General features: G+C 35.1%; 6 protein-coding genes and 1 non-coding gene across 14 annotated transcripts in view; 3 read left to right on the plus strand and 4 right to left on the minus strand.

The window, feature by feature from the left end:
• The window catches only part of LOC148954336 (chymotrypsinogen A-like), a 186,158-nt gene extending 133,786 nt beyond the window's left edge, over positions 1–52,372 (plus strand). Inside the window, exons 5-7 of the mRNA XM_089086266.1 lie at positions 1,894–2,189; positions 22,080–22,231; positions 48,730–52,372. Coding sequence (XP_088942392.1) covers positions 1,894–2,189; positions 22,080–22,231; positions 48,730–48,909 — 628 coding nt within the window. The 3' untranslated portion in view covers positions 48,910–52,372. The remainder of the gene's footprint in view (positions 1–1,893; positions 2,190–22,079; positions 22,232–48,729) is intronic.
• A 12,300-nt stretch (positions 52,373–64,672) lies between these two features.
• LOC148954337 (uncharacterized) lies at positions 64,673–128,751 on the plus strand. 7 transcript variants are annotated; one of them, XM_089087038.1, is made up of 8 exons: positions 64,673–64,755; positions 70,001–70,146; positions 103,299–103,524; positions 105,385–105,582; positions 108,459–108,682; positions 117,011–117,723; positions 124,964–125,052; positions 128,100–128,751. In XM_089087038.1, the coding sequence occupies exons 3-8, from the start codon at positions 103,343–103,345 to the stop codon at positions 128,413–128,415; spliced, it is 1,722 nt and encodes a 573-aa protein (XP_088943164.1). In that variant the 5' UTR covers positions 64,673–64,755; positions 70,001–70,146; positions 103,299–103,342; the 3' UTR covers positions 128,416–128,751. The 7 variants fall into 7 exon arrangements, with proteins under 7 accessions (XP_088943164.1, XP_088943168.1, XP_088943166.1 ...); XM_089087042.1 differs by lacking the exon at positions 70,001–70,146 and having other exon boundaries at positions 64,736–64,755; XM_089087040.1 differs by lacking the exons at positions 64,673–64,755; positions 70,001–70,146 and adding an exon at positions 82,303–82,387.
• A 14,611-nt stretch (positions 128,752–143,362) lies between these two features.
• LOC148954338 (uncharacterized) lies at positions 143,363–152,205 on the minus strand. The gene is made up of 2 exons (XM_089086241.1): positions 151,909–152,205; positions 143,363–143,455 (listed from the first exon to the last, which is right to left on the minus strand). The coding sequence occupies exons 1-2, from the start codon at positions 152,203–152,205 to the stop codon at positions 143,363–143,365; spliced, it is 390 nt and encodes a 129-aa protein (XP_088942367.1).
• Positions 152,206–241,023: 88,818 nt separating this feature from the next.
• On the minus strand, positions 241,024–400,607 carry LOC148954339 (uncharacterized). 2 transcript variants are annotated; one of them, XM_089086270.1, is made up of 14 exons: positions 400,527–400,607; positions 386,729–386,837; positions 376,573–376,736; positions 363,803–364,008; positions 336,466–336,633; positions 328,165–328,256; positions 322,140–322,325; positions 261,543–261,658; positions 259,789–259,915; positions 256,402–256,602; positions 252,670–252,844; positions 248,061–248,341; positions 244,110–244,337; positions 241,024–241,204 (listed from the first exon to the last, which is right to left on the minus strand). In XM_089086270.1, exons 2-14 carry the CDS (start codon positions 386,824–386,826, stop codon positions 241,072–241,074), a joined length of 2,175 nt encoding a protein of 724 aa, XP_088942396.1. In that variant the 5' UTR covers positions 386,827–386,837; positions 400,527–400,607; the 3' UTR covers positions 241,024–241,071. The 2 variants fall into 2 exon arrangements, with proteins under 2 accessions (XP_088942396.1, XP_088942397.1); XM_089086271.1 differs by lacking the exon at positions 400,527–400,607 and adding an exon at positions 393,463–393,577.
• TRNAM-CAU (transfer RNA methionine (anticodon CAU)) lies at positions 337,235–337,306 on the minus strand. Its single transcript has one exon. It is a non-coding gene; the product is annotated as a tRNA-Met (tRNA).
• A 60-nt stretch (positions 400,608–400,667) lies between the features above and the next one.
• LOC148954341 (uncharacterized) lies at positions 400,668–486,181 on the plus strand. Its single transcript, XM_089087046.1, has 4 exons — positions 400,668–400,806; positions 411,614–411,676; positions 481,888–482,051; positions 485,990–486,181. The coding sequence occupies exons 2-4, from the start codon at positions 411,646–411,648 to the stop codon at positions 486,122–486,124; spliced, it is 330 nt and encodes a 109-aa protein (XP_088943172.1). The 5' UTR covers positions 400,668–400,806; positions 411,614–411,645; the 3' UTR covers positions 486,125–486,181.
• A 13,314-nt stretch (positions 486,182–499,495) lies between these two features.
• Positions 499,496–542,668, minus strand: LOC148954342 (uncharacterized). The gene is made up of 16 exons (XM_089087047.1): positions 542,602–542,668; positions 538,964–539,124; positions 529,559–529,709; positions 525,889–526,068; positions 524,844–524,984; positions 523,645–523,766; positions 520,759–521,178; positions 517,961–518,128; positions 515,176–515,277; positions 514,716–514,790; positions 511,135–511,344; positions 509,070–509,293; positions 505,859–506,127; positions 504,350–504,687; positions 500,286–500,539; positions 499,496–499,528 (listed from the first exon to the last, which is right to left on the minus strand). The coding sequence occupies exons 1-16, from the start codon at positions 542,666–542,668 to the stop codon at positions 499,516–499,518; spliced, it is 2,895 nt and encodes a 964-aa protein (XP_088943173.1). The 3' UTR covers positions 499,496–499,515.
• Positions 542,669–576,716: the final 34,048 nt, after the last annotated feature.

A 576,716-nucleotide genomic window follows, 5' to 3' on the forward strand; every position in this document is an offset into this window, starting at 1 on the left:
GCTACTGGGCAGGAGGAGGGCAACTGCACCCAGAACCTATCTTACCCTCCCACTCGGACTTCAGACTGCCCCTAGCTGAAATTTATTTTCTTCAGAAATGTTGTCAAAACTGAGATAAGCCTGCATAATTCAAGCATCAACAGAAACTTGTCAGTTTTCTTTGGTATATCTTTGCCTTGATGGTGCTATATATTTCAGTCTTCACTATCAATTTCACTTGATTTGGGGAAATTTGCTCCTACTTTGCCCCCCTCCCCCGGGATTTTGACGAAATTACGCCACTGGTGAAAAATGACATCACTTCCATAATTAACCTGCTAAATGCAGAAGCTTTTGGATCCTCTGCTCCCTCCCCTCCCGTGGCCTCCTTTTTACTTATAATAGTAATATAGTAATAGTGTAATATAGTATAATATAATAGTAACTGAAACCAACACAAAACAGCTATTACAGATTTAATACAGTGATCAGGGTTTATGAGCCTCTCTTGCACCCGGGACAAAATCTTGATTAGTACCCCCCCCCCCTCTTGTCTCCCACAAAATTTCCAGGCCAGATTTTAACAAATTTTCTTTTATTAACAAAATCATTTTCAGTGTATTAATTAACCAATAATTTTATTGTTTTATACCTTTTTAATTTATTATTTAAAGGGCTTAATTATTATTAAATATGTTCAATTAGTTATTTTTATTTTGTTATTTTTTATTTATTTTAGTTCATTTTTACAAATAATCTGAATATGCATCGTTTGGAATTGCACATGATGTTTTTGAAACTTCCCAAGATTCCATTGACTTAGCTCATAATCTTCTGCGTCTGTCATACGATTTGCCTATTTCGTGTCCCCCCCCCAGCCAAAAACTTCCTGGGTAGGTTGTGCCAGAACCATAGCCATTGAAAATTAGATGTGTGTATTTTAATAACGCACCCATTATTCATAGCAATCGGGCATTAATTATAGTGCCTAGATTTGATGTTTTATCCCTAACATATTTTAAGCTAGAACGATTTTTGGAAATTGCCATGATCGATCAACCGTTGAATTTTGATTACGAACATTTGAAGATTTTGCTTTAATGAATTTCTTCAGTTTTCGATTATGTCTGCAATCTAAATGTGCATTCCCCAGGAAAAATAATTTAATAGCCAACGGTTTTAGATTGTTAACCTGAAAAAATCCTTTGATACCCAGTGTTTTAAACCGTTCTCCGTAAAAATCAACTGATACTCTCTACCCTTTATCGAGGGCTAGATCCATGCCCTCCCCACTTTATATATAGTAAATTAAAAAAAGAAATAATATAACTCAGTAAGTAAGTAATTGATTCTATTTATCACTACGCTGTTATTCTGTTGCGAGAAAAAGTAAAACCCCGTTTTGTTGTTTAATTGCGAAATGGATTTTCCTGATGTTGCTTTGTTTTGAAGGCTATCAGAAAGAACATACTCGTGCGGATCGTAGATCGTGACTGACCCTTAAAAAGCATATGGTAATTGGTAATATCTTGAGTTCTTAAAAAGGGGAAAAACGTAACAAATATGGCTTTAAAGATTTGAGTTAAGAGTAACCTTGCGTTCTAACTTGACTAACTTAGAAATGAGGATCTTGTAATGAACTTCTGTTTCTGAACATCCATGCTGAAATTTTCGATGAAGAACACAATTTTAGATACCTTAACAAAAAAACTAATAGTCTCATTTTGTTTAAGTTCTAGCCTACCTTGGACAGCAAGCATATTCAATGTAATGAGCTTCTGAACATTCATGCTGAAGTTTTCGCTTAACAATATAATTTACTATAATGAACTTCTGAATATTCATACTGAAATTTTCCGTTAAGAATACAATTTTAGATACCTTATAAAAACTAATAGTCTCCTTTTGTTTAAGTTCTAGCCTATCTGGGACAACAAACATAACTGATGTTCTCAAAGTTCGTCTTGGTGAATATGACGTAAGCACTACTTCAGAACCACTTCGACACGAAGAATTTGACGTTTCACACATCATTGTCAACCCACTCTTCAATAACTTAACTCTAGCAAATGACATTGCTCTTGTGAGGTTAGCCAAGCGAGCCAGACGTAGGCCTAATATTGATGTTGCTTGTATTCCAGCAAGAGGTGAAGTTGTTGAAAGAGAAGGTACTAAGTGCTATATCACTGGATGGGGAAGAAAATCTGAAGGTAATTAAATATAATTAAATTATAAAATATAATTTAAAATCTGATTTAATACAATTAAAAAATATATTTTTTTTTTTAATATAAAACATATAAAAAAATGATTTAACAAAAATAAAATTAGAAAATTTTTGATATAACAGAAAATCTGAAGGTAAATAAAATATGAATCTGATATATTTCACGACGTCGTAAAACTCACCTAATGTACTGTTTGGGTACTAGAATCTAACTCGGTACTCGTGCATTAAACAGTCACTTCTGTAAAGTCAAGTTAATGCTAATTAAATAAAATAAAATAGGATGAATATAATTATAATAGTTTATAAACAAATTTGGGCTATATATTTGCACATTAGGGGGGCGGGGAGTAAAGCATAGCATATATTAAATACGTAACCTAATTTAACCTAGGTACCTCCCCCCCCTCTAAACCCCAAAAACCAACAGTTTAAATGGAGGCGAATGGAGTTCGTTCGGACTGATGCAGACCTTGTCTGGTGACCCCGTGCCTCTGGATATGGGGTAATCCCCTAACTAAACACTCTGATTAGGGTGGCTGCACCCTCATGTGGTGGGTGGAGTCCATCCCGGGAATCTCAGCATCTAGGTTAAACCTAGCTCTAATCAGATTCGAGGCCTAGGGTCGGTTGGGCTAGCGACCCTCCACCTGAAAATCAAGTGCTACGCAAAGTGACTACATAGCCTCGGATCCGGACCTCCTTTTAAGATCTCGACCTACGCGCGTCAATGGACATGCTGACGACGTCAGAAAGACTGACAGACTGAACCTTCTAGATCAAAGGGGGCTTCGAATAGCTACCTGGAATGTTTTGACCCTGAATGCACCTGCATCAAAGAACCTACTTTCTCAAGAACTTCGTAAGAATAAAGTGGCGATTGCAGGTCTCACAGAAACCTGTCTTACTGGAAGTGGAGAAGAGCAAATAGGCGATAATCACTCGTTAGTCTGGTCTGGAGGGAGCATGAGAAGAAATGGTGTTGGCCTCGCGCTAAACGGCCTTGCACGAAAGGCCTTACTCTTGCACGAAGCTGTATCGGACAGAATAGTGAAGACCCGCTTTGGGCACAAGCATGGCAAGATGACAATTTTTGTATGCTATGCCCCGACCAACGATTTCGACGACGTAACCAAGGAAGAGTTCTACTCTGCTCTGTCGAGATGTCTGTCAACAGTTTCCCCCCATGATGTCCCTGTTCTTCTTAGTGACTTCAATGCTACAGTGAGAGATGATATCGGTATTTGGCGTGGCACAATTGGACCTGTATCCCCCGCCCCACTGAACGACAACGGCCTTCTCCTACTCGAACTGTGCCGATCCCATGAACTTGTGATCGCAAACACCTACTTTCAACGTAAGACTATCCACCAGTACACGTGGTATAGTAACGACGGTCACACAAAGAAGATGATTGACTACGTCATTATTTCTAAACGCTGGAGATCATCGCTGAAGAACTGCAGAACTTACAGATCAGCAGAGCTCGGAAATGCAGATCACAGGCTTGTATGTGCTGATGTCCAGCTTCGCCTCCATGCACAGCGATCGGAAAGAAAACCAGTAGCAGCGGATATTGGGAAACTAAAGGAGCCATATACTCGCCAGAAGTATAGTGTTGAGATATCAAATCGATTTGAGCTCCTGGGCACACTCAACAACAGCGAAGACGCCTGGAAGTATTTTAAATCACAGACCAGCGAAGCAGCACAGCTGGTGCTTGGCAAGCGGAGTTTCCCGAAGAAATCGTGGCTAACTGACGAAACACTGCAGGTCATCGAGCAAAGGTGGAGGGCAAGACTTCTTGGGGACATGGCCACCTATCGAAGGCTCAATGGAGTGCGGAACAGACTTATTCACCGAAACCGAACTCAGTTTGTTGCAAGGAAAGCCGATGAAATCGAACTAACAGCAAAAAAGAAAGACATGGGTAGCCTGTTCAAGCACCTCCGCGATCTCACATAAAATAAAACCCCAGCATTGGGACCCATCCTATCCAGGGATGGGACACTTCTCTCTGATGAGGGTTCTTGTCTCGAGCGGTGGAAGGACCACTTCTGCTCACTCCTGAACAACACTAGCCCGTCTATGCCTCCTACTGATAGTCCCAGCCAACATGGCAGTCCTAGATCCGAAACAGATGCTCCTCCAGGCGAGCCTTCCAGCCCCTCAGAAATTGGAAATGCAGTAAAAAGGCTCAAGAACAATAAAGCTGCCGGCATCTGTGGCCTGAGTGCAGAGCTGCTTAAATATGCAGGTCCTGTTATGCTCCTGTTTCTCCACACCCTGTTCTCTACAATCTGGCAAACCGAGATAATTCCCGAAGATTGGCTGAAGGGTGTCATTATCCCTTTATGGAAGAGGAAAGGTTCTAGAAGCGACTGCTTGAACTACCTTGGAATAACCCTACTGTCTGTCCCAGGAAAACTTTTCTCAATGGTCCTGCTAGATCGATGTCGAAATATCATTCGTAAAATCCGGCGACCGGAGCAAGCTGGTTTCATGTCGGACCGTTCAACCATCGAGCAGATTTTTACGATCCGACAAATCATAGAAAAAGCCACGGAGTTCCGACAAAAAGCTTTTTTTACCTTCGTCGACTTCCGTGCTGCGTTCGACTCAGTGGACCGAGAAGCTCTTTGGCGGATTCTAGAATCGACAGACCTCCCTAAGAAATACTGCAGACTCTTCAAGGCTCTACACCATGGGACGGAGAGCTGTGTTCAAGTGAACGGCCGCCGCAGCCCGTTCTTCCAAATCACGACAGGAGTGCGCCAAGGATGTGCAGTTGCCCCAGAGCTCTTCAATGTCATCATAGACTATGTTATGACTAGGACTACTTCACGTCTCAGCTTTGGACTCAAGTTTGGAGATCGTGTCATTACAGATGCGTATTTTGCCGATGATTTGGCCATTCTGGCGGACTCCATGGAGCAGTTGCTGGAAGCGCTTCGAATCCTACGAGAAGAGGCTGCAAAAGTAGGACTGCAGATAAACTGGACTAAAACGAAAATTATGGCTATAGACCCCTCCTCTCCTGCTGCCAATCTTTCAGTTAGCCTGGATAGCCCCACTAGAATCGAAGTTGTCCAAAGGTTCACCTACCTGGACTCCATAATTTCTTCAGATGGCTCGCTTCTTTCTGAACTACAAGCGAGAATATCCAAAGCGTCTTCTGCCATGGGCAGACTGAACCATTACCTCTGGCGAAAACCAAACATCAGTCGCACAACAAAGCTGCGGATTTTCAACGCCCTCGTCGGCTCTGTGATGCTCTATGGAGCTGAGACGTGGCAAGTTTCAGCCGCAACCCTCAAGACAATTGATGTCTTTCAGTCGAAGAGCCTGAGGAGGATCAAAGGTCTACGATGGTTCAACTTTGTCAGCAATGAGAAGCTGCTGCAACTCACCAAGCAGTCTCGGTTTTCGACCCAAGCAGCCGAGCGAACACTACGATGGTTCGGACACCTACTTCGAATGCCTCCGCACATACCTGCGAAAACGATCCATGACTTCGACCCTGTCAAAGCCGGTTGGAAGCGACCTCGCGGCCGACCGAAGAAACGATGGTCTGACAGCCTGTCCAAGTTCCTGGCGATGACAAATATCAGGTTGAGCGATGTGCAAACGCTTGCCATGGACCGAAGTGGATGGAGGAGGCAGACGTCACTCTCTACGCCGAGCAGCGTCCGGCAGGAGACATAAGTCAATAAGTCAAATGAAAACTACTCTTTACATTCCATTTCTGAATAGCGGTCTCTTGAAAAAAAAAGTCTGGCAGGTTTCGTCTCTCATTAGTATATAAAAGTGTCCGTTTAATGCACCAGTACCATCTAACTCTCACCTGCGATCACCCTATACCTCCAAAGGACTATGGCGCATCTAAGAACAGTTCATAACCGTAGTTCATACCCCAAAAATTAATCTCTGCCATTATAGGTGATGACTTTATTTTTTAACTGTCTCAATTCATGGCATATGTTTCAACAGCAGTGATGATTTTGCCGCGGAGCCAAAGAGTATGGGTAACCAATAAGTGGGGAAACTGGCATTAGTGTCGAAAAATCCCACCACTACCATCTCGCGTTTCTTGGCATTTTTTTCAAAATGTGTAATTGTGCTTTTTTTTAGATACTGACATCAGATACTTATTACTACACTGATTTTACCAATCATTCTAATCCTGTCTTATTATTACAATGAACAAAATATCAAGAAACATAAAACATTAGATGGGGTCAGCGATTTTTGACACTGGTGCTAGGCTTCATTCTTGTAATTTATCCATGCTCTTTGACTAAGACTGTGACCAAGTTCTAAATACCATTAGACATTTATGTTCATAGTAACACTTGGTCAAGTTTTGACGTATTGAACTGTATGCTCGGACAAAACTATTGTTTGTATCTTTTACGTTCGGGTTGGTAGCCGTGGCTTCCAGTTCCTTAGCATCTTGACCAGGACATATTACTGTGCCTACCACAGTGACCAGCTATAAATGTCATGAATCGAAGTATAGCCTTTGAGGAAGGAGATTCCTTGTGCTAATAAAATATGGAATGAGCCCTGGATTAAACCTATTTGTGCTGGATTATTTGGAGGCAAAAATTTAATACACAATTAAAAGAAATTATTTTATGCACAAAATCAAATTAATCCTAAAGAAAATTTAGGAACTTCATGCCTTTTCTATTATTCATCACTGTATATAAATAATATACAGTAAAATCATTCCCTATCTCAATCATAGGCAGAGCAATCGCGCTGCCAAGTAAAGAACGATGTTGGCACAATGTATTTTTTTTCCATACCACGGCACTTCGTATTGAAGGAGTTGTCGTAGAAACTTCGATAAGGGCTCATTCGATTGGAAATTGCGATGGCGAGTGCCCTTTTTAATAGTCGAAAGTAATTGGAAGGCAACTAGCACCCCTTCCACGCCCACCATTTTCCCAAACACATCCAATCAAAATTTTTAGATAGCCATTTTGTTCAGCGTAGTTGATTTTCAGATAGAAATTATGTTTTTGAGGAGGAAACTACCCCACAGCCCTGAGGGCAAGGGTTGTAAGTTATGCCCTGGGGACATATAAGATTTTTATAGAAAGCGTTGTCGTAGAAACTTCAAGAAGGGCTCATTTGATTGGAAATTGAAATGGCTAATGCCCTTTTAAATAGTCGAAAGTGATAGGAAGGCAGCTAACACCCCTTCCACGCCCACCATTTATCCAGACACAACCAATCGAAATTTTGAGATAGCCATTTTGTTCAAAGTAGTTGAAAGGTCCGGAAATTATATTTTGAGGATGACAAAATCCCCACAGCCCTCAGGGTAAGGGTTGTAAGTTATGCTCTGGGGGCATATAAGGTTTTTATTGAAAGGTTTGTCGTAGAAACTTGACAAAGGGCTCATTCGATTGGAAATTCAAAAGGGCTAGTGCCCTTTTTAATAGTCGAAAGTGATTGGAGTGGAGGGCAACTAACCCCCCTCTCACGCCGACCTTTTCCCCAAACACACCCAATCAAAATTTTGAGATAGCCATTTTGTTCAACGTAGTTAAAAGTCTTAGAAATCTGGTCTTTGAGGATGATAACCTCCTCAGAGCCTTGTGCCCTGAGGGGTATATAAGGGGCATATAAGTTGTACCCTGGGGGCATATAAGGTTTTATAGATAGCGATGTTGTAGAAACTTCAAATAGGGCTCATTCGACTGAAAATTAGAAGGGCTTGTGCCCTTTTTAATAGTCGAAAGTGATTGGGGGATAACTAACACCCCTCTCACACCCACCATTTCACCAAAAAGATCCAAGTTTTGAGATAATCATTTTGTTTGAAGTAGTTAAAAAGTCCAGAAACTATGTTTTTGAGGATGACACTTCCCCCACAGCCCTCAGGGCAAGGGTTATGAGTTATGCCCTGGGGGCATGTAAGTTTTTTTTTATAGAAAGTGTTGTCGTAGAAACTTCAAAAAGGGTTCATTCGATTTGAAATTGAAAGGGCTAGTGCCCTTTTTAGTAATCGAAAGTGATGGGACAGCAAGTAACCCCACCCCTCACGCCCAGCTTTTCCCCAAACACATCCAATCAAAATTTGGAGATATCCATTTTGTTCAACGTAGTTGAAAGGTCCGGGAATTATGTATTTGAGAATGACACTCCCCCCACAGCCCTTAGGGCAAGGGTTGTAAGTTTTGCCCTGGAGGCATATCAGGTTTTTATAGAAAGCGATGTCGTAGAAACTTCAAAAAGGGCTCATTTAGTTGGAAATAAAACACACCCAATCAAAATTTTAAGATAGCCATTTTGTTCAACGTAGTTGAAAGTTCTGGAAATTAGGTCTTTGATGTTGACTACCCCCTCACATCCGTCATGGCAATGGTTGTAAGCTATGCCATTGGGGCATATAAGGTTTTTATAGCGTTTTTATAGCGTTATAGAAAGCGCTGTCGTAGAAACTTCAAAAAGGGCTCATTTAGTTGGAAATAAAACACACCCAATCAAAATTTTAAGATAGCCATTTTGTTCAACGTAGTTGAAAGTTCTGGAAATTAGGTCTTTGATGTTGACTACCCCCTCACATCCGTCATGGCAATGGTTGTAAGCTATGCCATTGGGGCATATAAGGTTTTTATAGAAAGCGTTGTCGTAGAAACTTCAAAAAGGGCTCATTCGATTGGAAACTGAAAGGGCTAGTGCCCTTTTTAATAGTCGGAAGTGATTGGAGGGCATCTAACCAACCTCACACACCCACCATTTCCCCAAACACATCCAATCAAAATTTTGAGATAGCAATTTTGTTCAGCGTAGTTGAAAGTTCTGGAAATTAGGTCTTTGAGGATGACAACCCCTCCCCCCTAGCCCTCAGGGCAAGGGCTGTAAGCTATGCCCTGGGAGCATATAAGGTTTGTATAGAAAGTATTGTCGTAGAAACTTCAAAAGGGCTCGTTCGACTAGAAATCGGAAGGGCTAGTGCCTTTTTTAATAGTTGAAAGTGATTGGGGAGCAACTAACGCCCCCTCTCACGCCCACCATTTCCCGGAACACATTCAATCAAAATTTTGAGATAGCGATTTTTTTTAGTTGAAAGTTCTGGAAATTATGTCTTTGAGGATGACAACCCCCTCACAGCCCTCAGGGCAAGGGTTGTAATTTATGCCCTGGGGGCATATAAGGTGTTTATAGAAAGTTTTGACGTAGAAATTCAAAAAGGGATCATTCGATTGGAAATTGGAAGGGCTAGTGCCCTTTTTAATTGTCGAAAGTGATTGGAAGGCTTGACATTTTTATAGTAAAGAGCGATATAGGTACAATGTTTTTTTGTTGTTGTTTTTTTAGACCAGGGCACTTCGTATCGAAGGAGTTGTCGTAGAAACTTCGAAAAGGGCTCATTAGGTTGAAATAGAAAGGGCTAGTGCCCTTTTTAATAGTTGAAAGTGATTGGAGGGAAACTAATCCCCCTCCCACGCCCACCCACCCATTTGCCCATTATGTTTAAAAACTAAATGTTTCCGAAAGATTAAATAAAATTACACTGTCTTAATGCCAATTCCCAATAAGGCATTTCAGCAGTATCCCAAGAACGACGACTAAAGGTATTATGTTCAAAATTTCGGGGCTACTTCTGCTCTTAAAATTTAACCAAATCAAAATAGCGTGAGTGTATCCAAGCTATCAAAGAAGGTAAACAGATTTTTTTGCGATTTGTATCAAGTTTTCTATTTCAGGTCAAGGAGGTATGAAACTAAATTAAACACTACTATTTGTGTCCAGATTTTTAAAAGGGTGTATGTTGTTAAAAATTGCTTAAAAATTTTCTCCTGCATACAAATAGCAGGCCAAACTAAAGTCTTAAAAAACGAAAGATTTAAACGTTATTTCTTTTCCCTGAAAGATATGTAATATAAAACGAATAGAAATTGATTAAAAAAAACTTTTTCCAAAACAAGTTTTTCAAAGAAAAGAAAAGAACTCCATTAAACCAAAAATGAGCAAAAATCAAATCAAATAATCTAACGTGAAACTACCGCAAATCAGCATCGATAAATAAACGAAACCCAAAACGAAAGAAATTACAATAAGTAACGGTCAAACTCAAAACGAGCAGAAATTAACATGGTGGGCTCATACCTTCCATGGCCAGAACATATGACTACTGAAAGATACAAATGAATGTGCATTGTCAGTTTAATATACATATACTGATAGTTATTGATCATAATGTTAGTATTATTTTATTTATTAAAGTTATAAAAGTAAAAACATTTATGTATTTTTCATTAAAGTGCAAATTATGTTCCGGCCTGGGGAAGGCATAGGGGTTTTGCACCCAACTTATGTTAATTTCTGCTCGTTTTGAGTTTGACTCGGTTACTTATTGTAATTTCTGTTCGTTTTGGGTGTCATTTATTTCTCAATGCTGATTTGTGGTAGTTTCACGCTTGGTGGGTTATTTGATTTAATTTTTGCTCATTTTTGGTTTAATGGAGTCCTTTGCTTCTCTTCGAAAAAATTTTTTTGTGAAATGAGTGTTTTAATTAATTTTTGTTCGTTTTATTTTGACATAGTCTTTTCAGGGAAAAAGAAAATAATTTTATAAATCTTTTCGTTTTTTAACAATTTACAGTTTGTCCTGCTATTTGTATGCCGGAGAAAAAGTTTCAGCAATTTTTAACAGCATACAACATTTTAAAAATCTAGACACAAATAGTACTGTTTAATTTAGATTCATAACTCCTCTAGTTGACCTGTAATGGAAAAATTAATACCATTCGCAAAAAAATCTGTTTACCTTCTTTGATAGCTTGGATACACTTACGCTATTTGGATTTGGTTAAATTTTAAGAGCAGAAGTAGCCCCGAACGTTTGAACATAATACCCTCAGTCGTTCTTGGGATACTGCTGAGATGTTTTATTATCAATTAGCATTATCACAGTGCATTTTGATTTAATCTTAAGTCAACATTTAGTTTTTAAACATATAAAAATTGGATTTGAGGAAGACTAAAATCTATTCTGTATATCATATGCAACAACTTTCTATATAAACCTTATATGCCCCCAGGGCATAACTTACAACCCTTGTACTGGGACTCTGAGGGGGTTATCATCCTAAAAGACCTAATTTCCAGAACTTTCGACTACGTTGAACAAAATGGATATCTCAAAATTTTGATTGGATGTGTTTGGAAAAATGGTGGGCATGAGATTGATCGCTATCCAATCACTTTCAATTATTAAAAAAGGCACTAGCCCTTTCAGTTTCCAATTGAATGAGCCCTTTTGAAGTTTCTACGTCAACGCTTTCAATAAAAACTTTATATGCCCCCAGGGCAAAAATTACAACCCCTGCCCTGAGGGCTGTGGGGCAGGTGTTGTCATCCTTAAAGACCTAATTTCAAAAACTTCTAACTACGTTGAATAAAATGGCTATCTGAAAATTTTGATTGGATGTGTTTTGGGAAAAGCTGGGCGAGAGAGGGGGGTTAGTTGCCCTCAAATCACTTTTGACAATTAAAAATGGTACTAGTCCTTTGAATTTCAAATCGAATGAGCCCTTTTTCAAGATTCTATGACAAAGATTTCAATAAAAACCTTATATGCCCCCGGGGCATAACTTATAATCCTTGCCCTGAGGGTTGTGGGTGAGTGTCCTCCTAAAAAAAATGTTTTCTATCTGGAAATCAACTACCCTGAAAAAAATGGCTTTCTCAAAATTTTTATCGGATGTGTTTAGGGGAATGATGGGTATGGGGGAGGCTAGTTGCCCTCCAATCACTTTCGACTATTAAAAAGGGCACTAGTCCTTTGAATTTCCAGTCGAATGAGCTTTTATTGAAGTTTCTACGACAACGCCCTCTTTAAAAGCCTTATATACCCCCTGGGCATAACTTAAAACCCTTGTCCTGAGGGATATGGGAGAGTTTCCTCCTCAAAAATATATTTTCTATGTGGAAATCAACTACGCTGGACAATATGGCTGTCTCAAAATTGTGATTGGATGTGTTTGGGGGAATGAGGGGCGTGAGGGGGGGGGGGCTAGTTGCACTCAAATCACTTTGGATTATTAAAAAAGGTACTAGCCCTTTGAATTTCCAATCGAATGAGCCTGTTTTGAAGTTTCTACGACAACGCCTTCGGTAAAAACCTTATATGCCCCCAAGGCATAACTTAAAACCCTTGCCCTGAGGGTTGTGGGAGAGTGTCCTCCTCAAAAATAAATTTTCTATGTGGAAATCAATTACGCTGAAGAAAATGGCTATCTCAAAATTTTGATTGGATGTGTTTTGGGGAATATTGGGCGTGGGGAGGGGGCTAGTTGCCCTCCAATCACTTTCGACTATTAAAAAGGGTACTAGCGCTTTGAATTTCCAATCGAATGAGCCTGTTTTGAAGTTTCTACGACAACGATATCTGCCCTCAGGGCATAACTAAAAACCCGTGCCCTGTCGGTTGTGGGGGAGTGTCCTCCTCAAAAAGATATTTTTTATTTGGAAATCAACTGCGCTGAACAAAATGGCTATATCAAAATTTTGATTGGGCGTATTTGGGGCAATGATGGGCGTTGGGGGGGGGGGGGGCTTATTGCCCTCAAATCACTTTCGACTATTAAAAAGGGCACTAGCCACTCCAATTTCCACAAACTTTCAATAAAACAAAGATTTCAATAAAAACCTTAACAAAGATTTCAATGTAAACCTTATATGCCCCCAGGGTATAACTTACAACCCTTGTACTGAGGGCTCTAATGGGGTTATTATCCTAAAAGACCTAATTTCCAAAACTTTCGACTGCGTTGAACAAAATCGATATCTCAAAATATTGATTGGATGTGTTTGGGAAAATGGTGGGCATGAGAGGGGTGTTAGTCGCTATCCAATCACTTTCAACTATTAAAAAAGGCACTAGCCCTTTTAGTTTCCAATTGAATGAGCCCTTTTGAAGTTTCTACGACAACGCTTTCAATAAAAACTTTATATTCCCCCAGGGCATAATTTACAACCCCTGCCCTGAGGGCTGTGGGGCAGGGGTTGTCATCCTTAAAGACCTAATTTCAAAAACTTTTAACTACTTTGAATAAAATGGTTATCTGAAAATTTTGATTGGATGTGTTTTGGGAAAAAGTGGGCGTGAGAAGGGGGTTAGTTACCCTCAAATCACTTTTGAATATTAAAAAGAGTACTAGCCCATCGATTGTTAAATCGGATGAGCCTTTCTTCAAGTTTCTACGACGAAGATTTCAATAAAAAACATTATATGTCCCCAGGGAATAATTTATAACCCTTGTCCTGAGGATGGAGGGTGAGTTTCCCCCCTGCAAATATTTTTTTTTATCTGGAAATCAACTATCCTGAACAAAATGGCTATCTAAAAATTTTTATTGGATGTTTTTGGGGGACTGATGGGTTGGCTAATTGCCCTCCAATCACTTTCGACTATTAAAAAGGGCACTAGTCGTTTGAATTTCCAGTCGAATGAGCTTTTATTGAAGTTTCTACGACAACGCCTTCTTTAAAAACCTTATATACCCCCAGGGCATAACTTAAAACCCTTGCCCTGAGGGATGTGGGGGAGTGTCCTCATCAAAAACATATTTTCTATCTGGAAATCAACTACGCTGAACCAAATGTCTATCTCAAAATTTTGATTGGATGTGTTTGGGGGAATGAAGGGCGTGAGAAGGGAGGGGGGGCTAGTTGCACTCAAATCACTTTTGATTATTAAAAAAGGTACTAGCCCTTTGAATTTCCAATCGAATGAGCCTGTTTTGAAGTTTCTACGACAACGCCTTCGGTAAAAACCTTATATGCCCCCACGGCATAACTTAAAACCCTAGCCCTGAGGGTTGTGGGAGAGTGTCCTCCTCAAAAACACATTTTCTATCTGTAAATCAACTACGTTGAACAAAATGGTTATCCCACAATTCTGATTGGATGTGTTTGGGGAAATAATGGGCGTTGAGAAGGGGGCTAGTTGCCCTCCAATCACTTTCGACTATTAAAAAGGGTACTAGCGCTTTGATTTTTCAATCGAATGAGCCTGTTTTGAAGTTTCTACGAAAACGCCTTCTATAAAAACCTTATATGCCCTCAGGCATAACTTAAATCCCTTGCCCCGTGGGTTGTGGGGGAGTGTCCTCCTCAAAAAGATATTTTCTATCAAGAAATCAACTACGCTGAACAAAATGGCTATCTCAAAATTTTGATTGGGCGTATTTGGGGGAATGTTGGGCGTGGGGGGGGGCTAGTGGCCTTCCAATCACTTTCGACTATTAAAAAGGGCCCTAGCCACTCCAATTTCCACAAACTTTTAATAAAACAAAGATTTCAATAAAAACCTTAACAAATATCTCAATAAAAACCTTATATGCCCCCAGGGCATAACTTAAAACCCTTGCCCTGAGGGTTGTGGGGGAGTCTCCTCCTCAAAAACATATAACTATGCTAAACGAAATGGCTATCTAAAAATTTTGATTGGATGTGTTTGGGGGAATGATGGGCGTGGGGGAGGGGGCGCTAGTTGCCCTCCAATCACTTTCGACTATTAAAAAGGGTACTAGCGCTTTGAATTTCCAATCGAATGAGCCTGTTTTGAAGTTTCTACGACAACGCCTTCTATAAAAACCTTATATGCCCCCAGGGCATAACTTAAAACCCTTGCCCCGTGGGTTGTGGGGGAGTGTCCTCCTCAAAAAAATATTTTCTATGGGGAAATCAACTACGCTGAACAAAATGGCTATCTCAAAATTTTGATTGGGCGTATTTGGGGGAATGATGGGCGTGGGGGGGCTAGTTGCCCTCCAATCTCTATCGACCATCAAAAAGGGCACCAGCCATTCCAGTTTTCAATCTAATGAGCCCTTTTCGAAGTTTTTGCGACAATTTCTTTGATACAAAGTGCCCGGGTGTGGAGAAAAAAAAAAACACATTGTGCCCTCATATTTCTTTTCTTAGGCAGCGATAGCGCGCTGCCCATGAAAAAAAGCTTTAGCGAATGAGCGAGTTGTTGCGGAGAGGCGACCCCCCTTATATACGTAATATTTTCTATTCGTTTTAAGTGTTAATGTTGCTTCTTACTTTTAGTTGAACGAAACTTGTTTTTTTTAAATTTAATTCCTGATTGTTTTTTTTTCAACAATGCAGGGAAATCCAGCGCCCCCTTCATGGAAATTCTCTTTCTCTGCGGAAAAATTGTCCTACGTAATACCCTCCCTCTGAAGCCCCCCCCCACCATAAAAAGTCCCCCTTAAAATGTATGCATACTTCCCAATAACCAATAATATATGTAAACAATGAGCAAAGTTCATAACTTTGTTAAGGGATTAAGTCGTCCTCAAAGACATAGTTGTTAGATTTTGTGGCTATGCTGAACAAAATGAGTATCTTCAAAATTTTGATCTGGTGACTTCGAGAAAAAATGAGCATGAGATGGGGCCTATTTGCCGTCGAATGAGCCCTCTCGTGACATTCTAGGACTACTGTGTTGATACGATCATCCCTCGAAAAAAAAAAAAAAACAAACAAAAAAACAAATAAACACGCATCTGTGATCTTTCTTCTGGCAAAAAATACAAACTTCCAAATTTTTGCAGATAGGAGCTTGAAACCTCTACAGTAGGGTTATCTGATACGCTTAATCTGATGGTATGGTTTTCAATAAGATTCTTAGACTTTTAGAGGGTGTTTCCCCCTTTTTTCGAAAATCAGGCAAATTTTCTCAGGCTCGTAACTTTTGATGGGTAAGATTAAACTTAATGAAAATATATATATATATATATATATATATATATATATATATATATATATATATATATATATATATATATATATATATATATATATATATATATATATATATATATATATATATATATCAAACAGTTCGTAGTAACGAACTGTAAGTAAGGAGCGACTCGGCTCAATGGTAACCGAAACTCTAAAAAACGGAATTTTGATACCATAGATAAATCAAAAGTATCAAATTTTAATTCTGATTTCAAATATACAAGTTTCATCAAGTTTAATCTTACCTATTACAAGTTACGCGCCTGAGAAAATTTGGCTGATTTTCGAAAAAGGGGGAAAGACCCCCTAAAAAATATAGAACTTAAATGAAAATCATACCATCATGTTCAGCATATCAGAGAACCCTATTTTAGAGGTTTTAATCTCCTATCTACAAAAATATGGAATTTTGCATTTTTTGTCAGGCGAAAGATCACGAATGCGTGGGTATTCGTTTTTTTTTTGTTGTTTTTTTCCAGTGGTAATCGTATTTAACCAGTGGTCCTAGAATATGATGAGAGGGCTCATTAGAACGGAAATAAAAAGTTCTAGTGCCCTTTTTAATTGACCAAAAAATGGAGGGCAATTAGGCCCCCTCCCACGCTCATTTTTTTCCCAAAGTCATCCGATCAACATTTTGAGATAGCCATTTTGTTCAGCATGGTCGAAAATATTATAACTATGTCTTTTAGGAAGACTTAATCCCTCGAAGCCCCCAGGAGGAGGGCTGAAAGTTATGAACTTTACCCAATGTTAACATATAGTATTGGGACCCGGCTCAATGGTAACCGAAACTCTAGAAAACGGTATTTTGATACAAATAGATACATCAAAAGAATAGGATTTTAATGCTGATTTCAAATATATAAGTTTCGTCAAGTTTAGTCCTACCCATCAAAAGTTACGCGCCTGAGAAAATTTGGCTGATTTTCGAAAAAAGGGGAAAATACCCCCTAAAAGTTATAGAACCTTAATGAAAATCACACCATCATATTCCGCGCATCAGAGAACCCTACTGTAGAGGTTTCAAGCTCCTATCTACAAAAATGTGGAATTTTGCATTTTTTGCCCGAAGAAAGATCACGGGTGCATGTTTATTTTTATTTTTTTTTTCCCAGGGGTGATCGTATCGACCCAGTGGTCCAAGGATATCGTGGGAGGGCTCATTGGAATGGAAATTAAAATTTCTAGTGCTCTTTTTAAGTAACCAAAAAAAATGGAGGGCAACTAGGCCCCCGCCCACGCTCATTGTTTTCCCAAAGTCACCTGATCAAAATTTTGAGATAGCCATTTTGTTCAGCATGTTCGAAAATATTATAAGTATGTCTTTTAGGATGACTTAATCCCCCGAAGTTCCCGGGAGGAGGGCTGAAAGTTATGAACTTTACCCAATGTTATCATATAGTATTGGTTATTGGGAAGTATACAGTACAGACGTTTTCAGGGGAGAATTTTTCCTGGTAGTAAGGGGGGGGGGGTCGGGAAGGGACGTACGCAGGGAGGGGGGCCTCCGGGTCCTGGCCCCCCGAAATCTCACGATTTTTTTCATTTTCCCATAATTTTCTGATTTTTCTCACAGAATTATGGGTTTGAAGGATTTGACCCCCCCCCCTCCGAAACAAATTCCTGCGTACGTGCCTGGGGTCAGGGGTTATGTAGGAGGATCTTTCCATGAAGGAAGTTTTCTTGGGGGAAGAGACATTGCTATGAAGGGGACGCCGGACTTCCCAGCATTATTTAAAAAAAGATCAGAAATTAAATATAAAAGAACAAGTTTTTCAACTGCAACAGCAGCAACATCAAAACCGTAAACGAACAGAAAGTATTAAATAGATGATTGGGCTCACCCCCTAGTCAATGCCTCACTCTTTAAGCCAAAGATTTTTTAGTACTTTAATAAGAGCTATTTATTCTAATTAACGGCCTTCGTGATTAAGCGGTTATTTTTAAAGAATTGGAAAAAAAATCGAACTTTTACTGAAAGAGCAAGGTCTTGACTGGGGGGCGAACCTCCTAATATACGTATTAAAAATATATGAATATAGAAGTTCGTTACGTAAGTTAATTCGTAAGTTACGTATATTTATTACTAATAAAAACGTTCGTAAATAAAATGAAACAAGTTTCAAGAAAGCCGTTTAACCAAATAGAAGTAAATTAATATGAAAATTTTGTTTTAATTATTCATGTACTGTGAGCCAAGATCAAAACCTGCATTTACTCAAAAACCTTCAAAATTAAATAAAAAAAAGTTTTTTCAACTGAAAGTAAGGAGCGACATTAAAACTTAAAACGAACAGAAATTATTCCGTATATGAAAGGGGCTGTCCCCTCCTCAACGCCTTGCTCTTTGCGCTAAAGTTTGACTTTCTCACAGCTCTATTTTTTTAAACAATAAAAAACTTTAGCGTAAAGAGCGATGCGTTGAGGAGGGGACAGCCCCTTTCATATACGGAATAATTTCTGTTCGTTTTAAGTTTTAATGTCGCTCCTTACTTTCAGTTTAAAAAACTTGTTTTTTTTATTTAATATATATATATAATAAGCATAAAAATACAATTCTTTTGATGTATGTATTGGCATGAAAATTCCGTTTTTTAGAGTTGTGGTTACTATTGATCCAGGTCGCTCCTTACTTACAGTTCGTTAGCACGAACTGATTGATTATTTATATACAGTGCTGTTCATATACAAGAACTGTTTTCATATACATAAATTTAATATACAAAAACTGTTCTTGTTGCCTTTAGCAAAGTGAACAAGAGTAAATATATTTTTGCCATAGATTTATGAATCTGCAGATTCGATATTCATTCTTTTATCCTTTGAAAAGTCTGTACCTTTTCACACAAGGTATGATATCAACACACATTCAGAAGGTACTATCCCGCACCCTAAATTTTGAAAAAAACCTTTTTTGATACTTGCATTCAAAAAATAAAAAAAAACAACTTGGTGCATGAATTGCACCAAGTTGTACCATTTCACGAATTGGTGCAACTGCTTTGGATCCGCCCCCCCCAACCTATCAAATTTCTAGATTTTTTCATTTTATCAATATTTGTCATATAATTCGTTATTTATCATTTTCATATATCCTCCCCCCCCCCATAAGGAAAAATAGTTTGTTCCCCTGGAGTATTTCCTGCCAATATTCATTGTGAAAACAAGCAAAAAAACCCGCCCACTACATCTTTAAAAATACTCATTTTCACAGTTTCAAACTGTGACGACGGCTGTAAAGGAGTTCCCAACTTTGTCTACATACTGTCTTCACCCAAGTAAACATTAAGTCCCCAAAATCATCCAAGATGCTGCAAATTGACATTCACCACTTTTGGTTGACGCAAAAATTAAATTTGGATTTTGACACTTTAAACTGGATATTTTGGAATAAAAATATTGTTTTATGTCCTCTTCATATTCGATAAAAATAAAAGGCAAAATTATAAATCAGAGCGATAACTTTAGAAGGGTTTGAGATTAGTTTTAGTTTAGCCTGCCCTGCTCTGAACTAAACAATATATCAACTAAACTTTTACTTCATTAGATTGAGAAATTTTTATTTATTTGATTATTTAAAGTCGCTTTCACTTTAACTGCATTTTTTCAACCCCCTCCCCTTACTGCTTTGACAAAACCCTAGGCCACATTCAGGAGCTTGACGATATTTTTTGGTTAAATTGGTATTATTTGGTATTATGAAAAATAACTATTAATACTAACACTATTACCAACAACTCACTGCAGTACCGAATTGCCTGAGCCAACACAGCTGCGCACTCTTCTGCTGCACCCCATTCCATTCATACTTCACTCTTTACCCACTCCAATGAAGTTATAATTTCCTTTACATTCTTCCTAATAACCTCTTTCCACTCCCTCAACCTTTCTTTCGTTATAGCCCTAAAAAGTGGGATGGAGCCATATATTTTGTTGTTTGACATACCGCCAGTCAAACGGGTACCTAAAACTATCCGTAGGGAACTCCTCTTGAACACACTTAACAAATTTTCCTCTGCCTTTTGAAGCACCCACATTTTAGGCAGGGGTTTAATTTTCAATAGGGTAGGGGACAACTACCTTACCCTAAGACCCTCTTTGTCCCCCCCCCCCCAGCTGAAATTTAGGGTCTTCAAAAATCTTGTCAAAACTAAGATAGACCTTCATAATTCAAGTATCCACAGAAACTGATCAGATTTCTTTAGTATACCTTTACCTTCACGGTACTATTTGGCTCATTTTACAATTTTTAACTTGGTTATATTCACTTGACTTGAGAAAATTTTCTCCAACTTTACCCCCACCCTCCCCACGATTTTGACAAAATTACGCCACTGATCTTGGGGCAATACTTGATAACTGTCGTTACTGTAGCTTCCAATATTCTAGTCTTGATTCGTAGAATTATCTTCCTATTCTTGCAAGCTTTTTTTTTTCAACAGGTAAAAACACCCTGGGCCTTGGCTATTCTACTCTTTACATCTTTAAGGCATTCCCCTTAAGATGCTATGCAGATAAGTGAAGCTATCTTCTCACTATAATCCATGTTCAGGAGAGTCTTACCTCACTATGACAAATAAATACAAAAAAATAATACAAATCATTAAAACCACAAAAAGCTTTAAACGTTAAACTTGCTGTAACAGTATTACTTGCATAAGTACTTTTACATTTGAATGTCTGTAAATTCGCGGGAGTAATTTTTTCTTCAAATTATTTGTGAAAAATAAAATTAAGGCGTTTTCACATTGTTAAATTACGCCTCTCACATTGCCTTGAAGATAACTGCCTATTGTGTCATAAGGGTAAACGGAATATTGAATCTTTTTTCACAAAAGGTATGAAATTTAAAAACAGACTTGAACGCTATTTTACGCTTCACTGTGGTTTAATGTAATTAGTTTCGCTTTGGAATCTGAGAATAATTACAGTAATCCAGGATTAGCCAAGTTGTCTTCAATGCAATTTTAGATACAAATTTTCGATTTCGCCAAGCGCTGCCTTTCTACCTATGATAAGGGAAACACATTTGGCATAATTATTCAGTCATTCATTAAAAATGTGTATTTCATTTACAGATAAATTATTATAAAGGCAATCTGACAAGAACTTTGCAAAGTTACTTGTCTTCTTTCTATAAACATGATGAACGGCATTGCTAATACTGAGGATATTCATGCTTTTGAAAATTACGATTCACTGTGTTATTGTGCGCAGTCTCTGATATGTAATTAAAATAATGAAAATAGAGTTTTTGAACATTAAAACAACATACATTATAAATATTAAACTTTAAAAATAAATGTCGTTGAAATACTTAGATAACTAAAACAAACCTTTTCGCATGATGGCCAATGTTCTGCATTGCGCATGTACAACCGATTTCCTGATTCACTGCCTTAGGCCAGGAGCGTAATGCGTGGTTGCTGGCAAATCTTTCGAAGCTTCTCGTGTTTTTCGCCAAGATTTCTCCAGGTAGTCATTGAGAGCTGGGTTGGCTCTGGCTGAGCTTACAAAGTCACACCATTGACCCTCGTTACAAACCAAATAACCAGCGACACCAGGACTCGAAGGATTTCAAGCCTAGCGTGCTATGTTATATCTTGCTAAGTATATCTTATCAAAATCTGATTTTTATAACTTGAGAATTCTACGCGGTTCTTCAGCAGCCTCATCAAGATAGCGGGAGTTGCGGAGGTACGGGTACACGAGTTTGGTACATGGTATCGATGGGTACACGATGTCAGGAAACTCTCTTATGTGGAAGCTCTATTCCTAATATCTTATTCGACGTTTACACCTCTTATAATATTATTCCTTTCGTATTTTCAAAAAAATTGTAGAATGATATAGAATGTCTGGAAAGTCTCTCGGAGACTATAAGAAATACGTTTATCCATGGGGAGAATCCCATCAGACTATTGTAGGCCGCTTTGCGCTATACTATATCGACCGCAAGGATCTGTGTCAAAAAAGCTAAAACGGAGTCCAAAGTACTATTAATGAGATAATATGAGAATAATTACTATTTCTAGTGCCTTGGGTAAAACTGTCGACAAAAACATAACTGCAATTTTATTATTTTTAGAATCTCCTCATTCAGTGATTCTTAAAGAAGTTCCAGTGCCTTTGTGGGATAATGCAAAGTGTCAGGCGACACTGAGAACACAATTTGGACCCAGTTTCGTATTACCAGAAACGTCCATCTGTGCCGGAGCTGAAGGAAGAGATTCCTGCGATGTAAGTTTCCTTTTTGTGTCTCCTTTTTCTATTCCGTAACAAAAAGAAGAAAAAAAATTCATATATAAAACACGAGAATCCAGTCACGCAAATCTTCATCCTGAATTTGTACAAATAATCTGATTTTTCTTTTTGTTTTGCTAGCGCCCATAGCTTTTGTCATGATTTCTTTCTCCTTTTTTAGGGTGGTGAGCTGACCCTAAGTCCATCTGTAGCACCTGTGGACTAGTTATATCAGTCCCCTATTTACTCTCCATTATCAATGGTTGCAAAAGTTAAGAATCAGTTTATTACCTTTCACGAAAACAAATGACAAGAAATTTAGTTTCTGCCAAAGAAACAAAGGCAAAAAGCCACCTTTTAAAGTTTATAAGAAAATTTACTTTGGCCATATAAATTCATAATAAAAAGTGTCCAACCAGTGACGGTTGTAAGGAGAGGATGCAAATAAAATAGGGTTGCTCACTCTCCGCCACCTTCCTCACATTTCTTCAGGCTTATTTTAAACATGAGTGGGAAGAGGAGATGGGTTTTAAGAAATCAGATGGGAAATGTCTGTTTACAAGTATGAGTGCATCTGCATAAACATGTGACTTAAACCAGAACTTTTTTCTGGAGGTTGGGGGTCAACGCACAAAAAGGAGATTTTTCTTGGTCATAGCAAAATAATTTAGGTTAGATGCACAGTAACCTGACCTCTAAAAATACTTTAATGAGTCAACCAAAAGCCGAGCGATCTTTCTATTTGATTTTCAAAGAAAAAAAAAACAGAAAGAAAAAAACAACGATAGTAGTGCAGATTTCTGCTTTTCTGAACTGCCACAACACAGGTAAATTACATTTTGATTAAATGGATATAAATTAGTTAATATAATGTAAATCTAATATAATCTAATATAAATCGGGCCGCTAAAGGTAAAAAAAAGCTTGACTTGTGTACCGGTATGTTGAAAACAGTTTCGTATATGCTAGATATAAGAAAATGTTTATTCACCGGAAGAATTTTTGAAGGCCTAGTTGCCATTGACAACACAATTTTTTTTGTAATTTACGTAAATCCTTATTACAGTTTTCTTAGTCCCATCGCATGCGCTACTCCTGAATTTGTTGGTCTGAATCATCATTATCTAGCGTTGAACATCGAACTAGAACAAACCCTCCAAAAAATTTTTATTCCACCAGTTATTTGTGGGTCAAACAGTTCATCGTTACAAACTGTAAGTAAGAAGCGACTCGGCCCAGTAGTAACCGAAAATCTAAAAAAACAGAATTTTAATAATAATTGATACATCAAAAGAATTGGATTCAGTTTTTGTGCTAAGTCCAAATATATAAAACTCACTAAGTTTAATGTTACCCATCAAAAGCTACGAGCCTGAGAAAATATATCTGCTTTCCAAAAAGGGGGAAATACCCCAAAGAGGTTAAGCGATCTTAATGAAAATCACACCATTTTGTTTGTTTTTCTAAGGGGTGATCGTATCGAACTACTGGTCCAAGAAGATCAGGAAAGGGTTCATTCAAACGAAAATCAAAAGTTCTGGTGCCTTTTTTCGCTAATCAAAAAATTAGAGGGCAACTAGCCGCCCTCCCACGCCTGTTTTTTCCCCACAGACGTCTGATCAGAATTTTGAGATAGCCACTTGATTCAGTATAGATTAAGGTTCAAATAACTCTGCCTTTGGGGATGACATGCCCACCATATTCCCTGGGAAAAGGACTGGATGCTAAGCTATTTGCCAATACACACGTACAGTGTTCGCGAAATATACGGAACATTTTTAGGGGGAAATTCTCAGTGGGAGGGATCTTCCATCGGGGGAATTAACCATAGACAGAATTTTGTTTTTGATGTGAGTAAAAACCAACATTAAAACTTAAAACTAATAGAAATTGTTCCATATATGAGGGGTTCTGCCCCTTCCTCAACCCTCACTCCTTACGCTATGATACGCTTGATTTTCTGTTACAATTCTTTAAGATCAACTCCTAAAACGCAAGGACCATTAAATTTGAGTGAGATATTTTTTAAGGAACTTTAAGACTTCAGCGTAAGGAGCGAGGGTCGAGGAAGGGACAGCTCCCCTGATAAATGGAACAATTTTTGCTTGTTTTAAGTTTTAATGTTGCTTCTGACTTTAAGGTGAAAAGATTGTTTTTTCTTTTATGTAATTCCTTCAAAAGCTTAGCAGATGCATTATAAAACTAATAAATGACAAAGAGTAGGTTGGCTTAGAAATATATGCAAAAAAAGTCCAAAGGTGCGCCTCCAGAGACAAATCAGTCTGAGCTACCATTTACTACAAGTGCCTAGGCCACATTTCAGTCATATTTCTCGATAAAACCAAAATTATGCATAACTACATCAACAATTATGTATCCCGTTTGTAGTTTCCCGAGTTGAACTGTGTTCAACTTTTAAGGATAAATCTTATGATCGACATATCAAACAGTTCGTGGTAACGAACTGTAAGTAAGGAGCGACCCGGCTCAATGGTAACCGAAACTCTAGAAAACAGTATTTTGATACAAATAGATACATCAAAAGAATCAGATTTTAATGCTGATTTCAATTATATTAGTTTCATCAAGTTTAATCCTACCTATCAAAAGTTACGCGCCTGAAAAAATTTGGCTGATTTTCGAAAAAAGGGGGATATACCCCCAAAAAGCTATAGAACCTTAATGAAAATCACACCATCATATTCCGCGTATCAGAGAACCCTACTCTAGAGGTTTCAAGCTCCTATCTACAAAAATGTGGAATTTTGCATTTTTTGAGAGAAGAAAGATAACGGGTGCGTGTTAATTTTTTGTTTTTTTCCCAGGGGTGATCGTATTGACCCAGTGGTCCTAGAATATCCTAGGAGGGCTCATTTGAATGGAAATTAAAAGTTCAAGTACCCTTTTTAAATGACCACAAAAATTGGAGGGCAACTAGGCCCCCTCCCAAGCTAATTTTTTTTCCAAAATCACCGGATCAAAATTTTGAGACAGCCATTTTGTTCAGCATGTTCGAAAATATTCTAAGTATGCCTTTTAGGATGACTTAATACACCGAGGTTCCCGGGGGAGGGCTGAAAGTTTTGAACTTTACCCAATGTTAACATATAGTATTGGTTATTGGGAAGTATACATACGTTTTCAGGGGAGATTTTTTCTGGTAGTGGGGGAGGGGGTGGGTGGGTCGGGGGTTATATGGGAGGATCTTTCCATGAGGAAAGTTTTCATGGGGGAAAGGACATTGCTATGAAGGGGGCGCCGGACTTCCCAGCATTATTTAAAAAAGATCAGAAATTAAATATAAAAAAACAAGTTTTTCAACTGCAACAGCAGCAACATCAAAACTTTAAACGAACAGAGAATATTACATATATGATTGGGTTCACCTCTAGTCCATACCTCGCTCTTTAAGCAAAAGATTTTTTAGTACTTTCATAAGAGCTATTTATTCTAATTAACGGCCTTTGTTATTAAGCGGTCATTTTTAAAGAATTGGAACAAAATTCGAACTTTCGCTCAAAGAGCAAGGTATTGACAAGGGGTGTACCCCCTAATATACGTATTAAAAATATATGAATATAGAAGTTCGTTACGTAAGTTAATTCGTAAGCTACGTATATTTATTACTAATAAAAACGTTCGTAAATAAAATTAAACAACTTTCGAGAAAGCCATTTAACCAAATAAAAGTAGAATTAATATGAAAATTTTGTTTTAATTATTCATGTACTGTGAGCCAAGATCAAAACCTGCATTTATTCAAAAACGTTCAAAAAATAAATACAAAAAACAAGTTTTTTTAACTGAAAGTAAGGAGCGACATTAAAAATTAAAAACAACAGAAATTAATCTGTATATGAAAGGGGCTGTCCCCTCCTCAACGCCTCGCTCTTTACGCTAAAGTTTGACTGTCTCACAAATCTATTTTTTTTAAACAATGAAAAACTTTAGCGTAAAGAGCGAGGCGTTGAGAAGGGGACAACCCCTTTCATATACGGAATAATTTCTGTTCGTTTTAAGTTTTATTGTCGCTCCTTACTTTTAGTTAAAAAAAAACTTATTTTTTTTATTTAATTAGACTTAAGATTTAAGTCAGAACTTTTGAAAATGGAAAAGAAGAAAGTTTGGAATATTACCTTTCTATCTGTAAAATGATCGAAAGGCATTAGTAGAAAATAGTGGAAAAAAATTGTTTTGACACAAGCTTTTGTAATCGTTATTATGCCGTTCTAATTTTCGCTTCTGGTCTACAGTTATGGCGTTAGAAACATGAAAAAAACATTTTCATTTGCAGATATTCTGTTTTATCGACTACATATGACTAGGATACGGCTATGGCATAACATGAATGGATCCTATAGCTTAGCTATCTAAAATATTGTTAACATAAGGCAACAGGGGAAAAAAGGCCTAGATATGATAGGTATTACAAAACATGATGCTAGGACTTCAGCAGTGCTCGACTTGCATAGTTTTATTAGTTTGTGGGACCTTTGCTTCTTCTTTGCTCTACAGAATCGAATGGATCATGGAAGAGACTGCTCTAGAATGTAGTCAGATTTTAGAGCTTATCTTTACGACTATACCACTTAAAAATCAAATTTGTACAACTGTTGTGACTTTTTGTTCAAGATAATCGTATAATGTAAGTAAAACATTATGTGTCCGAATGGAAACTACACCTTCACTAGCAGGAAGGGCTGACTGCCCTCAGGATCTAGTACAGTTCACAGTCTATGGGGATTATAGTTCCAGATTCACTAGGTTTTGGCAATGGGGGCTACAATTACATAGAGACAGCCTTTTACCCTTATCTGATGATCCCCTAGAAATGCCTAAATGTGACCACCCATAGGTACCCCGTTCTCTGAACTTCTCATCAATCATCAAGTGTCCTAACTGCCGAGACTCTCCTATTCTTTAGAAGTATTTTCTTGGATGACGACGCCGCCCCCCCCCCTCTCCATTTTAATAACGATGTTCCATTTTAATAACGATGTTGACCTGATGTGAATCCACATTGCATTGTTTCTTCGGTGGAGGCAGAAGAAACGTATTAGACACCAGAAATGTTGACACCTTTTTGGGAGTTTTTGATTAGACACCTTTTTGGGACTTCCTTTGCCGGTCGATTTTTTTACCTTCTTTTATGTATTTAACATTAATCAGCTCTAAATTAACCTAATATCGAATAAAGGAGTTACAACATTACCTTGGTTTTGAGCCTGAATCTCAGGTTTTTCTTTTTCGGAAAAGATAAGATTGAATTACCTGTCCTTAAACATTTTGACAAGGTTAACTGGGTGAGCTGAATTTTAGTTTTTTGGCTACCCGTCGCGTGATTTTTTTATGTTTACAGCCAAAAATATTAAATGGTGTCAAAGGAAAGGTCAAATGTATGTAATGAATCTTAAAATATTTCATCATTTATAAATTACATAAACAATTTGTTTGTTTGTGACAAATATTAGACAATACAAATAGCGTATTTGACAATACTAAAGAACATGTTTTCTGCGAGTAGACATTTGAAAAAAGACTAATGTATTCCTGACCACAAATAAATTATTTATTAGATAAACTGTTGTCAATGCTGGGCTATACTTTAGGCTCTAGTCTAGGTCTTAAGAGTTTAAGTGTAGACATGCCATTAAGGAGAGGATCCACTACGCTTGGCAGTGGCGTATGACCAAAAAAAAATGTTTCGTGGGACAAGGCTTTTGAAGCAAAAATAAGTTTATCTATTCCTGACAGCAAATAAAATTTTGATGGACCAATTCTTGGCAGTGCTGGATGATGATTTAGGCTATAGTCTATGTGTTTTCAGACACCGGGTTTGAAGCGTGTTTTGAGCGGGTTCGACAATTTTTTTTTCAATTTTTCTGTGTTTAACCCGGCCAATCTTTTAGCTTAAAAGTTCCAAGCGTGTTGGACACGGATTCTTCAAAATTGTAACTTGCCAGAATAAGGGGGTTGAGCACAGGTTCTGAACAGCATACAAACCCGTGTTGAACACAACACTTAAAACGATAATCTGCACAGCCCGTATCGAACTCCATGTTGGATGTGGGTGGTCTGAAAACGGGGCTATTAAGTTTAAAAGTAATGTTGGAAACGTAAATATTTGACAAAAGTAACATGTTTTTTCAACATATAAATGTTGCAGTGCAACATATAAATGTTGCAGACGACGGTTTAGGGAGGCTATAGTCTAGGTCTTATAAGTTTAAAGGCTGGAATGTCATTCTGATAAGATTTCATAGGCTCAAGAATTACACACTATGTGTCAAAAAGTGAAATTTTCTTTAAATGGGGCGAAAGTAATGTTGGAAAGGTAAATATTTGACGAAAATTACATGTTATATGCAAGTAAACATTTGAAGAGAAAATTTGCTTATGAATATATGGCCGCAAATGAATTATTTATCAGACAAATTCTTCACAGAGCTGGACTCTGCTTTGGGATGTAATCTAGGCCTTCAGAACTTGAGGGTAGGGCATCCATTAAGGTAGGACCCCTTAGGCTCAGATTGGTAAAGCAAACACTGTTTTTTGCATGTACAAATTTGAATAAAAAATAGCTTACGTACCCCTGACCGTAAATGAACTATCTGTCAGATTTTTCAGAGGGCTCTGCTAAGCTATGGGCTATAATCTAGACCTTAAGAGCTTCAGGTAGGGATTCCATTGAGGAGAAGATTCCCTAGGCTCAGAGGTGACATATTTGACAAAAAAGAAAACAGTTTTGAATAAGTAATCATGTGAAATAAAATTTGTTTATGTGTCCCTGTCAGCATATAAATTGTTGATCAGATCAATTCTTAGGATAGATGGAACATAATTTAGGCTATAATTTAGGCCAAGGACATACGCAGGAGAGGAGGTTTCAAGGCTCCCGTCATTCAAAAACTTTTCCCACATTTTTGCTGTTTCTTGCTGAAATTATCAAATAAAATTGATTTTTTATTATTTAACCCTACCTTGAAAACATCCATGTGTGCATGCCTAATCTAGGCCTTCAAAGTTTAAGAATAGGGGAGCCATCAAAGAAAAGCTCCCCTATTCTCAGCATTTGAAATGTGGGTTTAAAAGACAACGATTTTTTCTAAAAGGGTGAAAACCTTAGATTGCCAGCACACTTAATATGATACGATATGATATGATTTATTAACACTAAAAGCCCTACTGGGCGATGGTTAATACACAATACACTTCAAAATAATAATTGAAAACACCCTTATTATAAACAAAACAAAAGTAAAATAAAAAATAAATATAAAGAAAATGATCTCTATGCTCCTTACCCAGTTAAAATTTTTTATCCCCAAAAATTTCTATCTCTTAATATATTACCCACCCATTCCTCCTTTTCGAATCACCCCGGAAAAATTTCCTCTCTCAAACCTCTTAAATCCTTACATAAACATAAAAAAGGAATTAAATCATCCTTTTCATCCCCACATATCGGACAAAAATGGGAACCAGCCTTCGACCTAAACTTCCCCAAATATTGATGGCAGTAAAACCGAACATGAGAAATGAGCTTGTCAGGACATCTATATACACTTCATAGAAACTTGACGGAATTCGGGCCCTTCTCAATTTATGTAAAAAAAAAAGTGTGTCAAAAAGTGAAATTTTCCTGAAATGGGACAAAATTAAGGTTCCGTTGCATGACTTTTCTGGTTCTTCCCCCGATAAAAAGTGAATTGATGTGTTCGTTCGATTGATCAGCCACAACATCCTCAAAAAATAATTTTAAGGAGAGGAAAAAAAACTTACTTTTTAAAAAGAAAAGCAGAGTCTGGAAATCTTGCTGCAAGCAGCGCCTTAATTGGCGCTGTGTCCCTTTGTCCCTTAATTGGGACAAAGCTATTATGGAGGAAATTGTCTGAACCTCCTGGAGGTTCGTATTACCTGACGGACAGATAACAGGTATGGATCTAGGATTAGGGGAAGGGGATAATTCTTTCCTCTCAAGAAAACTATTACCAATTGCATCTTGTTTTTCCAATATAGCTTTTTCATGAACAAATTTGTCAAAAATCTGGATCCTCCATTAAAAAGAAACGCCATTACCAAAAAAAGTAGACTCTGGATCCGTCCCTTCCATTCAACATTTCCCGTAATTTTCGTTTAGTTCTTCGGCTCTTTTTAAAGGAATTTCTCAGCGAGGGAGCTTGCAGCATCTATAAACAAATTTAACGATAATTTATGGTTGAATATAATCATTTAGAAGAAAATTGAAAGAGAGAAATCTTTTATCTGTTGGTGAATGTGTTTTCGTGTCCACTCGATTACCCAATTACTTGTGGTAACTTATTTTAGGATAAAGACGCTTGCTTGTGACAGGTTACTGTTATTTATTAAATAAAAAAAAACAAGTTTTTCAACTGAAAGTAAGGAGCAGCATTGAAATACTAAACGAACAGAAATTATTCCATATATGAGGGGGTTACCCTTTCGTCAATACCTTGCTCTTTACGCTAAAGTTTGAATTCTGTTCCAATTTTTTAAGAATGACCCTTGAATCACAAAGGCCGTTTAATTAGAATTAATAGGTCTTTTGAAAGTACTAAAAAAACTTTAGTGTAAAGAGCGAAATAATGAAGAGGGGGCAAACCCCCTCATATACGTAATAATTTCTGTTTGTCTTAAGTTTTAATGTTGTTCCTTACTTTCAGTTGAAAAAACTTGTTTTATTTTATTTAATTTCTGATCGTTTTTTAAATAATGCAGGGGAATCCGGCGCCCCCGTTGTAGACAATTCCCTTCCCCCATAAATATTCCTCCATGGAAAGATCCTACCACGTAACCCCCTCCCCAGACCCCCCCCCCCTCCCACAGAAAAACAGGAAATGTCTATATATTTCCAAATAACCAATACTGTATGTAAACAATGGGCAAAGCGCATAACTCGCAGCCCTTCCCCTGGGGACTGTGGGAGATTAAGTCATCCTCAAAGACGTAGTTACTAGATTTTTTTACTATGCTGAACAAAATGGCTATCTTAAAATTTCGATCAGGTGACTTTGGGAAAAATGAGCGTGGGAGGGGCTTAGTTGCCCTCCAGTTTTTTTGTAACTTATAAAGGGAACTAGAACTTTTAATTTTCATTCGAATGAGCCCTCTTGCAATATTTTAGGACCACTGGGTCGATACGATCACCCATGGAAAAAAAAAAACAAATAAAGACGCATCCGTGATCTTTCTTCTGGCAAAAAGTATAAAATTCCACATTTTTGCAGATAGGAGCTTGAAACCTCTACAGTAGGGTTCTCTGATATGCTGAATTTTATGGTGTGATTTTTTTTAACATCCTATGACTTTTAGGGGGTGTTTTTCCCTTTTTTCAAAATAATGCAAATTTTTTCAGGCTCGTAACTTTGGATAAGTAAGATTAAACTAAATAAAGCTTATATATTTGAAATCAGCATAAAAATCCGATTCTTTTGATGTAATTATTGGTATCAAAATTCTTAGAGCTTCATTTTAGAGTAAACCGTTTTTTAGAGTTGCGGTTATTATTGAGCCGGGTCGCTACTTACTTACAGTTGTTACCACGAACTGTTTGATGTCTTTCTGTCCTTTTGTCCGCAAGGACAGGGGTTCGAGTCCTGGTATTGCTGATTATTTGGGCTGGAACGGGGGTCAGTGGAGTAACTCTGTTAGCTCAGTCAGAATCAACCCACCTCTAAATGGGTACCTGTAGAAATTTGGGAAAGGTAAACAGGAAGAGTGTGCGAAAGCACATGATGGCCGGCCCCCAACTCCCTATTGTGCTTTCTGGCTGAAGGGCCGTGGAACGGAAATCAGCACCGCCAGTTCGGACTTTACAGTCTTGTGCCGCATCCTTTTTCCCTTTTTAATCAAACATGTGCAATGCTTTAAATGACATTGAGTGAAACCGAAAAAAGTTCCACCATTGTATTACAAATCTTGTCATTAATGTTTCTTTTATAGCTGTACCTAAATAGTATTTAAAAATTAACTTTCAACGCAATTTTTTGGGCTGGAGAAAAAACACAAGTCTTGGTCTGAAACAGAAACAAATCAAATATCAAGACATTTTCTTATGGGTTGAAATTAATGTTCGGCTGCTGAAGGGAAATTAGTTAACACATTTAACAATTCTGGTACGTAGTGTGATAAAGAAGTTTTTGTGGAACGACGACAATTTGAAAAATGTTAAAGCTAGGTTCTAACAGGTTTCGGGTTTTGCTTTGGCAGCCAGATTTTCCGTCGCTCAATTAAACAAATTTATTTCTCTGTACAAATATTCGCTTCACTTTTTTTTTTCCAAAAATACTTTAAAAAATTCGGTTTTTGAACCGACAAAACTTCGCTAAAAATAGATAAAAGCTGTCTATTCGAAGGATTTAATATTGAATGTGCAATGTCAATATAATGCATTATTCAAGTTCTATCATACTTATTCACAAGAACTTATGTTTTCTAGAAAATTCTAGGAGCACTTTTGAGACTTGCTATTAATCGTACTCACCAGCCTAAATCCAAGTACCGACCTCGCTTGGTCGTTTTTGCTTGGTAGAAATTGTCGTCGTCTTTCTATCGTCAATTTTCCTTGAGAATTTTGTCCTCCTCCTCCCTAGGTTTCAAAATATATCTTTTTTGGTATTTTCATTAAAAAAAAAAGAAAAAGAAAATAAAAATTGCTCCCCTAGTTTTTGAAATATATATTTTTCCAATCCGTATTTTGCATGAATTCACGTCCCTGTGAAAGCTAAACCTCGTTAAGGGAGAGGGGGAGGAAATACTGATATTGCCTTTGGAAGCTGAAAAGATTAACTGCCTCATGTTTGCTCGTGTTTTCCGTCTACATTTTCTCAAAATACGCAATTAATCCAAAATCTACTACTACTACTGCTACTAGTAACGACTCACTGCAACACCAAGCCACCTGGGGCCAACACAACTACACGCGCTCCTCCTCCATTCTAAAGCCGGTTAAGGTAAAACTTTCTGACTAGAAGAATAAAACAAGTCACATTGACTTGTAGTAACAGGAAAACTTCGAAATAAGCTGGTTAAAAAAAAACTGAGGAAAAACTTCATGATTTTTCACTAGCTCAGGATTTTAGATATTTAACCCTTGTAGTCGAAGTGGATTTCTGGGAAGAGAGGGATTTAAACTTTATCTTTTCTGCCCCCTCTAGTAAAACAGTCTTGAGGACAGAACCAGTTGGAAATTAGCCACCTCCTTGAAGTGACTTCTCCCTCTTAAAAATTTCTATGAGTTTAAAAAAAATGCCCAAAATCAAAGTTATAGAAAATTTTGCAAAAACCCTCTCTACTCTGCAAACCATTAAAATACTCTGTATATTTGCATATTTGATAGACAATCGTTAAAAGAGCGAGAGCGAGAGTTTAACTGACCTTACTAAACATCAAACAAACAAAAGTAACCAAACATACTATAGTAACATCTGCTATGATATAAACCGCTGTTTATTACCTCAAAAGATACAAATGAAGGATTTTATTTTTCATGAATTAACGACTTTTAAGTTTCAAAACTTCATGACAGTGATGATGAAACATTAAATGAATTATTATTATCTATTTACAAGCTAAGAATTGGATACTCCCTATTATTGTACAAGATGTAACATTCAGTACATGAATGAACGTTACCTTCCTTTATTCCCCTCTTCTAAAAAATGTAACAAAATAATTATTGAACGGAACCTTTGGACAGGAAACTGATTTCGTTCTTTTTATTATTCCTCCATTCAAGCCTTTCTCGGAGTGGTGTCCATTGGAGGGGGGGGGGAGGGAGAAATAAATTGGGTGCGTTTCCCCTGGATTTATTTTGTCTCCCTCTTGGTTTTGAACAATATTGTTTTAGAGGGTATTTTCATTTTAAAAATGCCTTTTTTATGTTTTTATTGAAAAAATTGAAGAAAACTAAAAATTTGCCACCTTTCTAGGTTAAAAAACAACATTTTATCCCCCTAAGTTTTCGTAAATTGACGCCACTGCTTTCTCATCTTATAATTTTAGCTTCATAAATGGATCTCATGTGACATTCTTTCTGAAAATTTAAATGTTTTTTTTTTAATCAGTTGTTATTCAATGTTGTAATTCAGTGTAAAGTGTAAGCTGTAAAATGGTGTTTCCACATGGTAGTCTCATTTTTGGGTTTTTCCCCTGATCAAAACGTTTCCGCAAATTTTTTATAAACATTTTTGTACTTGGCAATTCTGGTTTTTAGAAGTTAATAGGAAATTGTTAGAAAAATTCTAAAATGAACCTTCAAATGGAAATGACGGTTTATAATAGCATTTAAAACTTTAGAACAGGTTTTAAATGAAATTTAAAAGTATAAGGCACGAAAATCGCTCACGAATGTCTATTAAATAAAGAAATTTCTTATTTTCAAAATTATATATATATATATATATATATATATATATATATATATATATATATATATATATATATATATATATATATATATATATATATATATATATATATATATATATATATATATATATATATATATATATATATATATATATATATATATATATATATATATATATATATATATATATATATATATATTATATATATTATTATATATCTACGACATATATATATCTATATATGTCTACGACGGGGGTGCCGGATTTCCCAGCATTATTTAAAAAACGATCAGGAAATAAAGAAAAAAACAAGTTTTTCAACTGAAAGTAAGGAGCAATATTAAAACTTAAGACGAACAGAAATTATTACGCATATGAGGGGCTTTGCCCCCTCTTCATTATCTCGCTTTTTACACTAAAGTTTTTCATTACTTTCAAAAGATCTATTTATTCTAACTAAACGGCCTTTGTGATTCAAGGGCCATTCTTAAGAAATTGGAACAGAATTCAAACTTTAGCGTAAAGAGCAAGGTATTGACGAAAGGGTAACCCCCTCATATATGGAATAATTTCTGTTCGTTTTAAATTTTAATGTTGCTCCTTACTTTCAGTTGAACAACTTGTTTTTTTTTATTTAATAAATAACAGTAACCTGTCACAAGCAAGCGTCTTTATCCTAAAATAAGTTACCACAAGTAATTGGGTAATCGAGTGGACACGAAAATACATTCACCAACAGATAAAAGATTTCTCTCTTTCAATTTTCTTCTAAACGATTATATTCAACCATAAATTATCCTTAAATTTGTTTGTAGATGCAAGCTCCCTCGCAGAGAAATTCCTTTAAAAAGAGCCGAAGAATTAAACGAAAATTATGGGAAATGTTGAATGGAAGGGACGGATCCAGAGTATACTTTTTTTGGTGATGGCGTTTCTTTTTAATGGAGGATCCAGGTTTTTGACAGATTTTTTCATGAAAAAGCTATATTGGAAAAACAAGATGCATATGGTAATAGTTTTATTGAGAGGAAAGAATTGTCCCCTTCCCCTAATCCTAGATCCATACCTGTTATCTGTAGGTTCAGGCAATTCGAACCTCCAGGAGGTTCAGACAATTTCCTCCATAATAGCTATGTCCCAATTAAGGGCACACATTAAGCGCCACACACAGCGCCAATTAAAGCGCTGCTTGCAATAGATTTCCAGACTGCTTTTCTTTTTAAAAGTAAACATTTCCCAGATTGAGTTATAATATAATTTTTTCCTCTCCTTAAAATTATTTTTTGAGGGTGTTATGACTGATCTATCCAACAAACACATCAATACACTTTTTATCAAGGGAAGACCCAGAAACCAGAAAAGCCATGCATCGGAACCTTAATTTCGCGCCCTTTTCAGGAAAATTTACTTTTTGACACACTTTTTTTTTACACAAATTGAGAAGGGCCCGAATGAGTTTGTAGGAGCACTTACCCGCTCTGTGTACTAAGTCGCACAGTAGCTTTCCGTCAAGCTTCTATAAAGTGTATATAGATGTCCTGACAAGCTCATTTCTCATGTTTGGTTTTACTGCCATCAATATTTGGGGAAGTTTAGGTCGACGGCTGGTTCCTATTTTTGTCCGATATGTGGGGATGAAAAGGATGATTTAATTCATTTTTTATGTTTATGTAAGGAGTTAAGAGGTTTGAGAGAGGAATTTTTTTCGGGGTGGTTCGAAAGGGAGGAAGGAATGGGTGGGTAACATATTAAGAGATAAAAATTTTTGGGGATAAAGAATTTGGGAAGGTTTATTCGACTGGGTAAGGAGCATAGAGATCATTTTCTTTAGATTTATTTTTATTTTATTTTTGTTTTGTTTATAATAAGGGTGTTTTCAATTATTATTTTGAAGTGTATTGTGCATTAACCATGGCCTAGTAGGGCTTTTAGTGTTAATGAATCATATCATATCGTATCATATTAAGTGTGCTGGCAATCATGTGAGCAGAAATTAATTTCATAGAGAGGTGGTAAATTTGTCAAAACAGGCAAAATGTATTAAGAGTATAAAAATATACGCACAAGTTATGACATTTTAGAGGGAGAGTCAGGGTTGGGGCTATATTTCTGATATTGAGATCTGTTTGTCACTATACTTTATTCAACATCCGTAAAATTTATATCTAAGTGTTTTATGGGAGACACATAAGAAAACACTTCAATTCAGTTCCTATTGGGAGGAGTGTCAGAAAAGCCATGCAGGAGAACCAAGGTTTTCACCCCTTAAAAAAAATCGTTGTCTTTTTAACCCACATTTCAAATGCTGAAAATAGGGGAGCTTTTCTTTGATGGATCGCCTATCCTTAAACTTTGAAGGCCTAGATTAGGCATGCACACATGGATGTTTTCAAGGTAGGGTTAAATAACAAAAAATCAATTTTATTTGATAATTTCAGCGAGAAATAGCAAAAGTGTGGGAAAAGTTTTTGAATGACGGGAGCCTTGAAACCTCCTCTCCTGCGTATGTCCTTGGCCTAAATTATAGCCTAAATTATGTTCCATCTATGCTAAGAATTGATCTGATCAAAAATTTATATGCTGACAGGGACACATAAACAAATTTTATTTCACATGATTACTTATTCAAAACTGTTTTCTTTTTTTATCAAATATGTCACCTCTGAGCCTAGGGAATCCTCTCCTCAATGGAATCCCTACCCTGAAGCTCTTAAGGTCTAGATTATAGCCCATAGCTTAGCAGAGCCCTCTGAAAAATCTGACAGATAATTCATTTACGGCCAGGGGTACGTAAGCTATTTTTTATTCAAATTTGTACATGCACAAAAACAGTGTTTCCTTTATCAACCTAAGCCTAAGGGGTCCTACCTTAATGGATGCCCTACCCTCAAGTTCTGAAGGACTAGATGACATCCCAAAGCAGAGTCCAGCTCTGTGAAGAATTTGTCTGATAAATAATTCATTTGCGGCCATATATTCATAAGCAAATTTTCTCTTCAAATGTTTACTTGCATATAACATGTAATTTTCGTCAAATATTTACCTTTCCAACATTACTTTCGCCCCATTTAAAGAAAATTTCACTTTTTGACACGTAGTGTGTAATTCTTGAGCCTATGAAATCTTATCAGAATGACATTCCAGCCTTTAAACTTATAAGACCTAGACTATAGCCTCCCTAAACTGTCGTGTGCAACATTTATATGTTGCAACATTTATATGTTGCACTGCAACATTTATATGTTGAAAAAACATGTTACTTTTGTCAAATATTTACGTTTCCAACATTACTTTTAAACTTAATAGCCCCGTTTTCAGACCACCCACATCCAACATGGAGTTCGATACGGGCTGTGCAGATTATCGTTTTAAGTGTTGTGTTCAACACGGGTTTGTATGCTGTTCAGAACCTGTGCTCAACCCCGTTATTCTGGCAAGTTACAATTTTGAAGAATCCGTGTCCAACACGCTTGGAACTTTTAAGCTAAAAGATTGGCCGGGTTAAACACAGAAAAATTGAAAAAAAAATTTCGAACCCGCTAAAAACACGCTTCAAACCCGGTGTCTGAAAACACCTAGACTATAGCCTAAATCATCGTCCAGTACTGCCAAGAATTGGTCCATCAAAATTTTATTTGCTGTCAGGAATAGATAAACTTATTTTTGCTTCAAAAGCCTTGTCCCACAAAACATTTTTTTTTTTTGGAACATACGCCACTGCCAAGCGTAGTGGATCCTCTCCTTAATGGCATGTCTACACTTAAACTCTTAAGACCTAGATTATAGCCTAAAGTATAGCCCAGCATTGACAACAGTTTATCTAATAAATAATTTATTTGTGGTCAGGAATACATTAGTCTTTTCTAAAATGTCTACTCGCAGAAAACATGTTCTTTAGTATTGTCAAATACGCTATTTGTATTGTCTAATATTTGTCACAAAAAAACAAATTGTTTATGTAATTTATAAATGATGAAATATTTTAAGATTCATTACATACATTTGACCTTTCCTTTGACACCCTTTAATATATTTGGCTGTAAACATAAAAAAAATTAAGCGACGGGTAGCCAAAAAACTAAAATTCAGCTCACCCAGTTAACCTTGTCAAAATGTTTAAGGACAGGTAATTCAATCTTATATTTTCCGAAAAAGAAAAACCTGAGATTCAGGCTCAAAACCAAGGTAATGTTGTAACTCCTTTATTCGAGATTAGGGTAATTTAGAGCTGATTTATGTTACATACAGAAAAAAAGGGAAAAAATCGATCGGCAAAGGAAGTCCCAAAAAGGTGTTGATTCATTAATGTAAAAATTTCATTATTTTCCATTAAGGTTCAAAAATTCATTGTAAAAAATTCACTATTTTCTATCCCTTTGTCGTGGAGCCTCTACTCTATGAACCCATTATTTTTGTAATATTATTCAATGCTTCTTTTTTTTACCTCGCCCTGGCACGAGGTTTTCAACTTTTCTACGACCAACCTTTTGAGTGAAAAAAGACAATATATTTTTTTGCAAAAAAAATCACTCACAAAAGTTATCTCTTAATAAAAATTCTGTTATTCACTTTCTTATTACATAATCACAAATTTCAAAATAATTATATAAAAGAACATGAAATTAAAAAAAAATTGTATTTATCTAAAGCTTTGCTAAATGAAGCGAACTTCATTTCCACTTATTTTGTCCTTGTTTTAAAGGATGATGTTGTTTTTCATTATATGACGATTTCAAATAAATGCTGTCCTGAGGCAGTATTGCCGGAGTTAAAAACACTGTGGTAAAAGAAAATATGCGAGTTACATTTTTTTTTTGATCAGGCAAAATTTTTCTACCCTAGATCGCAATCCACTCTTTGGGAGACCCTACATTAGCCTAAAATCCCTCAACACTTGTTGATTGCAGGGGACACGTTTTGATCTTCTATCGTCGAGTATTATAGGCATAACAGTTAACTATTAAACTCTAGTCCATCCATGTTAAAAAAAATAGCTTTTTAATTGAAATTTCTTTTGCTGCACATTTCAGGTCCCTTTACTGTCCACTGACCTTTACATAAGTTAAATGGCCAATTATGCCCAGAAGTGCAACATGGGAAAAAGAATTTTTTTAGTGTATTATTTGGCCGTGATTTTGTGTGACCTTTGGGTCCATTTGAAAGGTCTTGGGAGATTTCCTCCTTCTATTTTCCAGTTTTTGGGTATTAATTTCACCTTTTTCAAACTTTGAATAAACTCTTGCATTTGATTGGATGTGGTCCTTCGTCATTTTTAAGACCGATGAGGCTTTTCGTGGGTACATTTTTCCGGGGGAGGGGGGCAATATTTCACTGGTCTATGATCGTCCAGGTACAATCTTCCCAGTTTTAAACTTTCGTGGCTTTCCTCTCGTGTATAATCCTCCATCTAGGGGCAATAAAAAAATTAGGCCCTGTTTGGGCTACAATTCGCCCAACACATTTTTTTCACTTTGGGTTATTTTTGGTCCAGGGCTTATGGCTTTAAGCTTCCAACTAATCAAGAACAACAATTTTTCGACCTGTTTCCGAGCCTTCTTGCACCCTTAAGCATCCCAACAAAATGTGTAGCCCCTTTAACCCAAAAGCGATCCATAAAGGTTTCAAGGCTATTGGAAAAAGAAGCTTGTTGTTTTTTGGGACTCTTCCAGAGAAGGCCATGTTCCCAGACTAAAATTTTTTTTGTACATTAGGACCCACTTAGTCCGCTGACTTATAGTTTTAAATTTTAGTAACCGTGACTGAGCCATTCAAGGTGCAGCAAATTCCAAACTGTGTCAAATGTAATTGTTTATTTTGACTTTGTCAGGCCTATTGTTATCTGATTCTAACTTTGGCAGTCTAACATGGTTAGCCAGTAGTAAATTTTGAAGTAAAGGATTAAAAAAACGACAAGTAGGAAGTTGAGATGGCAGGTATGGTCTCCTTGACATATATTTTTTTTTTTTTTTTTGTATACAGATATTCCTACTTTTAAACAAGTCGGAAGAAGACTGCATGCAATTGTGGATCACGCTATTTAAAGATTTTTGTTGTTTTGCATCAAGAACTTTGAATTGAAACGGTGAATCATCCGTGGTAAGCCTGTCAACTCGTCACATTAAGTGAATGACCGATTTTTTAAACAATAAGAAAAGGAAATGAATAATAAATACGATGTGAATGTTGTTCATCCAAGCGTGCTTCATTTAGGCTTTGTTCACACGAATCTTAGAAAAAGGTCACTGGTGACCTTTTTTATAGTGGTAAAACTATAAAAAAGGTCACCTTTAAAACTTTTTATAGTGGTAAAACAAAGGCTAGCTGTAGATTTACATACCTGCGTAAAAACGGCTTTGTTGCGTTTTCTCTCAGATAACGCCTGTTTTTTCTGAATATGCAGGCGCCACTGTTCAATCGCCGCTTGAAACCTTTTAACTGAGCCACAGAAAAACGCATGTGCTAGAACCCAAGGTTCAAGCATGAAAAGCAGACGCTATCAAAATTATAGTTCCTTTAATGTGCCACTCATGATAAGTGGCGATGACATTACCACTTTTTCAAAACCAGCCACATTGCCACAATTTCTCTTTTTTGTGTATTTACTAGCTATTTAATTCCACTTTATGTTCAATTTAAAACTTATTACATAATATGGAAGTCTTGTGTAGTATTTTGATAACTATCAACTAAATTTTGCCTTTCTAGAAAATGACCCATGACTCGTACAGTGACGTCATTTCAATCTTTCTTTGGGGGAAGGGGGGCAAGAACAAGATGTTAAATCAATTATAAAACTAGCAAAAAATACTTGGAATGTTTCCTTAACCAAGCACCTCAAGTACTACGTCAGAATCATAAAAAAAAATTGGTGAATCATCGAAAGAATATAGGAATATTCGCAAAAAGAAACCTGGAATCTTAGGAGGTACACGGGCCCAAAAGCTTACACTTGCGCACATGCCTTATCATCAGTTCATCACTCCTTTTCTATGAGAACCCGTATATATTTTAGAAGGACACCATTTCTAGACATAGCATTAGGCTACTTATACTTTCTGTCGTGACTGTCTCATTTGTAGTTCCTAGGTCTTACGATGCACCCTAACTTTAGCATTTTTGTGCTTCGCAAATGAGCTTCACTTATTCTCTTATCAACGCTATTCTGCAGAAGTAGTCGGCCTATACTTAATTTAGAATAATTTTAGATTTTCTTGATTTTGTTTAATAAATATATGTATTTAATAATACGCTAATTTACATTAAGTTTTTTAAAGTAATTTGATAAAACTTAATCGTTACATGTAAAATTCACCGCTTTGATCCCACTTTTCCTTGTTCTATTCAAAATTCACCAGCATAAATTATTTTATTATTCTTTTTAGAAGAGGCCAGAAATTAATTATTCTTCGCCGGGGATATCAATTAAAATTTTGTTTCTAATCTCACCAACTTAAGAAATCTCCACAACTTTTGCACATAATTTACGAACATCCAAAAAGCTAGGGAGATATAGCACCTTTTTTCTACAGTTGTCTTGATCGTTCGAATTTTCAATTGTTTTTCCTCGAGATTGCACTATTCTAAAAATGGGATTTTTTTGCAAAAGGCTTAGGGGCTAGGGGGCAGTAGCCCTCTAATATATTGGATAATACATTATATTATATGTTTAAACCTTGCTGTTATCTTCCATATAAAAAAATAATTTCTATTTATTTGACTTGTGGCCATTTTACATTTTGTTAAGCTGACCCAAATATAATACCCAACTCTCTATGCTAGAGTATTTGTTGCATTGCAATGGTTTCAAGAATGAAAACTGCCCTGATAAATATGCGCCTTTTAATTGTTCTTGGAGTCTCTTTTGGAAGGAGGGGGATCTCAAATGCCTAACCTGATTTCTCGGGTTATGATACCTATGGTTTTCACGGTGGTGCTCTTTAGACAAAATTTTCTGTTAAGGAATAATCTCAACCCCCATCTGCCTTCATAGAGGTAAACATTTGAGTTTGCAATTTGAAGGCCTGATTTATCACCCCCTCAGTGTCCATATTTGACTCTTAACATCAATATTCTTTCAAATGAATGGAGCTTAATGGATAAACCATCCCCCAGCCCCAATTTATTCCCACAAAAAATTGGAAAAATGGGGCTTAAAAATTCATGTTTTGAGGTTTTAGCAAACCCTTCCCCCTTAAAAAGAATGATCCAAGTGAATTCCACCTGTAGTTGGTAAGCAAATGCGGTGCTTCATAACCGTTAGCAATACTTCGAAAACATTCTATATAACATACCTTCGGTTTGTGTGGACTCTATTTACGTTTGGGAATGTTTAGCCACCGTGTGGCAGTATCGACTAAGAAGGTTTGAGGCTTTGTAAATAGCTTTGCGATAGTACTAAACCATTTGAAACATCAGAATTCTTGCTTGATATTAGACCAGTGTCGAAATTTTGTGGCCCAAATGGCAGACATCAGCACTTTGCTATATCACGCTCTCTCTTTTATTGCTTCAATAGAGCCCTAATACATTGGAGCTTGTTCGAATGATCGAATGATGGTTTTCTTTTCACCAATATCATTCCCTCCCCCCTTTTTTGAGGATCTTTACTATCTTTTTCATTAATAACACACATTGTTTTGTTCTAATGGGGTTTAGTGGTCACAATCAGGATTAATGAATTTGGTGCATTTCAAGTCAGGATTAAAATCGAATCCTTTGATGTCTATATTGTAATCAAATTTCCGTTCTATAGAGTTTCGGGTTCTATTGGCAGAGGTTGCTCCTTGTATTCTATAAGTGGCCATGAGCGGTTTCATCAGCAAAATCAAGCTTCTCAATTGATCCAATTTAGTTACTTAACTTTGAAAGCCTATATATCAAACATCCACGTACCCGTAAACTTAATTTGGATGGGTCTGGTGTTTTGAAGGGGACTTATAATTGAAAAAAGCAAAAAGAGACAAATCATAGGCAGCGCGACAGCGCTGCCCAAGTAAAAAACGATGTGGGCATAATATATTATTCATTTTTTCTTCTTCTTTCTCCATACCCGGGCACTTCGTATCGAAGGAGTTGTCGTAGAAACTTCGAAAAGGGCTCATTCGATTGGAAATTTGTAGTGGATAGTGCCCTTTTTAATATTCGAAAGTGATTTGAGGGCAACTAGCCCCCCCTCCTCCACGCCCATCATTCCCCCAAACACATCCAATCAAAATTTTTGAAAGTTCCGGATATTTTCTATCTGGAAATATCTCAAAATTTTGAGGGCTCATTCGATTGAAAATTCAAAGGGCTAGTGCCTTTTTTAATAGTTGAAAGTTTTTTGAGGGCAACTAACCCTCTCACGCCCACCTTTTCCCCAAACACATCCAATCAAAATTTTCAGATGGCCATTTTATTCAACGTAGTTGAAATTTTTGGAAATTAGGTCTTTAAGGATGGCAAACCATCCCCCCCTACAGCCCTCAGGGCAAGGGTTGTAAGTTTCTATGTGGAAATCAACTACGCTGAACAAAATGCCTATCTCAAAATTTTTATTGGATATGTTTGGGGGAATTATGGGTGTGGTGGGGGCTAGTTGCCCTCCAGTCACTTTCGACTATTAAAGAGAGCACTAGCCCTTTGAATTTCCAATCGAATGACCCTTTTTTGAAGTTTCTGCGACAACACCTTCTATAATAACCTTATATACCCCCAGGGCATAACTTACAACCCTTGCCCTGAAGGCTGTGGGGGAGTCTCTTCCTCAAAAGCATATTTTCTATCTGGAAATCAAATACGCTGAACAAAATGACTATCTCCAAAATTTTGCTTGGATGTATTTCGGGAAATGGTGGGCGTGCAAGGGGTGTTAGTTGGCCTCCAAAGGGCTCATTCAATTTCCAATTGAATGAGCCCTTTTCGAAGTTTCTACGACAACTTCTTCGATACGAAGTGCCCTGCTCTAAAGGGAAAAAAATATAAATGATACATTGTGCCAACATAGTTCTAATATGCCCCTAGGGCATAACTTAAAACCCTTTCCCTAAGGGTTGTGGGGGAATGTCTTCATCAAAAAGATATTTTCCATCTGTAAGCCAGCTACGCTGAACAAAATGACTATCTACAATTTTGATTAGATGGGTTTGGGGGAATGATGGGCGTCGGGGGCAAAATGTCCTCCAATCACTTTCGACTATTAAAAAGCGCACTAGCCCTTTTGAATTTCCAATCGAATGAGCCTTTTTTGAAGTTTCTACGACAATGCCTTCTATAAATACCTTATATGCCCCCAGGGCATAACTTAAAACCCTTGCCCTGAGGGGTGTGGGGGATTGTCCTCCTCAAAAAGATATTTTCTATCTGGAAATCAACAACGCTGAACAAAATGGCTATCTCAAATTTTTGCTTGGATGTGTTGGGGGGAATGATGGGCGTGGGGGGGGGCTAGTTGCCCTCCAATCACTTTCGACCATGAAAAAGGGTACTAGCCCATTGAAATTCCAATGGAATGAGCCTTTTTTGAAGTTTCTACGGCACCTTCTTCTCTAAAAACCTTGTATGCCCCCAGGGTCCCGAGGGTTGTGGGGGAGTGTCCTCCTCAAAAACATATTTTCTATCCGGAAATATCTCAAAATTTTGAGGGATCATTCGATTGGAAATTCAAAGGGCTAGTGCCCTATTTAATAGTTGAAAGTGATTTGAGGGCAACTAACCCCCCTCTCACGCCCACCTTTTCCCCAAACTCATCCAATCAAAATTATTAGATAGCCATTTTATTCAACGTAGTTGAAAGTTTTGGAAATTAGGTCTTTAAGGATCACAATCCACCCCCCCCCCCCACAACCCTCAGGGAGAGGGTTGAAAGTTATGCCCTGGGAGCATGTAAGGTTTTTAAAGAAAGCAATGTTATAAAAACATCAAAAAGGGCTCATTCAACTGAAAATTGAAAGGACTAGTGCCCTTTTAATAGTCAAAAGTGATTGAAGGGCAACTAACCCTATCTCACGCCCACCATTTCCCCAAACAATTCCAATCAAAATGAACAAAATATCCGTTTGGTTTAACATAATCAGTAATTCGGAAAATTAGGTCTTCTAGGAGCATAACTCAATCAAACCCCTCATCGAAAGGGTTGTAAGTTATGCCCTGGGGTTATATAAGATTCATATAGAAAGTTGTTGTAGAAATTTCAAAAGGGGCTCATTTAATTGGAAATTTAAATTGCCCTTTTTAATTGTCGAAAGTGAGTGGAGAGTAATTAACCCCCCTCTAACGCCCACCATTTCCCCAAACACATTCAATCAAAGCTTAGATATATCCATTTTGTTCAACGTAGTTGAAAGTTCTGGAAATTATGGATTTAAGGATGACAAACCCCCGAGAGTCCCCAGGGCAAAGGTTGTAAGTTATGTCTTGGGGGCATATAAGGTTTTTAATGATAGAGTTTTCTTAAAAACTTCAAAAGGGGCTCATTCAATTGGAAATTCAAAGGTCTAGTGCCCTTTTTAATAGTTGAAAGTGATTTGAGGGCAACTAGCCCCCCTCTCTCGCCCACCTTTTCCCCAAACACATCCACTCAAAATTTTTAGATAGTTATTTTGTTCAGTGTTGTGGATTTCCAGATAAAAATTATGTTTTTGAGGAGGACACTCCCCCACAGCCCTCAGGGCAAAGGCTATAAGTTATGCCCTGGGGGCATATAAGGTTTTTATAGAACGCGTCGTCGTAGAAACTTCAAAAACGGCTCATTCGATTGGAAATTGAAAGGGCTAGTGCTTTTTTAATAGTTGAAAGTGATTGGAGAAAGACTAACGCCCCTCTTACGCCCACCATTTTCCCAGACACATCCAATCAAAATTTTGAGATAGCCATTTTGTTCAACGTAGTAAAAAGTTCTGGACATTAGATCTTTGAGGATAACATCCCCCCAGCCCTCAGGGCGAGGTTTGTAAGTTATGCCCTGGGGGCATATAAGGTTTTTATTGAAAGAGCTGTCGTAGAAACTTCAAAAGGGCTCATTCTATTGGAAAGTGAAAGGGCTAGTGCCTTTTTTAATGGTTGAAAGGGATTGGAGAAAGACTAATGCCCCTCTCACGCCCATCATTTTCCTAGACACATCCAATCAAAATTTTGAGATAGCCATTTTCTTTAACGTAGTTGATAGTTCTGGAAATGAGGTCTTAGAGGCTGACAGCCACCCTCACAGCCCTTAGGGTAAGGGTTGTAATTTATGCCCTGGGGGCATATAAGGTGTTTATAGGAAGTGTTGTCGTAGAAGCTCAAAAAGGGCTCATTCGATTGGAAATCGAAAGGTTTAGTGCCCTTTTTAATAGTCAAAAGTGATTGGAAGGCTTGACATTTTTATAGTAAAGATCTATGTGGGTATAATGTATTATTTTGTCGTTGTTGTTTAGACCAGGGCACTTTGTATCGAAGGAGTTGTCGTAGGAACTTCGAAAAGGGCTCATTCGATTGAAAATAGAAAGGGCTGATGCCCTTATTAATAGTCGAAAGTGATTGGAGGGAAACTAATCCCCCTCCCACGCCAACCCTCCCATTTGACTTTACGTTTAAAAACTAAATGTTGCCATAAGATTAAATCAAAATGCACTGTGTTAATGCTAATTCCCAATAAGGCATCTCAGTAGTATCCCAAGAACGACTGAGGGTATTATGTTCAAACTTTCGGTGCTGCTTCTGCTCTTAAAATTTAACCAAATCAAAATAGCATAAGTTTATCCAAGCTATCAAAGAAAGCGAACAGATTTTTTTGCGAATGGTATCAAGTTTTCTATTTCAGGTCAACTAGAGGAGATATGAAACTAAATTAAACTCTACTATTTGTGTTCAGATTTTAAAGAAAGTTTATGTTGTTAAAAATTGCTGAAAATTTTTCTCCGGCGTACAAATAGCAGGCCAAACTATAAATTCTTTAAAAAATCGAAAAGATTTAAAGTATTATTTTCTTTTTCCCTGAAAAGACTATGTCAATATGAAACGAACAGAAATTATTAAAAAAAAATTCCACAAAATAAGTTTTTCAAATAAAAGTAAAGAGCACCATTAAACAAAAAATGAGCAAAAATAAAATCAAATAGTCTACCAAGCGCGAAACTACCACAAATCAGCTTTGATAATTAAGTGAAACCCAACACGAACAGAAATTACAATAAATAACCGAGTCAAACTCAAAACGAGCAGAAATTAACATAAATGGGGCTCAAAACCCCTATGCCTTCCAATGGCCAGAACATAATTTGCACTTTACTGAAAAAAATACAAATGAATGTGCATTTTCAGTTTAATATACATATACTGATATTTAGGAATCAAAATGTTAATATTATTTGATTTATTAAAGTTATAAAAGTAAAAACATTTTCAGTAAAGTGCAAATTATGTTCTGGCCTTGGGAAGGTATTGGGGTTTTGAGCCCAACTCATGTTACTTTCTGCTCGTTTTAAGTTTGACTCGGTCATTTATTGTAATTTCTGTTCGTTTTGGGTTTCATTTTTGCTCATTTTTTGTTTAATGGAGTTCTTTACTTTTCTTTGAAAAACTTATTTTGTGGGAAAAGTTTTTTAAATTAATTATTATGAAAGATACTATGAATAAAAAAGTAGAATCGTAAAAATTTTTCAAATTTTGATTGAAGGATACGGATACAAATACCCCCAGCTTGCACCAGCTCACCTTCTTAAAGACTAGTCAACTTAAATACTTTATTAACTCTTTATTGACAAGTTATCGAACCTCGGCTAAGAAAAGAAAAACCTTGTAGTGATATTTTTTTTCAAAACTCGAAACCCTGTCTATGGTTACTAACTCGAAAGAAAATAGAGAAGTATAAAGAAATATGTGGGTTACCCATGTGTTTCTATGTTTTTTTCTAATAATCCCTTCTTGTACGAGCCACTGCTGTCTTATTTTGGTTTTAGACCTCTCGAAATTATAACTTTAAGGGAAATGGAAACTTCCTGGATGGGTGTAACGAGAGAGGATTTAAATAGATTGGGATGGAGGAGAAGCATGCGCTGCTGTGTTGGCCTCACGTGGCTTGGTTCTGCGGTGAGTTATTAGTAGTAGTAGTAGTAAATTATAACTAATCTCTATATTTTTTAGGGCGATGGTGGTGGACCACTGGTTTGTGAAAAAGAAGGACAATGGTACCAAGTAGGTGTTGTTAGTTTCGGCATTGGATGTGGCAGAAATGGCCTACCTGGCGTTTATACTCGTGTGGCCATGTTTGATCGTTGGGTTCGTGAAACGATTAAAGCTTTTAGAAAGTTGCCGAAGTCTTAGAAAGTCGTAAAAAAAAAACGCAATGAATTAATGTGAGCGACATTAAGAACAAAAACCATGTTATGATTTATTACGGAAATCCTCAATGTATTGTCAGAAAATGAGGCTTTGTTAATATCGTATTTTTGGCCTGAATTTACAATTAAGTCTGTGAAATTGAGTGAGCTGTTTTAAACGACTACTAAAGGACAAAGAGTTTAATGCTGTTACAGAAGGAGGATATATTGTTTAAGGTTACTGTTGCTTAAGTCACTTATTGTTTAAGTTATTTTGACTTATTCTTTAAACTACTGGCCTAAGTTTACTCTTTCTACAGTCTGTTACGAAATTAAGTGAACCATTTCATGCAGAGGTGAAGTCATAGCCTGAAACTTAGAGTTTAAGATTGTGAAGCTTTAAGACAGTACTGCTTAACCTCGCAGTTGTTTCAGTTAAGTTAGCAAATTCCTTAAGTATGTCTAAGCTTACTGTTTATACTATTTGTTCAAAAATCGAGCGATCTATTTTAGATGGTCACTAATGGTTCAAGAATTTAAGACCGAAAAACTTAGACAGTTATAATGCACAAGTTTACCTTTCTTAAGTTAATTAATCGAATTTATGCTTACATTGTTTGTTGTGAGGTTTAGAAAACTGTATTGCTTTCAAATATCTTGGAACGTCATATTTTGTTACTGCATTTTACTCCTATCCCTGTGACAGAGTCCAAATTCATTCCTATCCCTGTGAAAATATCCCGATGATTTGACCTAGTTTGCTGTATCTAGAAGAAAATTGTCTAGAATTGAGTTTTCACTAATATTAATAGCAGCCTTTAAGAAGAATATATTCTTATATCTTTTTAGTATTGCCATCTCTATCCCTGAAAAAAACATTAATTCTCATCACGTTTAATTAGCTTAATAAGAATGAAGTTTTAAGCGGGTATTCTACAATAGCACTCAGCAGCAATTTACAAAAATATAGTGGTGCCAAGAGATTTTTTCGATTATTTTAATAACGACGCAAAAAATGGAATTTTTCAACACAGACTCTTTTTTTATTGAAAATACCGTGGTATTTTTTAAAATCTTTAGTAAATTTCCCCTTTTATGTAATTCGCCCCTCAGTTTGGTTTGGTTTTTCTTTTTTCCTTTACATTCATTCTTGATATTGCCAAGTTTTAGCCTCTTTTATATATTTTTAATCTGCTAAATGGATGCCCAGTACTACCCAGACATTTGCAATTTACAATTTTCATCTCTTACATTGCTCAAAAAAATTATTACGTCATCAGCTATATCACTACTTTGTATTTAAATTGATCAAATGTTGAATTGGATTTTACTAAAAAGTGTTTATGTGCTTAGGACAAAGATTTTTTCTTTCGTTTTTTTAGTGAGGCTTAGTAACTTGTTTTTTTTTCAATCACCCAAAAGTGGGTAGTCACATTTTGAAAATATATTACAAAACAAGCGACAAAATAGAGCCGAATCAAAGTGAAACATTTGATAAAAGTAGGCAACTCTCTAGCCACGTTGCTTCCCGAAGTCACAGAGCCCGGGGCAACAGTGGCGTAATTTTTTCAAAATCCTGGAGGGGGAGGGGCAAAGTTGGGGCCAATTTTCCCAAATCAAGTGAAAATGACTGTTAAAACTAAAAAATAAGCCATTTAGTACAATAGAAAAAAGATATACTATAGAAAACACACCTTTTTCTCTGTATACTTGAAATATGCAGACTTATCTTAATTTTAACAGTTTTTTTTGCAGAAACTAAATTTCAACTGGGGGGGGGGGAACTTAGGTCTGGAGGGGACAAACTTGGGTCAGTTGGTGACAGTTTTATCATTTGCCTGATCAACCCTCGCCCAACAGAGCTTTTTATTATTGATTGCAATAAATTGCAATAACTTGTTGACTAAGTGTAATTATTGTGCTTAGCTGAACGCAGTTTGAACTTCAATATGAATTTCTTAAGCAAATAAAAGTCTTGCAAACCCTTTGAACCTTTACAACTAACCAAAAGTTTTGTTAGCTCATGCTGATAAATAAGTATTTCAAGAATTTTCTATCTGTAAAGGACGAATTGCAGCTTATTGAGCTATGAAGCAAAATAAGCACATTAATTACAATACGTTCAAACAAGTGCCTTTTAAGGCATATCATTATTGCAACTGACTATTGAACAAAAAAAAAAAAATTAAAATCGATTACAATAAGCTTATTGAACGGGGGACACATCAAAAATCATCAGCCATAATGTATTTCAGTGAAATGCAAAGTCGGCTGTGAGGATCGTCCACTCTTACTGTTTCATTGCATATTTCATCAATGTTTTATTGTGTTTTATCAAATGTTAGGTGATGACTCTTCTCTAGAAAAATGAAAACTTTACATCAAAAAGAAATTCATGCAGGGGGGAGGGAACTCTGAGCACATGTCCTTTGCAATACCTTGAATTGTTTTCAGCTTTGCTTGTAATCTCTTATAATTTTCATGTAATTCGCATGTTTTTGGCGTCTTTCAAGTTCGTCCCTCCCCAATAACGTCCCTGTAAATTTGTCTACTTGGAAGATCGGGACATTCACTCCTTTATCTTATTCAAACTTCTGTGAATTCGTAGGAAAATTTTCCATTTAGCAATTTTTAGGAAACAGAAGCTTCTTTTCCTGGAAAGGATTCTGCCCTTCTTTGGTTTAACATCTTCGGGGCTCAAAAGCCTGTGCAGAATTTTTTTTTTTTCATTAAAAAGATAAGCGAATCATTATTCTAGCATTATCTTGTTTATAATATATAATTTAATAACCTCAATTCATTATGTTGTAGGACATGCCCAAGTTATGGTTAGTGTTTTGATGTTTCACATTTTTCCTAAAGCATTGATATAGTTATACCTTGTGTAAATATGAGGGTTCTTTTTTATAGTTGATAATGTTGAAAATTATGGTAATGTTTTTGCTATATGACATTTTTTGTACCGTATGTAGATATAATGGTATTTATTATTATTTTGTCTGTATGTCATTTACGTTTCAAAACCTGTTCGTATATTTATGTAAAAAAAAGTTTGTTTTATAATATTCTTTGCTTAGCCTTTTTAATTCATGTAAGTAAAAAATTGATGGATAATGCCTACTTCATGCTAAAATAGAATGTTAATTTAAAAAATTATAGTACGTTTGTTTCCACTTTCACTCCCCCCCACTCCTCGAAATAAAAAAAATCAAAATACTACACAACAAATCGACTAAAAATCTTGAAAAGCAGAGGAATTTTCCAAAAAAGTGGAGGGGGCTCTAGGCATCATTTTAGTTTTTTTTTGGGGGGGGGGTACCTTTTAGACGAGAATTTTAGTGGAATTATCCATCTCTTCTCTCTGTCTCAGTAAAAATGCATTTTAATGTTGATAGTATAAGCAGATTGATTGATAAGTGTATTCAAAGTAAAAGAGTCAAAATGCAAAAAAAAAAACGAAAACAAAATTAAACATCAACGGAATACAGGTGTAAAAGTGCTAAGTTGATTTTTGTCGTTGAATCAAGACATTATCAACAGATGCTCGTATTTTTTTTTTTTTTGTTTAATTACATGAGAATCCATAGAATTCCAATATGTCCGGGAAAAGCACAATTATATTGTCTAACAAGAAATCGCCTTAAAGGTGTCCTGTCTATAGAAGAGAGAATAGACATCCAAATCTTGAAACTACCCCGACAGGTAAAAAAACACTTCTTAGTTCTATTTAGTAAGTCACACTGGCAAAGCGGTGTTAAGGATTTCAAAAAAGAGAGAGAGCAAACAATTCATCCAAATAGGTTCTTGTTTTTTTCTTTACTATAATACTGAATCTCTTTTTCACTGCATCTGCTTTTGTCATCAGATTAAAAAAATATGTTGTTTCATATCAAAGAAAAACCGATGTCCAAACTTCAAATGACCGAAGACTATATTAAATTTGAGGAGGCAAACACCCCCTCTCTTTATGTTACTATTTTTCTTAGCATTACTGAAACCTCATTTGAATGCTATTTGGCAGATAAAATAAATGAATTAGACACACAACTGTGAGAATAGTTGGTAGCAGGAATATGTTTAGCTACAGTTTAAACTACCCTTTTTGTTTTCCTAAATTTGTTATGTTTTCCCGGTGAAGTTTCAATGTGATAATTAGAGCAGGTATTGTGTCTTTTTTATGTGTTTATAAGCCATCTTTGGATTTATTTTGGTTCGCTATTAAAAACATTTTTTAAATATTAGTTTCTTTTACTTTCCACAGCTTAGAACATACTTGGCTTTTGTCTAGCATAGTGTAAGCAGTTACTTTTGGAAATAGCTTCCTTTAATATTTTAAAGACAGCCGTTTGATGGATAGCTTGATTAGTAAGACTTCCAGAGGTTTTCAGGAATTATAATCTAAGCTAATTTGCTAAAATTGAATTCACCTGATTTTGCATCTGTCTTTAAAATATGTAAGAAATAGAAATATGAAATATGTAAAATGAAACACGTAAAATATTTAAGGTTTACGCTCTCTTCCGAGTCTTTTGAAACGGGCATAACAACTAGGCACACTGCATAGGTTTTCAAGGGGTCAAGAGTTGCCCAAAACCCTGTCTCTAGCCTTTTTGCATAGAATTTCTTGATTTGCTGAAAATAATCTGAGGATATATATATCTTGTAGAGACGAGACATATCTCCTCTAAATAGTGTCCCTAAGTGAGAAGGACAAGTCATATAGAGTAGTTTTATAGCTGTTCTCTAAAGTTATTTCCTACAATTTAACTTACTTCAAATCGTATAGGTTTTTTTCATCTTCAGCTATCGCATACTGATTTCTTTCCATCCTTGAGAAATAAGACGATCATGGCTTGTTTTTTACATTTAGATAGAATAATCTCAGTACTCTATATCTTTGACAGTAGTTTAAAAGGTGATTTTTTGATAGCCTTTCCGCCGTACTTAAGGAGTTCAGGTGGGATTTCATTGTGGACAGCTGCTTGTCTGTTCTTTAAGCACTTAAGAGCAACGTCAACTTCATCATAAAGAATTGGACCTGAATATATATACTGAATAGAATTCAAGTTAAAAATTGCTTTCACAGCATGGTTGTCGATCTTGAATTTCGCGTCGAAAATGGTAATAGTAACGAAAATATATCGTAACGAAAAGTGTTGTCATCACTGATGTTCACGTCAGGTGAATTTGAACTACACGTCAACCATAATTCATTTTACGTTAAAATAAAAGTTCAAAATAGGCATAAATCCTTTTTAATAGACAGTGTATAGAAATTCACAAAAAATACCAGATATTTCGGTCACATATACGGTGATGACGTATATGTGATCAGTTTTACTACTGATAACTGATATAGTATCAGTTTTACTACTGATGACGGTCACTGTATATGTGACCGAAATATCTGGTAATTTTTGTGAATTTCTATACACTGTCTATTAAAAAGGATTTTATCCCTATTTTGAACTTTTATTTTATTGTCATGGAAAGGCAGTGTGGTCTCCGAAATTATCTAATTCATTTTAGAAAATATATAAATAGAATAAGTCAAAACTTAGTTAAAAAAAGAAAAACAACAAAAAATGGAAAAAACAACATAGAATTAATGACTAGTTTTCTTGGTTATTATGCAATTCAACATAACTCGGAACAAAACTCTTGCGACATCTTTCATCCTTAGCAGGGACAGGCGTCAATTTGAAGACATTTTGGGACTTTATACGGGATGGTCTTTTCTGGGTGGGAAGGTGGTGTTCGGGGATGATGGAACGTAATCGAGGAACAGACCAGGGTCTTGGTACCGAAACGGAGGCACAGGAGATTCCTTGTTGCGACCAACGTGGTGAGTTCAAACCTACCTAGTAGATAATGACACGGAGCCTTCCCATCGCCATTTATGATCCTAAGTGCTCGTTTTTGGACGTCTTCTGTCTTATAAATATGCTCTGAAAAAAGACCGAAATGCTACACTAGTTAAGCATACTTTAGTATTGGCCGGCTGAAAAATAAAAGGCCCGTTTTTTTAGCACTAAGATCTTACATCTAAGATCTTACATCTTTCTGCAAAGATTATCGTTTTTTAACTCATCTTTGTTCTAAGATCTTACAGCTCACTGATGTTAGCAAAAAGTGTGAAGACCGCCACTGTTTTGCAATGTAGAACAATGATGAGAGAACTTTGATGATCTACTCATCATAGTTGTCAGACCGCTGATCAGAGCAGAATGATGAAAGACGTTTGCACAAAAACGACCAAAGATGTAAGATCTTTGTTCAAAGATTTCACTTTTAAGCGTTTTCTGACAAAAGATGTAAGATCTTAGCAGATTGACGAGTGAAAAACGGCCCTAAAGTTGGAAAAGATCCTTAAGGGGGCAAGAAAATTTCATCAGAAATTTTTACAGGAAAACTGAAGGGGGAGCTTGTTTGAGGATGTTTTGTACACGGGTATCCCACTTTATGTTACCAGTAATTGTCACCCCAAGTAGTTTAATGTGTGTGACAGAGATTTCGGGAGGAAGGGGCTTATGAAAGAAGGGGGTGATTGTAAAAAATTAACTGTCATAACTGACGATTTAATAGCCTTAGCTTCATCTTCGACAAAGAAGCTTCCTGTGTGAAATCGTCGAGTAATGTCATAATTGAGCTTTTAACGCTTCGTCAACAAACCTCAAGCGCAGACAGGTCATTCAAATACTTCCATAAACCTGTGAGATCAGTCATGAGGCTATTAATCATTATAAGGTATAAAATGGGACCCCAAAAAAGATGGGAAGGGGGTCAGATAAATATTTTTATATTTATACACTTGAAAAGGATTTGTTAAAAAGAGGCAACAATTTTAACTAAAAAAAGACTCACTTGAAAATCAGCAGTTTGTCTACAAGGATATTGTGGTCAATTAGCTCGGTTTTCAAGGTTTTTAAGAATGAAGTCAAGAAGACTAACAAGGTAATGTGAGATAGATGTCTCCCTCAGGTTTCAAAACCTGAATGAGTGTTCAGGTTTCAAACTAAACTTGAGATTAAAGTGGAGTGTATCTGGGATGTCAAGGGGTTCTTGCAGGATGTTTTGGCTGAAAATACCAGCAAAGTATTGTCCCCACCGTTCCGTCACTTCTTTTTGACTGGTCAGAAGCTGACCATTTATGTCTTTCACAAACGGTCAGCCTTCTGTTCGGGTGCCTGCTATCTTATTGGTTAACATAAATACAGTTCTACTGTCTTCATGACCTGCAGCTCGTTTGGTTTCTGTGGCTAGGTTCTCAGTATATACTATTTTGCCCCCCCCTTGCAGACTAATTTATCCACTCTTTTATATTGTTCTTTCAAAACATAGTGATTATGGTTATTGCAGAGATAACTAAACGATTGTTTTTCAACAAGCACTTTAATATCCATTTTTTTCTGTAAAAACTTCCAAGTGGATCACTAGTTTACTTTTCTTTTATACATATCTTATATCCAGCCACTTCGATAGCAACATCTTTAATATGCTGCGTCACTCCCAAAGTCCCTAACTTCTCTGTCCATTGTAATCTTCAAGTTCCAGATCGGCAGATTTATTTTCCAGTGCAAGATCATAATTCCCTCCAGAGCCATGTTATGTAGCTTTTAAGCTTTAAACTTTTAAACATAAACTAAGTTTTCGTCTCAAACTTCAGCTTCACAAGCTAATGGTCTGAGAAGCAGTTTATGCTGTTCTGGGTCTTGCCATTAGGAGAATTCCAAGTATATTTATGAACCGTATCGTTCGGGAACCAAGTACTTCCAACAATAAATTAGTTAAATTGACTGTTTAATTTTAATTAATAATAGTTAATTTAATTTTTATTTTAATTTTAATAATTAATTAATTGGGTAAATAATGGATATCACAAAAGTGAGTGAGACACACACCATTTACGCTTTGGTCGCCAAGTCCATGTGCGCCAATCACTATGGGTGTGTATTGGACATCACTTCCAACCTTTGCGTTTAAGTCCCCACAAATCACCAGAATATTGTGTCAGTGGACTTTATGACCAACGTCGTCAAACAGCTGTCAAAAAGAATTTTTTCTGATTCATTTGCATCGTTAGAAGAGGCATACACCGCAGTGATAGTCATCTTGCTACAATAGTAAAAAAGCGTGCTCACATGATGCGGTCACTAACAGGCTCCCAGTCTAAGAGAAATTTCCTAGCTCTCTTAGCGATCATAACTGCCACTACAACAATTTTCACCCCTTCTTTTTCAGAAAACAACAGATGGTAATTTTTGCATTCAACAGTTCAAATTTTGGTATGCGTGTCTCTGATATGACAGCGATGTCATTATGGTGGTTTTCAAGGGTCTCTATGACGCTATTCATGCTGCCATGCTGTGTTTCCTGGTTCAAAAGTCTCAGGTTCCAGAATTTGATTCGGAAAATTCTGTCATAGTCAGAAATTGGGTCTGAGGAAGTGCAGTATTCGTCATCATTGGGTCAGTCCAATTTCAAAGGCAATTCATTACTGATTCCACAATGGCCAGGTTTTTATGGTGACAGGTTATTAACCTGTGGACCAACCAACATGGACTTGGGACCGTCAGTTACGACCCAAAAAAGTCACCAGAGAACTCATGGTAATCTCCCTGGCATACATAAATTGGGTTTGTTCTTTAAAATTGTGAAAATAATAGGGTCTGAACTGATACGAATTTTCTCATTCAGACTCCCGCAGCCCCAAATAATGCAATATCCTTCCTCAAAATCAATGCTCAAAATATTAGACAATATTCTGGAAGTACAAATAAATCGTCCATATAAACATTAAAGAGCTCAGGAAAAAGATCAAAAGAAGAGTATAGCATTTTTATTCGATGGTAAAACAACTGAAAGCTCCCGTATTGACTTTGTCCCGGGAGTAAATGCTTCAAATTTGTCCATAAGATCAAGTGTTATATAAAATTTCATTCTTAGATATAATAATGCTGCAGAATGTTAATATTGATGTTCAAATAAGAGAACTAACGCTGTAAGAGTTTAAATCGACCTTTTCAGAAATTTAGTTGCACATGATGCAAAAGAACCCAGCACCCTCACTAGGTTGAAGCTCTGGAAGCTTTTTATACAGCATTTTCCTCAGATGTCATTAGAAGTTGTTTCGGCACGGAAGATACTATCCATAGTAGGTATCAACGTGATAGAATAGAGGATATTTATCTGCACTGGACCAGCCAAACGATCGATTATTGCACCAAACAGGGTGAACAAATTTATTTTTAGCTCTGATACTTATGAGCTTGTCAAGGCCTTTAATGAATACCACTTTTACATTAAACCAAACTTTCAATCTTTTTTTTAAATATTTATTTCTTGGTTTTTCAGTAAAAATACCATTCGGATGAATAACTGAAGTAGATTTTTCCATGGCATTTATATTAGTGATATTTTATTGACTGATATCAACAGTATGTCAAAATTATCACTAAGATAGCTTGTGAGACATTTTTCAGTGCGAATAGGCTCAACACAATTTAAGTAAAATCCGAAGATGCGTACCGAGAAAATTTTGGCGTGCTGCCGAATACATTTCGGTTGTACAATGCCAAAGTTTTACAAGGGGCACTTTACAGAGTGCGCAATCGGTGCTCAAAATTGTCAACATAACCACGAAATTCTTTTCTGGCGTGGCTTTTGGCAGTACCTGCCCCTTCCCTTGGGAAGAGGTGGCACCCTTACCTCTCAACAAAATGGGAAGTTTAATGACAGGCAAACTAATGACAAGTTGAAAAGTATAAAATTTTAATAGCATATTTACAGTCAATCTTCATCATGTAAAAGACCCAAAGGGATAATCTTTAATCAGAATTAACTGATTAAATTTTTCCACTTGGCATAATAAGATTACATTTTAAGATTTTATTGATGGCTGCAAACACTGAGATACTAGAGCTTTTTTTTTAGCACTAAGATCTTACATCTAAGATCTTGCATCTTTCTCCAAATAATATCGTTTTTAACTCATCTTTGTTCTAAGATCTTACAGTTCACTACTGTTAGCAAAAAGTGTGAAGAACGCCACTGTTCCGCCATATAGAACAATGAGGAGAGAACTTTGATGATATACTCATCATTGTGCTCAGACCACTGATCAGAGCAGAATGATGAAAGACATTTGCATAAAAATGATAAAAGATGCAAGATCTTAAGGGCTAGGCATACGTAGCTGATTTCGGGAACCGATTTCAGCATCAGTGGACAAACGGTAACAGTAAGAAAAATTTGTTGAAATAAAAATTTATGGCGCAAAATTTTCAAAACAAAAAATCATGGACACAAATAGTCAACTGGAGTTTATTAATAATTGCTTGATTGATCTCAGCTTAATTCTCAGTTTAGATCCCATCTCAGTAGTGGGGTCTTTTACCACATATACTTCTGACTAACTATTTATTTGTATCCCCATTTTTTGGTGATGATCATGATGAAATTCAGTGCTAATTCTATAAATCGGCGCCGAAAACTAGAAAATTTTTCAAGCTCAAATCAACGCCAATTTCTTTTAAAATAGGCGCTGATTTGGAAATCGGCTACATGTGCCCAGCCCTTTAGTTCAAAGATTTCACTTTTAAGCGTTTTCTGACAAAATATGTCAGTTAAGGGCAAGACACACGTAGCTGATTTCGGGAACCGATTTCAGCATCAGTGAACGCTTCAAATTTATTGTGCAAAATTTTCAAAACAAAAAATCATGGACTCAAATGGTCAATTGGAGTTTACTAATAGTTGCTTGATTGATCTCAGCTTAGTTCTCAGTTTAGTTCCCAGCTCAGTAGTGGGGTCTTTCACCACAGATACCTTTGGCTGACTATTTGTTTGTATCCCCTTTTTTGTGATGATCATGATGAAAATCAGCGCTGATTTTGTAAATCGGTGCTGAAAACTAGAAAATTTTTCAAGCTCAAATCGACGCCGATTTCTTTTAAAATCGGCACTGATTTGGAAATCAGTTCCCGGAATGAACTACGTGTGCCAAGCCCTTAAGATCATAGTACATTGTTGAGTGAAAAAACGGCCCTACTCCCTACTAACGCTTTTTATTCGAAGAAGAAATAGAAGGAAGTTGCAAAAACAGCTTACTGCAAAGCCTATTATTACCTAAGCCTATTCAGTGTCAGAAGTGTTTCAAACTGGGACACACAACAAACAAATGCAATGAAATTCTCCAAGAGTGTAGTAATTGTAAATCTTTCCATCCTAAAGAGCTGACAACTTGCAACAACACTCAGCCTACATGCATCAATTGCAAAGGCCCACATAAATCTACAAATAAATCATTATGCCCTGCATACAAGAAAAGAGTTCTAACACTCCAAATATCAACAGAGAAGGCCATCCCATACCCCTTTGCAGCAATGGAAGCAAATGCTGCCCAACAATACCAAATACAGCCTGTAATGAAACCAACCAGAACCCCAAAGGCAAATGCTCCCAATGCATCAAGCACCCCATATAAAACACCATCTTCTAAGCCCCCTAGCTCAACTCTCTATCAGAAGGAATCACCAAGCCAACAAGCCTCCTTGTCCGGTAAGATGAGGTCAGCCTGGCCCTCCCTCCCAAGAAGAAACAAACCAGAAACACTACCAGGAATCAATCCCTTAACCAACAAACAGGATGCACTACCAAAAATGCAATCCCCAAATATATGCTTATTCATTCTAAACTCTAATGCAGTTCAGGCCATGAACATGCATCAACTACAGAAAACAAAAATTATTGCAGAATTGGCAAAAATCTACATCCCAGATGATATGCTCATTCAAGCAAAAAAAGATCTTGCTTTACTCTTAACAAAGCTGAACATTGATACACAGTCATATGAAGAATAAATCAATAACACAACATTTATCAATACTCCAATGGAATGTAAGATCACTCACAGAAAATAAGCTAAATGAACTAATATCATTTATGAATAATAATTCAATTAATATTGCCTGCCTCCAGGAAACTCATTTAACCCAAAATCAACAAATTAAGTCTCTGGGATATACTATCCTGAGAAAGGATAGATCTTCAGAGAGAAAAGGAGGTGGTGTAGCGTTATTAGTTAATAATAATATAAAATTTTGTGGCATCAATTTTCCAGATTTTGAAAATGATGTTGATGTAATTGGTATAAGTGTTTGGCTGAATAATTTAAAAACCTACATAATAAGCTTTTATAACCCTAATGGCCAAACTAAAGATGCCAAGGATTTCTTTAATTATATAAATAATTCTAATATGTTAAAAAATATCATTATTTGTGGTGATTTCAATGCCCACAGCCTTTTGTGGGGGAATAAACCAGCAAATAAAGCTGGTAAATTTATTGAGCATATGACTTCAAATAATAATGAATTAGTTGTTGCTACCCCTCCAAACCTGAATACTTATTTCAACCCCAAAAGTGGCAATTTCTCCACAATTGACCTACAAATTGTGTCTTTAAATTTTTTTAACAAAATTTACATAAATAAAATTGATACTCTATGTACAGACCACTTTGCTATAGTTTGCTCCCTAAATGAACCTGCTGAAACTTTATCTCATACATCCAAATATATCAACACTAAAGCAAATTGGTCTATTTTCCAAAATAAGCTAAATGATGAAATTACAAGTTTCACCCAAAGTTCATGCATTTCTAACACAACAGTTGACACACATGCTGAAGCGTTGACATCTTTACTAATAAATACAGCTAATCATGCTATCCCCAGGACAACACCTAAGAAAACATTTCCTAAACAAATTCCTAAAGCATGGTGGACAAATGAGTGCCTAAATAAATGGAGGATAAAAAAGGCAGCTAGGACAGAATTCATAAAAAAACCAACACCTACTACATATTTAAAAACATTACAAGCAGAATCTAATCTAAAAAGGACGATAATAGATGCTAAATATAAATACTGGAATAATTTTGCAAATAATCTCTCCAGAGAAATAAATGAGCCAATTATACATAAAATCATAAGCCACATATGTGGGAAAAAGACTTCTCCCAACCCACTCCTGTATGAGCTTATACATAATAATACCCATTATGACAATGATATTGAAACGGCTAACCTATTTGCAACTCTTTTTGTTAATAAGCTAACATCAAATAATCAAAGCAAACTGTCCACAATTCCTATGAACCCTAGTTACCAACCACGCCCAGGATCCGAGTACATAACTAATCCATTTTCAATCCAGGAATTGAATAATGCAATACATCATATTAGGTCCAAAACTAACAGTAGCTATGACAATATACACCCTACATGGATAAAGAATCTCACACCTTCATACAAACAAGAACTGCTAAATTGTTATAATCACGCTTGGGCATCTTCTAGGTTCCCCAATATATGGAAATGTTCGTCCCTCCTACCAATCCTAAAGAAAAATAAACCAAAATATAACCCTGAGTCTTATAGGCCCATAATGATTACACCTGTGATGGGGAAAATAATGGAGAAAATGATTTATCACAGACTCCTCTGGTTTGTTGAGAAAAATAACATGATCCCACACACTCAAACTGGATTCAGGAAATACCACTCCTCAACAGATGCTTTCATTTTGCTAACAAATGCAATAAATGAATCTTTCTCAAAAAATAATATCCTAGTGGCAGCTTTCCTAGATTTTGAAGGAGCTTATGACAATGTGAACCACCAAATCCTTTTAAATAAACTTGCAAACCTTGGAGTACCTCCTAAGCTAGTATCCTTTATTAAATCCTTCATAGAAGTGCGAAGTTTCATTGTTTGTGTTGGTTCAGCCTCTTCACCCCAAAATACAATATCCAAAGGCCTACCTCAGGGAGCAGTCCTCAGTTGCCTCCTTTTTGCCCTATATCTCTGGGACATGAACCTACCCCACACGAATCTACAATATGCTGATGATCTGGTGCTATGGTCATCTGGCAACACCTTTCAGATAGCACAGTCAAATCTGCAAAAGTCACTTTTACAGTTTGAAAAATTTTCTCAACATTCAGATTTACCCATTGCACCCACCAAGTCAAAAATAATCCAATTTCACTGGAAGCGAAACCATGTTAATGCAAAACTAACTCTAAATAAAACAACTATTCCAGAAGATAATAATAATAATTACCTAGGTCTCAAGCTTGACCAAAAACTCAATTACCACCTCCACATTTCAAACACAATAAAAAAATGCTATAGAAAAGCAAATATACTAAAAAGACTTCTTTCCACACCCTGGGGTTGTAAGGAGAAAACCTTACTCCAGTTTTATAAATCACATATAAGACCCCATATTGACTATGGGCTATTTGTCTATGCTGAATGTGCAAAGACACAGTTGAAAAAAATTGAAACAAAACAAAATGATATAATAAGTCTCATATTTGGTCTTAGGAAACCCACAATCACAAAGTTTCTGCTTATGGAGAGTTGATTAACAACAATAAGGGAGAGACGTAGCTTTCTCTTGATAAAACATCTTACAAAAATTGAATCAAATAGCTCACACACATTACATAATTGGTTAAGAAATCCAGCCATGTATAGAGGTATTGCAGATGAGTATGCCAATATTCAAAAGAAGGTCCATGTACCAGCAAAGTCTATTGCATTTACTTTCTCTCAATCTCCTCCATGGAATTGGTCATTTCCCATAATAAATACAGAGTTTTTAAATCGGAATAAAGATTTAACCCCCTTTGCTTTCCTCCAGAAAGAATTTGCAGAACTTAATACAATTACCTATAAAAATCACTTCCAAATATTTGTTGATGGGTCAAAAATGGATGAGAAGGTTGCAAGGGGTGTTTTCCTTCCTCACCTGAAAATTGCAATGGGAGAGAGATTATTTAATAATTTATCTATAATGTCTGCTGAGTTAAATGCCATAATCATGGCATTAGAACACCTTAAGCAAAACCAACCTTTGATTGAAAATTCGAATAATATTATCATCTATTCCGACTCTTTATCAAGCCTTGAGTGGCTGGCCTCAGCTCCTCAATATAAGTTGGACATTGACACTTATCATTGTCTCAGTATTATTGATAATCTTGCTTCAAGTGGCATAAAAACTTACTTTCAGCACATTCCTAGCCACTCTGGCATAAGTGGTAATCATCAGGTTGATGAAATAGCAAAAAATGCTAGAAATATTGACCAGCCAAGTGGGAGACCAATCCCAATTAGAGATATTTACCGATGGAGGCTATCAGATATTAATTTTAATAAGATTAATCCTATCCTTTTCCCCCTTTCCCAATAAGTATCTTTCTAAAATTTATCATAGAATTCGTTCTGGAACAAATGGACTAAATTTCCTTGCATTCTCATATAAGCTTTCTAATTCAAGTGGTTCAATTCCCCTGTCCCCTCTTTGCAGGCATTGTAATATGAATAATGAAACAATTGACCATTGCCTATTTGAATGTAATATGCTGACGTCTGCACAACATACCTTGCTTTCTAAACTGTTAAAATACTTCAAACACCACAAAATCCCACTATCAGTCAAGAGCCTACCCAACTATACCTGCACACAGAGTATAGAAATAGACATCTATCATCTTATATTTGAACTCCTAGAGTCGAAAGATCTGCTTAAAGATATCTGAATATATCTAATAAATATGAGGCAATCAAGCCAGTAGCTCTGTAGCCCACAGAGTGAAGCAGAAGGAAAAGGGCTAAATAGTTTTACTGAAAAGCCCGCCTGCTGTTAAATAGAAGAAGAAGAACTGAATAGCCCGCCTGCTGTGAATCAAAACAAATTGCCGAAGAAGAAAAGAAGAAAAATATTAAAAATAATTGTGTTAGAGAATTCGAAAATTTTGTGAAAACAGGACTATCAAGTGAAGTTTTCTTGATTATTTTCATTTATATAAAGTGGGGAATTTATCTCAACCATGATCCCAATGAAATTACCCCCTGAGAAGGGAGATACTAATTACCAAATGCTAGGCACCATCTCCCCATTACAAAGTGACCTCTCTGAGGACTCAGACTCCAACGAAACCATGATCACTGTCCACTCTGAGGACTCAAATCGCCATGATGATGGCTTCAAAACGGTCACTCCTAAAAGATCTAAGAGAAAACGGTACACCAGTTTCTCCCCATTAAAGACAGTTTCTACAACACCCCCATCTTTTTTGGAAGAAGAGCACTTCATCCACATTCTGCCTACCTCTCCTGAAACCATGTTCCAAATAAAAAACATCCAAACAATTAGACTTTAGCTCTTCAAATTCCTGAAAATTAATTTCAACTTCAATATCAACAGAGATGGTTCAATCTTAATATCTATTCAAGCAGGCTTTGAAAATGCCAAAACAACTCTTTTGTCACTTAACTCTTTTGGAGGCATTAAGGTCCATTCAAAGCAATGGATTCGCCCTCCCCCTGCCCAAACAAAAATTGTCATATACAATATCCCTAATGGTATTCCTGAAACTGACTTAAAGGATGGCCTTATGAACTGCAAAGGACAAAAAATATCAGTATCAAAAGTCACCAGACTTGGAAAACCCAACAATGATGGCATATACACATATAAATCCTACCTTTTCACCCTGGACTCCACCCTAGAGAACTTCAGTGAACCTATATCCCTATTTGGCCAGATAAAGCCCTACAAAGAGTACAAGGCTAAGCCAATACAGTGTGAAATATGTCTGATAATGGGTCAAACAAAACAATACTAGAAAACAAACCTGAAAAGGTGCAACCTATGCCAACAAATCCATCCTACAAACACAGCAAACTGTGCAAACAAGAAATTATCATGCAGTAATTGCAAAGGTCCCTATTCTTCTCACAACAGATCTGTATGCTCAAAATACAAGGCAAGATCAATGGCTCTTAGGTTGTCTGAAAAAGAAAATATCCCATTTCAGTTTGCAAAAATTAAACTCATGGTGCACAATGCAGATACACCTGAATTCTCTGAACCAAACACACAACCTAATCAAAAATCTACAGTAAAAAGCTACAAGGACCAAACCACAAAAAACATTCCCTGGAATCAAGACCTTAGACTTTCCCCCCTTCCAGCCAGAGACCAAGACCCTGAATCTTTTATAAGTAAACCTGCAAAATCAACCTCATCAAAAGCGCAAAATGAAATATCAGAAGAAAATCCAACTCTACTTACACACTTATGCATCTACATGTTCAACTACAACTCACTCTCCAGAACATCACTCACAAAATAGCAAAAATCTTCAATTCTAGAAGAGATGTCTCATACCTACTCCCCTAAAAATCTTAAGGACACAGCCAACACAAATTTCAGAACTATACTCAATAAACTAAATCTATTGGCTAACCCTCAGTTACCTCTATCCTCCTCAATTTTGCAATGGAATGTGAGATCATTAAATGACTATAAAATCACTGACCTGCTTAAGTATACTTCTTCACACAACATAGACATACTATGCCTCCAAGAAACCCATTTAAACTCATCAGTTAATCTAAAAATTCCTGGTTATGATGTCCTAAGAAAAGACAGATCTTCCAATAGAATTGGTGGTGGAGTTGCCATCCTTGTACGATCTCACCTCAAATTCTGTGGTATAAGCCTCCCTGATTTCGGTCATGACATTGATGCAATTGGTGTAAAGTTGTGGCTGGCAAACATGGAGGTCACTGTTATTAATTTATATAATCCAAATGGCAATAACAATGGACATGATTTTTTCAATTTTATTTCTAATAATTTCTCAAATTCAAATCTAGTGGTTGTTGGGGACTTCAATGCCCATAGTTCTATCTGGGGTTATTCACCTCAAAATAATGCTGGAAAATACATAGAGGAATTCTTCACCAATTTTACCAATATAGTACTAGCGAATCCTAGACACCTAAATACCTACTTCAGCAAAAGAAGTGGGAGTTATTCAACTATTGATCTTCAATTAGTTTCATCAAGTTTAATAAATAAAACTACTGTCAACAGAATAGACAACCTCCTAAGTGACCATTTTGCCATATGCACAAAAATTGGGGACCCAGCCATCATTGATAATTTCATTTCCCACTATGTGTGGCAAAAAGCAGACTGGCCAAACTTCTCCCACATTCTCTCAAACCTTGACTACTCTTCACTCTCCACTGACCCAAACTAACTCTCCAAAAATCTCACATCACTACTTTTTGATGCTGCAAAACTTACCATACCCCAGTCCCAACGCCCTAAAACACTGAAGAATAACAAACCCCCTAAGCCATGGTGGACATCCTCTTGCCAAGAGGCTTGGCACAATAAGAGGAATGCCATCAGATCCTTCAAGAGAAATCCATCCACTGGAAAATATATTGCAAAGCTACAAGCAGAGGCAAAACTTCAGAGAACAATTAAACTTGCAAAAGAAGAGGCTTGCAAAAACTTTCTCTTATCTGTGTCCCACAAAAAGCAAGAGTCAAAGATTCATAAATTCCTAGACAAGATGTGTGGCAAATTCTCCACACAGAACCCCTTCCATTACCAGCTAACTCTAAATGGTCAGCAGCTGGAAACCAACAAAGAAAAAGCTAAATTTTTAGCTGATTTTTTTGAGAAGAAATTCAAAAACACCCCTCATAATCCACCTCAGATCAGCCTAACCCCCCATTTTGACTTGCCTGGGTCCCAGTATCTACTCCAAGATTTTACAATGATTGAGCTGAATAAAGCAATCAATTCAATCAAACCCAAAACAACTTGCAGCCACGACCAGATCCATACATCTTTACTCCAACACCTTCCAATAGAGTTTAAAAAAGTACTCTTATCTCTCTTCAACAATGCCTGGAGCAACTCCTTCTTCCCATCTGCTTGGAAAACATCACTCATCATCCCCATATTAAAACAAAATAAACCCAAAGAGGACCCCAACTCCTTCAGACCCATTATGATTACCCCAGTTCTGGGAAAATTATATGAGAAGATAATCCACTCCCGATTGTATTGGTCTGCTGAGTCTAACCACCTCATCCCACATACCCAAACAGCATTTAGGAAATATTATTCTTCCATTGATGCATTTGTTCGCCTAACCAACGCCATATCTGAGTGTCTGTAAGATAACCAAATCCTAGTTGCAGCCTTCTTGGACTTCCAAAATGCATATGATAATATCCAACATCCACTGATACTGCTAAAATTATCAAAAATGGGTTTTCCAATGCCTGTAGTGAATTTCCTTAAAAGTTACCTATCTGAATGCTCTTTTGTTCCCCAATTAAATTCCTTCATCTCTTCTAAAAAGTCTGTCTCCAAAGGCCTTCCCCAAGGGGCTGTCCTCAGCTGTCTCCTGTTTTCACTATATTTATGGGATCTCAACCTACCCCAAACAAATATTCAGTTTGCAGATGATATAGTCCTATGGTCTACCTCAAATGATTTTGAACTGGCCCAATCCAAGTTACAAAAGTCGCTTTATGCCTTTGAATGTTTCTCCAACAATTCATGCATACCCACCACCCCATCAAAATCAGCTATAGTACAGTTTCATAACAGGAGAAATCCCCAATCTGCCCTACTAACCCTAAATGATGTTGTCATCCAAGAGCAACAACACACCAAATATCTTGGCCTCACTCTAGACCAAAAACTAACCTTCAGGCTCCACATTGAAAATGTGAGAATAAAATGCCTCAGGAAAATGCGTGTCTTACAAAGGCTACTCAATACGCCTTGGGGTTGCCATGAAAAAACCCTAATAAATTTCTATAAGACTTATATTAGATCTCAGATTGATTATGGACTATTTGTATATGGCTCATGCTCAAATACCCTACTATGCTGTCTGGAGACTGTCCAGAATACTATGATCCGTGCTGTACTTGGCCTCGGGAATCACACCGAAACCAACTTCCTCCTCAGTGAAAGTGGTCTCACCTCTATTGCCATGCGTAGAGACATCCTACTTGCCCGCTACTTTACAAAAATTGATGGTAACAGTTCCCATAGATTACATGACTGGTCAAGAAACCCTGGAGCTTTTAGGGGCCTTGCACGGGAATTTGCAACCACCCAAATGACCTACCCCATACCTTCATCTTCTTTATTTCAAATTTACCCCCGGATACCTTCCTGGGCTAACCTCTACCCAGAAGTGAACCTTTTGTTTGCGCCAGCTATTAAAATAGACCTTTCCCTTGCCTATATAAAATCATTATTTCATGAATTTGAGTCTCAGAGATATATCCACCACCTCCCAATTTTTGTGGATGGCTCAAAAACAGATTCCAGGACTGCTTGTGGAGTCCACTTCCCATCTTTAGGTATAGCAGCTACTGAAAGGCTCCAAAATGATGTGAGTATCATGACAGCTGAAATAGCTGCCATCAACATTGCATTGGAAACCATTATAAAGATGCCAAACCCCCCAAGAAACACCCCGCTTATAATTTATTCAGACTCAAAATCAGCCCTTGCCACAATATCACCAGAACATTCAGACTACCCAGACAATGATACCTCCACCACTCTTGTAATATTTAACCAACTACTTAAACAAGGTATATCCACAAAATTCCAGTACATCCGAAGTCACATGGGTATAAAAGGGAACCACAAGGCAGATGAAATAGCTAAATCTGCCCTTCAGCTTGAAATAATTTCTGGAAGACCTACCCCAGTAAGAGATGTAAACCATTGGCGCCTAAAAATTTATCTAGCAAACCAATGTCCACCAAACCTTTCTCCATTTACATCCCGGAAAGACTCATAGATGTACCACAGAATACGATCAAATGCTACTGGCCTTAACAGCCAAACTTATCTCTATCAAAACACAACCATTTCAACAGTAATGAGCCCTCTTTGCCGCCTATGTCAAACCTATGATGAGACCATCAACCATGTTCTTTTTGGTTGCCCTGTGGCAACTCTCAACCATAAAAAAGAATGGCTAACTTTATCTGCTATATTCAAGCGCCTCAAGCTAACCCCTAATATTGACCAACTAACACAAAGGAGACACTCTTCAACTGATGATACTGAATTGTTCAAAGCTGTCTTTAACTGCCTAAATATAGGTGGTTTCATCAATGATGTATAAAGTCTATTATTGAATAATAATAGTCTAATCTCTATATTTGATTTCCCAGGACACCCCTGACATAATCATACAATACGAAAAAGGTTAAATGGATTCATCCCAAGTCTATAATTGAAGAAGAAGAAGAAGAAGAAGAATTAGAAGAAGAAGGAAGCTTAGTTGTCATAGCATATTTTTATCTTAGAAAGCTCTGAGGTAGGCAAGCCAAACTTTCAGCTATTCTTGCGTAGGCTATAGGCCTAGGAGAGAAGTCATATCTTAAATCACACTTGCCAGTAATAGAATAATCCTGTAGTCATGGTCAGTAGCCTAAAGATGGTATGCCAACTGATCAGTTGGGTAAATTTGTAGTCCATAAAATAATTTGGTAAAATTCTACTTAAGTTACTTTTGGATATCTTGGAAATTGGTTAGGTTAGGAAAATAGCCTAGGTAAAATTCTTCTTTAGTTACTTTTGACTAGCCTATCTTGGAAAGGGGTTTGGTCAGGAAAATAGGCTGGTAAAGTTCTACGAAATCATATTATTGAGTTAGGACTAAAGTGAATACACCATTTGATGCCTTTTTTGGTCAATATATACCAAATCATATTATTGACTTACGCATAAATTGAATATACCACTCGATGCCCTTTTTTATGCTGATTATGATTATAATAATCATTCCTATCGGAAATTCAAATTTAAACCATTTTTGAGCTCTTGAAAATGACAAAAAAATGTAAAATTAATAGGGTGTAAAAAGGCTTAAAACATTTGTTTTAAACTTACTGTTTCATAATAAATCCTTATTTTAATCCACAAGCACTGACTTTCCACGAGTAACTTGGATAATCAAAAGTATATAAGTTCGAAGAATCTTCTTCTTCTTCTATTTAACAGCAGGCGGGCTTTTCAGTAAAACTATTTAGCCCTTTTCCTTTTGCTTCACTCTGTGGGCTACAGAGCTACTGGCTTGATTGCCTCATATTTAGGGTAAGACACCCAGTAGTCGGACACTTTAATCACTTTGAAAACTTTTTGACATTTAAACTACTCTAATTACTGTATTATACCACCTAGAAACTTAATTTTTGTATCAAAAAATTTCTGAACAAGTAGGTTACTAATTCAAATAGTTTCAGTTGTACAGCGCCTCCTATTTTTTAATTTACTAACAAGTGACAATTCTGCCTAAACTCGGACATACAAACGGCTCATTGTAAATAGTGATTAAAATAGTATAAAAGATTATGTCCAAGAATAGGCAGGTGGCTGACTACTGGGTGTCTTACCCTATTAGATATATTCAGATATCTTTCAGCAGATCTTTCGACTCTAGGAGTTCAAATATAAGATGATAGATGTTGATTTCTATGCTCTGTGTGCAGGTATAGTTGGATAGGCTCTTGGCTGATAGTGAGATTTTGTGGTGTTTGAAGCATTTTAACAGTTTACAAAGCAAGGTATGTTGTGCAGACGTCAGCATATTACATTCAAATAGGCAATGGTCAATTGTTTCATTATTCATATTACAATGCCTGCAAAGAGGGGACAGGGGAATTGAACCACTTGAATTAGAAAGCTTATATGAGAATGTGAGGAAATTTAGTCCATTTGTTCCAGAACGAATTCTATGATAAATTTTAGAAAGATACTTATTGGGAAAGGGGGAAAGGATAAGATTAATCTTATTAAAATTAATATCTGATAGCCTCCATCGGTAAATATCTCTAATTGGGATTGGTCTCCCACTTGGCTGGTCAATATTTATAGCATTTTTTGCTATTTCATGAACCTGGTGATTACCACTTATGCCAGAGTGGCTAGGAATGTACTGAAAATAAGTTTTTATGCCACTTGAAGCAATATTATCAATGATACTGAGACAATGATAAGTGTCAATGTCCAACTTATATTGAGGAGCTGAGGCCAGCAACTCAAGGCTTGATAAAGAGTCAGAATAGAATATAATATTATTCGAATTTTCAATCAAAGGTTGGTTTTGCTTAAGGTGTTCTAATGCCTTGATTATGGCATTTAACTCAGCAGACATTATAGATAAATTATTAAATAATCTCTCACCCATTGCAATTTTCAGGTGAGGAAGGAAAACACCACTTGCAACCTTCTCTTTCATTTTTGACCCATCAACAAATATTTGGAAGTGATTTTTATAGGTAATTGTATTAAGTTCTGTTATTGTATTAAGCAATGGGGTTAAATCTTTATTCCATTTTGAAAATTCAGTATTTATTATGGGAAATGACCAATTCCATGGAGGGGATTGGGGGAAAGTAGGTGCAATTGACTTTGCTGGTACAGGGAACTTCTTTTTAATATTGGCATACTCATCTGCAATACCTCTATACTTGGCTGGATTTCTTAACCAATTATGTAATGTGTGTGAGCTATTTGATTCAATTTTTGTAAGATGTTTTATGAAGAAAAAGCTACGTCTCTCCCTTATTGTTGTTAATCCACTCTCCATAAGCAGAAACTTGGTGCTTGTGGGTTTCCTAAGACCATGAGATGTATTATATCATTTTGTGTTGTTTCAATTTTTTGCATCTGGGTCTTTGCACATGCACCATAGACGATGAGCCCATAGTCAATATGGGGTCTTATATGTGATTTATAAAACTGGAGTAAGGTTTTCTCTTTACAACCCCAGGGTGTGGAAAGAAGTCTTTTTAGTATATTTGCTTTTCTATAGCATTTTTTTATTGTGTTTGAAATGTAGAGGTGGAAATTAAGTTTTTGGTCAAGCATGAGACCTAGGTAATTAATATAATTATCTTCTGGAATAGTTGTTTTATTTAGAGTTAGTTTTGCATTAACATGGTTTCGCTTCCGGTGAAATTGGATTATTTTTGACTTGGTGGGTGCAATGGGTAAATCTGAATGTTGAGAGAATTTTTCAAACTGGAAAAGTGACTTTTGCAGATTTGACTGTGCTATCTGAAAGGTGTTGCCAGCTGACCATAGCACCAGATCATCAGCATATTGTAGATTTGTGTGGGGTAGGTTCATGTCCCAGAGATATAGGGCAAATAGGAGGCAACTGAGGACTGCTCCCTGAGGTAGGCCTTTGGATATTGTCTTTTGGGGTGAAGAGGCTGAACCAACACAAACAATGAAAATTTGCACTTCTATGAAGGATTTAATAAAAGATACTAGCTGATACTAGCTTAGGGGGTACTCCAAGGTTTGCAAGTTTATTTAAAAGGATTTGGTGGTTCACATTGTCATATGCCCCTTCAAAATCTAGGAAAGCTGCCACTAGGATATTATTTTTTGAGAAAGATTCATTTATTGCATTTGTTAGCAAAATAAAAGCATCTGTTGAGAAGTGGTATTTCCTGAATCCAGTTTGAGTGTGTCGGATCATATTATTGTTCTCAACAAACCAGAGGAGTCTGTGATAAATCATTTTCTCCATTATTTTCCCCATCACAGGTGTAATCATTATGGGCCTATAAGACTCAGGGTTATCTTTTGGTTTATTTTTCTTTAGGATTGGTAAGAGGGACGAACATTTCCATATATTGGGGAACCTAAAAGATGCCCAAGCATGATTATAACAATTTAGCAGTTCTTGTTTGTCTAAAGGTGTGAGATTCTTTATCCATATAGGGTGTATAATGTCATAGCTGCTGCTAGTTTCGGTCCTAATATGATGTATTGCATTATTCAATTCCTGGATTGAAAATGGATTGGTTATGTACTCGGATCCTGGGAGTGGTTGGTAACTTGGGTTCATAGGAATTGTGGACAGTTTGCTTTGATTATTTGATGTTAGCTTATTAACAAAAAGTGTTGCAAATAGGTTAGCTTTACCATTATCATTGTCATAATGGGTATTATTATGTATAAGCTCATACAGGAGTGGGTTGGGGGAAGTCTTTTTCCCACAGATGTGGCTTATGACTTTATGTATAATTGGCTCATGCGTTTCTCTGGAGAGATTATTTGCAAAATTATTCCAGTATTTATATTTAGCATCTATTATAGTCCTTTTTAGTTTAGATTCTGCTTGTAATTTTTTAAAATATGTAGTAGGTGATGTTTTTCTTATGAATTCTGTCCTGGCTGCCTTTTTTACCCTCCATTTATTTAGGCACTCATTTGTCCACCATGCTTTAGGAATTTGTTTAGGGAATGTTTTCTTAGGTGTTGTCTTGGGGATAGCATGATTAGCTGTATTTATTAGTAAAGATGTCAATGCTTCAGCATGTGTGTCAACTGTTGTCTTAGAAATGCATGAACTTTGGGTGAAACTTGTAATTTCATCATTTAGCTTATTTTGGAGCATAGACCAATTTGCTTTAGTGTTCATATATTTGGAGGCATGAGATAAAGTTTCAGCAGGTTCATTTAGGGAGCAAACTATAGCAAAGTGGTCAGTACATAGACTATCAATTTTTTTTATGTAAATTTTGTTCAAAAAATTTTATGACACAATTTGTAGGTCAATTGTGGAGAATCTGCCGTTTTTGGGGTTGAAATATGTAGTCAGGTTGTGAGGGGTAGTAACAGCTAATTCATTATTATCTGAAGTCAGATGTTCAATGAATTTACCAGCTTTATTTACTGGTTTATTCCCCCACAAAAGGTTGTGGGCATTGAAATAACCACAAATAATGACATTTTTTAACATATTAGAATTATTTATATAATTAAAGAAATCCTTGGCATCTGTAGTTTGGCCATTAGGGTTATAAAAGCTTATTATGTGGGTTTTTAAATTATTCAGCCAAACACTGATACCATTTACATCAACATCATTTTCAAAATCTGGAGAATTGATCCCACAAAATTTTATATTATTATTAACTAATAAAGCTACACCACCTTCTTTTCTCTCCGAAGATCTATCCTTTCTCAGGATAGAATATCCCGGACACTTAATTTGTCGATTTTGGGTTAAATGAGTTTCCTGGAGGCAAGCAATACTAATGGAATTATTATTCATAAATGATATTAGTTCATTTAGCTTATTTTCTTTGAGTGATCTTATATTCCATTGGAGTATTGATATATGTTGTGTTGTTGATTTATTCTTCATATGACTGTATCAATGTTCAGCTTTGTAAAAAGTAAAGCAAGATCTTTTTTTGCTTGAATGAGCATATCATCTGGGATGTAGATTTTTGCCAATTCTGCAAAAATTTTTGTTTTCTGTAGTTGATGTATGTTCATGGCCTGAACTGCATTACAGTTTAGAATGAATAAGCATATATTTGGGGATTACATTTTTGGTTGTGCATCCTGTTTGTTGGTTAAGAGATTGATTCCTGGTAGTATTTCTGGTTTGTTTCTTCTTGGGAGGGGGGGGGGGCAGGCTGACCTCATCTCACCAGACAAGGAGGGTTGTTGGCTTGGTGATTCATTCTGATAAGGATTTGAGCTAGGGGGCTTAGAATATGGTGTTTTATATGGGGTGCTTGATGCATTGGGGGCATTTGACTTGGGGGTTTTGGTTGGTTTCATTACAGGCTTTATTTGGTATTGTTGGGCAGCATTTGCTTCCATTGCTGCAAAGGGGTATGGGATGGCATTCTCTGTTGATATTTGGAGTGTTAGAGCTCTTTTCTTGTATGCAGGGCATAATGATTTATTTTTAGATTCATGTGGGCCTTTGCAATTGATGCATGTAGGCTCGGTGTTGTTGCAAGTTGTCAGCTCTTTAGGATGGAAAGATTTACAAGTACTACACTCTTGGAGAATTTCATTGCATTTGTTTGTCGTGTGTCCCAGTTTGAAACACTTCTGACACTGAATAGGCTTAGGTTTGTATTCCTTGTGTGGTTTGATTTGCCCATATAGGAATAATTTTTCTGGGATATCAATTTTATCCTTCAGTGTGAATAAGAAGGATCTACTAGTTTTTAGGCCATTAGAGTTAGGTTTTCCAAGTTGGGTAACTTCCTCAACTGGGATTGTGTTTCCAGCCCTATCTGAGAGCCCTTCTTTTAACTCCTGAGTAGATACCTCTGGGGGAACATTATAAACTACTATTTTTGTTGGTGATTGTTTTGGGTTCCAATTAGATGCAATAATTGGGGTATTCAGAAGAGATTTTAGGTTAATTATTGTATCTGCTGATTTCTGATCTTCTACAGCTATTAGCCGAGATCCAGCACGGTTAATGTTTAGAGAGAACATTGATTTTAGCAATTTAAAAATTGCAACTCTTATTGCAGTGATTATTTTTATTTCAAAGGGGGTAGTGGGAGTAATTTTAAGGTCAATTCCTAAGTTTTTGGAGGGAGGATCTTGGGCAGGGAGAGGGGAAATGCTTTTAATTGGGGAGATTTTTTTCCTTTTTTTAGAGCTTCTAGAGAGGACCTCTTGAAACCCATTATCATCATTTATGGTTGCATTAGGACCTACAGTTATCATTGTCCTATTCTCCGAATTGGAGCTATCATTAGAACTTTCAGATAATGTGCTTGACCAGCAGGATGGGTATTTCACTATGGAATTTGATTTGGGATCTGGGGGGACGTTTTTTTTTGGAGGACTTATTAAGATTGCCTATTTGAAAAATCTTTAAACACAAAAATAAAAATAAAGCAATATGGTAAAATATATGATATAAAACGTCGGCACAAAAAAAGGGGGAGGATAAACACCACAGTATAGCCCTGAGGATGAATTGAGCAGGATAGGTTTGGTACGACTGCTGATTAGAAGCGATAATAATCACAAGAAAATATATTTCGAGTTTCTTATAAGGTTGAAGGTTGAAGAAGAAAAATACGTAATATTTGCAAAATGAATTCTTCAGCAACAGCAACAGCAACCTTATAAGAAAATCGAAATATATTTTCTTGTGTTTATTATCGCTTTTAATCAGCAGTTGTACCAAACCAATCCTGCTCAACTCTTCCTCAGGGCTATACTGTGATGTTTATCCTCCCCGTAGCATAGTGCAGACGGTTTGATATCATTCTATTTTCCCTTCTTGTTTTAGTTTTATTTTTGTGTTTAAAGCTTTTTCCAATAGGCAATGATTAGAAGTCCTCCAAAAAAAAGTCCCCCCAGATCCCAAATCAAATTCCAGTGAAAGTGTCATAGTGAAAGATACCCACCCTGGCTGGTCAAGCACACTATCTCAAAGTTCTAATGATAGCTCCAATGCGGAGAATAGGACAATGATAAGTGTAGGGGCTAATGTAACCATAAATGATGATAATGGGTTTCAAGAGGTCCTCTCTAGAAGCTCTAAAAAAAGGAAAAAAATCTCTCCAATTAAAAGTATTTCCCCTCTCCCTGCCCAAGATCCTCCCTCCAAAAACTTAGGAATTTACCTTAAAATTACTCCCACTACCCCTTTTGAAATAAAATGATCACTGCAACAAGAGTTGCAATTTTTAAATTGCTAAAATCAACGTTCTCTCTTAACATTAACTGTGATGGATCTCTGCTAATAGCTGTAGAAGATCAGAAATCAGCAGATACAATAACTAACCTTAAATCCCTTCTGAATACCCCAATTATTGCATCTAATTGGAACCCAAAACAATCACCAACAAAACTAGTAGTTTATAATGTTCCCCCAGAGATATCTACTCAGGAGTTAAAAGAAGGCCTCTCAGATAGGGCTGGAAACACAATCCCAGTTGAGGATGTTACCCAACTTGGAAAACCTAACTCTAATGGCCTAAAAACTAGTAGATCCTTCTTATTCACACTGAAGGATAAAACTGATATCCCAGAAAAATTATTCCTATTTGGGCAAATCAAACCACACAAGGAATACAAACCTAAGCCTATCCAGTGTCAGAAGTGTTTCAAACTGGGACACACGACAAACAAATGCAATGAAATTCTCCAAGAGTGTATTAATAATAAATCTTTCCATCCTAAAGAGCTGACAACTTGCAACAACACTCAGCCTACATGCATCAATTGCAAAGGCCCACATGAATCTACAAATAAATCATTATGCCCTGCATACAAGAAAAGAGCTCTAACACTCCAAATATCAACAGAGAAAGCCATCCCATATCCCTTTGCAGCAATGGAAGCAAATGCTGCCCAACAATACCAAATAAAGCCTGTAATGAAACCAACCAAAGCCCCCAAGTCAAATGCCCCTAATGCATCAAGCACCCCATATAAAACACCATCTTCTAAGCCCCCTAGCTCAAATCCCTATCGGAAGGAATCACTAAGCCAACAAGCCTCCTTGTCCAGTGAGATGAGGTCAGCCTGGCCCCCCCTCCCAAGAAGAAACAAACCAGAAACACTACCAGGAATCAATCCCTTAACCAACAAACAGGATGCACAACCAAAAATGCAATCCCCAAATATATGCTTATTCATTCTAAACTGTAATGCAGTTCAGGCCATGAACATACATCAACTATAGAAAACAAAAATTATTGCAGAATTGGAAAAATCTACATCCCAGATGATATGCTCATTCAAGCAAAAAAAGATCTTGCTTTACTTTTAACAAAGCTGAACATTGATACACAGTCATATGAAGAATAAATCAACAACACAACATATATCAATACCCCAATGGAATATAAGATCACTCACAGAAAATAAGCTAAATGAACTAATATCATTTATGAATAATAATTCCATTAATATTGCTTGCCTCCAGGAAACTCATTTAACCCAAAATCAACAAATGAAGTCTCCGGGATATACTATCCTGAGAAAGGATAGATCTTCAGAGAGAAAAGGAGGTGGGGTAGCTTTATTAGTTAATAATAATATAAAAGTTTGTGGCATCAATTTTCCAGATTTTGCAAATGATGTTGATGTAATTGATATCAGTGTTTGGCTGAACAATTTAAAAACCTACATAATAAGCTTTTATAACCCTAATGGCCAAACTACAGATACCAAGGATTTCTTTAATTATATAAATAATTCTAATATGTTAAAAAATATCATTATTTGTGGTGATTTCAATGCCCACAGCCTTTTGTGGGGAATAAACCAGCAAATAAAGCTGGTAAATTCATTGAGCATATGACTTCAAATAATAATGAATTAGCTGTTGCTACCCCTCCAAACCTGAACACATATTTCAACCCCAAAAGTGGCAGATTCTCCACAATTGACCTACAAATTGTGCCATTAAATTTTTTGAACAAAATTTACATAAAAAAAAATTGATAGTCTATGTACTGACCACTTTGCTATAGTTTGCTCCCTAAATGAACCTGCTGAAACTTTATCTCATGCCTCCAAATATATGAACACTAAAGCAAATTGGTCTATGCTCCAAAATAAGCTAAATGATGAAATTACAAGTTTCACCCAAAGTTCATGCATTTCTAAGACAACAGTTGACACACATGCTGAAGCATTGACATCTTTACTAATAAATACAGCTAATCATGCTATCCCCAAGACAATACCTAAGAAAACATTCCCTAAACAAATTCCTAAAGCATGGTGGACAAATGAGTGCCTAAATAAATGGAGGGTAAAAAAGGCAGCCAGGACAGAATTCATAAAAAAACCATCACCTACTACATATTTAAAAAAATTACAAGCAGAATCTAAACTAAAAAGGACTATAATAGATGCTAAATATAAATACTGGAATAATTTTGCAAATAATCTCTCCAGAGAAACGCATGAGCAAATTATACATAAAGTCATAAGCCACATCTGTGGGAAAAAGACTTCCCCCAACCCACTCCTGTATGAGCATATACATAATAATACCCATTATGACAATGATAATGGTAAAGCTAACCTATTTGCAACACTTTTTGTTAATAAGCTAACATCAAATAATCAAAGCAAACTGTCCAAAAATCCTATGAACCCAAGTTACGAACGACTCCCAGGATCCGAGTACATAACCAATCCATTTTCAATCCAGGAATTGAATAATGCAATACATCATATTATGACCAAAACTAGCAGCAGCTATGACAATATACACCCTACATGGATAAAGAATATCACACCTTCATACAAAAAAGAACTGCTAAATTGTTATAATCACGCTTGGGAATCTTCTAGGTTCCCCAATATATGGAATTCTTCGTCCCTTATACCAATCCTAAAGAAAAATAAACCAAAAGATAACCCTGAGTCTTATAGGCCCATAATGATTACACCTGTGATGGGGAAAATAATGGAGAAAATGATCTATCAAAGACTCCTGGTTTGTTGAAAAAAATAATATGATCCCACACACTCAAACTGGATTCAGGAAACACCACTCCTCAACAGATGCTTTCATTTTGGTAACAAATGCAATAAATGAATCTTTCTCAAAAAATAATGTCCTAGTGGCTGCTTTCCTAGATTTTGAAGGGGCATATGATAATGTGAACCACCAAATCCTTTTAAATAAACTTGCAAACCTTGGAGTGCCCCCTAAGCTAGTATTCTTTATTAAATCCTTCATAGAAGTGCGAAGTTTCATCGTTTGTGTTGGTTCAGCCTCTTCACCCCAAAAGACAATAACCAAAGGCCTACCTCAGGGAGCAGTCCTCAGTTGCCTCCTCTTTGCCCTATATCTGTGGGACATGAACCTATCCCACACGAATCTACAATATGCTGATGATCTGGTGCTATGGTCATCTGGTAACACCTTTCAGATAACACAGTCAAATCTGCAAAAGTCACTTTTCCAGTTTGAAAAATTCTCTCAACATTCAGATTTACCCATTGCACCTACCAAGTCAAAAATAATCCAATTTCACCGGAAGCGAAACCATGTTAAAGCAAAACTAACTCTAAATAAAACAACTATTCCAGAAGATAGTCATATTAATTACCTAGGTCTAATGCTTGACCAAAAACTTAATTTCCACCTCCACATTTCAAATACAATAAAAAAATGCTATAGAAAAGCAAATATACTAAAAAGACTTCTTTCCACACCCTGAGGTTGTAAGGAGAAAACCTTACTCCAGTTTAATAAATCACATATAAGACCCCATATTGACTATGGGCTCATCGTCTATGGTCCATGTTCAAAGACCCAGATGCAAAAAATTGAAACAACACAAAATGATATAATACGTCTCATATTTGGTCTTAGGAAACCCACAAGCACCAAGTTTCTGCTTATGGAGAGGGGATTAACAACAATAAGGGAGAGACGTAGGTTTCTCTTGACAAAACATCTTACAAAAATTGAATCAAATAGCTCACATACATTACATAATTGGTTAAGAAATCCAGCCATGTATAGAGATATTGCAGATGAGTATGCCAATATTCAAAAGAAGTTCCCTGTACCAGCAAATTCTATTGCACCTACTTTCCCCCAATCCCCTCCATGGAATTGGTCATCTCCCATAATAAATACTGAATTTTCAAAATGGAATAAAGATTTAACCCCCATTTCTTTTGTCCAGAAAAAATTTGCATAACTTAATACAATCACCTATAAAAATCACTTCCAAATATTTGTTGATGGGTCGAAAATTAATGAGAAGGTTGCAAGTGGTGTTTTCTTTCCTCACCTGAAAATTGCAATGGGCGAGAGATTATTTAATAATTTATCTATAAAGTCTGCTGAGTTAAATGCCATAATAATGGCATTAGAACACCTTAAGCGAAACCAACCTTTGATTGAAAATTCGAATAATATTATCATCTATTCCGACTCTTTATCAAGCCTTGAGTTGCTGGCCTCAGCTCCTCAATATAAGTTGGACATTGACACTTATCATTGTCTCAGTATTATTGATAATCTTGCTTCAAGTGGCATAAAAACTTATTTTCAGTATATTCCTAGCCACTCTGGCATAAGTGGTAATCATCAGTTTGATGAAATAGCTAAAAATGCTATAAATATTGACCAGCCAAGTGGGAGACCAATCCCAATTAGATATATTTTTCGATGGAGGCTATCAGATATTAATTTTAACAAGATTAATCCTATCCTTTCCCCCTTTCCCAATAAGTATCTTTCTAAAATTTATCATAGAATTTGTTCTGGAACAAATGGACTAAATTTCCTTGCATTCTCATATAAGCTTTCTAATTCAAGTGGTTCAATTCCCCTGTCCCCTCTTTGTAGGCATTTTAATATGAATAATGAAAAAATTGAACATTTCCTATTTGAATTTAATATGATGACGTCTGCACAACATACCTTGCTTTGTAAACAGTTAAAATACTTCAAACACCACAAAATCTCACTATCAGCAAAGAGCCTAGCCAACTATATCTGCACACAGAGCACAGAAATCGATATCTATCATCTTAAATTCGAACTCCTTGAGTCAAAAGATCTACTGAAAGATATCTGAGAATATCTAATAAATAAGAGACAACCAAGACAGTAGCTCTGTAGCCCACAGAGTGAAGCAAAAAGAAGAGGGCTAAATAGTACCAACTTAAAAGCCTGCCTGCAGTTAAATAGAAGAAGATTCTTTGAACTTATATCGTGATTATCCAAGTTACTCATGGAAAGTCAGTGCTTGTGGATTAAAATAAGGATTTATTATGAAACAGTAAGTTTAAAACAAAGGTTTTAAGCCTTTTTACACCCTATATTAGCTTTTTTACACCCTATTTTTTGTCATTTTCAAGAGCTCAAAAATGGCTTAAATTTGAATTTCCGATAGGAATGATTATTATATTCGTAATCAGCATAAAAAAGGGCATCGAATGGTGTATTGACTTTAGTCCTAACTCAATAATATGATTTGGTATATATTGACCCCTTTTTTTTATGCTGATTACAAATATAATAAGCACTTCCATCGGAACTGAATTTCAGCCCCCCACCCTATATATACCAATTCAGGGTTAGGATAGGTATAGCCTATATAGGGGAGGGGCTGAAATTCATTTCTGATAGAAATGCTTATTATATTCATAATCAGCACAAAAAAAGGCATCAAATGGTGTATTCACTTTAGTCCTAACTCAATAATATGATTTTGTAGAACTTTACCACTCATTCTCCCTTTAGAGGATGAAGGAAGTGTGCCATTAATTGGCATACTTCTTGAAAAGTTTTTTTTTTATCATATGATAAAAAAAAACTTTTCAAGAAGTGTGCCAATGCATGGCACACTTCCTTCACCCTCTAGAGAGAGAAGGAGTGGAGGAAGGCCTGTAGACCTATCCCTCAAAGTTTTAGGCTTGCCAATTTTCCTAACCAAACCCCTTTCCAAGATAGGCTAGCCAAAAGTAACTAAAGAAGAATTTTATCTATTTTCCTAACCTAACCAATTTCCAAGATATCCAAAAGTAACTTTAGTAGAATTTTACCAAATTATTTTGTGAACTACAAATTTACCCAACTGATCAGTTGGCATACCATCTTTAGGCTACTGACCATGACTACAGGATCATTCTACAAAATCTTTCTGGCAAGTGTGGCAATGTATAGAATTTTATTACAATTTTGTTTCCAGAACTGAAGAAAGTTGCCCTCACTGTTGCCTTTCATTTCTTCCCACGTTTTTAAAAGGGAAAAATAATTTTCACTTCATTCCTGATATTATCCATCTTGTCTTGAACCCCTTCTCCTTTTTTGACTGCCTCTTTGCCTCTTTACCCATCTTTTATTTGGCAATGCTTCTTCAGCCTAGAAAAATGTCAAAGGAAATCATCACTTGAAAAATAAAAATTAGGAGCCTAAGCATCATCAGCAAGAGCATGTCCAAATTCAGCTGTTCTTCAGAAACTGGAATGAGCTCCACAGTTTTACAACATTGAGTTTGGATTAGTATTCTTGCAACATTTTATGTGCAATTAATACCACAAGAAATCACACAAAACATGTGGCAAGGATGCCACATTTTATGCACAATTTTCAGGAAAAAGGAAAGGGTCTGTTTTCAATTGATCCCATGTGAAAACATGTAAATACCTGTGAAGTTGTAATGTCTGTCTGTGGACATGCTAACTCAAGAATGGCAAAAGATATTTTCATGAAACTTGGTATATAGATTTTTTGGGTAAGTAGTAAGGCCTAGTTCATATATGGGCCATATTGCTCAGAAACCAAGAGGGGGGAGAGGGGCAGAATTTTCAAAGGTGGCAATCAAGCAAATTACACTGGCTGAGGATTGTTTATATTATTTTTGTTTGCTAAGCCCAAATATAACATTCATTTTGATACTGGATACATTAATGACTCAGAATTGGGCCAGAATAATGTGAGAAGGAACAAAATTTTTTTTAAAATGAAACTCAATATGTAGATTTTTTGGTTCAAGGTTGAATCATGAATCAGAATGTAAAATTCAATTTTATATTCCTTGGCTTACATTCCCAGTAATGAAGGGCACTTATAAAAAACAAAAACAAAAAACAATTCCCTTAAAAGAAAATTCTTCAGAACCACATGGGATCCCTTTGATTGCTGTGCCTTGTTTTGAAAGCAGTAAAAACAAAAGTGGTTGGTAAATCTAAACTGATGATTTTTTTATGCTAATACTTTAGGATTGGGAAAAAAGAACTTCAATATTGGCAAAACTAACCTTTGAATCAGTTGTAGTCGTCTCAGCAGCTTCCATGTCCATATCAGCATGTGATTTCTCTTCTGTCAGAGTTATACAGAAACTAGAGGTCTCCAGTTCACAGTCTTCATTGCTGTTTGCTTGCTTTTGCATGAAAACTAAAGAATCCTCTTTATTGACATGAAGCTGGATAAGCTTGACCAAAAATTCTCCTGGTTTCCCATCTGTGTAAACTTCTTTTTCCAGTTACTGAGTAATAGCTGTCAACTAAAATTTTTCACAGTCAAATAATGCAGCACCAATCATGTAATTATCAATAGGACACCTGAAGTTTAGCTTCTCTTTGAGGTTTTGCTTAAGGATCTTGATCCCTTGCCAGTTCTGGTCCTCTATATCTCAGTGCACTTGTAATCTGATGGCATCTTGAGATCAAATAATCAATCTCCTGTACATTTGGAAAGCCATCAACCATCAGCAGGTTGTGTAAACCATGGTCCAAACAGTCCCTAGAAGAAACTCTTTCAAGTTGGCAAGCTTTCTTCACATTTGCTCCTTTGTCTTGGACCACCTCAATGGTCTTGCTGGAGAGATTGAATGCCTTTACTATTTACTTGTATTCTTCCCTGATATTTTCAGCTGTATGCCTGTCAGTTCCAATTCATCTAGTTGAAAGAGTGTAAGCTTTCATCTCAAACTCAGGTGTCAAAAACAGTAGTCTATGTCCTTGATATCAAATGCTAGATTACCATGCCTCCCCATGCTGTTTTTTACATCCTCAAGGACAACACAATGTGATGAAGTGTACACATCATTGATACCACCCTTGGCAACATTTTTAGAATTAGCAAGGTCTTTTCTGTCAGCAACCATGTCATACTTGACTGCAAAGTCCCCAAAACCTAGTCCTTTTACAAAAAAAATGACAGACAGTCTCTGGCACACAAAAAGGCTACGTCTCTGAAAAAGCAATGTTTATTCTTGTGGCTAAGAGAGATATTTCCTCTTTCAGCTGCTGAAGTGGAGAAAAAGCTTGCAACCAACTGCTCTGACTGGATCCTTTGCAAGAATAGAGACTTGACCTCATCATTCCCAGCATGATATGTAGTCAAATGTATCCTCAGGTTTGTTGTGCTAGAAGACAAGTACTTTCTATATTGAAGAAAACACACAGCTGAGTTTTTTTTTCTGTCCAGTGTTGCAAAGCAGAGCTTGCAGTACTTATTTTCTGTGTCAAGTGCTAATGATCCTTTTGATATGGTACCAAAAAACTTCTGAACTGTACTTGACTGTTCAGCTTCAATTGTTGTTTGGTGTCCATGGCTAGCTCTTGGCACAGAGTATCACCATAGGTCTTCAAGAACAACATGATTCAAGTAGTCTGGAGGTGCAAAATAGATAAACAGACACAGCCAATTTCTCCCTAAGGAGCTATCTAGAATAAGCACAGAGAAAAGGAATACCTTAACTGCTGAACATATTCCTGAATAAAGGCATGATTACTCTATACTTTAATTTACATACTTTGCTCCCAGAGTAAAAAATTTTAGGGTAGTTTGCTGCTAGAATAGAAGACAGAGGTTTTATAAATGAAACAAAATATAATAAACATAAATACACAAGAATTGTTGGTTTTGGCTAACTTTCTCTACTCATTGACAGTATGGTTTCATAGGATACTTAACCTAGTAGTTACTGGTAGCCACCAAACTGTCATGTTCTTGTAAAAGTCTCTCACCTCCCTTCACACTCCCTTTTGTATTTTTTAAAGCTACCATATAATGTTCTATAAGATCTGTCTCTGCTTAAAATAAAAAAAATAAATAACTTTTTGGCATCCCTGCTTTTAATAAAAAAAATCAAGATATTATCATGTAAATATAATAATTCCCTACCACCCCCCCCCTCTGGATACCACCTTGATAGGATACTGTATCTGCTTTAAATAAAAAAAAATAATTAACTTACTGGCATCCCTACTTTCAAAAAAAATTGAGGTATTATCATTTAAATATGATAGCTCCCTACCCCCCCCCTCCTTCTGGATACCACCTTGATAGGATGCCATCTCTGCTTTAAATTAAAATAATTAACTTTTTGGCATCCCTGCTTTCAATAAAAAAATTTTGAGATATTATCATTTAAATGTAATACCTCCCTACCCCTCCCTCTGGATACCACCTTGATAAGATACCATCTCAGCTTTACATTAGAAAAATAATTTACTTAATAATTAACTAGGTTACTATATGGTTCAAACAAACACGCAAAATAACGTTACACAGCTTAGTGTTCCTTGAAAAAAAAAATGAGGTTATGAGTAAAGGGGTACAAAGACAACCACAAAAATGTCAAAATTATTCAGATATACCTCAAACTATTGGAAAACTGGGTTATAGATTCGCCGTGTCATTCAATAAGATCCAAAGAATCTAATTAAATGTGAGCACACACAACCGCAAAATTAGGCCAGGATCCTATGAGACACTGCAAAGGACCCAAGACAATGAACAAGTCCCAATGGGGGGTCCTGGGTCTATTAAAGTATTTCCATGGTTTCCCAGGGAATTTGATATTATTTTCTTCCATCTCTGCTTTAAATGAAAAAAATGAATATCTTTTTGGCATCCCTGCTTTCAATAAAAAAAGAGGTATTATCATTTGAAAATGATAGCCCCCTATCCCCCCCCCCGATAGGCAATTATTTATAATTTTTTTATGAATCATATTTTTGGAGTAACTTCCATTTCAATCTTTAATTCCTCAACCTTGTACATTGCTTAGTCTATAGCTAAATTTTGTCTCAATAGAAGTTTTTTTTTTTGGGGGGGGGGTTAAGAAATTTTTATACAGAAGATTGTGTTTTCTTTGATCTATCAAGCTTTCAATAATAGAGCATTCAACATTAAGAAAATCTTATCTAAAAACAGCATTGAAAAAAAAAAATTCTCCAAACTTACAATTCAGCTGTAGAAACAATCTTTCTGCTATCAATTTCAAAATCCAACTGTAGTGAATGCATTCTATAATTCTATTCAACTTGAAAATAAAGTTCTTAACTACAAATGATGTAAGGAATTGCAATTGGGAAACTGGATTCGAAATGGTTTAAACTTGTGTTATAAAGACAATACTTTTTTTTGTCAACATATGAAGAACTGTGTACATTGCAATATTTGCAATGCAGTTGCATATCACATCTGTCTGGTTTTTATGCAAAGTAACAAAGGAGACAAAAATTAGTGAACCAGAGAGTAGTGAAGAATTATGGTATGCAAAGTAATATTTGACAGGGAAAGCCACTGGTGATAAATTGCTAGGGGTGGCACCGTGACTGCGTGATTTTCGGGGACTCAGGGAACCATTTTTTTTGGGGGGGGGGGTGACGCATAGATTTTCGGGGAAATACCCGAAAATTTGGGAGTAGTGCAAACCCTGTTTGATTTCTAATCAAACAGGAAAAATCGAAATACTAAACCACACGAGAAGGAAAAGCTCCGACTTTGCAGTTGACACAATAAGGAATTGCTGCAAAATTCATTTAAAGCTGACCAAATGCCGCCGCCTTTGTCGGCGGCGGCGCGCCGGCGGCGTTGTGACACTTTGGCGGCGATCGACTGGGCCTCTTGTCAGCAGCACTGGTCAATCCGCTGGGGTCTACCTCTGATGCATTAGTTTTACACATTTAAACTGATTCTATAGTTTATTGGTCTGATTTATTTATTGGGTTGGGGATGCAAATTTGGTACCAAATCCTAGTTTAGGTTAAACTAACCTTTAAAAGCTTGGAAACAACTGAGAGAGAACAATGATGTTCTCTTTATTGAGTCTGATTATCCTTTGCAGCAGCAATCTGAGCATGCAAATTAAATTTTAACCTCTTGTGAACTAATAGCATGGGTACCCATAAGCTGAATTTTTGGGGGTGAGGGGGGGAGGGGCTACCTGGTATAATCAGCATTTCTAATGCTGTATATTAGAAATCACAAAACAAAAATATTATTGGCAGCTCAATAGCGCTGCCTAAGTAAAGAGCGATGTGGGCACAATGTATTATTTATTTATTTTTTTTTTACCAGGGCACTTCTTATAGAAAGAAATTATTTGAAAAAAACTACGTTTTCTAAAGAGTTAAAGAGGCTGAGTTACAAGGTCGAACCTTAAAACGTACAGGGATTAGGAGGCACAGTTGGAGGGCTACCGCCCCCCAAACCCCCCGCTTTCGCAGCCTTTAAATATAATAAAAATTCTTTAAACTGAAAGTAAGGAGCGACATTAAAACTTAAAACGAACAGACATTATTCCGTATATGAAAGAGGCTGTGCCCTCCTCAACGCCTCGCTCTTTACGCTAAAGTTTGACTTTCTCACAACTCTTTTTTTAAACAATAAAAACTTTAGCGTAAAGAGCGAGGCGTTGAGGAGGGTACAGCCTCTTTCATATTCGGAATAATTTCTGTTCGTTTTAAGTTTTAATGTCGCTCCTTACTTTCAGTTTAAAGAATTTTTATTATATTTAAAGGCTGCGAAAGCGGGGGTTTGGGGGCGGTAGCCCCCAACTGTGCCTCCTAATCCCTGTACGTTTTAAGGTTCGACCTTGTAACTCAGCCTCTTTAACTCTTTAGAAAACGTAGTTTTTTTCAAATAATTTCTGCACGTTTTTGTACATTTTATTACTTATTATTTCTTGACTAACTGTTAGCGGATCGTGTCAGGAGTTAAAGTTGGGGGGCGGCCGCCCCCAAAACCCCCCGCTCTTGAACATTCTTGTGTTAAGGCTTTTAATTCCTGAATACTCAAATCACGTCGTACAGGGTACCTCCTAATCCCTGTACGTTTTAAGGTTCGAACTTGTGACTCAGCCTCTTTAACAGCCCCCCAACTGTGCCTCCTAATCCCTGTACGTTTTAAGGGTCGACCTTGTAACTCAGCCTCTTTAACTCTTTAGAAAACTTAATTTTTTTTAAATAATTTAAAAAAAAAACTGAGTTTCTTTTCAAAGTCTAAATTCAGTATATAAAAATTCGCTCTGATGGTGAATCGAACCCGACTTTTCCGCCTGAAAGTCTGAAGTATCAACCGCTGGGCTATACAAATACAATGGTAATTTTTTTTTAGTAAATCGAAGCTATTTTCGACGCAAGCAAATTCCCAAAAAACTTGATATTTGGTTTTTTGAAAACAGGGAAGGAGTGATCAGATTGAGCTGAAAGTTTGAGGATAAGCTCCCAGGCCCCAGGAAAGCTTATCCTCTATATTTCAGCCCGATCAGACAACGTTAAAGGGGGGTTGTGGTGGGAAAAATTAACATGGGCTAATATAGGAAAACGAGGTTTTTCGTAAATGTAAATTCGGGGGATAATTTTTTCGGTCTGAAAATATCAAAAGGTTCTAACAGGTCGAATTCTGCTTTGAATGAGTCCTCATTCAACCGGATCCGGTGCCAACTGTGGCCTGTAGGCGTGGCTAAGAAAAAAAAAAGAGATGATGATGAATTTAAGTGGCTATATTTTTATTTTTTAAACCAGGTAAGGATGGATAATTTTGCGATTATTTTGCGAATTTAAGCCCCCGAGCCAGCGTAAAGACAACCATATAATTTTCAGCCCAATCGGACAACGTTAACGGGGAGCTTTGGTGGGAGGGTCGAAACTTCCGGCCCAGTTTACCCCATGAAGATAAAGTCGGAGGAGGATGAAATTTTGCAAGTTTCTTAGTTTGAGCTTGGGCTACAAAATGCGATTACCGCCGTCTCTCTGCGACCTCTAGGACCTGAAATCGCTTAACATTGTGGTGGGTCGCCTCTTTATAGAGGCACAAGTGTGCCTCCTTGATATTGTAGAAACTTCAAAAAGAGCTCATTTGATTAGAAATTGAGAGGGCTAGTGCGCTTTTTAGCTGTCAAAAGCAATTGTTGACCAACCAGAGCCAATCTTCCACACCAATCATTTTCCTAAACACACAAGGGCACCGGCAGAAAATTTTCTAGGGAGGGAGGGCCAGATGCCAAAATAGCAGTGGTGGTTGGGTGACACTTTAGGTGGTTTAGGGCACCAAACTATGACTTTACCCCAAAGAGGACTGATTTGCAATCAATTTAAAATCCTGAGAAGCTAATAGATTGAAAAGTATCAATAACTATATTATAGGCTTCCCAGTTGCAAAAGAAGAAATGCTACATGGTGGTAGTACTTGATTCAACCAAGTTGATATGCTTTATTCGTAATTAAATAATGCTATGTTTGGTGATCTGTGATTGCATATCAGCTATAATGAGGGAGTGTGAGTAATTGTTTTGGTGGGGGTAGGGTAGATTCCTACAGAAGTACATTTTAACGGACAAACATGAGGCTTCAGATAAATGTTGAAAGAGGAAGGCAGAGAAGGAATTAATTAGAATGTTTCTCTATACAGCTTATATGTTACATTCCCATATCTACCAGCACAGAGGCGGAAAAGACAAGGCAGGTCATCATCAGCCCCATCATGAAACTTCTTTGGGGTGACAAGTACTGCTAGGAACTTAGTTTTCAGCAATTTTCAGTGGTAATACTTTTTTTTCTATTTATATGAAGTACTTCAATGTATTTAAAAAAAAAATATGTAATTTATTTATCAATAAGAAAATTCTTTTGTAGAGGTCGTGATGACTTCAGTTATGTAGAAGATGAAAAGTCTCACAGAATTTCCATCCATACAAACAATAATACTCCTTTTCATCCAACCAATTCTTTAGTAGTAATATTAATAAGGAGTTTTCACTAAAATTAGGCTACTATTCATCACCAATATTTTAAGTATATTCAAATTTTATCCAAATTTAAAGTGCAAATTTAAATGTAGAATGATACTAATCAATGTACAATTGTTGATTTACCCATTTTAAAAACAATTGGACAGGGATTTAAGGGACCGGTACCTCAAATTATATCTTGGTTAGGCCTGGGTATGATTTGGAAAACAATCAGAAACTATAAAAAAAAGAGCTTTTCAACCGAAAGCAAGGAACAGATTTGAAACTTGCTCCTTACTTTAGTTGAAAAACCTTTTCTATTTGTTTTATTACATTTCATGAAACTGTAAAGTTTTATGAATGCTATACTTTGATAATACTGCTTAGATTTTATGGGTAATTAAATAAAAAAAACAAGTTTTTTAAACTGAAAGTAAGGAGCGACAATAAAACTTAAAACGAACAGAAATTATTCCGTATATGAAAAGGGCTGTCCCCTCCTCAATGCCTTGCTCTTTATGCTAAGGTTTTTTTATTGTTCTAAAAAATAAAGTTGTGAGACAGAGGCAAACTTTAGCGTAAAAAGCGAGGCGTTGAGGAGGGGACCGCCCCTTTCATACACGGAAAAATTTCTATTTGTTATTAAGTATTATTGTCGCTCCTTACTTTCAGTTTAAAAAACTTGTTTGTTTTATTTAATTTTTGAACGTTTTCGAATAAATGCAGGTTTTGATCTTGGCTCACCGTACATGAATAATTAAAACAACATTTTCATATTAATTTACTTTTATTTAGTTAAATGGCTTTCTTGAAACTTGTTTAATTATATTTACGAACGTTTTTATTAGTAATAAATATACGTAACTTACGAATTAACTTACGTAACGAACTTCTATATTCATATATTTTTAATTTGTTTATTAGGGGGTTCGCCCCTAGTCAATACCTTGCTCTTTAAGCGAAAGTTCGAATTTTGTTCCAATTCTTTAAAAATGACCGCTTAATCACAAAGGCCGTTAATTAGAATAAATAGCTCTTATGAAAGTAATAAAAAATCTTTGGCTTAAAGAGCGAGGTATTGACTACGGGGTGAACCCACTCATATGTGATATTTTCTGTTCGTTTGAAGTTTCAGTGTTGCTGCTATTGCAGTTGAAATAGTTGTTTTTTTATATTAAATTTCTGATCGTGCTTTAAATAATGGTGGGAAGTCCGGCTTCCCTTTCATAGCAATGTCCCTTCCCCCATGAAAACTTCATGGAACGCTCCTCCCCCATAACCCCCGAACCACCCCCCCCCACTACCAGGAAAAATCTCCCCTGAAAACGTCTGTATACTTCCAAATAACCAATACTATATGTTAACATTGGGTAAAGTTCATAACTTTCAGCCCTCCCCCGGGAATTTCGGGGGATTAAGTCATCCTAAAAGACATACTTATTATGTTTTCGAACATGCTGAACAAAATGGCTATCTCAAAATTTTGATCAGGTGACTTTGGGAAAACAATGAGCGTGGGAGGGGGCCCAGTTGCCCTCCAATTTTTTTGGTCACTTAAAAAGGGCATTAGAACTTTTAATTTCCATTCCAATGAGCCCTTCCACGATATTATAGGACCACTGGGTCAATACGATCACCCCTGGGAAAAAAAAACAAACAAACAAACAAATAAACACGCACCCGTGATCTTTCTTCTGGCGAAAAATGCAAAATTCCACATTTTTGTAGATAGGAGCTTGAAACCTCTACAGTAGGGTTCTCTGATACGCTGAATATGATGGTGTGATTTTCATTAAGGTTCTATAACTTTTAGGGGGCATTTCCTCCTTTTTTCAAAAATCAGCCAAATTTTCTCAGGCGTCTAACTTTTGATGGGTACAATTAAACTTAATGAAACTTATATATATTTAAAATCAGCATTAAAATCTGATTCTTTTGATGTATCTATTTGTATCAAAATACCGTTTTCTAGAGTTTCGGTTACCATTGAGCCGGGTCGCTCCTTACTTACAGTTCGTTACCACGAACTGTTTGATCAAACACTTTGTGGTAATGGACTGTAACTTACTTACAGCAACCTGGCTCAATAGTAACCAAAACTCTATCAAAAGAATTGGCTGATTATGCTGATTCCCAATATATTAGTTTAATTAAGTTTAGTAATAGCCTACCCATCAAAATCTACAAGCCTGAGAAAATTTAACTGATTTTCGGAGAAGGGGGAGCAACCCCCTTGAAGTCATATAATTTTAATGAAAATCACACCATCAGATTCAGTGGATCAAAGAACCATACTGTAGATGTTTCAAGCTCATGTCTGCAAAAATTTGGAATTTTGTAATTTTTACCAGAAGAAAAATCCGGATGTTTATTTGTTTTTCTATTATTATTTTTTTCCCCAGGGGTGATTGTATTGACCCAGTGGGCCTAGAACGTGGAGATAGGGCTCATTCTAATGGAAATGAAAAGTTCTTGGGCCTTTTTTAAGTGACCAAAAAATTTGAGGGCAACTAGGCCCCCTCCCACGTCACTTTTTTTCCAAAATCGTCCAGTCAAAATTTTGAGATAGGTTTTTTCTTCAGCATAGTTGAAAGGCCCAATAACTATGTCTTTGGAGACTAAATGACTTGCTACAGCCAAGGGGAACAGGTTTTAAAGTTATAAAAATCGTCGTTTGTTTTATCGGTTATTAGGAAGTATGCATACATTTTCTGGGTGGGGAGGGAAGGATGAATTTTCTGCTGCAAAAATTTTCAATGGAGAGGATGGTTTCCAGGGGGTGAAACTTTAAGAAGAAATTCTAGACTGGGTGAATTTGCGAGAATTTATATATTAAATTTCTTAATATGTCTTGCTTTCTCTTTACTGATTCGATTTTACGTGTTGACATGTTAAGGGTAATTGTCCAGGTAAATTTTTGCCAGGATTGAATTGTCCAGAGGATATTTCTATGGGAGGGCAATTTTTCTGTGGAGGTGGAGCCAGGTATCCTGGTGTTATTTAAAGAACAATCAGAAAAAAAGTTTTTTCAACTGAAAGTAAGGAGCGACATCAAAACTTAAACTGAACAGAAATTATTATGCATATGAGGGGGTTGCCCCCTCTTCACCATCTCGCTCTTTGCGCTAAAGTTTAAATTTTGTCCCAATTCGTTAAAAATGATTACTGAAACACAAGGGTTGTTTAATTAGAACAATAATTAACTTTTTCTAAAGTGCCAAAAAACTGTAGCTTGAAAAGCGAGATTTTGAGAAGGGGAACACCCCGTATATGTAGTAATTTGTGTTCGATATAAGTTTTAATGTTGCTCCTTACCTTCAGTTGAAGAAACTTATTTTATTTTCTTTATTTAATGAAGCTTAGAGACAAACAATTTTATAAAGGCAGCAGAAAAGGTATGTCAGTTAGAGTAAAAGTATTTAAAAATGAAAAAAGTAAGTATGTACATAAAAGACACAAAACAATAGCCTACTTACAAAAACTAAGATATAAGCTCCTAGCATTAAGTTCTATTGAGCAATGCCAAATTGTTGGACGTATATTTTTTAACAATATTGACAGTTTTGAGCTTGGTTATCAAACACAGAAATAATTAATGCCTTTAGACAAAGGGCTTATAAAAAGTAATACATTATCAAAGTAGTTTTTTCAAAGTAAAACATCAAACCTAAGATTAAGAAAATCAAACAAAAATTTTTAATTTAATATTTTTAATTAAATTTTGAATGCCTAAACCCAGTATGTTTGACATCTTTATACTTCATAGCTGTAAAAAATTAAATCTTTTTCAAAGTGACAAATATATAAATACAATCACTCCTATAAACAAAAAAAGGTTATAATAAAACACAAAAAAAACGTATCCATTCGGGGGGAAAATACAGAAATTCTTAGCATTCCGTTCAGGGGAAACAATTCTGATTATAGTGACTTCATATATCAGCTCATGGGTACTCTTGCAACGCAAGCAATAGTTGGGGGAGGGGAATGACCCCCTGCCCCCCCCTTGCACGGTGCCCATGCAAACACATCCAAACAAGATTTGGAGACAACCATTTTGTTCAGTGTAGTTTCAAGGTCCAGAAATTATGACTATCAGGGTGAACCCCCCCCCCAACCTTCAGGGCAAGGGTTGTAAGTTATGCCCTGGGCGGATATAAGGTTTTTATAAAAAGGGGTAGTCATATAGACCTTGGAGGGGGCTCATTGGATTGGTCATCAAAATTTCTAGTGGCCTTTTTAACAGTCAAAATTAATAGGAGGTCAACCAGCCCCCCTTCTATTCCAATCATTTCTCCAAACACATCCAATCAAAATTTTTTGATAAAACATTTTGTTTAGCATATTTGAAAGGTCCAGAAATTATGTCTTTGAGTATGAAATCCCCCCCCCCCCCATAGCCCTCAGGGCAAGGGTTTTAATTTACACCTTGGGTATATAAGATTTTTATAGAAAGGGTGGTTGTATAAACTTCGGAGAGGACTCAGTGGATTGGTATTCAGAAGTTATAGTGCTCTTTTTAAGAGTCAAAGTGATCAGAGGGCAGATATCCCTCCCCACACATGTTGTATTATCCCAAAATGCATCTGATAGAAATTTTAAGATGGTCAAGGTTTAAGAAATTTTAAGATGGTTTTGTTGTAATAGAAACTTCAAAAAGGGCTCATTTGTTTGGAAGTTGAAAGAGCTAGGGCTCTTTTTAATAGGCTAGTCAAAAGTAATTGGAGGGCAACCAGTCCCCCCACACCCATCATTTCCCAAAACACTTCCAATCAAACTTTTGAGGTAGTTATGTTGTTTGATGTAGTTTAAAAGTCCAGAAAGTATGTCTTTGAGGATGAGACTACCCTCCCCCCCCCCAGAGCAAGGCTTACAAGTTATGCCCCAAGGGAATATAATGTTCTTGTGGAAAGTGTGGTTATATAAACTTTGAAGGGCTCATTGGATTGGAAATCGGAAGTTTAAGTGCCCTTTTAAGAGTCAAATGTATCGGAAGGCAGCTATACCCCCACATCATATTTTCCCCAAAAACATCCAATGGAAATTTTGAGATATCCATTTGTTCAAAAATAGTCCAAAGATCACATAAAAGAGGCCTTTGGGGTTGAAACAACACACCATAATCTGGGGGGTAAGGATTGTAAGTTATACCTGGGGGCATGTAAAGTTTTTATAAAACGGATGGTCTTCTGAGGTTTAGATTAGACTCATTTGATTGAAAATATATAGTTCTAGTTTCATTTTAAGAGTCAAACGTGATGGAGGTAAAATTGCCCCCCCTCCCTGACATCCTCTTTTTCCCAAACACATTCAATCGAAATTGAAAGACAGACATTTTGTAACCAATAATCAAAAGAGCGTATAAAAACGTCTTCAGTTAGTAAATATAAGGAATATTTAGGCAGATGTTGACTAAATCAAAACAAACTATGACCATGTGGACTTTTGAAAAGGTGACAAAGTAATATCTGAAGAACAACTTATCTTATTAAGTTGGACCTTAAGAGTAAGTTGTGGGAGATTTTGAACTAGTCAGAAGGCACTATGTGTATACTTTTTATACCAGCACTACAGTCACTGTAACTAATGATGCTAAGAATATTAAGGTGAAACTTTTAGGAAGCATTCAGGGGGAGTTCCAATTAAACAAAAAACTATATGCATGCAGGTTTTCAAGAGGGCATATAAGCAATATGATAGGCAGCATCACTCTATAATACTTACTTATTTACTTAGGTCTCCTGCCAGGTGCTACTTGGGGTAGAGAGTGATGTCTGCCTCCTCTATCCACATCAGTCCATTGCAAGGGTTTGCGCTTCACTTGGTCTGATATTTGCCATTGCTAGGAACTTGGATATGCTGCTTCCAACCAGCTTTGACAGTGTCAAAGATCATCTCTGGAGGTGAATATGGGGGCATTCGAAGTAGATGTCCAAACCACTGTAAGGTATGCTCGGCTGCTTTGGTACAAAAACAGGACTGCTTGGTGAGATGCAGCAGCTTCTTGTTACTCATAAAGTCGACCCACTGTAGACCTTCTATCCTTCTCAGACTCTTTGACTTGAATCTATAAGTAGCCATTAGGGTTGGGACAGATGCTTGCCAAGTCATCGATTTTATCGATGGACTGCACATTCACCGAACACGTGGAGAAGGTTCTTAAGGCTGGCAATGCATCACTTCAGACCCTAGTCCTGATGTGCAGGTTTGGCTGCGACACTCAAAGCCTAAAAAATGCCTATATTACGTATGTGAGACCTCTACTCGACGATATCTTCAGCAACGATCTCTAGCATTTAGACATGATGACGTAGTCGATCATCTTCTTTGTGCAACCATCATTACTATGCCACATGTACTGGTGTATGGTTTTGCGTTGAAATTAAGTGAATGCGATGACTAGGTTATGGGATCAGCATAGTTCAAATAGGCAAAGGCCATTGTTGTTATAAGACATCTGGTCAGAACAGAGTGGAACTCTTCCTTGATTGTGTTGTCAGAATCGTTGGTCAGGGCATAGCATACGACAATAGTCATTCTACCATGTTTGTGTCCAAAGCAAGCCTTCATTAGTCTGTCTGATTTAGCTTCATGCAAGAGTAATGCCTTTCTTGTGAGACTATTTAGCGCAAGGCCAACACCCTTCCTTCTCGTGCTCCCTCAAGACCAGAGCAACGAGTGACTGTCGTCTATTTTCTCTTCTCTGCTTCCAATAAGACGGGTTTCTGTGAGACCAGCAATCGCCGCTTCATTCTTATGGAGCTCTACAGAGAGTAGGTTCTTTGATGAAGGTGCATTGAGAGTCAAAACATTCCAGGTGGCTATCAAAAACCCCCTTTGGTCCAGGAGATTTAGTCTTTTAGTCTTTCTGACGTCGTGAGCATGTCTGTTGGCGTGCAATGGTTGAGATCTTAAAAGGAAGTCCAGATCCGAGGCTATTTTGTCACTTTTCATAGCAATTTATTTCAGGTAGAGGGTTGCTAGCCCAACCAGACCTAGGCCTGGAATCTGATTAGGGCTAGGTTAAACCTAGACACTAAGATTCCTGGGGTGGGGTCCACCCGCCACAAGAGGTTGTGGCCACCCTGTTCAGAGTGTTTAGTTAGGGGAAACCCCATATCCAGAGTCACGTGGTCAGAAGACAGAGTTGGCATCATTCTGGACGAATATAATGAAACATTTAAAGGAGCTAATTTGAATCAAAATTAAAAGTTCTAGTGTCCTTTTTAAGAATAAAAAGAGATTGGAGGACAATTAGTCCAGTAAATATGTCTTTAACTACTATGTCTATATTGGGCATGTCAACCACCACCCCCTAATTATGCATTTGGCCCATTATGCTATAAAACTAAATGCTACTTGAAAACTAAATCAAAAATCATTATGTTTGCAGTTGCCAATAAGGTTGTCAAAGAGCATAGATAGAATCTTTTCGGAATGATATTAAGTTTTATTTTTCAGGTCAACTTGAGGCGGTATAAAATTAAATTAAAATACTTTTTGTGTCAGGATTAAAATTTTTAAAAACAGTTTCTCCAAACATACAAATAGCAAGCCAAATTATGGATTCTTATAGAAAAAAACTGAAAAGAAATAAATAATGTGAGAAAATTAACATTAGTAGGGCTGATAACCCCCATGCCTTCTAAAGAGCAGAACACAATTTGTGCTTTACTGAAAGCAAAATTGTTTTAAATTTTTTTATTTTTTTACTTAAATAAATAAAAAATTCAAGACTTTAAGGAATAAATATCAGTATATGTATATTAAACTGACAATCCACGGTCATTTTTTTCAGCAAAGCCTAAATTATGTTCTCGTCTCGAGAAAGCATTGGGGTTGCAAGCCCTACTGATGTTAATTTTTGCTTCTTCTGTGTTTGACTTGGCTATTTATTCTAATTTCTCTTTGTTTTGAGTTTCATTTATTTAATGATAGTGATTTGGGGTAGTTTTACACTTTGAAGATTATTGACTTTCTTTCTGCCCATTTTTGGCTTAATGGAGCTCTTTACTTTTCTTTGAAAAATTTATTTTATAGAAAAAGCTTTAAAATTTAATTCGAATATAAGGCAGCGTCATTCAGCCAGGGGGGGCTAGAGCCTCCTCATGTCCCCTCCCCGTATGGGCGCCCATGGACCAAGGTCTCATTTGGCATGACTACTGACAATAGGTTGCCTTGTTCTGTCCACAAAATTCATTGAGTATTGGTGTCTTGGTTGTTTTTTTTTTGTTTTTTTTTACTGAAGTGGATTACTTTCCATTTCTGGACATTGAACTCCAGCTTCCAAGTCTTTGCCCAGCAAGTAAAGAGTTTTATGTCTGCTTTAATAGTTTTTTATCCAGAGTTTTGACTGAAGCAATTACTTTTGAATTATCTGCATAATAGCTTCTTTTATTTGTTATATGAGGAGAGACATCATAAGGAAGATATCAAATAAAGTCAGGTCCGTGACTGTGCCTTGGGGCGTTCCACTTCTCACCTCCACAACATTTGAAATAAATGCTTTCCTGTTTTCCCTAATCACTATTACTACTTGCTTTCTATTACTCAAGAAAATCATCACCCAGTCAATAGTCTCTGAATTAATTCCGATAGCTTCCGGCTTAATATGCTTTCTCTTGTGACACACCACCTTATTGAATGCTTTTGTTAGGTCCAGTAAAATCATGCCTACTGTAAAACTCTTGTCTGTAAATTTGGTGACATGAATCAATAAGGTTGGTCTCATCTGATCAAGCAGAATGAAAGCCATGCTAGCAGTGGGAAAATAGCTTACCTTGAGTCACATGATGAATGACATTAGAGTTGGCCATGATTTCAGGTATTTTCCCAACAGCTGAAGTGATAGGCTACTGATTGGTTGGTAGCTGACTGCCTCATCTCTGTTGCTACCTTTATACACTAGGGTAATATATGCTATCTTCCTGTCCACAGGTATACACTTCAGATCTAGGGACTTCTGAAAAAGCTGGGTAAATGGAAGAGACGGTTCAGCATGTGGCTCTTAATAAAGTTGAGAGTGTATTCGATTTTGACCAACCAACTTATTTTGGTTCAGATTTGTAAGATGGGTTTCCGGGTTTACTCTACTGGCAGTAATAGGTGACAATTCAATTAGGATATCATTCTTGGGGGGTTTGGGAGTGGAGCATTGTCAACAGGGGCGAAAAAAGAGCCAAATTGATCACTAAGAGAATTTGCTATTGCTTGGGAATCATCAAATTTTATCCATTCTGAACTGGCTGGGTAACTGAATATCTGCGAGGCTTTTTGTCAGATACATAATTCCAAAAAATAATTTAGGATCAACTTTAGCTGATAGAGGTATTGCTGCCTCATACTGCTCAAAAATCTTTCTAGAGATATTTCTCACCTAGTTACATGCTTGCTTGTACCTTTGGTAATGAACTGCATGATATAAGCTCTGTGGATGCCACCTCCAAAACTGTTTCTTTCTGTTTCTGGCCTTTCTTAATTCATTGGTTATAAATGGGAGTGTTTTGGGCTTGCATGTCCACCTTGTAGATGAATATCTATCAACAATATCAAGCAATAATTTTTTTGTGGCACACAATGAAATTTGTATTACTTTAAATTACAGCTTGGAGCAATATAAGGATTTTAATCATTATCATGCTCTGCAATGACATTTTTAGGAGTGATTTTCTTGTTCAGCTGCTTATTAGGCTTACTTCCTGGTTGATGATTCTGGTACTTCCCAGTTGAACAGAAACTTTTGATGTAGCCACTTTTTGTCAATTTTGTCCTTAGTTGTTTGAATTGATTCAGTAGATACTGTGTCTTTTGAAAGCTGGCTCCATAGTTTGGCAACTCTGGCTGATGAAGTGGCTTCTTTCTCTAATGTAACCATGTTGCTTTGAAAGTTTCTTTGAATGCCCTCCTGTCATTTAATGTAAGGGATAGGCAAAGAGACCAGGAAGGTTATTATAGATATAAGTTTATGAGCAAGAATTGTATCTCCTTGTTTTCTTCTATGTGTAAGTTTTGGGAGCTTAAGACGGTGCAGACATTTTTGATAAGGTATTTGTGCAGTCCACTGATCATCTTAGTTCCTCTGTGGTGTATTTTTTCCAGGACTTGTTTGTCTTTTTTGAAAAAAGAGGATTCCAAAGATATTCCAGCCTCAAGCTGTGGTTGAACCAGTGCCTTATAAAATTTCATGAACATTCTTGACATGAGATTCTCCTTTTGATTTTGGCAAGGGATTGAAAGGCAGATGATGATACAGTCTTGGTATGGGTGGTGAAATTCAGTCTGACATCAACAATGACTTCAAGATCTCTTTCTTCAGAGACTGGTGAAAGAAGATTTACTTGGAGGAAATAATGCGTTTACTAAAATGGAGTACATGTCACTTATCAATATTGAAGGAAAGGAGCCATACATCAGCCCAATTTCCAAGACTGTCAAGATCAATCTGGATAAGTTGTAAATCAGAAGCTCTAGCAGCTTTCCCACTAATTTCAAATAATCTTCATAAAGAGTCTGGAGGTTTGATAGAAGATTGTGTGCATCCTTTATATAGAAGTTGAAGAGACTTGCTTCAAGAATAGTACCCTGAGGAATACCACATAAGACTATTGTAGGGAAGGAAAAATTAGGAGCACCACCAGAACAAAAAATTTGGACAACTATGGTTCTATCTGATCGAAAGCACTATTAGATTTCTTATTTTATGTTCTTTCAAAATACCATGTTTTGCATCTTACAATATTCCCCCCTTCCTTTTGGTTCCTGATATAGCCCTAGGAATATATACAACACTGAAACAATGAAATCTTTACTTTTTAGTACACAGCATGTTTCTTTTGATCATATTATATTTTCTTTTATTGCCATCACAATTTTTAAATCATTTGTAAATAAAATTTATATCCAATAATTCCATTACAATGACTTAAGCTGAATGCATTTCATGGGCCAAAAATGCAAGAAAACTGTTAACAAAGAAATAAAAATTGTCAAGAGATAAAAAAAACAATGAATAAATGTTCTAATTAAGTTCTACATCTGGGACCATCACAGAGTGGGGTGGTTTTGGGTTTATTTTTTGAAGAAAGCACACTTTCTATTTATACTACTTAATATCCTTGCAAATTCGTCCAGCCTGCGCCCCTCCCCTCGATTTTAACAGGGTGGATGTAACCATTGGCTTATTGTAAAATTTTCTGATTTTTTTTCAAATTTGCTTTAATTGATCATTTGAACCCTTTTTTATGTAAAATAAGCACAAGGAGTAATGCAAACCCACAAAATCAGCAATTTCTTTATGTGATCAGGGGCTATGTTCAGCCCCATTATGGGGATGGGATGTATTTGTAAGGGTAGCAATTAGTATATTTGAAAAAATTGTTTACCACTCAGGTGTACTGAGTTGTATGCCGCGCTGTGGAGTGTTATAAATTATAACAGACTCCAGATATTTTCAATGCACCAATTCTTTATACGACAATTAATATATAATAATTTATATAAATATGAATATTATATATATATATATATATATAATAATTTATTATAAATTTCTATTCAACAATATATAAAAATTGTGATTCTTCAATTGAAATTAGTTACAACGAGCTACATGTAGTGCAAGGGTCATGCTTCTGGAATGCCGTAGAAAAATTTAACCAAGAAAAATATGGTAAAATCTGCAAAGACTTCTCAACATTGTTGAAAAACAATTTCATCTTCCATGGGTGATGAAGGTTCTGTGGCCTTATTGTTCCTTGATTTTCCTGCTTGCAGAATTAATTCTCCCCTTAACAAAGTGTGTTTCTGGAGTTTAAGAGTACCATGGCTCGCAGATGCATAGGCAGACTTTATTGAGGCTTCAAAGTTCAATGGGGTAGTGCACACTATTGTTTTTTTCATTTGTCAAATAGTAGACTATGCTTTTGCTTGTTATTTATTTTACAAAGGCTGCACGTATTTTGCACCCATGGATTTTTTTGTGTAATTGCATTTCCTCAAGCAGACTGTCCTATCTAGGCTGTCTTTTGGAATTTCGTTTTGTATTATTTCTTTTTCTATTAAATTATAGTAATTGAGGCATTGGAGAGGATAACTGATTTAGGCTCTGTGAAGAGGTATGGCAGGGGGATGGAGGAGGCCTTTGAATAACCCTTGGTAGTGTCTTGTGGATATTTAAAGCTAGACTAATAGTCCAGTCTCTTTTGATTGTTTTTTTTCCTAGGGCATGTTAGTTACAGCTGTCTTTTGAAGTCTTTATTGATTAGTATGCAGTTTTTACCTTTGGAAATGAAGCCAAATGTAACTCATGAAAGGCTGACAACAATGTGCGAAGAAGATTATGACAAGCGCAGTGACATCTTGAACAGTTTCTCCCCTCTTCAGCGCTCAGCTGTGTATGAAAGGGACACACTCAGAGAGAAGGAATTTGAAAGTTCTTCAAACCACCTGTATGTTATGTACAATTTGATCTCTCTGATGAATTATGTTGATAAAATTCAGGCAATTACTTAATTGTATTCTCTGATTCATTATCTCTGTCTTTAATTTTTGACTTGGGTTTTCTGTTGAAGCCTATTTGTTGCTATATTTGAACATTTTTTTTATGTCTATGTACATTTTAGCTTGCTCATAAAACAAAAACAACTAAGGTGAATTCAAACTCCTATCCAGACTGTCGGAAAAGATTTGAAGATTCGTAGTAGGACTGAAAAATAAGTAAGTCTAATCATTATCCGTACTTAAACCAGATTTTCCCTCTAGAGAAACGGTCCGGAGTAAAATTAAGACAGATGAAATTCGGTAACAGAATTCAAATTTAATTCATTAAAATTTAAATATCTCACTTCATTGGAGTATTTTTTTGTTAGTCTAGATCAGTGGTTCTCAAACTTATTTAGACGCTGTACCCCATTTTTACCCACAAAACATTTTAGGTACCCCTTTTCAGTTGCCGGTACTAAGTAAAGTATAGCTGAAATATAAATAAAATTGCCAGTTTTAGAGTTAAAGGGTTGGTTTGTTTGTTGGCTGGCCGCGTACCCCCTAAAAATTTTCGTGTACCCCCAAGGAGGCCTAGTAACACAGTTTGAGAACCACTCGTCTAGATAGTCAGTGGAATAACGATTTTTGGATGTCAGTTTATAATCCAGATTGCCACTCAGAAGCACATCAATTGGAATCAACACAATAACATTGACTTAGAAAAAAGCAAAATGTCCCGTGTATTGTTTTTTTTCGAGCTGCTTTATATGGAAGACGTAGTTGAAAAACTTCAGAGAGAAATTTTTAATTACAAATAAAAACTATAGCACCTTTTTAAACGCTGAAAGTGCTAGGAGGGAAGTATCCCCTTTGCCATTTTCTTACCCTTGTCGTCAGTGAGCATGAATCTGATTAAAAACATTTTTTTTTTACCAATCAGCATGATAATCATGTTCTAAAATTTTTGGTTTAAGGAGACTCCAAAAGTCAAGTAAAAAATAAAAATAAAGTAATATAGGTTCGCCATAAAATTGGGCCCAAAAAAGTGCTAAAAATATTTTTGAATAGCTTGAACCTTATATCTGTAAATTTCAGAGGACCATTTTGTACAAAGAGTAATTATTTGACCATGTTAAAGGACCATATTGCACAATAATTAGTTTGAGGGCAGGTTCCTTTCCCCCAAAACGTCAGGCCCAAAAACTTTTATACAGCTTGAAACTTGCATCATCCAGTAAAAAAATAGTTGATAATTCGTTTATATTTGTTGATATGCTTAGGAATCGACAAAGTGCTAAAGTACGTTTTAGGGTAGTCTTGGTTAAATTGGCTTCTAGGAAATTATTTAGTGTTGGACAACAGAACACATTTTTGCACGTGTGCTTTCGCACGCCCTTCCTGTTAACCTTCCCCAGATTTCTCCAGGTACTCTTTTAAAGCTGGTTTTACTCTGGTTAAGCTTACAGAATCACGCTACTGGCCCCCAACCAAATAATCATCAATATCAGGACTCGAACCCCTGTCCTCACGAACAAAGGATTTTAAGTCTAGCGTGCTAACCACTTAGCTAGGACGGATCTTTATTCCTAAGATAGGTAATAATAATAATGTAAGATAGGCAGTCGTATGACCTATCTTATTCATATGGCCAATTAATATCAACATTTCTAAGGTTAAACTTGGTAGGCAGTTTTGGATAGGCTAGAATGTATTTTAAGTGATTTGCTGTATAATGCTTGATCATTGCTTATTTCAGTTTGTATAACTTTGGAAATGATGGACTTTTTGAAACTACCATGTTTTACAGTTGAAATTTCGTTTTACAGACAATTTGATGAAAATCCTCTGCGCTATTTTGATCTGTGGAAAACGGACAGCTTCACTGATGTCGAATTAGTGTGTCGAGATGGTCGCAGAGTTAAATCACACAAAGTATATTTGTCAGCCGTCAGCAAGATTTTAGGATCCGTTCTCCTTGAACACAAAGACGAGGGATTAGCTTTAATATACCTACCTGACTATGAGTAAGTCCTTTTTTTGGGGGGGGGGGCTATGATGCTCCCTATGATGCTCCCATGATGCCCCCTAGGATGCTCCCATGATGCTATCTGGGAAAACCATGGAATTATTATTTAATTTATTATTGCAATAACTCTCTATCTCTTTCTTTTTCTCCTCTTTCCATCTATCTGAATTTTAAAAAGAAAATTCTGCTCCGTTTGATCGAAAAAAACAAAATTTACGCTTTCTAATGATATAAGTTTCTCTAAAAACTAAATACATATCTATATCCAACAGAAAAGAAGAGCAGTTACAATGTTTTCTAAGATTTTAGGGAAAGTAGGTGTCTGCTTTTAGTCTCAACGTCAATAAGAAGGGTCTTTATGGACACACGCGCTCTTATAAACTTTGTTAGAGAGGAAAAAGATCTTTGGTTGCAAGGGAGATACATTGATGAGAACTAGGTTAGCAAGACCGCTTGCAGTGAAGCAGTCACTTTAACGCTAAGGCACAGGGGATAGCGGCGATAGCCTCTGTTTTAATGAACAGGCCAACTCGTTTGAAGGTCTCCTGGAAGTTTTGCGGGCACTTCTAACAAAAATCAAGTACTCATCACTCTTGCGACGGAAGTTTCAAGCTCATCTTTAGGCATGAAGTGTTCTTGTAAAAACAAAATGTCAATATTAGACAATTTCTGGTTCATACAAATCAATACAATGGTCCTAATCCTTCGTCCCGTTCATTTTGAACAAGCAAATAGAAAATTTGATTTTAACAGTCATTTTCTTGGCTGACCAGAGCATTTAGCCGCAACATCATGAAAGATTTGGCATTTTCGAGAAAATGACACATGATTGCCATGACAATAGTATATTTGGGTGAAGCGTGTTACGAGGAATCGCACGACTATTGCAAGTGGGTTATCACAAGTGGCCTTCAGATGATTGGGCGATTGGAAGATATGATAGTACCTAGATGACTATCACGTAGTATATTATCTTGATAATACCTAGTGTATTATTTTGAAAATACGCTAGCCAAGCTTTAGTGTATCAAGAGGAACTGTGTTTTCTTAACAAATACCTTAATAGCGAGAAAATCTTCTATTCGTTTTGTACCATTAATACAGCCCCAACCAATTAGCATGCGTACATCAAAATTCTTTGGTAAACCTTTCACAATACCGACATACGCTTTTTTTTTTTTTTTTTTTTTAATTAGACAGCTGAGTTCCACATTGTAAAGGGGACGATATCGCAAATATCTTTAGCAGCAGTCCCGATCAATTCGAAGCACCAACTTACCGCCTAACGGTCTTATGCTATGAATACATTCATCCTCAAGTATACGGTGAATCACATTGCGACATTCTGCAGGATTATCCAGCTGGGAAGGAAATTTTGAAATGACACTAGTGGCATGATTATCAATGGGTGGTTTAGGAATGAGAGAGAATTTCAGACCATAAGACAGAATTTTTCTCATGTATTTGCTGAGTTTCAGAGTCAATGCTTAGAGGCCTTGAATATGCAACCGCTGGAATGACAGGAATCTTGGTGGGCAAAATGATCATATACGTCGGCAGAACAAAACTATTTGCCCCCTACTTCTGAAAGGTCTCAATTATATCCTTTATGTGACTATGATTTGCTAGATCGCCTTTCCGTCTAGGCATACGTTCGCCCACGAACGCTTGAGACCAGAGGTCATTTTTAGCTATCCTAATAGATTTTTCCTTAAAATAAGCGAGCTGAATGTTGGGCGATAATTTCATTATCCACCCCTTCATTAATATTTGACTGCGCAAAGTTTAACACCACAGAAGTTTCATCGTAATTGTAATTCCAGTAGAGACAAATCAGATCTCGAAGTCCAAAATTCAGATTCATAAAGAAGCAAATAGTCGGAACATCGAAGACTTTATTCCCATACTATTGTCTGTCCACACTCCTTGAACGCCATTATACTAAGTAATGTTCTTCTTATGTAGGTCAGTAAAGATAGATACGATCATAGGTCATTATAATCCTGAGCCAATTACTGCGAAAAGATAGATTGTTTCACTTAAAAAGCTTGCTTATTTAATAATGTTTTTAAAATACCCGATTTATAACAGGTGCGTATTTTGAACTCGTAAATCAACTGAACTCTGAACAAACTGTTTCCATATCAATAAAATTAAGTTTACCTCTAATTGCTCCATTGAGTTTTTTGAGATTTTGACCTTTTTTCTTCGTACGAAAGTGACAAAGAGAGAGTTGAGTCTCAGGAAGTGATAGTCTAGATGAAGGCAGAAAGATACTTTCTTCTAGAGCAATAGTCCAGCTCAGCTCAGCTCATTGACCAATCAGAAATTTCCTAATGCTTAGAGTCTGGTTACAGACTGACAATGCCACTTATCTTACCCAGTCTCAATGAGGACTAACTATGTAATATTTTTCAACGTGCATTATTTTTTATGTTTTATATTGGGAACTTAAATTAAAATGCTGACATCCCCATATTAAAAGGTACTACCAAGAGTTCCACATACCGTAACAGCTTAGGAAGTAATTGCTGCTACTACTGAAAACTTACCGCAGCACCAAGCCATCTTAGGCCAACACAGCTAGGCATGCTCCTCCTCTATCCCGATCTATTCAAAGCCTCCCTCTTTACACCCTCCCAGAAAGTTCCCATTTTCCTTAAATCTTTCGTTACGGTGTCCTTTCACCCCTACTGAGGAGGACCTGCTTTTCGTTTTGCCTTTAAACGGCTGGCCGAAAAGGACAATTTTTGACAATCTGTCATCCTTCATCCGCAGATTGTGCCCAAACCCTGTCAACCTATCAGATAATGTGTTTATTCCATATTAAAATAGTTGTTAGGTTTTGGTTTAGTGTTGTTTATTTTGTTATAGGTACGAAGACCTTGTAAATATGATGCTGCTCATATATTCTGGAGTGATTTACAATGAAAGAGCATCAATAGAATGTCTGCAACGTTTATTGAACGAGCTTGAGATTACCATTGGAACAACTGCTGTTGATGATAAAATCCAAATATTTGACGCTACTGGTTCAAAGATAGAACATAAACAGAAAGAAAATTTAAAAGTCTCTTCTGCCATTTTTGAGACAAAAGGTATACACTTCTTTGTTTCTTCATCTCTTTTTTATTTTTGCATTGTTTCCATTTTAGTTACACTTTCCTTATAAAGTAAAGAAGTCAAAGATATCATAAGGTCTCAGATGTTTTTTATCTTGCATATGCTGACTATTTACTCCTGGTGAGTCGTACTAGGACTTGCCTCTCCAAAATGGTATCCTCTGTTTCTAATGTTTTTTTTCGGGATTGGCCTTTCGTTAAACGTAGAGGAGTGTGAGTTTCTTTCGCTTCAACTTTTTTTTCTCCCCTCAGTTGTGATACTTTCTCTATTCCTTCTTTTGATTTTCTGCGGTGGTTGGGCATAACCATTACTAATAATCTTTTCAGTTTTCGTCTGCACACTGTTTCATATATCTCTAAAAGAATACAATTCGGATATGCAAAAATTGTTCTCATTTGAGGGAAATATAATATACGGATGCTGGCGAAATTCTACTCTACCTATTGTGACCATTCAGTCCTTTAAACGCCATAAATTTATCCCATCCAGAGGAAAATTGATTAAAAAAGAATCCGGAGTAGTTATTCAAGGTATTGTAAGTTTCTTCTCTTCATTCATCCTTAGACAAGTAACCAGATTCTAATTGATAAATATAAGATAATTTACATAACATTAAAGTCTGAAAAACTGCACAGGAAGCTCTCGATTCCTGCTCTTGATCGACTTTCTCCTCACAATCGTCTTGTTTAATTTTTTCTGTAGTTAATATTCCTAGTTTTTTGTATGTTTTGTATTTTTGTGTATATTTAATTTCTTTTACTCCACATTCTAATGCTTATTGTACAAAGAAAATTATCCAAGGGAGAGCAGAGCTCATTCTGTTAGCTTAATAAATATGTAACGGAAGAGACACACAATGTAACACAAATTTCTGTATCAAGTGACACAAATATGAACCATTAGATCGTGGTTGCTCCATTGACACATCTTATGTTGCAACATGCAAGCTATTCAAGAGAATTATAAAATAAACACTTTCCTATCACTTCTAGTGGATCATAGATTAAAAATTAGTTCCATGCATGGGTGACTATCTTTAATGCAGATTTAGCCCAAGATCTGCTTGTCTTCCATTTGAATGTCTTACATCGCAAACTCATTCGCCAAATAAGCTGTTGAAATTAAGTGTGTAACTTCAGTTTTGTGTTTTCTGACACTCTGCTGCTACTGCAATAAAAACTCACAGTAGCACCAAGCCGCCTGAGGCAAACACAGCTAAGCATGCTCCTCCTTCATTCCAGTCTATTCAAAGTTTCCCTCTTTACGCCCTCCCAGGAATTTCCCATTTCCCTTAAATCTTTTCTTACGACATCCACCCACCCCAACAGAAGACGACCTGTTTTTCGTTCGACCGCAGACTGTTGGCCAAAAAGGACTATCTTTGACAATCTGTCATCCTTTATCCACAGAATGTGACCTAGCCATCTCAACCTTTCTCTGCTGTTTGAGATACGCTCAGTCAGTTTGAGATACGGACACTCGTCTAGACACCCAAATTAAAATTAATGTAATAATGGTAAAGTGCCTACGTTTGGTGCCTTTTGGGAAAGAATAAGACATGTTATTCAATATTATTATATATATATAGGTGTAACCAACCGTAATTTAAACCTGGAGAAAGTATTTCTCAGTATATCTAATTTGAAATCATCAAAATCCTCTCTACCAGAAACCACCTAACCTCAGAGGTTCATATATCCAGAAATGTATAAAGAGAATTGTGATAAAGTTTAGAATGTGTAGAGATAAACTCACGTTTATTGATGGCTTCACAGTATTAAAGCAACTTGTAGTATTAAAGCAACGCCGTAGAGGCAGACCCAGAAATATGATTCACCGAACGTACCACACGGATCTGCGAACCATAAACACATCAATTCAGTCTCAGAAAGAAGATGTACTGGCAACAGCGAAATTGTGTGAAGATTGAGGGCTCCATTTTGATGTCCTGTGTGCCTCTGGAGGCACAGGCGGACCTAAGGTCTAAGGTAAGGTAAATTAACAAAATGAATAAACTGTCTACAAGGATAAGAAAAGATTTGGGTAAAGGGATTTAGCCACCACCTTGATTAAAGGACCCGATTAGCTTTTGTGAAATTAACCTGATAGCACTGTGAACCTGGGTTGGTTTTATTCCAGCATAGTTTTATTTTGTTAAAAAATTGACTGATCATCATCCAGCACTCTCCCGTAAGGCAGCTCTTCAATGGTCCACGACACCACAAATCAACTAAAGAAATAAAAAGTAACAGAAATTATCACCCCCTGCCACAGTCACGTTTCCTTAGTTCTTTCTTGCTGTATTTCTTCTTGACGTCTTCCTAACTTGCGTCATCAAGGCTGCTGTACGTGGGTCTTTGCCTGTTCGAGGAAAACCTGTCTTGGAAAGTGGTTTCAATATTGTAGCTGTTGGAGTTTGTCTCTAATTTTTCATTTGAGTGTTACGAAGGAATAGGACTCCGCTGCATAAGACGGCAACAGGCATCCTGAGTGATTGACTTAAGTGGCCCATTAACATCCATCGATGGAAGGAACTCAAAGTCAATAAATTAAAATTGGTCTTGGCAGCATATTTTACAAATAATGATGGCAACCAGTACAAGTGCTACAAATGACTGGGATAAAGAGGTACGGGATGCAATTTTTTTTTTTTGGAGGGGGGCATAAATTAGTTATTGATGGATACCAAGCCAAGGGGCAGATAAATAGAGAGTCGTTGCATATACTGAGGGTGAGAAAAAAGTAAAGGGCCACGTGACATAGGTACGAGGAAAATATTAATTAACGGTTGATATTGTAGGGAATACTCAAGGGGTTGTAGTTGGAGAAGGTAATGCCTTGGTAAAATAAGTCACGATTGTTCCTTAAAAGACTTAATCGGATGCTGGTTGTTGGGCTTGACTCATATCTCTAGGCTCCAAGAGAAACACATCGTGGCCACCATCCGAGGTCAAACTCCCCGGTAAGTCTTCATGTCAGATTTCCACCCCTCTCCCATTCCTATCTACCTAAACCCCATCATTAACACGACCCAACTCCTCAAATATCCGTGTGATCCTTCCTAGTCCACCTCAAGGTTATCATTGTGCTCTGGTAAAAGAATAAGCTCCCACTGACGGGCTTACAAAATGAACCGCGAAAAATGAGCCTTTTCAAGGTCCCGTCTGTGAAAATGTGCGGTCTTTCTGTGCAAACTAAATTTCTTAACTTGTGAATCTCTTTTTTACCTCATTTCACTTTCTTATACTTCCTTACTTTGTTGTAAGAACAAATGAATCATGTCCAAGTGGAAGTTGCACCTGCACCTTAGGTGTCATGCCCTTTAAACCTAAGGGCTGGTTCCTCTCAATCTCTCGAACCTTCGGAGGGAAAGAGTGGACTCCAAAATCATTTCCACTCAGTAAGCTAAGCGGCTTTTTTTTGAAAACCTAGGTTTTGCTGCCTCTGATGATGCAGAAGAAGATGTAAAGGAAACCCACGAATTACCATATAGAATAAATTGCATGCTCGATTAGACTGCAAGGGACTTCATTTTAGAATTTGGGGACTTCTACCTTTCAAAGTTCTTTAAATATTGTGTATAGAGCAAAAAAGCCTTACCTTAGATCTTAGTTCCTTTGGAGTCATTAGGGGTACATAGGGCCTCGATGAAGCCTCTTCACTGGTCCCGAAGCGATGCTGCAGCGGTGACATCTTCTCACTCAGTTAGAAACGAAGAATCAACCGTCCTCAAATCTCAGTCAAATAATCGCTGCAAAGTGTTCTTTGGACGACCTCGTCTTCTTCTACCGCCTGGTTTCCAGTCATAGGCTGCCCGAGGAAGGCGGCCTGATTTCATGTGGAGTACATGTCCTAAATATATCCACCTTTTCTTCCTTTTAACAGCAGTAATGAGAGGCTGGTCGGTTCTATTACGAATTTCAGCGTTACTGACTCTCTTGCCGCCAGCTTATATTTAATATTCTCCTTACGCACATATTTTCGAATGTTAGAATCCTCTTTTAGAGCTCTGGATTTATTTTCCAAAGCTCACTAGCGTAGAGGAGTATTGAGAGCACATTTCTACTGAAGAGACGTTACTTCACTCTCAAAGAACATTTGCTGCTTCTGCTAATGGGCTTTAGTCTATTGAAAGCTCCGGTGGACTGACCAATTCTGCGCTTAATTTTGGCCATTATATAGAGCACTCTAAAAATCTTCTTTCAATGGTCTCAACTATCTCTCTATATAAACCCTAAATGAAACCTGTTTTGCAGCACCCCCCTTTGTTCTATGGCTCCCGAAACTCATTTGGCACCTTTCCAGAGGCACAATAGGGCCAGAAGGGTAGAACAGGACAAAAACTTTTAATGAAGTGGTCATCTTTATAACAGTAGAAACTACTAAGCCACCCATGGGCCAATCAAATGTGCCGCGCTGTTATCTTGAATTTATTCTTATAATGAATCTAGTGAGACCGTTGATGAACTCTGTCTGGCGGGATTTTTTTTTTTTTAACTTGTCTCACATTTTTCATCTTGATTGGGTCCTATCAGAAAGATGAGTAATTTTTTTTCGCTCCTAAAGTCTTGATGCCATTGCTCCACTAAGAGACAAGCTGGAAGCAAATGCGACATCTAGTCGAAGCTATATCTCTGTTTGTATGTTGGTTATTGATATGGTAACGGTATCGTAATTAATGTGTCAATATTTGTACAAATGAATCGGTCATTTAAGAATACCAATTTTGTAAGTACATTTTTCTATAAGAAAAAAAATATTTGTTGCGCGTAGAAAATTCCTAAAACAAAGAATATTCATAGAAGAAAACCATTAGTGATGAGAAGAATGCAATTTTGTTTAAAAAAGCGAGACTTTAAGTTACGTTGGATCAAGTTCGTACCCAGGGTTAGGGTACCCGTCTCTCCCCTTGTCCTAAATTGAAACTGTAAGTTACATTAAGATGCGCAATTTTTTCCTTTTGTTTTGTCTAAAAATTGCATTTAACTAAGTGAAACCAGGGTAGAGACGATGTCAAAACATAAAGAAGCTCATTTATACAAACTAGTTATTTCTTCTCGTGAGAGGGGAGGGGGGCTTATTAGATTAATTAGAACCAGGATCAGTCAATCAAAATGAATGTTATAGACGCATAAAAAACTGCATTAAGTGGCACTTGTTATAAACAATTGTAAAAAAAAAAAAAAAACGAACAGAAGAAATGCTGAGTTCCCAAACAAAACTGGCTTTAGTTTCAGTAACGAAAGTGTCAGTAACAGAAACGTTTCAACAACTGGCTTCAGTGTGTGGCATGCAACTGCCTTTGACAGAAATCAGCACTCACGGAGACTTAATGAATTTCGTGATTTTAGAGCCAAGTTCTAGTCAGCATATTTTTCCGCGAGAATAACCCTTAGAACTCGTTTCTGGATTCCCTCCAAATCATCGCTCAGGTCCTCGACATTTCTATCTTCCAGGCCCCATAAAGAACACGAAAATTGTAGTAGGGGTTGAATACATGTAGATTATGCCGTTTTTAGTGGATTCACCGGAAAACCTAAGCAGTGCTTTGCTACCCACGTCCCTAAAGCACAATTTTCCTTTTTCACCTGCCTTTGAACATGTTGATCTGAAATGAACTAGCCTATTGTTATTAATATTTTAGTTATGGTCATATTGATATCACGAGGTATTATTATTTTTGCACTGAATATGTGTTAAAGAAACTACAGATATATCTGCATGAAATAGAAAAAGCTTACTATTTTCAAACTAAGCAAGATGCATAAATGAAAAATGGGGAAAAAAAACAACTTAACTTAAAAGCTAAAATCCTTCCTATCTCCGCACAGGGTGGGAGGGGTAAAATAAAATGCAGGCATAGTCGAAGGTTTGCCCAAGGTTTACGAATTTATACTTATTTTTACAAAATATTTCTAGGAATCAGGACAATAGGGCATTACATCAATTACCCCCTTCCTTTCCCGTGTGAGTATAATGGAATGAGTATAAGGTGAGGGTGAGTATCCCGTCAAAATAATTTGAGGAAAGCTCTGACACCCACCCCCCTCCCCCGCCCCAATAAAAAAATGATAAGCAAAAAGCTATTTGAGTTACAAATTCAAATTCATTTTTTAATTCAAAAACAGGACATAGCTCTCGTGGGCAAAGCCCAAATATGATGTCTCTTAGTCATAATTAGCAAAATAAAGTTGTTTGATTAAAATTCGTCAGGATAAAATAAACTAAAGGATAAAAACACTAGAGATTGAGAATAAAATTATCTGATAAAACTTCGTCAGGATAAAATAAACTAAACAGTAAAAACACTAGAGATCATTGTAATATTTGACAAAGCTTGGCACAAAGCTTTTACTGTAGCGCATGGTGTTACAGTGGACTGGGGTTAGTTTCGGAACTTTCTCAGCTACTTCCCTGGGGGGACGAGATCTTATAGGGACAAAAGGTGGGGGAAGGAATCAATTCTTCCTGGGTAAGGGCAAAGTGCCAAAACGGACAAGCATATTCAACTAAGGGGCGGATGAAAGTCTGAAATATTAGTTTCAGCTTGTCCTTAGGAACTCAAATTTTTTTCAGTGTTTTTAGCATTTGGATTGCGCTGTTAGCTTTTTTTACAATTGTTTTTGTATTCTCCCGCCATGAGAGGTCAGAAGAAATCACCACACCAAGTAAAGTTATTTTATGGCTTATTAGTTCGGAAGCAATAGGAGGTTCGAAAGACGGTTGAGTATTCTGAAGAAAAGAAAATGTCGTGACCGAGCATTTGTCTTTGTTAACGACCATGTTTAGTTCAGCCGCCTCTGAGGTAATTTGGTCGATGAAACCAGCAGCATTGCTCTTGGAGGAAGAAGCTGGGCTTCCTCATGAGGAGGAAGCCCAGCGGCTCGATCACAGTTCCTTGTGGAATTCCACAAAAAACTGGCAGAGAAGTGGAAAATTGGTCTTTATACTTCACAGTTTGCTCTCTATTTGTTAAGAAGTGCTTGATGATTTTAATAATAAAGCTGGGTATATTTTTTTCAGCCATTTTTTCTAAAAGGATTTTGTGATCAACAAGGTCAAATGCTTTTCTGAAATCAATTGCAATTAAATTTATCCATTTTCCAGGTTCATCCAGGTGTTTTAAAATAAAATCAATTAAATTAACGAGGTAATGAACTGTCGAACACTTAGGGATGTTACCAAATTGCTTTCGATCGGTTGCTTTCAAAAGATATTTTTTCAGCCATGTGGCAACAAAGCTTTCGTATATTCTGCTAAAAATTGACGTAACTGTGATCGGCCGGACACCAGAGAAATCATTAGCTGCTTCTTTCTTTGGAATGGGAGTAATAAACCCTTTCTTCTATTTCTTTGGAAAATATCCTGTTTTTGTTATATTATTGAAAATTATCTGAAGGGCAAATGATAATTCTTTAGCAAATGCTTTAATGAGAGCAACTATAATGTCAAAAGGGGCAACGGAAGTTCTTTTTAACGAAGAGAGTTTACGGATTATAATTGCCAATGAAATATCAGCAATTAAATTATCATCTGAAGGAGTAGTTAAACTTACTGGAGGATCCTCGGGTGGAAGAGGGGGGTAAGACTGCACAATTGAAGCAAAATGGGCATTTCAATCATTCGCGGTTTTCTCTGGAGGCTCCTCCTTCATGAAGTCAACTGGTTGAGACCTTTTGCCAGTCACACTTTACTTTACTGAAAAACTGCGACGGTTTGGACTCCAAAAGATGGTCAACTTCATTTTCATAGTAATTTGCTTGTGCCTTTTTGATTTTCCATTTTATTTGGTTTGCCAACTGTTTTGCTTGGTTCACTTGACCTTTTCGTATTAGGCGCAATTTATATTTTATCAGTTGCTTTATTTTTGAGTTTACATATGGTTTATCACTAGAACAGAATTCAGTCTTACGTTCAGGAAAGCACTCGAGAAATTTTGAATTTAACTTATTATGGAATTCCTCTACTTGGATGCAAATTGCCAGCTTAATTCTTTTCGTGTATCATATTTTTAGACTCTTTATTTGACAGTTACTCATCATTGCTTTTTATATTTGCACCCAAGGAAATATACGAACTTTAACATTCATGATATTTCACCTATAAAATAGAGCTTAACATTTTTTCGAATTTTTGGAATAAAAAACTATTGAAGAAATTTATGAAGATGAAAAAATTCTGATGTTCCTTCTTAATTCAGTTCCTTCCAAAGGTTGTATTCAAAGCATAACAAAAATTTCACGGACAAAAAAGGTGTTCGTTAGCTTCTTGATAAACTCTATTTTTTTTTCTTATTTTTTTAGTACTACCTGCGAAAAGGGAGCTGAGAACACGAATTGTGAGGAAAGACATGCCAGTTTTATTACCCCACCTGAAAGCAAGGAAAAGGGGTGCTCAGCAACTAAAAACAAAAGCTAAAAAGACCAAGCCAGTTCAATATATATGCCGGCATTGCCCTTCTATATTTTTCTCTGAAGAAGGTCTGAATGATCACGAAGCTTCGAATAGTTGTTTAAGCGAAGAAGAATTAACTGTCAAACCTGAGCCTTTTATAGATGATGAAAGTATGGAAGCTAAAAAGTCTAAAACTCCAAAGTCTAAACCAGTTCAATACATTAAAAAGCCCAAGTCAGCTCAGTATCTATGCCAAAATTGTCTTTGTGATTTCTTCTCTGAAGAAGATCTTAATAATCATCTTGCTTCGAATAGCTGCTTAAAAGATGATGAATGTGAAATTCCAGTTCAAGTTAAGTGTATTTGGCCCAAAAACCCCAAGCCCAAAGCAGCTCAGTTTTTGTGTTGGAACTGCCCAACTGTTTTTTTCTCTGATAAAGATCTAACCAATCATCAATTAAAGTGTTTAAAAGACAAAGAAAATGAATTTCCTGTTAAAGTTGAGTGTTTGATTGGCGATGAAAGTGAAACATATCTAGAGAACGGAGTTGGATTTGTGAATGATCAGTCTCAAATTATCAATTGGCCTCTGAATGAAAGCGTTTGTGATGTTGACAAAATGGTAAGATTTGAAAAAAAAAAAATTAAATCAGCTTTATAAGGTTTCAGGTTTTACGTTTTGTTGTGAAGATGAGACACATCAGAATATGTAAAATACTGAATAAATTTAGAATAGATTCAGAATATATAAAATACTGAATAAAGCTTAGCTTTTTTCTACTGTCCTGCCATCTAGAAAGCCATCCCCCCTCTCTCTGAGCGTCATACCCACTATGTCGTAATTCAGACTAATAAGCTTTTCATAATACTAAAGAATAGGTAAAAGATTTTTTTCTTAAGTCCAAAAGTGGTTATACTAGCTAAATATAATCATAGGCAGCGCTCGCGCGCTGCCTAAGTAAAGAACGATGTGGGCACAATGTGTTGTTTTTTTTCTCCATACCCGGGCACTTCGTATCGAAGGAGTTGTCGTAGAAACTTCGAAAAGGGCTCATTCGATTGGAAGTTGGGGTGGCTAGAGCCCATTTTAATAGTCAAAAGTGATCGAAGGGCAACTAGCCCCCCCACGCCCATTATTCCCTCCAACACCTCCAAGCAAAATTTTGTGATAGCCATTTTGTTCAGCCTACTTGATTTCCAGATAGAAAATGTTTTGAGGAGGACACTCCCCCACAACCCTCAGGGCAAGAGTTTTAAGCTATGCCCTGGGGGCATATAAGGCTTTTATAGAAGGTGTTGTCGTAAAAACTTCAAAAGAGGCTCATTCGATTGGAAATTCAAAGAGCTAGTACCCTTTTTAATATTCAAAAGTGATTGGAGGGCAACTAGCCTCCCCCCCACACACATCATTCCCCCAAACACATCTAATCAAAATTTTGAGATAGCCATTTTGTTCAGCATAGTTGATTTCCAGATAGACAATATATTTTTGAGGAGGACACTCCCCCACAACCCTCAGGGCAAGGGTTTTAAGCTATGCCCTGGGGGCATATAATATTCTTATAGAAGGCGTTGTCGTAGAAACTTCAAAACAGGCTCATTCGATTGGAAATTCAAAGAGCTAGTACCCTTTTTTAATAGTCGAAAGTGATTGGAGGGCAACTAGCCACCCCCCCCCACACCCATCAGTTCCCCAAACACAACCAAACAAAAGTTTGTGATATCCATTACGGTCAGCGTAGTTTATTGCCAGATTGACAATGTATTTTTGAGGTGGTAAATCCCCCACAATCCTCAGGGCCAGAGTTTTAAGTTCTGCCCTGGGGGCATATAACGTATTTTATAGAAGGCATTGTCATAGAAACTTCAAAAAAGCTCATTCGATTGGAAATTCAAAGGGCTAGTGCCCTTTTTAGTTGTCAAAAGTGATTGGAGGGCAACTAGCCCCCTCCCCCCCCCCCCCACACACACACCCATTATTCCCCTAAACACATCCAATTAAAATTTTGAGATTGACATTTTGTTCATATTAGTTGATTTACATATAGAAAACATACTTTTGAGGAGGACACTCCCCCACAAACCGCACGGCAAGGATTATAAGTTATACCCTGGAGGCATATAAGGTTTTTATTGAAATCTTTGTCGTAGAAACTTGATAAAGGGTTCATTCGATTTGAAATTCAAAGGGCTAGTACTCTTTTTAATAGTCAAAAGTGATTTGAGGGCAACTAACCCCCCTAACCTAACATGAACCAGACACGACACACACACAGAGACGACACACACATAGAGAGGACACACACACAGAGACGACAAACACACAGAGACGACACACACACACAGACGACAAACACACAGAGACGACACACACAGAGACAACACACACACACACACAGACTTCACACACACAGAAACGACAAACACATAAAGATGACACACACACAGAGACGACAAACACACAGAGACGACACACACACAGAGACGACAAACATACAGAGACGACACACACATAGAGATAATACACATAGATACACATAGAGATAAGGTTTTTACTGAAATCTTCGTCGTAGAAACTTGAAAAAGGGCTCATTCGATTTGAAATTCAAAGGGCTAGTACCATTTTTAATAGTCGAAAGTGATTTGAGGGTACTTTAACCCCCCTCTCACGCCCACCTTTTCCTCAGACACTCCCTATAACCCTCAGTGCAAGGATTATAAGTTATGCCCTTGGGGCATATAAGGTTTTTATTGAAATCTTTGTCGTAGAAACTTGAAAAAAGGGCACATTCGATTTGAAATTCAAAGGGCTAGCACCCTTTTTAATAGTCGAAAGTGATTTGAGGGCAACTACCACCCCCCCCCCCCTCTCACGCCCACCTTTTCTCCAAACATATCCGATCAAAATGTTTAGATAACCATTTTATTCAACGTAGTTGAAAGTTTTGGAAATTTGGTCTTTAAGGATGAAAACTCTTCCCCCCACAGCCCTCAGGGCAAGGGTCGTAAGTTATGCCCTGGGGGGCATATAATGTTTTTATTGAAATTTTTATCGTAGAACCTTCAAAAGGGCTCATTCAATTGAAAATTGATAGTGCTAGTGCCGTTTCTAATAGTTAAAAGTAATTAGAGAGTGATGAACCCCCCTCTCATGCCCAATATTGTACTAAACACATCCAATCAAAATTTTGAGATATGCGGTTTGTTCAATATAGCTGAAAGTTCTGGAAATTAGGTCTTTTAGGATGATAACCCTATCAGAGCCCTCAGTGCAAGGGTTGTAAGTTATGCCCTTGGGGCATTAAAGTTTATATCAAAAAAAGTTATAGAAATTTCAAAAAGGGCTCATTTGTTTGGAAATAGAAATTGCCCTTTTTAATAGTCAAAAGTGATTGGAAGGCTTGACATTTTTATAGTAAAGATCGATGCAGGTATAATGTATTATTTTTTGTTGTTGTTGTTGTTTAGACCAGGGCAGTTCGTATCGAAGGAGTTGTCGTGGGAATTTTGGAAAGGGCTCATTTGATTGAAAATAGAAAGGGCTAATGCCCTTTTAAATCGTCAAAAGTCATTGGAGGGTAACTAGTCCTCCTTCCACTCCCACCCTCCCATTTTGTTTAAAAAATAAATGTTGCCTTAAGATTAAATCAAAATGCACTGTGATAATCCTAATTCCCAATAAAGCATCTCAGCAGTATCCCAAGAACGACTAAAGGTATTATGTTCAAACTTTCGGGGCTACTTCTGCTCTTAAAATTTAACCAAATCAAAATAGCGCAAGTTTATCTAAGCAATCAAAGAAAGTAAACAGTTTTTTTTGCGAATGGAATCAAATTGTCCATTTCAGGTGAACTAGAGGAGGTATGACACTAAATTAAAGAGTAGTATCTGCGTCAAGATTTTTAAAAGGGTGTATGTTGTTAAAAATTGCTGAAAATTTTTCTCCAGCATACAAATAGCAGGCCAAACTATAAAGTCTTAAAAAACGAAAAAATATAGTACTTCCCAATAGCAAGTACTATAGCCGACGTAAACAATGGGTAAATTCCAAAACTTAAAAGAACTCTCCCCAGGGGCTGTGTCATGTTTACTCCAACTATGCTGAACAATATGACTATCTCAAAATTTTGATCGAAAGCCTTTGGTGAAAAAAGGGGTATGGGAGGGAGTTAGATGGCCTCCAAAGGGTCACTTAAAAAGGGCACTAGAACTTTTAATTTCCGTTCAAATGAGCCTTTTCCAGATATTCTTGGACAATTGGTTCGATATTATTACTCCTGAAAAAGCCCTAGTTCAGGCTGTTTGATGTACCCTTCAGAAATTTGTCTTCGCTTTGCCTAGGAAATTTCATGAATTAGTGGAATCTTTTTCTCAAAGTTGTCCCAAGGAATTTCCTTTGCATTGCTACGAGTTAGAATATTCAAGTTCCCTTGATAATCGGCAATTTGAAGTACCAAAGAAGAGATCATTACCTGAAAAAGTGTATAAAGTGTGTAACTTTTGCTGACTTTTATCTAAGTTCTATTAGCACTTGAGTGTACAAAGGGTAGATGAAAGATGTTTTATCTATTTACTATTAAATAAAACACAAGATTTTTTAAGTGAAAGTAAGGAGTGACATTAAAACTTAAAGCGAATAGAAATTATTCCGTAAATGAAAAGGGCTGTCCCCTCCTCACCGCCCGCTCTTTATACTAAAGTTTTTTATTGTTTTAACAAAGAGGGTTGTGAGAAAGAGCAAAACTTTAGTGTAAAGAGCGTGGTGGTGAGGAGCGGACCGTCACTTTAATATGTGTAATAATTTCTGTACTTTTTAAGTTTTAATATCTCTCTTTAATTTCATTTAAAAAAAAAACTTGTTTTTTTATTCAATTTCTGAACGTTTTTGAATTAATACAGGTATTGATTTTGGCTCACCGAAAATGAATAATTGCTGCGAAATTTGAATATTAATTTTACGTTTTTTGGCTAAATAGCTTTTTCGAAATTTTGATCGGACGATTTTGAGAAAAAAGGGGTGGAGGAGGGGCCTAATTGTCCTCAATTTTTCGGCTACTCAAAAAGGGCACTAGTACTTCTAATTTTATTTACGAACGTTTTTATTAGTAATAAATATACGTAACTTAGGAATTAACTTACGTAACGAACTTCAATATTCGTATATTTTCATTACTTATATTAGCGGGTTCGCCCCCTAGTCAATACCTCACTCTTTACGCTGAAGTTCGAATTTGTTACCATGTCTTTGAGAATGACCCCCTGAATCCCACAGGCCTTTTAATTAAAATTGATAGCTCTTTTTAAAGGACAAAAAAATTTTAGCGTAAAGAGCGAGGTATTGACTAGGGGACGAACCACCTCGTTTACGAAATAATTTCTGTTCGTTTTAAGTTTTGATGTTGCTCCCTACTTTCAGTTGAAAAAATAGTTTTTTTTTATTTAATTACTTATCGTTTTTCAAATAATGCTGGAAAATCTGGTGTTTCCTTCATAGCAATGTCCCTTCCCCCATGAAAAATTCCTTCTGAAATTCCTCCATGAAAAATTCCATCAGGAAAGATCCTGATGGAAAGAATTTGATGGTGTGGCTTTCATTAAGGCTCTATGACTTTTAGGGGGCTTGTCCCCCCTTTTTAAATAAGGGGAATGTTCTCAGGCACGTAAATTTTGATGGGATTTCCTATATTGTCCCTCCAGTGTGATAGGAATTCAGTGTTCCAAAAACCCTCTTCTCTCCAAGACAATTCAGTTGTTAGCCCTCCCAAAATATGTCAGTTTTGTACATTTGTTTATACCTGAAGTGCTAACCTTCAGGGGGCGGGGGGGGTGATTTTACATGCATAGACGCTAAAGGGATAGGGGAGGGGGAGAAATTTCAGTTAGTTATCTAATGTTGAGCAGGGGCTACACTAGAGTGTAGCATCTGTTGGGGCGTGTTGGGGACATACTATGTGTTGCATAAAACATAGACCCACTGACATTGCTGCCACGGAATGGGGGCAAAAAACTGATGTTGCCCTTAGGCGCTGAAGAATCTGTCTATGGCTCTTGGGGCTTTGGGTGCAGATCCATCTGAAGCCCCTTAATTTTTTTTTAGAATATCCCATAATATCTTATAATTTTCACATAGTATGCCTGTTTTATATCCCCATCCATTTGGATGAATCCTTGTGGTTTACATCTTTTTCTATATTTAATTTCGGAAACATGACTAAGATTATTTTGAGAGATGAGGAGAATTTCCCCATGAACTGTCCAATCCCCCTTGATTGATTAAGGTAAAAAGAAGACTATCATATACAAAAGTCTATTGTGATAGACTAAACACATGCAAGAGGTCCTTATGCACAAAATCAGGACTAATTTTTCTAGAATTCATTAGAGAAAAGTTTAGACGATTTTTTTTTGTTTTTCAAGATAGTGGGGGGGGGGGGCCAGAACATTCACTAAGGGTGCACTTTTCATTTCGGTCTGATTCGCGGAAATTTGTTTTCACAATAAGCTTATAATCTTAATAGAAGCTTATAATGATAACATTATCATTACTTATAATGATAATGTTAATGGATAATTGGTATTATAGTATTATCTCATTTGCAGGTGATTAATCACCTGCAAATGAGACATTTTTTGCATTTGACAGTTTTTTTTCAAAGCTTGTTTTTCAACTTTTGGTTACTGTGGGCAATGTTTGTTCTTTTCTAGGTTGCAGCTATTGGTGCAATCATGATTCACAGTGCGTGTAGCCTATGATAATACTATAATACCAATTCTTTTTTAGACTCACAAATTTTAGTTTGCTCATGAAATATATCATAAGAACCCAAATACGTGGAGAATATATTTTTGTAACTGTCATGGATGGGATAATGGGCATGATGAAATTGAAACTAAAAATATTAATATAAAAAGTAATTTTAAAGTAAAATAATTACTGTATTTAAAGTAGCCTTTTAAAAGAATGTTAAAATATCCCAATGGAAAAAAATAGCAGTCCAAGAATAATATATCGACAAAATTTCCGGCGCAAACTGCTAGGAGATTTTGAATTGAGCGTGAATTTCGCTCCCAAAACGGTGTAGGAAGGATAATAGAGCAAGTGCTTCCTTTTTTTGCTCAGAAGTTTCTCTCCGAAAAACTGAATGAGAAACAGCTATGGTTATAGTAGGAGCATGTACAGTATAAAGAATCTGACCATTTCACTTAAGAATATAAATAGTCATTTCCTGTAATTAAGAGTGCTTGATATTGTAATGCTATAAGCTTGAAACCATTCACAAGATAGCTATCATAATCATTCCTGGACCTTGTTGTTCTACTTATGAAGAAGTACAAAAAAAGAAGAAAGAAAAAATAAAGAGAAAAAAAAGAAATGGAAAGGAAATATTGGAAGAAATTCTGACTGATCTAATTTTTGAATGTTTTTTTTTCATTTGTGTTTTATTTTTAGACACCTTGTTTGGTTTCCTTAAGGTTTCTTCCAAGGGTAAGTCTTTTATTTTTTAGCTTTTCTGTAGAAAACGATGTACATTTTCTATAAACATAAACATCATAAACTAACAGAATACTTAGGACTAAAATGTCTCGGCTCCAAATTCCATCGACGGCTATGTTTAAATTATTTTTTTTCCAATTGTTAAAAATTATCTTCTATTTTGTATTATCTTATGACTTTTTATTTATTTTACCTTATTTATCTATTATATTTATATATTATAATTATTATTATATTTATTGTTTATTCATTTTATTTTATCTTCTTATTCTTATTCTTAGTCTTATTATTTGTTTATGTTGTTGCTTTTGTTTATTTATACTATTATTTTATTTTATTATTTATCGTTCAGAACTTTGTATTTTAGATTCAAAATCCTAACGTGCTGGCCAAGAGTGACGAGATGCTACATTCTGAAAGTGATATAAGGGTTAATCCAAAAATACATAAAACCAAGTAAGGATTTTATAGACTTTTCTTATCTGCGCTTCAATTAGGCTAGCAAGGCACTGCAATTTGAAGTTGGGGACAATTAAACCCTAGATTCCCTCCTTCTCCATTCTAGATTTTTAGAAATACATTTTTTCCAAATGATTTGTGTTCTTTTATTTAAATAATTATCGTAGCACTCAAAAATTAGTGTTAAACTATGTTACTTTAATAATAAAAAAAACGAACCAAACACACACCCAGAAGGGCTAATGTAAAAAAAAAATATGTTTTACCATAATTGAACCAAATCCAACTCATAAATTATGATGACTTTTTCAGTGTGCAGTGGAATTTGATCACTTTTCAAAGGACTACTCCGATATTTTGGGATCTTTAACCCTAGGAGAATATCACCTCATGTCTAAAACAAGTATGCGGAATTTAATTATGATTTTGTTTCTTACTTCAGTGATCTAATTAGTAAATTTTCAAGCAATAACAATGGGGTTTCCCTTTGTAGTGGGAAATAGAGCTCACTGAAATTAGTGAGGTCTAGGATGTTAGAACTTTGATTGAGCAAAAACTAAATCTGAGAGAATGATATGAGATCAGGGAAGTAAGATGCTAGCTGATAGATTTGTAAAAAACGCGTCATGCATTTTTGTGGCTTCACATACCAAAACATTTGTAGTTGCAAAGATGGCTAGTTTGCTTCTAACTTTTCATGATTTTGTTTTTTGAATAAATAAACGTTTGTTTTGAAACACCCTTTTAAAGCACCAAAGGCAGTGAAAATGAGCTAAAAAATGAGTGAAAATTTTCACCATTCGGTATATTTTTCATCATTATAATTCACATTCAAAATTCATCATTGTATATTTCCAATTTCACCGTATTTTCAGCATTATAAAATTCACCATTATATATTTCACCATTTGGTAGGGGCCTATATTTTTCACGATCAAAATTCACCATTCGGTATATTTTTCACCATTAAACAATTAACCCTTTCACTTTATTTTCACCATTAAAATTCACATTTTTACCTTAATTTCGCCATTCAGTATATTTTTCACAAGTCAAAATAATATTTTTAGGTACGAAGGACAGTGGAAGCAAAATCTGATTATTTGAATTGGTTAAGTGGGAATTAACACAACAATATAAATACAAAAGGAAAATGGGGAAATCAATTTTGAATTAAAAAAATTGATTTCCACGTGCAGTTATGCAGTTTTTGGTAGTAGTGGGTACCAAATCATTAAAAAAAATGAAAAGTGGATGGGAAATCAGAAACAAAATAAGACAACAACTTATGAAACCAAACAACTTAAGAAGATATAGTTTCGCATATAGAGCAGTATAGGATATAACGAAAAAAAAAAAAAAAAAAAAAAAAAAAAAAAAAAAAAAACTTCTGTGGAGAACAACAGTAATAATAGACATAATAAATAACTTTTCTTTTGGCCAAACAATCACGACAATAATGTATTAATTAAAGAAAATTGAGAGACAACCCACTTTATTATTTCTTGGCCGTTTCAGAAATCTATCATATTGCTGATCTACTCTCATAATTGTATCAGGTCTATCCCATATTTCCGGTCAGTAGGCTATACACGTTTCTGAACCAGAATGGAGTTTTGAGAAAGTAACCTAAGGTCATTACTAGAACGTTGATGAAAATTTCCTGACCATAATTTTAATTGAATGACTCTAGGAATAAATATTATATGCCACAAGGAATTCTGTCTTTAAAGGTTAAATCTCGAATCCTGTCTTCTGCAGATGTAGCATGTGGTAAAAATGTCTTTCTGATAATAAGCTACTAATACTACCATTACCCCTCTGCAGCGCCAAGCTGCCTGAGGCCAACACAGCTGGATAAGGTACTCCCCTATCCCTATTTATACAAAGCATCACTCTTTATCTCCTCCCAAAAAGTTCCAACTTACTTTAAATTCTTCCCTATGACCACTTTCCACCTCATTCGTGGACGACCTGCTTTTCGTTTGGTCACCCAGGTGGGTGGCCAAAAAGTGCAGTCTTTGGCAACCTGTCATCCTTTATCCTTCATCCATAAGACTTACCCAAGGCATCTCAACTTTTCTTTCATTATAGCCCTAGAAATTTGAACAGAACCACATTTTTCGCATTGCATATTAATTGACATAGGTTAGTCAAACGGGTATCTGAAGCTATCCATAGACCATTCCTATGGAAATATTTTACAAATCTTTCTCTGCCTTTCGAAGGGCCCATGTTCTTGAACCGTACTTAACCAATGTTATTACCATAGCTTCTACATTCTGATCTTGGTTCGCAGACTTATCTTCCTATTCTTCAAAACTTTTTTCAATTGTGAAAAATATTCTGGGCCTTGGCTATTTCACTTTTTGCAACCTGACTGCATCCGCCATCTTTTTCTAATAATCCTACCCATGCAAGTGCAGTTATCTACTTGATCGATTTCCAAACTCCAATCTGGCCTCTTCACCTTTATTCATCCCTAGCCTAAACGAATTAGTCTTCTTAGCATTGTTTCTCAAACCTATTCTTGGACCTTGAATCCTCAAAACCCCCAAAAGTGCATTCATTTTGCTAATATTTTTATCAAGGACCCAAAAATCATCTGCATAATCCAAGACAAGGAGAGTATTACATTCCCATTTGATTTCATGCTCTCCCATAGCCTTTGCCGTGTTTCTTAGGACAAAATCCATGGAAATAAGTAAATACTTTCTGAACTGTTTTATACCCGTTAGATCATGTCCTCAAAAACAAACAGTGGAAAAATTCAGCAACTTGTAAGCTTTATTAAACCGCCTCCATGTCCCTACTGGGGACAAATTTCAAATAACTCAGAATTGGTAATTTTATAATTCATTTCAGAAAAATTAAAAATAATTATTAAACACAGGTTTGAGATAAGTCCGTTTGTTTTTCAGAGGGTGACATTTATATTATAGACATTGATATTTGGCGCTCAGGGGGGGGGGGTCTAGTTAATATTTTGCCCGGGCGCAAGAGGGGTCAGAACCGTCACTGATTGATTTTTTTTTTATTTTCAGGAAGATGAAGTTAGTAAAAAATAAATGCATCGTGCCGTCCTGTATTTATCACTGTAGCGGCGAAACTCCGAATTATATAAAATCACACCGCGTTCCGAAGGAGATGGAAAAAGTCAACGTGTGGCTAAGTGCATTGAATCTAACTGAAGATGCATTGAAAAAGTGCAAGTCAGATTCTATGCTGAAACACCCCATTGTCTGCTCTCTTCATTTTCCAGATAATTGTTATATGAACCCACTGGATAGGACTTCAAGGTTGCGACATGACGCTGTTCCCTCTCTCCATCCTAATGATGTATACTCAAAAGAGACTTAATTCATGGTTCTCACTGCTAATTTTTGGTTGCATTTTAGTGATTTGCTCGCTTATTGTGCGTTATGCATTATACGGTTATGCGTTACTATGGATCAGTTATATCGATAATTGTCTCTATAGTGATATTGATTCAATATAGTGATTCGATAGTGATATTGAATCAGTGGTTTATAACGTTTTTTTTATAGGCCAATGTTTCGGATTCAGTAATCCATAAGGTGTCGTCTGATATTGATAATAAAATTCCAAGAACCACACCATTCGATGACCAATGTTTCGCATATGATAATTCAAAAGACGTTTTGTGATATTGTTAATAAAATTTGATGAACCATCCCATTTGATAACCAATGTTTCGGATACGATAAACTCAAAAGCGGTCGTGTGATATTGTCAGTAAAATTCGATGATCAATGTTTCGGATTCGGTAATTCAAAAGGTTTCGTGTTATATTGTCTATAAAATCCGACGATCCGCCCCATTCGGTGACCAGTGTTTCGGGTACAGCAATTTAAAAGGTGTCGTGTGATATTGTTAATAAAATTTGGCGAACCATACAATTCGATGACCAATGTTTCGAATACGATAATTCAGAAGACGTCGTGTGATATTGTCAATAAAATTCGATGACCAATTTTTTGAATTCGGTAATTCAATAGGTATTGTATGATATTGTTTATACGATTCGATGAAACACCCCATTTGATGACCAATGCATCGGATACGATAACTCAAAAGGTGTCGTGTGATATTGTCTATAAACTCTGATGGACCATCCCATTTGATGACCAATGTTTCGGATACGGTAATTCAAAAGGTGTCGTGTGATATTGTCTATAAGATTCGATGAACCATCCCATTCGATGACCAATGTTTCTACTAACAACTCACCGCAGCACCAGGCTACGTGAGGGCAACACAGCTACGCACGCTCCTCCTCCATCCCAATCTATTCAAAGCCTCACTTTTTACACCCTCCCAGGAAGTTCCTATTTCCTTTAAATCTTTCTTAATGACGTCCTCCCACTCCATACGAGAACGACCTACTTTCCGTTTAGCCCTAGACGGTTGGCCGAAAAGGACGATCTTCGGCAATCTGTCATCCTTTATCCAGACAACGTACCCTAGCATCCTCAACCTTTCTTTCATTATAGCCCTAAAAAGCGGGATTGAACCACATTTTTCGTACAGCCTACTGTTTGAAATACGGTCAGTCAGCCGGGCACCCAGAACAATCCGTAAGCAAGTTCTCTGGAAAACATCTAGCAAGTCTTCATCCGCTTTTTGGAGCGCCCATGCTTCAGAGCCATATTTGACCACTGTAGCTTCTAATATTCTAATCTTTATTTGCAGACTTATCTTCCTATTCCTTCAACCATTTTTTGAACTTTGAGAAGACACCGTGAGCCTTGGCTATTCTACTTTTAACATCTTCACTGCTCCCACCGTTTTTAATAATAATACTACCAAGGTAAGTGGAGCCGCCCACCTTATCAATCCTTTCGTTACCAAACGTCATCTTTTCATCTTCAGTTATTCCTAGCCTTAGTGACTTAGTCTTCTTAGCATCAATTTTCAAACCTATTTTAGCACCGTGAACTCGCAAATCCTTTAAAAGTTCATTCGTTTTGCTGACACTTTCATCTAGAATGCTTAAATCATCAGCATAATCTAAGTCCAGGAGATTTTTCCTCCCCATTTAATTCTGTGATCTCCCATTGCCTTTCCTCTGCTCCTTATGACAAAATCCATCAAGATGATCCCTATGAAGGGGGATAGAACAAAACCTTGCTTAACTCATGATTGAATACAAAACCAGCTGCTAACCTCATTTACTACCTTATCCGCCGCAATGTTACTCTCGTATATAGCCCTAGCCGCTTCAATGTATTTGTCTGGTATACCATGCAAGGATAAGACCTTTGCTAATGCTCTTCTATCAACAGAATCGAACGCTTGCTCATAATCTGTAAAACTGACGACCAAAGGTGATTGACAACTCAGGCACTTTTCAATTTATAAGCTAAGAGTGAAAATATGGTCGACACATCCTCTACCTTTTCTAAAACCCCACTGTTCTTCTCTTAAAACTTCGTCTACAGCATCTCTCAGTCTAAAAAGTATCATATTACTAAGTAATTTGCTACCTACATATACCAGACTAATGCCTCGATAATTACCACACTCACTCTTTTCATCTTTCTTATACAGTGGTTTAATTAAGGTTTTCCTAGAATCGTTAGGTAATTCCCTTTTTTCAAAAATCATATTCATAATCTTCAGTAACTTATTTCTAACTTTAGAGCCACCTAGAGCCATATTAAAAAAAATCATTTACAGCACTTTCAGCACCTAGAGCCTTATTATTTTTTAATCCTTTTAGTACTGTCGCTAATTCTCCATTATAAAACAAATTTTCCTTCACATCCAAGGTGTCACGAACTTTTTCATTTTCCTCTATATCATTTCCTGCCACTCTGCATCACTAATTGTGGCCCCGTTCCTATCTTTATATGGGACAAGTCCTGATTGACTACTCCCTCTCAATTTATTAACATGTCAGTAAAATATTTTACTTTTGTGCCGTTTAGATGCATCCTCCAGATCCTCAGAATTTTTATCCATGGCCTCCACTTCACACCTCCTTAGTTTATATTATAATGCTTTCTCCACTTCCTTTACATTCCTTTTGTTTTCATGTGATCTATCACTCAGATAATTCTGCTGTAGACGCTGTAGATGCTGTCCCATTTAAAGATAGGAACGGGGCCACAATTAGTGATACAGAGTGGCAGGAAATGATATAGAGGAAAATGAAAAAGTTCGTGAAACCTTGGATGTGAAGGAAAATTTGTTTTATAATGGAGAATTAGCAACAGTACTAAAAGGATTAAAAAATAATAAGGCTCTAGGTGCTGAAAGTGCTGTAAATGATTTTTTTAAATATGGCTCTAGGTGGCTCTGAAGTTAGAAATAAGTTACTGAAGATTATGAATATGATTTTTGAAAAAAGGGAAGTACCTAACGATTCTAGAAAAACCTTAATTAAACCACTGTATAAGAAAGATGAAAAGAGTGAGTGTGGTAATTATCGAGGCATTAGTCTGGTATATGTAGGTAGCAAATTACTTAGTAATATGATACTTTTTAGACTGAGAGATGCTGTAGACGAAGTTTTAAGAGAAGAACAGTGGGGTTTTAGAAAAGGTAGAGGATGTGTCGACCATATTTTCACTCTTAGCTTAATAATTGAGAAGTGCCTGAGCTTTCAATCACCTTTAGTCCTCAGTTTTACAGATTATCAGCAATCAAGTGACTCTGTTGATAGAAGAGCATTAGCAAAGGTCTTATCCTTGTATGGTATACCAGACAAATACATTAAAGTGATTAGTGCTATGTACGAGAGTAACACTGCGGCGGATAAGGTAGTAAATGAGGTTAGCAGCTGGTTTTGTATTCAATCATGAGTTAAGCAAGGTTTTGTTCTATCCCCCTTCACAGGGATCATCTTGATGGATGTTGTCGTAAGGAGCAGAGGAAAGGCAATGGAGACCACAGAATCAAATGGGGAGGAAAAGCTCTGCTGGACTTAGATTATGCTGATGATTTAAGCATCCTAGATGAAAGTGTCCTCAAAATGAATGAACTTTTAAAGGATTTGCGAGTTCACGGTGCTAAAATAGGTTTGAAAATTGATGTTAAGAAGACTAAGACACTAAGGCTAGGAATAACTGAAGATGATAAGATGACGTTTGGTAGCGAAAGGATAGATACGGTGGGCGACTCCACTTACCTTGGTAGTATTATTAATAAAAACGGTGGGAGCAGTGAATGTGCCAAGACCATAGCCAGATATTGATGAATAACCTTTGTACTAGTCTATTCCATTGACCAGTTGTATTAGACTAAGAGTATTAACATAGCAGTCAATATCAGGACAAATAAATACCACTTTTCTATTAGACATCTCGTTTGTTTTGAACACTGACAACGATGGGTTAAAAATGGCATGTAACCACAGCCAAACCTTTTTATATTGCTAGGGGATAACCTAATTCAGTTCTTAATGTTAACTGGCAGAGTTCCAAATAAGAAGTGTTTTCGGGGATATACTGAAGATGCTTTATATTGTAATGATGAATATGTTCTTGATTGGTTTTTCCTTCAAGAACTCGTAGGAGGGGAAAAATGCTAATGCCAACTCTGGATGTTTCGACAAATGAAGCATAGAGAAATATACAAGTGTCCAAGGCGAAACCAGGTCGATAATCAGCAAAAATAACATGATCTATCCCGTTAACAGTTGCAGCATTTCTACCACTGATCATATTCTGTTTAAAGCCAAGAACATCTCTCAGATTATCATTGAGATGAATAATTTCAGTGTCAACAGATGAGGTAATGTAAATCCTATCGTATTCCATTGAATAATTAAAATAGAATGAACCATTCCTACGATATGATATTTTTCTATTGATTTTTGCACACAAATCTGTCACATTACCATATTCTTTATATTTCAATGTGACATGAGGATATTAACTAGATTTAAATGCTTCAACTCATTCATACTTTCGCTCTGAACTACCTCTGGCTAGAAAATATATTGTACCGGCTGTGACAGATTTTGCATCCTCTACACTATACGATTGGGGCTCTGGCAAGGATTTTAAAAAAAGTACTTCGGAAAATCTTAGGTCCAGTGCGCGAACCCTTGGCGAACAATCGAAATCTTAGCAAAATTGAAAAGGTTTAAAAAGTTCGAGAAATAGTGCCCCACTCATCAGTCTCTCCTAATGTCAGAACTAAATAGCATCACCCCTGTCAAAGAAAAGAAGTAAAAATACAATACGAATAGTAAGCAATAGAAGAAGTAGCCCTAGGAAGAAAATTGTTAAGTGCAAACTGTATTTCTTTTCCTAGATGGCATATCTACCGCATAAGAATTCACAACGTTTAATCACTTCATCTTTAAATCTATTCAATGCAGACAATGTTGATGTGAGTGTAAAACATGGATACTATGAACAATTTTATCCACAACAACCCCTCTCCGATGATATTCACTTTTAAATTTATTGCAATGAAGACTACTTTATGGACTTGTCTTCGACTTGCTGATGGAATATCCTATGAAAATTGTATATTAAATAATTAATTTCATAAAATTAGTGTCTACATAAATGGCATTTTGGTGAGCACAAGCAACAATCCCTCGAATTATACAAGCTATGTGTAATTCATGTTGATGACACCCAAGTCATATAAGGAATTGAGAGGCACTTTCAACGGATATGAATATATTACTGATACTAATAGTACAGATGCACTTAAAAATGCTACAACTAGTGAATCCAAGAAAATTCAAGAAATCCGATTCAAGAACACCCCCTCCCCGAAAAATGGCTGAACACATCCCAATAACAAATACTATACGTAAACAATGGGCGAATTTCATAACTTACAGGCCTCTCCCCACCTACTGTGGGGGCTCATTTTAAACCTAAAGACATTATAATTTGATCTTTCAATTATACAGGAAAAAATGAATGTCTCAGAATTTTAGTCAGATAATTTTGGGAAAAGTGGACGTGGGAGGGGAGTAGGAACCCATCAGAAGGTACTGACGGAAGTCCATATATGGGTATTGAAGAGATTTAATGTCCTTGGTAAAAGCCTGAACGAGACTTGATGTCCTTGGTAAAAACTTGAGGCGAGATTTAATGTCCTTTGTTAAAGTGTTATTTCTAGACGACCCAGACATTAATAATCCAGGGGTAAACAATACGACGTCACTTTATGCATCTGCTGAGTGGCTGCGTTATTTTATTGTTATATGGTTTAACGGTTTTTCATAGTTTCGTTCTGTTTGCTGATGGTTATATGGTTTGATGTTTCAGTGCCTATTGAATACAGATAGGAGTTTACATCATTGTCAGATAAGAGCGTCTATGGTTATGCGGTTTGATGTTGTTTCTTAGTTCTGTTCTGTTTGTTGATGGTTCTATGGTTTGATGTTTCATAGATGTTTCTAAGCCTAATGCATACAGACAGAAGTTTACATCATTGCCAGATAAGAGTGTAACCAAAACAAGATCACGTTTCCCTTTCTAGGCCAATCAGAGGAGTCGGAAGCACTAACGGAACAAGATCGCAGTGAATATAAGGAAGAATTGTTGCTATAGTTGCTATTAGTGTGTGAATAGAATTCAAGGAGTGAGAACAGTTTGAATTTATTCATTGAGATATATTTGCAATAATAAGTGAAATGTTTACCCTATTAGAAGTCTGTAGTGGAGCTGGTAGCAGTAGCAATGATAAAAGAGCGCCAAATAAATCGGTAGAAGTCACGAGAGCATCACTGCTTTGTCTTGAAGGGGATGAAGTATATGCCAGATACGCGTTATCTTTGAGCAAATTTAAAATGGAGGATCAATTATGCTTCGCTGCAAAATTTGATACAGCACATGTGAATAGACTTCAAAGTGCTTTAAATGCAATGGTGAAGCATATAGAGGACAATAAGTTATATCGATAATTGTACATGTGTAATATATATTATTGTTGTAATTATACAAGCTCAATAAAATTGTTTCGAAATCGAAAATATCACCTTTTTCTTTATGTTAGAATTTTTTGGGGGGTTATCGAAAATTCTTCAAGTAGAACAAATCATGGTTATTCTAGAGAGAGCAGTGAGAGTGATAGTATTGAAAAATGAATAAATTTGAGAAAGACAGAATTAGGTCGAATCTTTTGATTATGGAAAAACATTTGATTCTGGATGACGATTTTCTCGAGTTATCCTTACAACGGAAGATATTCTCCCAGGGAACAATGATATTCCCAGGGAAAAGATATTCTCCCAGGGTTTCTACGTCATCGTTGTGACGACACTGCCTATTATGACTATAAACCAAGTGATTTTTATTTGGCAGTTACCGAATGTGATTCACCATTTGAAAACACTGTATGTGATATTGCTTCAAATAGACAGATTGAAACACGTGAATTTCACAATATGAATGCAAATAGTATCATTGACTATACAAAGAGATACGACAAGAGTGAAGTTACATTGTACTGTAGAAAAATGTGACCCTGACTTTGCAGCCAATCAAGATCAATATATAGTGAATTCAAATTATCTACAGGCATTAGTGGTTCTCAACAGTTGCCTATACACCGAAGAAAAAATCTAAAGTGAAGAATAAAAACATTGTTATATACATTTTTCTTTATTAAAAAACAAATTCACATACATTTTTTAAGTACTTTACTTGTAGGGCACTAAAATCAATATTATACAGGTCTGAGAGGATATTTTTCACCATAAAGTCGTTCAGACGTGGATTATCTACATAAATGTTGAGAAACTGCTTGTAAGTATAGCCGCGACATCTGAACACGAAATATAGTAGCGCATGGAAACCACAGCTTTTAGTCGTCGGATCCTGCACTCTCTTCCAATTTTGAATAATAGTTTTCCCACTGCTTTCAATATAGTTGCTGATGTGTGGAGGGTAGAATGTATATGGTAGGGCGAGAGGATAAAAAAATTCAGTCGTCTTCATTGTTTGAAAGATGCACAACCAATGACCAGTATTCACAGTCGACGGACTGCTATTAACAATGATTAGGGATTGTCGACACTTTGAATTTTTCCAAGGAAGTCCGAGAGTAGACAATAGGATATGTATTTGGACATGTAGGGGTCCATTTTTGATACATTGATTATTTGACTGGTGTTCATGGTACAAGGTTTAGTAGAACACTGCCTCTGGGAGGTATTTTCCTACTGGTTTCAAATTGATTTAACAATGTTAGTGTAGTGCCCTCTACCATCGGGTCAAGAAATGTACACTCTAAATGCACACTTTCTATGCATACTATAACCATATCTTAAGTGCCAGACAGATATACTGCAATGACACCAGGTATCATAGCGAGTATTTCAATGATTATATCATGTTCAAATAGTTGTGAAATTATGATCCAACGTTTGCATGGTCAACTCATACAAAGTCCTATAGGATTTATCAAAAGATAGATTGTAGAGGGGGATTCCATTTACTTTGCAGACAAGAGATGAAAGCCCAAACATCTCAAATTTATGTGGGCACCCAGTCCAAGATCCTATTGCATTAGCGCTTTTTACAAATGCCAATGCTAATTTAGACGGAATTTTGCTATTGATAAAGGATGAGTGAAGGTGCGTGAGCCTGCGGCAATATGACGTCGATTGGTGATTGTATGAGGAACAAGTAGTTTAATATTATTTCCACTAGCTCTCAGTTTTTCCACTGCCAAAGCAACAGATCGCATCACCTGCTGCTTTCGTACATGTAGTATTGCCGAGGTGAAGGAGAGAGTTACATCAGGATTGGCAGGAAGTTCCTTTCGTAAAATGAAATTGGATGGAGCAAGCGTCAATTTTATATCCACTTTAATATTTGGTGGTAGCCATTGGGGTATATTAAATATTTCATGATATATTTTTCCAACTAGATGTAATTCACTAGTTGTAGCATTTTTAAGTGCATCTGTACTATCAGTATTAGAAATATATTCATATCCATTGGAGGTGCCTCTCAATTCCTTGTATGACTTGGGTGTCATCAGCATGAATTACATATAGCTTGTATAATTCGAGAGATTTTTGCTTGTGCTCACCAAAGTGCCATTTATGTAGACACTAATTTTATGAAATTAATTATGTAATATACAATTTTCATGGGATATTCCATCAGCAAGTCGAAGACAAGTCCATAAAGTAGTCTTCATTGGAATAAATTTAAAAGTGAATATCATCGGAGAGGGGTTGTTGTGGATAAAATTGTTCATAGCATCCATATTTTACACTCAAATCAACATTTTCTGCATTGAATCGATTTAAAGATGAAGTGATTGAAGGTAGTAAATCCTTATACTGTATATATACCATCTAGGAAGATAAATACAGTTTCGATTTAACAATTTTCTTCCTAGGGCTTCTTCTTCTGTTGCTTACTCTACGTGTAGTATTTTTCCTTCTTTTCTTTGACAAGCCTGATTTTATTCATTTCTGACATTAGGACAGACTGATGAGTGGGGCATTTTTTCTCGACCTTTTTAAACCTTTTCTATTTTGATTAGATCTCAATTGATCGCCAAGGGTTCGCTCACTGGACCTAAGATTTTCCGAAGCACTTTTTTAAAGCCTTGCCAGAGCCCCAATCGTATAGTGTAGAGGATGCAAAATCTGTCACAGCCGGTACAATATATTTTCTAGCCGGTGGTAGTGCAGAGCGACAGTATGAATGGGTTGAAGCCCTTAAATCTAGTTAATATCCTCATGTCGCATTGAAATATAAAGAATATGGTAATGTGACAGATTTGTGTGCAAAAATCAATAGAAAAATCTCATCGTAGGAATGGTTCATTTTATTTTAATTATTCAATGGAATACGATAGGATTTACATCACTTCACCTGTTGACACTGAAATTATTCATCTCAATGATAATCTGAGAGATGTTCTTGGCTTTAAATAGAATATGATCAGTGGTAGAAATGCTGGAACTGTTAACGGGATAGATCATGTTATTATTACTGATTATCGACCTGGTTTCGCCTTGGACACTTGTATATTTCTCTATGCTTCATTTGTTGAAACATCCAGAGTTGGCAATAGCAATTTTCCCCTCCTACGAGTTCTTGAACGAAAAACCAATCAAGAACATTTTCATCATTACAATATAAAGCATCTTCAGTATATCCCTGTAAACACTTCTTATTCGGAACTCTGCCAGTTAACACTAAGAACTGAATTAGGTTATCCCATAGCAATATAAAAAGGTTTGGCTGTGGTTATATGCCATTTTCGACCCGTCGTTGTCAGTGCTCAAAAAAACGAACAAGATGTCTAATAGAAAAGTGGTATTCATTTGTCCTGATATTGACTGCTATGTTAATACTCTTGGCCCAAGACAACTGGTCAATGGAATGGACTATTACAAAGGTCGCTCATCAATGTCTGGCTATGGTCTTGGCACATTCACTGCTCCCACCGTTTTTATTAATAATACTACCAAGGTAAGTGGAGTCGCCCACCTTATCAATCCTTTCGCTACCAAACGTCATCTTATCATCTTCAGTTATTCCTAGCCTTAGTGTCTTAGTATCATATAAATAGTATCATTAAAAGTATCATATTACTAATTAATTTGCTACCTACATATACCAGACTAATGCCTCGATAATTACCACACTCACTCTTTTCATCTTTCTTATACAGTGGTTTAATTAAGGTTTTCCTAAAATCGCTAGGTAATTCCCCTTTTTCAAAAATTAAATTCATAATCTTCAGTAACTTATTTCTAACTTTAGAGCCACCTAGAGCCATATTTAAGAAAATTATTTACCGTACTTTCAGCACCTAGAGCCTTATTATTTTTTAATCCTTTTAGTACTGTTGCTAATTCTCCATTATAAAACAAATTTTCCTTTACATCCAAGGTGTCACGAACTTTTTCATTTTCCTCTATATCATTTCCTGCCACTCTGCATCACTAATTGTGGCCCCGTTCCTATCTTTATATGGGACAAGTCCTGATTGACTACTCCCTCTCAATTTATTAACATGTCAGTTAAATATTTTACTTTTGTGCCGTCTAGATGCATCCTCCAGATCCTAGGAATTTTTATCCATAGCCTCCACTTCACACCTCCTCAGTTCATATTTTAATGCTTTCTCCACTTCCTTTACATTCCTTTTGCTTTCATGTGATATAAATGTCACCCTCTGAAAAACAAACGGACTTATCTCAAACCTGTGTTTAATAATTATTTTTAATATTTCTGAAATGAATTATAAAATTACCAATTCTGAGTTATTTGAAATTTGTCCCCAGTAGGGACATGGAGGCGGTTTAATAAAGCTAACAAGTTGCTGAATTTTTCCACTGTTTGTTTTTGAGGACACGATCAAACGGGCATAAAACAGTTCAGATAGTATTTACTTATTTCCATGGATTTTGTCCTAAGAAACACGGCAAAGGCTATGGGAGAGCATGAAATCATATGGGAATGTAATACTCTCCTTGTCTTGGATTATGCAGATGATTTTTGTGTCCTTGATAAAAATATTAGCAAAATGAATGCATTTTTGGGGGTTTTGAGAATTCAAGGTCCAAGAATAGGTTTGAGAAACAATGCTAAGAAGACTAATTCGTTTAGGCTAGGGATGAATAAAGGTGAAGAGGCCAGATTGGAGTTTGGAAATCGATCAAGTAGATAACTGCACTTGCATGGGTAGGATTATTAGAAAAAGATGGCGGATGCAGTCAGGTTGCAAAAAGTGGAATAGCCAAGGCCCAGGATGATTTATCACAATTGAAAAAAGTTTTGAAGAATAGGAAGGTAAGTCTGCGAACCAAGATCAGAATGTAGAAGCTATGGTAATAACATTGGTTAAGTACGGTTCAAGAACATGGGCCCTTCGAAAGGCAGAGAAAGATTTGTAAAATATTTCCATAGGAATGGTCTATGGAAGGCTTCAGATACCCGTTTGACTAACCTATGTCAATTAATATGCAATGCGAAAAATGTGGTTCTGTTCAAATTTCTAGGGCTATAATGAAAGAAAAGTTGAGATGCCTTGGGTAAGTCTTATGGATGAAGGATAAAGGATGACAGGTTGCCAAAGACTGCACTTTTTGGCCACCCACCTGGGTGACCAAACGAAAAGCAGGTCGTCCACGAATGAGGTGGAAAGTGGTCATAGGGAAGAATTTAAAGTAAGTTGGAACTTTTTGGGAGGAGATAAAGAGTGATGCTTTGTATAAATAGGGATAGGGGAGTACCTTATCCAGCTGTGTTGGCCTCAGGCAGCTTGGCGCTGCAGAGGGGTAATGGTAGTATTAGTAGCTTATTATCAGAAAGACATTTTTACCACATGCTACATCTGCAGAAGACAGGATTCGAGATTTAACCTTTAAAGACAGAATTCCTTGTGGCATGTAATATTTATTCCTAGAGTCATTCAATTAAAATTATGGTCAGGAAATTTTCATCAACGTTCTAGTAATGACCTTAGGTTACTTTTCAGTTAAAACAATTGAAGCTAGCGAGTGTGTGTATTTTCAGATGTAATTGGCCTGCCACTCAGGGTGAAAGGTCCTTTTGATAAGCAAACATTTGGTAAACTTTACAATACAATATTCGCGCCTTATGTATTCTTTATCGTTCAATGTCTGAATATATGAACTAACAGGGAAAGAAAGAATATCCGGGTATTCCAATTTTGTAAAAAAATTTCTCAAAACTCCATTCTGGTTCAGAAACGTGTATAGCCTACTGACCGGAAATATGGGATATACCTGATACAATTATGAGAGTAGATCAGCAATATGATAGATTTCTGAAACGGCTAAGAAATAATAAAGTGGGTTGTCTCTCAATTTTCTTTAATTAATACATTATTGTCGTGATTGTTTGGCCAAAAGAAAAGTTATTTATTATGTCTATTATTACTGTTGTTCTCCACAGAAGTTTTTTTTTTTTTTTTTTTTTTTTTTTCGTTATATCCTATACTGCTCTATATACATTTATGTGTTTATAGAGGGCATAAAAATAATTATTATTATTGTTACTTATATTGACAATTATCATCGGAAAGAATTATTATAGTTTCAAAACATTATTGAAAATATTCTTGGATTTTAAGCTTAAAGCACTAAGAGCATCAAATTAAAAACATTTTGACACCCCCCCCCCAGTCCATCTTAGGACCATTCTTACCTAAAAACCGCAACTTTCGAAAAAAAAAATTGGTTGTTTCAAAATCATGAAGTGTTTAGGGCAGTATAGCATTTTTACCAGTGCTGCCAAGTTAAACCGTAAAAAATAAGCAAAATTGAGTAGATAAATTGACAATGCTTTTCGTCTAAAAACATTGAAACATTAAAAATATGTTGATTGTCAATAAAAACTACACCGTCAAAGCGAAACTATAACTTCTTAAGTTGTTTGGTTTAATAAGTTTTTGGCTTATTTTGTTTCTGATTTCCCATCCACTTTTCATTTTTTTTTTTTATAACTTGGTACCCACTACTACCAAAAACTGCATAACTGCACGTGGAAATCAATTTTTTTAATTCAAAATTGATTTCCCCATTTTCCTTTTGTATTTATATTGTTGTGTTAATTTCCACTTAACCAATTCAAATAATCACATTTTTCTTCCACTGTCCTTCGTACCTTAAAATATTATTTTGACTTGTGAAAAATATACTGAATGGCGAAATTAAGGTAAAAATGTGAATTTTAATGGTGAAAATAAAGTGAAATGGTTAATTGTTTAATGGTGAAAAATATACCGAATGGTGAATTTTGATCGTGAAAAATATAGGCCCCTACCAAATGGTGAAATATATAATGGTGAATTTTATAATGCTGAAAATACGGTGAAATTGGAAATATACAATGATGAATTTTGAATGTGAATTATAATGATGAAAAATATACCGAATGGTGAAAATTTTCACTCATTTTTTAGCTCATTTTCACTGCCTTTGGTGCTTTAAAAGGGTGTTTCAAAACAAACGTTTGTTTATTCAAAAAACAAAATCATGAAAAGTTAGAAGCAAACTAGCCATCTTTGCAACTACAAATGTTTTGGTAAGTGAAGCCACAAAAATGCATGACGCGTTTTTTACAAATCTATCAGCTAGCATCTTACTTCCCTGATCTCATATCATTCTCTCAGATTTAGTTTTTGCTCAATCAAAGTTCTAACATCCTAGACCTCACTAATTTCAGTGAGCTCTATTTCCCACTACAAAGGGAAACCCCATTGTTATTGCTTGAAAATTTACTAATTAGATCACTGAAGTAAGAAACAAAAGCATAATTAAATTCCGCATTCTTGTTTTAGACATGAGGTGATATTCTCCTAGGGTTAAAGATCCCAAAATATCGGAGTAGTCCTTTGAAAAGTGATCAAATTCCACTGCACACTGAAAAAGTCATCATAATTTAGGAGTTGGATTTTGTTCAATTATGGTAAAACATATTTTTTTTTTACATTAGAGTCTAGGAATCAACTCTCATTTCCCTAATGGTTACAAATATCCCTACGGCAATAATACGAGGAGGAGTCTTTTGGTCCTGAAAGCCCGCCCCTTAATTTTGCTTTAAGTAGAATTTGAACTCCGTGTAATGCTTGTTCGTTTTTTGTTTTGTTTTTTATTAACAGGTTTCTAGCTAGTATCAGGGACATCAAATCACGAAAATATAGAGAGCGGGGGGGGGGGGGGGCAAAATTTACGTTTTGAAATCTAGAGGGAACAGTATACCTATATCAGGCCTATCCTCTAGTGTTGGGGCTTTGGTCCCGTTTGGAGTTCAAAGACTCAGAACACTGCTTATTCGTTGTCGGAAATAGAAGATGTTCAAAAACATGGGAATAAAATAATATTGGAGCCCCGTTATAGCAATTACAAAGGTGCCCTTGACTTCTTAAACTTGCCCATTCGTTCGATGGAAGGTATAGTCAAATAATGAAATTTAGAAAAGCCATATTAGTGAACGAAAAACACTGATCTATTCTTCCACCTTCCACCCCAATCAGTAGACTTATCAGACATCAGACCAAGTGCCGCCAAGCGCCATGCGAAAAGATTTGCAAACTCCTTCGTGCTCTATTTCGTTAGCACATTTAATAAGTAGCCCTTCTGGGTGTGTGTTTGGTTCGTTTTTTTTTATTATTAAAGTAACATAGTTTAACACTAATTTTTGAGTGCTACGATAATTATTTAAATAAAAGAACACAAATCATTTGGAAAAAATGTATTTCTAAAAATCTAGAATGGAGAAGGAGGGAATCTAGGGTTTAATTGTCCCCAACTTCAAATTGCAGTGCCTTGCTAGCCTAATTGAAGCGGAGATAAGAAAAGTCTATAAAATCCTTACTTGGTTTTATGTATTTTTGGATTAACCCTTATATCACTTTCAGAATGTAGCATCTCGTCACTCTTGGCCAGCACGTTAGGATTTTGAATCTAAAATACAAAGTTCTGAACGATAAATAATAAAATAAAATAATAGTATAAATAAACAAAAGCAACAACATAAACAAATAATAAGACTAAGAATAAGAATAAGAAGATAAAATAAAATGAATAAACAATAAATATAATAATAATTATAATAAATAAATATAATAGATAAATAAGGTAAAATAAATAAAAAGTCATAAGATAATACAAAATAGAAGATAATTTTTAACAATTGGAAAAAAAATAATTTAAACATAGCCGTCGATGGAATTTGGAGCCGAGACATTTTAGTCCTAAGTATTCTGTTAGTTTATGATGTTTATGTTTATAGAAAATGTACATCGTTTTCTACAGAAAAGCTAAAAAATAAAAGACTTACCCTTGGAAGAAACCTTAAGGAAACCAAAAAAGGTGTCTAAAAATAAAACACAAATGAAAAAAAAACATTAAAAAATTAGATCAGTCAGAATTTTTTCCAATATTTCCTTTCCATTTCTTTTTTTTCTCTTTATTTTTTCTTTCTTCTTTTTTTGTACTTCTTCATAAGTAGAACAACAAGGTCCAGGAATGATTATGATAGCTATCTTGTGAATGGTTTCAAGCTTATAGCATTACAATATCAAGCACTCTTAATTACAGTAAATGACTATTTATATTCCTAAGTGAAATGGTCAGATTCTTTATACTGTAAATGCTCTTACTATAACCATAGCTGTTTCTCATTCAGTTTTTCGGAGAGAAACTTCTGAGCAAAAAAAGGAAGCACTTGCTCTATTATCCTTCCTACACCGTTTTGGGAGCGAAATTCACGTTCAATTCAAAATCTCCTAGCAGTTTGCGCCGGAAATTTTGTCGATATATTATTCTTGGACTGCTATTTTTTTCCATTGGGATATTTTAACATTCTTTTAAAAGGCCACTTTAAATACAGTTATGATTTTACTTTAAAATTACTTTTTATATTAATATTTTTAGTTTCAATTTCATCATGCCCATTATCCCATCCATGACAGTTACAAAAATATATTCTCCACGTATTTGGGTTCTTATGATATATTTCATGAGCAAACTAAAATTTGTGAGTCTAAGAAAGAATTGGTATTATAGTATTATCATGGGCTACACGCACTGTGAATCATGATTGCAGCAATAGCTGCAACCTAGTAAAGAACAAACATTGCCCACAGTAACCAAAAGTTGAAAAACAAGCTTTGAAAAAAAAACTGTCAAATGCAAAAAATGTCTCATTTGCAGGTGATTAATCACCTGCAAATGAGATAATACTATAATACCTATTATCCACTAACATTATCATTATAAGTAATGATAATGTTATCATTATAAGTTTCTATTAAGATTATAAGCTTATTGTGAAAACAAATTTCCACGAATCAGACCGAAATGAAAAGTGCACCCTTAGTGAATGTTCTGACCCTCCCCCCCACTATCTTGAAAAACAAAAAAAATCGTCTAAACTTTTCTCTAATGAATTCTAGAAAAATTAGTCCTGATTTTGTGCATAAGGACCTCTTGCATGTGTTTAGTCTATCACAATAGACTTTTGTATATGATAGTCTTCTTTTTACCTTAATCAATCAAGGGGGATTGGACAGTTCATGGGGAAATTCTCCTCATCTCTCAAAATAATCTTAGTCATGTTTCCGAAATTAAATATAGAAAAAGATGTAAACCACAAGGATTCATCCAGATGGATGGGGATATAAAACAGGCATACTATGTGAAAATTATAAGATATTATGGGATATTCTAAAAAAAATTAAGGGGCTTCAGATGGATCTGCACCCAAAGCCCCAAGAGCCATAGACAGATTCTTCAGCGCCTAAGGGCAACATCAGTTTTTTGCCCCCATTCCGTGGCAGCAATGTCAGTGGGTCTATGTTTTATGCAACACATAGTTTGTCCCCAACACGCCCCAACAGATGCTACACTCTAGTGTAGCCCCTGCTCCACATTAGATAACTAACTGAAACTTCTCCCCCTTCCCTATCCCTTTAGCGTACATGCTTGTAAAATCACCCCCCCCCCCCCGCCCCCTGAAGGTTAGCACTTCAGGTATAAACAAATGTACAAAACTGACATATTTTGGGAGGGCTAACAACTGAATTGTCTTGGAGAGAAGAGGGTTTTTGGAACACTGAATTCCTATCACACTGGAGGGACAATATAGGAAATCCCATCAAAAGTTACGTGCCTGAGAACATTCCCCTTATTTAAAAAAAGGGGGGACAAGCCCCCTAAAAGTCATAGAGCCTTAATGAAAGCCACACCATCAAATTCTTTCCATCAGGATCTTTCCATGGAGGAAGTTTTCATGGGGGAAGGGACATTGCTATGAAGGAAATACCAGATTTCCCAGCATTATTTGAAAAACGATAAGTAATTAAATAAAAAAAAAACTATTTTTTTCAACTGAAAGTAGGGAGCAACATCAAAACTTAAAACGAACAGAAATTATTTCGTAAACGAGGTGGTTCGTCCCCTAGTCAATACCTCGCTCTTTACGCTGAAGTTTTTTTAGTACTTTCATAAGAGCTATTTATTCTAATTAAACGGCCTTTGTGATTCTGTGGGTCATTCTCAAAGAATTGTAACAAAATTCTAACTTCAGCGTAAAGTGTGAGGTATTGACTAGGGGGCGAACCCGCTAATATAAGTAATGAAAATATACGAATATTGAAGTTCGTTACGTAAGTTAATTCCTAAGTTACGTATATTTATTACTAATAAAAACGTTCGTAAATAAAATTAGAAGTAGCCTACTAGTGCCCTTTTTGAGTAGCCGAAAAATTGAGGACAATTAGGCCCCTCCTCCACCCCTTTTTTCTCAAAATCGTCCGATCAAAATTTTGAGAAAGCTATTTAGCCAAAAAACGTAAAATTAATATTTAAATTTCGTTGCAATTATTCATTTTCGGTGAGCCAAAATCAGTACCTGCATTAATTCAAAAACGTTCAGAAATTGAACAAAAAAAACAAGTTTTTTTTACTGAAAGTAAGGGGTGACATTAAAACTTAAAACAAACAGAAATTATTCCGCATATAAAAGGGACTGTCCCCTCCTCAACGCCTCGCTCTATACGCTAAAGTTTGGCTCTTTCTCACAACCCTATTTGTTAAAACAATAAAAAACTTTAGTATAAAGAGCGGGCGTTGAGGAGGGGACAGCCCTTTTCATTTACGGAATAATTTCTATTCGCTTTAAGTTTTAATGTCACTCCTTACTTTCACTTAAAAAATCTTGTGTTTTATTTAATAGTAAATAGATAAAACATCTTTCATCTACCCTTTGTACACTCAAGTGCTAATAGAACTTAGATAAAAGTCAGCAAAAGTTACACACTTTATACACTTTTTCAGGTAATGATCTCTTCTTTGGTACTTAAAATTGCAGATTATCAAGGGAACTTGAATATTCTAACTCGTAGCAATGCAAAGGAAATTCCTTGGGACAACTTTGAGAAAAAGATTCCACTAATTCATGAAATTTCCTAGGCAAAGCGAAGACAAATTTCTGAAAGGTACATCAAACAGCCTGAACTAGGGCTTTTTCAGGAGTAATCATATCGAACCAATTGTCCAAGAATATCTGGAAAAGGCTCATTTGAACGGAAATTAAAAGTTCTAGTGCCCTTTTTAAGTGACCATTTGGAGGCCATCTAACTCCCTCCCATACCCCTTTTTTCACCAAAGTCTTTCGATCAAAATTTTGAGATAGTCATATTGTTCAGCATAGTTGGAGTAAACATGACACAGCCCCTGGGGAGAGTTCTTTTAAGTTATGGAATTTACCCATTGTTTACGTCGGCTATAGTACTTGCTATTGGGAAGTATGCATACATTTTTCGGTTGGTGGAGGGGAGGCTGAATTTTCTGCTGGGAGGATTTTCCATAGGGTGAATTTTCCATAGTGAGGGAACTTCCAGGGTGAACTTTTCAAGAGAAAATTTTACACTGAGGGAATTTGCCAGAATTCCTATACAAAATTCTTTTTATTTGTCTTACTTTCTCTTTGCTGACTCAGTTTAACATGTGGATGTGTTAATGGTAATTCTTTATGGTAAATTTTAACAAGGATTAAACTGTCTAGAGGATCTTTTTGTGGAGGGGAGCCGGATTTCCCGCCATTATCTAAAAAACGATCAGAAACTACAAAAGGAAAGTTTTTGCAACTGGAAGTAAGCAACAACATTAAAACATAAAGCGAACAAAATTATTACGTATAGGAGGGCTTTCCCCCTTCTTAATACCTCGCTCTGCACGCTAAGTTTGACTTTTTGTTCCAATTCTTTGATAGCAACTCCTAAAACACAAGGGTCGTTTAATTAGAACAATAAGAAGTTTTTTCAAAAGTACTAAAAAACTTTAGTGTGAAGAACGAGGTAGTAAGAAGGAGGTAAACCCCCTTCATATACGCAATAACTTCTATTCGTTTTAAGTTTTAATGTTACTCCTTATTTTCAGTTGAAAAAGCTTGTTTTTTTATTTAATATCTACAAATTATGGATATCTTCTAACTACAAAACCATGCTGACAGAAAAACACAAGATGCGACCCTCCTCATTCACTATTCTGGAATGATTAAAGTAGGAAAGGCGAGGAAGTAGAATTGCATATGTAGATCTTTTCTTCAAAATTAATTAAAAAAAAAATTCTACCAGATAAGTTTTTCAAAGAAAAGTAAAGAATAATTAAACAAAAAAAAGAGCAAAAATAAAATAAAATAATCTACCAAGCGTGAAACTACCACAAATCAGCATCGATAAATAAATGAAACACAAAACGAACAGAAATTACAATGAATAACCGAGTCAAACTCAAAACGAGCAGAAATTAACATAAGTTGGGCACAAAACCCCTATGCCTTCCTAAGGCCAGAACATAATTTGGACTTTAAAGAAAAAATATAAATGTTTTTACTTTTATAACTTTAATGAATAAAATAATATTAACATTTTGATTACTAAATATCAGTATATGTATACTAAACAGACAATGCACATTCATTTGTATTTTTTCAGTAAAGTGCAAATTTTGTTCTGTCCTTGGGAAGGCATAGGGTTTTTGCGCCCAAACTTATGATAATTTCTGCTCGCTTTGAGTTTGACTCTGTTATTTATTGTAATTTCTGTTCGTTTTGGGTTTCATTTATTTATCGATGCTAATTTGTGGTAGATTCACGCTTGGTAGATTATTTGATTTTATTTTTGCTCTTTTTTTTGTTTAATTGAGTTTTTTACTTTTCATTCAAAAACTTATCTTGCAGAAAGTTTTTATTAATTAATGTCTGTTCCTTTTATATTGACATAGTCTTTTCAGGGAAAAAGAAAATGATACTTTAAATTTTTTGATTTTTAAGACTTTATAGTTTGGCCTGCTATTTGTATGCTGGAGAAAAATTTTCAGCAATTATTAACAACATAAAACCTTTTAAAAATCTGGACACAAATAGTACTGTTTAATTTAGTTTCACACCTCCTCAAGTTGACCTGAAATGGAAAACTTGATACCATTTGCAAAAAAAATCTGTTTACTTTCTTTGATAGCTTGGATACACTTGCGCTATTTTGATTTTGTTAAATTTTAAGAGCAGAAGTAGTCCCGAAAGTTTCAACATAATATCTTCATTCGTTCTTGGGATACTGCTGAGATGCGTTACTGGGAATTAGGCTTATCACAGTGCATTCTGATTGAATCTTAAGGAAAAATTTATTTTTTAAAGAAATTAGGTGGGTGGGAGTGGAAAGGGGATTAGTTGCCTTCCAATCACTTTTCAAAATTAAAAACTGTACTAGCCATTTCTATTTTCAATCAAGTTAGCCCTTTTCGAAGTTCCCACGATAACTCCTTCAATACGAAGTGTCCTGGTCTAAACAACAACAACAACAAAAAATAATACATTATACCTGCATCGATCTTTACTATAAAAATGTCAAGCCTTCCAATCACTTTTGACTATTAAAAAGGGCAATTTCAATTTCCAAACAAATGAGCCCTTTTTGAAATTTCTATAACTTTTTTTGATATAAACTTTAATGCCCCAAGGGCATAACTTACAACCCTCGCTATAAGGGTCCTAAGGGGGTTATCATTCTCAGAGACATACTGTCCAAAAGTTTTAACTACGTTGAAACTAGTGGATATCTAAAAATTTTGATTTCATGTGTTTAGGAACATGGTCGGCATAAGAGGGGGGTTAGTCGTTCTCCAATTACTTTCAACTACTAAAAAAGGCACTAATCCTTTCAATTTCAAATTGAAGGAGCCCTGTTGAAATTTCTACGACAACGCTTTCAATAAAAACTTTATATGCCCCCAGGGCATAAATTACGACCCTTGCCCTGAGGGCTTTGGGGGGAGGAGTTTTCATCCTTAAAGACCTAATTTCCAAAACTTTCAACTACGTTGAATAAAATGGTTATCTAAACATTTTGAACGGATATTTGGAGAAAAGGTGGGCGTGAGAGGGGGGGGGGGGTGGTAGTGGCCCTTAAATCACTGTCGACTAATAAAAAAGATACTAGTCCCTTGAATTTCAAATCGGATAACAACTTTTTCACGTTTCTACGACAAAGATTTCAATAAAAACCTTATATGCCCCAAGGGTATAACTTATAATACTTGCACTGAGGGTTATAGGGAGTGTCTGAGGAAAAGGTGGGCGTGAGAGGGGGGTTAAAGTGCCCTCAAATCACTTTCGACTATTAAAAAGGGTACTAGCCCTTTGAATTTCAAATCGAATGAGCCCTTTTTCAAGTTTCTACGAGGGAGATTTCAGTAAAAACCTTATCTCTATGTGTATCTATGTGTATTGTCTCTATGAGTGTATCGACTGTGTATGTTTCTCGTCTCTCTGTCCTTCTAATCTCTCTGTGATTTTCGTCTCTGTGTTTGTGTCGTCTTTGTGTGTTTGTCGTCTCTGTGTGTGTGTCGTCTCTGTTTTTGTTGAGTCTGTGTGTGTGTGTCTTCTCTGTGCGTGTGTCGTCTCTGTGTGTTTGTCGTCTGTGTGTGTGTCGTCTCTGTGTGTTGTTCGTGTCTGTGTGTGTGTCCTCTCTATGTATGTCGTCTCTGTGTGTGTGTCGTGTCTGGTTTATGTTAGGTTAGGGGGGTTAGTTGCCCTCAAGTCACTTTCGACTATTAAAAAGGATACTAGCACTTTGAATTTCAAATTGAATGAACCGTTTATCAAGTTTATACGACAAAGCTTTCAGTTAAAAATTTATATGCGCCAAAAAACTAGATCATTACTCCTATCCTGATGGTTGTGGGGAGTATCCTCCTCAAAAATATGTTTTTTATCTAGAAATTTACCATCCTGAACAAAATAGCTATCTCCAAATTTTTATTGGATGTGTTTGGGGGAAGGATGGATGTGGGGGGGCGGGGGCTAGTTGCCCTGCAATCACTTTCGACTACTAAAAAGCGCACTAGCCTTTTGAATTTCCAATCGAATGAGCTTTTTTGAAGTTTCTATGACAACGCCTTCTATAAAAAACTTTTTATGCCCCCAGGGCATAACTTAAATCCCTTGCCCTGAGGGTTGTGGGGGAGTGTCCTCCTCAAAAATATATTTTCTATCTGAAAATCAACTATGCTGAACAAAATGGCTATCTCAAAATTTTGATTGGATGTGTTTGGGGGAATGAGGGGTGTGGGGGGGGGTGGCTAGTTGCCCTCAAATCACTTTCGACTATTAAAAAGGGTACTAGCCCTTTGAATTTCCAATCGAATGAGCCTCTTTTGAAGTTTTTACGACAACGCCTTCTATAAAAACCTTATATGCCCCCGGGCATAGCTTAAAACTCTTGCCCTGAGGGTTGTGGGGGAGTGTCCTCCTCAAAACATTTTCTATCTGGAAATCAACTAGACTGGACAACATGGCAAACTCAAACTTTTGATGTCCTAGGTGTTATGGAAGAATTGGCTTGGAAGGGGGGGCTAGTTGCCCTCCAATCACTTTTGAGAATTAAAGAGGGCTCTATTCATTCTGATTATCATTTTAGTGAGCTTTGTTCGAAGTTTCTGCAAAGACTCTATCAATAAAAAGTTCCTGGGTATGAAGAACCAAAAAAAAAAACATTGTGCCCACATCGTTCTTTACTTAGGCAGCGCTAGCGCGCTGCCTATGATTATATTTAGCTAGTATAACCACTTTTGGACTTAACAAAAAAAACTTTTTACCTATTCTTTAGTATTATGAAAAGCTTATTAGTCTGAATTACGACATAGTGGGTATGACGCTCAGAGAGAGGGGGGATGGCTTTCTAGATGGCAGGACAGTAGAAAAAAAGCCAAGCTTTATTCAGTATTTTACATATTCTGAATCTAGTCTAAATTTATTCAGTATTTTACATATCCTGACGTGTCTCATCTTCACAACAAAACGTAAAACCTGAAACCTTATAAAGCTGATTTAATTTTTTTTTTTCAAATCTTACCATTTTGTCAACATCACAAACGCTTTCATTCAGAGGCCAATTGATAATTTGAGACTGATCATTCACAAATCCAACTCCGTTCTCTAGATATGTTTCACTTTCATCGCCAATCAAACACTCAACTTTAACAGGAAATTCATTTTCTTTGTCTTTTAAACCCTTTAATTGATGATTGGTTAGATCTTTATCAGAGAAAAAAAAAAGTTGGGCAGTTCCAACACAAAAACTGAGCTGCTTTGGGCTTGGGGTTTTTGGGCCAAATACACTTAACTTGAACCGGAATTTCACATTCATCATCTTTTAAGCAGCTATTCGAAGCAAGATGATTATTAAGATCTTCTTCAGAGAAGAAATCACAAAGACAATTTTGGCATAGATACTGAGCTGACTTGGGCTTTTTAATCAATTGAACTGGTTTAGACTTTGGAGTTTCAGACTTTTTAGCTTCCATACTTTCATCATCTATAAAAGGCTCAGGTTTGACAGTTAATTCTTCTTCGCTTAAAGAGCTATTCGAAGCTTCGTAATCATTTAGACCTTCTTCAGAGAAAAATATAGAAGGGCAATGCCGGCATATATATTGAACTGGCTTGGTCTTTTTAGCTTTTGTTTTTAGTTACTGAGCACCCCTTTCCCTTGCTTTCAGGTGGGGTAGTAAAACTGGAATTTCTTTCCACACAATTCGTGTTCTCAGCTCCCTTTTCGCAGGTAGTACTAAAAAAATAAGAAAAAAATAGAGTTTATCAAGAAGCTAATGAACACCTTTTTTGTCCGTGAAATTTTCGTTATGCTTTGAATACAACCTTTGGAAGGAACTTAATTAAGAAGGAACATCAGAATTTTTTTATCTTCATAAATTTCGTCAATAGTTTTTTATTCCAAAAATTCGATAAAATGTTAAGCTCTATTTTATAGGTGAAATATCATGAATGTTAAAGTTCGTATATTTCCTTGGGTGCAAATATAAAAAGCAATGATGAATAACTGTCAAATAAAGAGTCTAAAAATATGATAAACGAAAAGAATTAAGCTGGCAATTTGTATCCAAGTAGAGGAATTCCATAATAAGTTAAATTCAAAATTTCTCGAGTGCTTTCCTGAACGTAAGACTGAATTCTGTTCTAGTGATAAACCATATGTAAACTCAAAAATAAAGCAACTGATAAAACATAAATTGTACCTAATACGAAAACGTCAAGTGAACCAAGCAAAACTGTTGGCAAACCAAATAAAATGGAAAATCAAAAAGGCACAAGCAAATTACTATGAAAATGAAGTTGACCATCTTTTGGAGTCCAAACCGTCGCAGTTTTTCAGTAAAGTAAAAAGTCTGACTGGTAAAAGGTCTCAACCAGTTGACTTCATGAAGGAGGAGCCTCCAGAGAAAACCGCGAATGATTTAAATGCCCATTTTGCTTCAATTGTGCAGTCTTACCCCCCTCTTCCACCCGAGGATCCTCCAGTAATTTTAACTACTCCTTCAGATGATAATTTAATTGCTGATATTTCATTGGCAATTATAATCCGTAAACTCTCTTCGTTAAAAAGAACTTCCGTTGTCCCTTTTGACATTCCAGTTGCTCTCATTAAAGCATTTGCAAAGGAATTGTCATTTCCCCTTCAGATAATTTTCAGTAATATAACAAAAACAGAATATTTTCCAAAGAAATGGAAGAAAGGGTTTATTACCCCAATTCCAAAGAAAGGAGCAGCTAATGATTTCTCTGGTGTCTGGCCGATCACAGTTACGTCAGTTTTTATCAGAATATACGAAAGCTTTGTTGCCACATGGCTGAAAAAATATCTTTTGAAAGCAACCGATCGAAAGCAATTTGGTAACATCCCTAAGTGTTCGACAGTTCATTACCTCGTTAATTTAATTGATTTTATTTTAAAACACCTGGATGAACCTGGAAAATGGATAAATTTAATTACAATTGATTTTAGAAAAGTATTTGACCTTGTTGATCACAAAATCCTTTTAGAAAAAATGGCAGAAAAAAATATACCCAGCTTTATTATTAAAATCATCAAGAACTTCTTAACAAATAGAGAGCAAACTGTGAAGTATAAAGACCAATTTTCCACTCCTCTGCCAGTTTTTTATGGAATTCCACAAGGAACTGTGATCGATCCACTGGGCTTCCTCCTCATGATAAATGAAATTGCTGCTTCAAATCAGCAATTCGGTCAGAGCTTTCCTCAAATTATTTTGACGGGATACTCACCCTCACCTTATACTCATTCCATTATACTCACACGGGAAAGGAAGGGGGTAATTGATGTAATGCCCTATTGTCCTGATTCCTAGAAATATTTTGTAAAAATAAGTATAAATTTGTATACCTTGGGCAAACCTTTGACTATGCCTGCATTTTATTTTACCCCTCCCACCCTGTGCGGAGATAGGAAGGATTTTAGCTTTTAAGTTAAGTTTTTTTTCCCCATTTTTCATTTATGCATCTTGCTAAGTTTGAAAATAGTAAGCTTTTTCTATTTCATACAGATATATCTGTTGTTTCTTTAACACATATTCAGTGCAAAAATAATAATACCTCGTGATATCAATATGACCATAACTAAAATATTAATAACAATAGGCTAGTTCATTTTTTGATCAACATGTTCAAGAGCAGGTGAAAAAGGAAAATTGTGCTTTAGGGACGTGGGTAGCAAAGCACTGCTTAGGTTTTCCGGTGAATCCACTAAAAACGGCATAATCTACATGTATTCAACCCCTACTACAATTTTCATGTTCTTTATGGGGCCTGGAAGATAGAAATGTCGAGGACCTGAGCGATGATTTGGAGGGAATCCAGAAACGAGTTCTAAGGGTTATTCTCGTGGAAAAATATGCTGACTAGAACTTGGCTCTAAAATCACGAAATTCATTAAGTCTCCGTGAGTGCTGATTTCTGTCAAAGGCAGTTGCATGCCACACACTGAAGCCAGTTGTTGAAACGTTTCTGTTACTGACACTTTCGTTACTGAAACTAAAGCCAGTTTTGTTTGGGAACTCAGCATTTCTTCTGTTCGTTTTTTTTTTTTTTTTACAAGTGTTTATAACAAGTGCCACTTAATGCAGTTTTTTATGAGTCTATAACAACCATTTTGATTGACTGATTCTGGTTCTAATTAATCTAATAAGCCCCCCTCCCCTCTCACGAGAAGAAATAACTAGTTTGTATAAATGAGCTTCTTTATGTTTTGACATCGTCTCTACCCTGGTTTCACTTAGTTAAATGCAATTTTTAGACAAAACAAAAGGAAAAAATTGCGCATCTTAATGTAACTTCCAGTTTCAATTTAGGACACGGGGAGAGAAAAATATTTTTGCTTTGTGAAATTCTGCGGTACTCTTCGGTAACCAGCTTCTAGAAAATTGCTTATAGTCCATTAGATAGAAATTTTTTTTACCTTTTCGATGGTATACATTTTGTTCGGTTCTTCGGCCATCTAGTGGCTGTTCTATTTTTTTTTCGTAAATTCGTACTGTTAGTGTACTCTGGGACGCGTGTTCCGGGGTACACTGGGACAGGTAGTAAATAAGGTTGATCACCGATGTGGATCAACATCTACTTGTAGAAAGATCTATGAGGGGTGGGTATGTTTTTCATGGAGATCGCGTTCTAACAACGTATACAACTGGACAAGAAACCCGTGTAAAGTCAAATGGAGTTTTTCTTGACATGAAATCATTGTACCCCTCAGCGATTTCTAACAACTGTTTACTTTGTGGCAATTATAAATGGCCTTAAAATCATCTTAACATCCCCGAAATTCACACTGTCGAGGAAAATCGTCCACAAGTATGGTTCTTTGAAATTGACGGACACATACCAATGGAATTTCACGATACAGTAAAAGATTTTGTATTTCCGTGCGTGAATAGACCTGTGACCAAGGACTCATTGAGCCCATACAATCGGTCTTTGGTCGAGGATATGGGCATAAATTTGACCCCCTCCAAGCAGAAATTAGTTGCAGATCTGGACCCGAAACAGAGTATTGTTGTTCACCATGTGCTTTTGAAATTTTTATTTTCAGAAATTTTTCAATAAAAATTGGAAATTTTTATTTTCAGAAGAGACCTTGAACTTTTCTTCACTTCTTTGAGAAAACCCAGAATTTAAAGTGGAACTTTTTATCTTCATGGCAAATATTCAAAATCATAGTATAATTTTTTCTATCTTTAATAATAAACTTGGAACAGAACTTAAATTTTTTTTTACGTCTGGAAAAAATCAGAACTGAAGTGGAGTCTTTTTATTTTCTCTGAAAAAAAAAAATACAATTGATCTGTAACTTATTTTGTTTTCATTGAGAAAATTCAGAAGAGAACTGGAACTTTTCTTCACTTTGTTGAGAAAACTTAGAATGAAAGTAGAACTTTTTATCTTCGTGGCGAATATTCACAGTCAAAGTGCAACTTTTTTCTGTCTTCTATGGAAAAATTTAGAACAGAACTTTAAATCTTTTATATCTTTGAGAAAATTAAGAGTTGAAACGGAACCTTTTTTTCTTTGGGAAAAATTAGAATTGAACTGTAAAGTTTTTCTTTAAATGAGAAATCTTAGAATTAAAGTGGAACTCTTTATCTTCTTCGCGAATATTCGCAATATTTTACGAGAAATTTAGAGCTGAACCTTAAATTTTTTTCAGCTCTTTGAGAAAAATCAGAACTGAAGTGGAAAATTTTTATTTTCATCGAAAAAAATCAGAATTGATATGTATTTTTTTTGGAGAAAATTCAAAAATGAAAAGAGGAACCTTTTTATTTTTATAAAAAATTAGAAATTAAACCCAATTTTGTCAAAAAAAATCAAATATTATTAATAAAATCACATGTATTTTAAACGAGGTTGTTCATATTTTTGAAAACTAAAACCCAAATTTATGAAAAAAATCAAATATTATTAATAAAATCAGATGTATTTTAAACAGGGATGTTCGTATTTCTGAAACTTAAAACCCAACTTTATTAAAAACAATCAAATCAGCTGTATTTTAAATATGGTTGTTCTTATTTCTGAAAATTAAAATCCTGCTTTAAAAGAAAATCAAATATTATTAATGAAACCAGATATATTTTAAACGTAGACGTTCATATTTCTGAAACTAAAACCCAACTTTATTAAAAAAAATCAAAGATTATTAATAAAATCGCATTTATTTAAACATTGGTGCTCTTATTTCCGAAAACTAAAACCCAACTTTATTAATATTAAATATTATTAATAATAACATTTGTATTTTAAACTTGTATTTTCTTATTTCTTGAAACTAGAACCCAACTTTATTAAAAAAATCAAATGTTATTAATAAAATCACATGTATTTTAAACTGGGACGTTCTAATTTTAAAAACTACGGCTCAAGTTTATTCAAAAATATGCAAAAATGTGCCCAATGAGGCCTTGGATCACTCCCCACCTCCCAAAAAAAATATTAAAGTTAATCATTGGGTTTCTTAAAACATACACATACGAACAACTATGAAACCAAGCTCAGAAAAGTGCTAAATAGTGAACCAAGCATCCCAAATCATAGGTTTCATACAACATACACCTTCGAAAGGCTAGGAAATCTAGCTCAGAAAATTCCAAACTAGCACACTAGACGTCATAAATCATAGATTTGAGACAACACACACCTACGACAGGCTAAGAAACCTAAGTCAGAAAAGTGCGAAATAGTAAACCAAGCCCCCCAAATCATTGGTTTCAGACAACACACACATCTACAAACGTTAAGAAATCTAGCTTAAATGTGAGTTTCTTATGCTTTAAGTAGGTTTTATGTCATTTTAAGACATGTAGAAAAAGTTGAAATAAAATTATCATGTTAAAAAAATAAACTACAAAAAGTATAAAAACATGGGGGGATGGGCCCAAAAAGTTAGAGAAAGGGGGGGAGAGGGGACCTTGGAGGTTGAGGTCCTTGGTGGCTAGGGTCATTGGTGGTTACGGTCCTTGATTGGCAAAGAGTGACCAATCAAATGGTATAATTTTTATCTCATATTTGCGATCCTTTCTCAGGATATCGTATGTATTTTTGAGAATACAGTCGACAAGAGCCACTTCATACTTTCCGTCATCGAATTTTATAGTGGGAGAGAGTTTCGTCCAAAAATTACTTGTTCTATTCAAACTATTGTAGAGAGGATCGGAAACATTGGAAATGAATGTCACACAGAAATCATTTGGCATTGTTAATGTCTTCAACTGCAACACAATAATCAAAATCAGAGTTGTATCCTAGCCAACGAACAAGCAACTGTCTCTTGCCTCTGCAAGTACGGCTCTTTAATATCTTTTCTATTTGATACATTTAACTACTGTTTCTAACTTTTTGTAGTTCATATTCATAAAAACCCCCGAGGATCTCATCATCTTTGGTGTCTCGAAGCCGATATGTCATGGGTGTAGTGTCTAGGATTTGGGACACTTTAAAAAGTTCAGTGCTCCATAAATAATTCCCTTTTTCAAAAACATTGAATTTTTTCTTCACATTTTTTGTTGTTGCCGTTTTTTCACTGGAATATTGCTTTGGAAAAGCATCAAATGTATTTTCACTGCAATGAACTTCCCGAGGGCTAGCACCGGACAGGGATCGATGTGGTCGTTGGTTATATATTTGCAAGATTTTATCTAAATCAAGAATAAAAGCAGCAGTATTTTTCAGCGTACAATATCTTGAAATTAATAAACGAATCGTTCTTATCAATCGTTCAGCCAATGCAGCCTTTATCGGACTGTGACAATGATATAGCTTTGTATTATATTTCAATAGAACCTTTTTCACATGAAGATTAACAGATTCGCTACCGCGATCCGATCGAATTTTTCTGTAGCAATCTTGTTCGAGAATACTTTCTAAAGCCTGAGCAACTTCAACACCTCTCTTTGATCGCAATGGAATCACATATGCATAGCGACTAAAGACACTGATTTCCACTAGAATATATTTGTAGGGTGTATTGTGACGTCTTTGAATCGCGGCTAAAATTAAAAGATCAGTTTGCATTATATGCAAAGGGAAAAGGCCTTAGTTTGTCGTTATTGTATGCTACGAAGCCTGCGATTACGATGCAGAGTGTAGCTCGGTTAATTTTCTAGATACTCTTTTGCATTTTTTAATTTGCTGCCACCTATGTCAGAGGCAACTTTAGAAAGTGTTGTGGGGGAACTTACACTTCCCACTTAACAGATATTTTCATAGACTTGTTTTAAAACTTCATCCATTTTGAACGCGAACACGTAGTGTAATGTCCACTCCCGTTTTGCACACTGGAGGGTGGTGCTTGGGACGGTGGATTGATATCGATACGTCTTCGGTTTCGTCCAGCCGACACTGGTGTTATCAAATCATTGCTTCTGCTGCTACTAGGAGTGCTAGTATTTTCCAAGATTGAATTAAAATCTTCTTCTTCTTTTTTAAATGCTTTTGGCGTTGTTAGAGGGCTGGCACTTCTACTATATTCTCTTAATTTTTTTAGAATTTACTTATTGCCAATTAGACATTTGGGACAGTTTTGTGTATTTACAATGGTGTATAAATCATTGTTAAATGATAAAAGTCCTTTACGATTCGTAACCATATTACAAATTAAATTGAGTAGATTATAATTTTTTCTCTGAATTACAATTCTTTTCCTAGTGCTATCGATTTGAACTTGATGATAATCATCACCGCCACCACCACCACTTTCCAACATGAGATATGCTAATAATCTTTTACTATGTTCTCGATAGGTCACTGGCAATAGGTTTCCAATTGATGTCACTATGGAATTCAATTCCTTCTCCTTTGGTTGCACTGCTGCAGAATCTTGAGGAGATGTTTCCTGTTTAGGGGTATATGTGACGGCGACGGGTCTCTCACAATAAGGTCTATGTTTGTTTTCACGACGCAATGCATTTTGAAGTAAAACTAGCTTTTTATCATCAGCAATATTTTTTCATTAATGAATTTGCTTAGATTGTCTTCAAAGTGTTCCACGGGTGAGAGTACAAGCTCTATTGGAGTCAATTTATAGGGTTTGGCCTTCTAGATAAAACTGTTTACAAGTCCTTCGATTATTGGCAGTAAAAGTGTAAAAAGCCACCACCCGCCTGAAGGAGACGTTTTCTTTCAAAATGTTTTCCTTTGTTTTTGCAAGCCAAGGCACGTACAGTAGAACGATATTGCTTCGTCTGTTATCTAACACCTTCTGACAAGTGTACATTGCCCTCAGTTAAATTTAAACAAAGATCAGATATTAGATTAATAAATTCTTTGTCAACACCATGTTTGAGTATGGCTTGCCTGAGTGGAGGTTCTGAAGTGCCTAGAGCCGAAAATAAATGTCTATTTTCGTGTAGATTCTTCAATGTCATGATGGCAACTAATAGCCTTTTCTACTATTCACCAGAAGATATACAGTAATTTCTTCGAAAATATCTGTGACTACACGTAGATCCTCGGGTTTATTCTGATTAAGATCTAGCAAAATGTACCCATAGGGCTTATTGGTTGCCTTACTGTACACTGAAAGTAGAAATTTGGAAGCATCAAAATATATTTGTTTATTGAGAGTTATTACAGAACTAGAGTCCCGAACAACTCGGTAGATAATATAGATGGTGCAATTCAAAGCAAGGGTTCTCATAAATTTACTGTGATGAAACAGATTGTGTAGAACTAGGGTTATGGAAATGTGTTCATGATGAGAGCGAACAGTAAATTGTAGCATTTCCTGTGAGAACTGTTCAATCGATTCAGCCAGATCATCAATAATCAGCCATGATTTTGGTTCAATACTTCAAGTCCCCGTAAGAATTGCATTGGCATGGACGTGGCAGTGGCAATAGCTTTTATTTTGTCGTAGGACTCCTGCCAAATACTATAGCAATAGTAAATTTTCTTTGGTTTTTCCAAAAACATTTTATTACAATTTTTAATTATTTTAGCTAAAAGTATCGTTTTTCCTAACATTGACGGGCCACAAAGAAACAATCTGAATGGTGTTTTAAATTGATACATACTGCTGCTGCTGTTAACAACAGTTGGAATACAACTAATTGTAAACCATACTTGTCTAATGAATAAATAATAGTTTTCTCTTAGATCTACCAAGTACTTCATTCAATAGCAACAAGAACAACAAAAACAATATTTTTCCTTTATTAACATCAATATTTTTTGAACAGCAATAATAACACTATTTTTTATTCATTGACAAAAACAACTTAAAATTCAGCATGAACACAATATCAATAGCAGGACAGTTGAACAAACGTCTAGACTAAGTATTTGAAAGATTAGATCCCCCCAAGGCTCCCACCCCTCTGGGGCCGCGGGCCAAAGGCCGTCTGTGGGTGGGACCCCCCCCCACCATCCCCAGGGGTCACTCTGGATGGGACCCCCCACCCCTGGGGTCGAAGGCTGACGGGACAACAAACTCTATGTACAATAGCCGCTGCTGCAAAATGGCAATGAAAATGAGAAGAAATTGATGTTGTCCCCCCAAACACCAAGTACTATTTGAGTTTAAGTTATCTTATCCAGACCGAGTTGGTTTCGATAGTCTACACATTCAGCTCGATCTGGAATTCGATAGTGGCCGTGGGGGAGTACTTTCACACCATTCTCGAGCACATAGACTTTGTCGGATATACAAGACATGGCATTTTTTTCAAATCTAGTTTCCAGTACTGTAGAGAGTGAATTGCTAGCACTTTTGCTCTTGGCACTAAACAACTGTCTACACAGTTTCTGTAGACACTCATGTCGAAATTACTTTTTATAAAGTAAGTAGGCACCCCTTTGCACGCCTGTTTGATATCCTTTCCGTGTGTTTCCGCACAGTAAAACTTAGGACCGGGTAACACTCCATTGGATATTAAATCACGATTTTAACATTAATAGTTGATTGGGGGCCTGACGTTTCACCAACTCGGGGTAGAGGGACTCATTCAAGTTAGTGCAGTCCATCTGCGAGCGGATGTGCACCCCATTTTCAAAATCATTTAATAAATCCCCAATTTTAACTTTTAACAACAGAGAATCTGTGTCTCCATAGTAAACTTGAACCTCCCCCTCCCTTGGTCATTGTACCTTGCACACATTGTAAAAGAACGATAACATAAGTTTTTTGGAAATTTCAAGTACTGAACTACCTCCCGCTATATTCTTATTCAGAACAACATTTCTCTTTTTTCTGTGTAGAAGAACCATATTCGGCTCTTTATACGTGAATGTTGTAAAATTGGGGTCGGCAATAATTCGTACACATTCTTGGGGGCCTGTTACGACGTCACAACATGATTTGTTTCGTATGCTTTCACAAATTTTTCCAAAAGCTGAAGTTAAAATAAATTTGTAAAATACTTCTTCAATTTAACTTTTTGCCATTAAGGGTTTACTGGTAAAGGTGCTAATAGACGTTTTCAAGAAGGATTTCTGACTGTATTACAGAGCCCTGTATATTTTTGTGACCTTGAAAAAATTTCTCGCCATCTAATGTAATAGAACATGAGGAACATCTATATTGTCTTTAGGGTTCAGATCGGCAATTAGTTTTTGTTTGGAGGGGGGTCAAATGCCTGCCCATATCCTTGACCAAAGACCGATTGTATGGGCTCAATGAGTCCTTGGTCACAGGTCTATTCACGCACGGAAATACAAAATAATTGACAGAACCATGAAGTTCCATTTTTACGTGTCCCTCAATGTCAAAGAACCTTACATGTGGGCCATTGTCCTCTATAATGTGAATGTGGGGGATGTCAAGAGGATTTTCAAGCCATTTGTAATTGCCACATAGTAAACAGTAGTGAGACATTGCTGAGGGGTACAATGAGTTCATGTCAAGAAAAACTCCATTTGACTTTACACGGGTTTCTTGTTGTATCCGTTGTTAGGACGCGATCCCCATGAAAAGCATACCCACCCCTCATAGATCTTTCTACAAGTAGATGTTGATGCACATCGGTGATGAACCTTATATCCTCCCTGTCCCAGTGTACCCCGGAACACGCGTCCCAGAGTACACTAACAGTACGAATTTACGAAAAAAAAGAACAGCCACTAGATGGCAGAAGAACCGAACAAAATGTATACCATCGAAAAGCTCAAAAAATTTTCTATCTAATGGACTATAAGCAATTTTCTATAAGCTGGTTACCGAAGAGTAGGCCCTACCGCAGAATTTCGCAAAGCAAAAATATTTTTCAAAGCCGGATAAAAAATTCTTACCTAAATTTTGTGATAGAAAGTTGCAGATGCGACCACTATACTACATCCACAAATGATCCAAGAGATTGTGTTTGAGGAGTGAGTAGCGGCAGATTTTTAGCTTGAAGTTTTCTGTCAAAAGTACACGTGTCTCAACGGACCCGCGTCCCAACGTACTATATTTTGATAAGGAATTACAACAATTAAAAAAACTTAAAAAAAACAAAAGTCTGAAGCTTAGTAGAAATAGTTGTTTTCCGAAAAATTGTCATCCTGGCATATTCTGGCCTAAAAAACGATTCTGGCCTAAAAAGGTCAAAACTTTGAGAAAATTCGTTAAGAGCCTTTTTTTCAGGATAAAAATATTTGTGAGTGACCTCATTTTTATATAACTCAGTATTGTAATGACGTTCTCAATCTTGTCACACTTATGAGGAAAAATTAAAAATTTTCAAATATAGAGAGGTACATTAAATTGCTTAAAGAGCAAAAACTGGTAATTGCAAAAATATTTTTATATATTTTGACAAGGAATTACTACAATTTCAACATGCTGAATCTGAAGATGTAATTTTCATGGAGATTCTTTGACTTTTTTAGGTTACCTTGCACTAGGTTGAGTGGCGTGCCACTTAACCAAGTGCAAGTTAACCTAAAAAAGTCAAAGAAACTCCATAAAAATTAAATCTTAAGAGAGCCCTTTGGTATGATGTTTCAATCTATGCCACTCATGGTGACCTAACCTAAATGAATCGAACTTAAAAGCCGTTAACTTAATGTAACCTCCACTTAACCTTGTGCAAATTAACCTTAAAAAAAGTAAAAGAATCACCATGAAAATTACATCTTCAGATTCAGCAAGTTGGAGTACCCTATGGTATGATGTTTCAATCTATGTCATCCATGGTAACCTAACCTAGATGAATCTAAATTAAAAGCCGTTAACTTAATGTAACATCGCCTAATGATACAATCATTGAATAAATGAAACCTAAAATGAACAAAAATTAAAAACAATAATTATAATAGGCTTTGAAATAACCTTTATTTCTCTGGATGAAAGGGTGAAGCCTAAAACAAACAGAAATTACTATCATTAAATAAATGGAACATAAAAGGAACAAATTTCTTCACCCATTGTTTGGAAAAAATAAAAAGTTTGGAACAAATTTCAAACTTGGAACTTTTCTTCACTTCGTTGAAAAAACTCCGGATTGAAGTAGAACTTTTTATCTTCATGGAGAATATTCACAAGCAAAGTATAACTTTTTTTCTATCTACTACCGAAAATTTTAGAACAGAAATTTGTTCCTTTTATGTTCCATTTATTCAATGATAGTAATTTCTGTTTGTTTTAGGCTTCACCCATTCATCCATAGAAAAAAAAGGTTATTTGAAAGCCTAATATAATTATTTTTGAATTTTTGTTCATTTTAGGTTTCATTTATTCAATGATTGTATCATATCATCACTAGGTTAGGTTACATTAAGTTAACTGCTTTTAAGTTAGATTAATTTAGGTTAAGGTCACCATGGATGACATAGATTGAAACATCATACCATAGGGCTCTCCAACATGCTGGATTTGAAGATATAATTTTCATGGAGATTCTTTGACTCTTTTAGGTTAACTTGCACTAGGTTAAGTGGAAAACTCAGAATTAAAGTGGAACTTTTTATCATCACGGAAAATATTCACAATCAAAGTATGACTTTTTTCTATCTTCCACAGAAAAATTTAGAATAGAAATTAAAAATTTTTAATGTCTTTGAGAAAATTAAAAACTGAAATTCAACTATTTTTTATTTTATTTAGTCTAAATTAGAATTGAACTGTATTTTCTTTCCTTTCATTTTTAAAATTCAAAAGAGAGCTTGGATCTTTTCTTCACTTCGTTGAAAAAACTCAGAATTAAAGTGGAACCTTTTATCTTCGTGGAGAATACTCACAATCACAGTCTAACTTTTTTCTATCGTCTACTGAAAATTTAGAACAGAACTTTCTTCCTTTTATGTTCCATTTATTCAATGATAGTAATTTCTATATTTTTTAGGCTTCGTCCATTCATCCACAGAAATAAAGGTTATTTCAAAGCCTATTATAATTATTTTTTTAATTTTTGTTCATTTTAGGTTTCATTTATTCAATGATTGTATCATATCATCACTCGGTTTTGTTACATTAAGTTAACGGCTTTTAAGTTAGATTCATTTAGGTTAGGTTACCATGGATGAAATAGATTGCAACATCATACCATAGGGTTCTCTAAGATGCTGAATCTGAAGATGTAATTTTCATGGTGATTCTTTGACTTTTTTAGGTTAACTTGCACTAGGTTAAGTGGAGGTTACATTAAGTTAACGGCTTTTAAGTTAGATTCATTTAGGTTAGGTCACGATGGGTGGCATAGATTGAAACATCATACCGTTTTCTGTTTTTGCTTAGATTTTAACTAGATTTGTTTCTAGTTAGATTTTAACTAGATTTTGCTCCTTCGACCAGTACCGGACCCTTATTTCGAGCTCATGATCTTCAAGACCCATATTATTTCTGCCTTTGAATCCGCATTTCTCTTTCTGAATAACTCAAGCTTCTTCTCTGGTAGAGCACTATGAATCGTGTTTGAGCCGTCAGTTTCAATAGTTCAAACCTCGTTCAGTGTTCCATTTGGAGCATTGTATACACCCATAAATAAGCATAAAAACTGAAGCTCCAAGTAAGCCAAAAAAAAACAGACCTTGTATTACATATATTGTTATCTTGTTACTCTCCAATGCGAGTCTTAATTGTTCGCCACATGGAAACTTGTAGGCCTTTTGCCCGATTTGACAGCCATCGGGATTTTTATCATACAGATTTTCACTGTCATCTTCAGCCTCAACCTTATTTTCTTTTTCAATTTTTTCCTTTCTTTTTCTTTCCTCATTTATTTCTTTTGACAAGATGGTTGTCTTAAAACAACAGGAATTCGGTATATCTTTTAGTTTATAGTTAGGATTTAAAATGTAGAAGTCGAGACGTGCTGCAACTTGATGAGAATTCATACCACAGCATTCTAACGTGGTATGCAGGTCGTCAACCACCGAACTATCATTTTTTTCAATATTTTTTCTATAGCTTTGTAAAATTGTGTCTTCCAATACTGATGTGCCAAATAAAAGATTCGTATTCCACACAATAAATGCCAGATATACAACGCTCATTATTATACACAAATATTTTACATTGCATTCCTTAGCAAAATAAATTGCAAGTATCATGATAATAGACGAAAAACCAAGAAAAACAAACTGAAGCCCTCCTTTGAAATTCAACATGGTTCCTACAGATACCCCAGCTTTCCATTGAAGAACTGGTGCAATAATTGCTGCCGAAACCAAAACTATCAGTGCTATATTTAACATAAAATATGCAACATTTTCAATATTAATCTTTTCATTAGACTTCATTTTATATAGTTAACTCGACCAATATTTTATATAATGAAATCCCGTGTCGAGTCGCCAAAATCTAGCAAAAAACAAAACTAATTTTTAAATTTTCAGTTGTTTCTCTAGTTTGAATTAAAAAAAGAGTATTATTGGTTAGACACCATAAATATTTTTGCAGTTTACATTATAACTTCAGCGATTTTGAACTGAAAACTTAAGTAATAAAAAAATCGAATTTTTTTCTCTTTGGAAATATAGAACAACATTATAGAGATATGTACTTTATGCGTTAAGCCCAAAAAAAAAAGTTTGGTTCCAGGAGAGAAAAAAAAAACTAATTTTTAAATTTTCAGGTATTTTTCTTGTTTGAATTAAAAATTAGTATTATTGAATAGACACCATAAATAATTTTGCAGTTTACATAATAACTTTAGCGAATCTGAATATACGAGACCCTCACCCCAAACATGCTACTCTGAAGACGACTAACAGCGCTGACGTCTGGTTTCTTCTACGCTGACGACGCTACCAAGCAAGAGCTTTATGTCACGTAAGTCAAAGTCAAGAATATGAACTGAAAACTAAAATATAAAAAATGATTTTTTTTTCTTTGGAAATATAGAAAAACGCTACAAAGATACGTACTTTATGGGCTAACCCCAAAAAACTTTGGTTCCAGGAAACAAAAACAAAATTAATTTTAAAATTATTAGGTATTTTTCTAGTTTGAATTAAAACATTAGTATTATTGGTTAGACACCATAAATGTTTTTTTAGTTTAGATAAAAACCTTAGCGATTCTGAACTGAAAAGTAAAATAAAAAGAAATTGTTTTTTTTATTTGGTAATATAGAACAACAATATAGAAATACACACTTTATGGGTTAAGACAAAAACGGTTTGGTTCCAGGATATAAATTTCGATGATCGTCTTTTAATGTAAAATCATTGATCAATATTGTATATAAAAAATTAATATATTTATATATATATATATATATATATATATATATATATATATATATATATATATATATATATATATATATATATATATATATATATATATATATATATATATATATATATATATATACAGGTTCAATTCCCATGCGTGCGGGGGAGCTTTTTTTCTATGAGAGGGATTAGGGTTGTATGGAAGAAACAGGCCCAATCCCTGGTTTATGAAAACAGATTATGGGGGTCATTCCTATTTTCATTTCTGTCATCTTCTCCATATAAGGTACTTATTTTAGGTTCTCTGCTGTATGTGCTAATCATTTATTTCCATAGCTTAGCAAGAGCACAATACTGAAGATTTTGGGGTGGATTATTCCTGGAAATATTTGAAAGACAAATTTCTATCTATACATTGAAAATGTATTGTATTATTTATGCTACACAAACAGGCAACAAGTAGAATTTAACTACCCGGTTGGAGAGTTAGCAGCTCACTTTCTTCTTCCTGCCTCTTAGCAGGGGTTGTCCCTTGATCTTCAGTAACAATGAAGCGCTATTTATTAGCTTCTGCTAAAGAGTAAGGGCCAATAGGCCTAAATTCAGGTCGAAACTGGACTTGATATTATCAATTCTTACTCTGAGAGAAGGAATATCCTCCTTTAGAATGCAAAGCCAATGTTCTACCTAAACTATTATCCTTATACAGCGGACTCGTAGAGCTAGTATCTACTTAATTCATCTAAGGGCACCTTCTTTTCATTCATAAAGCACTCTAATGATAAGAACAAAAGAAAAGAACATAACTAGATAGATTCTTATAGGTGAAACATTCAAAAACACTACGGGTAGGAGAAGGGTAATATCTACATGAAAAATAAGAAAAACTAGGGTAATTACGAAGAATCGAATGGAAAAGGGAGTGCGAGAAGAATTTAGGGGGTCAAAGCCACATTCGAAGGGAGAACTTTTTTCACGATAAAGAGAGGTTTTTTTATTTACCAACACCCTTAGGGCTAATATAACAAAAACAAGGATTAAAATTCTTAATTAAACGAAAAGAATCATCTTTCTCTACCAAGTTCTCTTGATTGGATGTCAAGTATAATATCTATACTAGAAAGATTTTATTTCCCCCATCAGTAAACAGAGAGATAAGGAAATAATCAGACTACGTTCACAAATTGCCAGTATCTAGCCGCAGCTTCAAACCCGAAGTGATATTGAGGGGAAAAGTAGCACTTAGCGTGACGAATCACAAATCACGCTTGAAGAAAGATAGCACCAATAAGTATATGAAAGCTATGAAAACCTATTGCTAGAAAAAACGTAGATCCATAAATTATATCTGCGACAGTGAAAGAGGCTTCTATATATTCTAATCCTTGTAGAAACGAGAGGTACACCCCTAGAAGAGAAGTAAACAAAAGCCTTTGGAGACATTAACCAACAAATAGAAAAATCTAAAAAAAAAAAAAAACAAACGAGACTGTGGCCAGTGGAGAGAAAATAAAACAACAAATACAAAACAACGCGGATATTTCGCCTGTATACAAACAAGGCGTATTCAGCACGAAAGAAACACAAGAAGAACAGGATAAAAAAAACAAGATAAAACTAAAAACCAATGAAACCACCAGAAAAAAAAAAAATTACAGTAAAGAATGATCTCTCTCCCATAGTAACTGATATGTTACATTAAAAGATGATAATTGGAATAAAAAGTTATATTAAAGAACGATCTGTTGCCTATAGTAATCAAACAATTCGTGGTAATGAACTGCCTCCGGGTTGCAGCGGTAGGTAGCAACCTAGTAAGAGACGATCACGTCCAATGTTAAGAAATATAAAAATCCATAGCTTCTAAAAAAAGAGTCAGATCAAAAGAAAAAGTACACCATTAGAACCGCCTTGTCCAAAACCCCTATATAGGAAATTTTCTGTCCCTTGGTTTGAACAACAAGGGAAATATATTGGCTTGATCCGGGTTGCAGCGGTATCTAGCAACCTAGTAAGAGACGATCACGTCCAATGTTAAGAAATATAAAAACCCATAGTTCCTAACAAAGTAGTCAGATCAGAACAAAAAGTACACCATTAGAACCGCCTTGTCCGAAACCCTGTATAGTAAACTTTCTGTCCCTTGGCTTGAACAGCAAGGGAAATATATTGGCTTGAAAATCAAGAAAATTGACTTTAACCACGTTATTCTCCCAAAACGGGATATTTTTTTTTCTTTCTTTTCCACAGATAGCTTGGCACTGGAACATCGTAGAGGGTTGTTCAATAGCTCATTTTAAAGGAAATTATTTGGGTTAAAAATCTATAGTAACTAAAATAAATTATTTCTAAAAGAAAATGAATTTTTCTACCAAAAACTGCATTTTTGATGTCTTTTCACACTGCAGTATTTCAAACATATCGTATACCAGCGGTAAGATTTGTACCCACGCCTCTGAAGAGACTGGTGGCTAACACCAGTGTCTTGGACCACTCGGCCAGGCTGCCTCTCATAATTTGGGTTGTTATAATATAGAACGACCTCTTTTGCCTATACTAAATTTTTTACGCCACTTAATTATAGTATAGGTTAGTAATTCAACAGATAGCTAGGCACTGGAACATCGTAGAGAGTTGTTAAATGGCTCATTTTAAAGGAAACTAATGGGGTTAAAAACCTTTTGTAATTAAAACAAATTATTTGTATTACATTAAGAAATTTTAATTATATTCCTTAAGAAATCATCATAAGTAAAAATTTCCCATACGGAAATTGAACTCAAGCCAACTGGGTGAGAGCTATCCCAACCTCTATACAATATAGGATATATTAAAATATCCGATTAATGAAGTTTATGTTAAATGTTTTATCCGGGTTTCACCGGTAGCTATCAAACTAGTGAGACACGATCACGTCCAATGTTAAGAAATATAAAAACCCATAGTTCTTAAAAAAAGAGTCATATCAAAACAAAAAGTACACCATTAGAACCGCCTTGTCCGAAACCCCTGTAAAGGAAACTTTCTGTCCCTTGGCTTGAACAGCAAGGGAAGTATATTGGTTTGAAAATCAAGAAAAAAGCCCCCCCGCACGCATGGGAATTGAACCTGTATATATATATATACATATATATATATATATATATATATATATATATATATATATATATATATATATATATATATATATATATATATATATATATATATATATATATATATATATATATATATATATATATATATATATATATATATATACATATATATATATATATATATATATATATATATATATATATATATATATATATATATATATATATATATATATATATATATATATATATATATATATATATATATATATATATATATATATATATATATATATATATATATATTTGTTACCCCTTGTGATCCACAAATGGGCCTTGTTTATGTTTTACTCCTTGTTTCTAATTGTCAGAATTCTCGAGTAGAATCTCTCCCCCCCCTGCTTACCCCCGCCCCCTCGCTCTCTTTGTTTATTTTTCTTCTCTATTTGTGAGTTAGCGCCAAATTCTCTCGAATCTTTGGGGTTTTTGTTTAGAATTACCCCCCCCCTCATCCCCCTTTCTCTCGCTCGCTTTCTTTCTCTTCCTGTATGTTTTTGAGCTAGCGTCATGTACAATTATTTTGCATTCAGTTTACGTAAAATCCTATCTTTCACATTCTCTAAAAAAGTATAAAACAAAATAGAGAGTTTTCGTGTAGATAATTATAAAATTTTAGAAAGTACAGGAAGAATTCAAAAACCAAGAACTACTTCCTTTATTGATACCACAATAAATATGCACTTGATTGAGAGATTAACCTTACCCAGTAGTATATAAGAATTATTAGCCACTTAAAAAGCCTACTCTCATCACAACTTACCAGCTCTCATCAAACTACCCTCATCTCGTCTACTATCATGAAAGAACCCTGAGCCGTATGATCCCTAGATTTTTCTTTCATTGCTGCTGTCATCATTTCTATCATTGGGGATTATTTTTGTCGGCCCTTTACTGAAATCCTTACTGCATTACAAACAAGAAAAATCTATTTCTTAATTGGAATAGTAAGAGACGACTTGGCTACCACCTACTATTATGATCTTATTTTAGTTACTATGGGCTGGAAGTTTGTTCTTTACTGTACAAGTTCCTAACTAATTCCAATGTATACAATGGTTTGATATTCCAATGATTGTGTTTTAATGTAAAGATTCGGTTAAAAGTTTGTTCTTTACTATAATGTTTCGATCTGACTCCTTTTTTAGAAACTATGGGTTTTCATATTTCTTAACATTGGACGTGATCGTCTCTTACTAGGTTGCTAGCTACCGCTGGAACCTGGATGATTTATTAAGGAATATAATTAAAATAGCAATGAATATAAGGACTCCTTTTATTACTTCAGTTACTAGGGGCTACAGTTCGTTCCTTAATGAAATGCCGTTAGTGGAAAATAACGTGGTTAAAGTAAATTTTCTTGATTTTCAAGCCAATATATTTCCCTTGCTGTTAAAGCCAAATGACAGAAAATTTCCTATACAGGGGTTTCGGACAAGGCGGTTCTAATGGTGTACTTTTTGTTTTGATCTGACTCCTTTTTTAGGAGCTATGGGTTTTTATATTTCTTAACATTGGACGTGATCGTCTCTTACTAGGTTGCTAGCTTTTCTTAGGGTTTTCGAACAAGGCGGTTCTAATGGTGTACTTTTTGTTTTGATTTGACTCCTTTTTTAGGAGCTATGGGTTTTTATATTTCTTAACATTGGACGTGATCGTCTCTTACTAGGTTGCTAGCTACCGCTGCAACCCGGATAACCAATGTATGGAATGGTTTGTTATTTCAGTGATCGTCTTTTAATGTAATTGATTTTCAAGCCAATATATTTCCCTTGCTGTTCAAGCCAAGGGACAGAAAGTTTACTACACAGGGGTTTCGAACAAGGCGGTTCTAATGGTGTACTTTTGAATTGGATCTAAATCCTTTTTTAGGAATTATGGGTTTTTATATTTCTTAACATTGGACGTAATCGTCTCTTACTAGGTTGCTAGCTACCGCTGCAACCCGGATTGTTATTCAAGCCAAAGGACAGTAAGTTTCCTTTATAGGGGTTTCACACAAGGTGGTTCTAATGGTGTACTTTTTGTTTTGATCTGACTCTTTTTTAGGAGTTAGGGGTTTTTATATTTCTTATCATTGGATGTGATCGTCTCTTACTGGGTTGCTAGCTACCGCTGCAACCCAGATTACTTGGTAGCTAGCTATCGCTGCAACCCGGATTTGATGTGACCTTTTTTTAGGAGTTATGGATTTTTATGCTTCTTAACATTGGACGTGCTCGTCTCTTACTAGGTTGCTAACTACCACTGCAACCCGGAAAATTTATTTTTTATTATTGAGCTTGATCGTCTCTTACTAGATTGCTTGCTACCGATACAACCCAGACTACCACTACATCCAGATACTGTGAAATTACAAACAGGAAAAATCTTAATTGAATAGTAAGAGACAATCTGGGTAATACCTATGATAATGACGTCATTGATCAATCTTGATCATGAAATTATATCTGATGAAACTTACATATTCTGCATTTACGATGAACCATATCGATCCTTTTATGTACTTGTAGCTACCCCTGGAGCCACCGTTTATCAGTTACTATTGGTGAGAGATCGTTCTTTACTTTAACTCTTACTAAGGTTGCTAGCTGCCGCTGCAGCCCGGATGTAGCTACCCCTGGAGCCACCGTATATCAGTTACTATTGGCGAGAGATCATTCTTTACTGTAACGTCTCTTACTAGGTTGCTAGCTACCGCCGCAACCCGGACTACCGCTGCAACCCGGATTTAATGTATTATGAAAAACAGGAAAAAGCCTACCACTTTTTCTTCTTTGGAATAGTAAGAGACGAACCTTAAAGAATCAGGCAGCTAAATAAGTCCAATATAAGCAATGGTTTTTTCTTCTAATGATTATCTTTTAATTTGGAATTTCTTACTAGGTTGCTAGCTACCACTGCAACCCGGATTATGTAATTAATAGGTTGCTAGCTACCGCTGGAACCTAGATATTCGTATTTCTGTTACTAAGGGCTAAGGTTCGTTCTTTACTGTAAAACTATTGAGATGATTCGCTCTTACTATACAGTTCGTTACTACAAACTGTTTGATTTTAATATATTGACTTGAAATATAACTTTACTAGCTTATACTATAGTTAAGTTGCCTATAAAATTTAGTATAGGGAAGAGGTCGTTCTTTATTATAACTTTTAATGTAACCAAGCTTAATCTGTGGAAAAGAAAAAAAAGAGAAAGAAAAAAATTTGCCGTTTAGGCAGAATGTTGTATTAACCGCCGCTTTTCTTGATTTTCAAGCCACTATATTCGCCTTGCTGTTAAAGTCAAATAACAGAAAGTTTAGTATACAGGGGTTTCGGACAAGGCGGTTCTAATGGTGTACTTTTTGTTTTGATCAGAATCATTTTTTAGGAGCTATGGGTTTTTATATTTCTTAACATTGGACGTGATCGTCTCTTACTAGGTTGCTAGCTACCGCTTCAACCCAGATTACAATGAACCAAGTCGATCCTTTATGTAATACCATACCGTTCCTTGATCTTTTGTTTGGCTGTCTCAATTTTTGCATGTCTATAATCTTCATCATTGTGATAACACATCTTGCTGTTTTGATTTGCTCTCTCAATTATCACTTCTCGATACGCCTGGTCGGTTGAATACCTTTGCTTTTTTCTTTTCGAGATACTATCTCTGTTGTTTGTGTAGTACTGTTTTTTTAACTTGCGTATAGCTTGCTTTGATCTGACCATTATCTAATTATGAATGAGAACATTTACAGTTTTGACTCTTCTTATATAGTAATTATGACGTAGATAAGATAAGATATTTATTTCAAAAAAAATCGCTATCACAAGCCCACAAAGGGCTGAATCCGGACTTTGGAGTCGACAACAAATAAATCGTTACACTAAAAATGCAAAGAATAACAACGAAATAGAGAAAACCATACCGAACATAATTTAAAATTCAATAATTAAAACTGTAAAAACTAAATGAAAAAATTAAAAAAAAACAAAAATTGGTCAAAATAAACTTAGAGCGAGACATAAATGCATTAAAAACTGGTCAAACTAAACTTAGAATGAGACATAAATGCATTTAAATTAAAAGGGATACTAAGAAAGTGTCAGCAATTAAACTACAGTAAATCAATAAAAGAGTTAAAAACAATAAAAACTGGTCAAGAAAGGGGGGGGGGGCAAGCAAAAGAGTGCAATAAACTGGACAGTACCATAAGCTAATGAACACAAAAGAGGGGAAAAAAAAAGAAACTATTGAGGCATTTTATTCATTTTCTCTGTAATGAAGGGGATAAAAGTTCTTTCGTATCTGGAAGTAACGCAGCGAATGGGGGACAAAGCAGGGATGGGCTCAGAAACAGCTCGAGGTGGCCGTATTCTGGATGGGGAGTGACGTTTGGGGAAAATACCTGCCGTCCGAGGGTTTGTTATGGCATTTTTTGCAAAATAGAGGCACAACAAAACCCTCCTTTTCTCAGGTGTTTTAAGACTATCTTTTTTTAGAAGCAGAGAGTACAGCACTTTGTCTTCTTTGAAAATTATTTGAAAGGCCCTTTCTTAAATTTATTCGAATTGTCACAATTCTTTGCAACAGTTACCAGTGTGACCAATTTGACAGGCATATTCTAGATGCGGGCGGACAAAAGACGTGTAAATTCTTAAGGAGTGGGACGGGGGGACGCTGAATTTATTTAGGAGCTTAAGGAGGGCGATAGACACATTAGCTCTATGGATGATGTCATTAACGTGGATATCCCACTTTAAATTTAAGAAATTGTGACGCCAAGTAGTTTAAATGAGGACACAAAAATTTCCGGAGGAATAGGATTAAGAAAATAGGGTGAGGATTTGAGGAAACAAATGGGCATTATCATGGGCTTAGAGGGGTTTACTGTCATGTCTAAGTCCAAGGCCTCGTCTCCAATTTCATTGAGGATACTTATAGGGTCGCTTATAAAATTTCTGAAGCCAGTTTCAACAACCGTTATGTCATCAACAAACTTCCATCGGTCAGGAAATTCCTTTGCGAGGCTGTTAATCATTACTGAAAAAAGGAGGGGACCTAGGAGAGTACCTTGGGGTATGCCGTTGTGGACAGGGAGAGGATTTGAATAATGATTTTGGTATTTGACATCTTGCGATCTATTTGTTAAGAAGGAGGCAACTAATTTCACCAGTAAGGGATTAATATTGAACTCGTTGACAAGTTTCTCAATTAAAATATTGTGGTTAACAATATTGTGTTCGAATGCTTTCTGAAGGTCGATGGAAATTAAATTTAGCCAGGAATTAGGCTTTTCAAAGATTTTCCCGATGTGATCAATAAGAGAAACGAGGTAATGGGAAGTAGAGGTGGATTTTAGGTTCCCAAATTGTTTCAAATCAGTAAGAGGTAAGATTTTTTCCTTTAGCCAATCTGCAAGTAAACCTTCATAAAGTTTCGAGAAAATAGGAGCAAGAGTAATAGGCCGGACGCCTTCAAAACCAGGCTTTCCGTTTTTCTTTTTCAAAGGGGTTATGAAACCCTGTTTCCAAATTGTAGGAATTTGCCCAGACTCGGTAATCTTGTTAAACAGGAAAGACAAGGGCTTAGACAAGAAATCACCGAAGGCACTGATAAGAGGAAAGGGGATATCCAAAGGACAAATACTTGTCTTTCTTAGTTTTTGAATTCTTCTTTCTATATCAGACGGAGAAACAGTGGGCAAAGAAGGGGAAAGGGCTACTGATGGTAATTGGTCGGACAGTGGTGGAAGACTCTGGACAATGGAAGCGAGGAATTTATTGAGATTATTGGCAGTAATATCAGGAGACTCGGGTAGATTGAAGTTAAGCTGTTCAAGCTTCCTGCCGCACAGCTTTTTAACCTCAGAATACCAGTTTTTTGGTTTATTAGTAAACAATACTTTGACCTTATTTTGTAGTACGATTGTGCCAATTTGCGAATTTTTCTTTTAATTGATTTTCTTAGTTTATTGGCTTCATCTGTTTTACCATTTTTGAAAAGCTTCAATTTGGTTCTAATTAGTGTTTTTATAGTTTGGTTAATAAAGGGTTTGTCACTGGAGCAATTTTTATTTTTTTTTTCCGGGAAGTAAATTTGATATTTGTCAATTAGCTTTTTGTGGAACAAAGTCTTTTTCTCATCAGTATTTTTTAAACTATAAACATCGGACCAATCTTCAGTATTCAGCCACATACCAAAAGAAAGAAGACCAGAATTTTGAAGAGGGCGATAACTACCATAAGTTATTGAGAAAGAATGATTAAAATTTGAGGAGGGGGATAAAAGAATCGAAAGATGATAACTCCCCCCTAATGGAGGCAGAGGTGAGGGAGGATTGTAAAAATTATACATATTAGTTAAAATAACATCAAGAGAGGTATTTCCTCGAGTCGTTGGTATTTTAACAATCTGCTTAACTTTAAATGAGGAGCAAAATGAATCCAATTTAAGGTCGTTTGCATCGCCAACTAAGAAAATAACAGCATTGGGGTATTTAGAAATAACAAAATCAGCACTTGTCTGCAATTGCTGGATGAATTTACGTTTTGACTCGATATTTTGATTTGGGGAGTAATAGAAAACGGCTATTGCAATAATATTAAATGGACGAGGGAGAACTTTTGGTCTAATACTTAGCCAGAGGATTTCATCATACTCGGATAAACTAGGGACTCGAGTAACCTTTGGGTAAAGGTTACTCTTAGTAAAGAACAAAACACCGCCACCTTTTTTTCCAAGTGGGTGATCTAAACGACGGAGTTTGATAAACTCTGAATAATTTAGCAGGCACAGAGACCCTGGTTCGTGGGACTGTACTTCCTTAATAGCTATAATATCGATTAGATTCGATTCTGAAAGCACCTCGAGGTCAGTAAGCTTTTCAAAATTAAGACTTTCGGCATTAGTAACTAAAACTTTGGGAAAAACAATCCGATTGGGGAATTTCGACAGGGATACTTGGTGTGTTTGAGAATTTCCTGGGTGGGGTTTCAATTTAATATTATGATGCTGCGGAGAAGTAGGGTAAGAGAAGGATTTACCTTGGGGATTTGGAGGTGGAGGGGAGGGCGAGGATACAGCCGAAGCATGATGAGGAAGGTGCGGCTTGTTTTCAGTTGTCGGGAAGTGCGAACAATTAGGATTTAATACAAGACAATTATTAAATGCAAAAGGTCTCAGACCTGAGTCACCCTGGTAGGTTGGGCACGAGGGATTAAACGCATGGGTCGGAGGCGGCAAAATAAGGGAGGGAAATAAGATGGTTGTATTTTCAGGGGGTTCAACTTGGGAGGGGTTAACTGGAGTGTTAAGAGGGAAGGGATTTTGCTGGGAATATGGAGTTTTTTTTCTGGGTGGTAAAGGTGGAAGTTTTTTGAGTGAGCAGGGTGGATTTGGGATAAAAAAGGAAGAGTATGCGCTGATGAGCTAATTTTATTAATTGAATGAAGGGGGCTCCGCTTTTGGGTTGATTGAGAACTTGTAACTATTTTACTATTACAAATTTTACTACGCCTGACTATAGCACGAGAATCCCTGTTTTTCAAATGTAATAACATGCACTTAGTTTCGAACCAAAGGCCACTTTGAAATTTATAGCAAGGTTTGGAATGGGAAAGGGAGCAATAATTGTCGTTACAGTTACCAGCAGTTAAAAAAGACATACAGGGGTGAACAAAGGTACAATCACTCTTTCTTATACACTTGTTGGCCAAGTGAAAACGGCAGGCAATAGAATTCTTCCCTGATTTGGCTTCTGGAACCAATTTACTAATAATACTCAAGTTGTCACTGACCCCTGGAACTGGAATATTGGCTGAGTTCACACTTAAATTGTCACTGACCTCTGGATCTGGATGTAGGAACAGGCAGTGAATACCAAATTTACATGCTCCTTCTTCGACAAATTTGCACACCCCTTTGGACTTGGGCTGTTCAGGGCAAGGTCGAACATTATTTTTGTTTATCGGAGTCACTTTATTTTCATGAGGAAATTTACAACTAGCTCCCCTCTTGCAAAAACCAATCCGATAGAACCATCACTCTCTTTTATATTGTGGCTTGATTATTTTCTCAAAAATAATATATAAGTCCTCTTCCTGTAACTTGTCAATCGGAATCACATTATTCTCATCACTTGCGGCTATGTCAGTATTATTATTCACCGCACTTTGAAAGGGCATATCTGATTTAACTGACGCCGCACTTATAGCATTCATTTCCCGTTGATTATTTTGGGCGGCTGGCTGGGTACTAAGTTCATGGCCGCTTTGGATTTGATCCAGTGGAAATCGGTTTTGAAGCTGATTAATCTGCATCTTTAGAGAATCGATTGTTTTTTTTTTTTCGTAGACTAAAATGTCTAACTTACGGCGTTCTTTCATACCAATCGCAAGCTTTTCAGAAACAGACCTGACTTCATTGTCAAGCTTATCGATAACAGAATCACGGGCTGAAAGTTCATTCTAGCTAAAATAATGAAGATAATATGAATGAACCACAGTGTTCAGTTTCTTTGGACTTGAGTTCGTTTTTTAACTATAAATACAAACAGGAAAAAGCCTACGGCTTTTTCTTCTTTTAAATAGTAAGAGACAAAACTCAAAAAATCAAGTAGCTAACTAAGTCCAATGTATGGAATGGTTTGTTATTTCAGTGATCGTCTTTTACTGTAAAAATATAAATACTGTAATCTTAACTATTGTGAAGTTGCGTATGCAAGTTAGTATAGGGAAGAGTTTGATCTTTATTATAGTAACCGATTAATTTCCTTTAAAATGAGCTATTGAACAACTCTCTACGATGTTCCAGTGCCAAGCTATCTGTGGAAAAGAAAGAAAAAAAAGAGAAAGAAAACAAATATGCCGTTTGTGGAGAATAACGTGGTTAAAGTCAATTTTCTTGATTTTCAAGCCAATATATTTCCCTTGCTGTTTAAGCCAAATGACAGAAAGTTTCCCATACAGGATTTTCGGACAAGGCGGTTCTAGTGGTGTACTTTTTGTTTTGGTCTGACTACTTTTTTAGGAGCTAGGGGTTTTTATATTTCTTAACATTGGACGTGATCGTCTCTTACTAGGTTGCTAGCTACCGCTGCAACCCGGATATGAAACCTTCAAAGGTATGATCTGGCAATTGTGGAACAGTTTACAGATCTAATGGAAAATATTAGACATCACTGTGAATATTTGGAGGCATAATTGCCCTTTACTTAGTTTCAGCTTTATTCGATGATGAACTATTTTTATAATGAGCTAAAAAATAATTTTTTTTATTATAATTTTTATAATGAAATATTTCGATCCTTTATTTATTAGTATAGGCCAGAGTTCGTTCTTTATTATAATAAAACGAACCTCAAACAGTTAAGTAGCTAAGTAATTCCAATGTATGCAATTGTTTGTTATTCCAATGATTGTCTTTTAATGCAACTATACTATAATTAAGTGGCGTATAAAATTTAGTCTAGGCAAGAGTTCGTTCTTTATTGTAATGTATGCAATGGGTTTTTATTCCAATGATCGTCTTTTAATGGAAAATTTGAATATATTGACCTTAAATATAACTTTACTTGCCTATACTATAGTTCAGTGGCCTATAAAATATAAAAAAACTGATTACAAACAGGAAAAAGCCTACGGCTTTTTCCTCTTTGAAATAGTAAGAGACGAACCTCAAACAATCAAGTAGCTAACTAATTCCAATGCATACAATTGTTCGTTATTCCAATACTCGTCTTTTAATGTAATAATTAAGTGGCGTATAAAATTTAGCATAGTAAAACCGCTGCAACCCTGATAGTGAAATGTTATTCCAATGATCGTATTTTACTTTATAATCAAATGTAACCTTTTATGACGTCATATATACCACAGACCTCTTTTCTTTTTCCCATTGCATTGGTTACTATGAGATAGACTTCGGTCCTTACTGTAATAATTAATTTTGGACAGTTTGTGATTTTGGACAGTTTGCTTTGGACAGTTTTGATGATAAACAATACCAGTAATGATACCCAGCCTGTGAGTGCCTGTGATATCAAGAAAATTGATGAAAAAATTCGCAATTCAAAAGAAAAGACGATTCTAGTGATGAAAATCATTAAAAAAAGGTTAAAAAGCAATAGCCCCTACAATATAGATAAACCATCTCTACAGCCATGATGCTGTTGGAAATTACATAATCCCTATTTATGTTTCAGATAACATTGGCTAGGTGTCGTTCTTTATTGTAAATTTATTTACTTTCTAGCTAAAATAATGAAGATAATATGAATGAACCACAGTGTTCAGTTTCTTTGGACTTGAGTTCGTTTTTTAACTATAAATACAAACGGGAAAAAGCCTACGGCTTTTTCTTATTTTAAATAGTAAGAGACGAAACTCAAACAATCAAGTAGCTAACTAAGTCCAATGTACGGAATGGTTTGTTATTTCAGTGATCGTCTTTTAATGTAAACTAACTAAGTCCAATGTATGCAATAACTTTTTATTCCAATGATCGTCTTTTAATGTAACATATCAGTTACTATGGGAGAGAGATCGTTCTTTACTGTAATTTTAATGTGACTACCATTGCAACCCGGAATATATTAAAGATTTGAGTTAGTATAAGCGAGGGTTCGTTCTTTATTATAACTAACTAAGTCCAATGTATGCAATGGTTTGTTATTGTAATGATCTTCTTTTAATGTAATTTCGCAAGAAAAATGATTCTATTTAAAAATAATTTGTTTTATAACTACAAAAAGTTTTTAACCCCATTAATTTGCTTTAAAATAAGCCATTAAACAACTCTCTACGATGTTCCAGTGCCAAGCTATCTGTGGAATTACTAACCTATACTATAATTAAGTGGCGTATAAAATTTAGTATAGGCAAGAGGTCGTTCTTTATTATAATAATTTCGTAAGAAAAATGATTCTATTTAAAAATAGTTTGTTTTATAACTACAAAAAGTTTTTAACCCCATTAATTTGCTTTAAAATGAGCCATTAAACAACTCTCTACGATGTTCCAGTGCCAAGCTATCTGTGGAATTACTAACCTATACTATAATTAAGTGGCGTATAAAATTTAGTATAGGCAAGAGGTCGTTCTTTATTATAAAAATTATAATAGGCAGCCTGGCCGAGTGGTCCAAGACACTGGTGTTAGCCACCAGTCTCTTCGGAGGTGTGGGTTCAAATCTTACCGCTGGTATATTATGTTTGAAAGACTGCAGTGTGAAAATACATCAAAAATGCAGTTTTTGGTGGAAAAATTTATTCTCTTTTTGAAATAATTTATTTTAGTTACTATAGATTTTTAACCCAATTAATTTCCTTTAAAATGAGCTATTGAACAACCCTCTACGATGTTCCAGTGCCAAGCTATCTGTGGAAAAGAAAAAAGAAAAGAGAAAAAAATACCCCGTTTGGGGAGAATAACGTGGTTAAAGTCAATTTTCTTGATTTTCAAGCCAATATATTTCCCTTGCTGTTCAAGCCAAGGGACAGAAAGTTTCCTATACAGGGGTTTCGGACAAGGCGGTTCTAATGGTTTACTTTTTGTTTTGATCTGACTCCTTTGTTAGGAACTATGGGTTTTTATATTTCTTAACATTGGACGTGATCGTCTCTTACTAGGTTGCTAGCTACCGCTGCAACCCGGATTTCCAACCTGTACAATGAATTAGCTGTTATCTGTCATCTTTGGGTATGTCCTGTTGTAGGTGTTCTAAAATCGTGGCCATCATTACATCAAAACCTTTCTTATTTGAAAGGGACCTTAGAATCTTCAATTGGTATTTTGTCTTTATCTGCTCGCAACTGTCACAATGCATTGTGGAGTATACATCCCTGATGTTAGCTACCTTATCAAGGGTCTTACCAAATAATTTTATTATTGTATTTTCATCCACACAAACTCTAATATTGCTGTCACCGTAGATGAAGTCTTGACTATTATTACGACAGAGTCTACTTGACACTTCTTCTATATAATGACTTAGTTCCTTGTACGAGCCCTTGACTTTTAGTAGATTAATATGTTGTATAATCTTAGATTTTGATACTGCCTTATATGCGCTATTATTGAAACAGGTTAAGACAGGAAAATGTGGAGCTAGTGCCCTTAGAGAACGCAAATAGCTCTTACACCCCTCATTTGGGCTACAGTACAACGAATGCCCATGCTTTCTTGTGTCTCTGGAATCGATTTCACAGTAATCCAAGCCGTCAAGGTAGAAATCCACCACTTTGTCAGTTGAAAATTTTAATGCTATATTATTTTCAAGGATATCAAAAAGAATTTGACATAATTCAATATCAGTCGAATAGAGCTTGCAGATATCAGGGTGACATTGCCAAGTAACCTGCTGCCAAATTTTTGGTTTTGAATGTTTACTCAGATTTTTAAAGGTGACTTCAGCCATCATAATTTCCTTGTCAGATCTAGATTCAGAGCATTTTTCAATAGTTGTCTCGTACTTCTCAGGACAGTTTGTTCTACTACACAGAGAATTTTTTGCCAAATATTCAGTAGAACTAAAAGAACTGTTTAAAACACAGTTAGAAATGCTTTTTTCTTGAGTCGGTGTTCATGGAATTTTTTCTAAATCATTAGTCTTACAAACACATATACTAATAACCCTAACAGGCTCGTTTTCGCCATAATTGAAAAACATTGCTTTTCCTTCGCTGTTGATAGGTATGCTTGTATATATATTTTTATTGCTGCTACATAAACTGCAATTGCTCCTTCCAAAATTAATATACGAATTTTCTAAGAAGTACGCCTCCGTATATTCACTGTGTTGTCGAACATTTTCCATTGCATCTATAAACTGTTCCGCAGTTGCCAATCCATACCTTGGAAGCTTTTCATTAAACTGACAACCTTTATTTTGGATATTACTATGAAGCTTTGCAAAAGCATTTCTAGCTGACTTTTCAACAGCATCCGCTCTTTCAAAGAGAATTTTAATCTGTAATTTTGAATACTTTTCGTGATCCTGGTAAAACATACGTAAAATGTTTCTCAATTTACGAAGATCAGCCTGCATTTTTGACATCTTCTTGTATTTCTGAATGTAATTTTTCCCTTTGTCCTTATGCGTTCTTCGGTACAACCTCGCAGAGAATTTAAGTTTTTCATTATAGATTTTGTCACCCCAGTATCTACCCATTATTCTGGTAGCAACTTTTTTCTTATATATTTTTCGGTAATCTTCATCATTGTGATAACGCTCCTTGATCTTTTGTCTAGCCTGCTCAATTGTTGCTTCTCTATAAAGTTTATCCCTGTGATAACGCTCCTTGATCTTTTGTCTAGCCTGCTCAATTGTTGCTTCTCTGTAATCTTCATCATTGTGATAACGCTCCTTGCTCTTTTGTCTAGCCTGCTCAATTGTTGCTTCTCTGTAATCTTCATCATTACCATACCGTTCCTTGATCTTTTGTTTGATTGTCTCAATTTTCGCATGTCTATAATCTTCATCATTGTGATAACACATCTTGCTGTTTTGTTTTGCTCTCTCAATTATTACTTCTCGATACGCCTGGTTGGTTGAATACCTTTGCTTTTTTCTTTTGGAGATACTATCTCTGTTGTTTGTGTATTACTGTTTTTTTTAACTTGCGTATAGCTTGCTTGGATCTAACCATTATCTAATTATGAATGAGAACATTTACAGTTTTGACGTTTCTTATATAGTAATTATGACGTCATGGCGTAATGATTTTATTTCATGACGTCATGGCGCAATGGTATTATTTCATGACGTCTTCAGAAACAACAATATAATTTCGTGTATTTCTATTCACGTCATAGCTCTAATTTATCTAGTATGGTTTCAGACAAGGTAGTTCTAATGATGTACTTTTGTTTTGATCTGACTGTATTTTTAGGAGTTTTTGTTTTTTATATTTCTTAGCATTGGACTGATCGTCTCTTGGTAGGTTGCTAGCTACTGCTGCAACCCAGATTCACATATATATTATTTATGAGAGGCAGCCTGACCGAGTGGTCCAAGGCACTGGAGTTAGCCACCAGTCTCTTTGGAGGCGTGGGTTCAAATCTTACCGCTGGTATACGATTATGTTTGAAAGACTGCAGTGTGAAAAAACATCAAAAATGCAGTTTTTGGTGTAAAAATTTATTCTCTTTTTGAAATAATTTATTTTAGTTGCTATAGATTTTCAACCCAATTAATTTCATTTAAAATGAGCTATTGAACAACTCTCTACGATGTTCCAGTGCCATGCTATCTCTGGATACAAAAGAAAAAAAAGAAAAAAAATATCCCGTTTAGGCAGAATGTTGTAGAAGCTGCCACTTTTCTTGATTTTCAAGCCAATATATTTCCCTTACTATTCAAGCCAAGGGACAGAAATTTTACTATACAGGGGTTTCGGACAAGGCGGTTCTACTGGTGTACTTTTTGTTTTGATCTGACTCCTTTTTTAGGAACTATGGGTTTTTATATTTCTTAACATTGGACGTGATCGTCTCTTACTAGATTGCTAGCTACCGCTGCAACCCGGATTAAGTTACTATGGGTTCAGTTCGTTCCTTATTGTAACTTAGCATTGGACTGATCGTCTCTTGCTAGGTTGCTAGCTAGTGCTGCAACCCAGATTCACTTATATATTATTTATGACAGGCAGCCTGGCCGAGTGGTCCAAGGCACTGGTGTTAGCCACCAGTCTCTTCGGAGGCGTGGTTTCAAATCTTACCGCTGGTATACGATAATGTTTGAAAGACTGCAGTGTGAAAAGACATCAAAAATGCAGTTTTTGGTGGAAAAATTTATTCTCTTTTAGAAATAATTTATTTTAGTTGCTATAGATTTTTAACCCAATTAATTTCCTTTAAAATGAGCCATTGAACAACTCTCTACGATGTTCCAGTGCCAAGATATCTCTTGATAAAAGAAAAAAAAAATATCCCGTTTAGGCAGAATGTTGTAGTAGCTGCCACTTTTCTTGATTTTCAAGCCAATATATTTCCCTTGCTGTTCAAGCCAAGGGACTGAAAGTTTACTATACAGGGTTTCGGACAAGGCGGTTCTAATGGTGTACTTTTGAATTTGATCTGACTTCTTTCTTAGGAACTATGGGTTTTTATATTTCTTAACATTGGACGTGATCGTCTCTAACTAGGTTGCTAGCTACCGCTGCAACCCGGATAAGCCACTCGTTACCTCCAATCCAGACGGTCTTGAGCTAGCATGATAGCTTTGTCTGGGGTGATACCGATCAATGTCAGGAAGTGAGCAAGGCTATTCTTCTATCTAGAAACAGGTCTTCCATGAGTACGCCTCCTACCGTGCGTAAAGGGATTGAAAATAATGGCAAGTCTGGCTGGCAATGTTTCCGGCAAACGAGCTGAAGTGGGTTGGGTGTCTGTCTGCTAGGTGACAGTAGTTGGGTGTTGGAGAAGAAGTCATACCAGTTAATCCCTTCGATTCGTCTGAGAACCTCGGCCACAGCCATGTCTATGGCGTTACGGAAAAAATGGCAGCAGGCCAGGTCTCATCACAGAAGAGAAGAACTTGGTTTACAGTGGTGTTTTAGATACACATCTTACTTCTGCGGATAATGCCGGGATTGACCAGACGGAGTGAGAGAGTCGGGCCATGATTGAGGTGGCTTTCGCGATACCGGACTGAGTTTCAGCTTTGATAGATCCGCTGTCCGTGATGACGAGGCCAAGATACGTGAAAAATTTCACAGCTTCAACGGTATGTCCTAATATGCTGAATGCAAGTGAGTTCGAGGTTGCATCTGCCAGGTCAATGATCATTATCTTAGTCTCTTGTCAGCTTTTTTTCAGACCCACTTTAGATGCATCTTCTGACAGTGTGGTAATGGTTTCTTTGAGCTTAGCTGCTGACGTGCATACCAAAGCGATATCGACCACAAAGTCAAAATCAATTAGGACTTGGTCACCAAACTGCATTCCAAAATGGAGATGGTTTGTGGTTATAACGTAATCGATGACGGCTTTGAAAAATTCAGAGCGGCAGCACCTCCTTGCCTCACATCGGTATTAATCTCGAATACTGGGATGTGACAACCGTTTATTTGGACGAAATATCTTAATATCAGTGTAGAGGGCCTTGAAAAGAACTCTATATTTGTCAGGAAGTCCTGCTGGTTCAAGTATCAGCCAGAGAGAATTACGGTCAACTGAATCAAAGGCTGCTTTGAAATCGCCAAATGCATTATATGTTGCACACTGAGACTCGTGGGCCTTTTCTACAACGTTACGGATGGAGAAGATCTGCTCGGTCGTGTACCTATTAGGCATGAAACCCGCTTCCTGATTCCAGCGGTGCTTACGGAGGAATTAGGTGCTTCTATTAAGTAGAGTCATGGTAAAAAATTTACCGGGGACTGATAGAAGGGTGATTCATCTGTAATTGAAGCAATAGCTTCTGCTGCCTTTTCGATTCTACAGAGAAAGGATTTGTCCTTCTTTCCATAGCCAACAACACCACAGCACATATCAGTTCCATAGCGTAATTCTTTAAAACGCAACGTGAATTGGTGGTACAAAAAAATGAAATGAAACCTTAACTGACACTTGGTGGGCGGTAAGAGTCAATCCATTCCTGGCAACAAACTGTAAATAAATAGTGGCCAATGGAAATGATAATCAGACCTCTAAAAAACTAAATTAAGGTAACAGTACATTCATCAAAGCGATTTGAATTTTGGATGTCTATTACTCGCGACGTCTTGTGTTACCAATAAGAAGTTGCTAGTATAAAAATTTGCATTCTTTTACAAAAAAGACAAAACAGCTTAGAAGTGGAATGATCCCAAAGAAAATTGCATAATAAAATTCAGCGTATTGGAGAATCTTGTAGCAATGGTTTAAAGTTCTTTTTTGAAGAACTACAAAATTCCTTATTTTTCTTAAAAAGATAGGTCATGGATGTGCTTTTTTTGTCTATTTAATTGCTTTATTTTTGTTTTCCCCCAGAAGACGACCGTATCAAATCACCGGTCATAGAATATCAGGACTCCTTTTGACAGAACATTGAAATTTCATATAACATTTTACAGCAACAAAAGAGATTGTGCCATAGCAAAGGGTAGATCCCTTCCCCTGAGAAGTATTTTAAGGAGTTTACTTGTGCGTAGATAATTATATTTCTAGGGCTATTGTCACACAAAGATTAAACTTTAAGTTAGACAATGAGGCTGAGGAGGGTTAACCTCAATTAGATTTAAAAAAAGCCTAGGATAAAACACTCCATGACAAGAAACTTTAACTAAAGAGTAATCCTTGTCAATAGAAACCAAACTGTAAAAAACAAAATGTTGGCTAGAATACATGCATCGGCAGAATTTAATTTTTGTACTGCTTCTAAATATACCAAAATCATTAATATAAATTTGACTCATCAAAAGCTATTAAACAGAAGAAAATTTGCATAATTCTAAAAGGAGGGGCTAAACACCGACAAAAACGGACAAAAATTTAAACAAGTTATATAATGAAATTCAACTTGTCTGAGAATATTAAAGGCACTGCGCACGAAAATACAAAATTTAGTATTTTCCCTGAGAAGGATTGTCATTGATATATGTTCCTCTCCTAGAGGTGATGATGCAGCAGAAAACCGAGAGGCCGTATATTATCTAATAAGGGCTGATTTGAGCAAAAATTTGAATTTTTATAGCCCTTGTTAATCAAAGGCAGCGTAATAGTGCTGCCTAAGTAAAAAGTGATGTGGTCACAATGTATTTTTTTTTCTGTTTTTTAGACCAGGGCACTTAGTATCGAAGGAGTTGTTGCAAAAACTTTGAAAAGGGCTCATTCGATTGGAAATAGGAAGGGAAATTAAGATAGCCATTTTGCTCAACATAGTTCAAAGATCTGTAAATTATGTCTTTAAAGATGACACTCCCCTCACCACCCTAAGGCACGGGTTGTAAATTATACCCTGGGGGCATATGAGGTTCTTATAAGCAATGTCGTAGAAACTTCAAACAGGGCTCATTCGATTGGAAATTGAAAGGGCTAGAGCCATTTTTAACAGTCAAAAGAGATTGAAGGGCAACTATCCCCCCTTTCATGCTCATCATTTCCCCATACAGTTCCAATTAAAACTTTGAGATAGGCATTTTCTTCAACCTAGTTGAAAGGTCTGAAAATTATGTCTCTTTGGATGACACCCCCCACAGCCATCAGGGCAAAGGTTGTAAGTTATGCCCTGGGGGGAATATAAGGTTTTTAAAGAAAGTGTTGACGTAGAAACTTCAAAAATGGCACATTCGATCGGAAATTGAAAGGGCTAGTGTCTAGTAGGGCTAGTACAATTTTGATTGCACTGTAAAAAATAAAACAAAATTAATTTGAAATTGTCTTTTTGTTTGAAATTTTCCAATTTTATTTCAAATAACACAGTTTTATAGAGATGCAAACCTTGCAAGTTAAGCCAAACATTTCTTGTTCCAGGAGAAAATTATAATTTTGAACTGGCAGATGAAATAACACTTCAGGTAGTTACAACCTAACAAAAAAAAACTAATTTTAAAATTTTCATGTATTTTCCTAGTTTGAATCAAAAAATTAAAATTATTGCTCGGATATCATAAATATTTTTGCAGTTTGCAGTTAAATAAAATTATTTTATTCAACATTTCCAGGAATTATTCTAGTTTCAGTTGCCAAATCAAATTTTTGTTAGTAACCCCCAAAATTACTGTATTTTAAATAATTAGACCTACATCAACATGTTTTTTTTTATAATAGTAAAAATCCTGTTTTTAATTTTCGTATGCAAGATGATAATAATAAAACTTTTACTACAGAGCTATGGAAAAATGCAGTTTTTGTAAGAAAAATGATTTTGTTCTTAAAAATTATTTTTGTTACTTATGAAAGGCTTCTAAATACATCAATTTCCTTTCAAATGAGTCATTAAACAGCTCGCTATGATTTTCTAGTGCCCCACCAGGTGCATCGAAAAAACAACGGAAAAAACAAACCTGTTGTCGATGCAGAATATCGTGGTTGGAGTCATTTTTTTTTTCAAACCAATATATTTGCTTTGTTTTTTAAGCCAGTTAGTTTCCTATATAGGGGTCTTGGACAGTGCGGTTCTAATAATATATTTTATTTTCGATTTGATCATAATTTTAGGAGTTTTGGGCTCTTTATTTTTAATATATATATTTTTTACTTTACGGCGTGATCGTCTCTTACTAGGTGTCCAGCTACATCTGACAACCGGATTCTTTAATAACCTGAACCGTTAACCATTAATAATTACCAGATTACAAACAGGAAAAATCCTACAGCTTTTTCTTCTTTGAAATTAGTAAGAGACGAACCGAAAACAACCAAGTAGCTAACTAAGTCCAATGTATGCAATGGTTTGTTATTCCAATGATCGTCTTTTAATGTAACATTGAATATGATCGTCTCTTACTAAGTTGCTAGCTACTGCTGTATCCTGGATATTAACCTGATTATAAACAGGAGAAGCCCACGGCTTTTTCTTCTTTGAAATGGTAAGACAAACCTAAAACAATCAAGAAGCTAACTAACTCCAATGTATGCAAGGGTTTATTATTCCAAGGATTGACTTTTAACGTAATTTTGCCAAATATTCAGTAGAACTAAAAGAACTGTTTAAAACAGTTAGAAATGCTTTTTTCTTGAGTCGGTGTTCCAGGAATTTGTTCTAAATCATTAGTCTTACAAATATATATACTAATAACCCTAAGAGGCTCGTTTTCGCCATAATTGAAAAACATTGATTTTCCTTCGCTGTTGATAGGTATGCTTGTATATATATTTTTATTGCTGCTACATAAACTGCAATTGCTAATTCCAAAATTAATATGCGAATTTTCTAAGAAGTACGGCTCCGTATATTCACTGTGTTGTCGAACATTTTCCATTACATCTATAAACTGTTCCGCAGTTGCCAGTTCATACCTTGGAAGCTTTTCATTGAACTGACAACATTTCTTTTGGATATTACTATGAAGCTTTGCCAAAGCATTTCTAGCCAACTGTTCAACAGCATCCGCTCTTTCAAAGAGAATTTTAATCTGTAATTTTGAATACTTTTCGTGATCCTGGTAAGACATGCGTAAAATGTTTCTCAATTTACGAAGATCAGCCTGCATTTTTGCCATCTTCTTGTATTTCTGAATGTAATTTTTCCCTTTGTCCTTATGCGTTCTTCGGTACAACCTCGCAGAGAATTTAATTTTTTCATTACAGCTTTTTTCACCCCAGTATCTACCCATTATTCTGGTAGCAACTTTTTTCTTATGTTTGTTTCGGTAATCTTTATCGTTATTATCATACCGTTCCTTGCTCTTTTGTTTGGCTGTCTCAATTTTCGCATTTCTATAATCTCCATCATTGTGATAACACATCATGCTGTTTTGTTTTGCTCTCTCAATTATTACTTCTCGATACGCCTTTTCAGTTGAATACCTTTGCTGTTTTCTTTCCAAGATGTTGTCTTTGTTTTTTGTATAGTTCTGTTTTTTTTTAATTTACGTATAATAACTCGCTTAGAAGGCATCTTATTACAAAAAAAAGAAATAATATTTTCATCTAATTAACACTTCTTATAACTCGTATCAGGTATCCATAACCTAACAAAAAAAAACTAATTTTTAAACTTTCAGGTATTTTGTTAGTTTGAATGAAAAGATTAAAATTATTGCTCAGATATCATAAATATTTTTGCAGTTTACATAATAACTTTAGCGATTCTAAACTGAAAAATAAAATATATATTAAAAAATGGAATTTTTTGGTCTGAAAATACATAGTCAATCCCACATCGGGTGGTTAGAACCTAACCAAAAATAAAACTAATTTTAACATTTTAAGGTATTTTTCCAGCTTTTATTGAAATATTCAAACTATTGCTCGGATACCATGGATATTTGTGCAGTTTACACAAGCTGCAAAGAACGTAAAGGCTGATCTTTGTAAATTGAGAAAAATTTTACGAATGTTTTACCGGGATTACGAAAAATATTCAAAATTAAAGATTAAAATTATCTCTGAAAGAATAGATTTTGTTGAAAAGTCAGCTAGAGATGCTTTCGCAAAACTTCATAGTAATATCCAAAAGAAATGTTGCATGTTTAGTGAAAAGCTTCCAAGGTATGGACCGGCAACTGTGGAACAGTTTACAGATGTAATGGGAAATCTTATACATCACTGTAAATATATGGAGGCATAATTGTCCTTTACTTAGTTTCAGCTTAAATTCGATGATCGAGCCTTTATGTACTACATCCAACGACTCTGACGTCATTGATCAATATTGTATATAAAAAATAAAGTTTTTCGTGAAAAATAATTAATAAAAAAAATTAAGTGCAAAAGGCGCTAGATCTAGAGATTTCCTTTAAAATGAGCCATTGAACAACTCTCTACGATTTTCCAGTGCCAAGCTATCTCTGGAAACAAAAGAAAGAAAGAAAAAAATATCCCGTTTGTGCAGAATAACGTGGTTAAAGTCAATTTTCTTTATTTTTCAAGCCAATATATTTTCTTTGTTATTCAAGCCAAAGGGCGGTAAGTTTCCTTTATAGGGGTTTTGGACAAGGCGGTTCTAATGGTGTACTTTTTGTATTGATCTGACTATTTTTCTAGGAGTTAGGAGTTTTTATATTTCTTAACATTGGACGTGATCGTCTCTTACTAGGTTGCTAGCTACCACTGCAACCCGGATACAAACAGGAAAAAGCCTATGGCTTTTTCTTCTTTGAAATAGTAAGAGACGAACCTCAAACAATCAAGCAGCTAACTAAGTCCAAAGTCTGCAATGGTTTGTTATTGCAATGATCGTCCCTTAATGTAATACTTTATTTTCTTTTTTTCCTTTCGACTTCCTGCTCGTATTATTACGTCTCTTATATTAGCCAATACATCTGCTGTTTTACGGTTTTCTAGTTCTCCTCTTTGGTTTACACTTAGTATGGATGGTAGCACCTTTTTTAGACGGTTTGCTAATACTTCAGACATAATTCTGTAATTGCAATCTATGATATTAACTGGCCTCCAGTTGTTGAGGTCTTCATGGCTACCTTTTTTTGGTATTAATTTCATCATCCCTAAGCACTGTATCTTGATATCATCGTTATTTAGTAATTCATTAAAAATATCTGTCAGATGTTTCGCGATTTCTTCGACGTGTGTCTTATAAAATTCGTAAGGTATTCCATCAAGTTCTGGTATTTTATTGTTATCCGTTTCCCTTATATTTTTGTATTTCTTCTTTTGTTAATTTCGCCGTTAGTATATTATTTTCTTTCTCTGTCACTTGATTATATTCTATCTTCCGAAAGAATTCGTCCACTCTCTCCTTTTCTTCTTCTGTCTCTCTTGTTAATACATTCTTGAAGTAGGATTTCACTTCTTCCATGATTTCTTCCATTTTTCAGTTGTTTCCCCATTTTTCTTTTTAACTCTTTTAAGAGCTTCTTCTGCTTGTTTTTTCTCCTTGCAAATAAGTGTTGTTGTTAGTTGTTCATTCCTTATGTAGTCCTCGCATTTTGCTCTCATCCTATAGGCTTCTGCCTTCTTTTGTTCTATTTCTCTTATTTCTAATAGAGACTCGAAGTATTCCTTATTTGAATTTCTCCCTTCATATATCTCTCTTTTTAGTAAAATTTTTAAATTCAGTCTAGTTACTTTTATTTTCGAGGAATGGTGGTGAAGATATGGGAAAAAAGAAAACTTCGGATTTAATTTGCTTATTCTTACTGCTAACTACGCTCTACTTTATTTCAATAAATGTAAAATTTCAAAAATTAAAAAATGCTGATAACTGTTAGATTATTTATTTGAAATTTTGCGCCCCTAAAATTTCTGCGCCCGGTGCAAGTACCCCCTCTGCCCCTCCCTACAACTGCATGTGCAGTCAGTCAATAGATCCTCCTGTAGTCGATCTGTATTCAGCATCAGTTTAATCCGTATTCAGTAGTTTTGTTTGTCCCCCAGTGTTACAAGGGTTCCAGGAATGCCATTTTTCAGTAGTTTATAACTCAAAGCCCAAAACCTTTCGCCTTCGTTTGTATTCATATTCAAGTTTATCATGAATGAAGATGCTGAAGAGCTAGGAATAAGTGAAGATGAAAAAGGTAATGTTGGATAAGGAAAAGATTGATCAGGTGAAAAGCTTCAGTTACCTTGGTAGTATTATTAGTAAAGATGGTGGGAGCAGTGAAGATGTTAAAAGTAGAATAGACAAAGCTCAATGAGTTTTTTCACAGTTAAAAAAAAGTTTGGAAGAATAGGAAGATGAGTCTGCAAACCAAAATTAGAATATTGGAAGATACAGTGATCAAATATGCTTCGGAAGCCTGGGCACTCCTAAAAGTGGATGAAGATTTGCTATTGCTAGATGTTTCTCAAAGAAATTACCTAAGGATTGTTCTTGTTATCCAACTGACTGACCGTATTTCAAACTGTGTGCTGTACGAAAAGTGTGGTTCAACCCCGCTTTCTAGGGCTATAATGAGAGAAAGGTATAGATGACTAGGGTGCTGTAACGTATTGTCTTGTCAGACTTCAGGTTTACTTTCGTTGATTCAATCGAACAAAAAAAAAACTAAATATAAAGTTTTCAGGTATTTTTGTAGTTTGAAGTAAAATTTTAATATTATTGTTCAGACATCATAAATATTTTTATAGTTTGCATAATGACATTAGCGATTCTGTACTGATGTAATTACAGCTAACATTGTAATATCGTATTTATTTTATTATATGGTTACAGCCTCAGATTATGACTTCATTGTACATGATCTTAATTGTAACTTAACATTGGACGTTATCGTCTCTTACTAGGTTGCTAGCTATCGCTGCAACCCGGATTGTTCTTCTAATGATCGTCTTTTAATATAACTATAATATAAAATATATGCTAGAGTTCTTTCTTTATTGTACCTTAGTGTATTACAACCAGGAAATAGCCTATGGCTTTTTCTTAATTGGAATAGTAAGAGCGACCTGGCTACAACCTACGATTATGATATCATTGATCAATATTTAATATTAATTATAATCTTACTTTAGTTACTATGGGCTGGAAGTTTGTTCTTTACTGTAATTTTAAAAGACTGCAGTATGAAATGACATCAAAAATGCAGTTTTAATTGAAAAATTTATTCTATCTTAGAAATAATTTATTTTAGTTACAAACAATTTTTAATCCAATTAATTTCCTTTAAAATGACCCTATGAACAACTTTCTACGATGTTCTAGTGCCAAGCTATCTCTGGAAAACAAGAAAGAAAAAATAAAACAAAATTATCCCGTTTAGGCAGAATGTTGTAGTAGCTGCCACTTTTCTTGATTTTCAAGCCAATATATTTCCCTTGCTGTTCAAGCCGAGGGACGTTTTCTATATAGGGGTTTCGAACAAGGCGGTTCTAATGGTGTACTTTTTGTTTTGATCTGACTCCTTTTTTAGGAACTATGGGTTTTATATTTCTTAACATTGGAGGTGATCGTCTCTTACTAGGCTGCTAGCTACCACTGCAATCTGGTTAGAGAAGGTGGTTCTAATAGTGTACTTCTTGTTTTGATCTGAATCTTTTTTTTAGGAGTTATGGGTTTCTATATTTCTTAACATTGGACGTGATCATCTCTTACTAAGTTGGTAGCTACCGCTGCAATCCAGTTATGTTTCAGTTACAAAAAGTTTTTAACTTAATTAATTTTCTTTAAAATGAGCCATTGAACAGCTCTCTACGATTTTTCTGTGCTAAGCTATCTGTGGAAAAGAAAAAAAGAATAAAAGGTGCCGTTTAGGCAGAATGCTGTAGTAGCTGCCACTTTTCTTGACATTCAAGCCAATATATTTCCCTTGCTGCTCAAGCCAAGGAACAGAGAGTTTCCTATACTGATATTTTGGACAAGACAGTTCCAATGGTGTATATTTTAATCTGCTCTGACTCTTTTTCTAGGATTTAAGGGTTTTTATATTTGTTGACATTGGATGTGATTGTCTTTTACTAGGTTGCTAGCTACCGCTGGAACCCGGATCAAACAATCAAGTCGATAACTAAATCAAATATATACAGTGATTTGTTATTCCAATGATCGTCTTTTAATGTAAATACTTACAAAATTCCTATTTATAGTATCGAGCCTTTTGTAAACTTCTAAGGATCGTATTTTACCATAAATTTGATCTAAGCTATTTACTGGAGTTTTTAGCTATTACATAACTTAGTATTGTACGTTATCGTCTCTTGCTAACTTGCTAGCTACTGCTGCAATCTGGATATGCTAGGTTGCTACCTATCACTGCAACTTGGAGAACCATGACTACGAGACGTTCTTATCTCTTACTAGTTTGCAGCAACCCTTAGAAATATCATATATAAATTACTATGGGCTAGAGTTCGTTCTTTACTGTTAATTTCGTCCTTATGCGTTCTTTGCATCTTCTGTAAACTGCAAAAATAACCATGGTATCCGAGCAATAGCTTTACTCCTTCAATTCAAGCTAGAAAAATACCTTAGAATTACTACCCTATACTATAATTAAGTGGCGTCTAAAATTTAGTATAGGCAAGAGGTAGTTCTTTATTATACATGACTTTTCAGGACAGTTTGTTCTACTACACAGAGAATTTTTTGCCAAATATTCAGTAGAACTAAAAGAACTGTTTAAAACACAGTTAGAAATGCTTTTTTCTTGAGTCGGTGTTCCAGGAATTTGTTCTAAATCATTAGTCTTACAAACACTTATACTAATAACCCTAACAGGCTCGTTTTCACCATAATTGAAAAACATTGCTTTTCCTTCGCTGTTGATAGGTATGCTTGTATATATATTTTATTGCTGCTACATAAACTGCAATTGCTCCTTCCAAAATTAATATACGAATTTTCTAAGAAGTACGCCTCCGTATATTCACTGTGTTGTCGAACATTTTCCATTGCATCTATAAACTGTTCCGCAGTTGCCAATCCATACCTTGGAAGCTTTTCATTAAACTGACAACATTTCTTTTGGATATTACTATGAAGCTTTGCCAAAGCATTTCTAGCCGACTTTTCAACAGCATCTGCTCTTTGAAAGAGAATTTTAATCTGTAATTTTGAATACTTTTCGTGATCCTGGTAAAACATGCGTAAAAAGTTTCTCAATTTACGAAGATCAGCCTGCATTTTTGCCATCTTCTTGTATTTCTGAATGTAATTTTTCCCATTGTGCTTATGCGTTCTTCGGTACAACCTCGCAGATAATTTAATTTTTTTATTATAGCTTTTGTCACCCCAGTATCTACCCATTATTCTGGTAGCAACTTTTTTCTTATATATTTTTCGGTAATCTTCATCATTGTGATAACGCTCCTTGATCTTTTTTCTAGCCGGCTCAATTCTTGTTTCTCTGTAATCTTTATCATTTTCATACCGTTCCTTGCTCTTTTGTCTAGCCTGCTCAATTGTTGCTTCTCTATAAAGTTTATCATTTTGATAACGCTCCTTGATCTTTTGTTTGGCTGTCTCAATTTTCACTTCTCGATACACCTGGACGGTTGAATACCTTTGCTTTTCTTTTTTCTTATATTAGATTCGGTAATCTTCATCATTGTGATAACGCTCCTTGATCTTTTGTTTGGCTCTCTCAATTTTTACTTCTTGATACGCCTGGTCGGTTGAATACCTTTGCTTTTCTCTTTTCAAGATACTATCTCTGTTGTCTGTGTAGTACTGTTTTTTTAACTTGCGTGCAGCTTGCTTTGATCTAACCATTATGTAATTCACGAATGAGACCATTTTCATCTTTGTAGTTCTTAAGTAGTAATTATGACGTCACGGCGTAATGATTTTATTTCATGATGACGTCATGGCGCAATGATATTATTTCATGACGTATTCAGAAACCACAACATAATTTCGTGTTTTTCTATTCACGTCATAGCTCTAATATAAAGCTATGACGACATTCAATATTTATCTAGTAGGGTTTCAGACAAGGTAGTTCTAATGATGTAGTTTTGTTTTGATCTTACTCTATTTTTAGGAGTTTTGGGTTTTTATATTTCTTAGCATGGGACTGATCGTCTCTTACTAGGTTGCTAGCTACTGCTGCAATCCAAATTATAAGAAGCAGCCTGGCCGAGTGGTCCAAGACACTGGTGTTAGCCACCAGTCTCTTCGGAGGCGTGGGTTCAAATCTTACCGCTGGTCTACGATTATGTTTGAAAGACTGCAGTGTGAAAAGACATCAAAAATGCAGTTTTTGGTGGAAAAATTTATTCTCTTTTAGAAATAATTTATTTTAGTTACTATAGATGTTTAACCCATTTAATTTCCTTTAAAATGAGCTATTGAACAACTCTCTACAATGTTCCAGTGCCAAGCTATCTGTGGAAAAGAAAAAAGAAAAAAAAATATCCCGTTTAGGCAGAATGTTGTAGTAGCTGCCACTTTTCTTGATTTTCAAGCCAATATATTTCCCTTGCTGTTGAAGCCAAGGGACAGAAAGTTTCCTATACAGGGGTTTCGGACAAGGCGGTTCTAATGGTGTAGTTTTGAATTTGATCTGACTCCTTTGTTAGGAACTATGGGTTTTTATATTTCTTAACATTGGACGTGATCGTCTCTTACTAGGTTGCTAGCTACCGCTGCAACCCGGATAACAACCTATCAAGTAGCTAACTAAATTAAATGTATGTAATGGATTTTTATTTTAGTATAGGCAAGAGGTCGTTCTTTATTATAAATCACCTCTACAGTTATGCCGAAGAAACTTACATAATCCCTATTTATTATTAATAATCACTATGGGCTTGAGTTCGTTTTTACTATATTCTTGATTTTCAAACCAATATATTTTCTTTGTTATTCAAGCCAAAGGACGGTAAGTTTGCTATATAGAAGTTTTTGGACAAGGCTGTTCTAATAGTGTACTATTTGGTTTGATCTGAATCTTTTCTCAGGAGTTATGGGTTACTTTAGATTTTAGTATGGGGCGTGATCGTCTCTTACTAGGTTGCTTGCTGCCGCTGCAACCCGGATAACCTTTGAAAAAGTAAGGGACGAACCTCAAACTATCAAGTAGCTAACTAAGTCCAATGTATACAATGTTTTGCTATACCAATGATCACCTTTTAATGTAAAAACAAAACTAAGTTTAAAATTTTCAAGTAATATTGTAGCTTTAATTGAAAATTAAAAATTATTGCACAGATATCATAAATATTTTTGCAGTTTACATATTAGCTTTAGCGATCCTGAATTGAAAATCAAAATAAAAAATTATTTTTTTAATGGAAATACATATTGAATGACACGTCGCGTAGTTAGAACCACTTTGCTAGCTACGCTGCAGCCCTGATTTTCACTATATCTCCATAGAAAAGAAATTCAATCTTTTATTTTATCTTAGTTTTCATTTCATTATGTAAATTGCAAAAATATTTATAGTGTCCAAGCAATAATTTTTAGTTCTTATTCCAAACTAGAAAAATCCCTGAAAATTTTAAAATTAGATTTGTTTATTGTTAGGTTCTTGCTACTCGATTCGTGACTTTATCTCTTCATTTTAGAACAATACATAAATAATATTCAAGATGGGGAAATTTTCGCTTAATAAAATATGGCAAAGGCAGTGTTTGAGGTGTGTAAAATGCAATAAAGTGCTAAATCCTGGAAGCCATGCTCAAATATAAGGAATGCCTTACTGTCTTCCTTGTTATTGGAAACTACTAAGACACTCTGGTCGCTCGGAGCGTCTGATCTGATCTGTTCTTTGTTTGATGTGAAATTACAAACAGGAAAAAGCCTATGGCTTTTTATTAATTGGAATAGTAAGAGACGACCTGGCGAACACCTAGGATAATGACGTAATTGATCAATCTTTCACAAGTCTTTTTGATTGAAAAAGGAACTAGAACTTTTAATTTTCGTTTAAATGAGCCCTCTCGAGACAATATAGGTTCCACTCTGTCGATATGATTACCCCTGGTAGCAAAAATAGGCAAATAAACACGCATCCGTGATACTTCTTCTGGCAAAAAATACCAAATTCCAAATTTTTGCAGATAAGAGCTTGAAACTTCTAGAATAAGGTTCTCTGATAAGCTGAAGCTGATGGTGTTATCATAGAATCTTCATTAAGATTCTGCGACTTTTAAGGGGTGTTTTCCCCTTTCTTTGAAAACAGGACAATTTTTCCCAGGCTCCTAACTTTTGATGCGTACAAGTAAGCTTGATGAAACTTATATATTTAAAATAAGTATAAAAATCCAATTCTTTTGATGTATCTGTTGGTATTAAAATTCTTTTTTTTAGAGTTTCAGTTACTATTGAGACGAGTCTCTCTTATGTAAATTTTACTAATCTATACGATAGTTAAGTCGCCTATAAGGTTTAGTATAGGCAAGAGGTCCTTCTTTATTTAATTTTACATAAAATAATTTCATAGCATACATCACTAAAGTTATTATGTAAACTGCATAAATATTTATGGTGTCCGAGAAATAATTTTAATCTTTTAATCAAAACTAGAAAAATACCTGAAATTTTTTAAATTAGTTTTTATTTTTGATAGGTTTTTACTACTCGACACGAAGCAGTACAAATTAGAAGCAGTACAAGTTGAGAAAGAACAACAGAGAGAATTGTTAAATGAAATTAAATAAATATATTGATCATACTTTATTAAAACCGGATGCCAAAGCCACTGATATTGAAAAGCTGTGTTTTGAAGCAAAACAATATGAATTTGCATCGGTTTGTGTTAACCCAACATATGTGTCATTAGCTCATGAATTATTGCAAGATACTGATGTTAATGTTTGTGTTGTTGTTGGGTTTCCATTAGGGGCAAATATGACAGAAACCAAAATAATAGAAATATCGAATGCTTTGCATGATGGAGCAAGTGAAATTGACATGGTGATGAATATTAGTCAGTTTAAGTCAAACAATTATGATTTAGTAGCAGCTGAAATGACGGCATGCAAGAAAGTGGCAGGAGCAGCTGTTGTTAAGGTTATTATAGAAACATGCTTGTTATCTGACACAGAAATTGTTAAAGCATGTCAATTAGCTGAACAAGCTGGAATTGATTTTGTTAAAACGTCAACTGGATTAAAAGCAGGAGCAACAGTGGAGAATGTTAAATTAATGAAAGAAACAGTTGGTAAACGGTTACAAGTTAAAGCGGCTGGAGGCGTTCGTAGTAAAGCCAATGTCTTAGCAATGATTGAAGCTGGAGCGACCCGAATCGGAACTAGTGGGGGAGTAGCTATTATGCAAGATTGCTCTAGACTTCTAAAGTAAACCTCTTTATGCATGAAAGTTTTTAGTTTTTTAAATTTTTCACATAACTTTGACCAAACATTTACCATAAAGATATTGCCTTTATATATATCTAATTACAAACAGGAAGAAAGTCTATAGCTTTTTCTTTTTTGGAATAGTAAGAGACGAACCTAAAAAAATCAGACAGCTTGCTATGTTCAATGTATGCAGTGGTTTTTTATTCTAATGATCGTTTTTTAATATCAATGTTCTTTAACATAAAATTCATTTATAAGATATTTTAATATATCTTACATGGTCCAGTAGTTTGGATAAATGGCTCTCGTCCAGTTGGCTTGAGTTTGATTCCCGGTATGGGAAATTTTTACTTCTGATGATTTCTTAAGGAATATAATTAAAATAACCGTCTTTATAATTATTCCTTTTATTACTTCAGTTACTATGGGCCACAATTCGTTCCTCAATGTAAACCACAAACTATTTGTTTCAGTTTACAAATAAATTTATAGTTTCAGTTAAAAAATAATTTGTTGTTAACCTCCCCCCCCCCAAATACTGTATTTTGCAAAATAATGGATAATAATATTAAAAGAAACCTAATTGACAAATAACATTTATGATGAATTATATCGGTCCTTTATTTAATCTTTTATAAATAATTTATTTTAGTTACAAAATATTTTTAACCCAATTAATTTTCTTTAAAATGAGCCATTGAACAACTCTCTACGATGTTCCAGTGCCAAGCTATCTGTGTAAAAGAAAAAAAAAGAAAAATTATATCCCGTTTAGGCAGAATGTTGTAGTAGCTGCCACTTTTCTTGATTTTCAAGCCAATATATTTCCCTTGCTGTTCAAGCCACGGGACAGAAAGTTTCCTATATAGGGGTTTCGAACAAGTTGCTAGCTACCGCTGCAACCTGGACTAACTAATTCCATTATATGCAATACTTTGGTATTTTAATGATCGTCTTTTAATATATTTCTGTAATCTTCATCATTATCATATCGTTCCTTGCTCTTTTGTTTGGCTGTCTCAATTTTTATATGTCTATAAACTAGATCATTATAATAACGCTGTTTGTCACTATCAGTTTTTACTTCTCGATACGCCTGGTCGGTTGAATACCTTTGCTTTTCTCTTTTCAAGATGCTATCTCTGTTTTTTGTGAAGCACTGTTTTTTTAACTTGCGTGTAGCTTGCTTTGAATTGACCATTATGTAACCATAAATGAGACCATTTACCTCTTTGTCGCCTTTTACACAGTAATCATGACGTCATGACGTAATGATTTTATTTCATGACGTCATTGCGTAATGATATTTTTTCATGACGTCTTCAGAAATAGCAACATAATGCCGTGTTTTTTTATTCAGGTCATAGCTCTAATAAAACTATGACGAAATTCATTATTTATCTAGTAGGGTTTCAGACAATGATGATAATGATGTACTTTTGTTTTGATGCAACCCAGATTCAGTTAACATGGGCAAGGTGTCGTTCTTTATTGTACATACAGCTGCCGTTGTAACCTGGATACCACTACAATCTGGATAGCTTGTAGCTATCCCTAGAACCACCATATATCACTTACTATGGGCGAGAGATCATTCTTTACTGTAACTCTTGCAATCCGGATTCACATATATAGTTATGAGAGGCAGCGTAGCCGAGTGGTCCGAGGCGCTGGTGTTGGCCACCAGTCTCTTCAGACACGTGGGCTCAAATCTTACCGCTGGTATACGATTATGATTTATGTACAAAAATCAAATATCTTGACTCTTTTTTTAGGAGTTAGGGGTTTTTATATTTCTTCATTGGACGTGATCGTCTCTTACTAAGTTGCTAGATACTGCTGCAACCCGGACTATATAGATAAACCTAATTGACAAATGCCATTTATGATGAGCTATATCGGTCCCTTATGTATTTTACGTAAGACTACCGCTGCAACCCAGACATGCATGATTACAAACAGGAAAAAGCCTACGGCTTTTTCTTCTTTGAAATAGTAAGAGACGAACCTCAAACAATCAAGTAGCTAACTAAGTTCAACGTTTTCAATGATTTTAATTCCAATGATCGTCTTTTAATGTAACTTTTATTACTTCCGTTAATATGGGGTAAATTTTGTTTCTTAGTCTAAATGCCCAGCTAGCTGAGAAGACAAAAAAACGGAAAGAAATAAAGATGCCGTATGTGGAGAATATCGTGGTTAAAGTCAATTTATTTTGATTTTAACTGCAACTCGGATATAAGGGAGAGTTCCTCTTTTCTATTATAATACGGTGCAACCTGGATCTTCAGTTACTACGGGCTACAGATTGGTCTTTACTGTAATTTTCTTATTTGGAATAGTAAGAGACGAGTCAGGCAGCTAAATAAGTCTAATTATTAAGTATAGTTAAGTTGCCTATACATGTTAATATAGGCAAGAGTTCGTACTTTATTATACTATGGGTTACAGTTCGTTCCTTATTGTAAATGTCTTTCCATACTGCTGTCTTTTTAAAGACATTTATTTTTACTATGGGTTACAGTTCGTTCCTTATTGTATTCTTTCTTTTTTTCCACTCGCGTGAGACCATATTTTTTCAAGATTTAAAATTATTAAGCACACAAAATCCCGTGTCGAGTATCTAAAACCTAGCATAAAACAAAACTAATTTTAAAATTTTCAGGTATTTATCTTGTTTGAATTACAAAATTAGTATTATTGGTTAGACACCATAAATATTTTTGCAGTTTAAATAATAAGTTTAGTGATTCTGGACTGAAAACTAAAATAATTGCAATTATGAGACAATAATATGGAGATATGTACTTTACGGGTTACAGGATACAATAATAAATTTGAACTGAGATGAAAAAAAAATTTCTTCCAGGAGACAAAAAGCAAAACTAATTTTAGAATTTTCATGTATTTTTGTTGTTTAAATTAAAAAATTACTATTACTGATTAGGCATCATAAATATTTTTGCAGTTTACATAATAATTTTAGCGATTAAGCCAAAAAAGAAAATTTTGGTTCCAGGAGTTTCGGTTACTATTGAGACAAGTAGCTATTATTACTATAGAGTTCATTACATGGACTGTTTTATTGCTTCAAAATTCAAATATCTTTGAAAAGACTGCAGTATGAAAATACATCAAAAATGCAATTTTTTTGACAAAATTGATTCTACTTTAAAAAGTATTTTATTTTTAAATACAAAAGTGACTAGATGTTGCAATTTCCTTTAAAATGAGCTATTATACAGCTCTCTATGATTTTCCAGTGCCCAGCTAGCTGAGCAGAAAGAAAAAGCGGAAAGAAAAAAATATCCCGTTTGTGGAGAATAACGTGGTAAAAGTCAATTTTCTTGATTTTCAAGCCAATATATTTTCTTTGTTATTCAAGCCAAAGGGAGGTAAGTTTCCTTTATAGAGGATTCGGACAAGGCGGTTCTAATGGTGTACTTTTTGTTTTGATCTGACTCTTTTTTTAGGAGTTGGGGGGTTTTATATTTCTTGACATTGGAGGTGATCGTCTCTTACTAGGTTGCTAGCTACCGCTGCAACCCGGATCACATATATATTATTTATGAGAGGCAGCCTGGCCGAGTGGTCCAAGGCACTGGTGTTAGCCACCAGTCTCTTCGGAGGCGTGGGTTCAAATCTTACCGCTGGTATACGATTATGTTTGAAAGACTGCAGTGTGAAAAGCCATCAAAAATGCAGTTTTTGGTGGAAAAATTTATTCTCTTTTAAAAATAATTTATTTTAGTTACTATAGATTTTTAACCCAATTAATTTCCTTTAAAATGAGCCATTGAACAACTCTCTACAATGTTTCAGTGCCAAGCTATCTCTGGAAACAAAAGAAAGAAAGAAAAAAAATATCCCGTTTGTGGAGAATAACGTGGTTTAAGTCAATTTTCTTGATTTTCAAGCCAATATATTTTCTTTGTTATTCAAGCCAAAGAGCGGTAAGTTTCCTTTATAGGGGTTTCGGACAAGGCGGTTCTAATGGTGTACTTTTTGTTTTGATCTGACTTTTATTTTAGGAGTTAGGGGTTTTTATATTTCTTAACATTGGACGTGATCGTCTCTTACTAGGTTGCTAGCTACCGCTGCAACCCGGATACAAACAGGAAAATGCCTACGGCTATTTCTTCTTTGAAATAGTAAGAGACGAACCTCAAACAATGAAGTAGCTAACTAAGTCCAAAGTCTGCAATGGTTTGTTATTGCAATAATCGTCTCATAATATAATAACAACCAATCAAGTAGCTAACTAAATCAAATGTATGTAATGGATTTTTATTTTAGTATAGGCAACAGGTCGTTCTTTATTATAATTCACATTTATATTATTTATGAGAGGCAGCCTGGCCGAGTGGTCAAAGGCACTGGTGCTAGCCACCAGTCTCTTCGGAGGCGTGGGTTCAAATCTTACCGCTGGTACACGATTATGTTTGAAAGACTGCAGTGTGAAAAGACATTAAAAATGCAGTTTTTGGTGGAAAATTTTATTCTCTTTTAGAAATAATTTATTTTAGTTACAATAGATTTTTAACCCAGTTAATTTCCTTTAAAATGAGCCATTGAACAGCTATCTACGATGTTCCAGTGCCAAGCTATCTCTGGATACAAAAGAAAAAAAATATCCTGTTTAGGCAGAATGTTGTAGTAGCTGCCACTTTTCTTGATTTTCAAACCAATATATTTCCCTTGCTGTTCAAGCCAAGGGACAGACATTTTACTATACAGGGGTTATGAACAAGGCGGTTCTAATGGTGTACTTTTTGTTGTGATCTGACTCCTTTGTTAGGAACTATGGGTTTTTATATTTCTTAACATTGGACGTGATCGTCTCTTAATAGGTTGGTAGTTACCTCTGCAACCCGGATAATCAAATATCTTTGAAAAGATATAGCATAAAAAGACATTAAATTGCGTAAAGAGCAAAAACTTGTAATTGCACAAATACTTGTATATATTTTGATAAAGAATTACAACAATTCAAAAACCTTAAAAAAAACAAAAGTTTGAAGCTTAGTATAAATAGTTGTTTTCGGAAAAATTGACATCCTGACATATTCTGGCCTTAAAAAACGATTTAGATAGGTCAGAACTTTGATAAAATTCGTTAAGAGCCTTTTTTTTCAGGATAAAATATTTATGTGAGTGACATCATTTTTATATAACTCAGAATTGTAATGACGTTGTCAAACTTCTCACACTTATGAGGAATAATTGAAAATTTTCAAATATGGAGAGGTACATTAAATTGCTTAAAGAGCAAAAAACTGGTAATTGCAAAAATATTTATCTATATTTTGACAAGGAATTACAACAATTTCAACATGCTGAATCTGAAGATGTAATTTTCATGGAGATTCTTTGACTTTTTTAGGTCAACTTACACTAGGTTAAGTGGTGTGCCACTTAACCTAGTGCAAGTCAACCTAAAAAAGTAAAAAAAAAACTCCATAAAACTTACATCTTGAGAGAACCCTATGGTATGATGTTTCAATCTATGCTAAATTAATCTAACTTAAAAGCCGTTCACTTAATGTAACCTCCACTTAACCTAGTGCAAGTTAACCCAAAAAAGTCAAAGAATCCCCATGAAAATTACATCTTCAGATTCAGGATGTTGGACAACCTTATGGTATGATGTTTCGATCTATGTCATCCATGGTAACCTAACCTAAATGAATCTAACTTAAAAGCCGTTATGTTATGTTACATCACATAACCTAGTGGTGATATGAGACAATTATTGAATAAATGAAACCTAAAATGAACAAAAATAAAAAACTAATTATAAAAGGCTTTGAAATAACCTTTATTTCTATGGATGAATGGGTGAAGCTTAAAAAAACAGAAATTTACTATCCTTGAATAAATGGAACATAAAAGGAACAAAGTTCTGTTCTAAATTTTCAGTAAAAGATAGAAAAAATTTTATACTTTGATTGTGAATATTCTCCATGAAGATAAAAGGTTCCAATTTAGTTCTGGGTTTTATTCAACGAAGTGAAGAAAAGTTCCAAGTCTGAAATTTGTTCCAAACTTTGTATTTTTTCCAAACAATGGGTGAAGATATTTGCTTCTTTTATGTTCCATTTATTCAATGATAGTAATTTCTGTTTGTTTTAAGCTTCACCCATTCATCCATAGAAATAAAGGTTATTTCAGAGCCTATTATAATTATTTTTTTTAATTTTGTTCATTTTAGGTTTAATTTATTTAATAATTGTATCATATCACCACTAGGTTATGTTACATTAAGTTAAAGGCGTTTCAGTTAGATTCATTTAGTTTAGGTTACCATGGATGACATAGATTGAAACATCATACCATAGGGTTCTCCAACATGCTGAATCTTAAGATGTAATTTTCATGGAGATTCTTTGACTTTTTTAGGTTAACTTGCACAAGGTTAAGTGGAGGTTACATTAAGATAACGGCTTTTAAGTTCGATTCATTTAGGTTAGAACACCATAGGTGGCATAGATTGAAACTTCATACCATAGGGCTCTCTTAAGATGTAATTTTTATGGAGTTTCTTTGACTTTTTTAGGTTAACTTGCACTAGGTTAAGTGTCACGCCACTTAAGCTAGTGCATGTTAACCTACAAAAGTCAAAGAATCTTCATTAAAATTATATCTTCAGATTCAGTATGTTGAAATTGTTGTAATTCCTTGTCAAAATATATGAAAATATTTTTGCAATGACCAGTTTTTTGCTCTTCAAGCAATTTAATGTACCTCTGTATATTTGAAAATTTTCAATTTTTCCTCATAAGTGTGACAAGTTTGACAGTAAAAACATGATAAGAGGCATCGCTGTCATATTTCAAAATGATATATTTACATCAGAAACAGAAAATTTGGAAAATCTGTTTCCTTTGCGTCACATGAACTCCTCATGTTCTGAGCTAAAGAATACCCTGAAAGCGATAGGATTTGAAGTTATAATTTGCAAAAAAATTTTCTAAAAAGGAAATAGACAATAAACTAAGGATGATTTTCAAAAACACAACTTTGAACACAATTGACGCGGTAATTATTGCTGTAATGACCAGAAAACAAAAGGAAAATTTATGTACCTATGACGAGACTTACGACATTAATTTCTTAACAGAAAATTTTATGGCCTATAACTGCCCAGGAATGGTTGGCAAGCCAAAAATATTGCTGATTGACGGCATGGGAGATGAACCATTCCAATCACCGAACCTACTTCCTTCCAGCTCTAGTTCTTCCCAAGTCACTTCCTTTGACCATTCAAGAACTGGTTGAACACCATTCAAGAACTGGACCATTCAAGAACAAAAATTTTGCTTTAAACCCCGATCCATTCTCGAACAAAATAAAATGTCACAAATTCTTCGAGACATTTTCGAACAAAATAAAATGGTCTGGAAAATTGAATATATGTTCTGAAAGGGCCTAAGTAAAATCTTCAGACTTGGAATACTGCTTTAAAGTCGAAGAAATATAATCTTTATGCTGTAATAATCTCATTTCCAAACTCTCGTTAGTACGTCTCACATTTGAGCTTCCGCAAGTACATGGGATCTGATAAACCCCACTCTGTTGCCCCAATGAAGTTAGATCCTTCCCAATATTTAGAAAGCTATCCAAAGTGTTACTACTCCTTAAATCTACCCTTAGACCGTTACTCTGTAAAATTCTTTTAAGTTTTTCACTTAGCCCGGGTACACATGGTAAGGAACAAAAACATCCTTCTCCCGAGTTGTCTCCAAGACTTCCTTAGAAATCTCTAAAAACCTTTTTCTTCTTTTTGAAAAAGTCTGGTTAATTAACCACTCTGGATACATGTTGCGTATTAGCATTTTCCTTAGAAAAGACAACTCCTAAAAAAAATTTGTAGAGCAAATACTAAAGATCTGGTCAGTTAAAGAAATGATCAAACCAATTTTTACTTGGCGAGCGTGATCGGAACTATAAGACAAAAATCTATTGTTATTTGTCAGTTTTCTGTAAATTGTAAAATCCAGACTATTTTCATTTTTCCTAAGAAGAACATCAAGGAAAGGAAGTTTCCAATTATCTTCTAATTCAGCAGTAAACTCTAAATCCCACCCCCAAACAATTAAGATGTTCCAACAATCCTTTTGATTCCTCCTCCCCATAATCCCATACTGAAATTATGTCATCCATATACCGGCCCCAAAAAATATGTTTAAAAAATCTGAATCCAACACAATTGTTTCAAATATTCTCCACAAAAATATTAGCTAATAAAGGGGACAAAGAGACCCCCATATGTTCGAAATATTCCCCTCTGAATTGAAAAAAAATAAGAGAACTGATTGCACAACCGTACTAAATACATAATTACAGAAACCTCCAAATCTGTTTTGCCACTAATCAAATCCAAAGTTCTTTACAGCTTTCTTTCTAGAAGAGTTTCGGCTGCTTCTACATCAATATTTATGTACATTGATATAATGTTGAAGCTTGAAAGCAAAGAACTTGAAGAAATTTCTACTTTTTTCAGTTTTTCAACCAAATTCAAAGAATTCTTAATGTACGAAATTTGTGTAGACAAAAGTGGTTTACAGATTGACACTAACCACTTGCTCAAAACACTTGTTGGTGACCTTGTACTTGACATAATTGGTCGTAATAGTAGGTTAGGCTTATGAATTTTGGGAAGTCCATATAATTTAGGGCGCAAGGAACTGCGTGGCAGGAATTTTTAATAAAATTGAGGTGCTATTTTTCCATCATCCTTTAAACACTTAAATTCGTTCTTAAATTTATTTGTAAAAGATTCTGTTGGATTATACGATAGCTTCTTGCATGTTTTTTCATCATTTAGTAACCTTCTTAATTTTGATTCGAAGTCCTCAGTATGAATGACAACTAAAGTGTTACTCTTATCTGCTTTCGTAATGGTAATTGAACCATCCCTTTTCAAGTTTTTAAGAATTCCTATGTCTTTGATGATCGTACTAGGAAATTCCGGTTTCAATACAAAATTAGATAGTGTTTTTACGGTAGAAGCTATTATTACTCTTTAAAGCTACCCTTAGACCATTGCTCTGTAAAATTATTTTATGTTTTTCGCTTAGCCCGGGTAGATATGTAAGGAACGAAAAACATCCTTCTCCCGAGTTGTATCCAATACTTTCTTAGAAATCTCTAGAAACCTTTTTCTTCTTTTTGAAAAAGTCTGGTTAATTAAGACTCTGGATACATGTTGCTTATTTGTATTTTCCTTAGAAAAAACACCTCCTCTTCAAAGAATTTGTAGATCAAATACTAAAGATCCGGTCAGTTAAAGAAATGATCAAACCAATTCTTACATGGCGAGCCCAATCAGTCAATCGTGCAGTCAGTTCTTTTAAGTTTTTCTCTTAGCCCAGGTACATATGGTAAAGCAAGTCCAATTTCTAGCAACAATTTCTACTAAGATTCGACTTTTTCTCTTCCCTCAATTAAATGTCTTTTCATACTGAATATATTCAAAAATATTTGATTTTAACAGCAAGTCTGATTTCTCACAACGATTTCTACTAAGCTTCAAACTTTTGGTTTTATTTATAATGGTTTTTGAATTGCTGTAATTTCTTGTTAAAATATATACAAATATTTTTGCAATTACCAGTTTTTTATTCTTTTTGGCAATTTAATGTCTTTTCATACGGAATCTATTCAAAAATATTTTATTTTTACATAAAGTCCGATTTCTAACAGCGATTTCTACTAAGCTTCATACTTTTGGTTTTCTATTTTAAGTTTTTGAAAGTGTTGTAATCCCTTGTCAAAATATATAAAAATATTTTTGCAATTACCAGTTTTTGGCTCTTTAAGCAATTTAATGTACCTCTCCATATTTAAAATTTTCAATTTTTCCTCATAAGTGTGACAAGTTTGACAACGTCATTACAATACTGAGTTATATGAAAATGATGTCACTCACATAAATATTTTTATCCTGAAAAAAGGCTCTTAACAAATTTTCTCCAAGTTCTGACCTATCTAAATAGAAATGGCAAAAACCCTAAAAAGTTTGGGTTTCTCTATTTTTCGTCAACGGAATGGTGAACTTTTTAGAAATCTAACCCTATACCAAATAAGAAAGACAATAGATGAATCTGTCAGTAAAGACTTTATTGAATTTGATTGTTCACTAGTCTACGTGACCACTCACGGAAATTACCCCGACAGACTTGCAGCCTTTGACATGATGTATGACAGCGAATCAGTTATAGAGCCTTTTTATGCCGCAGACCAATTTCTGGGGAAACCAAAAATTTTCATCTTTGATGCGTGCGGTGGGCCTAAAAAAGATAAGGATAAAATTGTAAGATAGGACCCATAAGAAAATAATCTTAGTCTGAAACTAAAGATTGATAAACAAAACGAAGAAGACAATTATTTTAATAATTGTCTGCAACCTCAAGAAATGCAGAAACTCTTGTTATATCATTTAAGATCGATCGTTACCGCAGCGTGATTTGAACTCAAATCCTTCTTAGCTGAAAGACAAGTCCATCTCCACAGGACCGTGGTAACTTCTAATGTAAACATACCATTCAGTGTATACTGTCTAAGATGTAATAAAAACGTGTGAAAATTATCCCATACGATTTCCGAATACTCCAGCCAATAGTAACCGATTTCAAAACAAATTTAAAAAGTAATTGCCAACTGAAGAAGAATCATAATTTGAAGCTGATTTATGAATGGTGAGTGTTATTTCAACTAATTTTATGGGTAAAAATGTATTGTAAAAATTCTTGATGGAAAAATCCATAGAATGAATGTTCAACATTATGCTGGCCTTATTAACACTGCAAAGGTTTGCAGTCATAAATCATGCTAATGATAGGAGTTAGCATCGTTTTAAGTCAACTTTTACCCAAGAAAAATTTCACTTAAATATGCTCTACTACTACTAATACTACTAACAACTCATTGCAGCACCAAGCCGCCTGAGGCCAACACAGCTACGCACGCTCCTCCTCCACCCCAATCTATTCAAAGCCTCCCTTTTTACCCCCTTCCACGAAGTTCCCATTTCCTTTAAATCTTTCTTTATGACGTCCTCCCTACCCAGACGAGGACGACCTGCTTTCCGTTTAGCCCTAGATGGTTGGCCGAAAAGAACAATCTTCAGTAATCTGTCATCCTTCATCCGCACAACATGCCCTAACCACCTCAACCTTTCTTTCATTATCGACCTAGAAAGCGGCATTGAACCACATTTTTCGTATAGCCTATTGTTTGAAATACGGTCAGTTAGCCGGGTACCCAGAACAATTTTTAAGCAATATCTTTGGAAAACATCTAGCAAATCTTCATCCCACTTTCGGAGCGTCCATGCTTCCGAGCCATATTTGACTGTAGCTTCTAATATTCTAATCTTGGTTTGCAGACTTATCTTCCTATTCTTCCAGACTTTTTTTTAACTGTGAAAACAAAACCTGAGCCACTTCTCTGTAAAGTGACACTTCTTCTCTTTGGAGTCTTATGGTAGCGTTGGCCTATTATCTGGGTTCTACCGGTGGAGGATGTCTAGAGCCTCTAACCATCACACAGTTTATGTTTAGAGTATAAAATGTTTGTTTGTACATATAATACAATGAATGTACACATGGCGAGGACAGATACAGAATTAGAACTGACTCAAATAATCTAAATTGGTAACTTATATTCAGCACAATATGCAGATACACATCCGGGCATTTGACAGAACTGTTCCACCTTAATCTCTCAAGTTCCTAAAATTACATCAAATATTCAGAATGAATTTGGTTGTCTGTGAAATGGGATTTTAACTTATAAACGAACCTTTCCACATATACTTAGGATTTCAGATATTGGTTATCACCCAGAAAAACCTCTTTCCAAAGATTACAGACTTTCCCCAGGGTTTCAAAAATCTTTTTTTTTTCAAAAAAAACAATTTTCTATCCTTAAACAATGGTACACTTAACAAGAACATAAAATAAAATACTGACACTAAAACTGAATCAACAAGACACAAGAAAATATTTTCCCAATTGGCACTTTCATTTCACTTTATATTGTCATGCTAAGTTCGCATAAAATTTACATAGCTACACCTAATATAAAAATTTGCACGTCGTCAGAATATCTTTTAAAAGAACTTAAATTTGAACAGAATACTTAAACAAAAATGATAATCTTCAACTGAAACACAATGAAATTTTCCTTTACTTTCCTTTTACCCAAAGCTTTAATTCTTTCTTTTTCCAAATTATTCGGTTCTTTAACTATTTATAAGATATCAAAAAGAAGTAAATACATCATTTGGTTGGTCAGGTTGGTCAAACATCTTTCGCTTGTCATTCTTATCTTTCTATTTTTCCTATTTCAAAGGAAGCATTTCTCCTGTCCAGTTAATCAGCATAAAACCTAGTTACATCCTCATTTTGACTCGACATCAATTCCCAACACCGTTTATGCTGCAATAACATACTAATCTTTATAATCACCTTACTCTACTTATCTCTATAATTGTTTCAATACTTTATAATAACCTGGAGGTTTATTACTTGTTTTCTTATTATGAGCCAGTTTTATTGTCGAATCCACTAGGACACTTGGCAAGACTATTTTAGCTGTTCTAGGGTACCCTTTGTCCTTGCCAACGCCTCCTAGCAGATAACAGTAAAGAAAACCTTCTTTTAGAAACAGGCCGTAAAAAAATTTCCAACAGCCAAGACACAAAATCGTTATCTGTCACTCCCCCTGGCACGGAACTCTTTTTGCCCTGTCGACTTCTGGCACTGAACTCTTTTCCGCCCTGTCGACTATTTTTCTCTCTGGCACGGAACTCTTTTTCGCCCTGTCGACTTCTGGCAAGGAACTCTTTTCCGCCCTGTCAACTATTTTTCTCTCTGGCATGGAACTCTTTTCCGCCCTGTCGACTTCTGGCACGCTCTTTTCCGCCCTGTCGACTATTTTCCATGGTACGAAACCTGCAGGGTGTTTGAGGTTCGGTGCTCCACCACCTACATCTCTCTTCACCCATGGGAGCTCAGACCTTCCTTTCCCAGGATCCTCTGAACTGTTAACCGCTGGTCCGTCGGTTGAGTCGACCGTGGTCCGCCCCTTCACCAGGCCTCTCTCGAAACAACGTCTCATTACCTTGGCTCCTAATAAATTCTCAGTTATCTGGTCCCTTGGTCAACCCTAGTTTGCCCCTTCACCAGCCTCATCCCTCTCGACACAATGCCTCATTACGTCGGTTACTAATAATAAATTTTTCGTCCCTCTTGATAATACACCTTTCTAGATTAGTGCTTTATAATTTTTTTTTGTCCTAAAATTTCTGCTTAAATTCCTAATATGACCCCTACATCCTGCACTAAAAAAATCTACCTATCCCCCTGGTCATGTTTTACGTCCGGCCAGTTCTGACGGAGTCCTTTCTTCTGTCCTGTCCAACAAAACTCAGTATCTACGGTTGCTGAAAAAATTCCTGCTTTTCTTCACCAATTGCGTTTTCAATAGTTTTAAAACGCTACGCTTCATAATCAGAATCATGATCATTATGGTATTCAAATACATATCTCTTAATATTTAGTCTCCAGCCTTCAATAAAACAATCCAAGCCTATACTATCAGAAAAACCTACTACTTCACCATACACAGATCGATATGATTTTGTGGCAAGCTCCACCCTCTTATAGAACTGACACACTGTTTCATTGGATGATTGTATCAATTCAGCTAAATCTTTAAATTTCTTTCCAGCTGTCTTTCCTGGTAAATATGCCTGCATCATTTCTTTTTCAAGTTCCTTTAAATTTATAACATTGGAGGAATCTCTATCCTCCAAAAAATTAAGTAATGGCCCTGTTACTCAAAGCGGTGCTGCACCTATCACCTGCGAGTCTGACCAGCCTAGCAATGTTTTTACCCTTCTCAATTGGCTAAAAAAAAAGGTTTTATAAATTTTACATTTTCAAGAACTGGAATATTTCCCAGGGGATCCATTACTGACCCAATTACTCTTTGATTCGAATTCTCCTTGTTACTTTTACCCTCAATAGGTGTATCTGTTATATCATCCTCAGAATTATCCCCCATATTTACACTACTTCTTACAGTGGCATTTTCTTTGGCCATTAGATTACCCAAACTAGTCAAACTTTAAAGATTGAAGTGAGATTATAATCCCGACTTGAAGAATCAAAATTCAAAAGGATATTTAAACCTTTACTTCTTATTTCTTTGAAAAAGGATGAAGCAATATCTTTGTAAAATTCAGGATCTGAAGGACCTAAAATTGGAATTGCGCTCATTTTAAACGAGAAAAAAAAATATTAGTAAAACAAATTAATTAAGCCAACGCTGTAAAAACAAGGAAAAATCGTTATTCAACACTCCTAACAGATTTCCTACTCGCGTGCGACCTTAAAATGCATGACTTACTTTCGTAAATTGTCCTTCGACGTTCTTCTCTTTTTTTTTCAAAAACTAGAATCTGGAGCGGGAACCTTAAATTGAAGCGGAAACCTGGAACCTGGAACTGAACTGGAACCTGGAACTGAAGCTTGAACTGAACTGGAACCTGGAACTGAACTGGAACCTGGAACTGAACTGGAACCTGGAACTGAAGCTTGAACTGAACTGGAACTGAACTAGACCTGAACTGGAACGTGGAACTGAAGCTGTAACGACGACACTGTAGGTGACGGGCCTCAAAAGAATATGTTAACTGCAATCCTCTCCGGCGAAAACTGCTGCACCACTTTGTAAACTTTCTGTGTTCATCTCTCTGTGAATTGTCTACTACTCTGTACAGTGTGACTCCTTCTCTTTGGAGTCTTATGGTAGCGTTGGCCTATTATCTGAGTTCTACCGGTGGAGGATGTCTAGAATCTCTAACCATCACATAGTTTATGTTTAGAGTATAAAATGTTTATTTATACATATAATACAGTGAATGTACATATGGCGAGGACAGATACAGAATTAGAACTGACTCAAATAATCTAAATTGGTAACTTATATTCAGCACAATATGCAGATACACATCCGGACATTTGACAGAACTCCTCCACCTTAATCTGTCAACTTCCAGGAATTACAGCACATATTCAGAATTAATTTAGCTATCAAGGAAATGGGATTTTAACTAGGAAATGAACCTTTTGACATATACTTAGAATTTTAATTATTGGTTTTAACCAAAAAAAAATATTTCCAAAGTTTACACTTTCTTCACTTCTTTGAGAAAACTCAGAATTAAATCCGAGCCTTTTTTTATTCATGGAGAATAGAATCGAAGTATAATTTTTTTCAATCTTCTAAGAAAAATTTAGAACAGAACTTTAAAATTTTCACGTCTTTGAGAAAATTCAGAACTGAACTTGAGCTTTTTATTTTTCTTTGGAAGAAATTAAAATTGATTTTTAACTTTTTTTTTGAGAAAACTCAGAAGAGAATTTGAACTTTTATTCACTTCATTGAGAAAAAACTTACAATTAAAGTGGAACTTAATATCATCACGAAGAATATTCACAATCAAAGCAAGAATTTTTTCTATCTTCTACGGAAAAATTTAGAACAGAACTTGAATTTTTTTTTATATCTTTAAGAAAATTAAGACCTGAAGTGGAAACTTTTATGTTATTTTCTTTAGTGTGAATTAGAATTGAACTGTAACTTTTTTCTTCTCCTTGAGAAAATTCAGAAGAGAACTTGGAACTTTTCTTCACTTATTTGAGAAAACTCAGAAGTAAAGTAGAACTTTTCTATCCTTGTGGAAAAATTCAGAATCGTAGTACAACTTTTTTCTATTTTCTACGGAAAAAATTTATTTTTTCATTTGTTTGAGAAAATTCAGAAGAGAACTTGAACTTTTTTTCACTTTGGTGAGAAAACTCAGAATTAAAGTAAACCCTTTTTTTCTATTCATGGAGAATATTCAAAATCGAAGTATAACTCTTTTTCATCTTCTACAAAAAAATTAGAAAAGAACTTTATATTTTTCACGTCTTTGATAAAATTCAGAACTAAAGTTAAACTTTTATATTTTTCATGGCAAAAAATTAGAATTAATATGTAATTTTTTTTCTTTGAGAAAATTCAGAAAAAAGCTTGAAATTTCATTCACTTCGTTGATAAAGCTCCGAGTTAAAGTGGAAATTTTTATCATCATGGAGAATATTCATAATCAAAGTATGACTTTTTTCTATCTTTTATGGAAAAATTTAGAATAGAACTTTAAATTTTGTTATGTTTTTGAGAGTACTAAGAACTAAAGAAGAACCTTTTTTTTATTTTCCTTAGTGTAAATTAGAACTGAACTGTAACTTTTTTTCTTTTCATTGAGAAAATTAGAAAGAGAACTTGGAACTTTTCTTCACTTCGTTGAAAAAAATCAGAATTAAAGTAGAACTTTTTATCTTCATGGAGAATATTCACAATAAAAACTTTTTTCTATCTTCTACTGAAAATTTTAGAACAGAAATTTTTTCCTTTTATGTTCCATTTATTCAATGATAGTAATTTCTGTTTGTTTTAGGCTTCACCCATTCATCCATAGAAATGAAGGTTATTTCAAAGTCTAGTATAATTATTTTTTAAATTTTTGTTCATTTTAGATTTCATTTATTCAATGATTGTATCACATCCTCACTAGGCTACGTTACATTAAGTTAACGGCTTTTAAGTTAAATTCATTTAGGTTGGATGACAGATTGAAACATCATACCATAGGGTTCTTCAACATGCTGAATCTGAAGATGTAATTTTCATGGTGATTCTTTGACTTTCATAGGTTAACTTGCACTAGGTTAGTTCGAGGTTACATTAAGTTAGCGGCTTTTAAGTTAGATTCATTTAGGTTAGGCCACCATGGGTGGCATAGATTGAAACATCATACCATAGGGTTCTCTCAAGATGTAATTTTTATGGAGTTTCTTTGACTTTTTTAAGCTAACTTGCACCAGGTTAAGTGGCAAGCCACTTAACCTACTGCAAGGTAACCTAAGAAAGTCAAAGAATATCCATGAAAATTACATCTTCAGATTCAGCATGTTGAAATTGTTGTAATTCCCTGTCAAAATATATAAAAATATTTTTGCAATTACCAGTTTTTTGCTCTTCAAGCAATTTAAATTACCTCTCTATATTTGAAAATTTTCAATTTTTCCTCATAAGTGTGACAAGTTTGACAACGTCATTACAATACTGAGTTATATAAAAATGATGTCACTCACATATCCTGAAATGTCATATCCTGATGTCACTTATCCTGAAAAAAGACTCTTAAAGAATTTTCTCAAAGATCTTACCTATCTAAATCATTTTTTTAGGCCAGAATATGCCAGGATGACAATTTTTCCGAAAACAACTATTTCTACTAAACTTTCAAACTTTTGTTTTTTTTAAGGTTTTTGAATTGTTGTAATTTCTTATCAAAATATATACAAATATTTGTGCAACTACCAATTTTCGCTCTTTACGCAATTTAATATATTTTCATACTATATCTTTTCAAAGATATTTGATTATTTTACATTAACAGACGATCATTGAAATTTGTATCCTAGAACCAAACCCTTTTTGTCTTAACCCATAAAGTACGTATTTCTATATTGTTGTTCTATATTACCAAATAAATAAAAATCAATTTCTTTTTATTTTAGTTTTCAATTCAGAATCGCTAAGTTTATTATGTAAACTGCAAAAACATTAATGGTTTCTAACCAATAATAATAATGTTTTAATTCAAACTACAGAAATACCTGAGAATTTTTAAATTAATTTTGTTTTAGTCTCCTGGAACCAAAGTTTTTTTTTGGCTTAACCCATAAAGTACGTATCTTTGTAGCGTTTTCCTATATTTCCAAAGAAAAAAAATCAATTTTTTATATTTTAGTTTTCAGTTCAGATTCTTGACTTTGACTTACTTGACATAAAGCTCTTGCTCGGCAGCGCTGTCAGCGTAGAAGGAACCAGACGTCAGCGCCGTTAGTTGTCTTCAGAGTGGCCTGTTTGGGGTAACTGCGAAAATATTTATGGTGTCTAACTAATAATACTCTTTTTTTAATTCAAACTAGAGAAGCACTTGAAAATTTAAAAATCAACTTTTTTCGCTAGATTTTAGCTACTCGACACTTGATATCGTTATATAAAAGATGGTTCCACAGATTCAGTATCATTTGCCCTTTCCTTTTCTTCGGAACGAGCTTTTAGTGCTGCTTCCAGCATAGATTGACCCAGAACATTGTTCAAAAAGTCCTTCTTTTCTATTGCTTTCTTCAGACGTTCTCCTGGTTCTTTCTGAACACTATCACCATTTTCTTTCTTCTCTTTAGCCATCTCTTTTTTTCGTAACATGTCTGACTCTAGCTCAGCTATTCTCTGCTTCTTCTGGACCAGTTACTGGACTGCCAAAGCAGCCTCTGTTTTAAGACATAGCTTATCAAGGAACTCGTATGATGTGTTTATCCCTTGACAGTTCATGTTGTAGACTTTCATTTCTCTCATATTCTTCCAATCACACTCTCACACAAAAAGTATACCGGGAATCCAAACATCCAACATTCTCACTTACATCATAGTCTTGATGCAGAACACCATCTATCAATCCACACACATCCAGTGGGCCCCTTTCGAGTTCTGTCAGCTTACTGGTTAAATTCACCATTATCAAAAATCAAATATGGACAAGAGAAAATCAAAGGAGGAGTAGGGAACCATATCTCCCCCAAATAACTTCTACATCTTACAACATCCGAGGACGTATTAACTTTATAGTAAAGTAAACATAAGAAACAAAAAATAAACAAAATAAATAAACAAACCGGTCGATATGTATATGCATATCAACTCCCAGAAATTATTAGAAAATTATTAGAAATCGTTGTTAGAAATCTTAGACACCATAAACTGAATGTTATATTTATATTAGAATTTACCACGGTCCTGTGGAGATGGACTTGTCTTTCAGCTAAGAGGGATATGAGTTCAAATCACACCGTGATAACGGTTGATCTTAAATGATATAACAAGTTTCTGCATTTCTTGAGGTTTGTAGACAATTATTAATAATTATATTCTTCGTTTTGTCTTATTAATCTTTAGTTTCAGACTAAGATTATTTTCATACGGGTCCAATCTTACAATTTTACCCTTATCTTTTTTAGGCCCTCTGCACGCATCAAAGATGAAAATTTTTGGTTTCCCCAAAAATTTGCCGGCAGCATAAAAAGGCTCTAACTGATTCGCTGTCATGCTTCATGTGGAGGGCTGCAAGTCCGTCGGGGTAGTTTCCGTGAGTGGTCACGTAGACTACTGAACAATCAAATTTAGTAAATTCTTTGCTGACAAATTCATCTATTGTCTTTCTAATTTGGTCTAGGGTTAAATTTCTAAATAGTTGACCATTCCGTTGACGAAATAATATGAAAACCCAAACTTTTTTGGGTTTTTGCCATTTCTTCGGCTTCTCTAGCTACTGAGTCTAGCTTTATCATTGTATCATCACGAAAAATATTCACAATCAAAGTATGACTTTTTCTGACTTTTTCTACCTTCTAAAGATAACTTTAGAATATAACTTTAAATTTTTTTTATGTCTTTGAGAAAATTAAGAACTGAAATGGAACCTTTTTTTATTTTCTTTGGTGTAAATTAGAATTGAACTGTAACTTTTTGCCTTTCATTGAGAAAATTCAGAAGAGGACTTGGAACTTCTCTTCACTTCGTTGAAAAAACTCAGAATTAAAGTGGAACTTTTTATCTTCATGGAGAATATTCACAATCAAAGTATAACTTTTTTCTATCTTCTACTGAAAATTTTAGAACAGAACTTTGTTCCTTTTATGTTCCATTTATTCAATTATAGTAATTTCTGTTTATTTTAGGCTTCACCCATTCATCCATAGAAACAAAGGTTATTTCAAAGCCTATTATAATTATTTTTTTAATTTGTGTTCATTTTAGGTTTCATTGATTCAATGATTGTATCATATCATCACTAGGTTACGTTACATTAAGTTAACGGCTTTTAAGTTAAATTCATTTAGGATGGATGACATAGATTGAAACATCATACAGTAGGGTTCTCCAACATGCTGAATCTGAAGACGTAATTTTCATGGTGATTCTTTGAATTTTTTAGGTTAATTTGCACTAGGTTAATTCGAGGTTACATTAAGTTAACGGCTTTTAAGTTAGATTCATTTAGGTTAGGTCACCATGGGTGGCATAGATTGAAAAATCATACCATAGGGATCTCTCAAGATATAATTTTTATGGAGTTTCTTAGACTTTTTTAGGTTAACTGGCACTAGGTTAAGCGGAACGCCACTTACCCTAGTGCAAGGTAACCTAAAAAAGTCAAAGAATATCCATGAAAATCATATCTTCAGATTCAGCATGTTGAAATTGTTGTAATTCCTTGTCAAAATATATAAAAATATTTTTGCAATTACCAATTTTTTGCTCTTCCGACAATTTAAATTACCTCTCTATATTCGAAAATTTTAAATTTTTCCTCATAAGTGTGACAAGTTTGACAACGTCATTACAATACTAAGTTATATAAAAATGATGTCACTCAAATAAATATTTTTATCCTGAAAAAAGGCTCTTAACAAATTTTCTCAATGTTCTGACCTATCTAAATCGTTTTCTTAGGCCAGAATATGCCAGGATGACAATTTTTCCGCAAACAACTATTTCTACTAAACTTCAAACTTTTGTTTTTTTTAAGAGTTTTTGAATTGTTGTAATTCCTTATCAAAATATATACAAATATTTGTGCAACTACCAATTTTTGCTCTTTACGCAATTTAATGTCTTTTCATACTATATCTTTTCAAAGATATTTGATTATTTTACATTAAAAGACGATCATTGAAATTTGTATCCTGGAACCAAACCCTTTTTGTCTTAACCCATAAAGTACGTAATTCTCTATTGTTGTTCTATATTACCAAATAAATAAAAATCAATTTCTTTTTATTTTAGTTTTCAGTTCAGAATCGCTAAGGTTATTATGTAAACTGCAAAACATTTATGGTTTCTAGCCAATAATACTAATGTTTTAGTTCAAACTAGAAAAATACCAGTGAATTTTAAAATAAATATTGTTTTTGTCTCCTGGAACCAAAGTTTTTTTTTGGCTTGGCCCATAAAGTACGTATCTTTGTAGCGTTTCCTATATTTCCAAAGAAAAAAAATCAATTTTTTATATTTTAGTTTACTTTATGCGCTAAGCCAAAAAAAAGTTTTGTTCCAGGAAACAAAAAACAAAACTAATTTATAGATTTTTAGGTATTTTTCTGGTTTGAATTAAAAAATTAGTATTATTGAATAGACACCATAAATATTTTTGCAGTTTACAATGATTCAATGATTGTATCATATCATCACAGGTTATGTTACATTAAGTTAACGGCTTTTAAGTTAGATTCTTTTAGGTTATTTTATCATGGATGACATAGATTGAAACATCATACCATAGGGTTCTCCAACTTGCTGAATCTGAAGATGTAATTTTCATGGTGATTCTTTGACTTTTTTAGGTTAACTTGCACAAGGTTAAGTGGAGGTTACATCAAGTTAACGGCTTTTAAATTCGATTCATTTAGGTTAGGTCACCATGGGTGGCATAGATTGAAACTTCATACCATAGGGCTCTCTTAAGATATAATTTTTATGGAGTTTCTTTGAATTTTTAGGTTAACTTGCACTAGGTTAAGTGGCACACCACTTAACCTAGTGCAAGGTAACCTACAAAAGTCAAAGAATCTCCATGAAAATTACATCTTCAGATTCAGCATGTTGAAATTGTTGTAATTCCTTGTCAAAATATATAAAAATATTCTTGCAATTATCAGTTTTTTGCTCTTAAAGCAATTTATTGTACCTCTCTATATTTGAAAATTTTCAATTTTTCCTCATAAGTGTGTCAAGTTTGACAACGTCATTACCATTCTTTCATAGGAAGCGCAAGAATCCCTTTTTGATGTTTTTACAACATCGCTTTCTATAAAAACCTTACCTGCCCCCAGGGCATAACTTACAACCCTTGCCCTGACAGTTGGGGGGGGGAGGGGTTGTCATCCTTAAAGACCTAATTTCCAAAACTTTCAACTACATTGAATAAAATGACTATCTAAAAATTTGGTTGGATGTGTATTGGAAAAAGGTGGGCGTTAGAGGGGGTTAGTTGCACTCAAATCCCTTTCGACTATTAAAAAGGGCACTAGTCCTTTGAATTTCCAATCGAAAGAGCTCTTTTTCAAGTTTCTACGACAAAGATTTAAATAAAAACTTATATGCCCCCTGGACAAAACTTATAACCCTTGCCCTGAAGACTGCGGGGTGAGTGTCCTGCTCAAAGGTATAATATCCTGAACTTTAAACTACGTGAAACAAAATAGCGATGAAAAAATTTTGATTGGATGTGTTTTGGGAAAAGGTAGGCGTGAGAGGGGGGTTAGTTACCCTTAAATCATTTTCGACTATTAAAAAGGGCCCTAGCCCTTTCAATTTCCAATCAAATGAGCCCTTTTTCTAGTTTCTACGACAAAGATTTCAATAAAAACCTTATATGCTCCCAGGGCAAAACTTATAACCCTTTCCCTGATGCCTGTAGGGGGAGTGACCTGCTCAAAGGAATAATTTCCTGAACTTTAAACTGCGTGGAATGAAATGGCTATCTAAAAATTTTGATTGGATGTGTTTGGGGAAATGGTGGGCGTGGAAGGGGTGTTAGTTGTCTTCCAATCACTTTCGACAATTAAAAAGGGCACTAGCCATTACAATTTCCAATTGAATGAGCTCTTTATGAAGTCTCTACGATAATGCGTTCTATAAGAACCTTATATGCCCCCAAGGCAAAACTCACAACCCTTGCCCTGAGGGCTGTGGGGGAGTATCCTCCTCAAAAACCTAATTTCTATCTGGAAATCAACTACGCTGAACAAACCGGTTATCTAAAAATTTTGATTGGATTTGTTTGGGGAAAAGATGGACGTGAGAGGAGGGTTAGTTGCCCTTAAATCATTTTCGACTTTTAAAAAGAGCACTAGATTTTTGAATTTTCCAATCGAATGAGCCCTTTTTGAAGTTTCTCCGACAAAGATTTCAATAAAAACTTATATGCCCCCAGGGCATAACTTATACCCCTTGCCCTGAAGACTGTGGGGGGAGTGTCCTGCTGAAATGTATAATTTCCTGAACTTTAAACTCCGCGAAACAAAATGGATATCTCAAAATTTTTATTGGATGTGTTCGGAGAAATGGTGGGCGTGGAAGGGGTGTTAGTTGCCTTCCAATTACTTTCGACTACTAAAAAGGGCACTAGCCATTTCAATTTCCAATCAAATGACCCCTTTCTGAAGTTTCTATTTAGATAGGTTCTAAATTTTTGATGGTTCTACGACAATGCGTTCTATAAAAACCTAATATGCCCCCAGGGCATAACTTACAACCCTTGCCCTGAGGGCTGTGGGGGGATTGGCATCCTCAAAAACCTAATTTCCAGAATTTAAAACTACGTTGAATAAAGTGGCTATCTCAAAATTTTGATTGGATGTGTTTGGGGAAAAGGTGAGCGTGAGAGAGGGGGTTAGTTGCCCTCCAATCACTTTCGACTAATAAAAAGGCACGAGTCCCTTGAATTACCAATCGAATGAGCCTTTTTTGAAGTTTTTAAAACAACACCTTCTATAAAAACCTTATATGCCCCCAGGGTATAACTTACAACCCTTGCCCTGTTGGCTGTGGGGGAGTGTCCTCCTCAAAAACATAATTTCCATCTGGAATTCAACTACACTTAAAAAAATGGCTATTTCACGACTCTGGTTGGATATGTTTCGGGACATGGTGGGCTCGCAAGGGGTGTTAGTTGCCTTCTAATCACTTTTGACTATAAAAAGGGCAAAAGCCACTCCAATTTCAAATTGAATGAGCCCTTTTTGAAGTTTCTACGACAATTTCTTCGATACGAAGTTCCCTGCTCTAAAGGAAAAAAATAATAATTAATACATTGTGCCAACATCGTTCTTGTATGCCCTCAGGGCATAACTTAATACCCTTGCCCTGAGGGTTGTGGGGGGGGGTCTCCTCCTCAAAAACATATTTTCGATCTGGAAAGCAACTACACTGAACAAAATGGCTATCTCAAACTTTTGATTGGATGTGTTTTGGGGAATGATGGGCATGGGTGGGCTATTTGCCCTCCGATCACTTTCGACTATTAAAAAGGGCACTAGCCACCCCAATTTCCAATCGAATGAGCCTTTTTCGAAATTTCTACGACAACACCTTTGATACGAAGTGCCCTGGTATGAAAAAAGAACCACAAAAAATTAATAATACATTGTGCTAACATCGTTCTTTACTTAGGCAGCGCGATTGCGCTGCCTATGAAAAAATATAAAATAAAAGTATCTTGTCGGAAGATGAACGTGTATGAATAATGCATTCACTTAGTACGTCACATATGGTTATCTCTTAATCTATGAAGAAATTAATTGGCTGATTTGACAAGACATAAGTTACTTAGGGCAAGAGTTCGTTCCTTACTATAATAAACTTATAGTATTTTCAAACTATTTTAACTATTTTATTTTCAAGCCAATATATTTCCCTTGCTGTTCAAGCCAAGGGACAGAAAGTTTCCTATAAAGGGGTTTGGACAAAGCGGTTCTAATGAAGTACTTTTTGTTTTGATCTGACTCGTTTTTGTCGTTTGGGCAGAATGCTGTAGTAGCTGTTACTTTTCTTAATTTTCAAGCCAATATATTTCCATTGCTGTTAAAGTCAAATGACAGAAAGTTTCATATATAGGGGTTTTGGACAAGGCAGTTCTAATAGGAGTTACGAGTTTTTATATTTCTTAACATTGGACGTGATCGTCTCTTGGATTGCTAGCTACCGCTACAACCCGGATAAAATAAAATAAAGATTTTTTTTTCAATTTTTACGTAACGTCAGTCATTACGTCATATATGGTTATTAGTTCACAATTGGTGTTAGATATTACTTCAAGTCACTTATTACGTCATATATGGTTAATAGTAGACAATCGGTAATACTATAAGAGGACATAAAACAATTAATTAGCTTTTAATACATATACCATTTAATCTAGCGGTTTAGGATAATTAGCTTTCAACCGACTGGCTCGGGTTCAAATCTCGGCTTGGAAATTATTTTTAAAACATAATCTTAAGAAATTGATTACCTAATTTGATATAAAATGGATTACTAAGGGCAAGAGTTCGGTCCTTACAATAACTTGAAGGAAAATATATTTTAACTAATCTATAGGGACATCTTTGTGCTTAAGGCGTTAAATTCGACTTATACTTAGCATAACTTAGCACATACTGTCGTTTGAATAGTAAAGTGAGAAACCAAAGTAGAGCATATCTAATTTGTCTTGGGTAAAAGTTGATTCAAAACGATGCTAACTCCTATCGTTAGCATGATTTATGACTGCAAACCTTTGCAGTGTTAACAAGGCCAACAGGATGTTGAACATTCATTCTTCAATATTTTTCCATCAAGAATTTTTACAATAAATATTTACCAATAAAATTAGTTGAAGTAACACTCACTATTCCTAAATCAGCTTCAAATTATGATTCTTCCTCAGTTGGCAGTTACTTTTTAGATTTGTTTTTAAATCGGTTACTATTGGCTGGAGTATTCCAAAATCGTATGGGATAATTTTCACACGTTTTTATTACAACTTAGACACCATAAACTGAATGGTATATTTATATACCACGGAGTTACCACGGTCCTGTCGAGATGGACTTGTTTTTCAGCTAAGAAGGAATTGAGTTCAAATCACGCTGTGGTAACGATCGATCTTGAATGATACAACAAGAGTTTCTGCATTTCTTGAGGTTTGCAGACAATTATTATGATAATTGTCCTCGTTTTGTTTATTATTCTTTAGTTTCAGACTAAGATTATTTTTATGTGGGTCCAATCTTACAATTCTACCTTTATCTTTTTTAAACCCTCTGCACGCATCAAAGATGAAAATTTTTGGTTTCCCCAAAAATTGGTCGGTGGCATAAAAAGGCTTTATAACTGATTCGCTGTCATACATCATGTCGAAGGCTGCAAGTCTGTCGGGGTAGGTTCCGCGAGTGGTCACGTAGACCAGTGAACTTTCTAATTCAGTAAAGTCATTGCTGACAAATTCATCTATCGTCTCTCTAATTTGGTCTAGGGTTAGATTTCTAAATAGTTGACCATTCCGTTGACGAAAAATAGAGAAACTTGAACTTTTTAGGGTTTTTGCCATTTCTATTTAGATAGGTCAGAACTTTGAGAAAATTCGTTAAGAGCCTTTATTTCAGGATAAAAATATTTATGTGAGTGTTGTAATGACATTGTCAAACTTGTCACACTTATGAGGAAAAATTGAAAATTTTCAAATATGGAGAAGTACATTAAATCGCTTAAAGAGCAAAAAACTGATAATTACAAAAATTTTTTATATATTTTGACAAGGGATTACAACAATTTCAAAACCTTAAAATAGAAAACCAAAAGTATGAAGCTTAGTAGAAATCGTTGTTAGAAATCTTAGACACCATAAACTGAATGGTATATTCTCCACAAGACCATGGTCCTGTGGAGATGGACTTGTCTTTCAGCTATGAGGGCTTTGAGTTCAAATCACGCTGTGGTAACGATCGATTTTAAATGATATAAAAAGATTTTCAGCATTTCTTGGGGTTTGTAGACAATTATTAATAATTGTCTTCTTCGTTTTGTTTACTAATCTTTAGTTTCATACTAAGACTATTTTCATATGGGTCCAATCTTACAATTTTACCCTTATCTTCTTTAGGCCCTCTGCACGCATCAAAGATGAAAATTTTTGGTTTCCCCAAAAATTTGTCGGTGGCATAAAAAGGCTCTATAACTGATTCGCTGTCATGCATCATGTCGAGGGCTGCAAGTCTGTCGGGGTAGTTTCCATGAGTGGTCACGTAGACTAGTGAACAATCAAATTTAGTAAAGTCTTTGCTGACAAATTCATCTATTCATCTGACAAATTTGTCTTTCTAATTTGGTCTAGGGTTAGATTTCTAAACAGTTCAACATTCTGTTGACGAAATAATAGAAAAACCCAAACTTTTTGGGTTTTTGCCATTTCTTCGGCTTCTCTAGCTGCTGAGTCTAGCTTTGTCATCGTTATACTCGGATGAAACTGATCATTTATGAGGATTAGGGCTCTGCCTTTTCTTAGAAAGAGTGATTCCAGAGGCTTTGGAAGATCTTATATTTCTGGATTTTCTTCTTTTTCGCAAAAACAACACCTGTCTAGTAAGAGAAGAGAAAAAGACAGGTGTTTGCACTACAGTTTTGTTAAATGATATCACTTCGCGAGCTAATAACGTTAGCATATCCAAAAGGCTGAACGTTTTATAATACTTTTTCAAGACTGCACAGAGAGTCTGAAACAAAATCGATCCAGTTCTTATACCATAGGATCTGAACCCCTTGTCAGATCCCATGTATAATAGAAAATCTGCAGTCTCCTGTATTCTTCTTATGTCTCCTGAATTTTCTGGACTCCATTTATATAGAGTTCTGAACACTGTGTGACCAGTTCTTGAATGGTCAGGAGAAGAGACTTTGGGAAGAACTAAAGCGGGAAGGAAGTAGGTTTGGCGATTTGAATGGTTCATCTCCCATACCGTCAATCAACAATATTTTTGGCTTGCCAACCATTTCTGGGCAGTTATAGGCCACAAAATTTTCTGTTAAGAAATTAATGTCGTGAGTCTCGTCATAGGCACATAAATTTTCCTTTTGTTTTCTGGTCATTACAGCAATAATTACCGCGTCAATTGTGTTCAAAGTTGTGTTTTTGGAAATTATCCTTAGTTTATTGTCTATTCCCTTTTTAGAAAAAATTTGCAAATTGTAACTTCAAATCCTATCGCTTTCAGGGTATTCTTTAGCTCAGAACATGAGGAGTTCATGTGACGCAAAGGAAACAGATTTTCCAAATTCTCTCTGTCTGATGTAAATATATCATTTCGAAATATGACAGCGATGCCTCTTATCTTGTTTTTACTGCTATATCTGCAACTTCCAACTGGAATGTTTATTTTGAGTTGTTTTTACTGTTCCATCTTTGAAACATCATCTAACAAAATGTTCCATCATCTAATAAAGATGTTGATAATTTCGGAGATCACACTACCTTTCCGTGACATAAAATAAAAGTTCAAAATAGGGATAAAATCCTTTTTAATAGACAGTGTATAGAAATTCACAAAAAATACCAGATATTTTGGTCACATATACAGTGACCGTCATCAGTAGTAAAACTAAACTAAAACAATTTAAAACAAAAGTTTAGGCAATATACGAAATCAAATAAAACTAGGCAACATATTGTTTAAATCTCTAATTCTTTACAAAGCAAAGGCGGAAGCTAGCTTCTTTGACCTTCTTGGATTCAGTTCATTAGCTTTCAATGATATAACATTTGGACAAAGGTCAACTACATTGGGTGAATTGAAATACAAAATTAGACAGGGTTTTTACGGTAAGGCTATTATTTCTCTTTAAAGCTACCTTTAGACTATTACTCTGTAAAATTCTTTTAAGTTTTTCACTTAGCCCGGGTACATATGGTAAGGAACAAAAACACTGCATAAAAACGAAAATCTAATAAAAAGATGTTTGCTTAGTAAGAGCTTCTACCGTGAAAACCTTGTCTAATTTTGTATTGAAGCCGGAATTTCCTAGTACGACCATCAAAGACATAAGAATTCTTAAAAACTTGAAAAAGGATGGTTCAATTACCATTACAAAAGCAGATAAGAGCAACACTTTAGTTGTCATGAATACTGAGGACTGCGAATCTGAATTAAGAATGTTACTAAATAATAAAAAAAACATACAAGAAGCTATCTTATAATCCAACAGACTCTTTTACAAATAAGTTTAAGAACGAATTAAAGTGTTTAAAGGATGATGGAAAAACAACACCTCAACTTTATTAAAAATGCCTGCCACGTAGTTCCTTTTGCCCTAAATTATATGGACTTCCCAAAATTCATAAGCCTAACCTACCATTACGACCAATTGTGTCAAGTACAAGGTCACCAACAAGTGTCTTGAGCAAGTGGCTAGTGTCAATCTGTAAACCACTTTTGTCTACACAAATTTCGTACATTAAGAATTCTTTGAATTTGGTTTAAAAACTGAATAAAGCAGAAATTTCTTCAAGCTCTTTGCTTTCAAGATTCAACATTATATCAATGTACACAAATATTGATGTAGAAGCAGCCGAAACTCTTCTAGAAAGAAAGCTGTTAAGAAATTTAGATTTGATTAGTGGCAAAACAGATTTGGAAGTTTCTTTAATTATGTATTTAGTAAGGTTGTGCAATAAGTTCTCTTATTTTTTTTTTAATTCAGAGGGGAGTATTTCGAACAAATAAATGGTCTACCTATGGGGGTCTCTTTACCCCCTTTAGTAGCTAATATTTTTGTGGAGAATATTTAAAACAATTGCGTTAGATTCATATTTTTTAAAACATATTTCTTGGCGCCGGTATATAGATGACATAATTTCAGTATGGGATTATGGGGAGAAGGAATTAAAAGGATTTTTGGAAAATCTTAATTGTTTGGTGGGGGGGGGGGGATTTAAAGTTTACTGTTGAATTGGAAACTTCCTTTTCTTGATGTTTTTCTTTTGAAAATGAAAATAGTCTGGATTTTTAAATTTATAGAAAACTGACAAATAACAATAGATTTTTATCTTATAGTTCCGATCACGCTCGCCAAGTAAAAATTGGTTTGATCCTTTCTTTAACTGACGAGATCTTTAGTATTTGCTCTACAAAATTTTTTGAGGAGCAGTTGTCTTTTCTAAGGAAAATACTAATAAGCAACATGTATCCAGAGTGGTTAATTAACCAGACTTTTTCAAAAAGAAGAAAAATGTTTCTAGAGATTTCTAAGGAAGTCTTGGAGACAACTCGGGAGAAGGGTATTTTTTGTTCCTTACTGTATTTACCCAGGCTAAGTGAAAAACTTAAAATAATTTTACAGAGTAATGGTCTAAGGGTAGCTTTAAAGAGTAATAATACTTTGGGTAGTTTTCTAAATCTGGGAAGGATCTAACTTCATCGGGACAACAAAGTGGGGTTTATCAGATCCCATGTACTTGCGGAAGCTCATATGTGGGATGCACTAACCAGAGTTTGGAAATGAGATTATTACAACACAAAGATTCTATTTCTTCGGCTTTCTTTTAGAACATATTTTCAATTTTCCAGACCATTTTATTCTGTTCGATAATGTCTCTTTGATTTCTAGGGACCGGGGTTTAAAGCAAAATTTTCGTGAAACTCTTGAAATAAAGAAAATCTTATTCAAGAATATAGCTATGAATCGTGACACAGGTGAATTTGAGCTGAACTCTATCCACGGTAATTTATTATAATCTGAAAGAGTTCAATTCACCCAATGTAGTTGACCTATGTCCAAGTGTTATATCATTGAAAGCTAATGAACCAAATCCAAGAAGGTCAAAGAGGCTAGCTTCTGCCTTTGCTTTGAAAAGAATTAGAGAATTAAACAATGTGTAGTTTTATTTGATTTCGTATATAAACTTTTGTTTTAAATTGTTTTCGTTTAGTTTTACTACTGATGACGGTCACTGTATATGTGACCGAAATATCTGGTATTTTTTGTAGATTTCTATACACTGTCCATTAAAAAGGATTTTATCCCTATTTTGAACTTTTATTTTATAGTAAAGATGTTCCATCATCTAACAAAAAATAAAACTCATTTTAAAATGTTCAGGCATAATTCCAGTTTTAAATTACAAAATTAAAATTATTGCTCATATTGTACCTTGAGTAAAATGTGATATATTTAAATACAAAAAATAAAATTCCCTTTTTCTAAAGATAATTCCGACATAAATTAAACGTCCCCTAATTGAGTTCAAATACCGTTCCCAAGAGTCTGAATTCTTAATCAGCATAAAGAATAACTGCCTTTTAGTTCCAGCCAAAACTCGGCGCTAATCACAGGAGATGGTTTTGAATTTCACCGAGAAGATTGGTAATAAAAAAAACTACTAAATACAATGTTTCGCAAAAAGTCTAAGTGATAAGAGAGTGTGAACGTTAGAATCATCGAAATATTTAAAACAAAATGATTGGATAAATAGTCCGTATAATATAGTGAGTTTGCGAACATAATTACAAAATAGCGGCCCCCTCCACAGGACTTGGGCCAATCGTGAAGAAAGCTTGTAATGCGCAGGAGTTCTATTTGTGTGCAATATAGTGAAAAAAACTATTTTTTGTTTCAATTACGGATTGTGTCTATTGCCGTCAACGTTATCTTTGAGAGCCAATTTATCCTTGCCTTTGTCGTTGTCATTTGAAGTGAAGCAATGCTGTACACCTAAGTATGTAAGTCATAATAAAACTATTGCTTTTCTACTTGTGTTTATTTTATATGTCTGTATCTGGTCGCACGACAGGTAATTAGTTCGTATGTCTCCAAGGCAAGTTCCCAGGGATCTGATTTCTACATAACATTAGAGGTAATTTATCTCCAGATAACTCAAAGAAAGGAGTTAAATTTATATAGTTACACATTTCATTTTCTCTCAAGAATTGAGGGTGGCGCGGTCATAAGTTTACTTCACTCCCCATTACTGTGGCGCGATCATAAACTTAATTTTCTCATTATTTTTAAAGCTTACCTAGCCTATTAATTAGCTTAAGAAGAATCACCCCGGAAGAACTGGAGCAATCGGTACACCACTTTAAATAATAATATTACATATGGCACAGCCCTTAGCACCGTAAGTGGCGCTATCGGAGAACTTATAAGGTGTAAGTTCACAGCCTTAAAGCATAACATTACATTGACACGGTCAATCTTTATTACCACAATTAAGGCCAAAACCAAAGACAATTCAATTTATTTACTTTTTGGTCGTGATTTTAGAATCCCCTATGATGAGATTATTGAATCTCGGCAGGATTACAATAGCTCGGAGGATTACAAACAAGAATTATTAAATAGGATGAGGAAAACTTATAAGATAGTTAAGCAAGAGTTGGAAAAATGTAAAATAAACCAAGAAATAAGAAACCAACCCAAAGTCAAGGGGAGCATTGACTTCAAGATAGGAGATTGCGTCTACCTAAAGAATGAGGTAAAAATGGAAGACAAAAAACTTCGCAACAAACATTCTGGACTGTACAGAATAGTCAAAAGGTACGATAACAATTATACTTTTAAAATGGAGAGCCCCGATAGTGGAAGAACTTACAAAGCACATGTTAGCCGAATAAAAAGAGCAAACTTTCCAGAGAGATGGGTATCACGTCCCTCCTCCATTGCTTCGTCAGATGGAGAAAATGAGCCCCCTAAATCAAGACTGGCAGAACTATAACTCTTTAATTTTAAACAAGAGTGTTTCGAGGATGAGAGTTACGAGGAAAACTTTGAAGAATTTTTAGCTATGAAAAATTTAGTTATTCCTAAAGGAAAATTCCTACTATCAGAGAGAATAAAAACGCCAAAAGATCAAAAAAGTTCATCATCAGAGAGCGCGTGAGAATTAGATTATATAATACTTCCAAAAACCCAATTTTTTCCTGATAGAATTTCGACCCCTTGTCCCCCCAAAAGATTTCCAGACGATATGGTTTCCCCACAAGAAACAGAAGAAAACGTAACGGCACAGTCAGCTAGAACGGTTAAGAAACCGGACAGATTAAAATACCCATAAAAATACAAAAAAAAGATTTTTATGCGTAGGCATCATAATGGAATAATAATTTAAAAACTTTTTATTTACGAGTAAAAACCATACAATTATAAAAATGCTGTAGAAAAATTTTATTCAATATATATCAGTTCCCAAAAACAAATTTTAATTAAAAGGCAACATTGCGTATAATTAATTCAAATAGTTTCCTTCAATACAAGAAACCTACACGTACCATTCCAGTACGATGTATCCAGTACAACTGAAAGAAGCCGTGTTAGGAAGTACTAAGCGAGAAATATTCATACACCTTAGAAATGATCTTTGGTTATTTTCTGTTCCAAAAGAAACTGTTGGAACTTTGTCTTGTTATAATAATACAGAAAGAATAAATCCAAGTTACAGGACGGCATTACTGTTACAAGATGTGGGTACGATACGATAACCATAAAACAAGGATGTCGACTTGTAACTAAAGAGTCAACTGTTCGAACGCCGTTAATTACCACGAGCGCGAATATAATAAGTCCTAAAATAATCAATTTTAAGGCAATTAACCTGTCGTACACTATTCCCAATATAGAGAGTGAGGAAATGAAAACCTCGATATTGTCCAAAATAGAAAAGAATAAAGGGACATTAACGCTTACAAACATAAGAGAAGCATTAGACTCCCAGATTCCCCTATTTACAAACGAGGACCAGAGATTAAAGTATGTGGATAATAGATACGGATTATTCTCAACCAATTGCTGGTGGAACATACTACTGACCGTATGTTTCGTGTTCACGATTTCCCTGACCATGCGATTCTTACTGACTTTTAATTATGGAAAAATCCTGAGACTAAGAAGGCAAAACCCAAGGGAAGAACACGGGGAAACGGCTGAAATGCAGAAGTTAAACCCGGAACCCCATGAGAACGTCTAAGCCAAGGAAAAGGGAAGACATTAGAAAAAGAGTGAGTATAGAGGTCTCCACTCGTCCTTGCTATGTCTTGTTCCCTCATTGTAGTATCGTTTACGTAAAACCGTCTGGCTATGACGCTGCAACATGCGTTTCTTGAATAGCACGGACGTGCATGAACAGTGAAGGCATGAAAAATGTTGTAAACTGAGACCTGAGATTTAATAATGTAGCGTAATTTATATTTAAATGGTTATTTTAAATCTAATACAGAATTAAATGATTGCTGAGAAAGATTAAGTTAAATTGTGTGAAAAAAAGTATGCCGAGGAAAATAATAAGGGAGATTACTTAAAGTTAAGAGAAGTAATCTCTTATATAAGAGAAATAACAATGCCAGTTTGTTAAAAACAATATATGCATATTAACATTGGCATATGCTTGATATTACCTTGTAGTAGAACGTTAACCATTTATTGTAACTAATCGTATTGTTTATTATATATTATGACTATTTGTTTTAAAGAACGTAGTCCAGTGCAGATACAGGCTAGTAGCATCTATTTTCATCATACCTCAACCAACGAAGAGTACTCACCATACATTCCTGGCAATTTTCATCCAAGCTTCGTCTACGATAATAATAGTTACCCTTGATTGTTGTTTCCTCGACCACGAACCATATTACGTATCATGTAAAATTATCTTTGAATCTCAGCATCCAGTGCATTATCGAACTATATAATCATATAAATCCTAAGATCCCCATCGAACAGTACAAGACATAAGTACCTAAATATCATCCATGATAATCCTTATGGACCCATGTACCATAGGACTATGTATAGTCATGATACTTGATGATCCCAAAAATTATTTATGTGACGCAGATTCAAGAGTCAAATCCCTTCGACCATCTCTCGGAATTCACCCTAGCCCCTCTATGTGAAAAGTTCATATTTCTGTTATCCTATAAATGTTAAGAGATAATTTCTGACAAATGGACCTGGAAACCAGCCACTGAATTACGGAAACCAAAATTAACGCCAGTGATTAACCCCTTAGTGACAATATACTCCTCCCGCAAGTTAAAGACAATATGTTGAAAGAGCCATTAAAGTTTGATGTCGACCCATTCCCAATCCAAACTTCAATTCCTCCGTGATTAACCTAGGAATCACCGCAAAGGTTAATAGACGCAAGCCATGCACTAACAATTTTATAAGTGAACTGTGATCCCTAAGTGCACAAATGAAGAATTTTATACGAGAAATAAATTCTATATGTGCCTTAAATTATCCCAAAAATGATATTCTGGGAATAAAATGAACGCACTCCCTGTGTTAAACCCCTTAATGATAAGACACCCTATGAACTATCAGAAATCAGGTGAGAATGAACTCTGATAGCATATTCCCACACCTGTAGTTGGAAGCATCATTTCCCAGTTGACAATTAGAGAAAGGTTGTCGTGTGAACACAATCCAGCTCGAAATGTTCCATGAAAAAACTATATTGTAAGTGCTTTAAAAATTTTGCCAAGACGAAAGGACTGAAGGACCATAATTCACAACAGAAGGATTGAGTATGCTAAAGAGACTCGAAGGTGATGAAATAGGTGTGAATTTACATCTTAATAACTTTGATAACTCAAAAATTCCAATATTCTATCATTAATGTTACGTAGCAAACATCCCCAGTGAAAGTGTGCTAATGCTACCAGTGAACGTGGTAAACCCAATATAGTGTGTTTTAAATCATTGTTATATGTAGTGTTTAGATGTTTAGATAGAGTTAGGTGTAGCGTTGTCGTACTATTCATTTAATGTAGTGTAGATAGGAAGCAGTGTGCCCTATAGTCAGCAAAATCAAAAAACTTGTAAAAGGTGAATCCTCAAAAAAAGTCTTATGTAAAGGTAGAATAGCCCCAACCTTGTTGGAAATGTAAAAGTCATCAGTGTTAGATGTAGAATTTTTTTTTTAGTATAGTAGCTAGGCTAGGACCATAAATAATCTTAGTCCAGTAGATGAACTTTAGAAAGGGATGTATAATAAAATAAGAAAAGTAATAGAGAAAATTTTTAGCACTCCTGATTAAGCTTTTATAAAAGTATAAAATAATACAATGTCAATTAAAATTACGTAGGACCAATAGTAAATAAATCGCGAATATTTGAAAAACCCAAGGGCAAGCAAATCCTAATTACGAGACGTCATTAAATATTGGGAAGGGTAATATGTACCTTGAGTTAAATGTGATATATTTAAATACAAAAAATAAAATTCCCTTTTTCTAAAGATAATTCCGACATAAATTAAACGTCCCCTAATTGAGTTCAAATACCGTTTCCAAGAGTCTAAATTCTTAATCAGCATAAAGAATAACTGCCTTTTAGTTCCAGCCAAAACTCGGCGCTAATCACGGAAGAGGGTTTTGAATTTCGCCGAGAAGATAGGTAATAAAAAAAACTACTAAATACAATGTTTCGCAAGAAGTCTAAGTTATAAGAGAGTGTGAACGTTAGAATCATCGAAATAATTAGAACAAAATTAGTGGATAAAAAGTCCGCATAATTTAGTGAGTTTGCGAACATAATTACAAAGTAGCGGCCCCCTCCACAGAACTTGGGCCAATCGTGAAAAAAGCTAGTAATGCGCAGGAGTTTCATTTGTGTGTGATATAGTGAAAAAAAAACAGTTTTTCGTTTTAATTATGGATTGTCTCTATTGCCATCAACATTATCTTTGAGAGCCAATTTATCCTTGCCTTTGTCGTTGTCATTTAAACTGAACCACTGCTGTACACCTAAATATGTAAGTCATAATAAAACTATTGCTTTTCTACTTGTGTTTATTTTATATGTCTGTATCTAGAAGCACGACAGGTAATTAGTACGTATGTCTCCAAGGTACGTTCCCAGGGATCTGATTTCTACATTACATTAGAGGTAATTTATCTCCAGGTAACTCAAGGAAAAGGAGTTAAATTTATATAGTTACACATTTTATTTTCTCTCAAAAATTGAGGGTGGCGCGGTCATAAATTTACTTCACTCCCCATTGCTGTGGCGTGATCATAAACTTAATTTTCTCATTATTTTTATAGCTTGCCTAGCCTATTAATTAGCTTAAGAAAAATCACCCCGGAAGAACTGGAGCAATCGATACACCACTTTAAATCATAATATTATATATGGCACAGCCCTTAGCGCTATAAGTGGCACTATCGGATAACTTATAAGGTGTAAGTTCACAGCCTTAAAGCATAATATTACATATGACGCAGTCAATCTTTATTACCACAATTAAGGCCAATCTATTTTTTTATCGCTACAATATTTCAAAAATATTTTTCCAGTTTATAACTTTATCGATTCTGAGCTAAAACTAAAATAAAATAAAAATTGATTTTTTTCAATTTTAACGTAATCACTTATTACAGCATATATGGTTATTACATATTTAAAATCATTCTAAAAGTGTAAAAGTTCCGTTTTCTAGAGTTTCGGTTACTATTGAGATGAGTCGCTCTTACTATACGGTTCTTTACCACGAACTTTTTGATAATAACCCTAATTACAAACAGAAAAAAATCCTACGGCTTTTTCTAATTTGGATTAGTATGAAACGAACCTCAAAGAATCAGGCAGCTAACTAAGTCCAATACATGCAATAGCTCGGTGTTCTAATGATCGTCTTTTAATATAATAATTATAGGTTTGATAACGTATCTGGACATTCCTCACGCAGTCATATCGGCAGGTTTTCTAAATTTAGTACACAAAATCATACTCAATGCTTTTTTGGGGATGAAAAGTACATAGAAGTGTATTGGTCAACTTCCGAGGTGAACCACAATCCATATTAAAATTCCGTTTCTTAGAGTTTCGGTTACTATTGAGACGAGTCGCTCTTACCATATAGTTCGTTACCACGAACTCTTTGAAAACAGGAAAAAGCCTATGGTTATTTTTAATGTAATGACTCTAACTGTTACTGGTGTGATTTGATCTGTTCTTGGTCTGATCAGATCTGTTATTTGTTTAATGTGAAGACACAAACAAGAAAAAGGTTTTTCTCAATGGCTTTTTAGCTTTTTCCTATGGCTTTTTCTTAATTGGAATATTGTTCTTTAGTGCATCAATTTTTCCAGGAGGGTTCATAAAGAATAAATCCAAAACCATGTCATTGTAAATAAATTTAAAGATAAGTTAAAGATAATTTCAAAACTTTATTATATGTCAGCAATTTCGGATGAAAATTACATACTTTCCATTTATAATGAACTGATTCGATCCTTTATGTACTAGTATAGACAGAGTTCGTTCTTCATTATATAAACATTTCAAAAATAATTCATACACTTTATACATTCCGGTGTACCGTCAATATGAAGGTTATTTAGTACTGATCGGACATTCTCCTGACTTTTCAACATTTTCCCAGCATAGTAATCACAGACAGAGAATGAATGTATGACATCCTCTTTCTAACCTGTGCAATCAATCAGCTGCTCTCTGTCATCTTCGGGTATGTCCTGTTGGAGATGTTCTAAAATCGCGGCCAACATTACATCAAAACCTTTCCTATTTGAAAGGAATTTTGAAAAGGGATTTTAGAGTCTTCAATTGGCATTTTGTTTTTATCTGCTCGCAACTGTCAAAATGCATTGTGGGGTATACAGTCTCACCGCGTTCCCAAGGAGATTGAAAAAGTGCAAGTCAGATTCTATGTTTAAACACCCCATTGTATGCTCTCTTCATTTTCTAGAAAACTGCTATATGAACCCACTGGATAGGACTTCAAGGTTGCGACATGATGCCGTTCCCTCTCTCCATCATAATGATGTATACTCAAAAAAGACTTAATACATGGTTCTCACAGCCAATTTTTGGCTGCATTTTAGTGATTTGCTCCCTTATTGTGCGTTATGCATTATACGGTTATGCGTTACTATGGTTCTGTAATTTCAATAATTATCACTATAGTGATATTGATTCGATATAGCGATTCGAAAGTGATATCCAATCAGTGATTTATAACATTTTTTATAGGCCAATATTTCGGATTCGGTAATTCAAAACTGTTGTATGATATTATCAATAAAATTCGATGAGCCCACCCCATTCGATGGCCCATGTTTCGAATACGTAATTCAAAAGGTGTACTGCGATATTGTTAATAAAATTCAATGAAGCACCTCATCGAGTGACCAGTGTTTCGGATACGATAGTTCAAAAGGTGTAGTGCGATATTGTTGATAAAATTCGATGAAGCAACTCATCGAGTGACCAGTGCTTTGTATACGATAATTCAAAAGATGTAGTTTGATATTGTTAAGAGTATTCGATGAACCACCCTATTCAATTACCAATGTTTCGGATACAGTAATTCAAAAATTTGAATTACCGTATCCGAAACACTGGTCATCGAATGAGGTGATTCATCGAATTTTATTAACAGCATCATTCAATACATTTAGAATTATCGTATCCGAAACATCGGTCATCGAATGGGGTGGTTCATCGAATTTTACTAATCGTATCATACAATACATTTAGAACTATCGTATCCAAAACATCGGTCATCGAATGGGGTGGTTCATTGAATTTTATTAACAATATCGCACGGTACCCTGAGTTCGAACCCAGCTGTAGCAGCACACCGCAGGGGTGATGCAAGAACTTTAGTAATCAAGAAGCATCGTCACGCATACAATCAGTTTCATCGGTAAAGTCGTGATGGATACGAAACAGTAACAAGAAAACTATACAAAAAATGAAAAAGAAAAAGGGAACTGCAAAAAACACTTAAGAAGTAATATTCCAAAATTTATACACGATTTATATTATTATGCACCACCTATTAGCTTCAAATATTTTGCAATGACTACTCTAGACTCCTTAGAGTCTCACAAGAACCCATTGGGTCATTTTGCAGAGGTTTGTTCAAGGTTGATATATTATCTTCAAAGTTGAGAGAAGTTTCCAATTCGGGGTTCGTGGTGTTAGTTACTAAGATATTTAGCTTCAAGCAATTTAGCTAATATGCTACTTGATTGCTTGGGCAAACTAATTTTCTTTGTCAAGTGTCCAAATGCTGTATGTTTAAATTTTTGCCAAAAATATGCTACCTTCTCAGAAGCATCTAGTTTACTGTTTACAAATGTAAGCTTTTAAAGCACTGTATGATAACACTTGGTCTATATAACACTTGGTCTATCCAGCCCTCAAAAGGAGCTTCTTAGCTCCTTTTGCAATAGCCAGAGATACTCAAGATGAGGGTTCTCAAGACACCTCCAATTTGATGGCATAAATTTGATCAAGATTGCAAGCCCTTTTGGGGCAAAGTCCTTTTTATATAATTTGCAGATACGAGTTATCCGCGCTACAAAGTGTCTCACCTTGAAATGGATACAGGAAAAAGACTAACATTTTTATTGTATACCACAGTTCCAAAAACAAATATACCTAGTGCTTTTTGGGTTTCTTCAAGCCACACACAGTAAGTAAAGCGTCAGGATTAAAGTCACGGCCTCTGAACTGACGGAAAAGCTCATTTGAATCTTGCATCCCAGAATTGGCTAAGAATGTATTTCTCAATCTAAAAAAATAAAAAAAGACAAGACATTTATGAAAATGTGGTATAAAACTTCACTGCATAATATGAGGATAAAAAACCCTATACTTGCGTTTCAGCAGGATGCATACAGGTGCGACCCGCATGGAGGTGGAAAGATCTGAGCCTTCTTCCTGAGAAGGGAGATCAAAATTAGCCAGCAGTGAGTTTTTAAGCCACTATTTTCTAATTTTTCCAGGGCTCTTAAGATTGATCTTAGATGAGGGATAATCCTCCTCACCCATGGGAAGATTGCCCATGAGGCAGATTATAGAAAAGCGTGAGAGATAAAAGGTGTTAGTCGTTTTTTATTATAATGCCCTCAACTGAATATAATGCCCTCAATGCCCTCCTCACCCATGGGAAAATCGCCCATGAGGCAGATTATAGAGAAGCGTGAGAGATAAAAGGTGTTAGTCGTTTTTTATTATAATGCCCTCAATTGAATATAATGCCCTCAATGCCCTCCTCACCCATGGGAAGATTGCCCATGAGGCAGATTATAGAGAAGCGTGAGAGATAAAAGGTCTTAGTCGTTTTTTATTATAATGCCCTAATCATCAATTGAAAAAACAAACAAACAGAATTCATGGTTTATTTTAGATTCTAAACCAAGAACTTCGTTTTTTTTCTAAACTTGTCTAAAGTTAAGACGCTAAGACCCTTTAAAATCATTTATTTACCCTGAAAAATCGCAGGGCCATCGAGATAGGTGTTGGGGGAAGGTGGGGATAACAAGGACCAGAGTTCCGTTGGGCCAAGAGCTAATAATGGTTCAGAATTTTTGGTTTATTTTGTCTTGACAGATCTCCAGGTTAAAATTTTGAAGATTTTTTTATGACTTTATGATAGATGATTAAGAATTTAAATGAGCTCAACTGAAATGAAGACGTTTTGATAGGCGATTAAAATACAAATGAAAACTGCATATAACTAAACTGCACCCAACCTAAAGTTTGTTTGCCTTCGTGAATCAGCCATGGGATCTAAAAAATTAAGAAAGCGTAAGTCTAATCTTATTTTTTTCTTTTAAAAAGTATAAAACTTTTTACGTTCTTAACGTTTAGTTCTTTACTTCTAGTGCTGTACTGACACTTAATATTAATATCATATAGCACATGTCTGATGTTGCACTGATCGCCTATTTTTACCAAAACAGGACAGGAAACATTTCGCCTCTTTTGCGTTTCCGATGAAACATTCACTTTTTGAGCAAAATATATAAAAGAGATAATATGGGAGGGAGAGGTAGAGAGGTAAAATATCATCAAGAAGACTTGGGTTAGTTTTCATTCCAAAATAATTTTGCGTGACAAATGAATAAACTCTAGCTTTAGGCTTTAAACATTTTCAGGAAATTGGAAATAATTAATGAAGTATTTTTGTTGATTCAAATGTGTTTTTTAGTTTGAGGACACTGTGCAAGAGAAAGGGGGAACGGGCTGGTCATAACTCTCATCGACCTTGAAAATCATTAAAGTAAATTTAAAAATCAGTAAAAGTAAGCACTAAACCGACTATACAAAACAATGAAATGAATCGTTTAAAAAGTTAATAATGAATTCGGTTCTAAAAAAAAAATATATATATATATTAGCATTATTGACCAGACGACATATCAAAATTCAAAATTAAATAATTTATAAAAAATATACTAAAAATTTAACTGAAACAATAATTACAATAAATTATGGCAGTTCAAAATCTTGTAAAACAAAACATACGTCCAAATAACATCTTTCATAGCTTCGAATTTCAATAAATAAAGAAATAACGCCAAAAATTGTAAATGACAAACTACAATAAAACTGAAACTTATAAGAAGCTGCCAATAGTATATCATCCTCTTTCTCAGTTGAATAATTGGAAGATAAAGGTTTAGTCATAAAAATGGTTTTTGCCACACACCTTAGATGTCTAAAAAAAATCTTCCTTGTAGAAATACTTACTACTATTACTAACAACTCACTGCAGCACCTAACCTTCTGAGGCCAACACAGCTACGCCCACTCACTCTCAACCCCAATATATTTATAGCTTCCCTCTTTAAACCCTCCCAAGAAGTTCCCACTTTCCTTAAATATTTCCTTACAACATCCTTCCCTACCCCATTTGGGGATGAACTTGAGCTTGGCCTTATATGGTTGGTCAATAAGAACTATCTTTGGCAATAAGTCATCCGCAGAACGTGTCCTAGCCATATTAACCTTTCTCTCATTATAGCTCTAAAAGCGGGATTGAACCATATCTTTCGTACAGCAACAACTTTTTAAGACGTGGCATCTCGATTTGGAATGGTCTCTTTTTGAGAGAGGCTATTCCTGAAAACCCATTAAATCTGATCTTTCATTTCAATTCAACCGACACAGTTCCAGGGAAGAAACCTAGGTACACTAGTGGCAGAAAGTATTGGCACATCAGGCACTTAATATTTAGTGGCCTGGCACCATGAATTATGTCATAAAAGTAATATTTTCTTACTTACTGCAGCTAATGAGCCGTAGTTAGTTTCTGGAATCCAGTAAGTATTTTCTTCTCTGGCTACATATATTTAAGCGCCGTTTATGCAAGCAGATACACCACTTCCTAGCCGGAGGGCCATGAAACGGATGTCACACTGCCGATTCCAACTATATTGATATCTAGTAACGATAACTATATCCAGAGTGAAGATGGCAGTAATGTATTTCTTATACTCAGGCTATATAATTTAAAACGGCACATTTACTGTACCTGCCGCTTAATATCCTGCATTGTGATGATCTGAAGAGGAAAAGATAGAGAGATAACAGAGCAGGAGATGGAGAAAGAGAGAAAGCTTGTAGTTTCCAATCTTTATATGGTGCATGACACTCATTATAAATTGTAACAAATTTAAAAAAATATATACCTTTGACCAACGTCTTTAAATTGTGCTGAATTATTCAAACCGGCCTCTTGAAAAGAAGCAAAGATATCTGCACCGATCATACGAGCCCACAGATGACAATAGTAAGCAGCGGCCCAATTTTCAGAAAATATGTCAACAAACGAAGAGGGATGGTTGTCTTCACCGTCTAGCGGGAATGACATATACTCGGGCCAGAGTTTCTTGGTTACGTCAAGCCAGTACGTTTTCCTAAAAAAAAACAAAAATATTTAAAGAGTTTTGACGGAAGGTCCATAACAACGATGTTTTTAAAGAGAAAAAAAAGAAAAAAATACCAAATACAAATATAACAACCTAAGCTGACCAACGCAGTTTCCCCAATTTTTATTTATTTATTCATTTATTATTATTATTATTACTTATTTGCAAACGACATACAAAAGTAGGAAGACAGAGCATAAGCAAAAGAGAAAAAGAAAAAAAAATTCCACAATAAATACAAGAAAAAACAATTAACAAACACAACAAGCACTTTAGTAAGTGAAGTACTTGTCATTTATTATCCTGAAGACCAAGGATAGTTCAGCTTAGATAGACTTCAGCTAATATGTTCATTTATCATCCTTTCATAATTAATTACTATTTTTGTAATTTGTTTATTGCTTACTTATTTATTCATTTTATTCAATTATCTACGTAATTTACTTGTTCTTTCATTTTTGGATTTTATTTGCTATTTGAATAGCTACTGACTTGTGTTTTTTTTCTATAGCCTTTAAAAGTAAAGATTAATGCCCTAATATGAGCACAATTCAACTATTAAAATGAAACTAGGTAAATGAAAATATAAAAAAAACTAAATAATTATTCAATTGAATATTAAAATGAATAAAAAATATTGAAGTGAGTTATTAAAACAATTGTTTTTTTTTATGTCCGTTAGGCCAAAACCACACTTAAGACACATTTTCGAGACCACATTACTCACGAACGATTCCACAGAAGCGTGCGTGAAACCACTTCTGGTTGGTGTACCAAGGACAGTGAAAATGAAATGGGTTTGAATATGCCTTTGTGTTTACAATATGTTTGTGCTCTGTGTTACCACTGTGAATGTGCTTAATTACCAAGGGCAGTGTAAGCACGATTGTTCGAATCTGAATATTTGTGTCTGATGTGTTTGTGCTCTTTGTTGTCACTGTGTTTGCGCTTAACTGCCAAGGACAGTGAAAATGAAACCTGATTATTTGACTTAACCAAGTGGAAACTTACAAAATCATGTAAATATTTAGAAATTAGGAAAAACCAATAGTCGAATTGTTAATGAAAAAAGACTTGAGTGGTCTGTGTTAGTAGTGGGTATTAAATTAAAAAAATCTTAGGTAGAAAATCCGCAATAAAAGCTAAAAGCATATACAGGGTCATATCCAAAATTTTCGTTCGGGGGGGGGGGGTATTTTTTTGGAGAGGGGAGGTGTTTTTTCGTTGGGGGGGGGGGCAAACACAAAACAAAACGCATAAAAAATGTATTTTGATGCATTATTATTAAGTTTTTACGAGTCGGACAAACATTTCAGGGGAGGGGGTTCAAACCCCATCAGCTGAATACGGCCTTGAACATATGGCACCAGATAGCTTTTAAAGCTTTAGTGGTACTTGTATGACATACCCCCTGCAGCTCAAGTTAGTCATGTATTGACGCACTGTAAACCGGTTTCTTCCGCTAGTTTCTTTCAACTTAGCGTGAAAAAAAGACAAAGAGAAGTGACAGAATAGATGGGAAATATATAATTTGGGCTATATATTTCCACATTATGGGTGGTGGTGGGGGGGTAAAGGATTTGGACAGTGTGAAGTCAGGGAAGAATTCTTACTTCATAATATCAGAATAATTGTAGCTAACACATTTCGCATGCAGACCCGCTGTACTTTACCCCCCCCCCCCCCTAATGTGCAAATATATAGCCCAAATTTGTTTCCAAAATATTATATTTTATAATATTTAGGTATATTTTATTAGGATTAACCTAACTTCGCTTGTTGGGCTGCAGGGGGTATATCATACAAGTACCGTTTTAGTTTTCCTTTGAGTTGTCTTTGAGAATCAACAGATTATTAATTGTTGAATCTTAGGGATAACAGGCATTGTCAAATGCAACTAATTAGTTTAGCTTATTTATAACGCAGTTTAGTGCGGCAGCACGGATGAAATTGTTATACTGTTCAAAATCTTCATAATTTTGAAACAACGAGAATAGAAATCTTAGAAAATTCCGGTTTTCAGTTGTGAATAGACCAAAGACGGGTCCAATAGGCAAAAAAAAAGTCTTTTAGTTTGATGTTCTTGATACTTTAAGATCCGACAATAAATTATGTTAAATGTGATTTGATTGCTGTGACAATAAATATACGTCTTTTCATTGTTATTATTCCAGACCGTACTTCTTCAAGAATTAAGTACAGTGAAAGTACCAAGGGCAGTGAAAATAAAATTGAATTGCTTGAACTGTTTGAATGGAAATCTTAAATACCTAAAACTTTAAACTAAATACCTAAAACAATGTTACACACCTAACAACAACCTCAAACACCTAAACAACCTTAAATATCAAACAGCCTTAAAAACTTAAACAATCTTAAATACCCAAACAACCTTAAATACAAGAACAACCTTAGATACCCAAACAGCCTTAACTATCTAAACAGCCTTAGGTACCCAAACAACCTTAAATACCCAAGCAACCTTTAATAACTAAAACAATCAAGAATTCAAGTTTTGACAAAAAAAAGGCTGCATATGAAGTTTTCGCATTTTTGGGTGCCAAATTAAAATAAAAGAATATAGGTGAAGAATTTTCTCAAAAACATGTACCACCAAATAGCTTCCTAAAGGGAAAAATAAATACATTCTTAGACCACACTGGCTATACATGACAAATGAAACTCAGAGAGGAAAGAAAATAACAAAATGAAAAATAAATAAAAAAAAGGTGAAAAAACGAGCATTTTCAGCCAGTGGCGAACCATGAAAAAGAAGAAATAAGCAAATATTTCGACAAGGACCTCCGCCGAGTCCTCCTCAGTGCTAAACACAAAAGAAAGAAAAGAAAAAGAAACCAACGAAAATCGAACCTTTCGAAGTTTACTTGTCAACGACAGAACAGAAACTAAATAAAAACCAGGTTGGAATCAATGAAAAAGAAAACTACCAAGATGATTTGGAAATAATCCTTTGTTTTGCTACTGCTATGACTGGCCTACAAATTCGTTCATCATTTGATGTCCAAATAGGTTCTTTCAAGTTATACCGGATGAAAATATTGATTGAGTCCTTCAAAATTAAACTGTCGTAAATGGGGCTTAATGAAATATCTCCAGTATCTCTATTTATTGCTAAATTTTGGTTCATGTATTTTTTATCTCAATTACCTCTTTAAAAGTTTGTGGTAGGCCATTTACAGTAGATATTTAGGTTGCCTCGTCAAAAAGAACAATATAAATATCCCAAAAAGGCGTTTTTCAAAATCAGTGGGAGGGGGGGGGGGGAGAGGCCCCCTCCCAAGGGCAGATCCAGGATTTTTTTCGGGGTTTTTACTAATTTTTGACATTTTTATGGGGGGGGTTACTAATTTTTGACTCAGTTTTTGACTAATTTTACTGATTTTTACCTAGGTTTTACTAATTTTCGACTTATTGTCGACTCGGTCAAAAATTTCGGGGGGGTTCAAACTGGGTAACCCCCCCCCTGGGTACGGCCTTGCCCCCTCCATTGATGATATTGATGACGACTATGAGAATCAGCAAGATGTTCAGAAAATGATTTTCTCAAAACAACCAATTTCTATTTTGTACTAGGAAACACTGCTCGTGCAAGTTGTGAAAGGAAACATATCTCTATTTCTACTTCTTTGTTTATCACCAACGGTCGACTTTTTATATTAAACACTTTTCAAATTTTCAACTAATACTTACGAAGAGTAACATTCTAAATCAAAATGTGCCAAATACATTTCATTGCACAGGTCAAACGCCGACATATGTCTTTGGGAGTTCACCAACTTGTTAACTATGTCAGTTGGAATAGAATATCCACTCTCAAAATGACTGGAGATTCTCTCAATGATGGTAGCATCCATGGAAAGTAGTTGGAAAAATTCTCCTGGTGCTTCTATTGCCTCCCAGGGGGCATTATTAATAGGGTTGATCTCATGATAGGGTGATTTAGTCAAAAGAAGTTGCATTACAAAACCAACCTGAAAATAAAAACGTCTTAACTGAGGCAATTATAATATGAGTTCAAACTAGGAATTCAAGTTTTTTTTTACATACTTCAAGGCTACAACGAGAAGGTTTTTCTTCGTGAAAGAAAAGTAAGAACATCTAAATTGCTACAAGTGTTTCCTGTTTTAAGTAAAATTTCTATACAAGGATAATATGTTTCTTGTAATTAGAATGTTTGATGGTTTGTATATATATATATATATACACATATATATATATATATATATATATATATATATATATATATATATATATATATATATATATATATATATATATATATATATATATATATAACACATACACATACACATATATATATATATATATATATATATATATATATACATATATATATATATATATATATATATACACACACACACACACACACATATATATATATATATATATGTATATATATATATATATATATATATATATATATATATATATATATATATATATATATATATATATATATATATATATATATATATATATATATATATATATATATATATATATATATATATATATATATATATATATATATGGTTGATGGTTTGGGTATACTGTTTGGTCCTAGGTAGTTGGATGGATGTGTAAGGTGAGAGCCTCGTTCAAGTGCACATTTGTCTCAATTGCTGGATTAGGACGACAGTTTTTTTTTTTTTTTTTTTTTTTTTTTTTTTTTTTTTTTTTTGCCAAGTAATTACCTCTTAAACATAATATATATATATATATATATATATATATATATATATATATATATATATATATATATATATATATATATATACAAACCATCAAACATTCTAACATTATATATATATATATATATAATTTAAAATTGACGGCTCTGTCTTTCTGGATGAATGTCGACGGAGCGACCCATCAAAACGTACTAGCTAAACTCAGGACCATATCCAAGGATGTGTGCTACCATGTTTGCCCCCCCCCCTCCCCGCCCCCGAACCATTTCAGTGACTCGTAAATTGGTCTTGAAATTGCAGGGAAAAGAATATTTCCCCTAAAAAAAATAAAAAACATAAATAAATAAAAAGACTTCTCTGATTCATAAAATGGTCTTATAAATGCAGGTAAAAACACTTAACCCCTCCCCAGAAAAAATATTCTTTTGTACCCCCTCCCCCCCCCCAAAAAAAGGAGAAAAATCTGGATACGGCCCAACCTACACTCTTTTCTTGTATATTCGTATTTATAGAATCCATTTTAGTATTTTTCACTGCTACTACTAATTTATCATATCATACTAATTCCAAAGCAATTACTCATTCCTTTCAAAATAATTCTGTAATTGTTTCTGTGAAAAATATCCCAATTTTTCTTCTACCATGTACATGGTTTGAAAACTAGCGAGCTTTAAGCCGATGATTATAGCCTAGTCTTTTATAAATCAAAAGAAACCAAAATACATGAATAAAAAAACAAACTTTTAATTGAGATAGTGACACTATATATAATATTAACGCTCGAATATTTTGGCTTTACGTCCAGGAAGGCTTGATCAACAAAAACAAAGGAAAAAACTAGATTAAACATCTTAAATAAACAAGAAAATAACATAGATTGATGAAAACAAAGGACAAAAGGAAGGAAAAAAGGCAAGAACTCCCATATAAAAAAAATAAATTACCGTCTTGTGAAAGTTCTAAACCAACTCCAATATGGTGAGAAAACTCTTCAAAACCAAGAACAATCTATTTAGAGCCTACAAAGTTGGTCACAGAGACAAAGAGAGCTTACATGTAAACAATTTTGCGACTCAAAAATTTTGTGTTCTTTTTACTAGATTACAAAATTTCCAATCAGGTTATAAGATTCGTCATAAAGAGTATGGCAACTTATAAGAGTGGGAACTGGTGACAGTGTCACCGAAAAAAAACTATCAACGCCAGCTATCGTTTGCCGACACTTGGCATTTTCTCAAGAGCAATAATAAAAATAATTAATTTAATTAGTGTCATTGGTAAAATTAGGATAGTAATAAATGTCTGGCCTCAGTTCTTGATATAAAAACGATTATAAAACTTGAAAGATGTATCACCATCTATATCGCCAGACGCTACATGGCGTTGAGTTTTTTTTTCCTGTCTACGCTAGCGCAAAGTGTCTACTATTAAAAGTAACCCATACTCTTTGAAGCATCGTGGGAAGCAGTTCACTTGATGCAAGGTCCTGCCTTAAAAATATTAAAACGGTTTGACAACCTTTCAGGAGTAATTTATATTTCCAGAAAAAAGGAATAGTGAAATTGCCTCACGAAAGTACCTCATAACAATAATTCAAAGCAATTAACGCAAACAAGCAATTAATAAGAGAATAAGCATTTCTTCGTTTATGTAAAGAAGAAGATTGTCGATAAATAAACACAAAAGTAGAAATATATAAAAGAATCAAACAATTATGTTAGAAGTGTTACTTTTCGCGGAGCAAGTACTACTTAAGCAAAAGCTGATAAAGCATAAAAGCTGCATCTACTTATTTAAATTTTATTAACTTGAGGCATGTTTTTGCCTCATTCACGTTGGGACAGACTTGCTATATTAAATACGTAGTTGTGGTGCTAGGTATCCCTGTGCTAATTACGTAGGGTGTGCCCTCCTTCGTGTGCATTTTTGCAGTGGATTAACGTCTGCAGGAATAGTTGCAACCTAATAAAGAGAAAACTGAAGCCCATAGTAACCCAAAATTAAAAACCGGTTTATTAAATGGGTAAATGTCTAGTGTCAAATATTTCCCAATTGCCATCAGATTGGAAATAGTATATTACATTTAATTGAAAAGGGATTTTTAATTATGATGTTATTTATTTTGAAAAAACCAGAAACACATATTACACGACATTAAATCGAGATGAAAATTGCACGATAGAAATCGCCATTGTCAAAAATCTTTGACTGGAGGCATATTCAAAACCAAGAAAAATCACGTTTTTGCGTCGGTAGCAGCAATGTGTCCTTTTCCTGCTTTCTGTTAAATAGGGTCGATCGTGCCAGTGCCATATTGAAATATGAAACCGTAGAATATTGAAGAGAATATTGAAAGACGACTCATTTGAACAGAACCTGAAATACCTAGTGCTGTTTTTTAGTGACAAAACAATTTACATTACAATAAAGCTCCATTTTCTGCCCCAAAACACAAATTTTGACCAAAAAAGGACCAAAAAAATGAATATTATATTCTGAGATAGCCAATCTATGTTTAATGGTTGAAAATCCTCAACTGGAGGTTTATGGTCTACCATCTTCAAAACCAATGAAAACACATTTTAGCAGGCATGACACGATTATTTTGTTTGCCTTTTTTCTTCTTTTGTTCCTCAGAGGCAAAGGTGTCGAACCGGAAGTAGTAATAATCACAACAGGAGCGGCACAGCGAAACGTAATTTCCTGCCACAAGGCAACAATTTTGGCAAAAAGGGTCAAAATACCAGTGAGGGAAAATTCTGATATAGCAAATAAATCAAAAGCTATTGAAAAACATAATAAAACATTCAGCCTTACCCTAAACGCCCCCCCCCCAAACAAAAAAAGTTTTATAACGTTTTCTTCCTTTAATCCATTTTTAAGCCGTCTCAACAGAACTTTTTAGTTAACAATTCTACAAAAAATTTCGGTTTCTCGAGGTAACACAAAAACAAATCCAGCATTATTACAAAATTTATCTAGAAAACTGAATCGTGGTTTTTGAAAATTATAGCAATATTAAAAAACTGGTTATGCAACTAAGCAGAATGACTTGTTTCTATGCTATAAAGAGTGATAAAGAAGCCACGACAGCTATTATCAAGAATCATAACAACTGGGCTTGGAAACAAGAGTGGAAAAAATTGACCTCTCTTCTTATCATTTAGTGTCTGATAATATATTGTCAAAAATCAAAGAAGCTTGCCACCTATTGCAGGTCACCTCCTCAGCTATAATATTTTTTTTTTGCTATCTTACAGGTATCTTCAGCTTAGATAACTATGCTAAGGAAAAATTTCCCGAGCTTAAATTTTGTTATTGCCATTTCGCAGATTTTTTTTTCGTCCGATATTAATTTTTGAGAATGCAATTTTTTTTTTTTTTTTTTTTTTTTTTTTTTAGCATAAATTTTATTTCCTAGGGTTCACTGCAGAGGTACATAACATATAAACTCTTTTTGACTAATCAATCTCCTAAGATTTTGTGTCTTTTGCTAAAAGAAAACTTTTTAAGGAAGCCTATCTTTTCCCTGAAAGTAGAAATCAAAGACAAACTAGAAAAAAAATGAAAAAAAGGATTCTTACATTTTTGAAAATGGCTTGTACTTCTTCAAACGTCAACAGAGAGGGTAGTCCATGGAGGGGAGGAGGAAAGTTGAAAACCAGTGTCGCCGAGGGCTTCATACCATTCAGGGCAGAAAAGGGTCGCTCTGGTATCACCCAGCCCTTTTGACTTCTTGAAAGCAATTTTGCTCCGGGCCTGCAAAATTTTATAAAACTAAAAATTACAAAATATATATTCACTTCTGTAAATACAATTCGAGATGCGTCATTCAAATATATATTATATGAGCCAGTAAAAGAGGCAGTTGGACGATAGACATAAAATAGAAAAACAACGCGGTGTACTTTTTTTTACGAGATCTAAAGTAAAATGTTTTGCCCTTTTTCGTCCCAAAACAAAATTCAAAGTCCCTTTACCCCCTCCCCCAATAAAAATACCTCAACCAAAAGTTTCAGCTCGATCTGACCGCCAAAATAATCAATTATTTTCAATCTTCACTTTTTACTGTGAAACTGGTTGCCTGTTTCTTATCAAACAGATCACAAGTAGCCAAATATCTGAATCATTATTCAAATCCCCTCCGTATCCATAATGAAACACCACGAGGTACTCTCAACGGTTCAGTCTTTCAAGTTTTTTAATTAAGAATAATTGTACCACTAAGGAATTTCTCAATAGATGAAAATTTGGCGATGAACGATTGGCCGTAGAAACCGGCCACAAAACTTAATGAGCATCCATCCCTACGTTGTTGAGCAGCGTCATCAATAATTTACATAATGCTTTACATTAAGAGATCCGAGTCAAACCTCCTAAATCTATGACAGGACCAATAAGTTCCCCTTTAATTGAACTTGAACTAATTCCTCGTCTCTTTTTCTTAACCCTGTCCCACCTGAAACTTCTCCTTCCTCCTCGAATCTACTCAGCGTTCCAATTTCATTTAATTTAAAGTGGGATATCCCTATTAAAAGCTTCAATCAGGTCAAACGACGGTTTTATTTAATGTTCAATGAATTGACTGTTCATTCTGCGTTGTTAATAGTTAATGAATTCTTTAGTCCTTTTTATAAACTTTTGGTTTAAACCCTTTTATGTTTTTGATGTCAGATTGTTTCTCTCTTCTTTTCAATTTAATACCCTGTTTTTATGAGTTTAGTTTTAACTTGGTTCTTAATTGCGAATTGAGTCGATTTGGGCATGTGATAGACAACTTTCTGAAATAAATATCTTATTTGGCAATGGAGCTCAGGAACAGATTTATGTACTTTATGTGATGTTTCTGTTTACATAGTGCGAATTAGTGTAGAACTGATTTTTTAATTTTTTAGTGTCATGGCCACAGGGCCTTTAAAGCAATACACCTATTATTACTATAGTATTCCATGTGTATATGTCATCATATTTATGATAAAATTAAAATAAAATCTCGTAGTCTCAAGCGAAATTATGATTTTATTGTCTTATTATCTATACCCTGATGAATGCCTTGACGAGGATAGGCTGGGTATAAAAGGTTGGAGCTCTTCCAGTGCTGTAAGATGGTTTGGGATCTCCGCTCCGTCATAGGTTCCTTCCTTCGTCCCTACCACCGACGTTGAAATCCTCGCTTGCATGGCCTCATAGTGGCATCAGGGTGGACATTTTGCTAAAACTGTGACTGCTAACAGCGTTTCAGGTGACCTTAATGAGTGGTGTCTCTCGAGGAAATTATAGCCTAGTAGATAACACAGTATATATACTAGAAAATTGGGATGGAGGATGAGCATGCGTGGCTGTGTTGGCCTCAAGCGGTTTGGTGCTGCAGTTCTGTAGTAGTAGTAGTAGTAGTAGTAGTAATATTATCTTATCAACTCAATATCTTTTTGTATTATTGCCTGAGGTAAAAAAAATCCAAGAAAACCAGAGAAAAATGGTTTAACCTGCTACAAAAATCAGACACCTAGAATATAAAGGGGGATCAAGAAGTTTGGGCACAAACGAGCAACTCCGTGGATTGCATTCATGAAGCAGCTGGCAAAAAGCCATTGAACATCCACAATACTCCCAGAAATCCACAATACCGAGTGAGGTGGAAACACCTGATTCCCAGCATAACTACAAGCGAGTATAAGAGGACCTTTTGCTAAATTCGAAAATCACAATAAGAACTTTTACATAATCTGCAATTTTTGCACACTAATTGTGCAAAATGGGATGTTTTTGTAGTGCTTTCGAATTTCCCCCCCCCCTTTCCAAAACAAGGGCTTTTGCTTTACAAAGAGTAATTTTGTTGATTTGGAAAGTATTCTAGTGCTTTCTACGCTAGGAAAGTCTTTCTACACTGAATTCCATACTGTAATTGCAGTATTTTTAGCAGCAAAAGTTGATGAGCAAAGAGTTTTGAAATTTTTTTTCGTTTCTTCCAAAACGACAAATATTCCCAATTTTTTTCTTAGAAAATGTCGCGTAAAACATTACAGGAGATGCAAAAACTTCGATCCGATTTTCAGGTTCAGCGTAAACACTGCGAATTCCTATGTATGCTATCTAATTGCTATGTATAACTCTTTTTTTCATCTTCTTTCTCATGTTCATTTCTCTTTTTTAATCACCACATAAAGAGTTACGAAAAACAATCTCGTAATCAACATTCATGTTAACTAGTTGAAAAAATTAATAACTAATGCCCAGTAGTCAGGGGCGTCCCAGGGGGGGGGGGGGGTCGGGGAGGCCCCCCCCTAACTTTTTGGAATTCGGTAAAAGTGTCGCCGAAGGCGAAAATTTTGGCAGAAACTATGCGAAATCGGCAGAAATTTGGAAAAATTCTTGATTTCTGCAGAAAATTTGGCATAAGTCAGGTAGCAATTCAGTAAAATGTTGCAAAATCCGCCAAAATTTAGCAAAATTCTTGATTTCTGCAGAAAATGCGGCATAAATCTGGTAGCAATTCGGCAAAATTTACGAAGATCCAATAAAATGAGCCCCAGGACGCCCCGACCAGTAGTTATGTATCGGCAGTGGAGAAACAATGCACAAATAAAAACCTAGCGACAATATTAAAAGGTAAAAGAGGGTAAACGATACGGCGTTGGCGGTGCTGATCTCCTTTTCAAGACCCTTCAGCCGAAAGTGTAATGGCGAATGGGTGCCAGCCATCATCTGCTTACGCACACCATATCCTGTTTACCTTCCCCAGATTTCTCCAGGTACCCATTTAGTACTGGGTTGGCTCTGGTTGAGCTTACAGAGTGAACCCAGCCAAATCACCAGACCGCAGGACTTGAACCCCTGTCCTCATGGACAATGAATTTCAAGTCTAGGGTGCTAACCACTTAGCAACGGCTTTTCTGTGTTAACTTTATTTTAGTTGACTATTATGAGTGACACTAAATGATTAAAATCATAATTTACTAAAATTCAAATTAATCTTTCAAAAAAGTATTATGAACCAGCTGTTGATGAGAAAGAGGCACAGAAAAGAATGAAAACCAAATCAATAAACTTAGTTTTTACCCTAAAACTCTATCAGGCATTCAATACTCTAGGCATTAGGGGATGCAAAGGGCTTGCATTCATTGCAATGGTATCGAGCATCATAATCGGAAACAGTGTTCAATGACGAATTGAATAGCACATTTATCTTTCACCAAGGGAATTAACTAAATCTCCAAAAGTTTTACCAAATTCATATGTTTTTTTTTGCCAAATTCAGCCATTCTCCTTCACTGGTAATAAAATGCTGGTAATAACTCTAGAGAAAAACTTATTACCTTAAATATGGATCAAGATAAAAGTGTCCAAGATCTTCACCATTTTCATCACGAACTTTGTAAAGCTTCACATCAGAATGCCAAGAAGATACGTTTTTATCTTCATGAACAGTAATTCCAAACATTTCTTCGGTTAATGAAAGAACTCCTTGAATAACTTTAGGAAGAGGAAAGTATTCTCGAACCTCTCCTTCGTCACAACTGCAATTAAATATATCATTGGAGCCACATAAACTGATAGACAAACATAGTAAGCAACACACACGTAGAAAAATAGAAAGAAGGGGAGGAGAGAGAGAGGGAGAGAGAGAGAGAGAGAGAGAGAGAGAGAGAGAGAGAGAGAGAGAGAGAGAGAGAGAGAGAGAGAGAAGGAGATGAGGAGCAAATACAACGTCCTGGTGTTTATATTTAGATCGGTTAATTTTTTAAATACTAGCTTCTTTTGTTGTTTACTTATTTTAACTTATCTATATTTACTTATTTTTATATTATATTAATTTATTAATTAATATAATATAATATAATTAATACTGTATAATTAATATTAATTAAAAAGCATATATTAATTAATATTATAATAATAGATACTAATATTATATTCACTTACTTTAATACTACTCATTTTAATTAAGCTATATTCATTCCTCTTTTTTCTTTACAGTCAATTCTTTTTTATGAGGAAATACGTAAATGTCCAGCTTTCCACAAATGACGCTTCAGTGAAGGGGGTAGGGGTTAAATAGCCTTCTAGTAGCATATTTTATTAAATATTTTTGTCTACGAGTTCCCAGGTAAACGTAGTCAGCGTGACAGAAATTGCCATCGCTTATTCTTGTCACCTAAACTAAAAATTTTAACATATATCATACCAAATAGTCTCCCCAGAAGAGGGGAGGGGTGTTGCATATGTTTCGCAACATCAATATGGTTACCCAGTCAAACCGTACTTCAAACCAATCATATGACTATAAGACAGCATACCTCAGAGACCAGGCTAAATTACACCTTATCTTATTTCAAGTTTTGCTGATTAGCGCAAATGACACATGCAACAACCTTCTGAAAATTATTTTAGGAAATGCTTCAGAGAATATAAAAGGAATACCAACTACGAACTACAATTACCATCCAACAAAAACCCAAAGAAAACACTCGAAAAAGTTTCTATTGATAGAATATAACCCTAGTGGCAGGTTCGTGAATTTGGCATGCTGTTGCAGATATCTAGCGTGAGGAAAAATGAGGCGTAGTATACTAAACACGTAATCGATCCAATCAAAATAATCTCTCCTTCTGCGGCTCTCCAGAAGGAGACATGCTAGAATATAAAGAGAGACATTCTTACATTGCTATTCTTATGCTCATTTTATAGTTTTATTCCATTGTAGACTGTAGCGTCTTCTTTTTCCAAATATGTAACACATTTGATACCGCGCGTACTGACCCTGGGAATATACGTCAGAACCTTAGTTCAGTTGCTACTCGGCATTCAATCAGGTTTTTCCATAGGCTTCTCGTGATGTGTACATCGGAATCGCGCATGCAAGAAGGCGGAGTATGAATCTTGTGTGGTTTTAAGTGCGTTTCACTTTTTTTTAATGGAGAGTATAGCCTTTGTCGATACTGTATTATATTCTCTCTACTGTGGTTTTATTCGTACTTTGACAACTCATCCCCAGCCGCCCTCCCTATATTGCCCTGGGCCACAGAGACCATAAAATAAATACTGTACCATTAGATGCTTTATCTTATGCTCTTTTTCAAAATAATAGTCGTTACCTGATAATACATCCCCCCCCCCGTCCCAATGGACACATATACCCCTAATAGTATAATTGCTTTTCTTCCTACTGACTGACCTTTCTAAAACCGGTTACTCTGTTTGGACTCGAAAACATTTAGTTTAACCTGAATGCGATTGCTGAATATTGAATAAACAATAAATAAAAATGCTACGTTAAATAAGTTAAAATTTAAATAATATAAAAGGAAACATAATAATCTGATTAATGTAAATATGCTGCATTTCATAAATTAAGAAATTCATTGGTTTTTACGTTAGTTTTTTATGTATCTTAGGGCTATATAAGGCCCTTGGGGGGGGGGGGGGGTACGGATGAATTGTCGAAAAGAGAAAAAATAACACAAAAATTAGCATAAAATGAGCAATCTAAAAATATTTCTCTTTTTATTCTAGCATGTCGGCTTCCGGAGAGCCACTATTCTTAACTTCTACAAAAAAAAAAAAAAATTACATTATAAAGAAAACAGCTCTTAGGGTCATGGATGTTTGAAGGCCATTTTCATTGTGCTATATGCCTGATACTTGGCTAAGATGCCACCTTATATTGGATATTTAAAGCATCAAGGGTAATGAAATTTGATTCTTTGAACTGGGTGGGAACTTACACGATCATAAATACTGCATTTCTAAAAGTTAGTTAAAATCGTGATTTTATGTTTACTGAATAAGACGTCATATGTTGTTTGGCTAGTAGCAGCCACAAAGCTGAAAAAAAAAGAAAAAAAGTAAACTGGGTGAGAAATCCCCCAAAAATACGTTAAAAATTTATGGCATCAAACAACTTTAGAATATATACCTTTGAAGGTCTAGACGTCTTTGAAATCAACTGATTATTAATGTTTGAATTTTTACACTAAAAACGATTTGGCTAGATAATTTTGTTTATTTTCACAGTTCAACGAGGCAAAATTGACAAAAATATGGTACTGCCTAATAAGATTAATAGTTTCGAAGCAACCAAAACAAAATCACAGTTCTCGTGGATAAATTGACCTATGACGGGTCCAAGGGGGCGGGGGATTCGGCACTTGCCCTTGGCGCAGAAATTTTAGGGGTACTAAATGTGAAATAAATAATGTAACGATTATAATCAGTTTGTAATTTTAAATTGTATTTTTATTAAAATAAAGTAGAGGGCGCAGTTGGCAGTAGGCTAAGTATAAGCAAATTCAATTCGAAATTTTCATTTTTTCCATATCTTCGTCACCATCGCTTGCAAATAAATTTAAGCACGCCGAGTTTAATTAATTTTAATGTTATTTGTGATATTTTGCATTCAAGTTTTGTTAATAAATGAAAATTAAAATCTGACTTAAAAATGTTTTTGGAGGCGCGGGGGAGGGGAGGCACTAATCAAGATTTTGCCCCGAGCGCAAGAGGGGCGAGAGCGGCCACTGAACCCTGGGTAAAGCTACATTTGTCCATTTTACCCCAGTGGGGAAAAAATCATCCTCCTTGCCACAAACCAATCCCAGGGCTGTCATACAAAGCGAATTGAACACTTATAAAGATTAAATTGACATAGCAAAACTAATTAGACTATATCATTTTTTCAGAAAGAACGTAAGAGTATAAATAGAAACCTGTATTGCGCCCTCTTTTTAAGCCTCCTCCAATAAGGAATATCCCATAGTTGAAGCTGCTCACTTTGCCCCTTTTCTGCAGCAAAATTCTGTAATTCCTCGATTTCCTTGTCCATTGCTGGCTTAGCTAAAAAATAAAACGTAAGGTTCAAAAGGTCTATAAAATAAGACAAACATTCCTAATAAAATGTATTGATTAAAAATATGCGTAGACAGAATTTAAAAAGTGCCATATTTGAAAAAACATCTAAAAATGCACAAATACGAAATGTCCTAGTAACCGAAAACTTTCTTCAAACATACGAATATTAATACGTAGACAGTGCTAGAAATTAAAAGCGAGAAGGGAGGAATATGAAATTCCCAAGAAATTTCTCAATTTTTCAGGTGGCGAGAAGGTACTTCATACCTGTTTCACTGTCGTGATCACACAAAATCACAAAAAAATCATTCATGTCGTGAAATCACAAAAAAGAAACGCTGTTCAGCGGAGGGGAGGGACATGTTAAGAGCCTTAAATATAGATTGTGAGGGAAATAGCTTCCTAGGGCCCACACTTTCCATCCTTGAATAGTCTGGAATTGTTTCCAAGCTCAAAAAAGCCTTAGCAGATATATTTGGTTTAGAGAAAAATAAACCCTGCTAAACTAGGGTTGTGTACACATCACCATGTAGGTGATTCTTGCTAAGTGTGATTGAAAAAATCCCCTTCTCCACAAGATTGGTGGCACTTAAATCTTCACTAACAGAGTTCACACTTAAGCCAAGTTTACACTTAAAAAAAAGAAACAATGCAAAAAACAGACTTTAACCCAGAACAAAAATCAACAGAATTATGAGTTATAATAATAATAATAATAATTTGTTTCTTACCCGTCAATTTAATAAGAGTCGAAGGGGAATAACGGAGCAGGTGAGAAAGAGAAAAACTTAAATAGCTGACAGAAAACACTTCACTTCACTGATACTTGAACAATCCGATTTATAAATGAGCACTTTAAGAATCAGTTTTTTGCGAATCTGAAGTTTTTTGGACATTCCGCATCAAATATCCTCTACGTCCACAGTTGGAACATTTAACGGGAGCTTTGCGCGGATTCTGTCTATCACTACCTACCAATAGGCCCACCATAATGTGCACAATTGTCACTTTTTTCACGGGTCTAACTTATGTGTCCCAGACCTTGATACTTATAATATCGTAAAGGGACATAATTACATAAGTTGATAAATGTATAATGTACAAATATATAAAAATTACGAGCCTACAAGTCAAAATGTTTAAATATATTCTAAAACCAAACTGGATATATATGACGTATGCCAAACAAGAAGAATAAAATTAAACAGTCGAAAAACGAGAATAATCTCAGCCAGTGGACAGAGAAGAGGCGGAAATGATAAAAGAAGATAGAACCAGAAAAAGTTTTAACATTTTTAGCTATGTTCTAGTTTACTTCAAAAGGTTACTTTTTCTTTCTTTTTTTTGAGCACTGAAGACGGCTTGGCAGAGGTCCTTGCCATTATATCTTCTTTTGTCATTTCAGCTTCTTTTCACACCACTGGCTGAAATTACCCTCGTTTTTTCGGCTGTTTTATTTTATTTTATTTGTTTTTGTTTGTAATACAATACGATTAAATTTCGCTTTATGGTAAAAGAATAAGTAAAGGAGATACCTAGTAGGTTTGATCTTATCAAATTTTTAATTTAATTATACTCAACTATCAGTTCAATTGTTTTGAAGAACACATACCTTTCTCATTAATCATTTTAAACCTTGATAAAATTGAATCAATAGATTCGGCCATTTTAGAATCTAGAGACATCTCTACGAAGTTTTGGAACCCAAGATGTTTAGCTTGGTCCAACCTGAAAGTGTACAATTAAGTAAATAATTTACAAAATCAAATTAAATAACTTATATAATTAATTAATTTACATACTTATTAAATAAAAATTAAATAACTTACTACATTAAATAAATTAGTAAATAAGTTAAAATTAGGGAAGAAGACAAAAAAAGGTATAAAAAAGAGAATAAAAAAGAAGACTTGCACAGTTTTCAAATCAACTAGCCCATTAAAGAAATATAGAGAAGAGCAGCAAAAAAAAAAAAAAAAAAAAAAAAAAAAAAAAAAAAAAAAAAAAAAATACTGTTCTGATGATACCGTATTTATTTTTCCCTGTGAGCACAAAATTTGCATATTTATTTTTTGTCAGCTTATGCTTCAGAATAGAATAAAGTTTGTTCACTAAAAAAAATCCACTAAGTCAGCATAAGTATGTCCCAAAACACAACACATATCGGAATAGAATGGATGAAAACACATTTTCATTAATATTAAAAATAACCATAAATTGACGGGTAAAAATGTACTAAAATATCTGTGTAACATATTTTAAAAATGGTTAAAAAAAATAAACGAAATCAGTAACTATTAAAAAGTAAAAAAGAGCTTTTGCACCTCATGGTCGATGTAACTATGTAGGACTATGGTTCGAGTCTCAGAGTCCTTTACGTCCAAGGTCAAGAGTTAGGACAGTTTGTAAATACATTTGATATGAGGAAAACTTCAAAATGTATTTAAGTAGGGAGTTCATTCAATCGGTGGGGAGCTGGTAAAACTCACAATGAAATAGGGCACAAAAGAGTTTTTGCACCCCATTCTCGACATAATTGTGGAAGAGTATGATTCAAATCTCCCCGTGTTTTACGTCTTAAATCATGTATTAGGTTATTATGGTTGAGAACATGCTTAATATTACGAACATTTTAATTATATTCAAGGAGGCTAAATCGGTAGGGAGCCATTAAAATTTGCACTCAAATAAGGTTCAACAGAGTTTTTGCACATCATCATCGACGTAAGTATGCAGGACTATGCTTCGAATATCCCAGTTCTCTCCAAGTTTATATGTTTCTTTTATGTTTTCGAATCTCCCAGGTTTATATGTTTTTAGCAAGGACGTGGCTTGACTTGTTTCTAGGTTATCCCAAAATGCACAAATTTGATCCCTATTTTGCGGTAACCCCTTCTAGTCTGGAGGAAGAGGTATTAGCAGGCATGTGAATTGACTCTGTTGTCTCCGATCAGTTTGAAACTTGTAGCCATAAGCCTTCAGACCAAGAAAGACCTTATATAGCAAAAGTTAGTAAAGGGCTGGGAAATGGCCAACTCCTTGTATTGACTGAGTAAGAAAGTATATCCTATAGTTTTTGGCCAATAGGACTATAATGGACAAGAAGAAATACTACTACTACTACTACTGCTAATGCTACTACTACTACTACTAACAAGAATTCACTGCAACACCAGGCCACCTGATGCAAAAAACAGCTGCGCAAGTTCGTCCTTCATCCCAGTCTACTCAAAGATTCCATCTTTACACCTTCCCAGAAAGTTCTAATTTTATTGAAATTCCTTCTCGCGACCTCTCCCTACCCCATTCGGGGACGGTCAGCTTTCCGTTTGGCACTAAATGAGTGGTCCAAAAAGACAGTCTTGAGCAATCAGTCTTCCTTCATCCGCATAATGTGCCCCAACCAGCTCAACCTTTCCCTCATTATAGCCCTATAAATCGGGATGTAATCACATTTTTCAAATGGCTTACTGTTTGAAATAGGGTCAGTCTATAGGACTGGAACTTCTTACACACTTGGAATATTATTAACAAGCAACGTAAATGAGCTTAATGATTTCTATGTCTAACTCGTTAATGATTTGATATAACTATGGAAACGTTGAGAGAAAAAACCTCCATTAATTTTCTGTCGGATATGTTCAAGTTAGGATATGACTCTAATGAGAAGAAACTAGAAAAGCCAGTCAATCACGAGACCGTTCATAATAGAATTTTACAATCGAATTCAGCAGGAGTGTCTCTCTAGGGAGAGGCACGTTTCTCCCAGGGCTTCTCTCTATTTGTTCCTGTAGCTGTAAGTAAAATTCATCTGATTCACAACTATCTCCATAAGTCGGCTCTACAGGGACATATACTACAATGACTGATACCTTGCATTTTTTAGTCGTAAAATGAGCGACTAGAAATCTATTATCAATACCTTCATGATCTAAACAAGATTTAGCAGCTTCCTTTTTATCGAGATCCCTACTCTCAGCCTTTGCATCCCGTCCTTCCTGCCTGAGTAAATGAAGTCTATATCACTTAACTTCACTTTTCCTACCCCTGGGATATGAGTTTATGAAAATTTTAAAAATTCCAGTTCAAAACGTCTCATTTCCTCAGTCAAAATGTGCATACGATAATTTTAACATTCCAAGTTAAAATTTTCATATTATTTAAATCATTGAAATTATTATGACCTCAGGAAAAGCAAGGGCCTCAGTATAGCGGTAGCATTCATTCTGCAAACACCTCTGTGCACGCTGAACGAGTTACCTCTGATAAACTGGTTTCTGGTTATAGTGACTGTATTTGATGGGATTATCTTATTTCGAAGGACTATTTTAGTGTAAAATTGGCAGTTTTAGGGCCTGTGCGTTAACGTGCACTGTTCAGTACCTTGCAGGTGGGCTGACTTCACACAGATTGGATTTGGAATCCATTCGGATGCATTAGTGAGGCTCGGCCCTCACTTAAAGAAAAGTCTTTTTGTCTAATTTATCGACTCCCTCTAATCAGATTTTAATAATTATGCAGCGTTTCGAGCAGTTTGATATTGCGCTGGCTAAATTTAAGAACTATCCCCTTTAGCCGGTAAGAGTTATTCAGCCTGGAAAGGACTCAAAAGAGAAGCCTACATACCTCGTTTTTTCTACGTAAGTCAAGATGAATTCTGGGTTATTGATGCGAATCTTCAAAAATACGACCCTAAAACGACTGGTTCATCCATACCTGCTGTTAAAAAAGCATTTGCCGAGCTTGCAAATACTCCTGAAATTTATCAGACTCTTTCAAAGACAATTTTAGCCTTGAAAGATAGAGGTAAAGTAGGATCCACCTACTTTACCTTGGTAAAGTAGGAAGAAACCTAATTGTTTTCTTCCAGCGTTGCTCCAATTTATGAGCAATTAGTTGCAATTGAAACCCAGCTAGAGAAGACGGAATGTGATTTGCTTGGAAATATACTTCAGAAAGTGACTAAAAAATTTAATGATGCAAGGTCAATGAAAGAGCCTGCTGAACTAATAATCAGCCAGGTTTATGATGCAATCACAGTCGAGTTTAATCACACGTTTTCGAAAATTGAACAGGCTTTAAAGGGACTGAGAACTCAAATTGAGAAACTCGAGGACAGAATCACTCGAATTGAAACAAAGCTGGATGATTTTGATCAGGAGTCCCTACTTGACAGCCTTGTATTTCATGGGGCCAAACAGTTACCCAATGTGGAAAGTCGCAAGGCAATACTTCAAATTCTGAACAGCAAAATGTCTCTGACTGAACTCTCGCCTTCTAATCTGACCAATGAGTACCGTCTCCACCTGAATAATCAGACCCCGCAGATCAAAGAAAGTTCTACTAGAGTTGCTCCGATCATTGTAAAATTTTCTAGCAAAGATGTAGCCCGAAAAGTGTTTAAAGCAAAAGCTAGACTTGTATCTACTGGTATCTTTATATCGGAGTCCCTAACAAAGCGTCGCCGGAACATTTTGAATGTGGCTAAAGACAAGTACGGTCAGCGTAATGCGTCGTCAGATCAGGGTCAGATATTGGCAAAGCCTAGTGTAGGGTCAGCATCAACAAAATAAGGTCTATTGCTGATTGCATTTAGTATTAGAACTTATGATTTTTTTTTTATATATATAATTCTTCTGTCTCTATTTAATTTTCATTTTTTGTCCCTTTGTATTTTTGGTTTTTGTTTGTTTTTGGTAAGGAATGACTGAGTTTGAAGTCGGGAAATTTAACCTCGAGGATTATCTATCTAGAGGAGTTGCTCATGATGATGATTTCCCGGTAAGGCAGTTAAAGCCGAAAAGAAATAGTATTTATCTGCGTACGCCTTATGATTTGTCGTCACTTCAGGAAACCAAATGTCTACGTTTATGCTAGTGGAATGTCCATGTTACATCAAGCTACTTAGATATTCTTCAGTTATTAGATGATTTTTCTTCCCATTTTGATGTTGTAGGGCTATCTGAAACGTTTTTGTGTGAAAACCAGTCTCTTTCGCTTTGTGCATTTCCAGGGTACAACAGTAGTAGTAACCGTCTATGGAATTCTGGGACTTGTATACACCTTTTCAAAGAGAGTGAGTATCCTCTCACATGGCCTTATACTTCTGCGACTTTATATTCCTTTCTGTGTTACTCTGGACCTTGTATACACCTTTTCAAAGATATTCAGAGCTCCCTCACATGGCCTTCTGGATTTGCTCGGAGGTATAGCAATTTCAACATTATTCTGGGACTTGTATACACCTTTTCAAAGAGAGCGAGTATAACTTGATTGGTGATTGGGATTCGAATGAAAGCAATAGTTTTATTTACAATTCATATTAGTAAGAGAATTGAATTCAAAGAGAATAGTTTATTTGAGAGGATATTAGTAGAGGAAAAAATGAGTGCTGCATTTACATTATTCGAGAATAATCATGGAGCTGACAACAGCAGCAATGATACAGGAGTACCCAATCTAGCTGTGGAAATAACTGCTGGTTGTAGACTATGTCTTGAATGGGACACTATGTATGCCAGATACGTGATATCATTAAGCAAATTTAAGCAGGAGGAGCAGCTATGTTTTGCTGGAAAAGTGAATTTTCTCGACATAAATACACTTCGGTCAGCATTAGATGTCCTATCGAAATATATTGATGAGAACAAAATGCATCAGTGATTATTATTATCGTAATTATGTTCAATAAAATTGTTTCTAAATCAATGCTATTTTTTTTTCTTTCTATAGTAGGCTAGGGTATATTTTTTAGAGTAGAAAAAAATTCTGGTTAGTCTGAAGTTGGTTGTTAGAGAGTTAGGACTCCAGGAAAAAAAATAAAAAAAATATCCATAAGAAATGGATAGATTCGAGAAAGAGCGAAGCATGAGGAATCTAGTTCTTATGGAAAAACATTTGATTCTAGATGACAATTTTCTAGAGTTGTCTATTCAAAGGAAGATATTTTCTCGGGAAATGCTTGTCGATAGAATGAAAACTGATTCTCCATCATTAGACTATTGCATGAAGCTTCTACATCGTGGTCCAAATGCTTTTACACAATTTATTGATATATAGATCACGACACGGCAAAATGATATTGTGGATATGCTTTTAAACATTAGTTTAGAAATTTAGGACATTTTTTCATGAGAAAGATGGTGCTCAAGGATGATTTACTCCTCTCTCTCTCTAGCTCTCAGACAAATTTTGATGTTGCTAGCTCAGTTTCATTGTGGCAGTGAGAGCGTCAACACATGACAAAATGCTCCATACATTTCCACTATGTATGTACTCACTTGGCAGCTGGTCATCATATGCGAATTGCACAATGATTGATGAGTATGATGAAAAGTGTAGATTATGCAACCCGTGTAAATTGCATGGAGGATATGCTGTACAAATTAAAGGCTGTAATTCCTGTCTTTAAGAGGCTTGTGACTCTCATCCTAGAGGTCACCTATGCTCCAATTGTCATTAGGATAAATGTAAGCAGTGGGAGAGTACATATCCCTGTATGATTAGAAAGAATCCTATGGGTGATTTTAGTTTAGTGCTACGAGATTGGTATTGTCATAGATTTAGATTTTTCTGGGAGGAGTAACCGGGTCAGCGATTCAACTGTTTGAACAACAAGAGAACATTGTTTATGCGTCAGTGTTTTGAAGACCTTGGCTGTTTTTATTATAGGCCCACTCATTTTTATTTTGCCGTGACGGAATGTGATTCAAAACCTGAGGACACTGTTTATGAAATTGCTTAAAATGCACAAATTGAAACATATGAATTCTATAGAAAGAATGAGAATAGTGTCATTCACTATACAAAGATATATGACAAGAGTGAAATCACACTCTACTGTAGAAAATGTGACCCTGACATTGCAGTACAGCAGGATCAGTACACTGTGAATTCAGATAATCTACCTGCACTAGTTGTTGTCGACAAATACCTAGTACTGGATGAAATCTAAAGAGTAAAAAAGTCGTTTTATCATGTATATAATTTTTTTTTTTAATAAACAATTTCACATACATTTTTAGAACATTTTATTCTTAGGGCACTAAAATCAATATTAAAGACACTTGTAAGTATATTCTCCACTAGAAAGTCGTTCAATCGAGATAATTCAAGGTAGATGTTGAGAAACTGCTTGTAGGTATAGCCACGACATCTGAACATGAAGAAGAGTAGTGCATGAAAGCCACATGTCTTAGTCGTTAAATCCTGTACTCTTCGTTGATTTTGAATAATGGTTTTCCCACTGCTTTCAATAAAGTTGCTGATGTACGGAGTGTAGAATTTATACGATAGGCCAAGAGGATCAAAAAATTCAATATTCTTCGCTGTTTGAAAGATGCATAGCCAATGACCGGTCTTCAAAGTCGATGGACTGCTATTAACAATGATTAGGCTATTGTTAACACTTGGAATTTTTTTCAATGAAGTCCGAAGGTATGCAATAGGACATGTAATGGGACAGGTATGGATCCAGACTAAATACATTAATGATTTGATTTGTGTTCATGGTGCCAGTTCTAGTAGAACACTGCCATCGGGTGTAATTTCCCAATAGTTTTCAAATTGGCTCAGTGATATTAGTGTGATACTCTCAGTCAGAGCATTGGCAAATGTTCACTCTAAGCGTACATTCCCAGTTCGTACTATACTCATATCCTGTGTGCCTGACAAGTCCAAAACAATAACCCCATGATTTTTTGAAAACATTGAATCTGGTATTCCATTTTCAAGTAGTTGAGAGTCATTATCTAGGGATTTCATGGTCAACTCGTTCAGAGTTCTATGGGTTTTTTTGTCAAATGATAGAGTGTACAGAGGAATACAATTCACTTTGCAAACAAGGCTAGATCGACCGAAAAAGTTAAAATCATGGCGGTACTCAGTCCAGGATCCAACGGCACTGCCACTCTTCACAAAGGCCAAATCGAGTTTTGATGGGATTTCTCCATTGATAAATGTTGAATCGCTATAGCTACGAGACAGGTGGCAATGTTGATTGGTGATTGTATGGGGGAAAAAGTTTAATGTTGTTACCATTGGATCTTAGCTTTTCCACTGCAAATGCAACAGAGCTCATAACCTGTTGTTTTCGGACATGGAGAATTGCCGATGTGATAATGACATTTGCATCAGGGGCTGCAGGAAGTGTTTTTCTCAAAATGAAATTCCATGGTGCCATCTGTAACTTCATGTCAATCTTGACATTGGGGGATAGCCATTGGGATATATTGAATATCTCATGATTTAATTTTCCAACTAGATGATACTCCTGGGTCACTGCAGTAGTCAACTCACCGTCAGTATCAACACCTGATCGATATTCATAGCCCAATCATTGTCCTCTCATCTCCTTGTACGCCTTTGGCGTCATCATCATAAATTGTATGTAGCTTGCATAGTTTGATAAATTATTGCTAGTGCTCACCAATGTACCATTAATAAATACATTAATTTGTTTGAATAGGTTGTGTAGAATACATTTTTCATAGGAGAGAACATCGCCGGCATTTGGAGTTGTATTATCTGACTTTTTCTTCACAAAAACATTTAAATCAATAAATGTTGACGACAAATCAATTAAAAAGTATTCATTGGAAAATATTTCAAAGTGTATATTTTACGAGAGGGGTTGTTGGGGATGAAATTGTTCATAGTAGCCATACTTGACACTGACATCAACATTTTCAGCATTGAATAAATTCAATGAGGAACTGATTGAGGGATATGATTCCTTGTGGGGGAGATCAGTCATCTTAAGAGAAGAAATCCTTCTTTGATCTAAAAATCTTTTTCTTTTTCTTCTTATTGGCCTTCGTTGTTTTATTCCTCAAAGTCCTTGTTGATGTCCTTTGCTTCCTGCCTGGGAGGAGACTGATAGGTGAATGACGCGAACGCATCCTTTTCAATCCCTCCCCATTTTGCCGAGATTTTAATTGCTCACCAACGGCTCTTGCTGAAGATCTAATATTTTCCTTAACACTCTCCTTGAAATTCTTGCCCGACCCCCAGTCCTGTAGTGTGGAGGCAGCAAAATTTGAAGCAGCAGGTACAAGATATTTTCTGGCAAGGGGTAGTGCAGAACGAAATAGCCTAGCAAACCAGCTACCAAGACCATAGCCAGACATTGTAGTGCGACCCTTGTAGTAGTCCAATCCATTGCCTATTTGACGTGGACTCAAAGCACCAACATAACAATCAATATTGGGGCAGACAAATGGAATTCTTCTATTGTTCATTTTAGGTGATTGTACCGTCGTCGTTGACAATGGGTCGAAAATGATGTGTAATCACTGCTAAGCCTTTAGTTATTGCCAGAGTATCACCCATTTCACTTTTTAGTGTTAACTGGCAGAGATCCAAATCCGAAGCGTTTACAGGAACATACTGAAGATGCTTTATATTATAGTGATGAACAAGTTCATGAGTTGTTTTTCGTTCAAGAACACGTAGGAGGGGGGACATTTGAATTACCGAGTCTCGACGTTTCCACAAAGGATGCATAGAGAAATATGCAAGAGTCCGAGGCAAAACCAGGTGGATAATCAGCAAAAATAACTTGATCCATCCCGTAAACAGTGCCAGCATTTTTCCCATGGATCATATTCCGTTTAAAGCCAAGAACATCTCTCAGATTATCATTGAGAATAATTGTTTCAGTGTCAACAGGTGAGCTAATGTAAATCCTATCATACTCCACTGAATAATTAAAATAGAATGTACCAATCCTAAGATATGAAGCTTTTCTATTGATTGTATGCCACAAATCTCTCATATTATCACATTCAATATATTTCAGTGTAGCATGTGAATAGTCGCTAGGTTTAAATTCTTCAACCCATTCATAGTCGACAGAGCCCAACCCATTGATAGTCCAATCGAATGCTATAACTTTTATATCATACACTCGATCCTTTCTCAGGATGTCATAGGTATTTTTGAGAATACAGTCGACAAAAGCCACTTCATATGCACCGTCAAATTTGATGGCAGGGGAGAGTTTTGTCCAAAAATCACTTGTCGTATTCAAGTCATTGTAGAGAGGATCGGAAACGTTGGACATGAATGTTACATAGAAATTATTGGGCATTGTCAATATCTTCAACACCGATCCAAGAATCAAAATCAGAGTTGTATCCTAGTCACCGAACAAGTAACTGTTTCTTACCGCCGCGAGTACGTGTCTTTAATATCTTTTCAATTTGGTAGATTTCATTAGCATTTTTAACTTTTTGCAGTTCATACTCATAAAAACCAACGATGATATCTTTATCTTTGGTATCACGCAGGCGATAAGTTATGGGCTTAGTGTCTAGGATTTTTGCCACTTTAAAAAGTTCAGTGGACCAAAAGTAATTCCGCTTTTCAAAAACATTAGTTGTTCTATTAATTCGAAAAGTATCACCAACATTGAATTTATTTTTCTTCTTCTTGACATTTGATTCATTGGAATATTGTTTAAGAAAGGTGTCAATTGTATCATGATCCGAATGATGAACTTCCGTTGCTGTAGAGTTGGACAATGATCGATGAGGTCGTTGATTATAAATCAACATGATTTTATCTAGATCATGAACAAAAGTCGATGTATTTTTCAATGTACAATATCTTGAAATTAAAAGTCGAATAGTTCTTATCAATCGTTCGGCCAATGCTGCCTTTATAGGACTGTGACTATGATAGAGCAGTGTACTATATTTCTCTAGTACTTTTGCAACATGAGGATTAACAAATTCACTACCGCGATCCGTTTAAATTTTTTTATATGAATCCCGTTCAAGAATAATTTCAATGGACTGAGCAACTTCAACACATTTTTTTGATCGCACTAGAATTGCATGTGCAGAGTGACTAAAACACTGAAGTCGACTCGATCGTATTTGTAAGGCATATTATGATGCCGTTAAAGTTCGTCTAGAGTCAAGAGATCCGTTTGCATTATATGCAATGGGTAAAAGGCTTTAGTTTTTCGATATTGATTGGCACGAAGTCTAAGATTTCTATGCAGAGTGTAACTTGATTTATTTTGTAGATAGTCTTGTACACTTTTTGTGTGAACACCAGTGACTTTGGAAAGAGGGGTAGGGGAAATTAAATTCCTCCCTTTGCCAAAATTTTCAAAAACACCTTTCAGAACTTCAGCCATTTTGAACGTAAACACGTTGTGTAATGTCCGCTACCCTTTTGTATACTGGCTGTTGGTGGTGGTGGTGGTGGTGACGTTGACTTGATACGTATTCGCTTTTGTCTAGCTACCAGTGGTGTGCTGGTATTTTCCAAAATCTGTTTGAAATCTTCTTCTTCTTAATCTTTTAATGGTGATGTTGATGCATGTTCATTTAATTTTTTTAGTATTTATCAATTGTCAAGAACTTTTGGGGAAGTTTATTGTATATAAAAATTTTCATATACGATGTTAAATTGAAAAAAATAATTTAAAATTTTTTAAACTTTCAAGCATTACATCAAATTTATTATGTCTCTAAACCTGAGTTAGAATATTTTCCCCCGTGCTCTAAACTTGAATATGGCCATTTTCCAAGCCTGAAGTTAAGAGTCGTTTTATTTTTTAACGAAATTATTGGGGCATTATATTTACAATTTTCAATACAATTGAATCCAATTCCTCCTTCTTTAATTGTGTTCCAGCAGCAGCAGACTCTAGAGAAGATGATTCTTTTTTGGGATCAGCAGCAACAGTGGGCTTCGATCGATAGGACTTGTGTTTGTCCACTCGGCGAAGCGCATCTTGAAGTAAAATCAATTTTTTATCATCCTCAATAGTTTCATTGTCAAGGAATTTACTCAGATTGTCCTCAAAGTGTTCCACGGGTGAGAGAGCAAGTTCTATTGGAGTCAATTTATAGGGTTGCAAGTCCTGCAATTATTGGCAGTAAAAGTGTGAAAAAGCTACCGCCTGCCTGAAGAAGTCGTTTCCTTTTAAAATTCTTTCCATTCTTCTTAGAGGCCAATGTACGTACAATGGAACGATGTTGCTTTGCCTGTTGCTTAACAACTTCTGGCAATTGAACATTACCCTCGGTCAAATTTAAACAAAGTTCAGATATTAGATTAATAAAATCATTGTCAATACCATATTTGAATATTGCTTTTCTAAGCTGAGGTTTTGAAGTGCTTAGAACTGAAAACAAATGTCTATTTTCAATTAGATTCTTCAGCGTTATGATAGCAACTAATCGATTTTTGTAGGGTTCACGGGGAGACATACTGTAATTTTATTGTCGATAATATCTGTGATTACACGCAGTTCCTCGGATGTATTTTGATTAAGATCCAATAGGATATAACCGTGGGGTTTATTAGTTGCCTGATTGTTTGCTGAGAGCAGAAATTTGGGGGCATCTGGATCGATTTGTTTATTGAGGGTTATTAGCGAGCTAGAATCACGAACAACTCTGTAGATGATATAGTAGGTGCAGTTCAAAGCAAGTGTTCGCATACATTTGCTCTGATGAAAGAGACTGTGTAGAACCAGAGTAACGGAAATCTGTTCATGATGAGAGTGAACAGTGAACAATTGTAGCATTTGCTGGGACCATTGTTCAATAGATTCAGCAAGATCGTCAATGATCAGCCAAGAGTTTGGTTCAATAATGTTGAAAACATCAAGTCCCTGTATGAACTGTATCTGCACCAATCCCAAGGTGGCAGCAATTGCTTTTATTTTATCGTATGACTCCTGCCAAATACTGTAACAATAGTATATTTTTTTCGGCTTTTCCACAAACATTTTATCGCAATTTTTAATTATTTTAGTTAAGAGTGTTGTTTTGCCCGACATTGAGGGCCCACACAGAAACGATCTGAATGGGGTTTTTAATTGATACATGTTCCCTTCAACAGTTCACCTGGACATCTAACTGTAGACCCTAATTGTCTAATGACAAAATAATTTCCTTACTACTACTATGTTCTTCAAGAAGACGAATAAAGAATCATATTTTTCTTTTATTATATGCACATAAAAAAGTAACAATACCTTAAAAAAAGCACATTAAACATGAAAAAAAAACTTTTTTAAATTTATTTATAATAAAAAAATACAACATTTACATAGGCACACAGAGAGAAAAAACACCTTTTTTTTGTTTATTTATAGAGAAAAAAAATACAACATTAAATTAGAGAGCACTTGAAAAAAATATCACTTTTTTTTGAATGAAACATTTACAAAAAAAATCTGCTCTAAGTCAAAAAGATAACTTTGATATTTTGGCGGTGCGCCCCCCGCTGGCGGCGGCCCCCCCCACGGGCCACGAGGCCCCCCCAAAGGTTTTTAGGAAATAATTTACAGGACTTTATTTAAACCGAGACTTTCCCTATGGGCAATACATTCGGCCCGGTCTGAAGTTAAATGGTGTCCAAGGGGGAGGGTGGTCACACCATCTTGACATAGACCTTGTCGGAAATGGTACTCATGGCAATTTTTTCTACATTTACAGTAAAGTTCTTGTATTTGAGAGAACGAATTGCCAGCAATTTGGCTCGTGGAATTGTATTTTCAGTAATACAATTCCTATAAATGTCCATGTCGAAATTCTTATCCGCATAGCGCGTGGGTACTCCTTTGCAACGTTTCTTGATTTCCTCGTCGTGTGTCTGTATAAAATACGCCTTCGGACCTACAAACCTACCACGGAAAATCAACTCACTTCCTGGTTCTGATTTAAAAAAATAAAAGCTTATATGGGGATCCAAGGTTTACAAGTTCTGGGTAAATAACACTCCCATTTGTGTAGTCCCTTAGTGAGCTGCTAATTTCCACGTGCGCCAAATCATCAATTAGATTTGAGGTTTTTACTTTTAACAGTAGAGAATCCTTGTCCCCATAGCAGACCTCTACTTGCCCCTTTTCCGGCCACTGTACCCTAGCCACATTGTAGTAGAATTCCAACATTAGCTTTTTAGAGATCTCCAAGATCGCACTGCCTGCAGCAATATTTTTATTCAAGACAATGCGTCTTTTTTTCCTATTCAAAAGTACCATGTCCGGGCCAATGATTGTAAAGGAAGTGTAATTTGGATCGGCAAGAATTCGAGCACATTGCCGGGATCGGTCACGACGTCACAACGATTCCTATTGCGAACACTCTCACACATTTTACCGAAAGCTGAATTCAAAGTGAGTTTATAAATTTCTTTTTCGGCTTTTGTCTGCGCATCAGAACGTTTTTTGACAAAAGTGTCAATAAATATTTTTAGATATAGTTTTTGACGAAACTCGAGCGCTCTGTGAACCTTTGTGACTTTGAAACCGTTGTTGCACATCCATTTTAAAGCTACATGATGTGCAACTATGTTTTTTATCGGCAGAAGGTCAGCAATAAGTTTTTGTTTTGAAGGTGTCCAATGAAATCCATACATCTCGACTAAACACCAATTATGGGGGCTAAAAGAGTCTTTTGCCACAGGTCTATTAATGCATGGGAAGACAAAATCCTTTACTGGACCGTGAAGTTCGACTGGTATCTCTCCATCAGTTTCAAAAAACCATCCAACTGATCCATTCACCTCAGCACTGTTAATGTTAGAGACATGGGGAGCTTGAGGGTCATTGAACCAGTTATAATCGCCGCACGGTAGTGCATAATGGGACATGGCCGAGGGGTAGAGAGAATTCATATCAAGGAAAACTGCATCCGATTTTGTCCCCGTCTTTTCTCCTGTTGGATCAGTTTCCAAGATACGGCCCCCGTGAAAAACAAACCCCCCCCTCATTGATCTTTCTATGAACAGATACTGATCAATGTCTGTAATTAGCCCAATTTTTTCCCCACTAATTTTTAGGATAAGGTCCATCACTAGATGAGGCGAAGAAAAATAATAGCCCAAATCAAGATTAAACTCCTCACAGATTTTATCCGTATTTTTACATATAATGTCTAACAGGGTTAACACGTCACTCGACAAAGCTTGCAGTAGTCAAACCTATTTTTACACCCTCCCTCTGCCCAAACGTTTTGAGAAAAACTGTATTCCTTGAGGGTGCAACTACGATCGTGAAAAATGTCATAAAACGACTCAATTGGAGGAATAGTTTCCTTGGCAAATCTCGACATGGAACAATTATGTTCATAAGGATATATTCCCTTGACCTCTAAGAAATTATATAAACCATTTGGAAGTTCCTGCTTGAGAAGGGGGAAAACGTTGCAGCCGTCATTGTTTTTCTGCACTTGAAATAATTTACTCAAAGATTTAGGGAAAAAACTGTATGAATCTAAAAAGCAAATTTTATTCTTGTACTTAACACCGGCTTCAAAAAATTTCCACATAAATTCCAAAAAAAGCAACTTTTCCGATGATTTAGGTATGATTTTGAAGGTATAGCTATTTATCACCCATGCATCATCTATTGTTCCATTTTTTTAAAGATGCGCCAATGCTGGTACTAGCACATACTTTAGATCGTAGTTAGCATTAAGTATTAAAACAGGAAGAAAAAGTTGCTGCTCAATTTTTAAATTACAGGAATTGTGAGCCCACCCTCGAAAGTTACTTTTTCACATTGAGTTGGGGTCAATAAGGTGGTCGTGGTCCTGGACCGCGTCTTTTGGGGCAAGGGCATCCCTACATACCCAGCAAATTGTCACATTTTTCAGCGCCAGTTGCTCTTTAGGTGACAATGTCATCGGAAAGTCGTTGAGACGTTATCGAGAAACTGCGCTGTTTGCTGTTTTTATTAAGGAAACCAATAACTTTTCCATGCTGCCCTCCTCATCCATAGTTAAAAAAAAACTCTTCCAATTGCATTTTATTGTTGGAATCGCGACGGGCGTGTGCGTAGGAACACGCAACTAGTTTGTGTTCCTTGACTATATTTGGCCTTGATGGGTCCGATACGTCAACCAGTCTTGTTTCACAGTCTAAAGACACTTTATCAGCTTGTAGCAGGGAATTTTGGAAATTTTTAAATTGTAAAGTGTCTTTGCCTTCTGACGGCATTTCTATTCTTTGAGTTCCGTGAATTTGGCAATGTCCCATGTGGTCCGAAAGTGTCCGCTCAGATTTAAATGGGGAAATGCACATGGGGCACTAGAGACATTCTACTTTCTTCGTGCTTTGAGATAGGAGTAGACTTATTGCCGTAACGGGGAAAAAATGGCCATAGGAATTTACATCTTTGGGAGATTCGTAAATAACCCATACCAAATTTTTATCAATATCTACCGACGGTGTCCTCACTGAATACAAAACCTTTTTTATATTGGGTTTTTTTCCCCCTCTACGAATTCAGTGTCGTACTGAAGAACATCCACCCCCCCCCCCACAAGTTAAATTTTTTTCTCACATATTCGTATTTATTGAAATGACACCGGATAAATACCTACTAAAAAAACAAAATTTAATTTAGGGAAATTTTTTCCACCGTTGCGAGCAAGTTCGTCGAGATTTTTCATTGATGAAACATCTTTTAATGTTTTATGGGCTGCCATTAAAAATGCATACTTAAAACATTGCAGCCCCGTGTCAAATCTGAAACCCTGAACTCCTTTGGTAGCCGACAAATCTGGGTGGCATTTTATTTTTAGATTACCCGCTCCCCTTAAAATAAATTTTTTTTTAAATCTACTGAGATTCAGATCCATGTGTTCAATGTATAAAATTGTGGACCCACTACCCCTCTCATGAAACGTGTCCAAAGTCGAAATTAGTTTATTCACCCAGTTGAAAAAGTTGTCTTTGAATTCGTTTAGACCTGGGTAAAAAGTCTGGTTGCCAGTTGAAAAATGAAAATAAAAAATTTCCCCGGATGTTCCATTTAGTGAATACATTTTTTGATTCACCGATGCTTTAATTCCCCCCTGACCCCTCCAATTCTGAATCTGAATCTCAATTTTTACTCGAATTCTGTCGATATAGTTATGGAGAACTTTCACGGGGTCAGTTAAAATAATGCCCGCGTTTTCCTCGGGGGAGCTAAAATCTACCCTATATGTTTGCAAATGACTTAGAGCAGATTCTAACAAATAAAATTCACATAATTCCGGGGACATAGCACTATTTTCATGTCCTGTACCTATTTATACAGGATCTAATTCACTAATAGTAAAGTTATCGTTAAAAGTGTCCCCGGAAAAATTAGGTCCAACAATTTGCATTGTTGTATCATTAAGCGGAATGGTAGAGGGTGACTCAGAATTGTCAATACTCCTAGTCTGTTCAACTGCAATGGTTGGAGGTGGCATGAGATCTCCTAGTACATATTCCAAGGTGTTTGGAGACAATTGATCAAGCCAGCCTCTATTGTCTTGCGATGTAATTTCTTTACGAGGACCCGGTTCAGTTACATCACCTAAATGTTCATGCATAAATCCATCTAGCCAGTCCGGATCCTCTATCATATCAATATCACAATTTAAGTCGTCTAGGCTAGCTATGTCCCCAAAAAAATCGTTAAAACTACCTTGCCATTCCATATTATCTACAACTAAAGTAGGTTCGTTTCTAAATTCCATTGGCGGTGATAAAATTGATTCTGTAAATTCCGATGTTTCATCATCCAACGGCAGTGGTATTTCATTAATCTGTAGAAAAACTGTTTTATTTTCCGTGTGAAATAACCATTATTTTTTATAAAGTTAATAAACTATGTTAATTTTTTCTTAGTCATTGTGCCACCACCTGAACAATTAAAAGAAGAAAAAAAAAGTTAAATTGTTCTATGTCTTTCATAATGACAATTGAACATGTTAAAAAATATATATCGTTTTAGTCAGGAAAATGAAGTCTTATTCTTAGAGGATAAGTTAGAACAAGAGAATGATATATAAAACTAATGGTTTTATTACAAAAAAAATTTTCAGAATAAAAATGCAAAATAGGGATCCAGCTCTAGTGCTTGTCCCTCTTGATTATAATTCTCGATAAAATTCGACCACCGTTCAACCGATGCAGTATGTTCTATGAAGCATTGTTCTTCAGCTTCGGTTAATGGCCACGAAGCCCATACATCGGTTGCTGGTGTTGGTGTAACTTTCTCGATAATCCGAATTTTCCTATGTCCTTTGCCAAGGGTCTTATTTGATGTGCTAGATGTTGTTAGCTTGGACTAAATAAATCTTTGTGAGAGATAAGAACTTTTTTTTCTCCTTCCACATAAACAATTAAATTGAAAGTAAAATGCTGTATGGTCCTGTTTAGAGCCCCCGGGAAGGACCTTAAAGAACCGGGAGCTTCCTTCGGGGTAGGAGGATTGAAGCCCTTTCGAGTTGGGATATCGGACTTCACAAATTCTGTTTTGAAAACACCTTACAAAATGCCCCTGTTTCGTCATAATAATTTCTCGGAATAACCAAAAACGGGTTCGCTCACTTACTGATTTCTCACATCACTGTGATAAGATATTTGTAAATTATTAAAAAAACCTTTTTTCCTGTGTTAATTGCTTATCGAAAATAGACATCCTGTTAGTTAAAGCCCACTTTGCAAGGACCACTTAAAATTCGTATTATACATGTCGGGGGATTAAAAATTTAGGTGTACTGATGGGAAATTTTGATAAAAGGCGGATACGTGCAAAAGGTTAGTGCAAAAACATATACCAATTTAAGAATGGTTGTTCAAATGCCAACTGTGAAATAGTGAATTGTTTTTTTTATATGGTTAGTTTGTTTAAATAAATAATGGATTATTGCATTAGAAAACATCTTTGCTAAAAGATAAACTAGATGTGAGATTCTTTAGTAATGTATGATAAGCTATATGCTATTTCAGTGTTATAAACTTTGTTTTATATACTAATAATTTGGCTAAGGAAAGAAAATGAAATAATATTGTTTTAGAATAGTTTAGAAACAAATTTAAGTTTTATTCATCAAAATTATGCGCTTGAGAAAATTTACCTTATTTTTGAAAATACGGAAAGAAAAAAATTATATATATATACTTACAAATTCTGACTGGGCTTCTACACCTGAGGTCCCTGGCAAAGCATGAAGGGGGTCAATCTCACAATATTGAGAAGATTGGGCATATACATTATGAGAAGTACCCCACTCTCTTTTCAACTTCCTCCCGGCGTATGTAGAGGTTTGTTCATAGGTTCCGGGTATTAACGGTTGCTAAGCCTTTGATTGTTCTAAAGCAGTTATAATTGGACCAGTATATTTGATGATAGAGGGCCTTGCAGTTTGCATTGATGTGATATCATCCCATCTTGGTCTCTTTTCGGAGGGAGGGCAAGAATCCAGCTCAACATCCTTAAAAAAAGAAGACAAAATTTAGTAATGAAATAATAAGCTCTCTAAAGTTTATTCTGATGTTTGTAGCACTTTAGAAATATTTAAAAAGCTTTTAAAATAAAATTTTTGAAAATTTTAGAGTTTGGAGGGAAGGAGGGAGGGGTGATTTCAAAAACATCTCCCCATAATATAATTTGACCTATAAAGTCAATTCTGATGTTTGTAGTGCTCTATGTCTTAAAGCTTTACAAATATTTAAAAAAAGCTTTTAAAATATAATTTTTTTTGAAAATTTTGAGTTTTGGAGGGAAGGGGGATTTTAAAACCCTCTTCCCGTTATATAATTTGACCTATAAAGTCGATTCTGAAACTTGTAGTGCTCAATCTATTAGTGTCTTTAGAACGCCTGCTACTTTTTTAGAAATCAATATTTTTTCTGCTCAAATGTTCCTTCGCGTACATACAAATATCATAGTACTAAACCCCCAAAATTTGAAATAAAAAAAAATGACAAAATTTAATTAGCTAGCTAAATTCTTACTTATTGAGAATATCAACGGAGGGCATTGGACTCTCAATTCCATAGTATCAAACACAAAAAAAGTTGACAATTATATGCAAAGTATTTTACAAGTTATATACCTAAATTACGAAATACTTAAAACCACAGAAAAAAAAGGAAGAAAAGGATTCCTGGACATAGCCTAAACTGAAAAAAATTTATTAAGTATATAAGGAATTCACCCTCTAGCCTATATCTCACCCTATACGCTTATTTTTTTATTTATTTTTTTTGGAAATAAAGAATGAAATTGTACTCACATTGAAAATTGACGAATCCATTGTTTTCAAAGTTAATAATATGTAGTGTACTATAATCAATGTCTTAAAACATAATGAAGATTGGAATGTAGTGTGTGAACATCTTATAGGGTTTTTGCTTGAGTACATTATACCTTGCCAAGTTTAAAAAAAAACCCTACTAATCAAGTTACTGTATGAGGAGTAACCCCATGCAAATACTGGTTTTAGAAAAAACTGGAATAGTGACCTGAATCTCTTTGAAAAGGTCAAGGAACGTAAAGGCCCCAAATAATACAGGAAGGAACATAAAGTAGTAGAAGAATGATGCCATGTGAGAGGATACTCACTCTCTTTGAAAAGGTGTATACAAGTCCCAGAATTCCATAGACGGTTACTACTCACAACCTACATGTGAAGAATCGTGCTTCGTTGGGCCGTGGTGGCATTGCGCTCTTGGTGAAGGATGGGATGAGGAGTGGTATAAGGGATGATCTTAGTATATGGAGAGAAGGTAAGGTGGAAATTTTTTCAGTAGAACTAGAATTGAACAATAAAAAAATATAATTAAGCCGCCCAGCGCGCACTTGTGTGAGTTCACAGATGCATTTAACGAGCTCCAAGAAAAAGTTCCAAACAGTGTTAGTAATATGGTGATGGATGATTTCAACTTTAACTTATTGGATCTTTCTAGCCAAAATATAAACTCTGGTCCTGCATCTGGGATTCTTGCCGAGTTGATAAGGACTAAGTTTCTGATGAATGTGTCCTCTACCTGATTTTAGCATTCTTTTTGTGTTTTTAATGCAATGCTTTTTTTTTCGTGTAAATGTTTTGATGGCTCGGCTCTGATACTTGTCTCGGTTTTACTCCCGGTTAGCTTGCTCTCTTGACGCCATTATATAGCGTTACAAACTTTAAATGTTAAGCAACCAGCATTAACAACACATCAAATTTGTCTTCAAATTAGCTACTATTCCTGAGCTAGCTTCTAATTGCAATTTTTCTAACTTGAAAGTTTTTTTCGAAAAATGTTTTTAATTTTTGGTTACTATGGGCAGCAGTTCAGCCTAGTCCCGGTTTATTTTAAGATAATAATTAAGGAATAACACTTGTTCTACATTAATTTTTTTTTTAATTAAGGCTCTAAACGATTTTTTTTTCAAATTCACGACCAATTTAGATCATTTTTTCAGGCCATAAAATATCAGTGTGCCAATTAAACAAAAAATTGTTGCCATTTTCGAGAAAAAACACATAAATAAATACATAAAAAATTGCTCGCTTAAAGAGAGAAGACAGAATTGACGCCACTGCTCTTAATATGACATCGTATCTCCATATTTTTGTTGCATTTTTATATTTTCTGATTCTTACAGTAAGCTACCTATAAGCTCCACTTATACATATTTTTGTTTATGCATTGCTATTATATATAATTACACACAGCAGGAACTAGTAAAGAAGACCTACGTTGTCACTGCTGTTACCCAAGACGCCCTTTGAAGTATATTAACGCTAGTTTAAGTAAAATTTTTTGCTCTTACTTATTGTGAAGTGCCAGTAATGTGTATTACACAAAGTAAAGTATTAGACCAGTGAAGAACGAACTACCTTGTCATTGTTACCCAGGGGACCCTTTGAAGTATGCCGTTATTCATCATCTTATGTACAAATTAAATTAAAAAACAACTTTTTTTAACTGAAAGTAAGGAGCGACATTAAAACTTAAAACGAGCAGAAATTATTCCGTATTTGAAAGGGACTGTCCCCTCCTCGACGCCTCGATCTTTACTCTAAAGTTTGGCTCTGTCTTATAACTTTATTTTTATAACAATAAAAGTCTTTAGCGTAAAGAGCGAGGCTTTGAGGAGGGGACATCCCCTTTCAAATACGGAATTATTTATGTTCGTTTTAAGTTTTAATGTCGCTCCTTACTTTCAGTAAAAAAAACTTGTTTTTTCGTATTTAATTTCTGAAAGTTTTTGAGTTAATGCAGGTTTTAATTTTGGTTCACCGTACATGAATAATTAAAACGAAATTTACATATTAATTTTACTTTTTTTCGGCTAAATGGCTTTCTCGAAAGTTGTTCAATTTTATTTACGAACTTTTTTTATTAGTAATAAATATACGTAACTTACTAAATAACTTACGTAACGAACTTCTATATTCATATGTTTTTATAAAGTACATTAGGGGGTTCGGCCCCTAGTCAATACCTCGCTCTTTACGCTACAGTTCGAATTTTGTTCCAACTCTTTCAGAATGACACCTTTATCACAAAGTCCGTTAATTAGAATAAATAGCTCTTATGAAATGACTAAAAAAAATTTAGCGTAAAGACCGAGGTATTGACTAGAGGGCGAACCCAATAATGTACGTAATGATTTCTGTTCCTTTTAAGTTTTGATGTTGCTCCTTACTTCCACTTGAAAAACTTTTTTTTATATTTAATTTTTGATCGTTTGTTTAAATAATGCTGGGATATTTGGTGCCCCCTTCATAGCAATGTCCCTTCCACCATGAAAACTTACTCAATGGAAAGATCCTCCAACGTAACCCCCGATCCACCCCCCCCCCCGCCATTACTAGAAAAAATACCCTCAGAAAAGGTCTGTATACTTCCAAATAATCAATACTATATGTAAACATTGGGCAAAGTTCATAACTTGCAGCCCTTCCCCTGGGGACTCTGGAGGATTAAATCATCCTCAAAAACATAGTTACTATATTTTCGACCATGCTGAGAAAAATGGCTATCTCAAAATTTTGATCGAATGACTTTGGGGAAAAATGAGTGTGAGGGTAATATTGAGGGTAAGCAATTGTTTCATAATTCAAGTATTTCTCACTTTCAGCATTCAATATGACAATAACTTTCTCATGTGCACAGATTTTCTTGGAATATTTCATCTTTATTAAAGAAAAAAAGATTTAGATGTTTATCCTTCCAATTTACAAGAGATACTGATCGAAAAATTATAATAAACTATATATACTCGATGACCAGCCATATATTACAACTGTAAGTAAGGTAAGTATGACGGCACTAGACCCTTAAGGTCCAAACCGGCGGTGCTGATCTCTGTTTCGTGGCCCTTCAGCCAGGATATTACAACTGAGGCAGCCACAAAACAAAATATTGGAATTAACGGAACTTGGAGAGGAATTGGTGGAATCAGGGGCAGAAGTGGAAGCTCTGTAGTGACACAACCGGAGCCAGATTTGAATTTGGGGGGTCGGAGGGGTATAAACGGAGCTGGAGTCGATTGTATCAGGGGGAAGGGCCAGAAGAATTGGAGATGGAAGCAATATAACCGGGACTAGAAGCAAGGTTACCACCCTATTAAAAAAACATAAATATGCTTAAATGCCTTAGGAATGATGATGAGATGTAAGAGGGTTCCGCAAAGGACTAATAGTCTCACACAGTTTGGGAATCCTTGGAAAATAATAGCAGTAGAAAATATATCCCTTGAGGGTGTTCAAACGCTAGAAAACGCTTAAAATGTTGATGAGGGGTGTCGCAAGGTGTCGGTCGAAGGGCAGTAAGAGTGTGGTAGTGTAGTGTGAATTGCTTGGAGTATCACATTCTAGTAGTGAAATGGCGAGGTCCGCTCTTCAATGCCACGTGGATGGTAGGGGGCAGGCGGAAAATTTCACGGTGGCGGGGTGTCCTTTGTAGGTTATTATGAAAGTCCAGGCTCGCAAAAAAACTCGAATCAATGGATTGAATGCAATTTTTACCTGGAAAAAACCCTTAAAAATGTCTTAGGAGTGCTGAGGGAAGCCAGAGGATGTCGTATGCCATCCATAGTTTGCTACGATGGCGTGAATAGCCAGGGCAGGAGCGTAAAGCTGTGATAGCGTGGAGTGTTTTGTGGAACATCATGATAGGATTGGCTTGCAAAACACTTGAATCACCAGATTGAAGCATAATTTTTTAACAAGAAATGTCCAAAAAAAGTGTTGGAGGTGATGATAGGATGTCAGGGAGGGCGGGGGGAGTCAAGTAATGTCACTTTAGTGTGAATTTCTTGGGGTATCATGTTCTACAGATTAAAAGTTAGGGTGGAGGCATTAAAGAATTTTTACCGTGAGGGGGGGGGGCGAGAATCTAACTTGCACTGAAAGAAACACTGTATTTTCGTTAAAAGCTCTCAGAAATATCTCAACAATGCCTAAAAAGTTGCAATCTAATATCAATCCTGCTCTTTGGAAATGATTGCTAGGGAGGTGGGGGACAGTCGTAAAACTTAAAATTCAGAGGCCATCTTTAAAGGTTCTTCTAACTTCACAGTCTTCAGGGGAAGGGTTATAAGTTTTGCCCTGGAGGCATATAAGACTTTTATTGAAATATTTTTCGTAGAAACCTGGAAAGGGTGTCATTCGATTGGAAATTGAAAGGGCTAGTGCCCTTTTTAATAGTCGAAAGTGATTTGAGGGCAACTAACCCCCCTCTCACGCATATCTTTTCTCCAAACACATCCAATTAGTGTTGGGCGATAATTTGATCAAAAGATACATCTAAATATCGATATTTTTACTTTCGATATTCGATAATCGATAAATCAAATTCGATATTTCTGATCCGTTTTTATTCAGATTAACTCTTGGTTTTGCAAAGTTAAAAAAAAAATTGGGTACTTATCTGTTAGCCACTAGGCCTACACACTCGGGAATCTGAATCTATAAAATCATACAACAACCGGTTTATTGCTGTTTGTATACGGAGACAATTAGCTTCGATTCAGTGGAAAACTACATTGTAGCTATATTTTAATAAATATTTAGTTGGTATTTTGGTTTATTTAGGTTAGGTTACTTATTGCATGCAGCCCTGCTATACTTAACCCCCACCCCACCATCCCCCTAGTGTGCAAATATACAGCCAAAATTATATATATATGATTGATGATTTTATATGATGATTTTTTTTACATATTAAAAAAGATGATTGATATCGAATCTACACGGGCCAAAATTAATCCTTCTCTCCTTTGGCGTTTTCTGTCCTCTAAAAGCGATGAGTCTTTATCCGCATCTGCTATCCCTGATTCTGAATGGTACGCATATTATAGATTCAATATATATTATTATATTATTATTATTATTATATCTTATCTATTTCCTAAGCATAGCGGTTGTTTCTACCCCGTACCTGTAGATCCAAATTCTCGAATGTGTACTGGCTGATAGAAAAGTACCAACAATTATAATAAAAGTGCATTTTGCACAATTTTTTTAAACTTTGAATAATAGAAAATCAAGCAATAAAAACAAACTTCGATTACAAGAGTGAATATCATAGAAATCTAGACTTGAAATTACTCGGGCTCAGGGTAAAGAAAGATGACCTACTGAATACTTTTGGCTATTCAAACTCAGCAACATGTCAATGTTTTTTCCCTGAGCATTTGTTCTACCTTTCAATGATTAAATAAAAAAAAAGAAAACAGGTTTTTTCAACTGAAAGTAAGGTTCAGCATTAAAACTTAAAACAAACAGAAATTATTCCGTATATGAGAGGGGTGCCCTTCATATATGTTTTTTCTAGTATTTTAAAAACAAGCTTCTTATTCTAATTAAATAGCCCTTGTGTTTCAGGAGTTGTTTTTAAATAATTGGAACTTTTTAAAGGAGGGGTAACTCCCCTCGCATACGGTAGGATTTCTTTTTGTTTCAAGTTTCAATATGTCTCCCTAGTTTCCGTTGAAAAAAAAATTGTTTTTTATTTAATTTTTGGTTGTTTTCATTTAATACCAGGAAACCATCATTACAAATCCATCCCTGCTGAAAATTCCACCCAGATATTTTCTTGTGGACAATTTTGCCTAGAAATTTCTCTTACGCCTATTTTCATTTGAAAAAAAAAGACTTGTCTTTCATTTTAATTTTTGATCTTTTTCAAATCATGCCGGAAAACTCATTCAACAGGAAATTTTTCATTGAAACCCCATCCTCCGAATGGAAAGTTTCTTCCACGGAAAATCCTCTGATGAAGAATTTCTCCCGCGAAAAATTTCCATATGGGGAATATCTCCTGCGAAAAATTCCGCCACGAAGAATTGCTCCCACTGAAAACTTTCCCATGGAAAATTTCCCCCGTGGGAACTCCCTCCCTCCCACAAAAAAATCTCCCAGGCAATTTTAACCTCTCTGAAAATTTACCCCGGATAATATCCCCAAAACATCTCTAGATGTTCAATTGAATCGGTAAAGAGAAAGTAAAATAAATTTGATATAAGAGTTCTGGCAGATTCTCCCGTGTAATATTTCTCCTTGTAAGTTCATCTTCGGAAACTTCCCTGCCCATGAAAAATTCTCCCCGTGGAAAATCCCCTTGCGGAAAATTTCCCTCCCTAAAAACGTCTGTTTACTTCCAAATAGCCTAACAGAAACTATATGTAAACAACAGACAAAATTCATAACTCATAGCCCTTCCCCCGGGCACCATGGGGGGATCATGACAATTTCCTCGGAACATCTCTACATCAAAAATTGAATCGGCAGAGAAACATTATGACGAATTTCGTATAGGAGTTATGACAAGTTCTCCGGTGTAAAATTCCCCCTTGTTAGTTCAGCACCGGAAACTTCCCTGCCCATGGGAAATTCTACCTGTGGAAAATCCCCCCACAGAAAATTTCCCCTCCCCTAAAAAGGCCTGTTTACTTACAAATACAAAATACTATACGTAAACAATAGGCAAATTCATAACTTAAAGCCCTTTCCTCAGGTTGCGGGGAGTCAGGTTATCTCCGGAGGAACATTTTTTCGATCTTTCAACTGTGGTGAACAAAATGAATATCTCAAAATTGGGATCGGGTGTTTTCAGGGAAAAAGGGCGTGGGAGGGGGGCTATTGGCTCTCCAATATCTCGGGTCACTTTAAAAGGGAACTAAAACTGTTATTTTCTTTCGAACGAGCTCTTTCCTAACATTCTTGGGCCTTTGAATTGATGCAATCACACTGGCGAAAGAAAGAGGAATAAATAAACATGCATCCGTGATTTTTATTCTGACAAAAAATACAAAATTCTACATTTACGCTGACGGGAGGTTAGAATCTTTACAAGTAGGGTTCCATGATATGCTGAATCTGATGGTACGCTTTTCTTTAAGATTCTTTGACTTTTTGGGGGGTTTCTCCCCTTTCCCAAAAATCACGCAAATTTTCTCAGGCTCGTATCTTTTGATGGGAACACTAAACTGAATGAATTCTATATATTTGGATTCAGCACAGAAAGCCAATTCTCTTTTATATGAGCAAGACCTATCAGCTTAGAAGGTATTAATACAGCCAAGGCTTTTTGGAGGTTCTCAGCAACATTTGGAAGTCCTCCTGACTAAACATATTTTTAGTTTGAGAACAGGCTATACCAACTAATGGATACAGGTAAGTATGCTGTGTATCAGCATGTATGAGTCAATGGATTAAATAAATCATTGTTCTTCTTTTCGCCCATTTCCCAAACAATTTTCTATGTTGGATCTTTTCTGCAGGACGTTTACCAGTAATAGCCAAAAATAGTCAAATATGTTCAAATATCGTTTTCGATATCGATATTTTTGTTTCGATATTCGATATCGATATTTGCTCTGATATATCGATATATCAATATCGATATTGAATATCGCCCAACACCACCACATCCACTCAATATTTTAGAGAGCCATTTTATTCAACGTAGTTGCAACTTTGGGAAATTAGGTCTTTTAGTATGACAACCCCTCCTCCATAGCCCTCAGGGCAAGGGGTATAAGCTATGCCGTGAGGGTGTATAAGGTTTTTTATTGAAAGCGTAAAAACTTAAAAAGGGCTCAATAAAAATGAATGTGCATTGTCAGTTTAATATACATCTCCTGATATTTAGTAATCAAAATGTTAACGTTATTTGATTTATTAAAGTTATAAAAGTAAAAACATTTATATTTTTTCAGTAAAGTGAAAATTTTCTTCTGACCTTGGGAAGGCATAGGGGTTTTGCGCCCAACTTATGTTAATTTCTGCTTGTTTTGAGTTTGACTCGGTTAATTATTATAATTTCTGTTCGTTTTGGGTTTCATTTATTTATCGATGCTGATTTGTGGTAGTTTCACACTTGGTAGATTATTTGATTTTATCTTTGCTCATTTTTTTTTAATGGAGTTCTTTACTTTTCTTTGAAAAACTTATTTTGTGGAAAAAGTTTCTTAAATTAATTCAAACAAACAATCACATCCATACCAGTCATAAAAGCCCCTCATCCAACAATCATATCCAAACCAGTCATAAAAGCCACTCATGTCCAAACCAACAATCATATCCAAATAAGTCATAAAAGCCGATCATATCCAAACCAAGATTCATATCCAAACCAACAATCACATCAAAACCAGTCATAAAAGCCACTCATCGAACACTCATATCCAAACCAGTTATAAAAGCCACTCATATCCACACCAAAAATCATAACCACACCAACAATCACATCCAAAACAGTCATAAAAACCACTCATCCAACAATCATATCCAAACCAGTCATAAAAACCACTCATATCCATACCAACAATCAAATTCAAACCACCAATCACATCCAAACCAGTAATAAAAGCCACTCATCCAACAATCATATCCAAACCAGTCATAAAATCCACTCATATCCAAACCAACAATCATATCCAAAACCACAATCCCATCCAAACCAGTCATAAAAGCCACGCATCCAACAATCATATATCCAAACCAGTGATAAAACCACTAATATCCCAACCAGTCATAAAAGCCACTCATATCCAAACCAACAATCATATCCAAACCAGCAACTACGTCCAAACCAGTCATAAAAAGCTACTCATCCAATAATCATATCCAAACCAGTCATAAAAGCCACTCATATCCAAACCAAGAATCACATCCAAACCAGTCATAAAAGCCACTCATCCAACAATGATATCCGAACCAGTCATAAAAGCCATTCATATCCAAACCAACATTCATATTCAAACCAGTTACTAAAGACACTCATATCCAAACCAACAATCATATCCAAACAAGTCATAAAAGCCACTCATCCAACAATTATATTAAAACCAGTCATAAAAGCCACTCATATCCAAACCAACAATCATATCCAAACCAAAAATCACATCCAAACCAGACATAAAAGCCACTCATCCAACAATCATATCAAAACCAGTCATAAAAGCCACTCATATCCGAACCAACAATCATATCCAAATCATGAATCACATCCAAACCAGTCATAAAAGCCACTCATCCAACAATGATATCCGAACCAGTTATAAAAGGCACTCATATCCAAAGCAACATTCATATTCAAACCAGTTACGAAAGACACTCATATCCAAACCAACAATCATATCCAAACAAGTCATAAAAGCCACTCATCCAACAATCATTTCGAACCAGTCATAAAAGCCATTCATATCCAAAGCAACAATCATATCCAAACCAGTTACGAAAGACACTCATATCCAAACCAACAATCATATCCAAACCAGTCATAAAAGCCACTCATCCAACAATTATATTCAAACCAGTCATAAAAGCCACTCATATCCAAACCAACAATCATATCCAAACCAAAAATAACATCCAAACCAGTCATAAAAGCCACTCATCCAACAATCATATCCAAACCATTTATAAAAGGCACTCATATCCAAACCAACAACCATATCCAAACCAACAATAACATCCAAACCAGTCATAAAGGCCTCTCATCTAACAATCATATCCAAACCAGCAATCATATCCAAACCAACAATCACATCCAAACCAATCATTAAAGCCACTCATCCAAACCAGTCACAAAAGCCACTCATATTCAAACCAACAATCATATCCAAACCAACAATCACATCCAAACCAGTCATAAAATCCACTCATCCAACAATCATATCTGACCATTTAAAGGCGAGGATGTGTTACCTTTTAATAGAACACCTGGAACCCCTATTATTAGTACTTGTGTATTATCCCGACCACACTGCAATTAATCATACTGAAACAAATGGGAAGTTTCATGGGAAGTCTGCCAGCTGGAAACAGGGCTCTCATAGGAATTTTGCCAGGTTTGTTGTGATTTCATAGGGCTCCGTTTAAAATCCTGTGGAAAAAGGGATAGGGATTACTTAAAAACCCCATTTTAATTTCCTAGCGATGACTTTAAATCCTATGTTATTTTCCTAGAGATGTCATGGAATCAAAAAATGGGATACTAGTGTTTACCCCCTGGAAAATACCATCCCACAGAAAATACCCCCCCCCGTAAAATACCCCCTGCGGAAAAAAACCGTGGAAAACACCCATCCCCCTCCCGTGGGAAACACCCCTCCCCCCGCAGAAAACATACCCCGAGTAACCCCCCCCCCCGTGGAGAATAAGGCTTTCCAAATTTGAGAATTGTTATTTGAGTTTTATTTATTTTTTATTTCCGTAGGGGGAAGGAATTTTGGTACTTATGTATTATGCGCCACTTACTCAAGTTTACGCAGTGTAAAATTCGAGAACACACCAGTTTTTCGTTAGTTTCTATGTTACTTTAGAAATAAATTTGGGCTATAGAAATAAAACACTACATTAACCTAATAATAGTACTTATTACATGGAAAAATGGTCATTGAAAGAAAAAACACTTGGAAAAAAACATTTAAATGAAACATAGTTTTTTAAGTTAACAAAATTTCCAGATACCTCGCTATTCTTGAGTAATTTTTAATCTTTTAGTGGCCATACCTCGAAGGCAATGTTTTCTTACTTCAAACTGTCCAAATACTTTACCAACCCCCCCCCCCCACCTTATATGCAAATATATAGCCCAAATTATACATTTCCCATATATTCTATCATTTATATGTATCTTGTCTCACGCTTAGCTGAAAAAAACTAACGAAGAAACCAGTTTGTTCTCGAGTTTTACACAGCGTAAACTTCAGTAAGTTTCCCATAATACACAAGTACCAAAACTCCTTTCCCCTACGGAAATAAAATAAATAAAAAAAAAACTCAAATAGAATCCTCAAATTTGAAAAGCCTTCTTTTCCATGGGAGGGGGGGATTTACCGGGGGAGTAAAGTATTTGGACAGTTTGAAGTCAGGAAATAATTCTTTCTATGTATATAGCCCCACGCCATTTCAAGACCAGAAAATAATTTGCGCTTTACTATTAATTAAATAAAAAAAACAAGTTTTTTAAACTGAAAGTAAGGAGCGACATTAAAACTTAAAACGAACAGAAATTATTCCGTATATGAAAGGGGTTGTCCCCTCCTCAACGCCACGCGCTTTAAGCGAAATTTTTTTGTTGTTTTAAAAAATAAAGTTGTGAGAAAGAGTCAAACTTTAGCGTAAAGAGCGAGGCGTTGAGGAGGGGACAGCCCCTTTCATATACGGAATAATTTCTGTTCGTTTTAAGTTTTAATGTCGCTCCTTACTTTCAGTTTAAAAAACTTGTTTTTTTTATTTAATTTCTGATCGTTTTTTAGTTAATGCAGCTTTTATTTGCATAAAAATTTTACTTTTCTTTTGCTAAATGGATGTCTTTACCAGGCTCGTAGCCTTTGATGAGAGTAGTAAGGCCATATAAGATTGAAAACTTACACGCAAACTTACGCCTGAGGCATGGATATGTGTGTAAGTTTTCAACGAATTGGGGTTACCAGGGTCATTTGCAAAGAGGTATCATTTCTATAGAAGCTATAGTAATTTGAAATATCATATGGAATTTGCTTGAAGCTATATACTTTGCGTACGCCCCCGGACCAAACAGGTTGGGTATAATCTGTTTTGGTTCAAGTTTTTTCTGACACAATTAACTGAATTTCTATTTCATGATATACAAGTTTTTTTTTAGGTTAAATCCGTGTCGGAAAAACCGGTGTGTCTTTTAGTTTTCTTTACAATTCATATTAGTAAGAGAATTGAATTCAAAGAGAATAGTTTTTATTTGAGAGGATATTAGTGGAGAAAAAAATGAGTGGTGCATTAATTAACAGAATTTCTATTTCATGATATACAAGTTTGTTTTTTTTAGGTTAAATCCGTGTCGGAAAAACCGGTGTGTCTTTTAGTTTTCTTTACAATTCATATTAGTAAGAGAATTGAATTCAAAGAGAATAGTTTTTATTTGAGAGGATCTTAGTGGAGAAAAAAATGAGTGGTGCATTTACACTATTGGAGATTAATGATGGAGCCGATTTTTTGATAACTTGATAGGTGATTTGAATAAAATGAATTCAAATATTTTTTCTATGAAATAGAAGCTAACTCAATTTGTGAAAGAAACGTTTGATTAACATTTGCAAAAAAAAAGGGTAATGGTATTTTTTGATAACTTGATAGGTGATTTGAATAAAAGGAATTCAAATATTTTGTCTATGAAATAGAGGCTAACTCAATTTGCGAAAGAAAATGTTTGATTAACATTTGCAAAAAAAGGGGTAATGGTATTTTTTGATAACTTGATAAGTGATTTGAATAAAAGGAATTCAAATATTTTATCTATGAAATAGAAGCTAACTCAATTTGCGAAAGAAAAAATTGATTAAAATTTTCAAAAAAAAAAGGGGTAATGGTATTTTTTTATAACTTGATAGGTGATTTGAATAAAAGGAATTCAAATATTTTGTCTATGAAATAGAAGCTAACTCAATTTGCGAAAGAAAATGTTTGATTAACATTTGCAAAAAAGGGGTAATAGTATTTTTTGATAACTTGATAAGTGATTTGAATAAAAGGAATTCAAATATTTTGTCTATGAAATAGAAGCTAACTCAATTTGCGAAAGAAACGTTTGATTAACATTTGGAAAAAAGGGGTAATGGTATTTTTTGATAACTTGATAGGTGATTTGAATAAAAGGAATTCAAATATTTTGTCTATGAAATAGAAGCTAACTCAATTTGCGAAAGAAAATGTTTTATTAAAGTTTTAAAAAAAAAGGGGTAATGTTATTTTTCTATAACTTTATAAGTGATTTGAATAAAAGAAATTCAAATATTTTGTCTATGAAATAGAAGCTAACTCAATTTGCGAAAGAAAAGTTTGATTAAAATTTTGAAAAATGGGGTAATGGTATTTTTTGATAACTTGATAAGTGATTTGAATAAAAGGAATTCAAATATTTTGTCTATGAAATAGAAGCTAACTCAATTTGCGAAAGAAAATGTTTGATTAACATTTGCAAAAAATGGGTAATTGTATTTTTTGATAACTTGATAGGTGATTTTAATAAAAGTAATACAAATATTTTGCATATGAAAATGAACCTAACTCAATTTGCGAATTAAAAGTTTGATTAACATTTGCAAAAAAGTGGTAAATGTATATTTTGTTAAATTGAGTATTGATTTTATTAATATTAATTAAATGATTTCTTATATTAAACAGAATCTAACTCAATATTCAAAATAAAACGATTTCTTAACATTTGAAAAAAATTGGACACTGTTATTTTTAGATAAATTGATAGGTGATTTGAATTCAAGAAATTCAAATCTTTTGTCTATGAAATAGAAGCTAACTCAATTTGCGAAAGAAACGTTTGATTAACATTTGCAAAAAAAAGGGGTAATGGTATTTTTTGATAATTTGATAGGTGATTTGAATAAAAGAAATTAAAATATTTTGTCTATGAAATAGAAGCTAACTCAATTTGCGAAAGAAAACGTTTGATTAACGTTTGCAAAAAAGGGGTAATGGTATTTTTCGATAACTTGATAGCTGATTTGAATAAAAGGAATTCAAATATTTTGTCTATGCGATGGACATGAACTCGATTGGGAACCCATTGTGAAAATGGAAAAAACAAAAACAAAATATATTGTTGGTATGTGTGTAGAGCATGGCATGGTTACCGGTAGGGCAACAGTCTAACCGTTGACGGTTTTAGGTATCCGTGAATAAGTTCTAAGGCGAGAGTGGAAGTTGGGAAAATTTTTTGGAAGTGCCCGCCTCACCTGCCCAGAGTCTCAGGCAAGTGACTCTAAATTTAAAAAAGTGGAAATTGGCTCAGATTTTCCTGAGCTGAGACAATGAATAGATACTATTGGGAAAGTGATTGGAGACTCTGGACATCCGTGAACAAGTGCTAAATTGAGAGAGGAGTTTGGGACAATATTTGGGGCGCCCACCCACCCAGAGTCTCCGGTAGGTGACCCAAAAATTTAAAAAAAACACACAGAGACGACAGACACAAAGAGACGAATCGCACACAGAAAGGACAAACACACAGAAACGACAAATAGAGACGGCACATGCACAGAGACGATACACACACACAGAGTCAACACACACACACACACACAGATACGAAACACACATACAGACGACACACACATAGAGACAACATGCCCACACAGAGACAACATCCACACAGAGACGACACACACACACAGAGACGACACACTCAAAGTGACGACTTACACATAGAGACGATACACACACAGAGACGACAAACACACAGACACGACACACATAGACAGACGACACACTCAAAATGATGACTTACACAGAGAGACAACACACACACACACAGAGAAGACAACACACACAGAGACGACACACAGAGAGACGATACGAACAAAGAACTGACAAACACACAGATATAACACGCACAAATATACGAAACAAAAAAAAAGACTACACACAAACAGAGAAGAAAAACACACATAAACGACACAAACACACAGAGATGACACACACATAGAGACAACACAGACATAGAGATGACAGACACGCAGATATGAAACACCCACAGAGACGACACATGCACAGAGACGACACACCCTCACACACAGAGAGGACAAACACACAGAAACGACACACACACACAGAGACGACACACACAGAGAGACACCACAGACATATAGAAGACAGACACACATATACCAAACACCCACAGAGACAACACAATCACAGAGACGACACAAATACACACAGAGTCAACACACACGCACAGAGGAAAAGTACACAGAGACCACAGACACAAATAGACGACTCACACACGGAGAGTAAAAACACACATACACGACACATAGAGACGATACATGTACAGAGACTATACACACACACACGGCGTCAACACACACACACAGAGACTAGACACACACACAGAAATGACAACACACATAGAGATGAAACACACTAAGAGACGTCACACACGCACGGATCCGAAACAATCATAGAGACGACACACACTTAGAGACAACACACACACACACATAGAGAAACGGCACACACACACAGAGACGACACACACAAAGAGACAACACAGACATAGAGATGACAGACACACAGATACGAAACACCCACAGAGACGACACATGCACAGAGACGAAACACACACACAGAGTCCACTCACACACAGAGAGGACAGACACACATAGACGACAAACACAAAGAGACTAATCACACACAGAGACGAAAAACACACATAAACGACACATAGAGACGATACATGTACAGAGACTATACACACACACACTGAGTCAACACACACACAGAGAGACGAGACACACACACACACACACAGAAATCACAAACACACATGGAGACGAAACACACAAAGAGACGTCACACGCACACAGATACGAAACAAACATAGAGACGACACACACATAGAGACAACACACACACACATAGAGACAACAACACATAGAGAGACGACACGCACACAGAGACAACAAACACACAGAGACAATACACACACACACACACAGATATGAAACACCCACAGAGTCGTCACATGCACAGAGACGACACACACACACAGAGTCCACTCACACACAACAACACATAGAGAGACGACACGCACACAGAGACGACAAACACACAGAGACAATACACACACACACAGATATGAAACACCCACAGAGTCGTCACATGCACAGAGACGACACACAAACACAGAGTCAACTCACACACAGAGAGTACAAACACAAAGACACGACAGACAAAAAGATACTAATCACGCACAAAGAGGACAAACACACAGAAACGACATATAGAGACGACACATGCACAGAGACGATACACACACACACAGAGTCAACACACACACGCACACCCAGAGAGACGACACACACACACACACTCACAAAGAAATGACAAACACAAATAGAGACGACACACACAAAGAGACTTCACACACACACACAGATACGAAACACAAATAGAGACAAAATCCACACAGAGCCGACACACACACACACACACACACACAGAAACGACACACATACAGAGACGACAAACTCAAAGTGACTACTTACACATAGAGATGACACACACACAGAGACGACAAACACACAGAGACGACACGCACACAGTTCACTAGCTCAGAATTGGAGTCATAGTCCACCAGCCTGAATCGTGGAAATTCACTAGCTCAGAATTTGAGTCTTAGTCCACCAGCCTGAATGATTGAAATTCACTAGCTCAGAATTGGGGTCTTAGTCAGTGTTCAGATTGGAGCGTTGGGGCTGCGACTATCTGGGCTTTATTTGTCAAGACCTGAGACGACAAACACACACACACACAAAGAGACGACACACACACATAGACACACACACACAGATACGAAACACAAAAAGAGACGACACTTGCATAGAGAAAACACACACACACAGAACCAGCTCGCGCAGAGAGAGGACAAACATACAGAGATGACAGACACAAAGAGATGACTCACACAGATAGAGGACAAAAACACAGAGACGACACATACACAGACACGACACACACAGAAACGACATAGAGAGACGACACATACACAGAGACGATACACACACACACAGAGTCCACACACACAGAGAGACGACACACAAACACGCACACAAAAATGACAAACACACATAGAGACGACACACACAAAGAGACGTCACACACACACACAGAGACGACACATACATAGAGACAAAATCCACACAGAGCCGACACACACACACACACAGACACGACACACATACAGAGACGACAAACTCAAAGTGACGACTTACACATAGAGATGACACACACACACAGAGACGACAAACACACAGAGACGACACGCACACAGTTCACTAGCTCAGAATTGGAGTCATAGTTCAACCAGCCTGAATCGTGGAAATTCACTAGCTCAGAATTGGAGTCTTAGTCCACCAGCCTGAATGATAGAAATTCACTAGCTCAGAATTGGGGTCTTAGTCAGTGTTCAGATTGGAGCGTTGGGGCTGCGACTATCTGGGCTTTATTTGTCAAGACCTGAGACGACAAACACACAGAGACAACACACACACACACACAAAGAGACGACACACACACATAGACACACACACACAGATACGAAACACACAAAGAGACGACACCTGCATAGAGACAACACACACACAGAACCAGCTCGCGCAGAGAGAGGACAAACATACAGAGATGACAGACACAAAGAGACGACTCACACACAGAGAGGACAAACACACAGAAACGACACACACGGAGACGACACATACACAGACACGACACACACAGAAACGACATATAGAGACGACACATGCACAGAGACGATACACACACACACAGAGTCAACACACACAGAGAGACGACACACACACACTCACACAAAAATGACAAACACACATAGAGAAGACACACACAAAGAGACGTCACACACACACACACAGATATGAAACACACATAGAGACAAAATCCACACAGAGACGACACACACACACACACACACACAGAAACGACACACATACAGAGACGACAAACTCAAAGTGACGACTTACACATAGAGATGACACACACACACACACAGAGACGACAAACACACAGAGACGACACGCACACAGTTCACTAGCTCAGAATTGAGGTCATAGTCCACCAGCCTGAATCGTGGAAATTCACTAGCTCAGAATTGGAGTCTTAGTCTACCAGCCTGAATGATTGAAATTCACTAGCTCAGAATTGGGGTCTTAGTCAGTGTTCAGATTGGAGCGTTGGGGCTGCGACTATCTGGGCTTTATTTGTCAAGACCTGAGACGACAAACACACAGAGACAACACACACACACACACAAAGAGACGACACACACACATAGACACACACACACAGATACGAAACACACAAAGAGACGACACCCGCATAGAGACAACACACACACACACACACAGAACCAACTCGCGCAGAGAGAGGACAAACATACAGAGATGACAGACACAAAGAGACGAAAACACACAGAAACGACACACACAGAGACGACACATACACAGACACGACACACAAACAGAGTCATAGTGAGAGAAATATCCAAAAAGTTGGGTTGATCTAGGTTCACTTAGAGTGGCGCGCCACTCTAAGTGAACCTAGATCAACCCAACTTTTTTGGATATTTTGGATTTTTTGGACAACTTTTTTTGGAACACTGACTAAGACCCCAATTCTGAGCTAGTGAATTTCAATCATTCAGGCTGGTGGACTAAGACTCCAATTCTGAGCTAGTGAATTTCCACGATTCAGGCTGGTGGACTATGACTCCAATTCTGAGCTAGTGAACTGTGTGCGTGTCGTCTCTGTGTGTTTGTCGTCTCTCTGTGTGTGTCATCTCCATGTGTAAGTCGTCACTTTGAGTTTTTCGTCTCTGTATGTGTGTCGTTTCTGTGTGTGTGTGTGTGTGTGTGTCGTCTCTGTGTGGATTTTGTCTCTATGTGTGTTTCATATCTGTGTGTGTGTGTGACGTCTCTTTGTGTGTGTCGTCTCTATGTGTGTTTGTCATTTCTGTGTGCGTGTGTGTGTGTGTGTCGTCTCTCTGTGTGTGTTGACTCTGTGTGTGTGTGTCTCGTCTCTGTGCATGTGTCGTCTCTATCTGTCGTTTCTGTGTGTTTGTCCTCTTTGTGCGTGATTCGTCTCTTTTTGTTTGTCGTTTCTTTATGTTTGTCCACTCTGTGTGTGAGTGGACTCTGTGTGTGTGTGTCGTCTCTGTGCATGTGACGACTCTGTGGGTGTTTCATATCTGTGTGTGTGTGTGTGTGTATTGTCTCTGTGTGTTTGTCGTCTCTGTGTGCGTGTCTTCTCTCTATGTGTTGTTGTGTGTGAGTGGACTCTGTGTGTGTGTGTCGTCTCTGTGCATGTGACGACTCTGTGGGTGTTTCATATCTGTGTGTGTGTGTGTGTATTGTCTCTGTGTGTTTGTTGTCTCTGTGTGCGTGTCGTCTCTCTCTGTGTTGTTGTCTCTCTGTGTGTGTGTGTTGTTTCTATGTGTGTGTCGTCTCTATGTTTGTTTCATATCTGTGTGCGTGTGACGTCTCTGTGTGTGTTTCGTCTCCCTTTGTGTTTGTTATTTCTGTGTGTGTGTGTGTGTGTCTCTGTCTCTCTGGGTGTGTGTTGACTCCGTGTGTGTGTGTACAGTCTCTGTACTTGTATCGTCTCTATGTGTCGTTTATGTGTGTTTTTACACTCTGTGTGAGATTACTCTCTTTGTGTCTGTCGTATATGTGTGTTTTTCCTATCTTTGTGTGAGTTGAATCTGTGTGTGTGTTTCGTCTCTGTGCATGTGTCGTCTCTGTGGGTGTTTCGTATCTATGTGTCTGTCATCTCTCTGTCTGTGTTGTCTCTTTGTGTTTGTCGTCTCTGTGTGTTTGTGCCGTTTCTCTATGTGTGTGTGTGTTGTCTCTCAGTGTTTGTCGTCTCTCTGTTTGTTTAGTATCTGTGTGCGTGTGACGTCTCTTAGTGTGTGTCGTCTCTATGTGTGTTGTTATTTCTGTGTGTGTGTGTCTCGTCTCTCTGTGTGTGTGTTGACTCCGTGTGTGTGTATCGTCTCTGTGCATGTATCGTCTCTATGTGTCGTTTCTGTGTGTTTGTCCTCTCTGTGTGTGATTCGTCTCTTTGTGTCTGTCGTCTCTGTGTGTGTGTCCTCTCTGTGTGTGAGTGGACTATGTGTGTGTGTGCCGTCTCTGTGCATGTGTCGTCTCTGTGGGTGTTTCGTATCTGTGTGTCTGTCATCTCTATGTCTGTGTTGTCTCTATGTGTGTGTCATCTCTGTGTGTGTATGTCGTTTCTGTGTGTTTGTCCTCTCTGTGTGTGAGTGGACTCTGTGTGTGTGTGTGTGTCGTCTCTGTGCATGTGTCGTCTCTGTGGGTGTTTCATATCTGTGTGTCTGTCATCTCTATGTCTATGTCTGTCGTTTCTGTGTGTTTGTCCTCTCTGTTTGTGTGTCGTCTATTTTTGTGTTTAGTATCTGTGTGCGTGTTATCTCGGTGTGTTTGTATTTTATTTGTGAGTGTCGTCTATATTTGTGTGTCGTCTCTGTGCGTTTTGTCGTCTCTGTGTGTGTGTGTGTTGTCTCTATGTGTAAGTCGTTACTTTGAGTGTGTCGTCTCTCTATGTGTGTCGTGTCTGTGTGTTTGTCGTCTCTGTGTGTGTATCGTCTCTATGTGTAAGTCGTCACTTTGAGTGTGTCGTCTCTGTGTGTGTGTGTCGTCTCTGTGTGGATGTTGTCTCTGTGTGGGCATGTTGTCTCTATGTGTGTGTCGTCTGTATGTGTGTTTCGTATCTGTGTGTGTGTGTGTGTTGACTCTGTGTGTGTGTATCGTCTCTGTACATGTGCCGTCTCTATGTGTCGTTTCTGTGTGTTTGTCCTCTCTGTGTGCGATTCGTCTCTTTGTGTCTGTCGTCTCTGTGTGTTTTTTTTTAATTTTTGGGTCACCTACCGGAGACTCTGGGTGGGTGGGCGCCCCAAATATTGTCCCAAATTCCTCTCTCAATTTAGCACTTGTTCAAGGATGTCCAGCGTCTCCAATCACTTTCCCAATAGTATCTATTCATTGTCTCAGCTCAGGAAAATCTGAGCCAATTTCCACTTTTTTAAATTTAGAGTCACTTGCCTGAGACTCTGGGCAGGTGAGGCGGGCACTTCCAAAAATTTGTCCCAACTTCCACTCTCGCCTTAGAACTTATTCACGGATACCTAAAACCGTCAACGGTTAGACTGTTGCCCTACCGGTAACCATGCCATGCTCTACACACATACCAACAATATATTTTGTTTTTTGTTTTTTCCATTTTCACAATGGGTTCCCAATCGAGTTCATGTCCATCGCATAGACAAAATATTTGAATTCCTTTTATTCAAATCACCTATCAAGTTATCGAAAAATACCATTACCCCTTTTTTTTTGCAAACGTTAATCAAACGTTTTCTTTCGCAAATTGAGTTAGCTTCTATTTCATAGACAAAATATTTGAATTCCTTTTATTCAAATCACCTATCAAGTTATAAAAAAATACCATTACCCCTTTTTTTTGCAAATGTTAATCAAACGTTTCTTTCGCAAATTGAGTTAGCTTCTATTTCATAGACAAAAGATTTGAATTCCTTTTATTCAAATCACCTATCAAGTTATCAAAAAATATCATTACCCCTTTTTTGCAAATGTTAATCAAACTTTTTCTTTCGCAAATTGAGTTAGCTTCTATTTCATAGACAAAATATTTGAATTCCTTTTATTCAAATCACTTATCAAGTTATCAAAAAATACCATTACCCCTTTTTTGCAAATGTTAATCAAACGTTTCTTTAGCAAATTGAGTTAGCTTCTATTTCATAGAAAAAATATTTGAATTCCTTTTATTCAAATCACCTATCAAGTTATCAAAAAATACAATTACCCCTTTTTTGCAAATGTTAATCAAACATTTTCTTTCGCAAATTGAGTTAGCTTCTATTTCATAGACAAAATATTTGAATTCCTTTTATTCTAATCACCTATCAAGTTATCTAAAAATACCATTACCCCTTTTTTTGCAAATGTTAATCAAACGTTTCTTTCGCAAATTGAGTTAGCTTCTATTTCATAGTCAAAATATTTGAATTCCTTTTATTCAAATCACCTATGAAGTTATCAAAAAATATAATTACCCCTTTTTTGCAAATTTTAATCAAACATTTTCTTTCGCAAATTGAGTTAGCTTCTATTTCATAGACAAAATATTTGAATTCCTTTTATTCAAATCACCTATCAAGTTATCAAAAAAAACCATTACCCCTTTTTTCCAAATGTTAATCAAACGTTTCTTGCGCAAATTGAGTTAGCTTCTATTTCATAGACAAAATATTTGAATTCCTTTTATTCAAATCACTTATCAAGTTATCAAAAAATACCATTACCCCTTTTTTGCAAATGTTAATCAAACATTTTATTTCGCACATTGAGTTCGATTATATTTCATAGACAAAAAATTTGAATTCTTTTTATTCAAATCACCTATCAAGTTATAAAAAAATACCATTAACCCCTTTTTTTTTTGCAAATGTTAATCAAACGTTTCTTTCGCAAATTGATTTAGCTTCTATTTCATAGACAAAATATTTGAATTCCTTTTATTCAAATCACTTATCAAGTTATCAAAAAATACCATTACCCCTTTTTTTGCAAATGTTAATCAAACATTTTCTTTAGCAAATTGAGTTAGCCTCTATTTCATAGACAAAATATTTGAATTCCTTTTATTCAAATCACCTATCAATTTATCAAAAAATACAATTACCCCTTTTTTTTTTGCAAATGTTAATCAAAATTTTATTTCACAAATTGAGTTAGCTTATATTTCATAGAAAAAATATTTTAATTCATTTTATTCAAATCACATATCAAGTTATCAAAAAATCGGCTCCATCATTAATCTCCAATAGTGTAAATGCACCACTCATTTTTTTCTCCACTAATATCCTCTCAAATAAAAACTATTCTCTTTGAATTCAATTCTCTTACTAATATGAATTGTAAAGAAAACTAAAAGACACACCGGTTTTTCCGACACGGATTTAACCTAAAAAAAAACTTGTATATCATGAAATAGAAATTCAGTTAATTAATGCACCACTCATTTTTTTCTCCACTAATATCCTCTCAAATAAAAACTATTCTCTTTGAATTCAATTCTCTTACTAATATGAATTGTAAAGAAAACTATTCAATTGGCAACTAAAAAGACACACCGGTTTTTCCGACACGGATTTAACATAAAAAAAAAACTTGTGTATCATGAAATAGAGATTCAGTTAATTGTGTCAGAAAAAGCTTGAATCAAAACAGATTATACCCAACCTGTTTGGTACGGGCGCGTACGCAAATTATATAGCTTCAAGCACATTCCATATGATATTTCAAATTACTATAGCTTCTATAGAAATGATACCTCTTTGCAAATGACCCTGGTAACCCCAATTCGTTGAAAACTTACACACATATCCATGCCTCAGGCGTAAGTTTGCGTGTAAGTTTTCAATCTTATATGGCCTTACTACTGATGAGTAATACTAAACTTAATAAAATTTATATATTTAGGATCAGCATTATAAACACATTCTTTTGATACATTTATTGACATCAAAATTTCGTTTTTAAAAGTTTCGATTACTATTGAGCCGTATCGCTTGTTTTTTATTGTTTTTTTTATTACGTATATGTTATTACGTATATGAAGGGGTTCTCCCCTAAGTCAATACCACGCTCTTTACGTTAAAAGTTAAAAACAATTTTGATTAACGAACCCCTGAATCACAAAGGTCGTTTAATTAGAATAGATAGCTCTTTTGAACGCAGTAAAAAAAAAAAAACTGTAGCGTAAAGAGCGAGGTCTTGACTTGGGGGAGAACCCCCTCACATACGTTATAATTTCTGTTGGTTTTAAGTTCTAATATTCCTTCTTACATTTCAGTTGAAAAAACTTGTTTTTTTTATTTAATTTCTGATCGTTTCTTAAATAAGGCTTGGAAATCCGGCGCCCCCTTCATAGAAATGTCCCTTACCCCAAAGAAACATCCTCCACGGAAATATTCTCCAGAGTGACCCCCTCCTCTAGCCCCCCCCCTCCAGAAAAAATCCTTCCTGAAAATGGTTGTATACTTTCCAATAACCAATAAATAATGCTGACAAGTCCGGCGCCCCCTTCATGGCAATTTCCCTTCCCCCATGATAACTTCCTTCATGAACAGATCCTCCAACATAACCCCCGACCCACCCATACCTCCCACAACCAGAAAAAAAACCTCCGGAAAAATTCTGTATACTTACCAATAACCAATACTATATGTTAAAATTGGGTAAAGTTCATAACTTTTAGCCCTCCCTCTGGGAACTTCGGGGATTAAGTCATCCTAAAAGACATATTTATCATATTTTCGACCATGCTGAACAAAATGGCTATCTCAAAATTTTGATCGGGCGACTTGGGGAAAAAAATAAGCGTGGGAGGGGGCAAAGTTGCCCTCCATATTTTTGGGTCAATTAAAAAGATCACTAGAAATTTTAATGTGAATTCCTATGAGCTCTTCCACGCTCTTATAGGTCCACTGGGTCAATACGATCCCCCCTGGAAAAAAAAAACAAACAAATAAACACATACACAAATAAACAAACACGCATCCGTGATCTTTCTTCTGGCAAAAAATGCAAAATTCCACAGTTTTGTAGATAGAAGCTTGAAACCTCCACAGTAGGGTTTTCAGATACGCTAAATACTGAATACAGATACTGATGGTGTGATTTTCATTAGGGTTCTACAGCTTTTAAGAGGTCTTTCCCTCTTTTTTTTTAAATCAGCCAAAGTTTCTCAGGCGCATGAATTTTGATGGGTAGCACTAAACTTGATGAAAATTATATATTTGAAATCAGCATTGAAATCTGATTCTTTTGATATAACAATTGGTATCAAAAACGCGTTTTCTAGAGTTTCGGTTACCATTGAGCCGGGTCGCTCCTTACTTACAGTTCGTTACCACGAACCGTTTGAAAAGAAAACAAATAACAGTGGATTGTCAGTTTAATATATATATATATATATATATATATATATATATATATATATATATATATATATATATATATATATATATATATATATATATATGTATATATATATATATATATATATATATATATATATATATATATATATATATATATATATATATATATATATATATATATATATATATATATATATATATATATATATATATATATATATATATATATATATATATATATATATATATATATTCTTTAAAGTTTTGTTCTCTGATTGTTTTATACGGGAGAGAAGGGAGGGAGAGAAGGGTTTATCTCAAAGGGTGCATTTTAATGCCAAAATATCCCAGCTCCCATTAAGTCCTCAGATAAAAAAATACCAGTAGGCTATAAAGTAAATGTAATGTTTCATTAAGTGTTCTTTCCAAGTGTTCAGTGTTATTTTTTTTTTATTTTTTTTTTTAAAGACCGCTTTTCCAAGTATTAAGTACTATTATTAGGTTAATGTAGTGTTTCATTTAAGTGCTTTATGATGATTACTGAGCAATGTTTATGTTATTTGTGGCTTTCATTTATGTTATTTTACTATGTTCATGGCCGTATATTTCGCTTTAAAATACACTTCTCTATCTAACTAGCTAATATGCAGAATACTTGTACCAAACACTTTATGCATGCATATTCACTATACTTTACCCCCCCCCCCAATATGCAAATCTATGGCCCAAATTTATTTCTAAAGAAACGAAGAAACAAACGAAAAAACTGGTGAGTTCTCGAATTTGAGTACTTATTGTTTCATAACATTTTCTCAGGTCAGTTTTCTTCTTCATATTTAATGTTTTTTTCTATCTATTATCTATCAGTTCTAAAAGAGAATTCACTGGAAGACATTCTTATCTATAAGTTCCAAAAGAGATTCCAATGGAGTCATTGGAAAAACAGAAGGTAGGTATACAAAAATTTCATAATAAGATTTGTAATATAACTAGATAGGTCAAATTGATTATAATTTGATGATCGAAGTAAGCCGAAAGTAAGGGGGCAGGGACGTCGTATAGGGGGTGGGGGGCAGCTGCCCCCCCCCGATAATTTGGAGAAAACAACTATTATATAGCACAAGCCCCTTGACTATCCGGAAATGAAACCCTCTTGCCCCCAATTAAAATGCTGGAGCTACTCCCCGTATGGGGGTGGGGTATTTCCTCTGGGAATTGTGTAATGGTTTTAGTTTTTACTTCTAATATCTAATTGATACTCTAATAATTCTCCAAATTCTCTTGTCTGTAATTGAAATATGCCTAATAAGCGCGAATAACTTCCTGTTCTATAGAGGTTTCATGCCCTTATCTGCAATTAAATAAAAAAAACAAGTTTTTTCAACTGAAAGTAAGGAGCGACATTAAAACTTAAAACAAACAGAAATTATTCCATACATAAATGTTGTGATGCGTTATTTTATGGTATTTGGGGTTTATAGTCGTAGATGCCTTTATTCTCCCTTTATAGGGGAGATAAACTCTGGCCCTAAGGTAATTAAACTTTGGTAGCGTGAACCCCCTAAGGAATCTAAAATCGAATCAATTCTTGATAACTTCATCACGTCTTTAACAGTGACGGCATTTAGTGATCCAAAGTCTATACAAAGTCTCCAGGTGTCATCTTTTTTCTGACTATTACAAATGGAAAGCACCAATCGCTAATACTTTCTTTAATTATTCCCTGATCTTCTATATCTTTTATTTGGTTTTCTAGCCATGGTTTTAAATGATAAGGTGTTTTATACGGTGACTTTTTGATTGGAGGGTCCTCTGTTGATATCTTGTGCGTGATTAAGTGATTTAGTCCGTAATCTGCTTTGTGTCTTGCAAAAGTCCATTTAAAATCCCAAAGAATATTTTCCACCCTGGTTTTTACGTTTTCCGGTAAATGTTTTAAATCAAATTGTTACAAAAAATCCGTTTTCGCCATTCCATACTCTTCTTGTGGTTCCGGCTTTAATGAGGATAAATGTTCGTGGCTAATCAAGTTTGCGATTAATTCTGGACTGTTTAGAGATTTTATTTCCGAATTTTAAATCTTTTCTACTGATCCAAGTTCTACCTGGTTCAGTTTTATTTTATTATTACTTAGATTTGATAGTTTTAAGTACGTTATACCATTTTCAATTTTTATAACTTGATTTTCCACGAAAATCATTGGGTATTCTTTTATAGTGTGTCCCCCTAACACGGCATCCATTGTTTTAACCTTTCCTTCTTTTTCATTTGTAGCTAGAACTGAGCTGTCGTTCCCCCTTCTATTGTGATTTTTCCGCTTATTTTTAGGTTATAATTCGAATCTTCACTTTCGTTATTTGTTGTTACGCATATTTGCCTATTATTTTCATTTGCCTGGTTTATTGTTATTGCATTGGATATGGGTTCCCATACAATCCCATATTTTCTGATGGCATCTACTCCTAGAATACAAGGAAATGGTAGCTGCTTGCATATTATTACTGTTACTGTTATTTCTTTATCCCCTGCACTAAATTTTAGTGGACATTCTCCAAAAATTGTCAGCTTGTGCCCTGTCACTGATGTTAGGGTATTTTGGCATCTGCTTACTCGATTTTTGACACTAGGTGGAAACCTATTAAAAACTTCCTCTCGAATTAATGATTTAGATGCGCCTCTATCTAGTAAACATTGTAAATTTTGAAAACACTCAATTTTGAAACAACGCAGAATCGGTAGATTATTATTATTTGCATTTGTATCACAACATTCTAAACTCCATAGGGGTCTTTGTAAGGAAACAGCTGTGTCGACCCTTACAGGCTAGTTTCTCCGTTTAAATGCCCACTGTTTGGCTAAAAATTTCTGGGATTGTTCCAGTTTTATTCATTACTGCGAATTTGATCCGGGGTAGTGTTTACCATTGGCCTCCTAGGCTTACATTCAGGAATAATATTAGATGTTTGTCAAGCATTATTTATTCCCTGTCTTTCTAAATTTATGTCTTCCTGTGTTCCGAATTGGTGTTTTGTTTAGTACGTCTGGCCTTTTTTGGGTATTGTATGCCAGCAATCTGCTGCATAGTGATTTGGTTTGCCAGAATTATAGCAATTGAATCTTTTCTTATATTGCTTGGTAATTTGCCCTTCCTCGTGGGGTCTATATCTATTTCTATATATTCTTGACCTGCCACCATTTGCTCTATAATTTTCCTCAGGAGGAGGTGGGTGTCCATAATACTTGGTATTCCAAGTGATTAAGGATCTAATACCATGGGATTGGTCGTCAAATGGGGAGGAGTCAGTCCGTGGTGGGAAGGATTGGCCTTCCTCGTGCCTTTTTGGTTCACGGTTCGGCTCCTCAAAGTTCATCCTCTTCTGTCCCCTTTCATATTTTTTTCTTTCTTGGGCTCCTGTGTTATTTATTTACATCTGATCAAACCTTTTCATAGCCTCGTCAATTTTTACCTCTGTTTCAACTAGTATTATAGCCTGCTCTAAATTTTCATGTTTTCGAGATAATATTAGTCTTAATAACTTTTTCGGTAACCCTTGTGTGAAAGTATATAGTTGTACTTTCTGTACTGTCTCGTCATTTCCTCCCTTCTCTAATTGTAAACACACGGAACTACAAATTTTGTCTGCATATTCCCTGATACTAGTTGAGGTATCGAATGTGACTACCTCTGTTCTTAGCCTCTCGGAGATGCTTGTCTCTATGAATCTTGTTCTAAAAGATTCAATTAGAGTACTGATGTCCTTGGGCTCTTTTTCCTTAATTGCCTCAAAATGTTTAAGGGCGCTTCCCTTGCTCTTTGACCTTATCCTCAAACGATTCAGTTACTTCGTCGTAAATTTTTAATTTTTCGATAAACTCATCTACATCTGAATTTCCCGCGTATTCTGGTATAATTTTTGCAATTTCAAGTACTGTTGATAGGGAAGTCATTTTCTCCTCTGGTAAAGCCATTTTATTTCAATCTACTATTTTTATCTAGCCTTCTCGACCCAGTTTTTCTAGCGACCACCAGTTGTTGTGATGCGTTATTTTATGGTATTTGAGGGTTGTAGTCGTAGATGCCTTTATTCTCCCTTTATAGGGGAGATAAACTATGGCCCTAAGGTAATTAAACTTTGGTAGCGTGCCTTAGGCTATGACCAAAATAATGAGGTGTACTGACTTGGTATGTTCGAAGGCTAACGGTAGATCGTAAAGAGGTTGTCTAAAATACAATACTTTTATTCAATTTACGCATAGTAATTACAGATATAGATATGCTACTGGGACTGGCTGTCCCAAGTAGATCACAAGTCTCAAAAACTACAATAATATATAATAAGATACAGACACTTACAATGATCTGACAAAATCCCAAGGTATTTCTAAAGAGAGAATAAACAGGCCGAGGTTCACCTGGCATGTCAAAAAGTCTGCCTTCAGTCTCAAAAATTGGGGTATATATATGAAAAACTAACAACGTCATTCCAGTACATTGACGCATTTAGCCAGGAAATTGGTTATTGAGCAAGTTCTCTCGAAGCCCACATATTCCAGGAGTTATATTCTTATCTTAAAAAGTGGTATTTTGAAACTTGTTTTTTGTGTCTTAATATATTTTTACTCAATTAATAATTAACTAAATTAGAAAGCTTTACCACATAAATAGGGTTGTCCCCTCCTCAATGCCTCACTCGTTACGCTCAAGTTTGACTCTTTGTCACGACTCTACTTTTTAAGACAATTAAAACAATAATTTCTGTTCGTTTTAAGTTTTCATGTCGCTCCTTACTTTCAGTTAAAAAAAACTTGTATTTTTTAGATAATTTCAGAACGTTTTTCAACTAATGCAGGTTCGAATTTGGCTCACCGTACAAGAAAACTAAAGCAAAATTTGTGTATTAATTTTGACAAGATTTATTCCACATATGAAGGGGTGCTCCCCTCCTCAATACCTTGCTCTTTACGCTAAATCTATTAGCACATTTAAAAAAGCTTCCTATTGTGATTGAATTGTCCTCGTGTTTAAGTAGACGCTAATAAAAACTGGGACAAACAGTCAAACTTTAGCGTAAAGAGCGACGTATTGAGGTGGGCAACCCTTCATATATGGAATAATTTATGTTCGTTTTTCAAATAATGTTGGTAAATCTGGCTCACCCTCTATGAAATACACCCCTCTCCTCACAGAAAACTCCTCCGTGGAAATTTTATCCATCGTTAAGTGCACCCACTTCGTCAAACTCCCTCCAGACAGTTTCATCCTCGCTGAGAATCCCCCCTCCTTGTAAAATTGTTTGCGAACGATTCAACCTGAAAAATTATCCTTAGCATTCTTTCATTTGAATAAGATTTCAATCTCTAATCAGTTTCTCGATCACTCCAGAAACGCCCTCTTTCGTTGAAACTATTTCCCGGAAATCCAAACATGCGGAAAAAAGCACCTGGATAATTCCCCCGGAATATCTCCACATGAAAAATTTGACAAAGAGAATGTTAGACAATTAAAAAGGATTTCATATTGCAATTCTATCAAATCCCCCCAGTGTAACCTTTCCCCTGGAATATTCAACCCCAGAAATTTCCCTCCCCAAGAAAGATTAACCCTAAAGGAATCCAACCCAAGAACACCCCCTCTCCCCAAAAAATGTCTGTATACTTCCCAATAACCAATACTGTACGTAAACAATAGGCAAATTTCACAACTTACAGGCCTCTCCCCAAGGACTGCGGGGGCTCATTTTAAACCTAAAGACATTTCAACTATATTTTCAACTATACTGAACAAAATGCCTGTCTCAGAATTTTAATCGGATAATTTTGGGAAAAGTGGGCATGGGAGGGGGCCCAGTTGCCCTTCAATCTTTTTGGTCACTTAAATAGGGCACTAGAAATTTTTATTTCTGTTCGAATGCACCCTATCCCGATCTTCTAGGACCATTATTTCGATACAAATACCCCGGAAAAGAAAACAACAAATAAACACGCATCCGTGATCTGTCTTCTGGCAAAAATAGCAAAATTCATATTTTTGAAGATAGGAGCTTGAAACTTCAGTAGGGTGTATAATATGTTCTGGCCTTGAGAAGGCATAGGGATTGTGAGCCCTAATCATGTTAATTTCTGATCGTTTTGAGTTTGACTCGGTTATTTGTTGTAATTTCTGTTCGTTTTGGGGTTTAACTTATTTATTGATGCTGATTTGTGGTAGTTTCGCGCTTGGTAGATTATTTGATTGCAACGGAAATGCTTATCAAAATTTGTGAAGGCTGGACAAATCTTTTCCATCAAAATATAAAAAAAGGTCATTTTCCAAATTGTCGCTGGTGTCCAGTAATTACACTAGCCGAACTAAAAAAAAAATATAAAATAGTTCCCATATTTGTTGGAGGAAAAATCGGGGTTTTGAATGGACAAGGAAAATAATTTAAAAGTAAAAGTAAATTTTTCAAGTAGATCGCCCACAACCGATTTTCACTGATCGGGGGATAAACCCAGGATATCAAATCAGGAAAATACAGGGAGGAAGCAAGGATTTTGTTCTATTCTTTGCTATTCTCGGCATTTTTCACAATTTTAAGGATAATTTTCGCTTGAGAAAAAACAAAACACCAATTCAAAGGTATTTTTCCACATCTAGGGGGGGGGGGGGGTAATTTTACACCCTTCCTATATGTGCACCTGTATCATTACGCTGATAAATAGTATTATAATTCTAGTGATTTATTTGTTGATTTAGTAATTTTCTTCAATAATCTAGTAACTTATGTGTTGACTAAATGATTTTTTTCAAGAACCTAGTGATTTTTTTCCCTAGGCAGCAACCCCGAAAGAGCCATCTAGGAGATGGTTCTAGGCGTTTACCCCACCCCCAAGAGAATAACCCCCTTGGAAAATGGTATGTTCAAAATTTGAGAATTTATTTGAGTTATGTTTTTTTTAGTTTAGTTGAGAAGTGCTAAGGAAACTGAAAAAGAAAAAATTACGCGCCATTAGTAATCAAAATTTAGAGAAAAAAACACAATTCAATTTTTGTTGTAAAGATTTTCATATGAAGTTCTGCAATTGGCAGTAGCGGGCGGCAAATAAAAAAAAGAAGAAAAATTAATATAGGCGAAAAATCCTCAAAATTAAACTAAAAACATACGGCATTAAGAAGTTTTAAAAGGTTTAGCTTTCCTTTGGAAGCATAGTTGGCTTTGGAAACTAACAAATTCGTTTTGTTTAAGTTCTTGCGGACAAAAGCGTTGTCAAATTCTATGACCTAGTTTTTCTCATCTCCCAAGTGTAAAACTACTATAAATTACCATTAATAAATAAATGAAAACCAAACATAACAGAAATTATTATATATAAACAAGTCAAACTCAAAACGAACAACAATTAACAGGAGTAGGGCTGACAGCCCCCATGCCATATTAAGACAAGAACATGATTTGCTCTTTACTAAAGAAAAAAAAACGAATCCATAGATATATATATATATATATATATATATATATATATATATATATATATATATATATATATATATATATATATATATATATATATATATATATATATATATATATATATATATATATATATATATATATATATATATATATATATATATATATATATATATATATATATATATATATATATATATATATATATATATATATATATATATATATATATATATATATATATATATATATATATATATATATATATATATATACTGATATTTATTCCTTTAAGTTTTAACAATTCTTTATAAAAAAAAGGCGTTTAAACTTCTACAATGGGGTTCTCTGATTGTTTTGTAGTTAGGGAGAGAAGGGTTTATCTCAAAGGGTGCATTTTAATGTCAAAATTTCCCAGCTCTCATTGAGTCCTGAGATAAATGCAGAATTAGTTCTAAGGGAGAGACGAGGGAAGGGTAAAGTTCAAATTCATATACAATCCAAAAGACCTTAACCAGGATTTTTGTTTGGAGGAAGGTGTTTTTTCAGGGGGGGGGGAGCACAAAAGGAACTTTAAAAAACGCATCAAAAATGTGGCTTTGATATCTACTCCCTTATGATTTCTTGGAATATCTATGGTCTGCGCTGTTATAATGAAAGTAAAAAGTAACATTAAGCCCCAGACTGAGCAGAATTTTTTCTGCATAGGAGGGGGACTCCTCCCTTGATGGGGGACTCCATTCCCCTTCCTCGCCCACCCATGTCATGGTCGCAGAAACTTCGGATTGCGCTCATTAGATCAGAAATTGAGAGTTCCAGTCTTTTTTTTTTAGGTCCAAAGTAATTGGAGACCTACCAGCCACGTACGGGTGGTATTTTCAAGGGGGTTATTTTCCACGGTGTAGGGGGGTGGGGGACCAGGGGGTATTTTCCGGTTGGCCAATAACTATAACTCACCATAAATAGAAAAAAAAACGATTATGTTTGCATGAAAAAAAAATTTGTTCACATAACATGATTTGCATGATTACCATTATGTTGGAAACACATTTCAATATCTCTTGATGTATCACTTTAATATCTCTCAATATCTCATCTCCTGCTCTTGATGAACATAAATGAGCAAACAAATGATCTGCTGAAAAAAAATAAGCATCTGTTCTATTTATGGTGACTTTTGATTCCCTCTCAAATTTTACTCACGGGGGGATTAGTCATCAAGGATATGATGGTCAAAATAAATAAAATATTAACTTTATATGTCAGTTTTAGTGCATTCAAATGTAGTAGGGTCACACTGCTATTAACACCGACGTCAACGGTGCATGAAAGGTATGTTTTATTTGGTTTAAAAAATTGTATCCCTGACGCCTGATATTTTTCAGGTTAGTATGGGAGATAGCAATAATGAAGAATCCAACTCTGGTGTTTCACCCTCCTCAGATTACACAACTCCTCCAAAGAAAAATAAGATGAAATGTGAACCTTCACAAAGTTCTACCACTCAGATTCAATACTCCCAAAAGTTCGTTAATTCACGGATGAGTCTACCAAAATATAAGGGATGGTAAAAAAAACTTAAATCTTGCATATTGTGGAATATGCGATACTGCTCTCAAGCTAGGAAAAAGCGGAAAATCAGAACTTATAAAGCACTCCGACATAAAGAAGCATATGAAGAAGCAAGGGGGATTCACTAAACAGAGAAAGGTTCTTGAGGCAAGAATCTGGAGTTTTCTGGCTGAAAATGACTTGGCTATTTCTAAGGTCGAGCCTTTCGTAACTTAAAAAAAAAATTACCTTCAAAGGAAGTAGTGGATAATGTGCAGCTTAAGAAACAGAAAGCTACCAATGTTATACGAAGAGGACAAAGCGGTTTTTATGAAGATCGTTTGATTAAAGTCTTACGAAATCGCTGCTTCTCTGTTATTATGGATGAGTCCAATGATGTATCTTTTAAAAAGCTTCTAGCAGCTGGAGTAACATTTCGTAATAATGACCTCTCAGTTGATGTTTATGTACTCGACGTTATCGAGTGTCCTAACTCTTCAGCCAGGGCGATATTTGAGGAGCTAAAGAAGTGCATAATAGAAACTCACAAGCTTCCCCCTGCTAATTTCATAGGGTTTTGCTCTGACACTACAAATTCTACGATGGGAGCTAACCAAAGCGTTTCTTCCATGATCAAACAAGTGTTCCCGTGAGTAGTCATAGTGAATTGCTCTTGCCACATGGCTCATCTTGTTGCTTCGTATGCATGCAAGATATTACCAAAACCCAAGGAGGACATCTGTCGCTCGATATTTAGTCACTTCAAACATAGTCACAAGAAGCAAAATGCTTTCCTTGACTTTCAAAAGTTCCAGCAAAAGCTGTACCAGCTAGACGATTCCCAATATTCGTCTATGAGTTTGCTCTTAATTTCCACATATCAATTCAGGAACTTTGTCGTTGTTCGAACAGAGAATGGGTTTATTAGATTCTGCTTCGGAAGAAAATTTCTTTCATTTAATATTTTAGTAAAAATGTATTCTAATTATTTCGAACAAGCTATCTTCTTCACAAGAAGTTGGAATAAAAATAATCACTAGGTCCCTGAGAATCGTTATTGAGCCGTCAGTTCAAATAGTTCAAACCTCGTTCAGTGTCCCATTTAGAGCATTGTATACACCCATAATAAACATAAAAACTGAGGCTCCAAGTAAGCCTTGTAGAAACAGAATTTGGGTTGTTGTTATTATATTACTTTTACTCTCCAATGCGAGTCTTAATTGTTCAACACGCGGAAATTTGTAGGCCTTTTGCCCGTAAATTTGATAGCCATCTGGCTTTTTATCATAAAGATAATTTGTTTCACTCTCATCTTCAGCCTCAGCTTTATTTTCTTTTTTAATTTTTTTCCTTTCTTTTTATTTCTTCATGTTTTCATTTGACAAGATGGTTGGCTTAAAACAACAGGATGGTGGTACATCTTTTGGTTTAAAGTTAGGATTTACAATGTAGAAGTAGAGACGTGCTACAACTTGATGAGAATTCATACCACAGCATCCTAGCGTGATGTGCACGTCGTCAGCCATGGAACTATCAATGTTTTCAATATTTTTTTTATATTGGTTTAAAATTGTGTCGTCAAGGACTGATGTGCCAAATAAAAGATTTGTACTCCACACAATCAATGCCGGATATACAACGTTCATTATTATACACAAATATTTTACCCTGGATTCCATTTTAGCAAAATAAATTGCAGGTATCATGATAATAGAAGAAAAAAAGAAAAACAAACTAATTTCCTCGTTTGAAAAGCCACATGGTGCTAACAGATAGCCCAGCTTTCCATTGAAGAACTGGTGCAATAATTGCTGCCGAAACTAACAATATCAGTGCTATATTTAACATATAATATGCAAAATTTTCAATATTAATCTTTTCATTAAATTTCATTTTATATAATTAACTAGATCAATCTCTTATATAATGACTAACATTGGGCGTGATCGTCTCTTACTAGGTTGCTAGCTACCACTGCAACCCGGGAAAACACCTGGAAGCAGACAAAGAAAGCTTCGCCAAGATTGCAGATAAAAAAAGGTGGGATTACTAAGGGACGTGATCGTCTCTTAGTAGGTTGCTAGCTACCGCTGCAACCCGGATAACTGCCGCTGCAACCCTGATACTGTTAAATTACAAAGAGGTTTGGCTTTTTCTTAGTTGGGATAGTAAGATACGATCCTCAGTATGGCACTATATCCCAAACAAGTAACTTTTCAAAAGATAATTGTATTATCTTAACTTTTAGATACCATCTGCCGTGGTATGTTCTTTACTAGTTTTCAGCTATATCCGATGAAATGAGGTGAGGACAGGTCTTTTTTTGGGCCTCCTATGCATGGTGACCCCACCTGCTGGTTTATCAGGAAGACGGTAACATTTAGTCACACGAACACTATCAGCTGCTGGGCCTAGTGTTTTTTTTAAAAAGATTTTCAACATCAGACTTGGCGTTTTGACCTGGGCGTTTGGATGGTAAACCATGAATAATTACATTTAACAGTCTATCTTTAACCTCAAAGTCCAATAGATTTTTTTCAAGTTCATCATAGCGAGCCTTTTGAAGATTAAAATCCTTCTCGAGGGACGCGATTTTACTAGCGTGCGAAGAAGAGAGGGTTTTCTTCTCCATGGTCTCAGCGTTCATACACTCAAGCTTCTTTGAAAGTTTAGACAGGGACCGGAGGATTGAGCCCAGTTTTAAATTCAGACTTTCTGTAAAGTTATCAAAGCTTGTTTCTGTCACAAATGACATCATTCGCTACGATAAATAATTGCCCTGATCCGCCTTCATTAAATTATAGCTCCGTTTGGCTCATCTTCTCTTAGTCAATTAAAAAAGCGCTATCTATTAGAACTTAATTTTCTTTGCAGCAAATGGCGCTAAAAAGGAAAATTGCAAGATTTCTGCTTTAACCAAGGAAACTGACGCAAAAAAGCAGTGTCAAATTTCTGCACAGTCTATTGAAAATTTTCAAAAATCTAGGTACCTTCTTTCTATCACCCACAACTTATTTCTGGCACATTCAAAATCATAAAGATTTTCGATATTTAGAAGTATTCACAGATAGATAGATGGCGATACACGTAACATTAGCAACATTTTTGATTATATTTTACTTCCGTCGATTACAGAGAGTACTGAAAAAGAATCGAACCGATACGGTTTTAAATCTCGTGTTGAATGTCAACAAGCCCACAGTGTCATGGTTTCGTTGCTCCATGATGTACAATCTCTTGGGCTTGAATTACACACTTTTGCGTTGGAATCGCTCAGAGCGTTTGATAATATTTGTCATGCCTACAGGGGTTGGCCGCAATGATGCTACCGCAAAAAGTGACTTTAGTTATTTCACAACTAAAAAGAAGTGACAAAAAGTGACTACTAAGAAGCAATCAGAGCACAGGCAGATGAACTATACAAGTCCCAGTTACTGCCTTATGATATTCATCACCCTCTAAAAGCCCGTTAGGTTACGAAAAATGAAGACTGGAATTCTTATTTTATGTTAGATTAATTTATTTGCTCACACGAAAAGAGAACTTTAATGAAAGAACAACTTCGATTAAGCTATAAGGAACAAACAACCTTAGTAAAGCAGAACTTTTGAATGTTTACGAACAGGAATAAACCGTGCGATTGGCGTCCATGAGTAAGTGTAACAAATCACTGGTAGAATTACACCTAACATAGCTACCATCATCACTTCTGAGGTTTTTTTGAAAGGCGATCGATAATTTCTGATTTCCTCTTCAAAACAAGTACTTCCACAGATTAAGCATCATTTTCCCTTTGTTTTTATTCGGAACAAGCTTTTAATGCTGCGTCCAGCATGCTTTAAGCCAGACCAATGTTCAAAAAGTTTTTCCCTTCTACTGCTTTCTTCAGACGTTCTCCTGCTTCTTTCAGAAGACTATCACCGTTTTAGTTCTTCTATTTAGCCATCTCTTTGTTTCGTAAAATGTCTGACTCTAGTTCCGCTATTTTCTGCTTCTTCTGAGCCAGTTCCTGGACTGCCAATTCAGCATCTTTCTTTTCAGCTTCAAGCTTTTCTTTTTCCGATTCATCCTGTTCTCGCCCAATAAGGTGAAGTTCATAGCTAGCTCTAGCTGATCTGGCCAAAAACAGAAGCTTCTTTGTGATCGGCACAAGCTTGGGTTTGTTCTGATAGTCGCGCAGAGCAGCAGCAACAAAAGCTTTAGCGTTTAGGGTCTACTCCTCTGTACGGGCCTTCGTGCTAGTCATCAACTGAGCTGAACGAGAAAATCCTCTTTCCACGTCTGCGTTTCCATGGCAGAACGAAAGAGCTGCTCTGACGACTCGACCCAAGGCCTGATATTTCACATCACCAGCTGGTGTCTTCAGTTCTAGGATCGTTTGCCAATAGCTATAAATTCGTGTACTGTTCGTGGGTGAGGGGTGACACAGGATCCGACTGTACTAATAACCATTCTCCCTGAACTTCTCTATGTTCGTCTCAAAAGGAAGTTCTCTTGTGATGTAGCAACCCCTCGGCTGGGAATCTGGCTTGGGAAGGTTGAAGCAGCTAAGGCTTCGGAAAAACTCGCTGTTCACTGGGCATTTTGCCAACAAATACCGTACAGCAGCTTTGACGTACTTCCTAACTCCTAAGAAAAATGTTTTCTATCTTTCTGAATTTCTTTTGAAGAAGCAAGAGCTGCCAGGATCCGCCCATTACACGAAGGTTGCTTTAGATATACTTCTGCAGCACTGTCTATGCTTTCAAACCCACGGCGAGGCAATGGTTGACATAATTGGCACGTACGATCTGTCCGAGAGAACTGTGCATAAGCAACGGAACTCAAAATTCAACACATGAATCAACGGCTCTTGTCGTCGAAACACTAGTGAATACAGTGAGGGTATTTACAGAACTCACCACAAACTTGATTTCAGCTTTCATTGTTGGCTTTCTTAGCCAACTGACAATTTTCAGATACTTCGGATTTGAAACAATGTGCTTTGAGCTGTTTTTCTTTGGCACGAATTCCAGAAAATATTCAATCAGAGCAGGCCATAGCTCGATCAAGTGGTTTGCAGTTTCTCCTATGGTAAGCCACGTAGTGAGGACGTTCTTTTCAAACTTCTATCACGGAGCCTTAAATTTCAGCTGACACTGGCTAGAATCGTCACAATGAGCAGACCATCTGCTGAAGAAATGGTAAACAGCAATTATCAAACCAGAACATTCCTCCCCGAGTTCCTGTAGTCCTTTTTGGAACGTATTATGCACTGCGTGGATGTTGTAGGTACCAATATTTAAGACCTTTTGAATACCGCTTTTCTTTTCCAAGTCAACAATTGACCAAATTACTGACAGCTGGACCATCGCTCGCAAGCATCAACAGTCTCTCAAGTGGAAGTCCTTCATCTTCCGTACACCAGAGAAGCTTCTTGCTCAGACCCTCACTACCATGTCCCAAATAATATTTTCTAACATGCCGATTAATGACTAGATTTTGCTCCTTCAACCGGTACTGGACCCTTATTTGGAGCTCATGATCTTCAAGACCCATATTGTTTCTGCCTTTGAAGCCGCATGTCTCTTCCTGAATATCTTAAGCTTCTTCTCTGGTAAAGCATTTCCAGCATGTGACTTGTTTTTGGTTGAAGTTGATCCAGCGAGTCTGAGTTAACATGGGCTTAGCACAGTCGGCGCGACGCATTCATCCTGTGTTCCTTTTTGGCAGCATGTTTAAGAAGAGCTTGAAACCCTTTTTGACAGTTGCACTATGCAAGTCGCTTGAAACTCTTGCACTATGCGCCCAGTCCCGTCTTCCCTACCAATCCAGTTTTCCGAAAATTTCATCTTACCCATCACTCAAAGCGACTTGAAAAAAGAACAGGGGCTAGAATGGATTTAGAAAACCTTCTCACCACATCAAATATTAATGCAAACAGGTATAAACTCATAAAGCCAATGAAAGACACTTATTCCTTCTTACGTTTTGACGTCCCCTACACTTATGGGTCTTAATTTGTTCCCTCTACAGGCAACAGCCAAACACAAAAAGGAAAGCAAATACTGGAAACATAACTTAAGAATCTGGGAAAAATGTCCATCTTTTAAGCAGCCAGTTTGGGTGAACACTCAGTGAATGGAGGCCAATGAGCAGCTATGGGAGGTTATTTATCAAGAGTGAACTTACTTTTCTAGGAACTTGAATGTCCAACCTTCTGTTAGTTCACTAAATGGCTGAAAAAAAAGCTCAAAACATGAACAAAAAAAGTGACTTTAGTGACAAATTCAGTGAAAAAGTGAAAAAAAGTGACATATCCTAAAAAAAGGTGACAAAAGTGAGAAAAGCTACTAAGAATGACCATTTTTGTGCCACCCATTCTTTTTAGTTTTATGAAAATTTTGGCGGGGGTCTACCCCTCCCCCCTCCACACACACACACCCTGGATAGGGCCTTTCCCTCCCATCGCCCTTAATATATTCTTCTTAAATCGTCTGTTAAATAAAATTAGAGACCCAACAACTGGAAAAAAATATCAAAATGAAGGCTACCAATTGGACAAGGGTGAGTGAATATCAATCATGTCATTACTTTTCTTAAACGTTCCGGCCTTAGTTGATTTTTCGCTGTATTTGTATCAAATTTGTATGCAGCCACTGTCTAAGTAATTAACCACCTTGTAGGTCAATCGAACCTTGCAGGTTGGCAAAACAGGTCAATTAAACTAAGAGAACGGCTTAGCAAGATATTAAACTTAAAATATGGCCTAGATTTTTACTATTGTAAGTTTCTTTTCTTTGTATAATTCAGGGGCACCAATTCACGAGTTGACTAGACAAACAAAGAATGTCAATACAACAAAATCTAGAAAAAATACACAAAGAGGTTTTTCTTGTGTGAATCAGGGTATGGGTGTGTATTTTCACTGGTAGAATTATATGCGGGGGGGGGGTGTCACCGAACACAGTTTGTATTTAAGAAATTTAGTTCACAGAGCGAAGCTTGGTCCCCTGGTACTCTTAATATTAAGTAAAGATGTGACACAACGTGGTAAATCTAGGCGAGCACCAAACGTCTAGGCGACACCGCTACGCAAATTGTAGCTAGTATGTCTGACAGGAAGAATGATCCCTGTAGTGTTTCAAAAAGCAACTCGAAATAAAGAAAGCCCTTTGCATACCTAAAAAAGGAACACCAATGGGACACTTTTAGTGGCAAGCTTGAATTATTGTTAAAGCCTATTTATTTATAAGCCTTTATACTCAATTTCACTTGGGAGAAAACCAAATATTCAACTCTGATCCGAAAGAGAGAAATGAAATAAATTATTCATCGCCATAACATCCTTTTTTCATCTGGCGGCGTAAAATTTGGCCGCTAAGCGAAATTAAAATTTTAGCCAAACCTAGCTTTGATGTTTTAAAGAGAAATACCTTCTAGCTCGAATGTTTCCTACTTCAGCATTGTTATTACCCTGTTGAACAGATCCTGATGATGCTCTTGAGCGATTGGCTAACCAGGCGTTCCATCTCTGTTCTCTATCTGGGCAGTATTCCAAAAATCTGGGTAGGATATGCCCTTCCAGAGTTACACACCATGGTCCTTGACTAGGCTTGTTCCTTAGAAAAAAAAATGTCAAATTTCGTCTTTGAATCAGTCGACTAAAAATTAAATATTTTTAAATGATTGGTTTTTGCTGATTTTAGCGTTATGCAAATTGCAACAAAATTGGACAACTGTAATGGCAAGGACTTGATTTTAAAAGTGTAGGCATGATTAATTTTCGTCAAATTTTTCTACTATTAGTATCTTTCCGTATTTTATTAGGTTCAACACAGACGGGGAAACAACGATTCCAAGCTTTTGGGTTTTCTCATTTTCAAGAATCTGCCTTATATTATCGCCCTGATCGGTCAATAACAGAAACTACGTTTCAAACTTGAACACAGGGATACTCACCGAATAACACACGAGATAAACTACCAAGGCCTTAACCATGCTTAAATTTGTCATTGTCGACAGATGTGGCTACATGTGTGGTTCAGATATTAGGAAAGGTTGGAACTGAACCTTGCATCATCTGATACCTTGAAAAGGGTTACAAAGAATTGTATGATCAGATTACTTTAAGAAAACTCAAGTCCAACAGGAATTTTCTACATCTTATCTTAGCAGATACAGAGTTATGGATCTTAGCTTTCTGTATACTGTATAGTTACAGTTTTATAGTTATATGTTTATTTTTACTGTATAGCAACGTATGGTACTGTATAGAAATATAGTTAGCTATGTTTTTTTTTTACTGTATAGTTTTTTACTGTTTAGTTATATTTGTTTTTGCAGTATAGAAATGTATAGTACTGTATCGTAACATAGTTAGTTATGTTTTTTTTACTGTATAGTTTTTTAGTGTATAGTTATGTTTATTTTTACTGTATAGTGTTGTATAGTACTATATAGTAATATAGTTGGTTATGTTTTTTTTTTACTGTATAGTAATGTATGGTACTGTATAGTAATGTAGTTAGTTATGTTTTTTTTTTACTTTATAGTTATTTTTACAGTATGTTTATGTTTGTTTTTACTGTATAGTAATGTATACGCTAGTACTGTATAGTAATATAGTTAGTTATTTTTTTTTACTGTATAGTTATAGTTATACGGCCTTTTTTTTACTGCATAGGATATACAGTTTAAGAGAGATCAACAGCTAACACGTTCAATATCTAAAAAATTTGATGAAAGTCTTAAAATATTTTTGTTGGCTTTTAATGAACTTTATATATTAGCAAAGATGGAATATGTGGTTATTTCTTTTCTTTTTAATTTTGCCTTTATTATTCATTGTAATTTCTGTTCATTTTTTGGTTCCGTTTGGGTTCCTTAGGGGCTCAGGCCCAAAGACCCAACTATTTGGTCTCGGAACATACAGACCAAAGTTCCCTATATGATTACAATTGTATGATAGCGTGTCAAACTTTCTACTAAAATGTATCTATGGAGCTTCTGTTTTAAACGGACTGTTTCCATAATGAGGTTCTATTACATTTGAACCTACACGAATCATAATCCCCCCAGAGGTATTTTCTAGATTTTTTTATTCATATATTTGTATTAGCAATCTTAAAATCTTGATCAAATGCAATGGTAGGGACAAGGTCAACAGATGGCGTCAATTCATGAGAATTTTAGGGGAGGGGGAGGGATCAAATTGGAGGGTTTTTTCCAATTTTTTTAACGAAAATATCAAAAAGGGCAATTCTGAATGAAAAATATCCTCCAAAAAGGTGTTTTTCAAAATCTAGGGGGGAGTACAAGCCCCCTTGCCCCTTCGCCTAATTGACACAACTGAGGCCAACTAAGGACACAAAGTTAGGTGCCCTCTGAAGAGTTTTGTCACTTAAAAATGCTTTAGATTCTAGAATTCGTGATCAAAACGACCCTTCTAAAACTTTATAAGGTCATCTGTTCTGCATAATGAGGCAATGATGAATGGCAGACACATTATTTTTTACTTAGTTGTGGATAATGCATAGACTAGGATTTATCTTAAACAATATTTTTCCCCATTATCTGTTTTGAAAGGCTTTCGACAATTAAAACACTTATCGTATGCTTCCGTATCAAATAATAAGCTATAATTAGCTTTATAAGTGGTTATAAGAAATCAATTAGTGGTTTAGTTTTGTCACGTATTTTTGTGAGCCAATCCCACGGCTCCTTAAGCGTTTGTCGAAAATGGAAACTGTATATCCCCACCTTGTTTTACCCATTGTCATACTTGCCCGCTTTTGCTATGTCAAATCTTGAGCCAGTAGAAATAACACACAAAACTGATTGAGGGGTTGCCAACCCCTGCGATTTATTGGTATTGTGATTTTTTATATTGCCTAAACAAAAAATAACTAAATTTGCGAATAAATCACTAGATTATTGAAGAAAATCCTTAAATCAGCCAGAAAATCACTAAAATCTAGGGATTTTTCGTTACCGGGTGGCAACCCTAACTGAATGGTACTTTTGTATAAGATTTTAAGTCAGTGAAATGAAAGGACTTTTCTTCTTTTTTCTTTTACAAATATCCTCTGTTTCTCTACGATTAAACTTTATAGAAAAGAGAGCGGAAGTAGTGGGGTTACACACATCATTTATTTATAGAATCTTTCTTCTTCATTTTAAGCTTTAGGGTCACTCTTTACTTTCATTTGATAGAAACTTTTATTTTTGAGAAAAAGAAATCGAATATATTTTAATCCTACATTTCTAAATCTTTTTGTGAAAAATCTACTATTTCTTTTGTTTTTATCGTTTTTTAGCGTTTCGGCAAAAATATAAGATTTATTATCTTGCAGTTTAGGATTTTAAACATTCGATTTTATTAATAAATGACAGATCTGAGCGAACAATTGAAAGAGTTCAAAAACATTTAAAGGATGTTCGTGGGCAATTTTTTTATTTTCAAACAATAAGCTTTTGATCGTTTACAAAAAGAAAAGTAGAACGACATTTTTCCAAGGGTTAAACCAACTGCTCCTTTAGAAATATAATTGGGGTTGCCAACGCTTTAATACTCTTTTATGTTCGGCAAAATAACTTTCAAGCTCAAATTCCGCTCAAAATATAGAGAATTTTAACTTCTTTTGTTGTGTTGAAAAAAAATTGCCAATTATAAATTGCTGTTATTTGCAATGTTTAAATTCTTAAAGTTTCTTTGGTTATTTTGGGAAGATGGGTTTGGTTAAAAGGAATATTAAGGAATAAATAGGCTACATAGGTTAAAAGGAATGTGGTTTCAAATAGAAAATGAGTACAAATAGCAGATCTAGTGGAGGTGGGCGATACTTGGTATCGATACTTTTGATATACACAGAATAAAAAAATTGACATTTGCTAAAGTTGATATCAGGAACATACGATATCGAAGGTCTCAGGGTCAGGTCCCTACCCAGAATCTTAAGTCTTTACAGATTTCTGGAATTTTTTTGTAGAAATTTTCAAATAATATATTTTGTATTTTTACTTCTTCCTCCCTTAAAAAAAAAACAAACTAAACTTTACGCACAAGCCTGGTTAGGAGTGTCACAAACACGATGATATACAAAACTTTTGTTCACATTAAAATTTGAAGATATGTAAATCTTGTCGGTTACAACTGCTATCTTGATGTTACCTTACAGCTTAGAGGTATCGATGCTCCTAAGAAGCACCGTATTTTGCTTCGATACCCGAAACTTTTTAGGTATCGCTCAGCTCCTATATTCTAGTGAATTGAACCCTCCGCTCCCCCCAAAAGAAAACAAATATTTGATACCAAGGTAACTGACCAATTCAGAGTTGAAATTGAAATTTCTTTGACGAATTATAAAGGGTTGTGTGAAAATAAATCGACTTAAATATGTTAAAATGGAAATAAAAAAAATCGTATCTATTTGTAAAGCTTATTTTAACAAAAAATGATGGACAGAAAGGTCTTTCATTAGGTGGATCCACCGTATTTGTAATTAAATTGAGAGGAAGGGAATTTAGGTTAAACAGAGGTGTTTTAGAGCAAATGAAGTTTTGGTTGATTTTTTGAAATTTTGGTTCCACCATAGAAGGAGTGCCCTATGACAGAAGGACACCCAGTAAAACGGCCGGGTTAATATTTGATATAAATAATAGGCAACTGACAAGGTCTGAATATGAGAAATATACCCTAAACCAAAAATTCCCCAAAGAAATATCTAGTAAAGCGAAATATTCCGCCCTTAAGCTTTAGCAAACATCAGCAAAAAATTGAAAAGCTCCTTTGAAAAGCTTTTTTGAATTGAAAATCTAAACCTTATTTACTTTTCCTGACTGTGAGCAGCTTTGAACTACTTAATTAGTGATATATTTTATGTTCCATTTGTAACATCTTTTTCTAGTACTTGCTTATCCGTCGTGGATTACTGCGACATTAAAAAGGAAACTTAAAGAAAATTCCTACCTGAATATTCCCCCTTGCGATTGCAAAAACTCTCCCTAAAAGGAAATATATATATATATATATATATATATATATATATATATATATATATATATATATATATATATATATATATATATATATATATATATATATATATATATATATATATATATATATATATATATATATATTTCTACTTACTTTTAATTTCTCTCAGCAGGCTCCTTTTTACTCGATAAAAATTTTCAAACTGAGGAGATTCACCTAATCACCTTGGGTGGTTGGCTTTTGTTTTGCTTCCGATAGATTTCCAATCATCAAAAATCCAAGCGTTACTAAATATTTGGTACACAGAAAGCTTATTTTGTCGACCTTTAGACGCCGGAAGTGAAGTGTTTTCATGTGAAATTAGGTGACTGCTTGTTTGTCTCTGAAACAGGCAAGCAAATATGTAAATCATAAAATAAACAAGCAAAAATTGTAAATTGTCATATTTTTACAACAATTTTTTTCCCTGAATTCATGTAATATAAAAAAAAAGTTTTGTTTGATATAAATCATGATCTCTTACAATTTTTTACTAGATTTCGGGAAATTTACTAGATCCTCTAAATTTACTAGATTTTTTTTTACTAGAAATAGTAAAATCCTACTGATGGTGGCAACCCTGCCCATACCCCCTTCTCAGCGAAAAGTTCCTCTCACGTACTAATAGCGATCACATTTTTGAATTTAAAAGTATTTGAAAATTTCCCCAAGAAAGTTTACTCCACGGACGATTCTCCTTCCGGAAAATCCCCCCCCCTATTCTGCCCCGGGAAAATTTCTATTTCTCGCTGAAATCTCACCCTCGTCCCGCCGTAGTGGAAGTTTTTGATAGTTTCCTTTTCCATAATTAGTTTACATGCCATTTTATAAGCGGCATTAAAAAAATATGCAGAATTTCTGTTAAAAAGGTAATGGCAACCGTTTTCTAGAACTCTTAAGGAGATGTATTGCACAAGAAGGTTGAATCCGCTAAATCATTCTGCCTCAATTCTTCCATTATGCAGAATTTAGAGCAGAATCAGCTAAAAAGCCTTATAAAAGCTCATTATCGGAATCCTCTTTTCATGACAGCACCCCGGCGTAAGTCCTCATGCGTTACAAAATAAACGACTTAAGAGAATTTTGGTGGGAATTCTGCAACATCCATCTTTCCCATCTGACCATTTTTCATTGCCAAAACTTAAAAAACAGTTAAAAATTGAAAATGTTGAAAAGTTATTACAGAAAATTATAAAAAAAAATCCGCATATTTTTTAAAAAGCCCCTTGTGTTTGTGATACAAATTCACTTATGTCTCATCTTTTCGCTTTCGTCGTTTTTTAAGTAAACTCTTGTGATGCTCAGAAAATCGACAGCAATCCCTTTTGATATGTTTTTAACAAATACTTTCATATCTCCTATTCTTCGTCACAAATTTGCGTCATAATAAAGACAAAGCTGAATATACGTATCCTACTTACTTATCTAACGCCATTGCTCTCAATAGGTCAGATGGAAAATCTTTCATCATTTCTTTATCACCGATGAGATGCTGAAACTTTTCAGTTGCAACCTAGATTTAGAAAAAATTAAGATTATTAAATGAGTATTGCTATGATATGACGCATTCGAGATATGATATGACGACATTGCTCTCAGTAGGTCAGATGGAAATCTTTGATCATTTCATTATCACTGATGAGAGGCTTGAACTTTTCAGTTGCAACCTAGATTTAGAAAAACTAAAGATTATTAAATGATTATTCCTATGATATGACGCCAGTGTTCTGATATGATACGACACTATGATATGATATAGCTATGATATTACTCCATTGAAGTATGATATGACGCCAATTCTCTCAGGAAGTCATATGGAAAATCTTTCATCATTTCTTTATCATTGACGATATGCTGAAACTTTTCAGTTGCAACCTAGATTTAGAAAAACTAAAGATTAGTAAATGATTATTGCTATGATATGACGCCAGTGTTCTGATATGATACGACACTATGATATGATATAGCTATGATATTACTCCATTGAAGTATGATATGACGCCAATCCTCTCAGTAAGTCATATGGAAAATCTTTAATCATTTCTTTATCATTGATGATATGCTGAAACTTTTCAGTTGCAACCTAGATTTAGAAAAACTAAAGATAATTAAATGATTATTGCTATGATATGACGCCAGGGCTCTCAGTAAGTCAGATGGAAAATCTTTTATAATTTTTTTTTATTACCGATGAGATGCTGAAACTTTTCTGTTGCAACCTAGATTTAGAAAAACTAAAGATTAGTAAATGATTATTGCTATGATATGGCGCCACTGAGATATGACATGATGGACTTGCTCTCAGAAAGTCCGATGAAAAATATTTCATCATTTCTTTATCACCGATGAGATGCTGAAACTTTTCAGTAGCAAACTAGACTTAGAAAAACTAAATATTATTTCTAAACACATTGATTTCCAATTTTTCAGACATAACAGAATGATATAAATATAATATAAACTCTATGCTACCTTGATAAGATATAAACGGAAATTCAATTTTAAAAAAGCAGAAAACCGAAGACTTTGGGGTCGCAGTTTCACCTAGTGGTAATTCCATAAGCATTATTTCACTTTTTATCGAAATATTCTAACTCTTATACTAAGTACGCTAGATTTTTCACTCAATCTATTTTCAAGTACCTCACTCAATTTTAAAGATTCCTGATGTATATATTTAAAAAAGCCGAAAAGTAGTAAAAACAAAATTAGTTGCATCAGAGTGTAAAATAAGCTTCCTTGTCCAGCCACTTCCCTAAGCATACCCAAAATACGCTATTTCTCATTATTCTGGTCTTATTTTTTATATTTTATTCTGATCATAATATCAATTCATATTTCCTCTGACCCTTCTAATACTACTTCAGCCAAAAGTAGATTCTGATAAAAGAAAAAATTTCTTGTCGAGATTCTATTAATACAAGTGAAAAGGAGGAGTGCGAAACAGAATCGGCTTTACATAACATAGATATTAAATTGATCAAAATTATAAATTCATCAATGAAAAAAGTCGGCAAACTGAGAAAAATACAGTTAAAATAAATCAAGTTTCATAAAGCAAAAGACATTTTGCGCCACAATGCTTTCTATTCAATTCTATACATAGATTACCGAGAAAAGTTATTTATACCTTTTATTCCATTTTGAAATTGAATTTAAAAATATGCATAAATTTATTATTTTCGACTTTTTAGTCTTCTTTAAAACTAAAAAAGCCTTTAGTAATCCCTAGGAAAAATGTTTTCTTAGCTAAGATTCGAATCTAAGCTACCACGACCACAGGCGTGAATTCTAACCGCTACGCTATCAAGTCTTACATACTTTTGTTATATACTTCTGTTATATACTTACATACTGTTTGTTATATACTCTGCTGTGCACAATTTATGGTTAATGACCAGACCAGGAAGGTGGGAGGGGAGCATACAAGAGGGAAGAATTTCGATGTTGCATTATTGCATTGTCATCGGAAGTGCATGTACTGATAAAACTTGGAAGTGATCGACAAGCAGTTGATTTATGAAAAGCATTAAGGTGGCTGGAAGGGAGAGTATACAAGAGGGAGAAATTTTAACGTTGCATTATTGCACTTTCGTCGGAAGTGCATACACTGATAACATTTGGAAGTAATCCAAATAAAATCTGGAAATTTCGGAAGCAGTCGAAAAACGGCTCACATATTTAATAAGCTTTTGTGACAAATTAACAAAAACAAAAAAGTCAGTGAGTCATGGAAACTGAGTTTAAAAAAAAACGGGGAGCAACCATTATATTCAAGGAGGGTAGTAGGCCTACAAAAAAAAAATACAGGCGGCGACAGTTGGAATCAGCTTTGCTTGGACAAGTGTCAAATTCCTTGTCCAAACAAAACTTCAGAAATTCATGTTATAAAGTTCATTTATAATTTCATGAAGCATTCCTTCAGAAATAATAAACGTAGAATTTTTTTCCGTGATTGTCTTCCATTGGGAAGAGAAAATCAGCTTTCCCTGATTTAGATAAGCTAAACGCGTGAAACAACCAATGATTTTTCATGTTTCAGTGAAAAGTAGGTACACAGATAATTTCACAAACAACATTAGAATGCCATAACAAAAACAAAATTAAAGAAATGAAGATCGGGAAAAGGTTTTTGGGGCAACAAAAACACTGGATTAAACTTTTTCTTGCTTTATGTAACATAATAAACAAAAAAGTAAACAGTCACAAATATAAATCATTACGCTAGGGAAAAAAGAATGTTCTGGGAGGACAACCGCCTCCCTTCTTCAGCGCGATGAGGTAAAGTTAGAGGGAAACTCGTTCATATTTGAAGCTAATAATAATAATAACAATAATAATAATAATAATTAAAAAAACAAAAGAAACCAAAAGAAAAACGAATAAAAACCAAAAGTACAAGGTTAAAAAAAACTAAAAACCACACAACGCGGAGATCCAACAGGAATAACAAACAAATAAAATACAATTAGCAGAATTAAAAATTTAAAAGCCAAAAAATCACCATGCCAACAATTAGCAAATCGTGTTCATCCAATATCTTATTTGGCCTTATTCTCCATCTTCATTTCTTCAATTTTGTTTCAGCACCTGCTCAGGGTGAGTACCCTTCTGCCAAGGTTTAGGATATGTCGTGGGTGTCAAGCGGAAACCACATATCTGGTCAAATTTGTGATTTTCACTTTTTAACGCAGTTCTATTCGCCGGAAAAACTCTGCGTCGAATGGTGTATATCTCGATTGCCTCCGACCAATAAATTCGGAGATACAGACATGGTGGAAACGACGTATCTCGGATTACCATAGAAGGGTGTCAGGCGGAAACCACATATCTCGCAACTTCCTCATTGCGGCAACTCTGAAGATTTACCTGAAGTACACTACGATTTACATGAAGGTAGAGTTTCGAGTGGCAAAGGTACCTGTAATGAAGCCTTTGAGTCAAAGAACAAGGAAGTAGACACAACTGGTCCAGAGATGAAACCTCAGACGAGGAAGAAGCTCCTCGTCCAGATCACGTGTTTCAATCTGCTTCAGAAATTGAGGAATGTCTTCCACTTAAAAAACCGTGCGAAATAAAACAAAGAAGGAAAAAATCTTGATAGAGTTAGGAAAAGAGTATGAAAGAGAACGGAAGGAAAGGTGGAGTAGAACTAAAGCAAGCAAAATCATGCTAAACCCTTGTCTTTCGGAAAAATGAAGGTGTAAGTTTTGCAAAAGCTTCTCAGAGGAACAGGGGAAAGGGATCTTTTCTTGCTGTTTGGGGCTCGGCAATAAAATACAACAAAAAGATTAGTTGTGTGCTCAGTCTCAATCTGAACCTGTTTGAAAGCAAACTCTGAAAGCAGAACCAATAAGAAAGGACACTATAAGATATTATACGCCGTATAATGATGGAAACAAGAAGAAAGTTCGTCTAAAACTTTTCAGGGCAACCCTAGATCTTGGAGAGTTTGCTGCAAGAAATGTAGCTAAGAACAATGATTGGGGATTTTCTTGGAGAACGGATAAAATATCAATCCCTACGAATAAGATACAAAGGAATGTCTATAAGCATACAAGAAAGTTGATGACTTACCTGCTGTGGGATTCTATTACCGCCGTTCGTCTACAACGAAGAACTATCTGCCTTAAAATTTCAAAAAAAAAGTTGAACCTATTCAGGCTATTTCTAACGCGGTCATTAACATAGCTTTAAATTCACTAGCAAAGCTACATGTAAGCATCAAAAAGCAATGTTCAACCTTTTTGGAGCATCTACCAAAAACAGATTATGTCCCTGATGTCGAGGAATACACCCTTGCAATGGGAAATGTCAGGGAACATTTTGTGCATAACGAAGCATATCATTACGAGTCCGTGTATAATATCTTTGGTGTCAACCATTGCTTGAAATGTGGTCACAGTGGTGACCTTTACGCTGCAATTCTGATTGACGAGGAAGGACAAGCCTTATTTTTTTAGAAAGGTAATAATCAAGCTGTAGAAGTTGGTAATAGATGTTTGTGTGTGAGGACAACACAAAGCCAGAAGATAGTAAAACTGGGCACAGCTTTCCTGATTTTGTACCTTCTTTTCTCAAAAGGTTAGTAGAAGAATCAGAAACGCAATCTTCTACCAAATTTGGCGATGAAGAATGGATTACTAAGATAAAAAATATAATCCTTAGAGATATTTGTCAAAAATATATGATAAAAGATTTGAATGAAAATACTTTAGAGTAAGACAACCAAAATAAATTCTACCATAAAAAGCCGGTTGGCTGACAAAAATCACCCTATTAAATGGAAATATCACTAACATCTCTGAAAATATGAGCCTATTGACATTCAAATGTGTCAGATACTCTTTTACACAATTTCCGAGATGAACAAAGAAGATTCGTCAATGGATTCCCTTGTAGAATTGTATTTGGATAAATTCAATTATTGCACAAACCAGTCAATTCAGCTTGACAAAACGGGACATTCAATTTATTGTCATCCACGCAATGGATGTTACAGCCTTTTTCGTGCTCTATGAGCATTGGCGACACATTTTCCTGTTCTAACAAACTTTGTTAGAAGCTTATACAAGGCAGCAGAATCATTATAGATGTAAAAAGAATTAGAAGCAAAGGTAGTATTTCACAATTAAGATCCATTGTAGAAGCTACAATTTCGAATCTGAGGATGAAAAACTTTACAAGCTTTCTGGAGCCTAAGGGTCCTCGGGTATCTACTGAAGAGTCGGAAATTACGAAAATCTTTGGGAATAATCTAACAAAAGTAACTGAGATAAGAGACGAATACCCACGAGTTCCTTGCGATTCTTGCGAGCAGTTAAAACATTCAAATGATGTAAAACCTCTTGGCTCTTTTTCAAGGTGATATTATATTAAAAGAAGATCATTAGACGAACAAACCAATGCATATATTGGATTGAGTTAGCTGCTTGATTCTTTGATGTTCCTCTCTTATTTAATAAAAAAAAAAAACAGGATCTAACCTCGTTACCCACCTTAACCGCAACAGTGTTATTCTTGTACATAGCACTAATGGCTTCAATGTATTTGTCTGCTATACCATACAAGGATACCTTGGCTAAAACTTTTCTATAAACAGAATCGAAGGCTTACTCATAATCTATAAAACTGAGGACTGAAGGTGTTTGATAATTCCGGCACTTCTCAATTATTAATATAGGAATCACAATTTGTTCGACGCATCTTCCACCCTTCCTAAAACCGCACTGTTCTTCTCTTATAACTTTGTCTACAGTATCTTTCAGTCTAAAAAGTATCAAGTTACCAAGTAATTTGCTACCTACAGAGCCCAGACCAATGCCTCCATAATTACCAAACTCACTCTTATTACCTATCTCATACAATGGCTTAATTGGGATATTTCTAAACTCGTTAGATATTAGGCAATACCTCAAGGTATTGCCTTCTCTGCAAGCTTTTCCACCGCATCAATTGGTTTTTGGCCTAAGAATTGCCATCACGCCATCAGAATCGCACAATTTAGAATATATTACCCCTAAAGTAGAGATATTTTTTTATAATAATTCAGTAAAATAAAAAATTAAATAAACAGGTATGGTTTCTCACCTGTGTGCACTCTTTGGTGGACATTCAAATGGCTTGATTGAGAAAAGGTTTTCTTGCACAGATCACACTTATATGGCTTCTCACCTGTATGTACTCTTTGGTGCTTAATTAAAGAGCTTGAGTCACGAAAACTCTTTTTACATGAATCACATTTATATGGTTTCTTACCTGTATGAACTCTTTGATGGGTAATCAAAGTGCTTGATTGAGAAAAAGTTTTCTTGCACACACCACATTTATAGGGTTTCTCACCAGTATGAACTCTTTTATGGGTAATCAAAGTGCTTGATTGAGAAAAACTCTTTTGACATACATTACATTTATATAGCTTCTCACCAGTATGTAGTCTTTGATGCCCAATCAAATGGCTTGATTGAGAAAAGGTTTTCTTGCACACACCACACGTATATGGCTTCTCACCTGTATGTAATCTTTGGTGCTTAATCAAAGAGATTGAGTCACGAAAACTCTTTTTACATGAATCGCATTTATATGGTTTCTCACCTGTATGAACTCTTAGATGGATAATCAAAGTGCTTGATTGAGAAAAGGTTTTCTTGCACACATCACATTTATAGGGTTTCTCACCAGTATGAACTCTTTGATGGGTAATCAAAGTGCTTGATTGAGAAAATCTCTTTTGACATACACTACATTGATATGGTTTCTCACCAGTATGTAGTCTCTGATGCGTAATCAAATTTCCTGATTTAGAAAAAATCTTTTGACATACATTACATTTAAATGAGTTTCCCCTGTGCATTCTTTGGTGGCTTTCCAATTTTGAATGGAAGTCAAATCTTTTGTCGCATATTTTACACTCATAATCTTTTCTGGGGTTTTTAAAATGCAAACTACTAATCAAATGTGTTTTCTGATTGTTTGAGTCTATTGTTTCAAAGTGTTTTGCATCAAACACGTTTGGTGAAAAGTGACCTTGCAAAATTAAATGTTGCCCAATATCATCAATGAATTCTCGCAAGCAAATAGGACATCGTCTCGTCTCTCCTATTTTGTGTTCCATAAAGTGAGCAACATATTTCTTGTAATCACGAAATGCAGCAAAACAGATATCGCACTCTATTATAGGAAGTTCTTCACAGCCAGTATCTGTATGAAGATTCAGCATCAATAATGATTTCTCTGCTTTTCCACAGGAGCCACAACACCAGATCCCAGCTTTTGCTTCTTCTATCACCTTCTCTGAAATTTTGTTAACCACAACGATCGGTTTTGGGCCAGAGAATGCTTTATATCGTTGAGAATGTGTAGTATAAGGGGGCAACATATTTGTAACATTTGGAACGTCATTTTCTTTGTAAACAGCCTTGCATGCATCCAACATTATGCTATTTCTACCAGGAGACTCGAAGAGATTTTCTGTACCTATGTTTAATATTTCACTAGGAGTACAAACTGCTTCGTATCCCGGAGAATGTACAGTAGACGTAGGTAACAATACAACTTCACCCGTAGGAGCGCCAATGTCTTTGTCAATAGCCTCAAATACATTCATCCTTTGATATTTTTCCAGCCACGTTTCATCATGTTTTCTTAAACTATCATCAGCATATATGGAGTAGAACATTTTAAATCTCATCAGCTTTTTTTTCTCTCTCAAACATCTGTCCTAATCTTACATTAAACAATATGTCATTTATAATACCATAAAAATAATCTGATATTATTTATTATCTGCTACAAATAACAGATGAGCAGGCAGGTAATCAGCTTTTAAAATTTAAAGAAGATACTTTTGCACCAAATAGAAATTGGAAAATTGAAGAAATGATCATTGTTTCTCGTTGTGCAAATTATTTCCTACTAACTATGACGTCAGTAATCTAAACTTAGTCATGTTAAAAGACGATCAAATCATTGCATATATTGGACTTAGTTAGCTGCCTGGTTCTTTGAATTTCTTCTTTAGGGGCGGAAGGCGGGAGGGGCAGTATACCCAATGTTGCAAGATTCATTCACGTGCCTCAAAAACTTTTTGATTAAGCGACTGTATTCTACTAAAATTCCAGAAATAGCAAGAACAACAAGCCTGGGAATAAAAGCGCCCTGGTAGACGATCTATACCGACTTAGAATACCTTAGTGAATCTGCAAAATACGAATTCTGCGTACCTTAACTCGATTTCTATATGCAGATTTGGCCTCCTCCAACTTTGCCATGTTTTGTTTGACAACTGATAGTCCTTTTTCTGATAATTCTAAACCGTTCATTTTTCCTTCTCGAATATATTTCTTCAACAATGCCTTCTCAGTGGGAGCTAAGTCTTCGTTCAACAGACTCTAAAAATAAAAACTTTAATCAAGATTTATAAATATCCACATAACCTATTACAAAAAATAAAATAAATAAAAATCATGGATAGTGTAAGAGGAAAGTATGCTGATTAACTATAATTAATTAGCGATTCTAATTTGCTATCACAACTAAAAAATTAAGACACGATATAAGAACATTCAATTTCATTACAGACAAATAGGCCAATATGGAAAAGATGAAACATATATTAAAGCATATGAGATATACACAATTATGACATCTAAGGAGGGTTTGGAACCAGAGACCTGATGTTTGATTAATCGTGTCAATAGAAGGGGGTATTCCCCCCCCTCTATATTTGAAAAGTAATTCTTTTTGGTATTTACATTAATAAAGGTTTTTTGTGGTATATCCACAAACTGAAAAAAAAACTGTTGTCAATTTCCCTTTATAAAAGCAAGTTACGTATTATGGTACCCTAAACGAATGGGCATGTCTAACATTTCCATATTTCTAACAGTATTACAGAGCATTTATGCTTTTAAAAATGGAGTAAACTTTCCGCTCAAGATTTCAACAACCTACAAAATTTATTCTCTGGAATTCTCTCCGCAAGACTAAAAATAGCAGCTAGTGGTTTCGATCCACCGACCTCTGGGTTATGGGCCCAGCGCGCTCCCGCTGCGCCAAGCTGCTCTTAAATTAAAACTGGAACCAAGAGAGATATGCTGAATTAATTGGTTCGACCATGGATTTGAACACGAACTACAAACATACAGACTCATAATGATCTTTTTTTTAGAGATAGAGGCAGTGGCGTAAATTTTTCAAATCCTGGGGGGGGGGGAGTTGGAGCCAATTTTCCAAAACCAAGTGAAAATGAGTTAAAATTCTACTTTAGCTACTTTTGGCTATCTTGGAAAGGGGTTAGGTTAGGAAAATGAAACTTTGGTACTTGTGCATTATCTGGTACACATCGCTGTATACTGTACAAGGAACTACTAATGGAAACTCGTCAAACGGGCATTTGCAAGAGATAAATGGATGGCAAAGCGTAATTGCTAATTGCGTTTACAATATTTAAACTGTTGTTTTTTGGGGTTTTTGGGGGGGGGGAGGTACCTAGGTTACGTTAGGTTATGTATTTAATATATGCTATGCTTTACCCCTCCCCCCCCCCCCTTAATGTGCAAATATATAGCCCAAATTTGTTTCTGAAATTTTTTATATTCATCATATTTTATTATATTTCACTAGCATTAAGCAAACTTGACTTCTTTCGTGTGTACCATATAATGCACAAGTAACAGAACTTTTAGGGATGGGTCTAGAGGCTAATGTCCATATTTTGTAGCCATATTTTAGCCATTTGTATGTAGCCATATTTTCAAAATATACCAAAGATCATATAACAAAAACTCCAGGGATAGCACAGCCCCCAGAACCCGGAACCAAGTATTGTAAATTTTGCCCCAGGGGCCAATAAGGTTTTGTGGAAAGGATGGTCGAGTAAACTTCGGAGAAGACTCCCTCGATTGTAAATCGGTGCTTCTAGTGCCCTTTTTAAGTGTAAAAAGTGATCGGAGGGTAACTGGGAAGGTATTTTGAAGTACCTACCTCCACTCCTTCTCCCTCTAGAGAGTCCTGAAATTTGCCTATATGACATTTTGACATTTGACTATACCTATTGAAATTTTGACAAAACAACATTTGGTACTTATGCATTATACGGGCCCACCGCTATATACCGTATTAGGAAACCAGACATGGAGACCCGTCAAACGGGTATTTGTTATCTAAATTGATTGCAAAGCGTGGTTTCTTATCGAGTTTACAATATTTAAACGATTGTTTTTTGGGTTTTAGGAGGGGGGGGGAAGGTACTCCCCTGTTGAAGGCTATCCCATCAACAACCTGAAGCCTACCCTAGAATCCCTTGATCTCCCCAAAAAGACTTAAATTATAGAATCTAGGGGATGTATAGAATTCTAGCAGTGGTGAATGTTCTAAACTTTTGAAAAGAATTTCTGCACGAAATGATTATTATATTTGGATACAGCATTGAATTCTGAATCGACTGGGGTGTTTACCACTTAGTTATCCTAGCCTATTTCATTATGGTCCTGTATCCCAATTTATCCATAAAATATCTGCTTGGCTGTGCCCTTTTAACCAATACCCATGGCAACTAATAAGGGAACTTTCATCAACTTACTGATGGTCGAATTAAATAAAAGGGTTCTATCCCATTATTTGGGCCTCTCGGCTTAACCATTATAGACTAGGCAATGATTAAAACCCGTTTTGTGACGTCTTAACTGTTATAGAGCAGGCAATGATAGCAAGGTTTTCATTGCGTATACGATATTAAAATGTGTTTTTTTGGACTTTAGGGGGGGAGAGGGAAAGGTACCTAGGTTAGGTTACGTATTTAATATATGCTCTGCTTTACCCCCCCCCCCTAATGTGCAAATATATAGCCCAAATTTATTTCTAAACTATTACATGTTCATACTATTTTATTTCATTAGTATTAACCAAACTTGACTTCTTTCGTCGGCCTGTATAATGCATAAGTACCCATCATGTTACCTTAATTTTCAGTTATCATTTTCTTTGTCTCTAGCTCTAGCCTCTGAAAATGCAATTCCTGTTATTTGAGTAGAATTTTAATCCATATCAATGTTCTTTTTCAAAATTTAGGAAATGTATTTGCATATCTTTAAAACCTTATAAATTGGAATTGAGCAAAGTTGGGAAGCTGATCTATTTCGCCAGGTTTCACTTTTATAATACACAGATTGTTAAAGGTCATCAAAGGTCAGGACCCCCTAGAGAGAGAAGCAGTGGAGGTAGGTACTTCAAAATACCTTTCTGGGATGTGCTTTAGCTTGTAAACCCATCCCTGAAGGTTTCATTTTCCTAACCTAGCCCATTTCCACAAGGGAGCCCACAGGGGGGCGGCGTCAGGGGGCCATTCCCCCCCCCCCCCCTGGAATTTAGACCGGACTTGAGAGAAAATAGAAGTATAACAACTAACCAAAGAAAAAGAATTTTTTATTTTTGTTTTGTCTTTGAGAATTGTTATAAATCCTATTTAGATACGACTCTGAATTTAATTCGTTTCTTAGATCTTAGATTAACTCAATATAGGTCATTATTTATCTATCTAAAGGAGACCGAAACCGGAATCCAATTTAGGGTGCAGAGTAAATACTCTCAAGGACATCCTTATCTGTGTTGCCACTTATACCGCATTTTGCGGTATAATACCGCAATTTCAAGGAAGATACCGCACAATTTTTTTATGATACCGCAAAATAGGTTCTATTACCGCATCTATAGCAGTAATGTCCTCATTACTCACCATAAAAAGTCAAATTATCGCTCTTAATTTGAAATCATAGATGGCAATTCAACGCGGAATGTTGGCAAAATTCAAAACTGGCAAGTAATGGTGTTTTGAATCTACCCTTTGAAAAGCATAGCCAGTAAAGGAAGAAGCAAGTATTTGACATCTTAGTCACCTGCCTGAACAAAAGTAATTACCAGACATTACTATGGTAAATGTGCAGAGGTGCTGCCCAACAGAGTGAATATTATCCTGGAAGAAAATGAATTATCTTATTCTTATTACTTGCTTCTATTAGGCAGCACCTCTACACTTTTACAGCCCAATAAGCTGGATAGTATAGAGTATAAAATAAATTGTTATAAATCTGTGTGATGTGCTATTGATCATGGCACTAAATCCAAAGCCATAAAATTATTTGTTTGAGTCAACAATAAGTTGAGCTATCACTAATTTGCAGTAAATGATACTAAGTATTTCTGTGTTAAGTGATGTTTTGTTGATAAAGGTGGACCCCTGATAAAAGCAACTTATTTCTTAGTGTATATTACTCAGTCAATTGGGGCTATATTTCTTACAACCACTCCAGGTCATAAGGAGACATGTTAAGAAAACAATTCTTACTTCATAATATGCAAAGTAATCCTAGTTAACATATTTTCCAGGGGAAGCACGTTTATCCTCGCTATTTTCCTTGTTTTTCCTGTTTTTCAATCACATTTTTCATTTTTATGTCCATTCTCCAAGTTTTGAAAATTGTTTATAAAAAAAAATACCCAAGAGCCATCTAGTTAATCTAACCTAACTTATATTAAATTTATCAATATTTGCCTATTTGTATCTTTATGGTAGATGGCAGTGATGGTGTTTAACTTTCATATATAGACTATTTACAAAACAGATAAATGAAGTCAAATTGGTTTATTTTTTGCAATTTTCTTTAAAAAAAATTGTACAACAGTTAAAATAGTGAGGATAAAGGTGTTTCCCTTGGAAAATATGTTAACTAGGATTATTATACATATTAAGAAGTAAGAATTGTTTTCATAACATGTCTCATTATGGCCTGGAGTGGTTGTAAACTTATACCCAATTGGGTACCTAACACCAATTGTTCAGTCAATTGGTGTAAGGTTGCAGAGATGGTACCCAGTAACACAACTCATTTTTTAGTGTATATTCTGGTTCTATTGGGCAGTAACTCTGCACGCTTTACTATAGAGGTCCCTAATCTGCACCTTTACCATTTTATCTCTTTCTCTTTTTTGCTTTCTTTTCAGTTTTTTTTTGTGTAGAAGTCTTCTTGTTCACTAAAACAAGGGTATAACAGAAGAAAAATGCAAGAAAAAAAGACACTTTGTAATGTTTAATGTGGTCAATGGCCTCCCCACCCCCAAATTTCTCCTAGGATTTTGCTTGCTGCATTTGTCCCAGTTTTTCCAGTATACTTTTTTAATCTATTTTAAGTGCCTCAAAACAGTAAAGTTTCTCCTTTTTATAAATCTTCACAGCATAGGCTAATATCCCTTTTCAAGTGTATTTGTTTAATGACAAGGATGTTCGTTTGTAAGGACAAATCTACAGAAAAATCCCAAAATAAACTGTGAAACTTCATGCCAGAAAACACTTTTCCATCCTAGACTCTCACTTTTTTTTTACTAGCAAAAAAAATATAAATAAATAAAAAAAAAAAAAAAAAAGAAAAAAGAAGAAGATATTTCCTAGTGCTAACTTTTTTTAAACTTAGGCTTTGAGTGTTTGACAGGCATTTACTTCTCTAAAATAGCTGTCAAAAAGGCAAATATAAGGAATAGTGCACTTTTTAGTGATATACATCTTTTGATTTGCTACCTTCTTTATAGAAAAGTTTTGCACAAATGATTTTGTCAGCACATCTTTGTTGCCCTTTCCAAAAGGAGAAGGGATTGAAATTGCCTTGTCTACAACTAAGAGTGCTTGAGACAAGATTGCTCTTTTTGTTTCTCGACAAAGCCCCCCCCCCCCTCTTTTAACTGGACATGTTGGATCAGTCACTATAATCAATTCTTTGTTTTTGCTTTTATAGCTTTTATAATACTAGTCTGACCCCTTTCATTTTAAAATAAGAAAAAAGGGTGATTCTACCAAATTGCTTGACTCATCTTGTTTGTAAGGTGGACATACTTCATTAAAATAGCTGAGGTGATTGATCTCAATCAAGGGCATGAGGATGGGGTTAAAGACTTGGATGATGAACCCTCCACAAATTCTTCAAAAAAACAGAAGTTGGCAAGGAAGTCTTCAGATCAAAAATACAGGTATGAGTTGGAAAGAGAATCTGACTTTATAGGATGGTTAGAGAGGGGAAAGTTGCAGAACAACGAAATCAATGCATATATAGCTCACTGCCTCTATTGCAAAAAGGACTTTCTTTGTAAGAAGGGGAAATATGACCTGAAAAGGCGCAAACAGAGCAAAGTTCACGAAGTAAACGAAAGAGTCTGGATAGATTTGTCTTCCAAGACTATGCCATTAGACCATCATTTTTCCAGCAATTCCAGAAGCAAAAGAGTGGCTACTGTTGAAGCAAAGCTTGTATCATTTCCTGTTGAAAATGATCTACTCTATTCACTTTCTGACGACTTGCTGAAGCTCATGAAAAGTATTCCAGGTCCGGATTTGCTGAGCCATGCCAGTCTGGGTAGAACAAAAGCTGACAAGCACTGGCACCTTATTTTCACGGTAAGCTTCTTGACATCCTAAAGACGAACCCTTTCTCGGTGGTTATTGACGAAACAACAGATCAGTCTGTAGCCAAACAACTTGCTGTTTGTGTCAGTTTTTGTGATGAAACAATGAATATACAGGTAGATTTACTTGCTCTGATAGAATGCAGCGATGGATCAGCGTCTGGTATACTCAACCAGCTTGTCAGAGTGATGGATGATGTCAAGAAGGCAGGCGTTCCTCTTCAGAATTGGGTTGGATTTTGCTCTGACACAACCAATGCTATGATGGGCATAAACCATTCAGTCAAGACACTTGTAGAAGGAAAATATCCATGGGTCACAGTTGTTAAATGTAGCTGCCATTTATGTCCCCTGGTTGCAAGCCATGCTTGTAAAAAACTTTCAAAGAGTCTGGAAGATTTATACAGAATCGTTTGATCACTTTTGACGCAGTCCAAAACGGCAAGAGACATATAGGAAAGAATTTCAAGTTTTAACTCAAGTGGAACAACACAGATTCCTTGCTTTGGTTCCGACTTGTTGGCTTTCATTTTCAAACTGTGCGACACGTATTCTTGAGCACTTGGATGCTCTTACGTTGTTTTGGGACTCTTTAGTACTTGAAGACCCCTCACGAGCAAATGACCAGGTACGAATGACATTGAACAATCCTTACTCAAGAGGTCAAATGTATTTTGTTGAATATGTGTTAGGAGAAGTGAATGGATTGAATACTATGTTTCAGGCACAAAAACCCTTATTTCACCTCTTGAAAAGCCAGGTACAAAAGCTCTTTCCTACTTTAGGCATGGATTTCGTGAAACCTTCCTATATTCGTGTAACCAATCCTTTCGCCATCAACCCATACGATGCAGCAAACCCTCCTCTTGATAACTGCGTCTATATTGGATATAAAGGTCATGATCTCCTTATGGGGCTGGAAACGAAGGAAGTCGTTGACGGCTGTTTTGTAGCCTAGAGTCTCCGAATTCGTCGCCCCGCAAGAGACTTTTATATTGAAACTATCAAACAAATTCTTGACCGTTTTCCCTTCTCTGACAAGATCTACAACTTCCTCCATTTCCTGACTCCAAGCTCTAGCTACGAGCTAAGAGTTCCTAGTTTTCATCAATTCTGCGGGCACTATTACTCTGGTATTTGGGATAAGGTGAAGCTGGAGCAAGAATGGCGGTCCATATCAAATGTAACTTTATCTGAAGGTGTAAATCTTGCAAATTTGGACGAATATGATATAGTGGTCTGTTGGCGCCGTCTTCTTACAATGAAATCTCCTACAGGAGGGGTCATGTTTCTAAACGTCCTGAAAGTGATACAGTACTTTTTTTCACTGCCTTTGTCAAATGTCATTGCCGAGCGCTTTTTCAGTGTTCTAAAGGAAGTGAATACTGACAAGGCGAAATCGCCTTAGCTCAGAAACTCTTTCGTCGACATGGGCAAACTGAGGTCTGGGAGGGGCAGTTACCCCCCCCCCCTGCCCCATATCAAATGACGCCCCTGGACATAAGGTAAAGAAGATGGATTGGTTGTCAATTATTTATTGAAAAACGCAGGCATAAATTAACAGAAACAACAAAGGGTAGTTTTTTTTGGGTGGGTGGTGTTTTTGGAAATGTAGGCGGGGTAATTCTGTTTTTTTTTTTCTATATTTTCAATGGCAACACCAAAAATATATAGGTATCTGCTAGCCAGTATGCACTCGAGAATTTGGATCTATAAAATTAGACAATAACCGGTTTATTGCTGCTTGAATACGGAGACAATTAGCTTTGGCTCAGAGGAAAACTACTTTGTAGTTATATTTTAATAATTATTTAGTTGGTATTTTAGTTAGGTTAGGTTACACTTTGCATGCAACCCCGCTATATTTAGCCTCCGACCCCCCCCCCCCCAATTTGCAAATATACAACCCAAATTATATATATCCTATCTATCTTTCAAGCGTCTCAGTTGTTTCAACCCCGTACCTGTAGATCCCAATTCTCGAGTATGTACTGGCTAGCAGGATATATTTCAACGAAAATACCCAAAAAGGTATTTTCCGAAATCTAGGGGAGGGGATGAATCTAAGGGCAATTCTAGAGGGTTTGTTGCAGAATAATATCAGGAAGTAGTAAAAATAACGGTACTTATCGGTTATTGGAAACAGATAAAAGAATTACGCTTAGGTTGCATCTCAGAAAGGGGTTTCATAAATACAAAAACGTGCGACGGATGATACAATCAATGCATTAGACTTAGACAGAATACATTGGACTTGTATAATTTGGGCTATATATTTGCACATTTGGGGAGGGGTGGGGGTTACGTTTCCATAATTTTGTTCTTCAGTATTGTATTATTATCATGTTTTGTTATATTTCATTGGGATTAACCTAAGTTCACTTCTTGGATGTGTTTCCAATAACCGACAAGTACCAAAATAATAACTGCAAATCCAGAGTGCATAATAAACCACTGTACAAGATTCCCAGAGCGACACCGAGAACCACTGTACAACGAGATGTCCTGTGAAGTCCTTTCGAAACATCTATACCCACCTCCCTTCACCGCCACATGGAACTGACCTTTGACAAAATTGGGTTAATTTTGTATTATGAAAGTCAACTTTCGGTAGCTGTCAATTATATCGACCAGACTCAAGAAGTGTGATCTGTTTGACCTGAGTAAAATCGGTTTCTCTGTCTGGATTCGGAGATAAAAAATTGCCATCTGACACTGAATTAGGAATGATAACTATTGTTTCGGTTGATCTTAGAAGTAAAAGCTTATTGCGAAAAGAAATTTATGGTTATTTCGAAAAAGAGCCTGAAACCCCTTTAAAAGGGGGTCAAATCGAAGTAAAAGTGCACCATTGAAATCAGCATGGTCTAACACCTTTGGTAGGATAATTACAGTCCCCCACCTAGAACACCAAGGAAAATAACTTTTTTGCATGATCTGTCTCCCTTTTTTTTCTTTTTTTTCTAGCAGGGCTAGGGGGTGGCCAGAGCATCATAGAGTGGTGTATAATAGCTCATTCGAAAGAAAATTAATTTTGTAAGTGCTTTTTTTAAGTGAACAAAAAGATCGGAGGGCAAATAGCCCCCTCCCCCAACTAGTCCTATAAAAATTTTGATAGCTATTTTGTTTAACATAGTTCAAAGGTCCAATATATATGATTTTTATGATGATATGGCCCTCCATAGTCCCTGGGGAAGGGCTGTATGTGGTACCGGGCTTGTCGATATCGCGCGTATCGGTATCGGGAGTATTGGTATCGCATGCATCGTATCGGGAATATCGGTATCCGCTGGGTTTTTTTTTCAGTTATTTTCTAGGCTCATTTTTCAAAGCATGTCCCGGCAAGGTATCATCGTTGCAGTGACAGCTGCAACCTAGTAAAGAGCGAACCACAGCCCATAGTAACCAAAAGTTAAAAAACAAGTTTTGAAAAAAAACTGCCTAGTGAAAAAAAAATCCCATTTGACACTGACTCTGAAACGTTAACTATTATTTCGGTTCGTCTTAAAATTAAAAGTTTATTGAGAAAAGAAATTTATGGTGATTTGGAAAAAAAGCCTGAAACCCCTCGAAAAATGGCGTCAGATAAAAATGAAAAGTGAACCATTGGAATCAAAATGGCTAAAACCTTGTACAGGGAAGTTACAATCCCCCTCCCTGAACAATAAGGAAAATCACTTTTTTTGCATCGGTAGCATTGATATATCGAAGAAAAGAAGACGCCTGTAAGGGTATTTCAGTCCTTTACGTACACGTAAAGGAACCTAAAGCTTCCCGAAAAAACAGAATTTTCTAAAATAGTGCACATTTCAACTGAACTCAGAAATACTACACTTTAATAGCATGAATCGTGCTTCAAAAACTCCGGTTTGTTACAGGATTATTTAAAAAATAGGTCGTTAGCCCAATAAGTTTCATCAAACAGTTCATAGTGTTAAACTGTAATTAAGGAGCGACTCAGTCAAATTGTAATCGAAAATCAAAAATAGAATTTTGATAACAATTAATAAGAATTGTGTTTTTATGCAGATTGCAAATATATAAATTTCATTGCGTTTAATATCTACTCACCAAAGGCTCCAAGCCTCATAAGAAAAAGGGATTTTTATGGATTAAGAGATGTTGAAAACAGAGAGCCTGATTTTCTAAAAAGAGAGAAACACCCCCCAAAAAGTCAACAAATCTTAATGTGAATCAGACCTTCGGATTCAGCATATCAGAAAAAATTATTGTGGGGATAATGATCTCCTATCTGCAAAAATGTGGAATTGTATGTTTTTGCCAGAAGACTGATCACGGATGCGTTTCTATTCGTTGTTTTTTGTTCTAATGTCTTTTTTAAGAGACCATAAAGATTTGAGGGCAACTTAACGTCCACCCAAGACCTAATTTGTCTCTTATTTTGTTTTCTAATGTTATTATTTGAGATCAATTTGACAAAAAAAAATCATCTCCTTCAACTAACGACAAACGTATAATACAGAAGTAGATTTAGGGTTGAGACCTTTAAACGACGAAGCGACGATTTTGCCTAGGGGGATTCAGATCAGAGAGAGAAGACATTCTGATTCAGAGAGATCAGAGAAAGAAGACAGTCTGATTGTGATGGTAAGCATTCAGTTTAGTTTATTAATATTGATAACTTGTGTCTTATGTTTCCCAAAATGTTTAAGATAGTTTATTTTTATAAATAAAAAAAGTTTGGTAAAATTCTACGGTACTGTTCTATTAGCTGTATGCAAGAAGTGACGTTCGGCTAATACTAATGAAATAAAACAAAATAGGATAAAAATATAATAGTTTAGAAACAAAATTTGGTTATATATTTGTACATTAGGGGGGCGGGGGGTAAAGCATAGCATATATTAAAAACGTAACCAAACCTAGGTACCTTTTCCCCCCTAAACCCCAAAAAAATAAGTTTAAACATTGTAAACGCAGTTAGAAACCAATAGTTTATAAACAAATTTCGGCTATATATTTGCACACTAAGGGGGGGGGGGGGGGGTAAGGCATAGCATATATTAAATACCTAACCAAACCTAGGTACCTTTTCCCCCTAAACCCCAAAAAACAATAATTTAAATATTGTAAAACCAATAACAAACCACGTTTTACAATCTATTTGTCTATTGAAAGAAACCCGTTTCGAAAGAAACCCGCATCTTCCCTATATAATATAGTGCGTGTGTTCCAGATAGTACATAAGTACCAAAGTATGTCCCGGGAAGGTATTTTGAAGTACCTATTTCCACTCCTTCTCCCTCTAGATGGTCCATAGATTTGCCTACGTGACAGGTCTATACTTATTGAAATTTTGAAAGAACAACATTTTACCTTAATTTTCAGTTATCAGTTTCTTTTTCTCAAGGTTTAATTCTGAAAAATACAATTCCTGCTATGTGAGTAGAATTTTAAGCCATGTCAATGTTTTTTTTCTTCAAAATTTAGGAAATGTATTTGCATATCTTTAAAACCTTATAAATTGGGATTGAGCAAAGTTGTGAAGCTGAAAACAATTTTGTCGCATTTCATCTAAGCAGAAGATCTATTTTGCAAGGTTTCAGTTTTATAACACACAGATTTGATGAGGCGGCGAACAAGAGATTTGAGGAGATATGATGAGTAAGTCAAAGGTATTCAGAAAAGACAAGATTCGTGGCATTATTATTGCAACCGTTCAGCTCTGGAGGTAGGAAAAAGGGGGGAAAGTCTTTCTTTAATTTGTGCCTCGATTTGATTTCATCTTCATTTCAGGTCCGTGTGTCATTGTTTTCCTGATTGGAAGATATTTCTAACTCAAGTGTCTTCTGTCGGCCTGCTTCTACGCCATTGTTTTACTGATTTCCACCATGAAAAAATGCAGCCGTTAAGAGGTGTCATATTATATGGGAGAAATTTTTTGTTGTAATTTTCTGTTCTTTTAAAATAAATAAGATTTTTTTCTTTGGTATTTATTGATGCTTCAGAAAGAATAAAGGGAAACTGAATCCTGAGAACTAGATATTAGACTGTAGACCAAGGAAACTGAACAACGTTACTGATGGAAATCCAATAAAAGAACGGAAAATCCAGAAAACAAGATGGAAATCCAATAAGGATCTTAAAATTCAACATGGTGTTTTGTCAACAAATTGAAAATTTAATTCGGGACAAAATTCAACGTTTTTGTTTCTCAACAAATTCGAAATTTTATAATGACCACGGAATTCCAAAATGGTCTCCAATATTCAATTTCAGCTGTCGAAATTCCAAATTTTGTTGTTGATAAACATGACAAACAATTTTTGTTGAATCTCAAACAATTTTTTTTACAGTGTGGGGCTATTGGGCAAGCAGAACTTATAAAAGTGAAGTTTAATGACTCATTTGAAAGCTATTGCTCTTATATACGTGTTTTTTTTTTCAATTTTACATTCGCAAGTGCGATATAGCACTAAAGCAAAATTTATGGTACCACTTCTGTGGCACCATAAGTTTTAAAGCTCTGAGGCACAAAACATGTATCATTGCAATAGTTGTGTTCCAGAGCCCTTAACTGGATGTTTAAAAGAACCCCTCCCGTACACTCCCATCCCAGCCCCATTAGTATCTTTCATAAATCGTCGGCTCATCCGTAAGCTATTAAAATACTAGTAGGCTATCACAACGTCGTAGAAAGATGTTTAATCGCTCAATTAAAAGCCATTGTTTGTATTTACTAGGTTTTTAAAAACCCTACCATCTATTAGGTTTCACAGATTTTAATTTTAACTAGTTTCTGAGGAGAAGATGCAATGAACTCTTTGTCATGGTTGAAGCATTAACTGCAAAATAGTAAAGAGCGAACCACAGCGCATAGTATTTAAAAGTTAAAAATGTTAAAACGGTCGTTTTTACTTCTTTATTCCAGACTATCGAGTTACAAGAACATCATAGAGAGATACTTAAGAGCTCATTCAAAAGCTATGTCTTATATGAACTTGGTTTATATAAATTTTGCCTTCCGTAAGTGCAATATGACACGAAAAAAGACACTTTTTAGACCGTTTTTCAAGGGGTGGGGCTAGCGGGCTACCAGAACATCTTAGATAGATTTTTGATAGCTCATATAAAAATATTGCTCATATTTATGTTCTTCCTATAAATTCCACTATCTGCAAGTTTCAAATAGCACTAAAAACGACACTTTTGGTGCCATGTCACAAGTGGAAAAGCTAGGGCGAGTGGGCTACTAGAACTTTTTAGAGTGATGTCGAGTGGCTCATTTGAAAACTTTTGCTCATATCTACGTGCTTTTTATCTATTCTACCATTCATAAGTGAGATATAGCAATGAAAATAACATTTTTGGTGCCACTTCTTAAGTGGAAAATCTGGGAAGTATAAAACAGTATCATTGTAATAATTACGGGCCAAAACCCTTAACTGGAGGCTAGCAAGAACACCTCCTGCAACTTCCTCCTCCTGTACCCCTTAATAAGCTATTCAATTAAAGTCCTATAAACACCAATATATTAAATTACATTATTAGAGGCGTGGTTCTGTCAGTACATAGCTAGACTTCAAATTAGATTATCATGCGTTCAATTCCAGCTTGGTTTTTTTTTCAATTATGGTTTGTCCATTCTTATGATTACTTTTCAGACAACCCACTACTTTTGTAAGCGTGATGCACTCATTTGATAAGGCATATCCCGGGAAGGCTGATTTTAAACAAATTACTCATATTTACGTGCTTTTTATCAATGTTACCATCCAAAAGTGCCATATAGAACTAAAACGGCACTTTTTGTACCCATTCGTAGGTGGAACAGTTTGGAAGCATAAAACGGTACAACTGCAGTAATTATGGTCCAAAGCCCTTAACTGAATGTTCATAAGAGCCCCTCAGATATACTCCCCATCCAGACCCTTTCAGTAAGTTTCATAAGTCAACTAGTCATACTAAAAGTAAAAGATTATTTTGAAAACAAATTAACTAAAACTAAGAACTTTTCAACTAAACATCTACCAAAATTTAAGCTTAATTGATCAACAGTTTTGAATTGAACCTTCAAACTTCACTCTCTGATGAAGCCTGTGTACTTTACTGGACAAAAAAACAAATATTCCTGAAAAACATACACCGTTTTGTGAAGCATGGATAATAGACTTTACTTTACAGACTAAAAATTTTCCGTAGCTCCCAAGGTTGTTTGTGGCATTTCTAGAGGTCCCTCGTCTCCACGTCATCAGTGATCATTAGAAATTATATTAAAAATAAGTTTCCAACTGAAACTAAGAAATGACATTAAAACTTAAAACGAACATACATTATTCCGTATAAATAAAAAAGATAATGGCAGCATTGTTTCTGCATTAAATTTTAATCAAAAATGAACAAAGATTAATTTTTAAAAAACAAAGTTTTTCCGAGGGAAGCAAAGAGCAAAGTTGAATCTTAAAACGAAAAAAAAAGTTATTACTTCAGAGCCTATTTAATATTTACATCAATCCAATTGGAACAAATAAACCAACTAATAATACTTGATCGTACTTATGGAAAGATACAAAACTACTACTTTACTAAAAACCAAAAATAATACAGTATTTTGGGTGCAGTAAAATCATATCATTAAGCTCTCTTTTTATAGAATAATAATGACACCAATCCCTTTTAGGATCAATCCCTTTTAAGATAAAGCAACAATCTATTTTGGGATTGTCTTTACTTTTTTACGTTTAATTTGGTATCACTTCTGCACAATGGCTCAGTTCAATGACTGGCTATCGTTTTGGTTCTTAAAAGGACATGTCATGATTAGTTTGTACACAAGTTCGAAGTAAGGCCATCTTGATAGTATCGGGACTATGGACTAGCTTTAGAATTTGTATCATAGCTTGAAATTCCCTCTTGTATAGACAGAAATAATCGGATTCCCAGAGTTCATATTATGTCTTATTTGATCTTCATTTCAAGTGATACTAAAGCATATTTCTTACAAATTAAGACTGTATATTACCCACTATTGGTATTATAGCTGGTGAGAGCACAATGATGCTTGATAAATCAATCCAATATTTCTGTATGCTGTTCAATTACTTCGCGGTTATTAACAAATATTTAGTTTTACGCTTATGTGTTTAAGATAATTTTAATTGTATACTGAAAGTTACTAATGTCACAAATGGTGTAAGAATATGAAAAGCTTTATAGACTCGTTTATCGCTGACAGGCTACACACTCACTTTTGATTCTTAAATCAATAATCCTGTTTCTCATACTTGACTTTCGTGTTTTCAGTAAAGCAGTAGTTTTGTTTAATCATAAAAGCATAGAAAAACATAATTAGTGCGTTTATTTGTGCTAGTTCTATTAAAATATATTAAATACGCTGTGAAGTAATAATTTTTGTCCGTTTTAAGTTTCAACTTCGCTCTTTACTTCCCTCCCTCAGAAAACTTTGTTTTTTTTTAAATTTTCAAAGTAAGGTTGAACTGACTTAACTGCTGCTCCTTCCATTGAAAACATCGCAGCAAAGGATTTTTGGAAATTATTTGCGATTTTAGGGAAAATCCAGAATAAAGACAAATCACTGGGCAAAACAAAATTAATTGGCATGAAATAAAAAGCCCTTATAATAGTGACAAATTACTAGGAATGGCAACCCTGTAGCCAAGAAAATTACTGTTTGGATTTTTTTCCGAGCAGCAACCGAAAACGAGACAATGTATGAACAACAGGGATATATTCAAGAGGAGGTTACTGGGTTTAACTTAAATGAAACATTCTATGTTTCATTTGCTCCCACAAAACAAATATTTCTCCGACTTATAAATTTCCCCCAAATTACTGGTAACACCTTGAGAACCATTATATTATAAAATCGAAATGGGTTGAAAACTTAAGAAACATGCAAACAGCTTTTCTTCAGAAATTTTGCTATTCATTTACTTAGAGAAACAAAATAGATGAAGGAAAAGAAGAACGTAAAAATCCTGACGGAAATCATTTAAGAGAAATTAATTGAAAACGGTAGTAAGTAACTTTAATTCTGATTTCACAGGAGGGTGAATATTATCCTGGAAGTCCGGAAGTGGTAACTTAGCAGCGACAATATAAATACTGAAGTAAAGAAAAATTACCCATTCTGTGATACTGAGGAGGATGGATTGGGCGATTTGCCCCTGAGGTGCCGCAAGGTATCTCAAATTAGTGTAAATTGACTGGAGGAAAATTCTGATGAGCTACTTCTTGGCATTCTTACATCAATGATTCCAAAATCGATTGTGGAATCATTATTATGTGGATTATGATGAGAAATTTCGTGTTGAAAGCGATGGAAGTGAAGTTTCTTTAGTGATGCAGTAAATATAAAAAACTACACAAAACATATTCATGGGAAGATATGTAGTCGAATCGCTTATGACCATACCACTGACCTCTAACTACTCAGGTACCCATGGATCTTCTGGGGCGTTTTCAATCTTGCTGGGCGTTGTCGTGCATAAACATGATGCTGGAAGCGAGCATTCCACAGCGTTATCTTCCGATTCTTCTTCTTTTTCTTCACTTTCATTTTTAATTCGTTCTGTTCATCGTTTCCGCATATCTTGTAACCGCATATTTCTTTGTCCTTCACTTTTTTTATTGACTCGTTTTATCCTCACTGTCACTTATCTTATAACCAGATAATTCTTTGTTCTTCACGTTCAATTTTGACTCGTTGTAATTATCGTTGTCAAAAGTATTCTAACCCTATATTTCTTTGCTCTTCATTTTCGTTTATCACTACTTCAGAATTTTTTTCAACAGCCTTTACTTTAGCTCCTCGGATTTGTTTCATCACATTTGATGGTCTCTGTTATTCATTTGTCCTCTAGGCATTATGAAACTGCTTAAAACGCTTTTTGTAGATAGACTGATTACACTTGGTATTTTATACTTACCTATATTCCTGTTGTAATGTTGCATGCGTCATAGATACTAAAAACGATACGATCACTCCTGGGGGTGGGGATGTTGAAACATATTCTCTTGAAATGTGGGCATAAATATGACGTCAATCACGCCGATCTTTTTTTCCAAAATTTAGGCTCTAAACCAATGTTCTCAAACTCGTGACATATATAGGCTATTTTTTGGCAAAAAATCCCAGGATACCAATTTTCCAAAAAAAAAGATGGGGTTGTTTACGAGAAAAATGCATTCACACATACATATACAATTATTGCTCGTTTAAAGAGATAAGATACAATTACTGCTCGTTTAAAGAGATTAGAATATCTGGATTTATGATACACCCAGGTATTCACTGATATTTTTTCTTAACCCTGACGAGGATAGGCTGAGCATAAAAGGTATAAAAAGGTATAAAGAGGCTGGACTTTTTTTTTAGTTGAAAAACTCTTCCTAGCTGAGTTGTCTTTTATAGGCTCCACATAGAAGTATAATGTCCGAAGGCATAAACATATGATGAGTTGGTGGTAATAGACAGGAGATTGCTTGTGCAGGATTTCAACTCTTATTGATAGAAGATCATTATCAAAATTGGAAAACCATGTTGCGACAAAGATGGGCTCAGGATTACACAATGCCTAAATTCATACTGGAGGTTCTAAGGACTTTTTGCTGTCTGGTTCTAAGCTGACTTAAACACTTCGTACAGACTCGTTAATTCTCTGTAATGCTCTTCGTAATACTCTATTACATATAGCTACTTAAAAAAGTTATGAAAGTGTTGTTAATCATCTTATTGATCAAACTTACGTGCGAACTTACATTAAAAATCAAAGACGTGAAACAACATTGGACCTTTAAAAAAAAAAAAACAGACAACAGATAATAAGATTCTGAGACACATCGTTACTACAGAGCAACTTCAACTTCGATCCTTCATATAGCCGCATCCTATAGCCGCTGTACTGTAGTATCTGTTAATTTAAGATGTATAATCATGTTTAAAATTATAATATGTTCAGATATGGTCCACGTGGGTTATTACTTTTCATATTATAATTAAATCTTACAACCTTTAAATTTTTTTGTATCTGTGCGTTATCAGTAGCTAACAGTCAATTTTAAAACTCTGTAATAAATATCAAAATTAAACAACCGTGACCGAGTTGTTAAGGCGTTGGACTTCGGGGTTTCCAACGGGACCCCGTCGGAAACCGAACGGGGTTCCCCACGTAGCTGCCGGTCCCGATACTTTTTAGTCTTCAGATAGCTGACAATTTTAAATATTCTATTTTAATTTTATAAAGTAGTCAGAAACTTAAAAACACTTAGACATTCACTTTTCTATTACAGTATAATATTCAATATTTTAATAAGGAATTCTAAAGCAATTTGTGCAACTACTCATAAAAATGGGCAATGTGATATTTCATAGGCATAGATTATCGGAAGCATTTAGAACTTAGCGGATTTAGGGCGATCTTTACCAGTATTTTTGAGAAAAAAGACAAATTCACATGCGTTGAAATTTTTCAACGCATACAAGAAAGCGTTCTTAGGAATAAACTGAATAGCTAATTGTTAAATGATCAGCTGCCTTGAAAAACTAATCATTGCTACAAAATTTGGCTGCAATTTTGCTGATTATTCCGTAGCAGAAAAGTTTAAAAGCAGCAAATAGATCAAAACTCATCAACTGTTGGAACAATAATAGAGCATGGCTCATGTCATCATTGTGAAGACAATGGCTATTATGATTATAAACCTATAGATTAATTATTTGGCTGTTAAAGAAAGAATGATTCATTTAAAAATTTAGAGTGGGATGTTCCATCAAATAAGCAAATATAAACACCTGAGTTTCATTATATGAACAAAAAAGTCTCATTGACTATACAAAGAGTGAAGAGTCACCCAATAAGAGTGAAGTTTATCAGTCCTGTAGGAAATGTAATCCACAACTATATTGTCATCGCTACTTCAGACACCCTTCACAGTAATTTACTATAACGTCATTTATAGGTGTAACCTACTAGTATAACGTCATTCTTCATCTTATACAGAAGTTGCAGTTTTAATTCGTTCAGAAGATGCAGATGCAGTTCTGAGCAGTTCTGAATGGTATTGTAAATCTTTTAGGAGATTTAATCCTCAACTACATTGTCATCGCTACTCAAGAAACCCTTCACAGTAATTTACTACAACGTCATTTATGGTTATAACCTGCTAGTATAACGTCATTCTTCATCTTGTACAGAAGATGCAGTTTTTTGTAAAAAATTGAATTTATTTTAAATAAGGCGTTTTTTAACTTATAAAACAGAGTAAATGTAGCAAATTCCTTCAAAATGAACCTTTTAGAAGCTCTCTATGATGTTCCAGTGCCCCACTAGCAGTGGAAAAGGGAAAATTGAGGACACATGAGTGCTTCTTATACAAAGAAAAAGTAATTTTCCTTGTTTTTCAAGCCAAGAGATTGTAAATTTCATGTATAACATTCTCGGCCAAGGCGATTCCAATGGTGTACTTTTTATTTCAATCTGAGTTGGTTTCAAAATAATTAATTTTGGGGTTGCTATTGACCAAGTTTCGTCGTTTACTAGGTTACATCAACCGTGGCAACCACGATGCGTAAATTTGTAAGTTTATAATACATTATATTGGGTTGATAACACGGGCACGACTCGAGTTTCAATCCATAAAAAGGACACGGTAATTATTTTAGATTCATCACTACCATGATTCGGAGCAAAAATCCCTCAAATACTTCGTAATTTCAAAATTTAAATTATCTTCAACAAACAAGGGGTGCCAATTCACGAAAATAAAAGGGGAAGAGGACGAGTTTTTCCAAATTCTTCAAAAAAGATAAATAAATATATTTTTAAATGTAGTGGGGATGTATTACAATTTTGGTTACTCCAATTTTTAGATGAAGATACCAAAACAGGCATTTTTAAAAATCAACGCCACCCCTCCCCCCCCCCCCGTAAACAATGAGCGACAGATCAATAAAAACAATTATTTCTTATATTACTTGCCTTAACAATTACTGTGTTTTCCTTAAAGTGTCTGCCCCCAGGACAAACGGTAAAGAGTAGGACGACGGCAGAGGAAAATCAGAGAATTTATGATCTCAAAAGAAACAAAAATTATTTAGACGTAAACCACTAATGACAAGAAGATACAGTTGTTATTGTTTTAGATGTTTTTACTGATTTGGCTGCCAGCAAGATCTTTTGAAAGTCTGGGGGGATATTTCTTTTTACTCTGTGCTAATTTATTCTAAACAATAATTATTTTAATGCTTCTATTAAACTCAAATTAATAATGGGCCTGTGGCTATAGATTATATAAATTAATTAAAAAGATAAACTATCGTAGATTACTGAGAATCGATTAGTGTAGAAAATCAAAACGCAGTCCAAAAGTATAATGACTTTCAAACAGTGTTGCCATCATCGTTGATTAATTCTCGAATTAGGCGTCTTTATTCAGAATGTGTCAAATTGTAGTTAGGGGAATTTTTCCTGAGAAGCATCTTCCTAGGATCAATGTAGCATGCATTCCTCCATTTCAATGCAGCATTGCTAGGATCAATTCAGCTTAGAAATTTGAAACTAATACGAAGCCGCATTCCTAGATACGGCTTGATTGGATTGATTGGATGAGACGCACCCAATCAATACCACATTCCTAGCATCAAAGCAGCTTATAAATTAGCAGCAGCTTCATAATAAGATGCGTTAAATTAATGCCGCATTCCTAGGATCAGCGCAGCCTAGAAATTCGCAGCGGCTCCATAATAAAATGCGGCAATCCTAGGATCAATGCAGCTTAGAAATTTGTAGTGGCTTCATAGTAAGATGCGGCAAATCAATGCCACATTTCTAGAATCAATACAGCTTAGAAATTAGCAGCAGCTTCTCTATAAGATGTGGCAAATTAATGCCACATTCGTAGGATCAATACAGCTTAAAATTTTGCAGCAGCTCTATAATAAGATGCGGCAAATCAATTTCCCATTCCTAGGATCAATAGAGCTTAGAAACTTGCAGCAGATTAATAAAAAGATGCGATATAGCAATTCCACATTCTCAAGATGAATGCACTTTAGAAATTTGCAGCGGCTTCATAATAAGAAGCTATCAATCAATAACCCATGCCTAGGATCAATGCAGCTTAGAAATGTGCATCGATTTCATAATAAGATACGGCAAGTCAATGCCGCATTCCTAAGATGAATGCACCTTAGAAATTCGCAACGGCTCCATAATAAGATGTGGAAAATCAATAACCTATTCATAGGATAAATGCAGCTTAGAAATATGCATCGGTTTCATAATGAGATACGGCAAATCAATGCTGCATTCCTAGAACCAACACAGCTTAGAAATTTGCAACAGCTTCATCAATAACCATTCCTAGGATCAATGCAGCTTAGAAATATGCATCGGTTTCATAATAAGATACGGCAAATCAATGCCAAATTCTTAAGATAAATGCTTCTTAGAAATTCGCAGAGGCTCCATAATAAGATACGGCAAATCAATAACCCATTCAAAGGATCAATGCAGCTTAGAAATATACATCGTTTTCATAATGAGATAAGGCAAATCAATGCTGCGTTTCTAGAATCAGCACAGCTTAGAAATTTGCAACAGCTTCATCAAAAACCATTCTTAGGATTTATGCAGCTTAAAAATATGCATCGGTTTCACAATAAGATACGGCAAATCAATGGCGCATTCTTAAGATGAATACACCTTAAAAATTCGCAGCGGCTCCATAATAAGATATGGCAAATCCATAACCCATTCACAGGAACAATGCAGCTTAGAAATATGAATCGGTTTCATGAGATACGACAAATCAATGCTGCAATCCTAGAATCAACACAGCTTAGAAATTTGCAAGAGCTTCATCAATAACCTTACTAGGACCAATGCAGCTTAGAAATATGCATCGGTTTCATAATAAGATACGGCAAATCAATGCCGCGTACTTAGGGTGAATGCACCTTAGAAATTCACAGCGGCTCCATAATAAGATGCGGCAAATCAATAACCCATTCATAGGATCAACGCAGCTTAGAAATATACATCGGTTTCAATAATGAGATACGGTAAATCAATGCTGCAGTCCTAGAATCAATACATCTTAGAAATTTGCAGCACCTTCATAAAAAGATGCGGCCAATCAATGCCGCATCTTTTTATGAAGATGCGGCGCAAAAAGATGTGGCCAATTAATGTCGCATTCCTAGTATTAATAGAGCTTAGAAATTCGCAGCGGCTCCATAACAAAATGCGGTGAATCAATGTCCCATTCCTAGGATCAATGCAGCTTAGCAATATGCGTCGGTTCCATAATAAGATGTGGCAAATCAATGCTGCATTCCTAGAATCAAGACAGCTTAGAAATTTGTAACAGCTTCATAATAGGATGTGGCAAATTAATACCGCATTCCTAGGATAAGCGCAGCTTAGAAATTCGCAGCGGCTCCATAATAAAATGCGGCAGTCCTAGGATCAATGCAGCTTAGAAATTTGCATTGGCTTCATAGTAAGATGCAGTAAATCAATGCCACATTTCTAGAATTAATACAGCTTAAAAATTTGCAGCAGCTTCATAATAAGATGTGGCGAATAGGATCAATACAGCTTAAAATTTTGCAGCAGCTCCATAATAAGATGCGGCAAATCAAATTCTCATTCGTAAGATAAATAGAGCTTAGAAATTTGCAGCAGCTTAATAAAAAGATGCAGCAAATCAATTCCACATTCCCAAGATGAATACACTTTAGAAATTCGCAGCGGCTTCATAATAAGAAGCGGCCAATTAATAACCCATTCCTAGGATCAATGCAGCTTAGAAATATGCATCGATTTCATAATACGATACGGCAAGTCAATGCCGCATTCCTAAGATGAATGAGAAATTCCTAAGAGAAATTCGCAGCGGCTCCGTAATAAGGTGCGGCAAATTAATAACCCATTCATAGGATCAATGAAGCTTAGTAATTTGCATCGGTTTCATAATGAGAAAAGGCAAATCAATGCTACATTCCTAGAATCAATACAGCTTAGAAATTTGCAACAGCTTCATCAATAACCATTCCTAGGATCAATGCAGCTTAGAAATATGCATGGGTTTCATAATAAGATACGGCAAATCAATGCCGCATTCTTAAGATGAATGCACCTTAGAAATTCGCAACGGCTGCATAATAAAATACAGCAAATGAATAAACCATTCATGGGATTAATGCAGCTTAGAAATATGCATCGGTTTCATAATGAGATAAGGCAAATCATTGCTTCGTTTCTAGAATCAACACAGCTTAGAAATTTGCAACAGCTTCATCAACAACCATTCCTAGGATCAATGCAGCTTAGAAATATGCATGGGTTTCATAATAAGATACGGCAAATCAATGCCGCATTCTTAAGATGAATGCACCTTAGAAATTCGCAACGGCTGCATAATAAAATACGGCAAATGAATAAACCATTCCTAGGATCAATGCAGCTTAGAAATATGCATCGGTTTCACAATAAGATACGGCAAATCAATGCCGCATTCTTAAGATGAATGCACCTTAAAATTCGCAGCGCCTCCATAATAAGAAGTGGCAAATCCATAACCCATTCATAGGATCAACGCAATTTAGAAATACGAATTGGTTTCATAATGAGATACGGCAAATCAATGCTGCAATCCTAGAATCAACACAGCTTAGGAATTTGCAAGAGCTCCACCAATAACCCTTCCTAGGGTCAATGCAGCTTAGAAATATGCATCGGTTTCATAATAAGATACGGCAAATCAGTGCCACATACTTATGATGAATGCACCTTAGAATTCACAGCGGCTCCATAATAAGATGCGGCAAATTAATAACCCATTCATAGAATCAATGCAGCTTAGAAATCTCCATCGGTTTCATAATGAGATACGGCTAATCAATGCTGCATTCCTATAATCAATACATCTTAAAAATTCGCAGCAGCTTCATAAAAAGATGAGGTCAATCAATGCCGCATCTTTTAATGAAGATGCGGTGCAAAATGATGTGGCCAATTAATGTTGCATTCCTAGTATTAATGCAGCTTACAAATTAGCAGCGGCTCCATAACAAAATGCGGTAAATCAATGTCCCATTCCTAGGATCAATGCAGCTTAGCAATATGCGTCGGTTCCATAATAAGATGTGGCAAATCAATGCCTCATTCCTAGGATTAATGCAGCTTAGAAATTCGCGGCGGCTCCATGATAAGATGAGGCATCGGTTTCATAAAGGGATACGGCAAATCAATGCTGCATTCCTAGTATCAACACAGCTTAGAAATTTGCAACAGCATCATCAATAACCATTCCAATGATCAATATAGCTTAGAAATATGCATCGGTTTCATAATAAAATACGGCAAATCAATGTCGCATTCTTAAGATGAATGCACCTAAGAAATTTGCAGCGGCTCCATAATAAGATACGGCAAATCAATAACCCATTCATAGGATCAATGCAGCTTAGAAATATGCATCGGTTTCATAATGAAATACGGCAAATCAATGCTACATTTCTAGAATCAACACAGCTTAGAAATTTGCAACAACTTCATCAATAACCATTCGTAGGATCAATACAGCTTAGGAATATGCATTGGTTTCACAATAAGATACGGCAACTCAATGCCACATTCTTAAGATAAATGCACCTTAGAAATTCGCAGTGGTTCCATAATAAGATGTGGCAAATCCATAACCCATTCATAGGATCAATGCAGCTTAGAAATATGAATCGGTTTCATAATGAGATACGGCAAATCAATGCTGCATTCCTAGAATCAACATAGCTTAGAAATTTGCAAGAGCTTCATCAATAACCCTTCCTAGGATCAATGCAGCTTAGAAATATGCATCGGTTTCATAATAAGATACGGTAAATCAATGCCGCATACTTAAGATGAATGCACCTTAGAAATTCGCAGCGGCTCCATAATAAGATGGGGCAAATCAATAACCTATTCATAGGATCAATGCAGCTTAGAAATATGCATCGGTTTCATAATGAGATACGGCAAATCAATGGTGCATTCCTAGAACCAATACATCTTAGAAATTTATAGCAACTTCATAAAAAGATGCAGCCAATCAATGCCGCATCTTTTTACGAAGATGAGGCGCAAAATGATGCAGCCAATTAATGTCTGCAGCTTAGAAATTCGTAGCAGCTCCATAATAAAATGCGGTAAATCAATGTTCCATTCCTAGGATCAATGCAGCTTAGCAATATGCGTCGGTTCCATAATAAGATACGGCAAATCAATGCTGCATTCCTAGAATCAAGACAGCTGAGAAATTTGCGACAGCTTCATAATAAGATGTGGCAAATTGATGCCGCATTACTAAGATTAATGCAGTTTAGAAATTCACGGCGGCTCCATAATAAGATGAGGCAAATCAATGTCCCATTCCTAAGATCAATACAGCTTAAAAATTTTGCACCAGCTTCATAATAAGATGCAGTAAATCAATATCCTATTCCTAGGATCAGTACAACTTACAAATTTACATCGGTTTTAATTATAAGACGCGACAAATCAATGCCGCATTCCTAGAATCAATACATCTTAGAAATTTGCAGCAGCTTCTTAAAAAGATGCGGCCAATCAATGCCGAATTCATAGGACGAAACAGCCTAGAAATTCACAGCGGCTCCATAATAAGATGAGGCAAATCAATGTCCTATTCGTAAGATCACTACAGCTTAAAAATTTGCAGCAGTTTCATAACAAGATGCGGCAAATTAATGCAGAATTCCTAGGATTACTGCAGCATAAGATGAGGCAAATCAATGTCCCATTCCTAGTATCAATACATCTTTGCAGTTAGCAGCAGCTTCATAAAAAGATGCGGCCAGTCAATGCCACATTCATAGAATGAATACAGCTGAGAAATTGGTAGCGACTAGATGCGGCAAATTAATACGGTATTCGTAGGATCAATGCAGTTCAGAAACTGGAAACTAATAAGAAGCAAAGGATTAACACATATTTTTGTTACTAATTAGTCAATCTTTCTCCAGCATTTTTATTATTTGTCTGTGCTGAGCGTAAATTCGTCGTTGTTGGCGGCAACCTTGCAGCTAGATTACTTGTAGTACTCAAAGTTATAAGCATTCTTGAAACCTTCATGATTTAACTTGGCAGCACTAGAGTGTCTGTCGCAACGATGGTAAACGTTATCTACAGCAGCCGTGTTAAAGTGCTAGTAAGAGTAGGCTTTTGCGGAAAATATATGAATAGTTCTATATATGCATGCACATGATTAGATTTCCTTCTTCCATATTTGTCTTTTTGTGTGCCTCCTGAACAGTAAGCTAAACTAATAAAGCTACAAATATGAATATTTTACAAAATAATGATGGAACCATGGGCATTGCTGGAGATACCCCTCCCTCTTGTAAGATCAAAAGTACAAAAGATTACACATTTTTATTGAGGAACATTAATTTCTAAGGTAAAACTTGGTTATCTCAGTGGCGTTGACAATTCTTGTCGTCCTCGAAACGTTTCATGCCTATTCTTGCTGCGCACTATCTTTTTCTTAAGAATCAATCATTTCCGGCAATGCTTTCAAATTTTACCTGAAACCTTATCATGTACCTTGTATTCTTTCGTACAGATTTGCTCTTTCTTAAAAGCCAAAAAATCAGACTAACCATTTTCTATTTGACACACTATAGCCCCCTCCATTCGATAACACCTTTACTGGTAAAAACAATCGCAAGGGTACGCACAAACTAGTGTTGATGCCATATCTACGTGAAGACTTAAAATAAAAATTTGCTGAAGAAGAAAAGTATCCCTAATGAAATGCTTCATATGGATATGACAGAATACATCCCTACATTTTTTGGAAAAAGGGCCTAAAGGAGCAAGTACCATAAGGCCTTTATTTCAAAGATGAAAAATTCTGGCAAACTCAGCTTCCTATCCCTCAAGTCATATACTGGTCTTCTGCGAGACTTCTTTGATCTTTTTACGAATTGTATTTTTCTTCTTCGCAGATTGTTCTTTCTGACAAAACTTGAACAATTAGGCTTTTCGTATGAAAATATTATTTGCTTTAATGAATTTTTGTGCTTTCCAAGCACGAGAAAATAAAATAAAGAAAAAAGATTACCTTGCATGTCGCATGCAATGGTCGACTTTGAAATTTTGAGCCTTTAGCTTTTCTGACCTTCGACTGAATCTTCTGAAATACTTGAGAGTCCATTTCAGGAGCGTTAACAATTCTCGTCGTTCTCGAAACGTTCCATGCCGTCTCTAGCTGCGCACCGTCTTTTTCTAAGGAATCAAACATTTCCGGCAGTGCTTTCAAATTTTCGACTACAAATAAAAAAAGAAGTTGTTATCATCATTACTAAAAGTTATTATTAAAAGAATTATTATTATTAAGCCATCTTTATGGAACATCAGGCACCAGGTGAGGATGGCATACTGAGTCCATATAAAGTGACCTATGTTTTCCTGAAATATTAAATGTCTTCTATGCCTGCAAGAAAGCTTCTTGGCCCCAAAGTGAATGTCCATTAGGCTCATGCGCTGCAGTACCCTGCTTATTAGACTAAAAGGGGCAAGTTATGAATTAAGCTGTCAACGTGAATAATTTAAAAGATTCCTTACGCTAGATTCACATCCATCAAGGATTTTGCTACATGCTTCAGTGTTGCTAGTAGACTTTGTACGAGCGATCTAGAATTTAAATCAGCCAACATAGACAAAATCGTAGGAATTTAAGATATGTTTCTTTGAACATATGTTTATATGTTCTTCGATATATTAATATGTGGCTTAGATATTTAAATATATGTTTCGTATGAATATATAATTGTTTCTTAATATTATATATATATATAAATATATATTTGTTTCTTAACACAAATTGTTTATTTGCAAAAAATATAGTCAAAATTACTTTCTGAATTAGTTATATTTCTGTTAATTTGTCGTTGCTTCATTCACTTGCGTTTTGTCGTTTAGGTAGACTCATTTCTATGCACCCAACAATCGTTGATGACGCAGAAAACGCATTGCTTGTAGAGAAAACGCTACTGCATGTCACTAAAATATATTATTGTTCGTGAAATCATATCAGTCTCACCTTTGGATTAGCAACCCAAATCGGAAGATATATTTCGATAAAGTAGATTTACCATTAGAGGAAGGAGATAATTAACGACAGTGGTATTACAACTTATCAGTACTATCAAGTTTGTGTCCACCTTTTAATGTGCACTCAGAATATAGCTAAATTAATCATTCGAGAAACATGCCACTAGAAGCAAAAACTAGAACGTTCTTTTGAAACAAGAACTATCAAGAAAAAATAAAAAGAAAAGAAAATAGCTGCTGTACTGATATTATAGAAGAAGATATGGCCAATTACAATCACAATTACAAATATGTACCAATTAACTAAGAAGAAGAAGGAAATTAACAACAGCGGTATTCGACTTATAAGTAAGTGTTATGTATCTAATGGAGACAAAACAATTCTCTATAAATCCGAGGACAAATGAGGACTTATGTTTTAGGAAGCAAAACGTTCTAGAAGGGTATATCTTTCTTATATTTTTAAAATATATGATTATTTCTAAACAATAAAAAGCAAAGAGGAGCTTTGTTACTTAAAAATATTGCAATAAAGTCTATTGCTACCACTATTACTAACAATTCACTGAAGCATTAAACTGCCTGAGGCCAACACGGTATCGTACACTCCATCCCCATCAAGATACAACCCATAATATCAAATTGTAGTTTACTAGGCTAAAATTTCTTCGCAAGAGTACCACTGCTCAAAGTCACACAGCAATACTAAATAGAGTTAAAATTCTGTTTACGCAAATTCGTGAAAAATTAACCCCGACACAACTATGTGGCCCCTTTTCAGGGATAGGAGTATAGGATAAGCTTGCATAAATATCCTGACGCAAAAAAAATGTCCGGTTTTCCCTCCTCCGTGAGAAGAAATTAAGAGATCCCATGAGGGGAAGGGAGGCTTTCCCTCTTAGGAACCTAAATAGGAAGTCATAAAAAACAAATATTTCTGCGGCCACTGAAAGAGAACAAAGTCTCCATAAATCCCTAAGTAAGGAGCTATTGAGAAATTCAAAGATGAGGTACAGATTGGCAGCAATACATCTAAAAGCATTGCGTGAAGTTTTGTGTAAAGATAAGATCCGAAACTCAAACCCCTAAAACTAAAAAAAGAATTGTGTAAGTGGATCCTTTTTATTTGCTCCTAAATATGCTCCAACCTTTTATTTTGATCAAAATGTGTTATATCCTTTTTATCCTTTCATTGAATTACTGGGCATAAACAACTTCTGACATCAAAAACTATTTCATTACACATTGGAAGCCTATGAACCCAACTGTACGAACAACATGTTGTTGTCGCTGTTATCGTTTTATGTTGTTGTCGTTATGTTTTGCTATGATGGGTTTGTTATGTTTTGTTCTGTTATGTTTGTTTTGTTTAAATTTGTTATGCTACGTTATGTCTTAATCTTTAATGCTATTGTCGTTGATTTGTTAATATAAAGTTCCGTTTTTTTTTCCTTTTTTTCATTTGTTCTCCGTCCTTTTTATGTTTTGATAGACGGGTGTTCAACTAAATTAAAAATTAAACTTTAAAAAAGGCAAATAACATCAACTAATTCCAAAATTTTTAGTTTTTCTGCTCTCATCTAAAATTTTCGTTGCGCCATATATCACCTTTTAAACTGTATCTTTTGAACATAACACCTATAGAATTGAACTAAAGTTTATGTGATGTTTTAAAAAAATTTGTGCTGCTCCCTAAAATTTGGAATTCAACTTTTAACAAAAAAAACTTCTATGTGTAGTTCTGCGGAGTCGTAATTGGTTGACTGGGACCTTACAAAACCTTATATATCCAAAAATTTGGAAGAATTAGGAATCCAATTTTGATGAAAATATTCAATTCAGAAATTAAATTTTAATAGCAAGTTATGAAGTTTCTGGTATTAGTGGGAGTTAAATTTAATAATAACAAACGCGGTTATGAAATCAGCATTAAACGAGCTAAAAATATTAAGGTTCCAAATAGCTATAGAAGGTGTAGCTTTCCTCTGAAAGCGTAGTTGTCTTTGGGAACCGACAGGCTATTGAATTTTATGGATATTTGAATAAGGATGGAAAGTTCTGTCAAGCTTAACCAATTAGTTCTACTTATCTATTTTTATAGTTCAACGCAGACAGGTTTACTAAATTAGAGTACTACCCTAAAACTTCATAATTTTGAAGCACTCAAAATTTTTTTTTGAAAATCACGGTTTTCAAGAATGAACAGGCCAAAGATTGGTCCAGGGTGCAAATTTTTGTTTTGATGACATTGGTACTTGAGAATTTATTCCTAAGATCTCCTCTCACCTTATCCAACGACGTCCTTCTTTACGCTCAGTAATTTTAAAGGATCAGAGTGGTATCCAAAATAATTCATTCCTTTGTTGTTATTCTTAAAGAAAGCCTAAGGGATGAAATGAAAAAAAGCGTGAAATCCATCGTTTCCATTTTCAGACCCTGGTGTTTAATTACTGTTTTGAAATAAACACCTATGCATCAGAGGCGGCAGAGTACGAAAATATAGAGGGGAGAGCAAGGATTTTCGCCATTTTCATGCAGACACATACAAATTATTAAGCAAAATAAAAGAAGGGGGAGGGGCACTTTTTAAATTTTATTAACGAAAATTCCAAAAACGTATTTTCAAAATCCAGGAGAAGGGAGATGAATCGACCACCACTACCCCGCCTCCCTCCAAACTGGTGCCCCTGAAATATTTTATGACCTTTAATTTGAAAGAGAAAATCGCAAGAAAAGAAAAATACTGGCTTTTAATTAAAAGATTGTAAGTGATGAGAAATCACTCACAAGGTTGAGCGAAAGATTGAAACTTAGAACAACGTCCTAAATGAGCATCAATTTTATGTTAGGTTTACAAACAAAATGAAGAGACACTGCAAGATGATAACTAGTACCTGTTAACAAGATGGCAACTGATAAGATAATAACTGGATAACTGGATTCTTTGCGGCATCCTAGTTGACTATCAAGATCACTTAAGTGTTTTGTAAAATTTATAGGGAAAAGCCCCATTATACAGGAAAAGACCCAAAATTGCTCGCAATTATGGAACTTAACAAATTTGGAATTCAGAAAAATTTACTAGTTAATGCAGCTATTGAAATTATTTTTGACAAATCAGGATGAAATATTTTTCTGAATTGTGTTTAGGAACTTTACTAATATTTTTTTTGAGTTCCTTGTTCTCTTTTCTTTCATAATATTAATGATGAGACTTCGGCTTTCTTAGTTAGCCAAACTTGGTAAGAGACCTGACGTTCAGCTTGAAACTGAAAAGAAGCACAACGTCATAATTTGAATTGCAAACCAAAATAGTATCAATTTATACATCCTTTAGACTTTCTGTGGGGTGGCCCTCCCCTATTGATGGGGGGTAGCAGCTATTACAGCTGCTTTAGTGCCGCTCTAGTTTAGCTTGTTTGTGTGGAGTTCTCAACTGTTTTTGATGGTGCATTTTTTCAAAGAATTGGCCTCCCTAGCTTTACTAAGTGCAATCATAATGACTTTTACCTATAAAAAATAATGTTTAATAAGACTTAATTAATTTCAACTGACTACAGCGCCATCTAATTTTGACTCATATCGATGGTGTTGCTACACTCTAGTTTAGGTTTTTTTTGTGAATTTCCTATTTGTTTTCTTTGGTTCATTATTTCGAAGAATCGGCCTCCCTATCCTTACTTATTGAAATCCTACTGACTTTTACAAGTCAGAACGAATACTTAATAATACCTAATTCATTTAACCTGATTATAACGCAATTTAAGTTTGTCAGTGTGTGGTTTTTTGGATTACTCAAACGGCAACCAGACTACTCCCGAATTGTGGTGCTTAAAAAAAAGCGTAGGCGGCGTGGAAAGAGAGGCAGGCGGAGAAACAGACAGACTGCCATACCCGTTCATGTTTCTGAGGAACGTCGTTCTGACCGGAGGACGGCTGTATGTGAACCAAGGACTCTTGTGAAAATAAGATGTTTACAAAGGTACAAAATTCCTCTCCCTCTTTCTCCATCACAGCTGCAGCCAATCTTACTGTGTTCCTCTGATGAACGTCCCCCGCTATTACGTCCTGAACAGTTATCAGCTCAGGCAAAGCTTCCGAATTTCATTCTGTGTAATGCCCGATCCTTAACAAATAAAGTTGACGAGATGGAGATACTACCGAGAGAAGTGACTGTTCCTGTTGCCGCAGTTACCGAATGCTGGGATATCACTGATGAAATGGGTAGAATAAAAGGCTACACTAGCTATTTCAACACTCGCCGTGATAGAGGCTTGAGTAGAAAAGGTGGTGGCGTTGGTATCTATATACTCGTAATGACATTTCATCTAAGCTGTTAAATATACCAACCGATTCGTGTCACGAAGTTGTCTGGGTAGAGTGCAAGCCATCCAAACTATCAAAAAAATGCTCATGTTTGATATTTGCACCTGTGTATTACCCAGAGAGTGTAAAAAATAGGAAAGAGCTTATCAGCTACTTACAGACCTATATCGATAAACTTCGTCGTGCCCATGCCTATCCTGGCTTCATAATAGCTGGCGATTTTAACCAGACGAACAGACAATGGGTATCTAGTGTCCTTGATCTGAAGCAGGTAGTTACCATTGCTACGCACCAGAGTGGCAGTACTCTAGACCTAATTTTTACAAACATGAGTGACAATTATTACTCCCCTCGGTCGTTAGGTCCTCTCCAGAGTTCAGGTCATTATGTAATTCTCTGGCAAGCCAAAAATAACAAACCGAAGCCAAAGAGAACCAAAGTGACTATTCGTCCGCTTAACTCTCAATCAATCTGCGATTTCGGTCGGTGGATCGGGACTTACTGCTTCGACGACCTGTGTTCTATAGTAAACCTGAATAGCAAAGTTTAGCAGTTTAACTCTCTTCTGTTAGAGATGTTTCACAAGTTTTTTCCCACTAAAGTTGTAGTGGTAAGTGAGTCCGATAAGCCATGGATCACAAGCGATCTCAAACAAATGATCAAGATGAGGTGCAAGCTGCACAGTTCCGGACAAAAAGCCGCAGCGGCGAAACTTAGAAATCGAATCGTGGCCGTTAATCGTTTCAAGCGAAGAAATTATGTTCGGGAAAAGGTAGTACCCCTTTTCCAAAGTAGCAGTCGGAAGTGGCATTCCACAGTGAAACAAATGACTGGCAAGTCAGTTAACAGTGAGCTAAAAATACCCAAGCCTGACGGATCTCAAATGAGCGCTTCAGACGTAAAGGAGTTCTTTGCTGGCATTTGTACCACCTACTCCTCAATTACAGAAGCCGAACTGGTTGATCTCTTAGTCGATTGTGAAACTGACGAAATAAAAGTTTACCGAATTTGCTGTTTTTAAAGAACTTAAAAAACTAAAACCGAATTGCTCTTCCTACCCTGGTCAGTTACCGGTCAAACTTATTCTCGAATATGCCTTGTTTTTAGCCAAACCATTGGCATTGATCATCAATCAGTGCTTCAGTGAACAAACCTTTCCCGATGCTTGGAAGCGAGCCTATGTTCGCGTAATACCCAAAGTTAAAGGACCTAAGACATGTGATCAGTTAAGACCTATTTCGATCACACCGAACTTTGCTAAAGTTGCAGAATCTTTCATATATCGTGAACTTCTCACGGACATTTCACCGTCACTTGACCCCTTCCAGTATGGTTGCTTGAAAGGATGCAGCACGTCTGTTTATTTAGTACGGCTTTATCACCTAGTAGTTGAATGGTTAGAGTTTGGAAGCTCGTTTGTAGATTTACTTCTGGTAGACTACCGAAAGGCATTTGATTTGATCAAGCACCCTCTTGCCGCCCAGAATCTCAAGTCAATGGGTGCCCGTAAGCACATCCTCCAATTAGTAGTTGATTTCTGACGTCACAGGTATCAAAAAGTGTACGCCCTTTTTTCCGGTGATATTGAATCGGAATGGGTGGAAATTACATGTGGCGCCCCCCCAGGTACCATATTAGCAGCTCTTCTTTTCCTGGCTATTATCAACTATGTGCTTTCTGACTTTGACGATCGTTTTAAATTCGTCGATGATTTGTCTGCGCTTCTTAAATACCACGTAATGGATTCGCAAGCTGTAGCCCAGTTCGACCCAAATTTTTTCGATCAGTTTAAATCACAGTGTACTGCGAACAGTCTTCAAATTAAGGAGAATAAATCAAAGGTTTTGAGGTTCAACCTACTTAAACGCGATTTTACCTACCCCGCGACATTGTTCCCTTCTGCTTCGTGTGCGACTATCTTGGGTGTCACCTTTAGTGTGGACTGTTCGTTCTCTATTCATGTACAAGAGCTGGTTAAGAAGGGACATTATGCTATGCGGACACTGGTGGCGATGCGCCGCCTAGGTTTTCTAGTGTATCAGCTGAAAACCGCGTACCTCACTTTTATTCGACCCATCCTTGAATATGCGTGTCCTGTCTGGGGCCCACAAGTTCATCACATAGATTACTTAAGTGATGATTCGGAGGGGATCCAGAAAAGAGCTGTAAAGATCATTCTTTGCGAAAAATATGTAGATTACAGCTCCGCTCTGAAGTCACTTGAAATACCAACCCTTCACGATCGCCGTTTTCAGCTGATGATTCGTTTTGGCCAGTTTTTATTGTCTAGTCCTGTACATAGGACAATATTACCACCTAAAATGCCTGTCCTCGTAAATACCAGAAGCAAAAGCAAACTTATGCCCGTCTCGTGCCGCATAAACAGACTTAGCAACTCCTTTGTTCCTTTTTTTACAAGTGCTTTTAATAAAATGTAGAGAAGTGTTTTCATGTAAAAAAGTTTTCATGTAAAAAACAGCGCCTTTTAGTGCATTTTTTTTAATGTGTCTATGACAGCTGTTTTCATTAAAATGATTCTGATTCTGATTCTATTGACAACCTTTTATTAATGCAGTTGCTAACAGTCATTACTCCGCAAGTTTGTTCAACTCAATCAATTAAATATTAAAAAAAACAAGTTTTTTTCCACTGAAAGTAAGAAGCAACATTAAAACTTAAAACGAACAGAAATTATTCAGTATATGAGAGGGGACTTCCCCCTATTTTAACACTGAAGTCTCTTAAGAACTTTCAAAGAAGGTTCTGAGTGTAGTATACGGCAGTTGTGTAATTGAAACAAAAGGTTGAACTTTATCGGAAAAACCGCGTATTGAGGAGGAGGCAGCCCCTCCCCCTCACATACGGAATAATTTTTGTTCGTTTTAAGTTTTAATGTTGCTCAATACTTTCAGTAGAAAAAATCTCATTTTTCTTTTATGTAATTTCTGATAGTTTTCCAAACAATCAAAGAAAATCTGCCCCCCCCCCCTCCCCTGTGTGGAAAGCCTCTCACAACAAATTCCTCCATAGAAATTTCTTCCCACGTAAAATTCTTCCTCCGGAAAATTACCCCCGGACAATTCCATCCTTCCTATGAAATCCCCCCCCCCGATTTTTTTATTTATTTTTGTTACGATTCCGCCTGAAAAACACTCCTTGGCTTACTTACATTTGAACTAAGAATTGTTTTTATTTAATTTCTGATGTTTTTTAAGGTCATGGGACAGTCCCTCCCGTGCAAAAATATTTCCCGAAAATCCCACCAATCCCCTCCCCCCAATAGAAATTTTTTGGTCACTTAAAAAGGCACTAGAATATATATATATATATATATATATATATATATATATATATATATATATATATATATATATATATATATATATATATATATATATATATATATATATATATATATATATATATATATATATGCGCATCCATCATCCACATACCACATTTTGCATATAGGAGCTTGGAACCTCTACAAAAGGGTTCTCTGATATTCTGTTTCCGATGCTGCGATTTTCATTAAGATTCTTTAACTTTTAGGGGGTGTTTACACCCTTTTTCTAAAATCCGGCAAATATTATCAGGATTGTAGCCTTTGATGGAGAGTAACCACCAGTCATCCAGATGGCTTTCCACGTGTGCGTCTTGAAACAGCACTAAAAACAATATGGTATTTACCGCAAGACACAAAATTCATACCGTAATCAACTAAAAGATACTCTTGCAAAATCGAAATATCATATTTTATAAGTTTTCCTTCATACTGCGATCTTTGTCTTTAATCCCATTTATATTGAATGAGCATAAAGAAATGTTCTTATCTGTCATTTATTAGATTGATTTGCAGCCCAACGTTTCCAAATTTCTAGTGATTTCGGACAGTGGCAACTAAATGACACATGATTCTAATTGCAATGGGCATACTTAGGATCATTTGAACAGAAGAGATCTCAAGTCAGAATATGAGGACCAGAGCACCCAGCACATTTAGGAACAGGACTTGGGCAATTACCTTGATTACATTTCGGCGATTGGCATTTGTGGTAACAACGGGGAATCTTTTTAAACTCGAAATATGCGTGTGATTTCACATTTAAATTTTAGCCCATATTTGATAGCTGACGAAAGGGTTTGCTGGTCTTCACAAGCAATTTTGATGCTACGAGAATTTCCAATACGCATAGCATCACAAACACTAGGACAAGCCTTGAGAAGTGTTGAATCAAAATCATTCCCAAGTCCTTTGGCAATCCCAAAGGTCTCTATGACTTTTGCTTCAAAAACAGTGATCGAGCTGATTTAAAAATATCATTTACGGTCCCCTTATCAACTTTCACAATTAGCTTGTCACCGGAGGGTCACAATTGCGCAATGCATTCATGACTTCTGATTTTCTCTATAAAGTCTTTCCATTTATATGGATTATCTTTGTCTTGTGGAATGTTTGAAATAACCGCAGTAGCTTGATTTGAAATGGACTAGACAGGCAGATTGAGTAAAGCAGGATAATGCAGATCAGATGCGGTGAATTTTTCGTTGATTACTCGGAGTTTTTCAGGTATTTGTGTATTATTTCGTACACACTCGAGAAGTGAAGTTAGGTTAACTCTAATGAAATATACAAAAATATGATGAAAATACAACATCTTAGCAACAAAATTATGAAAGATACAACAAAGAATTATGGTAGGGCGTCCGCACAGAACCCATTATATTAAATACCTAACCTAACCAAACCAAAATACCATCTCTATATAGTAAATATTTAATAAAACTATACATACAACGTAGATTTCCACTGAACCTAAGCTAAATTTCTTCAATTTCTGACAGGTATAAACCGGTTATTGTCTGATCTGTAGATCCAAAATCTCGAGTATGTACCATATAATACACAAGAACCGTTTTTTTTATTCGATTAACTTTAGCAGAGACGGGAATAAGCAACAGCAGGTATCACCGGTACGTCTGCAGGTGAACAGATAACGAAAGCATATGTCTTTGATAGTTGTTCGTTACCCCGAAGATAATCTTAAGATTGTGAGATGGAACGTTAGCCTCTTTTCATAGCTTCTTTTTAGCTTCAATAATATCTTGAGGCTAAAAGAACTCAACCACAGTGTTCACAACAATATCATTATCATCTTCGATTCCATTAAAAAGGTTAAACTGCAGGAGATTTAGAACAGGGCAGATAACTAATTTTTAGTTGGTCCAGATCCAGAATCAGGTTACGGAAAAAACAGTTTACCAGAATCCAAAATAGCATTGTCCAAATAAGCCACAAAATCAGTTAACCAGACTTCAATAGCATTATCAAATATAAGTAAATGTCCAGTTCATAAAGAAAAACTTGCCACACAGGTTTATTAATAGGCCAGTGTTTATTGCAATAATCCAGTGTTAAATGTAAGAAACCCAAGTCATGCCCAATCTAGATCTTTTTTTTCACACTGGAAAATGTTAGGATGCCAATTTTCAGAAAAAGTTAGGATGCCAATTTTCAGAAAAAAATAGTGCCGTTTCGGGAAAAATGTATATACACATATATAGGTGCATAAACAAGTACATACAATTATTGCTCGTTTAATCAGATTGATTCGGCTCCCTCAGAGGTTGTGACAAATTTGAAAAAATACAGACAGTGTTATCTTATCTATTTGATAATGTTTCTGGTTAAAAAGAAAAGGGCTTATTTTCTTTTTCTTACTTGCGGAAATTGTTAGCACCCCCGTAAGCACCCAATTTATTGTTTGATAAACAGTCAGTCAAACGATTACCTAAAACTATACTTAGACAGTTTCTCTGGAAAACATCTATCATATCTTCTCAACCTTTCAGAGCACCCCAATTATTATTTAGCACCCCCGTAAGTACCCAGCTTATTGTTTGATAAACGGTCAGTCAAAAGATTACCTAGAACTATACTTAGCCAGTTCCTCTGAATAACATCTAACATATCTTCTCAATCTTCCAAAACACCCCCGTGATTGTTTAGCACCCCCATAAGTAACACTGGGTTTATTTAAAAAAAAAATATACATCATCGATTCCCTGAAGCATGCTTGTGCGGGAGAAAACCCTCCTAATAAATAAAAAAACCAAGAAACCAAAAAAAAAGAGAGAGGAAAAAAAACAAAAAAAAAAAGAAAAAGAAAAAAAACATAATTAGAGCTCAACTTACCGGACCCGAAAACCAACGAACCTCCAAACAACACCCAACAAAATTATAATAATTATAATCATATTCAGCTGCAACTAAACCCTCCTCAAAAACATAACATAAGCACCCAACTTATTGTTTGACAAACGTCAGTCAAACGATTACCTAGAAATATACTTATACACTTCCTCTGGACAACATCTAACATATCTTCCTCAACCTTTCCAAGCACTCCAGTTTCAGAGCCCTACTTGACCACTATCATTGCCATGGCTTCCGATGAAAAACCTTTGTGTGACGTCGGATATTCCTATTCTTCCAAGCTTTTTCCAACTGAAAAAACACATAAGACGCATTGACCATTATACTATTTACATTATCATTAGATCCATCATCTTCACTATCTCTTCTTTTCAAATTTTTGGTCCCTTTCTGATATAACAGACCCCTTCCAAAATTAATTATTGAGTGCGTGTCTACCCTCTATGTATAGTTATATTTTATGAATAAAGTAAGCTAATGAAAGTGGAATTAGCCCTGCCATCAGGGCTGAGGCAACGAAGATAATTCGTCGCAAAATCACCTGTACTGAATAGTTTCAGGTGAAAACTTTCAAGCAGTAATTTTAACCAAAAAAACACCTAGCAATCAGTAGTAAATAGTGACGAAGACCACACTGCCTTCCCATCATAAACACAAGCAACAAGTAGAACAGCAGGGATACTTTTTTTCGCAAGACAGTGGAACTTTAACCTTCAATGAATATTTCAACCCTATATCCAATTTCGACCGTATTCTTTTATATTTTCATTTGTTCTTTTGCTGAGGACGGCCCTTGGATATAGGAAAAAAATATTCATTTAAGGTTGTTCCACTGTCTTACGAAAAAATTTCCTATTGTTCAACTTGCTGTTTGTGTTTAAAGCAATCAGTTGTCGCACAGAACACTGCTCCAGCAGAAGTAATACACACTAAGTTATTCTTCTTCCCCTTAAAGAAGAGTGAGCTGTTTTTTGTGGTTAAAAGTGTGATTCCAAAGACTGACTACATATATTTGTATTCACAAGATTTTTTTTCTTTTTTTCCAGTATCTACATTAGATTTATTATTTATTTTTCTTTTTTTACAAGCTTTTTAGGATTACACTATTTTTTAAGCAGAAAACATTTAGTTTTACCAGATTTTTAATTACGTATTACTATTTCTTTTCCTGCCTTTGAGAAGTTAATTACTAGAAAATATACACAGAATTGAGGCAAAAGTGATAATTTACTCACCATGCATTGGTTGCTCTAGCTTTATTACAGTAGACTCGTTTTCAATAGCTAATTTCGACACGGCATTGAAGCAGTGCGATGCCGATACCTTTTCATAGTCAACTGGACCATTTTTGCAGAGAACAGGGTTCGTTTCTTCGGTGTCATTTGGCAGTTCTGGCAACCTATATATAAATACTTTTTTTTTAAATAAAGTTTGTTACCAATGGCATTCAATTTTAGTAAATCTTCATGTAAATGGATAGTTTTTAGTTGAAAAATCCTAAGGCCACACAAGAAAGTTACAGAATAAACTACAAGCTTCGGTGCCATGTATCGGTTCGTTAAAAACAGATGATCGCTCACCTCAGCCAGCAAACTATACAGGACAAATAGAGGGAAAAATGAAATTGAATTCGACTTTGAAAATGCTGCTGCTTTATCGAGAGGGGATTTTTCCTCTTACGTTTACAAGAGAAAACTGAACATATTTATTACGATTCTGGTCTAATCAAGAACGAAAGACATATATTATTTCATGAGTAATAAATGTGTGCTAGGAGGAACAGGAAATTAAATGGCAAATTCAGACGATTGATGCTGAATCTTCCGCAGCGTGAAGAGTTTACTATGGTGTCCTTTAGAAAAGGAATAGTATCATAAGCTTTGCAACATAACACTTTCGTTGATAGCATCCAAAAAATTTACCACGAAATGCTCAGAGGCTGATAATATCCACAGTCCAACCAAACGACATCTGAAGTAGATGGAAGTTGACTCTTTCTTGAATGGTCCTTTTGGTATGTCATTTTTCTGCTCTCGTAACGTTTCACTATGTGAACAGAAGATGAAAATTTTCCTACCAATTCATATTTTAAGAAGTTGGTGTACAGATTTTTTTAGATTAAAAATAAATCGAAAGTTTGTTAAAAATGGTCGAAAAAAAATAATTTTTATGTTTCTAAGTAAGTTTAGATCCTTCTCTGAGATAAATTATAAATACAATCATAAGTCTGGCTTGATGAATGGATAGATCTGAGACTAATGAATCTGATGACATGAGCACCATCTCCTTCTGGTGCAAGTTAAAGCTGCAGGCTTGTCGCGAAATCACTAGTTTCAGAAGGAACGCATACCTTGATAATGTAATAGCATCTTCTATTTTTAGCACTTGAGGATAAGTTTCTGAGGAGAGGTATTTCCACACCACAATATAGTCACTCTCATTAATAAAAGGAAAATTACGCACGGCTACAGCAGACATAATATATCAAACAGTTCGTGGTAACGAACTGTAAGTAAGGAGCGACCCGGCTCAATGGTAACCAAAACTCTAGAAAACGGTATTTTGATACAATAGATACATCAAAAGAATCAGATTTTTATGCTTATTTCACATTTATAAGTTTCATCAATTTTAACCCTACCCATCAAAAGTTACGCGACTGAGAAAATTTGCCTGATTTTCGAAAAAAGGGGGAAACACCCCCTAAAAGCTATAGAGCCTTAATGAAAATCACACCATCATATTCAGCGTATCAGAGAACCCCACTGTAGGGGTTTCAATCTCCTATTTACAAATATGTGGAATTTTGCATTTTTTGCCAGAAGAAAGATCACGGGTGCGTGTTTATTTGTTTGTTTTTTGTTTTGTTTTTTTTCCCCAGGAGTGATCGTATCGAACCAGTTGTCCTAGTAGATCGCGTGAGGGCTCATTGAAATGGGAATTGAAAGTTCTAGTGCCCTTTTTGAGCGACCAAAAAAAATGGAGGGCAACTAGACCCCCTCTAACGCTCATTTTTTCTCCAAAGTCATCTGATAAAAATTTTGAGGTATCCATTTCATTCAAAATGTTTGAAAATATTATAAATATGTCTTTTAGGATGGCCTAACCCTCCGACGCCCCCGGGGGGAGGGCTGAAAGTTATGAGCTTTACCAAATGTTAAACCATAGCCTAGTCCTGGTTATTTGGTAGTATACATACGTTTTCAGGAGATATTTTTCCTGGTAGGGGGGGGGGGGGGTGGGTGGGTGGGTCAGGGATTATGTGGGAGGATCTTTCCATGGAGGAAGTTTTCATGGGGGAAGGGACATTGCTAGGAAGGGGACGCCGGACTTCCCCGCATTATTTAAAAAAAGATCATAAATTTAATATAAAAAACAAGTATTTCAACTGCAACAGCAGCAACGTCGAAACTTTAAACGAACAGAAAATATTATATATATAATTGGGTTCACCCCGTAGTCAATGTCTCGCTCTTTAAGCCAAAGATTTTTTAGTACTTTCATAAGAACTATTTATTCTAATTAACAGCCTCTGTGAATAAGCGGTCATTTCTAAAGAATTGGAACAAAATTTGAACTTTTGCTTAAAGAGCAAGGTATTGACTAGGGGGTGAACCCCCTAATAAATGTATTAAAAATATATGAATATAGAAGTTCGTTACGTAAGTTAATTCGTAAGTTACGTATATTTATTACTAATAAAAACGTTCGTAAATAAAATTAAATAAGTTTCGAGAAAGCCATTTAACCAAATAAAAGTAAATTAATATGAAAATTTTGTTTTAATTATTCATGTACGGTGAGCCAAGATCAAAACCTGCATTTATTCAAAAACGTTCAAAAATTAAATAAAAAAAACAAGTTTTTTAAACTGAAAGTAAGGAGTGACATTAAAACAACGAACAGAAATTATTCTGTATATGAAAGAGACTGTCCCCTCCTCAACGCCTCGCTCTTTACGCTAAAGTTTGACTCTGTCTCACAACTTTATTTTTTTAAACAATAAAAAACTTTAGCGTAAAGAGCGAGGCGTTGAGGAGGGGACAGTCTCTTTCATATACAGAATAATTTCTGTTCGTTGTTTTAATGTCACTCCTTACTTTCAGTTTAAAAAACTTGTTTTTTTTATTTAATCCCGTGCATAATTCGGCTAGTTGATCTTTGTTGAGTTTTCTACCGTAACTTATATGATATACCAATAAGAGGGAAGATTTGAGGACATTTTTTTTTTTATTAAAAAAAAAATGCGAAAGCGTAAATAGCATTAGGAGGTAATACTACTAGTGTACAAATTAGTGTGCAAATCAGCATTTTAGTGTGCAAACACTACAAATTAGTGTTTTTATTGATATATATGTGTGTTGATATAGGCTATAAGTGTACAAATTAGTGTATTAGTGTACAAAGTAGGTACAAATTAGTGTTGATATAAGTTTCCCAAATCAATTTTTTGCCTTTTCGATATTGCGCTTCTAAAATACAAGCATGACGTCAAAATCAAGGAAAAACACGAATAATTAATAAATTTTTCGGGTTTTTATTACCAATCCTTCATAATATACCCCAATGACAGGGCCATCACGTGTGAGGAGGAAGGGGGCACCCCCACCCCCACAACTACTTTCAGCCATGATTTGACGCTGCCAAAAAAATTTTTTCCGTTAAACAAAAACCAGGAAAATACTGACATGTCATCTAGAGAAATCTCGATTTGGTCGGTAAACCTAGCAGAATTACCATGCCGTGCTAGGTTTACCGACTCCTGCCGTGATTTGCCGGATGGTGCCATAATTTTCAATTTGATTAAACAAAGAACATGAAGATACTGACATGATATATACCAAGATTTCTGTCTTGGTCGGAAATGCATCGGTTTTACCGACTAGTTCAGTCACTTCATGGTTCGTGCCAAAGTTTTCGATTCAGTTGAAGAAAATCAAAATACGGAAATGACATATAACGAAATCTGAATCTATATTGGTAAATGTAGCAGTTTAACGAACTTATGTCGTGAATTTACGGATGGAGCCAAAAATTTTTCGATCGGTTAAACAAAGGACATGAAAATACTGATATGATGTGCACCATAATTTCAATCTCGGTCGGTAAATCTAGCGGTTATACCAAATCGTGCAGTGATTTTAGGGACGCTGCCGCTATTCTCTATTTGGTTTAATAAAGAAAATGAAAATATATCAATCTTGGTCGGTTAATGCAACGCTTTTACCAACGCATGTCCTGATTTTACGGATAGCGCCATAATATTTATTCGGTTAAATGAAGAACATGGAACATAGTGAAGCTTATCGTGTAGAATTTGTTCATAGATAGCCTTACTTTTTCAGCCTAAATATAACATAAGTCCAAATTATTGCTCAAATAATTTAATCAAAAATCAAGGATTCCAATTCCAAATTCTTCACTGTGTCTTAGTGCTGAAACAAATTAACAAGCAAAGCAGGAAAGACCTATAATGTCTAGATCCACCAAAAACTAGTTTAAGTTACGAAACTAGGAAAAATCAAAAAAAGACTCTGGCCACTGATATTACCAGTATGTGTGAACGTGTTGGTGAAAACCTAAAAGAACTTGAAGTTTCGTTGGCAGCTATACTCAAATTTGAAACACAAAAAGAGCATAATTTTTGAAACCCCGCCTCTTGATTTTCGGGTCGATCAAGACCACGGACAGTGACCATTCTCGCTTATGGAGCCTCAGAAAAGTTATTTGCTTAACACAGGTCCTAACCAGCCGTATCTTGCCACTTTTCCGGGCAAGAAAAACACATCGACGAGCAACAAACACCAAAAGAGAATGAACGCTGGTTGGTACAAAAAAATACAAGTACCTTGAGTATAGCGTCGGCAAGGACCGTGTGTACTGCTTCGCATACATGCTGTTTCCTACTGGACCAAAACGCAAAATGACAGAAGATACGTGGGTTAAAAATGGAGTGTGCCTCCTGGAAGAAGATTATGAGCCGAGGGACGGAGAACCATGGTAAGATGAAAGAACTTTTTGAAAGCGCTGCTCATCAGTCAGCAGTAATTGATATCGCAGTTTATAGTAAACTCGAGACACGGCATTGAAAACATGTTGGATGAAGAGACTAAGGCCTTGAAAAACCAGCAAGAAAAGGAATTAATTAAAAACCGACGAGGGTCAAGGTTATTTTGGATATAGTAAAAACACTAGGAAAACAACAGATGGCTCTTCGTGGCGCGGCTCATGATAGCATGGGAATTTTCGTCAAATTGTTAACCTCGTTGCTTCGCAAAACCAATTCATTGAGGTATTGGGAAACCAAATCAGGCGCACAATTGTAACTGATGTGAGCAATAGCGGTGCGTATTCAGTTATCGCAGATACCACTCCAGACTGTGCGCACAAAGAAAGGCTTGTGATTTGTGACAAGTACGTTGACTGCGATGGCACCATCCCAGAAAGACTTTTAGTCATGGTACCATTTGAAATAAAAAAAATGGTAAAGAAATTGCCGACAATCTAGAAGTTTTAGAAAAGGAAAGCGAAAGCAAAGAGGCAATTATGTTTCAAAGCTATGATTACGCAAGTAATATGTCTGGTATCCAACGGGGTGTCCAAGAACACATATTAACCAAACTTGGAAGACAAGTACTCTACATTGGATGCATAGCTTATAGAGAGAACCTCATCGTGGAACACGCTTGCAGCAACAGTCCCATAGTCTGTAAAATGTTTGAGATCTTACAAGAACAGTACGTTTTTTTTACAGGTGGAATGAAAAGAATTATTGCTTACAAACGAGTACTGAAGAGGGATGAAATAGTACTGAAGCTAAAGAATTTGTCAATGACAAGATGGACATGCAGATCGGAGAGTTTGACAGCATTGTGGACCAGCTTAGACACCATTGTGGAAGTCCTCGAAGAGCTAAAAGAACAAAATGAGGACAAAATAATAAAAGAAAAAGCCAAAGTTCTGTACCGCCGCATAACCTGCTTTGACTTTATTTTAAAGCTTATGTTCATGTTCCAGGTCACGTTCAGGACGAAGATTCTTGCGGAGAAGTTGTAGGCTGAACACCTCAGTCTGATGACTTCTAACGAAAAACTCAGGGCGACACGCGATATCTCAGATTCTCTCCTCGAAGACCCGGATCCGATAGGGAGGCAAATTGAGGCAGCAAAAGCAATAGCGAAAAAACTAGGTTCAATAGTCAATGACGAGTTCCAACTTAAACACTGTCCTTGACGTCCGCCTGCTTGTTATTCAGAGGCAATTGCCAATTCTGGAGCCAACCCGCTGGATGACTGGAAATCGTTCTATGCTAAGGAGCTCTGCGGTGTCCTTAGAGCCCTAGTGAACGGCTTGGATCATGCAATCTACGACAACCCATCTTTTCTTGGGTCAGCCTACCAAAGCTTACAGGGTAAAATGGATGACTGCTATGAAAGCCTTTCCGAAATCGGGAAGATATTTCTTGGAAAAGGCTTAAATCCCGCAGAAATAATGTTAGAGCTAAAGGATTTCAAACACTTTTTGGCCAGGACTGAGGTTGAAAGTAACAAAGTAATAAATCACACCATCTTTGAGGGACTACTCCGTGAAATTAATGCTGTCAAATCGATATTCCCGACTTTCTGGTCAGTCTAGCAGTGGGTTGCAACAGCGTCACCAACTGTGGCCACAGCAGAAAGAAGTTTTAGCAAACTGAAACTGGTCATGACACGTTTACACACAACGATGGACGATGTCCGTTTGGATCACCTTGTCATGATGTGCTGCAATATTGACGTTACGGACAAGCTGAAAATTGACGAATTACTAAAAGTTTGGCTGTCTTCCAAACCAAGACGTTTGAATGTTTAACTGAAGGTTTATAGTTGTATTTTCTTTTTTGTTTTTGATTAATCTGTGTGTTTTAATTTAATTTTGTCAATTTGTCATTTCTGAGATTGTTTTTTATATAAATAACGTTATCACTTTTGTCCTAATGTATTGGTCGATTCTTGATTAGATCACCATGTCGCTATTCATACGCTTCTTATGGGAAAAAGAACTAAGTAGTTATTCTTCATCAGATTATATAATTCTTTAGGCTAAACTACGATCCCAAGTTCCGTATTGGAAATGGACATTATTTAACTAGTGGTGAAAACAGTCAATATAAATTATCAGTAGAGTCAGTAAAATCAATCACCCCCCCTCCCAAAAATTTTGGCTAGTAATTCCCCTGCCCACTGGGGATACTTGATAAATGTGACTATGGTGACACAGGCACAAAGCATGTGAACAGAAATGAATGGAAGATGTATTTCGTAGCAACAATAAACCTGAGGTACAACCCTATCGGAGAGAAGCACAATGTCTCATCACGAAAGTGAACACTGGTTTGTCTAGGCACTAATTCTCACCCACTGCAATATGTGGATAAAACAGCGCAAATCTGCTAGGTTGACATTTTATGATGCATGCGAGGAAACGTACTCATGAATCAAATGAATAACTGACAAGTCAATGGTTATATGCCGTAATATACAGGTTTACAGATGAGCGACAAACGAAGCAGAAATTTGTGATTGTAAGTAATGACTTTAGTCCATGATAATTAGTTTATAACAGTGTGCATTTAATAAACAGCAGGCCATATAAGGAGGAGATGTCAAATAAACTATTTGTTGTTCATGGTAAATCTGTAAATTACCATTTCTTGTTCTTCTACGTATCGTAGCAATAATAGAAGCTCAACAGCAAAAAAATATGTTGAAACTAATCTTCTGTAAAATAAAGTAAGGGTAGTTGCGACTTTTCCACGTTATGTCTGCGATTTTTCAAGAGTTGATTTGTCTCTTTTACGAAAAATGAATGCTCCATTCGAAAGGCACTTTTCTCTTAATCACAATATGTGAAAACTAAGGGTAACACACAGAGATACAAAACAAAATTCATTCCATAAGACATGTGAACCTTCACAACAACAGTTTGAAAAAATGGCAAGTTTGTAAAAACAGCTTGTAAAAATTACAAACAGTTTGTACAAACTAATAAAAAATAAGTTGATATGAAAAACAACTATCGGTAAAAGACTAGAATTGGGGCTATTGAGAAGGAAACATGTTAAGAAAATAATTCTTACACCATAACACGCAGAATAATTGTAGTCAACACATTTTGACCACGATTCCACTATGTTTTATCCACCACCTCCCTAATATGCAAATACATAGCCCAAGTTATATATTTTCCACGAATTTTACCATAAGTCACCCTTGCTTCAACCCGGCACCCCGTAAACTGAGTTTCAACGCTGACGAAATTAATAAACGGAAAAACACATGGGAGAAATAGAATTTAGGCTATATTTTTGAACATTAGGGAGGGTTGGGAGAAAATATGGTGGAATCGCAGTCAAAATACATTAACTACAATTATTCTGCATAATATGAAGTAAAAATTCTTTTTCCAGCATAGGTTGCTTCCTTCTCAACAGCCCCAATTCTAGGCTATTGCCCAGTTTGTGTCATTCTAGGAAATAGACTGCATTTATAGTGATATGCTTCCATAAATCCATAATTACCTGTTTCTCTATAGCTTCATTCTTGCTTGAGCATGTTATACAAGTTCACTTGCTTTACTTCTTGATATTAGTTTGATTGTTTATCCTGTTTTAATTTTATTTTTTATAAGAATATATTTTACTGATCTATATGGGCACTTGTAAGGGGCTTTAATGAAAGAAATCTTATCTCACTTAATTAAAACACAAAACACAACCAAATGAAGCAGACATTATTTATAGAAGCAAATTAGATAGACCATAAGAATCGCCATAGCGAATGACAAACATTCTGGAAACAGTACCTGATGTTTCACTCTTGGGGGAGGAGTAAAAAAAGGAAAGATAAGACTTGGATGGACTTAAGAAAATTTTCCCTGATGCTGCAAGAACAAAAAGTTAATTAGAAAAATCAAAGACATACACATTAGGAGCAATCGTGGAACTGAAATAGATTTCATCTGTAATCCAGAAGATACAGGGATAAAACAGCTTTCCGTTTTGAATGTAGGCATTGATTACACTTCAAATCCAACACAGAATTCTAGTTTGGTTAGCATAGCTGCCAATGCAACACATAATCAAAGCTCAATACATTTTAGTTTAAGCTCACCCACAGAGAAGAGCAGAGGGCGACACTTCCCCCCCCCCTAGAAGACCGAAAATGTCGGAAGTCGTAACCTTGCTTGGTCCTACTATTTTTTCATTGTAAATTATATTATTATTATTGACTTAGGTAATAGAAATCAACTGGCAGTTTTGACAACAGCCTAAACTATGTTTCTAAAAGAAAAAGAAATAACTGAGTCAAACCTGGTTGACACTCACTTTAATTCTTAACATTTTCGAACAGTTTATTAAAGTTAAATTCCGGGATACAGATGTTCCATTTCAATGAGACGCATATCAAATCAGCATAAAACTTTAAGTAACAAATAAAAAAAAAAATTCCCTTCAAGTAACTAAATAAAGAGAATGCTACTAAAAAGTTTTCTAGCACATCTGCTTACAAATATCGCTAATTCAGCTCAAATCCTTTCATTTAAATTCACAATGTCGAATTGTTTTCAGAATGTCGAAATTAGTAAAAGTTTCTATTAATTTAATAGCAATAAACCTTTAAAGACTAACAAATCTTTGCAAAAAGAGTAGCCGAATACACACCAGGGATTTAAAAAAGCAAAGACTAAAAAAAGATAAACAAAGAATAAACAACCAAAAGTTATTTCAAACCATTTATGGAGTGAACCACAATTAATAAGTCAGAAACCAAAACTCTAAATACTATTTAGTGATAATAATACATTCTTTGAATCCACTTTCTATGCCAATTCAAAACAAGTAACATTTGTAAAGTCTAAAAGTGTCATTCTTTAAGTTTAAAGAAGCTGCCCATCAAAAGTTATTGACATAAGACATTTTCCAAAAATACAAAAAAAGGAAGCCCCCCCGCCCCCAAACAACGAGAGGATGATTTTAATAAATGTTGCAGCAATGAATTTAACATTTCAAAGAATTTGAGAAGATATTTTATACCTCTATGGAAACCTCTAGGAAATGACACATTGAATACCGTATGCTCGGCTTTTTTTTTAAATACAAGCTAGTTAGGTGACTCTTATGAAAGCTAAAATTTTGTATTTTGCCCAAGAAGAATGGTCAGAATCAGGGGAGTAGCTCTAGCATTTTTATTAGGGGGAAGGGCAAGAGGGGTCCATATCCAGGTAGTCAAGGGGCATGGGCTATATATAAAAATTGTCCAAATTATTGGGGGGCGGCAGCCGCCCTTCTTGCCCCCCCTCCCCGCAAAAAAAGAATCACCTTATTTGTTTTAGTTCTATTCGTTTACTTACAGTACAAAATATCCACTCTGACATCTTGAAAACTGCAACGGTATCCTAGAGCCAGCTTTGGTGAGAGAACTGACAAATCTTGCTTTACAAACAGCCATCAAATGTTGCCCTGAATAAAATCAAAATACAAAATAACAAATATAAGTTATAGTCATCTGCAAACTCGTCTTGGACAATTTCATCTGTTATAAATATATAAATATATAAATATATATATATATATATATATATATATATATATATATATATATATATATATATATATATATATATATATATATATATATATATATATATATATATATATATATATATATATATATATATATATATATATATATATATATATATATATATATATATATATATATTATTTATATGTCTTTTTTGTATATTATCTTTTTTTCTTTTTCTTATTCATTTTGTTTGTCTTGGTCATTTATAGTTGATTTATTTTAGCAAAATACTCCTCAAGAGTTTAATTGCTCAATAAATTTAAAATATAAACAATATTTAGATTTATTGAAAATTTGTTAAGAAGCAGGGTTACTCAAACTTTAAGAAGTGTTTTCTGCTTTATTAAGATAGTAATAAATTATTTGAATAAATTTTTAGAGTAAAAATTGAGGCTTCCCAATGTATTGATACGGATTTTATCCTATTATAGAAAATGTTATTCTGTTTCAGTAAGTCACCAACGTCATGCCTAAAGATCGAAAGAAAGTAGGCTATTGTTCTCTACATTGTTTAGTGTTTGCACAGTGTTTTGCGGGTAGTAAATAAATTATTATTATTATTAAAAAATTGTGACACTTTAAACCATTGATGTAGCATATTTTTGAACAGTTTCTACATTTATATTACTAGGTTGGCCCGCCTAACCAACAGTAATGGTAGTGAACGATTTATCAACAACTAGTTTGCTGAGCTGATGGACTTTTAAATTGCCCAGGGTAAGTGCAACCTTGCTCAAATTTTACGGTAAAATAAACATCGAAATAAAACAAATGTTATGGTAAATACGGTAAAAATAACTTTTACGGTAAAAAAAATAAACAGAAAGGCATTGAGCTTAATATAGTATACCCTAAAGAACAGTTAAAAGAGTTGTAAAAATAAAACTCTAAATTGCATTTAAAAAGTCATGGCATACATGATCAAATTCTATCCAAAGGCAGCAAGTTACAGTTCAGTGCAACATTCGCCTTGAAATTTACAAATTGAACATCTGGTAGAAACAAATCCTTATCAAATCCAATACTAATTTATCTACAGATTATACGAAGTGTTTTCTTTTAACGTTTTGCATTTGTTTTATAGCTTTTGTCTTTCAAGGAAATAAAATTTATATTTTGCAAGCCAACTATGATAAAAAAAAAAAATCAAAAAAAATATATTGATCCCAAACAGAATTTTAATATAGAGATATACAGTACAAACATGTAAAGATGGCAGTATTGTCAAACCGACTAAGAACAACATTTGTAAATTTACAAGTTCCATGTAATCAATACTGCCATTTAATTTTGGACTTCTTTAAAATAAATATCATCAGAGAACCACTTAACAGCACTCGGAAAACATTATGAAAACCTATGATTTTGTAAAACAAATTGTAAAAACAAATTTCTGGTGGTAGATGGGTAACCAATAAGATGGTGCTAGTAAAAATGTGCACGAGTGAGAGGTATATTGCCCTTCATATGTTTAAATATTTCATAAAGCTTTGTCAAAAAAGTAATTTCCTGCATAAAGTTCAAGGTGATGGGTTTTTACCCTATCATGGAAAGTTTTATGCAAAAAAAACTTTCAGGAATGGATCCAGAACCTGAATTATACCCTATTATGATCTTTTGATCTATTTCCACCTTTTCTCTCTTTAAAGGTCATTAATCTCTGACACGGTGGTGTCAATTGGGAAACAGGGTCCCTTAAGTTTTAGAAAAATATCTTTTTTGGGGTATTCCCTTTTTTGGCGTTTTCATTTGTAAAAAAAAAAAAAATTATATTACATCCTTCGTTTTGAAAAACATATTTTGCCTTCCCTCCCCCCAAAACTTTCAGAAATAAATCAACTGTTCAATGAGGCCTAAGGGACACATTTGAGCCTCAATCCTTGGCTTGATTTTGATTTATAACCGTTTAAATGACAAATATTTGCTAACTTAAAAAAAATATATCAGAAACGCTTGAAATCCTACTCAAGTCAATGGAATTGTGTTTTTAACATAGATTGACAGAAAACCACAGAAAAAAAATTCCAAAATTAAGACAGGCATAGACATGTTTACCATGCGATTATAAAATGATTGGGAAATAGGGAAGGAGTGGAGATAAAAGCTTGAAAACAGCTTCCTAGGGAATCATTGAAACCTCCTGCATATGGATGACTTGATCACTTAAAATATCATTCTTTTAACCTTGCATTCACACATATACAGTTTAATTGTGAAAAAAAATCACATTTTGGTGCAAAAATTATTTGCCATTTTGAACAGCATCATAACTGATTTACATGAATGAAACTATTAAGAATAGAGCCAGAGCCTAAATTATCGGGTGGGAAGGTTATTTAAAGTTTCTAACTCCACACTTTTCCCATCAAAAGGGAGTAGACCTCCTATCAAAAATTTGCTAAAACTATGTGTTATAAAAATGGAACTTCTATGCACAAATCTACAGCAAAAATGGGACTGTCCTAATTAATTCGGTACTGAAAGGATAAAAATTATACCCAATGCACCTTTTAACATTCGTTTGAGATGTACTAATAACTACCCTCAAAAATGTACTTCACCCCCCCCCCTCTCTAATGGGGTTAAATATAGCCTAAGACTATATACAAATATTTGCTGATTTTGTTGATTTGGATCATTTTTTATGCTTATTTCTAGCCAACTTCTGGTTCATAATACCAAAGATAGCCAATTTGAAAAAAAAAACTTTTGTAAACAGCTTAGGTGTAAGTTACAGAGAGAGGCTGGGATGTAATTGTAATGGCAATTATCCATATATTTGGAAGTAACATTGCATGGTATATGATACCCGCTTATCACCCCTATAGCCATATATGACTGTGAATCCTGGACTCCAACATCAAGCTTCTCCATAATCTCAAGGTCAAACTAACCATCCTCAACAAAATAAAACTGCAGCAGCTAAGATAGCTAGGGCCCATAAAACGTATGGATAGCACTCGTCTCCCAAAGATAGCCTTCGATGGCCAGGTACATGGTTTCCAACCTAGAGGGCACCCCCCTCCAAATTTCTCTTCCCTTAGCCTACCACATCTTCTCTGCCTCACAGAAGACAGAAGTGCATACAGGAGTTACATCAATCGAATAGTGAAGGAAGAGGCCCCAAAACGACCTCCAAGGATAGGTGGGACTTAAGGCATGTAAACGATCATTGCATGGGGAATGACATGGTATACTGATGTCTGTCCTAAGTTATAATCATAATAAATCACCAAAACTTTCATTGCCAGGATCAGCCTGCCCTGCGCAATCAAAAACATTTTATTACTAGGCGGATAGCTGCTACAGCCAGTAAAAACCTTTTTGTGGACAACCCAGGCTACAGCCTACTGCTCAAAACAGAGCAATCACCTACACTTTTCATAGTTCAGGCCAGTCTACTAGTCTTACCTTCCACTCCTACATCATCGCAAAACTTCATCCCAAGCTGAAATACGTTTTGATAAGAGCTTGAGAACAATAATTCAGTGATTACAATTGGCTATTACAACTGCTAGCAACTCAATGCGGAACTAATCAACCTCAGACTAACACAGCTACACAAGCTCCTCCCACATCCTAATCTATTCAAAGCCTTCCTCTTTATACCTTCCCAGGAGGTTCTAATTTCCCTTAAATCTTCCTTGCAACCTCCTCCCACCCCATTAACGAACAAACTGCTTTTGTTTGGCTGAAAAGACAATTCTTTGTAAATCCACCAACCTCCACCTACAGAATGTGTCCCAGCCATCTCAACCTTTCTCTCATTATAACCCTAGAAAGTGATATACAACCACATTTCTCATACATCTTACTGTCTGAAATTCTGTCATTCAGCTCAAATGGCTACACAAGAAAAAATCCATAGACAATCCCTCAGAAAACTATCTAACAAATCCTCTTTTGTCGTTCAGAGTGCCCACATTTCAGAACCTTCCTTGACTACTGTAATCACTATTGCTTCCAAAATTCTAATCTTGATTTAGACTTATCCTTCTATTCTTCCAAACTTTTTTCACTGTAAAAAAACAACATGGGCATTGGGTATTCTACTTTTAAAATCTTTGCAACATCTACCATATTTACTAGTAATACTACCTAGGTAAGCAAAGCTATCCACTTGATTGATCTTCTTGTTATCAACATAATCATATATGTGTGAACTCAGCTACTTTCTAAGATGACACAAGACATATCATTTAGAATTTACTATTCTGTACATTACCTAAGGCAGAACTTGCAATTTTGTATTGAAGTTTAAGACATGTATATGGGCAAAAAATATGGCTCTCATAGAAATCTCATATTTAGAGATAGGACAAAATCTTATAAAAGCCTTCCTGGACCCTGAATTGGGCTTAAGACCCACCATTGATGGTTTAGTCCCCCCAGCCTAGCAATGACTGTGAAAAGTACAGGGCAATGCTCCCCTCCCCCCCCCCCCTGCAAGCAAAAGGACATTACAAAAATGTATAAAAGCAGAAAATGAGAAAAAATTCCATTTTTTATGTAAAAAACTGGTAGCAATTATCCACCCACTGGAAGATTTCCTGGCACACTTACCAAGGCTACCCACTGCCTAGTCTAGTTGCCTTATCGCAAACAAAATTTGTTTTACATTCTCAAGAGGCAATTTCCTTAGTAAAATTTTGGTTCATGGTCTTCTTGCTATCTTGGAAGGTTGTTGATTAGGTTAGTGAATTATTTCTAGAAATTATTCCAGGAGCAAAAATGTACCCATGGAAGGTATTACCAAACTATTATGTCTGTCCTTTTTTTTAGAATAGAATATGATTTATTGGCTAAAATAGCACAAAAGCTAGCATAAGCACATCAGAATTATCATAACAAAACAAATGTTATGGGATAAACATAAAACAAAAAATTGAATCAATAATAAAACAGATGTTAGGGGATAAACATAAAACAAAAGTTATATCAATTATTAAAATGGGAAACAAAATAGGGGACAAAAGAGTTTTTGTACCTCGTGGTCTACATGGACACAGGTCCAGTTGGGTATTTGGAGCTCTACGAGCATTGAGTCTTGTACTAGAAAGGGTTGAGGGATTTTCTTTAAAAGGTGGGAGAAAACGTAAATAATCGCCAGAACTAAGGCGATTGTCAGTAAAGTTCATGTAGAGCATATGACGTTGTGATTCCAATGGAGTAAGTTCAAGTCCAGCAAACCTTCATCGCATGTAGTATAGGCTGTCCCCAGAATACTTTAATTGCTCTTTTTTTAATAATTTCAATTTTAGAACATTGATCTTCGGTCAACCCAGGGTGCCAGTCAGGGAAAGCATATTCCATACATGGTCTTATATAAGAACGATAAATTGTTTTAAGGCTTTAGGTTGATATGGAGAACCGTTTGAGAAGGGTGAAACATTTAAGGAGAAAACAACCTGACTTAAATAAGTGGGAAATGTGGGAGTTCCATTTAAGGTCATTGTCCAACTGCACACCAAGCAGTTTAACCATATTTAAATTTGGTATATTGATAGGGGGTATATTTTTAAAAAAAGAAAATAACATGAAACTTCCAGTGCTAACAAATTTATTACATTACGGGACCTATCTAAATTCTGACAAAAAATGTTTTATGTTAATTTTAAGTTTTCAGTCTCTTTTTCATTTGCCTTAGTTTTTGAGAATGCAATTCCAGCTTTTTCAGTAGAATTTTATCCAATATCAGGTTTTTTTCCTAAACTTAAGAAATAGATTTACAGATTTTAACACCTTATACATTGGGACTGAGTGAAGGTATGAGACTCAAAGCACTTTTCTTATGCCTCATTTGAGCAGATGATCTATTTTGCAAGATTTCACTTTTATAACACAAAGATTGTCAATGGAATTTGATACCTTAAGTCATTTTGTGAGCCTCATTATTGGCTGACTGTCTCAAAGACAAGGGCCCATTTGTGAATTCTCCCAGGGGACTTTCCATCATCAAGAGCTATTGAGAAGCTGTGGTTTGATAATGAAATTTGAGTAAAATTGCAATGAAGTTTTATGCTCCCTCTGTTGGCAAGGATTTTAATCAAAGCAAAGTTCAATCCAAACCCCTCTACCTATACACACTAAACCCCTATGCCCCCAATAACAGTCAATAGGGTTGATCTAGAGACATTCATAAAAAATTTGACCCAAACAAATCAGTGGGACCTGGTGGTGGACAACCAAGGCTTCTAAAAGAATTGCATATTGAACTGTTAGGCCCAATCACTCTATTTTTTCCAAAAATCCCTTGATGGAGAGTGCATCCCATAAGATTGGTGCACAGGACATATAACCCCCATATGCAAGGGTGGTAGGAAAGAATATGCAAGTAATCACAGGCCAATCAGTATCACCTCTGCAGTTGGGAAGCTTCTAGAAGCCATTGTTAACACTGCAATCTTGAAACATCCTACAACCAATATATTATTCTTATAATGTCAATATGTCTTTAATTATGGCTGGTCTGTTGAAACAAACCTGATTGATACTTACAATTATGTCATCAATCTTCTAGACTACGGGTTCCCTGTAGACATTATACTAATGGATTTGGCAAAGTATGCCATAAAAGACTTCAAATCAAGCTCCAAGCTATTGGGGTGAATGAGGATGTGGTAGAATGGGTAAGCCAATACCTAACAGATAGGAAATAGATGGTTAAAATATTTGGAAGGGATGGAAGGATGTCTCCAAGGTGGCTGCAGTTGGAAGTGGTGTGCCAAGGCAGGGGTGTCCCAAGGCTTGTTTTATTTGAGGGGCGATCTTCGTAAATTTTACCGAATTGCTACCTGATTTATGCCAAATTTTCTGCAAATATAAAGAATTTTCCTAAATTTTGGCCGATTTGGAAAAATTTCTTTCAAAATTTTCGCCTTCGGCGAAAAGTTTTACTGAATGGCAAAAAAGATGGGGGGTGCGTCCCTCCCCGTCCTGCCTCGGGACGCCCCTGGTCCCAGGTCACAGTATTGAGCCCAACTATATTAAACATATACACAAAACAAAAATCCTTAATAGCAAAGTAATTCTCCATGCTGATGATTCATAACTTATTGGTTGTGCAGACACAACAGAAAATATTGAGTCAACACAAGTGGACCCTGATGCATTCACTCACTGGACAAATATTTGTAAGCTTGAATTCAATAAAGCAAAATTCAAGACTCTCCACCTTGGGAAAAGAAACCCACACACTCAGTACCATATGAATTGTGGTGATGGGTTCCACTAAGCTATTTCCAGCAGCCATACAGAGAGAGATCTTGGTGTCCTGGTAGATGATGAGTTGAATTTTCATATTCATGCACAAGCAACTATTACCAAGGCTAATCAGACACTTGGCTTAATCAAAAATATGTTCACTAGCAGATCTCCAACTGTAATGACTAAGCTATATAAGAGTCTAGTTTTGCCAAGACTAGAGTTTGAAATGTGTTGCATGCCTAATCAACAAGACTGACCAAGCAGCTATGAAATCAGTCCAGAGGAGGGCAACAAAATGTATTAAAAACCTCTGTGATGTCCCATATCCATCCCATCTCCATAAGCTCAGAATACCATCTCTAACATATAGATGCAAACAAGGCAATGTGATGACAGCATACAAGCAACTAAATGTTGAGGATACCATTCCTAACCTTTTCCAACCAGACAATTCAAAGAGAACTTGTGGTCACCCTCATAAGCTTTTTCAGAAACAAGCAAATACCAGACTAAGGAACAAATTCTTTTCAAACAGAGTTGTCAGGCTGTGAAAATTCTTCAGTGAAAAAACAGTGACCTCTACCACCATGGATGTATTCAAGTCATCAGTGCACAGGGAGTGGCTCAATAAACCATGGACCACTGCTTGGGATGCCAAAGAGGATTAACTATCATCACTGAAGCTGGCAGACACAGGATTCAATCTATCACTAGCAAGTGCAATTTAAGGTAATTCAGGTAAAGCTGGTACCACCAGAGGTAGCTCCCAAGTCTATTAAATGGCCCTAATGATAATTCCTTTGGGGCTATTTTTAATGTTAACTAAAAAGGTATGATAGAACAGTTTTAGAGATTGACCTTTCCTGAACCTTAAAAAGAAAATTTTCCTCTGTTCAATAAGAAAAAAGTCACACTTTCCAGTTGTTTAAGGTCTCATTATCCGTGCTGAAAAAGACCGAGAGTCACGGAAAAACAACATTGTTGCATACGGTATTGACACTTCCATTGATGACACTAATACTCTCAGGCAGTTTTTCTCAACTAAGTATGGAATTCGTTGTGGTCCCATAACTACTATCTATCACCTAAAGCAGAATATACAGACTAGCAATCCATCCAGGAATGCGGCACTGCCCCTTTTGTTTACTGTGTTATCCTTCCACATTCAAAAAAAGATCTTAAAAGAGTCTTTCTCCAAGAAAGGAGCAGTAAAGTTCCGCCATGATTGATCGAAACAAGATCAAGAGAGATATAAAGCACTTGTTGCAGAGCTTAAGGACAGAATAGCTGGTGGTGAACAAAACCTTGCAATCCGTGACCTCCGTATTGTGTCAAAAAACGCGAAAAGCGGGAGAAGTCTCTCCTCCGAACCCGATGCAGATGTAGAATTCCAAGTTGTGAACTGTGTAAATAATGTAAATATGGGTGTTACCGAACGTGTTAGTGCTTTTTCTACGGAAAGACTCTCATCCATGACTAGTGACAGCTCATTGGAGAGCAAAACAAGCTCTGGAAGCTACTACACTGCTAACTCGAAGGCGCCAGCGACCACTTTAGGCAAAACAGATGAGGACTCAGGTCATCCGGGAAAGGGGACCAATGACCGGAGTAAGCAACACCAAAAACGAGTAAGTATAGACTTTTATGCTCTAATTACTAACGTTAACCAACTTCTTAACAAATTGAATGAGCTCAAATCCGTGATTTATTCAAAAAAGTCTGATTTGGTCCGATTGACTGAGGTTGGTCCCAAGTCCAGTAGAAATAAAATTGAAGATTCCCACGTTAAGATTCCAGGGTATGGTGTCATGTCAAACCTACAGTCTTCAGAAGGCAGGTGTGGTACGTTGGCGCTATTCAAGACATGTTATAGTATACAATCATTATGTCTCCCGGGTAACTCACAATTTGTTGAATCTGTATGGTTTGACCTATGTGATGACAGCGGTGGAGTAATAACCAGAGTAGGCTGTATTTACAGAAGCCCATCTGCCTCTAATTGCCAAGAAACCGAGCGGACAATAGCAACAATGCTGCATAAAACAACTATGAATTACACAGGGAACCTTTTTATAGCTGGTGATTTCAACTTCCCTGACCTCATATGGAAGGATGGATATCCATATATACCTGTACTTACAAACAGAAGCAGAAGCACGAATCTATTCACAGACTGCCTTCACAACCTTAATCTCTACCAGATTGTCAAACAAGCTACTAGAGGCCGACTTTTCCAGAGACCAACTCTACTGGACCTAGTGTTACTACTGGACCTAGGATAAAGACCAGCTTCAGAACTTAAATTACTTACCTCCTCTAGGAAAGAGCGATCATCTAATCCTAGAAGTGAATGTGTCATTTCGTAAGATAAAAAATGATTAAATAAAGAAAACTTATGTAGACTACAGGGCAATCAGAAAAGAGCTGGAAGGCGTAGTTTGGTCACCTTTACTTCAAGGGGACGTCAACCAACAATGGGCTAACCTAAAGGACGAGCTACTTACACTTCAAAAAAAAACACACGTCAGTAAAACTCACGCCAAAGCCCAAAACACTGCCTTTCATGACCCCTGATATACGTAAGGAAAGAAACAGGAGGGGACGGTACTGGAGAAAGTACAATAAAAGAGGGAAGGAAGAACACTACCAAAAGTTTGCCAAAGCTCAAAACAAGCTAAGAAGCCTAACTAAACAACTTTACATACGGTACGAGTCCAAGCTAGCTGATGATAGTAAGAATAACCCGAAGAAGTTCTGATAGTACGTATCAAGTAAGGACCACAGCAGACGGTCAGTAAAAGCACTCAGTACAGATGATAGCAAGGAAGTGACCAACTTGAAGGACATCACCGAACTCCTCAACAGGCAGTTTGCATTGGTTTTCACCAATGAACCAGATGGTCCTCTTCCTCATAGCCCACCATACAACATCCCTAACCTGATGCCACCTATTCTACTCTCCCCCCTGTTGTCCAAAAGCAACTTGAAGTGCTAGACGTCAATAAGTCCGCCAGTCCTGATAACTTGCACCCAAGACTATTGAAGGAGCTTGCCAAAGAAATTGCACAACCACTATGCAATATATTCCAACTGTCACTGGACTCAAAAAAGGTACCCAAAGACTGGAAGCTGACCCATGTCACCCCAAAACTCAAGAGAGGTGACTGCACCAAAGCCAAAAACTACAGACCCATCAGTCTGACCTCAGCAGTGGTAAAAACCCTTGAGCGGATTGTGAATGGTGACATTCTGACACATCTCTGTAATAATAATATACTTTCCCCCAACAAGCATGGATTTCTGCCTGGCAAATCGATTGAGACCAATCTCCTTGAGACATACAGCACCATAACAGATCACCTGGAGAAAGGAACCCCTGTGGACCTGATTTTACTGGACCTAGCCAAGGCTTTCGACAAGGTACCACACAACCGTCTCAGATTGAAACTTTCAGCAGAGTCCCCCAAGGTACTGTCTTGGGCCCTACCCTATTCCTTATATACATCAACAATATGATGAACAGAACAGAAAACAACATCACTCTCTATGCCAACGACTCCAAGCTGTTTGGGCCTGCAAACCAACAAAGTCTGCAGCGTGACCTTCATAAAATCCAAACATGGGCACAAGACTGGCTACTTGAATTCAACACATCAAAGTGCAGTGTCCTTCACTTTGGAAGCAACAACCCCATCACCAGTACAACATGTCCGATCCCAATTCACTGGCTAGCTTAGTACTAAAGACAAGTCCCGAATAAAGAGATCTTGGAATGCTGATAGATGAACAACTGAAGGTCCACGGCCACTGACAACAAGCAGTTTCAAAAGCAAATTCAAGCCTTGGTCTCCTCAAATGCACTATAACCAGCTCCTCTTATAAAGTCTTTCTAAGGCTCTATAAGGGTATAGTTAGACCCGTTTTGGATTTTGGTACGTGTCTCACCTCCCCTTCTTATAAGAATGATACCAGTCTAATTGAAGGAGTTCAGAGACGTGCCACGAAGTGCATAGCTGGCCTACAAGATCTCCCATACAACAAGAGACTGGAACACATGCAGCTGCCAGCACTTGTCTTCAGACGCTGCCATGGTGATATGATGCTGACCTACAAGTATAACGCACAACCAAATAACCCCTCTCTACCAAACATTCAAGTCAGCACCATACAAGAGGACACTCACATAAGCTGTCAAAACGTTTTGTTAAAACACAAATGCGGCAACACTTCTTCTCTGAGCGTGTTGTCAACAAATGGAATAGCCTTCAAGCTGAAAAGGTGACTGCACCTACGGCTGCATCCTTCAAGTCCAGACTTGACAAGGAATGGAATAACAAGCCATGGAAATATGAGTGGGACTGTCCGTCCCACTCAACTACTGACTGATGCCAACTTTATTATAATGAGTGTCTTGCTAGGAGGCTGATGCCGCTTGTCATGCCCAACCATCTTGCATACTCAATCCGAAGTTGCTGTTGTGCGGTGGTGTCAGCTCTATACCACTGAGAATGGTCCTTACAGGCCATACCTACCTCGTGGCGACCGCTACCAAGTGGGCTTAAATTGCATCTCTCCAGCTGACCTCTCCTATGGCGTGTCACTGGGCCCTAACACAGTGACGAATTTTTGCCATCATTTGACCCGGAGCACAACAGATCCAGTTTGGACCTTAATTTGCTCTGAAGTGCAATTAAGGTAATTAAGGTAATTTAAAGGGCTTTCCTAAGATTTTTGGGAAACAAGGTGTTGGCTTTTAGTTTTGTTTTTTATTCAGATTTATTATTCAACCTTTACAAGCTATGGGAAGACCATCCAATCAGTTCTGAATAATTTGGCAAGACAGACTAAGAAGGCCTATAATGACCAAGATAGGCTGACCTTTCATGTAGTGAATCCTCTTACAGGTCAGTGCCTTCTGGATGGAGATGAAGCAGAGATATGTGCTTTGAAATATTGTCCCAGAAGATTATCAAGGCTCTGGACATATTCCTGAGAGTTTCAATCACCTAACTCAACTACTTTACAAGATATCAAAAAACATCTAGCCTAGAATTTTACCAATTCTATTACAATTAACCAAAATGAAGCCTCATGTTGAAGTAATTCTAGTATTAATCTACAGTTAGACCTAGTCACTTCAACATCAGTGTAAATTTGGGGCTGTTGAGAAACACTATAGAACTCTATAAACCAATTAAAAAATCCAAAAATACTTAGGCCTACTTACAACATTCCTAAACCAATTCACTTAAGGTCCTTTCCTAATGTACAAATATATAGCATAAACTATATATTTCCTATGCATTTTGCCATACATCACTTTTGTTTCAACTTCATACCTATAAATTAAATCAATATTAACAAAATCAAGAAACAATACTTTTATATTTTCATGCTCTTTTCCGTGCTCAGTCCTTTTTCATGCTCTTTCACTATTGCTTCTATTGCAAATTGCATCTTGAGCCCTTAAAGGGGCCCCAAAGGTATTTTATATGAATTATGAAAGAGCATCAAATGATTTTTGATGCTCTTTTCTTTTTTCATTTTATATGAAAAAAGCATCAAATGCTGTTTTCATTTTCATCCTAGCTAAATTATATGGCCCACTGCAAATTTACCTTCAAATTTACACATCTCCCTTTCCCCCACCCCCCGAATCTACAAATATATACCCTGATTTGGAATTTACCCTGAATTGTTGACAGCAAAGTTTCAAATTGCAAAATTCAGTGCAGTGTAGTTACAAAATGAAACACCTTTGGGGCCCCTTTAATGACTCAAGATGGAATTTGCAGCACAAACAATTATTGTATTATGAAAGAGCATAAAAAAGGCATCAAATGGCATTTTCACTTTCATCCTAGCTAATTATTGTGCCACCTGCAAATTTACCTTGCCTTTTATCCTTGATCAATTATATTGAAACTGTAAATTTATACAGTTCTTACTTCATAGTATGCAGAAAATCCATAGATAACACACTTTGTGGCCACTTGCACTATATTTTACCCCTAACTCCCCTAAAATTTGAAAAATATATAGCCCATATTATATAGGATCTCCTATGCATCACTCCTGTTTCAACTTAGGCTAATACCTATAAATTGAATAAAAAATGGCAAAATCAAGCAACAGAAAAATACAAGCGAAATATACAATTGATGCTAGGCCCAATTGTGCACCAATTCTAAAGCCTAATCTTTACAAATGCCAAGTAGCCTAGACTAGGCTATGTTCAATCATCTTGACCTGAGGAGCCATGAAATAAATGCGAGCAAAAACACATGCTTTTATTTACATTGCTTTCCTCCCTTCTTTAATTTTCTACAATTAATTAAATATAGAACATCTGGTACCTAGAATATACTTTATATAGGCTAGTGAAACTGAAAATGTAACGAAAAAGCGTTTTCAGATTTTTAAATAGACCTTTCTTAGAGCGCCATCTAATAATAATAAATATAAAAAAACTTCATTCGCAGTTTCTGAATTGAAATGAAAAACATTTGCATTCAGCAATGAATCAAATATAGGTACGAATTGCAAGTAATTGCAACAATAGTCAGTAAGCCATAGGAAACCAATTTAGGTTGAAGCCAACAAAAGGATTAAGAAGTCGTGATAATTAACTAAGAAGTAAGCACATTTTAAATATTTTGAGCGTTCTAGTTAAGTAGTTATTTTCTGGTAAAAAGAGGATTTAACTTGGGAAAAATCAAGATCATTTTTAATGCTCTTTTTAATTCGGCAAAGTGTTTCGTATTTTACACATATTCAATTAAAATTACAATTGTTAATTTTCTATATTAATGTTTCAAAATTAATAATTATTAATATTAAAACAAATAGTAGATGCACTAGAAATAAAAAAGGATGTGGGCACGACTTACACGATTACTGCTTTTCAAATTTCACCATAATGAAAGACAATACATTTTCAAATTCTTACTTCTTCTTCTATATTGGTTCGACAATAGATGAGTCATTGAATTGGACACTGAGTTTTAATCAATAAAATGGGCATTTCATATTTTTCGAAAATATTAAACATTTTTAATTTCCGGCTACCTATAATTATTACATTCTAAAAGGCTTCCGGTAAAGGGTAGGCAAAAAATACAAAATTCCACATTTTTGCAGATAAGAGCTTGAAACCTCTACAGTAGGGTTTACTAATACATTTAATCTGATGTTGAGATTTTCATTAAGATTCTACCACTTTTAGAGGGTGTTTTCCCCTTTTTTTGAAAATAAGACAATTTTTTCAGGCTCGTAACTTTTGATGCGTGAGACTATAGTTGATGAAACTTATATATTTGAAGTAAGAATAGAAATCCAATTCTTTTGATGTATCTTCTGGCATCAAAATTCAATTTTTTAGAGTTTCGGTTACTATTGAGCCGGGTCGCTCCTTAGTTACAGTTCGTTACCACGAACTGTTTGATAAATAAATTTCTACCTCCACCCTCCTTTTTGTCTTAAGGCTCAATGAGAGTTGGAATGTTTTGGCATTAAACTGCACCCTTGGAGTCATTTCCCTGACTCCCTAACTAGCCAAAATATTTTTAAGATCTAAAAAAATTTCACTGTCTTAGAGAAATTTTCTGTTGTTTTACAACTCCAAATGTTTGCCTATAAGGACTTTAACCCTATACAATGGGGCTCTATGATTGTTTTGTAGTTAGGGAGGGAGGAAGATGCCTCAAAGAGTGCATTTTAATACCAAACATCCCTCATTAGACCTTCAGATAAATACAGAATTAGTTATAAGGGAGAGATGAAGGGAGGGTGGAGGCAGAAATTGCTGTATAACCCCCAGAGTTGTATCCAGGACTTTTTTTGGGGGGGTTATTTTTTCACGTGGTTATTTTTTTGGGGGGGAGGGGGGGGGGGTGGTACAAAAAAATAAAACCACATAAAAATGTGAAATTTATGTTTAATCCCTCTTGATTTCTGGTAATATTTCCGGTCTACGCTGTTATTATGAAAGTAAAGAGTAACATTATGCCCCAAAAGGAGCAAAATTTATTCCATATAAGAAGGGAACTTCCCCTTCCTCATTCCCAGCTCCACCTTATTCCCGCAGAGACTTTGGAGGGTACTCATTCGATCAGAAACTGAGAGTTTTAGTCCTTTTTTATAAGTCAAAAGTGATTGGACACCAACCAACCGCGAGGGGGTATTTTCCAGGGGGTATATTCGGGGGGAGGTGTATTTTCCAGATGGAGTAAACGCAGGCTCCTCAAAAATGCAGCTTCAGTTTATAGTAAGAACAAGAAAGCTTAGAGGGATATTAAAAGGAGAAAGGTCCGACAAGTGAAAGAATAGAGAAAGAAAGAGAGACATATAAAGAGACAGAGCTTTAATTTAAGTAAAACTTTATAACCGAAAAAAAAAATTCCAAACGGGTAACAAAAATAACTTTTACTGCTTATATTAAAAAAGACAAAAACTCGTGCTCAGAAGATAAATAGAAGAATTTTTCTTTAAACAAGGATGCTATGTTTTATTCAAACCAATCATGTATACTTTTACCAATTTTTGTGTAGTTTACTGCACGAGCTTTATCACATTGGCAACTCTGCCCAGTTCACGGTTTCCCCATATTTTTTTTTCATGTAATTCATCTGTTTCCGTTGTTTTGTTTGTTTCTTTCGGCGAGGGGAATTAATGAATTTCCTTATGGTAAAATTTAGCCCCATCCCCTACTTTTCAAAGCATATTCCTATGGCAGTCCCGGAACAGCATCGGGTAAGTGTGCATTGGGGATCTCGGACCCAAGCTCCCCCCCCCCCAAATTTCGATGTTGTTTATAATTTGCCAGGTTCATTTCTTATATTCTGTATACACCGTTTTGGTACTTGTCTGTTAAACAGAACATCCTCAAGAAGTGAAGTTAGAGTTAGGTTAATCATAGCGAAATTAAATTAAAAACAATTTTTCAAGTGAAAGTAAGGAGCACCATGGACGTAGGGAGGGGGGTCAGCCGCCCCCCCCCCTCCTAGACCTTCAAATTTTCTTTAGATATGGCTGAAAAAGCAGATGGTTGGAAAAGCAGTTGATAAAAGGCCCTCCATCACGCTATCGACTGCCCCCCCTAGACAATATGCTGCCTACGCCGATGAGGAGCACCATTAAAGCATAAAATAAGTAAATTCATTATTACGTATATAAAGGGAGTTGCACTCTCAACACCTCGCTCTTTACGCTAAAGTTTTTTAGCACTTTTAAAAATGTGTCTTATTGTTCTGATTAAAAGGCCCTTGTGTTTCAGAAGTCATTATTAAAGAATTGGGACAAAATTCAAACCTTAGCGTAAAGAGCGAGGTGTTGATAAGGGGAGAACTCCCTTTATGTACGTAATAATTTCTTTTAAGTTTTAATGGTGCTCCTTACTTTCAGTTGAAAACTTACTTTTTTTTTATTTAATGTCTGATGGTTTTTTAAATAATGCCAGGAAATCTGGCCCCCCTCCACGGAGAAACCCCCTCCCCCAGAAAATATCCTCTAGACAATTCAATTCCGGTGAAAATTTACCCCGGACAATTACTCTTTACCACTCTGTGTGTAAAATTGAGACGGAAAAGAGAAAGCAAGACAAATAAAAAGAATCTTGCGTAAGAATTCTGGCAAATTCCCCCAGTATATAATTTCCCCTGACAAGTTCACTCCCTGGAAACTTCCCTCCCAATGGAAAACTCCCCCGTGAAAATCCCCCAGCAGAAAATTCGTCCCCCCCCCACCTGAAAATGTATGCCTACTTCCCAATAACAAATACTATGCGCAAACAATGGGCAAATTTTATAACTTAAAGACCTTTCCCCTGCAGCTTTGGGGGGAGGGGGGGTCATGTTATACCCAAAGGCATAGTTATTCGGCCTTTCAACTATGACGAACAAAATGGCTGTATCAAAATTATGATCGGACGATTGTGGGAAAAAAGAGGCACGGGATGGGGCCTAGTTGCCCTCCAATTTTTCGTCACTTAAAAAGGGCACTCGAACTTTTAATTTCCGTTCGAATGAGCCCGCTCTTGATATTCTAGGACCACTGGGTCGATACGATCACCCCTGGAAAAAAAAACAAATAAATACGTATCCGTGATCTTTCTTCTGGCACAAAATACAAAATTCCGCATTTTTGCAGACAGGAGCTTCAAACCTATACAGTAGGGTTCTCTGATACGCTGAATATGATGGTCTGGTTTTCATTGGGGTCTCTTGATTTTTAGGGGCTCTTTTTTAACTTAATCAATTTTATATATTTGAAATAAGCATAAAAAGCCGATTCTTTTGATATATCTATTGGTATAAAAATTATGTTTCTTAGAGTTTCGGTTACTATTGAGCCGGGTCGCTCCTTGCTTAGAGTTCGTTGCCACGAACTGCTTGATAAAATTTCAATTTTCTTTCACAATATTTTGATTCTGAATTGACTCATTTACGTTTATTTTTAGATCAATTGATCATTAAGTTCGAAAACCGTAACTTCAATGTAAAAGCAAAAGTGTGGAGGGGGAGAGAAGGGCATAAAAACTTAATAACATGCAAGTTAATCTAAATTCACTATTAGATCCAATCTACCAAGGTGAAAAAAGTACAAATGAATGAATAAGCAAATAAACCCACAGAATGATAATCTTTCATGGGATAAATACGAAATTCTGTGTTTTTTTTTGCAGATACAAGGATAAAACCTTCACTCAGGGGATCTCAGACCTGGTGAATTTAAGTGTTGCTTCTATGATCACAGCTTATCTTTTTCAGATTTCTCTACTTTTGATAAATTTTTACAATATTTTAATCACTGTAAAAAGTAGATTAGTTTGATATACATATACAGATTTCTCTTAAACTTCCGTTTCTCAGAGTTTCGGTTAGGAAACAGATTTATATATTTACTGTTTCCAGGAATACTGAAAATGTAAAGTGGAAGGCAGTAGGTAATTAAAGCACTTACAACATTCTATTGCTATAAGATGCCAATGTAGTGGAAAGTAAAATTCAGCTTAACGACGGGGAATGGCCACCCCTGTCATATTTAAAGTTTCTTTAATTTTAATGTTTTTAATGTCGCTATTGGCTTTCACATGGAAAAAAAATATATATAATTTTCGCATGTTGTTTTGTTTAAATCGTATGTAATTTATACACGGGACAATAACCCGCTTAAAAACACAACATATTACCGCTTGGGGTTGTGGAGTTGTGAACTAATAGATTCTTATAAGTCTTTTAGATTTCCTGCCAAAGGACTAGATTACCATTTTGTTTCGACATTTCGGCCACAACTTCTGTTCTTTGTGAGTTATTAAAAAAAAAACAAGTTTTTTCAACTATTAATTTAAAAAAAACTTTTTCCACAAAATAAGTTTTTCAAAGAAGAGTAAAGAACTACATTAAACCAAAAATTAGCAAAAACAAAATAAAAAAATCTACCAAGCATGAAACTACCACAAGCCAGCATCAATAAATAAATCAAATTCAAAACGCACAGAAATTATAATAAATGACAGTATCAAACTCAAAAAGAGTAGAAATTAACATGAGTTGGGGGCAGAACCCTTATGACTTCCCAAGGCTAGAACAAAATTTGCACTTTATTGAAAAAATATAAGTGTTTTTACTTTTATAACTTTAATAAATCAAATAATATTAACATTATAATTACTAAATATTAGTATATGTATATTAAACTGACAATGCACATTCATTTGTATTTTTTCAGCAAAGTGCAAATTGTGTTCTGGCCTTGGGAAAGCATAGGGGTTTTGCGCCCAACTTATGTTCATTTCTGCTCGTTTTGACATAACATGATTTGATTTAGTTCAACACTCTCCTCAACGTTCCCTGAAAGATTCATCTTAATGCCCTTCGTCTTTTGGGAAAGTAGAAATCAAACATGCATATCTCTATCTTTTCTTTTAGGCAGCACAATTGCGCTGCCTAAGTAAAGAATACAAATGAATGTGCATTGTCAGTTTAATATACATATACTGAAATTTAGTAATCAAAATGTTAATATTTTTTGATTTATTAAAGTTATAAAAGTAAAAAAAATTATGTTTTTTCAGTAAAGTGCAAATTATGTTCTACCTTGGGAAGGCATAGGGGTTTTGAGCCAAACTCATTTGAATTTCTGCTCGTTTTGAGTTTGACTCGGTTATTTATTGTAATTTCTGTTCGTTTTGGGTTTCATTTATTTATCGATGATTATTTGTGGCAGTTTCACGCTTGGTAGATTATTTGATTTTATTTTTGCTCATTTTTTGTTTAATGGAGTTCTTTACTTTTCTCTGAAAAACTTATTTTGCGGAAAAAGTTTTTTTTTAAAATTAATCTCGGGAAAACGCGACGTTTGTGGGGGGTAGCTGCGCTCTGCTCACGTTGACTCTTAAAAATGGCACTAAAGCTTCTGATTACCTATCTAGTGAGTCCCCTCCAAAGCTTATATGACCACCCTTTCTATAAAAACCTTATATTGCCCCCAGGGAATAACTTACAACCCTTGTCCTGAGAGTTCTGGAGGGGGGGGTGTCTTCCTTACAGACATAATTTCCAGACCCTTCAACTACAATGAACAAAGACTACTATCTCCAAGTTTTGATTGGAGGTGTTTGGAGAAATGATATGTGTGTGTGGGGGGGGGGCTGGTTGCACTCAAATTAACTTTGCCTCTTAAAAAGGTCACTATACCTTCAAGTTTCAAATCAAATGAGCCCCATCTGAGGTTTATACGACCGCCCATTCTATAAAAACCTTATATGCCCCCAGGGCATAATTTACAACCCTATCCCCTGGGCACTGGGCTAGTTGCCCTCAATCACTTTTGACTCTCAAAAGGGAACTTGAACTTCCAGTTTTCCACCAATGGAGCCTCCTTTAAAGCTGAACAACCATCCCTTACATGAAACCCTGAAATGCCCCCGGGGCGTAACGTACAACCTTCGCTTCCAGGCTTTGGTAGTTTGTATCCACCCTGAAAGCCTTGTTATATTATCTTTGGACTATTTTGAATAAAATGACCGTCTAAAAATTTCTACTGGATGCAATTTCGGGAAAACACGATGTTTGGGGGGGGAGTTACTGCCCTTTGATTACTTTTACTCTTAAAAAGGGCATTAAAAGTTCTGATCACCAATCCAATGAGTCCCATCAAAAGTATATACGCCCACCCTTTCAATAAAACCTTACATGCCCTCAGGGAACAACCTACAACCCTTTGAATAACCTTTGCCCTGAGAGCTATGGGAGGATGGTCTCCCTCACAGACATAATTTCCGCACCCTTCAACTACGGTGAACAAAACTGCTATCTCCAAGTTTTGATTGGAGGTGTTTGGGAAAAAGATCGGTGTGGGGGGGGGGGGTAGTTGCTCTCAAATTACTTTTGATTCTTAATAAAGGGCACTATAGCTTCCAATTTCAAATCAAATAAGCCCCGTCTGAAGTTTATACGACCGCCCATTACATAAAAACCTTATATCTTCCCAGGGCATAACTAACCCTATCCCCAGGGTGCTGAGGGGTTTTGTCAACCCTAGATGCACTGTTATATGCTCTTTGGAATATTTTGAATAAAATCAATAGCTCACAATTTCAAGCAGATGCGTTTGGTGAAAAGAGGGGTTTTCAGGGAGGGGGCCAGTTACCCTCCATAAATTTTGACTCTTAAAAGGGAGCAATAACTTCCAGTTTTCCACCGAATGAGCCTCCTCTAAAGTTAAACAACCACCCTTCCATAAACACCATAAATTCCCCCGAGTCATTACTTAGGACCTTCCCCCAGGCTTTGGTAATTTGTATCAACCCCAAAAGCCTTGTTATATGGTCTTTGGACAATTTTGAATAAAATGACTGTCTCAAAATTTCTATTGGATACATTTTGGGAAAACACGACGTGTGGGGAGGGGGGGTATTTGCCCTCTGATCACTTTTACTCTTAAAAACGGCACTAGAAATTCTGATTCACAATACAATGAGTTCTCTCTAAAGTATATACGACCATAATTTCTATAAAAACCTTATATGTCCCCAGGGCATAGCTTACAATCCTTGCCCTGAGAGCTGTGGGGGCGGGGGTGTCTTCCTACAAGACATAATTTTCATACCCTTCAACTACAATGAGCAAAACTGTTATCTCCAAATTTTGAATGGATGTTTTTAGCGAAATGATGGGCGTGGGGGAGCTGGCTGCTCTGAAGTTTTGACTCTTAAAAAGGGCACTAAAATTCCCTAGTTCAAATCAAATGAGCCACATATGAAGCTTATACGACCACCCATTCCATAAAAACCATATATGTCCCCAGGGCAAGATTTACACCAAATCCGAAGGGCACTGGGGGGTTATGTCAACCCTAGAGGCATTATTATATGTTCTTTGAATTATTATGAACAAAATTGCTATCGAAAAATTTTAATCAGATTCGTTTGGGGAAAAGAGACGTATTCAAAGGGGGGGGGGGCTTGTTGCCCTCTGTCACTTTAGATTCTTAAAAGGAAACTAGAACTTCCAATTTTCATCCAAATGAGACTCCTCTAAGGGTTATAAAGTGGCTATCTCAAAATTTCTATCAGATACATTTCAGGAAAATACGAGGTTTGTGTGTGTGGGGGGGGGAGGGGTATTTGCCCTCCGATAACTTTGACTCTTACAAAGAACTCTAGAATTTATGATTATCAATCCAATGAGACCCCTCCGAAGCTTGTACGACCACCCTTTTTTATAAAAACCTTACATGCCCCCAGGGCATAACTTACAACCCTTTCCCTGAGGGCTGTGAGGGGTTGTCATCCTTAAAGACATAATTTTCAGACTTTTAAACTATGTTGAACAAAATCGCTATCTCGAAATTTTGACTGGATGTGTTTGGCGTAATGATGGGCGTATGAGGGGGGTTGGTTGCCCTCCAATTACTTTCGACTTTTAAAAAAGACACTAGTCCCTTCGATTTCCAGTTGAATGAGCCCTTTTCGAAGTTTCTATGACAGCTCCTTCGATACGAAGTGCCCTGGTCTAAAACCAAGAAAAAAAATAATACATTGCGCCAACATCGTTCTTTACTTAGGCAGCGCTATTGCGCTGCCTATGATAGTGTTCACACTGGTTGAACTAGGCAATAGTAGAAGGAAACCGACATTTTATCTGTTAGCCAAGGCTGCTTTGAGGAGCTCAAAAGTATTTAGTGCTGCACTACAAAATTTTGAGCAGTTTTAAATCCCTCTATTCTATTGGTAATGAAGGTAACTGGGCACTCCTCTATTGTGTTCTGGCTCTGAAGCACATGAAGATCAAACAGTTCGTGGTAACAAATTGCAAGTAAGGAGTGACCCGGCTCAATAGTAATCGAAACTCTAAAAAGCGGAATTTTGATACAAATAGATACATCAAAAGAATCGGATTTTTTGATTATTTCAAATACATAAGTTTCATCAAGCTTAGTTACCCATTAAAAGTTGCGAGCCTGACAAATTTGCATTATTTTCGAGGGAAAACCCCATAACAGTCATAGAATCTTAATGAAAATGACACATCAGATTCAGCGTATCAGAGAACCCTACTGTAGAAGTTTCAAGCTCCTGTCTGCAAAAATGTGGAATTTTGTAGTTTTCGCCAGAAGAAAGATCACGGATGAGTGTTTATTTGTTTTTTTTTTGTTTTTTTTTCTTCCCAGGGTCGATCGTATCGACCCAGTGGTCATAGAATATCGCGAGAGGGCTCATTTAAACGGAAATTTAAAGTTATAGTGTCCTTTTTAAGTTACCAAAAATGGAGGATAACTAGGCCCCCTCCCACGCTCATTTTTCCCAAAGTCACCTGATCAAAATTTTGAGATAACCATTTTGTTCAGCATAGTCGAAAAATGTAATAACTTTGTCTTTAAGGATGACTTAATCCCCCACTGTCTCCGGGGGCTGGGTTGCAATTTGTGAACTTCCCCATTATTTGCATATAATATTGGTTATTGGGAAGTTTACAGATGTTTTCAGGGTTTTATTTATGATGGGGGGGGGGGGTTGACAGGAAAGTTACGTGGGAGAATCTTTCTATGGAAAAGTTACGTGGGAGAATCTTTCTATGGAGGAATTTTTATGGGGGATGGAGATTTTCATGAAGGGGCGCTGGATTTCCAAGCATTATTTAAAAAAGGTCAGAAATTAAATAAAAAAAACAAGTGTTTTTCAACGGAAATTAAGGAGCAACATTAAAACTTAAAACGAACAGAAAATATTACGTATATAAGGCGAGTTGCCTCTCCTCAATTTTAATTAAGTTTGAAAAGAGTTTATTATTCTAATTTAACAGTCTTTGTGATTCAGGAGTCATTTTTAAATAACTGAAACAAAAATCAAACCTTTAGCGTAAAGAGCAAGGCGTTGAGGAGGGGACAGCCCCTTTCATTTACGGAATAATTTCTGTTCGTTTTAAGTTTTAATGTCGCTTCTTACTTTCAGTTAAAAAACCTTGTTTTTTATTTAATTCTTGAGAAGGAACCAGCTCGCCAAAAAAGGGGGCTTGCCAAATGTTTGCACCTGCTCAGAAACGTTGCTCTCTATTTTTCTCTTCCTGTGAAAAAATTTGGTGCAGTGAAATTTGAAGTGGAAGTTGGAGGAGAGTTTCTTGGAAGACAAATCGAAAAAAGTGCATTATTCAAACAGCAGATTAAACAAGAGAAAATACAGTGCTGGTTTTAATTTAAAACTTGTATTCCCTGTGAAACATGGGATTACGAGACAAGCTCACGTCGGTAACTTGTACTGCAAGGACTCAGTACTTATATAACTAAATTTGTTAATTTCAGATCTATCCATTTCAGATACCATCCGAGAATTATATTACTAAGAGAAAATTTTATGGGGAAAGATTCAAGCTTGTTCAGAAATAGGATTTAAAATTTAGAAATATTTTAATTTTTTTACATCCCTTCGAACGCACATATTTGCATCTAAAAAGGAAAGAAAATCAAACCAAATTTCAAAAATACAATTTCTATTGGCCAGATAAAACCGATTCTTATGGATTAGAGCATTGTTATTTGGGGCTTTTTGAATCTCAGGTCGTAAGCTCAAGCATTGAAGCATTTTTTTTTATCTGAAACAATAAAATTTTTGTGTAAGCAGTAGAGTCAATAAAGGGGGGCAGAGGTCAGGTGCTCCTTTTTAATCCCCTCTCCCCTGTCTAGAAAAATCCCTTTTCGGGTGTATTTCCATTGAAAATGCCTTTTTTGGTATTTTCGTTGATAATATTTAAAATCCAACAAATCCTCCTTCCTCCTGATGGATTTTGAAAGATACCCCCCCCCCCCAAAAAAAAACAAACAAGAACAACAAAATTCACGAACTGACACCACAGTTTTCAAGCCAGAAAAGAATGGTTTAAAAAATCACATTTACATTTAACCGTGTTTTAGTGTGTTACAAAGTTACTTTTTTTCTATTTTTTAGGACGCTTTGGGATATTGACAAAGTTGAATAAGATGCAACACAAAGATGCACCCCCAGCGTATTGTAAGTATTTAGCATTCTTTTCCATAGTCACTGTGAGTAGTAAGCTTGTATAAGGTTTCAGGGGATGTTGCATAAAGCGGATGGCGGATTGCATAAAGTGACCAAGCAAGTTGTATTTGGAACCAGGGAGGAGATCGTATAAAGCGAGCGGACAGGTTTCTGAGCCAACACCTATTTTCTGGGCTAATCAGAGAGATCAGATACAGAGGGCGCTCCATATACGGCAACTTCATTAGTATAATAATCGGATTCAAATATAAGGGGTGATTTTCAGTGTAGTTTATACTAGTAAGAAAATTCAATTAAGAGAGAGAACGTTTTATTATTATTTGAGACGATATTAGCATAAAAAATGTGAGGTACGTTTACACTATTGGATCTTAATAGTGGAGCAGGTAGCAGCAATGATACAATGGCGAGAGTACCAAACGTGGCAGTGGAAATTACACGAGGATGTAGACTAAGCCTTGAATGGGACGATATGTATGCAAGATATGTGATATCATTGAGCAAATTTATATTGGAGGAGCAATTATGCTTTGCAGTTAAACTGCTTATTGTGCATATAAATAGACTTCAAGCTGCTTTAGATACACTAATGAAATATATCGAGGGGAATAAATTGAATCAGTCATTATTATTGTTGTAATTGTACTCGATAAAATTGTTTCTAAATCGAAGATATTTTTTTCTATAGTAGGTTAGCATATACTTTTTAGAGTAGAAAAAGAATCCTGGTTAGTCGGAAGTTGATTGTGAGAGTGTTAGGACTCTAATAAATGGATAGATTTGAGAAGGAGAAAATCATAGGGAATCTAGTGTTTATGGAAAAACATTTGATTCTAGATGATGATTTTCTGCAGTTATCAGTTCAAAGGAAGATATTTTCTCAGGGAATGCTTGTCGATATAATGAAAACTGATTCTCCGTCATTAGACTATTGCATGAAGCTTTTACGTCGTGGTCCAAAGGCATTTACAAAATTTATTGACATATTAATCACAAGACAAAATTATATAGTGGATTTGCTTTTAAACACACCCTAGCTTAGAAATTTAAGACTTTTTTCATGAGAAAGAAGTTGTTCAAGGAGGATTTACTCCTGTCTCTCCCTCTCCCACTCAATTTGTTGATCGTAGCTCAGTTTCATTTTGGCGGTGAGAGTGTCAACACATGAAAAATGTTCTATATATGTCCACTATGCATGTATACACTGGGAATCTGGTAATCATTTGAGAATTATACAATGATTGATGTGTATGATGAAAAATGCCAATTATGCAGCCCGTATAAATTGCATAGAGGATATGCCGTACAAATTAAAGGTTGTAATTCCCGTCTTGGAGGGGTGTGTGACTTTCATCATAGAGGACACCTATGCTCTAATTGCCTCTATGATAAATGTAATCTGTGGGAGAATGCATACCCTAGTATGATTGGGAAGAATCCTAAGCGTGATTTTATTTTATTGCTAGGAGACTGGTATCGTCGTGGCTCTAAATTGTTGTGGAAGGATAAAACAGGTTTATGATTAGACCGCTTGATCTACAGGATAAATTGATTTCTACATCATCGCTTTAAAGGCAATAGTTGATATAATGACGAGCCTTTTGAATTTTATTTAACTGTTAAAGAAAGTGATTTTCCATTTGAGGACACTGTATGTGACATTGCTTCAAATAATTAAATTGAAACATGCGAATTTTATAAAACGAATGAGAATAGTATTATTGACTATACAAAGAGATATGATAAGAGTGAAGTTACATTATACTGTAGAAAATGTGACCCTGACATTGCAGCACATAAGGATCAGCATACAGTTAATTCAGATAATCTACCTGTATTAGTTGTTTTTGACAAATTCCTACACGTAGTAGAAGAAGAAATTTAAAGAGTAGAACAGTCGTTTTTATTATTTGTATACATTGTTTTGATTAATAAATCATATTACGTACATTTTTGAAAATTTTGTTCGCAGGGCACTATAATCAATATTTAACACCCTTGAAAGCACATTTCCCACTACGAATTCGTTTAATCGAGGAAAGTCAACGTAAATGTTAAAAAACTGCTTGTAGGTATAGCCACGACATCTGAACATGAAAAAGAGTAATGCATGAAAGCCGCATGTTTTAGTCGTTAAGTCCTGTACTCTCCTCTGATTTTGAATAATAGTTTTCCTACTACTCTCAATATAGTTGTTGATGTGTGGAGTGTAGAATTTATATGATAGGCCAAAAGGATCAAAACATTCGATATTCTTCGCTGTTTGAAAGATGCGTAGCCAATTACCTGTCTTCAAACTCGATGGACTGCTATTATCAATGATTAGAGTATAGTTAACACATCGAATGTTTCCAATGAAGTTCGATGGTATGCAATAGAACTTGTACTGGGACATGTATAAATCCATATTAAATACGCTGATTATTTGGTTTGTGTTCATGGTGCTAGGTGTAGTAAAACACTACCGTCAGGTGTGATTTCCCAATAGGTTTCAAATTGACTCAATGATATTAGCGTGGTACTCTCAGTCAAGGCATTGGCAAATATGCAATCTAAACGTACATTCCTTGTTCGTACTATACTAATATCCTGGGTGCCAGACAGGTCCAAAACAATTACACCATGATTTTTTGAAAACAATGAATCGGTTATTCCATTTTCAAATAGTTGTGAATCATGATGTAGGGGTTGCATGGTAAACTCATAGAGAATTATGTAGGATTTTTTATCAAATGATAGAGTGTATAGTGGGATTCCATTCAGTTTGCACGCAAGGCTAGATAGACCAAAAAAAGAATTAAAATTATGAGGGGATGCAGTCCAGGATCCAACGGCACTGGCACTCTTCATAAAGGCCAAAGCGAGTTTTGATGGGATTTCTCCATTGATAAATGATGAATCGGTACAACTGCGAGATCGGTATAAGTCCGATGGTATGCAATAGGACTTGTACTGGGACATGTATAAATCCATATTAAATACGCTGATTATTTTGTTTTCATGGTGCTAGGTCTAGTAAAACACTGCTGTCGCGGGTGATTTCACAATAGGCTTCAAACTGACTCAATGATATTAGCATTATACTCTCAGTCAAAGCATTGGCAAATGTGCACTCTAAACGTACATTCCCCGTTCGTACTATAATAATATCCTGGGTGCCAGACAGGTCCAAAGCAATTACACCATGATTTTTTGAAAACAATTAATCGGTTATTCCATTTTCATATAGTTGTGACTCATGATCTAGGGGTTGCATGGTCAGCTCATAGAGAGTTCTGTAAGATTTTTTATCAAATGATAAAGTGTATAGTGGGATTCCATTCACTTTGCACACAAGGCTAGATACACCAAAAAAAAGAATTAAAATCATGGGGGGTGCAGTCCAGGATCCAACGGCCCTGGAACTCTTCATAAAGGCCAAAGCGAGTTTTGATGGGATTTCTCCATTGATAAATGATGAATCGGTATAACTGCGAGACCCAGTGGCAATGTATCGTGGATTAGTGATCGTATGGGGGACAATAGGTTTAATGTTGTTATTATTGGCTCTTAGCTTTTCCACTGCCAATGCAACAGAACTCATAACCTGTTGTTTTAGAACATGAAGAATTGCCTAAGTGATAATGACATTTGCATCAGGTGCTGCAGCAAGTGTTTTCCTCAAAATGAAATTCGATGGTGCTAGTTGCAACTTTATGTCAATCTTGACATTGGGGGGTAACCATTGGGATACATTGAATATCTCAAGATTTAATTCTCCAACTAGATGATACTCCTGGGTCACTGCAGCAGTTAACTCACCGTCAGTATCAACACCTGATCTAAATTCATAGCCCAGTGCCCGACCTCTCAGCTCCTTATATGCTTTTGGGGTTATCATCATAAATTGTATGTAGCTTGCATAGTTGGATAAATTATTGCTAGTGCTCGCCAATGTTTCATTAGTAAATACATTAATTTGTTTGAATAGGTTGTGTAGGATACAGTTTTCATAGGACAGACCATCGGTAGCAGTGGGAGTTGTATTGTCTGACTTTTTTTTCACCGCAACATTTAAATCAATTAATGGTGATGATAAATCAATGAGATAGTCTTCATTGGAAAATATCTGAAAGTGTATATTTTCCGAGAGGGGTTGTTGAGGATGAAATTGTTCATAGTAACGGTACTTGACGCTCACATCAACATTTTCAGCATTGAATAGATTCAACGAGGAGCTGATTGATGGATGCGATTCTTTGTGGGGGAAATAGGTCATCTTAAGAGAAGAAATCCTTCTTTGATCTAACAATCTTTTTCTTCTCTCTTCTTCGTTTTATTCCTCAAAGTCGTTGTTGATGTCCTTCGCTTCCCACCTGGGTTGAGACTGATGAGTGAATGACGACCACGTACCCTTTTTAATCCCTTCCATGTTTTGCTGAGATTTTAATTGCTCACCAACGGCTCTTGCTAAAGATCTAATATTTTCTTTAAGACTCTCGTTGAAATTTTTACCCGACCCCCAGTCCTGTAGTGTTGAGGCAGCGAAATTTGATAAAGCAGGTACAAGATATTTTCTGGCAAGGGGTAGTGCAGAACGAAATAGCCTAGCAAACTAGCTACCAAGACCATAGCCAGACACTGTAGTACGCCCTTTGTAATAGTCCAATCCATTATCTATTTGACCAGGACACGGAGCACCAACATAGCAGTCGATATCACGACAGACAAATTGAGTTCTTGTATTGTTCATCTTAGGCAGTGACGATTGGTCGAAAATGACATGTAATCACAACCAAACCTTTTGATATTGCTAGAGGATCACCTAATTCAGTTCTTAATGTTAACTGACAGAGTTTCAAATATGAAGTGTTTACGGGGATATAGTGAAGGTGTTTTATATTATAATGATAAATGTGATCTTGATTGGTTTTTCGTTTAAGAACTCTAAGCAAAGGGACATTGCTATTGCCAAATATGGATGTTTCAACAAATGAGGCATACAGAAATATACCAGTGTCCTAGGAGAAGGCTGGTGGATATTCAGCAAAAAGAAGATTAGAGCTTCCGGTACTTTTACCATTGATTATATTGAGTTTAAAGCCAAGAACATCTTTTAGATTATCATTGAGAATAACCTTTTCATTGGCAATGGGTGAGCTAATTTATATCCTCCACTCTTCCTTTGAATAGTTGAAATTAAAGGCCTCTTTTTTAAGAGCGGAAAGTCTTTTATTGATAGAACGACACAAATTATTCATACAGCTGAGCTTCTCGTATGGTGATTCAACACACGGATAATCCAACCAATTGATCTTTTGATTTTTAGGTTGTTCACTAACGGTTGGTGGCCAATCACGGGATCTAATGTTTATAGCATATTTTCGATCCTTACTCGGGATATCACAGGTATTTTTGAGAACACAGTCGACAAGAGCCACTTCATACGCACCGTCGAAATTGATGGCGGGAGAGAGTTTCGTCCAGAAATCACTTGTTTTATTCAAGTCATTGTAGACAGGATCGGAGACGTTGGACATAAATGTTACATAAAAATCATGCATATGCATAGCGACTAAAAACACTGATTGCAAGTAGAATGTACTTTTAGCCTACGGTGTTTTGTGACTCCTTTGAATCTCATCTAGGTTTAAGAGATCTGCTTGTATTATATGTAGGGGGAAAAAGGCTTTAGTTTTTCGATAATGATTAGAACGAAGTCTATGATTTCTATGTAGAGTGCAACTTGATTCATTTTGTAGATAATCTTGTACGCTTTTAGTGTGAACATCAGTGACTTTGGAAAGAGTGGTGGGGGAACTAAAAACTTCCCACTTCACCAATATTTTCATAAACACGTTTCAAAACTTCATCCATTTTGAATGTAAACGCGTAGTGTAACGTCCACTACTCTTTTTTATACTAGCGGAAGGTGGTCGTGATGACGTTGAGTTTATATCCATACGTCTTCGCTATTGTCTGCCTATCAGCGGTGTGCTCCTCCTCCTCAACGTCAAATCAATGTTTCCACTTGGTGTGCTAGTATTTTCCAAGATTGATTTAAAATCTTCTTCTTCTTCTTCTTCATGTTTTAATGTTGTTGATGCTGATGACGAGGAAGGAGTATGTTTATTCAATTTTTTTAGAACTTGCTTCTTGCTAATAAGGCTTTAGGGGAAATTTAATGTATTTAGAAAGTTGTATAGATGACTGTCAAATGATAAAAGTCCTCTACGATTTATAACCATATCATAGATTAAATCAAATAGATTATAGCTCTTGCCTTGAATTATAATCTCTTTCCCATTGCTATCAACTTGAATATGATCTTGACCGCTTTCCATGTTATGAGTCTTTTACATTGTTCACGATATGAGTGTGGAATTAGATTTCCAATGCTCGACACTATTGAATCCAATTCCTCCTTCTTTATTTGTGTTCCAGCAGCAGCAGAAGAAGATTCCTGAGGTGAGGTTTTTTTTTGTGATCAATGACACTCACATTGCCACTAGCTCTCTCACGATAGGGCTTATGTTTGTCCACTCGGTAGAGTGCATCTTGAAGTAAAAGTAGTTTTTTATCATCCTCATTGTCAATGAACTTACTCAGATTGTCCTCAAAGTGTTCCAGGGGTGAAAGAGCTAGTTTTATTGGAGTCAATTTATAGGGTTTAGCCATCTAGATAAACCAGTTTACAAGTCCTGCAATTATTGGCAGTAAAAGTGTAAAAAAGCTACTGCCCGCTTTGAAGAAGACGTTTCCTTTTAAAATTTTTGCTATCTTTTTACAAGCCAATGCACCTACAATGGAACGATCTTGCTTTGCCCGTTGCTTAACTACTTCTGGCAGTTGAACATTGCCCTCGGTTAAATTTAAACAAAGTGCAGATATCACTTTGTGGGGGGTTTTGAAGCACTTAGAACGGAAAATAAATGTGTATTTTCATATAGCTTCTTCAGTGTCATGATGCCAACTAATAACCTTTTTTACTGTTGACGGGGAGATATACTGTAATTTCATTGTCAAAATATCTGTGACTACACGTAAATCCTCGGGTGTATTTTGATTAAGATCCAATAGGATGTAGCCGTAGGGATTACTAGTTGCCTGATTGTACGATGAAAGTAGAAACTTGGGGACGCCGGGGTATATTTGTCTATTGAGAGTCATTAGCGTGCTAGAATCACGAACAACTCTGTAGATGATATAGTAGGTACAGTTCAAAGCAAGTGTTCGCATACATTTGCTTTGATGAAAGGGATTGTGTAGAGCTAGAGTAAAGGAAATCTGTTCATGTTAAGAGTGAACGGTAAATAACTGTAGCATTTCCTGGGAGCATTGTTCAATGGATTCAGCTAAATCGTCAATAATCAGCTAAGAGTTTGGCTCAGTAGTGTCGAAAACATCAAGTACCTGTATGAATTCTATCTGCATGCCCGATATAGCAATTGCTTTTATTTTATCGTATGACTCTTGACAAATACTGTAGCAATAATAGATTTTTTAGGTTTTTCCATAAACATTTTATCACATTTTAATTATTTTAGTTAAGAGTGTCGTTTTGCCTGACATGGATGGACCACACAGAAACGATCTGAATGGTGTTTTGAATTGATACATATTGCCGTTCCCTTCAACAGCTCATATACAACTAACTGTAGACTATAGATGTTTAATGACTAAATAATTTCCCTGCTACTACGCCGTTCAAGAATAAGAATGACAAAATCTATAAAGAATCATGTTTTCTTTTATTTTTAACATAAGAGTAGCACTTTATAAACAATGCAATAAGAAAACAGCACTTTAAACAAAAAATACAGTTAAGATTTTTTTACTTATTTATAAGAAAAGATAAACATAAACATTTATTAGAAATAGGCACTAGGAAAAAAGTACTTTATATTTAATAAATACAGTTTTTTATTTATTTATAACAAAAATTTACAACATTTATTTTAAATAGGTACTATGAAAAAAATACACTTAAAACAATATCACTTTTTCATTTACAAAAAAAGCATTGGGGTCCCCCTCAGCCCCCAGGGGGTGGCTGCTGCGGTGGCCGACGGCCGAGGCGACCGCTGTGGCGGCCGGGAGGCGGGGCAGGCCCGCTGCGGTGGGCCAGGGCCGGGCCGGGAACATTAAATAACTCTGTATACCGAAAATTATGATGAAGAAGCAACTGCTTTGCCTTGCACGCACATATTGAAAATTTATTGATTTTGATACAAAGAAAAAAATCCACCCACCACCCACCTTGTACTTTTAAAGAATTTAAGTTAATTTTTCCAGACCGAGTTGTTTTTTATATTCTACAGATTCAACTGTGTCTGAAATTAGATAGTTACCGTGTGGTAGTATCTTCACACCATCCTAAAGTACATAAGCTTTGTCTGTTATGGCCGACATGGCGTTTCTCTCAACTCTACCTGTGTAGTTTTTAAATTGTAATGAGTGAATCGCCATGACTTTCCCTCTTGGGACTAAACTACGTTCCACACACTTTCTATATACACTCATATTGAAATTATTTTTTATAAAATGTGTAGGCACCCCTTGCAAACTTTTTTGATATCCTTGTTGTGCCATTCCACACAGTATACCTTCGGCCCAGAAAATACATCACTGTATATCAGATCGCTTTCCGTTTCAGATTTTAATATTATCATTTGGGGCCTAGCGTTTCAATAGCTCTGGATAGAGGGATTCATTCCAGTTGGTGTAGTCCATTCGTCAGCTAATGTACTCTCCGTTTTCCAAATCATTCAACAAATTTTCAGGTTTAACTTTTAACAGGAGTGAATCAGTGTCCCCCTAATACACTTGGACTTGTCCCGCAATCGGCCATTGTACCTTTCATACATTATAATAAAATGACAACATAAGTTTTTTTGATATTTCCGTTATTGCAGTCCCGTCTGCAATATTTTTATTTAAAATAATGTTTCTTTTCTTACGATGCAGGACCACCATATTAGAGTCTATGACTGTGAACGATGTGAAGTTTGGATCGGCAATTATTCAAGCACAATCTTTGGGATTGGTTACAATGCCACAGCGACTTCTTTTTCATACGCTTTCGTACATTTTACCGAAGGCTGAGTTCAAAATGAGTCTATAGACTTCTTTTTCAACCTTCGTTTTCGCTTGTGAATGTTTACCGACAAAGGTGTCAATAAACGTTTTCATGTAGGGCTTTTGATCAAATTGAAGGGCTCTATGAATCTTTGTGACTTTGAAACCATTTGACACCATCCATTGCAATAGCACGTGATGTATAACGATATTCTGTTTCGGGTTGAGGTCAGCAATAAGTTTTTTTCTTTGAAGGCACCCAGTGCATGCTCCCATCCTCTAATAAAGATAAATTGTAGGGACTCAGAGAGTCCCTACCCACCGGCCTATTTATGCACGGGAAAACAAAGTCTTACCGATTCATGGATTTACATTGGTATTTCACCGTCAATTTAAAAAAAAACCATCCCTGTGTCCCATTCTCCTCAACGGTGGCAATGTTGGTGAAATTTGAAGCACAGGGATTCTTAAGCCATTTTTAATTCCCACACGGCAAACAGTAGTGAAACATTGCCGACGGGTAAGAGGAATTCATATCCAAAAACACTGCATCTGACTTTTCATCGGTGTGCTGTCCGGTCGGATCAGTTTTTATGATACGGTCCCCGTGAAAAACATACCCACCCCTCATTGGTCTCTCTAAAAACAGATGCTGATCCACGTCGGCGACCAGACCTATTTCTTCTTTGCTGATTTTAAGAATCAAGTCCATCACCAGATGAAGAGTGGAAAAATAATACCCTAAATCCAACCCAAATGTAGCGGTGAATGAATAATTGTTGCTATAAATGGAAATTGTTGCGGTGAAAGAAAAGGACCGGGCTTAATTGTGGTAATAAATATTGACCGCGTCAAATCTAATATCGTACTTTAAAACTGCGAACTTACACCTTATAAGTCCTCCGATAGCACCGCTTATAGCGCCAAAGATTGTGCCATTGAGCCCTGCGCCACAATAATGGGGAGTGAAGTAGATTTATAACCTCGCCACCCTCAATTATTGAGAGAAAATAACATGTGTAGCCATATAAATGTGACCTCTTTTCTTCGAGCGTTCTGGAGGTCAGATTCCCTCTGAACCTCCTTGGAGATTTGCGAACTAATTACCTGTTATCAGACTAGATGCAGACATATAAAATGAAATATACACAGGTAAAAACAATAGATTTATTGAGACTTACATATTTATGTGAACAGCAGTGAGTCACTTCAAACGACAACAATGGTGACTGAGATACAACAGTCAAAGAATTGCAAGGATCGCACGCCGAAATAATTCTATCTAAGTGGTCCTGATTCTAAATTACGAATCCTTCCAAATCTGATTTACGAATGCTCCCAAAAAGTACTTTTACCCCACTATCAAACATAGTTTTTTTTTTCCTGCGCTGTGAGGACTGGCTCACAATTGGCTCAGGTGGCCCAAGGATGCGAACCCTTCGTCCAATAAATTGTCTTAAATATTTATGATGATTCAAACGTTCACACGGCTTTTATAATTTAAACTTCCTTAGAAATATTGTGCGTAGCATCTTTTTTATTGCCCGCTGTCTTAGCGAAATCCAAAGCTTGGATAGCGCCGTTCTTTGTCTGAGGCTAACTGCAGTTTTTTCTCTTTGCTGATTAAGGACTTTTAATTTTTGAAACTAGATTTAGCTTAATTATAGGAGTCGGAATTATCTTTAGAAAGAAGGAACTTTATTTTGGTATTTTAAATACATCGTGTTTTACTCCCGGTACATATTACCCTTCCCATCAGTTAATGACGTCCCGTCATTAGTACTTGCTTGCCTTTGGGCTTTTAAAATGTCCGCCATCTATTAACTATTTCTTCTACATAATTATTTTGTATTTATGTTATGGCTTGATCAGGAGTGCTAAAAATTTTCTCTATTACTTTTCTTATTTTATTCTACGCCCCTATCTAAAATTCATCTACCGGACTAAGATTATTCATGGTTCTAGGCTAGCTACTATACTAAAGATTTATTTTCTTCTACATCTAACACTGATTACTTTTACATTTCCAACAAGGTTGGGGCTATTCTAACTTCACATTTTTTTGAATTCACTTTTTACAAGGTTTTTTTTTATTTTGCTGTCTATATGGCACACTTCTTTCTATTTATGCTACATTAAATTAATAACTCGACAACGATACACATAACTATATCTGGACATCTAATGTTGCATGCAAGAATAATTTAAAACACACAATATTGGTTTTACTATATTCACTGGTAAAATTAAAACACTTTCATTGGGGATGTTTTGCTACGCACCGTTAATGATGGGATATTGGGATTTTTGAGTTATCAAAGTTTTTAAGAAGTAATATATAATTCACATTTATTTTATCACCACTCGAGTCTTTAGTGTACTCAATCCTTCTGTTGTAGATTATTGTCCTTCCTCTTTTCGTCTTGGCAAAATGTCTCAAAGCACTTACGTTATGGTTTCTTCATGGGACAGTTCAAGCACGATTGTGTTCACACGACAAGCTTTCTCTAATTGTCAACTGGAAAATGATGCTTCTAACTACAGGTCTTGGAATATGTTATCAGAGTTCATTCTCACCTGCTTTTTGACAGTTCATAGGGTGCCTTATCATTAAGGGGTCGAACACTGGGTGTGCGTTTATTTTCTTTTCAGCATATCCCTTTTGGAATATTTTGAGGCACACAGAGAATGTATTCTCGCATAAAATTGTTGATTAGGGTCTTTTATAAAATTGTTAGCTCATGGCTTGCGTCTATTAACCTTTGCGGTAATTCCTAGGTTAATCATGGGGGAATTGAAGTTTGGGTTTGGAACAGGTTGACATCAAACTATAGTGACTCCTTCAACATATTGTCTTGAACTTGTGGGAGGGGTATATTGTCACTGAGGGGTTGGTCACTGGGGTTAATTTTGGTTTCCAGGTCCATTGTTCAGAAATTATCTCGTAATATTTATGGGATAACAGAGATACGAACTTTCCACACCGAGGGGGTAGGATGGATTCTGAAAGATGGTCAAAAAGGATTCGACGCGTAAGTTTGTGACACATAAATAGTTTTTGGGGTCATCAAATATCATAACTATACGGTTATATGGTATATGGGTCCATAATCATTATCAAAGGCGATATTTATGCACTTATCTCTTGTACTGATCGATGGGGTTCTCAGAATTTATGTGATTATATAGTTCGACAATGCACTGAATACTGAGATTCAAATATAATGTTACCTGATACGTAATATGGTTCATGGTCGAGGAAACAACGATCAAAAGGTAACTGTAATTTTCGTAGACGTAGCTGGGATGGAAATTGGCTGGAGTCTATGGTGAGTACTCTTCGTTGGTTGAGGTATGATGAAAATAAATGCTACTAGGTTGTATCTGCACTGGGCAACTCATTGTAATGCTCGATATCCAATATGTCAATCCGCTTCCGGTAATAAGAATAAGGAGGCAGAATCCCACGTTCTTTAAATTTAATGCTCATTGTACAAAAAAATCATTCATCGATCGGGTACATGAATTTTGCGCTACGAGACACAGTTAAATATATACACTAATATTAGTACAGAAAACGAAATTTTTATCGTGTTGGTTATAATAAAACGACATAATTCCCATTGGGAAATTCAATAGATACAAGTTTCTTCTAAGTTGTTATAGCCTAACGACGATATAAAAGGTTAATTCTTTAACTTTAAGTGTGGTTTCTTATTATACTTTCTAATATACACTACTACATACACTTTATGTTAATTTCTTTCAACACTTAGCTAATTTTACATTAGATTTAAAATAATCATTTAAACAGAGTTTATGTACATGGTTAATTTTGAGGTCTAATTTTACAACATGTTTCATGCCTGCATTGTTCAAGCACGTCCGTGCTGTTTAAGAAACGCATGTTGCAGCGTCATAACCGCACGGTTTTACGTAAACAACCTTAAAATGAGGGAACAAGACATAGCAAGGACGAGTGGAGACCTCTATACCCACTCGTTTTCTAATGTCTTCCCTTTTTCTTGGCTTAGACGTTCTCGGGGGGTTTCGGGTTTAACCTCTGCATTTCAGCTGTTTCCCCTTGTTCTTCTCTTGGTTTTCGCCTTCTTAGTCTCAGGACTTTTCCGTAATTAAAAGTCAATAGAGTTCTTATGGTCAGGGAAGACACGAATACGAAACATACGGCCAATAGTATGTTCCACCAGAAATTGGTCGATTCTTTGAGTTCATTCGTGTTTCTGTCTAGTCTTGTTACCTGTTGAAACGAGGTCTCGAAGAGTTTGGGGTCCAATTTCATAAAGATCTTCCATGCGTCATGGCTTGCTAGCAGTGAATTTTGATGCTTGAATATTACTCCGTGTCTTACAATGTCTTGGGCCACTGCGTGAACAACGAGGATTATGATGATATTCTTAGGCCTCATCTTATTTTTTGTTTCTAGAATTATTTTTTTATTAATTATACCCATTTTTTGCAAAATTCGTTTGTTTACTGCTTTCTTATTATTATATTTTTTTTTCAAAGGCACTTTAATTTTTAATTTAGGTTATTTTTTTTTATTACATAATCATTTCGTGGCATTGGCCAAAGAAAACTTATTTGTAGGCGTAAAACAGAATAAATATTTTAGGATTAGATAGGTTAGGAAAGTAAAGCTAGGACTCCCGAATTTTATTCTGGTCGTGATATACCTCTATGACTGGTTGAGATATAACTTTAAAGCGTAGATAGTAATAGTTATAACTGTTAATTTTACATTAAATTACTCAATTAAGAAACACGTGAATAAGCAGGTGTGAACCACATAATTACACTGGTCTCCTATTTTTTGTGTAGGCTTAAAATAATTATAATTTGCATTAAGACAAAATATTTCGTATAATTAGACCCTTCTGTACTGGTAATTTCTTGTTTTGGATAATATCCATCTTGGTTAGGACATGGGTCGATTTTTCACAGAAAATCCGAGGGGACCGCCAAAACTCAATAAATTAAACGCTGCGTGGGCTTTGAGTTCCTCTCCAGGTTTCCCACAAATTTGTCTTTACATTAATTAAGTATTTTTCCATCTGTCAGGTTTTTTAACCGTTCTACCTGACTGTGTCATTACTTTCTCCTCTATTTCTGGCGGTTTTTTCTTTTTCGGTTTTTTTAGCAAAATAAAATTGAATTTCTTAATTTGTTTTTTCAAAAACTATTGACCGTTTAGTCTATTTTGATTCCCGTGTGCGGCTTCTGAAGTTGGCCTGAATTTTCCTATTTCTTTAAGTACTATATGTTCTGATTCGCCGTCAGACTCTTCAGAACTAGTTTCCGACAAATCCGGATTAGAACTTTTAGAGGTGGCACTTTTTGAGGTATCACCTGCCCTTCCTTCGTAAATTTCTACTCCTCTGGAAGTAGAAGGTTTATTCTCTAAGTCCTCGCCTTGAGTTCTCAACTCGGGGGATTTGAAAGATTCTTGAGAGCTTTGGGAGGAATCAATAGTTTTTGCGAGATTCCTCCACTGTTTGAATGCCATGTCTTCAGGGGGATGGGGCATTTTTTGTACTAGGGTTTCCCTCCATGAAGTCCATTGTTTAGGCTTGACCTTGGACACAGTTATATAATGATATTGACCTTGCTGGTCATCTTTGGGAGTTTTATTCTCGGGCAATGTACTTTAACTCGTTTTATGAGAAAATTTATTAAATCCATAGCTTCTCGCAGGTTTGTTTTAGTTAAATCTTTGGCAGGAGTTTGTTTTACCGTAATACCGGGGGTTTCTACAGCTCTGTTTAATTCTTCCTGTAAAGATAGGGGCCTTTCTATTGGTGTTGCAGGGGAAACCATATCGTCCGGAAATCTTTTGGGGGACAAGGGGTCGAATTTTATCGGGGAAAAATTGGGTTTTTGGAGATATTGTATAATCTAAATCTCCTGCGCTTGCCGATGAATAACTTTTTGGATCTTTTGGTGTTTTTTATTTCAGGAAAAAATCCTGGTGGTTGAGATTTTTTCTTGGGAATAACTAGATTTTTCATTGCTAAAAATTCTTCAAAGTTTTCCTCATCACTGTCATCTTCAAAATAATCTTGTTTAAAATTCAAGGGTTTTGGCTCTGCCAATCTTGATTTAGCTGGCTCATTTTCCGCATCTGACGAATCAGTGGAGAGGGGATGTGATACCCATCTCTCAGGAAATTTGGCTCTTTTTATTTGGCTAACATGAGCCTTGTAAGTTCTTCCACTATTGGGGATCTCCATTTTAAAAGTATAATCGTTATCGTACTTTTTGACTATTCTGTACGGTCCAGAATATTTGTTGGAAAGTTGTTTTCCTTCCGTATTTGCCTCGTTCTTTAGGTAGACGCAGTCTCCTACTTTGAAATGTATATTCCCCTTTACTTTGGGTTGGTTTCATAGCTCTTGGTCTATTTTCATTTTTCCAACTCTTGCCTCGCTATTTTATAAGTTTTCCTTATCTTATTTATGAATTCTTGTTTGTAATCCTCCGAGTTATTAAAATACTGCCGAGATTTATATAATCTCATCATATTGGATTCTAAAATCATGACCAAAAAGTAAATAAAATTGATTATCTTTAGTTGTTTCTGAATAAGCAGTGTTGATTACGTTAGTTAAATAAGGTAAGAATTGATCCCAGTCGTTCCTATTGTCTTATGTATAAATACTTAATAAGTTAAAGAATATTTTATTCCTATTTTCTATTTTACCATTAGCTTGTGGATGGTACGGAGCTGACACCATTTTCTCTATATTAAGAAAACTCATTAAGTCTTTTGTTACTTTTGAAAAAAAATTGCTCCCGTTGTCACTCAAAATTTTATTAGGAATGCCAAATTTTAAAAATAATTTTGCTAACGCCTTACTTGTGGCGTAAGCACCTTGGTTTTTTAATTCTTTTGCAAAAGTAAATCCTGAAAAATGGTCTATAACTGAAAGAATACAAGCATGGCCTCTGCTGGAAAGAGGCAAGGCTCCGCTCGTTCCGTATAAGTCAAATGAGATAATATCGAAGGGGCACTTTGCTACTGGGACCGTTCCCATTGGAGGATTAGGATAAGCTGGGGGGATTTTTCTTAAGTTACACTTGTGGTAATACAGGTATTATTGAAGTTTGGTTTCTATTTGTCTCCGAAGTCACGATTCTACATAGCATCTCTTCACTGGGATATTATTAAACTTTATCTATATCTTTTCTAAGAGTTCTGAAATTACTCGGTAACACGTCGTCATATAAAAAAAATTTAATAAGTACTGAACATAATTCCTCCTTTTTTGCTTTCTTTTTATATTTTCTAACGACAAGGGACAGTAGTTAACCTTATATTCCTTTACCGTGTGCTTGACTTTGTTTTTCTTACTTCCATGTTTGCTCTTAGCCTTGATAGCGTTAACTTCATTTTCCGACGGACTATTTTCTGGGTATCTACTCAAAAAGTCACAAGCTGCGTTTTGTTTACCTTTAAAATGTTAAAATTCGTAATCTAGTTCTTGGATTCTCATAATCCATCTAGCTAGAATGCCCGTGGGGTTTTTAAATGTGCGCAGGTACTGCAAGCTTTTATGGTCTGATCGTAGTATAAATTTTCTACCAATTAAATAATGTCTAAATTTGTCCAAGTAGTGGATTATAGATAGTAATTCTAAGTTTGTGGCGAATAACTACTTTCGCCCTTTGATAAGGTTCTACTCGAATAGCATATAACTTTTTCTATTTTTTTGATTAGAAGGTCCTTGTAAAGGATCAGGGTTTCCTATGGGATTTATTTGCGAAAGAATAGCCCCAATGCCTTTTGAACTAGCATCGGTTGTGACGACAAATTGTCCGTTTTCAAAATAAGGAAGTGATAATATTGGTTCAGAAGTGAGTGCTTTTTTGAGACGGTCTAGGGAAGTTTGAGCTTCCTGGGACCAGGTAACCTTTAGGGAATTCCCTTTAGTTAATTTTGCGAGAGGTTTCACAATTTGGGCGTAATCGTGCACGAATTGTCTAAAGTAACCAGTAAGACCTAGAATTCCTCTTAATTCTTTCATAGTTCTGGGGGGTTTGAGGTTTTCAACACATTTATTTTATCAGGGTCTGGGGATATCTCTCCTTGTGTTACTACTACTCCTAAAATTTAATTTTATGTTGAAATAAATTTACTTTCTCAGGCCGGCATTTTAAATTGCCCTGTCTGAACTTCTCCAAGACCTTAGCTAATGTTGCTAAGTGTTGTTCAATGTTTTCTCCTACGCATATGACATCATCAACAAAAATAATTATATTCTTTAATCCTCTTAACAGGTGTAATAGGGGTCTACATAGCGCGCTTGAACTTGTTTTAAGTCCAAAAGGTACTCTTAAGTATTCATATGAACCACATTCAGATGCTGAAAATTCAATTTTGTGGAAATCTCTTTCGGCTCTTTTCACTTGGTCGTAGCCTTGGGCGATATCAAAAGAAGTAAAAATTTTTTTTTTTGCTTAAAATAGAATCGAGACTTTCATCTATTCTTGGTAAAGGAAATTTATCGCTAACTACTTGTTTGTTGAGGGCTCTATAATCTACTATAATTCTAAGGTCACCATTCTTCTTTGGTACTAACATCACTGGTGCGCTATATGGACTTATACTTGGGCGTATAATTTCATTTTTTTTCTAAATTCTGGATTTCATTTTTTAATCACTCTTTTTGCTTATACGGCACACAATATGGCTGTTTCGCTACAGGATTACCAGTCGTTAAAATTTAGTGTTAATAAAAAGGTATCAGCCCGATGCTATCTTCATATTCAAAAAATACGTCCTTAAAATTATATAATAATTCGCATAATTTTTTCTTAAGTTACTCGTCCGTAATATGATCCATATTAAATTTGTTTAAAAATTGAGATTTAGTTAAAGGGTATTTGTTATTTGAGGTTTTAATGCCGTTAACTAGGTTTGTTTTAGAATTTTCCCATGTATTTAAATCATTCTCTGATAAAACTTGAATTTGAACTAAACACGTCCCCTTTTTTATTGTAATTGTATCATTTTCGTGGTTATTAGTTACCCAAATAAAACCTTCTCCTTTGTCATAAGATATAATCTGTTCCTTGCATAGCAGATTTTCCGGAATTTCAGATGGGGTCGCAAACCATATTTCGGATTTGCTAACCACTGACTCAATCATCTGTAATATTTGAATTTTTTGCATAGTGTTGGGGGGGGGGACTTTTGTTTTCCTTATCGCTAATCCGTAATATTTCTCTTTATTTTCACTGTTTATCAGATCCATAATGGCGCTATTTTACGCCATTGCGGTATCTTGTAGCGTCACGTTGGGTTTTACTATGTTTTTCCATAATTCCGCAATTTTCTTAATTTCGTTTGACCTGTAATGTCGCATATCTCCTATTTTTATTTTCGCAGATTCAATACCCTTATTATTTAAATTTACTTCATCTCTGTAATGTCTTTAAGAATAATTGAACAAATTTCAAATTATGCCTTGTCTTCCTTGCGAGACATGAGGTTCCAAAGATTAAGACATTATACCGTCAGAAATTTTGTTTACTGTTACGTTTTCTTCGTATCCTCTGTTACGATTTCTTAAGGTAGAAATTTCTTCCCCTATCTTAGCTGGGTAGACAAGCCTCTCGTTTGCTACGTCTAACAGTACTCTATTAGACCTTAGGAAATTTGAGCCTATAATTGCTTCGTACGGAAAGTTATCGCATATTATAAAATTTGTCTGGAAGATCCTATTGTCCCTTTTTACGTTTAGGCAAATTGAACCCCTTGTATCCAGTTTATGCCCTGTCACACTACTTAAATTGGGATTATTAGGGTTCCTCTGTCGCCTAATATGCAGAGGCAACATATTAAATACGTATAAGTTTATGATACTAATAGTTACACCAGAGTCAATCAAAGCTTTAAAGTAAATATTTTCAACACAAAAATCATCAAATATAGGTAACTTGTTATTATTATCACTACAAGACGGCACTAACATTGTTTTGGACCTATTCAATATTTCGAGCAACCTCTGGGTCCAATTTATATTTTTGAGGGGCCTGAAACGTTTCCCCCGGCATTTATTTTATGTGCTAGGGCCTGTAATAAATATTAAGACATATGGTATTCCGTTTATATATGTAACGGACTTACGTATGTCTATATTCACGCGGTGTTCTTATAGTAGCGCTGATATCCCGTGTTGGTACTAATTGCTGTCACCGATTGCCAATGCCGTCGGCTTGCAAAATTTTCATGTCCCGTCGGCAAGTTTTCGTGATTTCTATATAGCATTCTCGCCTTATATTGGCTTTGTCGATTATTTGGGTTTTCAAATCGGTAATTACTTTGTCTATTGGGGGAGGGGTATAAAAATTTGGTTTGTTCGCGTTGTAAGGTACTGATTGATGCAATCTTCCCTGGCTATAGCCTAGCGCACCACCGGCGCTAAAATTTTTTCATCCGAACAAAAGGTTGCCATTGTTTTGCGTACTACTTTCAGCAATTTTTTGTATGTGATTGGGGACATAACAGCACTCTATCGCGATATTTCCTGGTCTATTACAAATATAGCACCTTATTATTGTAGGGTTATTTTCGTAATTAGATTGTTTGACAGGCTGAAAACGTACTGTTCTTTGCCTAGCGGGTTCTTGCGTTTTATTTCTATGTGGCACTGGGGAGTTATCCCTTGAAAAGTAATTGGGAAACGCCTGATCGCCCTTGAAGATTGGGTTCGCGTTTGAATCGCCTAGGCTATTTATTTTTGCTTTACTGTGATTAGCGACCATCGTATCAACTTCGATCAATCGAGCTAATTCCTGAAATACAAGATCCAACGACTGAACATTTTTGGATATTACCATGCTATGTAGGGTTGGGTGTAGTCCTTGCAAAAAGTATTTAGAATGACTTTTTTATACAGTTCTCCTGAACCTCTACCATAATTTGCCTCTACTGAAATGCGTATATTATCAAGATATTCTCTGATATTTTGTGAATAATCAAAGCTCACTAGTCCGTGTTTTAATTTATTTATGGAACAGGTTTCGATAAATCTATCTTTAAATGCTTTTAACAATTTGTCCACCGAATTTATTGGCAATTTGGTGTCATTGCCTATGGTTGGTTCAATCCGTTTTAGAAAGGTTAAGGCCTGGCCTTTTAGTCGTAATAGGAGCATGTCGACTAACGCTTCTAGTTTTGTTTTTGTTAGTTGTACAAACTGGGCCAATTGGATATTAAATTCGTCGTTATTTGATTGACCATTGTACTCCGGGATAGATTTTGCTATTTCTATATTTTTCGCGACTAACTTTTGCACTGTTAATAAGTCATTAAGTTCGTCCACCATTTTTTATTTGAATCAATTCAAAATAAATTTATTTTTTCACTTAACCTTTTTTGGGGGAGGCTATTATCTCCTATGAGATATTTTAAAGGGTTTCCTGTGGTAGCTTAGCGGTTATAGGCCTAATCACTTTACTTATATGTCTGTATCTCCCTAATAATTAAATTTAAATTACAAGGTTTTATAGCCTAGTTAGTTCGCATGATTTTTCTCCAATTTCCGACTCGCGCCATTTGTAGTGATGAATGGTATTTGTGGCTATAAAGGGAAATTGTTGCGGTGAATGAAAAGGACTGGGCTTAATTGTGGTCATAAATATTGACCGCGTCAAATCTAATTTCGTACTTTAAAACTGCGAACTTACACCTTATAAGTCCCCCGATAGCGCCGCTTATAGCGCCAAAGATTGTGCCATCGAGCCCTACGCCACAACAATGGGGAGTGAAGTAGATTTATAACCGCGCCACCCTCAATTATTGAGAGAAAATAACATGTGTAGCCATATAAATGTGACCTCTTTTCTTCGAGCGATCTGGAGGTCAGATTCCCTGGAAACGTTCTTGGAGATTTGCGAACTAATTACCTGTTATCAGACTAGATGCAGACATATAAAATGAAATATAAACTGGTAAAAAACAATAGATTTATTGAGACTTACATATTTAGGTGAACAGCAGTGAGTCACTTCAAACGACAACAATGGTGACTGAGATACAACAGTCCAAGAATTGCAAGGATCGCACGCCGAAATAATTCTATCTAAGTGGTCCTGATTCTAAATTACGAATCCTTCCAAATCTGATTTACGAATGCTCCCAAAAAGCACTTTTACCCCACTATCAAACATAGCTTTTTTCCTGTGCTGTGAGGACTGGCTCACAATTGGCTCAGGTGGCCCAAGGATGCGAACCCTTTTTCCAATAAATTGTCTTAAATATTTATGATGATTCAAACGTTCACAGGGCTTTATAATTTAAACTTCCTTATAAATATAGTGCGTAGCACCTTTTTTATTGCCTATTGTCTTAGAAAAATCCAAAGCTTGGATAACGCCGTTCTTTGTCTGAGGCTCACTGCAGTTTTTTCTCTTTCCTTATTAAGGACTTTTTATTTTTGAAACTAGATTTAGCTTAATTATAGGAGTCGGAATTATCTTTAGATAGAAGGAACTTTATTTTGGTATTTTAAATACATCGTGTTTTACTCCCGGTACACAAATTCCCCATAGATTTTATCCGTGTTTTTGCACACAATGTCCAGAAGAGTCAGTACATCACTGGCCGAGTACAGTCTACAGTAATCCCACCCATTTTTACATCCACACTTTGCCCGAACCCTCTTGGCAAATTCATAGTCACCAGTGGTGTACTGACTGTCCGTAAGAGAATTGTAAAATGCTTCGATAGGCGGTAATGACACCTAATCTAGCCTCGAGGCAGAGTTTTAGTAAGCATATGCATATATGGCCTTACAAGTATTGCTCTGGGGGCATATCTGGTTCTTATGTAAGGTATGCTCGTATAAACTTCAGACAGGGTTCATTTGAATGGAAATTAAAAATTGTAGTTCATTTTCTCAGAGTGAAATAGATCAGAGGGCAACTAGCCCCTCCCGTCCTCAACGCCTTTGGGCGTACCGGATGGATAAACCTATCTGATAAAAATTCCAGGTGACTATTTTGTTAAAAATAGTTAAACCATCAGATATTAAAACTACAGGGTCAACACAACCCCCCAGGGCCCAGGAATAGGCGGTGTAAGTTATACTCTGGAGATATATATATGGTTCTTATATAAGGGATACTCGTATAAACTTCAGACAGGGCTCATTTGATTGAAAATACAAAGTTCTAGTTCACTTTTAAAGAGTTAAAAGAGACCGAAGCTTAATCTAGTCCCCCACGCCCTTTTTCCCCAAACTCATACGATAAAAATTTTAGATAGCAATTTTGTTAAAAATAGTTCGAACATCAGATAATAAAAACTCCGAGGTAAAAAACTTTCCGAAAAATAAGTTTTTCAAAGAAAATTAAAGGCCATTTTAAACTTAAGCTCAGAAGATACAAATACCATTTAAAATTCAAACGCAAAACGACCAGAAATTACTATTAAAGAATAAATAAAACCCAAAACGAACAGAAATTAAATAAGAAATCATAACAAAAACATACAACAAGTAATAATATAAATGGATAAATAGATCTTAAAGCGAGTAATACTTAGATTGAATATGAATATCAAGCTTAAAATGAAAAAAAAAATATTTTCCTATTGAAGTATAAATGAAACTTAAAACGAACAGAAATTAAATAAACAATCAATGCAAACAAACATACAATAGATAGTAATGTAAATTAATAAACATATCATAAAACGAGTGAAACTTAAATTGAATATGCAAATAAAGCTTGAAACGAACAAAAATCACCACGAACAAGAGTTCGGGTATGACCTCCTTCTCTCACTTTAAAAGTCTAAAACCTACTGCGTCATTGGCGCTTTACTGAAAACCAATTTTATGAAAAATATTTTCTTTTGTACTTAATATTGAAAATAAACATTAAAATTATAGTAACATTTTGAACTGACGATCTTTCTGCAATTAATATCATTATACGTAAAATTTTCAGTTTAATTTATTAGTACTTTTTAAAATTCCTAAAGACGAATATAGTTTCCCTACAGACAAGTGTTTAAATACTGGCTCCTTTCCTAACTGTAAATAAAAACCAAAAGCCTACTGCGTCATTGGCCCTTAACTGAAAACGGATTATATTCAAATATTTTCTTTTCCAGTTCTTACAGTATTGAAAATAAAAATACAATTACAGTGAAAGAAATTCTTGAACTGACGGATCTTTCAACAATTAATATCATTATATAAATATTCAATTTAATGTTGTTTATACTATCCAAGACTGTTCAAGACGCATATAGTTTTCAGTAAAGTGCCAATGCCGCAGTAGCTTTTAGACTTTTACAGTGAGAGAAGGAGGTCATACCCAAACTCTTGCTGGTGACGATTTTTGTTCGTTTCAAGCTTGATTTCCATATTCAGTTTAAGTTTCACTGGTTTTAAGAATTATTTATTAACTTACATTAATATCTATTGTGTTTTTGTTTGCATTGATAGTTTATTTAATTTCTTTTCGTTTAAAGTTTCATTTATACTTCAAAAAGGAAATATTTTTTTTCATTTTAAGCTTGATATCCATATTCAATCTAAGCATTACTCGCTTTAAGATCTATCTATTCATTTATATTATTATTTGTTGTATGTTTTTGCAATGATTGCTTATTTAATTTCTGTTCGTTTTGAGTTTCATTTATTCTTTAATAGTAATTTCTGTTCGTTTTGAGTTTGAATTTTAAAAGGTATTTGTATCTGTTGAGCTTAAGTTTTAAATGGCCTTTACTTTTCTTTGAAAAACTGATTTTTCTGAAAGTTTTTTTTAATTAATCATTAGAAATAGCCGTGACCTCATCAAATTGTAAAATATGGTTAGTTTGAAAGAAGATATGTTCTGCCTAAGCCGAAACAAAGGTTTCAGGAGGCTTCCTCAAATTGTATATTTTTTTTCTATTGCGATGCTCAATAGATCTGTCAATAAATTGCTGGTGAGTTCTACCGATATAAAACTTACCACAAGAACAAGGAATAAGCCCGTTTTTTAGCACTAGAATCTTATATCTAAGATATTGCATCTTTCTGCAAAGATTATCGTTTTTAACTCATCTTTGTTCTAAGATCTTACATCTAACTGATGTTACCTAAAAGTGTGAAGACCGCCACTGTTCTGCCATATAGAAAAGTGATGAGAGAACTTTGATGATTTACTCATCATTAGTAGAAAGGGTCTTATAGCGCATGTAGTACAAGATCATTGACCTACTAACGGTACGAACAGGATGACATCCAATCAGAGGATTAGAATACAAGTAGTACAAAACCACATGCCTCTTATGACATCATCAGACCAGATTTTCTAGAGATGTTTGTTTGAATTTACGTAATTTCTATGTCGAAATCAAAATACCTTTTAATTTGCTATGGCATGTGGGACGTTGTATATATTGATCATGCTTGTCTGTACAGACCAGACTTTCTTGGAATATTAGCTTTAAAACATGACATAAATGTTAGAATATTAAGCAGGACTCTAAGAGATAGAAATTTTTGACTTAACGCAAAAAAAGTTGAAAGTAATAGACTCGTTAAGATGACTTGGCTTTAATTCTTGACTGTGTTCTTTACATTACACATGTACCATCGAGCAGTGTTGTCAATATAAAATGTGCAATAAAAAAGATAGAAATTTTTGACTTAACGCTAAAAAAGTTGAAAGTAATAGGCTCATCAAGATGACATGGCTATACTTCTCCACTGTGTTCTGTATAATACGCAGGTACCATTGAGCAGTGTTGTCAAAATAAAATAGGCAATAAAAAAGATAGAAATTTTGACTTAACGCTAAAAACGTTGAAAGTAATAGACTCATCAAGATGATATATATTTTACTATATTTATTTTTGATACAAGTAACACCGCTTGGCCCAGCCAATCCTCTCAATCCCCATTCAAAACCCATTCTTCTTTTTCTTAGCTTTACCTTTCAATGACTCAAACTAGGAAGTCCAAAATAGAATTTAGTTCAAAGCTTACTTATTGCAAAACAATGATAGCCTAGCAATGAGGCTTTAAATTGTCATTATACTATAGGCCAATCTAAGCAAATGTAATTACGGAACGAAAACAGGTCATTTATCTTAAAAGAAAAGAAACAGGGGTAGAACCCCAACGATGCACTCTAAAGGGCTGTTAGCATCCCCCCGCCTTTTACATAATTTCCACATCTTAAAACATCTCTATTACACATTAATTTTTCAAACAATTCGTTTCCCTCTTCCAGACAACCTAGAAATATGCAACGCCACAAGCTTAATCCTTTCCTAGTCCACCAGGCACCCTTTGAGAGGGTTCTGCCTTATTTTCTGAGGGATCTGCCTTATTCACACATATGCTCTTGTTAGTTTAGGCAAGACACGCGCCAAAATATTTTGAAACATTTGATGAATGTCTCTGTTAAGATCGCTAAGAGAGACGGTTCTAATTTGATGGTTTTAACGCATAAAGGAGAAAAGACACTTTTTGAGTAACATAATTTCTTTTTCGAGCGAATTAAATGGTAATGAATAGTGGGAGGAGGGAGGGGTTACACAGTGGAAAAAGAGTATGTTTGAAACAAAGCAAAGTGTAAAGATTTTTTTTTTTTGGGGGGGGGGTAACTATAGAGAGTTAGGTACTTACATAATTGTAGGTATTATCCATTATTTCAGATACTTGTGTACTTGTCAATTTTTTTAAAGAGACTGATAAGGAAATGAGTAGAATGCATATATTGAATTTTGGGGTACGTATAGCCACTACTCTTTTCTTCCTTAATTGTTTAATATCATGAAGAAGGTTTAAAGGTGATTCCTGTGCTATTTGCTTTGTTTACGTTCCTTGGCACCTTTCCAGAGCATGTACTTATGGATTTGCTTAGTTTATGTTCCTTCCTGTGCTATTTGCTTGGATTACGTTCCTTGGCACCTTTCCAGAGCATGTACTTATGGATTTGCTTGGTTTATGTTCCTTCCTATGCTATTCTAAGGGTTTATGTTCCTTCCTATGCTATTCTAAGGGTTTTATCTTCCTTCCTATGCTATTCTAAGGGTTTATTCTCCTTCCTATGCTATTTTAAGGGTATATGTTCCTTCCCATGCTATTCTAAGGGTTTATGTTCCTTCCTATGCTATTGTAAGGGTTTATGTTCCTTCCTATATTATTCTATGGGACCTCTACACGTGATTATACACGTTTTGAAACAACATGCTATTTGCTTGCCTTATGTTCTCTTGGTACCTTTCCAAACAAAGTGATAAAAAAAAGGGTAAGAGGTTTGCGAATTTGACTTTACGAACGATATTAATTGAATAATAGGAAAAAAAACAGAGCTATATAGCATTTGCGAATTGGATTGTATGAAGGTGGAGAAAAAAAGAGTTGAACTGATTATCAGTTAACGTAACCCCTTTGGGTTGTTAACTCAGGCATTTTGTTATAAATTTGAGACAACATCAATCTATGAAAATGGCTAATGATGATAGAATGGCTTTGTGAGTTGACCTAACTTTACCTCTCTGATGCGGTCTGTATAATACACAAGTGGTGTTTGAACAGTGTTGTCAATTTAAAATAGGGTCTAACGATATAGTATACTAAAAAGTTGATATTAAAATCGTATTCAAAATATTTTCTTGGAAAGAAATTTAATTTTTGTATTAATTTTGGATATCTTTGGATATTCTGAGTTATATTATTAAGGAAGTTGCTAATTAAAGAATAGTAGGCTAAACTCAGAATTGATCTACAGCCAAATCGTATTCAAAATATTTTCTCGGACATAAATTTAAGTTTTGTATTTATTTTGGATATCTATGGATATTCATTGAGTTATATCATTAGGGAAGTTGCTAATTAAAGAATAGTAGGCTAAACTCAGAATTGATATGCAGACAAATCGTATTCAAAATATTTTTTATAAAGAAATTTAAGTTTTGTATTTATTTTGGATATCTATGGATATTCTTTGAGTTATATCATTAAGGAAGTTGCTAATTAAAGAATAGTAGGCTAAACTCAGAATTGATATACAGCCAAATCGTATTCAAAATATTTTCTCGGAAAGAAATTTAAGTTTTGTATTAATTTTGGATATCTAAGGATATTCTTTGAGTTATATTATTAAGGAAGTTGCTAATTAAAGAATAGTAGGCTAAACTCAGAATTGATACACAGTCAAATCGTATTCAAAATATTTTCTTGAAAAGAAATTTAAGTTTTGTATTAATTTTGGATATCTATGGATATTCATTGAGCTATATCATTAAGGGAGTTGTTAATTAAAGAATAGTAGGCTAAACTCAGAATTGATATACTGCCAAATCGTATTCAAAATATTTTCTCGGAAAGAAATTGAAGTTTTGTGTTAATTTCGGATATCTATGGATATTCATTGAGTTATATCATTAAGGAAGTGGCTAATTAAAGAATAGTAGACTAAACTCAGAATTGATATACAGCCAAATCGTATTCACAATACTTTCTTGGGAAGAAATTTAAGTTTTTTATTAATTTTGGATATCTATGGATATTCTTTGAGTTGTATCATTAAGGAAGTTGCTAATTAAAGAATAGTAGGCTAAACTCAGAATTGATATACAGCCAAATCGTATTCAAAATATTTTCTCGGAATGAAATTTAAGTTTTGTATTAATTTTGGATATCTAAGGATATTCTTTGAGTTATATCATTAAGGAAGTTGCTAATTAAAGAATAGTAGGCTAAACTCAGAATTGATATACAGCCAAATCGTATTCAAAATATTTTCTTGGAAAGAAATTTAAGTTTTGTATTAATTTTGGATATCTATGGATATTCTTTGAGCTATATCATTAAGGAAGTTGCTAATTAAAGAATAGTAGAATAAAATCAGAATTGATATACAGGCAAATCGTATTCAAAATATTTTCTCGGAAAGAAATTTAAGTTTTGTATTAATTTCGGATATCCATGGATATTCATTGAGTTATATCATTAAGGAAGTTGCTAATTAAAGAATAGTAGACTAAACTCAGAATTGATATACAGCCAAATCGTATTCAAAATACTTTCTTGGGAAGAAATTTAAGTTTTGTATTAATTTTGGAGTTTAGCTTGCCTTTAACAAACTTAGCTATAGCTAGTTGAAACTGTGCATAAATTTCTTCATTTTTTAGTCTAATTGCGTAGGTACTAAAGGAACATTGAACATTTTTTTTCTGATTTTGTGTGTTTTCGCAAGAAAATAGCTCGCCTTTAGCAAACTCAGCCATAGCTAGTTGAAACTGTGCATAAATATCTTAATTTTTAGTCTAATTGTGTAGGTACTAAAGGAACATTAAACAGAAATCGCCAGAAAAATAAAAAGGACATTGGCAGAAAATATCACTATTGAATATAAAGATGAATCGATGAAAAACAAAGTACCAGCAAAATTTACTGCCACTGATCAAACAGTCAATGAACAAAATAATACCAAGGACGAAAATGCTTTATCATCATCATTTGTTGGGTATATCGGATAAAATTGACAAAAAATCTAAGTATCAGATAGATTAAATTCTATATCAACATCCATTTCTCGAATACATGGGATAAAATTGAAAAAAGCTAAGTGTCAGAGTGAATAATTTTTTTTAAATCAACATCATTTGTCAGGTATATCGGATAAAATTGACAAAATCTAAGTATCAGATTGATTAAATTCTATATCAACATCCATTTCTCGAATACATGGGATGAAATTGACAAAAGATAAGTGTCAGAGTGAATAATCTGACATCTTTTGTCAGATACAACAAATATAATTGAAAAAATCTAAATATCAGATTGATTAAATTCTATATCAGCATCCTTTGTCAGATATGCTGGATAAAATTGACAAAAGCTAAGTGTCAGAGTGAATAAATTTTTTTTATCAACACCTTTTGTCAGATACACCAAATATAATTGACAAAATCTAAGTATCAGAGTGATTAAATACTTTGTCAGCATCCTTTGTTGGATATAATGGATCAAATATAAGTATGAGAGTGAGTAAATTCTATATCAGCATCCCTTTCTCGAATACATGGGATAAAATTGACAAAAGCTAAGTGTCAGAGTGAATAATTTTTTTTAAATCAACATCATTTGTCAGGTATATTGGATAAAATTGACAAAATCTAAGTATCAGATTGATTAAATTCTATATCAAAATCCCTTTCTCGAATACATGGGATAAAATTGACAAAAGATAAGTGTCAGAGTGAATAATCTGACATCTTTTGTCAGATACAACAAATATAATTGACAAAATCTTAATATCAGATTGATTAAATTCTATATCAGCATCCTTTGTCAGATATGCTGGATAAAATTGACAAAAGCTAATCGTCAGAGCGAATAAATTTTTTTTATCAACATCTTTTGTCAAAAACATAAAATATAATTGACAAAATCTGATTATAAGATTGATTAAATGCTTTATCAACATCCTTTGTCGGATATCTCGGATAAAATCTAAGTATCAGAGTTATTAAATTCTATATCAACATCAATTTCGCGGATACATCGGAAAAAGTTGACAAAATCTAAGTGTTAGATTGAATAAATTTTTTTATCAACATCTTTTGTCAGATACATCTGATAAAATTGACATAATCTAAGTGGCAGAGCGAATAAATTTTTTTATCAACATCCTTTAAATAAAATTGACAAATAAAATTCAAATAAAATTGACAAAATCTAAATTTCAGAAAGAATAAATGCTTAATCAACATCCTTTGTCGGATATATAGGATAAAATTGACAAAATCCAAGTATCAAAGTGATTAAATTCTATATCAATATCCATTTCTCGGATAAATAGGATAAAATTGACAAATTCTAAGTGTTAGAGTGAATATTTTTTTTTTTCAACAACTTTTTTAAGATACAAGGAATAAAATTGGCAAAATCTAAGTATCAGTTTTGATTAAATTCATTATCAACATCCTTTGTCGGATATGTCGGAAAAAATTGACAAAATCTAAGTATCAGAGTGAATATTTTTCGTATCAACATCCTTTGCCAGATACATCGAATAAAATCGATAAAATATAAGTATCAGAGTGATTAAATTCTATATCAAAATCATTTTCTCGGATACATCGGAAAAAGTTGACAAAATCTAAGTGTTAGAGTGAATAAATTTTTTTTATCAACATCCATTGCCAGATACATCTGATAAAATTGACAAAATCTAAGTATCAGCGTGAATAAATTCATTATCAACATCCTTTGTTGGATATGTTGGATAAAATTTACAAAATCTAAGTATCAGAGTGAATAATTTTTTTATCAACATCCTTTGACAGATAAATCGAATATAATTGATAAAATATAAGTGTCGGAGTGAATAAATTTTTTTTTTATCAACATGCTTTGTCAGATACATCAAAAAGAATTGACAAAATCTAAATTTCAGAATGAATAAATGCTTTAACAACATCCTTTATCGGATATGTCGGATAAAATTGACAAAATCTAAGTACCAGAGTGACTAAATTCTATATCAACATCCTTTTCTCGGATACATAGGATAAAATTTACAGAATCTAAGTTTCAGAAGGAATAATTTTTTGTTATCAACATCCGGTGTCAGATACATCAAATAAAATTGACAAAATCTAAATTTCAGAATGAATAAATTCATTATCAACATCCTTTGTCGGATATGTCGGATAAAATTTACAAAATGTAAGTATCAGAGTGAATAATTTTTTTTTATCAACATCCTTTGCCAGATACATCGAATAAAATTTGATAAAATATAAGTGTCAAAGTGAATAAATTTTTTTTATCCACATCATTTGTCAGATACATCAAATAAAATTGACAAAATCTAAATTTCAGATGAATAAATGCTTTAACAACATCCTTTATCGGATATATCGGTTAAAATTGACAAAATCTAAGTATTAGAGTGACTAAATTCTATATCAACATCCTTTTCTCGGATACATAGGATAAAATTGACAAATACTAAGTGTCAGAGTGAATAAATTTTTTTATCAACATCCTTTGCCAGATACATCGGATAAAATTGACAAAATCTAAATTTCAGAATAAATAAATTCATTATCAACATCCTTTGTCGGATATGTCGGATAAAACTGACAAAATCTAAGTATCAGAGTGAATAATTGTTTTTATCAACATCCTTTGCCAGATACATCGAATAAAATTGATAAAATATAATTGTCAGAGTGAATAAATTTTTTTTATCAACATCCTTTGACAGATACATCAAATAAAATTCACAAAATCTAAATTTTAGAATGAATAAATGCTTTATCAACATCCTTTATCGGATATGTCGCATAAAATTGAAAAAAAATAAGTATCAGAGTGATTAAATTCTATATCAACATCCTTTTCTCGGATATATAGGATAAAATTGACAAATACTAAGTGTCAGAGTGAATAAATTTTTTTATCAACATCCTTTGCCAGATACATCGGATAAAATTGACAAAATCTAAATTTCAGAATGAATAAATGATTTAACAACATCCTTTATCGGATATTTCGGATAAAATTTACTAAATCTAAGTATTAGAGTGACTAAATTCTATATCAACATCCTTTTCTCGGATACATAGGATAAAATTGACAAATACTAAGTGTCAGAGTGAATAAATTTTTTTATCAACATCCTTTGCCAGATACATCGGATAAAATTGACAAAATCTAAATTTCAGAATAAATAAATTCATTATCAACATCCTTTGTCGGATATGTCGGATAAAACTGACAAAATCTAAGTATCAGAGTGAATAATTTTTTTATCAACATTCTTGGCCAGATACATCGAATAAAATTGATAAAATATAAGTTTCAGAGTGAATAAAATTTTTGTTATCAACATCCTTTGACAGATACATCAAATAAAATTCACAAAATCTAAATTTTAGAATGAATAAATGCTTTATCAACATCCTTTATCGGATATGTCGTATGAAATTCGAAAAATCTAAGTATCAGAGTGATTAAATTCTATTTCAACATCCTTTTCTCGGATACATTGGAAAAAGTTGACAAATCTAAGTGTTAGAGTGAATAATTTTTTTTTTATCAACATCCATTGCCAGATCCATCGGATAAAATTGAAAAAATCTAAGTATCAGAGTTTGTAAATTCATTATCAACATCCTTTGTCGCATATGTCGGATAAAATTGACAAAATCTAAGTATCAGAGTGAATAAATTTTTTTTTATCAACATCCTTTGCCAGATACACCGGATAAAATTGACTGAATATATATGTCAGAGTGAATAATTTTTTTTATCAACATCCTTTGACAGATACATCAAATAAAATTGACAAAATCTAAATTTCAGAATGAATAAATGCTTTATCAACATCCTTTATCGGATATGTCGCATAAAATTGAAAAAATCTAAGTATCAGAGTGATTAAATTCTATATCAACATCCTTTTCCTGGATACATCGGAAAAAGTTGACAAAATCTAAGTGTTAGAGTGAATAAAGTTTTTTTATCAACATCCATTGCCAGATACATCGGATAAAATTGACAAAATCTAAGTATCAGAGTGAATAAATTCATTATCAAAATCCTTTGTCGGATATGTCGTATAAAATTGACAAAATCTAAGTATCAGAGTGAATAATTTTTTTTATCAACATCCTTTGCCAGATACATCGAATAAAATTTACCGAATCTAAGTGTCAGAATGAATAAGTTTTTTTATCAACATCCTTTGACAGATACATCAAATAAAATTGACAAAATCTAAATTTCAGAATGAATAAATGCTTTATCAACATACTTTATTGGATATGTCGTATAAGATTGAAAAAATCTAAGTATCAGAGTGATTAAAATTCTATATGAACATCCTTTTCTCGGATACATCGGAAAAAGTTGACAAAATCTAAGTGTTAGTGTGTATAATTTTTTTTTATCAACATCCATTGCCAGATACATCGGATAAAATTGACAAAATATAAGTATCAGAGTAAATAAATTCATTATCAACATCCTTTGTTGGATATGTTGGATAAAATTTACAAAATCTAAGTATCAGAGTGAATAATTTTTTTATCAACATCCTTTGACAGATAAATCGAATAAAATTGATAAAATATAAGTGTCGGAGTGAATAAATTTTTTTTATCAACATGCTTTGTCAGATACATCAAATAAAATTGACAAAATCTAAATTTCAGAATGAATAAATGCTTTAACAGCATCCTTTATTGGATATGTCGGATAAAATTGACAAAACCTAAGTATCAGAGTGACTAAATTCTATATCAACATCCTTTTCTCGGATACATAGGATAAAATTTACATAATCTAAGTTTCAGAAGGAATAATTTTTTTTTATCAACATCCTGTGTCAGATACATCAAATAAAATAGGCAAAATCTAAATTTCAGAATGAATAAATTCAGTATCAACATCCTTTGTCGGATATGTCGGATAAAATTGACAAAATGTAAGTATCAGAGTGAATAATTTTTTTTTATCAACATCCTTTGCCAGATACATCGAATAAAATTGATAAAATATAAGTGTCAGAGTGAATAAATTTTTTTATCAACATTCTTTGTCAGATACATAAAATAAAATTGACAGAATCTAAATTTCAGAATGAATAAATGATTTAAAAACATCCTTTATCGGATATTTCGGATAAAATTTACAAAATCTAAGTATCAGAGTGACTAAATTCTATATCAACATCCTTTTCTCGGATACATAGGATAAAATTGACAAATACTAAGTGTCAGAGTGAATAAATTTTTTATCAACATCCTTTGCCAGATACATCGGATAAAATTGACAAAATCTGAAGTTCAGAATGAATAAATTCATTATCAAAATCCTTTGTCAGATATTTCGGATAAAATTGAAAAAATATAAGCATCAAAGTAAATAATTTTTTTATCAGAATCCTTTGCCTGATATACATCGAATAAAATTTATAAAATGTAAGTGTCAGAGTGAATAATTTTTTTATCAACATCCTTTGTCGAAACATCAAATAAAATTGACAAAATCTAAATTTTAGAATGAATAAATGCTTTATCAACATCCTTTATCGGATATGTCGCATAAAATTGAAAAAAATAAGTATCAGAGTGATTAAATTCTATATCAACATCCTTTTCTCGGATATATAGGATAAAATTGACAAATACTAAGTGTCAGAGTGAATAAATTTTTTTATCAACATCCTTTGCCAGATACATCGGATAAAATTGACAAAATCTAAATTTCAGAATGAATAAATGATTTAACAACATCCTTTATCGGATATTTCGGATAAAATTTACAAAATCTAAGTATTAGAGTGACTAAATTCTATATCAACATCCTTTTCTCGGATACATAGGATAAAATTGACAAATACTAAGTGTCAGAGTGAATAAATTTTTTTATCAACATCCTTTGCCAGATACATCGGATAAAATTGACAAAATCTAAATTTCAGAATAAATAAATTCATTATCAACATCCTTTGTCGGATATGTCGGATAAAACTGACAAAATCTAAGTATCAGAGTGAATAATTGTTTTTATCAACATCCTTTGCCAGATACATCGAATAAAATTGATAAAATATAAGTTTCAGAGTGAATAAAATTTTTGTTATCAACATCCTTTGACAGATACATCAAATAAAATTCACAAAATCTAAATTTTAGAATGAATAAATGCTTTATCAACATCCTTTATCGGATATGTCGTATGAAATTCGAAAAATCTAAGTATCAGAGTGATTAAATTCTATTTCAACATCCTTTTCTCGGATACATTGGAAAAAGTTGACAAATCTAAGTGTTAGAGTGAATAATTTTTTTTATCAACATCCATTGCCAGATCCATCGGATAAAATTGAAAAAATCTAAGTATCAGAGTTTGTAAATTCATTATCAACATCCTTTGTCGCATATGTCGGATAAAATTGACAAAATCTAAGTATCAGAGTGAATAAATTTTTTTATCAACATCCTTTGCCAGATACACCGGATAAAATTGACTGAATATATATGTCAGAGTGAATAATTTTTTTTATCAACATCCTTTGACAGATACATCAAATAAAATTGAAAAAATCTAAATTTCAGAATGAATAAATGCTTTATCAACATCCTTTATCGGATATGTCGCATAAAATTGAAAAAATCTAAGTATCAGAGTGATTAAATTCTATATCAACATCCTTTTCCTGGATACATCGGAAAAAGTTGACAAAATCTAAGTGTTAGAGTGAATAATTTTTTTATCAACATCCCTTGCCAGATACATCGGATAAAATTGACAAAATCTAAGTATCAAAGTGAATAAATTCATTATCAACATTCTTTGTTGGATATGTCGGATAAAATTGACAAAATCTAAGTATCAGAGTGAATAATTTTTTTTATCAACATCCTTTGCCAGATACATCGAATAAAACTTACCGAATCTAAGTGTCAGAATGAATAAGTTTTTTTATCAACATCCTTTGACAGATACATCAAATAAAATTGACAAAATCTAAATTTCAGAATGAATAAATGCTTTATCAACATACTTTATTGGATATGTCGTATAAGATTGAAAAAATCTAAGTATCAGAGTGATTAAAATTCTATATGAACATCCTTTTCTCGGATACATCGGAAAAAGTTGACAAAATCTAAGTGTTAGTGTGTATAATTTTTTTTTATCAACATCCATTGCCAGATACATCGGATAAAATTGACAAAATATATGTATCAGAGTGAATAAATTCATTATCAACATCCTTTGTCGGATATGTCGGATAAAATTGAAAAAAATCTAAATTTCAGGATGAATATTTTTTTTTATCAACATCCTTTGCCACATACATCGAATAAAATTGATAAAATATAAGTGTCAGAGTATAAATTTTTTTATCAACATACTTTGTGAGATACATCAAATAAAATTCACAAAATCTAAATTTCAGAATGAATAAATGCTTTAACAACAGCCTTTATCGGATATGTCGGATAAAATTGACAAAATCTAAGTACCAGAGTGACTAAATTCTATATCGACATCCTTTTCTCGGATACATAGGATAAAATTTACAGAATCTAAGTGTAAGAGGGAATAATTTTTTTTATCAACATCCGTTGTCAGATACATCAAATAAAATTGACAAAATCTAAATTTCAGAATGAATAAATTCAGTATCAACATCCTTTGTTGGATATGTCGGAGAAAATTGACAAAATATAAGTATCAGAGTGAATAATTTTTTATCAACATCTTTTGCCAGATCCATCGAATAAAATTGATAAAATATAAGTGTCAGAGTGAATAAATTTTTTTTTATCAACATCCTTTGTCAGATACATCAAATAAAATTGACAAAATATAAATTTCAGAATGAATTAATGCTTTAACAACATCCTTTATCGGATATGTCTGAAAAAATTTACAAAATCTAAGTATCAGAGTGACTAAATTCTATATCAACATCCTTTTCTCGGATACATAGGATAAAATTGACAAATTCTAAGTATCAGAGTGAATAATTTTTTTATCAACATCCTTTGCCAGATACATCGAATAAAATTGATAAAATATAAGTGTCAGAGTGAATAAATTTTTTTTTTATCAACATACTTTGTCAGATACATCAAATAAAATTGACAAAATCTAAATTTCAGAATGAATAAATGCTTTAACAACATCCTTTATCGGATATGTCGCATAAAATTGACAAAATCTAAGTACCAGAGTGACTAAATTCTATATCAACATCCTTTTCTCGGATACATAGGATAAAATTGACAGAATCTAAGTTTCAAAAGGAATAATTTTTTGTTATCAACATCCGGTGTCAGATACATCAAATAAAATTGACAAAATCTACATTTCAGAATGAATAAATTCAGTATCAACATCCTTTGTCGGATATGTCGGATAAAATTGACAAAATCTAAGTATCAGAGTGTCTAATTTTTTTTTATCAAGATCCTTTTCCAGATACATCGGATAAAATTGACAAAATATAAGTATCAGAGTAAATAAATTCATTATCAACATCCTTTGTCGGATACATCGGATAAAATTGACAAAATCTAAATTTCAGAATGAATAAATGATTTAACAACATCCTTTATCGGATATTTCGGATAAAATTTACAAAATCTAAGTATTAGAGTGACTAAATTCTATATCAACATCCTTTTCTCGGATACATAGGATAAAATTGACAGATACTAAGTGTCAGAGTGAATAAATTTTTTTATCAACATCCTTTGCCAGATACATCGGATAAAATTGACAAAATCTAAATTTCAGATTTAGTAAATTCATTATCAACATTCTTTGTCAGATATATCGGAAAAAATTTACAGAATCTAAGTATCAGAGTGAATATTTGTTTTTAACAACATCCTTTGCCAGATACATTGAATAAAATTGATAAAATATAAGTGTCAGAGTGAACAATTTTTTTTTATCAACAACCTTTGACAGATACATCAAATAAAATTCACAAAATCTAAATTTTAGAATGAATAAATGCTTTATCAACATCCTTTATCGGATATGTCGCATAAAATTGAAAAAATCTAAGTATCAGAGTGATTAAATTCTATATCAACATACTTTTCTCGGATACATTGGAAAAAGTTGACAAATCTAAGTGTTAGAGTGAATAATTTTTTTTATCAACATCCATTGCCAGATACATCGGATAAAATTGAAAAAATCTAAGTATCAGAGTGAGTAAATTCATTATCAACATCCTTTGTCGCATATGTCGGATAAAATTGACAAAATCTAAGTATCAGAGTGAATAATTTTTTTTATCAACATCCTTTGCCAAATACACCGGATAAAATTGACAGAATATAAGTGTCAGAGTGAATAATTTTTTTTATCAACATCCTTTGACAGATACATCAAATAAAATTGACAAAATCTAAATTTCAGAATGAATAAATGCATTATCAACATCCTTTATCGGATATGTCGCATAAAATAGAAAAAATCTAAGTATCAGAGTGATTAAATTCTATATCAACATCCTTTTCCTGGATACATCGGAAAAAGTTGACAAAATCTAAGTGTTAGAGTGAATAATTTTTTTATCAACATCCCTTGCCAGATACATCGGATAAAATTGACAAAATCTAAGTATCAGAGTGAATAAATTCATTATCAACATCCTTTGTCGGATATGTCGGATAAAATTGACAAAATCTAAGTATCAGAGTGAATAAATTACTTTTTATCAACATCTTTTGTCAGATACATCGGATTAAATTGGCAAAATCTAAGTGTCAGAGTGAATAATTTTTTTTATTAACATCTTTTGTCAGATACACCGAATATAATTGACAAAATCTAAATTTCAGAATGAATAAATGCTTTATCAACATACTTTATTGGATATGTCGTATAAGATTGAAAAAATCTAAGTATCAGAGTGATTAAAATTCTATATCAACATCCTTTTCTCGGATACATCGGAAAAAGTTGACAAAATCTAAGTGTTAGTGTGTATAATTTTTTTTTATCAACATCCATTGCCAGATACATCGGATAAAATTGACAAAATATAAGTATCAGAGTAAATAAATTCATTATCAACATCCTTTGTCGGATATGTCGGATAAAATTGACAAAATCTAAGTATCAGAGTGAATATTTTTTTTTATCAACATCCTTTGCCACATACATCGAATAAAATTGATAAAATATAAGTGTCAGAGTATAAATTTTTTTATCAACTTACTTTGTGAGATACATCAAATAAAATTCACAAAATCTAAATTTCAGAATGAATAAATGCTTTAACAACAGCCTTTATCGGATATGTCGGATAATATTGACAAAATCTCAGTACCAGAGTGACTAAATTCTATATCGACATCCTTTTCTCGGATACATAGGATAAAATTTACAGAATCTAAGTGTAAGAGGGAATAATTTTTTTATCAACATCCGTTGTCAGATACATCAAATAAAATTGACAAAATCTAAATTTCAGAATGAATAAATTCAGTATCAACATCCTTTGTTGGATATGTCGGAGAAAATTGACAAAATATAAGTATCAGAGTGAATAATTTTTTATCAACATCCTTTGCCAGATCCTTCGAATAAAATTGATAAAATATAAGTTTCAGAGTGAATAAATTTTTTTTATCAACATCCTTTGTCAGATACATCAAATAAAATTGACAAAATATAAATTTCAGAATGAATTAATGCTTTAACAACATCCTTTATCGGATATGTCGGAAAAAATTTACAAAATCTAACTATTAGAGTGACTAAAATCTATATCAACATCCTTTTCTCGGATACATAGGATAAAATTGACAAATTCTAAGTCTCAGAGCGAATAAACTTTTTTTTTATCAACATCCTTTGGCAGATACATTGGATAAAATTGACAAAATCTAAATTTCAGAATGAATAAATTCGGTATCAACATCCTTTGTCGGATATGTCGGATAGAACCGACAAAATCTAAGTATCAGAATGAATAATTTTTTTATCAACATCCTTTGCCAGATACATCGACTAAAATTGATAAAATGTAAGTGTCAGAGTGAATAAATTTTTTTTTATTAACATCCTTTGACAGATACATCAAATAAAATTGACAAAATCTAAATTTCAGAATGAATAAATGCTTTATCAACATCCTTTATCGGATATGTCGCATAAAATTTAAAAAATCTAAGTATCAGAGTGATTAGATTCTATATCAACATACTTTTCTCGGATACATCGGAAAAAGTTGACAAAATCTAAGTGTTAGAGTGAATAATTTTTTTTTATCAACATCCATTGCCAGATACATCAGATAAAATTTAAAAAATCTAAGTATAAGATTCATTATCATCATCCTTTGTCGGATATGTCGGATAAAATTGACAAAATCTAAGTATCAGAGTGAATATTTTTTTTATCAACATCCTTTGCCAGATACATCTGAATAAAATTGACAGAATCTAAGTGTCAGAGTCAATAATTTTTTTTTATCAACATCATTTGTCAGAAACATCAAATAAAAATGAAAAAATCTAAATTTCAGAATGAATAAATGCTTTAACAACATCCTTGATCGGATATGTCGGATGAAATTGACAAAATCTAAGTATCAGAGTGAGAAAATTGTATATCAACATCCTTTTGTCGGATACATAGGATAAAATATCGGATAAAATTGATAAAATCTAAGTATCAGATTGATAAAATTCCATATCAACATCCCTTTCTCAAGTACAAGGGGATAAAATTGACAAAATCTAAATTTCAGAATGAATAAATGCTTTATCAGCATCCTTTATCGGATATGTGGCATAAAATTGAAAAAATCTAAGTATCAGAGTGATTAAATTCTATATCAACATCCTTTTCTCGGATACATCAGAAAAAATTGACAAAATCTAAGTGTTAGAGTGAATAAATTTTTTTTTATCAACATCCATTGCCAGATACATCGGACAAAATTGACAAAATCTAAGTATCAGAGTGAATATATTCATTATCGACTTCTTTTGTCGGATATGTCGGATAAAATTGACAAAATCTAAGTATCAGAGTGAATATTTTTTTTTATCAACATCCTTTGCCAGATACATCGGATAAAATTGACAAAATCTAAATTTCACAATGAATAAATTCATTATCAACATCCTTTGTCGGACATGTCGGATAAAATTGACAAAATCTAAGTATCAGTGTGAATAATTTTTTTTTTCAACATCCTTTGCCAGATACATCGAATAAAATTCATAAAATATAAGGATCAGAGTGATTAAATTCTATATCAACATATTTTTCTCGGATACATCGGAAAGAGTTGACAAAATCTAAGTGTTAGAGTGAATAATTTTTTTTTTATCAACATCCATTGCCAGATATATCGGATATAATTGACAAAATCTAAGTATAAGATTCATTATCAACATCCTTTGTCGGATATGTCGGATAAAATTGACAAAATCTAAGTATCATAGTTAATAATTTTTTTTATAAAAATCCTTTGCCAGATACATTGGAATAAAATTGACAGAATCTAAGTGTCAGAGTCAATAATTTTTTTTTTATCAGCATCCTTTGTCAGATACATCAAATAAAAATGACAAAATCTAAATTTCAGAATGAATAAATTCTTTAACAACATCCTTTATCGGATACGTTGGATAAAATTGACAAAATCTAAGTATCAGAGTGAGTAAATTGTATATCAGCATCCTTTTCTCGGATACATATGATAAAATATCGGATAAAATTGAAAAAATATAAGTATCAGATTGATAAAATTCCATATCAACATCCCTTTCTCAAGTACATGGGGATAAAATTGACAAAATCTAAATTTCAGAATTAATAAATGCTTTATCAACATCCTTTATCGGATATGTGGCATAAAATTGAAAAAATCTAAGTATCAGAGTGATTAAATTCTATATCAACATCCTTTTCTCGGATACATCGGAAAAAATTGACAAAATCTAAGTGTTAGAGTGAATAAATTTTTTTTATCAACATCCATTGCCAGATACATCGGATAAAATTGACAAAATCTAAGTGTCAGAGTGAATAAATTCATTATTAACATCTTTTGTCGGATATGTCGGATAAAATTGACAAAATATAAGTGTCAGAGTGAAAAAATTTTTTTTATCAACATCCTTTGCCAGATACATCTGATAAAATTGACAAAATCTAAATTTCATAATGAATAAATTCATTATCAACATCCTTTGTCGGATATGTCGGATAAAACTGACAAAATCTAAGTCTCAGAGTGAATAATTTTTTTTTTCAACATCCTTTGCCAGATACATCGAATAAAATTCATAAAATATAAGGATTAGAGTGATTAAATTCTATATCAACATCTTTTTCTCGGATACATCGGAAAGAGTTGACAACATCTAAGTGTTAGAGTGAATAATTTTTTTTTATCAACATCCATTGCCAGATACATCGGATAAAATTGACAAAATCTAACTATCAGAGTGAATAAATTCATTATCAACATCATTTTTCGGATATGTTAGATAAAATTGACAAAATCTAAGTATCAGAGTGAATAATTTTTTTTATCAACATCCTTTGCCAGATACATCGGATAAAATTGACAGAATCTAAGTGTCAGAGTGAATAATTTTTTTTTATCAACATCCTTTGACAGATACATCAAATAAAATTTACAAAATCTAAATTTCAGAATGCATAAATGCTTTATCAACATCCTTTATCGGATATGTCACATAAAATTGAAAAAATCTAAGTATCAGAGTAATTAAATTCTATATCAACATCCTTTTCTCGGATACAACGGAAAAAGTTGACAAAATCTAAGTGTTAGAGTGAATAAATTTTTTTTTCAACATCCTTTGCCAGATACATTGGATAAAATTGACAAAATCTAAGTATCAGATTGAATAGATTCAGTCTCAACATCCTTTGTCAGATATGTCGGATAAAATGGAAAAAATCTAAGTATCAGATTGAATACATTTTTTTATCAACATCCTTTGTCAGATACTTCGAAAAAAATTGATAAAATATAAGTGTCAGAGTGAACAATTTTTTTTATCAACATACTTTGTGAGATACATCAAATAAAATTGACAAAATCTAAATTTCAGAATGAATAAATTCTTTATCAACATCCTTTGTTGGATATGTTGGAGAAAATTGACAAAATCTAAGTACCAGAGTGACTAAATTCTATATCGACATCCTTTTCTCGGATACATAGGATAAAATTGACAGAATCTAAGTGTAAGAGGGAATAATTTTTTTTATCAACATCCGTTGTCAGATACATCAAATAAAATTGACAAAATCTAAATTTCAGAATGAATAAATTCAGTATCAACATCCTTTGTTGGATATGTCGGATAAAACCGACAAAATCTAAGTATCAGAATGAATAATTTTTTTATCAACATCCTTTGCCAGATACATCGACTAAAATTGATAAAATGTAAGTGTCAGAGTGAATAAATTTTTTTTTATTAACATCCTTTGACAGATACATCAAATAAAATTGACAAAATCTAAATTTCAGAATGAATAAATGCTTTATCAACATCCTTTATCGGATATGTCGCATAAAATTTAAAAAATCTAAGTATCAGAGCGATTAAATTCTATATCAACATACTTTTCTCGGATACATCGGAAAAAGTTGACAAAATCTAAGTCTTAGAGTGAATAATTTTTTTTATCAACATCCATTGCCAGATACATCGGATAAAATTTACAAAATCTAAGCCTAAGATTCATTATCAACATCCTTTGTCGGATATGTCGGATAAAATTGACAAAATCTAAGTATCAGAGTGAATATTTTTTTTTATCAACATCCTTTGCCAGATACATCTGAATAAAATTGACAGAATCTAAGTGTCAGTGTCAATAATTTTTTTTATCAGCATCCTTTGTCAGATACATCAAATAAAATTGACAAAATCTAAATATAAGAATGAATAATTGTTTTAACAACATCCTTGATTGGATATGTCGGATAAAATTCACAAAATTTAAGTATCAGAGGCACTCAATTCTATATCAACATCCTTTTCTCGGATACATAGGATAAAATATCGAATAAAATTGAAAAAATCTAAGTATCAGATTGATAAAATTCCATATCAACATCCCTTTCTCAAGTACAAGGGGATAAAATTGACAAAATCTAAATTTCAGAATGAATAAATGCTTTATCAGCATCCTTTATCGGATATGTGGCATAAAATTGAAAAAATCTAAGTATCAGAGTGATTAAATTCTATATCAACATCCTTTTCTCGGATACATCAGAAAAAATTGACAAAATCTAAGTGTTAGAGTGAATAAATTTTTTTTTATCAACATCCATTGTCAGATACATCGGATAAAATTGACAAAACCTAAATTTCAGAATGAATAAATTCATTATCAACATCCTTTGTCGGATATGTTGGATAAAATTGTCAAATTCTAAGTGTTAGAGTGAATATTTTTTTTTATCAACATCCTTTGCCAGATACATCGAATAAAATTGACAAAATCTAAATTTCAGAATGAATAAATTCATTATCAACATCCTTTTTCGGACATGTCGGATAAAACTGACAAAATCTAAGTATCAGAGTGAATAATTTTTTTATCAACATCCTTTGCCAGATACATCGAATAAAATTGATAAAATATAAGGATTAGAGTGATTAAATTCTATATCAACATCCTTTTCTCGGATACATCGGAAAGAGTTGACAAAATCTAAGTGTTAGTGAATAATTTTTTTTTATCAACATCCATTGCCAGATACATCGGATAAAATTGACAAAATCTAACTATCAGAGTGAATAAATTCATTATCAACATCCTTTGTTGGATATGTCGGATAAAATTGACAAAATCTAAGTATCAGAGTGAATAATTTTTTTTATCAACATCCTTTGCCAGATACATCGGATAAAATTGACAGAGTCTAAGCGTCAGAGTGAATAAGTTTTTTTTATCAACATCCTTTGACAGATACATCAAATAAAATTTACAAAATCTAAATTTCAGAATGCATAAATTCTTTATCAACATCCTTTATCGGATATGTCACATAAAATTGAAAAAATCTAAGTATCAGAGTGAATAATTTTTTTATAAACATCCTTTGCCAGATACATCGAATAAAATTGATAAAATATAAGTGTCAGAGGAAATAATTTTTTTTATTAACATACTTTGTGAGATACATCAAATAAAATTGACAAAATCTAAATTTCAGAATGAATAAATGCTTTAACAACAGCCTTTATCGGATATGTCGGATAAAATTGACAAAATGTAAGTACCAGAGTGACTAAATTCTATATCGACATCCTTTTCTCGGATACATAGGATAAAATTGACAGAATCTAAGTGTAAGAGGCAATAATTTTTTTTATCAACATCCGTTGTCAGATACATCAAATAAAATTGACAAAATCTAAATTTCAGAATGAATAAATTCAGTATCAACATCCTTTGTTGGATATGTCGGAGATAATTGACAAAATCTAAGTATCAGAGTGAATAATTTTTTTATCCACATCCTTTGCCAGATACATCGAATAAAATTGATAAAATATAAGTGTCAGAGTGAATAAATTTTTTTTATCAACATCCTTTGTGAGATACATCAAATAAAATTGACAAAATCTAAATTTCAGAATGAATAAATGCTTTAACAACATCCATTGTTGGATATGGTGGATAAAACTGACAAAATCTAAGTATCAGAGTGAATATTTTTTTTATCAACATCCTTTGCCAGATACATCGACTAAAATTGATAAATATAAGTGTCAGAGTGAAAAATTTTTTTTTTTATTAACATCCTTTGACAGATACATCAAATAAAATTGACAAAATCTAAATTTCAGAATGAATAAATGCTTTATCAACATCCTTTATCGGATGTGTCGCATAAAATTTAAAAAATCTAAGTATCAGAGCGATTAAATTCTATATCAACATACTTTTCTCGGATACATCGGAAAGAGTTGACAAAATCTAAGTCTTAGAGTGAATAATTTTTTTTTATCAACATCCATTGCCAGATACATCGGATAAAATTGACAAAATCAAAGTATAAAATTCATTATCAACATCCTTTGTCGTATATGTCGGATAAAATTGACAAAATCTAAGTATCATAGTGAATAATTTTTTTTATCAACATCCTTTGCTAGATACATCGGAATAAAATTGACAGAATCTAAGTGTCAGAGTCAATAATTTTTTTTTTATCAGCATCCTTTGTCAGATACATCAAATAAAATTGACAAAATCTAAATTTCAGAATGAATAAATGCTTTAACAACATCCTTGATCGGATATGTGGCATAAAATTGAAAAATCTAAGTATCAGAGTGATTAAATTCTATATCAACATCCTTTTCTCGGATACATCGGAAAAAATTGACAAAATCTAAGTGTTAGAGTGAATAAATTTTTTTTATCAACATCCATTGCCAGATACATCGGATAAATTTGACAAAATCTAAGTATCAGAGTGAAAAAATTCATTATCAACATCTTTTGTCGGATATGTCGGATAAAATTGACAAAATATAAGTATCAGAGTGAAAAAATTTTTTTTATCAACATCCTTTGCCAGATACATCGGATAAAATTGACAAAATCTAAATTTCATAATGAATAAATTCATTATCAACATCCTTTTTCGGATATGTCGGATAAAACTGACAAAATCTAAATATCAGAGTGAATATTTTATTTATCAACATCCTTTGCCAGATACATCGAATAAAATTGATAAAATATAAGGATCAGAGTGATTAAATTCTATATCAACATCTTTTTCTCGGATACATCGGAAAGAGTTGACAAAATCTAAGTGTTAGAGTGAATAATTTTTTTTATCAACATCCATTTTTTTTTATCAACAACATACATCGGATAAAATTGACAAAATCTAAGTATCAGAGTGAATAAATTCATTATCAACATCCTTTGTCGGATATGTCAGATAAAATTGACAAAATTTAAGTATCAGAGTGAATAATTTTTTTTATCATCATCCTTTGCCAGATACATCGGATAAAATTGACAGAATCTAAGTGTCAGAGTGAATAAGTTTTTTTTTATCAACATCCTTTGACAGATACATCAAATAAATTGACAAATTTAAATTCAAAATGACTAAATGCTTTAACAACATCCTTGATCGGATATGTCGGATAAAATTGACAAAATCTAAGTATCAGAGTGACTAAATTCTATATCAGCATCCTTTTCTCGGATACATATGATAAAATATCGGATAAAATTGAAAAAATATAAGTATCAGATTGATAAAATTCCATATCAACATCCCTTTCTCAAGTACATGGGGATAAAATTGACAAAATCTAAATTTCAGAATAAATAAATGCTTTATCAACATCCTTTATCGGATATGTGGCATAAAATTGAAAAATCTAAGTATCAGAGTGATTAAATTCTATATAAACATCCTTTTCTCGGATACATAGGATAAAATTGACAAAATCTAAGTGTTAGAGTGAATAAATTTTTTTTATCAACATCCATTGCCAGATACATCGGATAAAATTGACAAAATCTAAGTATCAGAGTGAATAAATTCATTGTCAACATCTTTTGTCGGATATGTCGGATAAAATTGACAAAATCTAAGTATCAGAGTGAAAAATTTTTTTTATCAACATCCTTTGCCAGATACATCGGATAAAATTGACAAAATCTAAATTTCATAATGAATAAATTCATTATCAACATCCTTTGTCGGATATGTCGGATAAAACTGACAAAATCTAAGTATCAGAGTGAATAATTTTTTTTATCAACATCCTTTGCCAGATACATCGAATAAAATTGATAAAATATAAGTATCAGAGTGATTAAATTCTATATCAACATCCTTTTCTCGGATACATCGGAAAGAGTTGACAAAATCTAAGTGTTAGTGAATAATTTTTTTTTATCAACATCCATTTTTTTTTATCAACAACATACATCGGATAAAATTGACAAAATCTAAGTATCAGAGTGAATAAATTCATTATCAACATCCTTTGTCGGATTTGTCAGATAAAATTGACAAAATTTAAGTATCAGAGTGAATAATTTTTTTTATCAACATCCTTTGCCAGATACATCGGATAAAACTGACAGAATCTAAGTGTCAGAGTGAATAAGTTTTTTTTTATCAACATCCTTTGACAGATACATCAAATAAAATTTACAAAATCTAAATTTCAGAATGCATAAATGCTTTATCAACATCCTTTATCGGATATGTCACATAAAATTGAAAAAATCTAAGTATCAGAGTAATTAAATTCTATATCAACATCCTTTTCTCGGATACAACGGAAAAAGTTGACAAAATCTAAGTGTTAGAGTGAATAAATTTTTTTATCAACATCCTTTGCCAGATACATCGGATAAAATTGACAAAATCTAAGTATCAGAGTGAATAAATTCATTATCAACATCCTTTGTCGGATATGTCGGATAAAATTGACAAAATCTAAGTATCAGAGTGAATAATTTTTTTTATCAACATCCTTTGCCAGATACATCGATAAAAATTGATAAAAATATAAGTGTCAGAGTGAATAATTTTTTTTATCAACATACTTTGTGAGATACATCAAATAAAATTGACAAAATCTAAATTTCAGAATGAATAAATGCTTTAACAACAGCCTTTATCGGATATGTTGGATAAAATTGACAAAATCTAAGTACCAGAGTGACTAAATTCTATATCGACATCCTTTTCTCGGATACATAGGATAAAATTGACAGAATCTAAGTGTAAGAGGGAATAATTTTTTTTATCAACATCCGTTGTCAGATACATCAAATAAAATTGACAAAATCTAAATTTCAGAATGAATAAATTCAGTATCAACATCCTTTGTTGGATATGTCGGAGAAAATTGACAAAATCTAAGTACCAGAGTGACTAAATTCTATATCGACATCCTTTTCTCGGATACATAGGATAAAATTGACAGAATCTAAGTGTAAGAGGGAATAATTTTTTTTATCAACATCCGTTGTCAGATACATCAAATAAAATTGACAAAATCTAAATTTCAGAATGAATAAATTCAGTATCAACATCCTTTGTTGGATATGTCGGAGAAAATTGACAAAATCTAAGTATCAGAGTGAATAATTTTTTCATCAACATCCTTTGCCAGATACATCGAATAAAATTGACAAAATATAAGTGTCAGAGTAAATACATTTTTTTTATCAACATCCTTTGTCAGATACATCAAATAAAATTGACACAATCTAAATTTCAGAATGAATAAATGCTTTAACAACATCCTTTATCGGATATGTTGGATAAAATTTACAAAATCTAAGTATCAGAGTGACTAAATTCTATATCAACATCCTTTTCTCGGATACATAGGATAAAATTGACAAATTCTAAGTGTTAGAGTGAATAATTTTTTATCAACATCCTTTGCCAGATACATCGGATAAAATTGACAAAATCTAAATTTCAGAATGAATAAGTTCATTATCAACATCCATTGTTGGATATGGCGGATAAAACTGACAAAATCTAAGTATCAGAGTGAAGATTTTTTTTATCAACATCCTTTGCCAGATACATCGAATAAAATTGATAAAATATAAGTGTCAGAATGAATAAATTTTTTTTTATTAACATCCTTTGACAGATACATCAAATAAAATTGACAAAATCTAAATTTCAGAGTGAAAAAATGCTTTATCAACATCCTTTATGGGATATGTCGCATAAAATTGAAAAAATCTAAGTATCAGAGCGATTAAATTCTATATCAACATCCTTTTCTCGGATACATCGGAAAGAGTTGACAAAATCTAAGTGTTAGAGTGAATAATTTTTTTTTTATCAACATCCATTGCCAGATACATCGGATAAAATTGACAAAATCTAAGTATAAAATTCATTATCAACATCCTTTGTCGGATATGTCGGATAAAATTGACAAAATCTAAGTATCATAGTGAATAATTTTTTTTATCAACATCCTTTGCCAGATACATCGGAATAAAATTGACAGAATCTTAGTGTCAGAGTCAATAAATTTTTTTATCAACATCCTTTGTCAGATACATAAAATAAAATTGACAAAATCTAAATTTAAGAATGAATAAATGCTTTAACAACATCCTTGATCGGATATGTCGGATAAAATTGACAAAATCCAAGTATCAGAGTGACTAAATTCTATATCAGCATCCTTTTCTCGGATACATAGGATAAAATATCGGATAAAATTGACAAAACCTAAGTACCAGATTGATAAAATTCCATATCAACATCCCTTTCTCAGGTACATGGGGATAAAATTGACAAAATCTAAGTATCAGATTGATTAAATTCTATATCAGCACCCCTTTTTCGGTTACGTGGGATGAAATTGACAAAATCTATGTATCAGAGTGAATAATCTATTTTTTATCACCATTTTTTATCAGTTACAACAATTATAAATAACAAAATCTAAATATCAGAGTGAATAAATGCTTTTTCAGCATCCTTTGTCGGATATGTTGAATAAAATATGCAAATTCGACATAGCTTTATTTCATTTTTTAAGAATAATTTAGACGAGGTTACGTGCGCGCACTGAAATGTATTCTGAAATGTATCTGACAAAGGATGTTGATAAAAAAATTTTATTCACTCTGACACTTAGATTATGTCAATTCTATCCGATGTATCTGACAAAAGATGTTGATAAAAAAAATTTATTCACTCTAACACTTAGATTTTGTCAACTTTTTCCGATGTATCCGCGAAATGGATGTTGATATAGAATTGAATCACTCTGATACTTAGATTTTATCCGAGATATCCGACAAAGGATGTTGATAAGGCATTTAAATATTCTGATACTTATATTTTGTCAATTGTATTTGATGTATTTGATTAAAGATGCCGATAAAATAAATTTATTCACTCTGACCCTTAGCTTTTGCCAATTTTATCCGGCATATTCGACAAAGGATGCTGATATAGAATTTAATCAATCTGATATTTAGATTTTGTCAATTATATTTGTTGTATATGACAAAAGATGTTGATAAAAAAAATTATTCACTCTGACACTTAGTTTTTATCAATTTTATCCCATGTATTCGAGAAATGGATGTTGATATAGAATTTAATAAATCTGATACTTAGATTTTGTCAATTTTATCCGATATACCTGACAAATGATGTTGATAAAAAAAATTATTCACTCTGACACTTAGCTTTTTTCAATTTTATCCCATGTATTCGAGAAATGGATGTTGATATAGAATTTAATCAATCTGATACTTAGATTTTGTCAGTTTTATCCGACATATCCGACAAAGGATGTTGATAATGAATTTATTCTTTCTGAAATTTAGATTTTGTCAAGTTTATCCGATGTATCTGGCAAAGGATGTTTATAAAAAAAATGTGTTCACTCTGACACTTAGAATTTGTCAATTTTATCCTATGTATCCGAGAAAAGGATGTTGATATAGAATTTAGTCACTCTGATACTTAGATTTTGTAAATTTTCCAGACATATCTGATAAACGATGTTGTTAAAGCATTTATTTATCTGAAATTTAGATTTTGTAAAATTTATTCGATGTATCTGACAAGGGATGTTGTTAAAAAAAAATTATTCAATCTGATATTTAGATTTTGGCAATATTATCCGACATTTCCGACAAAGGATGGTGATAATGAATTTATTCATTCTGAAATTTAGATTTTGTCAATTTTATTTGATATATCTGACAACGGATGTTGATAAAAAAAAGTTTATTCGCTCTGACACTTAGATTCTGTCAATTTTATCCTATGTATCCGAGAAAAGGATGTTGATATAGAATTTAGTCACCCTGGTACTTAGATTTTGTCAATTTGTTCCGACATATCCGATAAAGGATGTTGTTAAAGCATTTATTCATTCTGAAATTTAGATTTTGTCAATTTTATTTGATGTATCTGACAACGGATGTTGATAAAAAAATTTATTCTCTCTGACACTTAGATTCTGTCAATTTTATCCCATGTATCCGAGAAAAGGATGTTGATATAGCATTTAGTCACTCTGATACTTACATTTCATCAATTTTATTCGATGTATCTGGCAAAGGATGTTGTTAAAAAAAAATTATTCACTCTGATGCTTAGATTTTGTCAATTTTATCCGACATATCCGACAAAGGATGTTGATAATGAATTTAATCAATTTGACACTTAGATTTTGTCAATTTTATTCCATGTATCTGGCAAAGGATGTTGATAAAAAAAAATTATTCACTCTAACACTTAGAATTTGTCAATTTTATCCTATGTATCCGAGAAAAGGATGTTGGTATAGAATTTAGTCACTCTGATACTTAGATTTTGTCAATTTTGTTCTACATATCCGATAAACATATCCGGATGTTGTTAAAGCATTTATTTATTCTGAAATTTAGATTTTGTCAAGTTTATTTGATGTATCTGACAAAGGATGTTGATAAAAAAATTTATTCACTCTGACACTTAGATTATGTCAATTTTATCCGATGTATCTGACAAAAGATGTTGATAAAAAAATTTATTCACTCTAACTCTTAGATTTTGTCAACTTTTTCCGATGTATCCGCGAAATGGATGTTGATATAGAATTTAATCACGCTGATACTTAGATTTTATCCGAGATATCCGACAAAGGATGTTGATAAAGCATTTAATCACTCTGATACTTAGATTTTGTCAATTATATTCGATGTATTTGACAAAAGATGTTAATAAAAAAAATTTATTCACTCTGACACTTAGCTTTTGTCAATTTTATCCCATGTATTCGAGAAATGGATGTTGATATAGAATTTAATAAATCTGATACTTTGATTTTGTCAATTTTATCCGATATACCTGACAAATGATGTTGATAAAAAAAAATTATTCACTCTGACGCTTAGCTTTTGTCAATTTTATCTCATGTATTCGAGAAATGGATGTTGATATAGAATTTAATCAATCTGATACTTCGATTTTGTCAATTTTATCCGATATACCCAACAAATGATGATGATAAAGCATTTTCGTCTTTGGTATTATTTTGTTCATTGACTGTTTGATCCGTGGCAGTAACGCTTGCTGGTACTTTGTTTTTCATAGAGTCATCTTTATATTCCATAGTGATATTTTCTGCCAATGCCATTTTTATTTTTCTGGCGATTTCTGTTCAATACTCCTTTAGTACCTACACAATTAGACTAAAAATTAAGATATTTATGCACACTTTCAACTAACTATGGCTAAGTTTGTTAAAGGCGAGCTATTTTCTTGCGAAAACACACAAAATCAGAAAAAATGTTCAATGTTCCTTTAGTACCTATGCAATTAGCCTAGAAAATTAAAATATTTATGCACAGTTTCAGCTAGCTATAACTAAGTTTGTTAAAGGCGAGCTATTTTCTTGCAAAAACACAAAACATCAGAAAAAAAAATGTTTATTGGTCATTGAATGCCTACGCAATCGTACTAAAAATTAAGATATTTATTCGCAGTTTTAATTAGCTATGGCTAATTTCTCTAAATGCAAGCTATTTCCTTGCGAAACAACAAAAAAGATGAAAAAAATGTTCTATTTTACTTTTGTCCATAAGGACTTATACTAAAAAATGAGTATATTTATGCACAGTTTCAACTAGCTCTGGCTAAGTTTGCTAAAGACAAGCTATTTTCTTGCGAAAACACACAAAATCAGAAAAAATGTTCAATGTTCCTTTAGTACCTACGCAATTAGACTAAAAAATTAAGATATTTATGCACAGTTTCAACTAGTTATGGCTAAGTTTATTAAAGGCGAGCTAAAATCCAAAATTAATACAAAATTTAAATTTCTTTCCGAGAAAATATTTTGAATACGATTTGGCTGTATATCAATTCTGAGTTTAGTCTACTATTCTTTAATTAGCAACTTCCTTAATGATATAACTCAATGAATATCCATAGAAATCCAAAATTAATACTAAAATCCAAAATTAATACAAAACTTAAATTTCTTTCCGAGAAAATATTTTGAATACGATTTGGCTGTATATAAATTCTGAATTTAGTCTACTATTCTTTAATTAGCAACTTCCTTGATGATATAACTCAAAGAATATCCATAGATATCCAAAATTAATACAAAACTTAAATTTCTTTCCGAGAAAATATTTTGAATACTATTTGACTGTATATCAATTCTGAGTTTAGCCTACTATTATTTAATTAGCAACTTCCTTAATGATATAACTCAAAGAATATCCTTAGATATCCAAAATTAATACAAAACTTAAATTTCTTTCCGAGAAAATATTTTGAATACGATTTGGCTGTATATCAATTCTGAGTTTAGCCTAATATTCTTTAATTAGCAACTTCCTTAATGATATAACTCAAAAAATATCCATAGATATCCAAAATTAATACAAAACTTAAATTTCTTTCCGAGAAAATATTTTGAATACGATTTGGCTGTATATAAATCTAAAAATCTAAAAATGTAAATTTAAAATCTAAGTACCAGAGTGACTAAATTCTATATCGACATCCTTTTCTCGGATACATAGGATAAAATTGACAGAATCTAAGTGTAAGAGGGAACAAGTTTTTTTTATCAACATCCGTTGTCAGATACATCAAATAAAATTGACAAAATCTAAATTTCAGAATGAATAAATTCAGTATCAACATCCTTTGTTGGATATGTCGGAGAAAATTGACAAAATCTAAGTATCAGAGTGAATAATTTTTTTATCAACATATTTTGCCAGATACATCGAATAAAATTGATAAAATATAAGTGCCAGAGTGAATAAATTTATTTTATCAACATCCTTTGTCAGATACATCAAATAAAGTTGAAAAAATCTAAATATCAGAACAAATAAATGTTTTGACAACATCCTTTACCGGATATATGAGATAAAATTTACGAAATCAAAGCATCAGAGTGATTAAATTATTTATCAACATACTTTTCTCTGATACATAGGATAAAATTGACAGAATCTAAGTGTTAGAGTGAATAATTTTTTTTTATCAACATCCTTTGCCAGTACATCGGATAAAATTGACAAAATCTAAATTTCAGAATGAATAAATTCATTATCAACATCCTTTGTTGGATATGTCGGATAAAACTGACAAAATCTAAGTATCAGAGTGAATATTTTTTTTATCAACATCCTTTGCCAGATACATCGAATAAAATTGACAAATTCTAAATTTCAGAATGAATAAATGCTTTATCAACATCCTTTATCGGATATGTCGCATAAAATTGAAAAAATCTAAGTATCAGAGTGATTAAATTCTATATCAACATCCTTTTCTCGTATACATCGGAAAAAGTTGACAAAATCTAAGTGTTAGAGTGAATAAATTTTTTTTTATCAACATCCATTGCCAGATACATCGGATAAAATTGACAAAATCAAAGTATAAAATTCATTATCAACATCCTTTGTCGGATATGTCGGATAAAATTGACAAAATCTAAGTATCAGAGTGAATAATTTTTTTATCAACATCCTTTACTAGATACATCGGAATAAAATTGACAGAATCTAAGTGTCAGAGTCAATAATTTTTTTTATCAACATCCTTTGTCAGATACATCAAATAAAATTTACAAAATCTAAATTTCAGAATGAATAAACGCTTTAACAACATCCTTGATCGGATATGTCGGATAAAATTGACAAAATCTAAGTATCAGAGTGACTAAATTCTATAGCAGCATCCTTTTCTCGGATACATAGGATAAAATATCGGATAAAATTGACAAAATATAAGTATCAGATTGATAAAATTCCATATTAACATCCCTTTCTCAGGTACATGGGGTTAAAATTGACAAAATCTAAATTTCAGAATGAATAAATGCTTTATCAACATCTTTTATCGGATATGTCGCATAAAATTGAAAAAATCTAAGTATCAGAGTGATTAAATTCTATATCAACATCCTTTTCTCGGATACATCAGAAAAAATTGACAAAATCTAAGTGTTAGAGTGAATAATTTTTTTTTTATCAACATCCATTGCCAGATACATCGGATAAAATTGACAAAATCTAAGTATCAGAGTGAATAATTTTGTATCAACATCCTTTGCCAGATACATCGGATAAAATTGACAGAATCTAAGTGTCAGAGTGAATAAGTTTTTTTTTATAAACATCCTTTGACAGATACATCAAATAAAATTGACAAAATCTAAATTTCAGAATGAATAAATGCTTTTTCAACATCCTTTATTGGATATGTCGTATAAGATTGAAAAAATCTAAGTATCAGAGTGATTAAATTCTATATCAACATCCTTTTCTCGGATACATCGGAAAAAATTGACAAAATCTAAGTGTTAGAGTGAATAATTTTTTTTTTATCAACATCCATTGCCAGATACATCGGATAAAATTGACAAAATCTAAGTATCAGAGTCAATAATTTTGTATCAACATCCTTTGCCAGATACATCGGATAAAATTGACAGAATCTAAGTGTCAGAGTGAATAAGTTTTTTTTTATCAACATCCTTTGACAGATACATCAAATAAAATTGACAAAATCTAAATTTCAGAATGAATAAATGCTTTTTCAACATCCTTTATCGGATATGTCGTATAAGATTGAAAAAATCTAAGTATCAGAGTGATTAAATTCTATATCAACATTCTTTTCTCGGATACATCGGAAAAAGTTGACAAAATCTAAGTGTTAGAGTGAATAAATTTTTTTTTATCAACATCCATTGCCAGATACATCGGATAAAATTGACAAAATCTAAGTATCAGAGTGAATAAATTCATTATCAACATCCTTTGTCGGATATGTCGGATAAAATTGACAAAATCTAAATATCAGCGTGAATAATTTTTTTATCAACATCCTTTGCCAGATACATCGAATAAAATTGATAAAATATAAGTGTCAGAGGGAATAAATTTTTTTTATGAACATACTTTGTCAGATACATCAAATAAAATTGACAACTAAATTTCAGAATGAATAAATGCTTTAACAACAGCCTTTATCGGATATGTCGGATAAAATTGACAAAATCTAAGTATCAGAGTGACTAAATTCTATATCAACATTCTTTTCTCGGATACATAGGATAGAATTGACAGAATCTAAGTGTCAGAGTGAATAATTTTTTTTATCAACATCCGTTGTCAGATACATCAAATAAAATTGACAAAATCTAAATTTCAGAATGAATAAATTCAGTATCAACATCCTTTGTCGGATATGTCGGATAAAATTGACAAAATCTAATTACCAGAGTGAATATTTTTTTTATCAACATCCTTTGCCAGATACATCGAATAAAATTGATAAGATATAAGTGTCAGAGTGAATAGATTTTTTTTTATCAACATCCTTTGTCAGATACATCAAATAAAACTGACAAAATATAAATTTCAGAATGAATAAATGCTTTAACAACATCCTTTATCGGATATGTCGGATAAAATTTACAAAATCTAAGTATCAGAGTGACTAAATTCTATATCAACATCCTTCTCTCGGATAGATAGGATAAAATTGACAAATTCTAAGTGTCAGAGTTAATAATTTTTTTTTATTAACATCCTTTGCCAGATACATCCGGAGAAATTGACAAAATCTAAATTTCAGAATGAATAAATTCATTATCAACATCCTTTGTCGGATATGTCGGATAAAACTGACAAAATCTAATTATCAGAGTGAATAATTTTTTTTATCAACATCCGTTGCCAAATACATCGAATAAAATTGATAAAATATAAGTATCAGAGTGATTAAATTCTATATCAACATCCTTTTCTCGGATACATCGGAAAGAGTTGACAAAATCTAAGTGTTAGTGAATAATTTTTTTATCAACATCCATTGCCAGATACATCGGATAAAATTGACAAAATCTAAGTATCAGAGTGAATAAATTCATTATCAACATTCTTTGTCGGATAAAATTGACAAAATCTAAGTATCAGAGTGAATAATTTTTTTTATCAACATCCTTTGCCAGATACATCGGATAAAATTGACAGAATCTAAGTGTCAGAGTGAATAAGTTTTTTTTATCAACATCCTTTGACAGATACATCAAATAAAATTTACAAAATCTAAATTTCAGAATGCATAAATGCTTTATCAACATCCTTTATCGGATATGTCACATAAAATTGAAAAAATCTAAGTATCAGAGCGATTAAATTTTATATCAACATCCTTGAATAAATGCTTTAAGAACAACCTTTATCGGATATGTCGGATAAAATTGACAAAATCTAAGTACCAGAGTGACTAAATTCTATATCGACATCCTTTTCTCGGATACATAGGATAAAATTGAAAGAATCTAAGTGTAAGAGGGAATAATTTTTTTTATCAACATCCGTTGTCCGATACATCAAATAAAATTGACAAAATCTAAATTTCAGTATGAATAAATTCAGTATCAACATCCTTTGTTGGATATGTCGGAGAAAATTGACAAAATCTAAGTATAAGAGTGAATAATGTTTTTTATCAACATCCTTTGCCAGATACATTGAATAAAATTGATAAAATATAAGTGTCAGAGTGAATAATTTTTTTTATCAACATCCTTTGTCAGATACATCAAATAAAATTGACAAAATCTAAATTTCAGAATGAATAAATGCTTTAACAACATCCTTTATCGGATATGTCGGATAAAATTTACGAAATCTAAGTATCAGAGTGACTAAATTCTGTATCAACATCCTTTTCTCGGATACATAGGATAAAATTGACAAATTCTAAGTGTCAGAGTAAAAAAAAATTTTTATCAACATCCTTTGCCAGATACATCGGATAAAATTGACAAAATCTAAATTTCAGAATGAATAAATTCATTATCAACATCCTTTGTTGGATATGTCGGATAAAACTGACAAAATCTAAGTATCAGAGTGAATATTTTTTTTATCAACATCCTTTGCCAGATACATCGAATAAAATTGACATAATCTAAATTTCAGAATGAATAAATGCTTTATCAACATCCTTTATCGGATATGTTGCATAAAATTGAAAAAATCTAAGTATCAGAACGATTAAATTTTATATCAACATCCTTTTCTCGGATACATCGGAAAAAGTTGACAAAATCCAAGTGTTAGAAAGAATAATTTTTTTTTATCAACATCCATTGCCAGATACATCGGATAAAATTGACAAAATCTAAGTATAAGATTCATTATCAACATCCTTTGTCGGATATGTCGGATAAAATTGACAAAATCTAAGTATCAGAGTGAATAATTTTTTTTATCAACATCCTTTGCCAGATACATCGGAATAAAATTGACAGAATCTAAGTGTCAGAATCAATAAAATTTTTTATCAACATCCTTTGTTAGATACATCAAAAAATTGACAAAATCTAAATTTCAGAATGAATAAATGCTTTAACAACATCCTTGATCGGATATGTCGGATAAAATGGACAAAATCTAAGTATCAGATTGATTAAATTCTATATCAACATCCCTTTCTCGGGTACATGGGATGAAATTGACAAAATCTAAGTATCAGAGTGAATAATTTATTTTTTATCAACATCTTTTATAAGTTACAACAATGATAATTAACAAAGTCTAAATATCAGAGTGAATGAATGCTTTTTCAGCGTCCTTTGTGGGATCTGTTGAATAAAATATGCAAAGTCGACATAGCTTTATTTAATTTTTTAAGAATAATTTAGACGAGGTTACGTGCGCACACGTAACCTCGTCTAAATTAACCTTAAAAAATGAAATAAAGCTTAATTATAATTGTTGTAACTGATAAAAGATGTTGATAAAAATAAATTATTCACTCTGATACTTAGATTTTGTCAATTTTATCCGACATATCCGACAAAGGATGTTGATAATGAATTTAATCAATTTGATACTTAGATTTTGTCAATTTTATTCCATGTATCTGGCAAAGGATGTTGATAAAAAAATTATTCACTCTAACACTTAGAATTTGTCAATTTTATCCTATGTATCCGAGAAAAGGATGTTGGTATAGAATTTAGTCACTCTGATACTTAGATTTTGTCAATTTTGTTCTACATATCCGATAAAGGATGTTATTAAAGCATTTACTTATTCTGAAATTTAGATTTTGTCAACTTTATTTGATGTATCTGACAAAGGATGTTGATAAAAAAAAATTATTCACTCTGACACTTAGATTATGTCAATTCTATCCGATGTATCTGACAAAAGATGTTGATAAAAAAAATTTATTCACTCTAACACTTAGATTTTGTCAACTTTTTCCGCGAAAAAGTTGATCCGAGAAATGGGTGTTGATATAGAATTTAATCACGCTGATACTTAGATTTTATCTGAGATATCCGACAAAGGATGCTGATAAAGCATTTAATCACTCTGATACTTAGATTTTGTCAATTATATTTAATGTATTTGACAAAAGATGTTGACAAAAAAAATTATTCACTCTGACACGTAGCTTTTGTCAATTTTATCCAGCATATCCGACAAAGGATGCTGATATAGAATTTGATCAATCTGATATTTAGATTTTGTCAATTATATTCGTTATATCTGACAAAAGATGTTGATAAAAAAAAATTATTCACTCTGATAATTGGTTTTTGTCAATTTTATCCCATGTATCCGAGAAATGGATGTTGATATAGAATTTAATCAATCTGATACTTAGATTTTGTCAATTTTATCCGATATACCTGACAAATGATGTTGATAAAAAAAAATTATTCACTCTGACACTTAGATTTTTTCAATTTTACCCCATGTATTCGAGAAATGGATGTTGATATAGAATTTAATCAATCTGATACTTAGATTTTGTCAGTTTTATCCGACATATCCGACAAAGGATTTCGATAATGAATTTATTCATTCTGAAATTTAGATTTTGTCAAGTTTATCCGATGTATCTGGCAAAGGATGTTGATAAAAAAAATGTATTCACTCTGACACTTAGAATTTGTCAATTTTATCCTATTTATCCGAGAAAAGGATGTTGATATAGAATCTAGTCACTCTGATACTTAGATTTTGTAAATTTTTTCCGACATATCTGATAAAGGATGTTGTTAAAGCATTTATTCATTCTGAAATTTAGATTTTGTCAATTTTATTTGATGTATCTGACAAAGGATGTTGATAAAAAAAATGTATTCACTCTGACACATATTTTTTCAATTTTATTCGACATATCCGACAAAGGATGTTGATAAAAAATAATTCACTCTGATACTTAGATTTTGGCAATTTTATCCGACATATCCGAAAAGGATGTTGATACTGAATTTATTCATTCTGAAATTTAGATTTTGTCAATTTTATTTGATGTATTTGACAAAAGATGTTGATAAAAAAAAATTATTCTCTCTGACACTTAGATTATGTCAATTCTATCCGATGTATCTGACAAAAGATGTTGATAAAAAAAATTTATTCACTCTAACACTTAGATTTTGTCAACTTTTTACGCGAAAAAGTTGATCCGCGAAATGGATGTTGATATAGAATTTAATCACTCTGATACTTAGATTTTATCCGAGATATCCGACAAAGGATGCTGATAAAGCATTTAATCACTCTGATACTTAGATTTTGTCAATTATATTTAATGTATTTGACAAAAGATGTTGATAAAAAAAAAATTATTCACCCTGACACTTAGCTTTTGTCAATTGTATCCAGAATATCTGACAAAGGATGCTGATATAGTATTTAATCAATCTGATATTAAGATTTTGTCAATTATATTCGTTGTATCTGACAAAAGATATTGATAAAAAAAATTATTCACTCTGACACTTAGTTTTTGTCAATTTTATCCCAAGTATTCGAGAAAGGGATGTTGATATAGAATTTAATCAATCTGATACTTTGATTTTGTCAATTTTATCCGATATACCTGTCAAATGATGTTGATAAAAAAAAATTATTCACTCTGACACTTAGTTTTTTTCAGTTTTATCCCATGTATTCGAGAAATGGATGTTGATATAGAATTTAATCAATCTGATACTTAGATTTTGTCAGTTTTATCCGACATATCCGACAAAGGATTTCGATAATGAATTTATTCATTCTGAAATTTAGATTTTGTCAAGTTTATCCGATGTATCTGGCAAAGGATGTTGATAAAAAAAAATGTATTCACTCTGACACTTAGAATTTGTCAATTTTATCCTATTTATCCGAGAAAAGGATGTTGATATAGAATCTAGTCACTCTGATACTTAGATTTTGTAAATTTTTTCCGACATATCCGATAAAGGATGTTGTTAAAGCATTTATTCATTCTGAAATTTAGATTTTGTCAATTTTATTTGATGTATCTGACAAAGGATGTTGATAAAAAAATGTATTCACTCTGACACTTATATTTTCTCAATTTTATTCGATATATCTGGCAAAGGATGTTGATAAAAAATTATTCACTCTGATACTTAGATTTTGGCAATTTTATCCGACATATCCGAAAAGGATGTTGATACTGAATTTATTCATTCTGAAATTTAGATTTTGTCAATTTTATTTGATGTATCTGACAACGGATGTTGATAAAAAAAAGTTTATTCGCTCTGACACTTATATTCTGTCAATTTTATCCTATGTATCCGAGAAAAGGATGTTGATATAGAATTTAGTCACTCTGGTACTTAGATTTTGTCAATTTTTTCCGACATATCTGATAAAGGATGTTGTTAAAGCATTTATTCATTCTGAAATTTAGATTTTGTCAATTTTAATTGATGTATATGACAAAGTTTGTTGATAAAAAAAAATGTATTCACTCTGACACTTATATTTTATCAATTTTATTCGATATATCTGGCAAAGGATGTTGATAAAGAAAATTATTCACTCTGATACTTAGATTTTGTCAATTTTATCCGGCATATCCGACAAAGGATGTTGATACTGAATTTATTCATTCTGAAATTTAGATTTTGTCAAGTTTATTTGATGTATCTGACAAAGGATGTTGATAAAAAAAATTCATTCACTCTGACACTTAGATTATGTCAATTTTATCCGATGTATCTGACAAAAGATGTTGATAAAAAAATTATTCAATCTAACACTTAGATTTTGTCAACTTTTTCCGATGTATCCGCGAAATGGATGTTTATATAGAATTTAATCACGCTGATACTTATATTTTATTCGAAATATCCAACAAAGGATGCTGAAAAAGCATTTATTCATTCTGATACTTAGATTTTGTCAATTATATTTGATGTATCTGATAAAAGATGTTGATAAAAAAAAATTATTCACCCTGACCCTAAGCTTTTTTTAATTTTATACTATGTATCCAAGAAAATGATGTTGATATATAATTTAATCAATCTTATACTTAGATTTTGTCAATTTTATTAGATATACCTGACAAATGATGTTGATAAAAAAAAATTATTCACTCTGACACTTAGCTTTTTTCAATTTTATCCCATGTATTCGAGAAATGGATGTTGATATATAATTTAATCAATCTGATACTTAGATTTTGTCAATTTTATTTGATGTATTTGACAAAAGATGTTGATAAAAAAAAATTATTCACTCTGACACTTAGATTATGTCAATTCTATCCGATGTATCTGACAAAAGATGTTGATAAAAAAAATTTATTCACTCTAACACTTAGATTTTGTCAACTTTTTCCGCGAAAAAGTTGATCCGCGAAATGGATGTTGATATAGAATTTAATCACTCTGATACTTAGATTTTATCCGAGATATCCGACAAAGGATGCTGATAAAGCATTTAATCACTCTGATACTTAGATTTTGTCAATTATATTTAATGTATTTGACAAAAGATGTTGATAAAAAAAATTATTCACTCTGACACTTAGCTTTTGTTAATTGTATCCAGCATATCTGACAAAGGATGCTGATATAGAATTTAATCAATCTGATATTAAGATTTTGTCAATTATATTCGTTGTATCTGACAAAAGATGTTGATAAAAAAAATTATTCACTCTGACACTTAGTTTTTGTCAATTTTATCCCATTTATTCGAGAAATGGATGTTGATATAGAATTTAATAAATCTGATACTTAGATTTTGTCAGTTTTATCCGATATACCCGAAAAATGATGTTGATAAAAAAAAATTATTCACTCTGACACTTGGTTTTTGTCAATTTTATCCCATGTATTCGAGAAATGGATGTTGATATAGAATTTAATCAATCTGATACTTAGATTTTGTCAGTTTTATCCGACATATCCGACAAAGGATTTCGATAATGAATTTATTCATTCTGAAATTTAGATTTTGTCAAGTTTATCCGATGTATCTGGCAAAGGATGTTGATAAAAAAAATGTATTCACTCTGACACTTAGAATTTGTCAATTTTATCCTATGTATCCGAGAAAAGGATGTTGATATAGAATCTAGTCACTCTGATACTTAGATTTTGTAAATTTTTTCCGACATATCCGATAAAGGATGTTGTTAAAGCATTTATTCATTCTGAAATTTAGATTTTGTCAATTTTATTTGATGTATCTGACAAAGGATGTTTATAAAAAAAATGTATTCACTCTGACACTTATATTTTCTCAATTTTATTCGATATATCTGGCAAAGGATGTTGATAAAAAATAATTCACTCTGATACTTAGATTTTGGCAATTTTATCCGACATATCCGAAAAGGATGTTGATACTGAATTTATTCATTCTGAAATTTAGATTTTGTCAATTTTATTTGATGTATCTGACAACGGATGTTGATAAAAAAATGTTTATTCGCTCTGACACTTAGATTCTGTCAATTTTATCCTATGTATCCGAGAAAAGGATGTTGATATAGAATTTAGTCACTCTGATACTTAGATTTTGTCAATTTTTTCCGACTTATCTGATAAAGGATGTTGTTAAAGCATTTATTCATTCTGAAATTTAGATTTAGTCAATTTTATTTGATGTATATGACAAAGTTTGTTGATAAAAAAAATGTATTCACTCTGACACTTATATTTTATCAATTTTATTCGATATATCTGGCAAAGGATGTTGATAAAGAAAATTATTCACTCTGATACTTAGATTTTGTCAATTTTATCCGGCATATCCGACAAAGGATGTTGATACTGAATTTATTTATTCTGAAATTTAGATTTTGTCAAGTTTATTTGATGTATCTGACAAAGGATGTTGATAAAAAAAAATGCATTCACTCTGACACTTAGATTATGTCAATTTTATCCGATGTATCTGACAAAAGATGTTGATAAAAAAAATTATTCACTCTAACACTTAGATTTTGTCAACTTTTTCCGATGTATCCGCGAAATGGATGTTGATATAGAATTTAATCACGTTGATACTTAGATTTTATCCGAGATATCCGACAAAGGATGTTGATAAAGCATTTAATCACTCTGATACTTAGATTTTGTCAATTACATTTGATGTATTTTACAAAACATGTTGATAAAAAAAATTTATTCACTCTTACACTAAGCTTTTGTTAGTTTTATCCCATGTATTCAAGAAATGGACGTTGACACAGAATTTAATAAATCTTATACTTAGATTTTGTCAATTTTATCCGATATACCTGACAAATGATGTTGATAAAAAAAAAATTATTCACTCTGACACTTAGCTTTTTTCAATTTTATCCCATGTATTCGAGAAATGGATGTTGATATAGAATTTAATCAATCTGATACTTAGATTTTGTCAATTTTATCCGATATACCCAACAAATGATGATGATAAAGTATTTTCGTCATTGGTATTATTTTGTTCATTGATTGTTTGATCCGTGGCAGTAACGTTTGCTGGTACTTTGTTTTTCATCGATTCATCTTTATATTCCATAGTGATATTTTCTGCCAATGTCCTTTTTATTTTTCTGGCGATTTCTGTTCAATACTCCTTTAGTACCTACACAATTAGACTAAAAATTTAGATATTTATGCACACTTTCAACTAACTATGGCTAAGTTTGTTAAAGGCGAGCTATTTTCTTGCGAAAACACACAAAATCAGAAAAAATGTTCAATGTTCCTTTAGTACCTACGCAATTAGCCTAGAAAATTAAGATATTTATGCACAGTTTCAACTAGCTATAGCTAAGTTTGTTAATTGCGAGCTATTTTCTTGCGAAAACGCACAAAATATGAAAAATGTTAAATGTTCCTTTTGTACCTACGCAATTAGACTAAAAATTAAAATATTTATGGACAGTTTCAACTAGCTATGGCTAAGTTTGTTAAAGGCGAGGTATTTTCTTGCGAAAACACACAAAATCAGAAAAAAAATGTTCAATGTTACTTTAGTACCCACGCAATTAGACTAAAAAATTAAGATATTTGTGCAGAGTTTCAACTAGCTATGGCTAAGTTTATTAAAGGCGAGCTAAAATCCAATTTTAATACAAAACTTAAATTTCTTACCGAGAAAATATTTTGAATACGATTTGGCTGTATATCAATTCTGAGTTTAGTCTACTATTCTTTAATTAGCAACTTCCTTAATGATATAACTCAACGAATATCCATAGATATCCAAAATTAATACTAAAATCCAAAATTAATACAAAACTTAAATTTCTTTCCGAGAAAATATTTTGAATACGATTTGGCTGTATATAAATTCTGAGTTTAGTCTACTATTATTTAATTAGCAACTTCCTTAATGATATAACTCAAAGAATATCCATAGATATCCAAAATTAATACAAAACTTAAATTTCTTTCCAAGAAAATATTTTGAATACGATTTGGCTGTATATCAATTCTGAGTTTAGCCTACTATTCTTTAATTAGCAACTTCGTTAATGATATAACTCAAAGAATATCCTTAGATATCCAAAATTAAGACAAAACTTCAATTTCTTTCTGAGAAAATATTTTGAATACGATTTGGCTGTATATCAATTCTGAGTTTAGCCTACTATTCTTTAATCAACAACTTCCTTAATTATTTAACTCAAAGAATATCCATAGATATCCAAAATTAATACAAAACTTAAATTTCTTTCCGAGAAAATATTTTGAATACGATTTGGCTGTATATCAATTCTGAGTTTAGCCTACTATTCTTTAATTAGCAACTTCCTTAATGATATAACTAAAAGTATATCCATGGGTATCCAAAATTAATACAAAACCTAAATTCCTTTCCGAGAAAATATTTTGAATACGATTTGGCTGTATATCAATTCTGAGTTTAGCCTACTATTCTTTAATTAGCAACTTCCTTAATGATATAACTCAAAGAATATCCATAGATATCCAAAATTAATACAAAACTTAAATTTCTTTCCGAGAAAATATTTTGATTAAGATTTGGCTGTATATCAATTCTGAGTTTAGTCTACTATTCTTTAATTAGCAACTTCCTTAATGATATAGCTCAAAGAATATCCATAGATATCCAAAATTAATACATAACTTAAATTTCTTTCCAAGAAAATATTTTGAATACGATTTGGCTGTATATCAATTCTGAGTTTAGCCTACTATTCTTTAATTAGCAACTTCCTTAATGATATAACTCAATGAATATCCATAGAAATCCAAAATTAATACAAAACTTAAATTTCTTTCCAAGAAAATATTTTGAATACGATTTGTCTGTATATCAATTCTGAGTTTAGCCTACTATTCTTTAATTAGCAACTTCGTTAATGATATAAATCAAAGAATATCCATCGATATCCAAAATTAAGAGAAAACTTAAATTTATGTCCGAGAAAATATTTTGAATATGATTTGGCTGTAGATCAATTCTGAGTTTAGCCTACTATTCTTTAATTAGCAACTTCCTTAATGATATAACTCAAAGAATATCCAGAGATATCCAAAATTAATACAAAACTTAAATTTCTTTCCAAGAAAATATTTTGAATACGATTTTAATATCAACTTTTTAGTATACTATATCGTTAGACCCTATTTTAAATTGACAACACTGTTCAAACACCCCTTGTGTATTATACAGACCGCATCAGAGAGGTAAAGTTAGGTCAACTCACAAAGTCATTCTATCATCATTAACCATTTCCATAGATTGATGTTGTCTCAAATTTATAACAAATGACTGAGTTAGCAACCCCGAGGGGTTACCTTAACTGATAATCAGTTTAACTCTTTTTTTCTCTACCTTCATACAATCCAATTCGCGAATGCTATCTAGCTCTGTTTTTCCCTATTATTCAATTAATATCGTTCGTAAAGTCCAATTCGCGAATCTCTTACCCCTTTTTTATCACTTTGTTTGGAAAGGTGCCAAGGGAACTTAAGGCAAGCAAATAGTATGTAGTTTCAAAACGTGTTTAATCACGTGTAGAGGTCCCATAGAATAACATAGGAAGGAACATAAACCCCTAGAATAGCATAAGAAGGAACATAAGCCCTTATAATAGCATAGGAAGGAACATAAACTCATAGAATAGCATAGGAAGGAACACAAACCCTTAGAATAGCATAGGAAGGAACATAAACCCTTAGAATAGCATATGAAGTAACAAAAACCCTTAGAATAGCATGGGAAGGAACATAAATCCTTAGAATAAAATGGGTAGGAACATACACTCTCAGAATAGCATAGGAAGGAACATAAATCCTTAGAATAGCATAGGAAGGAACATAAACCCTTAGAATAGCATAGGAAGGAACATAAACCCTTAGAATAGCATAGGAAAGAACATAAACCAAGCACATCCATAAGTACATGCTCTGGAAAGGCGCCAAGGAAACGTAAACCAAGCAAATAGCACAGGAAGGAACATAAACCGAGCAAATCCATAAGTACATGCTCTGGAAAGGTTTCAAGGAACGTAAACCAAGCAAATAGCACAGGAATCACCGTTCAACCTTCTTCATGATATTAAACCAATAAGGAAGAAAAGAGTAGTGGCTATACGACCCCCCAAATTCAATATATGCATTCTAATGAAATGTCTTTACTCGGTCTATATCACAGTGGTCTATATATAGCATATTTTGGAAGGGAAGTTCTCTTTGGCTTTTAATAGAAAAGCTTTGCGGGGGATTTCAAACACCTGTGAATTTTGTCTAGAAAAGCATCGCAGGGGAGTTTTGCTAGCTGGGAATTTTGTCTACGAAAGCATCGCAGGGGATTTATAGCACCTGGGAAATTTGTCTATTAACAACATGGGGGAGTTTTGCTTGCTGGGGGTGCGTCTGGAAAAACATCGTAGGGGATTTCTAGCTCCTGAGAATTTTGCCTAGAAACAGGTGTGCCACTTGACGTCAGAGGGCATGCGCTTGAATCCTATGGGAAAAGGGAGGTTATGTGCTTGAAATTCTATGGGGAAAAGGAGGGTATGTGCTTGAACCTGGACCCCCCCCCCACTACTCAGGTAGCGATTTGGTAAAATTTACGAAGATCGTCCCCTCAATAAAATGAGTCTCGGGACGCCCCTGCTTACCACTCCATTCGGGGTCGACCTACATTTTGTTTGTGTCCAGATGAATGGACAAAAGTCCAATCTTTGGCAATTTGGAAAACTTGCTTTTAAAATTTAGCTTACTATGGGCAGCGGTTTGGTCTTTATTAGGTTGCAGCTACTGCAACCTTGATTAAACTTAATTGTGATTCCAGATAAAGTGCTTCATACCCGCTTTTTAAACGCAAATTATTTGAAATGACCATTGGCAGCGGCTGATTATGACAAGAACCTAAGGCTTATGTTCTGACTACGACCAGAACGTCCCTTCGTCATTATGCTTTCGATGCATATTTGTGTTTAAAGGGCTGGGCACACGTAGCTGATTTCGGGAACTGATTTCCAAATCAGCGCCAATTTTATCAAAAATCGGCGTCCATTTGAGCGTGAAAAATTTTCTAGTTTTCGGTGCCGATTTAAATTAGTGCCAATTTTCATCATGATCATCACAAAAATATAGGGATGCGAATAAATAGTCAGCTAGAGATGTATTTGGTGAAAGACCCCGCTACTGAGCTGAGAACTAAACTGAGAACTAAGCTGAGATAAATAATGCAACTATTAATAAACTGCAGTTGACTATTTGTGTCCATGATTTTTTGTTTTGAAAATCTCGCGCAATAAATTTTTCTTTCAACAAATTTTTCTTACCGCTATCGTTTGTCCACTGATGCTGAAATCAGTTCCCGAAATCAGCTACGTGTGCCCAGCCCTTAACTTTAACTTGTGTTCTACTCTTGTTCTGGGGTCTATGAACACAAACTCGTTGATATGATCACCGGTGCTTGCTGATTATGATCAAAACTTAAGGATATTCCCCTTTATCATGATACTTTCGATGCATGTTTGGGTTATCTGTAACTTGTAGTCCACTCTTACTGGGCTGTCTATAAACATAAACTCTATATATATGATCTTATATTTGATCATGCCCACCAATTACCTTTGGTGGGCAATTCTTTATATATTTGATTTAACTTTTTTTTGTCTTTTTTCTCTGTCGATAAAGGCTTCCGTACGTGAAGCCAAAATGTTGGAACTTTTGTTATTACTTTTATATAAAAAACAGTTTTTCATTTTTCGCTGTCTTATTAAAAAGAAAATTACCCATTTCTTAAGTATTTTCGTTTCAATTATAGACTCGCATAACTTGCACCCAAGAACAACAGATTTACCGAATGCTCCCCAGCCGCAAACAATTCCAATGGTGCCAATTCAGCTGGTACAACAGCCACAGCAAGAGCGGAATCCCAAGATAGATGTAATCCTGATTAACAACAATGCTTCAAACGGAGCTTGTCTGGTATGTTTTTTTATTATCTTTACTTTTCATTATTTTTACTTTTCACTACAAACCTCTTATAAAAAAAATTAATAATAATTAGCAGTCTACCAAAGGCTAGGCTTTCAGGGTTTGCTTCTAATATAATAACACCAATTTAGAAAAATTATGGTAAAAATAAATTACATAAATTCAGTGAAATAAACTAGTTTAATGTTAGGAGAAAAAGAAATTGCAGAATTGAGACGTGTGCCAAATCGAGCACAAAAAATAAACACAAAAAAAGTACATCCCATGACTTGGAATAAATATGAAAGTTTTTTTTTCATACTCAAAGATTCAAGAAAAGATAGGAGCCTACTATGTCACTGTACAACTACTACTACTAACAACTCACTGTAGCACCAAACTGTCTGAGGCCAACAAAGCTATGCACACTCCTCCCAGTCTATTCAAAGCATCCCTCTTTATAACCTCCCAGGAAGTTCTAATTTCCCTGAAATCTTTCCGTATGATGTCCTCTCACCCTATTCAGGGATGACCTGCCTTTTATTTATCCCTATATGGATGGCTGAAGAGGACGATCTTTGGCAATCTTTCATACTTCATCCTCAGAACATGCCCTAGCCACTTTATCCTTTGTCTTGTTATAAATACATTCTAAGACCCCACTGGCTATACATGACGTATGAAACCAAGAGTATCTATGTCAAGTTCACTTTTGTCTATGTTAGAGTTGTTTTTGTTTTTTGTTTTTTTTAGCACTGAAGACGAATTAGCGGAGGTCCTTGTCGACATATTTGCTTGTTCTTCGTCTTCATATTTTGCTACTGGCTCAGAAACTCCTCGTTTTCTGACCTATTTGATTTTACTTTTTTGATTTATTATATCTTTTCCTCTTTCGGTTTCATACGTTCTCTCGTTACAGCCCCAGAAAATGGGATTCAACCACATTTTTCTTACAGCTTAATGTTTGAGATACGGTCAGTCAGTCGGGTACCCAAAACAATTTGTAGGCAATTTATCTAAAAAGTATCAGGCGAATTCTCCTCCGTCTTTCGAAAAGCCCACGCTTAAGAAAGAAACTTGACCCTTGTTGCTTCCAATATTCTAATCTTTGTTCGCAGACTTATTTTGCTATTCTTCCAAACTTTTTTCAACTGTGAAAAAAAAAATCCTTGGGCCTTTGCTATTCTAATTTTAAAATCTTCACTACATCCACCGTCTTTACAAATACATTTAAATAAAAAACAAGTTTTTTCAACTGAAAGTAAAGTGTTTCATTAACTTAAAACGAACAGTATTTATTATGTATCTAAGGGATGTTGCCGGCCCCTGTATAGCTGAGTCTTTATGCTAAAGTTTGACATATAGTTCCAATTATTTAAGAATGACTCCTGAAACATAAGGGCTGCTTAATTAGAATAATGAGTTTTTTTATAAGGTCTAAAAAAAATTCAGCGTAAAGAATTGACCACAAGTATTGGAGGGCAGCTAACCCCCTCCCGCGTCCTCTTTTTCCCCAAAGGCACCTGATCAAAATTTTGAGTTAGCCATTTTGTTCAGCATAATCGAAGGATATAATAACTATGTCCCTGAGGATGACTTGACCTCCTACAGTCCCCAGGGGAAGGGCTGCAAGCTATGAATTTTATCCCATTCTTTACATATGTTGGTTATTGGGAGGTATACAGACAGTTTTCAGAGGGGGGAATCTTACGACTGGGTGGAGGAGGGGTTATATTTGAGTATTTTAACATGAAGAAAATTTTTCGGGGGGAAGGGAATTTCTCATGGAGGTGGAGCCAGATTTCTTGGCATTGTTTAAAAAGAACAATCAGAAATTAAATTTAAAAAAAAAACAAGTTTTTTGAACTGAGAGTAAGGAGCAACATTAAGACTTAAAATTAAAAGAAATTATTACATATATGAGTGCATGTCCCTCGAATCAACTAACGAACAATAACTTTGAAATTAAAGAACAAATTCGAACAGTGTATAATTTTCACAAAAAAACTTGCATATTTTCTAACAGTGTTTCCATTCCCCCTTGATGATCAAGTATATTTATAATAATCCAAAAACTTCAATCATTTTCTGACAATAAAAAAAACTATTTTCAAACATTCCTTCTTATACAGAATTTTTCTTTACAACTGTCTTTCCCAATGGAAGTTTTTCACTTTTTCCTAAGACAATATATAAGATAATATTTATTCATAATGCAATACACAAACAACCATTGTCGGGGTTCCACCCCTTGGTTCTTTTCTTTTCAGATAAATGACCTATTTTCTTTCCTGTAATTACAGTTACTTATAAAATAATTTCCAATTGTAGTTAACTCTCGTCGTCAAGGCAACCAGTTTATAAGAGAAAGTAAAGTGTTTGGATTAAAACTCAGTTTTAACCATCGTATGGACTTTCTACATCTTAGCTCATTGATTTTGAAAGTACTCGTAAGATACACTTACTTGAGGACCTGACGCATCTGATTGGGCCATATTTTAATGGGCCGCGGTCCTAGCTTCAAGATTCATGTAGTTTTCAAATCATTTTCTGTTAGTCTGTTCTGAGTTAGTCTACATGGAAACCCCGTTTAGGGAGTCTTTTTTTTTTCTCAGAGTTTATATATAGCCTATGTTTTTTGCGAACTTCTTTTGGACGATCATAAGTGAGCTATTTTCTACAACTGTGTAGACTATTTTTCCAGGAACCCAGACAGGGTAGGAAAAGAGTTGAAAAAAATACCGTCATTACCATATCTACAGGGGGGGGTCCGTTTGCCCTCCAAGGAAATAGCTAGAGATTTTAGTGGTGACCAGAGTTGGGTCACCCTTGACCTTAGAGTTTAGCTATTTGACCGTTCGAGCACGTTATCATACCCTGGGGCAGGGTATATTGTAAATTGGGTATTAACATACCCTATATTTACAGGGCCGTTGTGGTAAGCGCGGGCATCCCATTATAATATTTGGTGCCAGGGGGTTTTCCCCTCCAGTAAGTGGTATAGCACCATTTTGCACATACTATACTAATCATCCCTAAGTCTCCTTGGCCTGTAAAGTAGGGGGAAGATTCATATAAGGATAACTTATTCAGAGAAAAAAATCCCTTACTTTCATAGAGATAAGAGGAATTATATACATAGATAAATATATAAACAAATATATTCCAATAATAAAAACAAAACATTCAACAAATACGTTACATTTATCCACTAAAAGGCTCCACAGCCTGTAAAGGAGGTGTAAGTACCCTAAATGGCATCTAAATAAGTAATCATCGTTTAGCTTCGAACCACTTCGAATAGTATAATACTTGAAAAGGGAAATAGCATACTTTTCATCCCCACACACCCTCCCATACATACGTGTACGTATGTGTGTACATTTATAGATTATTTAAAAAAAAATTTATTTTCTGCCGTCTAATTAAGGACTTTTCTGCTCCTAATCCTGTTTTGTTTTTTGGGTTTTTGTTTTCAATTGAGTTACTAGTTTCTCAGAATTCAACAAAAATAGGGAGTCATTTTATTTTAACCAATTTTCTAGCTACATATTATATAAACCGTGAAGTAAACATTTCTGTTCGCTTTAAGTCTCAACTTCGCTCTTTACCTCCTACTGAAAAAACAATATTTTTAAAAATCAATATAGTATCCAGGAGCGATTGATTTAAGGAACCCTAGTAGCAGGTCATCGTTACCACCATAAAAAAAATCTCCCCTTAAAATCAACACTCTATTACACCTACAAACATAATGACAAAACTATCCCTCAAATTACCACACGGAGAGCAAGTTCGCAGTCTTTTTGGAAAATCCTAATTCCTCTAATTTTTGTTATTAGGTACTATATGACTGTGTTAATAGTATTATGTGCGCAGTTTACAACAAATTTGTAAGTCGACATTTGTAACAGATTTGTTTCGTCTTATATAGGATTGATCTTTTTTAGCACTCGGTTACCACAACTCACTACGGTTGCTGCGCTATTATTTTGGCAATATTCTTCTTTCCGTTTGGAATTATATGCTGTTTATGTCTTGGAGAAACGTCTTGTGATAATTGCGGCGCAGTTTTTAGGGATTAAAATATTTGTCCAGCCCAACAATTCAATTTATATGGATTATTTTTTAATAAATATTATCTATTGCTTTGAAGAGTTGCTTTTTTTTTTTGCTTTGTTGTTTTGCTTTGAAGAGTTGCTTATAGACTTTTATCCATTTATAGGAGTATACTTAGCTCACGGAAGGAGTGGCGTAGCTAAGGAGGAGGGCTGGGTAGGGGGAGCTTCTTCCGCGGGCACTGGTTGTGAGAGGGTGTGAGAGGGTGAAAACCCTACGCCTCTGCACGAAAGAAGGGAAGGGCAATAAATGCTTCCGATATCCAACTGAAAGATAATTATTTATGTTGTGTAAATACATTTAATGAAGTCAAACTTACAGTTTAGCATCAAGCACAACTTTCAACAGCAGCATAAAGACAAGTAAACCTGACTAAGCCTTTCAGTTACTTAAAAAATATAAGCCTTATATGGTAAAAAATCGGTACTTGTCGGTTACATAATAGACACTCAAGAAGTGAAGTTTGGTGAATGCTAATGAAATAAAATAAGATATGATATAAATACTATCTTTAATTACAAGATTATGAAAACTACCACAAAGAATTACGGAAGGGGGCCGCCCAGAGCGCATTATATTAAATACTTAAGCTAACCTAACCCAAATACCAACTAAATATTTAATTAAACTATAGCTATAATATAGTTTCTTAACGAACCGAAGGTAATTATCTGGTATAGACAGCGGCAAAACCGATCAGACAGTGGGTATTGTCTCATTTTCTCGATACAAGTTCTCGAATGTGTATTATATAAACGACAATTGCCAAAAGTTCTGCCCAGTAAGTGACGCATTTTAAAGACGAATACAACAATTTTGGCTGCCATAAAACTTTGTAAAAATCCTACCCTGGACTCGACCGCATTCCGTACACGAATGCAACAAACTGCCATAAACTTGGGTAAAAATCCTACCCAGGGTGCGTTTGCATTCCCAACACTAATGCAACCATTTCCGACGGCCATAAACCTGGGTAAAAATCCTACCCTGGATGCGTCTGCATTCCAAACACTAATGTAACCACTTCGGATTGCCATAAACCTGGGCAAAAATCTTACCCTGGATGCGTCTGCATTCCGAACACTAATGCAACCACTTCGGACTGCCATAAACCTGGGTAGCAATTCCTACACAGGACGCGACCGTCTTCCTGACACGAATACTTGAGACTTCCTGACACGAGCCGTAAAACTGGGTAAAAAAAATCTTCCCAAGACGTAACCGCATTTTGGATAAGAATTCAATTACTTTAGTCTGCCACAAAATCCGTTTTATGGTAGCATTGGTAGTACAGATCCGACTACATTTTGGACAATGGTAAGATTTAAAACTATCATTTTAATGAATATTAAAGTGATAGAACTGAGCGGTACATATATCTTTTCCTTTTTTCATTGGCTTGCTATATGAATTTGGTTAAATTAAAGTGAATATTGTCCAAGGATCTTCCGCAATGCCCAAAACCATAAACCACAATCAGAAAATAAGCTACTGTGCTCTAAACACTGCTACAGCGTTTACGGGGTCGCATCATATGACTAAATTATAAAATCTAAATTATCAATATTTATCATGATAAAAATTTGACATTTATTTACTTTGCTTCCGATAAATACTTTATTTTGAGCACACTTCTTTATTTGCTCAATTATGTATATACATACTCATGGCCGTATCCAGGGCGAGGGGTTACGGGATTTGACCCCCTCCACCCTGAAATTTCCATCCGACTCGTAAAAACGAAACTAAAATACATATAAACGAACTTTTGATGTTTAAAAAAAATATTGTACCCTCCACCCCCCCCCCAAAGAATTCTGGATAGCACTTGTAAATAGCACTTCCCAAACGAAAAGTATTGGTTCACTGAAAAAGATTGCGTTCATTAGTTCCCTACAGGGTTTATAGGGTCGAATATCTTAGGGATATATTTTCTTCATTGAGTAAACAATTTATTTCAAATACATGAGGCATCATTATTCATTACTACCTATAAAATCGCTCGACTATATATAGCATACGTATCCAAGAGATCTATAAACTTGTAACACCTTAACAAACAAATAACATTTCCTTATTTCTTCAGAAAGCTTTTGACCAGAGTACCTATACGGGATACTGTTCGAGTTTTTCCAAACTAACCTTAAACCGCGGTCATTATAATTTTTTATTTCTTCTGACGACCTTATTGCTGCTTCAAGCCGTCACCATCGTTATCATTCATACCAAGCTATTGCTGGTCATTGCTGCTTAAATTTATTTCGTTGCTGTTCTAAAATTCGGGACACATGCATCGAGAAAAGCAAAAATCAGATAGCCATTACCCAGTAATTGTCAATCTGACGCTGCAGAAACAATGGTTTCTCACTCCAGAAACTATATTTGAATCTTATTTTTTGGGGGGTTTAGGGAAGGGGAGGGGAAAGGTACCCTGGTTAGGTTAGGTTTCGTATTTAATATATATTATGCTTTACCCCCCCCTTAATGTGCAAATATATAGCCCAAATTTGTTCATAAACTATTATATTAGTAGTAAAGGCCCAATTACTTGAAAGGATACATGCACTTTCACAAGCCTGAGGCATGGATATGTGTGTGTATTTTCAAGTAATTGGGTTACCAGGGTCATTTGCCTATTACAATGAACTCTACATGAGTTGGCAGACATGTTTTCTATTATGACATCGATTTTTTGTATGTCAATCGATTAGAGAAAGTTGGTGGTTAGTCCAATATAATAACTTGATTGGTCGGTTTTCTAAAAAAATTTGCCATGCTATAATGTACTCAATTAAAAAAAAAAACCCGTCGTTATTGCGAGAGGCTTACTCAATTTACATCTTAGTGTTAACTGGGTGATCTAATTGCGTAGGTACTAAAGGAACATTTGAAGGTGGAGAAAAAAAGGGTAATTAGTGATTGGATAATTTTAACAAGAAATGACTGAAAAGTGTTTTGGAGGAGATGGAATGAATGTGTACTGTATAATACACAAGTGATGATTTGCACAGTGTTGTCAATTTTAAATAGTTTAGAAATAAAAAAAATTAACAAGAAATGGCTAAAAAGTGTTTTGAGGGAGTTGAGTTGCACGAGGGTTCAGTTACATGCGGATTCTGTTACTCGGGGATTAGTTAATTGAGGTCGTGGAGCAAGGATGGTCATTGGTACAGGGTGGCAGATCTCCTGGGGTGCACTGAAAATGGGGGCTCAGTTGTTCGTTGTTACTTTTACATAGGGGTTCAGTTACATGGGGGATTAAGTTATTTTTTCCGAGTTTACTTGTTTTCGACAGAAAATAAATGGTCTTTTATCAAACTTAACCATAGCTACCTGAAACTCTGCATAAATATCTTCATTTTTAATCTAATTGTTTAGGTACTAAAGGAACATTGAACATTTTTTCTGATTTTGTGTGACCACCCGGCACCCCAAAGACTCCTGAGCCTCCATTATAATACTTGTTAAGGCTTTATTATATCTTTTCAGAACAAATTATTATTTTAGGGAATTATTTCGGTGAAACAGTTAGAGACATTTTAAGAGATGATTTTAGAAGAGGACTTGTGGGTGAAACTCTTTGGTCGTTATAATACACAAGTTCCATTTGAACAGTGTTGTGAGGTCCCCTTACCGCAACCCCAAAGGGCTCCGATCCCCCCCCCCAACCCCGAACGAACCCCCCCTGACCTCAAAGGTTCTCTGGACTCCCAAAGGGCCCCCGGCGCCCAAATGGCTCCTGAGTCCCCCATTATAATACTTTTTAAGGCTTTATTATATCTTTAAATTTAGGGAATTATTTCGGTGAAACAGTTAGAGACATTTTAAAAGATGATTTAAAAGATGATTTTAGAAGAGGACTTGAGGGTGAAACTCTTTGGTCGTTATAGAAAAAATATCTTCATTTTTAATCTAATTGCGTAGGTACTAAAGGAACATTGAACATTTTTTCTGATTTTGTGTGACCACCCGGCGCCCCAAAGACTCCAGAGCCTCCATTATAATACTTTTTAAGGATTTATTATATCTTTTCAGAAAAAATTATTATTTTAGGGAATTATTTCGGTGAAACAGTTAGAGACATTTTGAATGATGACTTTAGAAGAGGATTTGAGGGTGAAACTCTGTGGTCGTTATAATACACAAGTTCCATTTGAACAGTGCTGTGAGGTCCCTTACAACAACCCCAAAGGGCTCCGATCCCCCCACACCAACCCCGTAATTTTTCTTAAATTCAGTTCTGATTTTTCTCAAAGAGATGAAAAATTTAAAGTTCTTATTATATCTTTTCAGAACAAATTATTATTTTAGGGAATTATTTCGGTGAAACAGTTAGAGACATTTTGAAAGATGATTTTAGAGGAGGATTTGAAGGTGAAACTCTGTGGTCGTTATAATACACAAGTTCCATTTTAACGGTGTTGTGAGGTCCCTTACCACAACCCCAAAGGGCTCCGATACCCCCACCCCAACCCCCAAGGAAGCCTCCGGACAGCAAAGGGTCTCTGGACCCCCCAAGGACCCCCGACGCCCCGCGGCCTCCGGAGTCCCCCATTATAATACTTTTTATGACTTTATTATATCTTTTCAGAACAAATTATTATTTTAGGGAATTATTTCGGTGAAACAGTTAGAGACATTTTAAGAGATGATTTTAGAAGAAGACTTGAGGGTGAAACTCTGTGGTCGTTATAATACACAAGTTCCATTTGAACGGTGTTGTGAGGTCCCTTACCACAACCCCAAAGGGCTCCGATCCCCCCACCCCAACCCCGAAGGAAGCCCCCGGACAGCAAAGGTTCTCTGGACCCCCAAAGGACTCCCGGCGCCCCGATGCCTCCTGAGTCCCCCATTATAATACTTTTTAAGGCTTTATTATATCTTTTCAGAACAAATTTGGACCCCCAAAGGACCCCCGGCGCCCCGATGCCTCCTGAGTCCCCCATTATAATACTTTTTAAGGCTTTATTATATCTTTTCAGAACAAATTATTATTTTAGGGAATTATTTCGGTGAAACAGTTAGAGACATTTTAAGAGATGATTTTAGAAGAGGACTTGAGGGTGAAACTCTGTGGTCGTTATAATACACAAGTTCCATTTGAACAGTGCTGTGAGGTCCCCTACCACAACTCCAAAGGGCTCCGATCCCCCCACACCAACCCCGAAGGAAGCCCCCGGTCCTCAAAGGTTCTCTGGGCTCCCAAAGGGGCCCCCGGCGCCCCAAAGACTCCTGAGCCTCCATTATAATACTTTTTAAGGCTTTGGTTAGGCTTTGGCTCATTAGGTTATGTTTGGCTCATTAGGTTAGGTTAGGTTAAGTTAGGTTAGGCTAGGTCAGCCTACGTACGCGCGCGTACGTAGGCTAACCTAGCCTAACCTAACTTAACCTTACCTAACTTAATCTAACCTAACCTAATCATACACCTAACTTTTTGCCTGTCTCTCACCGAACCTACGCTAACCTACGTGAAGCGTACGTAGGCTAACCTAACCTAACTTAACCTAACCTAATCTAACCTAACTTAATCTAGCCTAACCTAACCTAACCATACTCGCCGGAAAAGGTTAGGTTAACTTATAATTTGCGCTCATGATAATTTAAAATAAACTAAATTAAACATTTAGAAATGTTTCTATTTATTTATTAATATTTATTTATAAATAAAATAAAATATTGTTTTTGAGGTTAGATTAAAGAGTTTGAACGATTGTCTTTAATAATAGAGCGAGTCACTCATTTCCTAATTTAAAAATTTGAGGGGTAAATCCATCTGACAAAGGAGCTAATAGTATTACTTTTTATATCTTTCATCTGAAAATTTAGAATAGAACTTTAAATTTCTTTATTTCATTGTGGAACTTAAAACTGAAGCGGAAGATTTTTATTTTCTTTGGAGAAATTAGAATTGAAGTGTGTTCTTTGGTAAAGATCAGAAGAGAACTTGAACTTTTCTTCACTTCGTTGAGAAAATTTTAAATTGAACTAGAACTTTTATATCTTCCATGAAAATATTCACAAGTATGGTATTACTTTTTCTATCTTCCACCGAAAAATTTAGAATTGAACTTTAAATTTCTTTATGTCTTTGTGAAATAAAAAACTGAAGTGAAAGATTTTTGTTTTCTCTGGTGAAATTAGAATTGAATTGTGTTCTTTAGTAAAATTCAGAATAGAAATTGAACTTTTCTTCACTTCGTTGAGAAAATTTTAAATTGAACAAGAACTTTTTATCTTCCGGGAAAATATTCACATATATAGTATTACTTTTTCTATCTTCCACCGAAAAATTTAGAATTGAACTTTAAATTTCTTTATGTCTTTGTGAAATAAAGAACTTAAGTGGAAGATTTTTATTTTCTCTGGAGAAAATAGAATTGAAGTGTGTTCTTTAGTAAAATTCCGAAGGGAACATGAACTTTTTTATCTTTTGTGAAAAATTTGGAACAGTATTTTAAATTTTTCATCTCTTCGAGAAAATATTCACAGGTATGGTATTAATTTTTATATCTTCCACCGAAAAATTTAGAATTGAACTCTAAATTTCTTTATGTCTTTGTGAAATAAAGAACTGAAGTGAAAGATTTTTGTTTTCTCTGGAGAAATTAGAATTGAATTGTGTACTTTAGTAAAGTTCAGTAGAGAACTTGAACTTATTCTTCACTTCGTTGAGAAAATTTTAAATTGAACTAGAACTTTTTTTATCTTCCGTGAAAATATTCACAAGTATGGTATTACTTTTTCTATGTTCCACCGAAAAATTTAGAATTGAACTTTGAATTTTTTTATGTCTTTGTGAAATAAAGAAATTAAGTGGAAGATTTTTATTTTCTCTGGTGAAATTAGAATTGAATTGTGTTCTTTGGTAAAATTCAGAAGAGAACTTGAATTCTTCGGTATTACTTTTTGTATCTTCCACCGAAAAATTTAGAATTGAACTCTAAATTTCTTTATGTCTTTGTGAAATAAAGAACTGAAGTGTAAGATTTTTGTTTTCTATGGAGAAAGTAGAATTTAATTATGTTCTTTGGTAAAATTCCGAAGAGAACTTGAACTTTTTTATCTTCTGTGAAAAATTTGTAACAGTATTTTAAATTTTTTATCTCTTCGAGAAAATGTTCACAAGTATGGTATTTATTTTTCCGTCTTCCGCGGAAAAATTTAGAATTGAACTTTAAATTTCATTATGTCTTTGTGAAATAAAGAACTTAAGTGGAAGATTTTTATTTTCTGTGGTGAAATTATAATTCTATTGTTTTCTTTAGTAAAATTCAGAAGAGAACTTGAACTTATTCTTCACTTCATTGAGAAAATTTTAAATTGAACTAGAACTTTTTTATCTTCCGTGAAAATATTCACAAGTATGGTATGACTTTTTATATCTTCCACCGAAAAATTTAGAATTGAACTTTAAATTTCTTTATGTCCTTGTGAAATAAAGAACTGAATTGGAAGATTTTTATTTTCTCTGGTGAAATTAGAATTGAATTGTGTTCTTTGGTAAAATTCAGAAGAGAACTTGAATTCTTCTTCACTTCGTTGAGAAAATTTTAAATTGAACTAGAACTTTTTATCTTCGGGGAAAATATTCACAAGTATGGTATTACTTTTTCTATCTTCCACTGAAAAATTTAGAATTGAACTTTAAATTTCTTTATGTCTTTGTGAAATAAAGAACTGAAGTGGAAGATTTTTATTTTCTCTGGATAAATTAGAATTGAATTGTGTTCTTTGGTAAAATTCAGTAGGGAACTTGAACTATTCTTCATTTCATTGAGAAAATTTAAAATTGAACTAGAATTTTTTATCTTCCGAGAAAATATTCACAAGTATGGTATTACTTTTTCTATCTTCCACTGAAAAATTTAGAATTGAACTTTAGATTTCTTTTGTCTTTGTGAAATAAAGAACTTAAGTGGAAGATTTTTATTTTCTCTGGATAAATTAGAATTGAATTCTGTTCTTTGGTAAAATTCAGTAGGGAACTTGAACTTTCCTTGACTTCGTTGAGAAAATTTTAAATTGAACTTTAAATTTTTTCATCTCTTTGAGAAAAGTCGGAACTGAATTTAAGAAAATTTAGAATTTAAGTGAAACTTTCTATCTTCATAGAAAATAATCACAATAATAGTATAACTTTTCCTATCTTCTTTGGAAAAATTGGAACTGAACTTTAAATTTTTTATGTCTTGGTGAACTTAAAACTGACGTGGAAGCTTCACCTACGAAATACTAAGAAACCTTAGCTCAGAAAAGTCTGAAATATCCAACTACTCATCCCAAACTAGAAGTTTCAGACAACAAACACCTATGAGGGACTAAGAATCCTAGCTCTGAAAGGTCCAAAAAGCAAACTACACCTCCCAAATCATAATTTTCTGAAGGCACACACCTATGAAATGCTAAGAAATCTAACTCAGAAAAGTCAAAAATAGCAAACCACTCATTCCCAAATCACAGGTTTCAGTCAACACACACCTAAGAAAGGCTAAGAAATCCAGCTCAGAAAAGTCAAAAAATAGCAACCCACACATCCCAAATCATTGGTTTCAGACACCACATACCTACGAAAGACTAAGAAATCTGGTTATGAAAAGTCGGAAATAGCAAATTACATACCTCAAATCATAAGTTTCAGACAACAAACACCTATGAAATACTAAGAAACCTTAGCTCAGAAAAGCTTGAAATAGCAAACTATTCATCCCAAACTATAGGTTTCAGACAACAAACACCTATAAGGGCCTGTTTCACCGAAATAATTCCCTAAAATAATAATTTGTTCTGAAAAGATATAATAAAGCCTTAAAAAGTATTATAATAGAGGCTCAGGAGTCTTTGGGGCGCCCGGGGCCCCTTTGGGAGCCTAGAGAACCTTTGAGGACCGGGGGCTTCCTTCGGGGTTGGTGTGGGGGGATCGGAGCCCTTTGGGGTTGTGGTAAGGGACCTCACAGCACTGTTCAAATGGAACTTGTGTATTATAACGACCACAGAGTTTCACCCTCAAATCCTCTTCTAAAATCATCATTCAAAATGTCTCTAACTGTTTCACCGAAATAATTCCCTAAAATAATAATTTGTTCTGAAAAGATGTAATAAACCCTTAAAAAGTATTATAATGGAGGCTCAGGAGTCTTTGGGGGGCCGGGTGGTCACACAAAATCAGAAAAAATGTTCAATGTTCCTTTAGTACCTACGCAATTAGATTAAAAATGAAGATATATATTCTATAACGACCACAGAGTTTCACCCTCAAGTCCTCTTCTAAAATCATCTCTTAAAATGTCTCTAACTGTTTCACCGAAATAATTCCCTAAACGAAAAGATATAATAAAGCCTTAAAAAGTATTATAATGGGGGACTCAGGAGCCATTGGGGCGCCGGGGACCCTTTGGGAGTCCAGAGAACCTTTGAGGCCGGGGGGGCGTGCCTTGGGGGTTGGGGGGGGGGATCGGAGCCCTTTGGGGTTGCGGTAAGGGGACTTCACAACACTGTTCAAATGGAACTTGTGTATTATAACGACCACAGAGTTTCACCCTCAAGTCCTCTTCTAAAATCATCTCTTAAAATGTCTCTAACTGTTTCACCGAAATAATTCCCTGAAATAATAATTTGTTCTGAAAAGATATAATAAAGCCTTAGAAAGTATTATAATGGGGGACTGAGGAGGTATCGGGGCACCAGGGGTCCTTTGGGGGTCCAGAGAATCTTTTCTGTCCGGGGGCTTCCTTCGGGGTTGGGGTGGGGGGTTCGGAGCCCTTTAGGGTTCTGGTAAGGGACCTCACAACGCCGTTCAAATGGAACTTGTGTATTATAACGACCACAGAGTTTCCCCCTCAAGTCCTCTTCTAAAATCATCTCTTAAATTGTCTCTAACTGTTTCACCGAAATAATTCCCTAAAATAATAATTTGTTCTGAAAAGATATAATAAAGCCTTAAAAAGTATTATAATGGGGGACTCAGGAGGCATCGGGGCGCCGGGGGTCCTTTGGGGGTCCAAATTTGTTCTGAAAAGATATAATAAAGCCTTAAAAAGTATTATAATGGGGGACTCAGGAGGCATCGGGGCGCCGGGGGTCCTTTGGGGGTCCAGAGAACCTTTGCTGTCCGGGGGCTTCCTTCGGGGTTGGGGGGGGGGAATCGGAGCCCTTTGGGGTTGTGGTAAGGGACCTCACAACACCGTTCAAATGGAACTTGTGTATTATAACGACCACAGAGTTTCACCCTCAAGTCCTCTTCTAAAATCATCTCTTAAAATGTCTATAACTGTTTCACCGAAATAATTCCCTAAAATAATAATTTGTTCTGAAAAGATATAATAAAGCCTTAAAGAGTATTATAAGGGGGGACTCTGGAGGCATCGGGGCGCCGGGGGTCCTTTGGGGGTCCAGAGAACCTTTGCTGTCCGGAGGCTTCCTTCGGGGTTGGGTTGGGGGGATCGGAGCCCTTTTGGGTTGTGGTAAGGGACCTCACAACACCGTTCAAATGGAACTTGTGTATTATAACGACCACAGAGTTTCACCTTCAAATCCTCCTCTAAAATCATCTTTCAAAATGTCTCTAACTGTTTCACCGAAATAATTCCCTAAAATAATAATTTGTTCTGAAAAAATATAGTAAGAACTTTAAATTTTTCATCTCTTTGAGAAAAATCAGAACTGAATTTAAGAAAAATTACGGGGTTGGTGTGGGGGGATCAGAGCCCTTTGGGGTTGTTGTAAGGGACCTCACAGCACTGTTCAAATGGAACTTGTGTATTATAACGACCACAGAGTTTCACCCTCAAATCCTCTTCTAAAATCATCATTCAAAATGTCTCTAACTGTTTCACCGAAATAATTCCCTAAAATCATAATTTGTTCTGAAAAAATATAATAAACCCTTAAAAAGTATTATAATGGAGGCTCAGGAGTCTTTGGGGCGCCGGGTGGTCACACAAAATCAGAAAAAATGTTCAATGTTCCTTTAGTACCTACGCAATTAGATTAAAAATGAAGATATTTTTTCTATAACGACCACAGAGTTTCACCCTCAAGTCCTCTTCTAAAATCATCTTTTAAATCATCTCTTAAAATGTAACTGTTTCACAGAAATAATTCCCTAAACGAAAAGATATAATAAAGCCTTAAGATGTATTATAATTGGCGACTCAGGTGCCATTGGGGTACCGGGGGCCCTTTGGGAGCCCAAAGAACCTTTGAGGACCGGGGGCCTCCTTCGGGGTGGGGTTTGAGGATCAGAGCCCTTTGGGGTTGTGGTGAAGGGACCTCACAACACTGTTCAAATGGAACTTGTGTATTATAACGACCACAGAGTTTCACCCTCAAGTCCTCTTCTAAAATCATCTCTTAAAATGTCTCTAACTGTTTCACCGAAATACTTCCCTAAAATAATAATTTGTTCTGAAAAGATATGATAAAGCCTTAAAAAGTATTATAATGGAGGCTCAGGAGTCTTTGGGGCGCCGGTTGGTCACACCAAATCAGAAAAAATTTTCAATGTTCCTTTAGTACCTACGCAATTAGATTAAAAATGAAGATATTTATGCAGAGTTTCAAGTAGCTATGGCTAAGTTTGCTAAAAGACCAGTTATTTTCTTGCGAAAACACACAAAATCAGAAAAAATAACTGACCCCCCCGAGTACCTGGCCCCCTGTATAACCGCAACCCCGGACCCCGGGACCCCCCATGGACCGGAACCCCTGTATAACCGAACCCCGGTACAACTGAACCTCCGTGCTACTCGACCCCATTTAACTAATCCCCGTGTAACTGAATCCGCATGTAACTGAACCCTCGTGCAACTCTACTCCCTCAAAACACTTTTCAGCCATTTCTTGTTAATTTTTTTTATTTCTAAACTATTTAAAATTGACAACACTGTGCAAATCATCACTTGTGTATTATACAGTACACATTCATTCCATCTCCTCCAAAACACTTTTCAGTCATTTCTTCTTAAAATTATCCAATCACTAATTACCCTTTTTTTCTCCACCTTCAAATGTTCCTTTAGTACCTACGCAATTAGATCACCCATTTAACACTAATATGTAAATTGAGTAAGCCTCTCGCAATAACGACGGGTTTTTTTTTAAATTGAGTACATTATACCTTGGCAAGTTTTTTTAGAAAACCGATCAATCAAGTTATTATATTGGACTAACCACCAACTTTCTCTAATCGATTGACATACAAAAAATCAATGTCATAATAGAAAACATGTCTGCCAACCCATGTAGAGTTCATTGTAATAGGCAAATGGCCCTGGTAACCCAATTACTTGAAAATACACACACATATCCATGCCTCAGGCTTGTGAAAGTGCATGTATCCTTTCAAGTAATTAGGGCTTTACTACTTATATTTTCATCCTATTTTGTTTTATTTCATTAGCATTAACCAAACTTCACTTCTCGCACGCGTCCCAGATTTTAGAACAGTACCTTCATTTCCCTTCAAAACACCAAAATTAAATTTTCTAAGCAGAAGAGCACGTGTTTGAATGTTCCAATGTACCTTACGTCCTATGTTGGATCTAAGCTTAAAACTGAATTATAATTTGCCTCTTCGATTTCAGTTTTAGATGGCATTGTGCTTATTTCGCAACTTATATATTATATAAGTTGGATACATAGTTCGGGGCAATGGGTATGGGTAACTTATAGAGGGAACTGGCGCTAGCATCAACGTCATCTTTTTTCAGAAATAAAAACTCGTCAAAATTAAAAATACACAGCGACATTTGACTCCATTTGATAGACAATTTGATAGCCAACATTTGATAGCCAATTTTGAATCATAATTGCACACAGAGAAAGAAGGGAGTTACCCTCAAAGGTTTATCTGGGGAACCCTACCCTTTCTGAAGAATTTTCAGCCTAAAACCACATCATTTTATATTCTTTACTGAATCTTGAAATAATGCTCCGAAATCTTGGCCGATTCCTCTAGTGATTTGACTTCGTCTAACCTGAATCGTCTGGTGATTTGAAATCGTCTAACCAAGCATTGGAAGGAAAAAAAGCGAATCCTCATATACACGTATGATTCAAATAGTCCGATTTTTCGTTGCTGAGTAAGGGCTACTTCGTGTCTACCTTTACATTATGCTTAAGTTGACCAAGTAAGATAGGTTAGCAAAAAAAAATTCTCGAAGTCTTCAAGAAAACTACTTTTCAGCCATCATGTGACAACCTTGCTTATAGTCTCTACTGGCGTGCAAATTTAAGTCATAAATAGATTTAAGTTGATTTAAATATATTTAATGAAAAAAAACAAGACAAAATAGCCTAAGGCAGTTTATCGGCACGTGATTCACCAAACTCGAACTGTTGCCATACCTCAAATTGATCTTCACTCGTCCCAACTGAAATGAGAATAAAATCTCGTAATAAATGACACATAATCTACATAAATCAATTTGATATCACTGACAAGAATCAATACTTGAACAAAATATATATTTCCAGATCATTTTACTTTGTTCGATAATGTCTCTTTGATGTTAAGGGACCGGGGTTTAAAGCAAAATTTTTGTGAAACACTTGAAATAGAGAAAATTTGATTCGAGAAAATAGCTATAAATCGGGACACAGGTGAATTTGGGCTGAGTTCTATCTACGATATTTTATTAAAATCTGACAGAGTTCAATTCACCCAATGTATTTGACCTCTGTCCAAGTGTTATATCATTGAACGCTAATGAACCGAATCCAAGAAGCTCAAAGAGGCTAGCATATATGACCGAAAGTGAGTAAAAACTTGAGCCATGGCTAATTATAGTAAAGCCAAACAGATAGTCTCTGTGAGAGGTAAAGCTGGCATAAGTTTTTCAGAATTATAAAAATGATACATTCACTACTGAATTGAATTTATTGACAACGCGATGTAATGCACTTGACATATGGAGTAAAGAGAAAAAAAGTAGCAAAAAGAAAAGGAATGAACTAAGGTAGATAGGCACAAAGTAAAAATAATTTAAAAAGTTCTGTGAGCCATCTGGAGATTGATTGTTAAAGGATAGTCATGTTAAAAGTCAAGTAGGGGTAGGAGTATTTGCTAATATCAGTATGAATTAGCTCTTAGGGGGTTTAATCGTAATTTATACTTCAAAAATTACTCACCATTCTCTAACATGGACACGCGGCATACATTTTCCATGCAGACGAGAAAAGAAATGACCTCTTATGCACCTCTTAAGGAATGGTCTACCTTTCCAGCACTTAGCATAGTATTTGCAGCGGCTCAAACCGGACCTGTTCTCAGACCTCAGGGTGAGGTTGTAGGTCTGCTCCTCTTGTGAACCCGCTGCTTCGCGAGTTTCTCCGTCAAATTTTCCTGCATCGATGCTGTCTATTATATTTTGACGGACTGAATCCTAAAAGTTAATGAATTAGTAGTGACAAGCTTTTGACTGTTTCTATGATAGACGGGTGATTTATGTGGTTTTATGTGGAGGATTAAAAACCCCCTGCAATAAATATACTAATGCATTAAGATTAGTACATCATAACCTAAGAAAGTGTTTTAGTATCCAACTATTACCATACATTTCAACAGTGGAGGTAGGGAAACCTCATGATTAACTTGAAGGGCTCCCAAGAAAGTACTTCGAAAATATTGTAATGCACTAAAACGGATATTAGCGAAGAATGCCGAATTCTTGAAAAATCACTCTGTCCTTTAGATGAAAAAACCCTTTTAAATCTCTAATCCCCTAAAGGAGGTCTCCCGCTCCCACAAAAGAAAATTTTTTATTCAAAACTTCGCTCAAACCAATGTCTAGTGATGATATTATTGTGTGATTGCTTTGTTCTGCTTCCCAGTGAAACAGGGACGCCTAGGAGCTGGTACAATTAAGCAGGGCGTTTTTCCTAGATGTTTAGAGCCGTTTCAACATACATATTTATTATTCTTATTATTTTGCTTGTAAGAGTAAAGTTCACTTCTCAGTTGATCAGTTATAGAGACGACACAAACACAGAAACTACTGACTTAGAGACAAGACACTCACACACAGAGACGACACACAAATAGAGACGACATACAAAGAGACAACACACACACACAGACAACACACACAAAGAGACGACACAACTTTTTTCAGTAGTCTTCAATTGTTGATAATATTTAGTAATCAAAAGCCCCAGTTGTCAGCCAAATTTATACAAAGTATTTGGGTCGTAATGCTATATTCGTCGCTCTGGTAATTACAATTTCCACTTTTTTACAATTATTAATCCGGAAGTTACGTCAGATCAAAATTTCGAGAAAGATATTTAGCCAAAAAAAAGTATAAGTTAGCAAAAAAAATAATATGCAAATTTTGTTTTAATTATTCATGTAGGTTGAGCCAAAACCAAAGCTTCATTAATTCAAAAACGTTCAGAAATTAAATAAAAAAAAACTTTTTAACTGAAAGTAAGGAGCAGCATTAAAACTTAATGAACAGAAATTATTCCGTATATGAAAGGGACTGTCCCCTCCTCAACGCCTCGTTCTTGACGCTAAAGTTCACAGCTTTTTTTTAAATAAAAAAAACTTTCGTTTTAAGTTTTAATGTTGCTCCTTACTTTAAGTTAAACAACTTTTTTCATTTAATTATTTAATCATAGGCATGTTTTTATCATTTAATCATTTTTTCATTTAATCATCATAGGTTTTTTTCATTTAATCATAGACAGCGCGCGAGCGCTGCCTAAGTAAAGAACGATGTAACCACAGTTTTTTTTCTTCTTTCTTCGACAGACACTTCGTATCGAAGGAGTTGTCTTAGAAACTTCGAAAAGGGCTCATTCGATTGGAAATTGGGGTGGCTACTGCCCTTTTTAATAGTCAAAAGTGATTGAAGGGCAACTAGCCCCCCCCCCACGCCCATTATTCCCCCAAACATATCCAATTAAAATTTTTAGATAGCCGTTTTGTTCAGCGTAGTTGATTTTAAAATAGAAAATATCTTTTTGAGGAGGATACTCCCCCACAACCCTCGGGGCAAGGGTTTTAAGCTATGTCCTGGGGGCATATAAGGTTTTTTATAGAAGGTGTTGTCATAGAAACTTCAAAACAGGCTCATTCGATAGGAAATTCGAAGGGCTAGTACCCTTTTTAATAGTCAAAAGTAATTGGAGGGCAACTAGCCCCCCCACGTCCATCACTCCCCCAAACACATCCAATCAAAATTTTGAGATGGTCATTTTTTTCAGCGTAGTTGATTTCCCAAGCCCTCCCCCCCCACGCCCATCATTCCCCCAAACTCATCCAATAAAAATTTTGAGATAGCCATTTTGTTCAGGGTAGTCGATTTCCAAATAGAAAATATGTTTTTGAGGAGGACCATCCCCCACTACCCTCAGGGCAAGGGTTTTAATTTATGCCCTGGGGGCATATAAGGTTTTTATAGAAAGTATTGGCGTAGAAACTTCAAAAAAGGCTCATTCGATTGGAAATTCAAAGGGCTAGTTCTCTTTTTAATAGTCAAAGGTCATTTGAGGGCAACTAGCCCCCACCCCCCACGCCCATCATTTCCCCAAACACATCCAATCAAAATTTTGAGATAGCCATTTTGTTCAGCGTATTTGTTTTCCAGATAGAAAATATTTTTTTGAGGACACTCCCCCACAGCCCTCAGGGCAAGGGTTTTAATATATGCCCTGGGGGGATACAAGGTTTTCAAAGAAGGCGCTGTCGTAGAAACTTATAAAAAAGCTCATTCGATTGGAAATTCAAAGGGCTAGTGCCCTTTTTAACAGTCAAATGTGCCGTGGGGGGGCAACTAGCCCCCCCCCCCCCGCCCATCATTCCCCCAAACACATTCAATCAAAATTTTGAGATAGCCATTTTGTTCAGCCTAGTTGATTTCCAGATAGAAAATATAAGTTTGAGAAGGACACTCCCCCACAGCCCTCAGGGCACGGATTATAAGTTATGCCGTGGAGGCATATAAGGTTTTTACTGGAGGGCATATATACATAAAATACAAATGAATGTGCATTGTCAGTTTAATATACATAAACTGATATTTAGTAATCAAAATGTTTATATTATCTGATTTATTAAAGTTATAATAAAAGTAAGAACATTTATATTTTTTCAGTAAAGTGCAAATTTTGTTCTGGCCTTGGGAAGGCATAGGGGTTTTGTGCCCAACTTATTTTAATTTCTGCTCGTTTTGAGTTTGACTCGGTTAATTATTGTAATTTCTGTTCGTTTTGGGTTTCATTTATTTATCGATGCTGATTTGTGGTAGTTTCACGCTTGGTAGATTATTTGATTTTATTTTTGCTAATTTTTTGTTTAATGGAGTTCTTTACTTTTCTTTGAAAAACTTATTTTGTGGAAAAAGTTTTTTAAATTAATTAAAAAAAGAAAAGCCTATTGCTTACACTTAGCATTTTTCATTCGGAAGTAAACTTTTTTTTTATTTAATTCCTGAATAAGAACCAAGAGGATGGAATAGACTCCAAGCTTTCAATTCAATTGCAAGAAAATTATTTACTAACTCATCCAAGTTATTTAAACAACTTTTAAATGGGAAAGAAAAATGTGTGATAATAGGAACATAATAAATAGGTACAATAGTCCACTAGGAATTATAGTACAAAATATATTACAAATTTTCATACACGGAAATTCGTTTTTTTTTAACACTCATGTTAAATAGGATTGCAAAGCCACACAGCACACATGTATTTAAAAGCCAGTTTAATATACACAACAACAAACACACACACAAAAATAAACATTGACACTCAACACAATTAAATCAGTTGATGAAAATAACTGATGGAAATAAGGATTAATAGTTGAATGGAAATGAATTGAATCAATTAATTTTATGCAGCCACTCTGCTGCCAGTTTTTTGTGTTTTTAGTGCCAGAGTTTTTTGCTTTTTTTGGGGGGGGGGGCGGCGGCTATTTTTAATTATATTGTCATAAGATGAACTGAGTTGAGTTAATATGAAGTACTTATTTTACCTTTTTTATTGTTATTTATTTGTTTGGTTATTATCTGTATGTAAACGGCCTGTTAGTGTTTTGTAACTTTTTTTGGGATAGTATTTTAAATTAGTTGATTGTCATATACGAAACTGAACTTAAATTAGAATTGAGTTGGTATGAAGTTCTGCGTTGAAGATTTCCGTGCCAGAATAAAAAGGCAACAGTGTCATTAAAGGAAAACAAAGATTACCGTTGATTTCATAATACTGGCAATCGTTTCCAGAGGGAGGGTTATAGCTTTGGATTCACCCTTTTCGTCAATTTCTTCTGCAACTTTTACTGGTGTTTCTGGGGTATTAGCAGTAACAATTTCTGCGTTTCTGAAATCCATCATTTTGCCCTCATCTTTTGATGTAACTATTAGGATTGGAACTTGGAAGGTCGTGCTGGCATCTGATATGAATTTAGCAATATGCCTAATAAGGGCTGCGTCAACTCGTGCTTTCTCGGTCTTGCCATTTAGATCAGAGTGGAAGTTGAGGGAGGCAGACGGGATTTCATAGCCATTTTCAGTTTTCTTGACGTTTCCTGAAACAAAAAATTATGATGTTTTCTTTAACCGTACATTTGTCTTACATGAATACTTTACTTTCAGTCTTACATTTGTTAAAAAGGGATTTTTACGTTTAAAAAACCCCGGATTTCATTATGCTGACAATTGTTGCCAGAGAAACAATTCCAAACAAAACCTAAGAACTTTTCATGCGCAACAACAACGATTTTAAAACTGAAACCCCTCTCCCAAAGAAAGCTTTACAGAACAAACCGAATCAAAATCTAGGGGCTTTTCAGCAGCCTAGGAATGCCAGTGTTTTTCTTCTAAGCCTCACCCTTCCATTCTGAAATTCCTAAATAAGCTAACAAATAAATAATGAGTAAAAAGGAGTCAGGATTGGAAATAAAGTTTTATACCTTCCCTGTGCTTTCTCTAAAAATAAAATTCTTTTCTAAATGCATGGGCTATTGTACTCGATCTAAGCTTCTGAAGAACCAGTAGCCCTTAAGAACCAACGATAGCAAAGAGATCTAAATTTTGATAAGATTACAGTAATTTAAGCCATCAGTTATGTCTTGAATGCACAGGAATCTGATAAGCAAAAAATATCGGTGGTTGGACTGACATTGACATGGTGCTTTAACATGGTTTAATGTGGGCTTAAATCTTGATTACTTATATTCAAAAGAATAGCTCATTTTCAGAAACCTGGATGGAATTCCTATTTGATGGGGTAATTTTGGTTTGATGTTATCTTGATTGTTTCTACTTATTAAAGCTTGACATTCTTGCAGAAAAAGAACATCAAGGAGTGTGTGGGCTTGTTAGATGGTGTAGGGACAGATTTGAGCATTTTGTCCACCATAACAGTACAGTGGCTATCACGTCTTTGATACGCAATAGGTTTTCACATCGATCCTACATGCAGCCCCCTCTAACCTCACTAGGTCTAACCTCTAACCTCATGCAACCTCTTTCGGTTATTAATATTTTGCTTTACAACATGGAGTGAAGAGATACGGCAAGAGTATCTTGTCAGTATCAGTAGCTGGTAGAGAGATTATCAGGAAAAGCATGTTGAAAAGGAACTATCTGGAAAAGAGATTACCAACAAAGAATGTATTAAACCATTACGAAGACTCCTGTGCATCACCGGGCGTTTTTAGCTAGCATTAAATAAAACCCTTGTTGAGGATACCTTACCTGTGAGTATACCGCTACGGATATGCAACCCAACTTCCAAGGCATTTTTTTCTTCAGCCATAGCTCTCTCTTCTTCTTCAAAAGCACGGGGCATGTCTGAACGGTATCGTTGCCAGTACCGAGTATAGTATGGGGTACGATAGCCATAAGGATAAACGGTGTACGGATAAACAGCTTGTGGGTATCTATGGGGCCAATACGGTCTTCTTGGCAGGTATGAGCGATCAGCTTCCTCTGGATCTTTTTCAGCGTCATCACTCTCTTCAACGCTTAAATAAATACTTAGATAAAGGCACTTATTAAATCAACAATTTTAAAGTTTTTATAAAATTAGTATCAGACTGCCAGGGAAACCTAAATACTTAATCATATATATCATACAGAAAGAGGCGTTCATCATGCGTTTATCTTCAGTTTAGTGCAAATATAACTTTTTAGTATTTACTTTGGTATTTGGTTGCATAAAAAAACAAAAATTCATTAACTTTTTAGTATTTAGTTTGGTTGTTTAAAAAACAAAATTATCCGAAACAATCCGACTGCAAAATCTATATTACAGAAATCAGAAGCTTTGACTGTTCAAACTAGAATCATAAGCTACTTGTTCTTATTCTTTTATGGGAAATTTTTAATTTTAATTGGTTTGGGAAACATGTTGAGTTCGAGGGTCGGCTTCCAGTCCCAAGCCCAACAAAAGAAATCCTTTTTAAGAACATATTCATCGGGTGCAACTACAGACTGCGATTTGCTTCCAGGAGTGCAGCAGTGGAACAGAGTTCCATTTTTAGTTATTAAAACATACGTAAAATTATATAAAATGCGTATTAGAATTTATACGATGAACGAACATTTTTAATAAGTGGCACCAGAAACAATTTTGGGGACAAACCTGCCCTGTATGAAGACAAACTTGGCTTGTACGAAGGATTGTATCTTACATGAAATACATGTGAGACATGTAGTGGCTTAAATTTATTATTGTTTGGTTTATTTTTCACCAGGCCACTTTGTATGGAAGGTGTGACAGTATAAACCTCCAAGGGGGGACAATTTTGTTGTAAATGGAGAGTTCTAGAGGAAATTTTAAGAGCCAATTGGTTCAGCCAGTTTCCCTAAATATTTCTTAAACTGGAAATAAACCAGTCCCAAAATGTGAGCAGAATCTTTTTCAAATTAAATCAAATTTATATATACTCAGGCTAGTAATAGTTTACATTATTAATTATAATTATTATTATTATTAATTATAATTTTTATTGTACTAATTAATATAAATTTGAATATTATAAATAATTAAATATAAAATATATTGCATATAAAATATATGTGTGTGTATTTCAAAGCTAGTAAAGCCATATGTAAAACTGATATGAATAAGCATGATTAATAACCAGGAACAAATAAATAAAAACTTCCATTTTAGAGACTTTATATCTTTCAAAATGAAATTGCTTAATGCCTTTATATATATCTACGAGATTGGTTTTAGGGTGTTGATTTAAAATTCTACAATTGAAAAACATTAATTAAATATGAAATGTACTACACCTACGCAACTAAATATGATACACATAACAATATTCTATATAATTATATTATAATATTCTATATAATTATATTTAAGCAGTAAGATATTGCATTATTACATCTTACCTTTTGCATTATTACATTATTTACCTTTTACATTATTACATCTCACTGTATATACATTTATATAAATTTTAACAGTATTATAGTAATACCAATTATTCTCCTTTCCTTTTTTATTCTTTAATAATAATTTCTGGTCGTTTTGAGTTTCAGTTATTGTAGGAAAGAAAACTTTCCTAGTATATTTCGTAGTCCCCTAGTCAATACCTCACTCTTTACGCTGAAGTTCAAATTTTGTTCCAATTCTTTAACAAACCCCTTAATCAAAAAGGCCGATAATTAGAAAAATAGCTCTTATGAAAGTACTAAAAAAACTTTAGCGTAAAGAGCGAGGTATTGACTAGGGTGTGAACCCAATCATATACGTAATAATTTCTGTTCGTCTTAAGTTTTGATGTTGCTCCTTACTTAGTTGAAAAACTAGTTTTTTTTTCAATTTAATTTCTGATCGTTCTTTTTTAAATAATGTTGGGAATCCGGCGCCCCCTTCATAGCAATGTTCCTTCCCCCATGAAAACTTTGCTTCCCAATAACCAATAATATATGTAAACATTGGGCAAAGTTCATAACTTGCAGCCCTTCCCCCGGGGACTTTGGGGGATTAAATTATCCTTAAAGACATAGTTATCATAGACATAGTTATACATAGTAGACATAAATCATATTTCAACCATGCTGAACGAAATGGCTATCTCAAAATTTTAATCGGGTGACTTGGGAAAAAAATGAGCGTGGTAGGGGGCCTTAAAAAGGGCACTAAAAAGGGCAATAGAACTTGAAACCTTCGTTTTTTAGAGTTTGGTTACTATTGAACCGGGTCGCTCCTTACTTACAGTTCGTTACCACGAACTGTTTGAAAATCACTAAGGCCGTTTAATTAGAATAAATAGCTCTTTTGAAAGTACTAAGAAAAACTTTAGCGTAATGACGACAGGGCGAACCCCCTAATATACGTAATGATTTCTGTTCGTTAAAAGTTTTAATGTTGATCCCTACTTTCAGTTGAAAATACTTTTTCAACAATAACTTTTTTTTTATTTAATTTCTGGTCGTTTTTTAAATATTGCTGGGAAATCCGGCACCCCCTTCATGGAAAATTCCCTTCCCCCATGAAAAATTTCTCCATTGATTGATCCTCCCATGTAAATAAAATATTTCCTCTTTCCATAGAGGATCTTTCCTCCTTCCAGGAGGATCTTTCCTCCTTCCATAGAGGAAAGATCCTCCCATGTCTTTTGATGTATCTATTAGTATCAAAATTCCGTTTTTTATAGTTTTGGTTACTATTGAGCTGGGTCACTCCTTACTTATAGTTCGTTACCATGAACTGTTTGATAATATCACTATTACATTATGTATATATTACTAAATATAAATAGAGAAGAAGTGAATAGAATGTTTATAAAGAGTCAATAGATTATTTCTCATCTATTCCCATCATAGATTTTCACATTCTAGCGAATAGATTGTGGAAATTGATTATCTCCTCTCCCTGTGCTATGTAATAAAAACCAAATTTATACACCTTGCAATGCATATGTGTAGACTAATTTATACTCACTCTAGGCCAGTCTCATCTTTTCCGTCTTCAAAGGCCCAATCACGGAACCAAGGACGTTCATACCATGGCAACTTGCCAAAGGTATCGACAGTTCTTTCTGTTGTTTCATCGCAGCGGTATGCAGTTATTGGGTAGCAGTTAAATTTCTTACCAATAACAATTGTAGTGGCAGGTCTTCTAGTCAGAGTTGGTGTTGTTACAGGAATACGAATGGCAGGCCTTGGCTAAAAGGAAATGGAAAAAGAATTGACTATTATTATTCAGAGAACGATATTATTCAGTACAAATATTAGAATTATAGTATTATAGTAGTATTATAAATATTAGTATTATATAAAGTACTATTATAGTATTATTATAGTAATTCCAAATATTTTGTAATTTAAAAGTTTAATTTAAAAGTGTAATTTAATTAAAAATATAGAAACAGCATTTATAAAATACTTTTTATATGAAATAGAAAACATAATGAGAAAGTCAATATAATAGTTAGCTCCGACTGTATTCCGATTGATCTTTTATTATTATAAGTTTTTTACTGCTCTTTTATTAGAAGCTTACTTATATTTAAAAATTAAAGAAGAATTTAAATAAACTGATTTAAATAGACTGATCTTTTATTAGAAGTTTACTTATATTTAAAAGTTAAAGAATTTAATTAAAAATATAGAAACAGCATTTATAAAATACTTTTATATGAAATAGAAAACATAATGAGAAAGTAAATATAATAGTTAGCTCCGACTGTATTCCGACCGATCTTTTATTAGAAGTTTTTGACTGATCTTTTATTGCAAGTTTACTTATATTTAAAAACTAAAGAAGAATTTAAATAAAAATATAGAAACAGAATTTATAAAATACTTTTTATATAAAATAGAAAACATAATGAGGAAGTAAATATAATAGTTAACTCCGACTATCCTCCGACTGATCTTTTATTATTAGAAGTTTTTGACTGATCTTTTATTAGAAGCTTACTTATATTTAAAAATTAAAGAAGAATTTAAATAAAAATATAGAAACAACATTTATAAAATACTTTTTATATAACATAGAAAACATAATGTTGAAGTAAATATAATAGTTAACTCCGACTGTCCTCCGACTGATATTTTATTAGAAGTTTTTGACTTATCTTTTATTAGAAGTTTACTTATATTTAAAAATTAAAGAAGAATTAAAATAAAAATATACAAACAGCATTTATAAAATACTTCTTATATAAAATAAAAAACATAATGAGGAAGTAAATATAATACAGCATTTATAAAATGCTTTTTATATAAAAAAGAAAACATAATGAGGAAGTAAATATAATAGTTAACCCCAACTGTCCTCCGACTGTCTTCCGACTGATCTTTTATTATTAGAAGTTTTTGACTGATCTTTTATTAGAAGCTTATTTATACTTAAAAATTAAAGAAGAATTTAAATAAAAAATATAGAAACAGCATTTATAAAGTACTTTTTATATAAAATAGAAAACATAATGTTGAAGTAAATATAATAGTTAACTCCGACTGTCCTCCGACTGATCTTTTATTGGAAGTTTTTGACTTATCTTTTATTAGAAGTTTACTTATATTTGAGAATTAAAGAAGAATTAAAACAAAAATATACAAACAGCATTTATAAAATACTTTTTATATAAAGTAAAAAACATAATGAGGAAGTAAATATAATAGTTAACTCCAACTATCCTCGGACTGATCTTTTAGAAGTTTTTGACCGATCTTTTATAAGAAGTTTACTTATATTTAAAAATTAAAGAAGAATTTAAATAAAAATGTTGAAACAGCATTTATAAAATACTTTATATAAAATAGAAAACATAATGAGGAAGTAAATATAATAGTTAACCCCGACTGTCCTCCGACTGATCTTTTATTAGAAGTTTACTTATAAGAATTTAAATAAAAATATAGAAACAGCATTTATAAAATACTTTTTATATAAAATAGAAAACTGAGAATGAATAAAATAGAATGAGGAAGTAAATATAATAGTAAACTCCGACTGTCCTCCTACTGATCTTTTATTAGAACTTTTGATGTTAAAATACCTGTTGGAGAGAAGGAGTTTGCCAATTGCCAAAACTTTGTCCCATAGCTTGGGCTGACGCTTGAGCCTGGGCTTGATTTGAGACTTGACCGCTAGGCCTGGTTGCTGTATTTGCAGGGGCTGAACTGACAGGCGCTACTGATTGAGGAGCTTCAGTTATTGGGCTTACAACAGGGCGCGAAACAATTGGAGTTTCTTTGACTGGTGCCATCTGAAAAAGTATTAAGAATTTAAAAATCTGAGTCAAAGATATGAAGTCTTTGAAATTTGAAATGAAAAAATTGGAATAAAATGAAAACACTGAATCCTGAAACTGAATGAATTGAGCCATTGAAACATTGAAAGAATAGATCGGAAAATAGAAGCTGGTTAACAAAAAAACTGTCGTCTAGCATCTGGCGACACTTGGTATTTTTTATCCTTATAATAACTCCAATGAATTTAATAATTAGTGTAATTCGTAAATTTAGGGTATTAATAACTATCCTATCTCAGTTCCTGACAAAGAATGAAAACAGAGCTTGAAAAATGCCAAATTTCGCCACATGCTAGATGGCGTTGATAGTTCTTTTCTTTCAGCACGAGTGCCAGTTTCCACTCCTTAGGCCGAGTGGTTACCCCTACTCTTTAGGCCGTATTAATATTTTAAAGTAGGGAGTGATGACTATTTTGTATACATGGGAGGCAAGCTGCATTCTAATTCAAGTTCGTCAGCCTTCTTGTGTCTTAATTAGATAAAATCTCACAGAAGATAGTGTCAGTTATTCCCCTTAGTCCATTTAATCGCATGTTTCGTAAGCCACTATTAGCCTTCTAATTTTGAGCTACAGAAGTTTTGAAGGTGTTCGATCGGAACAGCTCATTCCTTCGAGAAAAAGTGGTACCAGACACTTTTCAACAAAATACATAAATTTTTGGACAATCCCATTAATTGGTGTTACAACAAGTGAAAATACTACTCAATACCTGCTCTTTCCAAACATAATTACTTCACTAAAAAATCTACTTTCAAGCACTTAAGTTGACCCAAAAGCGACATTTTCCTTACTTTTTACAACTTGTAATGGGTTAAGATATTAAGTTTAAATAAAAGGGGTACCGATCGTTGAACGTCTAATCTAATATCAAAACAATTAGAAATGACAAATCATTTTAAAGGCTTCTGCATTCATCTCTTCGTTGATCACAGATTTGGAGCATGATACATGTGATATGATACATGCGTTTTCTTTCAAGGTATATTTTTCCTTACACATCAAACGAGTGGTCGTAGAATATCAGTAAAAACTTCTTTCAAATGAAAATACTAAACCCCATATCGAGCAATATTTGTCACATAACCTTAAATTTAAACGAGAGCGGAAAACTGATCTTTTTCAAACAGTTCGTGGCTACGAACTGTAAGTAAGGAGTGACCCGGCTCAATGGTAACCGAAACTCTAGAAAACGGGTTTTTGATACCAATAGATATATCAAAAGAATTAGATTTCAATGCTGATTTCAAATATATAACTTTCATCAAGTTTAGTGCTACTCATCAAAAGTTACGCGCCTGAGAAAATTTGGCTGATTTTCAAAAAAAGGGGGAAAGACCCCCTAAAAGTTATAGGACCTTAATGAAAATCACACCATCATATTCACCGTATCAGAAAACCCTACTGTAGATGTTTCGAGCTCTTATCTGCAAAAATGTGGAATTTTACATTTTTTGCCAGAGGAAAGATCACGAATGCGTGTTTATTTGTTTGTTTGTTGTTTTTTTTTTCCCAGGGGTGGTCATATCGATCCAGTGGTCCTAGAATATCGTGAGAGGACACATTCGAACGGAAATTAAAAGTTCTAGTGTCCTTTTTCAGTGACCAAAACAAATGGAGGGCAACTAGGCTCCCACGCTATTTTTTTCCCAAAGTCACCCGATAAAAATATTGAATGGCCACTTTATACAGCATGGTCGAAAATATGATAAATATGTCTTTTAGGATGAATTAAGCCCCCGAAGCTCCCTGAGTGTGGGATAAATGTTATTAATTTACAACTTGGTTACCATATTGTATGTGTTATTCTGTTGATACAATTTGTTTTCTGTTGTTTTTTTTTCTCTGTTTGGGTGGGTGGGTGGGGTTGGGGGTTATATTGGAGGATCTTTCCATGAAGGAAGTTTTCATGGGGGAAGGGAAATTGCCATGAAGGGGGTGCCGGACTTGCCAGCATTATTTATTGGTTATTGGGAAGTATACAACCATTTTCAGGAAGGATTTTTTCTGGAGGGGGGGGGGGCTAGAGGAGGGGATTACTCTGGAGAATATGTCCGTAGAGGATGTTTCCTTGGGGTAAGGGACATTTCTATTAAGGGGGCGCCGGATTTCCAAGCATTATTTAAAAAACGATCAGAAATTAAATAAAAAAAACAAGTTTTTTCAACTGAAATGTAAGAAGGAATATTAGAACTTAAAACGAACAGAAATTATAACGTATGTGAGGCGGTTCTCCCCCAAGTCAATACCTCGCTCTTTACGCTACAGTTTTTTTTAGTGCTTTCAAAAGAGCTATCTATTCTAGTTAAACGGCCTTTGTGATATAGGGGTTTGTGAATCAAAATTTTGTTTAACTTTTAACGTAAAGAGCGTGGTATTGAATAAGGAGAGAACCCCCTCATATACGTAATAACATACGTAATAAAAAGAACAATAAAAAAACAAGCGATACGGCTCAATATTAATCGAAACTTTTAAAAACGGAATTTTGATGTCAATAAATGTATCAAAAGAATGTGTTTATAATGCTGATTCTAAGTATAAATTTTATTAAGTTTAGTATTACTCATCAAAGGCTACGAGCCTGAGAAAATTTACTCGATTTTTTAAAGAGGGGCCCCTACAAGTGAAAGAATTTTAATGAAAATCACACCGTCAGATTCAGCGTATCAGAAAACCCTTTTACATAGGTTTCAAGCTCATATCTGCAAAAATCTGCAACTTTGTATTTTTTGCCAAAAGAAAAATATACTAATATAGAAGTTAGTTACGTAAGTTAATTTGTAAAGACATCCATTTAGCAAAAGAAAAGTAAAATTTTTATGCAAATAAAAGCTGCATTAACTAAAAAACGATCAGAAATTAAATAAAAAAACAAGTTTTTTAAACTGAAAGTAAGGAGCGACATTAAAACTTAAAACGAACAGAAATTATTCCGTATATGAAAGGGCTGTCCCCTCCTCAACGCCTCGCTCTTTACGCTAAAGTTTGACTCTGTCTCACAACTTTATTTTTTAAAACAATAAAAAACTTTAGCGTAAAGAGCGAGGCGTTGAGGAGGGGACAGCCCCTTTCATATACGGAATAATTTCTGTTCGTTTTAAGTTTTAATGTCGCTCCTTACTTTCAGTTTAAAAAACTTGTTTTTTTTATTTAATTTAAACTCAGGAGCGTGTAGGGCATCAGTAGGTGGAAATTTTCGTAGGAAGGGGGAGGGGGCTTCAAATTTAATTTTCTCAAATGCTATCATAAAATGTTCCGAATTATCGCAGTCTAATCGACACAGTAATTATTAAAAATATAAGTCACCAGAAAATACAAAAATTACCTGGACAAAGGGCTGTTGCCAAGTTCCAAAATCTTGTCCAAATCCTTCAGCTGATACAAATGGCCTGCTGGGCATCTAAAAAAAATGAACAATAAAAATTTGGTAATTTATGGTAACTTATCTTTTTTTGTTATCTATTTTTATTGTTTATTAATTATTTACATTAAATAATAATCAATTTAATATAATTTTTATTAATTAAAATCAAATTAATTTAAGTATTACATTATTCGTCTACTTCTGATGTTCGTGAAAATTCCCCCCTCCCCCTACTACCTGAAATAGGTTTGTCTTTTTTAAGGCATATCAATAAAATGTCTGCAGTCATCTTTGGGATTCTGGAACAAGAATTCTGGGAAAGAAAAAGAGAAATTAGAGCTTGTAAGTGCTTCGTTTAACAGTCAAATTGAATGAGTGAAACTACCGATCAAATTACCGACTAAAAGCAAATATAATATACCTGGACAGTAGGTTGCTGCCAATTTTCAGAGCCTTGTCCCATGGCTTGAGATGATGCTCCGACTGATCCTTCTGCAGACACAAATGGTCTACTAGGCTGCATCTGAAAGTAAAGAACAATTTTTGCGCCATTTTCATATTAAAAAACACACAACAAACTGATTTGAAAGTTTTGAATTTACCAATCTGTATCTCCGTAATTTATTACTTGAATCTGTGCAAAAAAGGAAATAAAATTCTAGAAAAACGAGATGGAATTTTACAAAAATCACTTTTTTTAAATAAACTAGTGGAGTAGGTTTTTTCTCCGAGATGTTTTCTTAGATGTTTTTTAATTTTTTTCGACTTTTTCAATTTTTTCAATTTTTTTCAATTTTTTCTATTTTTTTCGAACCATTTTTTTCCGAGGCGTTTTTAGATGTTTTTTGACGTTTTTTCGAGACATTTGTTTTCGCGACGTTTATTTCGAGGTTTTTTTTTAGGCTTTTTTGTCTTCTTCGAGACCTTTTTTTCTTCCTCGAGACCTTTTTTTCTTCTTCGAGATCTTTTTTTCTTCTTCGAGATCTTTTTTTCTTCTTCGAGACCTTTTTTTCTTCTTCGAGACCTTTTTTTCTTCTTCGAGACCTTTTTTTTCTTCTTCGAGACATTTTTTCTTCGATACATTTTTTCTTCTTCGATACGTTCTTTATTCTTCGAGACGATTTTTTCTGCAAGTCGTTTTATCTCCGAGGTTTTTCTTCGAGATTTTTTCTTTGAGGTGTTTTCCCCTCGGGGTCTTTTCTAAAATGTTACTCCAGTTTTTATTTATATAGATGGCGTAATTTTGAGGTTCATTGATACTTGTTTTGATAAAGCTTACGTAAGATTTGTTTTGGTCAAAGTATAATCACCTACGGAACAAGTACTGACAAAACTTTTCAAAAGTGACCCCGCGTACCTCAGCGCCTCTAGACGCAAAATGTTGTACTACTTAATCGCTCCGAACCAAACTCCAAAGTACTTTGCTCTGGCCAATAATTATGCTAGAGCGTGATTCAGGCGACGAGTGACTGGGATGAATTGTGTAACTACGGTTTTTAGTTGCCAGGTTCGCATAGGTATACAAAGGGTCACTTTTTTTGTGTGGAGAGGATAGGTTTTGTCAGTACTTGTTCCGTAGGTGATTATACTTTGGTTTTGGTCCACTTACCTCAGTATTGGAAAAGAGCTCAGAGCATCAACATTGTGAGCATTTGGTTTTGTGTTGGTTCATGTGTTGATTTTCGTTCTTAACATATTTTTTAGTAATGGATATGAATGTTTTAACTCTATTGGAAGTTGAAGGTGCTAGAAGCAGTGAACCCAATTTTGATACCAAGAGTACCCAATTTCGCAGAAGAAATTACAAGGGGTTGTCGGCTAACCTTGAATGAAATGAAATGTTTGCAAGATGTAAAATGATTGAGCAAATCATTGATACAAATGGTCTGCTGGGCATCTAAGAATAAAAATAATTTGATAATAATATGTTACTAAATATTTATTTACAATTAATGAAATTAATTACTTAACTATTTATTTATTATTATTATCTATTTTTTATTATTTATTAATTACTTATATTAAATAATAATTAATTCAAATTATAATTTCATTAGTTAAAATCAAATTAATTTAAGTATTACATGATTTGTCTATTTTGAATGTTTGTGAAAATCCTCCCTTCCTTTTTTTTCCTTAAATATCTTTCTTTTTAAGGCATATCAATAAAATGTCTGTAGTCATATTTGGGATTCTAGAAGAAGAATTCTGGGAGAGAAAAAGAGAAATTTTGTAGGTGCTTCGTTTCATAGCAAAAATGAATGAGTGAAACTACCTATTAAATTACCGACTAAAATTAGATATATACCCGTAAAATTTAACACTATTGCGCATGATGTTACTCATAATATTAATGTCATGCATAATGTTAGTGGCACTGGCAAGTACTGCTTGATAAGCTGTTTTCATAGGGAGGGTAAACACACTTTAATCAATCATACTTGTAATTTACTACATTCCCCGCATTTTCTTATAATTCTGTCAACACTAGCGCAATTTCCCGCTCTTAATTTATCCATACTCTTTGCTCCTTCCAAAGTAGACCACTATCGGCATATACAGCCATGGGTTGAAGATCTTACATTGAGACCCGATTTAATCGTATTGATTATCAATAAGGTTGTCCCATTGAGACCCGAGATGATTCCAGTGGGAAGAATATTTTACAAGGATAAAGGATAAAGATTAAAGAGCATAAAGGATAAAGAGCCATTACTCGAAGTGAAGTTTCAGCTATTGGATTTTGGATAGAGGGACAAATCGCAAGCTTGTCACCCAACCTTGCTGCGGTGGGGATTGAACCCTGGGTCTCGTATTGCCTTGTATCGTACTGAACTACAACAGGGTTATTGTTTACAAATTACAATGAAATTACCGACGGGCTCTAGGATCTTCTCTCTTCTAACGTCTCGAGATGTTATGTGTATTTGTTCCACAAAGAAAAAACGAATGGCAAACGCACGGAGAAATAGCACTGAGGTCTATATTGGTGTCTGAGTTTGTCCAGTAGCGTGAATTGGAGGGGGGGTTGTTGTTGCAACAAAAGAAAAATTTAATATTATACATTGAAATTCATACTTTATGTTGTCCATATCAATCTAATTTCAGTTTGATATAACTTTCAATTATGTTCAAACACGTGCAAGTACACATTTATTCGGACCTATTTGATTATATCCAACTTTGATTATATTCAAAATTATTACCTGTTGCACAATAGGTGTAGGCACAGCACCAAAGCTTTGTCCTGTAAATTGAGCTGATGCTTGTGCCGAAGCTTCTGCAGAAACTACAGGTCTCCTTGACCATTCAGCGCCTGGTTGTTGCATCTGGACAAACGGGCGTGAGGTAAAGCTTTGACCCATGAATGCACTCTGAAAGTGCAGAAACTTTTCATTAAAATGTTTAATAAAATGTTTAATCATATAATTGAGTGAAATTAACAGTATAATGAAGTTATTAACAGTATAACTGAAGTATAATTAACAGTACAAGTGAAGTATAATGAACAGTATAATGAAGAACAATGAAATTCGTATAAATAAAATACGAAAAGGTTTTACTTAAAAAAACACCCCGTCCACTTATTCCAGTAATATATTACCATTCAGTTGACTGATTAAATAATTACTGCTAGTACTACTAATACTACTAAAAAGTGCAGAAAGTGGAATAACATATTCCAGTAATATATTAACGTTTAGTTCATTGATATAGAAATAAGTTTTTGAAATAAATTATGCAAGGACAGTTTTGCTAAACATAAATTTTTTTTAATTAAAAATAAAACTATTACGATAGTGAAAAAGCTGACAACATAAAACCGATAACACCAATATAAAAAAGTATTGATGGTTAAAATTAATTAAAGATTATTGCTTGAAAAAATCTCTCCTCGCGCGGGGATTGAACCCAACCATGGTGACCAGTTAAAACTTTCAACCCTGGACCAGGCATACCTGGCCATCTTCTCAAAGGTTTTTATTGTAGACCTTGACATCCCCTTGAAATCAAATGACTTGTACGACAATCAAACAATCAAATCAAATGACTCATCAAATGACTTTGATTCTCCTGCCGACTTGTCAGCTTCAGCTTCGAGAGTGTAGCTTCGAGAGTGTAGACACCATCCTCCTCTAGGTGCCCGGTCTTGAGCATCCGCGGGTGCATCTTCAAATCATATTCTTGTCTTGCTTAGGGATAAAATGACCACTCTTGAGCTATCATTCTTGAGCTATCAGACCATCTCATTCTTGAACGACCACGAGGTTGTTTCCACCCAGTGCCCACGGGGTTGATTCGACGTCGGGTTTCCCATCGCTTGCGCTGTCTTACTTAAAGGAATAATGGAGTTATTCGGGTCAGGGGGTGGATGTTGCTGATAGAATCATACAAGTCCTTCTGTCTTTTGGAGTCGCTTTGTTTGAGTTATATCCAGCTTCTTTAAAGCCGTGGTGGTTGCTGGCCAGGTTTGGACTGAACCTACAGATGCATCGAGAATCTTCATCTTTTTGATACGGCTGACAGCACAGTCACATCAGGTTTTGTTGATACTGTCTAGGGCAGAAGATGCCTTGGTGATTTATGCGTTAACTTCGCTCTCGATTGAACTGTCACGTGATAGAATTCAGCCGATATACGCGAAGTTCCTCACGACTGCAACTTAGCTTTGATATATTTGTTTGTATACTAGGTGCTTGGCCTGAGCGCCAAGCCATTGACGATATATATACTCCTGTCTCAGTTATGATCGTCGTGCAGTGCTGGTGGACAGTTATAAATTTCTATACATTTAGCCCTTTATTCTAGTTATTATAGATAAAATTTCAGTAAAGACGTTAGATCTGGATGCTAATTTCTTGAAAGCAGGAAAAGATTCGAACAATATACAAATTTATAATACTGCAAACGACAATGTAATACATATAAACCACTAATAACAATAGTCAGTGGCAATGAAAAATACTGACAACCATAAAACTGACAATGGCAATATTAAACAGATATTAAACGTAAAGACGCTTACGTAAACGTTAAAAAACGTAACGTAAAGACGTTATGAGCTAATAAAGAATTAAGCTATAAAGATCCTCCAGAGCCATTACTGGCATAAAGGGCGTCGAAAGTACGTTTCAGTTACAAGCCTTTTTTACAGGAACAGGTAGCAGGCGTGTCACTCAACGTTGTGGCAGAGGGTATCAATCCCTGGGCCCCGTATTGCCAATCAGATCACCAATCCACTGAGATCACAAGGATAAAAATGAGTATTGTTTTACATATTTGTCTGCATTTGAATTAAAATAATTTTTAATTAAAATCTAAAAAATGTTTTCAAATTAAAAAAAACTTCAATGCAAAGTCCCAGTAAACAAAGAGAAAAGGAGAAAAAGAAGCGAAGATCAAAAAAGGGGGAAGAGCCCTAGATTAGAATAGCGATGCAAACATCCAAGGGACACAAGAAACTAACGGTTACAACAGAATATGGATGTTTATCGTAACCTCTATTTGTTTTATTATCGATTTATACTAATTTTTATTGTTATCAATATTTAATCACTTCAATTTCTATTGTTTGCATATTTAGGGCTCCAAAAAATTAAAAAGTTAAGACTCCAAAAAAAAAAACAATATTCGGAAGTATTCACTTTTAGCTTACGGGTTAAAAATTCACTTTTAGAAATTGGGTTAGTATACGAGAAGGCAAGCATGTACGCAGGACATTTTTAACGAGGGTAGAGGGTGGTTCATGAAAAGATACGAGGGGAGGCAATAATATAAGAATGTTTGATAATTTTAATAATAAATGGCCAGAAACTAGCCAGAAATTAGTGTTTCATGAAGAGGGCGGGCCCCGAAGCACCCCCTTGCGCGTCCTAGTCAGAACAGATCAAAGATCAGCCTCCAATTAGCTCACGGTCCGAAAAAACAAAATTGCTAGGGTTCTGAAACACTCATAATTGAGCATAAGATTATGTTATCTGAATCACTTGTATGTTTGTCATACCTGGTCTGGTCTTCCGATAATTTGTTCTCCAGTTACGGCCACTTGTACTGTGGTTTCTGGCCTACCCATTAGTTGAGGTCCAAGTGCGAAACCTGCAGTACCACTCAAATTAACATCAATGTTTTCAATATTATCGACAACGACTGGACGTTCCACGGTCAATGGCCTTTCAACAGTTACTGTATTCACAACTGGACGATATTCCTCCAAGTGTATATCAAAGCGTTCAGGTTTCTCAACGACATGAGCTTCAACCTGGACGTTCTCTTGGTTCAAGAATACATTGCCGAGATGTTGTTGAGATCCTGTAATGGGGACAGTTGTTTGAACGGGAACCGCTGCTGTCTGTGTCACTGTAACAACTTTGGTTTTTGTGATAACACGGTGATCCAAGACAGGTGTAGGTCGTTCAATTACGACCTAAAAGAAAAAGACGTACAGGAAATTCTGCCCAGCAAGTTTAGGTAAATACATTAATAATTATGAAAGTGAAATAAATCTCTGGGCTGAGCCAAGTATAAGCCGTAACCCTAAACTGAGCAGTAGACTGAGTGAAAAAGAACCAAAATATTATTTGGTTCATAACCAAGATTTCCAAAAAAGAAAAAAAAATATCAAATCAGTCCTAATTCACCTACCAACAAAACATCAATGTAAGTTTAACGACATGCCCAATAATCTTAAGGCTTATGCTCCAAAACGCGTTGAAAAAGTAAAATGTCTCATTACGGTTGCTACACCTAGAGCTATTATAGCGACTACTAATATGTACTCATATACACTATAAAGCATATTACAAGCTCGTATCTTCTTGTTTGGACTGATATGGACATGCTTTCGCATAGTCTCGTCACTAGAATCAAATTCCAAGGCATATAAAGTATTGAATTCATTGTATATATAATATATGTTGTATATTATTATATCATTTTTATATTTAAAGATCCCCTTCCCAAATAATTCAGCTGTAGTACATTGATATTACATTAGGATATACAATTGATAATATGGTATTAAATCACGAGTGATAGCATTATTTTTGTACTTTAACTTTAATTTATATATACCAGGGGTGGAGTTGTTCGGAGAATTCAGTTATTTGTAGCACATGACGTTGATGCTATACATAATTTTTAACCCCTTCTAAGGTTAAAGTAATTGATTTTTTTTAGTTTTGAGGATTTATTTTATTATTCCTCCTCCATATCATTACCTGGCATTTGAAAGGGATGTGGCTGTGTTTTTTTAATAATCGATACTAAATAAAATTAAAAAAACAAGCTTTCCCTTTAAACTGCAATCTTTTAATGTAATTCTTTAAAGTTTCTTTTTATACTGGACAACCTCATCTATCATTCGTGAGAAACATTGACGTTGAAAACGTCTATTCAAATTCAATGAAACTTCCATACAGACAATATCACCATCTAATCCTAAATGTTTCATAGAAGATCAGTGAACCCCCTACAGGCAACTCTAAGAACTACTGGGGGAAGTGGGCAATACGGTTTAGTGGCATGAGCCAAAGGGAAAGAATATAGCCCGGGGCATCTGCTTCTTTTAGATTTTTACCCCTCCTCCCAGGTTTTAAAGAATAACTATTTTTGAATTCTCATAGAAAAATAACCCTTTTTTTTAGAATTTCTGTTGAAAAATTTTAAAAATGACCCCCCCCCCTCCACTAAAATTTGAATATATTTTGTCTGCAGTCCACCAGGGTCTTTGATGAACTAGATAATAGTAAAAGCAAATGTCTTATGAATGGCGTACATGGCCCCTTTTCAGGAATTCTGATACACCGGGAACACAATTTCATAACAACCCATGGGAGGAAACACAAGAAACTTTACAAATAGGAAAATAAATACAAGTAAAACACCTGAACATAAATAAACGATATAAACAACGACACAAATAGAAAAACTCCGAAACCAAAGAGTCTCGGCTCTTCCTAAAATGGCTTCATTTTGATAAACCTTAAACTAAAGTGATTTTTCAAGAATATGCTAGTTTCAGCTTACTTGTATTGGTGAAGCATAAGGCAGCTTTTTATAGAAGGTGTTACTGTAGCTGGTGCAGCAAGAGTTCTACGATCATCTCCCAATGAGCTGTGGTCTCTGGCTCAAGATCGCAACCCGGAGCGACCTACTAAATGTAGATAAAAAAAGGAGTGCAGGGTTGCCACCTGTAGCACAAAAGTGTTATTTTAGCACTATTTCATCGTGTGCAGCACTGTAGCACGTGATACATTGAATGTAGTATTTTTTCTCTTATATGACCAAGTTGAAAATTTGAAACACATAAAATTCAATTTGGTGGTAATTACCACCAAACTGATTGTTGGGGTAACCATGGCCAATTGGTCAGATCAGTCAGTTTTCGGATCCTCAAAAGAGCGTACAGCCTTTTTTTTGCTTAAAGGCAGTCAATATGTTCCATTAAATGGGGAATTTTTATGTGTAGTTTGGAAAGTCTATCCTGTTTCGTCGCAAGAACTTTTTGGGAAAGCTTTTCAGTTCCTGAGGGAGGGAGCACTGAGTTTTAGGGGAACAGACATTTTTTTGCTACCCTAAAGAAAAAACAGTCAAGGCTACAGCTTTATTTTTTATGTCTATTAGACTATGGCTAGTTGGATAATGCCAAAAATTAAACTTCGGCCTTCCAAGAAATTTGATAGACCGGGAACGCAACTTTCGTGCTTTGGCGCTTTGTCCATGTGCAAAGCCCATAGAAAAAGCGCCATGAAACTAAGGAAAAAAAACAATTAAAGAATGATATGAAAAAAAAAATCCAAAACCAAAAAGAGTCTTGCCTTAGTTTATTCCTTTGGTACACTTTAAACTAAAGAGTCATTTCCGAGGAATATGCTAATTTAATTAAGCTTACTTGTATTGGTCTATGTTTGGTGAAGCATGAGGTGGCTTGTAATGTAGGTGTTGCAGTAACTGGTGTTCCATCGTCACAATTCAAGCTTGAGACAGGCCCTCCACCAACTGTTGGAATGGGACCTAGAAGTAACAATAAGATATTTGGTATAATATGTATAGGATAATTTGGATGTAGAATAATATAGTATGATATAGGATAACTAATAGGATATGGGATAATTAATAGGATTTATATAATGGGATATAGGATAATTTGGATATTAGGATAAAAAAGATATTTGGGTCAATAAAAAGGGCGAATGTGATTTTGAACACTAGTCATTCAACCTACATATGCCTCCTCAGCCTACAGTGGCTAAGTACTTAATATTCATCAAAGTGTAGTCCTGAAACAAATTGTAGTCATGAAAACAACTTACATAATTATTAAATAAACATTGAAATAATTCAAATTTAGATTACCATTCCCTGGTAGTTTCGATAACTTTAAGCTAATATATGGCGACGTTTCTAGAACCTTCAAGACAAAGCCCTTCATCCCTTAGAAATACCAACTCTGCAAAAAGACATGATATTTTAAATTATGTAAACCTGGTATAATAAACATATCAGCAGTGTATGATGCTAGGACTACTGCAGATATTAAGTGTCTATTATCTTAAGTTTTATTTATATCTGAAAACGCATTGCCACTTTGCCACTAATGCCACTTTGCCACTAATGGGAAAGGCTGTATGCCAGCCCCTTATTTGAAACCCTTGGAAACACATGCACGATCTTTCACCCTACTTGGACTAGGTTACAATTTTTTACATTCCAACAAGTGCTTCAGCAAAACAAAACTCCTAAAATAGTACTTATTATTTATCGTAGGTGTGCAGAGCACGTTTATAGTCCTTCCTAGAGTCGCCAAGAATAATTCCCCCACCCCTTCTCCAATATGATCACCCCAGTACACAACCCCTGCTATGAAATATTACGAGCCTTACACTTCTTGATTTTGAATCAATATTTTATAAGTTGTAGAGACGGAACATCCTTATTTGACTTCTTGGCGGTTTTTCAATAGGTAAAAAAAACCTTTCGATAAATCGATAAAAAAAATTTCGATGATATTTCGTCACACTTTTTAAAAAGCTCACCTCCCTTTCCCAATTTGTTCAAAAAGAATTTAAAAATAAAAAAAAAATTACTTACCTTGGGCTGCAGGAAATTGGTCCTGCATACCCATTGAGAATGCCTGAGCTTGCGCTTGTGCCATTCCTTGCGCAATTCCCATATTCATTCCGACTACAGGGGGTGCAGGCGCTGCTGGGGAAAACTGAATGGACTGAGGAGCTGTAATGAAAATAAAGAATTAGGTCTTTTTCCGAAACAGGCATATTAACGGTCTATGCAGTATGCTAGATATAGCAGAAAAGTCCATTTTCTTGATCCAAAGAGTCCATTGTCTTGAGATATGGCAGCACTCGGATAAGCTACACAGGTAGTCACACTTTTTAAACTTTTTACTAATTTTTGACTTTCCCAACTTTTCTTAAACCATGTGGACAGTCGTCCACAGTTAAATTAGGCAACCAGTTGCCTAATTTAAGTCATAAAATACAATCCTAGGTCAGAGAATATACCAACTCCATGCTTCCCCAAGCCTTTCCCAGGTTTTACCATACGATTTAGCGTCTCCTTTTTGAATTAGTTCCAATATTTTTTTTACACAAGATTTCAGCCGTGTACATGCCACTAGAATTGTCCCAAAAGGAAGTCTAGAAGTTTTGCAAATGTTTCAGAGGCTTCTTAAATGTCATTTAGTTTGAGCAATAGAATAGCAACTCAGAAAAGACACCCATACTATATGAATGACATGCCAGCCTCTGGTTTTCGCAACAAAACTAAGTCCATACTTTCACAACTCTTTGCCAGATTTTACCATACAATTCAATTTTTTTTTACAGAATATATCAGCGGTTTACATGGCACTAGAACTAATCAAAGGGTAAGTATTTTCAATCCAAAGGTAAGTTATTATTTTTTATAAGTTTTACCACTTCTTAGATGCCACGTTTATACAATAAAAATTCAAAAAAAGACCTCAGGCCACAGCCTCCAGCAACTGTTTTCCAGATATGATAAAAAGAGCTTTTTATAATAGACTAGAAGAAATGTTCTAGTACAGAATATATCAGCGATGTAGATAGTGGTGATGGTGGGTTGCTGGCTTTGGAATTTAAAGACTTATGTTTACCTTGTGGCAGTTGCGCCCATTTCAAATTCTGCTGCATTAAAGGCTTCCAGTCCTGAATACCCATTGAGGATGCATGTGCCTGAGCTTGGGCCTGTGCCATTGCTTGCACACTTCCCATATCCATACCGACCAAAGGGGGTGCCATTGCTTCTGGTGTAGGTCTAACAACGAACTGAGGAGCTAGAAGAAAATTAAGTTAATCTAACTCAGGCAAATTAATTTATTGTGAAAAACGTATTTGATGAATAATATATCCTGTTATTGAATTGTGAGTGATTTTAATTTGAGGGCCTAGTTATCGAAATGCCATGATTTTCATGATCAATTAGACGCCATTCAACGACACGATCATGTTCAATGCGATGGTCAAAATAGGAGAATCATAAAATCAGGTCCTTTGACGGGACCACGGCCGGTCCGATCAAGGAGAGAAATTTCGTTAAAAATTTTAAATTTGACTTTGTAACCTTACTTGTTTGTGGACTCATTGGCATTTTCCTTTGTTTTGTTTTTTTGAAGTTAATAAAGCCAAATATTTTGTCTCATTGAGAAGCTAACCTGGTCCAGACGAGCCCTGCCTAACCAGAAAAGTTTGCTAGACTAAAAAAAAAGTATATCCAGAGATAGTCTAACCTAACCTAACTTTTTAAAAGTTGTCCAAAATTTTTCCTGTGATGGTGTATAGCCCCAAAGTAAGCCCGCAAACATTAAAGCTGATTGAAGAAAAAATAAATAGCTGAAAAAAAATGGTGGGAAGAGGTCATAAGGAGGAATTTTGAACGTAATGGGAGGGGTAAAGAGCTTTTGATTATATTTCTGCAGGAGCGTTCGCAGCTCTGTTTGCCTCAGACGGATTGGTGCTGCAGTGAGTTGGTAGTTATGCCAATAGTAGAAGTTGTCAAGTTGTAGTAGCCAGCATGTCCTCTGGTGGACAAGTGCACTGTTACTAGAATATTTTTGCTAAATGGAGCAAAAAACAGTAAAAGAGAAAAGCAAGACACGCTAGTTTCGACTGAAACATAATAGTAAAGGAGGAGTATATTAGTCGGAGCAGACAAAGTTGAGGGTTGAAACTGAGTTGGAAATGTGAGGGGTGTCAAATAGCATACTGCCTCTTTAGACAGCGCCTTTTGAACCAGCACTGTGTATAAAGATTAGTGAAGAAGTGTTGAATATTTATCAATATTCGCTATTTAATAGTGTCAATATTCAGTATTGTCATACAGTATTCTCAATATTAAGTGTCAGTATTCAGTATGCGTTATTTAAGTGTCAATATTCGTTGATACCCCTTATCTGTTGGTCACAGTAAAATCAGATATTTTACCGTAACATAAATTCCGTATTTAATGTATTTTACCGGTATTTTACCGTTATCTTACATATTTTACTGACATGTTTTACGACGCCTTGTAATTTTCAGAGCGCAAAAGCGCGAAGGGGCAGGAAGAAAAAGATTAAACATAATTTTGTTTTGTGTATAGCTGTGTTTGTGTATAGCTTGGTTTAAAAGGTGGTCTGTCTGACTTAGGTCTTTTGTTATCAGAACGATAAAGTGTACTATAGTACAAGTAATGATAATTTTAAAATTGTGAAATATTAGCTGAAATAAATTTACATTAGTTTTGTGAAGACTGAAAGGGCTAGAAGCAGGACTGACATATGACAAACAAGAAAAAAAATCATAAAATTAAATAGCCGAGAAAAATGAGGGTAATATCAGACAGTGGACAAAAAGGAAGCGACAGTGATTTAAGTGAGCAGAAGAAAGACTTAATCAAACAAATAAACAACCCAATCTGAATAAATGAAAGACTATTCGCCAATTAGATTGGGCAAAAATTATCTGCTTAGTGATTGACTTAACTTTTCTAATGACCTAATTTTCATTAATAGTGTGGTCAGGTGATTTTAATTTAAACTGAAGAAAATTTTTATTTGAATCGTTTAATTTTAAGTTACTGTTGATTGGGTTTATAGGAATATCTCCCGTATCTCTATTTAAAGCAAAGGTTTCTATTTATGATTTTTTTAAAATTTCAATTGCCATCCTAAAAGAATGTGGAAGAATGTGAGAAGAATGTGGCCATTTGCTTCAAATATTAAAGTTGCCTCATCAAAAAGAACTACATGATCTGGATTTTCAACAATGTGGAGGGCCAAAGCAGAATCAATATCCTCATTTTTGTTTCAAATTTCACATCTCAGAAAAATCTTGTATTCATGCCGTCTTTTCACCTTGAGCCGGTGTTTACCCCCACCCCACGGAATATCCCCCCCACCCCCGCTGAACATTACCCCCTATTTTACCCTTGGATAATTCCAGGATTTTCATTAGAAGGGAAATTGAAATTTGTATTAAATTTGTATTGAATATGTATTAATATTAGTCAATTTATTTTTTCCCAGAGGCACTTCATGTGGAAGGGGTGGTCGAATAAGCTTTGGAGGGGGCTCAGTTATTGGAAATCGAAGGTTCCATTTCCCTTTTTCCAAGGTTCAGCCTGATTTTCAACCAAGTACTACCGAATGAGTTGTTACTGACTACAATGTCAGACAGCCCTTGTTTTTCAGCAATTGTTTTTACAGAATTAGCTTTAAGGGAGAGACGATGAGAGGGTGGAGGTAGAAATTGATACATACACCTTAGGGCCGTATCCAGGACTTTCGTTTAGGGGGGGGGTGCTTCTGAACAGGCACGGTCACCTGAATCAGAATCTAAGGCTGAATTAGAGGGGCTAGATTTGCAAGCGAATCCTGTTGAAGACAGTCTTATTGACTGTGCAAGTGACTGAATGTTCCGCTTTTATGATGCAGTGCTTAGTTAATTAGTCATGAAAGTGTTAGCATTTGTAAAAATAATTTACAAAGTTTTATTTACAAAGTGTAACAAACAATTGTATCCGGTACCTTTGTAAATAAATGAAAAATAACATGTATGTGATATGAGGAATGTGGCGGAATAGGGCTATTTAAATATGCAAAGCTGTTAGGGTAACATTTATAAATGTAGAAAAAATGATTAATATGATTTTACTCCTAAATAATGGTATTTTTTTTTTTTTTTGCAAAATGTCCAATTGCTGAGGTATTACCCTATGCACAAGATTACCAAAGAGATAAACTTGACAGTTAACTAAATTGACGGAACTCTAGATGAAGGGGCATCATCTTTTTTAAGCCCAGGAAAAGTAGAATCATTAGAGTGTCATAAAAAGCTGTAGGTGATGCTTAATTAAAAAGAAATGTTCAAATGGTCTTGCAGTTACAGGGCAATTTTACCCTGTACACCAATTTTACCCTCTATTTCCTAGGGAGTACCTTATTTTACCAATTATGCCTTATTTTACCAGCCTGGACAATCTGCTCAACGCAAGGTGGACAAAGACGATATCAATAAAATAATTTTACAAAATATCCTACAAGGAGGTAAGAACAAGGCCAGACACCCCTCGGTTAAGGTGAAATGAGGATAATAAAAAAATGAGTCTTTGGGTGGAGCCAAAGCTGAGGTTCGATACAGGGATTAAAGATAAGGGGAGAAGGTCTTCAGAAACTTTGCCTCACGTGGCTTAGTGCTAGAAGTAATGGTATTACTAGTAGTATTAATAGTAGTAATTAATATTAATAGTAGAAAGACTTAGTATTTGGTCAAAGACTTGGGTCCTACCTGCATAGACCGCAGGGCCAGTAAAGGAAGTTGATGGAAGACACAGTCCTGAACTTCTGTCACACATATCTCCTAATGCTGACCTACTTGAAACACTGGTGCCGTCTTGACACGATACTCCGAAATCGCGTTCTGGTGAGCATTCATCATCCTAAAAGGTAAACATAAAAGATACAGACCTTGTTCGTTGTTCACAGTACAAGACCTTCAACCTAATATGAACTACGTAGTAGGTAGCTTAATTTCGTCATGATAACAGAGTAAAGAGCAACATTTGTACAATGATGAGCTGAATTTAAAGTTGGGGTGGTAAAAATAGAATAAAAAATTCTAATTTTCTCGCCAAATCCAAACACGTAGATTATCAAAATTGTCGAAATGGCTATATTGTCTTCTTATTTAATTTCTGACGATTTCTGAAATTATGCCGGTAAATCTGGCTCACTCTGAAAAACTCCCTTCCCTAACGGGAAGCTTCTTCGTGGAAAGCTCCTCCCTCAAAAATCCCCCCCCCCCAAAAAAAAATCCTTGATGAAAATTCCATCCTCACAGAAAATTCCTTAACCTCTGCACATTTTCCTGCTGATGATTCATCCTGAAGAATTCTTCTTAGCATACTTTTATTTATAAGAGTATGCCTTTTATTTATTAAGTTACTTTCTGTTATTTATACTTTTATTTATTAAAAGTAAATTCTTTTACTTTTAGGGAGTATTTCCCCCTGTTTTGAAAATTAGGCAAATTTTCTCAGGCTCGTATATATTTGGAATCAAACAGTTCGTGGTAACGAAACTGTAAGTAAGGAGCGACCCGGCTCAATGGTAACCGAAACTCTAGAAAACGGTATTTTGATACAAATAGATACATCAAAAGAATTAGATTTTAATGCTGATTTCAAATACATAAGTTTCATCACTTTTAGTCCTACCCATCAAAAGTTACGCGCCTGAGAATATTTAGTGGATTTTCGAAGAAAGGGAGAAAGACCCCCTAAAAGTTATAGAACCTTAATGAAAATCATATCATCATATTCAGCGTATCAGAGAACCCTACTGTAGAGGTTTCAAGCTAATGTGGAATTTTGCATTTTTTGCCAGAAGAAAGAACACGGATGCGTATTTGTTGTTTTTTTTTTTTTTTTTTTTACTAGGGGTGATCGTATCGACCCAGTGGTCCTAGAATATAGTGGGAGGGCTCATTAGAAGTAGAATGGGGGGTACCAGCGCGAACACTCACCCCTGCTGCCATCTACAATTTAGTTTAATGCTGACGGGACATAATTTATTCAAGGATTATCGATCGAGTCTAATGGGGGTCAAGGTCGATTTATTTGCTGTTGTTTGTCCAGGTGTAATGACATGAGGGGTGATTTACATAATCGATGGGGGAATTATTGGTTCACGAAGGGGAAATTAAGAGACAAACCTGGCTTCATTGGTGTTTGGCTAGCCTAACTTGAGATATTGTTTTACATAATCGCTAGGGGAAATTATTGATTTACGAGGAGGAAATTAAGAAACAAACATGGCTTCATTTTTGTTTGGTTAGCTTAAACTGAGAAATTGATTTACATAATCGCTAGGGGAAATTATTGGTTTACGAAGGGGGAATTAAGAAACAAACATGGCTTCTTTAATCTTTAGGCCTGAGGGATTTATTTATTGTTGTTTTGGACAAGTGCATGCGAGGGATGAATGTCAAGGTGTCCTGGAATAGGAAACCGGAAGTACATGCATCCTTCTCAGCCAATCAGCGAGTCGGATACATCTTCCTTCTCAGCCAATCATCTATTTTCCCAAAATAATATAAAAATTTCCACTTCAGTTCAGATTTTTTTCTCAAAGAGTTGAAGAAATTTTAAGTTCTGTTCCAAATTTTTCATTGAAGATAGGAAAAGTTATACTTTGAACGTGAATATTCGAGTTCTATTCTGAATTTTACCAAAGAACACAATTCAATTCTAATTTCCCCAATAAAAAATTTAAAGTTCAATTCTAAATTTTTCGGTGGAAGATAGAAAAAGTAATACCATACATGTGAATATTTTCCCGGAAGATAGAAAGTTATAGTTCAATTTAAAATTTTCTCAACGAAGTGAAGAAGAATTCAAGTTCTCTTCTGAATTTTACCAAAGAACACAATTCAATTCTAATTTCACAGAGAAAATAAAAATCTTCCACTTCAGTTCCTTATTTCACAAAGACATAAGGAAATTCAAAGTTCAATTCTAAATTTTTCGGTGGAAGATAGAAAAAGTAATACCCTACTTGTGAAATATTTTCATGGAAGATAAATAGTTCTAGTTCAATTTAAAATTTTCTCAACGAAGTGAAGGAAAGTTCAAGTTCTCTTCTGAATTTTCTCAATGAAAAAGAAATTAGTCATTGATCATTTCTATTTTTCCAAATAATATAAAAATGTTCCACTTTAGTTCAGATCTGACTCGAAGAGATGAAAAATTTAAAATACTGTTCCAAATTTTTCACTGAAGATAAAAAAGTTCAAGTTCTCTTCGGAATTCAAGTTCTCTTAGGTTAGCCTACGTACGCGCGCGTACGTAGGCTAACCTAGCCTAACCTAACTTAATCTAACCTAACCTAACCTAACCTAATCATACACCTAACTTTTTTCATGTCTCTCACCTAACCTAAGCTAGCCTAAGTGAAGCGTACGTAGGCTAACCTAACCTAACCTAATCTAACCTAACTTAATCTAGTCTAACCTAACCTAACCATACTCGCCGGAAAAGGTTAGGTTAACTTATCATGAGCACTCATGATAAGCTAACCTACCCTAGCCTAACTTAAACATGTGGAAATGTTTCTATTTATTTATTAATATTTATTTATACCTAACCTAACCTATTGTTTTGAAGGTTAGATGAACGAGTTTGAACGATTGTCTTTAATAATAGAACGAGTCACTCATTTTGTAATTTAAAAGTTTGATGGGTAAATCCATAAGACAAAGGAGCTAAAATTTAATTTAAAATTAGAAAAGAACTTTAAATTTTTCATCTCTTTGAGAAAAAAAACCAGAACTGAAGTGGAGCCTTTTTATTTTCTTGGAAAAATTAGAAGAGAACTTTGAATTTTTTATGTCTTTGAGGAATTAATAACTGAAGTGGAAGCTTTTTTAATTTTAATTTGTAAAATTGAGAATTGAGCTAACTTTTTTCACTTCTTTAAGAAAATTAAGAAGTGAACTTGAAGATTTTGCACTTCTTCGAGAAAACTCAGAATTAAAGTGATGCTCCTTATCTTCATGTCAAATATTCAAATCAATGTATAACTTTTTCTATCTTCTATGAAAAATTTGGAACAGAACTTTAAATTTTTCATCTCTTTGCAAAAAATCGGTAGTGAACTTAAGAAAATTAGAATTAAAGTGAAACTTTTTATCTTCACTGGAAAATAATCACAATCATAGTATAACTTTTCCTATCTTCTACAGAAAAATTTAGAACTGAACTTTTAAATTTTTTATGTCATTGAGAAATTAAGAACTGAAGTGGAAGGTTTTCTCATTTTCATTGGTAAAATTCAGAATTGAGTTAACTTTTTTCTCTTCAGTAAAAACATCCAAAAGAGAACTTGAACATATTGTACGTTTTTAAGAAAAATCAGAATGAAAGTGTCGTTCTTTATTTTCATGTTGAATATTCATAATCAATGTCCAACCTTTTCTATCTTTTATGAAACATTTGGAACAGAAATATAAAGTTTTCATCTCTTTGAGAAAAATCAGAACTTAATTTAAGAAAAGTTATAAATATAGTGAAACTTTTGATCTTCATGGAAAACAATCGCAGTCATAGTATTACTTTTTCTATCTTCCATCTAAAAATTTAGAATAGAACTTTAAATTTCTTTATTTCCTTGGGAACCATAAAACTGACGTGGAATATTTTATTTTCTCTGGAGAAATTAGAATTGAGTTGTGTTATTTGGTACAGTTTAATAGAGAACTTGAACCTTTATTAATTTCTTTGAGAACAATTAATAATGAACTAGAACTTTTTATATTACTGTAAAATATTAAATAGTATGATATTAATTTTTCTATCTTCCATCGAAAAATTTAGAATTGAAGTTTAAATTTCTTTATGTCTTTTGTGAAATAAAGAACTGAAGTGGAAGATTTTTATTGTATCTGTAGAAATTAGAATTGAATTGTCTTCTTTGGTAAAATTCAGTAGAGAACTTGAACTTTTCTTCACTTCATTGAGAAAATTTTAAATTGAACTAGAAATTACTATCTTCCGTGAAAATATTCACACGTATGCTATTAATTTTTCTATCTTCCACCGAAAAGTTTATAATTGGACTTTAATTTTCTTTGTCTTTGTGAAATAATGAAGTGAATTGGAAGATTTTTTTTTCTCTTGAGAAATTAGAATTAAATTGTGTTCTTTGGTAAAGTTCAGAAGAGAACTTGAACTTTACTTGACTTCGTTGAGAAAATTTTAAATTGAACTAGAACTTTTTATCTTCCGTAAAAATATTCACAAGTATGGTATTACGTTTTCTATCTTCCACCGAAAAATTAGAATTGAACTTCAAATTTCTTTATGTCTTTGTGAAATAAAGAACTGAAGTGGAAGATTTTTGTTTTCTCTGGAGAAATTAGAATTGAAGTGTGTTCTTTGGTAAAGTTCAGAAGAGAACTTGAACTTTTCTTGACTTCTTTGAGAAAATTTTAAATTGAACAAGAGCTTTTTATCTTCCCGGAAAATATTCACACGTATGGTATTACTTTTCTATCTTCCACCGAAAAATTTAGAATTGAACTTTAAATTTCTTTATGTCTTTGTGAAATAAACAACTGAAGTGGAAGATTTTTATTTTCTCTGGAGAAATTAGAATTGAATTGTGTTCTTTGGTAAAATTCCGAAGAGAACTTGAACTTTTTTATCTTCAGTGAAAAATTTGGAACAGTATTTTAAATTTTTCATCTCTTCGAGCCAGATCTGAACTAAAGTGGAACATTTTTATATTATTTGGAAAAATAGAAATGATCAATGACTAATTTCTTTTTCATTGAGAAAATTCAGAAGAGCTTGAACTTTCCTTCACTTCGTTGAGAAAATTTTAAATTGAACTAGAACTTATTATCTTCCATGAAAATATTTCACAAGTATGGTATTACTTTTTCTATCTTCCACCGAAAAATTTAGAATTGAACTTTGAATTTCCTTATGTCTTTGTGAAATAAGGAACTGAAGTGGAAGATTTTTATTTTCTCTATGAAATTAGAATTGAATTGTGTTCTTTGGTAAAATTCAGAAGAGAACTTGAATTCTTCTTCACTTCGTTGAGAAAATTTTAAATTGAACTAGAACTTTCTATCTTCCGGGAAAATATTCACACGTATGGTATTACTTTTTCTATCTTCCACCGAAAAATTTAGAATTGAACTTTAAATTTTTTATTGGGAAAATTAGAATTGAAATGTGTTCTTTGGTAAAATTCAGAATAGAACTCGAATATTCACGTTCAAAGTATAACTTTTCCTATCTTCTATGAAAAATTTGGAACAGAACTTAAAATTTCTTCATCTCTTTCAGAAAAAAATCTGAACTGAAGTGGAAATTTTTATATTATTTTGGGAAAATAGATGATTGGCTGAGAAGGAAGATGTATCCGACTCGCTGATTGGCTGAGAAGGATGTACTTACTTCCGGTTTCCTATTCCAGGACACCTTGACATTCACCCCTAGCATGCACTTGTCCAAAACAACAATAATAAATAAATCCCTCAGGCCTAAAGATTAAAGAAGCCATGTTTGTTTCTTAATTCCCCCTTCATAAACCAATAATTTCCCCTAGCGATTATGTAAATCAATTTCTCAGGTTAGGCTAACCAAACAACAATGAAGCCATGTTTGTTTCTTAATTTCCCCTTCGTGAACCAATAATTCCCCCATCGATTATGTAAATCACCCCTCATGTCATTACACCTGGCCAAACAACAGCAAATAAATCGACCTTTACCCCCATTAGACTCGATCGATAATCCTTGAATAAATTATGTCCCGTCAGCATTAAACTAAATTGTAGATGGCAGCAGGGGTGAGTGTTCGCGCTGGTACCCCCCATTCTACTATTGGAACGGAAATTAAAAGTTCTAGTGCACTTTTTAAGTAACCAAAAAAATAGAGGGCAACTAGGCACCCTCCCACGCTCACTTTTTTCCCAAAGTCACCAGATCAGCATTTTGAGATAACCATTTTGTTCAGCATGGTCGAAAATATTATAACTATGTCTTTTAGGATGACTTAATCCCTCGAAGCCCCCAGGGGGAGGGATGAAAGCTATTAACTTTACCCAATATTAACATATAGTATTGGTTATTGGGAAGTATACAGACGTTTTCAGGGGGAATTTTTTCTGGTAGTGGGGGGTGGGGTGGGCCGGGGGTTATATGGGACGACCTTTTCATGAAGGAAGTTTTCCGGAGGGAAGGAACATTGCTATAAAGGGGGTGCGGTATATACCATTATCATTTAACACAAAATCAGAAATTAAATATAAAAAACAAGTTTTTCAACTGAAAGTAAGGAGCAACATCAAAACTTAAAACGAATAAAAAATATTAGCTATATGAGTGGGTTCACCTTCTAGTCAATGCCTCGCTCTTTAAGCCAAAGATTTTTTAGTACTTTCATAAGGGCTATTTATTCTAATTAACGGCCTTGGTCATTTTTAAAGAATTGGAACAAAATTTTGTTTCCTTATTCAATGAAGGTGAACTTGTATAACATACCTTGTAGCTTTCAAATTCAACGTTTAGCTAACCGAAATCTATATAAGAAAACTGTGTAGTTTCTAAAAGTACTTTTGCTGCGTCGAGCAAAAACTAGGTGAGTCCTATTAACAAGGCCGTATCCAGGGGGGGGGGGTAAGGGGACTCTGAGGATTTGTTCCTATACCACTTTGAGATTTTCTTTACAGCGATTCATAACATATTTCCTTTTAATTTCCTGTGAAAGAGGCTTGAAAATTAGTTTATGAAAGAACCTATCTTGTAAACCAAATTATCACTATATATTCAAAACGTACCTTCATAACGGCTATCCCTTTCCTGGGAGTCAGAGGGGGATACAGAAAAACTTTGCGAAATTCCAAAAGGTATTAAATTCCAAGAGGTATAAAAGCTGCATTAACTAAAAAACGATCAGAAATTAAATAAAAAAAAGTTTTTTAAACTGAAAGTAAGGAGCGACGAACAGAAATTATTCCGTATATGAAAGGGGCTGGCCCCTCCTCACGGCCTTTATCTTTACGCTAATTTTTTACTCTTTCTCAAAAATTTATTTTTTAAAAAAATAAAAAACTTTATTTTAAAGAGCAATGCGTTGCGGAGGGGACAGCCCCTTTCATATACGGAATAATTTCTGTTCGTTTTAAGTTTTTATGTCGCTCCTTACTTTCAGTTTAAAAAACTTTTTTTTTTTATTTATCAGCATAAAAAGCCAATTCTCTTGACATATCTGTTATTCTGTTGATATTAAAATTCTGTTTTTAAGAGTTTTGTTTACTATTGAGCTGTGTTGCTCCTTTTTTACAGTTCATTACCACGAACTGTTGATATTGAACTTCGATCTTGTATCTTTAGCTAAGCACACAGAAAATTACTGTCATATTATTATGGTGGACTGACAGAACTGAGTTGAGGCTCGGCTAATTTGGGCTTACCAATCTTGTTGGGGGTTCTTCCTTGGTAGTGTAGAGTTCGAATGAGGATTAATTGACTGCCCGCCCTCCCCATTATACGAAAGAATAAGAAAGAGGGGTTTCAAAATTATGAAACGCCCCCTCCCTCGTTACTTCATTTTTGAATTAGTCTTAATCAGAGCCGTTCCTAGGGTTGGTGGCGCTCAGGGAAGAATTAATTACAATGCCCCTCTCCCAACTCAAATATAAGCAAAAAAAAAAAAACAAATCAAAGTTAAAAATTGGGTAAATGTGGGCAGTTCTCCAGCCGTGGTGCCCAGGGCAACTGCCCCGGTTGCCCCTTTAAGAACGGCTCTGCTCTTCATGTTTACTATCGTTCTTTAGGTATAGACAGATAGAATATAAAATAGTTACAACAAAATTAAAAATCTAGCCAACGGAGAGTAGTTGTGGATGTGTCAATTTCATATGTAACCCGATAGACAAGATATTATTTAAAAAAAAAAAAAAAATCTATCACAAGCCCCGAAGGGCCCGGGTTAAATAAAATGCGAACTTGAAGGGCCAAAACGAGACTTTTGTTCTAAACATATATAACACACATGTTTGTTCAGCCCAACGTAAAAAACCGTCATGTAAGGGAAAGATAAACACAAGTGCAAAAATCAGAACATTATGATTATGCTAAAACATATTTTCTGTTCCAAATCTATCAATCAGTTGCAACAATCAGACAGTAGCAGAATTTAAATCTACATTGTAGAAGACTCTATAACCAGGGGCTTACACCTGTTTAGGTCCGTGAACGCTAACCCGTCAATTCAGTATTCACGAGCCTTCAGGCCTGCAAATTCAGCATTCACCGGTTGAAGGCCCGTAAAAGCTGCCTATCTAGTAAAAAAATCACAAAAGCCCAACTATTCGAACTGGGGAAAAACATTAGCCTACTAGACGACGGTCAGGATTTTTTTCCTTTTTTGACTTGATAACTAGCCGGTTTACTCGGACAGGCCAGTAAACATAATTATAATTTTTTTAGGGGGGGGGGAGGGGCTTCTTCTGGGGAAAAAATCTGTCGAACTAAATATAAATATAAGTAATTTTGGGGAAGTTTTTTAACAAACCTTTATAGATATATTTTGGGAGGACCGGATAAACTCGTGAGTGATATTACTGAATTTTACTTGAAATATTACTTGAATATTACTGAAATATAACTGAAATGATTTCAAGCAAAGGGTTTGAACTAAACAGGGACGTGAAAGAACGATTAGGTTTTACGAACATTTACATATATATAACCTCTAGCACTTCTTTTTATTATCCTTATATTAACTTAATATATTTTGTATTAACACTTTTTTCTATTATTGTATTAAATAAAAAAAATACAAGCTTTTCAAATGTTTTTTCACTTGTTTAAAAATTTGAAATTTAAAAACTTAATTTTGAAGTTCGTTTCGCGCTTTATAGCGAATATTTAAAATTCATTCTCATCTGGACCACTCAAGGATGCATAAATTAAACTTAAAATCCTTTTATCACAAGCCTCCCACCCCTAACAATGCTACCACAAAAACATACACCGACACAAAATTTTGTTCAATATAAGTGCAAAAAATGGGCGACATAATTAAAATTTAAATCAATTTTACACAAAATTAGACAATGGAAATATGAAAGCATAAGTAATTATATAAAATAACAAAATTACAAACTAAGCACACACCTTGGATACGAAAAATGCAGGGACACAGATCCTAAGCTTTTTATGGAATATGCTATCCCTTGCACAAGCGTGGAGCTTGGCTTTCCCGAATAGGCATTTGGCATATATATGACATTTGCCACGAACTGGAAAGTTACCATCAATACCTCTGCATTTGTAATCTGGAACGAATAATAAAATATAGAGCAAAACAGAAACAGCAATAGCCAAACAGAAACAGTGTAAAAAAGAGCAAGGAAGCATATCATGTGTTTACTGAAGATTTGGACAGCATTAACAATTTAGACAAGGGTCTAAAAACCACGGCTCACATTTGACCTGAAACACGAATGATAATACAATTAATTAATTTTAATTGGAGGGCAGAAAATCAGAAAAAATATATTTTAAAAGACTATAAAAAATGTTCATTTTTCCCTTGTTTCCCTTTTTGGCACATTTAACGGATTTTGACGAATTTCTGACTTGTGCATATCAAACAGTTCGTGGTAACAAACTGTGAGTAAGGGGCGACCTGGCACAATAGTAACTGAAACTCTAAAAAAATGGAATTTTGATAGCAATAGACACATCAAAAGAATCAGATTTTTATGCTGATTTCAAATATATAAGTTTCATTAAGTTTAGTCCTACCAATCAAAAGTTACGTGTCTGAAAAAATTTGGCTGATTCTCGAAAAAAGAGGGAAACACCCCCCTAAGTCATAGAACCTTAATGAAAATCACACCGTCAGTTTCAGCGTATCAGAGAACCCTACTGTAGAGGTGTCAAGCTCCTATCGGCAAAAATTTGGAATTTTGTATTTTTTGCCAGAAGAAGATCACGGGTGTGTTTTTAATTATTCTAATTTTTTTCCAGGGGTGACCGTATCGATCCAGTAATCGTAAAATATCGGGAGAGCGCTTATTCAAACGGAAATCAAAAGTTCTAGTGCCCTTTTAAGTGACCAAAATAATTGGAGGGCAACTTGGCGCCCTCCCACGCTCATTTTTTTCCGAAGTCACCCAATCAAAATTTTGAGATAGCCTTTTTATTTAGCATAGTCGAAAATCTACTAAATATTTCTTTGAGGATGACTTAATCCCCAAAGTTCCCGGGGGAAGGGCTGCAAATTATGAGCTTTGTACATTGTTTACATATAGTATTGGTTAATAGGAAGTACACAGACGTTTTCAGGAGGGATTTATTCTGTTGGGGGGGGGGGTATGAGGAGAGTTTACGTGGGAGGACCTTCCTATGGAGGATATTTCCTTGGGGAAAGGGGCATTTCTATGAAGGGGGTGCCAGATTTCCCAGCATTATTTAAAAAACGATCAGAAAATAAGTAAAAAAAAAACAAGTTTTTTCAACTGAAAGTAAGGAGCAACACTGAAACTTAAAACGAACAGAACTTTTTCGTATATGGGGGGGGGGGTTCTCCCCCTAGTCAATACGTCGCTCTTTATGCTAAAGTTTTTTCTCAGTACTTTCAAAGGAGCTATCTATTCTAATTAAACGGCCTTTGTGATTCAGGGATTTATGATTCGAACAAAATTCGAAATTTAGCGTAAAGCGAAGTATTGACTAGGGGAGAAACCCCTCATACGTAATAATTTCTGTTTGTTTTAAGTTTTAATGTTGCTCCTTATTTTCAGTTAAAAAAATCTGTTTTTTTTAATACATACAGGGGATGTCCTAGTCTTGCTGTCAGCAAACCTAACCTAATATTCCACACCATTATTCCTCCTCGTTCTGCGATTTATTTTTGTAATATAAGTTGGAGGGTGGGTAGCTTGCATTTTAAATACATTAGAGCTTCAGGAAGTACTAAAAGGTATCCTAAATTAACTTGAAACTAAGCAGCTTGAATAATAAGTTAACGTGTAAGTCAAGGTTACAAGTTTGAGCTACCGGTTAACTCATTAATGAGATGTTTACACCCCCCCCCCCCACATAATGTGCAAGCTGATGCTCTGAATTGTATATAAGCAATGCATTTTCATTATGTTGACACACTCATCGGTTTGAAGAAGTGACTTACGGAGAATTCATTGCATGTATGTAACTCAAGGTACATATGTACATATTCGGGGGTGGGGATAAAGCTCCTTTCCGACACAAATGAATGTTATAGTTGGATTCAGGATAAAATTTTGATTCTAAATGCATGTCTATTTTTTGGCTATCTCATAAGTAAGTTATTCGGAAAATTTACCCAAGTTTGGTTCTACTCAATTCATATATTACCGAAAAGTTAGAAAGTAAGGTCGTCATTAACATTAGGAAAATTTTGACGTCCATAACATAGGCAAAACCAAAATAGATTTAACTTTTTCTGTATTTTTTACCAAGCTGCTTGAAATTTGAAAGCAGCCATCAGAAGATACAAGGGAGACTTCCGAGCTCAAATTTGATTTATTTTTTAGGGAACTCCAGGCTGATAACCCGAATACAAAAAGGAATTAGAGCCGATGAATAATGTGAAAGAGTATCCAGGGTTCCTCTAGCCCAAGATCGGTTCTTTCCCCCTCCCCCCCCCCCCAAACGGGGGGTACTATGTATAAATGTGTATAAAATAGCTTATGTAGAATAAAAAAATCAGCGTGACATAGACGAATAGACTTGTAGCAAAAACTATTCAACGTTATTATGAAACAAAGTTATTAGGACCGTTACCATGGCAAGAGAGGCTATTCACGACAAACTGTGTCTTAGCGGCAAAAAAGTGCAAGTTGCGGATATCCTAGGCAATGCTATGCTGGCATATAAGTGCAAATTATTGCGAATAACAACTGAAAAACCAAGTTCGCTTTCCCTTCCAAGACGATTTGCTTTTTCATGTCTAGTCAATTTTTGCCTTCTCGCAAATAACGATCTGGCAGCTTTCCGCTAGTCGCAAATTGAAAACTAAACTGGATTTGCTGGCCAGCTCGTGAATAAGTGTAAATAATGTAAGACAATATAATATTTTATAAGCTTTTCTGGCGTGCTATTAAATGGATTTCATCTGTAAATATGAGACTATACAATTTAGGAGCTTTAGAAAAAAAAAATCCATACCGTAATTTAACGGATCTTTGCTGACATACCTGATCCCAGACAAATGCCCTTTCTCCCTATAATCAACGATCACCGAAAGTTATTCTTGTATAAACACATATAGGAAGTATTTAGGGGAAAGGCAAGGGAAGGATGATCCTTACTTTTACCGATGCTTGGAAGTATGGATGAGTGTGGGTTATGTGGTGTATGAGTGTGAAGAATTGAATGAGTTGCGAAATGAAGTGTCTTGAAAGCGTTGGTTTGCCGAGAGATGGCCGGTGAATGTAATGAATGTTTAATTTAGGACGATTTCTCAGGATGGCAATAAAACACAGAAGTAGGTTTTTGAGATTTGTTTTTTTCTTTGTTTATGCAATTCCAATTATTTAGAAGTAAATTTTCTTTTTTGTGTTTTATTGCCATGGCCCTAGGGCTTTTAACGCAATAAAACTTTATATTTATTATACTTCGAAGCTATCTAAAGAGGAATTCATCAATCAAAGATTTTTTTTTTGCAAAAAAGCAGATACGATGTTTTCACTGTCCAACAATGGTTTTGTAAAAATGAATTGAAAGCAAAGAAATTCCTGACCCTTCTAGTGAAGCCGTTTTCTCACCTGCTTTCCAAGTGGCAAAACTGCCACTAACGAGGGTTAAAACCAAAATAATCTTAAAAGCACCCATTTTCATTCGAAAACGAATGCAGACTAACTAAAATCTAACCTAAGTTTTGTATTTATTGTTTTCCTGAACTTTCACTACCTTTGTTACCAAGTCTCATCCTCTTGGTTCATCAGGTCGTTCGAGTTCGTAGAACAATGGCTGTTTCAACAGCGGTCCTTTCACTTTCATCAAATATTGCAAGTTTATAATTTTTCAAACCAGGAACATTTTCATTGCTAACTATGATTGTAGACAAAATTGGGATAGAAACCTAACTAGAACGTTTTTTAAGTTGCCAAGGGTGGAAACCATTTAGGGGCGTGATCATTCTTCCTTCTCATTGGGGATTCATCTTGCCGAGGAGCACCAGGGGAAGGGAGGAAGAGTTTTTTTTATATATATATTCTTATAATCTTCTTTTTGTATGAGAGGGTGGTTATTTAGTTTTTACTTGTTGGTTTTTTTCTATCTACAGGTTGTTTTATTCTTTCTTTTTAATCAACAGTCTTTTTGAGCTACGGCTGCCTTAATTCCTTCTTATTCACAATGGTTTTGTTTCTATATTTACTTATTCTCACTGTGTTTTTCGTTTCTGCCGTTCGATTTTTTTTCTATTATTTAGACGATTTTTTAAATCTTGCCTGTGTACTTTAAAACACTCTTGCACAGCTTGACGAATGCCTTTTGTAAAAATCGGGGAAATGCAAACTGACAGAAAATTTTCCTCCTACTTTGCTCGCTTTATTTTGTTTGTTTATATACACTACAATTTTCCAAAGGGAGCAAGGGTCCTTAGGACTAATATTAGTGGGAGACGAGACTTCCTACCTCATCGCCCATTGTACATGTATAGATACCCCATACTAGAAGCCGAACTTTCGTTTCTACAAGCCTTGCAGTTTTATACTGACGCCAAGGTGTAGACATTCACAGCAAAAGTAAAGTTGTTGCCTGGGGCTCAATGAAGCACAGGTCATCATAAACGAAATACAGTAGATTGGATACCAGGCGTCCCCCGGAAAACCTCCCCCTGCGTCAAATTCTCCCCGTAGAAATCCCCCCATATCCCTCCTTGATACTTTCGGATGTATATTAGAAGGGAATTCAAAGTTCTACTCACCCGATATAACTTTGCCTATAGTATTAGGCTTTAATGTATTATTTTTTTTTCCAGAGGGACTTCATATGGAAGGGGTGGTGCTTAAAAATTCTAATGTCCTTTTTAAGAGTCAAAAATGGTGAGAGGGCAATCAGCCCCCAGGCCGTTTTTTCCCATAACGCATCCGATCATAATTTTGAAATCAACATTTTGTTCAAAATAGTCCGAATGTCAAAAAACTATACCTTCGGGGTTGACACCCTCCTAGCCTCCGGGGCAAGAGCCATAAGCTTTGCAAGTTGCCCATTGTTAAGATATAAGGCTATTATGGGAAGGGTACCTGTATAAGCTTTGGATGGGGCTCATTCAATTGAAATTCGAAAGTTCCTGTGCCCTTTTTAAGATTTAGAAGTGATCGGAGGGTAACCAGCCATCCCCCTGCCCTTTTTCGCAAAAACGCATCCGATAAAAATTTGAGATAGCCATTTTATTCAAAATAAAATGGTTCCTCCTAATAACTATCGTTCCTCCCCAGCCCCCGGTGCAAGGGCCGTAAGTTTTGCAAGATGCTTATTGTTAACATATTAATTAAAAAAACTTTTTCCACAAAATAAGTTTTTCAAAAAAAAGTAAAGAACTCCATTAAACAAAAAATGAGCAAAAATAAAATTAAATAATCTACCAAGCGTGAAACTACCGCAAATCAGCATCGATAATAAATGAAACCCAACATGAACAGAAATTACAATAAATAACCGAGTCAAACTCAAAACGAGCAGAAATTAACAGAAGTTGGGCTCAAAACCCCTATGCCTTCCTAAGGCCAGAGCATAATTTGCACTTTACTGGAAAAAATATAAATGTTTTTACTTTTATTACTTTAATAAATCAAATAATATTAACATTTTGATTACTAAATATCAGTATATGCATATTAAACTGACCATGCACATTCATTTGTATTTTTTTTTTAGTCAAAGACCGTCAAATCCTCAAAGTCATCCTCAAAGACCTAATTTCCAGAACTTTCTACTACGTTGAACAAAATGGCTATCTGAAAATTTTGATTGAATGTTTGGGGGAATGGGGGGCGTGAGAGGGTGGTTAGTTACCCTCCAATCACTTTCAACTATTAAAAAGGGCAATAACCCTCTCAATTTCCAATTGAATGAGCCCCTTTTGAAGTTTTTACGACAACTCTATCATTAAAAACCTTATATACCCTTATATACCAAAATTTCCAGAACTTTCAACTACGTTGGACAAAATGGCTATCTCTAAACTTTTATTGAATGTGTTTGGGGAAATGGTGGGCATGAAAGGGGGGTTAATTACTTTCCAATCACTTTCGACAATTAAAAAGGGCAGTTTCAATTTCCAATTAAATGAGCCCCTTTTGAAATTTCTACAACAGCTTTTTATATAAACCTTATATGCGCAGGGCTTAACTTACAACCCTTACACTGAGGACTCTGATGGGGTGATCATCCTAAAAAACCTAATTCCCAGAACTTTCGACTACGTTGAACAAAATGGATATCTCTAAATTTTGATTGGATGTGTTTGGAGAATTGGTGGGTGTGAGAGAGGGGTTAGTTGCCCTTCAATCACTTTGGACAATTATAAGGGCACTAGCCCTTTCAATTTTTAATTGAATAACTCGTTTTTGATGGTTCTACAACATTGCTTTCTATAAAAACCTTACATGCTCCCAGGACATAATTTAAAACCCTTGCCCTGAGGGTTTTGGAGGGGATGGGTTGTCATCCTTAATGACCAAATTTTCAAAACTTCCAACTACGTTGAATAAAATGGCTATCTAAAAATTTTGATTGGATGTGTTTGGGGAAAAGGTGGGCGTAAGAGGGGCTAGTTGCCTTCAAATCACTTTCGACTATTAAAAAGGGCACTAGCCCTTTGAATTTCCAATCAAATGCGCCCTTTTCAAGTTTCTACGACAAAGATTTCAATAAAAACCTTATGTGCCCCCAGGGCATAACATATAACCCTTGCCTTGAAGACTGTTGGGGGAGCGTCCTGCTCAAAGGTATAATTTCCTGATCTTTAAACTGCGTGGAACAAAATGGCTATCTAAAAATTTTGATTGGATACTTTTGGGGAAATGGTGGGCGTGTAAGGGGTGTTAGTTGCCTACCAATCACTTTCAACTACTAAAAAGTGCAATAACGTTTCCATTTTCCAATCAAATGAGCCCTTTTTGAAGTTTCTACGACGACGCGTTCTATAAAGGCCTTATATGTCCACAGGACATAACTTAGAACCCTTGCCCTGAGGGCTGTTGGGGAGTGTCCTCCTCAAAAACATAGTTTCTATCTAGAAATCCACAACACTGAACAAAATGGATATCAAAAAATTTTGATTGGATGTGTTTGGGGAAAAGGTGGGCGAGAGAGGGGGGCTAGTTGCCCTCAAAGAACTTTCGACTATTAGAAATGGCACTAGAAGATCGAATTTCGAATCGATTGAGCACTTTTTCAAGTTTCTACGACAAATATTTCACTAAAAACTTATTTGCCCCTTGGACATAACTTACAATCCTTGTCCTGAAGACTGTCTGGGGAGTGTCGTGTTCAAATGTATAATTTCCTGAACTTTAACTGTGTGGAACAAAATGGCAAATCTCAAAATTTTTATTGGATGTGTTTGGGGAAATGATGGGGGTGGAAGGGTTGTTAGTTGCCTTCCAATTACTTTCGACTATTAAAAGGACACTAGCCATTTCTAATTTCTAATCGAATGAGCTCTTTTTGAAGTTTTTACGACAACGCGTTCTATAAAAATTTTATATGCCCCCAGGGCATAACTTACAACCAGTGTCCTGAGGGCTGTAAGGGGGTTGTCATCCTCAAAGACCTAATTTAATGAACTTTAAACTACGTTGAACAAAATGGCAATCTCAAAATTTTGATTGGATGTGTTTGGGGAAAAGTTGGGCGTGAGAGGGGGGTTAGTTGCCCTCCAATCATTTTCGACTATTAAAAAGGGCACTAGACCTTTGAATTTCCGATCGAATGAGCGTTTTTTCGAAGTTTCTACGACAACGCCTTCTATAAAAACCTTATATGCCCCCAGGGCATAACTTAAAACCCTTGCCCCAAGGGGTGTGGGGTAATGTTCTCCTCAAAAACATATTTTATATGTGAAAATCAAGTACGCTGAACAAAATGGCCGTCTCAAAATTTTGATTGGATGTGTTTGGGGGAATGATGGGCGTGAGGGGGGGCTAGTTGCCCTCCAATCACTTTCGACTATTAAAAAGGGCACTAGCCACTCTAATTTCCAATTGAACAAGCCCTTTTTGAAGTTTCTACGACAACTTTTTCGATACGAAGTGCCCGGGTATGGAGGGAAAAAACATTGTGCCCACATCGTTCTTTACTTAGGCAGCGCTATCGCGCTGCCTATGATAATGTTTTTTATTAAGATAAGATAGCATGTTTGATCCTGAATTTCCCAAAAAACCGTATTAAGGGGAAACAATAGGAACTGTTGAGAGGGACACCAAACACAATCAAAGCATACTTTGTTCTTGCTGGTTGTGAAAAGGAAATGTCAGCGATATCTAAGCAACGACTAATGGTATTAGGTTGAAACCTTCAATGCATGTTGAGTGTGAGTTGAAAAGATTGGAGGACAACCAGCCCCTCCTTGCCCGTTTCATGTGCCCCTCTCCTTAACAACGGTCAAAATTTTGTAACTTTCATTTTGTTCAAACTAGTCAGAAGGTCTAATGTCTGTGCCTCCAGGGATGCTTCGTCCCCCCAGCTCCGGAGCAAGGATTGTAAACTATACAATTTATTCATTGTTTACATGCAGGATTTATCATTATGAAAAGGGAAAAGTTTTGATTCTGTGTCTCTAGAAAGCCTAGGGGTATTAAGTTAAAATCTTGAAGAATTTTGAGGGACATCTTAAACTAAAGTAATTTAAAAAACAAAGCTTTTCTAAGAAAAGTAAAGAACGAAGTTGAAACTTCAAACGAACCAACAATATTGCTTGATAGTCTATCTAACATATACCGATAAAGCTGGTACACATAAATCAGCTGGTGATATTTCCCTGTGTTTGTAGGATTACAGAAAAGTAGCGCTTTACTGAAAACACAAAAGCCAAGTATAAAAAACAAGAACATTAATTTAGAAGTCAGAAGTGAGTACGTAGCTTGACAACAACAAACTACTATATATTACTCGTAATAAAGAACAAATAAACCATAATATGAACTCCGGAAATCCCCTCATTGCTCTATGTAGCCTACAACAGAATATTTGAAGTTATGATACAAATTCTAAGACAAGCCTATAGTCCTAATACTATCAACATGGCTTCACTTTGATGTTTACAAACTAATCGTCAAATGTCCTTTTCAGAACCAAAACGAGATCCAATCAATGGACTGAGGTCATTCTGAATAAGCGATACCAAATTACACGAAATAAAGCAACAATCGTAAAATTCTTTATTATTTATTTCTAAAAGTGTCCTCAATCAGTTTGCTTTCACTTTACCAAAACTCCTATATTGTTTTCTGTTTTCATTAAAGTGCTAGTTTTCTATAATCATACAAAACAACTCACACACACACGCAAACACACACAAAACAAAACTAAAAAAAAAAAATGTTCAAATAACCAAACAAAAAGGGATTTTAAGAGACCTCCCCCTCCCTCAAAAAAATAAAAAAATAAAGCACTTTCCAATGAACTAAAAAATTTTTGAATATATAATTGAAAACCGGGCCACAAGAAATGTTAAACAAACTCAACACCCCTCACGACAAACATTTCCAACCCAGGCTAAGGTAATACGTACCCCCCCCCCCACCATAAAAATAGTAATAATGATAATAAAATAAAATAAATATAAACGTAAAACATCAAGACATTAAAAAAATTCTTTTGAAACTACCAAATGAGTGACATTCTTGAGCTGACTCAGGTAGGCTATTCCAAACGCTATGACACGCAGTTAATGGATTAAAGCCAGACCTCACTGATAGAGTAAATAAAATATTAATGTTCCTTGAATTTCGACGAAAATAGACCTATCAGTGACGAAAGAAGTAGTTGTTTGAATGGCTGTGGGAACATCACCATGAATTTGATGAAAAGTGAATGACGCGCACTAAAGAATGTAGAGAGACTGCAAATCAGGTAATAGGCTAGTTGGGTTAGTTGTAGAACAGTTTGTTTCCTGTACAAACCTTCTTGCCTTATCGTATAACTTAGAAAGTGGTTTCAAAAAAGAAGAGAAAGTTGACATCCATATTGTAGGGCAATAAGAGACGTAGGACTGAACTAAGCAATGGAACAGAATTTTAAAAACTGATCCAGGAAAAATGTGTTTTAGCTTCCTCAAAATTCTAAGACTCCTTGAGATCTTCATATTAATTAGTCCAATATGATGCTTGAATGAAACGTTTTCATCGAGAAGAATACCGAGAAATCGGGCATACCGATCCCTAGGTCTACTGAGAGAGCCCCTTAAAAGCTGGGTATTAGTTAACTCAGGGCACGCCAAAACCTGACTTAGCAATATTTAGGACTAGGCAATTTGCACCGAACCAAAGAACTACTCTCTCAAAAAGGACAACTAATTTGGGAAGCATCTCAGACTCAGTTCCTACTACAGTACCAATGGTACTCAGCGAAAGCAACGTAAAGCTGTCATCAGCGAAAGCAACGAAAGTATCCACATCCTGCGAAAGCGATGAATTTTTTTTTAGTATTGAAATATTTGAGATGACATAGGCGACAGCAAACTGTAGGTTTTTGTTTCTTAAACGCAACTATAAGCTCATTAACATAAATCAAAAACAGAAACGGTCCAAGAACAGAGCCTTGAGGAATACCAAACTCAACTTCAGAGGAAAAGTAGGAGAGGAATCTACGGAGATAGTTCTACCTGAAAAATAGGAATCAAACCAAGCATGAGCCTGTCCTCTTACACCATTGTGTGATAGCTTATACAGCAGAATTTCATGAGTTAAAGAATCAAAAGCCTTACGGACATCCAGAAATATAGCAGCAGGAATCAAACCAGAGTCAAGCGCGGCGGGGAGAAAATTTGAAAGAGTTACACATGGCTGCTCCGTAAAATGTTTAGCTCGGAAGCCAAACTGAAAATCATGAAAAAATCTTTTAGCCTCTAGAAAAGCAAGTAGACGGGAAAGCTGGGTCTTTAAAAAAAATTTGCTAAAAACAGACAGCAAAGATATAGGTTGATAAATGGCTGGATAATTTCTTAGTCCGCCTTTATATAAAATAATTACTCTAGCTCGCTCAAGAGAACTGGAAAAGTCCCATTTTCAAAATAAAGATTTATAATTTTCGTCAATGGAGAAATAATTGAAGGAAGAATGAACTTAAATACCTTAGTTGGAATGCAGTCAGGGCCAAACGAAGAAGAACCTTTCAAGCTATTAATTAAAAAAAACTGTCCGAAAAATAAGTTTTTCAAAGAAAAGTAAAGGCCATTTTAAACTTAAGCTCAGGAGATACAAATACCTGTTAAAATTCAAACTCAAAACGACCATAAATTACTATTAAAGAATAAATGAAACCCAAAACGAACAGAAATTAAATAAACAATCATAGCAAAAAACATACAACAAGTAACAATATAAATGAATAAATAGATCTTAAAGAGAGTAATGTTTAGATTGAATATGAAAATCAAGCTTAAAACGAAAACAAATATTTTGCTATTACAGTATAAATGAAACTTAAAACGAACAGAAATGAAATAACAATCAGTGCGAACAAACATACAATATATATTAATGTAAATGAATAAATAAATCTTAAAACGAGTGAAACTTAAATTGAATACGCAAATCAAGTTTGAATCGAATAAAAATAACTACAAACAAGAGTTTGGGTATCGCCTCACTGCAGAAGCCTAAAACCTACTGCGTTATTGGCGCGAGGTGGGCGTGAGAGGGAGGTTAGTTGCCCTCAAATCACTTTCGACTATTAAAAAGGGCACTAGCCCTTTGAATTTCCAATCGAATGAGCCTTTTTTGAAGTTTCTACGGCACCGCCTTCTATAATAACCTTATATGCCCCCAGGGCATAACTTAAAACCCTTGCTCTGAGGGTTGTGGGGGATTGTCCTCCTCAAAAATATATTTCCTATCTGGAAATCAACTAGGGTGAACGAAAAGGCTATCTAAAAATTTTTATTGGGTGTGTTTGGGGTACTGATAGTCATGGGGAGGGGCTATTTGCCCTCCATTCACGTTCGACTATTAAAAAAGGGCACTATCCCTTTGAATTTCTAATCAAATGAGCCTTTTTTGAAGTTTCTACGACAACGCCTTCTATAAAAACCTTATATGCGCCCAGGTCATATCTTAAAACCCTTGCCCTGAAGGTTTTGGGGGGAGTGTCCTCCTCAAAAAACATATTTTCTATCTGTAAATTAACTACGCTGAACAAAATGGCCATCTCAAAATTTTGATTGGATGTGTATGGGGAAATGATGGGCGTCGGGGGGGGGGGGCTAGTTGCACTCCAATCAATTTCGAATATTACAAAAGGCACTAGCCCTTTAATTTCCAATCGAATAAACCTGTTTTGAAGTTTCTACGACAACACCTTCTATAAAAACCTTACATGCCCCCAGGGCATAACTTAAAACACTTGCCCTGAGGGTCGTGGGGGAGTATCCTCCTCAAAAATATATTTTCTATCTGGAAATCAACTATGCTGAACAAAATGGCTATCTCAAAATTTTGATTGGATGTGTTTGGGGAAATGATGGGCGTGGGCGGGGGCTAGTTGCCCTCCAATCACTTTCGACTATTAAAAAGGGCACTAGCCCTTTAATTTCCAATCTAATGAGCCTGTTTTGAAGTTTCTACGACAATGCCTTCTATAAAAAACCTTATATGCCCCCGGGGAATAACTTAAAACCCTTACCCTGAGGGTTGTGGGGAGTGCCCTCCTCAAAAATATATTTTCTATCCGGAAATCAACTACGCTGAACAAAATGACTATCTAAAAATTTTGATTGGATGTGTTTGGGGAAATGATGGGCGTGGGGGGGGAGGGGTACTAGTTACACTCCAATCACTTTTGACTATTAAAAAGGGCACTAGCCCTTTAATTTCCAATCGAATGAGCCTGTTTTGAAGTTTCTACGACAACACCTTCTATAAAATCCTTACATGCCCCCAGGGCATAACTTAAAACCCTTGCTCTGAGGGTGGTGGGGGAGTATCCTCCTCAAAAATATATTTTCTATCTGGAAATCAACTATGCTGAACAAAATGGCTATCTCAAAATTTTTATTGGATGCGTTTGGGGGACTGATGGGCGTTAGGGGGGATAGTTGCCCTCTAATCATTTTCGACTATTAAAAAGGGCACTAGCCTTTTAATTTCCAATCGAATGAGCCTGTTTTGAAGTTTCTACGACAACGTCTCTTTTAAAAACCTTATATGCCCCCAGGGCATAACTTAAAACCCTTGCCCTGAGGGTTATGGGGGTTGTGTCCTCCTCAAAAATATATTTTATATCTGGAAATCAACTACGCTGAACAAAATGGCTATCTGAAAAGTTTGATTGGATGTGTTTGGAGGAATGATTGGCGTAGGGGGGGGAGGCTAGTTGCCCTCTAGTCATTTTCGACTATTAAAAAGGGCACTAGCCCTTTAATTTCCAGTCGAATGAGCCTGTTTGGAAGTTTCTACGACAACGCCTTCTATAAAAACCTTATATGCCCCCAGGGCATAACTTAAGACCCTTGCCCTGACGGTTGTGGGGGAGTATCCTCCTCAAAAATATATTTTATATCTGGAAATCAACTACGCTGAACAAAATGGCTATCTGAAAATTTTGATTGGATGTGTTTGGGGGAATGATGGGCGTCGGGGGGGGGGGGGCTAGTTGCACTCCAATCACTTTCGACTATTAAACAGGGCCCTAGCAGTTTAATTTTCAATTAATAGAGCCTTTTCCTAGGTTTCTCCGACAACACCTTCGATAAGAACCTCATTATAGCCCCGGGTAATAAATTAAAACCCAAACCTGGAGGGTTGTGGTGAATTATCGTCCTCAAAAACATATTTTCTATCTGGAAATCAACTAAGCTGAAAAAAATGGCTATCTGAAAATTTTGATGTATTGTTTTTAGGGATATAATGGGGGGGGGGGGGCCGGGGGGCTAGCTGCCCTCCAATCAATTTTGACTATTAAAAAGGGAACTGGCTCTTTAATTTCCAATCGAATGAGCCTGTTTTGAAGTTTCTATAAAAACGTCTTCTATAAAAACCTTATATGCCCCCAGGGCATATCTTAAAACCCTTGTCCTGAGGGTTGTGAGGGATTGCCCTCCTCAAAAATATATTTTCTATCTGGAAATCAACTACGCTGAACAAAATGGCTATTTGAAAATTTTGATTGGATGTGTTAGGGGAAATGATGAGCGTGGGGGGGGACTAGTTACGCTCCAATCACTGTCGACTATTAAAAAGCGCACTAGCCCTTTAATTTCCAATTTAATGAACCTGTTTTGAAGTTTCTACGGCAACGCCTTCTATAAAAACCTTACGTGCCCCCAGGGCATAACTTAAAACCCTTGCCCCGAAGGTGGTGGGGGATTGTCCTCCTCAAAAATACATTCTCTATGGGGAAATCAACTCCGCTGAACAAAATAGCTATCTCAACATTTTGATTGGCTGTGTGTGGGGACTGCTGGGCGTTAGGGGGGGCTAGTTGCCCTCCAATCATTTTCGACTATTAAAAAGGGCACTAGCTTTTAATTTCCAATCGAATGAGCCTGTTTTGAAGTTTCTACGACAACACCTTCTATAAAAACCTTATATGCCCCCAAGGCATAACTTAAAACCCTTGCCCTGAGGGTTGTGGGAGAGTGTCTTCCTAAAAAACATATTTTTTATCTGGAAATCAAATAAGCTTAACAAAATGGCTATCTAAAAATTTTGATTGGATGTGTTTGGGGGAACTATGGGGGTGGGGGGGGGGGCTAGTTGCGCTCCAATCGTTTTCGACTATTAAAAAGAGCTCCAGCCATTTAATTTCCAGTCGAATGAGTCTATTTCGAAGTTTCATTGACAATGCCTTTTATAAAAACCTTTGATCTCCTCAGGGCAGAGCTTAAAAATCATGCTCTGGGGGTTGTGGGGGAGTTTCCTCGCCAAAAATATAATTTATATTTGGAAACCAACTACGCTTAACAAAATGGCTATCTCAAAATTTTGATTGGATGTGTTTGGGGAAATGATGCGCGTGGGGGGGGGGCTAGTTACACTCCCATCACTTTCGACTATTAAAGAGGGCACTAGCTCTTTAATTTACAATCGAATAAGCCTATTTTAAAGTTTCTACGACAACACCTTCTATAAAAGCCTTATATGCCCCCAGGGCATAACTTAAAACCCTTGCCCTGAGGGTTGTGGGGGAGTGTCCTCCTCAAAAATATATTTTCTATCTGGAAGTCATCTACGCTGAACGAAATGGCTATCTGAAAATTTTGATTGGATGTGTTTGGGGAAATGATGGACGTGGGGGGGAGGGGGACTAGTTACACTCCAATCACTTTCGACTATTAAAAAGGGCACTAGCCCTTTAATTTCCAATCGAATGAGCCTGTTTTGAAGTTTCTACGACCACGCCTTCTATAAAAACCTTATGTGCCCCCAGTGCATAACTTAACACCCTGGCCTTGAGGTTTGTGGGGGAGTATCCTCCTCAAAAATATATTTTCTATCCGGAAATCAACTACGCTGAACAAAATAGCTATCTCAAAATTTTGATTGGATGTGTTTGGGGGACTGATGGGCGTGAGGGGGGGCTAGTTGCCCTCCAATCATTTTCGACTATTAAAAAGGGCACTAGCTTTTAATTTCCAATCGAATGATCCTGTTTTGAAGTTTCTACGACAACGCCTTCTATCAAAACATTATATGCCCCAAGGGTATAATTTAAAACCCGGGCCCTGTGTGTTGTGGGGGATTCGCCTCCTCAAAAATACATTTTCTGTCAGGAAACCAAGAACGCTGAACAACATGGCAATTTGAAAATTGTAATGGGATGGACTTGAGGAAATGATAGGTGTGGGGGGGGGGGCTAGTTACACACCAATCACTTTCGACTATTAAAGAGGGCACTAGCCCTTTAATTTCCAATCGAATGAGCCTGTTTGGAAGTTTCTACGACAACGCCTTCTATAAAAACCTTATATGCCCCCAGGGCATAACTTAAGACCCTTGCCCTGACGGTTGTGGGGGAGTATCCTCCTCAAAAATATATTTTCTATCTGGAAACCAACTACGCTGCACAAAATGGCTATCTCAAAATTTTGATTCGATGTGTTTGGGGGAATGATTGGCGTAGGGGGGGGGGCTAGTTGCTATCCAATCATTTTCGACTATTAAAAAGGGCACTAGCCCTTTAATTTCCAATCGAATGAGCCTGTTTTGAAGTTTCTACGACAACGCCTTCAATAAAAACCTTATATGTCCCCAGGGCATAACTTAAAACCCTTGCCCTGAGGGTTGTCAAAAACATATTTTCTATCTGGAAATCAACTACGCTGAAAAAAATGGCTATCTGAAAATTTTGATTGGATGTGTTTGGGGAAATGATGGGCATGGGGGGGGGGGGCTAGTTACACTCCAATCACTCCCGACTATCAAAAAGGGCACTAGCCCTTTCATTTCCAATCAAATGAGCCTGTTTTGAAGTTTCTACGACAACGCCTTCTATAAAAACCTTATATGCCCCCAGGGCATAACTTAAGACTCTTGCCCTGAGGGTGGTGGGGGAGTATCCTCCTCAAAATTATATTTTCTATTTGGAAATCAACTACGCTGAACAAAATGGCTATCTAAAATTTGGATTGGATGTGTTCGGGAAAATGATGGGCGTGGGGGAGGGGGCTAGTTACACTCCAATCACTTTCGACTATTAAAAACGGCACTAGCCCTTTACTTTCCAATCAAATAAGCCTGTTTTTAAGTTTCTACGACAAAACCTTCTATAAGAACCTTATATGCCGCCAGGGCATAACTTAAAACCCTTGCTCTGAGGGTTGTGGGGGAGTGTCCTCCTCAAAACTATATTTTCTATTTGGAAATCAACTACGCTGAACAAAATGGTTATCTAAAATTTTGATTGGATTTGTTCGGGAAAGTGATGGGCGTGGGGGGGGGGGGAGGGGGGCTAGTTACACTCCAATCACTTTTGACTATTAAAAAGGGCACTAGCTCTTTAATTTCCAATCGAATGAGCCTGTTTTGAAGTTTTTACGACAACGCCTTCTATAAAAAACCTTATATGCCCCCAGGGCATAACTTAAAACCCTTGCCCTGAGGGTTGTGGGAGAGTGTCCTCCTCAAAAATATATTTTCTATCTGGAAATCAACTACGCTGAACAAAATGGCTATCTAAAAATTTTGATTGGATGTGTTTGGGGAAATGATGGGCGTGGGGGGGGGGGACTAGTTACACTCCAATCACTTTCGACTATTAAAAACGGGCACTAGCCCTTTAATTTCCAATCGAATGAGCCTGTTTTGAAGTTTCTACGACAACGCCTTCTATGAAAACCTTATCTGCCCCCAAGGCATAACTTCATACCCTAACTCTGTGTGTTGTGGGTGAGTGTCCTCCTCAAAAACATATTTTATAACCAAATATTAGATCCGCTGAATAGAATGAATATCTCAAAATTTTTATTGGTTTTGGTGTGGGGAATGATGGGCGTGGGGGGGGGGGCTAGGTGACCACACAGCATTTTTGACTCTTAAAAAGGGCACAAACCCTTTGAATTTCCAATCGAATGAGCCTGTTTTGAAGTTTTTATGGCAATACCTTCCATAAAAACCTTATATGCCCCCAGGGCATAACTTAAAACCCTTGCCCTGAGGGTTGTGGGGGAGTGTTTTCCTCAAAAATATATATTACATCTGGAAATCAACTACGCTGAACAAAATGGCTATCTGAAAATTTTGATTGGATGTGTCTGAGGAAATGATGGGCGTGGGGGGGGGAGGGGGGCTAGTTGCACTCCAATACCTTACGACTATTAAAAAGGGCACGAGATGTTTAATTTCTAGTCGAATGTGCCCTTTTAGAAGTTGCTACGACAACATCTTCTATAAAAACCTTATATGCCCCCAGGGCATAACTTAAAACTCCTGTTCTGAGGGTGGTGGGGGAGTTTGCTCCTCAAAAATATATTTTCTATCTGGAAATCAACTACGCTGAACAAAAAGGGTACCTGAAAATTTTGATTGGATGTGTTTGGAGAACTCATGGGCGTGGGGGGGATGGGGCTAGTTGCACTCCAATCACTTTCGACTATTAAAAAGGGCACTAGCACTTTAATTTCCAATCGAATGAGCCTGTTTTGAAGTTTCTACGACAACGCCTTCTATAAAAACGTTATATGCCCCCAGGGCATAACTTAAAACCCTTGCCCTGAGGGTTTTGGGGGAGTATCCTCCTCAAAATATATTTTCTATCTGGAAATCAACTCCGCTGAACAAAATGGCTATCTCAGAATTTTGGCGGGGGGGGCTAGTTGCCCTCCAATCATTTTCGACTATTAAAAAGGGCACTAGCCCTTTAATTTCCAATTGAATGTTCCTGTTTTGAAGTTTCTACGACAACGCCTTCTATAAAAACCTTATATGTCCCCAGGGCATAACTTAAAACCCTTGCCCTGAGGGTTGTGGGGGAGTGTCCTCCTCAAAAATATATTTTACATTTGGAAATCAATTACGCTGAACAAAAGGGCTATCTGAAAATATTGATTAGATGTGTTTGGGGAAATGATGGGCGTGGGGGGGGGGCTAGTTACACTCCAATCACTTTTGACTATTAAAAAGGACACTAGCTCTTTATTTTTCAATCGAATGATCCTGTTTTGAAGTTTTTACGACAATGCCTTTTATAAAAACCTTATATGCCCCCAGGGCATAACTTATAACCCTTGCCCTGAGGGTTGTGGGGGAGTATCCTCCTCAAAAATATATTTTCTATTTGGAAATCAACTACGCCGAATAAAATGGCTATCTCAAAATTTTGATTGGATGCGTTCGAGGGAATGATGGGTGTGGGGGGGCTAGTTGCCCTCCAATCATTTTTGACTATTAAAAAGGGCACTAGAACTCTCGATTTCTAATCGCTTCTACGATGACCCCTTCCATATGAAGTGCCTCTGGGAAAAATAAAAATAAAAAATAAATAATAGTAAAATATTGGAGCCGTATGGCCTTTACTATAGGCAACGCTACAGCGTTGCCTCTGATTTACTGTCCTGGCTACGTCAGCATCAGAAGCGGGATATATCACCATCGACATGAGACAAGGCGGACCAAGATAAGATTTGTAATCTGGTTGTGACTGTGAAGACCTGACTGAAGAAGCAATTGTTTTCCCAATATTAATTAAAAAAAACTTTTTCCACAAAATAAGCTTTTCAAAGAAAAGTAAAGAACTCCCTTAAACCAAAAATGAGCAAAAATAAAACCGAATAATCTACCAAGCGTGAAACTACCACAAATCAGCATCGATAAATAAATGGAACCCAAAACGAACAGAAATTACAATAAATAACCGAGTCAGACTCAAAACCAGCAGAAATTAACATGAGTAGGGCTCAAGACCCCTGTGCCTTCCCAAGGCCAGAACATAATTTGTACTGAAAAAATATAAATGTTTTTCTTTTATAATTTTAATAAATGAAATAATACTAACATTTTGATTACTAAATATCATGTACATTAAACTGACAATGCACATTCATTTGTATTATAACCCTTGCCCTGAGGGCTGTGAGGGGTTTGTCATCCTCAAAGACATAATTTCCAGACATTTCAACTACGTTGAACATTATGGTTCTCTCAAAATTTTGACTGGATGTGTTTAGGGAAATGGTGGGTGTGAGAGGGGGTTTACTTGCCCTCAAATCACTTTCGACTATTAAAAAGGGCACTAGCCGTTTCAATTTCAAATCGAATTATTTCTTTTTGAAGTTTCTACTACAACGCTTTCGATAAAAAAAAAACTTATATGCCCCCTGGTATAACTTACAACCTCTGCCCGGAAGGATGTGGGGTGAGTGTCATCTCCAAATACATACTTTCCAGAATTTTTAGCAACTTTGAACGATGTGGCCATCTCAAAATTTTGATAGGATTTTTTTGGGGAAATGGTGGATGTAAGAGGGGGGTTAGTTATCCTCAATCACTTTTGACTATTAAAAAGGGGACAATCCCTTCTAATTTCCAATTGAATGAGCCCTTTTGAAGTTTCTACAACATTACTATCTATGAAAACCTTATATAACCCCAGGGCATAACTTATAACCCTTGCCCCGAGATCTCTGAGGGGGTTATCATTCTCAAATACCTAATTTCTAAGACTTTTAACTACGTTGAACAAAATGGCTATCTAAAAATTTTGATTGGATGTGTTTGGGGAAAAGGTGGGCGTGAGAGGGAGGTTAGTTGCCCTGAAATTACTTTCGACCTTAAAAAGGGCACTAGTCCTTTGAATTTCCAATCTTGTGCTTTTTCAAGTTTCTACGACAAAGCTTTCTTTAAAAGCCTTATATACCCCCAGGCCATAACTTACAACCCTTGCCCTGAGGGCTGTGGGGGAGCGTCCTCCTCAAAGATATAGTTTTCGGACCTTTCAACTATTATGAACAAAATGGCTATCTTAAAGTTTTGATTGGATGTGTTTGGATAAATAGTGGGCGTGGGAGGGGTGTTAGGTGCCTTCCGATCACTTTTGACTATTATAAAAGGACACTAGCAATTTCAATTTCAAATCAAATGAGCCCTTTTTGAAGTTTCTACGACAACGCTTTCTATAAAACCTTATATATGCCCACGTGGCATATATAAGTTACAACCTTTGCTCTGAGGCCTGTGGGAGGGAGGGGTTTCATCCTCAAAGACCTAATTCCCAGAACTTTCAACAACGTTGAACAAAATGGCTATCTCAAAATTTTGATTTGATGTGCTTGGGAAAAAGATGGGCGTGAGATGGGGCTAGTTGCTCTCCAACCACTTTCAACTATTAAAAAAGGCACTAGCGCTTTCAATTTCCAGTCGAATGAGCCTTTTTTGAAGTTTCTACGAAAACGAATTATATAAGAACCTTACATGCCCCCCAGGCATAACTTACAACCCTTGCCCTGAGGCCTGTGGGAGGGGGGGGGGGTTCATCCTCAAAGACCTAAGTCCCAAAACTTTCAACAACCTTGAACAAAATGGCTATCTCAAAATTTTGATTGTATGTGCTTGGGGAAAAGGTGGGCGTGAGAGCGGGGTAAGTTGCTCTCCAACCACTTTCAACTATTGAAAAAGGCACTATCGCTTTCAATTTCTAATTGAAGGAGCTTTTTTTGAAGTTTCTATGACAACGCATTCTATAAAAACCTTACATGCCCCAGGGCATAACTTACAACACTTGCCCTGAGGGCTGTGGGGGAGTGTCCTCCTCAAAAACATAATTTGTATCTGGAAATCAACTACGCTTAATAAAATGGATATCTCAAAAATTTTGATTGGATGTGTTTGGGGAAATAGTGGGCGTGGAAGGGGTGTTATTTGCCTTCCAATCACTTTCGACTATTAAAAATGGCACTAGTCGTTCCAATTTCTAATCGAATGAGTCCTTTTCCAAGTTTTTACGACAACTCCTTAGTAGTAAGGCCATAGGCACTTGAAAATATACCCACAAACCTAAGCCTGAGGCATGGATATGTGTTGCGGGTATATTTTCAAGTAATTGGGTTACCAGGGTCATTTGCAAAGAGCTACCATTTCTATAGAAGCTATAGTAATTTGAAATATCATATAGAATTTGCTTGAAGCTATATACTTTGCGTACGCGCCCGTACCAAACAGGTTTTTCTGGTAGTCCTATTCTACAGGTCATTACACCTTTGCCAAGAGGAACGAGTATAGCTTGATTGGTGATTAGGATTTGAATAAAAGGAATAGTTTTCTTTACAATTCATATTAGTAAGAGAATTGAATTCAAAGAGAATAGTTTATTTGCAAGGATATTAGTAAAAAAAAAATGAGTGGTGCATTTACACTATTGGAGATTAATGATGGAACCGACAGCAGCAGCAGCAATGATATACGAGTACCCAATGTAGCTGTGGAAATAACTGCTGGCTGTAGACTATGTCTTGAATGTGACATTATGTACGCGAGATATGTGATATAATTAAGCAAGTTTAAGCAGGAGGAGCAGCTGTGTTTTGCTGGAAAAGTGAATATTCTCCATATAAATAAACTTCGGTCAGCATTAGATGTCCTATCGAAATATATTGATGAGAACAAAATGCATCAGTGAATATCATTTTTGTAATTATGTTCAATAAAAATGTTTATAAATCAATGATATTTTTTTTTTCTATAGTACACAAGCGTATATTTCAAAGAGTACAAAAAAAAATTCTGTTTAGTCTAAAGTTGATCGTGAGAGAGATAGGACTAAAAAAAAAATGGATAGATTCGAGAAAGATCGAATCATGAGGAATCTCGTTCTTATGGAAAAACATTTAATTCGAGACGATGATTTTCTAGAGTTGTCTATTCAAAGGAAGATATTTTCTCGAGGACTGTTTGTCGATATAATGAAAACTGATTCTCCATCATTAGACTATTGTATGAATCTTCTACATCGTGGTCCAAACGCATTTACACAATTTATTGATATATTGATCACGACACGAAAAAATGATATTGTGGATATGCTTTTAAACACTAGTTTAGAAATTTAGGACTTTTTTTTCATAAGAAAGATGCTGCTCAAGGATGATTTACTCCTCTCTCTCTCTATCTCAGACAATTTTTTTTTTGTTGCTAACTCAGTTTCGTTGTGGTAGTGAGAGCGACAGAACATGAAAAAATGTTCCATACATTTACATTATTTATGTACACACCAGGTAGCTGGTTATCATGTGAGAATTGCACAATGATTGAGAAGTATGATGAAAAGTGTAGATTATGCAATCCGTGTAAATTGCATAGAGTATATGCTGAACAAATTAAAGGTTGTAATACATGTCTTGAAGAGGTGTGTGACTCTCATCCTAGAGGTCACCTATGCTCCAATTGTCATTATGATAAATGCAAGCAGTGGTAGAGTACATATCCCGGTATGATTGGAAAGAGTCCTAACCGTGATTTTAGTTTATTGCTACGAGATTGGTATCGTCGTGGTTTTAGATTTTTCTGGGAGGAGGAACCGGGTCAAAGATTCGACTGTTGGAACAACAAAATAATATGGTTTCTACGTCATCGTTGTGAAGACACTGTGTGTTATGATTATAAGCCCACCGATTTTTATTTGGCTGTGACGGAATGTGATTCGACACTTGAGGACACTGTTTGTGAAATTGCTTCAAATAAGCAAATTGAAACATGTGAATTCTATAGAATGAATGAGAATAGTATCATTGACTATACAAAGAGATATGACAAGAGTGAAGTCACACTCTACTGTAGAAAATGTGAGCCTGACATTGCACTACATCAGGATCAGTACACTGTGAATTCACATAATCTACCTGCACTAGTTGTTGTCGACAAATACCTAGTAGTGGATGAAATCTAAAGAGTAGAAAAGTCGTTTTATCATGTATATAATTTTTTTTTATTAATAAACAATTTCACATACATCTTTTGAACATTTTATTCTCAGGGCACTAAAATCAATATTAAATACACTTGTAGGTATATTCTCCACTAGAAAGTCGTTCAATCGAGGTAAGTCAACCTAGATGTTGAGAAATTGGTTGTAGGTGTAGCCGCGGTATCTGAACATGAAAAAGAGTAGTGCATGAAAACCACATGTCTTAGTCATTAAATCCTCTATTCTTCGTTAGTTTTGAATAATGGTTTTCACATTGCTTTCAATACAATTGCTGATGTATGGAGCGTAGAATTTATCTGATAGGCCAAGAGGATCAAAAAATTCAATATTCTTTGCTGTTTGAAAGATGCATAGCCAATGACCGGTCTTCAAAGTCGATGGACTGCTATTAACAATGATTAGGGTATTGTTAACACTTGGAATTTTTTCAATGAAGTCCGAAGGTAGGCAATAGGACTTGTACTGGGACATGTATGGATCCATACTAAATACGTTGATTATTTGGTTTGTGTTCATGGTGCTAGGTCTAGTAGAACACTGCCGTCGGGCGTGATTTCCCAATAGGTTTCAAATAGACTCAGTGATATTAGCGTGATACTCTCAATCAGAGCATTGGCAAATGTACACTCTAAACGTACATTCCCTGTTCGTACTATGGTCATATCTTGCGTGCCTGACAAATCCAAAACAATTACCCCATGATTTTTTGAAAACGTTGAATCGGTTATTCCATTTTCAAATAGTTGAGAGTCATGATCTAGGAATTGCATGGTCAAATCGTACAGAGCTCTATAGGATTTTTGTCAAATGCAAGAGTGTACAGTCAGATACCGTTCACTTTGCACACAAGGCTAGATAGACCGAAAAAATTAAAATCATGGGGGGATTCGATCGAGGATGCAACGGCACTGCCACTCTTCACAAAGGTCAAAGCCAATTTTAATGGGATTTCTCCATTGATAAATGATGAATCGCTAGAGTTATGAGAACCGGCCGCACTGTGTAGTTGAGGGGTGAGCGTATGGAGGACATGACGTTTAGGGTATGGGCCGGTGTGTCTTAGTTTTTCCCACTTCTAAGCCCATCGAACTCCTAACTAGTTTTCTCTGAACGTTTGTTAGTGTTAAGTTAATGATAGTCTTTTCGAATGTTATCGCAGGACGTATTTTTCTCAAAATAAAATTAGATGTTGTCAGCTGTAACTTTATATCAATCTTGATATTAGTGGATAGCCATTGGGATATATTGAATATCTCATGATTTAATTTTCCAACTAGATGATACTCTTGGGTCACTGCAGTAGTCAACTCACCGTCAGTATCAACACCTGTTCGATATTCATAGCCCAGTGATTGTCATCTCATCTCCTTGTACTCCTTTGGTGTCATCATCCTAAACTGTATCTAGCTTGTATAGTTTGATAAATTATTGCTAGTTAACACTAAAAATCCTTTAAAAAATACATTGATTTGTTTGAATAGGTTGTGTAGAATACAAATTTCAAAGTAAAGACCATCTCTAGCAGTTTGAGTTGTATTATGTGAATTATTCTTCACAACAATATTTAAATCAATAAATGTTGAAGACAAATCAATGAAATAGTCTTCATTGGAAAATATTTGAAAGTGTATATTGTCTGAGAAGGGCTGTTGAGGCTGAAATTGTTCATAGTAGCCATACTTGACTCTGACATCAACATTTTCAGAATTAAATAAATTTAATGAGGAACTGATTGATGGATTTGATTCCTTGTGGGGGAGATAAGTCATCTTAAGAGAAGAAATCCTTCTTTGATCTAACAATCTTTTTCTTTTTCTTCTTCTTCTTCTTCTGTTGCTTATTGGACTTCGTTGTTTTATTTCTCAAAGTCCTTGTTGATGTCCTTTGCTTCCTGCCTGGGTGGAGACTGATGACTGAATGACGCGAACGCATCCTTTTCAATCTCTCCCCATTTTTTCGAGATTTTAATTGTTCACCAACGGCTCGTGCTGAAGATCTAATATTTTCCTTAACATTCTCCCTGATATTCTTGCCCGAGCTCCAGTACTGTAGTGTGGAGTCAGAAAAATTTTATGCAGAAGTTACAATATATTTTCTGGCGAGAGGTCGTGCAGAACAAAATAGCCTAGCAAAGTAGCTACCAAGACCATAGCCAGACATTATAGTACGGCCCTTGTAGTAGTCCAATCCATTGCCTATTTGACGTGGACTCAAAGCACCAACATAACAGTCGATATCGGGGCAGACAAATGGAATTCTTCTATTGTTCATTTTTTTTTAGGTTATTGTACCGTCGTCGTTGACAATGGGTCGAAAATGACATGTAATCACTGCTAAGTCTTTTGAAATTGCTAGAGAATCACCTAATTCGGTTCTTAGTGTTAACTGACAGTTTCAAATAGGAAGTGTTTACGGGAATATACTGAAGATGCTTTATATTGTAGTGGTGAACTGTTCTTGGTTGGTTTTTCGTTCAAGAACTCGTAGGAGGGGAATATTTGAATTACCAACCCGAGATATTTCCACAAATAAAGCGTAGTGAAATGTACAAGTGTCCGTGGAGAAGGCAGGTGGGTAGTCAGCAAAAATGAAATTAGTGTTTCCGGCACTTTTACCATTGATTATGTTGAGCTTAAAGCCAAGAACGTCCTTTAAGTTATCATTGAGAATAACCTTTTCATTGGCAATGGGTGAACAAATGTAGATCTTGCCCTCCTCCTTTGAATAGTTGAAATGAAAAGCTCCTGTTTTACGAGCAGAAATTCTTTTTTTGATAGTACGACATAAACCATTCATGCACGTGAGCTCCTCGTAAGATAATTCAACATATGGGTAATCCATCCAATTGATTTTTTGAATTTGCTCTTGATCACCTGGTGGTGGCGGCCAATCATAGGGTCTAATTTTTATTTCATATTTACGATCCTTTCTCAGGATGTCATAGGTATTTTTGAGAATACAGTCGACAAGAGCCACTTCATATGCACCGTCAAATTTGATGGCGGGGGAGAGTTTTGTTCAAAAATCATTTGTCATATTCAAGTCATTGTAGAGAGGATCGGAAACATTGGACATGAAAGTTACATAGAAATCATGGGGCATTGTCAATATCTTCAACACCGATCCAAGAATCAAAATCAGAGTTGTATCCTAGCCACCGAACAAGTAACTGTTTCTTACCCCCACGAGTACGTGTCTTTAATATCTTTTCAATTTGATAAATTTCACAGGCATTTTTAACTTTTTGTAGTTCATAGTCATAAAAGCCGCCGAGAATCTCTTCATATTTGGTATCACGCAGGCGATAAGTTATGGGTTTAGTGTCTAGTATTTTTGCCACTTTAAAAAGTTCTGTGGACCACAAGTAATTCCCCTTTTCAAAAACATTAGTTGTTCTATTAATTCGAACGGTATCACAAACATTAAATTTATTTTTCATCTTCTTGACAGCCATCGATTTATTTCAATACGGATTTAGAGTTTTGTCTAGCGAAAAGCGTATAGCCCTACAAACTCCTAGTTTTGTGGAGTAGTACATTGATCGAAGAGGTCGGTGGATATAAATAAACATTAGAGCATATATATCACTGCGATAAGCCGGTGCATTTTTAAGTGTAAAATCTCTGTCTATTACAATTCGACTAGCACTTATCTAGCGGTTGGTCAGCTCAGCATGTATATAACTGTGAGTATGATAATGCTGTGTCATCTATTTCTCTACGGCTTTTTATATATAAGGATTAACTAATTCACTACTACGATCGGTTTGAATTTTTTTATACGTATCCTATTGGAGAATACTTTCAATGGCCTGAGCAACTTCAACACCTATCTTTGATCGCAATGGAATCGCATATGTATAACGACTATAAACACTGATTGCAAGTAGAATGTACTTGTACGGTGTATTGTGACGTCTTTGAAGCTCATCTAGAGTCAGGAAATCTGCTTGCATTATATACAATGGGTAAAAGGCTTTAGTTTTTCGATATTGATTGGCATGAAGTCTATGATTTCTATGCAGAGTGTAACTTGATTCATTTTGTAGATATTCTTGTACACTTTTAGTGTGAACACCCGTGACTTTGCAAAGAATGGTGGGGGAACATAAATTCCCCGCCTCACCAATATTTTCATAAATACCTTTCAGAACTTCAACCATTTTGAACGTAAACATGTTTTGTAATGTCCGCTACTCTTGTGTATACGGACCGTCGGTGGTGACGTTGAGTGGATACGTCTTTGCTTGTGTCTAGCTATCAGCGGTTTGCTAGTATTTTCCAAAATTGATTTAAAATCTTCTTTTTCAAGTTCATTTTTTAATGGTGTCAATGTTGTTGTTGTTGTTGTTGTTGTTGACGATGATGCATGTTCATTTATTATTTTTAGAATTTGTCTATTGCCAATAAGACTTTTGGGGAAGTTTAATGTATTTAGAAAGTTGTATAGATGAGTGTCAAATGATAATAGTCCTTTACGATTTGTAACCATATCATAGATTAAATCAAGTAGATTATAGCTCTTGCCCTGAATTATAATCCATGTCCCATTGCTCTCAACTTGAATGTGATCACTTTCCAAAAGATAGGCTAGGACTTGTTTTATTTTTTAACGAAATGAGTGGGGTCTTAGATTTACAAATTTCAATACAATCGAATCCAATTCCTCCTTCTTCAATTGTGTTTCAGCAGCAGCAGCAGAATCCTGAGGAGATGATTCTTTTTTGGGATCAGCAGCAGTGGGCTTCGACCAATAGTACTTGTGTTTGTCCACTCGGCGAAGTGCATCTTGAAGTAAAAACAGTTTTTTATCATCATCAATAGTTTCATTGTCAAGGATTTTACTCAGATTGTTCTCAAAGTGTTCGACGGGCGAGATAGTGAGTTCTATTGGAGTCAATTTATAGGGTTTTGCCATTCTCTCTCTCTCTCTCTCTCTTTAGAGAAAACTGTTTACAAGTCCTGCAATTATTGGCAGCAAAAGTGTGGAAAAGCTACCGCCCGCCTGAAGAAGTCGTTTCCTTTTGAAATTCTTTCCTTTCTTTTTAGAGGTCAATGTACGTACAATGGAACGATGTTGCTTTGCCTGTTGCTTAACTACTTCTCGCACTTGAACATTACCCTCGATCAAATTTAAACAAAGTTCGGATATTAGATTAATGAAATCGTTGTCAATAACTTGTTTGAGTATTTCTTTACTAAGCTGATGTTATGAATTGCTTATAACTGAGAACAAATGTCTATTTTCATGTATTTTCTTCAGTGTCATGATAGCAACTAATAGGTATTTTTAGTGCTCACGGGGAAATATACTGTAATTTCAATGTCAAAAATATTTGTGACCACACGCAGATCCTCGGGTGTATTTTGATTAAGATCCAATAGGATGTAGCCGTAGGGTTTATTAGTTGCCTGATTGTATGCTGAGAGCAGAAATTTGGGGGCCCCCGGATAGATTTGTTTATTGAGAGTTATTAGCGAGCTGGAATCATGAACAACTCTGTAGATGATATAGTAGGTGCAGTTCAATTCAAGTGCTTGCATACATTTACTCTGGTGAAAGATATTGTGTAGAGCCAGAGTAACAGAAATCTTTTCACGATGAGAGCGAACAGGGAACAGTTGTAGCGTTTCCTGGGACCATTGTTCAATAGATTTAGCCAGATCGTCAATGATCAGCCAAGAGTTTTGTTCAATAAGGCTGAAAACATCAAGTCCCTGTATGAATTGTATCTGCATCAATCCCATGGTGGTGGTGGTGGCAATCACTTTTATTTTATCATATGACTCCTGCCAAATACTATAGCAATAGTAGATTTTTTTTTCGGCTTTTTCGCAAATATTTTATCGCAATTTTTAAAAATTTTAGTTAAGAGTGTTGTTTTGCCTGACATTGACGGTCCACACAGAAACGATCTGAATGGTGTTTTAAATTAATACATGTACCCTTCAACAGTTCACCTGGGCAACAAACTGTAGACTATGGCTGTCTAATGACTAAATACTTTCCCTACTACTACTACTCCTTTCAAGAATAATAATAATAATAACGAGAAGAAGAAGAATAACGAATAATGTTTTAATTTACTATATAAATAAAAAAGGTGACATTACTTTAAAAAAAAAAACTACTACATTGAAAAAGGCACATAAAACATTAATAAAAAAAAATACACTTTTTTTTTAATTTATTTGTAATAAAAAAAAAAACAGCATTTACATAACCACTAGAAAAAAAAAACACTTAAATAAATACACTTTTTTTTTCTGTTTATTTATTTATAAAAAATACAACATGTCTTGGACTAATGTGCACACACTTGTGAAATAATATCATACACTTTTAATTACAACATTTTAAATTTTGGGGTCCCCCCCTCCCCCCCGGGGGTGGCCGCTGCGGCGGCCGGGGCCGGGAAGCGCCGGGGGTCCGCTGCGGCGGGCCCGGGCCGGGGCTGGCATTAAATACTGGAAATTGATCTGCCTTGCAAACACACACACACACACACATTGAAAATTGATTGTGATAGAAAAAAAAAGAATTAAAAAAAACCTAATTACCCCCAAAAAAAAAACCTCCCACCCAATTTATAATTTTTTTTTTTAGTGAATTTAAGTTAATTTTTTTAGACCGAGTTTTTTTCTGCACTCTTTACATTCAACTCGGTATTAAATTAAAGAATGCCCGTGTTGTAATAAATTCCCACCCTCTACCAGCTCCTAGACTTTGCCCAAATCGGTTGACATAGTGTTTTTCTCAGCAATACCTGTGCTGTTTTTAAATTGTAAGTAGCAAAATACAAAGACTGCCGCTTTTGGCACTCGAATACGTGCCACACAGGGTCCACATACCTTCATGTCGAAATTATTTTTTACAAAGTGTGTAGGTAACCCCTTGCAAACTTGTTTGATATCCTTGCCGTGCGTTTCCACACAGTATACCTTCGGTCCAGGAAACACACCACTGGATATCAGATCGCTACCCGTTTCAGATTTTAACATTAACAATTGATTTGGGGCCTGGCGTTTCACTAGCTCTGGGTAGAGGGATTCGTCCCAGTTAGTGTAGTCCATTCGTGAGCTAATGTACTCACCATTTTCCAAATCATTCAATAGATTTTCAGTTTTGAATTTTAACAGGAGTGAATCAGTGTCCCCGTAATACAATTGAACTTGTCCCTCAATCGGCCACTGTACCTTGCATACATTATAATAAAATGATAACATGAGTTTCTTGGATATTTCAGTTATTGCACTTCCGCCTACAATATTTTATTTAATACAATGTTTCTTTTTTTGCGATGTAGGAGAACCATATTAGAGTCTATGATTCTGAACGATGTGAAGTTTGGATCCGAAATGATTCGAGCACATTCTTTGGGGTTGGTTACAATGTCACATTGACTTCTGTGTCGTACGCTTTCGCACATTTTACCGAAGGCTGAGTTCAAAATGAGTTTATAGACTTCTTTTTCAACTTTCGTTTTCGCTTGTGAACGCTTACTGACAAAGGTGTCAATAAACGCTTTCGTGTAAGGCTTTTGATCAAATTGGAGGGCTCTATGAATCTTTGTGACCTTGAAACCATTGGACACCATCCATTTCAATAGCACGTGATGAACAACGATATTCTGTTTTGGGTTGAGGTCGGCAATTAGTTTTTGTTTTGAAGGTACCCAGTGCATATTCCCATCCTCTACTAGAGATAAATTTTAGAGACTCGAAGAGTCCCTACTCACCGATCTATTTATGCACGAAAAAACAAAGTCTTTTACCCAGTCATGGATTTCCATGAGTATTTTACCGTCAATTTAAAAAAACATTTTCTGTGCACTATTATACTCAAAACTGGCAATGTCGGGTAAATTCGAAGTACATGGGCTGTTAAGCCATTTATAATTAACACATGGCAAACAGTAGTGAGACATTGCCAATGGGTAAAGAGAATTCATATCCACAAAAATTGCGTCCAACTTTTCATCGGTGTTTTGTCAACTCGGATCAGTTTTCATGATACGATCCCCGTGAAAAACATACCCACTCCTAAATGTTGGCTCAACAAAAAGATTCTGGTACACAACGGCGATCAGATCTATTTATTATTTGCTGATTTTAAGTATCAAATACAACATCAAAAGAGGAGTGGAAAAATAATAACCTAAATCCAACCCAAATTCCCCATAGATTTTATCCGTATTTTTGCACACAATATCCAGAAGAGTGAGAACGTCACTGGCCAAGTAAAGTTTACAATAATCCCACCCATTTTTACAGCCGCCCTGTGCCCAAACCCTCTTAGCAAATTCGTAGTCGCTAGTGGTGCACTCACTCTCAGTAAGAGAATTGTAAAAAGCTTCAATGGGCGGTAGTGACACCTCATCTAGCCTCGAGCCAGAGTTGTAATAATTATATGGATATATACCCTTACACGTTAATGAATCATACATTTCATCATCGAGGACGCGCTGTTTGAGGAGGGGGACGCTATCAAAATTTTCACTTTTCTTCACCTGAATCAGTTGACTTAAAGATTTGGGGAAAAAGCTGAAAGAGTCTAATAATCGGATTTTATTCAGGCACGTGTTACCCTTGTCAACTGTTTTCCACATGAATTCTAGCAGCAGTAGCTTCTCGGATGATTTGGGTATGATATTATATGAAAAAGAACCATCTATCCATGCGTCATCTACATCTCCACCCTTGGCAATGCGGGCCAACGTCGGAAGAACAAACTTTAAGTCGTAATTGGAATTGTGTATAAAAACAGGTACGAAATATTGTTGTCTAACGTTTAAATTGCATGACTGGTGTGCTACCCCTCTAAAGTTACTCCACACCGTGGTAATATCCTGCCCCATATGATCCTGGTCGATCACCTTCCTCCTCCCTCCATTCCCACCACCATCATCAAATTCTCCCTTGCAAACCCAACACAGTTTACGATTTTTAATGGCCACTATGTCATCTGGTGATAGGAACATAGGATAGTTTGTATAACGAAGGCGCGAAATTGCACTGTTCGCTGTTTTGACTAGACTGACCAATGCCGAGCGCATGAAGTCTTCACCGTCACTCAACATCTCCACTACCTCCAGCACTTGCATGGTCTTATTGGAATCTCGTTGCGCGTGAGCGTAAGAGACCCCTATGGCTTCATGTATTTTAACATGATTTGAATTTGACGGATCGCACACGTCTGTCAGCTTAGCCTCGCAGTCCAAAGCGATCTTATTGCTCTGCAGGAGTGTGTTTTGAAAATTTTTAAAACGTAATATCGCTCTATCTCCGCTTACAGTCTCCACAGCCTGGTATCCATGACGTTTACAGTGTTTCATGTGATGTTTTAAATTTAAATCAGAGCGAAATCTTGAGAGGCATGTTGGACAGTAAATACACACACCATCTCGCTTTTTACCCTCACTTAGAACCCTACTAATATCCGTAATCGGATTGAAATGACCAATTCAATCGGAGTCTCTGGGTGGGGTGTATAGAAGCCACACCCAATATTCTACTGATTCAATTGAAGGAGCTCGCACTTGATACAATACACCCTTCTTATTGGAACGATGATCCTCTTCAAATTCAGGTTCAAACTGTAACACCGTGACAACAATTTTTAAATGTGCATTAGCCAGCTCATAAGCATCTATTTCTTTTAGTGTCACGGGGCATTGACCATTTAAACAATTAAAATTTACTTTGGGGAACTTTGAATCCTCCCTACCATTAACTGCCATTTTATCCAACTTTTTCTTAGTGGCATCATTGCGCAGAGGTCTGTATGCTGCAATCAAATACGCATACTTGAAACACTGCAGCCTAGTATAGAGACATATTCATTGTATTCCACTACACTGCTCCAAATCTAAGTTATGTTTTAATGAACTGGCCCTCTCCCTATACCCCCCTAGGACCATGAAATCCTTTTAAACAAAAAGATATTAAAAGTTAAAATTTATATAAACAAAACCACAGATCTACTCCCCCCCTCGTTATAATTTTAACCCTTACTTCGAATAATATTAACCCAATTTAGAAAAACCTCCCCATAATTTGATAAATGCGGGTGTATTGCCAACATCTCTGTGTGCAAGTATTTCGAATACATCTCACCCGCACTTTCATTAAAAAAAAATATTTTTAGTGCTATTGATGATTTTAAACTGAACAACACTCCCCAAACCCCCATTTGTTGTTCAAGAAATGCTAGAAAATTTTAATGAAATTAATGTGTAATTTCAAGGGGATCTGTTATTATATAACCCGACAAAAGATAGTTTAAATGGTCACCGAATTTGGCGCTGTAGACCAATGTGTGATGCAAGGCAGAGTTGGAGAGAAAAAATCCGGAAGAGGGGATACTATTGCTGTTGTATTACTACTTCTATCTATAGCATTAAGTGGAATGGTGGTGGGTGACAGAGAATTGTCAATAACACCACTCCCAGTCTGTTCAATCATATTGGGGGGATGTGGCATGAGGTCCCCTAGCACATATTCCAAGGTGTTTCGGGACAATTGGTCTAGCCAGCCTGTGTTGTCCTCTGATGGAATTTCGTTATGAGGATATGGTTCATATTTACTTGTAACATCATCTAAATATTCAAGCATGAAACTATCTGTCCACCCCGGATCCTCAAGCATGTCAATATCACAACTTAAGTCATCCAGGCTGGCCATTTCCCCAAAAACATCGTTAAGGAAGCTTCTTTCCTACTCCAAACTCTCTAGAACCAGTTTAGCTTCATCCCTGAACTCTGCTGATGGTGACAGAATTGGTCCTGTAAATATAGTTGCTTCATCACTCAATGGTGTCGCTGGTGGTGCTATATTTTTAATCTGTAGAAAAAAAAAGTTTTATTTTTTATGTAAATTTGTTATAGTTAATAAACTTTGTCAATTTCTCATAGTCATTGTCACACTACCACCACCACCACCTGAAAAATTAAAATAATAATAAAAAAAGAGTTAAATTGCCTTATTTCTTTCATAATTTCAACTTAAAATTTTAAAAAAAATATTTTTTTTTTTTTTTTTTTTTTTTTTTTTAGTCAGGAAAATTTATTGTTTTTCTTTGAAGGCTAAGTTTTAAAAATATAATTATAAAAAAAAACTAATGCTTTTATTACAAAAATTTTTTTTAAAATAAAAATGAAAAATATGGGTCCAATTCAATTGTTTGAGCCTCTTCATTATAATTGTCAATGAAATTTGACCATCGTTCAAACGCTTGTTAATAATTAAATTAAAAAAAACAAATTTTTTTCAACTGAAAGTAAGGAGAAACACTAAAACTTAAAATGAACCAAAATTATTACGTATATTAGGGGGGTTCCCTCCTCCTCAACACCTCGCCTTTCACACTAAGTTCAAATTTTGTTCCAATTCTTTAAAAATGACCCCTGAATCAAACAGCTCGCTTAATTAGAATAAATAGCTCTTTTGAAAGCAATAAACAAACTTTAGCCTAAAGAGTGAGGTATTGACGAAGGGGCGAACCCCCTCATATACGAAATAATTTCTGTTCTTTTTAAGTTTTAATGTTGCTCCTTACTTTGAGTTGAAAAACTTTCAAATGAAAGTTTTATTTATTTAAACTAGTTTCTAGTTTAAATTTTAGTTTAAAATTTAGTTTCTTATCGTTTTTTAAATAGTGCTGGGAAATCTGACACCACCTACATAGAAAATTTCTCTTCCCCCATGAAAAATTCCTCCATGGAGAGATCCTACCACGTAACTCCCTCCCCCAACCCTCCATCGACCACAAAAAAAACCGAAAACGTCTGTATACTTCCCAATAACCAATGCTATATGCAAACAATGGGTAAAGCTCATAACTTGCAGTCCTCCCCCCGGGCATGTGAGGGATTAAATCATCCTCAAAGACATAGTTATTAGATTTTTTTGAATAAATATGGTAATTTCAAACTTTTAATCCGATGACTTTGGGAAAAATGATCCTAGGATGGGGCTTAGTTGCCGTCAAAATCCTTAGGTCACTTAAAAAGAACACTAGAACTTTTTATTTCTATTTTAATTAGACCTCTCTAAATATTATAGGACCTTTGGGTCTATACGGTCACCCCTGAAAAAAAAACAATAAACATGCATCCTGATAAAAAAAAAATAATTGTTCTATTCGAAAAATTTTTTTAAATAAAAAGTCAAAATATGTATCCAATTAGATTGTTTGAGCCTCTTCATTATAATTCTCAATGAAATTTGACCATCTTTCAAGTGACGCGGTATGCTCTATGAAAACTTGCTCCTCGGCTTCAGTTAACGGACACGAATCCCATATGTCGATGGTTGATGGTGCTACCTTCTCATTAATCCGTATTTTCCTGTGTCTTTTGCCAACGGATTTGTTTGAAGTTTACCTGGGCTAAATAAATGTTTGTAAGAGAGAAGAACTTTTTTCTCCATCAATATCAACAATTAAAGTGCAATTAAAATGTGGGATGGTCCTTTTTTAGAACCCTCCTCCCCTCCCCCCCCCCCTCCCCCTCCCCTCTCCCGGGGGGGACCATGGGGAACCGGGATCGTTCTTCAATGTAAGAGGATTGATACCGTTTCGTGTTGGGGGTATCAGAGTTCAGAAAACAGGTCACATATACCTGCCTTACCTTCCTTCTCGCCACAACCTCAGTGTTTCAATGAAATGATCAAAAACAGGTTCGCCCAAATAATGTTTCTTGACATCGCTGTGAAGACATATTTGGAAATTATAAAAAAACCTTTTTTCCTGTGTAAATTGCTTATCGAAGATAGACATCTGGTTATTTAAAGTCCACTTTGCAAGGGACCCACTTAGAATTCAAATCGGATAAAAAGCAATGGGGAGATCTGATAAGTAGCGGATACATGCAAATGCAATATCGCAAATATACCAGTTCAAAAGTGCGCGTCAACTGTGTGTTATCGAATTGTTTTCGTTTTTTTTTCAAATAGTTATTTTTTTTCTAAAAGGTATATTTGTATTATTGCCTTAGAATGCATCTTGTTTTGATGTTACGTGGTATTTTTTTTTTTTTGTTATAGAAATGCATGATAAGCATTCCTTTATATATACCGCTAATTTGGTTAATGAAAGAAAATTAAATAGTTTTTAGAACAAATTTTTAAGTTTTACTCATCAAAAGCTATGCGCCTGAGAAAATTTAACTTATTTTTGAAAATATGGATAGAAAAAAAAAATTATGTATATACTTACAAATTCTGACTGGGCTTCTATATCTGAACTCCTTGGCAAAACTTGAAGGGGGTCAAGCTCACAATCTTCAGTAGGTTGGGCTGAGGTATTATACGAGGCAGTCCATTCCCTTGTCAAATTCCTTCCAGCTGACATGGAGCTAACACTGGGGTCAGAGGACCCTGTCATTAAAAGATTCGCGGCCATTGGCTGGTCCAGGTCGTCTGTAGTTCTAGCAGCGAATTTGATTATTGATGGTCTTCCAGCTTGTAGTAATATACCTTCGCTTTGTCTTGTTCTCTTTTCCGAAGGGGGGGTATGGTATGTGCCCACTTCATTTAAAAAAAAGGGTTAAAATTTAAAATGAAAAAAAATGCAATTTGTTTTTTGAAAATAATTAATTTTATTTTTTTAATTTAAATTATTGTAAAAAAATTTATTTTTAAAAATAGATAAGCAATTTTTAAAAAACATCCCTAAAAAGGTTAACTGATCATGATAAAAATCACTCCGTAAATGCAGACTGGCCTGGACGTATTTTAAAAAAAACCCATAAAAAAAAAAAACAAAAAAAACCCCGCCGAAATCTAAACCCAAAAATAGAATAATTTATAGGTTTCAGCACCAAAGAAAAATAGGCTTCTAAGTATATAATTACCCTTAGTTCTAGTGCAAGGAAAGAATTTCTTCCTTAACTTAATGGCAAGACAATTTCTTTTTTTATTATAATAATGAGAAAATTTTTACTCACCAGAAATTGCTTAGAATTATCCATTTTCTATGTAAATGCTTACAAAAAATGTCAGTTGTGTTATGTTCAATAAACTATTCAAAACTGTTGAGGAATCTAATTTGAAACTTGAATATATACAAAAAATAATTGGCATCTAAAAAAGATACAACGGTTTTTCCGACACGGATTTAACCTAAAAAAAAAACTTGTATATCATGAAATAGAAATTCAGTTAATTGTGTCAGAAAAAACTTGAACCAGAACAGATTATACCCAACCTTTTTGGTTCAGGCGCGTACAAAAAGTATATAGCTTCAAGCAAATTCCATATGATATTTCAAATTACTATAGCTTCTATAGAAATGGTAC

This window comes from Artemia sp. Qi Xiang Cuo, chromosome 3, assembly GCF_049724085.1.
Source record: "Artemia sp. Qi Xiang Cuo chromosome 3, ASM4972408v1, whole genome shotgun sequence".
Classification (NCBI taxonomy): Eukaryota; Metazoa; Arthropoda; class Branchiopoda; order Anostraca; family Artemiidae; genus Artemia; species Artemia sp. Qi Xiang Cuo.

Excerpts from the sequence above, each read along its gene's own strand:
- LOC148954338 (XM_089086241.1), bottom strand. The coding sequence starts at position 152,205 with ATGATGAATGTGAAATTCCGGTTCAAGTTAAGTGTATTTGGCCCAAAA. Across the intron at positions 143,456-151,908 it reads TTTGTGATGTTGACAAAATG|ATTCAAAATCCTAACGTGCT; the intron begins GTAAGATTTGAA and ends TTTGTATTTTAG.
- LOC148954339 (XM_089086270.1), bottom strand. The coding sequence starts at position 386,826 with ATGGCTGTTTGTAAAGCAAGATTTGTCAGTTCTCTCACCAAAGCTGGC. Across the intron at positions 259,916-261,542 it reads TAAAATGATTAATGAGAAAG|CTAAGCCAGCAATGGACAAG; the intron begins GTATGTGTTCTT and ends TTTATTTTTTAG. Across the intron at positions 252,845-256,401 it reads TATCTTGATCCATATTTAAG|GCCCGGAGCAAAATTGCTTT; the intron begins GTAATAAGTTTT and ends AAAATTTTGCAG.
- LOC148954342 (XM_089087047.1), bottom strand. The coding sequence starts at position 542,668 with ATGGGTGCTTTTAAGATTATTTTGGTTTTAACCCTCGTTAGTGGCAGT. Across the intron at positions 526,069-529,558 it reads TGGCCCTGCGGTCTATGCAG|CTCCTCAGTTCGTTGTTAGA; the intron begins GTAGGACCCAAG and ends ATTTTCTTCTAG. Across the intron at positions 500,540-504,349 it reads CCAGTATTATGAAATCAACG|GATTCAGTCCGTCAAAATAT; the intron begins GTAATCTTTGTT and ends ATTAACTTTTAG.
- LOC148954341 (XM_089087046.1), top strand. The coding sequence starts at position 411,646 with ATGCAACACAAAGATGCACCCCCAGCGTATT. Across the intron at positions 411,677-481,887 it reads AGATGCACCCCCAGCGTATT|ACTCGCATAACTTGCACCCA; the intron begins GTAAGTATTTAG and ends TTTCAATTATAG. Across the intron at positions 482,052-485,989 it reads CTTCAAACGGAGCTTGTCTG|CACTCGGTTACCACAACTCA; the intron begins GTATGTTTTTTT and ends GATCTTTTTTAG.
- LOC148954337 (XM_089087038.1), top strand. The coding sequence starts at position 103,343 with ATGCAGTTTTTACCTTTGGAAATGAAGCCAAATGTAACTCATGAAAGG. Across the intron at positions 103,525-105,384 it reads GAAAGTTCTTCAAACCACCT|ACAATTTGATGAAAATCCTC; the intron begins GTATGTTATGTA and ends TTCGTTTTACAG. Across the intron at positions 125,053-128,099 it reads CCAAAAATACATAAAACCAA|GAAGATGAAGTTAGTAAAAA; the intron begins GTAAGGATTTTA and ends TTTTATTTTCAG.